At 42.5% G+C, this 576,716-nt stretch overlaps 4 protein-coding genes, 3 long non-coding RNA genes and 1 pseudogene across 20 annotated transcripts; 4 read left to right on the top strand and 4 right to left on the bottom strand.

Annotated features, from left to right (window-relative positions):
* Positions 1–130,775: 130,775 nt before the first annotated feature.
* LOC119849942 (activating transcription factor 7 interacting protein) lies at positions 130,776–312,278 on the top strand. Of its 11 annotated transcripts, none has more exons than XM_043502617.1 (16): positions 142,572–142,715; positions 147,437–147,525; positions 205,267–206,340; positions 227,021–227,113; positions 228,466–228,611; positions 240,906–241,043; positions 242,875–242,940; positions 244,141–244,214; positions 244,834–244,922; positions 245,687–246,322; positions 248,729–248,796; positions 267,590–267,668; positions 277,915–278,073; positions 279,322–279,507; positions 305,168–305,280; positions 311,700–312,278. In XM_043502617.1, the coding sequence occupies exons 2-16, from the start codon at positions 147,438–147,440 to the stop codon at positions 311,748–311,750; spliced, it is 3,060 nt and encodes a 1,019-aa protein (XP_043358552.1). In that variant the 5' UTR covers positions 142,572–142,715; position 147,437; the 3' UTR covers positions 311,751–312,278. The 11 variants fall into 11 exon arrangements, with proteins under 11 accessions (XP_038243304.1, XP_043358573.1, XP_043358552.1 ...); XM_043502624.1 differs by lacking the exon at positions 311,700–312,278 and adding an exon at positions 306,254–306,301; XM_043502596.1 differs by having other exon boundaries at positions 142,573–142,715; positions 306,649–312,278.
* On the bottom strand, positions 286,573–300,330 carry LOC122457469. Its single transcript, XR_006277000.1, has 3 exons — positions 299,432–300,330; positions 288,316–288,389; positions 286,573–286,937 (listed from the first exon to the last, which is right to left on the bottom strand). It is a non-coding gene; the product is annotated as an uncharacterized LOC122457469 (long non-coding RNA).
* A 7,751-nt stretch (positions 312,279–320,029) lies between the features above and the next one.
* LOC119844194 lies at positions 320,030–327,420 on the top strand. The gene is made up of 3 exons (XR_006276999.1): positions 320,030–320,244; positions 320,696–320,764; positions 323,838–327,420. It is a non-coding gene; the product is annotated as an uncharacterized LOC119844194 (long non-coding RNA).
* A 1,874-nt stretch (positions 327,421–329,294) lies between these two features.
* Positions 329,295–384,004, bottom strand: PLBD1 (phospholipase B domain containing 1). 2 transcript variants are annotated; one of them, XM_038374688.2, is made up of 11 exons: positions 383,614–384,004; positions 368,182–368,401; positions 364,522–364,605; positions 361,678–361,816; positions 354,086–354,247; positions 351,812–351,956; positions 341,906–342,106; positions 341,653–341,793; positions 332,566–332,751; positions 331,359–331,465; positions 329,295–329,552 (listed from the first exon to the last, which is right to left on the bottom strand). In XM_038374688.2, exons 1-11 carry the CDS (start codon positions 383,690–383,692, stop codon positions 329,385–329,387), a joined length of 1,632 nt encoding a protein of 543 aa, XP_038230616.1. In that variant the 5' UTR covers positions 383,693–384,004; the 3' UTR covers positions 329,295–329,384. The 2 variants fall into 2 exon arrangements, with proteins under 2 accessions (XP_038230616.1, XP_043358501.1); XM_043502566.1 differs by lacking the exon at positions 383,614–384,004 and adding an exon at positions 380,843–380,956.
* On the bottom strand, positions 345,857–347,265 carry LOC119844189 (annotated as a pseudogene).
* Positions 384,005–384,756: 752 nt separating the features above from the next.
* On the bottom strand, positions 384,757–444,012 carry GUCY2C (guanylate cyclase 2C). The gene is made up of 27 exons (XM_043502575.1): positions 443,802–444,012; positions 441,576–441,688; positions 440,911–440,978; positions 436,808–437,023; positions 434,054–434,175; positions 433,040–433,136; positions 430,788–430,896; positions 428,995–429,133; positions 427,418–427,503; positions 426,324–426,435; positions 422,059–422,140; positions 416,481–416,586; positions 415,882–415,944; positions 415,214–415,282; positions 414,236–414,340; positions 413,135–413,221; positions 407,838–407,970; positions 402,572–402,709; positions 398,529–398,617; positions 397,160–397,251; positions 395,533–395,691; positions 391,844–392,036; positions 391,271–391,445; positions 390,107–390,205; positions 389,260–389,354; positions 388,134–388,210; positions 384,757–385,699 (listed from the first exon to the last, which is right to left on the bottom strand). The coding sequence occupies exons 1-27, from the start codon at positions 444,010–444,012 to the stop codon at positions 385,525–385,527; spliced, it is 3,210 nt and encodes a 1,069-aa protein (XP_043358510.1). The 3' UTR covers positions 384,757–385,524.
* Positions 444,013–458,012: 14,000 nt separating this feature from the next.
* On the top strand, positions 458,013–547,737 carry TTC26 (tetratricopeptide repeat domain 26). Of its 3 annotated transcripts, XM_038417694.2 has the most exons (18): positions 458,013–458,222; positions 458,338–458,475; positions 459,380–459,472; positions 478,144–478,258; positions 485,886–485,935; positions 491,420–491,565; positions 493,458–493,629; positions 494,054–494,128; positions 506,588–506,690; positions 509,386–509,441; positions 512,795–512,848; positions 513,316–513,379; positions 521,549–521,637; positions 527,705–527,788; positions 529,391–529,460; positions 540,239–540,345; positions 544,367–544,500; positions 546,282–547,737. In XM_038417694.2, the coding sequence occupies exons 1-18, from the start codon at positions 458,220–458,222 to the stop codon at positions 546,391–546,393; spliced, it is 1,665 nt and encodes a 554-aa protein (XP_038273622.1). In that variant the 5' UTR covers positions 458,013–458,219; the 3' UTR covers positions 546,394–547,737. The 3 variants fall into 3 exon arrangements, with proteins under 3 accessions (XP_038273622.1, XP_043358490.1, XP_043358486.1); XM_043502555.1 differs by lacking the exons at positions 458,013–458,222; positions 478,144–478,258 and having other exon boundaries at positions 458,461–458,475; XM_043502551.1 differs by lacking the exons at positions 458,013–458,222; positions 458,338–458,475; positions 459,380–459,472; positions 478,144–478,258 and adding an exon at positions 483,536–484,351.
* Positions 547,738–558,823: 11,086 nt separating this feature from the next.
* Positions 558,824–559,657, top strand: LOC122457464. The gene is made up of 2 exons (XR_006276987.1): positions 558,824–558,934; positions 559,055–559,657. It is a non-coding gene; the product is annotated as an uncharacterized LOC122457464 (long non-coding RNA).
* The last annotated feature ends 17,059 nt before the right edge of the window (positions 559,658–576,716 follow it).

Below are 576,716 nucleotides of genomic sequence, written 5' to 3'. Positions count from 1 at the left end.
TGCCACCCTTCTCAACTCTCTTCCTTGGGACTGATTTTGGGTCACATCATGAAGTCACATAAGCCCCCAAAGCAAACTTTTGGACCTTCTAATAACCCACAAGCCTATCTTGAGGAATAGGCCCTTCAAAACAATGACTGCCCTGTGAAAAAAATGGTGTGGTGATCCCTTGGAGTGATCATCTTATTTGCATTTGAGTCCTTCATTCATCTTCATTTCTTGCCCCTGGAGGGACGTCAGGCAACAAGAAGACTCAAGCATCCAGTGTCGTCTTGTGCTTCTGCCCATCTCTTTTCTGAACCTCCTTTTTTAAACAGAGAGTCTGTTTATCTTTGGCTTCCATTTTCTCAAGGGTTGCTGAAGCAATGTGTAGGCAGCAACTATCTAAGGCAGGAGAAATTGATTTAATTCACCACAGAAACTAGAAACAAAAACTTGTGGTGGGTCACATCTTGTTCATTTTCACCTCCACACCCCAGCCAATACAGGGCTGTTCCCAGTGTTCTAGTCAGTCTGGTTTTATAATCTGGAGTAAAGGGGTTTCCACTCCTTCCTTTGGGAGACTATTCCACAGTCTAATAAATCTCAGCATTAGGAAATGTCTCCTGATAACCTAAATATACCCTTACTTTGTTACACCCCCTGCACAATCCTTCCTGCACAAAACTCCTTGTCCTCTTCAGAGTTACACCTTTTAAATATTTGTCACAAGTTGCCATGTTCCCCCTCCAACACCCCTGACTTGTCATTTGGCCAACTAAATGACTATATATATATATATATATTCACTAGCAAAACACATTGTTAAAGGTGAGTTAAGATTTCTTAGCAGTACCTCGTACTCTTCCAGAATGTGGAAGTTGGCAGCCAAAAACTACAACCGCTGAGAGCCGGAAATGTCCCTCCATCCCCAAAAATCTAACTCAACACTCTTTCAACACCTTCAGTCAGCCTCCTACTGTTTGCCCCTCCCTCCACCCAGCCCAATCTGCTCCCATCAGCTTCCTAGCCACCTTATCTTCCCAGTTTCTGACACCCACCTGAAAATTAAGATGTATATTAAGCGGTTTAAAATGCAGTATAAATTAATCAATTTGGAGAAGTAGTTAAAGGGAGGAGACATTTGGGGGAAGAAATGATTGGTGAAGTTGAACACAACCTACACACTCACCTTTGGAGGGGGGCATTAAGGCACTATATGTAGAAGAAACTCTCTGGTTACACTTCAGAGCCTTGCTTACACTGGCAAAAAATGGGCTAGTAATTTACATGTGGGCTCCACTGTACTGCACAATGGTGGAAGCTGTAGGGTAAATAGGGTGTGTATGCTTTTATCTAACACTACTCAGAACAGGGTTAAGCAACATGGTGCATAAAAATGCCCGCAACTTATGACATTAATGTTCCCATCAGTGCTACCCCTGGGAAACCTACTCCTCTGGTGAATTGCTGGTCCTGTTTTCGCCAGTGTAGATACAGACCAAAGGAAGAGGAGTTTAGATTGTTTGACAGCATTACCAAATCTTTGATACTATGAGAGCAGCAGATGGGGTGGGGTGTACAAATGGCAAGGGACCTGCATTAGGACTGGCATTCAGCGACTAGCAAGACATGTGAAGGTATTTTATCCCAATATAGAGAGGAGCGCATCTCCCTCTGCGTTGCTGGTGGTAACTTTGCCAGTCCAAGGAACAATAGTAATTGCTTGTTACTGTGGAAACTAGACCTCCAGAAATAACACTTATGAGCCAGCAGGGTCGTGGGAGAAACACAAGCTTACAGCCTGCTGAAAACACATATGATTTGGCTTCATAGATGAGATAGGGTTCAAAGGAAAGAACTAAGTAGTTTGAATGTAACAGGAGCCCAGCAGAACCTTTGTTCCTCCCTTCAGCTTGAACCTCAAATCTTTTAAGTGGCTCAAAAAAGTTCAGGTGACTTTTTAACTTAGTGTTCTTCATTTCCATGGCTGCCACTGCGCTTTCTGGTTTCAAGGACCCCCAAGATAACTCACAGAGAGGCTGTTCTTGTGATATTTGCAGCCTACCTGGAAGTGGAGCATCTGTTCCCCTGAGTTTTCCTGCCTGTGGTAAAGTGACTCACCAGCTGCTACAATGTTGTGTGGCTAGAAGCAGCATTGCAAGGTTTTGTTCTTTAGTCCTGCCACGCAGGTTCTCAGGTGGTCCCCTTTTGCCTTGTGATTCAGACCTTTGGCCAGGTCACCTTTGGTCTCACCCCTTTCAGGGTAAACCAGGGTTTTCAGCAATAGCCCCAGGCCCTTGCATCAGGATGAAACCCAATAGTTGTTTTGGCCCCTTGTGTTTAGGGTCTTCTGGCTAGTCCTCCCACTGAGCCTGTAAGGGAATCCACTCCCTCCCTCTACCCTGGATTCCAGCCCAGGGGTCCTTTGTGACAAATGGTTAAGGTCTGTCTGGTCACCCTACTCTTACTTCTTCCCTGGGCTACTTCCTATAACATATTCATCTTCTCCTCAGGGATTCGTACTCTCAGCAGGAGTCTGATCCAGGGCCCCGCCCGAGTCTTAGTCCTCAAGGTAACAAAGGAAAAGAAACAAAATTAACAGAAATGAAGAGCAGTTCCAGCATTTCAGTCATACCCAGAACCTCCAGCCATCTGCTTTGTGTGCACACACAACCTGAGGTAGCTTGGCTCTCTGCCACAGAATATCAGAGTTGGAAGGCACCTCAGGAGACCATTTAGTCCAACCCCTTGCTCAAAGCAGGCACAATCCCCAATCTTTTTTGCCCCAGATCCCTAAATTGCCCCCTCAAGGATTGAACTCACAACCCTGGGTTTAGCAGGCCAATGCTCAAACCACTGAGCTGAGGAGAAGCCTGTCTACCTGCTGAGGCTGGGACCTCTGGAATTGAGCTTCTTCCTTTTAAAGTCTTCTCCTCCAAGACTGACATGCTTCGGAGGTATGAGGGGACAGGGGTGCTGCTTGAGCCCAAAGCTGCTCTTTAACTCCTTCTTGCCTGGTATAGGCTGTGTATGCTCCATCACACTGTCCAATCCTACAAACCCAAGAGGCAGGGACAATTTGGGTAAAGTCTAAACTTTGGGGAACTTTTCCTAACCAAACCCCATTTGAGGGTCACCCGTTACCATTAAGAACAAGTCACTGTGGGAGGAGAAAGCTTGCAGGCAGAAAGGGGGAAAGGCAGTGAAAGATGCAGAAGTGCTAGCTTCCCGCACCTCCGTGAGTGCTGAGCCTTCTTCCTTTGCATGCGATTTTGCCCTTGAAAGGGCGAGGAGTGGATGGGGGGGGAAAAAAAGAGGTCAGATGGTGGATGCAGAAGGCTGTGACCACAGCTATTTTGTGACTTTCTTCCCCCACACTCCCAGGCTTCCAAAGAACTCTACCACAGTACACAAGCCCTCAGTGGCTTAGTGCAGTGATGGGCAGCTGCATACCACATATACATGGAAGCCAGCTTAATCCCATGCATGAGGCAATGGGGAACAGAGCTCCCACACTTTGGCTCTGGAATGCTGTCCTAAAGGAAGATTTCCTCGAGCTGCCATTAGCTATAGAGCTTATAACCTCCTTGCAGATACCAGAAAGAAAGATCTTTAAAATGATGCATGCTTGGAAAGGCCAATCATACGTGGCAGAGGGCAGTGACGTGCATACATAAGTAAGTGTACCCCATAATTTTGCAACCCTTACTTGCATTTACTATTGCTGTGGTAGCTTTGTGTTTCCCACCCCCTCTCCTCCAGTCTTCATTGAATAGTTCCAGACACCTGCAGACCAAGTAGCTGTTAGCCAAGACAGTCTCCTCACTCACCTTATTGAATAGTTACTTTGAAAATGTTAGAGAGCAAAGGTTCATGGGGCAAAAAGTTAACCAAGAAAGGTCTGGAGATTGAGGCTGATGTCTGGGATCCTGTCTGCCCTGGGCTTCTACCCTATTAGAAAACCATGCTTGAACACATTTCCAGCATGTTTAAATAGGATTCTCTAAGGATATGCAGCTGGGGGTGTGAATGCAGCTCATGTAGGTGTATCAGCACTCTAGCTAGCTCATTAAAAATAGCAGTGTGGACATCATAGTGCAGGCTTCAGCACCAGCTGCACAAGGGAAGACTGACCCCTGGGGTTCATGGAGGCTTGTGTAGCCTGAACTGCGACATCTTTACTTCTATTTTTAGCAAGCTAGGTAGAGTACGGCAGCGCAGGTATGTCTACATGAGCGCCAAATCAGATGAAAGCTGAGGCTAGCTTCTTGTTTCCTCCACACCAGTTGCTCATCATTTAGTCTGGATGAGAGAAAGAAAAGAAGAGTCTGAGTGTCTGCATCAGTATAAGTATAGATGTGGATATATAGCTATGGAAAGTAGTCTAGTGTTTGTGATTGCACCCACAATGTGCGAGGCGCTTCCGAAATGAAAAAGAAGGTATTGTCCTTGCCCTGCAATACTCGCTATTGTCATTATTTGTTAGTATACAGTCACTCATGCAGAGGCCCAATTGACATCAGGGTGCCCTTATGCTTGGTACTGTACAAATACTTAGTCTCTGTCCCAAAATACTTGTGATGTAAATGGACAAGACAGACCAAGGGTGGAAGAAAAGTAGTATTAGTATTCACATTTTATAGACTGGGAGTTGAAGCATAGAGGGATTGAGTGATTTGTCCAAGGTCACACAGGGAGGCTGTGGACAAGTCATGTGGGAACAAATGATACGGCTAGATTCTTGCTGGAAAGTATTAAGGGAGACTATGCTAGGCTGGAGAAGACGCTTAAGGAAATCGAGGCTCAGGTGATCTTTAGTGCGATCCTGCCTGTTCCTAGAGAAGGGCAACAAAGGTGTGACAAGATTATGACTGTCAACAGATGGCTTAGGCAGTGGTGCTATAAGGAGGGCTTTGGGATATATGGCCAGTGGGAGGCATTCATGGACAGAGGACAGTTCTCTCAGGGTGGACTTCATCTGAGTAGGGAAGGAAATAGACTTCTAGGATGGAGGCTGGCACAACTGATAAAGAGAGCTTTAAACTAGGAATCTGGGGGAGATGGTTGGGAGATGTCCAGGTAATCTCCACGCCAGATCTTAGCATTGAGAGGGAAGAAGATGAAGTAAGAAAGGATACAGCCATGGGTAGGAAAATGTATATAAGGAGCAAGGGCAGTGTGGATACCAGTCTAATAGGTTATACTGGCTGTAGAATGACTGTGCCTAATAGGTACAAAATGTGAGCGAGGCCAAACAGCAAAAATTAAGATGTTTGTACACCAATGCAAGGAGCCTAGGTAACAAAATGGAGGAACTAGAGCTATTGGTGCAGGAAGTGAAACCAGATATTATAGGGATAACAGAAACATGGTGGAATAGTAGTCATGACTGGACTACAGGTATTGAAGGGTATGTGCTGTTTAGGAAAGACAGAAATAAAGGTAAAGGTGGTGGAGTAGCATTGTATATCAATGATGAGGTAGAATGTAAATGGATAAGACAGAGTCCGTCTGGGCAAAAATTACAGTGGGGAAGATAACTAGTAGAGCCTCTCCTACGATAGTGCTTGGGGTGTGCTATAGACCTCCGGGATCTAATTTGGATATGGATAGAGCCCTTTTTAATGTTTTTAATAAAGTAAATACTAATGGAAACTGCATGATCATGGGAGACTTTAACTTCCCAGATATAGACTGGAGGACCAGTGCTAGTAATAATAATAGGGCTCAGATTTTCCTAGATGCGATAGCTGATGGATTCCTTCATCAAGTAGTTGCTGAACCAACTAGAGGGGATGCCATTTTAGATTTAATTTTGGTGAGTAGCGAGGACCTCATAGAAGAAATGGTTGTAGGGGATAATCTTGGTTCAAGTGATCATGAGCTAATTCAGTTCAAACTGAACGGAAGGATTAACAAAAATAAATCTGCAACTAGAGTTTTTGATTTCAAGAGGGCTGACTTTCAAAAATTAAGGAAATGAGTTAGGGAAGAATTTATGGATCTAAAGGTAGAGGAGGCCTGGGATTACTTTAAATCAAACCTGCAGAAGCTATTGGAAGCCTGTATCCCAAGAAAGGGGAAAAAATTCATAGGCAGGAGTTGTAGACCAAGCTGGATGAGCAAGCATCTTAGAGAGGTGATTAAGAAGAAGCAGAAAGCATACAGGGAGTGGAAGATGGGAGGGATCAGCAAGGAAAGCTACCTTATTGAGGTCAGAACATGTAGGGATAAAGTGAGACAGGCTAAAAGTCAAGTCGAGTTGGACCTTGCAAAGGGAATTAAAACCAATAGTAAAAGGTTCTATAGCCATATAAATAAGAAGAAAACTAAGAAAGAAGAAGTGGGGCCGCTAAACACTGAGGATGGAGTGGAGGTTAAAGATAATATAGGCATGGCCCAATATCTAAACAAATACTTTGCCTCAGTCTTTAATAAGGCTAAAGAGGATCTTAGGGATAATGGTAGCATGACGAATGGGAATGAGGATATGGAGGTAGATATTACCATATCTGAGGTAGAAGCGAAACTCAAACAGCTTAATGGGACTAAATCAGGGGGCCCAGATAATCTTCATCCAAGAATATTAAAGGAATTGGCACCTGAAATTGCAAGCCCATTAGCAAGAATTTTTAATGAATCTGTAAACTCAGGAGTTGTACCGAATGATTGGAGAATTGCTAATGTATTTCCTATTTTTAAGAAAGGGAAAAAAAGTGATCCGGGTAACTACAGGCCAGTTAGTTTGACATCTGTAGTATGCAAGGTCCTGGAAAAAATTTTGAAGGAGAAATTAGTTAAGGACGTTGAAGTCAATGGTAAATGGGGCAAAATACAACATGGTTTTACAAAAGGTAGATCGTGCCAAACGAACCTGATCTCCTTCTTTGAGAAAATAACAGATTTTTTAGACAAAGGAAACGCAGTGGATCTAATTTACCTAGAGTTCAGTAAGGTGTTTGATACTGTGCCACATGGGGAATTATTAGTTAAATTGGAAAAGATGGGGATCAATATGAACATCAAAAGGTGGATAAGAAATTGGTTAAAGGGGAGACTACAACGGGTCCTACTGAAAGGTGAACTGTCAGGCTGGAGGGAGGTTACCAGTGGAGTTCCTCAGGGATCAGTTTTGGGACCAATCTTATTTAATCTTTTTATTACTGACCTCGGCACAAAAAGTGGGAGTGTGCTAATAAAGTTTGCAGATGATACAAAGCTGGGAGGTATTGCCAATTCAGAGAAGGATTGGGATATTATACAGGAGGATCTGGATGACCTTGTAAACTGGAGTAATAGTAATAGGATGAAATTTAATAGTGAGAAGTGTAAGGTTATGCATTTAGGGATTAATAACAAGAATTTTAGTTATAAGCTGGGGACACATCAATTAGAAGTAATGGAAGAGGAGAAGGACCTTGAAGTATTGGTTGATCATAGGATGACTATGAGCTGCCAATGTGATATGGTTGTGAAAAAAGCTAATGCAGTTTTGGGATGCATCAGGAGAGGCATTTCCAGTAGGGATAAGAAGGTTTTAATACCATTATACAAGGCACTGGTGAGACCTCACCTGGAATACTGTGTGCAGTTCTGGTCTCCCATGTTTAAAAAGGATGAATTCATACTGGAGCAGGTACAGAGAAGGGCTACTAGGATGATCCGAGGAAGGGAATACTTGTCTTATGAAAGGAGACTTAAGGAGCTTGGCTTGTTTAGCCTAACTAAAAGAAGGTTGAGGGGAGATATGATTGCTCTCTATAAATATATCAGAGGGATAAATACAGGAGAGGGAGAGGAATTATTTCAGCTCAGCACCAATGTGGACACAAGAACAAATGGGTATAAACTGGCCACCAGGAAGTTTAGACTTGAAATTAGACGAAGGTTTCTAACCATCAGAGGAGTGAAGTTTTGGAATAGCCTTCCAAGGGAAGCAGTGGGGGCAAAAGATCTATCTGGCTTTAAGATTCTACTCGATAAGTTTATGGAGGAGATGGTATGATGGGATAATGTGATTTTGGTAATTAATTGATCTTTAAATATTCAGGGTAAATAGGCCTAATCCCCTGAGATGGGATATTAGATGGATGGGATCTGAGTTACCCAGGAAAGAATTTTCTGTAGTATCTGGCTGGTGAATCTTGCCCATATGCTCAGGGTTTAGCTGATCGCCATATTTGGGGTCGGGAAGGAATTTTCCTCCAGGGCAGATTGGAAGAGGCCCTGGAGGTTTTTTGCCTTCCTCTGCAGCATGGGGCATGGATCACTTGAGGGAGGCTTCTCTGCTCCTTGAAGTCTTTAAACCACGATTTGAGGACTTCAATAGCTCAGACATAGGTGAGGTTTTTTGTAGGAGTGGGTGGGTGAGATTCTGTGGCCTGTGTTGTGCGGGAGGTCGGACTAGATGATCAGAATGGTCCCTTCTGACCTTAGTATCTATGAATCTATGAAACATGTCACAGCCAGGTCATGGGCAGCAAAACCTTGTAGTCAGAGCCAGAGTCCACAGTCGTGACACAGGAGTTGAGTTGGCTGGGTCAGGATATCGGGAGGACAGAAGCAGGATAGAAACTGGAGATCAGAACAATGAGTCAGAAACCAGAGTCAGGCCAGATCAGGGTACCACAGGGTCAGCAGCAGGAGCCAAACTGGAGATCAGGAATCACAAGTCAGATGCTAGGAGTCAAGCCAGGCCAGGAAATCAAGGAGCTGGAGGCACACAGTCCAAAGCAGGTTAGAGCCCAGTTAGTTGTTCCGACAGGTTCCTGTTGCTGGTTTAAGCAGGACCAGCTGGTCAATCAGTTGTTCTGGGACTCCGCCAATCAGACCCCAGGGGCAGAGCCTCACACTGGGGCTGGGCTTTATGAATCCCAGGTAAGCAGCTGTCGCTAGCTGTCAAGTGGAGGGTTGGTGCATGGCTGCTCCCATATACCCTGCAGGCCTGGATTTGGACCTGTGGGTCATGACAGAATAGCTGAGCCTAAATCTTCTGAGTCCTAGTCCAGTGCCTTAACCTCAAGACTATCCTTCTTCTCACAATCTAAAGAGAGACTGACAGTAGTAGGAAGGAGTGCAATGCAATATAAATTAACAACATATTGTGGTCAAGGTGGTGATTAGCCACATCTCAGTAATAAACATTGAATTGACAATGTTTTGGGGGAGGTTGCGTGTTTTTAATATTTTTAGTTTTTTAAAAGCTGAACAAATTTCATATATATATATATATATATATATATATATATATATATATATTCACACACACACACACACACACACACACACACACAGAGAAACCTGTTTAAGACCCCAAATCAGTCAGAGAATTATATGGTGACTTAAACGTGATAAAGACATTTTAATATTAAAACCGATAACTGAAAAACATTTCCTCCAAGGCTCAGCTGCATGGACCCAAGTTCAAGATTCTATGTTTCCCTGGCAACAGGTGATGACATCACAAGAACCTAAGCAAAACATAGTCCTGCAGTGCCCCCTGGGCTGCTGTCATGTTATCAGTGGCTGCTGAAGACACATGGAGACAGACAACTAAAGGAAGAAGCTACCCAAAATTTAAAACACCTTTTATTTAAAAGAAAGAAAGAAAAAGGGGGAAGGAGGAAAGAAAAAAAGAGGTTAATTCTAAGGCCTCACACTGGTCCATTTATGGAGATCACTGTCCAATGCTTTAGAACCACACAGCTGTTCAAAAACTAGAAGAAAAAAACAACTTGGATAAAAAATCCTGAAGCAGCAGCCACATCATCTTTGCCTGCAGAACCCCACCCCTCCAAATTCAAAACATTACCATGATGACAAATTTCCACTATAGGTATGAGAAACTGTTTCTTTGTGAAAGTCATTTTTGTAGAAACATGAAAAACTATAATTAACCCCCACCGAGCAGTTTACCAGCATAGTCGCCAAATATTCAGAACTAGATTGGCTTCTCGTTTTAGGAATGGGTAACATGAGTTTAAATAAACTGATTTTTTTTAAAAAATCATGGATTCTACTAACTGAATTTACTCCTTTAAATTAATATAATACTCTGAGATCTACAAAAAATATTGTACTGTGTGTTCATTTGCTCACAAATTACTTAGAGGGAATATTAATACCTCATGACTTAGAGAACATAGATCTAACCTGAGACCTTATTGGAAATTTGAAAACATTATTTTAAGTCACGTTCTCAACTGATTTACACCAGAGTTAACCTGGAGAGTTTCTGCTGCAGTCAATGGAGTTACTCCAAATTTACAACCATTGCACAGACGTCAACTCTCAATAAACTAGGAGGAGCTAAATTGTGCCCAACTGTTCATAAATTCACATGGCCCAAATTATATATCAGCTAACGAAAGACACCATAGCAAAGGCTCTCAGCTCCCATCCTGCGTTTCACAGGTAATCAGTGTGAATTAAACTAGCATTTTCTTGTTTGTGCACAGTCTGAGTTCTGCATTAATACAGCTCTGCACGAAGTCCTCCCACTAATCTAATTCCCCTCAGACTCACAAAAGCACAGCTGTGTCTGCCAGTAACCCACACAGCCATGCCAGGGATAGATGGGGCCAAATCCTCAGCAGCTGTAAATTCAGGTAACTCTATTGAAGTCAATAGAACTGAGAGGCTACCCCCATGAAGACTGTCAGTTTCTCTTCTCCTGCCCAATCTCATGCTGAAGTTGTAAACCTGCGTTTGTAAGATCATAACTCATTGCCATAGAGATAGTGGTGGTGTCCAATTCAGCATTATGGCTTCTCTGGGATTGAACAAGAAGTGAGGATGGGCTCATGGGTGGGAAGAAAGTCCATGCTTTAAAAGCAACACATTTCTTATACGGGGATAGAAAAGGGGAAATATCATCCCAACTCCCTGCCGTGTGTAAATGACATGGCAAACCAAGCACTTGCTCCCTGCTTTGTCTCATTGTGTCAGAACAGCATGGAAATTAATCTTTAATCTCATCTTCCCAGAAACCCCACATTGCCACACAGTTATGCACCACTCTCCAGTGCAGGTGTATACAGTGTCAGCAATACCATATAGAGTGCTATGGTCTCTGTAATCCTCTCACAGTAGCTACACCCTGGCACAGATATTTTTGCCCCAGCTTCCATTAATAAGACACATGCCCCACACTCAAATCATAATATTCTGTTTTATTTCCCCTTAAAAATGTCCTTCAGTAGCCATTAAAAACTAGTGATTACACTTCATTAATCATGTATGGGCTTACAGAAAACTGGGTCACAACCCAGCTATTGTCCACAGAGCTCCCCAAATCCACACAACCGAAGTTCAGACATTTTACTGCTAACAGAGGAGTTCCCTGGATACTTGCTGAGAAAAATCAGCAAAGTCAGCAGCCTTTTTGAATCTTCATCAAGCAGAGGCAAATTTGTCCTTGAGATACCTCATGGGGTGAAGGTCCTTACTTTGAATGTCTCTTTTTCCTAAGACTGTCACGCTGCCTTAGGCAGTGTTTGCACTGGAACTCAATGTTAAGCAGAGGCCAGGCCTAGGCAGAATTTGGATAGATACTCTCCAAGGAAAAACCCAGAATACTGTGGGAAAAGCAGGGGCATTTCCCTCTGAGCCAATGCCACATTATAGTGCTTGGGAAAACAGATCATATTTTTTTATTAAAATATAAAACCTTACAGCTTGTGGTCCTTAAAGGGGATTGGGGCACAGAAGAGGGTTCGGGGTATGGGCTCTGGGCAGTGCTTACCTCAGGCGGCTCTCAGGAGTGGCCAGCAGGTCCCTCAGGCTCCTAAGCGTAGAGGCAGCCAGAGGGCTCTGCTGCACACTGCACACTGCCCCTGCCCACACCCCCTCCTGCACCCAAACTCCCTCCCGGAGCCCGCACCCCCTCCCACACTCTGAACTCCTTGACCCCAGCCAGAGCCCCCTCCTGCACCCCAAACTCTTCACCCTGGCCCCACACCTGAGGCAGAGCCCTCACCGCCTCCTGTACCCCAACCCCCTGCCCCAGCCTGGAGCCCCCTCCCACACCCTGAACCCCTCATTTCTGGCCCCACCTTGGAGCCCTCACCCCAACCCCCTGCCCTAGCCTTGTGAAAATAAGTGAGAGGGTGGGGGAGAGCAAGCGACAGAGGGAGGGAGTGAGAGGCAGGGCAGGGGTGGGGCCTCAGGGAAGGTGTGGGGGAAAGCGAGGGTGTTTGGTTTTCTGCAATTAGAAAGTTGGCAACCCTACCCAGAGACCATATATGTAAAGATGCTCCTTGCCTTAGGTATCATGTAATTTAGAGATGCAAACATCACCAAGCTATTTTCAATAGGCTAAGCCCCTAACCCAGATCATCTACTTGTATTAAGATTATTAAGTAGGATGGAGAGATTCATAAACACATGACTGAGGTGGGAGGCTGCTCTCCAGCCCCGGGGCTCAGTGCAATTGTTTCTTCCTCCCAGGGCAGACAGACAGTGCCAGATAGGTTTTCTACAAGGCCTGGTTCTGCAGATAGTAGTCAGAAGCTGCTATTAGCGTGGCTCTTTCAGCTACAGGCCAGATGAAGGGGCAGGAAGGCCACCTAGAGATTAATCCAGATGACCTTTTATTTAGTTGTAATAGCATTATTTAACTGAGCCCAATTAATTACAGAACAGTAAACACATTTCACAATATTATGTTTTCCAGGAGCAGTGTTCCCAACCCATAACCAGACAAACAAACATGTTTTTGTGGGGAATTGTAAAGGAGCACATAACTTGTAGCCTTTGCCCTGCTACTTTGCAAGGACTAAGGACCTACGGTTTGTTCATCTTGTATAATCAGAAATCTGAAAGCAACATGTGGTTTTATCTGACATATTAAAAGATGCATGCAGATATTTTCTGTTTAAAAATGCATTGGTGTAAAAGTGGCACTTTGCCTCCTCAAGTGACCTTGCATCTGGCAATTTTCACCAGTTTCTGGACTGAGCCATTCATTTCTCTTCATGCCTGCACCAACAGCCTTTACTCCACAGAATCAGGACCCTTTCCTTCCTCCTCCCTCTGCCATAAAGTTGTCATCTGGGGAATCATCCCTGTGTTTTGAACCCACTTAGAAACTGTCAGACCTGGAGCAATACAATTGCCACTTGATAGCCAGTAAATGCAAGAGCAGGGTGGCGGTAATGGACAGGGTACGGTGTGCATGTCCTCCCTGCATTGACAGCCCTGAACATTCCTGAAGCACCAGACCAAATAAGTATTATTTAAACTCGCGCTATCCTATCCAAGGGGTGGGGTATATAACACTGATTCTGTTTACACATGTTTTGTTCACAGCATACACACAGAAGTTAGATTAAAAACAAATATTCTTGATGGAAGGTTGCAACCTGACACTACTTTATTTCTTAGAATTCATAATAGCACAACCCCAAAATAGAAAGAGACAAAGCAGGATGCTCCCCACCCCTCCTTATTCTAGGCTGTCTGTCTTCTGACTGGTTTCAGAGTAGCAGCCGTGTTAGTCTGTATTCGCAAAAAGAAAAGGAGTACTTGTGGCACCTTAGAGACTAACAAATTTATTAGAGCATAAGCTTTCGTGAGCTACAGCTCACTTTAAATTTGTTAGTCTTTAAGGTGCCACAAGTACTCCTTTTCTTTTTGTCTTCTGACTGACTGCTTCTAGGACCTGATTGCATACTTCCTTACAGAGCCCCTAGCTTGCTAGCAGGGCCCGGAAAACCATTGAGGATTTAAAGGTACAGATAACAATTTTAACACAGTTTTCAATATATCACAATGTACACATACAGTGCCATTCCCCAGGAAACTGAAAGTACTCTTAGAGAAGTCCCAGGATCAACAATGGAATGTGCTTATTCAAAACATCTTAGAACTAAGACAGCTTGTATGAATACATTTATAATGCTCTTGATTCCTGTGAGGTGGACAGGGACGTGATTCTTAATACTGGACAACAGAATCAGAGTGGTGTAGTCTTCACTTGCCAGTCAGGGGGTATTGTGTGACTGAATCTGCTCAGTTAGAAGCTAATTGGAGATGGATGCAGTGCAGAGCAGTGATGAAGCAGAGAATGAATTACATGTTGCCATCTGGCTGGCAAAAGGCCTGTTACCAAACTCAGAAGTACAAAACTCAGAAGACAAACCAAAACAGTTTGACTCATTCTCAACCTGAAATGCAAAGTTAAATCTCGTGCACCCACTCCAGGCCACAAATGTATTTTGTGGCACTACTGCTAGTAGCATCATGTTCCAAAAGGAGCAGGCAATGTACAGGAGAAAACTCCCAGGGGCAGGGATAGCCAAGCCTGCCCAGCCTGTTTCCCAGTCATGGAGCACGACTTCAGACTAAGATGTGTTACTCTCCACTTGCCAGCAGCCAATTGGCCTTAGATCTACCTTGTAGGTCTCAGAGTAGCAGCCGTGTTAGTCTGTATTCGCAAAAAGAAAAGCAGTACTTGTGGCACCTTAGAGACTAACACATTTATTAGAGCATAAGCTTTCGTGAGCTACAGCTCACTTCATCGGAAGAGATGGTGACCTTAAGAATTGCATAGAGTTATTTCAGAATTAGTCCATAGATTATAGTCCAATGTCCAAATATTCAATGTACAGCTGTAGCTCACAAAAGCTTATGCTCTAATAAATTTGTTAGTCTCTAAGGTGCCACAAGTACTGCTTTTCTTGTAGGTCTGCAACCCCAGGTGACCCAGCCTACTTAAGACTTTGTGTTCCTGGGCATACCCAAATATATACATCCTAATCCAAACACTCAAGTCCACATTCCCACACACACTTAGGTGTGTATCTCACCCACTTACACAATACAAACCATAAACACACACACAACCTATATCCACTATTACCAATTCTCATGATATCTGGTGTTTGTGTTAGAGTTCCAACAGCTTAGAATCTCAGCTTTCATTTGTTTAAAAAAAAGTATCTAGCCCTGATGACTGAAGAGAAAAGCTTGAAAATGCAACCCTAAAGATTTCAACACCATAAGACAAATAAAAAGAACCCAAAATGTATGTTTTTAATCTCACAATTTTAAGCCAGTCTGTTTTGTGGGGATATGGCACGTGATTTTTGAACACTTGTGGTTGGCAAGACTCTTATCCCCACACTGACTGTCTCCCACACACACCAAAAATATATATGTTCAGACACAGAGTCACACTCGTGTATTAAACTCCCTGAAAGAAAGGCATTCATTTAGCTTTCTGTGCTCCTGATTGGTTCTGAAGGGTGAATACAGGTAAACATCCCAGTTTATGGAGAGCTAGTGTAAGACCTGAATCCCCACCTGTTTTGTGTTTCTTTTTATTCTATTTACTTCACGCTCCCCCTAAGTCAGCTGCCAAAAGAAGTGTGCCCCTTCTCCCCACTCCTCAAGATTTGCAGTCCCCCAAGAAGTTGACTTGATGACAATTTGAAGATTAAAAATCATATTTTTTAAAGAAAATAGTATTTGCCTATGTCACTAGTAACACCCCAGGATATTAAAAATGAAGAAATTATTTAAGGTCTCTTGTACTTGATGGTATTTGTTTACTCTGGCACTTTACTATGCTAGAGTAGTGAAATGACACTCATAAGTTTCACATCCTGGTTCCCCTGCACTAACTCAGTGCTGTGGTGACTGGATTGCAACATGGCCCAAATTTATAGCATGTATGTAATATTTTAAATACATTTGTAGTTGAGTGTTTTGTTATGTAATGCATGCAAGCACTTTTATTGTTCAGTTTGATGCCTTTTCTGTTTTTTAAGCACTAAACCTAAATTTGGATCCTAAATGATTTGAAAGTCATGCCATCATATGACTGGTTAATGTACTGCTGAGATCAAAGCTAGGCAGGTTTCAGCTGGTGATAGAAGAGTGAGTAATAACATAGTAACCATCCGGATTTCAAATGAGACAAAAGAAACTAAGTGAATGAAATACAGGCCAGATAAAAAGCCTTAAAATGGAGAAGATAAGATTCCACTATGGTCAGAAAGGGAGGAAAGGAGGAATACATACACTGGAGAAGGGAGTATGTTAATTAATCCTTAGAAAGCTGTCTAGTTTCCAAGTGGTGGACCCTGAAACCTAAGTTTCATATATTCTGCTCTCAGGGCTTGTCTACACATAAACCACTACAGCAGCACCAGTGCAGCAGAGTCGCTCTAGCACTTCAGTGAAGATATTACTTAAGTTTCTCCTGTCGGCATCTGTAATCCACCTCCCCAAGAAGTGGATTCTCCCATTGACCTCGCACTATCTACACCATGGGTTAGGTCAGTTTAACTGCATTGCTCAGGCGTGAGGATTTTTCACACCCCTGAGTGACATAGTTATACTAATTTCCTAGTGTCAACCAGCCCTGAGTTACTCTAGAATACATGTGGAGTAATTCCACCAATGTCAAAGGAGTTTCTCCGCATTCATATAGATTCTGATCTCAGCTACAACTGTATCTTGGTGTCTTCTGAGGGCTGGGAGGGAATGACTGATAGTAGCAGGAACGTTCCAAAACTTGGAAGAGAATTAAACACGTGAGAATAGCAGGAGAATTTGATGCCTGGGCTGGGAAATTGGCACTTTCTGGTAATCCCCTATGTCAGATGAGCACAGCAGCTCAGTGCAGGGGAGTCAGAATGACTTTTGAGGGAAAGAACAGAGGGGGTTTGGCAGTTTCAGGGATGTCTGGACCAAATGTTTATTGGGGCTGGTTTGACAGAAGGAGATCTGCTCTTGGTGCTTATCAAGAGGGAAGAAGGCCCCAGGATAGATTCACAGCTGAGATAGAGTTAGGTTATAGGGAAAAGTAGCTAATGAGGACAAGATAAAAAGTGGAAAATTTTAATGGGAAGGAATTTGCAGAAACATTCCATTTTGGGAGAACTGAAACAGAATTTATTGGCTTCCCAGATGCCCATCTGGAAGACACTTGTCTTTCACTTTCTGCCACAGGCCAGGAAGTCGTCATTTCAGTTTCTCTAATGGAAAATCAAAAATGTTCAGCAAAATTGAAACTTTCCCACTGAAAGTTTTGATTTTGCAAAATGGGCAAATCATTCCAGCAAAAATTCCTGACCTCCTGTCGTATCCTGCTTACAGCATTAGATAATACCTGTTGACAAAAAACACCCTGTCGCCTGTAGACAAACACATTTCATTAAGTGATCACTCCATATTAATCCTCTCAGTCCTAGTCCTCAGAGGAAACATGCACAACTTTGTACATGGGATGAGTTAAATTCATAACTCTGCTAGATACTAAAAACCATGGATTCAATAGAGAGGCTGGTTTTATGGCTAATTACAACAATTTGTAAAACACCCTGAGGAGCTCGCAAAGCTCGAAAGCTGAAGTTTGTCCAATAAGAGACCTTGTCTCTCCCAGTACCTCTGGGGGAAGTTAACCCATCCCCCTCTACCATGCTTCTCTCCGCTTGTGCTTACCCACCTAGGGAAAGAGGGAGAGGCCCTTTCCAATAGACTTCTAACAGCTTACACTTAAGGTCTTTAAGAGACAACAACAGAGCAAGTGTCTTTAATGACTCTAGCCCCTGCTTCTTGGGAGCATCTAAACCAGTTTGAATTGGGTAGGTCACACTGAGAGTACCAGAGAGTCATACAGATACTCATGCAGAACTGAGCTTGCTAGGAGAATGCAGGTAAGTCTATGCTGCAGCTTCAGGAGTCTGCCTCCCAGCCCAGGTAGACAGACGCATGCTAGCTCTGCTCAAACCAGCATGCTAAAATCAGAAGTGCAAATATTGCTGCATGGGCAACAGCTCAGGCTAGCCACCCAAGCTTGGACCCATGGGCTTATCCTCAGATAACTAGACCACACTGCCGGCCCTGCTGCAATGTCAACACTGCTATGGAGTTAGCACAAATCTGTCTACCCGGGCTGGGAGGAATGCTCTCAGCTGCAGTGTAGACATACATTAGGATCGTCATGATTACAAGCCTGCACTATCATAGACTAGGTGAAGAACTCTGGTTGTCTCTTTCATGGGATAGCAAACACCACTCGAGCAAAAAGCTAGAACCAGCTCTGCTTAGTGGTCTTGTTGAGAAATTCCTCGGGCCAGAATATTCTACTGAACCAGGTCCCCATACTGAAACAAAAGGACCTGAATTTTGTAGTGCTTAAATAGAATCAAAATATTAATGGATAAAGTTGTTTGATTCCCCCTTCCTCTCTCTCCCTCCACCCCCCTCTGTTTAGACGTATGTTAGTCTTGTGCTTCAGGGAGGCGGTAGGAACTATGTCAGTTAGGGCTGTGATATTATTTGCCAAAATAATTATGTTGGTATAAGCCCTAGCGTGGTTAAAGGTTCTTTAGAATGGTGGGGTTTTTGTTCTTTCACTCTAGCCACAGCAGGTCCTCCCACATGTCCTCCTCGAGCAGGAGCTGGCAATTCCCCTGCCTCCAGCGGCCCCAGCAAGGGCTAGTTTTATGCTGTGCAAATATCCTGCTCAGATCTCCCCCCCCCACCCTGCACCCTATGGCCAGTGGAGCCAGTAAAGCTGCTGTCCCAATCTCTCAGTATGTTAACCTTGGCTGGGACCATGCAAAAGGACTATAAAGCACCTGTCCGGCCCCCCTGCCCAGGGAATAACCCCACGGAGGGGTCCTTGCCAGCAGGTACAGTGACAGAGCTGCCCCCCCCGCCACCCCCCCACAGGATCACCCGGTGCAGGGCCAAGTTATACTGGTATAGATGTGCTTTATAATGATACAGTGTATTCCCATATAGGAAGGGCAATAAGCCCTACCATTCTAAAGAACCTTTAACCACGCTAGGGCTTATACCAACATAATTATTTTGGCAAATAATATCACAGCCCTTTCCAATAGACTTCTAACAGCTTACACTTAAGGTCTTTAAGAGACAACAACAGAGCAAGTGTCTTTAATGACTCTAGCCCCTGCTTCTAGTGTAACTATGTCAGTTAGGGCTGTGATATTATTTGCCAAAATAATTATGTTGGTATAAGCCCTAGCGTGGTTAAAGGTTCTTTAGAATGGTAAGGCTTATTGCCCTTCCTATATGGGAATACACTGTATCATTATAAAGCACATCTATACCAGTATAACTGTGTGTATGCTAGGGTTATGTCTGCACTTCAGCTTCCTGTCAGCATAGTAATGTCAGTCAGGAGTGTGCAGAGGTATGATCCCTGACCGACAACTGTGCCACCGCTGGCTGAAGTCCCTAGAGAAGATGCAGCTTAATGTTCCGGTTCTGTTCTGCTCCGGTAATTTAAGAGGAAAGCCCATCTAGTTCATATTCTAGCAAAGCATAAGACTAGATGACACATGTGTAGGTTGTCGGTTTTAACATTGTTTCCTCTACTTTTTTCCAAATCCTGAATAAAAAGACTTTGTTTTTAAAAAACTGTTGAGCTATATTACCAGTCTCAGGTTCCTATCTGAAGGAAATGCAGGTGCCCCAAATCCAGTCAGACCTATAGAGTTGGTATATAAAGGGTAGTATGCCCAGGAACTTATGAAAGAGTTGCATGATTCCACCCTGAGACAAGTAAAGGCAAGAAGAGGCCCAAGTAGGTGCATTCAGAGAGCCCAGAAAGTGGGTGAGGTGCAGCTAGCCCCCTAACCATGACACCCTTGTAGCATTAAATTAGCTGCATAGCTATACATGTTAACAATGGCCACAAAGTTATACTCTTTTAAAATTCCCCGATGTATTTTGAAAATGCTTCTTTTGTCCAAATCACAGCATGGCCATACAAGTGACCCATTTCTCATTTATGCTCAGACAAGCTCCTTCTTTTCAAGAGAATTGTCTCCCTGTTTCTAGGGCTTTGCCTTTCACTTATGTTCATAAACATACCCCATGTCCCCTCCACTGCTCCTACTTTCATTCCATAATAAGTTTGTCAAACAGTAGGTCTTCTCCTGGAGGGGAAAAAAAAAAAAAGAGAAAAGCAATTTCAAAGACAACATCTTTAAAAAGCTTTTTGGTTCTCTCTGATTTCCTTCTCTGGCAACCAGCACAGTCATTAAAGGCTGTGAAATTGGACAGTAAATTACCTAGTCAAGATCACAAGAACTAGCAGGAGTCCAAAGCCTTGTCTACACAGTGGGGTAATGCACACTATAGGGTATGATTTCTAAAGTGCACTAATGTGTTTCACGTTAATTGGACCATGTATATCCTGTTGGTGTGCACTAAAAATTCCCTAGTGCGCTTTAATATAGTATTGTTTCAGAGTAGCAGCTGTGTTAGTCTGTATTCGCAAAAAGAAAAGGAGTACTTGTGGCACCTTAGAGACTAACAAATTTATTAGAGCATAAGCTTTCGTGAGCTACAGCTCCGATGAAGTGAGCTGTAGCTCACAAAAGCTTATGCTCTAATAAATTTGTTAGTCTCTAAGATGCCACAAGTACTCCTTTTCTTTTTTTAATATAGTATTGTTTCAAACAGCACTATGTTAAAGCACACTAGGGAACTTTTAGTGTGCACCAGCAGGGCCAGTTAGTTCACTTTACAAATCACATCCCCATTGTGCATATTACCCTACATGTAGACAAGATCCAAGAAAATTTAAACAAAATGGAGAAGGGAGGAATAATTTTTCCCCAGTCCAAAAAAGGCTTGAATATCAAGAGGTTACGGGAGGGCATTATACTGGACAACTTAGGGGATGGTAAATTGGGATATAGAGCCTTTTATCTCGAAGTGACTAATTCAAATTCTAATCAGATTTACTAAAAGTGTATCTACAGATATCTGTAGAAAATGAGATGAGAGTCTCAGGCCAGTTTTTAGTGAAACAGGTATCCTCATAAGACATACAACAAATGGCCCCCTTGATCTTGAAGTATAAGAACTAGAAGAAACTCAGCAAGAAGCTGACTGAGACCTTATGTATCCTTTTCATTTATTTTAATTTTAAAATGAATGTAGTGCTGGTGAAAGAGCCAGACTAAAGAATTAAGTTCTCTATTTTTACCTGACACAACAGGTGGAATATGGGCTACAACAGTGCAAGTTTCATAAGCCACTGAGAAGGTGCTCCAAGCCTATCCAGGGGAACCATGTGTCCCTGATCTGTCTCCTGAGAGTCAATTTTGACAGTGGATCTTTTGGTCTATGTATCCCCAGTATGACAGAGAAAGGAGTAAGAATCACCAGCTTGTTTTATGCAGTCCACCAAACAATTGTCAGATGCCTGTAACTGAAAGTCGCTCCCAACTTTTAGCTAGACTGAAACCAAATCCCTTATGGTAATAAACCCGATTGCATTCCCAATCCCCTAACCTGCATATTCCCCTGAAGAGCCTTTCTTAAAAGATCATGAAGTTTAATACATTATTGGAGAGATCTGAGTTTACTTTTCTACTTTCTCTGCCTGATTTTCAGTGTTGATTTTTCACTCTTAGCCGGGACAACTCAGTGCAACCTCAATGACTGTTGAAGATATAAAATATATGAAAAGGAGAGAGAAGGAAGATATCCAGGTAAATTCAAACATGAATTTAAAATTACTTAATAGAAAATTTGAAAGGATTTTTTTTTAATGTGATGCTTTTTTTTAGTCCAACTGATTTTTCCTTGAAATTTTTGTTATAGTGCAATACTGACAAATATCCAAGAGATGGCAGCATTGGTAAAGTATCTAATAGTTTGGACTATATAACTCAATTTCAAGTAAAAAGAAAGGGAGTACTTGTGGCATCTTAGAGACTAACAAATTTGATAGTCTAAGGTGCCACAAGTACTCCTTTTCTTTTTGCGAATACAGACTAACACGGCTGCTACTCTGAAACCTGTCAATTTCAAGTAGTGGCACTAGGTTTGTTCTATGCTGCCTAAGTCACTGTTGCAAATAGGCAAGACAGTTTGTCTCTAGAATGTCCTGATAAAATACTTTGAGTCTATGTAATTAAATGCAGCTTGTTTGTGGAGAGCAAAGTATGAATGTTAAGTGTTAAAAAAGCACATGGAACAGTTTAGATCGGGTACTGTTCTTTGTGGAATCCCAGCTGATTATTTTCAGAGTAGCAGCCATGTTAGTCTGTATTCGCAAAAAGAAAAGGAGTACTTGTGGCACCTTAGAGACAACAAATTTGTTAGTCTCTAAGGTGCCAGAAGTACTCCTTTTCTTTTTACTTGAAATTGAGTTACTTAGTCCAAACTATTAGATACTTTACCAATGCTGCCATCTCTTGGATATTTGTCAGTATGCATCCGATGAAGTGAGCTGTGGCTCACAAAAGCTTATGCTCAAATAAATTTGTTAGTCTCTAAGGTGCCACAAGTACTCCTTTTCTTCCAGCTGATTATTGAATGTTTGAGGTTTTCCAGTCAAATAATCTGTTTAGCTATCCTTGATCATTATTAACAATATGTGTTTATTTGTGTTGTAGTAGCTCCCACAAGACCCAACCAGGACTGGATTCCCACTGTGGTGGTTGCTGTACAAACACGTATTAAAAGACAGTTCCTCCCGCAAAGCATTTACAATCCAAATTAAATAAAGGCACATAGAGTAGACTTATAAATAATTGGAGGAGACTGAAGTACAATGGTGATAAGAACATACTTCTACATACTATTCTCATACACTAGCCATGTGGCAACTGATAGGTTTAGAGCAAAAACAATAACTAAGACATCAGTGATACTAGCTATCCCAACTAGCCACTAAGTACTGATATTAGGGACCATGGGTCTCAAACCCTAGGCTGTTTAGGAACTAGTAAATTTCCAACCTTCCATGTAGTGACCTGCTAACAGCTGTCAGAAAAGCTGATTTCTGACAGAGGATTCCAGTCCTGGGATCTGGTTGGTGGAATGCTGGCAGTTCTGATTGGTTCCGAGCTTTTATTTAAACCAAGTGCAGGCATGGGAAGTTGTCCATGTATCTGGGTTCTTCCTACTTAGGACTGCTTCTGCTGCAATACCTGCTCCTAATCTCCTGGTAACCTGACCCTGCCTACCAGACACTTAACTTTGGGTTTCCCCTCTGGCTTGTCTTGGACTCGACCTCCTGGTATCTGACCTATCAGAACAGGAGTCAGAACCACCCATGTCCCAGTTGTGACAGCTGAGCATATTCAATGCTTCTTAAATTCTGGCCACTTAAGTGTTGCTTAGGTCTGTCCCTATTCAAGACAGTAGTTAAGCAAGTGCTAAATCCCATTAGTTTCAATAGGACTTAAGCATATTCTTACATTTAAACACCTCCTTAATTGCTTTGTTGACTTGCATCTTGGACAGGATCACTGGAGTCTAATCTTATGTGTGGTGCCTATATCAGTAGTAATAAACAAAAGACACATAGCAGTCCAACTCCAGATTGTGTGAAAGAACTCTCTTCTTTTTGCATGATTTATGCTCTAAGTTTTACAGCATTCCTTGTAGGCTTTCTGCTTTCTCTTAATAGCCTGCCTGTGGAGCGGGTACCATAGGCTGGGGGAGGCTGTGCCTCCCTAAACAGCTAGGCATGGCCCTGCCCACACTCTGCCCCCAACCCCCCTCTGCAGCTCCCACTGTGTGGTGGCCCCGCAGCTCCGGGGAGGCTGGGGCCACGCAGCCCACCCTCCCAGTGCTCCAGGGAAGGGGGAGGCTAGCCTGGGGCAGGGGCTGGCGGCCACACTGGGGGGGCTATGGCTATGGCTATGGTGGGGCCTGGGGGGTAGGGTCTAGGCCAGAAGGGTCAGGGCTGGGGGCTAGCCTCCCCCAACTGGTGGTTCATGCACCGCCCATAAGAGCCTGTGTCGAGATGCGTATTCATCCAGTTTGACCTGCAACCCTACCCTATGCATCTTTTCCCCTTGCTTGGGATGCAGGCTTCAGACAGTGCTGCAATTTTGACTTGAAGTATTTGTAAGCCTCCTTCACATTCAGATCATTGAGTTCTTAAGTCCAGTCCAGTCCACTTCGCTAACTACTTCCCTTATTTTTTTTAAGTTTGCCCTTTTGAAATCAAGGATCCGAGTTGCAAACCCTTTTTTTTTAAATCCTTCCATTTAGTTTAAACTGAATTAGCTGACCAAGCTTGTCCTCTACAACCAGATCTTCCATGAGATCCTCGCCATTTTAGTATTGATAAGTAGTATCACCTCTTATTGGTTTGGTGATTCAAAAATATCCCTCTTTTTCACTTCATGGACACTTTCCTAATCTATTTTTGGCTCATGATATTTCCAAAATGACTTGGACCCACAAATTCCAAGTTTGTTTTGTTGATTGACTTGGTAGCATGGAGGTACAGATATCTTAGAGCCTAGAGTAGGGGCTTGGAAGGGGGACAGGAGCCTGGGAGCTAGTGCTGGCCAAAACTTTAATCAAAATCAACTGTTTTAATCAAAAGTTTTTCAACAGAAAATCCTATTTTGACTAAGCCAAATTTTTTGTGAAATTGTACTAATTTTGAGACTTTGTTTACAGAAAATGGAAAAAAGCAGTTTTGAAAATGTCAAAATACCACATTTCAACACTTTTTAATTAAAATTTTCAATTTTTCTTATGGAAATGACTTCTTGTTTTGAAATTTACTTTATATAAAACTTTTTTAAAAAAAGTCAAACAAAATATTTCAGTTGACCCAAAATGATTTTTTTTAATTATTTTTTTTTACTTTTTCCAAGTTCAGGATTTGAAAAAAATCTGAATCCTAAAATTCAAAGGGCAGAAAATCTATTTTATGACCAGTGCTACTGGGGGCATGGAAGGGATGTCAGAGGACTGAGATAGGCATGAATGGTTCAAGCACTTTACCTTTATGCCTAGCTTTTCACCTGTAAGTCTTAAAGTTTTATTTTATTACCCCAGCACTTAATTTGATCTGTGGCAGTCAGACTATTAACTTTTCTGCAATTAGCTCAAGGTCACTTAAGTATGATGCATATTTTTATAAGCAGAAGGGACCTCCATTAATGAGGTCAAGTAGAGCATACAGTTCACCCAATTTCTCCAGGTGAAACATTAGTCATTAGTAGCAGTGGAATGATGGGCTACTCTCATATTATGATAAGGTTCTGGTTTCAAATTCAGCAGAGAATATACAGTGCAATTATATAATAGTATTTTGGATATTAGACAATGTCCTCCCTTCTTACAGACAGTATATATTATATTAATACTTTAAAAAAAATTCCTGAGTACACATATAGTAGAGACCAGATTTGCTACTAAATGCAAATTTAAAATACCAATACAATTTTAACCAATTCCATTAAAGCTGTTTTAGCCCAAATATGTCACACAGATCAAATGGTATTTATTCCTAAAGTGTGTTTTCTCCTGAAAGCATTTAGATACCATTGATTGTCTTCTCTTCTGTAGTCCTGTTTTACCTGGAAACATGCACAGCCTCTTTGTATGCTGAAAAAGCTTTTGACTGAGTGGAGTGGGCCTACGTGATGGAAATCCTGATGAGAGATGACTCTTTGGAAAAACATTTTAAAACTGCCTGGACTCCATTTATGATAAGACCTACTGATGCAAATTTTAGTCAGCTGTTAGAGACCCTTGTACTTCAGAAGAGACTTAGAGAACAACCTTCTCTATTGCCTTTAATATTTGTACTGACATTATAAATGTTAAACATTGCTGTAAGGAAGACTGACAGTCTTCACACAATAATGAAGAGATAAAGTTAGCCTTTATGTAGGTGTTGTCCTGGACATTGAAGATTTAGAGGCGTTCCTTCCTGAAACTATTAAAATCATAGTTGTGTTCACTTTCCAGGATACAAGATTAACTTTGCAGACTAGACCTATAGTAAGCACTGCTATTGGCCAAAAGAATCTGTTTTCCCCCCTTCAGTGGGTCTCCACAAGTTTTACAAAAGTTAGTAATTGAGACTATTGTTAACATTCATCAAATACAACTGAATCTTTTATTTTTAAAGAAAATTTAAAATATACAAATGTGAGCTCTCTTTTTATTATCTTGGATACTACATAAGTTATGCATAAAATGTATATTACACAGTATAACAGGGTTCACTCACCACTGTGGCACCTCCTGCTGGCTGTCTTGGGAATTAGCTCTGCATATTAGTGCACCCTCTTCAGGTGATGCCTTACCACCATCACTCCTGCTCTAGGCCTCACATCTCTCCAAGAACAGCAGCATCCTCTTCAGCGACACAGCTCTCCAGCTATGCCACACATTGTGCTCCCCCTTCCACTTCCACTTCTATATATTAATTTCTTAATTTAACAATTCTATCAGTACACATGTATTTTGCTTTTTTTTTTCTTTTGCAATCAGGAGCACAGCCTTCTTTACTTGCAATTTAGAGAACGAAGCCGTTAACTGTTAAGCTAATTTAGTTGCATATTTAGATAGTGAGAATTTGCTGGGTATGTAGGCTATTACACTGTTATATACAATGGCTAAATTTTTGTAAGTTTTGTGGCACTAATTTCTGCAATAATACGTACAAGTGGCATTTAAATGTAATGAGCATTTTTCAAAAGTGCACAATTAGCGCTTAACTGTGTTGTGCCAAGCCAAAATTGCACCAGCAGGAGGACACCTGCTGTGATATTTCCGAAGGGGATTATGGGTGCATCAGATGCACCTGCAGCCCCAACAGTTTGTGTTAATCAGTAATCCTTCCCACATAAACTGCCTTTGTTTAATTTATAAGACCAGTTACATTACATGAAGTATGGCTGCTGTTGGACTATTGAGGGGCTTCTGCATTATAGGATATCTTCTTATGCAGGAATTTACTGACTATTTGGCTGGCCTGCCTGCTGCTTCTTGAGACACTTATTTCTCCTCTCAGCTATTGAGCATAGAAAGAGGCATTTTCCTTCTCTCTCTTTCCCAGAGCACCCCATATCTTGCACTGTACTCAGACTCATTGACATTTCCCTCCTTCCTTTTCATTGTGAAAAGAATTGCTCCTTGTTCAATCCCAGTATAGCCCAGCGCTCCATATTAGGTTAAGGTGGGGAGCCTCCTATACCTTCCTGGCCTTTCTTCTCTATATTAGAGTCAGGTGTAATTCCACTGACATGAATAACACAAGTAGGTGCAACAGCAGGGGCTTAGTTCTTAGCTGCATCAAGCTCATGCAAAGGAGTCAAAAATTAAAGCAAAGATGGCTGTAAAGCACCTTCTATGCTTCCCAGGATCCTAGGCTGGCCTGGGGGCTGAACTGGTCCCCAGCACAAGTTAGAGCAGCCACAGGGCAATGGAAATTGGTAGGATTTCCCTTGACTTCTCTAGCTACGGGTAAACAGTAGAGCTCTCTCCATCCCAGTCCACTGTTAGGCCATCGCCAGCTTGGTTGCTTTGTTCTCCTCCCTGACATTCTGCTGATAGTCTTGCTGATAATAGTTAATAGATAATAGATAATAGATAATAGATAATAATTGCTGAAAATTGCTGAAAATAGCCAGAGCCTCGCGAACCAGCTGAGCGGCAGCGAACCAGCGGAGCAGCAGGGACAGCAGAGCAGCTCACAGCAGGAGTTTGCCTGGGAGTTCGCCTGGAGTGAGCCCAGTGAGGCTTACATCTTGCCAACGTCTCTGAGGAAGCTCATAGTAGGTAGGTGATATGAAAGGGGGGGGTTCAGCTGTTGTGACCTGCACTGGATGTGCCATGTTTGTCTTTCTTCCACAGGACAGAAGCGACTTTGTCTGTACAAAGTGCAAGCTGGTCTCCATATTGGAAGAGAAGATTGAAGGTCTGGAGCAACAGGTAACGACCCTGCGTTGTATACGAGAGACTGAGGATTTTCTGGACCAAACTCAGGATAGCCTTCTAGGGGCACAAAGCTCTAAAGATATAGAGCAGGTTGCACAGAGGAGCCAAGAGGCCAGTGAAGAAGCTTGGCAACATGTGACCTCCAGAAGAGGTAAGCGGAATGTCCGGGTTCCAGTAACACAGACACAGGTAACTAACCGCTTTCATGTTCTCTCCACAGGTACCAATGCGGAGAGTGGACCAGATGATATGTCTGGGGGGAGAAAGCAGAAGGAGACTCCGCTGGTTGGGAGGCATGAGATGCGATGTCCTGAGGTTGGGGGTTCCACGACCACCACTCCCAAGAGGAGAAGGCGGGTGGTGGTGGTCGGGGACTCTCTCCTCCGGGGGACTGAGTCATCTATCTGCCGCCCTGACCGGGAAAACCGAGAAGTCTGCTGCTTGCCAGGGGCTAAGATTCGTGATGTGACGGAGAGACTGCCGAGACTCATCAAGCCCTCGGATCGCTACCCCTTCCTGCTTCTCCACGTGGGCACCAATGATACTGCCAAGAATGACCTTGAGCGGATCACTGCGGACTACGTGGCTCTGGGAAGAAGGATAAAGGAGTTGGAGGCGCAAGTGGTGTTCTCGTCCATCCTCCCCGTGGAAGGAAAAGGCCTGGGTAGGGACCGTCGAATCGTGGAGGTCAACGAATGGCTACGCAGGTGGTGTCGGAGAGAAGGCTTTGGATTCTTTGACCATGGGATGGTGTTCCATGAAGGAGGAGTGCTGGGCAGAGACGGGCTCCATCTTACGAAGAGAGGGAAGAACATCTTTGCCAGCAGGCTGGCTAACCTAGTGAGGAGGGCTTTAAACTAGGTTCACCGGGGGAAGGAGACCAAAGCCCTGAGGTAAGTGGGAAAGCGGGATACCGGGAGGAAGCACAGGCAGGAATGTCTGTGAGGGGAGGGCTCCTGCCTCATACTGGGAATGAGGGGCGATCAACAGGTTATCTCAAGTGCTTATATACAAATGCACAAAGCCTTGGAAACAAGCAGGGAGAACTGGAGGTCCTGGTGATGTCAAGGAATTATGACGTGATTGGAATAACAGAGACTTGGTGGGATAACTCACATGACTGGAGTACAGTCATGGATGGTTATAAACTGTTCAGGAAGGACAGGCAGGGCAGAAAAGGTGGGGGAGTAGCACTGTATGTAAGGGAGCAGTATGACTGCTCAGAGCTCCGGTACAAAACTGTGGAAAAACCTGAGTGTCTCTGGATTAAGTTTAGAAGTGTGTGCAACAAGAGTGATGTCATGGTGGGAGTCTGCTATAGACCACCGGACCAGGGGGATGAGGTGGATGAGGCTTTCTTCCGGCAACTCACGGAAGCTACTAGATCGCATGCCCTGATTCTCATGGGTGACTTTAATTTTCCTGATATCTGCTGGGAGAGCAATACAGCGGTGCATAGACAATCCAGGAAGTTTTTGGAAAGCGTAGGGGACAATTTCCTGGTGCAAGTGCTAGGGGAGCCAACTAGGGGGAGCGCTTTTCTTGACCTGCTGCTCACAAACCGGGTAGAATTAGTGGGGGAAGCAAAAGTGGATGGGAATCTGGGAGGCAGTGACCATGAGTTGGTTGAGTTCAGGATCCTGACGCAGGGAAGAAAGGTAAGCAGCAGGATACGGACCCTGGACTTCAGGAAAGCAGACTTTGACTCCCTCAGGGAACAGATGGCCAGGATCCCCTGGGGGACTAACATGAAAGGGAAGGGAGTCCAGGAGAGCTGGCTGTATTTCAAGGAATCCCTGTTGAGGTTACAGGGACAAACCATCCCGATGAGTCGAAAGAATAGTAAATATGGCAGGCGACCAGCTTGGCTTAATGGTGAAATCTTAGCGGATCTTAAACATAAAAAAGAAGCTTACAAGAAGTGGAAGGTTGGACATATGACCAGGGAAGAGTATAAAAATATTGCTCGGGCATGTAGGAAAGATATCAGGAGGGCCAAATCGCACCTGGAGCTGCAGCTAGCAAGAGATGTCAAGAGTAACAAGAAGGGTTTCTTCAGGTATGTTGGCAACAAGAAGAAAGCCAAGGAAAGTGTGGGCCCCTTACTGAATGAGGGAGGCAAGCTAGTGACAGAGGATGTGGAAAAAGCTAATGTACTCAATGCTTTTTTGCCTCTGTTTTCACTAACAAGGTCAGCTCCCAGACTGCTGTGCTGGGCAACACAAAATGGGGAAGAGATGGCCAGCCCTCTGTAGAGATAGAGGTGGTTAGGGACTATTTAGAAAAGCTGGACGTGCACAAGTCCATGGGGCCGGACGAATTGCATCCGAGAGTGCTGAGGGAATTGGCGGCTGTGATTGCAGAGCCCTTGGCCATTATCTTTGAAAACTCGTGGCGAACGGGGGAAGTCCCGGATGACTGGAAAAAGGCTAATGTAGTGCCCATCTTTAAAAAAGGGAAGAAGGAGGATCCTGGGAACTACAGGCCGGTCAGCCTCACCTCAGTCCCTGGAAAAATCATGGAGCAGGTCCTCAAAGAATCAATCCTGAAGCACTTAGAGGAGAGGAAAGTGATCAGGAACAGTCAGCATGGATTCACCAAGGGAAGGTCATGCCTGACTAATCTAATCGCCTTTTATGATGAGATTACTGGTTCTGTGGATGAAGGGAAAGCAGTGGATGTATTGTTCCTTGACTTTAGCAAAGCTTTTGACACGGTCTCCCACAGCATTCTTGTCAGCAAGTTAAGGAAGTATGGGCTGGATGAATGCACTATAAGGTGGGTAGAAAGCTGGCTAGATTGTCGGGCTCAACGGGTAGTGATCAATGGCTCCATGTCTAGTTGGCAGCCGGTGTCAAGTGGAGTGCCCCAGGGGTCGGTCCTGGGGCCCGTTTTGTTCAATATCTTCATAAATGATCTGGAGGATGGTGTGGATTGCACTCTCAGCAAATTTGCGGATGATACTAAACTGGGAGGAGTGGTAGATACGCTGGAGGGGAGGGATAGGATACAGAAGGACCTAGACAAATTGGAAGATTGGGCCAAAAGAAATCTAATGAGGTTCAATAAGGATAAGTGCAGGGTCCTGCACTTAGGATGGAAGAATCCAATGCACCGCTACAGATTAGGGACCGAATGGCTCGGCAGCAGTTCTGCGGAAAAGGACCTAGGGGTGACAGTGGACGAGAAGCTGGATATGAGTCAGCAGTGTGCCCTTGTTGCCAAGAAGGCCAATGGCATTTTGGGATGTATAAGTAGGGGCATAGCGAGCAGATCGAGGGACGTGATCGTTCCCCTCTATTCGACACTGGTGAGGCCTCATCTGGAGTACTGTGTCCAGTTTTGGGCCCCACACTACAAGAAGGATGTGGATAAATTGGAAAGAGTACAGCGAAGGGCAACAAAAATGATTAGGGGTCTAGAGCACATGACTTACGAGGAGAGGCTGAGGGAGCTGGGATTGTTTAGTCTGCAGAAGAGAAGAATGAGGGGGGATTTGATAGCTGCTTTCAACTACCTGAAAGGGGGTTTCAAAGAGGATGGCTCTAGACTGTTCTCAATGGTAGCAGATGACAGAACGAGGAGTAATGGTCTCAAGTTGCAATGGGGGAGGTTTAGATTGGATATTAGGAAAAACTTTTTCACTAAGAGGGTGGTGAAACACTGGAATGCGTTACCTAGGGAGGTGGTAGAATCTCCTTCCTTAGAGGTTTTTAAGGTCAGGCTTGACAAAGCCCTGGCTAGGATGATTTAACTGGGACTTGGTCCTGCTTTGAGCAGGGGGTTGGACTAGATGACCTTCTGGGGTCCCTTCCAACCCTGATATTCTATGATTCTATGATTCTATGATACACTGGCTACAAATTGCTAAGAACAGCTAGTCTGACTTTTACTGTATATTTTTTTAGTATTACCAAACCTCAGCATTTGAAAAGCATATATCAGACACCACCCCTTCCCCATCCCCATCCATAAGATTGGCTTAAAGATCAGGAGATGTTTTTAAACTCAGTCGGTAATCTGCCTGCTGATATTTCAGCCTTGAGGGGGAAGTGCCCAGCACTACCATGTGATATTTAACGTTCGCATTGAACCTTAAACACACAAAGATGGTGGCTTCCTCTTGGCTGCTCTAAAGAGAACTTTGTTTACTCTCTCCTAGCCTCTGGGGTGCAGTGATTCCATTCTCTCCCTCTTCACCTTTCACTCCTTCCTGCTGCTCCTCATAGGCTGCTGCCCCACTCTTCTTCAATGCTCACTATAGCTTTTTGTTACACGCTTTTCTCCTTACATTCACCTGCTCTCCGTATCTTCTCTTCCTTTCCCCCTCAGTCCCTTATTCTGCTGCCACTCCTGCACTCCTACGTTTCCCTGCCCCTCAGTCTGTCTTCTGGATCCTGAATACTCTGCTTCGTGATAAGGGCCACAGATGGGTCACAATAGGTTATTGCAGCTTGGGGGCAGACTAGCCCTGTCAGTCACTGGCTGCAGGGCAATGCCCAATCCCCTGAAGTTCCCTTCAGTTTGACATGGCCCCCTGCCCGCTCGTGGCTGGCAGCTCAGAAAGGCCTCCCGGCTGCAGGGCTTTTTGCAGGGAAATTCCAAGCATTCCCTAACCATGGGGATCAATAATGTGTCCATCTGATTCCCAGCTGTGTCCCAGTGCTGCAGTTGCCCTTGGGGGAGCTTGTCGCCTCAGCTCCACTTCTCCTTCTGAGACATTTACGGCAGCTGGTGCCCCTGCAGGCTTCAGGGAGTGAGCGAGGTTGAGAAAGTTGAGGCACAAAGAAGGTCCTGTGTTTCCTGCCCCCCTGCCTTATCGAGCAGAGTGCAGTTCTCCCCATCACAGCCTAGGCTGGGTGGTGTTTTCTCCACCCCCTCTCCAACCAGGCACCAGGCAGAACAGGAAAAAAATGGCTCCAGGAAAGCAGCTCCCTCTCCCCCATCTCTGTGAGGGGAGTGACCCCAGAAGGGCAGTGCTCCAGCTAGATCACACCTGAGTCCCTGTAGCCTGCATCAGTTTCTGACAGCAGAGCTCAGCTTCGTCCTCTTCCTCCACCTCCCCTCAGACCACAGATGGAGGTTACTGCGCACAAGAAAGACACTGCCAGTGATGGAAAATGTGGTAAGGGGCCTCCGAGCACTGCTCTCTTCCCCTGCTGCCACCTTTGTGGAATCATAGAAATGTAGCTCTAGAAAGGATCTCAAGAGGTCATCCAGTCCAGAGCCCTGTGCTGAGGCAGAACCAACTACACTTAGACTACCCCTGACAGGTGACTGTCCAACCTGTTCTTAAAAGCCTCCAATGACGGGGATTCCTCAACATCTCTTGGAAGCCTGTTCCAGTGCTTAACTACCCTTAGAGTTAGAAAGTTTTTCCTAATATTTAACCTAAATCTCCCTTGCTTTAGACTAAGACTATTACTTCTTGTCCTTCCTTCAGTGGACACAGAGAACAGCTGATCGCTGTCCTCTTTATAGTAGCCCTTAACATATTGGAAGACTGTTAGCGCCCCCACCCCCACCACCAGTCTTCTTTCCTCAAGGCTAACCATGCCCAGTTTAAAAAAAAAAATTATAACAACCCACTCTCCCATCCCAGAATCTTTACTCAGCTCCCAGGCTGAGACCTCCAAAGGAAGCACAAATCATGCAACAGAAAGAAGTAGAGCTTCTATTGAGCCCATTCTTGAGCCCCCAGCTAGCACCTTACTTGAGAGACCAAGAAGGGGCCCATCCCAGTCTCTCTGAGGACAGGGCAGTGTCTATGAAAACTTGTCTTATGAAAGGAGACTTAAGGAGCTTGGCTTGTTTAGCCTAACTATAAGAAGGTTGAGGGGAGATATGATTGCTCTCTATAAATATATCCCTCTATAAATATATCAGAGGGATAAATATAGGAGAGGGAGAGGAATTATTTAAGCTCAGCACCAATGTGGACACAAGAACAAATGGGTATAAACTGGCCACCAGGAAGTTTAGACTTGAAATCAGACGAAGGTTTTTAACCATCAGAGGAGTGAAGTTTTGGAATAACCTTCCAAGGGAAGCAGTGGGGGCAAAAGATCTATCTGGTTTTAAGATTCTACTCGATAAGTTTATGGAGGAGATGGTATGATGGGATAATGGGATTTTGGTAAGTAATTGATCTTTAAATATTCAGGGTAAATAGGCCAAATCCCCTGAGATGGGATATTAGATGGATGGGATCTGATTTACTATAGAAAACTCTTTCCTGGGTATCTGGCTTGTGAATCTTGCCCATGTGCTCAGGGTTTGGCTGATTGCCATGTTTGGGGTCGGGAGGGAGTTTTCCTCCAGGGCAGATTGGAGAGGCCCTGGAGGTTTTTTTGCCTTCCTCTGTAGCATGGGGCATGGTTGACTGGAGGGAGGCTTCTCTGCTCCTTGAAGTTTTGAACCATGATTTGAGGACTTCAATAGCTCAGACATGGGTGAGGTTTTTCATAGGAGTGGTGGGTGACATTCTGTGGCCTGCGCTGTGCAGGAGGTCGGACTAGATGATCAGAGTGGTCCCTTCTGACCTTAGTATCTATGAATCTATGTCTACTTGAAAATAATTTGCATCAAGCTCTGAGACCAATTTTGCATCTTCCTCCTTCCCTCCCCCAAAGCAGAAATAGGGGGAGAAACTGCCAAAGGGGAAAAAAATGAATAAATAAAATCAGCACTGTTTCCCCTGCTCACTTTCACAGAGTGCAGCAGGGCAGATCAATTTGGAAAAGGTCAAACCACAGATGTGCTAATTCCTATAGGCATTCATGCACCTGCGCACACACAAAGGGAATTCTTCCTCTTAGCGGAGGAAGGTTACCTGTCTAAATTAAGAGTTAGAGGATCAAATAGTAAGCTATGCTAAAAAGATCAAAACAAGTAAAACCTAGGAGGATAGACTCTTTCAGGCAGCATGCAATAGTGTATTGTAAAACCATGCTTAGGAAGTTTGCAGCTGCCCTAGATAAGATACAGCTATATATCCCCCCTTGTGCACCGTGATAAAATGTAATAAAGGAATGGAGATTTCCTGCCACTCCTAAAAGGCTGGGACAGTATCAGGCTGTCATCACCTGCAGTCACCACCATTAATTATTGGGCTGTCATTTTTTCCAGCTGCTGCTGGGGTCACTACACCCTAATGCCCAGGTTATTGTTCCCAGCTTCTGTTGCAGATTGGTATGCCTCACCACCACCTCTTTCCTACAGCAGATAGCTATAAAGTGATGAGAAGAGCAGCAACCCAGATGTGGAAGAACCAACAGACAGTAATGGGCCTCTTGGCCCACCGTTTTTTTATTCTAGCCCCTCCCCGCAATTCCCTACCTCCATTTTCTAAGGTCATAAGATTCCTCAGCATGCATCAGTCCAAATTCAGCCTAGTGTCACTACCAAAGGTAAATATGGCTATTTCCCTTGTGGTCAGGGATTCGTTTTTTCTAACTGGGACATATTTTTTTGCATGAAAGAGTGGCCTCCTCACTATACAGGCCCTTCACAAGCAGCCAAATCCACTCAACAATCACCTCAGCAAATAATTGTACATGAAAACTTTCAGGTGGCATCAGGCCAACAAAAATAAATAAATATGGAATATCATATGTATTCCAAGCGTCTTTGTATGACATCATAAACCATGCTAATATAGTTGAACAGTATGGCAGGTATAGTCCCTCTTAACCTAAAATTCTGATAGCCTAAGGGCTTCTCCTTGAAAAATATACAGGGATACAAATCTGTTTTATGCAGATGGAGTTTTGGTCCTTGAGATCAGATGCTCAAGCAAATCAGTTCCCAGCTATGCTAGTGATACAAGAAGAAACTTGATGGGAAGCTGAAGCTAGTCAGAGTCACGGAAAAAGTCGACTTACAGTCCTGGCTCCTGTCAGGCACTAAAGGAAGAAAAGAGGTCATATGGCAAGTTGAAGCAGTTTGTACGAGCAGAAAACCCCTCCTTCCAAGTAGTAGCTAGAACAAGGGCAGGGTACTGAAGCAAGGTCAAAAGCTGCCCCCTATCACCTCAGATCTAGACTCCCAACCAGCCCTAGCTGGAGCCCTGGCTCTTCCCTTTTGGTAGCAAAAGGGCTACTTACATGTTTGATCAAATTAGGTCACTGGACATTGTCCAGAAGGGATACCCTATGGAGCTCTTAGGGTAGAATTACATAAACAGCTCTGTCTGATTCCTAGTCTCAGCAACCTTTGGAAATACTACAACATAAATGGAATAATCCATCTATTTCAGACTAGAGTAGTACAACCCATTCATCAACCTATTTCTAGCCTCATAAATCTGGGACAAACAGAGCACGACCCGTCTGAAACCTCTAACTAAATAAGTTTCTAAAGGAGGCTTGTCTTCAAAGCATTCCATTTTACTATCCTTAGACAATGTATTTGAGTTCTGCAGATGGTTGACAGCCTCTCTTTTCACAACTTTGATAATTATAATTTGATTTGCGTGTGCTCCCCAGGTCTCTCTCTCTCTCTCTCTCTCTCGGATCCTGGTAGCAATAATATCGGCTTTGGAAAACAGGGAAATTACTTTTTTATATCTTTACAGGCTATTTTTCTGTTGGGGGTAAGAGAGAAAGCTGAAGCAAACACAGAGCGATATGGGTTCCTAAAGAATCTTGGCCTGAGCTGAGGATGAATGCTATTAGGTACAAGGTCTCATCTCACAAGAATATTAAGGGAAGATGAAGATGGCCATGATTGAAAAATCACGTCACTGGGGAATTCTGATCTCCTACAGAGGCATGCTTCAATGATACAGAATTCATAGGATACCGATTCAGTAATTCCACATATTCCCTCCATATCTCGCCCTATCTCATCCATCTGTGGAGATCTAAACTTCTTTGCTCTCATAGCTAATGAATGGAGAGAATCCGATCTGTTGATTTATTTATTTGGTTGGTTGGTTTTCTTTATTGAAGGGGTCTTTCTGATTCAATTCAGGGAATGGTTATCAGAAAGAGAAAGCACAGCATCCATCAGCTGGAATACAATGATTCACTGAGGTCTCAGAGCACTGTTCCATCCATTGATAATAGACGTAGTCTGGCCATGACAGCTAATGTCTGATGGGATTTTCATAAATAGCTAGAAATAACATGATCATCCCCACAACAGAGAGAAATTCTGCTGTCATAGACAGAGCAAAGTTTTCTATATCTGTAGGCACTGTCCATTATGGGAGAGATGAACATCAATACTGACATGGCAGAAGTTGGATTAACAGAGTGGCTCCTGCACCCAGAAATATACCCTCCTTCATCATAAGTCAGTTTGGTGGCCTGGTGATTGACCTCTTTGCACCTGGAGACAGTAAATAAGGTTCCCCCGGCCTCTCCATGTGTCAGGACTCAGAATGTGAGGAGGTAAATCGCTGGCAAAGCTGCACAATGTCATAGATTTTAAGGTCAGAAGGGTCCATCATGATCATCTAGTCTGACCTCCTGCACATTGCAGGCCATAGAATCTCGCCCACCCACTCCTTTAATAGACCCCTAACCTCTGGCTGAGTTACTGAACTTACTTCAACTTACAGAGAATCCATCATTTAGACTAGATTAAACTTGCAAGTGATCTATGCCCCATGCTGCTGAGGAAGGCGAAAAACCCCCAGGGTCTTTGTCAATCTGACCCTGGGGGAAATTCCTTCCTAACCCCAAATATGGCGATCAGTTAGACAATGAGAACGTGGGCAAGACCCACCAGCCAGACACCTGGGAAAGAATTCTCTGTAGTAACGAAGAGCCCTCCCTATCTAGTGTCCTATCACCAATCATTGGAGGTATTTGCTGCTAGAAGTCACAGACCTTTGTTATGTGTTTTCCCACCTTTTCCACTCCTCCCCAAGACAATCCAAAATATAGAAAGGAGAGATCAGCAGTCATACTGTATATGCCTTTCTGGCCAAAGATATTGTGCCTCTCAGGCTTAATTAATCTAGCATTGGATTTTTGGATATCTGTATCCCCCTGCTCCCTACTGCAAAATCAGTCCTCCATTCCACACCAGACAGGTTTTAAAAGAATAGTTGGAAGAAGTAATTGTTGCTCTCAGATCCTAAAAAAAAAAAGGCTGCAAATAGAACAAAAGTCAATAAGTGGTGAAAAGTGCATAGTCTAACTCAGGGGTTTTCAAACTTCATTGCACTGCGAGCCCCTTCTGACAACAAAAATTACTACATGACTCTAGGAGGGGGGAACTGTGACAGGTTCGGTCACAAAGACCCCCTTGCGACTGTCACCTGATGTGCTGAAATTACCTGTGAGCTAGTTTTCCCTGCCAAGTTGGGACTCCGAACCCTACCTTGTTGAGCCAGACACACTAGCCTGCTGCAACATAGACTCAGGGTCTGGGCCATGCCCCCAAAGCTGAAGACTTTAACCAAAAACAGCTCAGTAGGTTACCTCTCCAGTACCCAGACACCCAGTTCCCAATGGGATCCAAACCCCAAATAAATCCATTTTACTCTGTATAAAGTTTATACAGAGTAAACTCATAAATTGTTCGCTCTCTATAACACTGATAGAGAGATATGCACAGCTATTTGCTCCCCCAGGTATTAATCACTTACTCTGGGTTTATTAATAAACAAAGGTGATTTTATTAAGTATAAAAAGTAGGGTTTAAGTGGTTTCAAGTAATAACAGAGAGAACAAAGTAAGTCACAAAGCAAAATAAAACAAAAACATGCAAGTCTAAGCCTAATACATTAAGAAACTGATTACAGGTAATATCTCAACCTCAGAGATGTTCCAATAAGCTTCTTTCACAGACTAGACTCCTTCCTAATCTGAGTCCAATCCTTTCCCCTGATACAGTACTTGTTAGTTCCAGCAGACATCTCACATGATAAGCAGGGGCTTTCTCATGACTGGCAGCCTCTTTTATCCTGCTCCACCCACTTTTATAGCTTTGGCACAAGGCGGGAGTCTTTTGTCTCTCTGGGTCCCCACCCCTCCTTCTAAATGTAAAAGTACCAGATTTAAGATGGATTTCCTTTTCAGGTGACGTGGTCACATGTCACTGTAAAACCCTAGTCTCCATTCCCCATGTGCTGGCCCACACGTACACAGGAAGGCTTTCAAGTAACTAAGGCCATTTACAACTGATTGTTTCTGGAGCACCCTTAATGGCCTCCACTTAATATGTTTACATCAGGGATACAAGTTTATATCTTATTCTCCTAACTCCACATATAGAAATAATACATGAAAACAAATAGAATGAACACACTTAGTAGATTACAAGCTTTCTAATGACACCATAAAAGGGGTATTTAGCCTAAAGGATATCCCAGTTATGTCATATTCATAAGCATATTTCCATAAAGCATATGGAGTGCAATATCACAGGAATGAAGTCTGAGCCTGCCTGATTACTGCAGCCGGGTGGGGGGAGCAAAGCCCGAGCCCCACCACCTCAGGTGGGGGGACTAAAGCCAAAGCCCAAGGACTTCAGCCCCAGGTAGGGGGCCTGTAACCTGAGTCCTGACACCCAAGGCTGAAGCCCTCGGGCTTCAGCTTCGGCCCCAGGTGACAGGGCTCAGGCTTCAGCTTCAGCCCTGGGCCCCAGGAAGTCTAAGCCAGCCCTGGTAATCCCATTAAAATGCGGTTGCAACTGACTTTGGGATCCCGACCCAGTTTAAGAACCACTAACCCTATGTTAAACAAGTGACACAAAGCCCATGAGTTCTTCCATGTGGGATTTATTGTGGGTGAATGACTGTCCAAGCAAAATAGTCAAGTCTTTGTAGTATATTGTTCTCAATATATTCAAGAAAAGGAAGTTTTGTACAAATCCCACAATTAAATGCTTACTTAAGGCTTTGACCTTGTTCCAACCCTGCAGGGTCATAGATCACAACTTTGGAACTTCATTCTGGTCCTTATAACTCTACCCTCATTGAATCCCTGGAGGAGTTGTACAACCATTAGAGTAAACACCCTGATGGGTACTTTATCCAATCAGAGGAGCATCTTATTTGACATTTGGAGCTTTCTCTAATGAGACCCAGCATTATTCTTCTAATTCAGACAGGTAGTCCTCACAACTCTCATAGCATTCATTTCCTAAGTAAATTCAATAAATATTCCTCCTTTGGTTAAGATTAAAGCCCAGTCTTTTAAAAACAGTCTCAGGGATGAGAAGTCATGTCGCCTGTACTGAGGTGTCCTAGACAGCCATATGGCAATAAACACATAAACTCAACTAAATTTTATATGGTGGTCATCCAATCTTAGCCAACCCCCCCTTTTTTTTCCAGAAGTCTTCTCTATATCTTAGTGCCCACCAGAAGGTGGAAGATATGTGTGATGGGTTGGGATGACCCCCCCCATCCAGGATGCCACCTGATATGCTGGGGATCCCACTGCATTCCACAAGCCTGGGTTTCCTCACCCTGTTCCACTGTGCCAGGCCCTTGAGACTTCTCCAGCACACACACAGAGGTAGGAACAAACCCAGCTGCCAATGGACACAGAGACATTGAGATCAGCTCTGTGTGAGAGGAATCAGCTCGGAGACTGCCCAGCACTCACGTGCACACCTCCTTTGGGGTATAAACCCAAAATAATATTGTCTTGCACTGTATAGAAAGATCTTCACAGCGCAAGCTCATAAAAATTCACCCTCTCCCTCAATGTGGAGACAGATATGCACAGCTTCCCCCCCTCCTTGCTCCCCACATTCCCTTAGCCTCCTTTCTGCCTCTACACATTCCCCTGTCCTTCCTAATCTGTCTCTTGACCTCCCACATTGTCCTGCTGCTTCCCAGGTCTCTGTATTGCAGCCCACATTCCCCTGTCCTCTCACCGTTTCCAGTTTCCCAGAGCCCAACAAGTGCCCATCTTCCTTAGGAGCACACTGGCTTTAGTCCAGTGGAAATAGTGACCATTTACATTTGGTGAGACTCACTTCCATCTGCCAGGGCTATAGGGGAAGGCTGTCGTTATACTCAAGGACAGCCTGGTTTCAGTTTTACTGAGACCAATGGCAGAGGGTGACCATTTCATTTAAAGGCAAAAGTCCATAAGAATTCTGCCAGACATGAGGAAATAATAAAAAGCAGTTAAGAATATAACTATGTACAATTCATGATGATACCACCTGTGATTTTCAAGGTGGTTCTCAGTAGTAGATAGCTAATCCTATTGACAAGCTCACACAAAAAGCTTGTGTTGATTTGTGATCCACATGTCATCAGTGGATTCCTGTATGAATGTCTTGTATGCTTTATAATCTTGTTGGGTCCTGTCTGATACCTACTTTATCTCTCCTGAGATATAACTATATGATGCAGGATCAGGGAGCCTTCATCTCTGTGTGAATCCAATCAAGATTCAAGTGCCATTCCTCCTGGTTTCTTCCTTGCAAATGGGAGTTCATTGGATTGTCTGTGTCTGCTCCCATGCTGCTTACCTTAAAAGGTGGCAGACTAGGCAGCAACAAGAGGGAAATCCCTTTGGAATTAGGACTGCACACAGCAGCAAGAAAAAGAGCAATTACCCATCTATTCAGACCATCTCACAGGCCTTTTCTACAAATAAGGACTTTTCTCAGAACACAATATATTATGTTTCAGTTGGTGCAAGACAAGCACTTGTGTCTCCACTAATCATGTTACGTCATTCTAAGAACATGTGCCTTTTTACCTTGAGCCCACAGAAGCACTCTCCTAAATTGACTGAGCTGCAATGCGCACTGGGTATGTATCCCACAGTTCCTAGAACAGCTCTCCAGCATACTGCACTCTGAAAGGTTTTCAGTGAGCATTGCATGATACCTCCAGAAGCCCAGACAAATTGTGGGAGAAAGGGGTTCAAACTCATACTGTCCCCCGCCAAACACCTGGTATTCCCTTGTGGATTTATCCCAGAATCCCTTTGGTGCAGTCTTTCTCAAACCTCCAAAAGGTGTGTGTGGAACTCCCTGTCCTCCTCACACAGGTTCATTTCACAGAGCCGTAACTAGGCATTTTAGCAGCTGGGGCGACCAAGAATATTTGCGTCCCTCTACCTTTTTTTTCCATCATTTTTCTGCCCTATTTTTCCACCCCTGCAGCTTTGCACCTGAGCGGCTGCTCCCCACCCCAGTTTCGGCCTTGTCATTTCATGCAGCATGTCATTTGTCATATGAACTGCTTGTCCTCTTACCTATAACTTTCCTTCCTCTCTTTGGTCTTTTATTTCTGTAACCTCCACTTGGATTTTGCTAGATCCTGGAACTCTGGGCTGAGCCACTTGGGAGTCCTAGCAACTAAAACAATAATGGCTACCAGAGGTCGGGGTGGAGAGAGAATGGACTAGAAAGTCCTGCTGAGGCTAATACGGAGGCTTCTGCATGTGAGTGATATGGAGAAGCAGTTTGTTGGACCAATGATGAGCCGGGGCTGCTCCGCCCCCTCAGTGTGTGAGGAAAACTCACTAAGAGACTGGTTTTAGTTTCCATTTTTAGGTTTGGAAGCTGTAGGAAGAGAATCAGAACAGCTCAGGGAGTCTCTGATTAACTCCCAATCCCCACAAAGGGAATCTATGAGCAGCTGTGGGATCTAGTGCATGGGTCAGACACTTCCATCCCTGTGGAGAGCAGCATGGCAGGGATCTGACACAGCACCAGCTGCCAAGAGCCAATTGAGCCCTACACTGGACTCCAGACCAGGGAGCAAGAAGAGGACGCTGCCCCACACAGGGGTGAAGAAGACATTGTAAGAGGATTCTTTCTTTTGTTTAAGCTTCCCGACATTCACATCACTGCAGTGTTTGTCTCTGGACTCATCCTTAGGGTACCACCTGCCTGGGAAGGTGCCAGAAAGTGCCCTGAGGGCTGAGAAGAGTGAGTGTTGGGAGGTGGAAATTGTGTTGATTTGTTTATGTGTTAGTACTTACTAGTTAACCCAAACCCTAGCCTTCCCCAGATCCTATTTTCCTGTTCCTAGTAAAGTCCACCTTTGAAATTTTGTGATGTTTAGGTGCATCACTCTTTTGATGGGGTTTGTGTTGATGTACTTTATTGTTTGTTGCGTACTGGGTTTTATACATTTTCCCAAGGGACAGCACCCCTTGTTTCTCAGGCACAGTGAGGAGTCACCTTGGGTAGAGGCACCAGGTGTCACAGAAAAGAACTCAGGACCCATCTCATGTGAGAAGAGGAAAGAAGCCCCTCCAAGTAGCAAGCACCAAGGAGGAAGCTTGAGCCCCACCTTGAAAGAGGGGCTACATTTCTTCTTCTTGAATCTATAGGCTCTCTCAGATTCTTCTTTGGATCATCCTTGCTCTTTCTCTGTTTGGTCTGTATGTTGAGCAACATATTTACTAGTAATGTGGACCTTTGTCTGGCTGCTTGCATGCCTTCCTCTGGAAGGAGATGATGTAGCTAGATGTCATAGTGCAGACATACCCCAGGCTAAGCAAAGCAAAAGAATTAGTTAAAAGTATCAATTTTCATATTTTGAATTCTACAGCTGCTATTATAGCTTTTTGTCCAGAGTGATATATTAGGCACAGTGACTTTTGGTACTCTGCAAGGGGCTGCTGCTCAGGGTTTGTCCGTTTCAGGGAACCAAAGGATAAAGAGCTTGCAAATTTTTTGATGAAACAGAGTTTTGTCAGAAAATGCCAGTTTTGTTGTACCTGAAATGTCTCACAAAAGCAAGCCAGGTTTGATGAACTTTCATTGAATCACAGGCAGGGTTCCAATGGCACACAGGTCCCATGCTAGCCCTGCAGCAACCTCACCATGCAGATTGTCCTGGGTCAGCTGACTCAACATGCTCCCAATTCTCAAACCAGCCTAAGAGTCTGGAAGCCCTGGTGTGTGTCCCTGGCCCTGGGGCCCAGATGGTGAGACTGCCCCAGAATCACTGACCCTGAGAGCCCCAGAGCTACTGACAGCAACTGGCTAATACACCCTAGCATAATCAAAGCAAATTTAGGGCACATCTACACTACAAAATTAAGTCAACCTAAGTTAAGTTGACGTACACCACTGCAGTGATTGAATCAGTTTTACACATCCACACTATTGACGTACAGCCACTGCAGTGATTGTATCAGTTTTACGCATTATACATCCCAGGCTCCTTGTGTTGGCAGTGTGCATCCTCACCAGGAGCGCTTGCACTGATTTAATTGCCAGTGTTGGGGCATTATGGGATGGTTTCTGAAAGGCAGCAACAGTTGATGTAAGCAACGCAGCGTTGACACAGACAATGTGTCGACTTAAATACATCAATTTAAGTGCTATGCATCTCACAGAGTAATTATTAAGTCAGTGTAGTGGGCAAGTTATATCAGTGGGAACTATATTTTTGTGTAGATGCTGACAGTGTTAAGGTTGACGTAAGACCTGGACTTAACTCTGTAGTGTAGACCAGGCCTAATATGAGGAGTCCTACTTTTTGAATATTAAATCTTGCAGAATATCCCTTTCAGGGAGAGAAAGGAATTGTTCCAGGTGGCAAACCTGCAAGATATGCTGTAACATTTTTTTCCTAAGTGGTTGCCTTGGATCTGCTCAGCAATTTGAAGGACTTTATTTGTTGGCTACCACTGGGGTTATAAGAAATACGATTTGCAGGAGAAATTAATAGAAATAATAGAGAATGATGATTTTTGTGAAATTGTTGTTCACAATTGGGCTAAACTCATTAAAAAAATTAACATTGTGCTAGGCACCTTGTTGAGCTGCCATTCCATCTGGTTGTCACAACTCTGACCGTTAAACGTATAAATGAATTGCCTTGCAAGGGCTTGCATGCTGTTTGAAATGCATCGCATAGAAACTTTAACTCACACTCATGCTGCTGTTATCTTGCATTAAAACGAAAGACATATTATATTATGCAGTGATTGCCTTTGCATGTTTTGTAGATGCTGCTAGTCAGCACCAGGGCCAGCAGTTGTAATATAACAGTAAGTTTGGACATATTGCCAATGGTTCATATTTTATTTTAAAATTCTCCTATTTGTTTAAAATGGACTGTGGTGGGGCGGTGCCCCACCCCCGGGCCAGATTGGACTACAGCAGGCCAGAGCGGCTGCGTAGACAGGCAGCCAATCAGAGAGGGCCTGCGGGGAGCCAGTCAGGGCTGAGCAAGAGGCAGCCAATCAGGGCCAGGCTAGGCCCTATATAAAGGCTGCCCAGGTGAGAGCAGTCAGTCTCTCTCAGGCCTTTAGAGGGTGAAGGTCTGCTCTGCTCTGCTGGCGGGGGAGCAGAAGGGAACTCCAGCTAGGTACCTGCCAGGCTGCAGGCCCTGAAGAAAGGGCCTAGCCAGTGCAAAGGGGCCAAAGGGGAAATGGCCCAGGGAGAGAGATGGACAAAGGGAGAGAAGGAGGGTAGGCAGGAAGGCTGCCACCAAAGGGTCCCTAGTTTGGGACCCAGAGTAGAGGGAGGGCCTGGCACTTATACCTGGCTGTTAGGCATGGCCATCATGGACTGCACCAGACCCCTGCCAAAAGGGGTTAGACTTTGGGGTGTGGTTGGTCATTGTGGCAAAGAGAAGAACTGCTGATAACACACACATCTGAAGGGGGTGAGGACAGACTAAAGGGCACTGCTGGAGGGCAGTGACCAGAAGTGGATGTTGCTGAGAAGGGAGCAACGCAGGTCTGGACGCCAACAGATGGCTAGAGATAGATGAGACACCACTGGCAGAGGGCACTCTGCAACAGACATAGCTAATTCCCAGATGTGCCAGCAGGAGCCGCAGCAGTGGTGAGTCCCAACCTTGTCACATGGACCCACTCTTTTTGTTTATAAAACTTTGTTACATTTTTCTCCACTTTTTTTTCCAGAACATAATTGAACACTTTATTCAAATTTTGTTGCCCAAAAAAAGTTATGCAAATGAAAAGTTTTGATAACCATTTTTTTCAATAATCAAATTATTTTCAATACAAATACCTTAAGGCACAATTTTTTGCAAAAATAATTTTTATTTTTTTACGTCGACTTTTTTGCAAACAATTTAATTGTTGAAAAAAGGCCATTTTTAATTTTTTTTTAAAAGTCAAAATATATTGACTAGCTCTGTGTGTGATGTCTACAATATCCCTCCTCACACTACTCTTGGTCTGGGTCAAGTTATATGATGATGCTGTGCATGCCAAGACATTCTCTTCTGCCTTGACTGGGAACAGGAGCCCATGAATTAAATGCTCAGAGGAAAGGTAGGGAGAAGGGGAGTAGGAATAACTGGGAAACTGATATGAGGTAGTTTGCAGAGCTATAGGTTTCAGAGTAGCAGCCATGTTAGTCTGTATTCGCAAAAAGAAAACAAATAACTAACAACAAATAATAAAAAAAATAAAACTAATAACAAATAACTAACAAATGTATTTGAGCATAAGCTTTTGTGAGCTACAGCTCACTTCATCAGATGAAGTGAGCTGTAGCTCATGAAAGCTTATGCTCAAATAAATTTTAGTCTCTAAGGTGCCACAAGTACTCCTTTTCTTTTTGCAGAGCTATAGTATTACATTTGCCACAGAGCTGTAGGAAGGGAGATGGTAGGGTGAAGGTGGCTGGCAATGGTAAAGCAGGAAGAGAAGTGGACACTTTTGCCTTCATATAAAGCTACATCTGCCCTTTTATAAGCACTAATGGTGGTAGCCTATGCTGTGAGAATCTGGAAATCCCTTCCCCAAACCTAGATAAAAGTGCTACAATAGCTACATTTTGCAATAAAAAAGGAAGTGGTTCCACAGTCCCCCAGATCTTACCATATGACTTGGCCATTATTGTCGCTGATGTCTCTGCACTCAAAGTTGGCCCGGTTTTCCAAACTTGCCGGTACCCAGCTTGTATCCTTCCCCTGATCCTCATGACTAGAAAAGTCCACTTTTGCCTTCACCCACAGAATCTTCACCCACCCACTTCTGCCTTCACCCAGCAGTAGTCTGGATTGGAGAGATCTTATGAAAAGAAATTTAATTTGCAGAGCACATTTTAAGAGAGTCAGCGGGTGATGAATGTTTAGACACTGGAAGGGAAAAGTTGATGGCAGAAGAATACAACACAGAAAAAAGATCTTGGATGGAGGATGTTGTATCCTGGGAGGATCAAAAGGATCCACAAAGAGATTAGCAGAGGATTGTACAGAATAGGCTACCCTGGTTGCAAATCTCCAATAATGGAGATGCCACATAAGAAGATTGAATAATCATTCAATATCTTGTCTACTCCTCATAAAATAAACAGTTGTGCACACCAGATCCAAATATATTGTTAGCCTTTCTAGTCAGTTTGGTGCTATGTAGGTTGTTCCAGTTGGGAAGAGAAGTTGAAGATGTAGTTTGGTACCATTTATGCAAGCTTGTTTATTTACAAAGGTAGTATAAAATCCTGTTTCCCTGAACACAGGAGGAACCAAACAATAAGAGAATTTACTTGCTTACAGCCCCAAACCTCTTTAGCCAGTTTGTCCAGATACAGAAGCCTCCTTTCTTGGCTTCTCCCACAGTCGGAACCTCACACCATGCTTGTCCAAGCTATAGCTGTCTCTGTGCTCTCTTGCTCTCTTTTGTGTGCATGCATGTCTAATCTTTGAATGGGCTAGAGGTCACTTCATTGCCCTTCTCCATTGCCTAAATAAACCCCAACTCCCACAAAAAAGCAATTGGAAACCCAGAATTCAGTCTAAGTATTTTCAGCAAGGATTGCGCAGTGTCAACCTCACCACATCAAGTCCCAAAAGGAATTAATGTAATTAAGTAACAACTTTATAAAATCTTATGCTAAAGAAACAAATAATAATTTAACTTTTACAACATAATATGGCTATTTTATAATCCACATACATTATCTTCACAGTTATACATAAACCTAAATAAAGAACACAAATGAAATCTAAACAGGTCAGTCGTTACAGAAACACAGTGAGAAAACTCAGAGTTCCCAAAAGCTTAGCTTCAGTTCACCTGAGTCTCAGTTAGTCTTTGATCACCATATTTATACAGTCTGTTGAGTCAAAACCAGCTTTCCTCAACTTTCTTGACATCACTGTTAGCCAGTCAGCTAAACGATTAACCAACCATTCAGATAAGTATATAGATTTTTTAAAAAAAAATCTGTTACAAGAAAATACAAAGCTGAGAATAGCAAAATATAAATGACTCTTTTCCCCATTATCACATTTAAAGAAAAGTTGGTGAATTATACTAGATGAGACAGTTTAACTAAAACAGTTTGGCTAAAATCAAACAGCATTAAAAGTATACAATTACAACAGAAGAAATTATTTTTCCCTCCCAATTTCACCTTGCTATAATTAACATTGCTCATGCTTCCCTGTTGGAGAGTTAACAATACCACTAACCTGCTGCAAAATGCTTCAGTTAGGAAAAGCAGCCTACTTTCTGCTCCTGGCCTAGGGTGATCCAGTGTCCAATTTTTGACTGGAACACCTGGTCAAAAAGGGACCCTGACAGCTCTGGTCAGCACTGCTGATCAGGCCGTTAAAAGTCCGATAGGTGATGCTGTGGCGCTAAGACAAGCTAGTCCCTACCTGTCCTGGCACCACACTGCACCCGGAAGCAGCCAGCAGGTCCAGCTCCTAGGCGGGGAGGCCACAAGGCTCTGTATGCTGCCCCCGCCCTGAGCATCAGCTCCGCACTCCCATTGACTGGGAACGCACAGAGCCTCCTTCCCCCCTGCCTACGAGCATTGGACCTGCTGGCCGCTTCCAGGTGCGCTGCGCCGCTAACTGGGAGCTGCCTGAGCCCTGAGCCCCCTGCAACCTGGAGCCCCTTCGTGCACCCCTCATCCCTGGCCCTAGCCTAAAGGCCTCACACACCCCTGCACCCCAACCTCCTGCCCCAGCCCTGATCCTCCCCCAAACCTGGAGCCTCCTCCTGCACCCCAAAGTCCTCATCCCTGGCCCCAGCCCAGAGCCCCCTGCAATCTGGAGCCCCTTCCTGCACCTCTCATCCCTGGCCCCAGCCTAAAGCCCTCACACCCCAACTCTCTGCCCAAGCCCTGAGCCCCCCCCAAACCTGGAGCCCCCTCCTGCACCAAACCCTAATACCCAGCCCCACCCCAGCGCCCTCAGCCCCTCTGCATCCCAACCTCCTGCCTCAACTCACAGCCCCCACCAACCCAGAACCCCCTCCTACACCCGAAACCCCTCATCCCTGGCCCCACCCCAGAGCCTGCACCCCCTCCCACACCTCAAGCCTCTGCCCCAGCCCAGTGAAAGTGAGTGAGGGTGGGGGAGAGCAAGCCACCGAGGGAAGGGGAATGTAGTAAGCAGGGAACAGGGCCTCAGAGAAGGGGCTGTGCAGGGGAGGGACCTTGGGGAAGGGTGGGGCTTGGGTGTTCAGTTTTGTGCCATTAGAAAGTTGGCAACCCTATCCTGAGCTCAGTTTCTCCCAACTCACACAGGGCACAATACCTTTTGTAAATCAACTGCCCTGATTGCTTGCCCTTATGGAGTCTGACCCCAGCAACGGGGCACCTATTGGAACAGACCCAAAACTACTACATCCAATTCCAGAAGCTTCTATATGTGGAGTGTAAATCAGCCTAGCAACAATGCCCCAGACACAACTCCCTCCTACTCCCCCTCACCCCCCTACACACATGGGTCTCTTAAAGAGATATCTCCCTATTAGGCACATGGGTTACACTCACTCACTCAGTCCCTAGCCCTCTCCCTCCTGCGAAAACCTCTCTGTCCAAGTCATTAGAATTGCTGAGTTCCTTTTGTTGTTGTTTCTGAGATTTAACCTGAATGAATGGCAGCTGTTACACTCATCAATTTAAACAAAGTTTTAACCCAATTTACAACAAAATTATTTTAATTTCTTATCATTGAGTATTCTACTCCTCTGTCCACATAGAACAATGGACCAGGAAATGCTAAGATCAGCAAGTCACTTGAATAGCTGGTTATTCTGCCTATAGTCTTCAACTGACTTCACAGCACTGTTAGAGCATGAACACTGGCCTGTGCCCCATTGGCTCTCCATTTATACAATATTCTTTGTCCCTCAGATATCCTTGTTTATCAATGGAAATCAGGAGAAAAAGCAGTCACCAGAAGAAATTGTTTGCTCTGAAAATGGTGTACAATAAAGCTCCATGGCATGTGCAGTGCTACTTATATGGGTAAATAAATGGCTTCTGTCCAAGTTGAACTCTCAGCACTGGAGTACAGAAAGGTGACTGGATAGACCATTTTTACAGTGGCAGGTGCACTACAGGAAGACCACTGCACTGACTGTGCCAGCATGGTAGAGATTCATGAACATCCTAGCGTTCAAGAACTACTGAGTCTCATTCTTTAACACCAAGAAAACGTAGCCACTCTGAAATGTCAGCTAGCACCACTGGTAATCAATTGAAGCTATTTTGTGTGTAGACACAATGTATATTTCAGTAAAGTGAGGAGAAATAATCATTATTTAACATGATACATTTTTCTACTGTAGAAAAGTACTTAAAGATGTGGGTGGTTCTCACCTGAGCTTTACCATATAATTATCCCCAAAACAAGCATTATAAACTCAAGGTTAAACTCTTAGTTTCCTAACTTGAAATCCAAACACATTAAGGTACAGAAATGGATAGTTGACATTCCAACAACCTCAACTGTGCCCTGTAGTGATGCCATGTAGGGCTGACCAAAAGCTGTGGGTTTTTTTATCATGAAAATTGCTGATATTTTTTCCCCTGCTAGAAATTAAGATAACAAAACATTTTGGCCAACCTCTCCCCTCAACCCGCTCCAAAAAAGTTACTTGGAAATGCTGCCACTGTACTTCACAGGAACTGTAGTTTGGTTGCCTCAAGCTCTTGGGCCACAGTGCATTTCCTATGATGCATCACCTCTGCTCTGTCCAAGAGGGGAGACCATGGTGCATCATGAGAGATGTAGTCCAACTGGGGAGCCTGGCCAATAGAAGGAAATAGGAACAAGAGTCAACCAAACTGCAATTCCCATGAGCACCGTTGCAACTGAGATGAAAGAACTCAGCAGGAAACTATCATTCCCATCAACCCCTTCCTCACTGATCTAAGACCCGCTGATATGGACTTGCCAGTATATCCCTTTCACCTGGCCAGTAAGGGGAGGCACAATTCTGTGGAACGACCCTGATCCAGAAGATATCCTTGCGCTTGGGAAAACAGCGGTTGCATGGCAAGCCAGGAGCAGCAGGGATGCTGAATACAGGGGAAACCGCTGGCAAACTTTGCACACCACAAGCTGCAGCAGGAAACTGTATGTGGGACAGGCTGTAACTGTTGGGCATTGCAGCCAAACTCAGATCTGTGCAGAACTTTTGGGGATGTGGCAGAGACAGGGCAGAAAACCAGAGCAGAGGACTCTCAATGACACATACCTGATCCTGACCTGGAAACCTGCAAGCTCCTATTTGTCTCCAGCAGTGCAGAGGCACCCCAGGCACTAGTGCCTGAGAAGCCCTAACCCAGGACTGCCCTCCCAAAGGCCCAGGAAGGAAGTATTAGCATTTTACATTATAATGCAACTGTTGTACCTTGGGCATTTACAACCTTCCCCTTTCTGCCAACCCTAGTAAAATATCTCTTCGTTTAGAGCTATTGGGCCCAACCAGGGCTAGCATCTATGGCACCTAGCATCTGAAGTGCCTTCAGCACTTGTCTCTGAGTCATGGTACACATGGCACTTCTACTACCTTTGAGGTTTGGTGTACCACAGCTCTAGCATTTATAACAATTTCACAGCATTTCCAAATTGAAAAACTTTGGGTTTTGAACATTCTGTGAACATTGATGAAAAATCCAAATTTCCTATGGATAGCAGACCATTCATAAAAATAATAATTATCATTTACAGAAAAACAATTTTCCATAAAAAAGCAACAGTTTCAATGGAAAATTTTCAGTCAGCTCTGATACCATGCAAATACCAATACAATTATGATTAGTACAGAATAATGTTTGTAGTTCTAGATTAAACTGATTCTTTATGACAGGTTTCAGAGTAGCAGCCGTATACTGTATCTATATTTCTCTCATTGTATCACTACATGACAGAGTTAAAGTCAAAGCTCTGAACTTTCTAGTTGGCAGTATAGCTTCATTCTCATTGGGAATTATGGGAGGAGATCATTTTTGAAATTGGGCATTCCAACTGACACCACTGGCCTAAATCAGTGGCTCTCAATATTTCTAGACTACTGTACCCCTTTCAAGAGTCTGATTTGTCTTGTGTACCCCCAAGTTTCACCTCACTTCAAAACTTACAAAATCATACATAAAAACATAAAAGTGTCACAGCACACCATTACTGAAAAATTGTTTACTTTCTCATTTTTACCATATAATTATAAAATAAATCAATCAGAATATAAATATTGTACTTATATTTCAGTGTATAGTATAGAGAGAAGTATAAATAGATCATTATCTATGAAATTTTGGTTTGTACTGACTTCACTAGTGCTTTTTATGTAGCCTGTTATAAAACTAGGCAAATATCTAGATGAGTTCTTGTACCCCTGGAAGACCTCTGAGTACCCCCAGGGGTACATGTACCCCTGGCTGAGAACCATTGGCCTAAGTCACACTGAGAACAACAGGAGATGGTAGCAATTTTAAAAGAGGGCTTTTTCTTCTTGGACTTCCAAAAAGTGAAAGTTATTTGTCAGCCTCTGTTGACAAAGACCCTGGATGTTGAAGGAGAACCTTTGCATGATGTCAAAAATGATCATTCATCCTAAAAGAAATTCTTCAAATGTAGACAATGAATGGGATTTCAATGAGTTTTAATTATCTGGGAAGTTTGAAGAATCTGCATTAAGATTATTCAGGACAAAAAATGGTTTGATATAGGTGCTAAATTCCTTAAAGGACTCATTTAAATAATTTTAACTCAAACTAAATTGACCAACATACTGGACTTTTCTGAGAACTTACATTCTGATATTCAGAGTAAGTGCTGTAACTTTTGGGTAAAATACACTGTATTATCATGCATAATAGTGGCTGAATCCCGACTTTAAATGCAAAACTGAGCTAAGAGTCGATTATGATACCATAACTGTAGTTTCTACAATATGATGTTTCTTCTATTTGGGATTTAAACACAAAAAAACCCCTTCTTTATGTTATCATTGACTCTTCTTTTGCCTACTAAAGAGTAAAATCAGAAGGATAGCTACTTTCTGGAAGTTTCAATCCCTTGGCCTCCTAAGCAAGTTGTCACTACTCTTTTCTGTCCTGAATACATCAATATTAACTGCTAGTATCTAACGAAAATCAGGGCAGGCTTGCAGATGGAGGACAGATTTCTCCTGAAGATTACGAGACCATTGTGATTCTTTAAAAAAATACACAGTTTATATCTTAAAAATAAGGGAAAACTTGATGGTGAGGTGGGCTAGGTAGTCCACTGGTGGTGGGTGAGGGCATAAGCGCCGACGCCATGGGTGCTCCAGGGCTGGAACACCCACCAGGAAAGATTAGTGGGTGCTCTGCACCCACCGGCAGCCAAACTCCCTGCCCCACTCCACCTCACCTCCTCTGCCTCCTCCCCTGAGTGCCCCGCATCCCTGCTCCTCCACCTACGTTCCAGCTGTAGCAAGCTCTGGGAGGGAAAGGGGAGGAGCGGGAATGTGGCACACTCAGGAGAGGAGGCGGGGAAGAGGCGGGGCTGGGGTGGGAATTTGGGGAAGGATTCTGAATGGGGCAGGGAGGGGGCAGAGTCGGGGCAGGGACTTTGAGGAAGGGGTTGGAATGGGGGCAGGTGGGGGCAGGGGGAAGAGTGGGGTCGAGCACCCACTGGCACCAGTAGAAGTCGGTGCTTATGGGTGAGGGAACAGGCAAATGAGGGGAGCTGGGTAGTACAGTGGGCTATTTAACTAGCCTGTTAAACTTTGAAATATATAACAGATACAAATTTTTGCCTAGGTCATAAGTCAAATGAGCTTGAAATGTCTTTCTTCTAGTCCTCATTAATAATTTTCACCTTAAAAACCATCTCATAATTTGGCAAAACTAGCAGCATTTGTCCATGAAAAGTACATGGCTGGAATATCAATATCATGGATGTCGGGACTGTGCTGCACTGACAGAGCTCTGTAGAACTCCGGCCTTGAATAGCAAGTGTTCCCCAGATAATAGCCGAGGTACACTGGCAGAGCTGGGTAGGGCTGCCCAGGAATGGAATACCAGTGCGTTCTACTGGTTATGAGTGCAGTGCACAGCTAAGGATGGGCAGAAAGCAGAAATGAAATAGCAGGGGGTGCTGCAGGTCAGGAAGTGGGACTGAGCTGAATTGCCAGAATTGGAGTAAGTGGGAAGAATTGGAATAGTAGAAGATACTGCAGGTCAGGAATAAAGGGCAGTGTCAGAGCTGGGCTAGGAATCTCTCAAACTATCTGCCCAGCCAGGGTGGATGGGAGCCTCTCTGGGGACACAGCCTCTCTCATACATGAGCACTAAATTCATTCTGAAATTATTAAAAATGTATGTATTATTTATACGACTCACTAAAGCATAAAGTAAAAGTTGGCAGTTCTGCAGCATCTTATGTCACGTGGTGGGTGATCACTCTCCTGGATAGCTCAATACCAAGTCTGCCAAACTGGCTCTACATGACTTCATCCAGTATTCCCCCAACCCACTCTCAGCCTCTTAAAACAATGAATATATCCACCTCTCGCCTCTGCTATATCTGGCATCACTCCAGTGTGTTATGCTTGACTGAAACAGAACGCTCCAGTTATAATTTTCCCCTGGCTGTTTTCTGAGGTATAGTAAGTTTTATGTTTCTAGTTCAGGATTCTGGAAGGGAATTTTAAATAGTTAATATTTAATTAACCTGTGGCATGCATAGACAACACACGCACATATGGAAACACAAACAGACAAATTTACATATGCTCAGGAACATATACAGAGCTACATCTGCACAGACACCGATACAAAACTCAGCAAGATGCCCCCACATCTACACACAAAAGTCCATAAACCATTTATGTTTCGAGGGGAAAATAGCTGCTTTTGACCAGCAGAGGGAGACAAATGAAAATATCAAAGACCTAGACTGCTGGTGCTTCGCCTTAACTGCAGCAAAAATGTGATGAAGTGAGCTGTAGCTCACGAAAGCTTATGCTCTAATAAATTTGTTAGTCTCTAAGGTGCCACCGGTACTCCTTTTCTTTTTGCGAATACAGACTAACACGGCTGCTACTCTGAAACCATATTCTTCATGCAGGATCTTATAAGGCCCTTTTCAGATCGCCCATATATGAAGCAATATGTATCCAGTTGCAACATAACATGTTCTTCTAATTCCCCACATTTCTGAGGTTTTTGTTTCTTTCCCTACTCCCTGTAGTTACAAACAAATATCCCAGTCCTTCCCTAGTTTATATCAGAGGAGATCTGACCACGGAGTGAGAAAGATTTTCTGTCTTAGGCTATGTCTACAGTTTATATCAGCATAATTTATGTCGCAACATAAATTACACCCACATAAGCATTGGTGTGGACAGCACTATGTTGGCGGGAGAGCTTCTCTCACCAACATAGCTACTGTCATTTGCAGGGCCTGGAGTGATTAAGCTGACGCGAAAGCCCTCTCCTGTCAGCTTAGAGCAGCTACATTAGAGAGCTTACAGCAGTGCAGTGGTACCTCTGTAAACTCTCTAATGTAGCTGTCCCTTAGAGATTGGGCTCTAAATAGGTGACCATCCGTCCTGTTTTTAAAAGGACAGTCCCATTTTTTGGGACTTTTTCTTACATAGGCACCTATTCCCCCCCCCCCCCCCGTCCCATTTTTTCACAGTTGCTATCTGGTAACCCTAGCTCTAAGAATCTGAGCCAGACCAGCCAATATTTTGAAAGCTATAAATAGGAAAGTGGTGAGACTGTGAAAATGGAAGAAATTAGAGACACACTTTTTTAACTCCACTGAAAAACATTGGAGTGGGAAAACTTTATGCTGGGGGAAGGGAAATATTTTGACTAAAAAGGGACTGTCCCTCACAGAGACAGTTGGCTTATATATGCCCTGTTGTGAAGTTAAAGTGACACATTTCTCCTTATCTTACTAAATTATCTCAGTTTAAGGGTTGAGCAGACCTATCTAGTTTACAAACGCGCACTGTACTCCTCCCATTTTATAAAATGGCTCTAACATATTCCTAAAACAGATGCTAGTAAAATTAGTTTGATTCCCTCCCCCCACAATTAAATAAAACTGTCTAAGTCCATAGCTTTGCTCAACTGAATTCATGCATTCAAGGCCAAATTTTGCTTTTGTACATGTCCACTGCACCTCTATGGTTGGTGGGAGTGAAATCTGCACATGAATTCACTAGACCTGGTCAGAAGTTTTCTGACCAAAGGTTGATCAGAAAATGCTGGTCTGTCAAAACTGAAACGTCTCACAAAAACAGTTTGGATTTGACAAACTTTTGTCAAATGCAGGTTCCAGAGTTCTGGAGCAACCCCACCATGCAGACTACCAAGTCCAGAGCAGCCCTGCCATGCCAATTTCCTGGGTCTGCAAATCCAGAGTTCTAGGGTTTGTGGGTCCAGATGGCCCCAGCATGCTAGGGCTTCCACACTGCCTGTCTTGGAGCTGGAAGTCTAAAAGGCCTGTGTACCCTGACTCTGTGGCAGGGAGCCTGGAAGCCCTGAGAATCCTTGTTGTGGAGCTAAAAGAAACTGAAAAAATTGCTTTTGTTCCAATTCAAAACCAAAACAAAATTTGAAATATCAAAACGTCCTGCAAAGCAGAAACTGTGTTTTGGCCAGCACTAGTATTCACACTCTGAGGTCAGGGAGACTAGCTCATGCATGCCCATTCACACCCCTGAGGCTGGTGGGAGTGGCACACGCAAGTTTACTCGCACCTCTTTCCCTGCTAAGATCAGGGGAGTGCTGCACCTACATGTATTTACCACGAAGGTCAGTGGGGGTGGTCCATGTTCTCACACTCTCCTCCCACTCAGAGGATGTGGGAGTGCCATGCACACACACATGCTCCACTTTTAAGATCTGTGGATGTCGGATATGGGTGCATATTCCCCTGAGTTTGGTAACTGTGACACACAAGCCTCCCGCTAAAGTTAGAGTGGAAATAGTATAGCTTCATTGAGGACTAAGGCATATTTAGCACCACACCCTGCCACAGCCACAGTAACTCTGCCTTGGCAGCTAGCCACAATCCCAACAATCAGGCAGTCCACAGAGTCCCACTGGGCTAGTTGCAGTGTGTCCTCTTTTCTCTGGATGCTGCTGCTGCAGGAGCAGGTCTGCAGAGTGAAGTCCATCCTCCAACCCCCCCAAAGCAGCTGTTTCTGTGGGGCTGCAGCCCCCCAAATATATACTCCCCATCCCCATCTCCCCACTCAGTGCACTAAGCTCTCTGCAGGTGCTTTCCCCGTACATCTGCCTTTTTGGCCATGAGGGGAAGGGCCTACAAGAGGGAGGTGCACTGTATGACTTGTGATGGGGGGGGTACAAAAAGATGTGGCGATACAGAGGGGGGAGAATGCACTGTGTCTCTGAGTATGAGGGTACAGGGTGGGGAAGAATGCATTCTGTGTGATTGGGGAGTACTGGGGTGGGGGGCAGAGTGCAAAGTTTCTGTCATGGGGGAAGGAGGCAGGGTACTGTGATTGGTGAATACTGGGGAGCAGAGTGTGCTGTGTGTCTCTATGGTTGGGGGACAGGGGGCGCTGTGTGTCCGTGGTTTGAGGTACAGGTGGCAGGGAGCACTGTGTCTGGTTGGGGGGTACAGGGTGCAGAGTACAGTGTATGTCTCTGGTTGGGGAGTGCAGGGGCACAGGGTGCAGTGGGTCTGTGGTTTAGGACAAGGGATGGGGCACTGTGTGTCTCTGCGCTAGAGGGCAGGTATGTTGTGTGTCGGTCGTTGAGGGCAGAGTGCAGCGACTGTCTCTGGTTGGGAGGGACAGGGTGCACTGCGTGTCTGGATAGTTGGGAAGTACAGAGGGAAGAGGGCGCTGTGTGTCTCTGTGGTGGGGATACAGGGGCGCTGTGTCTTGGGGGGTACAGGGGCTCTGTGTGTGTATCTGGAGGGGTACAGGGGCTCTGTGTGTCTCTGTAGGGGTGTATGGGGGCGCTGTGTGTCTGTGGGGGGTACAGGGGCGCTGTGTCTCTGTAGGGGTGTATGGGGGCTCTATGCGTATCTGGGGGGTACAGGGGTGCTGTGTGTCTGTGGGAGGGTACAGGGGTGCTGTGTCTCTGTAGGGGTGTATGGGGGCTCTGTGTGTCTCTGTAGGGGTGCATGGGGGCGCTGTGTGTCTGTGGGGGGGTACAGGGGTGCTGTATGTATCTGAGGGTACAGGGGCTCTGTGTGTCTCTGTAGGGGTGTATGGGGCGCTGTGTGTCTGTGGGGGGTACGGGGGTGCTGTGTGTGTCTGTGGGGGGGTACGGGGGCGCTGTGTGTGTCTGTGGGGGGGTACGGGGATGCTGTGTGTGTCTGTGCTGGTGTATGGGGCGCTGTGTGTCTGTGGGGGTATATGGGGGCACTGTGTGTGTCTCTGGGGGTGTATGGGGGTGCTGTGTGTGTCTCTGTAGGGGTGTATGGGGCGCTGTGTGTGTCTGTGGGGGGTACAGGGGCGCTGTGTGTCTCTGTAGGGGTGTATGGGGGCGCTGTGTGTGTCTGTGGGGGGTACAGGGGCGCTGTGTGTCTCTGGTGGGGTGTATGGGGGCGCTGTGTGTGTCTGTGGGGGGTACGGGGGTGCTGTGTGTGTCTCTGTAGGGGTGTATGGGGGCACTGTGTGTGTCTCTGTAGGGGGGTACGGGGGCGCTCTGTGTGTCTGTGGGGGGTACGGGGGCACTCTGTGTGTCTGTGGGGGTATATGGGGGCACTGTGTGTGTCTCTGAGGGTGTATGGGGGTGCTGTGTGTGTGTCTGTGGGGGTGTATGGGGGCACTGTGTGTGTCTGTGGGGGGTACAGGGGCGCTGTGTGTGTCTCTGTAGGAGGTACGGGGGTGCTGTGTGTGTCTGTGGGGGGTACGGGGCGCTGTGTGTGTCTGTGGGGGTGTATGGGGGCGCTGTGTGTGTATCGAGGATTACAGGGGCGCTGTGTGTGTCTCTGTAGGGGGTACGGGGGCGCTGTGTGTGTCTGTGGGGGTGTATGGGGGCACTGTGTGTGTCTGTGGGGGGTACGGGGGTGCTGTGTGTGTCTCTGTGGGGGGTACAGGGGCGCTGTGTGTGTCTGTGGGGGTGTATGGGGGCACTGTGTGTGTTTGTGGGGGGTACGGGGGCGCTGTGTGTGTCTGTGGGGGGTACAGGGGCGCTGTGTGTGTATCTGGAGGGGTACAGGAGGTTCAGGGGTTGCTGTCTGTGCGGGGGGGGCGAGGCTCTATCAGGAGGTGAGAGGGGACAGCCTGGGACTCCTGGGAGGCGGGGGCGGGGCTGGCTCCTCGGCCCATGAATCCGGCCTGGGCCAGCTTGAGCCGGTCTGGACTGGTTTGTTGAGCTGGCTGAGACAGCAGCTGCTGGTGAGGTGGCGACTGCCGCACCGGGGCTGGCTGGAAGCGCCGCACTGGATTCCGAGCTGAGGTCCTGGATCTGGAGCCTGCCTGCATTTTGGCAGCCGAGGCAAAACCCGGAGCCGCTGTCAATCGCCGCTGAGCGGCCTGGAATCTGCGAAGCCAGCCGCTCCCTGGAGCGGGGGGGGGGGGTAGATCCGCCTCCAGTCAGAGATCCGGTCCGGGTGTTGTGTCCCGCCACCTCCTACTGGGGACTGGTTGGGGAAAGGAGGCCTCAGGCGTCGCGTTTCAGGGAGAGCAGCTGGTGTTCTGCTGCAGTGTGGGGGGAGGGGAGTCCCGTTTCCCCCTCCATCCCCATGGGGGGGAGGGCAGGCAGCGCGGGGAGGCCTGGCCTCTGGCTCGGCACATGGTGGCATCATGCAGGAACACCATAAGCACAGCTGTGTACATGCACCGCCTTTTGCAGCCCTTACACGGTGCACACGGCACTGATGACAGCCATATATTCCACATGCAGTCAGGACATGCTACCCCATGGGTGTAGTTACATGCCACACATGCAAACCCCACACAATATACAAAGCCTTGTGTGCACACACTATACACGCACATATGCTGCGCACAATACCCTGCTCAGTGAGCAATGTGCACTTGCCAGTATATTTCAACAGCTGGAAGCTATTAATTTTAAAGACATTGGGAAATTTAAAGACATTTTAAAGACATTGTATCTCTCTGTCTGTATGGTATAACAGTGGGAATTTTGCTGTTCATTCACTAAGCAAAGAGATTTCTGTAATCTTTTATGTGTATGTTTGTTTTTTGTTTTACATTGCATGTTAGAAAAGTGATTATAATTAGAGTCTATTAGCCACACCTCAGTTTTCTTTGCACTATGAAAGATTATTGTAAATGTAAACATTAAATTTGATGTATCATAGAATAATATAAAATAAAAAGAGAAAAGTCATCTGAATCCATTCCTCTAAGAAATGCAAGTGTCTTCACTGAAATAAAGGCTCTGGTTTTGGTGATCATTTGTTTTTTGGTTTGCTTTTGTGTTTTGTCTAGATGCCAATATAATCTCTCTTCCTAAGTGCCTGGCACTATCATCTAGGAATTAAAATAAATGACATGTGCGTTAATCCACCTCTTATTCTTCTTTGCAGAGGATTCCATATGCTAATAGACCTCATCAGTTAGTAAATGTTTCCTGATTCATTGCATTACTTTGTTATATTTTCTGGACAAACCCAGAACTGACTAGAACCTGGAAAAATAATACAATTTTAGAAGTTAGTATATTTGTTTGTCAATATATTATTTGCATGGAGATCAATAATATCTTTGCAACATTACAGTCATATATTTACAATAAAGTCTTGGATTCTGACCGAACAAAAATGATATTGCCAATGATGTACAACACAGCCTGCATCACAGAAAAGTCTAGGAAACTGAACAATTCTAGATATGCACAAATTGTAGTATACAATATCTGCACATACACATTATCTCTGATCTCTACATATACTTTCTCGGGGTTTGAATGTTTGAAGTAATCAATGTGATACATTAACTCCTCGCTTAACATTGCAGTCATAAACCTGAAAAATGCTACTTTAAGCAAAACGATGTTAAGTGAATCCAATTTCCCCATAAGAATTAATGTAAATGGGCGGGGTTAGGTTTTAGGGAAATTTTTTTCACAAAAAGACATTATATAAATATACACTAAGTTTTAAATAATTTTAAACAAACAATACTGTACTCACCAATGATGATTGTGAAGCTTAGCTGAGGCAGGGTCGGGGCGTAGGTGCTTGCCCTGCTCTGCCTGGCCCTCCTGCCAGAATTAGGGTGTAAGGGCTTGCCCCACTTCACCCGCCTGGTACTCCTGCCAGGGAGCAGGGTCAGGGCGTGAAGGCTGAAGCAATAGGGCAAGCCCCCGCACCCTGACCCCACTTCCCAGCAGTAGTGCCAGGAGGGCAGAGTGGGTGAGCCAAACAACCTTATAATGGAACACTGCACAACTTTAAACGAGTATGGTCTCTAATAGATCAGCAACCTAATAACGAAACAATGTTAACTGGGATGACTTTAAGTGAGGAGTTACTGTATTATGTGCAATTATGAGAGGGTAGCCGTGTTAGTCTATATTCATAAAAACAAGAAGGAGTCTGGTGGCACCTTAAAGACTAACAGATTTATTTGGGCATAAGTTTTCATGGTTAAAAAAACACTTCTTCAGATGCATGCTTGCATGCTTTGGTGGTTTTTTAACCATGAAAGCTTATGCCCAAATAAAGCTGTTAGTCTTTAAGGTGCCATCGGACTCCTTGTTGTTTGTATTATGTGCCTGAATCTCATTTACGTCGATGCATCCGATGAAGTGAGCACTAGCTCACGAAAGCTTATGCTCAAATAAATTTGTTAGTCTCTAAGATGCCACAAGTACTCCTTTTCTTTTTTGCGGATACAGACTAACACAGCTGCTACTCTGAAATTTACATCAAGGTCATTTATACCCTCTGAAAGTATAAAGGTGTCCCAGAGTGATATAAAGTAACTCTTGGTGTAAATGAGAATAAAGCCTGACATCTTTTTATACATTGTTCCATATTTTTTTTTCCATTTTTGTTTCTGAGCAGATGTGACTTCTGTTACTGATGTTCTTTTGTTCCTCTTATTGTATCAGGCTGGAAAAGGAACATAAACTCCCCAGGAACATTTTAGCCTGATAGCTAATTCACTCATCTCATAGTAATCCTGAGCTGCAGGAGAACAGTCTTTCTTTCTTTCTCTTTATTATGTTATCTGTCCCCTTTTTTCCTTTAATCTCTCCATCTGTCTTTGATCTCTTCCAGCCTGTCTTTAATCTCTGTTTCTTTCATTTCATTACCTCCTCCCCCCTGATAACATAGATAGGCTGAGGACACACCCCATCAATCACTCAATGGCTTGATTATTTTGTTCCCCTACCCTCTAAGCGTTTATGAGTGTGCCTATAGAAGGTTGTTTTGGGAAATTTCAAACCATCCTACTACCACCAGTGCAGCTCAATGCGTGGGAGCAGTGGTGAGTGCTGGTAGAGGCAGGGCATTTTATTGCTGTGTTGTCTAATGGTATGTCTGGATCCTATGCCACAATAGCCACGTAAGGTAGATGCAACCTACACAGAAAGGAGGAGTGTTTTTGTTGGTGTAGGAATACCACCTCTCCAAACATTTGTTATGTTGACAGAAGCCCTCTTCTGTCAACATAGCTGCATTTACATTGGGTGTTTTATTGGTGTAACTGTGTCTGTCAGGAGAGTGTTTTTTTCCTCACCCCTGACTAGGGTTTCCAAATCTGTTTGGATGAATTCCTGGAGATTTCATCACATGACAGGTTTCAGAGTAGCAGCCGTGTTAGTCTGTATTCTCAAAAAGAAAAGGAGTACTTGTGGCACCTTAGAGACTAACAAATTTATTAGAGCATAAGCTTTCGTGAGCTACAGCTCACTTCATCGGATGCATCCATCCATCACATGACATAATCTTTAAGTAAAAGATTAATCTTTAATTCCTGGAGATTCCTGGACAATCCTGGAGGGTTGGCAACCCTACTAGCTATGCCAACATAACTTTTATGTGTAGACCAAGTCTAATCCTGCATAGAGCAGGACCCAACAGAACAGTGATTAAAAATTCCCGAGACTGTCTGAAACATGTCTACAACAGTGCTACTATAGGTGGAACATCCCTAGTAATAGTACAATGGTGGACATTTTCTTTCTTTCTTTTCTTTCTTTCTTATCTAGTGTAGACAAGCCCTAGGGAATGGAACAGAATCAGTGCATATACTGTCTTGTTCTCCACAAATTCAAGGAACCAGACATTCCTGGGCATGAAAAAATAGACTTTTGTAGTCATCAAAACCAGATGAAGGCTGTTGGAGGTCCTAAGCACACCATGACATGGGGTCCCCTGTGTTTTTCATCATGTGACCACACAAACATCAACACACACACACGCGCGCACCATTATGGTCATGCTTGCCACTTGGAATGGCACGGGTGGTCAACAGTGGCACAGGGCCCATTTCATTCCCCAGAGTAGGTGCAAAGTCCCCTATCCCTCCCTAGCAGCATGGATGGCAGCAGAGGCCACTTCCTCCCTCCCCAAGAGGCAGCATCTGTGGTACATTTGCTTGGGTATGTGGGCCAGTTTTGCTGTACTCTTCTGCTGTACTCTGTCTTCTGATGGGTGGTGCTGACAGGGAATGAGAACAGTGAATCTTGGCACTAACACGTCATTGAGATGCATAGGACAGTTCAGCCTTCCCTGAGCTATTATTTCAAGCTCTCTGCAGACTCATGCAGACAACTCTGCAGTAGTTACACTTGGTTAATGTTTTGAAGCTTTTCTTTACAATCATGAAGGCTAGGAACGTACAAGTTTGTCTACATGGCAAGTTACTATGTGGCAAGCCAGGGTTTGAAGCTACAGCAAACCATCTGGCCGTGCAGTAAAGTCTTCACTCTAGGACTTTTAGTGGGCTGTAGCAGTGTCCACACAGAACATTACTGTGCAGCAAGTTGGTGTGTGGCAGAATCACACCCTGGCTTGCAGCACAATAACTTGCCATTTTAACAAGCCCTTTGCTTTCATTTGTTTTTTAAATGTCAGATTCTGGTGTAATCACAGATTTCAGAGTAGCAGCTGTGTTAGTCTGTATTCACAAAAAGAAAAGGAGGACTTGTGGCACCTTAGAGACTAACAAATTTATTTGAGCATAAGCTTTCGTGAGCTACAGCTCACTTCATCGGATGCATTCAGTGGAAAATACAGTGGGGAGATTTATATACACAGAGAACATGAAACAATGGGTGTTACCATACACACTGTAAGGAGAGTGATCAGGTAAGGTGAGCTATTACCAGCGGGGGGGGGGGGGGGGGAAGTTTTGTAGTGATAATTAAGGTGGGCCATTTCCAGCAGTTGACAAGAACGTCTGAGGAACACCCCACTGTTCCTCAGACGTTCTTGTCAACTGCTGGAAATGGCCCACCTTGATTATCACTACAAAAGGTTTTCTCCCCCCCCCACCCCCACAGTTCTCCTGCTGGTAATAGCTCATCTTAAGTGATCACTCTCCTTACAGCGTGTATGGTAACACCCATTGTTTCATGTTCTCTGTGTATATAAATCTCCCCACTGCATTTTCCACTGAATGCATCCGATGAAGTGAGCTGTAGTTCACGAAAGCTTATGCTCAAATAAATTTGTTAGTCTCTAAGGTGCTGCAAGTACTCCTTTTCTTTTTGGTGTAATCACCTGACTCCAGGAACCAGGGCCCTAAGCGTGAGCATGCAGCACTTATGCCTTCATCTTGCCCTGGTAGTTATATAGTTTGGAAGGCTTGTGAGGAACACAGATGAATTAGATCCATGAAAGCCTCTAGTCCTGAATCAAGAGCCCCAGTTTCCCTGGTGCAAGGTAGAGTTTCTGGAGCTGAGGCTTACACCACACAGCTCTAAGAAATCAGTAAACATAAAATGGAAAGAGTTAGGAAGATCAAGGAATTTACTTGGGAATAAACAGAAGTTATAAAACTTACCAGAAAAATGTATTAAATGGTTTGGTTCTGCCCAATTTGTTACGGGAGGGGGAGGACCATCTCTGCCTCCTTTATCTTATGATTATGATGCCTTGATGAAATATTTATTATAACTGATAAAGTCAGCATTCCTGGTAGATATGACCAATGCACAAGAACTAGATATGGAGAGAATTATGTGGATACAGAGAGAATTCTACTATGCACAAGCACCTCAAGGGATTTAGGTAACCTTCTGGTAAAGTATGGGTCATTCAAAGCCCGGTGTGTGTGTGTGTGTACACTGCTTCAATCATAGTTTACTTTGTCTTGGATTTGTTAGATTTGAAGGAGATCACCACATTTTTACAAGAAAAACAAGTTCTTAAAATCAAAACTAGCATCTCCCTCTTGAGCCTCTTCTTCCACACACCCCTTCTCAGAATGTTTATTTTTTGTAATATTTGGGGGGGGGGAGGAAGGTTGGTGATGTTGTTGTCTTTTTGTTTGTTTAGAACAGATATAAATAGCTCAATTTTCACACATACTTTGGAAAAAATAGTATCGTGTGGGTATTGCCACAGCTGTAAACTATAAGCCTTTGATATCATAAGTGTGAGATGACTTGTTTTTATTAGCATGAGAACAGGCGGTTAACTGACTTGCTGAAGGTCACATTGTAAGTCATTACCATTCTTAGTCAGGAAGGAGAACACTGATCACTTGACTCCTAACCACCAGACCATGGTGCTTTTCTAAGATTACAATATATTTTGCATTTTAAGATTAAACTAAAAGTCCATTCTTTTTTCACTTATCTGCAAAGACTAAAGAGCTTAGGATTTCATATTTCCCTAGCCAGAGTTGAGAATACTACAGGCACCTGAATCAATGACTCAGTAAAATATTCTGTCTGTGCCTCTAGTGTTATCAGCTGTTACCTAGGAAACAAAGAGCCTTGAATCTGGGTCCTGACAGGTAAATGAAAGAGCAGTATTGTCCTTTTAACATGCACATGTATTTGTAATTTTCAAGTCTGTGTAAACATTCTGTAAATGATTTATTTAGGGTCTTTAACACCCACAAAGGAGCTTGCCACCACATTTAATATCCTCAAATAATTTCATGTTTTTGAGATATAAAACTGAGGCCCTACCAACTCACTGATTGTTAAACATATTTTGTGGCATTCCCTCTTCCCCCTGAAAGAATAGAGGTGTAAACCTAGTGTCTTGGCCAGAATCTTATTTGGGCAATAATATTTGGTTAACCTTAGATTCCTTCTGCCTAAACTAATATGTCCTAAACTGTTTTGTAGTGTTACCATGCAGAACTAAACAGCTATTGCATTCTGCCCCAGAAGTGGCTGCATTATAATGGTGCATGAATAGACTCAGCTGGATACAAGAGACTCCAAAATTCGGATAGTAGGGCTAGCTGTAGGATTTGTGGGGTTCTGAGCAAAGTAATGTGCAGATTTCCATTCATTTCCCTCCCTAGAGGAATTTCCTCCCTCAGTTGCCTCCCATTTACCTTCTTTGCAAAGCTTTGGTGACCATCTCTCCACCATGCCAGATTATCAGGGAATTAAAAGTGTACTCAGCTCCTGAACCTGACAAAGTGTTCATTCTGAGAGCAACACAGTTTCTCTTTAAGTTTAGGGCCAAGGACAAATGATCCTGTTGTTCTGCCTGTGGGGACAACCTGGCTGATATGTCTGTCTGATATGGGCCTGGAGTTTTTCTCCCAACCATGCTGTTTGTAAGGGCTCAATTTCTCTTGTACTTCAATGTTGACCAAAGAGCTCCCCAGAGATTCAGGTGAATATATAGGGCAGAGATTCATTTACAAGCCACACACCTAGCTCACTCCGTACCTCCTTCACATCTGGCTCAAAATGCACCCTAATGATAAAGAAAAGTTTCAGATTATGGTATAACATAATAAAAAGTGTTCCATATGTAAAACACAGCATGTGATGGGATATCAAACTGTGACACTGGGGAATCTGTAGAATTTATGAATTTGCATTGATAATGTGAAGTTGTCATTAAACTGCTGTAGCATCCAATGTCCCTATGGCTGTGTATCCACCTTGGGCTGACAGGAGCTGTATCACCTACAGACCAGACTAAGAACAATGGAGAGCACTTAATGTTCAAGACTGCACTCTGGCCAACCAATAGAGATGCAGAGGAGATTGGCTTTAGCTGGGCTGGAGCTGGGAAAAGTCACTTGCTCCAGCTTGTCTATAGAGAGCTGTGGGTTTGCAGAGTGGAAAGTTAGCATCAGCAGAACAAAGACACCAAGATGGTGGTGCCAGCCTTTAAAAAGGGCTCACAGGAAAGACTGTGGGGAGACACACAGAAAGTTTTGGGCAGGAGAAAGGAAGGGTCCAAGAAGGTAGCTGGGGTGAGAAGGCTCCATATGTCAGAACACAAGTCAGGCACTGCTGCAGAAGAACCCTAACCCCAGCCTAAACAATGCTCTGGAGTGGTGATGAAACAGGGGCAGGGAAATGCATGTATGGTTTATTATTTTTTTTTATACATCTATGTGGTTCTCGTGAAATTAAGGGCTAGTCTACACTGGCAATACTAAACCACCTCCATGAGGGGCCGTAGCTCCCACCGCTGGGGGTACAGCTGGTGTACTGTCTACACTGGCGCTGTACAGTGCTGAAACTTGCTGCACTCAGCGGGGTGTTTTTTCACCCCCCTGAGCAAGAAAGTTGCAGCACTGTTAATTGCCAGTGTAGACAATCCCTAAGTAAAGACCAATGGTCGTAGAATTCTATGCAGTCTGTCTGTGTTATCTGTTACCTCTTCAAGGGGCACGGGAATAGTGTAAAATGTGGACTCTATGGTTGGAATTCTGGGAGAGCATGTGGTTAAACTACAGTGGGAGTCTGAGGAGTCACCACAGGCTCTAGGGGCTGGGCCATGGGGTCACAGTTGTCAGGATGGGGTGCTAGATACAGTATCTGCACCTCACAGTCCTAGAAAGGCCAAGACAGCAGCAGTGCCTGGACATTATTCAGACTCTGGAGGTGTAAAACACATGGGATCCAGTGGCTGGATCCCCTCACAGCAGTCTGGGGAGTGGCTGAGAGGGTGCACTCAACTGAAAATGTGATTTTTTTTTTATTTTTATTTTTTTTTCTGACTTGTGTGTGTGGGGGGGGGTGTTAATAGGCTGCTGTGGGCGCCTCCCTGTGGCCCTTGAAGCAGGTGTCAGGCTTCAAGGGAGGTGTAGTTGTGAAGCTCTGCAAGCTGCCAGGAACGGAGGCCCACCAGTCTTGTGGAAATGTAGGCCTGGCAGGAAATGATTGCTTTGTTTGGCTTCCAATGACTGACTTAGGCTTGCATGAGCCCAAGTACGGCAGAGAAGTGTTTGCTTTCTTAGTACACTGCAGAGCCCAAGGGGGATGAAGAGTCTGCTGAGGGCAGAGAAGTATTTGCTTTCTTAGTACACTGCAGAGCCCAAGGGGGATGAAGAGTCTGCTGAGGACTGAGCCTGGAAGGACGGATAGTTTGTTTCTTCGTGTTTATTTTGGACTTTGCATGCCCCAGGAGGGGTGGTACTTTTCAATGACATAGCCAGAGGGCTAAGTCAGTGATTCTCAACCAGGGGTACATATACCTCTTGGGGTACACCGAGGCCTTCCAGGGGGTACACCAACTCATCTAGATATTTGCCTAGTTTTACAACAGGTTACATAAAAAGCACTAGCGTAGTCAGTACAAACTAAAATTTCATGCAGATGATGACTTTATACTGCTCTATATACTTAAATGTAAGTACAATGTTTATATTCCAATCTATTTTATAATTCTATGGTAACAATGAGAAAGTAAGCAATTTTTCAGTAGTAGTGTGGCTCTGGCACTTTTGTATTTTATGCCTGATCTTGTAAGCAAGTAGTTTTTTAAGTGAGGTGAAACTTGGGGTATGCAAGACAAATCAGAATCCTGAAAGGGATACAGTAGTTTGGAAAGCCATTGGGCTAAGTCACCTCCTCCTGGAAGGTGTTGGAGGCTGGGTTGATCAGTTAAAGATGAAAAGAGAAATAGAGGCAGAGCCACTGCCGCACTGTGCCATGTCATAAGGAAATGACCAGGGAGTGCCTGGCTAGAAGGTACAGTCAAGGTCATTATAAAAATTGTGGAGCCGGGGGTCAGCTGTCTGTATATTAACACACACAGACACACACACACACACACACAAAATTGTGAAGCAGCTAGGGCATACCTACCCCAAATCCTCAAAAACAAGAAAATAAGTTAAGCCACCAGATGGTACATATATACCCAACATTCCACCACAGGCACACATCTTACCATTACTTCTGCTATTATGCACCTGAACCATAACCCTATCCCCTTTTCACCCTTGTGCACACACCTGTTTACCAATGTATTCCCCCTCACGCCCCCAAAAAAACTCCTAATAGTTAATGTGGATGTTTTGGTATGGGGTGGGTTATGTTCAGAGAGGGTTGTGTGCAGAAGGGTGGTTAAATGGGGTAATGAAAGAGAGGAGAAGCAATAAGGTCTTCAGACTTTCAAAGTAAAAAGTTCCTTTTGGGCTGAGACACTTAAGCTGATAATGATTTTTTGAGAAAGTTACAAAACAGTGAAAACTAAAAGTTTCAACTGAATGCATCTGTCAACAACTGCAACTCCACTCTACAGTCTGTAGAACACTTAAGGATCCTTTGGGGGTGAAAGGAGCTTTATAAATATAAGATATTATATATTCTGAAGAACTGGAGTTATAAATTCAGCAACACAAATAAATTATAGATGGAACAGTAGCACTACTTATTTCTAAGGTTGCCTGAAACTTCTCATGATAAGACCCTATTTTCTGTTGTTTATAACAGCCAAATTTTAAACATTTGGACTTAAATTTTTCATGTCAAGTGTCTGCCTCATGCTGAATTTTTTGGAAAACTTCAGCCAAAACAATTAAGCCATTTCTGAGAAAGATGCCTGGCAAAAATACGTTTTGTTCATGTTAAAAAATCCTGGCAGCTTTTTCTTTGTGAAGTTTCAGCACCCTCATGCTCTGGAGCCACGACTTGACATTTTGCAGGGGAAGTGGCCTTTGTATCATAGAATCATAGAATCATAGAATCATAGAATATCAGGGTTGGAAGGGACCCCAGAAGGTCATCTAGTCCAACCCCCTGCTCAAAGCAGGACCAAGTCCCAGTTAAATCATCCCAGCCAGGGCTTTGTCAAGCCTGACCTTAAAAACCTCTAAGGAAGGAGATTCTACCACCTCCCTAGGTAACGCATTCCAGTGTTTCACCACCCTCTTAGTGAAAAAGTTTTTTCCTAATATCCAATCTAAACCTCCCCCATTGCAACTTGAGACCATTACTCCTCGTTCTGTCATCTGCTACCATTGAGAACAGTCTAGAGCCATCCTCTTTGAAACCCCCTTTCAGGTAGTTGAAAGCAGCTATCAAATCCCCCCTCATTCTTCTCTTCTGCAGACTAAACAATCCCAGCTCCCTCAGCCTCTCCTCATAAGTCATGTGCTCTAGACCCCTAATCATTTTTGTTGCCCTTCGCTGTACTCTTTCCAATTTATCCACATCCTTCCTGTAGTGTGGGGCCCAAAACTGGACACAGTACTCCAGATGAGGCCTCACCAGTGTCGAATAGAGGGGAACGATCACGTCCCTCGATCTGCTCGCTATGCCCCTACTTATACATCCCAAAATGCCATTGGCCTTCTTGGCAACAAGGGCACACTGCTGACTCATATCCAGCTTCTCGTCCACTGTCACCCCTAGGTCCTTTTCCGCAGAACTGCTGCCGAGCCATTCGGTCCCTAGTCTGTAGCGGTGCATTGGATTCTTCCATCCTAAGTGCAGGACCCTGCATTTATCCTTATTGAACCTCATTAGATTTCTTTTGGCCCAATCCTCCAATTTGTCTAGGTCCTTCTGTATCCTATCCCTCCCCTCCAGCGTATCTACCACTCCTCCCAGTTTAGTATCATCCGCAAATTTGCTGAGAGTGCAATCCACACCATCCTCCAGGTCATTTATGAAGATATTGAACAAAACGGGCCCCAGGACCGACCCCTGGGGCACTCCACTTGACACCGGCTGCCAACTAGACATGGAGCCATTGATCACTACCCGTTGAGCCCGACAATCTAGCCAGCTTTCTACCCACCTTATAGTGCATTCATCCAGCCCATACTTCCTTAACTTGCTGACAAGAATGCTGTGGGAGACCGTGTCAAAAGCTTTGCTAAAGTCAAGAAACAATACATCCACTGCTTTCCCTTCATCCACAGAACCAGTAATCTCATCATAAAAGGCGATTAGATTAGTCAGGCATGACCTTCCCTTGGTGAATCCATGCTGACTGTTCCTGATCACTTTCCTCTCCTCTAAGTGCTTCAGGATTGATTCTTTGAGGACCTGCTCCATGATTTTTCCAGGGACTGAGGTGAGGCTGACCGGCCTGTAGTTCCCAGGATCCTCCTTCTTCCCTTTTTTAAAGATGGGCACTACATTAGCCTTTTTCCAGTCATCCGGGACTTCCCCCGTTCGCCACGAGTTTTCAAAGATAATGGCCAAGGGCTCTGCAATCACAGCCGCCAATTCCTTCAGCACTCTCGGATGCAATTCGTCCGGCCCCATGGACTTGTGCACGTCCAGCTTTTCTAAATAGTCCCTAACCACCTCTATCTCTACAGAGTGCTGGCCATCTCTTCCCCGTTTTGTGTTGCCCAGCACAGCAGTCTGGGAGCTGACCTTGTTAGTGAAAACAGAGGCAAAAAAAGCATTGAGTACATTAGCTTTTTCCACATCCTCTGTCACTAGCTTGCCTCCCTCATTCAGTAAGGGGCCCACACTTTCCTTGGCTTTCTTCTTGTTGCCAACATACCTGAAGAAACCCTTCTTGTTACTCTTGACATCTCTTGCTAGCTGCAGCTCCAGGTGCGATTTGGCCCTCCTGATATCTTTCCTACATGCCCGAGCAATATTTTTATACTCTTCCCTGGTCATATGTCCAACCTTCCACTTCTTGTAAGCTTCTTTTTTATGTTTAAGATCCGCTAGGATTTCACCATTAAGCCAAGCTGGTCGCCTGCCATATTTACTATTCTTTCGACTCATCGGGATGGTTTGTCCCTGTAACCTCAACAGGGATTCCTTGAAATACAGCCAGCTCTCCTGGACTCCCTTCCCTTTCATGTTAGTCCCCCAGGGGATCCTGGCCATCTGTTCCCTGAGGGAGTCAAAGTCTGGCTTTTCCCTGAGGGAGTCAAAATCAGGAATATGCCTTTTGCCATCGCTGTGAAAATCTGCCCAAGTTGCTCAATAGAAATTTGCTAGAGCTTTGCAGCTAAAAATTCTGAAGATTCTGTCCATATGCTGTTTCAGACATGCCAAACCTGTGGAAAAAAACACAGAAAATTGGGCTTGTTTTTGGCTTAATTGGCTTGTGAGTTGCTTGTTTGCTAGTTTTTGGCTTGTAGCTTGTTGCTTGTTTGGCTTGTAGCTTGTTGCTCCTTTTTTTGATTGGCTCCTGGCAAGGGGCAAGCAGGGGCAAGTGGGGAGAGAGTCAGAGGTGCACAGTGGGCCCACCACAGTCTCAGACTGCATGCTGGGGGGATCTAGCCACATAGAGTGTTGGGGTTCTTAGGGATTGGCTTGTTTTGAAATAGGATTAGCTTGATTTTCGGCTTATTGTGAAAGTTGGGGTGCTTATTTACCGCGTGAAAGTTGGCAACTGTGCTGAGCAGAACTTTCCCTGCAATTGCAGCTCTGGGCTGGGCCAGGCACCAAATCTGAAAGCTGGGAGGCTCTCTCCTATTCTTTCAAAGACCCTCCCCACTAGTACTGAGAGCACGTAGGAGGAACCTGCTTTTCATATACCCCTGACTAAATCTTAGCTTTGGAGGGCGGTGGGTGGACCCGGCTCTCTGGGCAAGGCCGCGGGGATGCTGCTCTGGGGTGGGGGGAGGCTGGGGGCCAGCAGCACCAGCTGCTGGGGGCCACTGAGCAGCAGCTGTTCCAGTGCTCCTGGGACTGCCCACCCGCTGCTGCAACTCTCCTGCCACTGCTCTGGCCACCTCCAGGACCGCTGCTCAGGTGGTCCTGGGGCCAACCGCACAGGCGGTTGCTTGGGCAGTCCCTGGGACTGCTTCTTGGGCAGTCCTTGGGGTCATCTGCCCAGGGCTGCCCGAGCAGCGACTGGCCCTGGGGCTGCTCCAGCAGCGCCTGTGCACCTGGCTGTGAGGCTGCCCCAGTGTCTGGCTGCAGAGCCGCTCCAGCAGTGGCCAGTGTGGCTGTCCATGGTGCCAGCTGCTTGGGCAGCCCTGGGGTCAGCCACACCGGCTGCTGCAGAAGTCATGTAGGATGTGGACCAGATGATATGTCTGGGGGGAGAAAGCAGAAGGAGACTCCGCTGGTTGGGAGGCATGAGATGCGATGTCCTGAGGTTGGGGGTTCCACGACCACCACTCCCAAGAGGAGAAGGCGGGTGGTGGTGGTCGGGGACTCTCTCCTCCGGGGGACTGAGTCATCTATCTGCCGCCCTGACCGGGAAAACCGAGAAGTCTGCTGCTTGCCAGGGGCTAAGATTCGTGATGTGACGGAGAGACTGCCGAGACTCATCAAGCCCTCGGATCGCTACCCCTTCCTGCTTCTCCACGTGGGCACCAATGATACTGCCAAGAATGACCTTGAGCGGATCACTGCGGACTACGTGGCTCTGGGAAGAAGGATAAAGGAGTTGGAGGCGCAAGTGGTGTTCTCGTCCATCCTCCCCGTGGAAGGAAAAGGCCTGGGTAGGGACCGTCGAATCGTGGAGGTCAACGAATGGCTACGCAGGTGGTGTCGGAGAGAAGGCTTTGGATTCTTTGACCATGGGATGGTGTTCCATGAAGGAGGAGTGCTGGGCAGAGACGGGCTCCATCTTACGAAGAGAGGGAAGAACATCTTTGCCAGCAGGCTGGCTAACCTAGTGAGGAGGGCTTTAAACTAGGTTCACCGGGGGAAGGAGACCAAAGCCCTGAGGTAAGTGGGAAAGCGGGATACCGGGAGGAAGCACAGGCAGGAAGGTCTGTGAGGGGAGGGCTCCTGCCTCATACTGGGAATGAGGGGCGATCAACAGGTTATCTCAAGTGCTTATATACAAATGCACAAAGCCTTGGAAACAAGCAGGGAGAACTGGAGGTCCTGGTGATGTCAAGGAATTATGACGTGATTGGAATAACAGAGACTTGGTGGGATAACTCACATGACTGGAGTACAGTCATGGTTGGTTATAAACTGTTCAGGAAGGACAGGCAGGGCAGAAAAGGTGGGGGAGTAGCACTGTATGTAAGGGAGCAGTATGACTGCTCAGAGCTCCGGTACGAAACTGTGGAAAAACCTGAGTGTCTCTGGATTAAGTTTAGAAGTGTGTGCAACAAGAGTGATGTCATGGTGGGAGTCTGCTATAGACCACCGGACCAGGGGGATGAGGTGGATGAGGCTTTCTTCCGGCAACTCACGGAAGCTACTAGATCGCATGCCCTGATTCTCATGGGTGACTTTAATTTTCCTGATATCTGCTGGGAGAGCAATACAGCGGTGCATAGACAATCCAGGAAGTTTTTGGAAAGCGTAGGGGACAATTTCCTGGTGCAAGTGCTAGGGGAGCCAACTAGGGGGAGCGCTTTTCTTGACCTGCTGCTCACAAACCGGGTAGAATTAGTGGGGGAAGCAAAAGTGGATGGGAATCTGGGAGGCAGTGACCATGAGTTGGTTGAGTTCAGGATCCTGACGCAGGGAAGAAAGGTAAGCAGCAGGATACGGACCCTGGACTTCAGGAAAGCAGACTTTGACTCCCTCAGGGAACAGATGGCCAGGATCCCCTGGGGGACTAACATGAAAGGGAAGGGAGTCCAGGAGAGCTGGCTGTATTTCAAGGAATCCCTGTTGAGGTTACAGGGACAAACCATCCCGATGAGTCGAAAGAATAGTAAATATGGCAGGCGACCAGCTTGGCTTAATGGTGAAATCCTAGCGGATCTTAAACATAAAAAAGAAGCTTACAAGAAGTGGAAGCTTGGACATATGACCAGGGAAGAGTATAAAAATATTGCTCGGGCATGTAGGAAAGATATCAGGAGGGCCAAATCGCACCTGGAGCTGCAGCTAGCAAGAGATGTCAAGAGTAACAAGAAGGGTTTCTTCAGGTATGTTGGCAACAAGAAGAAAGCCAAGGAAAGTGTGGGCCCCTTACTGAATGAGGGAGGCAAGCTAGTGACAGAGGATGTGGAAAAAGCTAATGTACTCAATGCTTTTTTTGCCTCTGTTTTCACTAACAAGGTCAGCTCCCAGACTGCTGTGCTGGGCAACACAAAATGGGGAAGAGATGGCCAGCCCTCTGTAGAGATAGAGGTGGTTAGGGACTATTTAGAAAAGCTGGACGTGCACAAGTCCATGGGGCCGGACGAATTGCATCCGAGAGTGCTGAAGGAATTGGCGGCTGTGATTGCAGAGCCCTTGGCCATTATCTTTGAAAACTCGTGGCGAACGGGGGAAGTCCCGGATGACTGGAAAAAGGCTAATGTAGTGCCCATCTTTAAAAAAGGGAAGAAGGAGGATCCTGGGAACTACAGGCCGGTCAGCCTCACCTCAGTCCCTGGAAAAATCATGGAGCAGGTCCTCAAAGAATCAATCCTGAAGCACTTAGAGGAGAGGAAAGTGATCAGGAACAGTCAGCATGGATTCACCAAGGGAAGGTCATGCCTGACTAATCTAATCGCCTTTTATGATGAGATTACTGGTTCTGTGGATGAAGGGAAAGCAGTGGATGTATTGTTTCTTGACTTTAGCAAAGCTTTTGACACGGTCTCCCACAGCATTCTTGTCAGCAAGTTAAGGAAGTATGGGCTGGATGAATGCACTATAAGGTGGGTAGAAAGCTGGCTAGATTGTCGGGCTCAACGGGTAGTGATCAATGGCTCCATGTCTAGTTGGCAGCCGGTGTCAAGTGGAGTGCCCCAGGGGTCGGTCCTGGGGCCCGTTTTGTTCAATATCTTCATAAATGATCTGGAGGATGGTGTGGATTGCACTCTCAGCAAATTTGCGGATGATACTAAACTGGGAGGAGTGGTAGATACGCTGGAGGGGAGGGATAGGATACAGAAGGACCTAGACAAATTGGAGGATTGGGCCAAAAGAAATCTAATGAGGTTCAATAAGGATAAATGCAGGGTCCTGCACTTAGGATGGAAGAATCCAATGCACCGCTACAGACTAGGGACCGAATGGCTCGGCAGCAGTTCTGCGGAAAAGGACCTAGGGGTGACAGTGGACGAGAAGCTGGATATGAGTCAGCAGTGTGCCCTTGTTGCCAAGAAGGCCAATGGCATTTTGGGTTGTATAAGTAGGGGCATAGCGAGCAGATCGAGGGACGTGATCGTTCCCCTCTATTCGACACTGGTGAGGCCTCATCTGGAGTACTGTGTCCAGTTTTGGGCCCCACACTACAGGAAGGATGTGGATAAATTGGAAAGAGTACAACGAAGGGCAACGAAAATGATTAGGGGTCTAGAGCACATGACTTATGAGGAGAGGCTGAGGGAGCTGGGATTGTTTAGTCTGCAGAAGAGAAGAATGAGGGGGGATTTGATAGCTGCTTTCAACTACCTGAAAGGGGGTTTCAAAGAGGATGGCTCTAGACTGTTCTCAATGGTAGCAGATGACAGAACGAGGAGTAATGGTCTCAAGTTGCAATGGGGGAGGTTTAGATTGGATATTAGGAAAAACTTTTTCACTAAGAGGGTGGTGAAACACTGGAATGCGTTACCTAGGGAGGTGGTAGAATCTCCTTCCTTAGAGGTTTTTAAGGTCAGGCTTGACAAAGCCCTAGCTGGGATGATTTAACTGGGACTTGGTCCTGCTTTGAGCAGGGGGTTGGACTAGATGACCTTCTGGGGTCCCTTCCAACCCTGATATTCTATGATTCTATGATTCTATGATTCTATGTGGAAAGTCACGAAGTCCGTGACTTCCACGACCTCTGTGACAGACATGGAGCCGTAATTATCATGTATTCCTTTAGCTCAAGTGGCAGAGATCTGTGCAGTAGATCTAATGATCCAACCCTGCTGACTTATGTGGATGTCAACATGATGCTGGAGGATTTCATGTCTAAGGTTGTTGAATGCTGCCATGGAGAACTGGATTTTATCCCTGCTTCTATCACAGAGTTCCTGTGTGATGGTGGACAAGTCACTTAAACACAATTTGTGGCTACCTCTGAAAAGTTTTATGTTCCCATTTCTGAATGCCTGACTTGAGAATCTGTGGTTTTATTTGCAGAAATAATGAGTAATCCCAGTTACATTTAAAGTCAACGGGAGCTGTGCTTTGAACATATAAAGGGATGTATATTGCTAAGTATGCGAAAACGTCAGGTCCAAGGTATCTGAAATTGGTCCAACCTAGAATTAGTGGAGGAATACTCTTCCCCTTAATTTCACTCTACCTCAGCTCCTCATCAGTAAAATGGGGATAACATCCCCTTCATCTCACAGGGGGTTTGTGAAGATAAAAGAACTAATGGCTGTTAAACGCTCAGACGCTATAGGGATGAGTGCCATAGAACAGACCATTAAGTAACTAATAAATCTGTCTGCAGAGTAGAGTTTGAATAGTGTGCAGTAAATAAGGGCTGGAGCCACACATTGAGAACAATGAGAATAAAAGGAAATATTGAATAGCTGCTCATTAAGTGAGCACTATCCATCCTGGGCAGTGAATGAGGCAGGGGTACTGCAGGATGTGATCATGTAATTACTGTACCATAACGGAAAGGCCCAAGGGGGCCAAATTAAGGTTGCACAGGCAACCTTCATTCTGGCACTTCCTAACTTATAAGTTTTTGGCTCTGTAACCTTATTATTATTGATGTAGTTTTTCTTGTGTAATATTTATATCAGTGTGCCTGGACATCTTCAGTTACTCAAAATATAATACAAAAACAGATATGACACCATGAATTATCCAGTTGTGTTTTTCTTTCTGTTGCATGTGTCTGCAGAGCTGCCATTAAATCCGTAGGAGTTGCATGTATGGAAATGACAATCTGGTTAGGCCTCTGAAAACCCATAAGTTTCATGAAACATTCTAAAGGCCACATGCCACTTGTGACCGCTTTTCATACAGCTGCTTCAGAGGTAAAAAGGAGTTCTTACCCACCTTTTGTTAGGAACTCTGGCCTTGGGCCCTGGGAAAAGAAGCCGGAATCCAACCCTTGAACCTTGCTCACTCCTTTCCAAGATTGCTTGCTTCACTTTCTCCCAGGCTAAAATGCGGTCAATTGAAGAGTTAACACAGTCCTTTGGGTTCTCCCACTTGGGATGTGTCCTTAGCTGACCTTCTAACCAAACAAAATCATCCCTCTTTTGAGGTGCTATCTAAATAAACACAAAATCCCCAAATAAACAAACTTTCCCTTCCCAGGATTTATTCTTTCCAGTTGTCTGGATCCATGCAGGTCCTGTAAACTGCCTTAAATCCACTCTGTTACCCCACCTTTTATTTACCTAATTTGATAGGTACTTGTTGGGTATATGTTTGATTACTGCTGGTCTTGTAATACTACTGATGAAATCAGATCCGGTGTTGAAAGGGATAGCCTTTCCTATCTAGATTCAGTTACCTATGGAAACTGAGAATGCTTTTAACTTTGAAATCCATCTTCTAGGTGACAAACTGTGCTGAGTCTTGAGTTACATGCTGGAAGCATGTCATTATAGTTGGAGGATCTTTCCCTTTATCTCTGTTTACACCGCTGGGATTTTTTTTCAGATTCTTTATTAATCTGAGCTGTTTCTGTCAGTTTGTGTGATAATTGATTATGAACAAGTCTTCTGAATACCTTTGTTAGTGTTTGGTCCAGCTTGTGAATTTAGGGTTAAATATAGAATATTAGGGTTGGAAGAGACCTCAGGAGGTCATCTAGTCCAACCCCCTGCTCAAAGCAGGACCAACACCAACTGAATCATCCCAGCCAAGGCTTTGTCAAGTCGGGCCTTAAAAATCTCTAAGGATGTAGATTCCACCACCTCCCTAGGTAGCCCATTTCAGTGCTTCACCACCCTCCTAGTGAAATAGTGTTTGCTAATAATCAACCTAGACCTCCCCCACTGCAATTTGAGACCATTGCTTCTTGTTCTGTTATCTGCCACCACTGAGAACAGCCAAGCTCCATCCTCTTTGGAACCCCCCTTCAGGTAATTGAAGGTTACGATCAAATCCCCCCCACCCTTCTCTTCTGCAGACTAAATAACCCCAGTTCCCTCAGCCTTTCCCTGTACGTCATGTGCCCCAGCCCCCTAATCATTTTGGTTGCCCTCTGCTGGACTTTCTCCAATTTGTCCATATCCTTTCTGTAGTGGGGGGCCCAAAACTGGACGCAGTACTCCAGATGTGGCCTCACCAATGCCAAATAGAAGGGTGTGATCACTTCCCTCGAACTGCTGGCAGTGCTCCTACTAATACAGCCCAATATGCCATTGGCCTTCTTGGCAACGAGGGCACACCGCTGACACATATCCAGCTTCTCGTCCACTGTAATTCCCAGGTCCTTCTCTGCAGAACTGCTGCTTAGCCAGTTGTCCTCAGCATTTAGCAGTGTCTGGGATTCTTCCATCCTAAGTGCAGGACTCTGCACTAGTCCTTACTGAACCTCATCAGATTTCTTTTGGCCCAATCCTCTAATTTGTCTAGGTCACTCTGGACCCTAGCCCTACCCTCCAGCTTATCTACCTCTCCCCCCAGCTTAGTGTCATCTGCGAACTTGCTGAGGGTGCAATCCATCCCATCATCCAGATCATTAATGAAGATGTAGAACAAAATCGGCCTCAGGACCGACCCCTGGGGCACTCCTCTTGATACCGACAGCCAACTAGACATCGAGCCTTTGTTCACTACCCGTTGAGCCCGACAATCTAGCCAGCTTTCTATCCGCCTTATAGTCCATTCATCCAATCCATACTTTTTTAACTTGCTGGCAAGAAATGCAAAGGAATGTGTGTCCTTTCATTTATTTTGCTTGTCATGTACACAATATATTGTTGTCCTCAATTAGGACACTGCAGCCCTGCTGCTGGCTGTTCACCAGTTGCTCAGAATACTTTCTCCCACTCTTCCACTTCCTTTTTTAATCTTCTATAAGCGTTAGGAGGCCTCCTCAGTTCTCTTGTGCACAAAATTCTGTCAGTTTCTTTGTTATTAGGATTTAGAAAATGTTTTGTGGAGTCTTTCCTTGGTTTTTTAGTCTTCAGGAGTAGCAATCCAGCAGGCCTGGTATGTTTTAGAGAAGGAAAAATTACTTACCTGTAATTCTGCATTTGATTGGGTTTCTACTCCACTTTCCCTGCACAGCTGGGTGGTGGAAATTTCTCATTGACTTATTTTATTTTATGGGCAATGTATCATGTACATATATAATATCTTCAGGGAACTCTACTTCCCACTTATTGGGAATGGAAGGGTAATGTTATAGAGCAGTGGTTCTCAAACTTCATTGCACCATGACCCTCTTCTGACAACAAAAATTCCTACATGACCTCGGGGGGGGGGCGGGGGGAGGAACCGAAGCCTGGGAAGAGGCTGGGGGCCCAAAGCTGAAGCCCAAGGGCTTTAGCCTCAGGCTGGGGGCCTGTAACCTGAGCGCCACCGCCTAGGGCTGAAGCCCAAACCCAAGCCCAACTACCTGGAGCGGCAGGGCTCTGGATTTGGCTTCAGCCCCACGCCCTCACAAGTTTAATGCCAGCCCTGGCGACTGATCCCATTAAAATGGGGTTGCGACTCACTTTGGGTCCCACCCCATAGTTTGAGAACCGCTGTTCTAGAAGGCCTTAAAGCCCAGGGCTTGGTCTGCTCACAAGACAAAATTACTAGTGCTCCAAAGAACCCAAAACCTTGGGTGTGATTGAGGTGATTGAGGTGGTTGCCTGTTTTGTATTCCTGAGCTACTTGCACTACAGCAAAAATCCAGTCAAATAATATTCTCGGAAAAATAAACCTAGTACTACTGAAAATGCTTCCCTCTCCCCTCCACCTCCCCTGATAGCAAAATTATTTCCTGCTTTTTAGTTTAAACCTTACCAAAAAAAAAAAATTCTCCAGCTGAGACTAAACAGGGGAAATGTCAGCTAACAGGCAAATGTTTGAGGACGTTATGCCTGTTAAAACATTACTATAATTGAAATTGTTTTGCAATCTAACTACCAGGCATTCCAAGTATGGGCTATAATACCGATAATCATAATTTATAAATAAAGGGGCTTTCCAGAAAGCATATGGACTAAGGGTGTGACTTCTTCAGAAGCCTGAGCGCCCAGAACTCCCATTCTCTTCAATTGGAGTTGTGGTCACTCCTTATCTTTGAAAATTGGGAATTAAGGAGCTATGAGAAAGTGACTTATGAGGAAGAACTAAATATATGCATATTTACTGAAGAAGGTCGCAGTTCAGCAAGGTACTTAAGCACTTGCATAATTTTAAACATGTGAGTAGTCCTATTAGTTTCAATGGGACTTTCAATTGCCTACAGTTATGCACAGGTTTAAGTACTTTGCTGAACTGGAGCCTAACTGGCAAGTATGATATGATGACAATCTACAAATATTTCAACTACCTTTAAGGTCCTGGAAGGGGAGAAGAGAGCAGAAAAATAGAAATGCTGCCAGCCTCACCCCTTTTAGAGAACAAGGAGGCAGTTACAGTAGTCAGGGAGCCATGAGGGTGAGGCATTGTAGGGGTCTGACAGGTAAGGGAGCAAAGATGGGAGGTGGTATGGAGGAAGCAGAAAGAAAGGAAGAGAATGGAGTAGTAGTGGGAAGCCTGAGAGGAAAGGGGATGGGAGCAGAGATGAGGGTGAGAAACAGAGTGACTAAGGTTGATGGATGGTGAAGAGGAAGAAAAAGGGGGAAGGAGAATGAATGGAGGGCATGAGAGGAAGAAGGGGAATGAATAGGCAGAGAGACTGGGGGCGGGAGGAGGAAAAGAGATGTTAATCTAAAGAAATATGAATTGAGAGGCTGAGAAAAAGAGATAGGCAGACACTAAACTCTTTGAATGAAAGAAGAGAGGACAAATCACAAATCTGGATGATACAGAGTAAGCTGAACTTTTAGGGTCTTATCCTGCAAAAATTTACTTACATGCTTAATTTTAAATGCTTGAGTTGTCCCATTGAGTTAAAATGGACTGCTCATGCATATCAAGTTAATCATATATGTTAGTGTTTACAGGACCAGGCCATATGCTGTTCTATAAAATTCACAATAATATACAACATGTTTTTTATATAAAATATGTATATATATAATCAGTATATATAGGGAACATTATTAGGTATCTTATACATCCGAACTGTAATGTCGATACATCTATCACTCACTCCAAGATTCCAAAAATCCTTCAGAGGCCAGTGCAATTCAGTGGGGTTAAAAGGTGTGTTTCTATTTTTGTCCTCAGATTTCCTTATCAATGAATATCAATTGTTACTTGGTACAGTCATGAACAGGAGTTGGGCAGGGTAGCTCAGAATTCACATGTGGATGAAAAAAATAATGTGCTTTAGTGTGTTATGTTTTTGCAACGTGAGTAAGATATTAAAATTTATACGTACAGTTTTGAGAGAAAGCTATGTGACAAATGAATCATGTGGCTCACTTAGTCTTTGTAAGTTACTGTTTTCATTACGGGGCAGAGTTAAGGTTGGTTGAGTGATGTTCATGGAGAATTTTTCTGATTAAGGGTGTGCATATGCTGGGTTGTGAGGGTTGGTGTTGGTATTGTTTTTGTAACTTTAGCTTGTGATTTCCATAGTTTTTAATGTTCAGGTTTTTTTTCCAGATGTGTTCAGGTACATCTCTTGAATTGCGCTAAGAAACCTTCAACATAACTTTTAAAAGTTTTTCCGTTTGGCCTCTCTAACTTATTCCTGGCAACTGGCCCTGCACAGAGCTGCCTTTATGCCAGCTTTCCAGCCCACAGGGGGGGGCCTGTAACCTGAGCACCGCCACCCAGGGCTGAAGCCCTTGGGCTTTGGCTTTGGCTCTGGGCAGTGAGGGTTGGACTTTGGCCCCAGTCCCCAGCAAGTCTAATTCCAGCCACAGCGACCCCATTAAAACAGTGCTGCAACCCACTTTGGGGTCCCAACCCCCAGTTTGAGAACCGCTGTCCTAGAGTTTTAAAGTTACAACATTTTTAGGAAAGTCTCCTAATTTACACTGCACACAGAAATTTTCAAACAAACTGTACACTTAGATCAGAAGTTAAAGAAGTAGGAGGGGTCAAAAGAAGCCTTACAAGGGAACTCTCAATGCAGCATTTACTATGAAGTCACTATCTTACACCTCCAAAATATGTGTATATTTCCATTTACACTTACACTTACATTTTGCTTTTGCAAAAAATTAATTCCCTCTAGTAATCATCCCAGGAACTCACATTTTTGAGTAGCTTACTTTTGCACAACAATAGGGCTCTAAGCATGTGCCAGGCTGTCTCTAACACGAAAATCCTGCCACTGGTCCCTTCCAGTGCCGACTGCCCTTCCCCTCCCCCCACAGCTCATATTTTTCTTGCAGGCTGTAATCTGTTAAAAGTGCATTATTAGCTGAGAGGAAAGTGGTGACCTAGCTACTGACTGCCCAGGAGTCCCAGGGTTGAACTATGTTTCATTCTAATGGCAAAATAAGCTTGCTAGAGTCTAACTCCAATATGGATACCGTGACTCTCAAGTGAAAATATCACATGCGTGTGCACAAATACATTTCTGAATCTAACCTTTCGATCTTTGATTTCCAAGCGGCTGCATGTCCATTGTCAGAAAGCTGAATAAGTCTGTCACAGCAATTTTTCTATTGCAGTGGCTCTCAAACTGTGGGTCAGGACCCCAAAGTGCGTCATGACCCCATTTCAATGGGGTGGCCAGGGCTGGTGTTAGACTTGCTGGGGCCTGGGGCTGAAGCAAAGTCCAAGTTCCACCGCCCAGGGTGGAAGCTGAAACCAGAGGCTCAGACTTCAGCTTCAGCCCTGGGCAGTGGGGCTCAGGTTACAGCCCCACTGCCTAAGGCTGATGCCCTCAAGATTTGCCCCTTCCTCTGCAGGGCGGTGGGGCTCAGGCTTCAGCCCCGCTGCCCGCGGTGGCGGAGCTCAGGCTTCAGTCCCCCTTCCCAGGGTCATGCAGTAATTTTTGTTATCAGAAGGGGGTTGCGGTGCAATAAAGTTTGAGAAACCCTGATCTATTGCCATGTGTTCATGTGACCTAATTATCGGGCCAAATTCAGCTTGTTTTACCCATATGACTTAAAAAGAACTACTCAGGTGTGATAGGCAAGCAGGACTGGACCAATAAGAACAAGTTTTGTAAGAGGATAGTGAGGTTACACCATCTTTCTTTGTGCACAGTCAATAACTTTTGTGTCAGGCCTTGTCTACAGTAGAAAAGGTTTGCCAGTATAGCTACACTGGCAAACTCTCCAGTGAAGATGCAGCTTATGCCATCAAAACAGTGCTTTTGCTTGTAGAGCTTATACCCCAACAAAATGAGCTCTACCCAAAATCACTTTTTTGACAGTTTAACTGCATCTGCACTAGGGGTTTTGTGATGTGGAAACTTCCTTCAAGGAAAATACCCACCCATTCACCTCGTACAGGCCACCCAAAAGCCACCAACGAGATGTGAATGACTTTCAGTCACTACTAGTCTGAGAACAGATTGGAACTGCTGGATGAAGGGCTCCATATACCATTCCTTCTGTCTTATTTTTCTAATGTAAATGTGTGTCATGCATCTAGAGCCCTAGCTCCTTCCCCTCCGTTTTTCAAGCAGAATCTAGAAACCCACGATCTCACATCTGTTGTCCATACTTTTCATCCTGTTTGGTGACTTGGTTTCCTCCTCCTGCCATATGCTCTCTCTTCACTGTTCCTCACTCCCCACTTCCTAACTGCTGTACTTCCTTCCACTTTCTCCCCTCTGCTTGCTGCTACAATGATAGCATTAAACAAAACAAAAACTGAGCAAATTTGACATCTGTTACAACTGTGACACCAGGGACCTCTTGATGCCAACTGGCAGAGGACACAGGGGATGCATAGGGTTTTATAGCGATCCTGTGGGTCAGGTGTATACATATTAGTTCTCCAAAGGGTGGCATGTAGCCCGCTGGTCATTATAATAGTAATTTTTAAATGTATGTACAGGTAGTATTTAAGGAGCTATGTATCTATACTGGAAATTATTATCTTAAAGCCTTTGGAACTGAGGTAAGTAACCAGAAAGTGATATGCCAGGCAGGTTCCTTTCATACAGAGGGTAACAGACACTTACATATATATCCCTATCTGGGTATTGTGTATTGTCCACTTCACAATGTTGGTCTATTTGCATTCTGAGCCACAAGCTAATCAAGAAAGCAAAATCGACAAGAAATGGCAAAATTTACAGGAAGGAACAAACAGCAGGAGAGTGTCCAGTTTATGACTGAAGATCAAAGGACTGTTTTGATATATCTGGGATTGCAAAAGAACGCCCAGGATGCTTTTACTTAGGAGACCACCTGGCAGCGTGTTTTGTCTCATGAAGGAGGGATCACAGCCAGACCTAGATGTAAAATGCTGTAAAGATCTTGGACTTATGCTCTAATAAATTTGTTAGTCTCTAAGGTGCCACAAGTCCTCCTCTTCTTTTGCGAATACAGACTAACATGGCTGCTACTCTGAAACTTAGATTTGGGGGTACTTTGTTAATTAAGTCTAGGCTCTAGAATGACTGTTATGATTTTATTTTCTATGAAACCATTTGTTTCCAATACTTCCATTTGAATCTCTTTGTTAAACAAACTTTTGCTTGTTTTCACTATAAACATATCTAAGTGCTGTGTGTTGAACGGCATGGTGATCTGAAGTGGAATTTTTAAGCTGGTGTGAACTGCTGCTTTGGGAGCAGTGAATCCGTGAGTGCTGTGACTGTCCAGTGAACCCAGGGCTGGATGCTCCAGGGAGACACTCAGAGGACTCACGAATTGCAGTGTGCCTATTGCTAACTTACAGAGGGAGAGCAGAGTCTGCATAAGCTGAGAAGAGAGTGCTTGTGTTGCTTGTGGCCATAGCTAGGTGATGTCAACCACCTGCAGTTAGCCTTGCCTAGCTCTATCATAGTAAAAACTACAGAGTTTTGTGTCTGCTACATTGAACAGTGAGATAGCTAATGAAAGAAAAGGAACTGTGGTTGTGTTTTGGAAAAGCAGTGTGTGTCACTGGCAGGCTGCTACTTGCTGTTCCTGGGATCTGTTTTTTTTCTCTTCTTAAACATCATTCTTGGATGATGAATCAGGGTTGAAAACAAAGCTGCCCTTTCTGTCTGTGCCTGTGCATTTTTTTTTCCCCTTGTGCAGGAGCCAGAAAGCACAGGGGTCTGGGTTGGGTCAGGTGGGAAACAAGTAGACCCTCTTGGGCTTGGTGCAGGTTGGGTCTGCTCCTTCTGTAGCGGCAGCTGGGTGCCCCGCTCCTGCTGGCTGCTGCCTCCTCGCTGCACTCTGTGTGTGCTGCGGCATAAGGGTGCTGAGGAGTCACAGGGCCTGCACACAGTGCAGCAAGGGTCAGCGGACGGCAGGAGCAGGCCACTGGGGCGGACAGTCGCTGCACTGACCCATGGGTAGGATGACTCAGGTCCACGGAAAGAATCAGGGTCGGGTCAGAAAACAACTTGACGCTCTCAGGCTCAGCCCAGGTCAGGCCTAAAAATTAGGCCTGAGCAGACCTCTAGTGGGTGAGAGTTACATAAACAAGGGAAACAGTTAAAATCATGGGCGTCAGGTACCATAGGCTGTGCCTCCCCAAACAGCCAGGTGTGGCCCCGCCCACACTCCGCCCCCAGACCTCTCCTTCCTGCTTCCTGCCCACTTGGCATGCAGCAGTGTGGCTCCAGTCCTCCTGTGTGGTGGCCCTGGCACAGATTGGGGCTGCGTGCCACCCATCCTCCTGGCACTCCGGAGCTGGGGAGGCTGCAACCGGACTGCCCCCCCTCCCGGCACTCCAGAGCTGGGTGGGTTAGCCTGGGGCAGGGGGCGGTGGCTGCGGAGGGGGGAGCTCTGGCGAGGGTGGTGCACAGAAGGGGTGGGGCTGAGGCCTAGCCTCCCCCAGCCTGCAGTTTATGCGCCATCCATGGTTAAAATGACTGTACACAAAATATAGTTAAATTCACAAATACCAAATATTGGCTTCCCTCCCTCTACTCTTTCTGATTTAGTTACTTGTAACCACAGTACCGCCTAATTGTGGGGACTTCCTGCCTAACCTTGGACCTGCCTACATCAGGGGAATATTCAAAAAATGTCCCACTGTTGCTAACCGTGATTCAGCTCCACTGGTGTTAGCAACTATATCTGCAGTAGGCAGGCAGCCAAAGCGGCCCATCTTCACCAGAAATACCAGCACTGGTTGAGATGAATCGGCATTAACAACGGTGGGAAATTTTTGAAAACCCTCCCTGGTGCTCATAAGGACATAACTTCATTCCCTCCACACGCACACGCCACACCCCAACCCAAATATAAAATCCTCCACGAAGTAGTATGGAAATATTACCTCTCCACAATTAAACACATGAAAGTGGGATGTTTAAGGTGAAAGTGTCATTTTTCACTATGGAGAGTCTATGGCTACGTCCCCCCTGCAGTCGGAAGTGTGACTGCAGCTCAGGTAGGCTGCCAGCTAGCGAGGTTAAAAATGGTAGTGAAGAGACGGCACCACAGGCTTCAGCACAGGCTATAGGAGCCTGCCCAGGACCCTGGTTCTATTCTTGTGTTCCAAGCCCACATGGGGGTCCATCCCATTGTGTCTTCACTGCTATTTTTGGCTGCGCTAGCTAGATTAAAGCTAGCATGGTATGCCTTCCCAAGCTGCAATCACACCTTCTGTGGTGGTGTAGGCATAGCCTAAGTCTCCGTCACATTTTCAGCAGGCTGTGTGTGTGGAAAAGAAGGGAGTGAGGCTGAGAAGAAGAGCAAATGAGAGACTCTCCTCCTGCTACTTCCTGAACTGAAGTTACTATTTTGTGCTTGTGATGTCCTAACCTATTCTGAGATGCAACCTTGCAACTTAATTGTAAGAGCCAGCAGGACGTAAAGACTAAACTGTTGGGAGGAGAGCAAGTCTTAGGTTTAAATCTGCTATTTTAGCATTTATAATTTTGCCACAAAGAATGTGAAGGGATAGGAAAAGAGGGATGATGACAGAGATGAATGGATGTAGATTCCCGTGTGATATGAACAGTATGTTTTCCTTTCTTTTTCCAGTACTAAAAGTTCATCTCCGTTAAAAATACCAGAGTTATCAATAGCACATGATTGTCCCAAGGGAACCTGAGTCACGTCCAGCAGTTAGGCACTGTCCCTTCTAATACAGTTGCAGATTTTGCCTCTCCCCCATGAGGGACAGGATTGTTTGCTGTGGGTTGTGGGAATAGAGGGGACAGGAGCCTGAAGGGGGGAAATATAATAAACACAGGCGGAATGAGTTCTGCACTGCAGAGAGATGGCTCCAGCTGCAGGGGAACTTTGAAGAACATTGTCAAGCTGAGCTCTTTTGAGCCATGGCCAATTTGGTTCCCTCTTGTCAGTCAGCCCTGCCAACCAGAGAGCTAGCCTCTGAGTTCCCTCCTTCTCTTCTCTTCCCTTTCCCCACCCCCTGCCCCTAGGGTTGAGTGGCACAGGAAGAGCAGTCTGAAGGGGAACAGCTTGCATTCCATTGTGTGAAGGAAAGGGTTTCCTTCTGGTTCTTGCACAATACAATTTAACATTCTACTTAATTACTTTAACACAGTCCTTAAAGAAGTGGATTATACACAATTGTGTGATAGCTCTGAACCAGCGGCGTATTAACGCCTAGGCTGACAAATTTGCAGGGCGGCAAATTTATAATAGCAGCCAGAGGCTGCTTTCCCTGGTGCCAGTTCGCGCCCTCCGCCCCAGCTCCACCCCTTCCCCATTCCCATTCCCTGCCCCCTCCCTGCCCCTATTGGTCCCCTTCCCCTAATCCCTGCCCCAGCCCCGCCTCCTCTCCTAAGCACGCCACGTTCCCCCCCTCCTTCGCGAAGCTGTTTCGCGCACAAGCACTGGCAGGGAGCGGGGAGAAGCAGGACCCAGCAGCGCGCTCAGGGGAGGAGGCGGAGCAGAGGTGAGCTGGGGGCGGGGGGGCGCAATTATTTCAGGGCCTAGGGGCAGCAAAATCATTAATCCGCCACTGCTCTGAACTGCTCGACACTGTTTCTCCCTTAGGTTTTTGACACCAAGGCTGGCTCACACAAGTGCTGCTGAATCTCCAGCAGAAGGGGGGCCTCAAACTCAGGAGGGAGTGGAGCATGTTGAAATTCTAGTCTGATGTTTACTTCTCTTGCTCCCATGCTGCAACAAGATGAGCGGTTTTGTTCTGACTAAAGAGCTCTGTGTGATAACTTGAGCCTCCCAGGGAATCTTTTCTTTTACCCTAGACCTGGCTGGAGTTGTTTCCCCTTTGATTTGACAAGAAACCTCTATCCACTACTCCTATAGCTCCCTTCACAAATATAATCAGCAGTCCCGGTGTGTAAACACTCCCTATCCTCCAAACTGAATTACGACTGAATTTTCCCCCATCCTGTTCCCTATAGCAGGCACAGAAAAACAGTTTGGGGCGGATGAAGGTCAGAAGGCTTGCCCATTGAAGCTTGAAGTATGCATTGGGGAATCAATTGACTGGCTTTTCCAAAGGCTCCAGGTTTGCTTAGTGTAGCCAGTGTAATTCCATCATAAACACAATGCATAAAACAAATGATCTCTACTGAAAATCTGCCAACCAAGGTCTTGGATCCTAGGAGTTATTTTTTGAAAATATTTGAAGGTGACTGGATGGCTTTGTGGCAGAGGCAACACATGGGGGAGGGGAGATGCAGGGTCATGTGCCCGCCCCGGATTTGCTGCTTGACTTGCATTGAGCATGCTCACACGGACTGAGCATGCTCAGTAACACTGCTGAAGCCAGCTGCCCTCACTCTTCCCTCCTCCCCTCCCCCCATAAGCAGGCACTGGTAGTCTGATTTGTGGATGGTGTGAATGAGATATAGAGCCTTTTATATCTAGGGGCACATCTACACTTGCAAAGTTACAGCGCCGGCAGTTACTGCGCCACTCAGCGCAGAAGGGAAACCGCTGTTGTGTGTTCACACTGACAGCTGCCTGCACAATAACATGTTCACACTTGTGGCACTTGCAGCGCTATTCAGTGTGCTGCACTCTGGGCAGTTATCCCACAGAGCACCTCTTTCTCTTTTGCCGCTAAGACTTGTGGGAAGGTGGGAGTGGGGGCAGGGGGGTCCACGGGACATCCTGCATCCAGTCCCAGTGCCCCGTGATGCATTGCTTCGCATCCCAGCAATCCCTGTGCTTCCATCCACATTTGGCACTATCTTTCAACAGCTTGTGTACTGTGCACCCTGCCTCTTTCTGGCTGCAGAAATGGATCCCGAGCTGCTGATCAGTATGCTGCTCGCTCTGACCAACATGTCACGAGTGGCAGTAGAGTTATTCCTTAAACTACAAAGGCAAAAGGAGTGCGACATTGATCTCGCCACGCGTAGTAGCTATGACACGAGATTGCTGGTGGCATTCATGGAGGTGCTGACCACAGTGGAATGCTGCTTTTGGGCTTGGGAAACAAGCACTGAGTGATGGGATCGAATCATGATGATGCATGTTTGGGATGACGAGCAGTGGCTGCAGAACTTTCTCATGAAGAAAGCCACATTCATGGGATTGTGTGTTGAGCTTGCCCCAGCCCTGTGGCGCAAGGACACAAGAATGAGAGCTGCCCTTTCACTGGAGAAGCGCGTGGCGATTGCTCTGTGGAAGCTGGCTAGTCCAGACTACCGATAGGTCGCTAACCAGTTCAGAGTGGGAAAGTTGACTATTTGAGTCCTGCTGATGGAAGTGCGCAGGGCTATTAATCGCATCCTGCTCCGAAAGACCGTGACTCTGGGCAACGTGCGTGACATTGTGGATGGCTTTCCACAAATGGGCTTCCCTAACTGTGGTGGGGAGATTGTCTTTATTGAATTTAATCCTGTTGATTTCAGAACAATTCTCTAATTGGTCAAGGTCATTTTGAATTTTAATCCTGGCCGCCAAACTACTTGCAACCCTCCCAGCTTGGTGTCCTCTGCAAATTTTATAAGAATACTCTCCACTCCATTATCCAAGTCATTAATGACATTATTGAATAGTACCAGACCCAGGATTGATGCCTGAGGGGCCCTAGTAGATATGCCCTCCCAGTTTGACATCAAATCATTGGAAACTACCCTTTGAATAAGGTATTTTAACCAGTTGTGCACCCACTTTATAGTAATGCCATCTAGATCACATTTCCCTAGTTTGCTTATGACACTCATGCAGGACTGTGTCAAAAGGCATACTAAAATCAAGATATATCATGTTTACTGCTTTCCCCCACTATGTACTAGGCTAATAATCCTGTCAAAGAAGAAAATTAGGTTTCTTATGATTTGTTCTTCACAAATCCATGCTGGCTATTCCTTATAACCTTCAAGATCTCATGAATTTTGCACAAGGGTAGAGGTGTTAAACTCTGTGTCCCAGCCAAATTTCAGTTACAGTATTTACATTCTGTCCACCTCTATCTAAAATCCCGTCCTTACAACTGAATACATTTTTTATTATTTGCCCTATATTTTTGTGATTACTGTGCACTATTCAAATACTGTTTCTCCTCAGAAATGGCTCCATTTCATAACCGGTATTCCCTTTATATAGACTATATGTCTTCAAGTACTTTGTCTTTCAGGTGTAAAATGTGTTATAGAAATGTCATACACTATCAGAGGAGGAGAAGAAATGGCTAAGGGAACATATTGGCTTTTGGGGGAGTGGGCAGTAGGTCTCGCATACAAGTGTTAACCCAGCCTTCTGCTGCTTAATCTGATGTCACCCCATCTCCTGAAAATAATATGGACACAGATGTGAAGAATACACCATATTCTTCTTTTGAGATCTTGGTAACCCAGCTCAGAGAAGTCGTCTTCCAAACTTTTAGATGCCCCTGAAAACAGCAACACTGTTTGTTTCTATATCATGAGGGCAGTTTATCTGAAGGATAGGCAACTTCTGTCCTTTGTGAAGAGTCTAGATTCCACAAGCCAGTCTCCTTTCAGATTCTGGTTTTTTGTTCATGTATGGTTTGTGGCTTTTTGAAATGACAAGTAAAGGGAGGTAGTGTGGTCTAGTGGCTTGAGTAAAGGATTTTACTGGATGGCAAGACTCCTATATTCTGTTCCTGATTCTGTAAATGATTTGCTATATGACCTTGGACAAGCCACTTCATCTCTTTTTATCACTGATCTATGTGTAAGATTAGTATAATATTTACCTGCTGCCGTGGCATATTGCATAGTATAATGTCTATAAAATGAAGTGGGTTTTTTACCCACGAAAGCTTATGCCCAAATAAATCTGTTAATCTTTAAGATGCCACCGGACTCCTTGTTGTTTTTGAGGATACAGACTAACATGGCTACCCCCGATATATGCTTTGAGGTCTTTGGATGAGAGGTGCTATTATAAATTCAAAGTACTCTTATTATAAATTCGTGTATACAGTAATAAATCAGGCCCTCCCATGTAATTATGATCAATAATATATTACATGCATATGACATCTTTCATTCAGAAGGGAGAAAAGTACTATACAAAAGTGTGTGTGCGTGGGGGGGACGGGGTACAGTTTTAAGGTTGAAAGTTTACACACACAGAAGTCATGAAATTAAAAAAGTTAAGATTTCCACAACAATGTAAACTCAGCTATATTGCATCTAATTAAGCCATTAATACACACATATAATAATAGTACAGTAATCAGAAATACTGCTAAGCCCTACTGTGCTCCGATACCTCACTGATGGGTGCGTTTGTAGATGGATTAACATGGCTGCATTGCATGTAGCTCATATCAACACCAGTGCATGCACTGGGAAGTTGGTGACCTGACCGTGCCCCTTAGTCTATAGGTCAATTCATCTTGAGGCAATGTCTGCACAGTAACTGGTGCACCCTCCCCATGCTCTTGCATAGTAAGTTGATGTCCCACCATGCTTTTGTTTGGAAATGCTAGTGGGAAAAGAACCTTTTACACTACCATCTTCCCCACAAATGCAACAGTGTAATACAGGGCAGTATTTAGCCATCAGTTTTTGCATTAATATTTTCCATTTAAAGAAAGAGAAAGTTGGGGGAACATGACGTTAATTCATTCTGTGCTGGCGGATGGGATTTGCACACAAGCAGAATTGTAGTTGTAAACACATCCTGAATGGGAAATGCACATCCTGACTCCTTTAACGGTACATTTCTATTTTTATCCTAAAGTTGTGCAGAAGCAGAACTGCAGTTAAATAAGTGTTTTTTCTTTATCAATTTATTTTCAGTTCCACTTTAGCATTGCATTAGGGCAAAATCACTATCACCCATCACCCATCTCCAGGGACACAAGCCCCATGGAATGCCACTCTTTCCTCCTCCCAGCCCCCCACAATCTTCCATTGAATCCAAAGCTATGTTGGCTAGAAGGGATGGATAAACATTGTTCAAGGCAGAGTCAACCAGAGATTGAAGCAGGCAGGATGTAGGAGCAGCTGTAGAAGTAGTTTCAACATGGACACTGATGATGTCATCAGACTTTTTACTCTGAACATTCTCTCCTCTTCTGTGCTGATTGGCTGCTTGCTCTTCCCCCTCTGTCTTCTCACTTCAGTCTTGCTCCACCTGTCCTTCATGCTCCTGTCCATTCTTTCCTCTTCCATCCCCCTTACCTCTCTTCCTTTGATTTTCATGTCACTAATCCCTTCCTGTCTTCCCTTCTGTCATGCCCTTGCCCTATAATGCATGTAATATATATGTCAAATTAAAAAAACACACCCAAAATTTTAAAAACAAAGGAAGAACTAAAGTGTGGAATTACTCTAATTCTGCTTGCATGTTGTGTCCTTTCCCCTCCAACTTCGTGTATATCTTGTCTATTTAGGCTATGTCTACACCAGCGCGCAAGCTTGGTTACTAGACAGTGTACATGCTCACATATGTTCCACTTATGTTGTGTTGGACACGGGTATAACACTGTGTACACGTGTATGCCCATGTCCACGCTGCTGCTGCTGTTATATGAGGTTAGCTCTAGCCTCTTAGAGGCAGTATCTCAGGGTTCTGTGCGTCACAGGGAGACATTCTAGGAATTACTTTCGTGTGTGTTGTCGGTAATGTGCCAATGGCAGTTCCTGCTCATGTTTCCCTCTTGCTTAGCTGGGTGGAACAAATGGAGCAATTGGATGATAATGTGGTTCTGCTTCTGCTTATTCCAGGACAAATGTTTATGCAATGGAGTAAGCAATTGATGAGATGCAGGATGGAATTTGGGCAGAACTTTCTGACACACCAAAGACAGCTGACTTTGAGGAGGAATGACAATCCGTTTGGGTCCCATGGAACAGATATGGTGAATATCGATATTGCCACACTGTGCCCTTGGGTGGACTGTCACTTCTGGTTCAGGAAAACCAGATGTGGTGGGATCATATAATTCTGGAAACATGGGATGATCAGCAATGGCTTCAGAACTTCCAAATGAGGAAACTGACTTCCTTGGAGCCATGTGACAATCTTGTGCCCCCAGCACCAGAACACTTGATTCAGGGAAGCCATACCAGTGGAGAAGTGAGTGACTATTGCTCTGTGAAAGTTGGCAACACCAGACTGTTATAGGTTAATTGCAAACTACTTTGAGGTTGGAAAATCCATTGTTAGGGTCAAGGTTGTGCAGGTTTGTAAGGCACTGTGATCTACCCCAGGGATGGTTACTTGAAGCAAAGTTCTGGAAATAATAGCTTGATTTCAGAGGATGGAGTTTCTGAACTGTGCAGGGGCCATTGATGGCACATATATCCCAATACTTTGCCATCCAAAGGGAGTGAGTGAATATGTGAGCTAAAAAGGTTCCTTGATTCTTCAAGGCTTGGTGGACAACAGGGGCAGATTCCTAAATACCAATGTGGGAAACACTTGAAAGGTTTGTGATGCCAGGGTGCTGGAGAACGGGATTGTATTTGAAGGGGGAAGAAGGAACTTTATTCTCCAGAACTGATATGGTTCTCTTTGGTTTGGCTGTGCCAACTTTTATTTTATACTTGTTCCTAACTTGGAAACCATACCCTGACATCAGTGACCCTGGAAAAAGGGAATCCAATCACAAACTCAGAAACTGCAGAATGTGGAGCACATGTTTGTTGAAATCTTGTTGGTGTTGCCCATGCACCCATCTGGATGCCAATGTGGCCCATGCCATTTGAATAATAATCTCCTGTTGCACATGCCGTAACTTTTGTGAATGTATTGGGGAGTGCTTCCAACTCCAGTGGGCACAGGACAAGTCTGGTTTACAAACTCTGTACAGGCAGCTGTATTGCACCACATGTGCACTGGTCCTGGTTCCCAGTGGGAAAGGGAGATCAGGGATGCCAGATGTGCACACATGTTGGCACAGCAGGGGAATAAAGGTGACATCTTCCTATGCTGAGGGACAACTTCACACCCTGCACAGCTGCTAGAAAAGCATGCAAGGGAATATTGGCACATACTTGTGGAGCTGCATAGTTTTTTGGAGTGCTTTCCCCCCTGTAGCCAGTCATTAGCCTTTAATTCTTGTGACTATTCACCCATTACAGGTAATTGTAACAGGGCATCTCCACTGGGTTATCACCTTTGGGTTCATTTTCTGCTGTGAAGGGTGGGGGCTGAGTTGTAATGCAGTCATTGTGGGACGCTTTTGTCTTAAATGTTAACAGTTTTTTAAATAAACCTTTACTGGGAGCACTCAATCTGTCTTAATTACCTTATCAACATTTTTGTTGTTGTTCTTTGTTTCATCTATCCCCCCCCCCCAACTATTAATTGTTGGAGTCCTAACTACACTTAGCAGTTGTTTATGGAGCAGTAATCTCTAATAAGATTGAAACTGGTCAAGATTTGGAGGGGACATTCAATCAGTGGTTTGTGAAAGATGCATGTATTGTTCCTTTAATTGTGTTACATTTTTCTGTATGTAAACCAAACCATAAAGACATTTATCTGCCCATTTTCTGTGTTGTGAGTTGGTGCTTTTAGAACTACCCGTGCTTTCTGTAAGCTCCTAACAATGTACTTTCCCCATCCTTTCCATGCATCCTTGGGACTTGCAGGTTAAGAAACATCTGAAGGCAGTGTGTGTGTGTGGAAGGGATGGACAGAAAAGTGTTTACAATATATTGGCACCAGACAATTATAACATTGCAGTTTATGTGCTGTGAATTATGGGGCCCAATTCTGAACCTGAAAACATCAGACCTTCATCATACTTAGGAAGGAGGGTCCACACACAAAAGTCAAGAAAACTATAAAATGTATTAAAAGTATTGGAACAAATACCTGAAATATTTTTAAAAGAAAATGTAAACCAACAGAACATAATGGGACTGAATCTATGAATAATGGTCAAATGTTAATGTCTGAACCCATCCCCTTGCCCTCCCCTTCCTCCCAATAAGGTGGGGAATGAGGAGGGAAAATGTTCTTGGGGACAAACAGGGATGTTTCCTGTGTGGGGTTTGGGAGGCAGACACTTGATGGGCTTCAGGGGTTCCCCCAGGATCAACATTACCCTCCTGGATGTTCATGGATGTTCCCCTATGAGGGGTTTTGGGTTCCTGTGGAGGATGTGGTCCCAGGAATCCTGCAGGCTCTTCATGGTCACTTGGCACATTGGGTCGTCCCCTTCTGCAGCATCCTGGAAGGGGAGGTGGTAGCCATTCATAGATATGCAGTAGCCACCGCATCAGGTGGACCCTGAACTTGTTCTGCCACTAGTTTTATGTGCCTCTCCATTATGGCATGCTCCTGTACCCTGTGGTGTGCTTCCAGCTCCATAAACCAATTCATCAGTTGCTCTTCCTCCTGAAAAGCCAGCTCCTTCTGTGCCCTGAGGAACTCAAATTGCTCCTGGTTCCTCTTGTCCATCCTTTTTGAGCAGCTCTTCCAGGGTCCTTCTCCACCAGCTTCTACTGTTTCTTGGATGCTACTCCTGCCCTCCTAGTGGAATGTTTTCCCTCTTGGGAGCTGAAAGTCTTGCCAATTCAAAGACTATAGTAGAATTATATGCTTTTTCCTTTGGAAGAAGCCTAGAAATCCCCCCACATAACATAATTTTGCTGTAGAAGGCCACAGTATTGATACTTCTCAGCATTCCAGGAATGTGATTGTATAACTGTCTTTGCTCCTTAGACAACTTTTACAGCCCCTGAGGAAAGAGCAGAAGCTACTAATGGTAAGATACATGTACTAATGTTTTCTAAAATTAAAATGTTCATAGTGTCTCAGGAGTTGTGGGTGGCAGTTTCTTCCAGGGACTGTTACCATTTGCAATTTTTTCTTTAAAGATAGGAGATCATCAAAGTTTTCAAGGTACCAGAATGAAAAAGAGAAGTGACTTTCTAATCCAGTGGCGGAGATCTAGCAATGTATGCCAACAGGGTTGCCAGATGTCTGGTTTTCGACCGGAATGCCTGATTGAAAAGGGACCTGACTGCTCCAGTCAGCACAGCTGACCGGGCCGCTAAAAGCCTGGTGGGCTGCAGCGACCAGCTCTGCACGGCTCCCAGAAGCAGCCAAGGGGGCTCCACACACTGCCTCCGCCCAAAGCGCCGGCTCTGCAACTCCCATTGGCTGAGAACTGTGGCCAGTGGGAGCTGCAGGGGCAGCACCTGCAGACACAGCCATACTGCTACCTAGGAGCCACATCTCGTTTTGAACCTCTGACCACGACTCCCAACCCTATTTTTCATTAGCTATCCCCCATATTCATTTGGTTCCTGGGTCCAGTGGTCCCTCCTGATAGACTAGGGGAGGGGCCTTTAGAAGTGGGTAGGCTTGTGCCCGCCCACCTCCCAGGATTTCCAATAAGGCTTAGGAGCCAGAGGGACAGGCCGGCCACTTGCCCGGGAAGTAAGCGCTACTTGGAGCCTGCACCCCTCACCCCCTCCTGTGCCCCAACCCCCTGCCCCAGCCCTGAGCCCCCTCCTGCACTCCGAACCCCTTGAGCCCAATCCAGAGTCCCCTCCTGCACCCCAAACCTCTCATCCCCAGCCCCACCCTAGAGCCTGCACCCCCAGCTGGAGCCCTTATGCCCCCACACACACCCTATCGCTCTGGGTTGGGGCAGCAGTTCCTCACACTCCCTGAACCCCTCATTACTTGCCTCACCCCGGGCCACATCCTCAGCTGAGAGCCCAGAGCCCATACCCCCTGCCACAGCCTGGAGCCCCCTCCCACAGTCTGAACCCTTCGGCCCCAGCCCCGAGTCCCCTACTGCCCCCCAATTCCCTGCCCCAGCCCAGTGAAAATGAGCGAGTGAAAGAGGGTGGGGGAGAGCAACTGACAGAGTGGGGGAGGGGATGGAGTGAGTGGGGGTGGGGCCTTGGGGAAGGGACAGGGCAGGGGTGGGGTAAGGGTGTTCAGTTTTCTGCAGTCAGAAAGTTGGCAACCCTATATAATCAGACAGATGCTTCTGCTAATGGTCCCCCTTCTGCATACTGCTGAATGGAGGAGTTTGGTCAGCCATGAAAAAGCAGATTTGCACTATCGTTGAACCTCAAGACCCAGCTGGACTTTCTGCTACACCAGAAATTTACTGAAATATGTTTACAGGACTTGGAAATTTGACTATATTCTCAGCTAGCATACTGAGTTTCCATGCAAAGGGAGATACAAACCACAAAAACTGCACATACCTCTCCCCCCCCCACAAATGGCATCATCAGAAAATCCTGCCCCTGTGGCTGCTAACAATGAAGAAACAGACAGGGAAAGAAAGAGACAAACCACAACTTGATTTTGTTCTTTGAAGTTTCAGATCAGCACCACAAGCCTCACTACTACAAAGGGACATCGCACTGTGTTTCTAGAACCGCCAGACCGGATCCTTCTCCCATCCCTGTTTCCCCTAACATGCAGTATGCCTCACTGGGGGAACAGGACAGACAACTGGGTCAGGAACTGTAACAATTGTATAAGCTTCCAAGGGAGAAAGGAGATTGTCATGACTAACTTTTCCTCAGCCAGCCAAAGTGTTCTCTTCCCCTTCTCAGACGTAGCCTCCCCTGCACCTCAACCCCTCCTCTCTCCTTCTATGCAGCTCCCATTGTAAGGAGGCAGTAGGAATGGGGCAAGTGGGAGAAGCATTGAAACAGTGAAATCTTCCAAAGAACAAAAGACAGTTACTATTACTAACTTTAGACAATCAACTATAAGTTTTCTAAAATTGTCCCATCCTCAGCCAGGACCTTCCTAAACCTGGCCACATCATTCCTCTGCTGCATATAGCCCTGGGACCACTGCTGCCTGTTTGCTGGCCGAGAAATGCACAGACACAGGAGCACAATGATTCTTCCTTAATAATCTGTTTTATAGTTTCTGACAAATGCATAAGAGTGGTTCATGGCAAATCAATTAAACCATTGATTTATAGCCATGTCTTGCTTGGGGACCATTTTAGGGTGGAGTGGAGGCTGGGCTTAAAATCAGGAATGTAGCATCAGAACATGATGGGATATCGGCAGGAAGGGTGGGAATCCATTGCAACTTACCAGCTTGGTTCTGGTTCTTGCCGTGACTCAGTTTCTTCCTCAGGCTCATTGTGGGGGGGAAAGAGGAATCTTCCTCAACTGGAGTTCCCAGATAGTGGTGCAGAATCACATGATCATCATCCTCTGGATCTTCTGGGCCATCCTCCATGGTTCCTGCTGCCTACTCCGTCTGGCCCTCATTGCCATTGCCATGATGGACAATGAGGCCGGCAGGGTTGAGGAGGGGGTCATGAGCCATTTCAGGCTCTGTACTGGGAAACATTGAGAACACCTGCTCCAGCTTGTCGTCAAATGGGCATGTGCAACACACCCTCCCAGAGTGGCTGTTCGAGTCCTTTGTCCTTCTGTACAGGAGCCTCAAGTGTTTGATGCATTTCTGGCACTGGGACAGAGTCTGCTCAGTGCCCACCTGCTCCAGTCTGTGATATTTCCTGGTAGAAGTTGATGTTCCTGGCGACACAGGCAAAGTCATGGAGGACAGTGTACTCTGACCACACATTGATCAGCATCCGATTGTGGTCAGTGGGCCAAGCAGCTACTCTCAGAGCAGGATGTATGTTCTCTTGTACTGATCAAAGGAATGGAGTAGAAGACTGATGTGGTCACTGCAGCTCACTACTTCTGGTGGCAACAAACTGGGGACAGGGACCTTTATAGATCGGGTAAGGGTCAGACTGAAAAGGGTTCAGTGCATTGTGGGAATGGGAGAGGAGGACTATTGAAATTCAAGACCTGGTACTCGCCCCTTGCCTCCATCCACATTGCACACTGGCAGGGGTACAGGGCCATACCACAGCCTGAGGCATGTACTTACCCATAGCCCTTAGGAACTCTAGCTTACTTGCCCTATACTTATTTTCAGACAAATACTGCTGGGGTTTAGAGGGGGACAGTAAGGGAGTTTGGCACAACCACATGTGAGGACATGTGTAGAGTCACTAGGGTAGATGTGCCCTTAGACCAGGGTTCTCAAACGGGGTCATGAGGTTCTTACATGGGGGATCACAAGCTGTCAGCCTCTGCCCCAAACCCCACTTTGTCTCCAGCATTTATAGTGGTGTTAAATATATAAACAAGTGTTTTTAATTTATAAGGGGGTCGCACTCAGAGGCTTGCTATGTGAAAGGGGTCACCAGTACAATAGTTTGAGAACCACTGCTTAGACTAAGAAAAGGAGTACTTGTGGCACCTTAGAGACTAACAAATTTATTAGAGCATAAGCTTTCGTGAGCTACAGCTCACTTCATCGGATGCATTTGGTGGAAAAAACAGAGGAGAGATTTATATACACACACAGAGAACATGAAACAATGGGTTTATCATACACACTGTAAGGAGAGTGATCACTTAAGATAAGCCATCACCAACAGCAGGGGGGGAAGGAGGAAAACCTTTCATGGTGACAAGCAGGTAGGCTAATTCCAGCAGTTAACAAGAATATCAGAGGAACAGTGGGGGGTGGGGTGGGAGGGAGAAATACCATGGGGAAATAGTTTTACTTTGTGTAATGACTCATCCATTCCCAGTCTCTATTCAAGCCTAAGTTAATTGTATCCAGTTTGCAAATTAATTCCAATTCAGCAGTCTCTCGTTGGAGTCTGTTTTTGAAGCTTTTTTGTTGAAGTATAGCCACTCTTAGGTCTGTGATCGAGTGACCAGAGAGATTGAAGTGTTCTCCAACTGGTTTTTGAATGTTATAATTCTTGACGTCTGATTTGTGTCCATTCATTCTTTTACGTAGAGACTGTCCAGTTTGGCCAATGTACATGGCAGAGGAGCATTGCTGGCACATGATGGCATATATCATTGGTAGATGCGCAGGTGAACGAGCCTCTGATAGTGTGGCTGATGTGATTAGGCCCTATGATGGTATCCCCTGAATAGATATGTGGACAGAGTTGGCAACGGGCTTTGTTGCAAGGATAGGTTCCTGGGTTAGTGGTTCTGTTGTGTGGTGTGGTTGCTGGTGAGTATTTGCTTCAGATTGGGGGGCTGTCTGTAAGCAAGGACTGGTCTGTCTCCCAAGATCTGAGAGAGCGATGGCTCGTCCTTCAGGATAGGTTGTAGATCCTTGATGATGCGTTGGAGAGGTTTTAGTTGGGGGCTGAAGGTGATGGCTAGTGGCGTTCTGTTGTTTTCTTTGTTGGGCCTGTCCTGTAGTAGGTGACTTCTGGGTACTCTTCTGGCTCTGTCAATCTGTTTCTTCACTTCAGCAGGTGGGTATTGTAGTTGTAGGAATGCATGATAGAGATCTTGTAGGTGTTTGTCTCTGTCTGAGGGGTTGGAGCAAATGTGGTTATATCGTAGCGCTTGGCTGTAGACAATGGATCGAGTGGTATGATCTGGATGAAAGCTAGAGGCATGTAGATAGGAATAGCGGTCAGTAGGTTTCCGATATAGGGTGGTGTTTATGTGACCATCGCTTATTAGCACCGGAGTGTCCAGGAAGTGGATCTCTTGTGTGGACTGGTCCAGGCTGAGGTTGATGGTGGGATGGAAATTGTTTGAAATCATGGTGGAATTCCTCAAGAGCTTCTTTTCCATGGGTCCAGATGATGAAGATGTCATCAATGTAGCGCAAGTAGAGTAGGGGCATTAGGGGACGAGAGCTGAGGAAGCGTTGTTCTAAGTCAGCCATAAAATGTTGGCATACTGTGGGGCCATGCGGGTACCCATCGCAGTGCCGCTGATTTGAAGGTATACATTGTCACCAAATGTGAAATAGTTATGGGTGAGGACAAAGTCAGAAAGTTCAGCCACCAGGTTAGCCGTGACAGTATTGGGGATACTGTTCCTGACGGCTTGTAGTCCATCTTTGTGTGGAATGTTGGTGTAGAGGGCTTCTACATCCATAGTGGCCAGGATGGTGTTTTTAGGAAGATCACCAATGGACTGTAGTTTCCTCAGGAAATCGGTGGTGTCTCGAAGATAGCTGGGAGTGCTGGTAACGAAGGGCCTGAGGAGGGAGTCTACATAGCCAGACAATCCTGCTGTCAGGGTGCCAATGCCTGAGATGATGGGGCGTCCAGGATTTCCAGGTTTATGGATCTTGGGTAGCAGATAGAATACCCCAGGTCGGGGCTCCAGGGGTGTGTCTGTGCGGATTTGTTCTTGTGCTTTTTCAGGGAGTTTCTTGAGCAAATGCTGTAGTTTCTTTTGGTAACTCTCAGTGGGATCAGAGGGTAATGGCTTGTATGCAATGTGGGGTAGGGACTATCTTTAACTCTGTTGGTTCACTCCTTAGCACAATGGGACACCAGTCTTCGTGGGGACCTTTTGGGAACTGCCATCATACAAAAAAATCATCACAATACTAAATTTGTTGAAATAACATATTGAATATTTACCAATGAGAAACATTAACCTTCCAAAGTTACAATTATTTTTCAAAGACACCATAGTGACTTCTTTTTTGTTTCGTTTTAAAGACTATCAGAATTACAAGCTTGAGGTTCTAAAACTTAGCCATTTTTGAAGCAAACACACAAAAAGTTTGGAATACATTTTTCATGGAGAAAACATTTTTTCAAACTTGAATAATTGAGTGGCTCTATAGATGTTGGTTAAACTTTAGTCCTTAAGCAAACGCCAGAAATGTGGCATTTCTGCACGAGACCACTTTTTTTTTTTAAACTAGTTGCAAGCAACTGAAAATAGAGGCTAGAATGAAGCTGCCGTCTGAATCTTCAAGGTGTTATGCAAAGGGAAAAAAAGCGTGTACTCTTTTTTGTACATAAAAACTTCTATCAGTTCTAACTGTGCTTCTTATTTTAAGTATAGAGAATATCAGTTGACGTCTTAATACAATGATTAATCACAGTGTAGTTTCATTCCAGTTACAGTGTAATTACACTGTGGTTGTGCTTTCTGATACTTAATTGCCAATAATTCATGTATCCAGAAGATGAACTAATTACATGGCTGAATTCATTATTATCCATCTGGAACTATTAGAATTCAGGTATATTTACTACATTGAATTTACACTGTAATTATTCCCATTCACGTAGTGAACCATCTGATCATCTGAATTAGTGGTAATTAAGGCATCAAAAAGCATAACAGTGTAACTATACTGTAATTACATAAAATTAGTCAGTTTAGAAAGTTTTTAACCAAATATCAAACCAGTAGCATCTTTGTAAGTGCAACCAATGTATAAAAAAAGCTTGAGAGTTAGTGTGTTTGGGTTTTTTAATTTGTTTGTTCTCCCCCTTATTGCCTTTTATTCCCCCTCCCAGCTTGTCTATTTACATTAGAAGTCAGGTTTTGTATAGCCTGCATTTTCCTAGAGGATGTTTGTGGCCAACTGAATAACTTGTACACCTGACAAACAGTGAGGAGAAAAGATCTTCTTGTGAAAAATTAATCTGCCCCTTCAGATGGAGGTTGAGAAGGATGAAATTCTAGTTCTCTGGTGTCCAAGGCCAATTTCAGTAGAAATTGGGAAAACAAACCTTTTTATTTTGGATGCTACAAAAAAAAAAAAAAAAAGGAGGGAGGGAAAAACACCTTTTTCTGGGAGGATAACAGTGTTTTCAGGCCTTTTTTATATCTTTATAAAAGAGCACAAATTGCTGTTTTTTCCTTTACAGTTCACCTTTACTAACTGCTGTTCTTATATTAATCATGTCACTCATCACTGAAATGCAGTTAACTCTAGAGTGGAATGTGACAGCTGTTAACAGTATACCACAATATTTCATGACAATTAAGACCAGGAAGTGTACTGTACCCAACTGAAGTCACAAGAGGAATGTAAGTAGGAAGAATGTAATTTATTTATATTGGAATTTGGCCAGGAGACAGAGGCCAACACTCCGGATCTTGCAAAAATTGCAATGGAATCTTTAGTGGCCATAAGTGTGGTAAGGAGCTTAATGTTACTTCTCATATAAAAGACAGTGGGTGTAATTTAGTTCTACATCTTATAGATGCACACCGCAAATCTCACAGTCCAATGGCAAAAGTAGCTTTAAGTTCCTAAACTACAGCAACCCAAGATGAGGTGCAGTAGTGCCACACAGAATCACCATAGTGCATACATTGTGGCCCTGGCCCCTCTTCCTCTAGACAACAGCACACCCTATGCACCAGGATTCCATTGCTTGTTTCAATTTTTTCACCTTTTTTTTTTTAATGTTACTATAAGTATCAGCTAAAATTAGAGATGTATGGGCCTGGTTCTCCACTGTCTTTCACTTCATGCAGTCATTTAGCTACCTTTGCATATTATACACTAACAAATCAGAATAGTCGTGCCTTACTCCCACTTTGCACACATAAGCAAGCCCATGTGCATAGTTGTTTAGTACAGTAGACCCTCAGAGTTACAAACCTCAGAGTTACGAACTGGCTGGTCAACCACAAACCTAATTTGAAATCAGAAGTATAGAATCAGGTGGCAGCAGCGTGCACGCACACACGCGCACGCGCACACACACACGCAAATACAGTACTGTGTTAAACATAAACTATCAAAAAATAAAGGGAAAGTTTAAAAAAAATTTTTTGACAAGGTAAGAAAACTGTTTCTGTCTTGTTTCATTTAAATTGGTTAAAAGCAGCATTTTTCTTCTGCATAGTAAAGTTTCAAGCTGTATTAAGTCAATGTTCAGTTGTAAACTTTTGAAAGAACCATAATGTTTTGTTCAGAGTTATGAACAACCTCTATTCCTGAGGTGTTTGTAACACTGAGGTTCTACTAGATTTATATGGCAACAGAGGACACATGCACAAGCTGTATATATTGAATACAATATGGTGCTTAAATAAATGATTTTTTACATATGACTGATTAGTATTATTAAATGCAGAACTGCAACATTTTATAAACATGTTTTCAATTTAAACTAGAAGATAACTTCTAAAAACATCAACTGCTTACAGATGGGATTATGCTTTTCCATATATTATATAAGGAATAGCTAACACTTTGTTGTACCAAACCAGACCATAATTTGATCAAAGAATGCTGATGATCTTGATAAATGAGACTGAAAATCAGGGAAGTTTATCATGTCACTAGACATTAGAAATAAAATTATATACTTCATAAATGCTATGAAATGTGTCCACGCATCATAAAAAGTATTTATGACACCAGTGATTTGTAATAATGTTCTTTTCAGTAAAATTCTGACATCTGAAGAGTTTGGGAAGGGATTGGATTTTTGGAGTAAGAGAAATCTATTTTTTGCAAGGATCTTCTCTGTTTGGAACTGGCTACTGCTCTCCTTGGCTCCATTGAAGTAATTCCACACCCACTACTGGTAGGGGCTTGGTCTACACTTACAGTGCTGTAGCAGCACCACTGTGTGCTTAGTGATGATGCTACCTATGCTGATGGGTAGAGGCAGTAGCTATGTTAATGGGAGAAGTGTTGACATAGCAGTGTCTACACTGGGGGTTTGGTTGTTATAACTACATTGCTCAGGTGTGTGGATTTTCCATAGTTATACTGACATAAGTTTCAAGTGTAGACCAAACCAAGGAAACTTACAGCAGCCTCTCTTGCTGCAGCACTGATGTTGCTAGATACCGTGTGGCTAATCACTTTGGTCGGTAAAACTTATGTTGCTCAGGGGTGTGAAAACATAAGTTATGCTGACAGAAGCCCTGGTGTGGACAGTGTTATGTTGGCGAGAGACACTCTCCTCCTGACATAGCTACTGCTGCTCATTGGGGGCTCCGTCAGCACAGAGCAGCCACATGGGAGATCTTACAGCAGCACAGCTGCATGGGTACAGCTGTGATGCTGTAAGGCCTTGAGTGTAGACATCACTGTAAACTGAATATTAAAATGGCAGTGATAGTACATCCCATACGGCAAACCTTGTGCCTGTGGAGTAGGCTAGTACCAGGAGTCCAGTTTGCCATTTGGGACCGTAAGTAGGGCTATTGAAGATTCCCCTTGCATCACACACTTTCATGGTAATGAAAATACAAACCTCAAACTTGGCTTGTTTTTTTTTTTTTTTTTTTTTTTACCAATAATTGAGAATTACCTCAAGAGATGCATGAAATAGCATTAAATTTAAGAAGTTTTAAGTTGGTATGTCCTCACCAAAGTTCACAAACAAGGACATTTTCTACTGCACATAGAATAGTGCATTTCAAGTGTTCATAACTTGGTTAACCAAACACATTTTTTAAACATATTTTTCAGATAAATGTGGTATGCCATGCCATTATACTTACATTCACATTCATCCTCAAGACCCACTTATGTTCTGATTGCTATAAGGAATGAGTCAGAGCCATTTAATCATTCTAGTTATAATAAACTTTCTTTGCTTCACCATGCATTGGTAACGGTGTAGTTTCATAGCATTCTCCTTGTCCATTTTCCTCTTCCCTCTGTTGTTGTATCAAGTCTGAAAATAGGCTCTGATCTTGCCATCTTATCTATGCAGACAGATTCTGTGCCTATGCAGAGCCATATTGTCTTACATGGGACTTTGTATGGGCATATGGGTCTCCCCATCCAATAAAAACTGCAGATCAAGGTTTTAGATTTTAACTTTTCAAGGCAGACTATGCCTTCTAATTTATCCTGTGAGATACACAGAACATTTTTGATGCTATAAAATATTTGAGGGGCTGGTGACAGCTCCATAGTTAATGTTGGTTCTGTTTTGCAATTAAATAATGACTAGAGCAGCACACACACATTTGGGACTATTCACATGAAACGTTTAATATTTTGAAATTTAGTTGTCAATCTCCAGCTTTCCTCTGATCAGAATGTACAATAAACCTTTGCTTTGTCAATAGGCAATTGGATTTACCACATACAGGAGAGTCCTCTAATCTGGAGACTGAAAGATGGTTTATCTAGGCTATGAAACACTGACACGTGAGGCTTCTCTCTTGTAAATATGTTATCCTATGCATCTGTGAATATGTTCTTTTTATCCACATAAAACTCAAATCCTTTTTTAAAAAAATCCTCCTAAGCTCTTGGCCTTAATGATGTCTTGTAGCAATGAAATTTACAGGTTAATTATATATTATGTAAAAGCTGCATGTTTTAAATATGATGCCTTTCAGTTTTCACTGATTGTGCCTTTGTTGTTGTTGTATAACGGGGTAAATAGGAGCAGTCAATTTACCTTCTCTGTTCAGTTCAGGTTTTTTTAACTGTTTTTATATTCCCTCTAACTCATCTTCCCTCTGAACTAAACAGTCCCAGGTCTTTCATTCTCTCCTCATATGGAAATCTATCCGGGCCTTTACCAACTTCACCACACAGCTCTGGATTCCTATTTCTGCTACTGGTATATCTTTTTGAGACAGGATGACCAGATTTGAGCAATGTATTTCATTTGAGGGCATATCATTGATATAGAGGCATTATATTATTGTCAGTATTATTTCTTATTCCATTTTTTTATATACTAGCATTATGGTTTTTTTTGACTGCTGTTGCACATCGAGTAGAGGCTTAGATTCACCTGTCCATAATGATATCCAAGTCTTTTTCCTGAGTGATTAGTTAATTTAGAATCCATCAGTGTGTACACGTAATTCTAGTAATTCCTTCCACAGTGCACTGCCTTGCATTTGACAATGAATTTCATCTGATATCATGTTACCCATTTGCCTACCTTTGTTAGATCCTTCTGGAATTTCTCACAGTCACCTAAAGTCAAAAGGCTGTTCCCAGATTTAAACATGGGGTATCCCTGACTTTGTTAAATAAAGACCACCTGCTTTAGTGAAATAATTTGTCTTGTGCTATTTAAAAGAGAACATAATGCCCCAATAATTTAATGTAGGTAAGTAACTGTCAGGAAATTATGATCATGGTGCAATGATCCTCTCTCCCTAGCCCCTCTCCCCAAATATCTTTTTCTGGGGGGAAAGATTTTTTTGTAACCTCCTCCCACAGCATCATGCTCTGACCAAATCTCTTAAAACAGGCCTTGATGAAAAATTCACTGTATAATCAAAATGCTCTGATAACCTTCCTGAAAGAGCCATCACCCCACTGCATTATGTGAACATTACACATGAGTGTTTGCTTTCCTGTTATTTACTTATCAAATGTCATTTCTCCTCTCCATCCTCAGTTTATCTTTCATTCTTCCCTTCAGGCCCGTTCAAACCTTTGTCTCTTCTTTCTCCCTTCCAGTCACACACACACCCCATCTTTCTATCCCTCCCCATCTTTCTACGCTCTCCTCTCCCCTCCCCCAACCTCTCCAACTGTTGTTTTCCAAACTCTCTATAGAATTCTCCTGCCTGAAGCCTCAGTTGCTAGGCAACGTCTCTCACCTCACCATGTGAGCTTGTTGCCATAGTGACATCTCCCACTTCCCTTCCCTGGGCAGCTTGCTGTCATAGCACCCCCTGTCAGGGTAATCGTCAGTGGCAGAACAGAGGCAAAATCTGTCTGAAATCTACTGAGTTTTCTGTTCCCATTAATTACTCATTACAAGTCAATTGCACCCACCACAAAACTCTTTAGTTTGCACCTCCATCAAGGAGTTCAGCAGGATTCAAGGTCCTTACCTCAGTCTTTTGGTTTAAAACTCGGGGTTGAGTCAGAATTCTCAGGATTGCCTATAAATTTTTTATTATTGTATGCAGTGTTGGTGTAGCCGTGTCAGTCCCAGGATATTAGAACGACAAGGTGGATGAGGTAATATCTTTTATTGGACCAACATAGTAACTAATCTATTCAGAACAGGGGCAATATATAACTCATTACCAAAAACAACAGAGTAAGACAATTTATATGTTATATAAACAAATTGTGACAGGATGAAGTACTATGAAATTGCTATTTGTTAAGGAACCCACATAACTCATTTTGACTGCCACTCCTGAATAATTTGGTCATCCCAAACTTGCAACAATAAAATCTTCAATAGTGTCCTGCAGCAATACTTTGATGTATATGAAGTTGGGATATCTTGGATTTGGACTCATTCTGACCTATGATGAGTTGAAGATTGCAGCGCACTGTATAGTAATAGAGATTGTAGCAGGTTTCCGAGTAGCAGCCGTGTTAGTCTGTATTCGCAAAAAGAAAAGGAGTACTTGTGGCAACTTAGAGACTAACACATTTATTAGAGCATAAACTTTCGTGAGCTACAGCTCACTTCATCGGATGTATCCGATGAAGTGAGCTATAGTTCACAAAAGCTTATGCTCAAATAAATTTGTTAGTCTCTAAGGTGCCACAATTACTCCTTTTCTTTTAGATATTGTAGCGTATTACAAATCCATCTTTCACCCCTGGAGTCCCCTGTCAAATCAAGCACAAGTTGGTAAGTTAGGAAAAACTGCTTCTAACTGATGGCTGTTGGTGACTTCTGTGAAATGGACTAGGATCCAAGTTCAGTTCCTAGTGGGTGGAGCTTAGTTTTCAGGCAACATTTGAAAGAGTACCACTGCTATTTTTTGTGCTTCCCCCATCCCACTCCTGCCCCAATGGCAGCAGTAGTGGGTTGGGGCACAAATTATACCCTCACACGGATGGCCATATCATTCCTGACTAACCACCACCTTGGAACCTTTCACTCACTACATAGTTGAGCGGAAATGAACATTCCCCACAGGAAATAGGCAAATCCCCAAAATTAGTAACCCAAGAAGGTACTGGTTAATACACATAGAAGGTAGAGAAAACCATCACTCCCAAAAAAGATTCTCCTCAAAACCCTAAAGAGAGAAGGGTGAATGATAATCCTCCCAGGGTAGTATCTTCAGAAAAAGAATCTTTATACTAAGATTCCAGCTATAGTTACAAAATAAATTTCCTCTAAAAATACTCTCCAGGAGTGAGACTCCTGCCCAGATAGTAAATAGCTTGAAGATGTTCCAAAACAAAAGGGATAACATTAATACTGAACCTGGCAGCGTAACCTAGGTCAATGCCAACAATATATATTAAATAGGGAAAGGTTAAGATAAATACAAAAGATCATGCTTAACACTTCAACAGACTGAAGGTGCTTCCTGAAAAAAAATGACTTCAAACATTTTCCAATTCAAATAAGAGACATCCCAAAAGAAACAAACAAACTAGAGGTTAGAAGGGTTTGGGCTCCTCTGATTCAGAAACAGGTTCTGCAGGAACCAAAATAGGATCCTTCCCTAGATGCAGACTCCAAACCAGTAATGCTTTGTAAACTTGTTGAGTTGCAACTAGCATTGGTTGAGTCTGTTAATCAAGAAGTTGGATTAAAATAAAATGGCTTTGACAAAAAAAAAAAAAGTTTTCACGAGACTTCCATAGTTGTCTTTTTTTTCTTTAAGACAATTTCTAAACAAGAGATTTCAAAACTTGTCTTTCTTTGGTGGGAAATAAATCTCTCTCCCCCATTTACTTTTCCTGTCCTTTTGCCCCTCCCCCCCACTAAAAAGACTTTGTGCTCTGCATGCCTTTCTGCCTCAGGCCTCTCTCTCAATCTCTCTCTTTTGTATTTTGGATTCTCTCTCATGTCTAGAGTCTGAGCACTGCAATGGGTGTTATCGTACACAATGTAAGGAGAGTGATCACTTAACATGAGCTATTACCAGCATGGGGGGGGGAGGGGAGAGGAAGAAAACCTTTTATAGCGATGTTGAATCAAGGTGGGCCATTTCCAGCAGTTGACAAGAACGTCTGAGGAATAGTGGGGGGTGGGGGTGGCGGAGGGGGAGAAATAACATGGGGAAATAGTTTTATTTTGTGTAATGACCCATCCACTCCCAGTCTCTATTCAAGCCTAAGTTAATTGTATCCAGTTTGCAAATTAATTCCAATTCAGCAGTCTCTCCTTGGAGTCTGTTTTTGAAGCTTTTTTGTTGAAGAATAGCCACTCTTAGGTCTGTGATCGAGTGACCAGAGAGATTGAAGTGTTCTCTGACTGGTTTTCGAATGTTATAATTCTTGACGTCTGATTTGTGTCCATTTATTCTTTTACGAAGAAACTGTCCAGTTTGACCAACGTACATGGCAGAGTATTGTTAATCTATCCAACTATACTCTTAGGACAGATTCTTCTGCTGGGTTTTCTCGGGGCGTCTCCTTCTGCCCCTCCACCCCCACGAACATGATACAGTTCTGTGGTGACCTAGAATCCTATTTTCGACGTCTCCGACTCAAGGCATATTTCCAACACACCTCTGAACAACATACTAACCCACAGAGACCTTCCTACCAACACTACAAAAAGAAGGATTCTGGGTGGACTCCTCCTGAAGGTCGAAACAACTGACTGGACTCCTACACAGAGTGCTTCTGCCAACGTGCACGGGCTGAAATTGTGGAAAAGCAGCATCACTTGCCCCTAATCTCAGCCATGCAGAACACAATGCCATCCAAAGCCTCAGAAACAACTCTGACATCATAATCAAAAAGGCTGACAAAGGATGTCGTTGTCATCATGAATAGGTCGGAATATAATAAGAGGCTACTAGGCAGCTCTCCAACACCACTTTCTACAAGCCATTACCCTCTGATCCCACTGAGGGTTACGAAAAGAAACTACAACATTTGCTCAAGAAACTCCTTGTGCTTTTTCAGGAACAAATCCGCACAGACACACCCCTGGAACCCGACCTGGGTATTCCATCTGCTACCCAAGATCCATAAACCTGGAAATCCTGGACGCCCCATCTCATCAGGCATTGGCACCTGACAGCAGGATTGTCCAGCTATGTAGACTCCTCCTCAGGCTCTACACTCCCAGCACTCCCAGCTATCTTCGAGACACCACTGACTTCCTGAGGAAACTACAATCCATCGGTGATTCCTGAAAACACCATCCTGGCCACTATGGATGTAGAAACCCTCTACAGCAACATTCCACAAAGATGGACTACAAGCTGCCAGGAACAGTATCCCCGATAATGTCACGGCTAACCTGGTGGCTGAACTTTCTGACTTTGTCCTCACCCATAACTATTTCACATTTCCGGACAATATATACCTTCAAATCAGCGGCACTGCGATGGGTACCCGCATGGGCCCACAGTATGCCAACATTTTTATGGCTGACTTAGAACAACGCTTCCTCAGCTCTCGTCTCCTAATGCCCCTACTCTACTTGCACTACATAGATGACATCTTCATCATCTGGACCCATGGAAAAGCAGCCCTTGAGGAATTCCACCATGATTTCAACAATTTCCATCCCACCATCAACCTCAGCCTGGACCAGTCCACAAAAGAGATCCACTTCCTCGACAGTACGGTGCTAATAAGCGATGGTCACATAAACACCACCCTATATCGGAAACCTACTTACCGCTATTCCTACCTACATGCCTCTAGCTTTCATCCAGATCACACCACATGATCCATTGTCTACAGCCAAGCTCTACGATACAACCACATTTGCTCCAACCCCTCAGACAGAGACAAACACCTACAAGATCTCTATCAAGCACTCTTACAACTACAATACCCACCTGCTGAAGTGACGAAACAGATTGACAGAGCCAGAAGAGTACCCAGAAGTTACCTACTACAGGACAGGCCCAACAAAGAAAACAACAGAAAGCCACTAGCCATCAGCTTCAGCCCCCAACTAAAACCTCTCCAATGCATCATCAAGAATCTACAATCTATCCTGAAGGACGACCCATCACTTTCACAGATCTTGGGAGACAGGCCAGTCCTTGCTTACAGACAGCCCCCCAACCTGAAGCAAATACTCACCAGCAACCACACAACAGAATCACTAACCCAGGAACCTATCCTTGCAACAAAGCCCGTTGCCAACTCTGTCCACATATCTATTCAAAGGACACCATCATAGGGCCTAATCACATCAGCCACACTATCAGAGGCTCGTTCCCCTGCGCATCTACCAGTGTGATATATGCCACCATGTGCCAGCAATACCCCTCTGCCATGTACATTGGTCAAACTGGACAGTCTCTACGTAAAAGAATAAATGGACACAAATCAGATATCCGGAATTATAACATTCGAAAACCAGTCGGAGAACACTTCAATCTCTCTGGTCACTCGATTACAGATCTAAGAGTGGCTATTCTTCAACAAAAAAACTTCAAAAACAGACTCCAACGAGAGACTGCTGAATTGGAATTAATTTGCAAACTGGATACAATTAACTTAGCTTGAATAGAAACTAGGAGGGGATGGGTCATTACACAAAGTAAAACTATTTCCCCATGTTATTTCTCTCCCACCCCCACTGTTCCTCAGACATTCTTGTTAACTGCTGGAAATGGCCCACCTTGATCATGACTATAAAGGTTTTCTTCCTCTCCCCCCATCTCCTGCTGGTAATAGCTCATCTTAAGCGATCACTCTCCTTACAGTGTATATGATAACATCCATTGTTTCATGTTCTCTCTGTATATAAATCTCCCCACTGTATTTTCCACTGAATCCATCCGATGAAGTGAGCTGTAGCTCACGAAAGCTTATGCTCAAATAAATTTGTTAGTCTCTAAGGTGCCACAAGTCCTCCTTTTCTTTTTGCGGATACAGACTAACACGGCTGCTACTCTGAAAACTGTCCATCCTCTATAAACTTTATTCTAGACTGGGTGACTTCCTTTGTCTGGCAAATTGTTATTGCTTTGTCAAGGATTAGTTCTGGGTCTTCCAGTAGTTTGAGTTTTTTCTTCCAGATGCTAATCAAAATATGGTCTCTTAGCAGGGACTTAGACCCCCAAAATTGGAAGACTGGCTTTTCAGCCTTAAATCAGTCACAAATTCTGTGGTTTCACATTTTTGTACTCTGAAAAACATCTTTCATATGTTTTATTTTTATGTGGAGTGCAGTACTTATTTCTGTAATAGTTTTATAACTAGCCTCCTTTGCCTGAGTTAACTGAATACTGTTAAACACATTATGTCCTTCAGAACCAGCTATTGTCAGAAATAAGGCTACCTACTGACTGCCTTCCTTTCATTGGCACCCATTGCTTACAGATATTGAATGAAGTGCTCTTTAAGCCTTCTCCCATTGTTTTCCATATTTCCAAAGACTTTCAACTCTGGTGAGGATTTTAACTGCTCCATTCTTCCACTCAGAATACTTTACATCCTTTTTACTCTGAGTACCATACAGTGTTCAGTGATCGCTCAGGGTATGTCTACCCTGCAATTAAACATCCTGCCTATGTCAACTGACTTTGGACTAGGGATGGAGCCCAAACTCCGGAACCCCATGAAGGGGAGGATCTCCGGACCTGGGCTTCAGCCTGAATATCTACACCACAGTTTTACAGCCTGAGCCAGCTGACACGGGCCAGCCGTGGGTGTTAACTGCAGTGTAGACATATCTTCGGTGCTTAAGGTGCCTGTAAGAGATCTGCCTTTATTCTGTGTTTGATTCTAAGTGGTTGTGTATAACAAGAGCTTCACAGCATGCCACCCACACTCTCTGGGCAGTGCATAAGTGAATACAAGACTAGACATTCCTATGTTTGTAAGGCCCCAAAAAAAACAGCATAAAGAAAATCTGAGAGAAGTTTTTCAGTCCTAATTATATATGTGCTTACCTTTACCCCTGAAGCAACTAAACCTGCCATAATCTAATTTATTTTGCAAGTCATCTTTAAGGTAGTCTGCTGTTTTTTCATTTGCAATTTCCTGCAGGCCCACAATGTAGTCAACCTATAAGATACTTATACAACGATTACCATTTGAATGTACTGCACTATTAGTTTTACATCTTTTATAACACTCTAAAGCAGGTAGCATGTTGAAAAATTGAGGATGATAGTTGCAAAGAGGAAGTTGAGGCATAGTGTTTATACTGACCAAAAAGTAAATCTTTTTAGATAATATAGAATGTTTGCTACGCAACACCAAAAAGAGTTTCAATTTCTAAATATTAGAGGTCCAAAACACTTTTCACCTCTTTCAACTGTCAACAATGGAATCAACAAGTTATTGCACAAACCTGTATCCAGAATCTCTGCTCATTGTACGTCTTTCAGTTAAGTGCATGTTTCATTCAGTTCAGACTATGTATACATATTCAGTACATTATTCTGAAATGCTCACACCTATGTTCTCTTCAAAACAAATTTCTTCCAACAAGTCAAAACATATTCCCAAACGTACCGGTGTTCATATATGTGTCAAAACATTTCTTAACCAGTTAAGAGTTTTCACTTTTAGATAAAGTTAAGAGTGATTGAACACATTTTCCTGAAGTTTTCCTAAACCATGTAATTCTGAGGCCAAACAGATTTCATCTCTAGAGGTAATTTTAGATAGAGTTGAGCAGCTAAAAGTAGAGGTTTAAAAGAGGACTATATCAATTTTAATGATTATTTATGATATCATTACCACAATATTGTTATGCATTTCTGTTCTCTCCCCCAACCTTCTCTCAGCCCAAGTTATTTCCAGAGCAACTAGCAAAAGACAATGGCAGGCAAGCAATAAGCAGCTCAGCTGATATGCAGTTTCGAAGCAGAGTTCCTGCCCCATATGCAACACTTCCATAATACAGTAAATAGATATAGTTCTATAAATTCCATGGACAAGTTAATGATAGAAAGGCAAGGGAGGTGTCATTTGATTAGTTAAAATCTACAGAATCATAATTTCAATGGTGTCCCCCTCTGTAGCATGGCAAGGGGGACCCATTGCCCTCCTTCCTGGTTTCCAGGTGCTGGTCCTTCTGTTGGTGGACATTTTGATAATACAGTGTCATCAGACATGGGTCAAGTTGGGCATCATTTGAAAGCCCTTTCTCTCTCAAACGCACTGGAACCAAAATGACAGACCTAGAGCAACTATGCAGGTAGATATATATTCAAGAAAATGTTTAAAACTCAACTTTTTAAAATGAGACTTTAACACAGACATGTCAAATATGCAGCCTCACAAAGTTAAATTGTGGTCCTTGACTAACAGTACTGTGTTATTGGCTAATGATACCTGATTCATTTTTTTAATGTTATAGATTACTATTGTCATGTTGTCTGGAGTGGCTCGCTACTGAGCGCCAACCTTAGGGCAGACTGTCAAAAAGTTGGGCAGAAATCCCAAACTGGCTGTTTTCAGAGTAGCAGCCGTGTTAGTCTGTATTCGCAAAAAGAAAAGGAGTACTTGTGGCACCTTAGAGACTAACAAATTTATTTGAGCATAAGCTTTCGTGAGCTACAGCTCACTTCATCGGATGCATTTGGTGGAAATACAGTGGGGATTATACACACACACAGAGAACATGAAACAATGGGTTTTATCATACACACTGTAAGGAAAGTGATCACTTAAGATGAGCCATCACCAGCAGCAGGGGGAGGAAAGGAGGAAAACCTTTCATGGTGACAAGCAAGGTAGGCTATTTCCAGCAGTTAACAAGAACATCTGAGGAACGGTGGGGGTGGGGGGAAAGAAATAACATGGGGAAATAGTTTTTACTTTGTGAAATGACTCATCCACTCCCATCTCTATTCAAGCCTAAGTTAATGTATCCAGTTTGCAAATTAATTCCAATTCAGCAGTCTCTCGTTGGAGTCTGTTTTTGAAGTTTTTTTGTTGAAGGATAGCCACTCTCAGGTCTATAATCGAGTGACCGGAGAGACTGAAGTGTTCTCCGACTGGTTTTTGAATGTTATAATTCTTGACGTCTGATTTGTGTCCATTTCTTCTTTTACGTAGAGACTGTCCAGTTTGGCCAATGTACATGGCAGAGAGGCATTGCTGGCACATGATGGCAAATATCACATTGGTAGATGCGCAGGTGAACGAGCCTCTGATAGTGTGGCTGATGTGATTAGGCCCTATGATGTTGTCCCCTGAATAGATATGTGGACAGAGTTGGCAACGGGCTTTGTTGCAAGGATAGGTTCCTGGGTTAGTGGTTCTGTTGTGCAGTGTGTGGTTGCTGGTGAGTATTTGCTTCAGGTTGGGGGGGCTGTCTGTAAGCAAGGACTGGCCTGTCTCCAAGATCTGTGAGAGTGATGGGTCGTCCTTCAGGATAGGTTTGTAGATCCTTGATGATGCATTGAGAGGTTTAGTTGGGGGCTGAAGCTGATGGCTAGTGGCGTTCTGTTATTTCTTTGTTGGGCCTGTCCTGTAGTAGGTGACTTCTGGGTACTCTTCTGGTTCTGTCAATCTGTTTCTTCACTTCAGCAGGTGGGTATTGTAGTTGTAAGACATGATAGAGATCTTGTAGGTGTTTGTCTCTGTCTGAGGGGTTGGAGCAAATGCGTTATATCATAGAGCTTGGCTGTAGACAATGGATCGTGTGATATGATCTGGATGAAAGCTAGAGGCATGTAGGTAGGAATAGCAGTCAGTAGGTTTCCGATATAGGGTGTGTTTATGTACCATCGCTTATTAGCACCGTACTGTCGAGGAAGTGGATCTCTTGTGTGGACTGGTCCAGGCTGAAGTTGCTGGTGGGATGGAATTGTTGAAATCATGGTGGAATTCCTCAAGGGCTTCTTTTCCATGGGTCCAGATGATGAAGATGTCATCAATGTAGTGCAAGTAGAGTAGGGGCATTAGGAGACGAGAGCTGAGGAAGTTGTTCTAAGTCAGCCATAAAAATGTTGGCATACTGTGGGCCATGCAGGTACCCTTCATAGTGCCGCTGATTTGAAAGTATACATTGTCCCCAAATGTGAAATAGTTATGGGTGAGGACAAGTCAGAAAGTTCAGCCACCAGTTAGCCGTGACATTATCGGGGATACTGTTCCTGACAGCTTGTAGTCCATCTTTGTTGGAATGTTGGTGTAGAGGGCTTCTACATCCATGTGGCCAGGGATGGTGTTTTTAGGAAGATCACCAATGGATTGTAGTTTCCTCAGGAAGTCAGTGGTGTCTCGAAAATAGCTGGGAGTGCTGGTAACGTAGGGCCTGAGGAGGGAGTCTACATAGCCAGACAATCCTGCTGTCTGGGTGCCAATGCCTGAGATTATGGGGCGTCCAGGATTTCCAGGTTTATGGATCTTGGGTAGCAGATAGAATACCCCGGTATTTCGTTAGTCTCTAAGATGCCACAAGTACTCCTTTTCTTTTTGCAAACTGGCTGTATGTTCTATGATTAGATTTCACCAACCCAGTAACAAAATGTGAACTCCTCAAGCACTATAATAGTCTTACCATGGAGTCAGAGACTATCACCTTGGGCATTCCAGTCTATATTGCCACCCAGGCAATTTGGACTATATGACAGATGGTCACTTTATACCAAAAGTCACAACAATATTCAGGTTGCTCCCCCTAAAAGACCAGTCACTTACCCAAGGTCGGTTGTATTTAGATCTCAAACCAAGACAACACTTGTCGCCAATCCTGTAATAAACTAACTAAAGATTTTAACTAAGAAAAGAAATGAGTTATTTACAAGGTTAAAACAGGAAACATACTCACACAAATGAATTACAGTCTTGGATTTGCAAAGGTAATTTAAGCTTCTATAATAAGCAGCTCTATATGTTCTTTAGGGCTGACCCATGCCAAGCAGCATGGGGATCTCTTGCTTATGTTTGGGAATCTTTGCCCCTCAGATCCAGACAGCATAAAGATCCTGGTTTCTCCTTATCAGATATTTTATCCCCTTCACCCCAGAATCCAAGCTCATGTGTGGAGTTCATGCACAGGTCTCTCCTTCCTGGTGGGAGCAAGGAACGCAGTCAACAAGGTCTCTGTCCTTTGGTCCTACACAATGCCTCATTTTCCTTCAACAGATTGAGACTTTACCTTATAATGCCTCTTTTCCTGGTTGGTGAGTTACCAATTACAAAGGTTTCAGAGTAGCAGCCGTGTTAGTCTGTATTCGCAAAAGAAAAGGAGTACTTGTGGCACCTTAGAGACTAACAAATTTATTTGAGCATAAGCTTTTGTGAGCTACAGCTCATTTCATCGAATGCATTTGGTGGAAAATGCATTTGGGCTTTTTTTTCCACCAAATGCATCCGATGAAGTGAGCTGTAGCTCACGAAAGCTTATGCTCAAATAAATTTGTTAGTCTCTAAGGTGCCACAAGTACTCCTTTTCTTTTTACAATTACAAAGGTTTACAATGCAAACACTCAATATAAATTTATAATCTGGGCTACAGAAGTTATAAATTAGATCAGCACATGCAGCATCCTACACTATTCATAAGGTCTAGACACCAAAATATTCTTACAACTCTAATATTTCTTAACAATACTAACACACAGGTGAGCCAGACTGGTTTCCAGCTATGTATTTGTCAGTGTTCAGTGAGGTTTGGGGCCTTGCTATTAGCTGGCCAGTGTCACAACTATAAATGGAAGGAGCGCTAAAAGTTGATTTGCTATCATTGGCAAAAAAGAAGTTATCCAGTGATAACTGATTATCGTCTTTGTTTATTATGCCGAAAGAGTTGTAATAAGGTAGTGGTTAAAATGTCAGCAGTCAGTTGTTACAGTACTGTGAACCAAATACTTAAAGAAAAAAGTTGTGATGTGCTACCCTGATGTCATCTTTGAAAAGCATACTGATGTGTTTGAAGTCATTTCCCAAGGGTTACTGGACTTGTGTGACCAGTTTCACACATTCACTGTACATTCTGCTTTCTGTTTCACACGATGAAGAGCTGCAATATTACAGAACAGATCAAGTAATTCAATGAGGTTGAATCAGTGACAAAGCCAACTTTTGGGATGGTGCGGTGATACATAAAGGTGGTTAAATCTTTGCTGTTCTGTATTCTGTCAGGACTGTTAATTGGAATTTGTACCTTGCAGCATTGAAAGACAGTGTGAAATACTTTTTTGATTTAGATTTGACCAACTATTTTGCAATAATTGCCTGGGTATCTCACTGAAATAAGAGGTGTAGAAAATTCTGACCCTGACAGATGGGAGGAAGTTTGAAAAGGAAATTGGGTTATTAAAAGGTCACCAGTTCTCTTCTGCACTTGGTTCAAATGAAGCTCTGGAGTATGAAAACAGAGCAGTGATAGGCATTAGGGGGATGGTGGGCATAACACCCTGTGGTTTTTCCTGACCAACTCCAGAATTCCATTGAATTTCGAACAAATGTTAAGCATGGCTGGGATGACTCCCTCAAAAGTAACCAAGCGCCACCTAGACTCATTAGGTGCTTTTAAATGCCAATTTTAAAGCTACAAGATAAGCTTTCTCACACTGGTAATCCATTCATGTTTGACAGATCACAGCTGATTTATAGCATGGAAAGAGCAGTCTTCAATAACGAGATAGCTAACGATGTCAGTCAAATGGATACTTTGGGTCACGACACATGAAACCTTCAAAACCCACAAAATTAAGACCATAAGAATGGTCATACTGGGTTAGACCAATGGTCCATCTAGCCCAGTATCCTGTTGTCTGACAGTGGCCAATGCCAGGTGCTTCAGAAGGTATGAACAGAACAGGTGATCATCAAGTGATCCATCCTGTGTTGCCCATTCCCAGATTCTGACAAGTAGAGGCTAGGATCCTTACGATCCTGGCTAATAGCCATTGATCCACCATAAACTTATCTAGTTCTTTTTTTGAACCCTGTTAGTGTCTTGGCCTTCACAACATCCTCTGGCAAAGAGTTCCAGAGCTTGATTGTGCGTTGTATGAAGTAATATTTCCTTTTGTTTGTTCTAAACGTGCTGCCTATTAATTTCATTTTGTGACCCCTAATTCCTCTGTTATGAAAAAGAGTAAATAATACTTCCTTATTTACTTTCTCCACACCAGTCATGATCTTGTAGACCTCTATCATATCCCCCCTTAATTGTCTCTTTTCAAAGCTGAAAAGTCCCAGTCTTATTAATCTGTCCTCTCACTGAAGCTGTTTCACACCCCTAATCATTTTTGTTGCTCTTTTCTGTACCTTTTCCAATTCCAATATATACATTTTTTGAGATGGAGTGACCACATCTGCACGCAGTATTCAAGATGTGGGCATACAATGGATTTATATAGAGGCAATATGATATTTTCTGTATCATCTATCCCTTTCCTAATGATTCCCAGTATTCTGTTGGCTTTCTTGACAGCCACTGCACATTGAGTGGATGTTTTCAGAGAACTATCCACAATGACGCCAAGATCTTTCTTAAGTGATAACAACTCATTTAGACCCAATCATTTTATATAGCTGGGATTATGTTTTCCAATGTGTATTACTTTGCATTTATCGACATTGAATTCAATCTGCCATTTTGTTGCCCAGTCATCCAGTTTTGTGAGATCCCTTTGTAACTCTCCACCGTCTTCTTTGGACTTAACTATTTTGAGTAGTTTTGTATCATCTGCAAATTTTGTCACTTCACTGTTTACCCATTTTTCAAGATCATTTATAAATATGTTGAACAGTACTGGTCCCAGTACAGACTTCTGGGGGACACCACTATTCACCTCACTCCATTTTGAAAACTGACCATTTATTCTTACCCTTTGATTCCTATCTTTTAACCAGTTACTGATCCATAAGAGGACCTTCCCTCTTATCCCATGGCAGTTTATCAGTTCATCTGTCTATGGGCTCTAATCAAGAAGAACAGACTAAAGCTGTGCTCAAATGCAAAGAAAAAAGTCACTGAAAATGGCAGAGACTATTACAGAGCTAACCGCAGAGAGGTCAATTTTGCTCGTCTCCTGGTCATGTCCGGGCATGATTGTTGATCTACATGAGATTTTGGGTGGTACTTCTTGGGGTACCACAACTGATGTTTGAGTGTGATAGAATGATGCATATCTGTCAAGCAAAAAACAAACTAATGCACATCTTGCATGGTCTTATGCCAATACAGCCCTTTCAAGGTAGCAATCATAGATAGTATGGCTGAGATACAAGCTCTTGCCAAACCAGACACACTTAACACCTGCTGAGATTTGGTTTCCTTACGAGTATGGGTACGATTCTGTCATGGAGGTCACTGAAGTCCTGGATTCCGTGACTTTCTGGGACCTCCAGGACTTCTTCTAGGACAGGGCTGGAGCGACTGCAGCAGCAGCCCGCAGTCAGCCCCGTGGCTGCCGGAGCAGCTGACAGCGGTCAGCCTAGTGCCACCAGAGCAGCGATTGGTGGCCAGCCCCGGGGTTGCCAGAGCAGTTGGCTGGCAGTCAGCCCTGAGCCAATGGAACAGCAACCCATGGGCTGCCAGAGCAGCTACTTGCAGCCAGCCCCAGGGCCGCCAGAGCAGCAGTCCCCAGGGTTCGGACATTATAAATTATAAAAGTATAATTTTAGAAAATGTTGATTTTAAAATAAATATAAATCTACACAATTGCTCTACATTTGTCATGTTTGGTATTACTGTGTTCGTGGGACAAAGGGCTTTCAAATGATACCCAAACTGACCCATTCTGTTGATGCTGTATTATCAAAATTTATACCAACTGGGAGGGAGCTGGGAAGGAGCTGGGAAGGAGCAGTGAGTCCTCTCTGCCACATTGCAGAGGATGACACCATTATGAAATTACGATTCTGTAAACTGTTACTAACCAAAAGGACACCTCCCTTACCTTTCTATTGGTAACTTTCCCATGGAATGAAATTTTACTACATTATGCTCCCAGACCAGTAAGACAAATGAGATAAAAGCAGAATGGTTTGCATAGCATTGAGGTTCTCAAGGATGTCAGCTGCTTGATTAGGCCATACTAACTTGGTCATATCAAAGAATGAAAGGGATAAAATGATCTGTTTTTTTTATTAAAGAGCCTCTCTTTTTAGCTAGTGAAGTTTTGTTTGCTGTTTAGAATGGACTTATAATTTCAGTCTCTTTTTTTGAAGACAAGTCACATTAATAGATTTGTTGGCTAATATGTCACACAGCTGTTACAATTAATTTTTCTTTCAAAGTTTGAACATCTTAGACTCTTCAGTGAAAGATTATGCACAAGCGTTCTGAGTGAAAAATATGTCTATCAATATCTCAAGTATCTAAAGTACTAGGGTACTTTAACGTTGTAAATATGGTCAAGGCTACAGGTTTTAAAACAGTACTTTTGTAACAAGTTGTGGAAAACTGTTGTCTTCAGCACTGAATTTCCCAAACCGCACAGCATCATTTGGATCCTACTTCTTACAGTACAAAACTCCTGTACCATTACACGTCTTTCCTTGTTAATCAAAAAATAGAATTAGGTCTGATTAACTGATATAATAAAATGAGGTCTGAAGCAGAATTCAAAGGGTAGCAAAGCCGTTAGGGTGCTTAAAGAACCAAAACATTTCTGCTCAGTAAACATGCAGAGGTAGCAGTAACACAGCACCTAGGCTATGTGTGCTGCTCCCGCCCCAAGCACCCCTGCGGCCACTAGGAAGCTGTAGGGGCAGTGCCTGGGGGGGGCAGTTTGCAGAAGCCCCCGGCCCGCCCTTCCTAGGATCTCCAGGTAAGCAACACACCTCCCTACCCCCAAACTCCCTCCCAGAGCCTACACCTCCTCCCGCTTCCCACACACTTCCTCTGGCTCCTGCCCCCAAACTCCCGCCCAGAGCCTGCACCCCCTCCCATCCCAAAACTCTGTCCCAGAACCTGCACCCCTCAACCCCTCCTCCTGCACCCCTGCCCCAGGTTGGAGCCTGCACCCCTCACCCACTCCTGCACCCCCAGCCAAGAGCCTGCACCCCTCATCCCAGAGCCTGCACCCCCACCCCCTGCCTGGAGCCAGCACCAAAACTCCATCCCAGATCCCACACCCCAGACCCCCACCCAAACTCCCAGAGCCTGCACCGCAGACCTCCCACCCCAAAACTCCCTCCCAGAGTCTTAGGCAGGTGTTAACCATTAGCATCATTAAACATACATTTAGGGCAAAACTTCCCAACACCTGCATATTTTTGAAATGCCCTTTCCTCATAGCCCTTTCCACTTAGCATCTCTCCCTTGTTATGCATAATTGCCCAACCAACCACGTCGGCTCCCCACACTACACACATTCCTGCCTGGAGTGGACAGGAGATATTGGATCCTCTGGGCCTGTGAGGAGAAGAGACTGTACAAGCATAGCTGTTGATCAAACCCAGAAATGTGGACATCTATAGAAAGATTGCACAGAGGATGCAGGAAAAGGGATATGTCAGATATGAAAAGCAGTGCCATGGGAAAGTGAAGGAATTACACCAGGCATACTTACAAGGCTGGCAATCGATCTGTGCTGAGCTGCAGACCCCACCAGTACCTCACAAACTACCATGGGTATCGTGGAGGAGCCCAAGACAGAGACCCCTGACATGAGCGAGGAGGAGGAGGGAGATATGACAGGGGGTAGTCCAGCCATGCCATGAGCCTGTATCTGTTTGAGACTCCATCACAAGCTGGCAGGACTGGCTAGATGAGCATCAACAAGGGAAGGGAAAAGAGACTTGTGTAAGTGCATGTGTACATTTTGCCTTACAGTGTTTACTTACATTTAAAAGGTGGTGCCTAGCCCATCCTCAAGTATTGACTTTTCATTATTTTACATGTATCAGAAGAGGTAGCAGTACAACAAAGAGGCAGAGTTAGTATCTGCTTTTCATTCCCCTCTTTGTGGGAGGGAGAGGTGCATATATAGTAGTTTGTTTATATACATAGGGATGTCCCTTGTATCCTTCTGAGAGAGCTCACTGAAACTTTCATGGAGATACTCTGCAATCCTCTCCTGGAGGTTTCTAAGGATGGTTGCCATATTTCTTCCTTCACAGTAGGATTGTTTCCCATGCTACTCCATGATGAGTTCAGCTGGCAATATTGTAGTAAACAAGTTAATGGCATAGAGGTTCAGGGAGCTTCGGAATGCCAGTGGCAGATGTGCTCTCTGTCCCTTTGTTATTCTCAGGAGTGAGATATCAGCTAAAAACATCACTGCCTGTGGAAAATGGTGCCAATATTCAGTGCCATTACACTATATTCATACACTTGGAATAGGGACCAAAACTTTATTTTTCATGCAACCAAAGTTCCTTATCTCCAACTCATTGCACCCCAGTGGGCCATACACACCATGGATGGAGCTAGAGAGCAGTGCTGTGCAGATACACTCCACAGCTGAAGTGTCAATAAGCATGTCTCATAAGGAAAGGTTGGTTTGAAACTTATTTTTCTTTCCATTGTGACTGTAAATCCAATGATATATTAATTTTTATCAGCTGCTGCTATTGCAACCTTGAATGATGCCACCTCCATAGAATGCCTGACCCTGATGAGGAAAAGTAGTAGGGAGGAAATGTTCAGTGAGATCCTGCAAGTCAGTTGCTGCATCAGACAATGAATAAATGGCCTGGATAGCCAACATGGCAGATAGCTTGGAGAAGGAAAAAGCAGACAGGAGAAAGGTCCAGGAATTCCAGCAGGAAAAGGTGAAGAAGATGCTGCTTTTCCTATATTAAAGTTCCATTCCATTATTATTATTAAACATTTATATTTCATTACCTGTTTTTTGCACTATTTTTGGCAATCAAATTTCTATTTTTGGAGAATATCTTTATTAGTTCACGACACATTGCAGAATGCATAGTGGTACTCAAAGCCCACAGTACTTGTAAACATATAGCAGCATCACATAATTCATAGCTTCAGTAAAACACAAAATCTAATATTTATAAATGTATAGCAAGCACTACACAATTGCTAACAGCACGCAAGGCCCCATGCACAAAGAATAGGCCAGCACAGCAGTACAGGTGTGCCCATTAAGGTGCTCTTTGAAAGTCTCCCTGAACCACATAGCTGCTGGTTAAACTCTTATAATGGCCTTATCTTTGGATGTTCAAAATCAGCAAACATGTGCTCCACCTCCAGCCTAGCAGCAGCTTTTCCCCCTTCACTTCACACACGTTATGCAGGACAGGTAGTTATAACTATCAGGATATTTTTCTTCACAGAGATCCAATCTAATGAGTAAACATCGCCAGCATCCCTTTAGTCTACGAAAAGCATATTCAACAGTTATTCTGCACCTACTGAGCTGGTAGTTAAATCTTCCCTTAGTGCTACTGAGGTGGCCAGTGTATGGCTTAATGAGTCTTCACTCCACAGTTTAAGCTGGGTGATTGGCCCTCAGGTCGGAACATGCTAGCTCAGCTGCAAACATTCCTATAGCAAAGCCCCTACCCATGTTACAGCTTCCTTGCTGTCTCTGCACTTTTCCATGTGTGGCTGAGGGCATATTCCATGGTTTTTTGTGCTGACGTATTCTAGGATTCTTTCCCAATAAATTATAGGGGAAATCATGGCAATGAAAGATGATTGTTCAAGTGATTTTGCTGCATCCTTACTGCAAACAGGTAAATTCTAGCCCAAATTAAAGCAGAGCTCAGGCTCTAATCCTTCCTCCCCCAGTTAAGTAAGATATCCTGGGTTTAAATCACCTCCAAATCCAGGTCATTCTGGGTGGTAGCAGTGGTGGGGAGGGTTGGGCAAGAGCCCACATGAACTGTGCAGTGAATGAAGACATACCCAAAGAGAAAATATGGTATAATTCCTTAGTAGATATTTAGTATGCACAAAACATTGTAAGTTGTATTTGAAATACTATTATGAAATTTTAAGCAGCTCTATTAAGTAGTAAAACTATTAGCCCCTATGCTAACTCCACCCCTTTGTTGCTGTTACATATATTTAAATGCAAGATTTCAACATAACATTTACAATTCTATACTTTACTACCCATATTTCTTTCTGTTCTTCTTTCAGAGGTTTCTCAGTCGCTAAGGTGCCACAAGTACTCCTTTTCAGTCTCTGTAGTGTAGCTATAATATGAAGTCTGTGTCATCTGGATTTTTCAGAGCTTTTCAGTCACCCCAGAGCACGACTTAGGTCAAGGTGTCCACTGTGGTCTCAGCTGCCAGATCAGAATCTGTCAGCAGCAACCTTGTGGCGCAATGAGAGGTCTGCAAAAGACTTATGGAATGGTTTCGTTGCCACTGATCTAACCATTCTACTGCCAGAATTTTACATGCCATGTTACCTTTAGACTCAGTTGAACAGGTTCCAAACTGGCCAAGGAATGTGTGTAGCCAACCTCTACACCTGGGATCTGCACAATGACCCACTTTGTCAATGTGGCCTCTCTCAGTCAATGGTGCATGTTGTTGAGTGTCAACTGACTATAGATTTTAGGGTCACCTTAAGGCTCTTCATTCTGTTGATGAAGCTATACTGGGTGGCTCGGCAAGCATTAAGAGGGGCTTAGAAAAGAACTCTGAGGCTGTCACTTTTCCCAATGCTTAAAAGCCTTGTCAGCAAACAAAAGTCTGGGGATCCTCACAGCTAGCAGCAATTCAGTCTTCGGGCTAATAATTGACTGCTCTCTTCAGATGCAGATTAAATAAAGGTCTATAGCCTGTATCCAAAGTGGCACAGGTGTTGGGTCAATGCATACAAGATATCCATTGCCTAGAAGTCTATAAGGCTCTCTTTAGGGCGCTATCCTTTCCCCATGGGCAAGAATTTAAAAGCCTTTTCTTCACTGAGGTCTGCTCTGTTTTCACTTTAACTGGGACAAAATTTAAAGGATGTTAACAAACCACTTCTCACAGCAGATTTACTCAGCCCCAGCAAGCCTGGGGACAAAGTAAACCCTGGATGGAGAGGGGGATAGGGAGGCAGGGGGAGCCTGGTGGGGAGGGCAAGGAGCCTGGGGGCTGAAGTCTGAAGCCCCGTGCCCAGGGGCCAGAGCCCAAATCCCCACAGCTAGAGCCTGCTGTCTGCCACTCCAGGACTGAAGTCTGACCCCACTGCCTCTAGGAAGATGGGGAACTCAGTGGTTGCCTGCTCCTCCAGTATTTGTGTTTCCAGAGGGGTGCAAGGCACAACCCCTGCTGGGAGCCCTGGGGTAGGGGCTACTGCTTTGTTTTCCCCCACCCCCAATCACGGCCAGCGGCCCACTTTAAAGCATTAGAATAGATACATGTAAGTTCTGTAGGCTGGGTAACCTCTAAGGGTGACATGCTCCCTCCCAGCTCTCCCTCTATGTCTATAAACCACAGTGGGCCACACAAGGTGGTACAGGTATGGGGATCCAGCTGTCACAGCAGATTCCTCACTTGGTCTTGTCTGACTCAGCCAATGAATCCATCTTTAACTCCTAGATTTAATTAAAAAACCTCCCTCAAACTCCTTCCCCCAGAGCTCTGATTGTCTCAGCTCTCAGATGTGAATGTGTGGAAACTGAAATAATGCTTTCCCTAAATGAAAACTTATTATACAGCTTCAGAAACTGCCATGCCCTATTTATGGCTATTTTTAGACCTCTGTTGTCCTGCCCTCTGCACATGTACAAAGCCAGCTGGTTCAACTTAAAATCCACATGTCCTCCCCATGGCATCTCTCCCTTTTGGGTGTGTGGGTGTGAGAAATTAAAATTCAATGCTACAGTATAAAGCATGTGGGTTATATAATCATATAGATGTTGCTGCCCTGCCAAGGAATAGAATTGTGGTCAATATATTCTGTATTTGACTGAGGACACAGGTGTTAATACTGTGTGTATAGAATAACTACTCATTTAAATATCATTTCCACTCAAACTGGAACAGGAACTTACTTCCTCTTACCTATAGTAAAACAGGACATATTTCTTAATTGGTCCGGTATTGAATGTATTTAATAAGAAAAATGAGGTATTAACAAAAACAGAAAACTTTAGTATTGCAAAACATACTCTAGTTCACCATAGTAATGCTCAGCATATGTACAATGCTTTACATTTCAAAAGTCTGCATTAGGTACTGTTTTTGTTTCAAGGTAAGAAAACTTCAGACTTCTAGTCATGTAAGTCAGGAAAGATCCCTAGTATGGCCAGAATGTGTAACAGGCATCAAGATGGGGGGGAAGGGATGTGTTGGGGTAGGATAAATACAGGAACTCCAGACTGTGGTTTCTGCTTCTGGCTGCCAGTGATTTGCTGTGTGACTTTGCATAAATCACTTCCTGCTCTTTGTTATGCAGTGACAATGTGCTCAGTGCTGTACAAGACAGTAACTACAGACAGCTCCTGCCCTGAAGAGGCTGGAGTACATTTTCTGCTCTGTAAAACAGGATCAGTAACTTACCTTGTCCCTGAGAAGGAAGCTAGGAGGGCTACTATACTGTCTGTTGAGCACACTGCATGCTTCAGGAGGAAAGGGACAAGCAATTCTTTGGGGGCCGTTGCTATTATAAGTTGGGAGATACAGAACTAATGCTTCCTGCTCATGCTGGCAGAGCTGCTCTGCTCTGCTCCCCTACCCAACACTCCCCTCTCTTCTGCCAGGCACAGCCCTGATGCCCACCCCAACTCCATGCCCCTCCCCCCCAACTCTAGCCCCCTTCCTCCTCCCACCCCCAGCCTGACTCTGCACCCCTCCCCCCAACTCTAGCCCCCTTCCTCCTCCCACCCCCAGCCTGACTCTGCACCCCTCCCCCCAACTCTAGCCCCCTTCCTCCTCCCACCCCCAGCCTGACTCTGCACCCCTCCCCCAACTCTAGCCCCCTTCCTCCTCCCACCCCCAGCCTGACTCTGCACCCCTCCCCCCAACTCTAGCCCCCTTCCTCTGCCCTGACTGCACCCCTCCCCCACCAACTCTCACCCCAAGTCTGCACCCCTTTTCCTGCTCACACAACTGTAGCCCCCCACTCCAAGTATGCACCTGCCTCTTCCACCAGGGACGCTCCCCCACAGCCCCCCAGGCAGGGGCACCTGCAGCCTCACACACCAGGCTTGTGCCACAGCCTCGGGGCTGCAGTGGGGAGCCCCTTTGCCAGGCCAGACCTATCACTCTAGCAAACAACCAACCTCAACCCACACCGCACGCTGCCGCGTTCCACCTTAAATCCCGGCCAGTGCTTGCACTTCACCACCAGTAACCTTCCGCGGCCACCCGAGAATGGGCGGAGCCACACGCTCATTTAAATAATACTGCGGCTGATTTGCATGCCGCCAAGATGGCCGACATTCGGATTGGCCAGCGATGAAACAGCCCCGACGGCCGCCCCCCGATCCCACAGAGGGGCGTGGCCAGTGATCAGAGGGCGGGATGTGGGCCTCATTTGCATAACGGCCCGGCGCGTGCAGCTGGGGGAAGGCGGCTGTACAGGGTTCTGTTTTTGAATCTGCGGCGGAAGCGGCCAGAGACAGGAGCGCGAGCGCTGAGGCTGCGGCGGGATTCACCGACACAGGTACAGCACGGGCTGCAACACCGGACTGATTTTGTCCCGACAGCGGCCGCACTTTAGCGCGAACCCTGCGCCGCGCCGCGGTATCTGCGCAGCGCGCATGCGTCGGAGCCGCAGCGATGCAATCGGGTGACATGCATGGGAGCACGTGACTGAGCTCCAATGCAGCCTCCTCCGCGCATGCGCATTGCTCTTCCCTGCGCTGAGGTTGCTGCAGGTGGAGAGTGGGTAACAAGGGCGCCTCCTTCTTTCCTTGCGGTGCGGGAGCTTATCTGCAGGGGCTGTCGCGGAGCACAGGTAGGTGCCAAATGGGCGGGGAGTAGCTGGGCCTCTGTAGTGACTCCCTGAGGCCACCATCATTCGGAAAACAACAAGCAGATGCCTCTGGCTCCTGCTGGGTGCAAGGGATTAGAAGCTACAGCCAAAGACTCCTGCCCCTGTCCTTAGACATGGGACCTGAGAAGGAGTTTTCTTGCATCTTGTGCTAGCAGGGGCTTGTGGGGAGTAAGCTGGGGGGAGGGCAGCAATTAGTGAAGGTGGCTGTGGGAGGTCAGTCATGGGTCAAGACGTGCTGGTCTCAAAAAGGTCTCAAAAGCAAGTGTTTCCAGGTTTATTTCTGATCTGGTAATATTATTATGCATGCAGGTGTTAGATGCATTTATAAATGCCTTAGATGCTGTCCTCGGTGTCTTACTGATCTTTGGAAGTGTCCAGGAGAAAACCATTCCTATTAAACTCCTTAATACCTCAATATGAGTTACCACGAATATGGCTTTTGAAAAGATTTTCATAGCAGAGGTTAACTTACTAAAAATGAGGGCATTTCCACATTGAAATGGGAAAGTTGGCATAGCTATGCATTATTTAAGTTGTATCATTGGTATTGTACAGTAGTCTAGGTGAACTAAACAAAGAACAGAATCCCTGCCTCAAGTTGCAATGAGGCCCACATAGAACAAATGTGACACAAAACAAACAGCTGGGCAGTAAAATTAAGCCATAGCCTTCATACATAAAGCACAGGGTTCCAAGTTTTAGAATTAATCTTTTAACTCATATATGTTCAAAAATTTGTTGTAATTTTGTACTTAGTGCATTTAGTTGAGACATGGCAAGCATGTTAAAAGTATTGCAGTTGTCTTCATTCTTTATTTCTCCTAGTTGGTATATTTCTTCCCAGTTACGTTTTTAGTGCCTGTCAGATATTCTAGTAACGATATTGCCATTGGCTCTGGTTACTGCATAATATTTCATCCTATTGTACTGCTCATGTGACTTGTTTGATGACATTCTCCAGGTGTAGAGATGTTGGTTAAAATGGAGGAGGGGAACATAAGCATTGCACACTACAATGGTGGGGGAGAGACTGTCAAGTTTAAAGAAAAGGAGTACTTGTGGCACCTTAGAGACTAACAAATTTATTTGAGCATAAGCTTTCGTGAGCTATAGCTCACTTCATCGGATGCATTCATGAAGTGAGCTGTAGCTCACGAAAGCTTATGCTCAAATAAATTTGTTAGTCTCTAAGGTGCCACAAGTACTCCTTTTCTTTTTGCGAATACAGACTAACACGGCTGCTACTCTGAAACCTGTCAAGCTTAAAATTGCTATCTCCATGCAGCCCCAGACAAACAACGCTTGCATGTCTAGACATCTTAATTAAGTCTGTCTATAATTGTCAGTAATCAGACAATACATTAAAAGTAATATATTATTGGTCAATTTCCTCAAGTAAATGTAAGTAAACATAACATTTTATGAACCATAGACTTTCAACTGAATTACTGCATGGAAGAATAGTACAGTACAACTTCCCTTTGTTGACAAGATACTTTGAATTATTCCAAAAGTTCAAATACATCTTTGGTATCATATAAAATAACCTAACTGTTCCTATTAAAGCTTTTACGGAAGTTAATAGTTGATAGATATTTAGATTCTGCTAGGGAAGGTTGGAGAATGTAGTTAATAATATTTGCTTAAATTTCTCTGGTCTCAGTAAGATATAGTGCCAGCTAAATAAATAAATTTAAAATATAGAATTGATCAGAATGTAAGAAATAACCATTACTTTGTCTAACCCAAGAATTTCTGTTGCGTGGTCCTTTGTGTATATAAAAAGAGCATCAGTCTGAGGATCAGGAATTCTCTAGTTCTAAATTCAGTTCTGCTACTTGCTGTGTGATCTTTGATATGTAATAAAGAAAAGGAGTACTTGTGGCACATTAGAGACTAACAAATTTATTTGAGCATAAGCTTTTTTTGAGCTACAGCTCACTTCAGTACTCCTTCTCTTTTTTGCGAAAACAGACTAACACGGCTGCTACTCTGAAACTTGATATGTAATGTAACTTCTGTCAGTTTTCCCATCTGTAAAATGGGAATGATAATGACAGTCCTTTACATTGTAAGGATTTGTTTGTTAATATTTGCACAATGCTTTATACAGTTATTTAATTGCTAAGTTTCACAATTTTAAAAAACATCTTGCTGGTCATGGCAATATTTTTCACATTTGAAAACCTTATGATTCTTATACATGCTGTAAATATCAAATGATTTTTATGTACTCAGGGATCAGGAAAAATGGTATCAGATGTTACTCATTTGGAATTGCAACTAGTTTGTCATACACATACGCAGACTAATATTAATACTATATACGGTAACCTCATTTTGTGTGTGTTGGTACAGTCATTACAAATAAGTCAGTTTTGTTTTGTTTTATAAAGTGGGGAGACCTTGAAGCTCAGACCAAATTGCGCTTACCTGTGTTTTGTGCAAAGAAGAATTACCGCTTTAATAGAAACTCATTTGCTTTAAATAGTGTAACAAATATGTTGTTTAGAGGGGCTCAGCTAGAGATACTGAAGAAGTCCCTATTATGATATTTTGGACTGTTTCATGTGTTCCTGTGCACACTAATTTGATGTTGGTCTCTTGAATTATAAAGAAGGGTGGTTTTCAAACTTTTTTCGTTCCACAGACTACAGGTTGACAACCACTGTTTTATGGGAACGACAATCTTTTGCGGCCCCCATAGATATAGTCTGCAGACCCTCAGGGATCAGCAGACAACAGGTTGAAAACTACTGCTATGGGGAAAAAGACTCATGAGAAGTTATGCTATTGTGGACCTCTTAATTCCTTATATCTGAGCCATCTAAATGGTTTTCATTGAAATATTAGTCCTATAGACTTGCACACACCCAATCATTTGTGGCTGTCACATTTAATCTTCAGTGTTCGCCAGTTCCTTCTGCTATTAAGTTGTGTCCATTTCACGTACTAGGAAGTTAAACATCAACTGCAGTGCATTAATTTTCCTGTTGGAAGGCCCTCTTTGTAATGTTTCGAGCCACCAAAAGCTTGGAAGCACTCACTCACACTGAAAATGTCTGTTTCCCATTTGGTATGGGATGATGCTATTAGCCAAGTGTTCAGGCTGGCTGTTTTCATTTTTAGGATTGAAAATTGTTGAAGAAACTTATTTTTTTTTTAAATTTTATTTCTTAGTTCACCAAAGGTGCTGTAATTTAAACATGTAAAACAAAACAAACTTTGAAAATGTTTTATTCACTAATAATTGTATTTTGAGAAAAAAGATTTTAAAAAATTGAATAGAGGCTTTTCAATGTGGTATATTTTCTTTAAAAATGTTACAAAGAAGTATAGGCTAATCTAAAATAAAGAAAGAGCAGTTGTTATACAACATGCTAAATCTGTTTTGTTATTTATTTTTTAAAAAGTATACTTAACCATTTCCGAAGGCCGGTTTTTCTATATGAAAAATTAATTAGGTTTATTACTGTGCTTACTAATCAATAGGAATTGCTATACCAAAAGTCTTAAGGATATTTACATTGTGAAACTTAATAAGGAATATATGTAAAAAAAAAAGTACCATACCAATAAGTCACTATTATTGATATAGTTTGTGGTTTTAATACGTTTTCTCCATTTGTCACTCCCCTAATAATTCTATTTCGTCCTCCAGTCTTGTGTTTATAAAATCATTTTGTTGCTGTTGAAGTTACTATGATGTCACAAATTCAACATTACAACTTCCCTAAAGGATCTAGGAAGAGAAAATGAGCTGTGAGATATTTAAACTTAAAAATAATTGGTAAAGTGGCCAGGGAAAATATTTGTAAAAGGTATTGTTGGATCTAACATTTTGAAAGCTTTTGGTGGTAATAAAGCTTTTATGTGCTTATTTTAACTACTGCCACCTCCTGTGTCAGAGGGGGTTGTAGTGCATTGATGAGGAAAGTTTTTAACCTTAGCCTTTTTTTATTTGTAATCTATAGAAGATGAATGTGTTGTAAATATCTAAGTATATGTAATTATGGCTCTCTGTGTGACAATGGATTTTCCATGCCTCTTTGAACTTGGTATCCTCTTGTGAGGCTGCCTACCAGCTTTTCTCAATTTACACAGCAATTGATAGTACTTTAAGTATTTAGCACAAGTGAAATTATTATTTAGGTATATTGCAATAATACCTAAGAGCTCCGTAAGAATGGCTGTACTGGGGTCAGATCAATGGTCCATCTAGCCCAGTATGCTGTCTTCTGTTCATTGGCATTGGCCACAGTCAGAACAGGCAATCGTCAAGTGATCCACCTTGTCATCTACCCTTAGCTTCTGGCAAGCAGAGGCTAGGGGGACACTCAGAGCGTGGTGTTGCGTCCCTGCCTATTCTAGCTAATCGCTATTGATGGACCTATCCTCCATGAACTTATCTAGTTCTTTTTTGAACTCTCTTACATTTTGGCCTTCACAGCATCCCCTGTTCTACAGGTTGATTGCATGTTGTATGAAGAAATTTTTCCTTTTGTTTGTTTTAAATCTACTGCCTATTAATTTCATTGGGTGACCTCTATTTCTTGTGTTACGTGAAAAAGTAAATAACATTTCCTTACTCACTTTCTCCCCACAAGTGGAGATTTTTATAGAGCTCTATCATATCTCCCCTTAATCATCTCTTTTCCAAGCTGAAAAGTCAGTCTTTTTAGTCTTTCCTCATATGGGAGCTGTTCTGTACCCCAATCATTTTTGTTGCTCTTCTCTGTACCTTTTTTCCAATATATCTTTTTTGAGATGGAGGGACCAGATCTGCATGCATTCTTCAAGATGTGGGCATACCATGGATTTAGATAAAGGCATTATATTTTCTCTCTTGTTATCTATTCCATTCCTAACATTCTGTTAGCTTTTTTGAATGCCACTGCACATTGAATGGATGTTTTCAGAGAACTATCCATGACTCCAGGGTCTCTTTCTAGAATGCTAACAGCTAATTTAGAACACATCATTTTGTATATATAGTTGGGATTACATTTTGAAATGTACATTACTTTTGCATTTGTCAGCATTGAATTTCATCTGCCATTTTGTTGCCCAGTCATCCATCTTCAGTCTTGGACATTGTGCTAGGCGCTATACAAACATGCAACAAAAAGTCTATCCCTACCCCAGAAAGTTTACAATCTGAGTATAAGAAATGGTGTCCACTCTGTAGCAGGAGTATGTCTTCCAAAGCAATGGTCCAAAACATTTCTGCTTTGTGAAAGCCACCTTGCCTGAAAGCGTATTTAAAACCCCCTGTAGCTCATAATTTTCCTGGGCACCATTAAAGAGAAGTGTGGGGTAATTAAGTGCTGAAGTTTGTATGTAGTCCTTGTTGGGCAACTAATGGAGTGTTTTATCTTTTAAATAACTGTTCAGATTTGAATTGGCTGACACTTCATGACTTAAATTTTTGCTAGTTCAACTTTCCTGTGATTATTGAGGCATGGTAGTTCACCCACATGGAGACCATTGTGAAATGTGGGCCTTGGTTATTTTTCAGTTAGAAAGAGCTAGTGTTTGTGCACAGCCAACTTCATGTGTCTATTTGATAAACTTTTGCAATGTGCTATCATCCCAAAATGCAGGTGGATATATTGAATTTTCTTGCAAGCCTTGATGTGACCCGGTTTGAATGTCTGCAAATGTCTTAGTTTTTTCTTTTTCTGACAATGGAAGTAGGGAAATTTAAAAGTTTGGCCTTAAATAAAATCTCTTACTTTCTGGAAGCACTAGAACATTGTTTTATGTTTTCTAGAACTGGTCCTCATAAACTGATCATGAAATGATGTACTGATATAAAGATGTGCTGCATATTTTTAAACAACAAAAATAGAACTGGACCAAGAAGCATGACAGAGGCAATTCACTAGCTTTCTAGAGTGCAAGTGTGACTGTAATATTATTGAGAGGGCCTCAAAACCCTAACACCAGTATGGCTTGTACTTCAAAATGTAAGCTTATGAACATCTCTAGTGTGTTACAAAGTCCCCTCCTCACCAAAAAAAGGCACAGTCCTCCTTCAAATAATTACTATATATCTCATCAAAAATTCAGCTTAGTATACTGCAGAAACATGGATCTGTCCCTAAACTTTTGGAAAGACTTGTACTTGATTTACAACCTGTTTTTCCCTGTCAGTGTTTTGTTTTCTAGCTCAAAAAATACTAGGTTTAGAATAGTTTATTTTGGCTCTTTTTTAGTGTAGTAGTATGGTTGTAGCACCCTAAACAGAAATTAAGAGGAACATCTCAGGCACTTCAGCAATGCGCTATTTTAGTCTCCTAAACTCATAATCTGTACAAGCATATCATTTTATAAGGTTAAAGTATCACATATGATGATCAAGTGTTAATGAGCAGGATGCTTGTAATTAGTAAAACTATGTGTAAGAATTTTGTTTTCTAAATATCCAAAGTATTTGCTTCTAGCAATTGAAAGACAAAGTGCAAAACTAGTGTGTGACAAATACAATTGATATCCTATTTGAAAATTGTGCTAGTGTACCTAGAGAATATAACTTTAAAAAGATGCTTTATTCTGTTGCACACACTTTTGCTTTGTCACCTGTTTAGCACCACTGAGGTGCTGATATATATATTTTTAAGTGGGTTGTGTTTTAAAATTATAATTATGTATTTGAAAGCCATTGACTCAGTTTTTTAAAATACAGATTACTTTGATCTTCTGTCTGGACCACATGTATTTGTTAGTATAAAACACCAATATTAGATGTTAAATGTGGAATTGTGGAAAAATCCAGAAACTGTTATTTTCTTGGTGCATATTAGTGTAATTCTCCTTTACACTAATTTATGTTTAATGAGGTGGGTTTCTAAAAATACACCAGTGTCCTGTCCAGCTGTTTTATTTTGAGTCATACATTCTGTAAATGAACAGAAAGGTGCCAATGAGTTACATTGACTATCGTGTCTTCCAGGAACAAATATATAAGGTCATATGAAAGTTTAGTAAATCAGTTGGCTAAATAGGAGTACATTCCTTCTCCGAATGTTTTTTTTTTTGTTTTTTTTTGTATTCAGGCCAATTTGATATAATTATCTTTTGTTAACATTGAGAACTGAACATAGCTAACCTGCTGTAAGTCGACTAGGATTTGAAAAAGGAGAAACCATTTCTCAAAATGGATCTAAAAAGGAAAAAAAGGATTTTAATAAATTGATGCTTCATTTTTATTAAAGGAGGTACAGATTTTACAACTGTAGTCATTCTGGACTGTTTCAGTTAACTTTGCATTATACAGTCTCCTTGAACAGTTAAGTCATTTTGTCAGTAGGGTGGCCATTTTGTGCAGTTCTCCTCCATTACACAACAAAGCAAGGAGCCATTTTATGCTACAGCAATCTAGAATTTTTATAAAATGTATATACTTACACAGGCGTGTACATTCAACTTGAGACCATACACAGAAAAGTTGGTTAAAGCTGAAATTGTATCTTTAGCTATTTTAATTAAGTATTGAAGCACAGTTTAATAATAATAGTGCCTCCACTTATCCTTCACAGATATTAATGGATTAAGTATTGCAATACGTATGCATTCTCACTATATCAAAAAACATAAACTATCTTCCTTGTTCCCAGTTAGAATTGTGTGATCTGCAGTGCTTAGGTGCGTCAGGGTGATATAATGGGACGCAAACACAGATCAGACTCTGACTTTTGTGGGTTTAAGAGAGCCATTTTCATCTTGGATTATTTTGCATTAGTTTTCCCATGTGTGTTTTGCCTGTAAATTCTCATTTTATGATATGAGAATTCAGGCATGTTGTTTACTTAGATTTAATGGATTAGATGGCTTTTGTAGACCCGTATTAACATTTTTTTTTTATTCTTACTTGATAGACTGAGTCTATAGGAACTCCTAAGTCTGATTATCCACATACATAGTAGAGTCAAAAATCTTGGAGAGATTCACATTTTTAAAAGAAGGCAAGTGTGCGACAACTAATTTTGAAACTAAATAACTGGGTATCTTTTTAAATTTGTGTCAATTTGCGGCCACTGGGAGCTTCAAGCGGCCATATCTGCGGACACTCAGGTAAATAAAGCATCTCGCGGTCCGCCCAAGGCTTATCCTAAACAAGCCACAGACCAAGTTTGGGAACCCCTGAACTAGAGGGATGTGGGTGTGTAGGAGAATGTGGGGCACAGGAAGGAGAAACTAGGGTCTGTGCTTTGGCTGCTTTGTACTGCACTGGTGATGCAAAACAACTGTTAACACAATTTAACTGGCCAATATTCTCTGGCTATGTTTTGCTGCTCTAGAATCGCATAAATCAGACAGAGCATAACAGAGAATCTTCCGCTAAAAGTTAACATTTCTAAAATGACATAAAGCTTATACTACTTATCTTCAAATCATTAGAAATATCACATGGTAGCATTCACCTTGACTTTCATGCTTACTGTTCATGGGGCAGAGGGAGAAAATACATCTTTAAAAGTCAATATAATCTGATCTGTGACCACAAATGCTAAAATACTGTAATAATCATATGATTATTGCCTGGGTCACAACCTTAACTCTGTCTGGTAATTTGGGTGCCTTAACTGTATATTTTTGTAACTTAACATGTTTGGACTTAGATTTAACTTTTAACTCTGAATTTCCTGGGTTTGTAATGCTTGAGTTTTGGGGAAAATGACAGCACTCCTGTATTCTTCTTTACCCTAAACTACTGATACTGAGTTACTCAACGGTAACTCCATCTTAATATAGTTTTTGTCTGCGAATATGAAAATGAAATTTTCTCACTTTGGCCACGTCCACACTAGGAAAATGAGTGGTGTTTAAAGTCAATTAATGTGCATGTCTTTACCATTTTTAATCGCCATTTTTTGCACTTACTCTGGACAGAGCCATGTTTAAAAGGGTGTGTAAGATCCAGGAATTAGAACCCAGGTCTGGAGAGCCTAGGACAGCTGTATTCCCACAGTGCCACTGGGTGGCCCTGCAAAGGCACAGCCAGGGAGCACTATGGAGAGCAGGCACCTCAGGAAGTACCACCCAAGAAACCCAGAGTGACAGTGCTCTGTGGCCCTCTGATTGGCCAAGAACCTTGTTAACTTAAGGGGTTGCTCCAGGAAGTTGTCTGGACAACCATATAGACTTTGGCCTGCTTGCAATGCCAGACTTTGCTTGATGTCATGATCTCCAGTCTCTGACTCCTGCCTCTCGATCCTAGCCTGGTACTGCTTCTGATCTCGACTCTTGCTTGTAGAAACTGGCTCTTGCAATTTCTTCAACTCCTGCCTGGTGACTACTGTACTTGATGGGCAGACCTCAGCCCAGCTGTGACTGCTAGCCCAGACCACCTATCCAAAGTGTTAATTAAGTTAACATGCTTTGAAATACTACTCATTTTCTTAATGACGTGGCCTCTGTCTATTTAGCTGGATTTATTGACTTCTGTGACTTAAATATCTTGCTGAATTTTGGTCTAATCATGTACTTCACTGTAAGTACATGAATAGGCAATTTGACTTTACTGTGACTAGACATAATTAACGTTATGCATGTTCTTTGAATCAGGGCCTTTATATATTTAAATAATATTTTAATCGTGTTAGCTGTATTAGTTCTGCTGTGCTAACAGAGTGAGATGGATTATATTTTTTTCTTCTGCATCAACAGAATTATTTCTTGAGTTGTAATTACAGAGCCAAACAGTTACACCTGTACAAACCTATTGAACCCTTTAAGGTTTCACAGATTTCATTGAGTGGGCATAATTTAAAGACCTTGGTATTGCTTAGGTGAAATGTCATAATTTTGAACCTTTAATGCTGGTGACTGAGTGAGAAGGAAGCAACCTAGCTTGACTCCCTTACAAATTCAGTTTGGGATCTGGATTATGTTTAGAAAAGATATACAATTTATAAAAAGAGCACATTTGATCTTGAAATCTTTCAGAACACAATAAACATGGAACCCTATTTCAGATTGTGTTTCAAAGCAGAAGTGCATACTTAAAGGGTGTGTTTAATCTGAAGAAAATAAAATGCTAATGTTGGGGTTTGAAATTTCTGTCACTGCTCTGTGTCTGTAAACAGAAGGTTCATAACAAATGTTGACACTTGGCTACGATAGGATTGGATCTGAATAGCCAATCATTCAAAATGTTGGTTGTTCCCTGTTTACAAGCTATTGTAATTTTGGTTAGAATTGCTGGTGACTGTTAGTGGGGAGAAGGTTTGAGTGCTTGCGTGGAATTAATTCAGTCTCTCCAGTTTGGACAAGTTTGTTTTCCAAGATTCTTGTTTTCTGTTAGGTACAGAGTTACACACATATTATCCTCTAATCATGTACAATCTAATCAAAGCTTCTAATTGATCTAGGTTGACTCAGTTATTTATATTGCAAGCCATGCCACTGTGCATTTTCCTTTTTCTCTTGTTTTAACCATATAGCCTAGTTCAACATTCTGGGTCAGTACCAAATACTAATTTTGGTGCTGATGAGCAGCACAGCAGGCATCTGTTGCTGGAAGGATTTAACTAATTCTGAAGTCACCAGCTATCACGGGCAACAGAAACATCCAGAATGTGTCATACATGATGATATCATTTCTGAAAGGTTTGGAAAAGAGATTGTGAGCTTCATGATCTTCCAAAAAGAAGCCAAGCATGTATTATTTGTGGTGGATGGTAGAAAAAATATTCAATTTTTTTTTCTTTTCCTCAAGATGAAACCCCATAATGAAAATTGCTAATAATGGCCATATCATTTGTATGGCTATTGTTGCAGGTGTCTGCATAATGGAGTGAAGTTACTAGGGAGGAACTCTTGTAGGAACTGAGACTGTACTGTCTGGTAGGCCAAGTGATTGTGGTTTGTAAGTGGCCTTTAACATGATACAGGTTCTCCTTTAATTTTAGTTTAGTTGAAATACTTTATAAATATTCCCTTTTTTAAGTATACATCACTGTAGTTTGTCCCCTTCAAGAACTGCTTCATATGGAGGGGAGCCTATTGCAAGCCTATTGGAAAGGTATTAACCCTTTATATCCTATTTTTGACATCACAAAAAATTGCTGGTTTTATATATTAGTTTGGTACTTAATTGCTTGCAAAGATTTTAGGTGCCTGATGTGTGGAGTTCTTGAAAAGTGCTCTTCTGGTTACATTTTTGGTTTACAGAATGAACTTCCAGTTTCAAATGTGGTAACTGTTGTACCGTGTAGCTAGTTTTCTCAAATATTTCTGTAATGTTGTGATGATGATGATGATGATGATATGGAAAAAAGCTATAATGGCCTGGAGCAGATTTCCATTTTTTTAAGGACTGAAACGAGGCTCCTTTTGAAGAGTATTCTCTAATGTCAGCTCTGTGCATGATTTGGCTCTATTTTTGTAGCTTTTAATATGTGGCATGGAGTTAGAGCTGTCTGGAATCAAGAAGGATTTGGAGTACGTAATATATATCCTGAGCCACAGACTGGTTCACAGACATAACAAGACTGTCTTCATGCCTCACATGTTTTCTTCTTTACATCACTTGTACTCTGAGAAGCTGCAGTCGTTTTGCAGTATGTGCATTAACCATTTCCCCCCCCCCCCCCCGTGCCTGTACTATTTCTTGCCATGTGGTAAAGAGGGAGGTGCTTTGCTACATAAATGTTTTATCCAATGCTGAGTTGTCACTGTGTGGCTTATCTTGAGTGCAGCCATTTTAAACACATTTTCAATTCCACTGAGACAGTACAGTCTCAAAATGGCTGACGAAGTATTCTTCTTTGCAGCAGTTTAGTCTGACTCTATGCAAATGAGCAAGTCTGCCGGAGTCACATGCTTCAGATTTAGAGGTAAGAAACAGTTCTGCTTTTCTGAGAAACAATTTCAAGATATGTTTACAGCTTTGATGTTTTGGGGGGAACTAATTCTGAGTTGTGTAGGTGTGTTTTTTGTTTTTTGTTTTTTCTTACCCCGCTTATTTTCTTTGAGCAGGAAATCAAAGCACACTTCAAGAGTTAGGTTAAATACAAATAGTATTTCACAAGCATTGTGGGGGTGGGACTGGTGAGGTCAAAGGTCATATCACTGCAGATGTAATAAAATAATTGTTTACCACCACCCTGAGTTGTCCCATTTCAGCTTAGTTTGTTGCCAGGCCAAATCTCCCACGTTTTTGCTGGCCTTCCCTGGTGAACTTGCTACATAATTTTGTATATATGTATAAAAAAACAAATAAAAATAACTCCATGGAAATTTTTTGAAATCAGGATATTAGATCAGCAGTGCATTTAGTAACCATATTATTTCCAGTGTGTGTGTGTGGTTTGTTTGTTTGTTTTTTCTTGAAACACTCAAGAAATTCAAAATTTAAAATGGTCGCATAATACGCGGATAGCAGCATGTTTTTAAACAGTGAATATTTTTTTGGTAGTAACTATTTATAATTCCAAGACAATAACGTACAGTATGAAACCAGAAGAACAACACTGGAAATGAAAGTTAAAGATGTACATTCCTTTTTTTGTTTGGTATATTTTCATTCAACTCTGAATTTAGAAGGGTTAATAGTTTCACATGGCCTAGCATTCTCTTTCTGTTTGACTACATATAGCCTAATGAATCTAAGTGCCCTGGGGCAAGGATGTAAGGGATAAGTGGCTATACATATACACAAGTAGAACACTACTTTTTTTTGTTGTTTTTAAAAAGATATTTTTCCACTTTACAGGCATCTTCCTCCTCCTCGCCTTAGATTTTCTAGCACTGGCAAGTACTGACCCCAGCTATCTTAAATTCTCCATGCATTTATTTTTTTAATAAAAAGCATTTGGTAATAGGAATAGCATCTTGATATCCTCAAGCAGTATATCAGGACCTCCCTTCCACTCCCAACACACCTTCTGAAAAAGGGTAACTGATCAGGACAGATACCATACAATTTCCTAATCTGAAGATGATACTTTCTTAATTATTTTTTTGTGTGAAGTCTTTTAAAAAATATTAAAATCCAGGGAAGGGACTCGATTCTTTGTCTATTAATTTAATTTTCTCTGCCAGCACATATCCTATAACTAATAAATGAAATATGTCCTGTGTGGTTTAAAACAATCTAGAAATGCTTGCTTTTACATACTGATTTCTAATGGTTCTTTTGGAGTTAATGAGAATACACTGCTCTGAGGAGATAGGTTCAGAATAGTGTGGAGGGTGGTCTCCTAAAAATTAGGTGTGCATCTTTATTATGTATTTACGATAAAGGTAGATAAGTTTTAATAAAATATGAGAATTTGAATGCAATATGGTTACTTTTTTGTGTTTGAATAAATCTTTTCGTAATTAAATGCATGCATTGTAAACAAAGTGTGGGGGGGCGTGGGGGACTTGCACAGAAATAAAGGTCTATCATGTGGGGAGACCATTTCCTATATTCAGGAAATGGAACTGAAGTAGTTAATATTCCTGGTACTGTATTATTTAATTAATTAATACTGCCTTAGTTTTGTTCGCTTGCCTTGATTGTTTCCTTTTTTTCCAATGGTATTTATTGGTTGACTAGCCAGAATAGTTAAGGTATTAAAAGCTTTAGAATTCTTTCCAGAATTCTTACTCATAAATGTCTGATTTTTTTTTTCCATCACTCCATCTATTTCCACAAAAATATTTAATTTTTTTTTGTATATTCACTAAATTTAGTATTTGGTTACCTTCTCTCTTGCCATAAGCCAGTGGGATTCCTTCTTTCCCATCGTCCACACAGGTGCATTTCCTGTTTTCTTCAAAAAGTGCAGATCACAGTCCTTCTGACCCCAGCAGAATCTTTTTAAAAGTCTTCTGAGGTTTTTGTATTTTTAAAGCGGTGTAATTGCATTACTGCTTAATCCAAATGCTAATGCCCGATATTGTCCAAATCAAAGGGAGAAAATTTTATCATATCTCTCGGCGTATCTTTAAATTGAAATAATACTCTATTTTGTAATAATTTGGGGAGATGAGATTTTTGTACCTAAAATCATCTCTAGCAGCTGCCAGCTAGTGCAGACAGAAAGGGGAGGAGTTCTGAAGGTTTTTATTTTGTAAAATTCTCAGATAATTCTAATTTAATTATCAAGTCTGCTGTACCTGTTCTATTTTGTATTGATGTTAACCCTTGCTATGCTATGTTCCATTGTGAGTGCAGACAATGGATGAGGAGAGTAGCGCCTTTCTACAGATATACTGAGATGGGTGGTTCTGTGCTTTCTCTCTCTCCCCCTGTTGTTCTTCATCATAATAGTGTGCACTTACACTGTGCCTTTCATATGAGGATTTTGATGCCCCTTCAAAGAGCTTAATTTAGCCCCACAACGTCCCTGTGGGGCAGGTAAATTATACCGATTTTACAGATGAACATGAGGCACAGAGAAGTTGCCCAGGCCCAGGAAATCACTTGGCTTCCCATTCTTTGCCTTAACCATTTAAGCTATCTTTCCTCCTCTTCTGTCCTGTTCTCCCTTCTTCATTGTTTATACGTTGCTTTGTTTTGGGTTGCTTTGCCCTCCTACAAGGCCATTTTAGAAGGAATATTTTTCTTCCAAGCGCTGCAGGAAATGACTTGCTCATCAGGGAGCCTTAGACAGATGGTTTTTGTGGCTTTTCTTTTTTTTTAAGTGGTTTTTGGAATGTTTAAAATGTTTGTTACAGCTTGTCCTGAGCATTCGAGTTGTTAGGTGTTAATACTGCTGGCTAGTGGCCCCACAACTACCTTTTCATTAACCATGGTTTTTTAGTAGGGGGGAAGGAAGCAAAAATAATTGGTTCATATACATGGGGATAAAGCAGTTAAATATTTAATTGGGGTGAAAGTACGTTCTTTTGGTTCATTTTAGAATTAATTGTGTTTATAGTTTTACATGAATCACTAATGGTAGCGTTAAAGATATATAAGAGTTTCTAACAGGTTAATACCAATTTTTTTAACTGAATGATTGCTATAAATTTTTAAATATGAGGTTATCAGTGGGGCTTTGTTAGTCTCTGCTGATCGTTCTTGCACTTAGTTCTGGTGTTGCATCATTTTTTCCATTTGAGCCTTATGGCGTTCTAGAGGATTGACTGTGGTGCTGACACAAAGTAAATCTGGAAGATAGTCTCCTGAGACTGTGCTCTTGCTAGTAATAAATATGAATTTCTGGGAAGAGTGCCAAACAATCATTGGCAAAGAACTCATTTCGATTTCTGAAGTTGCTTTCCAAAGAATTTTACTAACAGAAAAAATTATCTGTATTTACATGGAAACTTTATGCTGATATTTGGATTCATTCATTTCTAAACCTTACTCTCACTTGGAACTGTTTTCACATGTCTTGTTTATTTTATTTTCCTCTTAAAGCCCAGAATTGTTTCAGTCACCACAGCTGCATCTTCTCATTTTCAGTAGATGTTTTGGGAGCAAATAATCTCAGGGTGGATTCACACTGAATTGGAATGGACTCTTAGTGCTGCAGTCCCTAATGAACGTAAATCACTCACTTTCAAGCTGCTCACTTCCTGGATACTTCAGGGAGTAGCAACAACTGGTTGCAAAGCACGCAGAACTGTTTTGAAATTTGAATATTTAATGTCTTTATGATTATGTGATTTCAAAGTTAAATTGGCCCCCTAGAATTTCTCAAGAATTCCATGTCTTATAGAGTTATGAGTTTGTCAAATATTAGTTTTTCTGCATCGTCTTTATTAGCAGGATTAGGTGCAAATGTAAATAGCAACGGAGTGAAGCAAAGATGCTTCTGTAAAGCTGGTGAGGGAGCACAGTAAAACTGAGAATTGCTCTTTAAGCATAAGGTAAGGGAGCACAATATTAATTATGACTCTTGAGTCACAGACTAGGAGTACTTTATCCAATAATAGCTGACTTTCACCTCTCCTACAGGAGGAAGCTGGCTATTGCCTACCTTCCTTCTGAAGGTACAGCCCTATGCTGTGAAATAAACCACATGGGACCAAAGAAGTATATACTTTTATAGACTGGTTTCAGAGTAGCAGCCGTGTTAGTCTGTATCCGCAAAAAGAAAAGGAGGACTTGTGGCACCTTAGAGACTAACAAATTTATTTGAGCATAAGCTTTCGTGAGCTACAGCATCCGATGCATCCGATGAAGTGAGCTGTAACTTCCGAAAGCTTATGCTCAAATAAATTTGTTAGTCTCTAAGGTGCCACAAGTACTCCTTTACTTTTATAGATTGTTTCCACATTGTAGAGATCAGTAGTTTTCTTTGCCTTTCTAAAACCAGAAAGAGGAAGTATGGGGAAATGGCAGTCTTTTGGCCATGTGATGTGTGAATAATTGCTATTGGGTGCTGTAAAGAGGAAGTTAAGTGAAAGTCTGATTTTTAGAACACCAGTGCAACAATTTTTCATCTGAGCTTTTTAAAATTAAGCCACTAGAATCAACCTACCTGTGTCAGGATCTATTTTTAGGTGTGTTTTGTTTCTTTTTTTAAATCAAGACATATTTACTGAATAAATATGTTTTAAACTAAAATTGTGAAAAAACCCAAAGTAAATTATTTCTAATTCTTTTCTTAATAAGCAGAATGTCCTTCATCTTTCTTCTGAATGTACACACGATAGCAGGATTTGCTTTTCATGGGTATCCTGTCTCTCCAGTTTACACTTTCTGCTCATAAGTCTAAAGAAGTTAGTTATTGTTTTTAACAAAACCTATCCTTCATTTTCTGAATGCATTTTTTCTGCTGGTTTTTAGGTCATCCTGTTTTTAGATTAGGAAAGTGTGTGTGTTTTAGTGGGAGAGTTCCAAGTTTAACCTGCATTAAGAATGCAAGTGTAATAAAAGCTTTTCAGGTGTGTGTGCTAAGCAGTATGCCCTAAATGGGGAGACGAGGAGCAAAAATATTTGGGCTGTTTTACTAATAGAATCCTGGGGGATTTATGGGCGAATAATCTACGTTTTAACTTACAGTACATGCACTCTAAATTGTATCGTCTCATACAAAATTAAATTTTGGAAGCAACTACAAAAACTGCCTAGTTTAGCTCTCTTCAATATTGGTTACTCTGCTTTGTGTGAGAAACACAGATGTTGCCACAGCGATGTGGGAATTTAACAAGCCCTCTAGCTGTTCCAATTTTACCCTTTTCATGGAAGCAGTTTATAATGCCTTTTAAAACTTAGTTGGTATGTTTCTGAATGCTCAACCAGCTGTTTTTGCTTTCCTTAACCACACTGTGTATCTGAAAACCTACTTAATCCCAGCTAGTTGAGCACTTAACTGGATGCAGCAAGGAGTAGAAAACAATTTAAAACCAAGGGAGTGCCCTTGACTTTGTTCCGAATGTTCTGGAATCAGGGTGGTGCCTTTTTAAACACAACAGATGGATCTTTTGGGCTGTCTGCAATCTCTGGCACTGAATTTCATTACAGGAATGGAGCTAAGATTCTTAATACAAACCAGCTAGAAAACATTGGTGGCCTTGCTTCCTAATAGCTGTTTTTTGTTGTGTGCTGGGAACCTTACTAGGATGTTACTGTCTGTACATCTGGTTGTAGTGCAATTTACTGTATGTGGGAAATGCAAGTTTATATTTTTAGCAGCATTTGGTGCCCTTTATCTAACAGGAATAGGAATCACAAGGAGGCTGTGTATCTGATTTTGCTCTGCAAATGACAAAAGAACCACTGAAAGAAGTATACCATACAGTATTTGGAAGTGCTAATAAATACAGATTTTGGCTGAAATAGAATATGAATTCCAGGATTTTCTGAGGTCAAGGCAAGCTATTACCAGGACTCTTTTGTGTGGTTCATTGGTTAATGGGAGTGATTTAGTCTGGCATTCCTTCTGGACAGAGAAAATTTCTTGCCTTATACATCACTGCAGGCTCTGATACCACAGTGAAGGGTGCAATCTGTAAGCACCAAAATAGACTAACTTGGATTACTAGAAGTTATCACATAGTTAAACTACATTGTGCTGACATGAGGAATAAAAAACTTGTATAATGCTGAACTAACTACCTAGAACCAAACCTAAAGCAAAATACTCTTACAGTGGAAAGAGACTATAAAACAAATTTTGCATTTCTGTAGTGCCTATAACTCTAGGGACATTAAAAAAGAAATAAGAAACTGGAGAGAACAAAGGGAGGTAAGTGGAGCAAAGCAGACTTTCCTGCTCTGGAATGAGACTGACTTTGCCTGACTGGAACTGATGAGCAGCACTGTTTGCTCATTTGTGTTTCTTTTCCCTCAGATGTGCCACTAACTGGTGCCACATTGCAATAACACACACTTGCTAAATATGAAGTCTGTTAACATTACTGTGGTTTTGCTTTTCATTTTTAGCTGCTGTAAGCACTAAAATTGGATGTGACGGTGAGTCTTCTCAATTAAAGAAAAGGAGTACTTGTGGCACCTACTCCTTTCCTTTTTGCGGATACAGACTGACACGGCTGCTACTCCGAAACTTCTCATTTAAAGAGGCTCACATCAAATGAGACAGGAGGGCATGAAGATCTGATTCATCCCTTTCCCAAACAGACACCATTTATGAAAGCAAAACATGACTTGTGTATGTTCAGAAGGTACAGCAACTAAATAGAAGTGTTCTTAAGATACATATATAATTGAATTATTAATACCTCGGGGCTTTGATTGGAAGGAGGGAGAAATGTATTGAATTAACCATTTGGAGTTGGAGTGATGGTGAAATACCTATTTCTGTATCTACCGGTAGCTGTTTTGTTTGAAAAACTGGAAAAGCTAGAGCCCGCAGTTATATCTGCCTGATGAAGGAGACGTAAATGGGGGGAGGGGCCATCTAAATTAAACCAACTGGCCAGACTGGTTACTTGTCAACAGCAGATGAAAATTTTCATCAATTGTACTGTGAAACTGGTGGCTGATCAGTTACTATTCGGAGGCTCTGAGGTATTGGGAATAGGAGCTGAGGGGTTTAAAAGACAAGCAGTAGTAATACACAGCTTGAGTAAATCCATTTCTTTCAAATATTATTTAGATTACAACTACATCCTTACTAGAAGCAAATTGAACTATGGAATGTTAGTTCTGCTCCCTCCTTCATAGGAATAAATTTAAAAAATAAAATTGATTCATAAAAACATTGCCTAGAAAAGACCTTTCTGTCACAGCTCTATTAAGTTAATTGTTAATCTTATTGTTGAGACTTGAATCTGGACAACTAGTAAACAAATAACTAGACGGTACATTCTAGAACCAGTAGTTGTCTGACTGGAAAAAAGGAAGGCTTTACTCAGCAATATCCTGCTGCAGTTAAGTCATGAAATGAGGCCCCCTTTATGTAAATTTTTACTGGCGCCAGCTAGCTGTAACTGCAGTCAGGCTCAGCTTTGGCAACAAATAACATCTGTCATGGACTTTCTGTTGCCTGGAATGTACAGATATTCTAATTTCTGGATTGAAAGAACAGGGTTGATGGATCTGAAAAGGTATAGAAAAGGCACCTAAACATAGGTAGGCTTTGAATGTGTGGAAATATTGAGGAGTTTTAGCTTGTTGCTTTTTTAATGTTCTGCCTTGTGCTGTAACAAATTTATGCCTGTTAGTACTACTGTGTGGTATGTGGGAGGTACTTCACTGCACATAGTTGCTGCAGTGCTAATAGTTGGCAGCACAGAGAGCAGTACAAAGAATTCTGATTCTAGACCCTTTCAGTTGCAACATTCATTTCGAGGCTGTAGTGTGCTTGTTTAGTGATCTTCAGTGATACCATCTCTTGATGTATTCACATGACTAAGCAGGGGATATGAGCACACTTTACTGAACAGACATGGATCACTAACTGAAAGGTAGTGCAGTAGCCCACGCGCTGGCTAACCTACAGTATTCCTGCTTGTGTGTAAATGAAACAAGATTTTATTCTCAAGATGGCCGACCTGGAAGTCTACTTGTAGCTTTGATATTTATGCAAATGAGCTAAATGCCTGTGGCTTATATAGAGGAGGAAGTTCATTTCACACATGTCAAGCGTTCTCCAGGTAAGAGAAGCAGCTCCTTTTTTGCCCTGATCTTTCAGAGGCCTGTCAACTTCCTTTTTTTCACTTAAGTTCTTTTATTTTTTTATTTTTTATTTTTTTTTGGCAAAATGCCAGGGACATTAGGCATAGTTTTGAGAATTACATGTAACAAATGTTTTTTTGAGAGTCTGGAAGTCAAGCTTGTTTTATTTTAATATAGTTTTTTATGTTTGGCTTATTTTTGCTGCAAAGAGAGTAGTTTGCAGTTACCATAAAATGCTTTCATTGGGGAGTTGAACTGAAGGCTTTAAAGTATCCCAGAAAACACACAGATTCCACTTTTAGTCCTTTGTGTGTGTGTGTGTGTGTATATGCATATATATATAATTTTTTTTAAAAATTATTTTGTTAGCACTTTGCTTTCTCTCTACAGTGACACCAACTGATGCATGTGGAGGCATGACATTGTTGTGAACTTTCTCCCCTTTATAGGGAGTAGGATTCAGAAACTTAAATCTGCTAGTGATGTTTTTTAACTTGCTGGGTGTTAAGAGGTATAATTGTACCATCCTACCTTTAAAAACAAACTGCTTCTGGCTTAAATTCTCTTCTGTAGGTGCTGGCAAACTGATGTTTAAAATATTGTACTCTGAACTGTCATCTGTGAATACGTCATGTACACATGTGAGTTTGTATCTGTCCCAAATGAAAGCACTGTATGTGTATTTGGAAATAGGCAAAGTAAACAAATTATAATAGGATGTTTGCTTTCTATCTTTCTCCCCATCAGTGGTGTTGACAAAAGAAACTAGCTGCTATACGCCAAACACGTTGTAACGGACAGAAATATTGTTAATTGCAATTTATACTGTGTATGGATGCACCTGTAAAACTCTTAGCATCTCTTTACTGTGTATGTAAGAACTGTGTTTGGCAGATATGTGCCAGTTCTGTGTGTGAATACGCTCATGTTGCCTCTTGCCTGATGAGACAGTAGTGTTGAAGAAGGTTTCAAGCTGTGCCAGAGATAGGAAAGGTAGGGAGTATGACCAAAGAACATGAACAGGGCTAGGAAAAAGAGGTCAGAAGGAACTGAGGACACTAAGGGATGTGAACAGGGCCAAAGAAAATAAGGGAAGGGGCTGCTTAAAGGAATAGACCAGTAATTGAAAAAGAGACAGGGAAGAATGGAACTGGTCAAGGGAGCTGGTCAGGACTAAGAAAGTAAGTCAGGGGGAGTTCAATTAAACTGAATGAAAGTGGAGGGGAGTTGGGAGAAGGCTACGAGCTGCATTCCGCAAGTAACAGGATGGAGTAGAATGAAGAAAATTGGAGGGCAGTGACTAGATATGACAGGACAGTTCTGAAGTACGGTGTTAGTAGAGACCAGGAAAGAAGATACAGTCATGCTAGAAGGGTACATTAGAGCTGGATAACAACAAGGAGGGGAAAATTAGCTTAGAGAAATTAATAAAACTATAACTTGAAAGTGGGGGAAAATGAATAATGAAATATACTCCTGGGGGGACGGGAAGGAAGAAAATTCTGAACATCAACGTTTTGGACTAACTGTAGATTGTATTTTATATACTTCACCACCAAAATCTGCAACAATTTTTCTTACTAAAAGGAAAAGATTTTATTATGGACCATAGGTTTTCTTGCCTTCTGTTATTTCAAAAACTTCTCAGTTTGTAATTGTTTGTCATGTTAAAAATGTATTAGAATAGTAGAATGACTCTATAATCTCAACGTTGGGAGTTCTTAACAAGTTTAGTTGAACAAAAAGCCACAGATGAGAAAAGAGCACAACTTTGGCTAACAGCACTTCCTGGTTCATTGGTAAAGTGAAGGCAGCAATATAGAAATAATAAAGCACTATATAACAAATGCATGGGGCAGGAAGGAAAGTATACATGAATCAATATGAATTAAAAGTTATGAAGTGTAGAAAATTGATTAGGGAAGTTAGACATCAGGGAGAAATTCATGGCTGGCAGGGCTAAGTATATTAGGAACAAAATAAATCCTAGCAATGATTTAGACCTGTTACTAGATGAAGATGGTAAATGATGCAGAAGGTTCAGTAGTGTTCAATAAATATTTCTGTTCTGTATTTGGACAGAAACTTAGAGGGGGATTCATATCACCTATGTTGAAGTGCTTTGCAGTGCATTAGTCACTGAGGATGTTAAACAGCATTTAACAGAGATTTTTAAAGGCATGAGGAACTTGCACTCAAGAGTCCTTGAGAGTTGGCTGAGGAGATCTTTGGCCAACTGATAACTTTTGGTACATCTTGGAATACCAGAGGAAGACTGGAAGAGTTCTGAAAGAGTGTTGTGGCAATATTCAAAAAGGGCATGCGAGGTGACATAGTAACTGTAGGCCAGTTAGCCTGACATCAGTCCCAGGCAAAATAATGGAGAAGCTGATACGGGATTCGGTAGATAAAGAATTAAAGGATAGCAACGTAATTAATGTTAAGTCAACATAGTTTTATGGAAAATAGGTCTTGTCAAACAAACCTGATTGTGATCTTTGAAATTACAAATTTGGTTGATATAGGTCACTGCCTAGATGTAATAGACTTATGTGAGGTGTTTGACTTAGTACTGCATGACAGTCTGATTAAAACATTAGTACTATACCATATAAATACTTCACACATTAAGTGGAGTAGGAGATCTGAAAAAATAGTAGTCAATAGGAAATAATTGAATGGGTGTGTTTCTAGTGAGGTTCCTCAGGGATTGGTTTTAAGGCATGTCTGTTCAACATTTTCAGCAATGATCTGGAAGTAAATGTAAAAATTGCAGATGACACAAAGATTAATGGAATGATAAATAATGAGGAGGACAGGGCAGTCATACAGATTGAATTTGGCTGTACTGACATGCATTTTGTTTGAACGGGCCCAGTTTATCAAGCAGAGTTACACATCTAGAAACAAGGAATGCAGGCCATACATATGGAGTGGGGCACTGTATCCTGGAAAGCAATGACTTTGGAAACGATTTGGGATTCATAGTGGACACATAATTCAGCATGAGCTCCCAATGTGATGCTGTGGCAAAAAAGGCTAATGAGATCCTTGAATGTATAAATAAGGGACAAGAGAAGTGATTTTTACCTCTGAATATAGCATGGATAAGGCTGATGCTGTAATATTGTGTCCAGTTTTGGAGTCCTTTTAAAAAAAGGATGTTGGAAAAATTGGAGAGGGTGCAGAAAAGAGCTACAAAAATGATTCAAGGTTAGAGAAAATGCCTTACAGATTGATCCCTTTTATCAAAAAGAAGATTGAGATGTGACTTGATTAGTGTATAAGTGCCTTCCCAAGGAGAAAATATCAGGTGTGAAAGGAGTCTTTTAATATATCTGAGAAAGATATAAAAAAACCCAATGGCTGGAAGCTGAAGCCCGACCAATTCAGTTTAGAAATAAGGCATAAATTTGACAATGAGGGTGATTAACCATTGGAGCAAAGTGCCAGGGGAAGTAGTGGATTCTGTGTGTCTTGGTTTGAAGACATCAAGACTGGATGCCTTTCTGGAAAGTATGTTTGTGTCAAACCAAGTTATTGGGCTCAATAAAAGGCTAACTCGGTGAAATTCAGTGGTCTGTGTTATGCAGGAGTTCCGTCTAGATCAGTGGTTCTCAACCCGTGGCCCGCAGGCCACTTGTGGCCCAATCAGCATACAGCTGTGGCCCATGTGCCATCCTCAGGGCCGTTCAGGTAGTATAGATATTCTATGGATGCGGCCCACGTAACACATAGAGAGCTGCATATGTGGCCCGCAATAGGTTGAGAACCACTGGTCTAGATCTAATGGTTTGTTTTAGCCTTAAACTCTATGAATCTATAAATAAGTAGTTTACTTAATTCTGACAAGAATTAACATTATTCCTTTTCTGCATGGAGGTAGACAATTCTGTTAAAATCTGAGCATTTTTTATCTGCAAAGTAACATGAAAATTCTTTGGAAAAAATCTGAACTCTGTAGATGGTTGGAGGCAGGACAGATTCACCAAACTGCCAGCGAGTTAGCTATGAGAGAGTTAATGTTAATTCGCCATTGCATTTGCTATGGTAGAGAAGAAGAAACTGTCTTCCCAACAGCCAGAGCAAATGACTGTACAAATTCTATATGGTGCATTTGATTAAAGTCAGCTCAAGACTTCCACTAATAGCACTCTAGCCATTTGCTCTCTTGTTTTACTTGTCATAGGTCGTCTGTAAACAGTGCTTACCTGTGAGGAAGTTTAGGCATCGCCATATCCATGGGGAAGACAACAAACTGTTAGAGCATATTATTGACACTTTTTAAAGATTTTACTATCAGCTGAATAATGTTGTTCCTCAGAACCATCTGTAAATTCTCAAATTCCTCTGGTGTCCAATGATGTCCCATTAGAACAGGTCCTTCACTCCTGTTAGAAGGGTATCAAAACTTTGCCTACCTCCAATCTATTCCAGATACTAAATCCAGAGTGTGACCAGTTATGTGAGTGGGCCAGAAGCCACTTTGGACAGTCCTATGATTGTCATGAGAGCCATGGAATCCTGAGCTGATCAAGAAAAAATGTACTCTGCATAGGCATTCTATCCCTGAAAACATATTCAGCCTCTGAATCTACAGTACCAACATGCTGAAGAATTCTGTTAGTGCCTTGGAACTTTAGTGCAGTCATTACACCAATATTAACTCTCTCTCAATTCCACTCTAAAACTCCAAAGGAAAAAAGACGCATCGAGATCTAATCTTAGGGATAGGAGTTGTCCAATACCTTGAGATCAAATGCACTTAACAGAGGCACCTGCTGCCCAAACCCCTCTTCCTCATGTGGCACCATATATCTAGCTGGTGACAGCTGTACCACCCATTTTTTTGGTCTCCAAAGAGCTTCAAGTTTGTTCGCTAAATATTTGGCAGTGGTGTTAACATAAGTTATCAAGGTATCCAGATGGACACTTGCCTGGATAGCTGGCTTGTAGAAGCAGTCTGGACAAGAGATCAAGTTGATTGTTTAGTCATGGTGTACTCTTTCATTCTCTTGATCTGAGAATAAGCCCCAAGAAATCTAATCTACTCAGATGGTGCAAAATTCATGGGGCCTGTTCCAGACTTTAAATCTCTTTGTGCTTACTTACCAAAAGACAGTTTTTAGGAACTTCAGAGATAAATTGTTTCTGTAGGAATTCAGGGATTCATGACTTGTCACACATATTAAGGTTTAGCAGATTCTTGATAAGATTCCAAAAAGGTTGGTTTAAAAATTATATACTAGGCAAAACTAGTCAAAAGCCTTCTTAACTGTGACCATGCCTCAGAAAATCCTGGAGGCTCTGTTGGGTGGCCAGTACCCCCAGAATATTTGCAAGAGTGTCCTGTACTTTTCAACTATTGGCTATGATTGTGACACATGCTTCTGGCATTGGCTGAGGAGCTTTCTTTGATCATTATGCAGTTCAAGTCCTTAGGAATTGTAAGGTGACAAGACTTTTATATAAGTGATATAAGGTTGAGGGCAATTTGTGTCTGACTTTCCATGCTTTCCTCCCACAAATCGAGCAGATCTGTACAAGTTCTGACAAAAAAACCACCTATAACATGAATTTTATAAAAACTGACAAAGGCAAGCTTATTCTCTGCTACTTTATTGAGCAATGTTCAATTTTTTTAAATCATGCATCCTGCATCAAATCGTTTCTCTGGAGGTTCATCTCCCCAACAAAAACAAAGTCTTAGCTGATGATCTGATTTGAAATACAGTATTCCATGTGAATGGTTTGTTAAGGTCACTGCTTCCATCTTCAGGTGGTTCCTAAATTAGACCTTTTTGCCACAAGAGGCAACATGATGTTCTTTCAATTCTGTTCTGAAGTTATCTGAGATCCTGACTCCTTCATGGATACAATCCTCTGGGATTTGAGCCAAGAATTTTGTACATCTTTGTTCTTCTACCTCTTTTGTTAAGTATCATCCCAAAAACGAGCAAGAACAAACTGAGGTGAAACAGGTTAAGCTTGTTGGGCATGTCATATCTGGTTTAGATGTCCTAATATTTGTCTTCAGAGCCTCCATTTCTAGTACTGGGTCTTCTGACACAATAGAGTTGCTACAAGTTTCTGCCAAAAAAAGATGGTGCATAACTGAAAGCAGAAAATTCAGAGGAAATACTTTTTCATACAACACATAATTAGACTGTGGAATTCATTGCCACCAGATATCATTGGGACCAAGATCTTAGCAAGATTAAAAGAGGGGTAGGACACTTACGTGGATAATAAGAATTTTCAGAGTTATGATATGTAATTCTAAAAAGAGTTGTGGAATGGATATAAAACCTCATGTTGTTGGGTTTAAGCTGATCTATTATTATTGGTTAAGATGAGACTTTCATAAGGATCAGATTATTTTACATTGGTCTTCTGTAGTATTTCTTGAATCTTTCTTTGAAGCATCTGATGCTGACTATTGTTAAAATACTGCACTAGGTGTACTACATTTTTGACAATTCCTGCATCTGAAGAGGTGGGTTTTTTACCCACAAAAGCTTATGCCCAAATAAATCTGTTAGTCTTTAAGGTGACACCAGATTACTCATTGTTCCTATAATCCTAAACACCCATGTAAATGATTGGAGCAGTTCACATGACTCAGAGTTCTCATTTTGTGCTGTGTCCAGATTCAGAATTATTACATTACATCCATTTACACATTTAATATTTCAAGTGCTATAAATATGATGTTAATATATTAAATATATACAGTCTCATGCATTATTCATGAAAGGTTATACTGATCACACACAGATATTCATATATCCTGTTGCTCGCTCACATTCTGTATACTGTAACGTTCATAGTAGTGACTAACCCTCACAAATCTTTTTTTACAGAAAGTGATTCTAAAACACACATAGGTAGCTTAAATCTATCCATTCTGAAAGTTTCAAGCCAGGAAAGTATGGATGAAAAATAAATTTGACAACTAAGGAACATTTGTCTTTTGAGTGATTGCCTTAGCATCCTTCTTCTTTCTTTCAGTGTTTACTGTGATACTGCATGGCCAGAGGGCAGCAGGAGGGTGTTAGAAGGGAGCCTTATTCCCTGTAGAGGGAAGAAAGTTTGCTATAAATTAATTAAAGCATCTGAAGCCAGTCACATGATTAAAAAAAACCCTGCTTCAATTGGACAAGAGGAGGAGTTGAAGCAGAGTGGATTGGTGTTGGAGCAGAGAGCAGTTTGGAGGAGTTGAAACAGTGGATTGGTATTGGAGCAAAGAGCATTTTGGAGGGAAGCAGAGGAGAGTTTGGAGAAGTGCTCTGGTGGGCTAAGAAGACCAAGACCCTAGGTAAAGGGACACCTGGTTTGTGCAAAGGGAGGGCAGGAAGCCCCACAAGCTGAAGGGCAGGAAAGGGAAGTAGCCCAGGGGAAGGAACTGCTAGTTCTAGTGGTTTACCGCTATCCCTAGGGCCCCTGGGCTGGGATCCGGAGTAGAGGGCGGGCCCAGGTCCCTCCCTCTCCACTCCCCTCCTCTATGACATTAGTGGGGCAGTTAATACCCCAGTTCAGGGGCAAGAAACGGTGCCCTGAATCCCACCCCCCCGCCCAAGAAGAGAGAGCGCGAGGCCCATCATAGTGGTACCGGCAATTTGCCACATTACATAAACCACAATTTGTTCTTAAACAATTAGAAAAAAAAATGATCTGGAATGGTAATTTTAAGTACAGTAGCTCAGCATCAAGTTCAGTTTTACTCTCATGCAACAAATGACATGAAATAAAAATTAAGGTAGTGAGATAAGGAGGACACTCCATTCAGAGTCAAATGTTCCATATGTTCTGAAACCTAAATTTGATGCATGCTAAGGATTTATCCTGTAGAGCATTACTGTTGATAAAAATAGGCCAACTTACCTATAACTCAATTTTCGGGGTTAAATGTCTGTTTAAACGTTCATATCTTATAATGCCCTTTTTCTTTACTGTTTTAGAATTTTCTTTCTTCTAACAGTAAATTAGTTTACACTTAAATGGCCAGAAGGTTCAAACACATTGTTAACCATAAAGTCTTCCTAAGCAGTGGTATTAATAGAAAAATTACTGTTGTTTACCGATTGGGTTATTATACTATCGTCACAGATGTCCACAATGCCAATAACTACTCCTAAAAACACTGAAGTGGAAGCGGTGGTACTTAGGGTAGCCTGAAAAGTATGTTATGTACCTAAAAAGTGTGGGCATAAGATCAAACTATATGATTTTTATTTCACTTTGCCACCTGTGGCTTCCAATTTCTTACATTTTTACATTTCACAGAATATTGTATTTCTAATGTATTTCCAGTTCTCTTTTTTAAGATTCCATTCACTTTGAAGCAAACAATTTTGTTTCCTTCATTATGTCTCACCATAACTTGTGGTTCTGATCCTGGAGAAAGTGGGGCACGTTGTGAATTTTCCTTTCAAGTCAAGACTTTTCTAGTACTTTTAAGAGTATCAGAGTCTTCGGTGACACCACAGATTCAGCTCTGAAAAAGGTTTCTGAGAAGGTTTTCTGTTGGAGCAAGATTCGTTTATCTAATCACAAATCCAGGTATAAAAAATGTTCCTCTTGCAGGGAGGACTTGAAGACTTTGCAAAGGCAAAAGAAATCAATTCAGATTCTTCTTATCCTTCACTTAAGGATCTGGAAAAATGGTCCATAATTATTTCAGACAATTGGGTCATTTTATTTGTGGTGGGGAGGTAGTTCATTCTCTACCCTGACCTCTCCAAATCACATCCTTGATCATCAGTAGAAACTGTGTTACCATGCTAACCCATCTGATCAGCATTGGTGCCATTTCCTGCATTCACCCAAAACATTACCTCAGAGAGGTAATGATAGTGGAGTGAGGTGTCCAAGATATTTCATAATTCTCAAATCAGGAGAATTCAGGCTCATCCTGGACTTGAAGTGGATGAATTATTTCATCTAATGAAAAGAAAGTTAAGATAAAATTCTTCTTTTCAGTCCTACCAGCAGTATACAAACATAATTGATTTGTCTCAGTTGATATCAAGGACTCTTACTTAGGTTACCATTGCTGAGTCTTATCAATGGTGCCTTTTGAATAACTAAAATGGAGGTGGAATCTCCATGAAATTCCCTTCTGCTTGGGAGCTGTTATCCGTTCTTGGAACCAGCCAAGAAATAACCACAAAAAAAGGTTGAAATAGAGCAGCACTGTGGGTTGATTTATTGGCACCCCTTACTTGTGCAATTATATACACACACACACACACACACACACACACACACACACACACACACACACACACACACACAAAATGTTCATGCTGGCAAGCTGCAGACGCAGATGCTGATTTCGATTTCACAGGTGGCTGAGGGTGGTCTGGCGACAGCTGCCCGGAGATTGGATGCTAGGCAACGAGAGTCCCCAAAGTCCCTTCGGATCCACAGGAGGGCTCTACTGCTTCTGGTCTGGTCATGAGTTTAGCGTGCTGTTACATTTCCTTGTTGATGATCCACCTGGCCGCCAATCTCGAGATTTATACTCTCACCAAGATAATACCATGGTTCCATAAAAGGCGATATTTGCCTTTGTTTTGCTATTGGCTGTCACTCGCTCACACTATCTCACTCATTCCTTACATTAATTGATTACATATTCATAAGCATGAATACAATCCATCATTTAGAGCAATGCAGTTTTAAGCAAGTATCTAACATCATGGGGAACTTCCGCTTCTTGTGGCTTTGTAACAGCATAACGGGAAACGGTGCAGACTGCATTCGAAAAAGTAAATGGGGGCGGGGGTGCGTCTAGCTACAGGAATAATCAAGATAATGGTAAATGCTGAGGGGAAAAGATGATATCCCATACTTGGGGGGGAAATGGCTGACGCAGAAAAACAAATTGAATTTGAAGGTGTTCTTATTCATTATGAGATACAGGAGTTGGGTCTCCCTCTCCTAGACTTGAACAGCCCTAATTTCTCAATAGTATGTCTTTCTGTGAATCCAGTTCATCTTCAGAACTTGCCAGTTCTGGGCTTACTGTCCTCAGAAGAAAACCTTGACAACCTTTGGTAAAATGTTTTGTGAAGCACTGACACCATTGTCTCCTTATTGGCAGCTGTGGCCATTGCACAGCATGTGTCAGAAATTTCTTCTTCAACATCCCTTGAGCTTCCATATGGGGGGAGATAGACAAACTGATTTTTGTCCTTCTATTTTTTTTCCTTTTAACCCAGCTTTCTATTTCCTTTATACTGAGGATTCTTTCACCCTTGGTAGATGTAATTGCTGGTTAAGCCCTCCCACTATACCAGTGGCAGCCACATCATGAAAATCTTCCCTACCTGTTTCCTGTGATATGGAAAAAACAATACACTCTGCCAGTGCACTTTGAAGGTATTTTGGCAGGTATTAAAGGAACTTCTTGGCTGGGTAGATTATCAACTTGTATTTGAGCTTGAATAGTTCTCAACTGGGAGCTGCAAGAGAAGTTGTCAGAAGGAGCAGTAGGCATGAAAAGTAGTGTCTGAATTGGCTGCAGTTACCGAACGGAAAGACCAGAGGAAATAACCTACTGTGTGTAATGATTTTGCCAAATTCCAGGAAAAGATAAGCAAGTAAAGAAGTATTCTTCAAGTGTCCAGAAGTATTGGCTCACCACACTTACCTCCACAGATCTAGCAACCACCGCAGGCACACGAAGAAATCTGTTACCTACAGCCAGGCAGTCAGATACCCCAGAATGTGATCCAAAGAAAAAGTACAGGATACACACCTTAACACACTGTATCCTTTTTTAGTGAAGGCAGTTTTATCAGAGAAGTGGATTGCATCGTGGAATGCGGGCCACCCAAATACCCTGAGAGAATCTGCTTCAATATAGAAAAAAGAAGACAACCCACTGACCCTCTAGCTGTCACCTGTCAACCCACACTCGAAGCCATATGGGGTGGTATCAAACAATCCCCACCCATACTTGATGGGGACCACATTTTGAAAGAACCCCCTCTTTTGGTCTACAAACAACCTCTCAGCCTCACCAAACTCCTCATCAGAAGTAAGCTCCCCACAGACCAGGACACACCAACTCAGAGCAGCACCAGACCCTGCCAGAACAACAGATGCAAAACCTGCAGACATATATTCAATACTATGATGATCAATATCCCCCACAACAGCATTCATAATGCATCCGATGAAGTGAGCTGTAGCTCACGAAAGCTTATGCTCTAATAAATTTGTTAGTCTCTAAGGTGCCACAAGTACTCCTTTTCTTTTTGCGAATACAGACTAACACGGCTGCTACTCTGAAACTTTTCACAAAGTAATCACTCCATATCTGACCTCTGTCCTCATTTTCAAAGGAAACTTGCACAACACCTTCAAAAGATGAACCTGGGAACTTAAATTCATAATTCTGCTGGACACTTAAAACCCATGGACTTAACAGAAACACTGTTTTTATGGCCCATTGCAAAAGTCTGTAACACACTGATGCCTACTAACCTTCCATTGTCCTATAATTGCAGAGGTGTTAATTGCCCGCTTCATTTTAAAAGTGGCCGCCTACTACAGCCTCCTGACCTGTAAACTCCTTATGCTTAACAATCTGTCCCACTTGTATTTATGCTATGTCTCAACTACAAAGTTGAGTCGACTTAAGTTATGTCGATGTTCATCCACTGCTGTAATTGAACCACTTTTGCATGTCCACACAATGCTCCTTCTGATGGTGGAGCATGTCCACAGTTGATGCTTTTGCATCGACAGAGAGAGAGCAGTGTACTGTGGGTAGCTCTCCCACTGTGCAACTCACCACCATCTGCTGCTGGGTTTTCTGGGAAGGGATCACAGTGCCTCATGGGGGCAGGCTCAGCATTCCATGATGCAGTTTTCTGTCCCAACATTCCATGAGCTTCAAACTATGTTTTTCACTGCTTTTCAACAGCCCTTGTAAACTGCATGTCCACCATCTCTGTCTGAAAGCATAGATCCTCCTGTTCTTTCCAGTATTGTGATGAACGTTATGAACACAACCCTGGTGATCTGCAGTACTTCATGAGCTGTGAATCTGATAATGAAACCATGGTGGCTACCCTGCTGTGTGCCATGGACAGACACAATTCAAGATTGCTTTTGGCATTCACAGAGCAGCTGCACATGGTGGTCTGTCATATCTGGGCACAGGAAACAAGTACTGAGTGGTGGGATCACATTGTTACGCAGGTATGGGATAACGAGCAGTAACAGCAAAACTTTCAGATATGCAAAGCCACCTTCATGAAACTGTGTGTGGTGCTTGCCCCTGCCTTTTGGCTCAAGGACACCAAAATGAGAACTGCTTTAATAGTGAAGCAAGTGGTGATTGCTGTGTGGAAGCTGGCAACTCCAGATTGCTACCAGTCAGTTGCAAATCAATTTGGAGTGGGGAAGTCCACCGTTGGGGGTGGGGGTTGCAGTCATACAAGTGTGCAGGACCATTAATCACCTCCTGCTATGAAGGACTGTAACTTTGGGCAATGTGCATGAAATAGTGGGTGGTTTTGCGGCAATGGGATTCCCTACCTGTGAGAAGGCGATAAGTGGCGCGCACATCTCTATTTTGGTCTCAGACCAACTTGTGATGGAGTACATAAACAAAAAAGGCTACTTTTCTATACTATTGCAAGCTCTGATTGATCACCGGAGTTATTTCACCGACATCAGTGAAGGGTGGTCAGAGTAGGTGCATAATGCATGCATCTTCAGGAACACTGGCCTCTACAGAAAGCTGCAAGAAGAGACTTTCTTTCCAGACCAGAAGATTCCAGTTGGGGATGTGGAAATGCCAATAGTGATCCTTGGAGTCCCAGCCTGCTATCCCTTGCTGTCGTGGCTCATGAAGCCTTACACTGGCAACCTTGACTGTACAAGGACTGCTTCAACAATAGGCTCATCAGGTGCAGAATGACTGTTGAATACATATTTGGCTGCATAAAAGGTTGATGGTACTGCCGTTTTGGCAGGTTAGACCTCAGTGAGGAAAATATTTCCAGGGTCATAGCAGCTTGCTGTACTCTGCATAACATTTGTGAAGCTAAGGGAGAGAAAATTCTGTAGTGGTGGAGCGTTCAGGTGTATCGGCTGGCTGCTGCTTTTGAGTAGCCAGATATCAGGGCTGTTAGAATGGCTCAACAGGGAGCTATTCGAATCACAAAAGCTTTAAAGGAGCATTTTTACAATGAGCCCCAGTGATCTGGGTTTATGTAATGCATTTAACCAGGCATTGTTTTCTTGCACCATAATATGAACCTTGTAATGATTGCTATGTGTGCCTTAATTTTACAGTGCAAACGTGCCAGTTACCACTGTGTATGCATTTCACTAGCAACCATCAGACGTAGGAGACAAAGATTCCTTCTCTTTCTATAAACACACTTTTATTCAATACCTACAAAGAGATTTCTATGTTCTGCAAGGATCATGAAAAGAGTATATTTTCAAATGAGGCTCCTTTGGTTGGATTTATGTCCAGCTGTCATTGTGAAACATGCCCCTTAGAGTGGAGTACATGGGGTACTGCAATGGCCTGGGAACATGTGAGGAATGAATGGGGGGAGTGTAGGGAGGGCATGGAAGGCAGCTCTGTATGGGCTGTAAGGGGAGGTGAGCATGGATGTTTTCTGCCAGCAGTCCAGTCAGGGTCTCAGCTTGTCTGTTTGGTTCTGGAGCAGCTGTATCATCTGCTCCTGCCTGTTTCTTCTTCTGGCCGTCTATTCACAGTTTCTCATTGATAGATTCTCTGCATGGTCCCTGTTCTCAATCTGAAGCATCAGAGGATTGCAGCACCTCCTGGAACATGTCTCTTATTCCTGCTGTTCGTTTCTCCTTATCAGATGGAGCCACTCAGCCGGTGTGCAGGATGAGACTCTCAAGGGCACATCTGCAGTAGCTAAAGAAACAACAGACAGAAGCGCTCGCAACCTTGATCCAAACAAATTAGAAACACCACTTTCTCACTTTCCCATGGCAGGCACACAGCACATTAAGAGCCCTAGTCATGGTGAGTTTGGGCTGGGGGGAAGGAGCAAGATGGAACAAAGGGTGGGGCGGGAGGGTTCAGAGCAGTATCACTACAAGCGCCTACGGCCACTATTCTAGATACTGGCACCATTTTCCACAGGCTGGGGTGGTGATAGCAGCTGATATCTCACTCTGAAGGTAACCAAGGATGCATGTGTGCAGCTGCAGACCAGATCTGTATGCTGCTTGCCTATGTGCTGCTTTGGTGCATGCTGAAGTAATTGCGTATTGGCAGGGAAAAGTTTCCTATTGTGGGGAAAGAAACAAGGCAGCCCTCTCAAGAAACCTTCAGCAGAGGATTGCAAAGTACCTCCAGGAAAGTTTCCTAGAGAGCTCTTTGGAGGATTCCCAGGACATCCAGGTATGCATAAACAGACCTTTTCTGCAGGGCGTCCTCTGCCTAGCTGCCCAGGGGAATGAGAAGCAGATACAAACTGTGCCTGTGTTGGTGGTTATAATCTCTCTCCTACCCTGATTAAAAAAAGCAGAGCAGTATCTCGTGTCTCCCTTTGGTATCAAAGCACAATGAGTACTTACTAGAGCTTCCCTCTCCGGCATCAGGTGTGCCAGAGCCGGAGTGCTGGGACTGGCTAGACCCGTGGTTCTCAAACTTTTGTACTGGTGACCTTTTTCACATAGCATGCCTCTGAGTGCGACCCCCTCCCCTTATAAATTAAAAACACTTTTTTATAAATTTAACACCATTATAAATGCTGGAAGCAAAGCGGGGTTTGGAGTGGAGGCTGACAGCTCATGACCCCCCCATGTAATAACCTCGTGACCCCCTGAGGGGTCCCAACCCCCAGTTTGAAAATCCCTGGGCTAGACCCCTCCAGAGTTTAAAAAAAAAAAAAAAAGATTCTGGCTCGCTACACCACTGGACTTTCCTGATGTCTGTCCCCCATCCTCCTCCAACTCCACTTCCTTGTTCACCACATTGTCCTTGGGGTTCACTCTGCTGGCCACTGTCTCCAGACCCCCTGGGCTCTTGGCAGTGGTGGTGGGGTCGCCGCTGAGGATGGTGTGCAGCTCCTTGTAGAAACGTCACGTCTTTGACAAAGCACCAGACCGACGATTGGCCTCCCTTGCCTTCTGGTATGCCTGCCTCAGATCTTTGATCTTTGCACATCATTGCTGCATGTCCCTATCGTGCCCCTTCTCCTCCATGCCACAAACAATCTGCTCATAGCTCTGTTCAAGCCACGTGAACTTTGATACCTATGACTGCACAGCCCTCTCTCCCCACAGACCCAACAGATCCACCAACTCCAGTGTACTCCAGGTAGGAGCGTGTTTGCTGCTGGGAGGCGACATGGTCAGCTTGATAGATGCTATGTGAACTGTGCACGCCAAGCAAACAGGAAGAAGAATTCCAAAAATTCCCAGGGCTTTAAAGGGGGAAGGGCGCATTCCTGTGTACCTGACTGCAGGGCAACGGAGTTCAAACTGGTGACCAGAGCAGTCACAATAAGCATTGTGGGACTCCTTCTGGAGGCACGTAGGGCGACACAACCAGCACGGTGTCTACACTAACACTTTGTTCCTCTGATTATGTCTCCCTAAACACTACACTTCTCCTTGAGGTGGGTTTTTTATGTTGGCATAGCGGGAGAGTTAAATCTCTGGGAGGAGTGTTGTAGTGTGTTCATCTCCACAGTTAGGTCGACATAAGCTGCCTTATGTCAGCTTAAGTGTGTGGTGTAGATATGGCCTAAGATGCTCTGATTGGGAAGTGCTCCGTGAAGCTCAAAAGTTTTTCTTTCACCAACAGGTGTTGGTCCAATAAAAGATATTACCTCACCCACCTTGTCTCTTAGAGGATAATGTGGTATTTGTGAAATTGAAATAGCCAGAACAATTACAACATCTAAGTAACCCAAATAGTATTGTCCAGTGGAGAATTTACGTTTCCAAATCTAGCTGACATTGCTCAAATGAATTTCCGCTAAAAACCTCTACTTTCATGAGTTTATAATTTTCCTAAAAACACAAAACCGAATCAAACCATCATACACCTTCATGGGCTTATGCCTTGTAGTCTTGTTTCAGCTATGAAATGTGGGTTTCTTGTATATAGTCATTTGTAGGGTTCCGTGGCTGAAACTGCTTGTACTGTCCCTGAAGATTATGCTTATGTGGGAATGTTCTAAAGAGAATTTGATGGATTGGGGTGGGTGTTGAAGTTGCGGTAGTAATTTGAGGGGGAGTCATCTGCCCAGGGGATGAAAATATGAAGAGTGTTTCTCAGGAATATCATTGGATTTACGGTGTATTTTTCTGGAAATTCTTTCTTGAAGTGGTGCATGAAAAGGTTGGTATATTGGGGGGCCAACTTAGTATCGAAATGGCTGTTCCCATGGTTTAGGCAAGGTGTTCGTTGTTAAATGTAAAATTATTATAGATAAGGGTGAAATAGATGAGTTTGGTCATGTATTTGGGTAAATTTCTGAGTGTTGTCCATTGTCTTGTGGATATTTTGAGGCAAGCAGTGATGTCGTCATGGTGAGGGATGTTGGTGTATGTGACATCCATAGTGGCACGGATGGTGTTCTGAAGGAGATTGTTTAATGTTGTGGAGATTCTGGAGAAAGTCATTTTCCTCCAGGATACAACTGGACCTTTGTTTGGTGAGTGGTTTGAGGATGGTTAATTGCTCATGTCATTTTAAGTGGTCTACAACATGTGTGAATCCCTTCTGCATAATAATCTGTCCCACCTTTATTTTGCTTGGACACTCTGGTTACCTTTTCCATACTCTCTGAATCTCGAAACCTTGTCCCTTCCTTCAACAGAAGTTGGTTCAGTAGAATATTACCTCACTCACCTTATTTCTCTCATATCCTAGGACTAACATGGTTACAATGCTGCAAACAACATATCTTCTCACAATTAAGCAGATTGACAGCTGATTGGTGTTTGGTTTTAAGCATGACTTTCACTTTTTTTTTCCTTTTAAAAAATTGCTTAAATTCCACAGAATGAAATTAAAATGTTCCCTTTTTTAAATGGATAAATCTGTAGTTTCTTTTAGATTGACACCAACTTGTTTCTTGGACAATTCACTGTTGTTTTAGTGATAAAATAATGGCGGTTATCCTTGGGTTAAAATTGGAATAACATTGGATGTTTCCAGAAGAGTCAATATTGCCTTTAAAAAATCATGAATAAAAGTATATCAAAGAACTAATCTTATTTTAAGCATCATCATTCACTTTGAGAATCATGATGTGCAGCTACTTCTAATGAATAGACTGAGAAATAGCCTGCTGAATATTGAGAAAACTGGAAAGATCACTTCTTGACATGAAAATATACATCATACAGCATTTGAGGCACTGCCTTTATCTTGTTTCTGTCACATTTTGTAGAGATTTTAAGCAGAATGGATGAAACATCAGACTCAGGAAAATTTTGAGATCTTCTGTTTTCAGGGTTATCCAATTTTAGCTGCTTCTTTCAAAATCTGTTTTCATTAGATGTTCTAGTGGTTTCAGTTGCAAAAGCTAGCCATGCCAAATCAAAAGCACAGCTGCCCTTTTGACTTGGCTTTGCTGACAACTCTTTCTCCCAAAATAGTGGAGGCAAAGGTTTGAACTAGCACCCCATAATGATTACACTAGAAGAAAATTTGGAGCTTTTTTTTGTGCTGAGGTCAATCTACCTCAAAGAATTGTTAACTTCAGAGCCCACAATAGTTGGGATCATTTAACTATTAATATCAGACAACACAATCCTTCTTTGCTTGTTTGATCTCCAAAGTGGAAATTGCACAGGTCACTGCCTACATTGAAAATTTTAACTTCTCTCTTGCTTTTTAGCCAAGGTGCATAATACAGAAAAAAATCTCATTCCATGGGCAAGTTAGTGATAGAAAGGTATGGGAGGGGGTGTCATTTGACTCATAAAAATCATAAAATCATAATTTCAGTAGTGTCACCCTCTGTGGCATGGTGGAGGGACACTCCGCCTCCCTCATTGCAAGTTTTTCAGAAATTTTGATAAAATAATGTCCTTGGAACTTGATTGAGTTGGGTATCATTTGAAAATCCTTTCTCTCATGAATGCAATGGTACTGAACAAGACAATTCTTCATTAAGTTCCATGCAGCGAAGAGCCTCATTTTCAGTTGCAGTCTCCAGGCATAGGGAGTACTTTGTTGTAGTCAGTAGAGGAGCCAATGCTGTGCATTAGCCGCAAAAGTAATTTGCTACCAGTTTTGGAATGAATTGTTAAACCAATAGCCACTTGTAGTGGTATATTATGCATACGCTGCACACTTCTTGTGTATGTGTTGGAAACCTGCCTTTCATTCAAGCATGTTCATTTGAAGGGGCTCCCATGGAGTCTAATTATGGACACCCACTCTGTTCATGATTTCACCAGTTCCTAAGTGGAAAAAATAGAAGCTTCAGAGGAAGCTGCAGTCCATCCTGTCCCCCACTTCCTCCTCCCCCAACAAAAATAAAGTTTGCTTCACACCCTTGGTCGTGGACTGCTCAGCAGAGCATTGTCAGTAATCTTCTTTCCACTTCTGCTGCTCTCTGAAAGTGGTTGTTCGAGCCCTTCTATTTCAGACTGATCAATCCATCATAGCAGAAAAAAAAGAGAATTGTTACCTTTAAAATATATCTGCATTTCCAGTACATCAGTCTGGAGCTAATCTTCTCTATATTAGTGTTTTGATGTTTGTAAATATGTAACTAGTTGATTTTCTTGATACTCATTTTAAATTACATTGTATTCAAAAGTAGTTTACCTTTTTACTTGGTTTACCTCAAAGCACTCTGTAACTCTAGAGTGCTTTGAGTAAAGCTTCTCTGGTTAAGAAGTTCTATTGTTAACTCTGTTCTTGCTTTCTGCCATGTTGTCTACTCAAGAAAATTAAGTCTCAGGCAGACTGTGAAGAGCTACAAAAGGATCTCTCAAAACCTGGGTGACTGGGCAACAAAATGGCAGATGAAATTCAATATTGATAAATGCAAAGTAATGCACATTGGGAAAACATAATCCCAACTATACATATAAAATGAATGGGGGTCTAAATTAGCTGTTACTACTCAAGAAAAAGCTCTTGGAGTCATTGTGGATAGTTCTCTGAAAACACCCACTCAATGTGAACCAATAGTCAAAAAAGTGAACAGAATGTTCGGAATCATTAAGAAAGGGATAGATAATAAGACAGAAAATATCATATTGCCTCTATATAAATCAGTGGTATGCCCACATCTTGAATACTGTGTGCCGATGTGTTCGCCCCATTTCAAAAAAGATATATTGGAACTGGAAAAGGTTCAGAAAAGGTCAACAAAAATGATTAGGGGTATGGAATGGCTTTTGTAGGAGAAGAGGTTAAGAAGACTGGGACTTTTCAGCTTGGAAAGGAGACCACTAAAGGTGGGGGATATGATTGAGGTCTATAAAATCATGACTGTTGTGGAGAAAGTAAATAAGGAAGTGTTATTTACTCCTCCTCATAACAAGAACTAGGGATCACCAAATAAAATTAATAGGCAGCAGGTTTAAAACAAACAAAAGGAAGTATTTCTTCACACAATGGACAGTCAACCTGTGGAACTCTTTGCCAGAGGATGTTGTGAAGACCAAAACTATAACGGGGTTCAAAAAAAGAACTTGATATATTCATGGAGGGATAAGTCCATCAATGGTGTTCCTAGCCTCTGTTTGCCAGAAGCTAGGAATGGGTGACAAGGAATAGATCACTTGATGATGATTACCTCCACTGGTTCATATTTAAGAGCGGGAGTCTTTCACTAACAGAACTGTCTTCAAGTGATTGTCCACATTGATTCCATTTTTGTGCATATACTGGGACTGGAGCTAAATCTCCAGGGTTTAAGATATGTCCCTCCTGTAATGCATCTATACCACTCAACAATGGGTACAGTGCCTTTTTCTTGTAGGTGAAGGTTGTATCCTTGACCATTTCTACGTCTGCTGCTGTTTTTCCAAGCAGCCTCAGAAAGCTGGGGATGCTAGTTCAGTTATTTTTTCTGAAGTGCTCCAGGAAGATCTTCCTGGGCACAGAGAAGGACACAGCTAAGGCTCAGTTCTCCCTTCCGTCCCTCTTGCCTAGTGCCCCAGCAAGCCACGATTCCACTTCGAGCTCCAGTGCTGAAACATCTAAGAGACTCCATTGATTGACTGCACTTATTGACTTATACAAGAAGGGTTAGGAAGGAGCATTGCTCTGGAGACGAGACGTAGATCTCCTTCTCTGGGATCCTCAGACTGGAGACACAAGAATTGACATTTTAGACTCCTCTCAAATACTGTAGCCACAGGCCTAGATGGGGCCCCTCTAGCACCTCAGTAATGGCTATGAAAAGAGTGCTTGCAGTGCTGGCTAAAGACACTGACTACCTTCTCTCCAGCACTGACTCTCTGACATTCTTGGTACCCACAGTATCTGGCAATTAGTTAACATCCCTTTCAATGCTTATAGCCTTTTGGGCACCAAGTGACCTGTCTGTGGGCCTGATACTGGAATCCCCGTCGCTGACTCATATAACATCGTCCGTACTAACTAGGTCTTAGGCCACCAAAATTTTGGTACTTTTGTCTGCTTCTCTAACTTAGTAGGAAAGATGCATGAGCATCGGAGCATACCAAGAAGTATAGCCCCACCACTGAAAGAGGTATGTTCTTTTAATCTTTTCCATCAAGACATAGTAGAGACTTCTCTCCTGCTTATCCTTCTCCTCCTCCATGGGCACCACACTGACAGTCAAGGAGGGACTCCAGAGACTACTCTTTGAGCAAGGGAGGCCATGGATCTCACAGGAAACAGGCCCCCTGTTTTTCTTCTGTGTACACCTATCCACTATCCCTATGCTTAGAGACCTTTGGGTATGCAGCTATATTCCCACAAGCCAGTGTTGTGATGCTCCCCCTGCCTCTGGCCACATTTTCTTCCCCTAAGAACGAAGAGGATCAAAGGGCAGAGATGGAAGAACAGTTGATCCTGGTGGCATTTTCATCATCCACTCCACTAATGAGGCAGTCAGTCCTCCTATCCTCAGCTTTTAAGGTATTCCAAGACCTGATGGAAACACATGGCCAAGATCCAAGACATCCCACTGTAAAGTAGTGCAAGAGAAGTCACACAAGCTGCTACGCAGTCTTCATTCTTCCATGCCTGGTAAACTTGTCATGTCTATTAATGAGGTATTGTTAAAGCCTGCAGAGGATTTGTGGTGGACTTTAACATCAATGCCTGCCACTTCTGAGGGGCAGACAGACTGTATGGAGTTCCTCCCATGGGCTTTGAGTCCTTTTAATTAACATCTGGTGCCAGGCTCATTTTTTCATAGCAGCTATCCAGGAACAATGCAGGCCCAGGCAGTAAGGGCCTCCTAAAACAACATTGAGAGAAAATGACTCTGAGACTGGATCTATTTGGCAGAAAAATCTATTCTTCTGCTAGTCTCCAGATGTGTATTGCAAACCACTCTTTGTGTTTTGCCAGAAGCATCAGTTTGCACTGGGATAAATTGTCTCAGTTTATGGAACGACTCCCACAGGATCACAGGGAAGAACTCAAATACAGCAGACTAGAGGAACAGCTGATAGCTAGACCCTCTCTCCAGGCTACTTTATATGCATCTGATACTATACAAAGATTAGGTTTGTTTGGCCAGTTGTGTAAGCTGGAGCCATGCCTCCACCTCAGATGTCCTTGCAGGGCCCCTTCACCTGAGGCATAACAGGCAGAATGAGCCTAACCGTTCCTTATTTCCTTCACTAATACAAAATCCTATAGGAGTAGGACTCCTTAGTTACAGGGAAAGTATGTGTGGCATAGAATCCATGTGTACAACACATCTCAAGGAACCACAGTTACTATAAAGTAACTGTTCTTTGTACCATGCTGTTTCTTCCTATCACACTGTAATGTCACCATAACCCACGCAGATTAGGGTTCTTTTTATGCAGAAAAATCATGTACAGGTAAATATCTAGAAAAATGTAGGAGTGGATGGGATATTACATGCAGGGTACAATCTGGACTGATGAATAGCTTTCTCCTCAGTTCTCCACATTGGGGTGTCTTTTGCAATGCTTTTCTGTGAGAGCTACCACTCTTGATATGCTCACACACAGCATCCAGCATGTAAATTACTCCCAGTTATATTGTATGAGTGCTATGGCCAGCCACTCATGAATTACATTTCAGATTAATACCAGCAAATTCCCAGTTCCAGATTTTCCCCAGAAATGTATGTCTTGTATTGCCCAGCTCTCTGTTGGACAATACCAGCTCATATAAAGTCCACTTTATTAGTAGAAAATGATATGCACGAATCCTGTTATCCCAAATGCAGTTTCCCAAACACCTCAATTCAAACACGCTGGTTTATCTAACAGTAAAACAAATTTATTAACTACAGAAAGATAGATTATAAGTGACTACAAGTATTGAGGCATAAAAGTCAGAATTGGTTACAAGAAAATAAAAGTAAAACACAACTAATGCCTAATTTAGCTTAAGTGAATTCAAAGCAAAGATTTCTTTCACTGTATTTCAGCAGCCTTATTGGATGAATCTTTCAGTCAGGATCCCTCCCCCAGTCCAGTGCAGTTTGTTTTGTTGTTCAGGTATTGTGGATGCTGGGGACAGAGAAAAAGGGGAAGAGATAATTTGGGGTGTTTGCTCTCTCTTGTAGTTCTTTCTCTTTGTTGAGAATCATCCCCAGCTGAGGTTCAGGAAACAGAAAGTCTGTGTGATGGGAACTCCCAGCTATTTCTTTGTCAAAATGTAGGGTTTTTTGCCCCCACCCTCTTTCCTGCTAAAGAACGGCCACTTAAGCAGGTGATGGTCCATTTGATTTTGTTGACACCTGGCTGGGGTGTCGGCTAGCCTTTTGTCTTTGGGACACTGGTTTGTCGCTACTCCCCAGACTTGGAACATGTCTTAGTAATATCATACAGTAGAACCAGGTAACTTTACATACAATGTTGCCATGCATATTTTACCAGGACAATAATGGACAGCAAATTGAGTTTTCAAATACCTCACAAGACACATTATGTTCAAAATTTATTGTAGTCCTGTAAAAAGGGGGACAGACTGTCACAGTGGAAAAATAAATACTCCCTGCATTTTTTTTTTAACAATTGCATTTTTCCTTGCAATCTTTTGCTTGCCCTCACATGAAGTCTTAATGTGCTTTACAAAAACGGCAACAAAACAAATCTTCATGGCTGAAATTTAGTAGTGATCAAAATAGAAAAATGAATTTGATTTTGAAATGAATGAATGGTATAAGCTGATTGCTTGTTTATTATTTTTTTTTAATTTTCTCTTGAAGTGTCTATGGCCTGCTTGATCAGACTTTGTGAAACAGTTGTGAAGAATTTGTTTGCAGTTGGTATTGTATTTAGTAATGCATTGCCTCTGGGGTTTTTTTATATGCAAGTGCTAGGTTCGTTTAAGTATTCCCAAGTGGCAGAAAGCTGGTAATGAGATGGCCCAAGAAGAGTTGCTTAGCAACTATGTGTGCTGTCTCTTGGCCACAGATGATTATAGCTAGCGTTAGCAGCAGTACAGCTAACAGGGAAAGGCACACGCTCTCTCGCGCGCTCTCTCTCTGCCTTCTCCTCTTTCTCCCCCCTCCCAAACAAATTTGAATACGTTTCAATTCAGGCAGTGTTGAGTCTTCAGAATACCTGTCTGATGATAGAAAGGGGCGTAATAATCAAGAGTTGTGTGTTGGTTTTTTTAGGTTGTTTAACACTATGTCTAATTTAAATTTGTGCGATATTTCAGAGAGGACTACTTAAGGTCTGATTGTCATATCCATCTCCCCCAGCTTTCTTTCTTCTGAATTCACCCCACTTGATTAACCCCAATTTAAAAATACACATTACATGTTTTGATAGTTTAAATTTCTAGCAGGCTGCTCAAGCTTTTTTATGAGACTTCTGAAAGCCAAATACCCAATGTTGGGAGGAACGTTTAAGCCTAGTAGCATAACATCAGAGGAAACTAATAATGAAAACTCATTTTTTTAAAATCATTATTGTCCAAACTATTCATTGTGGAAATATAGTGCTGAGGGAAAAAAGCATATGGGTGCCAAAATATGCTTTTGTTTTTCATTACTGCCAGTCTGTCCGTGACATAGTAAAACATTCTGTCTACCGTGCATCTAAAATCTGTAGTTAATAACACAGGCTTTCAAAATGTCTTTAATTTGCGGGAGAAAGTGACTTTGTAGCTTCATAATTAAATTAGGCTAGCGTGGGTGCCTTTCTTTTGTTAAATACTATATTTGTACATATGGTACATTTCAACTTCCCATTGTCCAAATGTGAGACATTAACAAAAAGGGAAAGGTATGATTTCTTGGTTTGAACAGAGAACTGGGAGTCAAATGCTTGAATTTTAATCCTGGCTCTGACATAATCCCCCTTTGGCTTTGGCCAAGTAATTTACAGGTTAACTTTCAAAGCAATCCCTCATTTTGGATGCTTTAGTTATTGGTCACCTAATTTGACTATCTAAGGACCTGATATTTTAGAAATGAGGCACACCCAGGGCTCCAGTTGAAGCTTAGTACTTCTGAAAATCTGGACCTATAGGCTTCTTATTGAACCCCCAAAGAGACAGCTTTTGAACGTGTGACCTTAACTCTGTGCGTGCGTGCATGCACCACATCTCTAAAATGTTATAATTCACTTAAAGAGTTTTGAGGTTCAATTTGCTAATATTTGTGGATTGCTTTCAAGATGAAAGGTGCTGTAAAGCTTTGTTAGATCAGTTTACTTTAAATGATTTGGTATGATCGATGTCATATTGTCTGTAGCCTCGCTTTATGATTTGGCATTTCATGTGTATAATTTAAAATAAAATAGTGAAACTTCAGGTTTGCATGGGAGAGGCAAATTTGGATCTAAAATCCTTATGGAAGATCATATTATTACGGCTCGCAAGTGTTGATCCAGCTTTTGGAACTTCAGATTTGCTCACGCTCGCTTTCTCTCACTCTCTCTATTCCTTGAGCAGCATTCTTTTTTTTTTTTTTTTTTTTTTTAAAAGAACTGAGGTTAATTTGTTTGTTCCACTCTGCTCCCCTCCTGCAAACAGATGTCTTATCCAGACTTCATAGAGGAGAATCTTGTTCACAACCACTTAGAAATGCAGATAATTAAATCTAGTTTGAAGTCCAACTATAGCAATTTTTGAGTCTAAAAGATGGGAAGCTAGTTCATTTTTAGAGAGGAAAAAACTTCCTCAGTTTTCTTTTGCCATTTCAGACATACATGTTTTCCCTGTTTCTTTATAAAAAGAACAATGAACAAATTAAACGGTGGATTAGCTTGTTGGCAGAGAAGTCTAGCAGAAAAATCAGTTATCTTGAAAACTTTCTCACTCACCTTATGTGATTGTTCGCTCTCTGAGAGCACTTTTTTTTTGTGCTTTTAGATCCAAGAAGTCCCTCTTTAATGGTTATTTTTAAACCTCTCTCAGAGCTAATACAATGTTATACTCATGTATCATCCTGAGGGGTCCCAAAGTGCTTTGTAAACTACTGTGGAACTGAAAATATTTCCTGGTAGTTTATTTTAATTAACTTATATATTTAAAAAAAAAAAGTGAAAATGTACAGCAAATATTTCTGGACCTCTTCTTCCCCATAGCTTTAATACTTGTTTTGTGCTATCCTGCAATAGCAATGGGCAACAGCAGTACTACTCACTTTGTCTCCTTGTTTTCGAGCCACTGCTCATACTTGTGCTGCCAGTGTCATGGGACTTTACTTACTGTCAGTTTTACTTCAATCTTTCCACAACCACTATCTTATTGTCATTCCTCAGGAACAGGCAGGCCTGTCCCTATCCCCTAGAAGATATTGTTCCGCTATGGAAATTGAACAAGTCTGAATATTCAGCAGCTTCACTTTTAGAAAATGTAACCGACACAAAACACATCAGTTCTGTATTACTTGATATGCATACAGCACCACTGAAATATGATCACCTTCAGGGTGAAGGGTGACAGCTCATAGTCAACAAATGTGTGCTGCACAATAAATGAATCAGTGTATCCATATATTTGAACATTGGGCATATAGTGACTTTTGCATGTACTTTGACAGTTGTTATGCATCTTGCAACAGATTTCACTGCTTAGGAAATGTAAAAGTGTTAAGTCTTGTTGTTGAATATACTGACTATATATTCTTGACATCTTTCTCCAGAATGTTGTATTGTTTTCTTATAGCAGATGTCCAGCTTGACAATTTTACAGCAGAAACAAAAACGTGAAACGGAGGTAGTCAAAACTAAACGTTGTTTGTTAATTTTTCTTCAGCAACTTCTGTTTTCCTGTAGGTTTCAGAGTAGCAGCCGTGTTAGTCTGTATTCGCAAAAAGAAAAGGAGTACCCGTGGCACCTTAGAGACTAACTAAAAATAAATTTGTTAGTCTCTAAGGTGCCACGGGTACTCCTTTTCTTTTTGTTTTCCTGTAGAAGAGCATGAAGCCATTATTATTATTTATTAAGGTAGCATCTAGGGACCCCACTGAGATCAGAATCCCATTATGCTAGGCATTTTTTTCAAACAAGGAGAATGTCCCTGCAGTGAAGAGTTTACAATCTTAAATAGTAAAAACAGACCTCTGAGGGAGGGAATATAACATTCAAGAAGAGTGAACAATGTGATAATCTGCACATGTCATGTTAGTCTCATAATTTTTTGCTGGTTTCTTTTTAAAAAAAAAATGGGTGGGGTTTTGTTGAGAAGAAAGTAGAGTAAGAAGAGGAAAGGGACATTAAAGGGTGGGAATTAAGAAGATAGAGGAAAGGGTAGCATGGAGGGTAGTTGAAGTGAGACTTAAGTGAAGAGACTGAGGGTAGGGAGTTGGAGCAAACAGTCAAAAGACATACAGGAAAAATTGTCCAGAGTAAAAACTGGAGGATGTGACGTTTCCTGGGGCAACCCAGAATTGAGGCACCTCATAAAGCACCTGCCCTTAGGATGAGGAAACCTTGTTTGTGTCTGCTGGGTCTCAGCTCCCCAACTCCACCGGCCACATGCAACACAACTGCTCCCCTTTAGTTCTACTTAGGCCCCACTGTCTCTTCAGGTTAGTGAAAGGCAAACTGCAACCGCTCTGAGCATCTCCCTGGAGTGGCAAGCCCCTGGTTCACTGGACACACACTATTCACAAATCCACTGATTCCAAAGAAACTGTACACTCCAACTTACCAGTTCCGCCTCTGATCACCGCTCTGCTTCACATATCACTTAGATATGTTTATAGTGAAATGAAGAATAGGTTTATTTAACAAAGCATAGAGATTCAAAGTAATAGCAGTAGAATTATGAAACAAATGGTTACATATAAAAAAATCATAACACTCATTTTAGAGTCTAGACTTAATTAATAAGATACTCTCATGTCCAATAGTGTTGCACACCAGTGCTTTACCCTCTTTTCATATGACAAACAAATGCTGTCAGCTTGTCTCCATGGTGAAGAATCCAGGGTGTCTCTTGGAACTCCTAGATATATCAGAACAATTATTTGTTCTTATTCATAAACAGGACACCCCCTGCTGTATGTGAAATCAACAAGAGAGGAAAGCCATAGGAAAAAACAATCTCTTGATTAGCATCAGGTTCGGTATACAAAAGGACCTCCGTTGTGAAGCGGACAATACACATATGACCAGACAGGGAGATAAGTGTCTGTTGCCTTCTACCTGAAAGGAAACTGTCGGAGTCATGTCATCCCCTGGTCACCTGTATTACCAAGACTTTGAGAACATAACTTTCAGTGTGGTTACATAACTTCTTAAATGTTATCTTTACATACATTTTGCAATGATTAGGGTGACAAGTGGGCTACTGGCTCTCTCTAGAAACCTCACATATAAGCCCAAGAGATTCCCATAAAACCCTGTTCCCTCTGCCAGTTGGCATCAAGGGGTCCCTGGGTCATGGAAAAGTCAGGTATTGATTACATCACTGTTGAAGGTCCCTTCTGTATTTGCTTGTCTCTGCTGGCTGAGTTCTGGCTGTCCCTTCCCAGCAGTTTTTCTTCCCTGAACTCATGTGGCAGGCAGGACGGATTGGGCTGCATGGGCCCTGGTGTGCCTGAATGGGACCTCTCCCCTGCACAGTTCTGGGTCTGGATTTGCTGGGGGGGCGGGAAATAAGTCCAGCTGGGTCTCAAAGATGAATTCTCCTATTTCATGGAGTTAGAACAGCATGGATTCTTCTCTGCAGAGAACAAAGTTTGTGTATTTAGCCTTTTGTTGTTGTCTTGATTAATAAATGCTGTGTGTGTGTGTGTGTGTGTGTGTGTGTGTGTGTGTGTATATATATATATATATATATATATATATATATATATATATATATATATATATATAATGGGCAGCACTGTGAGAACCATTGGGCATTGTGAGGCTAACACATTTGTGCCTTACAACTTTGGGTGGACAGGGAGAAAGTATCCGGTCACCAAGCTGTTTTTGTAAAACTAGAACAAAATCTTGGTTTCTTTAAAACAGGAAGGGATATTAGTACTGTCTTTCAAAATCAAGATAATGCTGGTAGACTGAGTGTTTGGACACCATCTCTGTGAGTTAGCACAGTGTATGTGAAAGATCATCTTAATTCTCCAAGATCAAGCACTCTGGGCAGACTCTTTTTTTTGCTCTTGCTAGCCCTTTGCTTATATCATATGCAGCTGTGACCTTGCAAGTGTGAACAAATCCACAAACTTCATATGATGACTGTTCAAAAAGGCAACTCTTCAGATTGACTATACTTATCTGTATATTTTTAAGTAACTGTATGAAATGCTTTTGTTTTGTTTCATTATAATTGGAAAAATGAACCAAAATAGTTGGCAATTGACAGTAGGCTCTTACCTTTAATTATAGGCAGTAGCAAATAGACATGCATTTCATTCTTTAATTTGTTTCTTGCTGTAGATTATGGCTAGTTTCCTTTACTTGAAAGTCATCTAACGTAATACAGATTAGTTATACAGGGGGTCCCCGGTATACGTCTCCCTCTTATCTGTTTGTTTTGCGTATCCGTCGCTCATCAATAGGGAAACATGTTCCGATCTGTGTCTTTCCGCATATCTGTCGTTGGCTACCAGCACCCTCCCTCACACCACCTCCAGCGCCTCCTGCTCACCGCGATCATCTGTTTCGTGGCGTGCAGGAGACTCGGGGGGGGGGGGGGGGGAGGGAGGAACAAGGATGAAGTATACTCGGAGGGGGCAGAACTGGGTGGGAAGGAAGGGGGTGGGAGGAGGCGGAGCGGGGGTGGAATGTATCCGTTCCCAGTATCCGTTGTTTCGTTATCCTTCGCCCTTTTCAAGAACACAACCCCAACGTATACTAGGGACCGCCTGTAGAACATTCTAGAACTGCGTGAATCATATTGGAGGAAGTCTAACCTTGCAGGCATTTGCTGTTAAAATGAGGCATTAATTAAATAAGAGGAAGGATGGTCCTTGAAAGACGCAGGTTCAGTTCCCTGCTATGTCCAAGTCTTCCTGCGTGATCTTAGTCTCTCTGTGCCTCAGTTCTTGATCTCTAAGATAGGGCTTATAATACTTCACAGGGGTGTGGCAGAGATAAATGCATTCAAGGTTGTGAGGTGCTTAGATAATTACAGTAACGAGGGGGTTGGGGGGAGCAGATAAGTAGCTAAGGTAGATAAAGTAAATGTAACTGCAGGAAGGGCACAATTACACAGAGAAAGTGCATAGAATTCCAAAGAGATGATCCCCTTTCTCTCCCCCAACCATGAATCTTTTTAATTTTCCAGGCTTAACACTTTTACTTTTTACGCTCAAAGAACGCTGTCTCTTGAGATACAAATGGTCAGAAAAAAAGATTTGAATCTAAGATTGACCTGGGTAGAAAAATTTCACTGACGTTTTGTATAAACCATTTGTGTTTCTTTGCCTTCAGAGCTCCCATCAGTGCCACCTTCTAATTTGCTGTGCGAATGCCTAATTATATCTGATATAGAATTTGGTGCCCTGTGTACCAGGTTCTGTGTGTCAGAGATATCAAAGAGCAGATGGAATTGGTGAGATCAAAAGGGATGATGCTGAGACTTTGGTCTTCACATGATTTAATTTAAAGAAACCTGACAAAATTTTAGTACAGCTGTTCAAAGTCTGTATAATTTCATGCTTTATGGCTAAAGTTGTGGCTCTGGTGAAGGAAAAAGTGAAGGTAATCTAATTTATGCTACTGCAGTAATACAGAGGTTTGGAATACTGCACGCAAAAGATCTTTGACCTCCCGTCTTGCTGTTTGAGAGAGATGTCCCCAGTGTGATCAAATGTGAAATTAGTTACCAGTTTCTGTGGGGCATTTTTTTTTAGAAAATTTGTGTTATATCATCGTTATTGTCATGTCTTTTTAGTGGACTTCAGGCAGCGTTAGTCTGGCCTCCTCCATATGCCAGGCTTGAATTTGGTTCTTCATTGTCACCTACGTTTTTCACATCTTGGGGCTTTAACTCATATACTACATTTTATTTTCAGAAGTAGATTTAATCTCTGAATCAAGGAATTAAATGTTGACATGATGTATAGGAATTTTTTAGCATGAACCTATATCTTAGATGTGTAAATAAATAAAGACAGCAAATTATTGCTCCATGACTGCATTTAACCCTTTCCAAACGGGCCACAGTTGAAGGGAAATGCTGCGCTCTTGAGTATACACCATACAAGCTATTTGTTTTTTGTGACCCAGTTCCCTTTTGCTAAAATACACATGTGGTTTCTTTCATTTAATTATAACTGCTTCTCTTGTTTCTTCTCAGGACTGAACAGAGTCAATAAAATCATCTGTTTATGTAGCAATAAGGATTAAAAATCAGTTTTAAAAATATACTGTAGTTGGAAGCGTGTATTAAAATTGTAAAAGTGTTTTGTTTCTAGATAGTATAACTCCTAAAGGGATTACTACATACTGTTAGTCCTCATTATGACTGACTATATTTGATCAAGAGCAAACAGACACAAGAATTCTGAGAATCATGTCTGTACAAGACTTAATTAACCCTAGGCTAAGGTATTTCAAGCTTCAATACCTATGTTCCCTTTAGGATACTCTGGCAAACTAGACATTGATTTTTTTAGTAGTCTCTGCCCTTTTAATTGATGCAATACTGACTTTCTGTGATGGATATTTTGACAGAAACTCCATGTTTTGTTTGGGGTAGTTGGATGTCAGGTGGAACCATCCAGCACAGCTATGGGCTATAGTAAATCATTCTTCTCCCTCAACGCTTTTCCTTGTGTATTTAAAATAGAACTCAAGCTGGTTTTATTATTAACAGTCCAGATAAATTTTGAGAATCTTATTTCAGAAAGGTTATAGTGTTCGAATTAAAATCAGGATGTCTCTGGCTTTGAGTGGGAGAGTTTGTGGGTGTTATGGAGTAAAACTTAACCCCAAATTTAAATGAGCTATTTTAAATTAAAACACAACTATATTTGCATTAATTTAAATACATTAATTTTAATAAAAGCTTAATAGGTGTGTATCCGTATAAACCAAAAAAATCTTCCTACTTTATAGAGGATAAAAATGTAGGTGCAGTATTGCAGGAATCCCTTCACTAAGATCTCTGTAAAAGGGATGTGGTATAAATTAACTATTTACCTTTTGTGGTAGTAAATACTAATTTTAATATGATTCAGTAATTTTAAGTGTGGGTAACATATGCAACTATGTGAATTTGAACAAAAAGATACAAAGGAAATGAGAATTTTTTTGTTGTAAGTTGATTGCTTATGGGACTTGGGCAGCATTTACCTGCCTACCCTCTGCCCTGTCATCTGAAAGTATTGTTCATATTGGGGTCTTCCACCTGCTGTTGAAGAATGATTGATATAGTCTACAGACAAAATCAGGTTACTAAATTTGATAATTAGTGATCTGCTTCTTGACAGCAACTCCTCTCAGTACACTATGCAGTTCTTCTCTTCTAATGTTTGATCAATGAGATGTTTTGAGTTTTTAAGAGTTTCCAGTTGAAGAGATCAAATATGCTTCTGCCTTGTTTTTATGTGAGCCTGTTCGCCTCTGGAAAGCTTCATCTTTTCATTCAGATGGACTCGTGTAGATCACATGTGGCACCTACACCACAATCTGCTCAGGGCGGTCCCCACATCCGTTACAGTGGGTCTTCAGCTTACTCATGGCTTTGGAGACAGAACTTAGATCTCTAGGTGAGGAGAAACCATTGACCCTGAAGACTTTGATAGTACCTATTTTTTCAGTTTTTCCTGCTGTGATGTCAAACATTTATTTTAAATGAATAAAAATAATAATTTAAATTGTCCAGAAAATGCAGAAATATAAGTATTGGATGTCATGTGGGCTGTATTCATATTACAAGTAGTCATTTCATTACATGAAAAATGTAAATAAGAAAATGCTTGATATTTGATTTCATATGTGGATAACTGTCAAATTAAAACCAGTTTTCTTGTAGACGAGACAGGGTACTGCTCCTCAATGAGAACTGCTCCCTTGCAGCATTTTAGCTTTCAACCGGATGAAGTTTTGGCAGTAGGGCTGTACAAAGAAAGGCCACTATTTTCTTTATAATGGGGTGGTTGTAATTTTGTCATTGTCATACTCAAAAACTGAATAATTATTGTGACTAAACTTTTTTAAAAAATAAAAAAAAATCTTCATGTACAAATAACAGGCATGGAAGTTTTCTACTCAGAACTGAAAGCTTCCTGAAAGTGTTTGCTCAATGCACAGCAGTGGTCAAAAAAGCAAACAAAACAGTAGCGTTTATAAAAATGGGCTAGAAAATACTTGTATGCCATCAGTTCTGCTGGAAACCTCAAGCTTGGCTTTCCTTTGCTGAGGCCTGTATGGCTTGCGGACTACTTGAGTTTGGCAGCACCCTGATGGGGATGAGCATTAGGTACTCTGTTGGGCTCTACCAGGCTTTTTTGGGTTGACTCCTTCTTGGTTTGGAGGAGAGAGGGGAATTGGTGGTAGTCTCCCAAAACCACTCGCTTAAGGTGCCAAAAAGAATTATCACGGTGGATTATACAAATCTTCATATATTCCTCTCTACTTTCTTACATACTCTGGCAAGCACTGAAATTGGTAACAATGAAGTATTATCACTGGTCATCTTTAGTTAGCACCCATTGAAATAGACAAGGCATGTCACACCTCTTAGTTATTGTTTCAGGTTTTGCAGTCGTAGGCATGTCACTGGATCAGTTACAGTTGGTTTGAAGCGATCTTGGTAACCTGTGAGCTAAAGACTTTTTTTAAATGAAAGGTTAGAGAACAAGAAAACAGCATAAAAGATGCTGGTACACAGTACTGCCGTGTACTAGCTCAATCAGAACCCTGTTTTTGATCTCAAGGAAACATTCTGGCAAAGGTGAATTGCCAGAGCACAGCGGGGTAGAGAGAGCACTGTGTTGTCAAACCCCTCAGAAAGCTGGTTAAGTTTACAGCTCCTTTTCAATGCCGAAACAACATAAGAGTCATATTTTTTGGTGTGATATATTTACTCACTTCCTGTTTCCCATTGTGAGCTCCTCCTCAGTAAGCCTGAGTAATGATTCATTTGTTAAGCCTTGACAGTCTTTTTACTTGTTCTGACTGTAGAATTTGCTTTGTGGCACAGTTAGGCTGAAGAAGTGGCTGGGCTGTAACTGCTTATGATTGAAGTTGACGCGCACTGAAATGGAGTGTGGAAATGCTCTTTGAAAAAATCTAGAATTTTTTTCTTTGAGTGTATAGTTTTATATTTTTGAGTTGAATGATTGACAGATATTTTCCTGGCAGCAAAGATGAAATAATAACTGGCTGACTGTTGATCTTAGAGAATTAAATCTACTATCTTTCGTTACTAGTTGAAATACATCTTACTCAACTCTGTGCTTGAGATTGTTGATTTTCTTACTGTCATCAACGTTTATTAGAAAGTGATTGTTCAGCATTACAGAAACATGCAGTATCTGTCATTAGGCAAGGCCATTGTTCATACTAATAAATTGAAGAGCTGGCATTGGGTTTCTCTCTTACCCTTTGCCATTATTAGTAAAAAGAAAACATTGGTTAGCTATACCTTTCAAGGTCTCCTGACAGCAGTTGATACTTACTGAAAATATTTAGTCTGTAAATATTAGTCAAACAGCTGCTTTATGGGTAAAGGACCTCACCAACCAATAAAAATAACAAAATAAATGAGTACCATTTTTCAATAGAAAGTGACCTAGTAAATTTTTCCGACTATAGATATGGTTGATAAAACTACTATTTATAGAAACCTGTTTCATGAAAAAGTGACACTTCTTTTTTCCAACATTTATTCTTTAAAAGTTTCCTAATGTTCACATTTCTTTTGTCTTCCTTTTTGGAGGAATTGAATACTTCATTTATGTCGTGTATTCATGATTCTACTCTGTTGAAGGATCCCAAACTATTAACTGCTCTGTCTGTGTTCTACATGCTATCAGCCATCTCTGGTTACAAAAATAAATAAATAAATAAATAAAATAAAAATCCTAATTTAATTTGTACAACCTAGAGGATAATGTTTGTGAGTGTGTGCACGTGTGTGTACATATATGCAATAATTTGGCAGCGAAGTTGGTGAAAATTGGACTGCTGAAGTTGATCATCTCGGGGGATGGGAGGAGATCTCTAGTAAACCTTTGTGGATACTGATCTTTGCCCTACTTACAGTAATTTCAGAAATATATTTGCGAAAACTTTAAAAATTGCTGTATGCTTACCCCCCACCCCATGCTGGATTCTATTTTATTACAAGAGACTTTGTGTGTAAATGGAAGCTTTCTTTTCTATGTACAGGCTGCTCACCATGCTAAATTTCTTATGAGAAGAGTCTTGTAGTCTGGAATTTCTGCTATTGCTCCTCATTGTGTATCTTGCAGGCTAGTGGTCTCCTAAGCAGAAAGATAATTTGCAAGGCAGGAATAACATGTCAATTGCAGGGATGCCACAGTCCAATATGAATGATGGTCACAATCACTTCCATTCTAGTGGATAGTATTGTCAAATGTTTGGTTGTAACATCACCAAATTAAACTGGCAGAGATAACATGTCTAACATAACAGTTTCTGTTCACACCCATTTGCATACTCACACCCTTTAATTATGGGAAATAATGAGAGAGGAGGTATAAAAATGTATATAACAGATTATAACTATGAAAATGCTACTAATTTTTTTTGTTTGCTTGAGTGTAATGGGGGTCTAATAAAATGCTTAATGAAAATGACTATCCTAGCTTGGCTTTTTAAAACTAATTTTTCCTTTCGTAAAAAAGCACAAACATTAGAAAAATGTATTATACAATATTTAACACCTTTGCCTTCAGTGCGGTATTTGAAGGCTGTGTGACCCTTCCATTTCTTGTATTTGCAGAGAAGTTGCTTATCTGTCTCTGCTACATAGCTATACAGTTTCAGGTGTAAATTTTTTTTTTTTTTGGAAGGACATACATATTGTACGTACTTGTATGTATAATTTTACAAATCGAGGCATCATGGATTGGCTTGTAGTCTGCTCCCATTTTCACACCCATTCGAGGTCTCAGCCCAATGTACTGATTCTATTTTTAGCTTGTTTCCAGGCAGATTTTTATATGCCTCCTTCTGGTTGTTCAGTCTCCAGCTACTGATAGGTGTATGCAAACTAATCTTCAGCAGCCAACCAGAGGGGCTATGCAAATCTCCGCTCAGTCCTGTGACATCAGACTAGTCAAGTATAGTTTCTGTTGCTGGGAGAGCTGATAAGGTGGCAACATGGCTGCAGGGGGCTCTTTTTTGGGTATGTTTTTTACATTTACAAAAGATTTTATCATTATTTAATGTAAAAGTAAACAAATGGACTTCCCCTCCAAAAAAAAAATTAAAAAAAGGAATCCGTATTCTAATCAAATTTTAATTACAGGAAATAAAACGTCAACAAGTTTTGAAGGAACAAGAAGTCTTGCCTCCTGGAATTAGATTTGATGGATTTGGTGTGTTTAGTAGTGACCTATATCTGTGGCAGTGCATAGGTGACTAGGTGTAGTAAGTAAGCAAGCAGACAAACAAAACAAGCCCCAGCAGGTGTACATCATCTCTCTGCAGAAAGCAAATCTTCCCTAGAGAAAAACAAACCTAGTATAGTAACAGCATGTTAAGGTTCACATTTTTGAGAAATTGAAAAGCTCTTTTATGTAGATTTTTCAAATAGCCATTTTTGGTTACCAAAAGAAAAGTTAAAAATATTAATGTTTGTATGACACATAGTAAGTTTAACAATTTCTTAATGCTACTCCTGCTTATTTTACCGTTTTTTGCCATTTCATCTTCACTTCCTTCTTTCATTATGTCTGACAAGTGACCTCAGAGGGCTGCTGTTAATGACATCAGATTCTTCTGAGATGAGCTGTCTGATGCCACAGTTGCAAAGGCTAAGAGGTCAGAATTGCATCACAACAGTTAGATGCACATAGTACGTGGAGAGGTTTCAGAGTAGCAGCCTTGTTAGTCTGTATTCGCAAAAAGAAAAGGAGTACTTGTGGCACCTTAGAGACTAACAAATTTATTTGAGCATAAGCTTTCGTGAGCTACAGCTCACTTCATCAGATGAGTGAGCTGTAGCTCACGAAAGCTTATGCTCAAAGAAATTTGTTAGTCTCTAAGATACCACAAGTACTCCTTTTTCATTTTTCATAGTACAGGGACTAATTTAGAAGAAAGCTATTCTAAATGTAAGTGTAAATGCCTTTCTTTCTTCATGAGATAAAGTGCATACGGAGTTGGCTCTAACAGAACATTTTATACTTACGGCGAAGAGGCCTAACTTGGAATAGTGAATCATATGTCTGTTAATATTCTCTTGTAGCTTTAGTCCTCATGTGTTTTTGTGTAAGTATTCACTGTACATTTCTTCCGTAATATAGGTGTGGTTTAGGCGATATTCTTGTAATGTATAGAAAAACTTCAAAAGAAAAGCGGAATTGATTTTTTTAAAAATACTTTTCAAGTTTTTTTCTTTGTGTAGTAGCTGTAAACTTTTTTTACCCTTTGCATATGAATGATTAGTTCAAGAGTGCAATCTGTATTTTTTTAGTGCATGTTGCATAATTTCATTTCATTTGGGGATTTCAGAAGTAGCTATAGTCTTCAGTTCTACAAGGGTTGTAACATTATGTAACAACTTCCTTTGCATAATTAACTCCGCTTGATATTGTTTAATTATGTTGTCAAATGGGGAGTGGTAGTAATGAATCCTGTGTTTATGTCAAAAGTGCAAATAAGACGTATACAACACCACAGATGTGTTTAAAATGTACTAACTCATCTTAAAACTGTGTTAACTCAAATTGTATTTATAAACAAACATATTTGCTTTCTCATTTGGATGGCTGTAAATGTCACCATGTTAGAACATTCGCTTCTGCTGTTTTACAAATGTGTGGCAGCAGCAATATTTATACGTAAGGCTTTGAGGTGTTGCAATTCATGGAAAGCTGAGGTTTTGCATTTTCTGTAAAGATTAAACTCCATAGTAGTGCTAGGAAGAAAGAAAAAATAGACTAACGACTCTTGTTGATATGGCTACATTCCCTTCAAGAAATACTGTACCTTTTTATAATCCAAATAAGCATTATAATGTAATTCTGAGAACAAGTTGAGGCTCCTGTCTATATTTTATTACAAAGGAGTGTGTGTGAGAGACAGAGAGAGAGAGGATCTGATTTAACAAGTTAACAAACTGGTCGCTTTTAAGCTCCTGAATTGTTTTTAAGCTTTCGTGAGCTACAGCTCACTTCATCGGATGCGTCAGATGAAGTGAGCTGTAACTCACGAAAGCTTATGCTCAAATAAATTTGTTAGTCTCTAAGGTGCCACAAGTACTCCTTTTCTTTTTGCGAATACAGACTAACATGGCTGCTACTCTGAAACCTGAATTGTTTTTGTGGTGCTAACTAGAATGTGCATTTTTAATGAAAATACGAAGTTATTGGGAGAGATGCTCTCCACCCACCACTCTCCTCCTCTTTAAAAACAAGTGTATATTTTGGGAATGAATGTTGTTTCCACTTCTTATAGCATCTGTCAAGACAAATAGTAGTGGACCAAGTTGGGTTCAACTCTGTGGAATTGCTTGGGTAAAGCCGAAAGATTTAATTTGAGTAAAGGCACCTACACAGAGCAGCTGCCCTGTAATGTAGGAAGAGTTCTAAAATTAATGTCATAGTTACAGGTTCATTAAGCCGCTTAGCTCATCTAGGAGATGCAAGACACAAAAAATTAGGAAAAATCTGAACTGTTACCTTGGTGGGGATGGAGGAACTGTTTCTCAAATAGAAATGGTATTGAAAAGGTGAAAATATTTTGAACTCAAGTTCTGTTCGCTAAGGCCCAGCTTAAGCATGCACTTAAAAGTATGTGCTTAAGTGGTTTGCTGAAGTGCCACACTGAGGCCATGTAAACGCTAGCAAGCTTACTGTGGCACAACTGTGTTGATACTGCTGTGCCATCGTAAGATGACTTGTGTAGTCACTCTGTGCCTACAGGAGAGAGCTCTCTTGTCAATGTAATAAAACCACCTAAACTAGCAGCATTAACTATGTTGGTGGGAGATGCTGTGCACACGAGTGTATATGCTGGCGAAATTTATGTTGCTCAAGGGGTGGTTTTTTCACACCCCTGAGTGACAAGTTTTGCCAACATAAGGAGTAGTGTAGACATGGCCTGCATAGGGATGGACATAAACATGTGCTACATGCTTTGCTGAATTGTGGTCTGAGAGAAAATCTCACGTATTAAAAAATGATTATCTCCATTGTCTCAATTTGGTTTTGGTCTCACAAGAGGAGCAGAGCTTGAATTGTCTGTTGTAATAGTGGGAAGAATGTGCGCATTATGAAATATTCTAAGAGGGAAAGGGTTAACCACTGCAGTATTTAAACTCATCTTTTATTTATTTATTTATTTGTTTATTTTTACCATTTTAAAAAACTAATAACTACATAGTGAAAGTTTGTAGCCTTAGGATATGTCCTGCTCCAATTTAGCCTATAAGGATCTGTAGGTGTAAAATGCAGTATCTTTACTGAGACTGTAAATGTCCTGTTCGCTACAGTCATCATCTTGTTCTGTTGTGAAGCTTCAGTTGTTTCATTCAGACCAGAAAAAGGGCTTCTGCTTAGATGGTTTAGCACTTATTTGGGAATCTGTTTATGTTGGTTAAAATGTAATTCCTATGTACAATAGTTCAGCCTTATTTGTTTTCACGCCCTGTCTAGATTCTTGGTAATACCCTCATGTGCTTCCTTTGTTGCTGGGCAGGATTTGAGGAGCTGATATCTGATTGGGTGTCAGGCAACTGCTGATTTGAGCCAATCAGATAAGGTATTTGAATTCTTTCCCAGTACAATAACAATGAAGCAACTGCTGATTTATTTTTCGTATGGGGAGATTATGTAAACTAAGAGCATTGCTGCACCAGGCTCCCTCTTGGGTATGTTTGAAAAATTACAACGCTTCTCTGTGCTAAAAGGGGGAAAGGCTGTTTGTTTATGAACTTGTTTACTGCTTAACCATTTCATTGAAAGGTCAATTTGATAAATAGCAAAGAAAAAAATAGTGTAGTAGGTTTAGAATGGTCCCATATTTAATCTGTTAATATGCTTATTAGAAAATAGAGCAAACTGATATAAATGCTGTAAGAAATTCTCACCCTAAAATTGATGTACACGTTTAATTGATACTGTTCAGCTAACACTCACAATTTTAGCTTTAAAGGGGAGAACTCAAAAACTTCTGTAACATGTAGCAGAGATAAATTATATTTGTGGCTGCCAATCTATTATATGACAATCCTGTTTGTTACATTTTACAAGTAGATATAGTTGTGAAAGACTCCAAATAAGTGGTGATTTGTATATTGCACACTTTACGATTTAAACTGCAATCAGATAAGGTAGACTTAAGAAAATATACGTTAGCGGTATCCAAACGTATCACTGGTGCAGAACATCTTAGCGTCTGTCCTCTTGCAGATTGATTCACATGAAAACTGTGTTTTTTTTTTTCTTTTGTGTATAAGGATATAATTGTTTTCTATGAATTTTTACAATTATTGCCAGTTATTTTAACTTGTTGTTGCAGTTCATTCCAGCTTGAAAACTGAGTTTTAAGAACCATTTTTTTAGAAATGCAGGTTCCATGCAGTTCTTTCATTCTGTACTTTGGAATCTTGGACTCTGCACCTAGAACAAAGTGCCCTGATCAGTTGCTCTTCTTATTTCTTTGACTGACTATGCCAAATGCTAACTAGATTTGCATATCTGGATAACTATGAACGACGCTGATTTACATGAGAAAACCATCTTTATTTCCTCCACATAGTTCTTGCTCTTTGGCAAGTGTTTTTATGGTTATAGTGGTTTTGGCTAATACACATGTTGGGGAATTTTATGTGAACACCATTCTAGATTGACTATATTATGAAAAGAACCATTGTGCACTGTTTGAATCCCAACTTGTTTCACTGCTTTCCATAACCTTCTCTTTGTCTCTCTCCTGTTACCAGGCAGGATTCAGAAAGCTGGCTGCTGATTGGCTAACTTTTTGAGCAGCTCTTGAGCTGCTCATATGAGCAGACGTTTATAGGCTAATCCATAGCTGCTATGCTCATGCCTGCCTTTTTTGCTTCATAGCAGTGATCTCTGCTGCAAAAGACTTGAGGGAGGGAAAGGGAAAACTCTCTAATTGGCTGAAGGAGGGGTCCTTCATGTATTGTTAAAAATACATTGGCACATTTTTGGTTTTACCATATAGCCACTGGCTGTTCGAATGTTGGTCCTTTGCCTTTTAGTAGGGAGAAAAATCTGCAGGTATTATTGGAGAGATATTCTTGGTGGTGTTTGTCTATTTGGCACAGTACTATATATGATTTTCAAGCTTAATATGAAAGAGAAGGCTAAGGGAATTGTCGTAAGTGAATTTAAATAGATATATACAATATTTGTGCGTGTTGATGTTTCGTAATTATTATTGCCATCTAGGCAAACTTTTTTAAAAGTTTATGTATAGAATTCAACCCCTTGCACATTTTCCATTTATATACAGGAATAATTTTGTGCACCACTGTACATATGCCTTCCTTTGAGATAAGAGATGCCTGATTTATAAAAGTTATCTTTTGCTTGGTTGGGCACCTGTGGCAATACTTTCTTTGATGCGAATTGGTCATATGATTATTAAGAATTGTGGAAGTACTCAAACACCATTTGAAGAGTCTTAAGCAAAGCATTAATACTTAAATGGACACGTTAGGATATTTAATTATGTACATTGAAAATACCAATGGTTTTAGATATTTTGCTCAGGCAACTTCTTGATAAGTGTAACCTTTTTCTAGATTTATTCTTTGAAATGTGGCCTCCTTACCCCCTTTTAGTCAGGGAAGGCAAATAGATATGTGAAAGAAGACTGCTGATTGGCTTGCACGGATGTGACCAAACCTGTATGAACCAGTCTGTTGATTGCTACTTCCTTATTGCTTTGGCTGTTTCTTGTCACACTCAGCGCCTACAAGAGATCTGTTACATGGCTGCAGTGTGCTCCCTTGTGGGTATGGCTGGAAGTTATGCTCTAGGTCTTGTGTGCAGTGATATATCATATTTAATTAATGAACCAAATGTAGTTTTCATTTTAACTTTTCAGCGTTTGTGCTAGCTTTTATTTAATGTTCTTTGGCTGCAATACTTAATCTGTAAAAGATCTGCATGTCAGTTAAAATAACCATCTAATGATGGATTTTTATTTTAAAAAAAAAACAAGTTTTTTCCTCTAGAATAATTTTAAAATTATATTTAAAGTTTTGGTTTTAGGAAGGTCTTTAGATCATATATTTTTGGACACAAAGTAAACTATTAAAAACGGTTTAAATAAAACCTGTTCTCATAATGCCAACAACAACAAAAGTATTGGAAGATGCATCTTTATTTTAGAAAAAGAGGAAAAAAAATAATTTACATTCTACTGTGGCTGGTTGCCAAAGTGCAGTAGCCTTGTAAAAAAGCAAAATAGTGAAGTACCTTTCCTTTTTGTGCATAATATAGTAAATACATATTAATAAAAATTAAATACTTTTTCACGTTAATTATTTAGACAACTAAGGAATAGGTAGCAAAACAAATTGGTGGTAATTCTGATTTTACATGCTTTGCTTTTCAGTTGTATGTTTATCATTACAAAAGGCATCTGAAAACAGAGATCTACTGTTTTCCTGTATACACTGTAGTTGAAATTTCATGCATCTATTCAGATGTATTTACTTTAGTTTTGTAAATTACTGTATGTGGTTGCAAACTTCATTCTAATTAAAGGTTCACACAAGAAAAATTCATTTGTATAATCCTATTGCATTGTGGTCCTGGAGATTACATATGAACTAATAAGAGAAATGAAGTAATTTAAATTTATAAAGGACCCTTACAATCTACACATTACAAGTTGGTAGGAGGGTCTTCTGTTATCTTCTCAAACTCGCTTAATTCCTTAGACAGATTAGCCAAACCTAGAATTATTCCATTATTTAAATTAAATCAATAAAGCACATTTTTATTCCAAGACACATCTCCTTGTTAAAAATTTTATTGCAGGACAGCTATAAGCACAATAAATAATGCAATTTATATTCTACATTATATAGGTAGGGGGAGATGAACATCTCCAGTGGTGTGAAATTACTTGCCTTGAGCTCATTTGAAGCTGTTGTGGCGAGGGAAAGGAGAAGATGTGTGCTCGTTTATAAAGCGCATGCTTTTGAAGTGTTTTAAATGTTTTCATGTGCATCTATTAATTTACATATTAAAAATACTTGTATAAAATGTATTTTAGGGGATTTTGCACACTACATGTAGATAACTTGATACTAACAAGTCATTTGGTCTATCTTTAAATAGTTATAATCTGATGAGGGAGACACTTTTTCCTTAAAAAAAAAAAAAAAAAAAAAAAAAAAAAAAATTTCAAAGCATCTATTTTATGGATATCATAAAAATTTGGGTGCTTGCTCCCTCTGCTGGCAGTGCAGCAGCAGTTAATCATCTACAGGTGTTCTTCTTTGACATACTGATCCTGGTGTAAATACGGGATATGGGTTTAAGAGATTAAACAAAACATGTATTTCTGTTTTGCCTATCAGAGTGCTGTCTAAGCAATAATGGTTACTCAGATATGAGGACTAATGTTTAGCAGGTAGAAAAGAGTAAAAAGAAAAAGGAAGTGTGATAATGAATAATGTAAGTGTGAATGGAAAACAGTTGGGAGGAAAAAATTCTCTTTATTGTACAGTAGAACCTCAGAGTTATGAACACCAGAATTATGAACTGACCAGTCAACCAGACACCTCACTTGGAACTGGAAGTACACAACTAGGCAGCAGCAGAGACAAACAAACAAACAAACAAAAAAAACCCCCATCAAAACCAATACAGTACTGTGTTAAACATAAACTACTAAAAAAAAAAGAGAGCAGCATTTTTCTTCTGCATAGTAAAGTTTCAAAGCTGTATTAAGTCGATGTTCGGTTGTAAACTTTTTGTTCAGAGTTACGAACATTTCCCAAGGTGTTTGTAACTCTGAGGTCCTACTGTATCTTCTTTCAGGAAGTTACTTGTATTATCAATTACCGAATACAATATGTAGTGGCTGTAGGCTTGGAACCTACCTTGATATTTATTGGGAAAATCCAGTTTGGTTAAATTACAAGGTGTTGCATTCCAGGCAGGCAGCATAGCAGCTTTAAATGGATTAATGAGAAAAGCTCATTTATTTCCATAGGCAGTTTCCAGTTACAGTACCACTTTTTTCTTCTTCTTCTTCTTTTCTTTTTCTTCCAAGCATGCCTGAAGTCTTGAATCATAACAGATCCCTTGAGTGTTTTTGAGCAGAATGTTTTTAAAACATGATTTAAAAAGTCTATTTTTTAAAACAATTTAAATTTTATTTACATGTTGTTAGTTCTTTACTTCCCATTTTATAGTTTTTAATTGCTAAAGTAAATGTTTTCTGCTGCTTTAATTAATTTCCTAGTTAGTAGAATTTCAGATTTACATAGATTTTTTTACTAAGAAATATCACACTTAGAATGCTCATTTAAGATGAAAAAAGACAAGTCCAGAGTCTCATTAACATTATTCTGTGAGAACAACACAAACTCAAACCCTAAATTGATAAGCAAGTAGCCCTTCTGATCAACACTACCTTCCCGTCTATTGAACCTCCACAAGTCAAGAAAGCTGAAATGCTTGTGTTCCTACATCATTTAGAAAAAGATGCCTTGGACTTGGGAAAATTCTTGCTCTGCCACAGACTTCTTTGACCTTGGACAAGTCATTTTGCGTCTTTGTGCCTTAGAATCCCTGTCAATAATAATCCCTGCCTCTGAATGTTAAATACATTAAAAAAGATTGAGGTGCTTGGATACTATGATAATGGGACCATATAAGTTTATATATATGTAGATAAGGAACTTAGGTACTTTCGAAAACTTAGTTAAGGTATTGAATTATATGAAACTTTTCATTGTTAACAATGAAGTAGTATTATTTTGAAGTGACAGATTTTTATGCCCTGGGAATTTTTTTTATAGAAATGCAGTTTGAGCCTTGGATGCTGCAAACACAAATGCAGCTGGTTATATTTAAGCACATGGAACAGGAGTACTTGTGGCACCTTAGAGACTAACAAATTTATTAGAGCATAAGCTTTCGTGGGTTACAGCTCACTTGATCGGATGCATAGAATGGAACATATAGTAAGAAGAAATATATATACACATACAGATAAGTAGGAAGTTGCCATACAAACTGTGAGAGGCTAATTAGTTAAGATGAGCTATTATCAGCAGGAGAAAAAAACTTTTGTAGTGATAATCAAGATGGCCCATTTAGACAGTTGACAAGAAGGTGTGAGGATACTTAACTTTAGATTCAATATGTGTAATGAGTCGGCCACTCCCAGTCTCTATTCAAACCCAAGTTAATGGTACCTAGTTTGCATATTAATTCAAGGTCAGCAGTTTCTTGTTGGAGTCTATTTTTGAAGCTTTTCTGTAGCAAAATTAAGCACATGAGTAGTCTTATTATTGGCAGTGTATTCATGAGAGTAAAGTTTTATATACCTTCCATGCAAGCTTTTTGGATTTGTTGTCTTCCTCCCCACCCCCCTTTTTCTTTTCTTTTTCTTTTTAAAAATCTATGGTACCCAGGTATGCCCTGGTCACCAGGTTTCAAGCCATGTGCTTCTTGTTCCAGGCCTCTGCTACAGAGCGACCCACAAAATAGCTATTTGAAGGGCTGGGGGAAAGTACATGTGAAGGACTGGTGCTGGATTTGTGAGAAGTTCAAACCTAGGATAAAGAAGGATAGGGAAGCTCGGCTGAAATTCGTGCTGATGGAGGTGGTGTTTAGGCTACTGTCAGTTAACTCATCTGACACGGTACTGAGTGCTGCAGTGTCAATGAGAAGCACTCCTCCAGCTTTAGCAGAATCTCAGCACCGTTTTCCCTCACCCTTATCGAGGAAGAAATACAAAGCTTCTTCAGAGGCACCAACCAGGGAAAGGCCTCCACTCTCTAAGGCTTTGTCTATGCTGCCACTATTGTTGGTCAGGGTTGTGGGAAAAAAAGCACCAACAAAAGTTCTGGTGTGGACGGAGCTAATGCTACTTGTTGGGGTGGTTTAATTGTGCTGGCCGGAGAGCTCTCTCCTGCCGGCAAATAGTGGCTACATGGGAGACCTTCCAATGGCATAGCTGTGTAGCGGTATAGCTGTGCTGCTAGAAGATCCTTAGAATAGACATAGCCTAAGTCTCAGAAATGGTCAGGCAGGAGTCAAGTAGAGTGCACCTGAAACCTAAACATTCCTCCAGTGCCTAAGTTGCAACAGTCCACTCTGGCTCCACAAGGGGCACCATCGGCTTTTTCAGAACCACAACAAGATACTATCTTTGTGCCAACCACCCTGGAGCAAGAAACCTGCTCTGCCTCTCGGTGCTGGAGTCTGGTCCTTTGGCACTGCTGCCACTTCCACCAGCAGTTCAGCCTCTGGTGCTGCAGTTGCCTGCTTCCTGGACAGATTGTGCCTCAAAACTATCCAAAGGGAAGCCTGCTATGAGGCATCGCTCCCTCCATCACCAGTCTCTTGGCATTGGTTCCCAACACCAACTGGATCTAGCCCGCCATGGTGTAGGAAAAGGGAACTCATCGTCAGACTAGGAGGTGCGATCTTAATATTGCAGCCCCAAAGTAGGACCTTCCAGTCTGCACAAATTCTCTCTTCCCACCTACTACTTTGACCCTTCAATGGAACCTGCCATGGGAATGTGGCTGGGACAGTTGTGGCCAAGATCCGTATCAGTGGCCATTTCGGAACCTCTGGGGGCTTCCCCCAGCTTCAGATCTTCCCCACAGCATGCATACTTAGTGCCCTCATCTAGAAGGGATGAGTCTGCACACCAAGTGGCCCAGTCCCCAGACTCCAGCACCGGGCCTGGTAGAGAGAATCAAGAGGAGGTTCCAGACCCGGAGCAACAGCTGATAGAAGAGATTCTGCCTCCTCCAGTCTTGGCTTCCTCTTCGTCCTCTCCAGACAAGGCCATTTTGTCCAGCACGACTTCACCTCCTCTTGATGATTTCAAAGTTTTTTATCAGGAGTTAAAACTTGAGAGTAGATGCAGACTTAGGTGTACAGACCAAAGAGGTCAGCAAATAGTCACATCTCCTGGTTTACATGCTGTCATCAGTGGTCCCCTCCATTGTAGCTCTGCCAATTAATGAGGTGATACTAGAGCCAATAAAGGCTTTATTTATGGCAAACTCCATTCTCTTTGCCTCCCACCTCTAAAAGGGCAGAAAGAAAGTATTGTGTACTCTCCCAAGGGTTTGAGTACCTTTTAAACTTACTCACCTCTGGGCTTATTAGTTGTCACAGTGACTAATGAAAGAGAATGATGGAGGCACCTGCCTGTGCGCGCACTCTTCCCCCCCCCCCATCAAAAGATATGAAGAGGCTACGCATATTTGGCAGAAAGATTTATTCTACAGGAGTTTTGAAGCAGCATATTGCTAACCGGTAGGCTCTTTTGGGACAATACAATTTTAATTTGTGGGGTTCCATGGAAAAATTTCAAGAAGCTGCTTCCAGAGAATACTAGGCAGGTCTTCTCTTGCATGATCAATGAGGGAAGACCGGTTACAAGAATGTCAGTGTGTGTGGGACTGGACACCGTAGACCTGGCAGCTAGAACCATGACCTCCACAGTGACCATGCAGAGATCATCCTGGCTCCAGTATTCGGTCTTTCCTATGAAGCCCAGAGTACTATTCAGGATTTGGCATTCAAGCATCTTTCTTTATTCTTGGACCAGACGAACAGGGAGTTCCATGGACTTAAGAACTCTAGAACCATTCTGAAGTCCTTAGGTCTGTACACACCTGCCCCAATCAAGAAGCACTATTGGCCGTAGCTCAGTATTTTGCTCCTCCTCGTCAGCAGGACCTATCAAAAAGAGGTCTGGGGTTATAGGCATAGGCCTCCCTCTCCTGCTGCTTTAGCTCCGACTTCAGACCCATCAAAACACCTGGGAACTGCAAATCAGGCATTTTGATGCAACAGTTGACATACCAGTCTCCATCTCTCCGGACCCAAACCCCCTCATGGTTGCAAACCGTTTGTCCCACTTCCGCAGTTCTTGGTCCTAGATTACTTAGAACCAGTGGGTCTTAAGCACTGTGGAAGTGGGATGTGCACTCCAGTTTACTTACACCCCTCCCTCCCTCCCTCCCTGTCTGTTATCAGGGACCACTCAAACTCCTTATTCTGGAAGTTCAATCACTCTTTCACTTAGGAGTCATAGAGGAGGTTCCATGTGGCCTCAGAGGGAAGGGGCTTTATTCCCAATATTTCATAATCCCAAAAGTGAAAGGAGGTCTCAGACCAATTTTAGACCTGCATTTTCTCAACAAATTCTTAAAAAGGATTAAGTTTTGTATGGTCATCCAAGCTTCAGATATCCCTTCCCTTGAACCTGGGGACTGGTATGCTGCCCTCAGGTTAGTCAGTCAGTCAAGATCACAGGAAATATCTCCAATTTCTGGAAAATCAAAATAATTACCAATTCACTGTGCTGCCTTTCGGCCTGTCAGCAACTCCCATGGTCTTTACAAAGGTTATGGCAATAGTAGCTATATTCCTCTTAAGATGGATAGTGCTGGTTTACCCCTGCCTAGATAACTGGCTTGTCAAAGTCCAGTCCAAACTGCAAATGCAGAGCAGTGTTACCCTGATCCAGTGAAAGTCAGTGCTCTAGGACTGTTAATCAGCACAGAAAAATTTCCCCTCTCTCCGGTCCAGAAGATAAAGTTCATAGGCCCTGGATTGAGATGGATCCTGTACGGCCCCTTTCTTCTGCAGTACAGGTTCTAGACAACTTGATCAATTCTTCTTTGAGTGCTTGCTCATGTCTGTTCTACATTAGGCTAAGGGCATGCATGCCACGTGCACCATTGCCTGAGATTTTTCCTTCAGAGGTATCCGTCGGGCAGGCTTTAGCGCCCTCTGGTGCTGCATGCTCTTGTGCCAGTATAAGGGCCTGCCAACCACGCACCCTCTCATTCCTTGTAATTGTCTGGTGCAGTTGCTGGAACGATCCCTCTTGCTTCAGGAAGGCACCTTCTCAGTGTTTTTTTTTTTGGGGGGGGGGGATTGTTTCATAATTTGTTTAACTACTGATACTAGTCATCATTCCCAGTGCCGAGGAAGAAGCACAAAAAGCAGCATGCTGACAGCGGGCACTCACCAGTGCAGAAGAAGGACAAGCATGGGGACGGCAGCGGTGTGCAACCAATGTCAGGCCATTCCTCCACACTCAATCCTATGATGGCACCATCAACTCTGCCCAGAGCGGTGAGTCCGGAGTGAGATTCTCTAACACTCAGAAGCCACTGTGGCACCAGCTGTCTGATGGTTCCATTGACCCTGGAGGCCTTTGCGCTGGCTAGAGATTTACTTTTGCTTCTGGTCCCCCTGCCCCCCCCCCCAACTCTGAGGGAACAGCCAGCGGCTCCAGTGTCCATGAGCAGGAAGGAGCATGGTGCTAAGAGCTCCTTCCCAGGACCTTCTAGGGGCAAGCAGACCATGATACCGTTGTTGCAGCCATCTCTGGTCTGCTGCTCATCCCCAGCCTCCCGGCACTGAATGGAGCGTGACACTGCTCCACCATGGTCATGGAGGGAGGACTCTTAATATGAGTCCAAAGGGGAACTATACGTTCAGCCTAAGGACCACCACCAGTACCCAATCTATGAACTTTTGGACCTTGGTGCGGGTCCCCTGCCGGCACCAGGCCAATGGGTCAATGGCCACTGGAACCCCATGGGTTTTCCACCAGTACCATGTCCTTGATCATACTTGGTGGCTTCCTAGATGCAGACTACCGCCCCTTCCCACTCAGCACCGGACACCGACTCCGGTACCAACCTCAGTACCAATGTTCAGGATGTGGCTTCCATGGATGTTGTTGAGGCTCAGGAAGAGAAGGAGCGCCTTCTCCAGTGCAAGCCACCGCCTCCTCCCCAGATGAGGCTGTCTCTGGACAAAGTACCTCCCTTCTGTAGGACGACTTCAGGGTCCATCAGGATGTTTTGCAGCGGGTAGCAACTCACCTGGGACTAGAGATTGAGGATTTTAGGGAATCATCCAAGAGTATTATTGACATTCTGGCTGCAATAGATCTTGCAAGACCATGGCCAATTGTGTCACCCGAACCTCGCCTTCCTTAACCTAACTGTGTGGATGTTACATGGTTTGAAACCAGAGGAGCAGGCCTGTTTGGACCAAGTTAAACAGGTCTTGCTAGATAGCAGAAAGGCATCCACTAGGAGTATCTACCTGGCCAAATGGAAATGCTTCTCGATAGGGCGTCGCATTGAGGCCTTTCTCTGACCCAGTTTTCCCTTCAGGTTATTTTGCTCCATTGAAAAATAGTTGATATTAATTCAGTAGTAGTTCAGATGGTTGCTCCATCTGAAGCAGCGAGGTCTGGCCCATGCGTCTATCAAAGTGTACTTGGATGCAATCTCAGCCTTCCACCTGCCTGTGAACAGCAAGTCTGTACAGTTCTCTCACAAGATGACGGTCCAGTTTTTCAAAGGCCTGGAGAGAGACTATCCTCAGATCCATGAGCCTTTCCCTCCTTGGGACTTAAACCTGCTTTTGTCAAGGCTCACGGGCCCTCCCTTCGAACTGCTAATGTTGTGTCCCCTACTTCCCCTACTTCTGGAAAGTCGCCTTCCTGGTAGCAATCATCTCAGCTAGAAGGGGTTCTGAAATCAGGGCCTTAACATCAAAACCACCATACACGGTATTCTTCAAGGATAAGGTCCAACTGTGCCCCCATCCAACTTTCCTGCAAAAGGTGTTTTCATAATTCTGTAGCAACTAGGCTATTTTCTTGCTGTCTGCTTCCTGAAGCCTCACAAGAACTCTGAGGAGTGGTGACTGCACTCACTGGAGGTTAGGTGTGCCCTTGCCCTCTATACTGAGAGGATTAAACCCTTTCGCAAACCAAGCTCTTTGTAGTGGTAGTGGAAAGGATGAAAGGGCTTCCAGGATCAGCCCAGAGGATCTCGTCCTGGATAATCTCCTGTATTCAGGATTGCTTCAAGCAGGTGAACGTCACACCTCTGGCTATTCTAACCACTGACTCGGTGAGATCTCATGCCTCTTCAAAGGCTTTCCTTGCACATGTCCCAATCCAAGACATCGCTGGGCATCAACGTGGTCTTTGGTGCATACCTTTGCATCCCACTGTGCCATCACGCAACAAACTTGAGATGACACCAAATTCAGAAGAGCAGTGTTGCAGTCAGCATGTCTGTGAACTCTGAGCCCAGCTCCTAAGGTACTGCTTGTGAGTCACCTAACGTGGAATGGACATGAGCAAGCACTTGAAGAAAAAACAGTTACTAACCTTCCGTAACTGTTGTTCTTTGAGATGTGTTGCTCATGTTCATTCCCCAGCACTCGCTCCTATCCCTCTGTCAGAGTTGACCTGCAGTAAGGAACTGAGAGGGTTGGTGGCTGACAATGCCCCTTATACTGGTGCATGAGTGCACATCGCCAGAGGGTGCTAGAGCTGGCCCAATGAGTACCATGGAGGGAAAAATGTCCGGCAATGGTGCACGATGCATGCAGCATGCACACACCTAACCTAACGTGAAATGGATATGAGCAACACATCTTGAAGAGCAACAGTTTAGGAAGGTTAATAACTGTTTTTTATAGATTTGAAGACTTGCCCAGTCACAACAGCAGGAAACTGTTTGAGGCTTCTGCGTCACATGGCTTCTTGAACCTATATGGGTCAATATGCCAGAAAGCAACTCTGAACTCTGTGGGGCTGGCAGATATCGGCCTACTTACCAAGTCTCCATCAGTTAGACTTGGTGATCTACCCATGCCCTCACCTCCCTAGATTGGTGGACAGATCCAGCCAACGTATCTGTAGATGTTCTCTTTGCCTGCCTATAGCCTACTCTCATGCTAGTGACAGAGTCCACCTGGGTTCTCTACAAACACAGGGTCTATGGTCCTTTACACATCAATGTCAGAGAGCTGAAAGTTGTCAGACTGATGTGCCAGGTATTTCTATTGCAGATCAGGGAAGCAGCCTTTTAGCCCTTACAAACAACCTCAACAAGCAGGAGGGAGCTAGCTCTTTGCCACTCTGTCAATAAATGACTTTATTCTGGGAGCTCTGTATTGCCATCTTAGTAGATCTAGAAGCATCTTAGCTGCCAGATGTACAGAATGACCTAGCAGATAAATGAGTCACCATGACTGGTCTCTTTGCCCAGATGTGACCAGATACAGAAAGTGTCAGCAGTTCTGCTCCCTTAAGGATCACAATCCAGGTTCCATAAGATGCCTTTTTAATGACATGGTCAAGCAGGCTTCTGTACGCTTTTTGACCAGTCCCACTCATTCACAGGATATTGCCAAATATAAGATAGGACCAGGCCAGAGACATACGTATAGCGCCAGCATGGGCTCGTCAGCACTGGTTCTCCACTCTTGTGGTGCTGTCAGTGAAATCTCAAATTTCACTGCCACTAGACTCAGACCTAATCTCCAGGATCAGGGTTGCCCACTCCACCCAAGCGTACAATCACTTCACTTAACTGCATGGAACCTCCTGGCTAGACACTAGAGAGCAGACTTGCTCGAAAGATGTTCAAAAGATGTTCAGGAGGTCCACTTTCTACTTACCTTGCTAAAGAACTAAGAACTACTTACCTTGCTAAATGGAGGCATTTCTCTCCCTTTTTTCACCAGAACGGGGTATCACTGACCAGTGCTTCACTTCAGCTTATTCTGGACTACTACTTATTCTTGAGACTCAAAGGTTTGGTGGTTAGTTCCATCAAAGTATATGTGGTTGCTATTTCAGTGTTCCATCCTAAAGTGGGCAATCACTCTATTTTCTCCAGTGACTTGTCCATAAGACTTTTAAAGCACTTAGTCAAATTATACCCTCAAGTACAAGACCCCATTCCCCGTGGGGATCTAAACTTAGTATAGTCAAGACTTAAGGGTCCCCCATTTGAACCATTTGCTACCTGTTTGCTGCTGCATCTGTCAATAAAGGTGTCATTTTTGATAGTCATTACCTCGGCTAAAAGAGTAGGAGAGCTGAGGGCAGTAATATAGGGATCTCCATATACAGTTTTCTTTAAGGAGAAAGTTTACCTACCTCCTCATCCAAAGTTTGTCCCAAAGATAGTTTCCTCTTTCCTCATCAAACAGCCAATTTATATGCCTGTATTCTACTCAAAACCATTTTACAACCAGGGAGGAAGAGTGCTTGCATACCTTGGATGTTGAAAAGCCTTGGTATTTTGCCTGGTCAGAACCAGACACTTTCATAAATCCTCCCAGCTGTTCGTAGTAGTGGCAGACAGAGTAAGAGGTCCATCAGTCTTCACCCAGAGAATTTTTTCCTGGATTGCATACTGCATATTAGCATGCTATGACTTGGCTAATGTCGTTGCATCCATAAAGTCACAGCTTATTCGACAAAGTCACAGTCAGCCTCAGCAGCCTTTCTGCCGCAAGGCCCAACTGCAGACATTTATAGAAAGGCAACATGAACCTTGGTCCACACATTTGCTTTCTGCTGTGCTGGGGCTCAAGATTCCACAGATGATGCTACAGTGGGGCAAATTGTTCTCCAATATTTGTTGAAATATACTCCAATCCCACTTCCTGTCTTACAGCTTGTGAATCACGAAGAGTGGAATGCACATGTGCAATCACTTGAAGAAAAAATGGTTACTAACCTGTTCCATAACGGTTGTTCTTCGAGATGTGTTACATGTATCCATTCCACAACCTGGTCTTCTACCTCTCTTTATTGAAGAAAGAAGGAATGGAGGAGGACTGGGGTGGCTCTGCCTTTACACCTGTATGCAATGGCATGCAGCAGCAGAGCTTCGCCCAGTGGGTGCTGCTGAAGGAAAATGTTTCCGATGGCTGTGCACAGGGCTCACTGACACCAAGAGCAGAATGAACATATGCAATACATCTTGAAGAACAACAGTTTCAGAACAGGTTAGTATTGCTTTTTGGTGAGGAGGGGAGAGAATCAGGTTCTTGTTTTGTTTCTGAAACTCTGTAAAATTGAGTAAACGTTTTGTATGAAATGAAGTAAGAGTAAAATCTTTAGATTTCTAGTATCTTTGAAATAAGAATGTTTAGTTTTCAACCAAGGAACTGTTTACATCTCTCACATGAGTTTTTTTTGGTTGGATCTTAGGCTAGCCCAAGCTAATTTAAGAGTTGTCATTTTTCACTTTTAAATGTCAATAAGTTGATCAAGTGTAGTAATATATGACATTGTGAATCTTGTGAACTGAATCAGTAGACTTTTAGCACACAAAATTTAGCATTTCAGGGGGCTGGGTGTGGAGGAAAATATGAATGAGAAATGACATTAAAGTTATATAATGCTGTGTTGCTTTCATGAATGTGATGAAATCGATTTGCTTTAAAATGTTCTAAATGCAACTTTTAACACTCACTTTCTTGGGGTACCTGGATTAACTACTTACAATACTGTATAGCACGCATATATTGGGAGGGGCTATTTAGCAGTTTCACTAAACAATATTTTATTTTAATTCCTTGATATCCTTTTATTTTATTTTTATATTTTAAGGGTCAAGATGGATAGCACAGAAGAACCTCAGAAAAAAGTCTTCAAGGCCCGAAAAACAATGAGAGTAAGTGATCGGCAACAACTTGAGGCTGTCTATAAGGTCAAAGAGGAGCTATTGAAGACAACTGAAATTAAACTGTTAAATGGCAAACATGAAAATGGAGATTCTGATTTAAATTCCCCTTTAAGCAACACGGACTGCATGGAGGACAAAAAGGAGTTTAATGGTTTAGTGGATATATGCCTTGACCCTGAAGAAGGGAGAACTGAAAGTGAGGAAATCTCTGATGTCAAAAGTCCTGATGTCAGGGCAGAGAACAAAGATGGTGACCTAGATTGCAAACCTGAAACATTGTCTCCAGAGAATATTATCTCTGAACAAGAGCAGGAGGATCTTATCATTGCTTCAATCTCTGAGGGTGGAAATCAGGTACTTGATAACAAAAAAGATGATGACCTTCACGAAGAACACAGAATAAAACATAGTTTGGACCAAAGAGAGACAGAGAGCCCATCTGAAGGTGAAAGCAAAGTAAGCTGTGATGTTAATGACTCTTCAGAAGAGAAAGCAGAATCAAATGAATTAGCTGTTAGTTCTGATCTACCTGTTGAAGAAGAAAAAAGTGCTGAAGAAGAGGTTGTTGATGAAGATACTGTTGGAGAAGAGGCTATATCTAGCAGTATGGAAACTGACCAGGAACCAAAGGATGAAGGAGACCAATCTGCAGATCTTCCAGAAACCACTATTGAAAAGTCAGTAGAAGAACCAAGTGAGAATATCTTAGAAAACACAGACTCAATGGAGACGGATGAAATAATTCCAATTTTGGAAAAGCTGGCCCCAGCTGAAGATGAACTATGTTGTTTTTCTAAAACTTCCCTGCTTCCAGTGGATGACACAAGCCCAGATTTGGAAGATAAAATGGAGAACTCTTTGGGTTCACCATCCAAACACGAAATCAGTGAAAGTTTGCCCAAAGAAGCTTTCTTAGTACTTTCTGATGAAGAGGAGCCATGTGGTGAGAAAGAAGAGGATGGTGAAGTGGTACTACCGAACAAGACAAGTCCTCCAGGTTAGACACTGTTTTTGTTGTAGTTGTGGTACAAATACGAGAGTTTCATTCACTTATTTGATAAAATAGATTGATGTCTTGGTATACTGATTAATGACATGGACAGAATTTCAGCTTTCAGTTGTATATTTTGGAAGATTCTTCAGTTTATTCCATATTTGAATTAAGTCTTTTAAGAGAGCATCAAATTCAGAACAATTTTTGCTGTGATAATTCATGGGGTAAGGCCATTGCTAATAAAATAATGAGCTCTGCAGAAGAAAAATGATTAACTTTGCCAATTTTGAGATTCTTCTTAAAATATGAATAGCTGATTTAAGCAGAGCAATTAAATGACCAGCCATTGGAAGAACAAGTTGAAAGTACTAATAAATGTCTTGACTAGGTTCGAGCTCTGCTTAGGTACAGTGGAAAGGTTTGGGTGGAAGGTCAGGCAGCCTTGCATGGCCCTGGCAGAAGTTAAAGGTGCAAGGGTCATGCTTTAATTAATACCACTGATGTAAGGCCTGGCTTCAGTGCTCCCCTTTCTTGCAACATGCACAATATGCACATTACAGTGGGGAGGAGTTCCGGAAGGAGGTAGTGGAGCTGACACAGTCACCTCCACCTGCTGTACCCCAGTTAGGGATTCTCCAGGGACAGTTTGATTGCCTCAGGTTTATTTTGTCATGCTTAATTTATTGTACAAATATTGAAATACAGCAGAAATAATTTTTTGAAAATATATGCATCGCTCTCCTGCTGCTCCTCCACTTGCATGCCCAAAATGGAGGACAAAGGTATAAACTAAAAAACTGAGATTACCCCAGCACAAGTAATTGAAAAATTTAACAGCACTCCAAAGCTGAAATGATCTCTCTCAAAAATGATGGTGGGTGGAGATTTAGACCTTTAGTTACCATGCTTAAGATGAAGTTTTGTTGCTGTTTAAAACAAACAAAAAACAAAACTCCACTCCAGAGATGCATAATTAAAGATGGATCTAAGTTGGAGGAAAATATACATAACGTATGATATTGATAGAACCATGTTTTTGGGAATATGGTTTGCAGCTCTGCCTTTTTTGTTAAAGTGGATGTTACAAAAATTAGAGACAATGCAGTGACTGAGAACCCCAAAAATATAGGAACTAGAAAATCCTGGCTAATGAAAATAATTAGAGACAGTGAACTAAAGTTATTTCTACTTGAGATCAATGGGGCATTGCCAGAAATGACTTCAGTGAATAAGAAACCATATACCATTTTTAGAAGATGATAGGCTAGAGACCCTACCAGACTAATCATATTTTACTATTTCTATAGTACCTAAAACAGTATGAGATGTTCCAGAGATGTAGGAAAACAGGTTGTTGTCTCAAATAAGTTGCAGTCTAAATGGAAAACCTACTGATCAGAGCTGGAAGGCAACAAAAAAAACTATTATATTAATGTCAAATAAAAGAACAAAAGAGCACACATTTAAGGGAATTAAGGGCCAAAAATGTAAGCCATTTAAGTAAATATCTTTACAAAGACTGTAGTTAATAATTGGAGTAAACTACCTTGTGTGGAGATAATCTGATTACAAATAAAAGTTTTTGATAAAAGCATAACATTACTACTATTGTCCTAGAGCAGTAAATAGCACAACATTTAACAAAGCATAGGCATGAAGGACTATGCAAGGGGATGTAGAAGATGTTAACAGTTTACTAATCTTACAGTATGCAACATATGGCAGCATTGAAGGGGAGCTCAGTTTTCTGGAGTTTGGGAAACACTGAAATAATTAGACTAAAGAGTGTTAAAAATATGCTGGATATTTGAAGGAAAGAAGAAAATAACTAAACATACTAAGGCAACAGGCAGTATTGGCATGTTGTTAATATCCTGGTCTTTTCCTCTTTAGAATGCATATACTCCTATTTTACTTATTCTTCTCAGGTCTCATGTATTTTGAGAATGCTTGTGGTCTACAGTATTTTATCGATTAGCACATTTTGTGCTGTCTAGAAGACTCTGGAAAAGCTGTTCAAAGCAGAGTTCACGGAAAGGAAGGGATACGTGTTATCATATAATATTTAAACATTAGTTAGTTTTATTCTTTTAAAATAATGGAGGATTTAGCTCTCATTGACCATCTATCTTGAGAAATAGCTAACTTTCTAAAGTTTCCACTTTGCCAGTATGCATCAAGATGTTTAAAACTGAGCTGCCCAAGGCAGAGACTTGCCATTTTAATCTGTCTATAAACTGCCATGTGCACCTGTGGTGTTATATAAATAATTCATGGGAAACTTCAGTTTCAACATACATGTGCCAAGGCTCTATTATGGGTTAGCCATTAATTGTCACTCCTGTAAAGCTCTGAATAGTGCTTCATGGTGTGATTTACATCATACTTATTCCATGCAGCTGTTTCTTTTGTACAATTGAGTTGACTTGTCTCGATCATTGAGGGAGGATTTAACTAATCCTAATACATTGTTGGGCCTAATACATTCCAACAGGAATTTTTAAAAGTGTTGAGTATGCTAAGATTGTGTTGTCTATGTGGATAAACTCTAATTATGTTGTTGATATTGCAGACTCGTGGTCTCTCTACCATGCACTGTGCTTATGATGCATGGAATTATACCACGTAGAAGCATACACAAATAACAGGTTTTCTATGAACTATATAAGAACCACCATATTTAAGGGCAAACTTAAAAAGACATCAGAAATCTCAGTGAAATGATCAGGTGCTCACTAAATCTTTAAGACATCTGAAGAGGGGTAAGTGGGGTGTCCTTTCTGATGATATAACTCTTTCCCTGGTAGTTTAAACAGTCTTTGCAGTCCCTTTTGAATTCGAAAGGAAAAGTTTTTGAATGGCAGTTCCCTCCTCCTCCTTGCCTCCCCAGTATGGAGGAAATTCACCCAACCCTAGACTAAAAGGTAATGGGGGCTTATCTGCATTACTGTCTAGTTTGTGGTGAGTGGGGGTACTGACATAGAGAAAGAGAAGAAGGTAATTTGGCTCATGTTCACCTGGAGATGCTCCCTGGGAGTGGAATATCTCACTAATTCAGTGCAAGTTCTGGACAAAGAAGGAATCATTTTGGATGGGGAAAGCTGGGGATCCCAGATCCCCTCTCATATACACTATAAACATACTGCTACAGGTAAAGCAGGAGGTGAATCCTTAAAAGCTATCTAGCTTCATTCCCTGCTCATGTTGTGGTCCCTAATGTATAGAATTGCAGAAGCAAGTTCACGTATGTAAGACTTCGGGCTCATGCAGCAACTCGTCAACCCAAGATTCTTTCCGCACGCTCTCATAAGCCTCTATCTGTTCATGCTGCTAAAGGCTTAGAATGTATGGTTTTCCCATGACTCTGGGAATGGAATCTAAACCCCAGGAGAAAAGAGACAATAGTGGGGAAGAGAAGAGTTGGGTAACGAAAAAAGACAAGAAGGAAAAAGAGAGGAACGGGGCAGGGGGTGGGGAAAGAGAACCCAGCAATTGTCAGGCATGGTATAAAAGGAACAGGGGGCGGGGGGAGAAAGAGATGTCCATTCGTCAACCTTTCCTGAAGTTTGGGGGGGAGGGATAGCTCAGTGGTTTGAGCATTGGCCTGCTTAACCCAGGGTTGGGAGTTCAGTCCTTGAGGGGGCCATTTAGGGATCTGGGGCAAAAATTGGGGATTGGTTCTGCTTTGAGCAGGGAGTTGGACTAGATGACCTCCTGAGGTCCCTTCCAACCCTGGTATTCTATGATTCTAAGGGGGAGAGTTTCAACAAAGATTTGAACTCCTTTTAACCTTCAGATAGCAATCTATTAACAAAGAAGAACTTTTGGTTCCTAACTCCCAGGGTGATTCTGATTTTCCCCAAAATTGAGAAAACCTCAAAGGTTTTGTGACATGAAACTCAAAACACTTATTGAATGTCACTTCTTTTATAAGCATATTTATTCCTCAGATATAAAAGGCACAGTTGTCAAATTAAATGCTTGCAACTTTGTAAATAAAACACAATGCAATAATCAAGTTTGCGGATTAATTAGTTAATTACTACTGCCAGTGATGCAACTAGAATTCATTTCTTACCGATATGCTGCACTCACAGGAGGGACACAAAGGTGGGGAGCACGTGACTTCTCCCTGCCCCTAGCCCAGGGCCATGCGCTCTCCCCGTCCCTCCCCATGATCCATCCCAGGTTACCTGTGGGGCGCTCTGACCTCCTGCTGCACCAGAGACTTCTGAACCGCAGGGCTCTCTGGAACTGCAGCAGTGAAAGGAACAGAATGTGGGGCCACTGGGTGCAGCTGAACCACCCCCAGTCCTGTCCTCTGGCGGGGCTGCTGTTCAGACCCCAGACAGGACTCAGGAGACGCAGCTGCATGGAAGGGCTGGGGGTGGGGATGGGGCGGTACAGCTGCGCTGGAGGAGCTGCTGGTGTAGGGCCGCTGTTCTGCTTCTCCTGTCTCTTTCTGGTATAGAGTACCAGCTATAAATATCTTACTGGTAGAGTGGACCGGATCACCATACTTGCACTACTGACTACAGAACTGGTCTTTTGTAGCGTCACTTAAATACAGATACACTTTCACCAAATATTTTGATTTTTAGTACATGGCCTCCTATCAAATCTTAACCAAACCAATCCAAATGTGCTAACATGTCCAGTCACTACTTTGCTGGATGGACAGGAGCACTTGTCTCTTAATGTACCACTATAGTCCAATAAAAAAAATTGTGGCATTCAATGTCAGATGACTCAGTCGCAGGGGATTCAGGCTTCAGGGCTAAAAATTGCAGTGTAGATATTTGGGCTCAAACTGGAGCCATGGCTTTGAGTCCCACTCCTCACAGGGTTTCAAAGCCTGAGCTCAGCCTGATCCCAAACGTCTATACTATAATTTTTAGCCCTGCAGCCTGAGTCCCACGAGCCTGAGTCAGCTGATCTGGGCCAGCTGCAGCCATACTGCGAGTCTTTTATTCTAATGTATACATACCCTTAAATTTACAGAATTCTGAAGTCGTACTGTCTTCAGTGATTTAACTATCATAATTTATCACCATTTTGATGCAATGGACTGTGAAACAGCGTCTTTCAGAAATATAGATTTGGAGTGGAATGCTGCATCTTCAATTTTAAATGATTGGAAATGAAGGAGGACTCTCAGGCTGTATCTACACTACCACTTATGTCGGTATAACTTATGTTGCTCAAGGGTGTGAATAAGCCATCTTCCTGAGCAACGTAAGTTATACTGACACAGCGCTGTGAACATAGCTACCGCCACCCGTTGGGAATGGATTAATTAAGCCAATGGGAGAAGCTCTATTGTAGGCTTAGAGTGGCTACAGTAGACAGCTTACAGTGGCTCTGTAGCCTCAGAATTATGTCCTATCAGCCACATTTCAGCCTTTTTTCTGTTCTGGGCTCTACGTACGACCTTTCTATTTGTGATCGCTCATATTGACTAAATAATGGAAAGGTTCTGTGGTTTCTCTGGATATTTTTGGACTTTGCCTTGTATGGTTCTAGTTCTTTGTGATTAATTAGATCAAGCTGGAGTTCCACTGAGACCACAAAAATGGTTTTGTGCTCTGTAATCTTTCCAGGCCTTCAGAAACCATCTTCAGTTGCTTTTTTAAACTTAATGTGGGTTACCTTTAAATCAAAGATCCATGGTCCCACTGCAAATTGCAGACTGCTTCTAATGATTGGATGTAAATATAGAAATTTTTCCTGAGAATGTTGGGATACTGGGACCTCAGTCCTTTTATTTATTTTATTTATTTTTTCAGTCAATCAATCAAGCAGCTGATTATGATTACAGAAGAATATTTTAGCTTCCACAATGTGATTTAAAATTGTTTTAAGTATGATTTCTGTTTCAGTGAGCTTTAAATAATGTGCTGAACACCCATTAATCAGAAGTTTAGAAAGATATCTAATCTTTCCATTTTATTTCTGTTTTCTGTGCAATTGCCAAAGACCCACCATATAATACTTCTCTTTGTATTCTTGTGTGGCATCTTAATCTATTTGGACACAACATTTTGCAGCTTTTTTTTTCTTTTTTTTTCTTTTCAGATAAAAAAAACAGTAGTACAAAGTAAAAACACTCCATTTGCTGAAAGGGTGCTATAGCCATTATCGGGTCATTTCTCATGCTTGACCAGCAATCTTGCATCAGGGTCAGTGTTTCTTTAATTTTTCCTCTCTACTCACTTGCCACATATCTAGTAGTCGACCTGTGAGTTTAAATATGTCTGAGGAGTATATTCAGAATGAAGTGCTTCAACTACTTTATTGCTTATTTTGCACTGTATTGAAGGTGGTGGTGATGTAAAAGAATGCTGCAATTCACCTACCAAGTTAAGACTTCACCTTTCAGTTGATTTTTATGGCACAATCAGAGAATGCCATGGGTGTTGAAGATGAAGCTGGAGTTGAAAGAGCTGCCGAAAGCACAGGAACAAGGATTTAAACTATCATTGGTGGCTGTTTCAATGATGATACTGACATAGAACATGTATGACTTCCAGGATTCATTAAACTCAGTATTTTGCTCTTTGACTTCTATGGGAAGAGTTATGTTCATTGGTTCATTTGGTCTTAAAAATATGAAGAAACATATTTTCTCTACAATTTGAGATGAGAATGAATGCTTCTGTTTTTCTGAACAGCAATTCTTTAAAAGGTTTAAGTTTCATTTTTTTGACAAATTACCTATTTTTTGTTACTTTGGTCCGTTTAGTAGTATGTTTGCTACCACTTCTTTCTACATAAATTCATACACTGATGTTAGTTAATCACTGAACACTAATTACCCATTTGTAGTATTGATCAGCAGCTTTCACATACACTACAGTTAGAAAGAAAACAACCACTTAGTGAATTAAATACTGTAGAAACCATAGCCTGAAAATGTTATCAGAAGCTCTGTTCACCTTCTAGAAGTTCTTAGATTCTAGCAAACCATGTCTCCCTAGCAGTTTATAGCTCTACCCACTTTCCTCTTTTTCTGCTTCCAGTAACCATTGACTCCTCTCTTTAGATGTCAGTGACTCTGTCCATTCTGTGTTCCTTTATACTTCTAAATCCTGCGAATACTTTTATACATGCTTAACTTTTAGCAAAAGTGAATCCCTTGTAGTCAATGAAATCCTTCATGCTAGTATAAAATTACATACCTGCTTAAGTGTTTGCAGGATCAGGGCCATAGCTTTCAATATATGCCTTTAATAGTTTTGTAAAATTCAAGTACCAATACTGGTAGTGGCATTAAAAAAACTCATCATTTTACATTTTAGTTCATTGTACATTGTATCTAAAGTTTCAGTACCACAAATTTTCAAACCTGTTTTTCGAAACAGGCTATGATTCTCTCCTTGGCTGTACAAATACTGTATCAAGTCGGAGTAAGGAGATTATACATAACCTCTGCATATGGCACTGGTGAAATCACTATTGGAATACTGTGTCCAATTCTGTGCTCCTCTTCAAAAAGGTTGCTGAAAAATTGGAGAGAGTTCAAAGAAGATCCATATGAATGATTCGTGGACTGAAAAATATGCCTTACAGTGAAATACTTAAGGACCATCAATCTATTTAGTTTATTCAAGAGAAGGTTAAGAGGTGACTTGTTCATAATCTAGAAATACCTATATGAGAAGATATCTGATAGTAGAAGACTCTTAATGTAGTAGACCAAAATGTAGAAAGAACCAGTGATGAAGCTGAAGCTAAAGAAATTCAAACTGAAAACAAGATGGACATTTTAAAGTCATGGGGTAATTAACCATGGAAACAACTTACCAAAGGATGTGATGGATTCTTCATTACTTGAAATCTTTAAATCAAGATTGCATGTTTTTCTAAAAGGTCTGGCATAGTTCAAGAATTAACTATTGGCTTTTTGTGGGAATTACTGGGTGATAGTTTTGCAGAAGGTCAGACTAGATGATCACAATCTCTTCTCGGCTTAAAATCATGAAGTCTTGCAAACTAGTAGTCATGAAAGTTTCTTCATAGAACATAAAAGAAATATTGGCGCCTCCTACTTCATTCTCCTGTACCTGGAATTTTCTCAGGACTTCTTCGAGAACGTGTATGGCCTTACAGCCTTTGTCCTGAAGCCATTTGAAATCACAGGTTGGGTGTCCTGTGGATCTGACATCTGGGATGCTAGGTTTTTCCATGTGATGATTGGAAAGTGTGAGGTGTAGGTCCTTGCCCCGCTTTCTCCTCTTCCTCTTCCTGATCCTAAAATCTTCTCTTTATGTTCTCTCCCACTGTCCATCTCCCCTCTTGATCCGTTTTTGTTGAATTACTTGGATCAGTACTTAGAGCTCTCTGAGAAATTCCTCTAAGTGTCCCTTGCTTCACTTTGTAAATTGAGTTCAAGTATAGTCTCTACGGGTGTTCCACCTCAGGATATGTGCCCGCCTGTGCACTCTTGATCAGAGATTTTAGTTAGGAGTGTCCGTGGATCCATGCCTGCACACAGTACACCCTCATGCTCTGATTTGAGTGTTTGTAGGGAGTTGCCCACCTGCCACGCCACTCCAGTACCTTCTCAACCACATTCAGATGGAGTGTTGAGATGTCCACTGTTCACCTTACAGCTACTGCCTTATCCTTTATATCCTTTATATTTTTCTTTATTTTTTCTCAGTATTCTATTTAATTTTTGTTTTTGTTTAAGTACAGATTTGTGCTTTTGGGGCAGTATCTCCACAACTCTACTGCCTCCCCTCCCTCCACGCGCTTTTTTTTTTTTTTCTGGCCAGATCATTCTTCACCCTTCTCCTTTTTGTTTGTTTGTGGACTCCCTGCTTGGGTTACGCCAAAGACCCTGGTTTTCAAACCCTGTCAGACCTTCCACAGGCCTTTCCCCATTAGTGATGGACATTTAAACTGCCTTTAAGAGTATTTATGTCCTATCAAAGTGCATGGTCTGCTCTGGGTTTAGGGGCAGCTCTTGGAAGTTGAAAGAAGATAGATTGAAGCACCTCCTGATGGAGCATTGTTGAGACCTGCAGGGTACCCTTCCCTCCTGTACACTGCCCTCTACTATTCAGACTGCTCCAGTGACTTCGTCCTCAGTAAGCAGAGAGCATGGGGAGCTTTGGAAATGAAGCATTCCTAGAGGAAGAAAATCCATTCTCCGTAAAGAGAATTCAAAAGAAGGGGAAAGTAATCTCTGAGGCCAAGGAGACCTCACATCCAGGTATGGGTACTACTGAGGCTTCTGTGGGCCCCAGTACCTAGATGCTGGCACCCACCAACAAGTCTTCTGGTACATTCCACACTGAGAAGTCTTCTAGCAAACCACACCAAACAGCACCAGCAGATATCTCCACACAGGACTCTTCTAGGAGCTCAGACTGTTCTCAGAAGCCTTCAACGTATGCTCCGGTACCATCCTCTGCCCTGTCTCTGGTACCATTTGAGGTCATGGTGGAGCACTATCCAGGCTGTCTGGTACCAACCAAGTTCCTCTCCCAGGAAGATCTTCTAGTTGCTGAAGAACCTGGATCTTCCCTCTAAAGGGGTTCTGAAGAGGGATCCCTCACTGATCTCAGTTTTTCAGTCATTGCTAGTGTACCCCAATACAAAGACCTGGCCACCAGAATCAACATGATTACTAGCCCCTCAATCTCTTGTTCTGGCTCTCAGCACCAATGCCAGGGGCTCCTCCGCTGGACATGGGTAGATACCTCTTTTGATTCAGAGATTTCTATGCAGGACTCTATTTCTTTCCCGTTTCAGTCTTCCTCTCTGGATGTATTTCCCATAGTGAAGACTCCCAGGAACCAGCAGTTCATGTCAGCCTCAGCAGGAACAACTTTGGACTTCTGCTGTTTTTCACTATGCAACACTACAGTGGGCTTTTTGGAACCCCTGGGCTCCTTATGGTGACCTTCCACAAAAGGCCCCATCCAGACCAAAAGTCACTGGTACAGCAGGACACTCGTTGTCGTGTCGTCCCCCGTTCTCCTCCCCCCCCCCCGAAGAAGACCTCTAAAGGAGAAAGAATTAATGGTAGAGGAGGAGACAATACTGGCAAACAAGTTGTCCTACAACCATCTTATGTAGATGATATCTGGGCCTTTCCAGACCTGGGTAAAAGAATACCAGAGTCACTTCAGATACCCTTGGAGGAAATCCAGAAGAGACAATACTGCATTCTGTCCCCCGGGCAAGGTTGCCTTACCCATTAAGGAGCATTATAGTCACCAGCCCACACTGTCTGGCAGACATCTGTGACCATCTCACCCACTTCCACATGGGTCGACCAAAATATTATGTACCAGCCAAGGATCTGGAGTACTTTTTTCTTCTGTCCCACCTCCCATTTCTTGTAGTGGATGCTGTCAATGAGAGAACAGACAAGCTTCTAGACCTTTTAGGCCATAACAGCTACTCATCAGCTGCTCTCCAGCTTAGGATTATGAACTATCAGGCCCTGATGTCAAAATGTGATTTCACAATATATGGTAAATTTTCAAGTTTTATTGATAATTTGCCCCAACACCAAAGAAAACTGTTTAAAGTCCTCATCTCAGAAAGCCAGATGATTGCAAAAACTTCCATACAAGCTTTCCTTGGTGCTGCTGGCACAGCCTTGTGTTCAATGGCTACCACCGCTGTCATGCATCCAGGCTCCTGGCGGCAAGCTTACAGCTTTCCCAGGGTAGTGCAGAAAAGTGTGGAGGAACCTTCTCTTTGAAATGCCTAAACTCTTCAGTAGTGGCAGCAGTGGCTCTCTCCAATCTCAAATATTCTATGGCTACTCTACAGTCCCTCAGGATCTAAACAACTTGATGCTCTCTACTAGTACAGTGCCAGACCTACAGCAAACCTGCAGTTCCCTGCAGAAAGAGGTTCAGATTTCAGAAAAAGGGGCCCTCTTTAATGGTGAATCCCAGTCGGTGACCTTCTCCAAGTGGCCATTTTGACCAGTTGGTTAAGGGTCAAAATCCATTTCCTACTCCAGATCACTCACTGCACAAAACCACCCTTCCTCCACCATTTGGGAACAGTCTCTCTTGTTTTCTATCTTTCTGGGAGCTCATCACATCAGAGAGAGGGACTACAGGTGTATTTCAGTGGAATATTCCATCCAGTTCAACCCATCCCTCCTTCCCATCCTCCATCCCCGTCCCTCTTCAGAGGCACTTCTCATGAGGGACTCCTAAGGCAGGAGGGTCTATCTCTCTCCTACTTTTTGGAGTGATTGATTCAGCTCTCCCCAGATTCATTGATAGAGGTAATTCTAGGTAATTCTTGGTTCCCAAGAAAAAAGGTTGATGGAGACCAATCCTTGAGTGCAGGATTCTGAACATATTTATCATTTTGAAGCACTTTAGAGTCGTAATCCTAACAATAATAATTCTGGAGACTAGTTCACCACCCTTGACCTCCAGGATGTACACCCATCGCCTACAGTTTGTCATTGTGCAAGGATCATTACAATACAGTGTCCTCCCATTTGGCTTTTCAACCACCCCAAGAGCCTTTACAAAGGTACACTGTGGTCAGCCTCATCTCCTGACTTCAACTGATACCACAGTTTTGCCTGCAGCTATTCGGCCACATGTTGGCCTGCACATTTGTGAAACCCCATGTGAGACTGCACTTCCAGTTCCTTCAGGCCTGGCTCAAGACTGGCCCAGCAGGCACAGTCTTTCAAAGTAACAGGTTTCAGAGTAGCAGCCATGTTAATCTGTATTCGCAAAAAGAAAAGGAGTACTTGTGGCACCTTAGAGACTAACACATTTATTTGAGCATAAGCTTTCGTGAGCTACAGCTCCCCCCCTGCTGCTGGTGATGGCTCATCTTAAGTGACAGTGTGTATGATAAAACCCATTGTTTCATGTTCTCTGTGTTTGTATATAAATCTCCCCTCTGTATTTTCCACCAAATGCATCCGATTAAGTGAGCTGTAGCTCACGAAAGCTTATGCTCAAATAAATTTGTTAGTCTCTAAGGTGCCACAAGTACTCCTTTTCTTTCAAAGTAGGCACCTTACCACCAATAGTTCTCAGCTCCCTCCAGTAGCAGAAGGATCATCACAGAGATTGTGTGGGAATCCCCTTTTCATGTCCACCCCCCATCAAGGGTCGTTACTATACCTCACAACTGGAATAAGGTGTCCATCTTCAAGACTTCACAGCACAGGGGAAATGGAGTCCCCAGGAAGTATTCCTCTCCACATCAGTAATCTCAGACTCCGGGCAATTCTCTATGCTTGCCATCGCTTCTTACTTAACACCAGCAGCCACTGTATCAGAGTGATGCCACTCTGTTGTCTAGCAGAGTTGTACTTCAGGGCATTGTGGTTGAGAAGGAACTGGAGTGGCGGCAGGTCTACTCCCTATATCCCTTCAGGCCGGAGCATGAGGATGTGTAGGGGGAAAGCGTGGACTTACAGAGGCTGCTAACTAATATCTCTGGTCAAGTGTGCATGAGTTCACGCACATCCTAATGTGGAGCACCCATAGGGACAAATGCCTTGAAGAATTCAAGTTACTATGCAGGTAAATAACCACTGTTTGTGGCCCTTTTCTGTAATACCCGTACCTAGGATTTTATAACAATACGTTGTTCTTCAAAACTGAGTGCCCAGTTCCATCATGAGAAGTCAATTAGTCTCCCTTCCTTCTGCCATTTATCCCTCATACCCAAAGAAAAGGGGTGGTGTTCCTTTTAGGACCATAAAATTCTAATTCCACCAACTCAAGATGCTAGGCTGTTTTGAATCCTTCTTTGTGCTCTAATAAGGCCCAAAAAGTGGCAAAAGGCCTCTAGATCTGACTTGACTTAAAATGGATTTGACTTTGTATGAAAAGTTTATAAATGCTGAGGGATTCTCTTGTCCCCTAGGGGTCAAATCTTTTAAACTAAAATGGTGTTAAACTTTTGGGTGGGGCGGGAGTCTGCCTCTGCCAAATAGATTTGTCAGGTAGCATTCTGACCCTTGTACACAATTGTACACATTGCTAGGGTACAGACATGGGTACTTGCTTGGTCTCAGCATTGGTGCATTTTTGAGTGTTACTGTCTGAAGCCATAGATCCTAGTTCTTTTCCCTACTGTGTGGATACTACGTATTGACAGACAAAGCCCATTGATCATATTGGTGGATTATCCAAAGAAGAAAACACGTTTTTTCTTCCTTCCTGTAAACTGAATTTTTAAAACTTTTTGTTCATTTTTGGTTGCATTTCTTTGCAGGCGTGGATATGGTGGAATTTGGATTAGTATGATGAGCCATAACTGCTTCCAGAGGGGTTAGACTTAAAATCTTTTAGAAAACGTAAAAAGAAAGACAAGGTGCTTATAGATGCATCTGGAACTGTTTCACACAAACAGTAATACCATCTAACTCTCAGCGCTTTTCATCAGTAAATCTGAAAGGAAGTTGTAGCTGAAAAGGAGGTACAAAAATTCTTTCTCTTTTCTCTCTGCCTCCTGCAGTTAACATTTTCAGATCATAGGTGAGATCGTCAAGTGCTATGGGCTTCAGTGCAATCAATGGGCAGATGACAACAAACCCTATGTCCTTCTAATCAGGATAAGCTGATGCTATCTTCCAGCTGCTTCATCCAAGAAATACATTTCTGGAAGAACAAAAATGGGTTCAAGCTCTACCTAAATGAAATGGTGGTGATATTAATAGGAAAGTGGAACTAACTGGCAGAAACCCTGGAAGCACTTTACTGAGAGCATCTGCCCCTCCATTTGTCAGGATGATACCTTCTTCAAGTCCTACTGAACACACTGCTTGCTCCTAGACACACAAATAGTGGTAGTGGCCAGAAATATGTTGCAACCCTTCCTCTCCGATATGATCCTAGCCATGGTCATGTCTAGGGCGGACTTCTACAGTGCTTTCTAAGGAAGAAAGTGACACACAGACTTTCAACTAGCACAACACACACAACCTATCACCTAGGACAAGCAAGTCAATGAGAGCATATCACACCAATGGGCCACTGGCTCCCCGTCTGGATCACTTTCAAGAGCCTGACTTTCAAAACATGCAGGGTATTAGGAGCTAGCTAATTTCTGCTATCCTCAAAGATCACATTTATCACTAGGGTCAATACAATTTACAGTTCCTAGTGCAGAATAAAAGGGGCATTCTCATTGCTGGGTCCCTTGTTATGGAATTTCCTATTCTTGGAGATCAAGCTGAGCTGGAATGTTGACATGTTTTAGAGAACAATCCAAGCTGTTTTTACTCAAGCCTTCCTTCACTAAAGAAGGCTTCTAAATCATCCAGCGACATTTCCTTCATAATACATCATTCAAAAAATTTCAGAAATTTAATATGTTCTAAGGAGGAGCACAGAGTATTGCACTAATCAGACTGCAATAATGCTGGATTCATTGTATTATAGGGCCTAGATATAGTGATTGGCACATTAAAAATTTCTTTAGAGATGCATGTTCTCTTCTTGCTCCTGGACTTTCTCTCTGGCCACAATATTTGTAAAATATATCTATTGACTTTTTACATCAAATATGGAGACTCCTATTCAGGCAGTTATTCTAAACAAGCCCCCAGGTAGTGTAATGCATATTGATCTAAATTCTGTGGCAAGGTCCTCCAGTTTACTAGTAAGAGCAGCACTCAATGCTAGTATAATATTAATATATTCAATCATAACATAAGAATGGCCATACTGGGCAGACCAAAGGTCCAATTTAGCCCAGTATCCTGTCTTCTGAAAGTGGCAATGCCAGGTGCCCCAGAGGGAATGAAGAGAACAGGTAATCTTCAAGTGGTCCATCCCCTGTAGCCCATTCCCAGCTTCTGGCAAACAGAAGTTAGGGACACCATCCCTGCCCATCCTGGCTAATAGCCATTGATGGATGCTAATAGCCATTGTTAGACAATTTAATAACCTGCAGTTTTATTTTAAATAATTATAAAATGTACACTACAAAGCTAAAATCAATGCTCCACTCCTGAACAATTTTGAAGCCCTGAATGGCAGCCTCCTTGCTCTATATGTATTGGATCTCTCTCATGGCCTAACCTAATCCTCCTGCTTGACCACATTTTCTTAGGGATTTCTCAGTAATTGTGGGCATAGGAGAAAAGGAGTAAGAAGCCATGTAAGTTTCCACCTACCTTCTAGAATCCTCAAAACACAGCCTTTTTTCTGCTATCTTCACCATGCTCAACCAACATTTCACCTGCCGCTTCTGAGTGTCTGTGTATTATTCACAGCTTTCCCTACAAGAGGGGAGTTCATTTGTATATACTTCTGCAACTACTACTGCTCTAAAAGGACAAGAGGGAGATTCTTTTGGTTTAAGAACACAGGCACTGAACCTCCACAACAAGTGTCCATATAGAACTCCTTCCAGAAGTTTTTGAGTGTGTTTTTTATTTCACTTGACCAGCATAATGAGAAGAATGCAGGAATTTTTAAGTTGTTCCTTTAAAACACTGTGCCTAGTAATCAGTGTTATTGAACAAGTGTCACTGACCCAGTCCATTCACCACCTAAGATGGCTGTAACAAATGCCTTCCCTTCTTGGAGATCTTCAAGATCAAGTCCTCCAACAAATGCTCATTACAAGAGGAGTTACCCCTGCTCGGCCTCCATGCAAAGGGGTTAATGCTATTTCTCCATCAAGGAGTACCATTTCCTGAAAATCTGGAACATCTGCCCCTAATCTTCCTCGGCCAATTCTACACTTACTAACCTGGTGGGCAAAACCAGAATCTTTATGAAGAACATATAGTTCTCACATCCAGATGGAATAGTCCTCACAATAGACTTCAGTTTGATGGGCTTTGGGTTTCACCTTGTCATTTACTTAGTTCACAGTATGTACAGGTTTGGGAGCACAGCTACTCTTTTTATATGTGAAATATGAGAGTAAGGAGAGTCTTGCCTGATATAAAACACTTACCTTGGTGTAGGACTGGGCGGGAAAGTAATTCTGATCAAATCAGACAACTCAATTAGGGTAGTCCTCCTCAGCAATCAGTATGATAATATAACATGATACATCTATTGCATAGTTCTGGGCAGAACAGCATCCATGGAATCTAGCACCATTTCATATCACTGGATGAAGTATGGGACAAACATCTGGTGGAAAACCGAAGCTGGTAAAACAGTCACACAGAAAATTTGGCCTTTCATTCAGAAACCTTGTAAATGTTGAGCAACCATTGAGGAATACCAGATTAATACTAGAATTCACCTACGCCTCTAGTACACCCCCAGAATTTTCCAAACTTGAGTCTAAAGGTAGAACTCCTATGCCTTATTTAGGCACCTAAGTAAGAGGCCAGATTTTCCAGGGGGTTAAACACCTGCAGCTAAGTATTAATATAGGTACTAGTCCTGTCAAGCGACTAATCAGTAATAGAATGCCATTTATTTAAATATTTTTGGATGTTTTCTACATTTTCAAATATATTTATTTCAATTACAGCACAGAATACAAAGTGTACAGTGCTCACTTTATATTTATTTTTTATTACAAGTATTTGCACTGTAAAAAGACAAAAGAAATAGTATTTTTCAATTCATGTAATACAAGTACTGTAATGCAATCTCTTTATCATGAAAGTTGAAATGTAGAATTATGTACCAAAAATACTGCATTCAAAAATAAAACAATGTAAAATTTTAGAGCTTGCAAGTCCACTCAGTCCTACTTTTTGTTCAGCCAATCACTCAAACAAGTTTTACATTTACAGGAGATAATGCTGCCTGCTTCTTGTTTACAGTGTCACTTGAAAGTGAGAACAGGTGTTCTCATGGCACTGTTGTAGCCGGCGTCGCAAGATATTTATGTGCTAGATGTGCATGCTTCAACCACCATTCCAGGGGACGTGCATCCATGTTGATGACAGGTTCTGCTCGAAAACCATCCAAAAACAGTGCGGACCGATATATGTTCATTTTCGTTATCTGAGTCAGAAGCCACCAGCAGAAGGTTGATTTTTCTTTTTTGGTGGTTCAGGTTCTGTAGTTTCCACAGCAGAGTGTTGCTCTTTTAAGACTTCTGAAAGCATGCTCCCTACCTCATCCCTCTCGGATTTTGGAAGGCACTTCAGATTCTTAAATCTTGAGTCAAGTGTTGTAACTATCTTAAGAGGTTTCAGAGTAGCAGCCGTGTTAGTCTGTATTCTCAAAAAAGAAAAGGAGTACTTGTGACACCTTAGAGACTAACAAATTTATTTGAGCATAAGCTTTCGTGAGCTACAGCTCACTTCATCGGATGCTTATGCTCAAATAAATTTGTTAGTCCCTAAGGTGCCACAAATACTCCTTTTCTTTTTAACTATCTTAAGAAATCTCACATTGGTACCTTCTTTGCATTTTGTGAAATCTGCAGTGAAAGTATTCTTAAAATTAACATGTGCTGGATCATCATCCAAGACCGTTATAACATGAAATATATGGCAGAATATGGGTAAAACAAAGCAGGGGATGTACAATTCTCCCCGAAGGATTTCAGTCACAAATTTAATTAACGCATTTTTTTTTTTAACAAGCGTCATCAGCATGAAAGCATGTCCTCTGGAATGGTGGCTGAAGCATGAAGGGGGATACGAATGTTTAGCATATCTGGCACATAAATACCTTGCAATGCTGGCTGCAAAAATGCCATGCAAATGCCTGTTCTCACTTTCTGGTGACACTGTAAATAAGAAGAGGGCACATTATCTCCTGTAAATGTAAACAAACTTGTTTTTCTTAGTGATTGGCTGAACAAGAAGTCGGACTGATTGGACTTGTAGCCTCTGAAGTTTTACATTGTTTTGTTTTTGAGTGCAGTTATGTAACAACAACAAAAAATCTACATTTGTAAATTGTACTTTCAAGACAGAGATTGCACTACAGTACTTGTATGAGGTGAATTGAAAATTTTTTTTTTTACAGTGCAAATATTTGTAATCAAAATATACACTTTGATTTCAATTACAACACAGAATACAAGATATATATGAAAATATAGAAAAAATCCAAAATATTTAATAAATTTCAATTGGTAGTCTCTTGTTTAAAAGCACAATTAAAACTGCGATTAATTGCGGTTAATTTTTTTGAGTTAATCATATGATTTAACTGAGATTAATTGACAGCCCTAGTAGGTATCTAATTTTTAAGCATCCAAATTGGAAAGTTTGGGCAAGAGTGCTGCAACTGTTTAATTTAGAGGCCATATATATGGATGTGAATTAGCCATCATGGTGGTGCCTTCCCTCTGGTACCTTCCTAATTCTCATGGTGGTTAGGAAAACAAGTAAAGACAATGACCAGATCATCTTGGTGGCAGAAGACTGAAACTACAGGGCCTGGAACACCACTCTGGTTTGGTACTTTTACATAGTAGTAGAGAGACACCTTAGAAATGGATGGATGATTTTTGGGATAGGCATTCCTTCCCAAAATATTAAAACTTTTATCCCTGGGTTAAATTTTTGATCCAGACTTAAAATGTTCTCTGAATCAATGGTTGTTGAACAGAGAAAGAGAGTTGACGCCGCTAGCAATGGAAATCATGGGGAAACCTTCCACAAGGGAAGGTGATTGTGTGCCTCCTCACCATACTACAGAATCTGGTCAAAATTGGTACAAAATAAATGGATCATATTAATCAATCTACAATGGCTAACTAATTTGATTTCCTTCAGAAAGGATTGCACAAGTGTCTTGCCCTGTTGTCTGCAGTTCAGGGAAAGACTAGTGAATTATTCTAGTTTCCTTGAGACAGGCTTTCCTTGTCTCCAGATTTCACAAAGCCGTTCTTCTTCAGAAGCTAACTTGCAAATCCATCACTCCTCCCTAGAGTATTTTAATGTACTAATCTCAGCTTTCCTAAGAGACTTCTTACCCTTGAAGTAGCATACTGGGGGCCATGATCTGTGGGCATGCTGTAATAAGCCATGTTTGATTTTAAATAACAACAAAATGTCTCTGAATAGCTCCCTTTTCTTTCAAAGGTATTCAGCTCTGACTACCTTAAACAGGAAGGATTTCCCATTTTTTGCTCCAACCTCAAAGGCCCAACAGAAAGAAGATGGCACACTCTTGGCAGACGTATACCTGTACAATTCTATTAGTTCAGGACAACAAAGTGAAAAGACTCTTTCCAAAAAGGATAAACCACTTTTAAAGTGAACTGTTCCTACGAGGATTAGATCTTATATCACCACAATCTACTAGCTAGCCAAAGATTCTTGTCTTGATAGTATTTAAACCCACTTTTGAAGAGAGTGGCTGATTTCTTGAAAGAAACCTATACTATGTTCTCCTTGCATGTTCTTTCCAGCCTTCAAACTGGACTCTTTCATCTTCTTGGATGAAAATTTGGTAGCTATGTTCTGAGGCACATCATTTAGTAGTTCTTCCATGGAACCTGCTACAGTGTGCCCCAGTACCACTCTATTTGGTCATCTGTCACCAGTCTGTTGCAAGTGGACCCAATTGCTGGATCCCACATGCTTCCAGATCAACTGAGTAGAGTCCAGTCACTATTTCTAGCTATGGGTTTTAGGAAGGACTCCTGGGCTCAGACCTCCTGTCCAAGTCCCTTTTTTGGGACATGTGGTACCGCTGTCCTAAACCCGTGAAAACAGTGTCTGAGACATTTTGAGACACACCTCACCCCCAGTCGCTTACACATGCTCTTGTAGAGTTCCACTTAGATTATGAGCACCCTGAGCATCTAGTTTAACCCCTTCAAGAACAGTGAGGCAAGAAGTGCACTAAATGCCCCAGTAACAACTATGTGGGTGAAATGAAACAATCTCTATACTCAAACTCTCACAGAAGAATGATAAAAGACAAACACGCTATATTGACTGTGGGTGAATACTTTTCACAAAGGGATCACTCTGTATCTGACCTCAGCCCTCATCCTCAAAGGAAACCTTCACTACACCTTCAACAGATGAGCCTGTGAGCTTAAATTCATAACTTTGCTAGACACTAAAAATCATGGACTGAAAAGGGATTTACAACTTATTACAACAATCTATAAACTACTAATCCGAGCTCCACACTTGTTTTTTAATATTTTCATTTTCACACTGATTACATTTCCCAGATCTGAAGAAGAGTTCTGTGTGAAGCTCAAAAGCTTGTCTCTATCACCAGTAGAAGTTGGTCTGATAAAAGATGTTGCCTCAACCACCTTCTTTCTCTTATTAATTTAGGAATATTAAAGGTGAGGAAAAAAACTTCTCCACCTTATGGCTTCCAACATAATCTAAATATAGATTTATTTACAAAAAGCAATATAAAAATATGAATACTTTATTAGTGAAGAACTAAAGCTTTTGTGTACTTCTTTCATGCACATGAAAAATGCAAAGTGACATTTGGTAGGCAGCCATTTGAACATCACTTTAACTGAAACACTTTATTTCTTCATTAGTTTAAAGACAACTTTCAGAAAGTCAAGTGATTTTTCAAGCTGTTTAAACAGAGAAGTTACTTTGTAAAGGCTTTTACTACTTTGTACTATAGTTATTTTGACTCCCCCACACACCATGCACACCTCTTTTCCTTTCTCAAATGGCTTTGTGCAAGTGTGCATAGGAATCCCAAGGCTCATCAGCCAAAACAAGACTCACTGGAAAGAGACTGGAATTATTTTATCAATGAATTTAAAAAAAATAAAATTTGGTCATCTTTTGTGTTTGCAGAAGAGACGGAAGAGGAGGAAAAAGAAAGCACGGAACAGGATAAAGAGAGAGAAAAGGAAGAGCACAAAGAAGAAGAGAGACATCCAGAGAGAAGTATGTACAATAGAGGTGTTCAGTCTTATTGACAGGAAGAATGAAAGAATATCAGTGTAATGTTGCTCTAGAATTAAATTCTCAGGTTCAGCCTTTGTTTCAGTACTTTAATGTGAGACGGATGTGTTTATCCAATTGAGAAATTTTTACATAATATATTTTTAAAAGTTGCAGGTTGAAGTGCATGCATGCTATTGAATTACTGTTAATCGCATGAATGTTCCTAGTAAACTACTGTCTATGATAGTCCAGGGACAATGCTCATTCCACTCAGAGGTTTTCTTTTGAGTTAGATTTCTACCAAACTTGCAGATACTTTCTGAGGGGCACCTCAGAGATGGAACTTTAGCATGAATGAAAATTCACAGGGAGAAAATTTGAAAGTTGAAACTCTCCAGTAATCAATATCTCCTTTAAAAATACTCTTTATTCTAAAGATACTTGCACTATAATAGCATCTTAAATTAAAAGAATCAGACTTTTCTAAACATAGGTAAGTAGTTTAGGTGGTGGTGCAAATTTTAAAAAATTTAAAAAGTTAGCTGTACAGTAGTTGAAAACCATGAATGTAGAGATATCTGCAAGATTTGAGTTAGAACTCATAGCATGTATGCAATAAAAAGTAGAGATGGAAAAGAGCTGTCAGGTATACAAGTCCATCTCTCTAAACCAATATTAAACTTAATTTTTAATTTGTTTAATTTTACCCCCTTACTCCCAGTTTTCTCCTTTTGTACCAAGCTCCCTTTTTCTCTCTGTGTTTATGCTTACAATAGCCTCCATTCATTGTAGCTTAGTCAGGCTATGGTATGTATACCTAGGTCACTATAGCATGTTGTGGCAGGAGAGGGGGAGGGGAATCCTTCCCTGCCCCACCCTATATGTCAGTACAGGGAATTACTGCCCTGTATATCTCTCTAGGGTACAAACATGAGGGAAGGCCCATTTTAAAGAAGGTAAGTGAGAAGGAAAGAATGTTACTAGAATGGTCATGCATTTTGGGGGAGCAATTTGGCAGGCTCTGTGGGCCCAAGATGGCCATGCACATTTTCATTACCTCATTTAAATTTACACCGTATGTCTCTTTAAAGTGCTATAGGTTAAATGGGTGGTGGTGGTGGTTCTTCGGTGCATTGAATCAAAGTTCCATATTGAAGTCACAGTGTAAGGGGTTTCTGGTTTATGGAAAAAGATACATTTAATATCTGAGATTTTTCCCAAGATTCTGTCATCCTTTGAATGAGTGATTGGACTTGAAAGAAAGGAAGCTACTGATAGCTGTAGGATTCCTTTGGTTGCTGCTGCTGCTGCTGTTAAAAGATTCCTCAGCAGTCCCTGCCATGTGCTTCCAGGTGAAGTGTCAAGAAGGAAGCGTTCCAAATCAGAGGATATGGACAATGTACATTCCAAACGTCGTCGGTACATGGGAGAAGAGTATGAAGCAGAACTCCAAGTAAAAATTACAGCCAGAGGGGATATTAACCAGAAGCTGCAAAAGGTATACTAGATCTTGCTGCAGAATGGAGGTGTCAGAAATATTTTTAGATGGAACCCACAGCTCTTCTATTGTAGATCTTTCACTTTGCGTTCTAGCGTCTCTTTTCTTTGGACATAATTTCCATATTAACCTACAAATTACAAAAACCAGTCCACTGACTGTATTTTCATTTTAAATTGCATAAACTCCTGCTTTTATTATTAGATGTTTTGTGGACATCCAAAATACTTGGATGAATAAGAAAAGAAACTATTGTGCAGGATGAATCCTTTATTATTTTAATGTAATAGTAAATGATCATATTTCACTTATGGGAAGTCATGACCTAAATTGCAAGGGAAGATGTACTTTATTGGGAATCAGGAGATCGCGAATTCTAGACTCACTATGTTTTCCAGCTAGTTTTAATAATTCTGTGCCCTTCACAGTCCTTATTATTGATCAAGACCTCCCAGGTTACTTAAACTGGGAATAGAACATAAATTTCTATTATGGCAAAGCTAAGTTTCGGCTACAGTGTCACACTACCTCTGAGTCTGCCAGATGTTTGTGCTTGTCTGTGTTGTCTGAAAAATGGGTCTACATCTGCATATATAAACCACTGTTATAGTGTGTTATGCTTCATCCTCTCTCATGGCTGGTCCACTGAGGATAGTGGCTGCCTAGTGGTATTAGCTCATGTAGGTTGGTCTTTTAGCTTAAGTATTAAAAGCCTTGTGGCTGAAGATTTGGGGATTAAATCCTGCTGCTGCATAATGGAGGGAGGGGCAGGGTTGTTGCAGTTGCACATCATAGAACTTATTTTAGCTTTCTTTGCTTTCAGATACTAGGTGATGAAAAACATAGGAAAAAAACCTGCGGTAATTCGATATTCAGTGCAGTTTTAGGTTGGGTGCAGCAAATAAAATGAGGTACACATTGAACGATAAGAAATATTGAACAGCTGCATCATTCCTCGAGCACTGTCCAACCTATGCATTGAGTGGGGAACATATCCTGTGGAAAAAATAGTATTGATCATGTAATTAAAGAGTGTGTTACAAGGGAAAATAGGGTGAATTAAGATTTCATGGACAAATCTTAAATTTGGCATTTCCTAACTTTCAGGTACTTGACTTTACAACCTAAGTAACAATCTTGTGTTGGTTTTTGTATGTAATCACTATATAAAATGCAAAATCTGGAGAATGTTCTCCATCAAATTATAACTATTCTCAAGCAGGTCAAATTTTGGGTCCAGTATAACTAGGCAATATCTTTTTAATGTATAATTGTTGGTGATGCTCACCTCTTTCAGTCTGAAATCATTCCATGCTGAGGTTGGCTTATAAGTATTATAAAAGATTCTAATGTTTTACTGAGAAATTTTGCTGATTTTGTTGCTCCCACTATCTAGCTGTAGTTTAAGTATGACTTGCAGGAAGATGAGAACGTTTGTATCCTATTGCTGCTTTGTGAAGTACAGAGAATATCTCAAGGATTTAAAAAACAAAATTCAGCATATTTTTAACCTTAAAACCCCCAAGAATATATAGTATTGTCTCCTGCTTTTTGTTGGAGAATTGGAGGGGGAGGAAGAAGAGTGAGAGCTATCTCATTTGGAGCTGTTTTTGAAAATGTGTTCAAAAGTGTACTGAACTGTTTCCAAATACTGTTTGGCCAATCAGTGTGAATGAGTGTCAAATCTAATTTCAAATAGGGATTTAAAATGTTTTCTACATTTTCCTACACCAATGGTACTGTCATGCTCCAGCAAAGAGACTCTGACCAGACTGACTCCACAGGTATGGAAGGACAGGAGTCTTCCACATGTTGCCTGGCTGAAGCATACATAGGCTAGGAATTTTTTTTTAGAAAAAATTGTGCAGACATCTTCAAAATTCGTCTGTGTTGGGAACCAAACTACATTTGGAAAAAGTTCAGTAGCAATTATGTTTGAAATGCTTTTTAGACCAGAGCCATATGTAAAATACATTTTAAATTTAGACTGGTCATAAGAGAACACCTTCACTAATGAACCATTTAAATGGGATTAATGTTTGTTTTTGTCTAAGCAGCCTTAAGGCTGTCCTTCTCTGCAAAGAAGAATTCAGCCTGCATGATATTTTGAAAATCTTGCTGTAACTTTTGCTTGTATCATTAGTTGATTCTGTAGCATAAGTGGGGATCCATGAACCTATATTTTAGAAGGAAGGCTTGTGTACATGCTCCATGCAGAAATGGTGTTTGCTGCAACTTTACTGATATAGTAGATAGTAAAATGAAATTAAAACCTTTAGAAAAAATAATAAATTATTTGTGGATTTTAAGAAAGTTTTGCTCCTTTTACAGTTGTGTGATTGGAGAAACATCCTAGTGTTGGAAATGATAGAACTTCTGCACAAAATGTTCTCCAATTTTCTGTCTTTCAGCACTTAGACTTTTAACTGCTTCTTGGAGTGATGGTCCTTCTGTGTATTCCACTCTGGGTGCATATGAGTTCCATGCTCCTGAAACCAGAATATTTTTGCTAGCAGGGTCGACTGGTCCGTGCTTGTGCTCTTCTTCTCCTTGTGCTTGGAACCAAAGACATATGCAGCAGTGCAGACCAAATACCTCTCCAGTTTCTTTCTATTGCCTGAGTTCTGAGATGGAACCCTTCAGGATGGAACCCTCGCAGCATTTGCTACTTTCTTTTTTACCTTTACATACTTGTAAAGAGTCTCTTGTACTCCTTTTAGATAATTTTTTAATGTTTAGCAAGTTAGGACAAGTTCAGGACGGGCGAGGGCATTCCCCCCTCTCGTGGGTGACTAATATACCCAAGATCCCAGGATTCAAGAACTGTTTCCTGCCCCTGGACTTCCTAGTCAGCAATGTTCATCTAAAGTTCCTCTGCTGCTTTGGGCAATCTTATATTTCCTCAAAGTACAGTATATGCTGATCCTTCCCCAGCAGAACTTGCCAAGCCTGTGAGTATATGCTTGGAAAATTTCTTATGGATTCCATTGGAGGGCCCCAGTCTGACTCAGGCTGAACAGTCCCCTAAACAGTTGGCAGAGGCACCGAGGAGCATGCCTCCAAGCATGGTGACCTCTTCCAGGGCTGATAGAAGTAGAACTGAAGACTCCTCCACTGAGGAACATCAGGAGGATAGCGAACATCTTCATAAGAGATGAGAGAAATCCCCCTCCAGGTCTACTTCCAAGAAGATGACCTCTTCCCTGACATTATCCAAGTCAAGTGAGACTTCATATCCTGGTTCAGGAGGCTCAGAAGCACATAAGGGACACAACCTCACATGTCTGAAGAGCAAGAGTGCTCCAAGACCAGCATCATTAGCAGGAGTAGTACCATCTGTTGTACCAACAAAAGAGAAAGCACCGAGTGCCTCCTACCAGGGGAACTGTTGCACTCCGAAGACTGGTCGACTGGCACCAAAGATTCTGACCAGAAAGACTCCACCTATACAGGACGGGAGTCCTCCACACCTCTCCACATCTGGGGGGAGAGATATTAACCCTGAGGATATAGTAGTCATCCTTGGAGTCCCCAATACTTTCAGGTCCAATCCTCACAAGAGAGACCCTAGCACCACCAGTGCAGGGATGGCATGAAAGAGGGAGTAGTTTTTCTGGTACCTTCCACCAGCTGTAGCATCACAAGAGCCACAGTACCATGCATGGAATTGAAACTTTTCCTCTTCAGGTGAATGGGGCCTGAGTGAGAGAGCATCATCACCCCCCACCAAAGTGGGAGATTAGCCAAGACAGAGGATCCAAGATCTCCTGGTCTCCTTTATATTGTTAAGATAGTGTACCCATCTTGGGACCAAGATGGGTACACTATGTCTTCGGGCCTCAATCATCATTGGATCGCTCTTATTACGACCATGGAACCTATACATGTGCTACTGTGAATTGGTATTATCACATCAGGAATCATGACATCACTCTCCTTACAGAGAGGAACTGGAACCCCTCAGGAACTAATGGAGGAGAAGGAAGATCCAGAACAGACAGCTCTGAGGAGACTGTCACCATCATCCCCTAATGATTACAGGCATTTCCTAGGCCTGTTAATAGTGCCCTACCAAATTCATGGTCATGAAAAACGCATCACAGACCATGAAATCTGGTCTCCCCCTGTGGAATCTGGTCTTTTGCATGCTTTTACCCTATACTATACAGATTTCACAGGGAAGTTTAGCATTTCTTATATTGGGGTCCTGACCCAAAAGGTAGTTGCAGGAGGGGTCACAAGGCTATTTTAGGGGGTTTGCAGTATTGACACCCTTAATTCTCTGCTGCCTTCAGAGTTGGGCAGCTGGAGAGCAATGTCTGTTGGCCGACCACCCAGCTCTGAAGGCAGCGCCCCGCCAACAGCAGCGCAGAAGTAAGGGTGGCAATACAGTATCATTCCATCCTTTCTTCTGTGTTGCTGCCTTCAGAGCTGGGCAACCAGAGAGTGGCAGCTGCTGACTGAGGGCCTAGCTTTGTAGGCAGCAGCGGAGAAGTAAGGGTGGCAATACCATACCATACCATGCCATCCTTCTGTGCTGCTGCTGATGGCGGCTCTGCCTTTAGAGCTGGGCTCCTGGTGAGCAGCTGCTGATCTCCAGCTGCCCAGCTCTGAAGGCAATGCCATTGCCATCAGCAGTGCAGAAGTAAGAGTAAGAGTACCACAACCACAATGACCTTGCAACCCCTCACAACTCCTTTTGGAGTCAGGACCCCTACAATTACATCACTGTGAAATTTCAGTTTTAAATAGGCTGAAATAATGAAATTTACGATTTTTAAAATCCTATGACCATGAAATTGACCAAAATGGACCATGAATTTGGTAAGGCCCTACCTATTAAGTAGGGTCTCTGACACATTCCAAATCCCTGTGGAAGAAGTGCAAGAGACATCTCTCAAACTCCTCAACATTCTACAAAGTGCATGGCCTAGCAATGTGGTACTCCCCATTAATGAAGCGATCTTAGAACACACCAACATGGTCTTGCATGCCCCCAGACACATGCTCTCTCTCCACTCCAAAAAGGACAGAAAAGATGTACTTTGTACCAGCCAAGAGAGCAATTTTTTTTTATTTACACAGCTTGTTCTGAACTTCTTAGTGGTCCAAACAGTCATTGAAAGAAGCAGGTAACATCAACCAAAATCCGCCACCTCTGATAATGCAGCTAAACATTTGGACCTATTAGAGAAGAATGCTTGTTTACTATTTAGTCAGCCTGCAGTTCTGTAAAATGTCAAATATGATTGTGTCAATTCCAAGTTGGTGGAATTTACTAAGCTCTCATAGAAGGACAGAATACAGTTCCATGAACTCATTAAGGAAAGCGAATTGATTGCCCGTTGAACCCACTAAGCTTTAGTCAATGTAGCAGACATAGCCTCCTTACTGATGACTACTGTTACCATGCATAAAGCATCATGTCTTCAGTCCTCTGGGTTTCCCAGGAAAGTAGAGGATTTGCCCTACAGGGAACAACCTATTCAGTGAGAAGACAGATGATTCATTGAGGAGCTCAAGGGCAACTCCACCCGCGCCCCTCTTATGGGGGATCTACACTCCAGTGCCAAGGAGGAAATTCCACAGGCAGCAACTGTATAGGCAACAACTGGCATCTCAACCTTTTTATCAGAGAGGCTATGAACCACCGAGAAACAGGGTGCAGCGGAGCAAGTACAAAGTGCTTCTGCCTTCCAACCCCAGCCTCCCACTAAGAAACTTTTTTGATGGGATCTTCAAAAGCGGCAAATTACTCCAGATATCATGTTCTTCTGCCCTAAGTAGTGGCCACCTAGCTCATTTTTCCCAAGTTTGGCAGAGAACAAGAGGCAAATGGGTCCTCAACATCATTCATACCAGCTACAACAGAGTTTCTTTCCCTTCCACCACCAAAACCCCCTTCCCTTCCCTCCTTCAGGAACCACTCTCACTCATGGCGGTTTATTTCAAGAACTAAATTCCATCCTTCATCAAGGAACCATAAAGTTGGTGCCCCCTCAACACTGGGGAAAGGGTTTTTACTTGAAAAAAAAATTTTCATCCCCAAAAAGAAGAGAACATGAAGGCCCATCTTAGATTTCAAACAACTCAGTGTCTTCATCTGTGGATTGAGGTTCAGCATGGTCACCCTGGTTTCAATAATGCACACTTTGTCTGAACAAGTATGACTGATTTGCAGCTTGTGATACAAAAGTTGCCTACATTCTCCCCTCACACAGAAGACCCTTGAGGTTTCGCAGTTGGTCTGAACCACTGTCAGTACAGGGGTGCCCCCCTTCAAGCCTGCAACTGTGCTAAGAGTATCTACAAAGGTACAGTAAGTCATGGCAGCTCACTCCTGGTGCCATAAATCATCAGTTTTCTTCTACCTCAGCGATTGCTTACTGATGACAAAATCTCATCAGGAGTTATGGACAGCAACCTCATGTCTGTCAATCTTCTGTGTTCGTTGGGAATCTATGTAAACACAGAAAAGTTCATTTTAGTTCCCATGCAGCCTGTAGAGTTCACCGTAGCAACACTGGACTCAGTGCCAAACCATACCTTCCACAGGACAGGTTCCAATCCATAAAGGTGGGTGGCCTCTTCATTCCTCTCCCCTCCCCGAAGACTTTAATCATGGGTGTCTCATTGTTAGGGTGGGGCATTTATCTAGAATTCTATACAGTGTAAGGGATGTGGATTCCCCCAGAGTTTAGAATGCACAGGAGCCTCCTAAAACAGCATGCAGTCTGGGAGACCTGTAAGAGATTCCTATGAACCCTGCATGTTGTATTCATAGATTCATAGATATTAAGGTCAAAAGGGAACATTCTGATCATCTAGTCCGACCTCCTGCACAGCGCAGGCCACAGAATCTCACCCACCCACTCCTACGAAAAACCTCACCTATGTCTGAGCTATAAGATGCTCTTTTATTTCCTTCATCAGGATAGCTGATATGCCCCTTCCCTTTTTACCTCCAATTCTGAGGAAGATCGAGCAAGACAGAGTGATAAGCATCGTGATTGCTCCCAGGTGGCCTAGACAATTTGGGTCCCTAGCATTCTTCAGGTGTAAGAATGCCCATACGTCAATATCCAGTCTTTCCCAGACCTGTTGACCCAGGATAGAGGCAAGGTCAAGAATCCCAATCCATTTTCCCTCCACCTGACAGCTCCACACCATCTATTTGGATGGGTATTGAACCTAGAAAGGACATGTTCAGAAGTAGTGCAGGCTATCCTTAACAATAATAGGAAGGAGTGCATGAGAAAGTGCTACACAGCCAAATGGAAAAGATTCTCCGTCTGGTCTCAGGATCACCAGATAATATGGTGGGGATGTCAGAGTTCTTTGGGATTAAGTATCTTCTTTCCTTAGAGACATCAGGTCTTTTCCTTAACTTCCTGCAGATATGCTTAGTAGCTGTTAACTCTTGTCATCCTCCAACTGACAACCACTCCACCTTCACTCACCCTGATACTGTGCAATTTCTGAAAGGTCTGGTCAGAACCTTTACTTCTGTGATGAAGCCTACTCTGTCATAGAACCTCAATCTGGTCCTTTCAGCACTAACAAGGCCTCCATTGGAACCTCTGGCCTCATACGCTTTATCCCACCTATCTGATGTATGAAGGTTGCCTTCCTGGTTGCAATCACCTCAACTAGAAGAATAGGTGAACTGGGCACCCTTATGGCTGATCTATCGTACACAATCTTCCATAAGGACAAAAAGAAACGGACTTGTGGCACCTTAGAGACTAACAAATTTATTTGAGCATAAGCTTTTGTGAGCTACAGCTCACTTCATCGGATGCATTCGGTGGAAAATACAGGGGGGAGATTTACACACACACACAGAGAGAGAGAGAGAGAGAACATGAAACAATGGGTTTTATCATACACGCTGTAAGGAGAGTGATCACTTGAGATGAGCCATCACCAGCAGGAGCGGGGGGAGGGAAGGAGGAAAACCTTTCATGGTGACAAGCAAGGTGGGCCATTTCCAGCAGTTAACAAGAACGTCTGAGGAACAATGGGGGTGGTGTGGGGGAGGAGAAATAACATGGGAAATAGTTTTACTTTGTGTAATGACTCATCCACTCCCAGTCTCTATTCAAGCCTAAGTTAATTGTATCCAGTTTGCAAATTAATTCCAATTCAGCAGTCTCTCGCTGGAGTCTGTTTTTGAAGTTTTTTTTATTGAAGGATAGCCACTCTGTAATCGAGTGACCAGAGAGATTGAAGAGTTCTCCAGCTGGTTTTTGAATGTTATAATTCTTGATGTCTGATTTGTGTCCATTTATTCTTTTACGTAGAGACTGTCCAGTTTGACCAGTGTACATGGCAGAGGGGCATTGCTGGCACGTGATGGCATATGTCACATTGGTAGATGCACAGGTGAACGAGCCTCTGATAGTGTGGCTGATGTGATTAGTTCCTATGATGGTGTCCCCTGAATAGATATGTGGACAGAGTTGGCAATGGGCTTTGTTGCAAGGATAGGTTCCTGGGTTAGTGGTTCTGTTGTGTGGTTTGTGGTTGCTGGGGAGTATTTGCTTCAGGTTGGGGGGCTGTCTGTAAGCAAGGACTGGCCTGTCTCCCAAGATCTGTGAGAGTGATGGGTCGTCCTTCAGGATAGGTTGTAGATCCTTGATGATGCATTGGAGAGGTTTTAGTTGGGGGCTGAAGGTGATGGCTAGTGGCGTTCTGTTGTTTTCTTTGTTGGGCCTGTCCTGTAGTAGGTGACTTCTGGGTACTCTTCTGGCTCTGTCAATCTGTTTCTTCACTTCAGCAGGTGGGTATCGTAGTTGTAAGAATGCTTGATAGAGATCTTGTAGGTGTTTGTCTCTGTCTGAGGGGTTGCAGCAAATGCGGTTATATCATAGAGCTTGGCTGTAGACAATGGATCATGTGGTGTGATCTGGATGAAAGCTAGAGGCATGTAGGTAGGAATAGCGGTCAGTAGGTTTCCGATATAGGGTGGTGTTTATATGACCATCGCTTATTAGCACCATAGTGTCCAGGAAGTGGATCTCTTGTGTGGACTGGTCCAGGCTAAGGTTGATGGTGGGATGGAAATTGTTGAAATCCTGGTGGAATTCCTCAAGGGCTTCTTTTCCATGGGTCCAGATAATGATGATGTCATCAATGTAGCGCAAGTAGAGTAGGGGCATTAGGGGACAAGAGCTGAGGAAGCGTTGTTCTAAGTCAGCCATAAAAATGTTGGCATACTGTGGGGCCATGCGGGTACCCATCGCAGTGCTGCTGATTTGAAGGTATACATTGTCCCCAAATGTGGAATAGTTATGGGTGAGGGCAAAGTCACAAAGTTCAGCCACCAGGTTAGCCGTGACATTATCGGGAATACTGTTCCTGATGGCTTGTAGTCCATCTTATGCACCGCTACAGACTAGGGACCGAATGGCTCGGCAGCAGTTCTGCGGAAAAGGACCTAGGGGTGACAGTGGACGAGAAGCTGGATATGAGTCAGCAGTGTGCCCTTGTTGCCAAGAAGGCCAATGGCATTTTGGGTTGTATAAGTAGGGGCATAGCGAGCAGATCGAGGGACGTGATCGTTCCCCTCTATTCGACACTGGTGAGGCCTCATCTGGAGTACTGTGTCCAGTTTTGGGCCCCACACTACAGGAAGGATGTGGATAAATTGGAAAGAGTACAACGAAGGGCAACAAAAATGATTAGGGGTCTAGAGCACATGACTTATGAGGAGAGGCTGAGGGAGCTGGGATTGTTTAGTCTGCAGAAGAGAAGAATGAGGGGGGATTTGATAGCTGCTTTCAACTACCTGAAAGGGGGTTTCAAAGAGGATGGCTCTAGACTGTTCTCAATGGTAGCAGATGACAGAACGAGGAGTAATGGTCTCAAGTTGCAATGGGGGAGGTTTAGATTGGATATTAGGAAAAACTTTTTCACTAAGAGGGTGGTGAAACACTGGAATGCGTTACCTAGGGAGGTGGTAGAATCTCCTTCCTTAGAGGTTTTTAAGGTCAGGCTTGACAAAGCCCTGGCTGGGATGATTTAACTGGGACTTGGTCCTGCTTTGAGCAGGGGGTTGGACTAGATGACCTTCTGGGGTCCCTTCCAACCCTGATATTCTATGATTCTATGATTCTATGATCTTTGTGTGGAATGTTGGTGTAGAGGGCTTCTACATCCATAGTGGCTAGGATGGTGTTTTCAGGAAGATCATGGATGGATTGTAGTTTCCTCAGGAAGTCAGTGGTGTCTCGAAGATAGCTGGGAGTGCTGGTAACGTAGGGCCTGAGGAGGGAGTCTACATAGCCAGACAATCCTGCTGTCTGGGTGCCAATGCCTGAGATAATGGGGCGTCCAGGATTTCCAGGTTTATGGATCTTGGGTAGCAGAATACCCCAGGTCGCGGTTCCAGGGGTGTGTCTGTGTGGATTTGTTGTTGTGCTTTTTCAGGGAGTTTCTTGAGCAAATGGTGTAGTTTCTTTTGATAACCCTCAGTGGGATCAGAGGGTAATGGCTTGTAGAAAGTGGTGTTGGAGAGCTGCCTAGTAGCCTCTTGTTCATATTCCGACCTATTCATGATGACGACAGCACCTCCTTTGTCAGCCTTTTTGTTTATGATGTCAGAGTTGCTTCTGAGGCTGTGGATGGCATTGAGACCTGAGAGTGGCTATCCTTCAACAAAAAAAACTTCAAAAACAGACTCCAGTGAGAGACTGCTGAATTGGAATTAATTTGCAAACTGGATACAATTAACTTAGGCTTGAATAGAGACTGGGAGTGGATGAGTCACTACGCAAAGTAAAACTATTTCCCCATGATATTTCCCCCCCTCCCCCCCACTGTTCCTCAGATGTTCTTGTTAACTGCTGGAAATGGCTCACCTTGCTTGTCACCATGAAAGGTTTTCCTCCTCCCCCCCCCGCCCCCGCTGGTGATGGCTCATCTTAAGTGATCACTCTCCTTACAGTGTGTATGATAAAACCCATTGTTTAATGTTCTGTGTGTGTGTGTGTGTGTGTGTGTGTGTGTGTGTGTGTATATAAATCTCCCCACTGTATTTTCCACCGAAGGTATCCGATGAAGTGATCTGTAGCTCACGAAAGCTTATGCTCAAATAAATGTTAGTCTCTAAGGTGCCACAAGTACTCCTTTTCTTTTTTGCAAATACAGACTAACACGGCTGCTACTCTGAAACCTGTCATAAGGACAATACCCCAATTCAGGGGCGAGAAACAGTGCCCTGAACCCACCCCAAGAAGAGAGAGCACGAGACCTATCAAAGTAGTGCCTGCAATTTGCCACAGCAGCAGAATGGGGCTCACTCCGTACCGTCCTGAACCATTACGCTCTCGTACAAGTTTATTCACCCAACACAGCTTTCAACACAGCAGTCCTCCAGTCATCGATACCATAGAGGTCCTTGCACCCTCCTCCTTCTCAATGAATATTGCTCGTCAGTCACCTACCATGAAATAAACATAGTGTAAACACTTGAAGAGGAATACACTCAAAGAAGAAAGATGAGTTACTTACCTGGTACAGTAAGTGGCGTTCTTTGAGATGTGGTCCCTATCTGTATTCTACTCCTTCCTCTCTGTTTCAGATCTTTATTTGTGATTTGTGGTAGAGAAGAAATTGGAGAGGTGGTCGGTCTACCCCTTATGCCCTCAGTTTGGAGTATGTGGAGAAGGGTACGGGCATGGATCAATGGACACTGCTTGCAAAAATGTTCTAGTTTCAGGTGCATGGGTCCATGTGCATGCACAATGAAATACAAATAAGGGCCACACATCTCACTCTAGTTACTGTACAATTTCTCTTTCCACAGATGGGAGCATATTGCAGTTGTGTTGGAGGAAAACTGTGTATGGAAGAAATGTGTTAGGCATGTTCCTTCCACTGAATTTCTTGAATTCCAGTTTTAAAATGTCAGCATCTATAGTGACAGAAATACGGTCAGGGAAAAGATTTACACAAAACCCTACCACAGTGCCTTTTACACCATTGTTGAGGATTTTATAAAAACTGCTTTGGTAGGATTATACATATTTATCATACCATAGAGAAATGGATTTGTTCAGCAACTGGCAGAGGGTCCATCTATATCTATTAAAACTCAAGATGAGGAATTCTTTTTTCTAACTCTGCATCTACAAAAATACTTAAATGTCATGGTACTGATGATCAGATGGTTATTTGATTGCCAGAATGACAACATCAGTCTTTGTATGTGACAAGATGCTGAATGTGTGCTGTGCATAAAAACATTGGCAGCCTCCCAGGTACTGGTAATATGTTTGCATATTTTTCTAGGTCGTCCAGAGGTTGTTAGAGGAGAAACTCAATGCCCTGCAGTGTGCTGTATTTGACAAGACTTTGGCAGATCTGAAAACACGAGTAGAGAAAATAGAATGTAGCAAGAGGCATAAAACTGTGCTTACTGAACTACAGGTATTTGTGATTTACATGGCACAGTATGGCGTTGTTTTAAAAGTAGCTTCTCGCTAGCAATAGACCCCATCTGGCTGCTACTAATGGAAGTCAATTGATTCCTTAAACAAAAAAACAACAATCCATTATTTTTGCTGTCGGAGAAGGTAGAATACTCCTGGAAGCAAGTCACTGGTCAGATGGTAGGATCAAACAATTCACTATGAAGAAAATAAACCCGTCCTTTTGATAATGATTTAGCCATTAGTAAATCACTTTTCTACTCTGCTCTGCCACTTTTTCAGACATTCTTCAAATAAACGACCTTCATGGAAATGTCTCATTTGTGGTCACTTAGAGTAGAAATGAACCTATTTTAAAAAAAGGGGCGGGGGGGAAGAGAATGAAGGCTGCTGTTGGAAGAATATTTAAATGAAGAAACACCAATAGACACTAGTTCATGTCTAGTTCCCAGGCAGACTGAAGAATTCTACTGTGATAGGGATATGAATGCTTCCTGTATTAAACAAAGGTGTGGTGTTGCTGTGCTCATTTATTTTTTTTGAGCTGCCCCAGTCTTCTTGCAGAAAGTGTGGAATTTTCCAAACCTGAGGCTACTGAATACATGTTCATTAGAGTTCTTGACATGAGCCTTGTACAGACTGATCGATCTATGGTACCTAGGGCATTTTCAGTATACCCATCATCACAGTATTGAGGCACCAACCTATGTAATATAGCTGTCAAATAAATGGAAAATGCATGTGACCTGTGAATTTTTTTGATGTTACCATACTTACATTTTAAGCTCATAAGGGCAAGGACAATCTCTTTGTGTGTTTGTAAAAAGCCTAGCACAATAGGAATCTAATCCATTATATATGTCATACAGATTGCAGGCTTTCTTGTCACCTTGTAAAAGTAGGTAAAAGGTGGGGAGTTTGAGTGAGCCAAGTTTTTTAGATCAGAGTTTCCCAAATCATTGTCTGGGAAGCTCACTGTCTATGGAGAGCCAGCAAGTCTCATGGGGATGGCTCCTTGCTTCCAGTTCTTCATACAGCTGTTTCATTGCAAAGAAGAGCCTGGGTGTCTCTAAAAGAAACTGGAAATGAGGAGGAGGCAGTCCAGCTGCCTATACAAAGGTCTACTGCTTTGTAGGAGGAGAGGAGCATTACTGGTGTCACCAGAAGTAGCCAGCTATGGAAGCTACCATCTGGAAAGGATCAGGATCTATCAATGAATGAAGAAAAGCAAAGGGAATGGACTCTAGGCAGTATGTCCAGAGTAGGAATAAGAGATGTCTGGAAAGTATTCCAGAAGATAAAAGAATCTGGCATCTGGACAGTATATGCAGGGGGGAAAAAGGATCAGATGCCAAAGAAACTCAGGTAGAGGATAAGTGAGAGAGGGCAGAATAGATAGGAAAGGGAGCTGAAGTGAAGAGCAGAAAGAGAAAGTATGATTAATTTTTTCCCAAATGATAATCCATGAGAAATTAAAATAGTTATAAATATTTTCTTAATGTTACTTTTCCATGCAAGTAGTTGCTGCAGGGATATTGCCTGATCACCATTGGGAAGGGAGGGTGGTATGTGTAATTTCTAGAGGGAAGATGGTCCAGACTATCTCTTTAAAAAGTTTGAGACTCCCTCCCTCTCTTGAACTCGCATTCTCTCTCACACACACTTGCTTCCCTTGCTGTAGAGTATTAGTTGCAGGTTGTACCATGTTTCATGGGAAAGACTATTTTGTCTAAAATTGCATTTAACTTATCTAATGTGTATCTTTAATTGGTCTAATTTTTGTGTATGTCCCATTCCTGTTCCTTCCCCTCTTCTCCTCCCACCCCCAGGCTAAAATTGCTAGATTGACAAAACGTTTTGGAGCAGCCAAAGAGGACCTGAAGAAAAAACAGGAAGTAAGGACTAAAATTGTAGATTCTTTTGTTAGTTTTTGCTCAAAACTAGTCTGAGTAATAACCTGTGGAAATACACGTTTCAGTATGAAAAGAAAGCAGTAGAAATACAGTTAAACAGTTTCCCCTGTTATGGAGAAAATTTCTACCCTCTGCTAATTGCAGAAAGTGCAAGAGGGTGTTGCCTTAGTTAGTTTGGTCTGATGCTGGGTAAGAGAAAAATAATTTCAGAAGAGTTGGTTAGCAGGGTGGTAATGTTAGAAACTACAATAAGCCTAGTGTTTCCATCTTTTCATTAAAGTTCAAGGACTTTATTCCGATTTTCATTAAAGCCTCTTTACACACTCTGGCAGCATAAAGGTGTATTGAAATGGGTGTAAGAGCTGGTCTACAGGGTGTGGCAATGTGCACTAGAGGGCTTTAAATTTTAAAGAGTTTAGCATGCACAAAGGAACTTTTAGTATCCACCAGCAGTATCTATGTAGGACAGTTAGGCGCTACATAGTGGTGTGCTTTAAAATTCACAACCCTCTAGTGTGCATTGCCACACTGCATAGACAAGTCCTAAGTGTAATTTAGAGCAGTGTAAAGGGACCTTGTTGTAAGTGAGAATCCAGTTTCAAGTTCATACATAAAAATTAAGAAATTAGATGCAGTTCTCTCAGATCGTAGGACAGGCTCGCCTTCAGAGGCTCTGGATCCAGCCTTCCTCTTTCACCTTGGAAGAGAGTTTGAAGGACTCTGGAGGGAGCCATGCCCACCTTCCTCCGCAAGACAGATAGATGGCCATGATACAGGGCTTTGGTGGGGAAAGAAAGTGAGTAGATCCAGATGAATATCTCCTTTCTCGTCACATTTTGGGGGAAAATTTAAAGAAATTAGGAGTAAACAGGGAAGAACTACTTTCTTGAGTCCAGAAAATGTATTTGTAATAAGTTACCAAGGAAAAAGATGGAAACAAAAAGTCCAAATGAGTTCAAGAGACCTTGATTTCCCCCTACTGAACAGTTGGAATCTGGGATTAAGATATGCCAAATAAGAGGGGACAGTATGCTTCATTGAATGAGCTCTTAGAGCTCCTAAAACATCTCAAGTTTTTATGTCCTGAGTCTATGGCAGTAGAAAGTGCATGTTGGACAAAAATGAAAAAATACAGAGTTTAATATAAAGCAGTAGATTTCAAGTTGATTTATTTTTTTGTAGAATCCACCAAACCCACCTCTGTCTCCAGGGAAAACAGTGAGTGATACAGGCAGCATCAGCAACCTAACCTATAGGTGAGGATTAAGAATGCAGCTGTGTGTCATTTTCAAGTTTGCTGGAGTAGAAATTTATAATTTGAATACTGTGTTGTGCTTAGAACAAGCCCAACAAGAGATCTTGCTGCATATAATTCAGTGAATATCCTGAGTTTGTGCTAGTTTAATATTCTTGCATTTTACCCATTTATAATGCCCTCTCATTTCCTTCTTTGCTGTTCAGCTGTGAACGCATGCCCATTCTTTTTATGTTACAAAAATCATATATTTACTACAGGAAATGTGAACTTAGTTAAGGTAGTGCCAAATATTGAGTAGCTAGTAGTAATACATTTTTAAAAAGGAGTTAAAATTACCTTTTAAAAAAAAGTTACAGGTATTTTTATCAGGAAAGGTAGATTGTGTACAAGTGCATTAAAAGTAATGAATGAAGTTGGCAGTACTGTGGTAGAGATGACACCATGGATTAATTAACAGGAAAAAAGTATTTAGTAATAGGTGGATATTGAAAATGACATAAGTACAAATAGTTTAGATTTTTTTTTAAACTACTGCTTTCTCTAAACTCCTGTACTGTTTGTTGGTACACCTCAGAAGCACGCACTGGGAGATGCTAACATAAACCTTTATTCCATAGAAATGCCAGCACAGTGAGACAGATGCTGGAGTCCAAGAGAAACATAGGAGAGAGCACATCAACACCTTTTCAACCCCCCATAAATGCAGGTAAGAAGCTTCGCCTGGTCTTCAGAAACGCACTTTACAATTTTGTTGAAACAAAAACTGCATTCCTGAAAATTGTGAACATCAAGTCTTTTCTACAGAATCATTTTCTACTAACAAGCGTTGGCCAATTAACGACATACTTACTATATAGACAGTTGCCTAACTTTGGCCCTGATCCAGCAGTTTTTGCATGTAGTCAGATGTCAGCCCTTTTGACCTCAGGGGGACTGTATGTGTCTACAGGGGTCTGCCTGTGCATAGCAAGTTATAGAACTAGTGCCTTGGTCTCTTATAATTGTGCCTTTGTAATTTCTCAATAACAGGTTGTAGTATTGTTGCCATAAACTGAATTTTTACAATTCTTACTGCATTTTATCTTTGCAGTGTTTTAACTGATGGATAAAACTTGCCTACTAACACTTTCTTGAAAATATGAGTTCAAGATTATAACACTTCCCTGCATCAATCATGTATGTGTGTAATTTTGACACTAAAAAATGCCATCTATTTATTTCTTCAGGGTAGGGGTTATATCTTCCTATATATTTGTACAGCACCTAACACAATGGGGATCATATACTGATTGGAGCTTTGGACATGATTGTAATATAAAATATAAAAATTTTTTAAAAGTTGCATACTGTCTGGCTCCCCTGGTGAAATTATTAATCTAATATTGTGTTTTCCCATTTTTATGCTGTTGTATTGATGTGAAATTACTCACTTGGTACATAAACTTAAAAATATTTTTGTTCTTTCTGTAGTGTCTACTCCAAGTCTTGCTGCTCCTCAGACAGTGGTCAGTGGACATCCCAAACCTCAGACTCCTGTGACCTCCAGCTCCTTGACAACATCAGTTCTCCCTACAGCCAACACAGCTACTGTAGTTGGCACCACACAGATGCCCAGTAGCAACACTCAGCCCATGTCTGTCTCACTACAGTCTTTGCCAGTAATTTTACATGTTCCGGTTGCAGTATCCTCCCAGCCTCAGCTCCTGCAAGGCCACACAGGGACTTTGGTCACCAACCAGCAGTCAGGCAATGTTGAATTTATATCAGTACAAAGCCCTTCTACTGTTGGTAGCCTTGCCAAAACTCCAGTGTCTCTGGCATCTGCTAACCCAGCTAAACCAAATAACAGCCCTTCCGTGCCCAGCCCTGGTATTCAGAGGAACTCTCCGGCCAGTGCTGGGTCAATAGGGACAACACTGGCAGTACAAGCTGTTTCTACAGCACATCCTGTTGCCCAAGCCACAAGGACTACTTTGACCACAGTGGCTACTTCAGGACTATATAATCCTACCAGCAATCGGGGTCCCATACAGATGAAGATCCCACTCTCTGCATTCAGCAGTCCAGCTCCCACCGAACCAAGCACTGTCACAGCACCTCGAGTTGGTAAGCTATGCTTGAAAGTTAATTTTGGGAGTGGAAGAGAGAATAGATGTGCAAGGGGAACATGAAGCTTTTAAACAGTCTAGAAGTGGAGTTTATTCATATAGGAATTTTATTTGCTAAGAATGGTTTACTGAGACAACTCCTCTAGACTAAAACCTATCAAAACTGCTTAGACCAAAAAAGTGTCTGATTTTTAGGTTTCTGTTGGACATTTCTGAATTTCTTCTAACAATAAATGACACAAGCACTTTTGCCTGCTAAAGTTTTCTTTGTTTAGAATTGGGTTTAAACCACTTGATGCCAGAAACTCCCAGTCTACTATTAGTTATGTATTTATTTTTAATGCAGCCTTCCAAAATCCTATGAAGTGAGCTGTAGCTCACGAAAGCTTGTGCGCAAATAAATTTGTTAGTCTCTAAGGTGCCACAAGTACTCCTTTTCTTTTTGCGAATACAGACTAACACGGCTGCTACTCTGAAACCCACATTACTGCAGGGATTCTCAAACTTTTTTTTCTGGGCCTTCCATTTGAAAATATTTCAGGCTGTGATTGCTATCCCCCAAAAGTGATAGCAAATTACAGTTCACACTCGTAGGAGCATACTTCTGGTATTGCCATCCTTACTTCTGCATCGCTGCTGGCGGCAGCGCTGCCTTCAGATCTGGGTGGCCAGAGAGCAGCGGCTGCTGCACTTTCCACCCACTCCTGCTTCCCCACCCCTTGGCAATATTTTTTTGTGATCTTGTGACCTCATACAATAGCCTTGCAATCCCCTTTTGGGTTGGGATCCCCAGTTTAAGAAATACTGCTTTACAGAGTAAAGGCACATGACAAGGAAAGTAAATACTATACCGGTGGCATTACAATATTGTGGCACACATTTCACAATACAGCAGAATAAACATAAAAAACCAAATAAGCAAAGTGAACAAATGAATGCTAAACTAGTGTCAAAGCAAAATGTATCAATTTTGTTAAAGCAGAGCCTTCAAGCGCAATGAATGTTTAAAAATGATACCACAGTAAGCAATTGAAGTGCTTTCCTACCATCTTCAGCCATTTGGTAATGCTGCTGCTGCTGCTTCTCTGCTTTTCTAGATTCAGTTGCCATATGTCAGGTGGAGTAGTCTTGAGTATTTTTGGGACTAGTCCTCAGTGTTTCAGGCTGAATGGGTATCCCAGTAACAGAGAAGCAGTACTGCATATTCATAGATTCTAAGGCCAGAAGGGGACTACTGTGATCATTTATGAACCCTCCTGTATAACACAGGCCATACAACTTCCCCAGAATAATTCCCGTTTGAACTAGAACGTGTCATTTAGCAAAGCATCCTATCTTAATTTAAAAATTGCCAGTGATGAAGAATCTACCAAAACCCTTGGTGATTTGTTCCAATAGTTAACTGCCCTCCCTGTTAAAAATGTATGCCATATTTCCAGTCTGAATTTGTCTAGTTTCAGCTTCCAGCCATTGATTGGATCTTGTTATACCTTTGTCTGCTTGACTGAAAAGCTCATTATCAAATATGTGCTCCCCATATAGGTACTTGATATATCCATCTATTTAATAGCTAAAGCCAACTATAAAAAAATTATACCATTTCATGGTAAGGTAAATGCAAGCAGAGCTTGGCACCAGAACTGGTTTTATTTCACTTTTTTGTCTGAAATTACACATTCAAACTGCTTTACTCATCAAGCTGACACTTGTTTATACCATATTCAACTTTTAGATCAGAACCCGTAACTAACTGTAGTCTTGCTTAGCTTAGCACTTCGGAGTAGGAGTTTTCCCACTCTAACAAGCAAGGACCACTGGGACTTTGCATTGTGTGTCAGGAATATATTCCCCAACCCCTTTAACATGTATAAAATGAAGCCTCCAGGATCTCACTCAGTGTCTGTTCAGAGAGCAATCCTTTCAAACTAAATGTTTCTGTGCATAGTCATTGTATCTGTGTTCCGACTCTGTTTGCACTAAAAAATGTGAATACATATCTTTGTTTTTTACTTTGTCTGTCGGTATAAATACAGAATAAAGAAGGATTTGGGGGATTTTTGTCGTGGAGATTGCTAATGAGGTGTTCCAAATATACATTTAGAATACTAAGAGACCTCTGAGAAAGAAAATGTGTAGCATTATTATTGGACTGGAAAGTACTTATGATTTTATATCTGCTATCCCATCTACATTTTGTAAAGCACTTCTAGAGCTACACCTGACAAATGCTGTTACAGGGTAGAGCATAATTACTATGGATTAGTTTAAGTGTCAGTAATTCAGTGTTGCTGGGTATAAAGCTTTTAATTTTGAATCATTAACATTTCCACCAAGTGTATTTTTTATCATTGTATGTGTGACACTGATTAGATATTGCAAATGAATAATTTCTTGACCCCCTCAGAGAGCCAGACAAACAGACCACCAACTGATGCCTCAACAAATAAGAGACCAACTGAGAGCACAGCACAGGTAGGTTGTGGTTTATACTTGTAACATTCTGAAGTTATAATCCACAGGAGCATAGTTCTTCACCTGTCTCTCCTATCCTGCAACCAAACAACTTAAATTCCTTGTTTGTTTCTTTTCTGGTTTTCCTTTCTAGCGTTCAATTCTTGCTCGCTTTGTTTTGTTCGTTTGTTTGTTTGTTTTTTTTCTTCTGACCCACAGTGTTACTGGAAATATGAACTCTTGATAATATTTGCAAAGATTCCCAGTATAATTAGTACCAACAACTTCATGTAAAAGATGAGTTAATTCCTTTCTTTCAAAGAACACTAAAAACGTGTTTGATACAAAAGAACACAACCCAGGTTTGTCTACAGCTTCTGAACTTTATTTGAAAGCCGCAAACCTGTGAAATTACTGCAAACTTCTCCTTGCCTCACTATGCCAAAGGACTGTCAGATGGGAATATATGAATTGGGTATCTAATATTTCAGTTCTGTGTACCACACCACAAAGTCCCTCTTGTAGAAATACCCACTAGACGATAAAGAAGAATCTGCCGTTCTCCCAACTCCTCATGTCTTGGGACCTCTTTTGAACTTGCATTGAAGTGAAATGGTAAAATTAAATCATTTAAAAATTACTTGTAGTCGGTTTTCTGCTATTGTATTTTAAAATTAAATCCCCTCCCACTAAGAATGGTATTAATGAGAAGTAATTCTACTGAAGTCAGTGGAGTTTAACTAGTATATAAACTGTGAGAGGAAAATGAGGACAATAACTTTTATTGTGTGACTTGCCCCTGTTTAATGGTATTTCAAGATAATGTTCAATCTGTAAGGCAGGAGAAAAACCTTCTGGGCTGGTGTTTTTCCCCCCAAACATAATAGCAGTAGTGATTTGGCATAGCTGACAAATATTTTAGAATGACCAATCACTGCCATCTGTAAATGATGTATTGACACTGAGTTTCTAAAAATGGTAGCTTGGTACTTAATTTTTCTTAGATACCTGTGGATTATAGCTACAAAAATGTGATTCATACTTGATAGCAATATATATATTTAATCTCTGAAATACAGAAAAAATTGACAGATTTATGGATTCAAATCTCAGTTGTTAATGTCATCTTAAGATATATATTTAAGAATATTTGATGTTTGGCAAAATCTGAAAGCCGGCAAAGATTTTGCAGAAACAACCCCTGTTGGTGGTGATAGTGGTCCATCTAAGTGGTGGGTGTGTAGCACAAAAGGAAAAGGCGTTACGCTTTCCGGTTTTCAGCTTTTTGTTACAGTATATGTTTCTAGGGCTGCTTTCAGTGAAATGAATTTAAAGCATGTGTAATGCCATGGTTACTAATCTAAAAATTTTAAAAAATTTGGCTAGAGAGGTATGATCTTAAGACATGCCATGTCATTTTAAAAAAATCCAGTTAATGCCACCTGCTTTTTGTTATGAAAAATCCAAAATATTATGTATTACTCCGCACTTCACAGCTCTCAGAACAAAAAGTAGTTCGCAGTGTGCCGTATACCTGTGGCATATTTGATGGTACAACTTTGATCAATTGTTTCGAAAACCAGTTGAAACAGGAAGAGACTTCATCAGACAGTAAAGAGCCAGTAGAAGCAACACAGACGAGTTTTAACTTCCCTGAGGATGTCCTGTTTGGCTTGGAGGAGGAGGAAGAGGATGCTAAGAGCATCAAAAACACCCACAAGCAGACTGGCTGGGCTGCTAATCTACTAAAGCAGTGGCTGGCTAAAAATGGCAAGGATCCTAGCTTTGAATTGGTGCCAGTAACTGAACTCAATGATATTTTAAGAGAGTTTTATTACACAATAAGGAACCATGATGGAAATACCTACAGTGTGGCAAGTTATAAGTCCATGCGTGCTGGTTTGAACCGGCATCTCAAAATGCTACCCTATAATCGTCAGATTTGCCTAATGAAGGACAAAGAGTTTGCCAGTGCTAACATGGTGTTTGTGAGTGTGTTGAAGATGCTGCGCATGCAGGGGAAGGATGAAACTCACCACCACCCTCCCATAGCAACTGAGGACTTACGTAAGATTAAGCTGTCTGGGGTGCTGGGGTTACATAGTCCTCTGGCACTGGTCAACAAGGTGTGGTTTGATTTGCAATTGCATTTTTCCAAACGAGGGAGGGAAATCTTAAGAGACTTGGCTCCAGATGCCTTTGTTGTTGAGAAGGACAAGAATGGGCGACGTTATGCTATGTTTAGATATCCTGGCAAAGGGAGAAATGCAGAAGACCCCCATAAAATGGGTAAAATGTACGATATGCCAGGAGACCCAAACTGTCCTGTTTTTTCCTTGGAGCTTTATTTGTCTAAGTTGCCACCTGAACCCCCTGCGTTTTACTTGCATCCGTTAAAACTAACGGCAGAGCAGATGCGAGAGCAGCCTGTCTGGTACAAACGGGAACCTATGGGAGTGAACTATTTGGGTACAATGATGCCCAGGATAAGTGTGGCAGCCAGGCTGTCCCAACGATATACCAATCACTCTCTCAGAACTACTACCATCCAATTACTATGTGAAGCAGGATTGGGGCCCAGAGAGATCATGGCAGTGACAGGCCATCGCTCTGAGTCTGCTATTAGACATTACTGGGGAGCTGCAGAAATTCGCTACAGGGCCTGGTCGGATATAATGGAGAGTAACACTCCCAATTATCTCTGTAACACTATTCCAAATGAAGTGGTAAAAGAACCAGTATCTGATGCTTCCACTTCTTCCATAAAACATGTCATTTTAGAACAAAGCGAAATGCCGTTACTTCCTAAGAAATCTATTACACCTGCCAGCAACCATGTGACACCCAGCACTAATGTGACTTTAATCCCTGGGGGACACATGGCTCTGCATTCTAAAAGTCACATGATGTTGAAACACAGCTCTTCCAAGGTGCTTCTTCCCAAGGACATAACCAGTGTGACTACCAGTGCTCTTCAAGGATGCTGTAGTGAACCTCTGTTTATAAATCGGGTGGTAAAACAAGAACCAATGACTTGACGCATCTATAAAAGGAATCAATTGAGATTCATTGCTAAGGTAGAAAAAGGAAACGTTCTCCTGTTGATTGAATTTATTTTGCACTTGGGGCATTAAGGAAATTTCTTACTGCTTAGTTCAGCAAGAAGTATCCTGCCTGTTCCCCCGGAAGTGAGCTGTGAACAGAAACTTTGAAAGAGTGAGGCTTGGAGTCTGCATGACCTTTTACAGCAGCTGGGACTATAGTTGGTCAAGCAGAGCCTTTAAATAATGCTATCTTCAATAAGTGTTGCTTTATATCTTACACTTATGGAGAGTGTGTGTTTATTGTTATACCATCTTGTGCCTGCTGGCTATGATGTAGCCTTTTACAAAGAGGAGAATACTGATAATTAAGAGGAATAGGCACAAATACACTACAGGTATTTATACATGCACTATCCCACAACCAATTTGATCACCTTCTCTCTTTCTGTCCAAATTGACTTCATCCTTATTAGGACAAGAACTGGGATTGTGCTGGTTTTAGCAGACTTCTAAATTGATTGTCATATACTTGTACTGATCTGGAGAGTTTTGGATTTATTTCTTATTTTGCACTTTTACAAGTCTCCTCCTTCCCCTTTCATGCTTCTAGGTAAGGGAAAAGTTCTTAAATATTCTGGTCCCCAAAGTCACTTCATGATAACTGATATCAAAATGCATAGCCTGCTACTGGTACATGGAACATGGGAACAAATATTATAGCAACTGCAAAGGAAATAGAATGGCCCCATGAAAGGCAAATAGAGACAGCTGACATGCTGTTTGTTTGCATGTGTGCGCGTGTCTTAAATATTTGTATCTCTCTCCTGTACTGGATTTCCATCACATTTCACATTATTCCTGGCCAAGAAGGATGTCTCCTGCACTTGGCAGGAGTCATGAACATTTGAGTCTGTTTTCTCACCTTTCCAGAACTGAATGTACCATTTGGTCGGCATATGCAAATTAAGATAAAATTGTTAACATGCATATATCAGTGCAGTGTAATCTTCCATCAGATTCCTTCACCAAGAGGAAGTGTGTCAGGAAGTCTTGTTCTCTCCCAACCCATCTTAGAAATTACTTACTTCGCCCTATGGACTTAGTATATTGTCACTGCCTGATTGCAGCAAGTTGATCCTATCATCACATTGCACAAAAAAGGGGTTTCTTACAGGCTACAAATTTAGCACCTGTCAGTGAATGTGTTAGAAATAAGTTCTAAATGCTGCTTCAGCAGCGAAGAACAGTAGGAATTGAAAGGAGTAGGAGGAGTTAATTTTAAATGAGCCATCCTAGAGAATTTAGCTCAATGACTGTAGAACCTCTTGTTGCTCTTTTCCATGAATTTTCTTAAAAGGACATTGGCAAAGTAAAGATCGTATTTGAATTTTTTTTAACCTATTATAACATGTAATACTTAAGATTATGATAAATGAAAGCTAAGAGAAAATATTTTTCATGATACTGGTTGGGCCACAGGTTGAGAACCACTGCATTAGTGACTCCTGTAGAAACACAGTAGACCCTGTATTATCATTTTACTGTAGGATGAAGCAAATCAAGCTGGAGTGTGAAGGAGAACAACTGTTTCTAATATCTAGAAAATTGAGGGACAACCTAAACTCTTCATAATATAGGGGAACCATGCAATAGCCTACTCCAAGGCATAGGAATGCTAAAGAATTTGAGTAAATTAAGATCCTAAATTAGGGATTAATTAAAAAAAAATCATGGTTCTGCTGGACTAGCAAGTTGAATTGCTTCTTCTAAAAAGCTCTTTGTCCAAGTTTACACACAATGAAAATATATGCATAGCGCTTTCCAGACTACCCTTTATATAGAAAAAGAAAAGAAACTTTCTCATCCTTATAATCTCAGGTAGTTCTGTGCTGTGACTTATCTATAGTTAGAGAACAACTGTTTACTTTCAACTTGAACAATATCCAACAGAAACAGTGCTATTGATGGAAAAAAAAATCTTCCTCTTTGTCCCCTTTGCTGCTTACTGTGGTCATACTTACCCACATGCCCTGTTCTGGTCTTACTGCATTTTGTGTGACTTACTGTAAAGGCATACTGCAAGGCTAATGGTTTCAGTCTTTTGGACGAGGCTAGTTGGTGATTATATATATGAAAATATATAATATAAATTTTAATTGGACTTCTATTGCAACCACTTCTATGTGGAAGATTTTTTAGTAGCTTTTAATTGGCCAGTTTCTGAAACTCAGTTTGGGATTTTTTATCATTAACTATGTGTGCCATATTGTCAGCATTAATTTGACTCCTGCTAGTTTGAAACTGTTGATTGCAGTATGACTAGATTTTTCTTTTCCTGTGTGGGGAAAAATTTCAGAAGTGGAAAAAGCTGTTTCTGGTTGGAACAGGAGTATGTGCCTTGTTTGAAAGTGGGTTATTGCTAAAAAATTGGTATAAATTTTAATTTATTTCAAACCTTTCTTAGCTGAAACAGCCCTCTATGCCATTAGAAATTAAATGGATACCACCAAAGTTCTGTTTTTCTTTCAATAAAGCTGAGGTAGGGGAGCAGGATGATGGCTCATGTTATGTAATAGGATATATAGAGCATTTTAATTCTGTTGAAAGTTCAGATATGACCATGGTCAGGAATAAGCAAAATTATTTATTATATGAGAGCTAATTTGGTTTCAGTCCTGTTCTTTGTGATAGCTTCTGTGATGTGGACACATATATCAACATTTATGCTAATTGGCCTCCTTATTAGCAGTGTCAGCAGAGAGATGAACAAAAAAGGACAGGAAAACTGAACTTACCTATTCTCCCTCTATATAGTCCGCAAAAGAGAAAACAGAAGGGAGATAAGTTTTCAAGTACATACAAGGTGGTTACAAGGAGGAGGGAGAAAAATTGTTTTTCTTAACTTCTGAGGCTAGGACAAGAAGCAATGAGCTTAAATTGCAGCAAGGGAGGTTTAGGTTAGACATTAGGAAAAACTTTCTAACTGTCAGGGCGGTTAAACACTGGGATAAATTGCCTCGGGAGGCTGTGGAATCGCCATAGTTGGAGATTCTTAAGAGAAGGTTAGACAAACACCTGTCCGGAATGGTCTAGATCAGCATTTCTCAAATGTGGCCTCATGTGGCTACCAGGGTTTTTTCTTGCGGCCACAGCCACCTGGGTGGTGATTGGGAGGGCAAAGCAGTGGCTCCTACCCCGGGGTCACCCCCTGTCTCCTTCTGGAGCCACAGACACTGTAGGAGCAGGCAATCAATATTAGTTCCGCACCTTCCTGAGGGCGGTGGGGCTTGGGGCTTCAGCCATGGGGTGGTGGGCACCAGGCTCTGTCCCCCAGCCACACGGCTTCAGGCTCTGGCCCCGGGCTCACTCCTCCATGTCAGCACTGGCCCCAGATGCCTCCAGGCCCCACCCGTGCAGTAGGACCCATGGCTCCAGCCACAGACACACCCCCATCACCCTGACACCTGCTACCTCCTCCATGTTCCCATCCAGTCCCCCATCGCCCTGGCCCTCCTACCTCCTTGCTCACCTCACCATCAGGTTTTAATTTGTCCTCCAGCTTGCCAAGGATGAGTAAGTCTGCTGTGCAAAGTGATATTAACAAATATACAAATATCACTTTTCACAATAGCAGACTTACTAGCTAGCAAGTCTTTAAAAAAAAAAATCAACCAAAAAAAGCAAAACATGCAAAGCACCTTATTTGTGTTTCTAGTCTCTTTAGGCTCAGTAAAGAATAGGGACAACTGTACATTATTTTTATTATTGAGTCTGCAAAAAACCATATATAAATAAATTACAATGATTTGCAATTGTATATGTGCATATTTATATGTTTTTCCTAAAGTTAATTAAGTATTTTAGGAAAAATTGTCATAGCAGCCACCAGCAAGAGTTGGTGGCCGCCCTCTGAGGTAACCCAAAAAATTGTTTTGAGAACCCTTGGAGATAATAATTAGTCCTGCTATGAGTGCAGGGGACTGAACTAGATAACCTCTCAAGGTCCTTCCAGTCCTGTGATTCTATATGGTCTCTCTCTTCCTTAGTCATGGGCAAGGTACATTTGAGGGCAGCGTTTATGTGCAACTTGTACTACCCCTACCTGTAATTTACCTGTTATAAAAACAGAATTTCAGTCTCCAGACCTGTCAATCTGGCACTCTTATTAGCAATTAAAATTAATTGAAAACCATCTAAATATAACAAATGCATTTTAAAAGAATTTGCTACTACTCCTGTAGTTTCTGTAATTGGACTTACTCCTGAGAAGCTGAAAAGTGTCATACTAGTTGCGAAATGTGTAGCCCTTACATGCTATATGGAGCTCAGTTTTTGGAAGGGTGTCTGCCATTTTTAGGAACTAGCTTCCATTTCTCAAGGCAGAGTTGATTGTCATCAGGAGCTCCCAAAGCAGTGTGGGAAATGACTGTGTCTTCTTTCTGATACACCCAGAAACTTCAGTTTTAAATCCCCTTTTCATGCTAAAACCTTGGTGCCAGGAATCATGGAGGCCTTTGTCACCTTTGCAAATAGTGTTGGGAAATTTCTGCTGCCAGCCTGAAGGGAGAGCCATAAATTCCAGTTGTGCTTATAAAGTCAACCAAACTCCTCAGAACATGCTGAGATTTTTTTTTATGCTTTTCACTGCTATGGAAGGAATTAATTCCCACCTAAGCTACAGTATGTGAGATCTAGAAAATCAATTTTCCTCATTGCATGGACTTTCTCTGTTACACACACCATCACCCCAGGAACCTTAATTGTCCAAAATGTCAGAGAGACAGGGTTGAAATCATCTTAGTGTTACTCTGTTTTTAATCTGTCATGTCTGTTTTACTCTGAAAGGTTGCACGCTGGTAATTAGTTCAACATAGACAGATCTACCATTAAGCAGGAATTGATCCATGGACTTTCAGTTTGCAGCTAACATGGTTCTCCTTTTTCTATCCTCCCACGCTACCTCCCCAAAAGAAAGCATAGGGAGAGGAGAGGAAAGCTTATTGCACTTATATTTTATAGTCTCCTTTTAAATTATCTTAAACTTTCTCTTGTTCTTACTATCCAGTCACTGCCCCTTTCATCATGATCCTCCCAGTGCCTCAGGATCTGGAAGTATAATTTTGAAAACATGGCAGGCACTTAATATAAACCTTAATATATAAATGGTTCTATGGAAACAGATGCTATTTAAAATATATTTCAAATCTTTGTTATAATTTTTGAAGTATTTTTATTCTAATTTAGATACCTGATTTATACATGATATGCAATATATACTATGTATAAACACAGGGCTATGACATAAAGAGAGAATATACTGCCTTTTAGTATATTGATGAAAGACATATGTCAGATTATAAATGAACATTGGAGGTATTAAAAATGGTTGGGTTGAAATCTTTACCTGTTCAGTGATGGGTACAAACTGTTGTTAAATCCTTGTGTCAGTTAAAGAGTGGCTTCTCCTCCCTTCCCCTAATCAGGGGTGCACTTTATTCTTTCACAGAACAAATAAAATCCTTTTGAATTCATGCCTTATCTGTGCATTTTATCTTTTCAGCTAACATGGTTAGTGACCCATTTCCCATTGTTTCCAACACTCCCTGACTTGTTTGGTTATTAATAGAGCTTCATTGAGGGCACTTTGTTTACGATTCTAAATTCACTTGGTAAGATGTTGATAAATAAAATACACTTACAACTTTCTTCTCCCCTCCCCTGCAATATGTGATAAACTTAATGAATGCAGTGTCTGTTGGGAAACAGTGTGATCAGAGTGGACATGTCAGCTTTAAAGATTTATAAGCAGCTATTAATATACATTTTATATTTTTGAAACATTACTGATTAAAATGTTTCCTTGGTGTTTCATGTTTTTTTCACTGAAAATAAACGTGTATATATTATGTATGTAAAACAAGACACTGTTTTTTATGTCTCTGACATTGAAGGTATATTTGTGCTTCTAAGGTTCAGTTATTTCTAATTTGTAAGGTGGAACCTTTACTTGAGACTAATTCTAAATCCAAGACTTGAGTTTTGTCTACACTACCACTTTTGTTAGTAAAATTTTGGCAGTGAGGGATGTGAAAAAAATACTCTGTTGACTGATATAAATTTCACCAGCAAAAGTGCACCAGCATTCGATGCATCCAATGAAGTGAGCTGTAGCTCACGAAAGCTTATGCTCAAATAAATTTGTTAGTCTCTAAGGTGCCGCAAGTACTCCTTTTCTCTTGACAACAAAGACTAACACGGCTGCTACTCTGAAATCTGTTGTCAAGAGAGGTTCTCCTGCCAACGTAGCTCTCTCTTGGTGGCAAAGAGCAGCTACCCAGGAGACCTTACAGCGGCACAGCTGTAGCAGTACAGCTGTACTACTGTAAGGTCCATAGTATAGACATAGCCTTAGATTTTAGGGCAGTACAGAAACTTACTAATGTGGATTGACATCCTATCGCTATTTGAGCGCTGCCCAATTCTACAACATGCAGTGCTTCTGGATGAAGCAATGCTCCTCCAAAACCTCCCAACTTTTAAAATGATGCATCTTTTCCTTGAGACCCTGACTGTGCTAAGAAAACTCTCTCCAGTCACTAACAGCCATCTTCTACAACAAGCAAAATTCACAGTGTTTATAGAACTGGATTGGGACTAGAAAATTGAGCCAAGTGTTAAAATATCCAGATCAACTGCTTTGTGCCATTACATTAGCCACAGATAGCTTAATACAGCTCATTGTATCTACTGCTTTAAACCTTGATTTTTTAAAAAAAATGTATATTTTCTCACCAATTGTAGTATTGGGATCTTCCCTAGTTCATGCTAGCCTGTCTGTGATGCTTACTATTTTTGGGTGGGCAGTGGGTTTTGAGGAAACGAAGTAAATGTATCACCTTACAAAAACAATGAAGAGTAGAGATGTTTGTGTGTGCGTGCACACGCATGTGTTTGTTATATACCCTTTTAGTTACATGACTTAAAAATGCAAAGCCACAGCAACAGAGTGAGAAATGTATGAAGTGCTATCTCAGTTGCTTATTCCTTAAGAAATTGCTTAGAATTAGAATCGGCTGTGCTAAGGATCCTAATTTTATCCACTAATAATTTTTATATTTATGGGAGAATAGATGAGGCTTAATTAAAAATCCCTATGGAAATAGAGCCAATTTACATTATTTGAAGAAATAAAGAAATGAAAGGGTATATGATAAATAGGGGTATATTAAAACTGGTTACTCTGCTGATCCCTTTTTTTGTTAAGACTTGCTTTGTTGTTGTTTTGAAGAAAGTAATGAGCAGTTCTGAATGGGGGTAAGGGGAACACTATGGTCCCATCCCAAAGACACTACAGAAAATGTCTGTTGGCAGTACTTGCACTTTGTGTGCGCACCCACACAATGTTAAAATGAATATTTCAGCCATGTGAAACTCTGCTTGTTTGGAGTAAAAGGCGAGTAAACTTAGCTTTTTCGTTATTGTCATTTTCATCATTTTGGTAAGAGAGGGCAAATAGATATAGTGCCTGGGTTGGTAAATTTTCATGACAGTTTTGCAAGGCTGGAATATTGATTACACTTTGTAGGAAGGAAAGAGCAATTATGAAGTAATCTGTGGGGATAAAATATGTTGAAAAATGCTGAACTTGTTACTTTCCAACCAATTCTTAGTGTGTGGTCAAAATTTGTAGTTTCATACCCAGATGAAAAAAGAGACAGTGCCAGGCCCCAAAACACCCTAGATAAGCAGAGTACTCCCAGTTTTAACTCCCCCCTCAAAATTTTAAGTGTGATTTTGCTATTATATAACGCCTTGGTGCGTCTTGTATGATTGTAATGTGATGCTGCACAGTTTTGTCTGTTTTAGAGCACTCCAAATTTTTTTTCTGTTTTGTTACTGTAGAAACTGTCCTCATATTAATAAAAAATGGTCTGTATTCTGTGGACCTGCCACAGATAACCTTCAGAATCTGTATCTTTATTAGGCTGGAATGAATTTTCAGTTTTGCATTTTGAATTTTTTTTTAAGTTTTCTTTTCTTTTTTTAATTAAATGTTTCTTTATGTAAAGCAGGTGGCATTACATAAATAACCATGCTTTGTTATTTCTACGTGATCAGCTGAACCATGGCGTTATATAATACCAAAACAACTTTTACAATTATATATAGTGTCTGATTTATAAATAAAATAGTGGAAAACACCTGTTAATTTTCTCCAAAATGTTTTCCATGCAATAAAAATCAGTTTTACAGTGATAAAGAAAGATCTACACATATATTTCTGTGTTTAGCTGCAGTACCCAAAAGGTTCCTTTCCCAGAGTTCCATTCATTAGTGTACTAATAATTGGTGTATATTGCCTGATATGGCAGCCACTACCTCTCCTTAAGACGATTCTCAGAATTGTAGCTGTCTTGATCAGACCATTAGCCTCCTTAACATTTTTTGGTCTTAAATTTCTCCCATCTCATTCCTTGTATTTTAAGATTTCTCATAGAAATGGAATTCCTGCTTGTTAAATTGTAAACTGGTATCAGCCTTGTATATGGCAGAGGTAGTCTGAAAGGCTTTCTAGTGCCAAGTTCACATGTTGTATCTTTCTCTGCAGTGTGCTTTACAGGCAGCATGAAAAACAAAATGTTTCAAGTCTGTGAAAAGTTTTAGCTGTGGAATGTAATGTGATAACTCACCCCAATGTCTCTAAACTCCAAGTAGTGGGGAATGACTTCAGAATCAGTAAAGTACCATGTCATTACTATAAAGCACCTGAGGCTGCTTTTCATTATGCTGTGGGACAACTACTTGGACATAGTTACATGCTTTCAAAGAACTTTTACCCATTTTTGTATTATTAATACTATGCAACTAGATTTTATTGCAAATCTACATGGTGACATCCTCCCAAATGAAGGCATCTTCTTGCAGTTACATGTTATGGTGACCCTATTTACTAGTACTGTAGACTTTAACTAGTTGGTCAAAGCAAATACTTTGGTTTCAGCCATTTTACTTTCACCAATAGTTGTTCATTCTTAGAATGTGTCGTATATTTCTTTGTCTTCTGTGAGAATTTGTGTTGTGCCTGTTATAGGAAGGCTCCATTTATATCTTCTTATTCCTACATCATCTGCCTTCAGCACAGAAAAGTGCTTTATCCCTGCTTTGCTCCTGATATATACCTTCTAAGGCCTGTCTCACTGGTCAGTGTGACTGCTTGTCAGATTATGCAGTGCTGCAGTTTTTTCTTTTTAGAAAGAATTGCTGAGGTAGAATTGGGGGAAGCAGATATGTTATCACATTATATCTGAAAGTGTGTAAAATTTGGAATCTAGACCTCTTGAGTTGATCCTATTAGTTGACATTTTAAGTTAGGATTATTTCATTCCAATTACCTGTATAGATTCTCATGATGAAAGACAAACATATTTCCAGATGGATTTCATACAGATTTAGTCAAGCCAGTGTGTCAGATCACTTTTCAGTAAGATGGCTGCAACCCATAGAAGACTCAGGAATGCCAAGTTTAAATATAAACACCTCCTTACCCCTCCCCCCCAAATTAAAATACATTTTAGATATGATTTTCATTATGTGGCTTTCTAAACACTGCAGTAAGTAATATATGTTCAAACTATTTTTTAAATTAGGATTTGAATTAAACCCCACAAAAATAGAATTGCACAGTCTCAGTCACTGGTTTGAAGGAGATTCATACTTTGTCACCTGCTTTGCTTCCCCTCCTCCAGTCCTGCCCATGTCTTTCCTCTTTCACATCCCTGAACTTGCTAGTAGTGTGGAAGAGCTGTTTATTGCCAATACACTCTTCTCCCTCACCATTTTGATCTACTTGCTACTCATGGCAAGCAAATTGAGCAGAAGAGCCGTGGTAGAGGTTATTTTTACAGTGTTGTGGGTGTGCCTACCAGCTTACCGATATAAGAAGGCACTGGAGTCTTGATTAATTTTTCACTGCTTAAGAAATGAGTTTTTTAGGAGAGACTTGGATCAGAGATGAAAGCAGTGCCTATTGGCCATGTATTTCAGGTAGAATAAACAACACTAAATGAGACGTGAAGTGGCATTGTCAAGCACTTGCATATTGCTTCCAGGATTGGTGGAGATGGCTGTTGACCCCGTTCTGGTCTATTGCCTCTTTTTCCTTTCTTGTTGGTTTTTCTTCCTCCTTTACTTTCCTCCTCTTACCCATCTGTTGCCTGTTTATTCTTCCCTCTTTCCTGTCTCTTCTGTCCTCTCTCCCTTGTTTACTGACACTCCTCTTGTGCCTGTGTTGTTAAACTTGTTGGGCTGGCTGCACAGCGGACTTCAAAGTGAAATTTGCTAGTCTGGAAAGCTTCACTTTTCCGTGAAATGGCTTACTTGGAAAGTGAAATTCCCCAGACCAATTTGAAAAACAAACATGAACGCATTAATAGGAGCACAAAAAGGTAGTTTATAAACCATACAGAAACCATAAATTAATTTCTTATTGCAATCCTGTAATTGTATTAATATTCAAGATGTAACCTTTGACGTAAAGTTTCAGAACAGAGTACTTTTTTACAGTTAAGCTTATAAATTACTGGGAAAGGATTCCTTTTAAAAAGAAACTCTGGCATAAGATTTAATGGTGTTGGTATGAAAACAACCACAATAATAACCAAAAATGTAGTTAATTTTATTTCACACTCTACAGAAGAGGCACTGTTGCACAAATAAATATAAAATATGACCACTAGGAGTTAAACATACAAAATTCTCATGATGTGGAATTACCCGTTTAACCATACAAAAACAAATGTCAAAAATATGCCAAATAAAGAGAACATTAAGGAATATTGTAGTAAATGGAATTTTTAGTAGTAAAATTTCTGCTTTTTTGGTATAAAGGTTTGTAAACATCAGTGCTGCTTTTACAGAAGGATTCAGGAGATAGGATCTAGCAGAGTCTTTTGACCAGTTGCTGTTTAAAGATGATCTCCAAGGTTTTTTAAAGTTTGTTCACTTTTTTGCCTGAGAGACTCAATGATCCGTAGCCCATCCATATCTGTTTTATTTATCTGTGTCAAAATCCTTATTTTAATGATTTTTAAAATTCAGAAATAGTGGCTATAAACCCCTAATCATAAAAACCCAAGAGAGACTTAAGCTTTATTTTCTGACAGCACTGCTCTTTGTGTGCCAAACACATGTAAGTAAGAGTCCCCACTCTGTTGCATTCATCACTTAAACATTCCTACAGTGTCTTGGTGAAAGTTAATTGTTTAGGTTAAAACTGTTGTGACAGGATTGGGCCAGATGGCTATAGGAGAGTAATAGAAGGCAGATATATTAGCCCCAGGCTAAGTAGGTCCCTTTTCCCTGGGTAAGGTAACAGGGAAGGATCCAGAACAGTCAGGAATTAAAAGACAATTAAGATGGGCTGATTAGAACACCTGCAGCCAATCAAGAAGCTGCTAGAAGCAATTAAGGCAGGCTAATCAGGGCACCTGGGTTTTAAAAAGGAGCTCACTTCAGTTTGTGGTGTGTGAGAGAGGAGCTGGGAGCAAGAGGCACTAGGAGCTGAGAGTGAGAACGTGGACTGTTGGAGGACTGAGGTGTACAAGCATTATCAGACACCAGGAGAAAGGTCCTATGGTGAGGATAAAAAAGGGGTTGGGAGGAGGCCATGGGGAAGTAGCCCAGGGAGTTGTAGCTATTGTACAGCTGTTCCAGGAGGCACTCTAGACAGCTGCGTTCCACAGAGCCCTGGACTGGAACCCGGAGTAGAGGGAGGGCCCGGGTTCCCCCCAAATCCTCCCAACTCCTGGTCAGACATAGGAGGAGTTGACCTGGACTGTGAATTCAGAAAAACGGCCAAGCTGAGGGCTGCCGTGAAGCTCCAAGGCGAGCAAATCTGCCAATAAGCGCAAGACCCACCAAGGTAGAGCAGGAACTTTGTCACACTGTTCAATTGCTGCCTTCTAGCATGTGGAAGGAGAAAAAACTCGTGCATTAGGAGGAGCTCAGATTACTCCGTGGTTAACATGCCCATAGGGTTTGTGATGTCATTGTTTCATAAAACACAGAGTTACACAGGCTATAAAGGGAAAACTTCTAGAAGAAACAAAAGGCAGAAGCAAGGTTTGTTTGTTTGTTTTTTTTTAAAGTATATACATTAAACATGTATACATTAACATAGTAGCTAGGAAAATTTAAAAAGCTTTGCTGTCCACCCTTAAGGCAGCTATCAATCTCATCCCCCACTGTTACAGACAACCAAACCTCCACTGAGTTAGCGCAACCTTTATGTTGCAGCTGAAAAGTGAGAGCCTGGTTCTGAGAGAGAATAGAAACAAGCAAATCTATTGCATGTTCTTAGGTACAGAATGATCTTTAGAATTATATGCTTTTTTAAAAAAAAATAAAGCATTTTGTTTTTCTCCTGTTCACTTGGAAGACCTGACCGTGGATTTCCTTCTGTTGTTCAGGTTTGCAAGGCAAAATAAGGACTAGTCACCAGTTTCCAAGAGTGCTTTTCTCCTCACCCAGCTCCATTACCTCTACACACCATCTCCTGTTCTTTATTCTGTTCATGTCAGTTTCCATTTCAGGCAGCTGCTTTTGGCTTCTGGTGGAGCATTCAGCCAGGCCAACAGGCAAAAATCCTACACTGTGGCTGTGACTTGCCACATATCACAGTGAGCTGATTCCTCTCCCACGCTACTTACAGGAGGAGTAGCAGAGGCTATTCCTCTGTCCCTTTTCAAAGCATAGTCTTCAGTTGAAATGGGTGGAACTGGATTTTCAAATAGTGGGGAACAGGTAGTAAGAAATATTTCTCTCAGGAAACTCAGATAAGATCTTCCCTTCCTCAAGAACTCAGATTCCTTAGATATGCTCTAGGAATTATTTTGAGGAAATTTGGTGGCCTGTGTTATACAGAAGGTTAGACTAGATGATCACAGTGGACCTTTCCAGCCTTGGAATCTATGAATTTATGTAACCTGATCATGATAGGCAGAGGTTTGATGTAATCCGCGTTCTTATGTCTTCTAGCCCATAGGTCTATGGCAAGCTCTCCCTCACCCTCTCCAACACTGGGAACAAGTGACCACTCTTTCCAAGGATTGGCTAGGCAGCCACTCAATCTGTGAAAAATACCCTCTTTTCATTAGAGATTAATATTTCTCCCTTGGACCCTGGGGACAGAAAATTTCAATCCACCTTCAGAAAATAGTATGAATTGATACTTAAATGTCTGATTCCCAGGGCTTCCTGTTACTGTGTTCTCTTCTCTAGATTCAAGAGCTCAACGCTACATTTGTAGGAAGTAAAGCTAGATCTCATTCTGCTTGCCAATTAATTTGTATGCGATTCTTGAAAGACTCAGTTAAGGCCCTGGCAATGGCAGGCACCATGAGTTCATCACTAATTCTGGTTAAGGACAAGCAGTCTTGCATCTACACTCCACCATATAGGCCTTTCCTTTTGGGGAGATTGCCTGTACAAGACCTTGGAAGACGTGGCTGATCCTAAGGCATTGTTCCCTTCTTACAAGCCAAAAAAAAAAAAAATCTGAGACTTCATTGGCTAATTCATTTAGGACTTGCTTCTCCTTTTGTGAGTCCCCAGTTAGATTTTTTTTTCCAGATTCTGATCTTCTAGATTTCCTAAAGTCAACTTCCAAGCTAAATAGAACTTGCAGCCCTGTTAACTGACTGACACAAGTTAGGCAGGCCTCAAAGACCACTTCTGAGTTAAGTTTCTCTCCTCCCTCTAGAGGTTCCTCTACGGAATCTGTATTTCCTTGTGGCAGAAGGAGTGGAAGGAAATCACTTCAGACTGAGTCTGAAAACTAAAAAAGGCTAAGCATTAGATTTTTCTTCCTCCTCCTCCTCCTCACTGAGTCTCTTCTTTTTTTCTTCTTCCCAGAAAAGAGATGCTATCACAGAAATCATACATTATCTTGTAGACAAAGCCATCTACCCATTTCCTCAGGATGAAAAAGGAAATCTTCTGTCTGCTTAATACTAACCATGCAGTCAGAGGGCAATTACCTTGTCTAAGATCTCAACTTGCCTAATCAATTAATCCAGTACAGAAAATTCAAGATGGAACTATTCTGTCTAACATAGTTATTACAGAGCAAGAGAATTTCTTGTGTCAAATTGAAAAGAATCGTACTAAATCTAGAATCCCATTAGAGTTATCTCATTTTGCCCTCAAACAGAGCCTTTTTCAATAAAACCTCCCTCAACTTTGGTCTAGCCTCACGTAGAATATTCATAAAGATCCTTAGCACTGGCAATAGCAGCCATCAGGGACAGCAAAATCCAAGTGATTTCCCTGTTTGGATGACTTACTGAAGAGATCATCAATATCAGCCACTCTAGATTCAAATGTCCCAATGTTTGGTGATCCATCACTTGTGATTAATAATACACAGAAAAATTGCTCTGACACCATCCTTTCCCTCCTCAATGTCTCAGTGTTAGGGATGGTTTGCCCAACTGAGAATTCATAGAGGTAACTTCTAACGTCATGGCTCTTCAAATCCACAGTCATTTGACAGCACTGCACATCTTTCATTTTCTAGGACTGATATTGGCATTTGAACTGGCCCATGGATGAGACCCTGTTCTATACCATTTCTTCACATTTATTCTTCTCTGGGGTCAATTGTTACATTTACTCTCAGCCCATTTGTTTATCCCAGGGAGTTTGGGAGTCACTAAGGTTGCTGAATCTGCAGCCAATGGTGGACTCTAGCAATGCATCTGTTCACCACCCACACCAACAAGAAAGTTCCCAAATTTTGCAGCAGACTTAAGAAACCAGGAGTTCACATCATGGATACTTTCTCCAGAGAATATGCGCAGAGACCCTGGAATATACATTCTTCCCTTCCCCCTCATCCCTTTCTTATCTTGAGAAAGTGCATGGGTGGAGGGTAGACTGCCTAGCAAGTCTGAATAGCTGAAAGAATAACATGGAACCAGATTTTGTTGAATGCTTCTTAGCAGAAACCCAGTTTACTGCTAAGGAAAATCTCTCTGGCGGGTAATGTTTTAGTTTTACAACATTGAGTCCTCATGAAGATGTAAAAGCTGCCTTTGTTCATCAGCTTCAAAAGAGTGCTTCCAAATGGCTTCATCTATATGTTACTTCAACATAACCTATGACTATAATTACATTAATGAAATGGCTTCAGGAGGCTGGACATAATCGGAAATTTTTAATTGTCAGTGTTGATATGTCCAGTAAATGTATAGATGCTCAAGTGGTTTTTGCTTTTACCTTTTCAGTATGAAGTCAGTTTCATAATGGGCATATAGTCTGGACTGTTAATTTCAAGGTGGTTAATGCATTTCTCTAATGGTTAAAGCCACTCTGCTGCTGCTTTTGTTTCCTTGTAACAACATTGATGTTTCATAGAATGACTGAGGAAAGCACAGCCTGCTGTGTATTTTGGCTTAAAACATTAAGATTCTTGAATGGAAGGTGGCTTATAATAATTAATAATAATTTATTTATAAAATACAATATCTCTCTACTACATCTTACAAAATTATAAAATATTGGTGCTACATACCATTCATTCTGTTTTCAGCTCCTTCTCAACCACTGTGAATGTCCTCTCAAATTTCCTCCTTCCCCTACTATTACCAGTCCTGCTCCAGTCACCATGCTTCAGCTCTGAGCCCCTTTTTACTCAGTTTTCAGTCAAGACCTCTTTATCTGCTGTGTTCCATGGAGTTGCCTTTGCAAAATGCAGGAGTTTTGTCTTTCAGAGTGGGAAGGTCACAGGCAGCGATTCAGGAGGTGTCATTGATCTCACCCTGGATGATGAAGATGATGGCTCTTCCCAAGGTAAGTCAGAAGAGATCCATTTAGCTGTGAGGAAAACTGGGCTAGCATTGGTCTTTCATCCTACCAATTTGAGAAGAATGATCCAAAGAAACAATTATATTTTCACAGCTTTCCAAAGGAACAATGGGAATTTCTAATTGATAAGTGGATTTAAAGTTTTTTGCATTACCTTCCTACCTACTATAAACCAGATACTTAAGCAAGTTAGAATTATCCTTTTAACTAATTTTAGCCTTACAATTCCAGTGTATTGCATTGTTCCCTTAAATCTAGTCCCTGAAGTCTGAAGATAGTCTGTGGTATTAGTGCTGTATCAAAGAAGTTCCACAGAGATGCTGAATGCATCCGATGAAGTGAGCTGTAGCTCATGAAAGCTTATGCTTAAATAAATGTTAGTCTCTAAGGTGCCACAAGTACTCCTTTTCTTTTTGAGAGATACTCATGATGCCTTCACCTGATCTCATTATTAATTTTCTTCCCCATTTGTAGAAGGTCTTGCAACAATATATTAGCCTTTACTTCAGTAAAATAGCAGTGTAATGTTACAAAAAAACCAAGAACTCCTCCTCCCTCCCCTACTCAGCTGGTAGGATAGTACAGGAGACACAACTAAGAAGGTCATACAACTTCAGCTCTTTGTCTGTGTCTACACTAGAAAATATCTATAATTCATCACCAATGTTAGGAGCAGTAAAAGATGTAACATAGGCACTCAGGTCTTTTTACCACTGTCATCTAATCTTAATGTTAGTCTTCAATTGACAAGTTAGTTAAATTTATTTTACGATGTTTGTATTCAAAGGTGTTACCCAGTGAAATTAATAAATTGTAAAAGGAACCAGAGGGAGCAAATAGAGATTTATGTGATATTGTCCTAAAGTGGATCACATTACTGTGGCCTATGCCGACAGATCTTTTCTGCCAGTAAAAGATGAACTTCGTTCAGAGCTCATTTCAGTCTGAGAACTCAACTTCACAATATAATCTCATCATTTTGTCAGAGCCCACTTAATTGGGGCTGCTAGAGGAATTTCAGTGATCTTCAAAGGAAAAAATGGCATCTTCAAGTCCAATTATAAACTATGTTCTGTTTATGAATTACTTCTACTTTCAAAAGCTTTAGTGTCTATTGTAGCTGTCCAGAGAATCCTCTAGCTCTGTGTTTAGCCATTTATGATTTGTCTACAGAATTATTATTAGATTATTTTACATAGGTTCTTGGTGCTCTGGTAAGTTTTCTCCAGTTGTGTGGGTTTGTGTTTTGTTCTGTAGTGATGTTTTTCTGTCTCCCCTTCCTTTCTACCAAATCCCCCGACAGAACATTTTATACAATTCCCGACTTGAACAATTACACTCTTAGGGAAGGCAAAGGTTCCTTCTGATAGCTCATGCTTTTCCAACAGGAATCTCCCTTCAGCTCATCAGGAATGTGGAAGGAAGTGAATTTTTTCTAGAGCAGGAAAAGGAAGGTTGGCAATTCCCACTACTTCTTAGTTTTGGCTAAACCTTCTGCAAATGTACTGAAAATGGTCAGAACTCTTCTGAACTTGACTTACAATTGCTGTGATCATATCTACTCATCTGGACCAAGTATTGACAGCCAGACTCGGTGTAAATTCACCCCTGTCCAGGGCTCCTTAACATGGCAGACTCAAAGCTTGCAGCCATCTGTCTGTGTTCATCCTAATCACCTTTAAAAGATTGACACAGTATTTGTCTGTTCTGCCCAGGACAGTCTCCTATACCGAGCAGCTGCTTGGTGTGCCTATTATTCTCCACTAAGACTTGTAAGTTGTGAAGGCTGTAGGATGAAGCTCCATCTTCTAGAACAATCCATGACGGTTTCATGGGCTAACTCCAGGATCCTGCCAAGTGGACAAGCCAACATCATCCAGTGACCCATTTCGAAGACAAGTGACACCGAATACCAGTACAAAGAAGATGGCACCAATAAAAGAGCTGATGCCAACCCCAAACGTCAGTGGTATCAAAGTTAGGCTCTGACAAAGACAATTCTGAATACAGAAGTAAAGATTTCAGGCAGATTTCAGTGTCCTCCTATAAAGGCAGACAACATAAAACCTCTGGAGATAAATCCACCAAGACACGCACAGCTTCGAGGGCTGGGGAGAAGGAGCAGCCTGCAGCACAAAACACCCCACCTGCTCCAGTGATGCACTCCTTAGCTTTGATGCGTACTACAGAGGATGAGCCCACAGGAGAACTTAATATGGGTCACTCTGTCCTGCCAGCGAATGCTTATTATTGAGTGTAGGGAGCGCATATGAAATAGCTCGAGCTGTTTAATGTGCCATTTATAAAAAGTCCATATCTTAGATCCATACAGGAGAGATGTTAGAACCACTGCACTGTAGATCTTCTTCAGTTTTGTGGAGAGATGAATGTTGTGTTGGTTAAGGACTTTTGTTCAGAGTTAGCCAAAGGCCTGGCTGGCTTTACTAATTCTGTAGGTAATTTCCTTATCAAGGGAATCTTCACTCAAGATGATGCTACCCAAATACTTGAACTGATCCACGTTTTTCAGCTGTGTGCCCTGAATGAAGATGGCTGGTGCTGGGGCATTGGAAAGAAGTGCTGGTTGGAATAAGGCCTCTGTCTTCCTGAGGCTGATGGTGAGACCAAAGAGCTGGGATGCTTCAGAAAACCTGTCAATGATGACCTGAAGGTCATTATATCTATGGGCCATCAAAGTGCAGTCATCTGGGAAAAATGCCTTGACGAGAAACCTCTGCAGCATCTTGAATCTTCAAAGACCAAAGAGGGAGCCTTGAGTCGGTAGCAGATGTATATTCCCTGATCCAAGTCCCTTGTGGCATGGCTGAGAACACAGGTAAAGAACAAGTTGAACAGCACTGGAGCAAGTATGCAGTCTTGCTTCTGACACATCTGAAATCTCAAATGGAGTGAAGAGTCACCATTGGAGAGCACTTGCACTGTCATGTGGTCATGAAGCAGATGGATGATTTGTATGAATCTTCTTGGGCAGCCCAGTTTATGTAGAATAGCCCATAGAACCTCTCTGACTGTATCAAAAGCTTCGGTCAAATTGATGAAAACTGCATACATTTCCATGTTCTGCTCTAAATATTTTTCCTGGACCTGCCTTATGACAAAGATCATGTCCATAGTACCATGACCTGGTCTGAAACCACATTGCACTTCCGGCAAATTCTCCTCAGATATGTTTTCAATGACTCCGTTCAGTGGAATGCCAGCTAGTATTTTCCCTGCTGTACAGAGGAAAGATATGCCTCTGTAGTTTCCACAGTCAGCTTTGCTGCCTTTGTTTTTGAACAGTGATACAATAATAGCATCTTTGAAGTCTTGTGGCATTTCTTATTCCTCCGAAATGCTACTCAAAATGTGAAATACCTCAATAGCCTTTGGGCCTTCTACTTTGTACAGTTCTGCTGGAATACCATCCTTTCTGGATGCTTTGCCAGAGTTCAATTGTTCAATGGCTTTCATGACTTCAACTGATGGAGGGAGGTTGAGATCCTCTTTGATGGAGTTCTCGGCTAATTGATCAAGGACACACTAATCAACTGTGGATGGTGTATTGAGTAGACTATTGAAGTGGTCAGCCCCTCTCTGTACAATTCCCTCCTTGTTATTGATGAGGTTATGCCATCTGCCGACGTCAGGGGAGCTGTGGCAGATTTAGACTGGTAGAGAGTGATTGCTTTGAGAGAGTCAAAGAACAGCTTTGCCTTGGTTTTATCCACATAATGCTGAACTTCTGCAGCTTTCCTCTCCCACCACTCATCCTGCGGTCTCCTCAGTTCAGACTGGGCAATGCTCTCTAAAACCTATCTTTCTTTGAGATGGAAGTGAGTTCATTCTGCCATTCAGCAAGTTCTTTCTGCTTGTCACTTAGGAATTTGGAAATGTCCTACTTGTTGTCATCAAACCAGTCCTGGGTACCCTTTTTTTGGCCCCAGTACTTACTTAACTGTCTCAAGAATCACATCTTTGAATTGGTTCCATTTTTCTGTTGGGTTGCCGTGATTGTAGGGCATGAAAAAAGCTTATCAAGTGACTGCTGAAACTGCATCTCATAGTCTATGTGCTTGAGCTTTGCTATGTTGAAGGCTGTTTTGTTGAGCTTGTAGCACTTGTACTATGGGGGGACTATAGGCAGGTTGACCACTGCTCTTACCAATCTGTGGTCTGTCCAGCATCCTATGTCACATATGGCTCTGGTAGTTCTGACATTGCAGATGTCTCATTGGCGGATGATAACATAGTTAATCGGGTGCCATTGTTTGGACTGTGGATGCATCCATGTCGTTTTATCATGTTGCCTAAAGATGATATTAATGATGAGCAAACTATGGTCTGCACATTTACCCAAGAGGAGGAATCCATTGCTGTTCATCGTTCCCACTCCGTCATCCTATCACATCTCTCCATTCACTGCTGTTTCTACCAACTTTAGTGTTGAAGTCTCCCAGCAGGATGAGCATATCTCGTTCAGGGGTTAATCTGAGGACGGAGTCCAGGTCAGAGTAGAACTGCTCCTTGCATTCTTCTGTGCTGGTCAGTGTGCTGATGACAGTGACGTGCCATAAAAGTTTCAGGGAGAGTTGAAGTTTCATGAGCCATTCATTCAGGCCAAAAGGAAGGTCAAGAAGTTGTTTCAGGAAAGGCGTTCTTACTGCAAATCCAACTCCATGGATCCTGTGTTCATCCTCTGCTTTTTCTTTCCAAAAGAAAGTGTAATCACCGCCTAGCTCACTGATGGAACCTTCTCCAGCCAGTCTAGTATCACTCAGTGCTGCAATATCAGTATTGTAGTGGGTGAGTTCTTTGGAGACAAGAGCTGTTCTTCTCTCAGGCCTTCATGCATCGCCTCTGTCCATAAGCTGACATTCTATGCTCCTAGAATGAGTCTTTTCTTCTTTATTGGCTGGATGTTATGGGACAGGCAATGTTTAGGGCACCTTTTCTAATCCCTTCCCTTAAAAAGGGTGAGCAGTGCTACCCTAAAAAGGGCTGCTCGGTTGCCTAGGATGTTGCCCTGGGGACGGAGCTGAACAGTCACTAGTCCCCAGGCCACCTAATTATGTTTCTTTTATGTCTAATTCACATAGCTCTGATTGAAACAAGACATATGTATATTTAAAACTATTTCAGTTCATCTTTAAAATCAACTTATATTGAAAATTTTATATGCCTAAGCTTGATTTTAGGCCTTCAGGATTTTGTTTCCTGGTAACCGTCTATGACATCACTCCAAACTAACATTGCTTACTCTGATCTTGGGCCTCAGTGATATGTCAGAATGGTATTCTGAGTCAAGAGTGACACATATACATTTCTTGGATTGGAGGATTATTTCCAATAAGTCAGGGTTCTAAATGAATTTCTCAGGAAACACGGAACGAGTGTTATCAACATTCATTTTGAACATAGCAAAAGAACATCTGTGACAGGCAGCATGTTGGTATAAGAATACATCTTGAACAGTCAATCAGTTTAGATTGAAAGTTGGCACCTCCAACCCACTTATCTTCCCACAGCATCTCTTCTGCATGCTTGGTCATTTGGTCAATACTGACTTGGAGAGAAAAATGCCACCCACTAAATTCCCAGTGTCACATTCTGCAGCACCTGTATATTTTCATTGAAGGCCTCTCATCCAAGTACTGGGCAGGCCTGAGCCTGCTAAGAATAACATTTGTTGAGATCAAAGATGTTGAAATTTGTTTAAAAATACATTTTAAAAGTCCAGAGGTGGATTTTAAAAACTCTGCAGGTACAGATGAAAAACAAAGGTTATAATGTTGTATAGCATTCACTCTCAGTGCACAGGCCTGCTAGTCAGTCACTTCAGCTTCTGTGTTGGAACTAAAATTTAGCATGGTGAGGTGGATTTCAAACATATTTCTCTACTAGTATTCTCCTTTGTCCTTCATCTTCCTCATGGAGCCTTTACGTGCTCCAAGAACTGCAATTAAAATACAGCATGTTCCCACACAAAATATCCTGTATGTAGACTGTAAGTCATTCACGTATTTTAAATGGAAATTGAATTTCTATTCATTTTTGTTCTCCGTTGGGACATCTGCTGCAAATAAAGAATGCAGTGAAACTGGCAGCAGTAAGGGATTAAGGGGAACTCCAATAATTTAAAAAGGTGACTTTTCAGAAAAATGGCCTTGTGAGACTGGCCTCTCTTCATTTTCATATTTATTCTGTTAGTCTCTTCCATGTGTAATTGCATCAGTTCATATGTGGAAAACAAGAAACATCAGCATTTAATTTAGCTAAGACTGGTATCTGAAAATCAACTGTTGTTTTTTCAACTTCATACATAATTTCCAACAGTGAGCATTCTGGAATTTGAACTGAGCTCTTGATTTTTGTCAGTGATACATGAGGCTGCTTAGGATACAGCACACTCTGCTTCATTTGTGTTAGTCATGCCAAGGCTAAACATTTTTCTACTTCAGTGAATTTGATACACATGCTGGAATCAGAAAAGTACTGTAACAGTTGTTTTGAATTTGAGCCTTTTCTTTAAAAATGGTTGTAAACTATTTAACTCAATGCACTGCAGCCACAAAATCCACCAGTTTTTAATATTTTAAATTTAATTTTAATATTTTAATTTTAATATTTAACTCCAGTGCACAGTAGCTATTTTTGTCCATAAACACGGTAATTTAATTCTACTGCATCCAGTTCTGCCTGAATATTGAAAGGGATTTTTTTGTTGATTGATATTGCAGGTACAACTTTTACAAATCAGTGTAAATTTGTCCAGATGAATCTATCCAGTAACCCCAGGAAATCTTTTTTCAAATTATAATGAAGTGAGACTGAAAAAATCTGTAAGAGTTTTTTTTGTTTTTTTAAAAAATAAATAAATTTTAAAAATCCTATGATTCCAGTGGTGCACTAGGTCATAGTAATATTATATCCTCCAGGAATTGTTCTTGCTAGGTAAGACTGTCTTAAAATGATTTTGGTCTTAGTAAAGGGATCTGAAGCCTTTAATCTCTAGGTTACTAATTTGAATGCATTCACGTCATTCAAATTCATTACCTCTGAGTGGCTGTTCACTGCCCTGAAAATAAAAGCTGTTGGTAGGTTTGTATCATTTTCATAGTTAACAGGTATACGCATTACAATTGGCACTCTCTGGAGAGAGGCAAATGGCTTTTTGAATTAGGGGAAAGTTATTTGCCGGCACAAAATAATAAAGGTAGGAATTATTCACAAGCTCTCTCCTAGTTAATAAAGACAGGATGAAACCTCTCCTATTTTGAAAAATGCTTCTATATTCATGCTATGTAACTTTTTATGTCTTTATCAAGTGGCTTCAATGAAACACAGCAACTAGTCTGATTGTAGGAAAACAACAATGCCTCAGAAGACTTAAAACCATTTGTTAATGGTGTTACAGTGTCAAGACCAGAATGTGATTTTTTTTTTTAAAGGGTGAGATGCTGATAGATCAGGTGCCAGCTCATGCCAAAGCCCATAGTCCTCACTCAACACTGACAAATACATAGCTGGAAACCAGTCTCTCACCTGTGTATTAGTATTGTTAAAATAAGTATTAGATTTAGAGAGATGTGTTTAGAATTTGAACTTTATGAAATTCTTGTCAGTTTCTGCATGTATTAATTTAACATATTATGTCTGTATCCCATATTATAAGGTAATATTAAGTGTTTTTTCTGTAACTATAAAAGTGTTTGTTATGAAAGTGGACATCCCAACAGTCAAGAGAGAAGCATTACCAAGTGAAATACTAGTTTACCACAAGAGGTGTCCTCTCCTGCCCAACAAAAGAAGACCTGTAAACACCAGAGAACCAATTGTGGAACGTCAGTGACAAAAGACTTGATTGATTTTCCCCATGCTCATGAGAAAGGGGATGTGCATAAATTCTTGTCCCATCACAGCTTGAACTCTGGGGGAAGGGAATAAAAATCCCCGTCAAGAAGAAATTGTCAACGCTATGTTGCTTGGAATTGAGAGGACAGTATTTCCAAGTATAAGCAAGGGATCCCCAAGCTTCTTAGTTTAGCTAGGGTTAGCCTTAAAGGAAATACAGAGCTTGCACATTGCAGCAGTTTCTATTACTTTTTGGACCCTAAGACTGTAACTCATTTGTGTTTGTATGTTTACCTGCTTTAACCTTAAAAAAAAAAAGAGTACTTGTGGCACCTTAGAGACTAAATAACTGTTCCTTTTCTTAATTAATCTTTAGTTAGTTTGTTACAGGATTGGCTACAAGTGTTATCTTCGGTGTGTCATCTGAGGTGCAATTGACCTGGGATAAGTGACTGGTCATTTGGGAGCCTGAATATTGTTGTGATTTTTGGTGTAAAGGACCATCTATCAGAAAGGCAGACCCTCCTGGGCGACAAGATAGACGGGAGTCCCAAGGGGATGGTCTATGACTCCACTTTAAGGCTGTTATATAGTGCTTGAGGAGCTTACACTTGATACTTGGTTGGTGAAATTTAATTATAGAACACACAGCTAACTTGGGGTTTGTTCCCTGGTTTGTAACAGTCTGCCCTGAGGTTGGCACCCACCTTCATGAGCCATTTCAGACAGCTTGACACTGATGTAATCTTGCCAGGATACATAATCCACAGGTCAGTTGGATTTGTAGATCATAACCCAGCGCTGTTAAAGGTTTAAATTTGATATTGAGAGTTTTAAAGGTTGAAGATTAGTCACAGTGAGTGAACCACAGACAGACGATCTTGTGACAAAAGACCTTGAACATCTACACAGCTTGACAAAAGGTTTTTTGGGTTTTCCTACTGTCAGATTAGCTACCAAGTATGATTGAAGCCATTTGATAAAGACCTAAAAGTTGCACTGAGTGATCAGTGGAAACATTTTCACCAGAAGGGAGGTTTTGTGCTGTCTTCATCAAGCCTGAAGTGTGGAACAAACTCTTCTTAGTGCCTTTTAATAGAGTTTGTGAAGCCCACTGTGGATTTCAAAAGTATATTCTGCTTTCATATCACCACTGCATACTGGCACTTTATCAAGAGCCTAGTACTGATTTTTGTTTTCTGCTACTTAATATCTTCAGATGGATTCTCTGTGTGTGCTGTTGAACTGAATTAGTGGCTGCTAGGAGTCCACTTGTCATCCCAGGTCTTTTGAGTGACCCCCATAGAGACTTTCCTCAGCATGCTTGTTTGTGTGGCTTTTTATCTTTACTGATTCTGCTTTTTGTTTTTCTGGTGTTTTGTCCCTTTACAGCATCTGAAGCATATAGGTAGAGATGTCTTGCCACTTCCTTGTTAACCTGCTTGTGGACAAAGGAATGCAGTAGAAATGTGATTTATTTTGCTTTTCATAAACCACTTGAGTATTTCTCAGCCTAACTTGAAAATAATTTCAAGTTCTCACAAGCCATTTCTAAGGCTGCATACACAGATCCGCCCGTCAATGCAGTAGAGCAAAGTAAGCAGCATCTCAGTGCAAGAAAAATAATTCTGATAAGCAGATTGGATGGAATTCAGAGAAGAGCATCCGCAATTAATTGTGGGCTGGAGGAGTTGACTTACAAACAGAAAACAAAACCAAGGCCTGGTCTACACTTAAAAATTAGATTGACCTACCTACGTCATTCACGACTGTGAAAAATGTTGTGCCCTGAGTGCTGTAGATCAGTGCCACTGACGTACAGCCATAGCTGTGCCACTGTACTGTAGATATACCTTAAGTGCTGAATAAGTTGGGGAGAGAACATACGTGTCTGCAAATATTAGGTGCAAACATCAAAAAAGAAGAAGAATTACTTAGGAAGGTGCGCAGCATTATTCCTATGGATAAAGGGATGAAATTAAGGAAAACAGTGCTTATACCGAACATAAAAAATAAGGCCCAATCATTGTTAGTCCATGGAATAGTCTTTAAAGGAAGTAGTTGAAGGCTAGAAGAGATGGCTTTAGCATAGTGTTTCATGAACTTTGGTCCCTGAATCACAGTGGTCTGCCCAGTCTTTCCTGAGTATAGTAGAATGAAATGTAAAAAAACAGAGAGATTGGGCTGATGAAAGATGCATCCTTTAGAGCATCTTTTGTGTTAGTTTGTAGAATGAAAAGGTGGAAGAACCACAACACTAGCAAGCATGCTATAGGACAACATTGGTTTGGGAGTGGCAGGAGAAGGGACTGGATGACCCAACAGGCCTTTTCAATCCCTGTTTTCTATTGTCTACAATTTCATTCTGTTTTTGAAGCAGATGCCAAGAAGCAAAATCAGTCGGGGGTGTCTGGAATGGGTCTGTCCTCCCAGCCCTTGGCTCGCCCACTGCAGCCTTTACAGGCGACTCCTCTGCAGCAGACAGGTGTGCCAACAAGTGGACCTTCCCAGACCACCATACACGTACTACCTACAGGTAACTTCATTTTATATAGTTCTGTGAATGTGGTGAGTGGCTTCTGAAACCCGGTTCTGTTTGGTCTCTTTATGTTAACTTTTTGAGATGAATATACTGACCCTGTTTTTCAGCAGGTTTATCTTTTTAGTGCCAGCCAGACCTTCCTAACCTCTTTGGGTTCTTCCAAAGCTGTAGAAATTGAAATGTTTTAAGCAGAGAAAAGTGGATGAGTCCTTGTGGAAGAGGCTAGATGGCAGAATAAGCTATTGTCCTATAAGCTGGGTCCTTCTGGGAATCATAGAATAGATAGAGAAGTCTTATTGGATCTAGTCTGTCCCTCAGCTGGGACAAGATTGCTCCTCACAATCCAATAAAGAAACATGGTCCACTGGATAGGACGCTTCTAGAAATTATTAGCAATGTTGTTGGCTATCCAAGGAGAGCTGGAGGGGCCATTGAAGTGCCAGCTGCCCAAGGGAGGGGGTTGTTCATGCACTGGGAATCTGCACCAGCTGTGGGGTTTGAATTCCTGAAGGGACTGCAATAGCACAGCCACTCACCCCGGTACCTCGCTAGTTCTCTGGTTGCTAAGCTGCTGTGGTGGTCCCTCCATCCCAGGTTGAACTTTCTTCTGTCAGCAGCATGACTTCAAAAATTAAAAAGGTATAAGGGAAACATAGGTCTCTCTTTCCCCCCACCCTGATAGGTGAGTGACTGAAGACCAATTAGACCTGATGTTATCCAATCATGAGAGCTCTCTAATGAGATCTGTGCTGTTGCCCACTCTTCACTAATAATGTCGAAGCACACTTACCACCCAGACTTTTCTATATTATTCCTTACAGTTAGGGTACTCTTAGTTTTTGCAGAGGAGACTTAGTAATAGTAAAACGTGTGGGTTTTTTGGGCATTTGAACCATGTTAAGTAAGAATTTACTATTTAACCATGAACTGTATTTCTTGGATATTGTATATTTGTTTTCTCTATCTAAAATTTTTATATATTTTGACATTTCTATATTTCTATAGAAACATTTCTATATTATATGAAATGTAACACAAATACTTCAATTTTGCTCAGACCACATTCCTCAGTATCCTCCTTAACCCCTTAAAAGTAGATGCACTTAATGTAACGTTTCATAGAGACTGCTTTTATTTTCCATGGCTCACATGGATCAGTTGTCAAAGATGCCTGCATTCTGGAATGGGGATCTCAGTTTTAATCCTTTTGACTCCAATTTGTGATCCTTTTTATTTTTCCAGCTCAGACAACAGTGAATGTAACACATCGTCCAGTGACTCAGGGTGCTGCTAGGCTCCCCATACCAAGAGCTCCTGCTAACCACCAAGTGGTCTATACTACCCTTCCTGCACCACCAGCTCAGAATCCAGTGAGAGGTGCCGTCATGCAGAGCCCTGGTTTAAGGCAGGTCAGCCCACAGAGTGCAGGTAAGAGGTCCTTTTTCATGTATATCCTAGTACTGTGGAGATTGATAATATCAGGATACTCATTTGATGTCCAGATGCCTCTCTCAATACTATGCAGAGTTGTGGGGTGAATTCTCAGTTTATGAAGACATGAGAAAATCTCAAGTCAATAAGATCATGGGTCTTTGAAAACATTCCTCACTTAGGCATGTGGATGAGGAAAGGCTGGATAGGTATCTCCTCAGACAATGACACTAGTAGCCATGTACTTCTGGATGATTTGTCCAAACTATGGATGAGTTTATAAGGTAACTAAACATCTGACATTCACCAGTCTTGTAAAAGTGTGGTGCCAGGGAAGTGTGGAGAGTGTATTTTATTCTTATGCAGTAAAATTCTTAAACCCATATACAGTGGCGTTGCATCATACGCGCATTTAACTTACGCGAATTCAACTATATGCACTCAGCCAATAAATTTAAATAGTGCAGGCAATTCCGCCCACCATTCCCCTCAATGAGTGTATGCCCCGGAGTGAGCGTGCGATGGGAAACGTGAATCTGCTGTTCCCTCAGTCAGTCTCTGTTCCCACGTGCCTCTCATAGTGTGAGCATCTCGCCATGCTGAGTGCGATTCTAGTTTTTAAAGATGTGTATTTTTCGTACAACATGGCCCCTAAACGCAAGCCAACTACTTCATCTGGTTCTCAACCGAAGAAACAACGATCTGTTCAAAAGCTGGAGGAAAAACTGGCTGTGTTGGCCTTATTGACCGACGGTATGTCGGTCTCCAAGGTGGCGTGTAAATATGGCCACAACGAATCTAGCATCCGTACCATCAAGATTCGAGAGAGAGAAATTCTTCAAGCCGTGGCATCAAGTGCTCCAATAAATGCTAAGGTGACGAACCAGGTGCGTGATAAGACTTTAGTGAAGACTGAAAAGGCATTAAACTTATGGCTGGAAGACATGAACCGTAAACGTGTGCGTATCGATGGCAACAGATCACGAGAAAAGGCTCTTAGTCTCTATGCGCTGTTCAAACCTCCCGCCGAAGAGGGACAGCCTTCTGATGAGAAGATATTCAAAGCCAGCCAAAGTTGGCTTAACAGTTTTAGGAACTGCTTCAATCTCAAAAACGTGCAGACTACTGGTGAAGCTGCATCTGCCAATGAAGAGGCAGCAAAAACCTACCCTAAACAAAGAAAATCATAGAAGAAAAGGACCATCTTCTGGAACAAGTTTTTAATGCTGACGAGACTGGGACCTTCTGGGAAACAAAATGCCCAACCGCGCTTACACTTCGAAATCAGAAAGACAAGCCCCTGGCTTCAAAGCAGCTAAAGACCGTGTGACTGTGTTGTTTTGTGGCAATGCGGCTGGGCATTTAATAAAGCCGGGCTTGCTCTACAGGGCTGCAAATCCCTGTGCCCTAAAAGGCAAGAACAAAAATCTCCTGCCTGTGTTCTGGCAATCAAATAAAAAGGCTTGGGTGATGGCAGCATTATTTCTGGATTGGGTCCACAAGTGTTTCATTCAGAGGTCAAGAGGTACCTCGAAGAGAAACGACTTGACTTTAAAGTGTTGCTGATCGTAGACAATGCTCCTGGCCTCCGAGACACTCATACCCTGGTTTGCGCCTAACGACGTTGAAGTAGTGTTTCTCCCCACCAATACCCCTCCAACCTCTCGACCAAGGTGTGATTCGCTGCTTCAAGGCCACGTACACAAGGCTTATGTTCTCACCGATATGTGGCGCTATGGATGCTGATCCCAATCTTAATATGATAGAGCGTTGGAAGTCCGTCAACATTGCCGATTGCATCACTTATATTAAACAGGGAATGGATGCAATCAAGCCTGAAACAGTCAATGCATGTTGGCGAAACCCATGGAAAGAATGTGTGAATGATTTTAAGGGTTTCCCGACTGCTGACAAAGAAATGAAACGCATTGTTCAGGTGGCCAGGCAAGTAGGTGGTGATGGCTTCGTCAACATCCTTGAGGAAGAAATTGAAGAATTGAGGGCCATAGAGAAACATTGACAAACGAAGAGTTAGAGGAGCTGATAAAATCATCTACAGAAGACGAAGATGGTGATGACGAACAGGAAGAGCCAGCAAGTTGGAATCTTCATAAATTTGCTGAAGTGTTCCAAGCAGCGAAACACTTGAATGATTTAATTTCTGAATACGATCCCTCTATGGAACAAAGCCTTAAAATCGCATGTAGTATTATGGACGATTTGAGACCGTATCAAGTAATGTTTGAGCAGCTCAAGAGACAATAGCGACAGTTGCTGATCACCATGTTTTTCAAGAAAAAACAACCAGCAGCAGATGAGCCTACGCAATCAACTTCTCGAGCTGAACCAGAGCCAACCACTTCGTCTACATCTTGCTCTCTGTCACCCAAGCTCTCCATCTCCATCTCCTGGATCAACATCAAGCCCTGACGATCCCCCAACAGTGTCGTCAGGGGAAGAGGAAGACTAATCATCGGAGTGTGTTCAGTGCCCATCTTCATCATCTCATCATTCATCATACGGGCTCTGTACTAATCTTCATCGTCATCGCATCACCTTTGTCATAGTTGTCGTATCACCATTATCGTCGTTGTAGACTAGCAAGAATATCCAGGATGAATGGTGAGTCGTTAGGTTTACTGTTTTCCTTTTTTATTCTTTCATTCTTCCGTTTCTCTCTCTATGTAATTAAAAATACTGTAAAATTATATTTTGCATATGTACTCTTTATTATATACTGTACATTACTGTATACATTATACATTGTTACATATTACTGTACAGGGTTGTACAATATACACAAAACCATGTATAGTATACTGTACTTTATGGGCGATTTAAGGGATTTTCAAGGGTAATTTTGACTATACGCGATTTTCACCTTACGTGCTGGCTTTAGAACCTAACCCCTGCGTAAGATGCGCCTCCACTGTAGTAAATCAGACATGGCTTACCATCAGAATGCTCAGTTTCAGTGTAATTCCATAACAATGTGTAGTGTCCCATGCTGTGTTTTTGGACCCTGTTCCAGTGAGATTTATCTTTGGTTTTATTTACCCCTGTATATCTCCAAGGAGCTGAGATTTCCCACCAATCACAGCATGAGCTATGATGCATGCTGGCTGTACATGTCAGCAAGCTCAACTCGGTACTGTGAAAATTTGATTCTTATTTCCCCCACCAGAAAATTATTTTCTTGTCATGAATGGCGCATATCAAGCATAAATCACCTAAACTCATGAAACAATTAAGTTCAGATTTTTAATTGCTATTTATAGTTCCTCTTTTATCATCTTCCTCCCTTCCTCTGCTATGGATGGTTTCTACACTGACTAGCATAAATGACCACATTCAATAGTTGTCCTGAGAATGAGAATAGACTCATACCTCTGCAAGGCTGCTGGTTCCATAGTCCCTGCTATATACTGCCTCAGAATGCTGTGTATTTGAATAGTATGTGACTGCACACCATACCTTTGTGCTAAGTTAATTGATCCACTTCCCTAGTTTTAAAATTAGACTTTTTGGCAGATAGAATACCAGAAAAGACTATATTTCTCTTGCAAAAAAGCCTAAACAGTGTGTGTGTAATAAATGACTTGTGGCTGTATTGCCTCAGGTTATCAGCATATCAGATTGCACTAGCTAAGCAGGTCTGGTCAGTGCTTGGGAGCTCTCCACAGAAGGTCAGCATCTGCAGGAAATAGTGTTTTTCAAATGTTTCTCTATAGATATTCCACAGTTGGTGAGCATGTACCCAGTACTCTCAAGTTTGGATTCTTTTGTCCATTAGTGTCCATTGGGGGCCATGCTTGCACCTGAGTGTCTTCATGCTTCCAGCCAAGGCGTGAAGACCCCAGCCACCCTCACTTCCTTCTCACCGCCCATGGCTCTGAATCAGAACTTGCAGCATCCAAGACTCTTTCCTCACTGTGCAGTCTACCCATTCTTTTGTAAATAATTGTAAATAGATAGGTACTTACTCAATGTTAGTTTAGAGGTTTTTTTATAGCGTTTCTCTTAATATGTGACATAAAGAAAACCTATTTGTTTTTGACTGGGGGTTTGTCTACATCTGCAGCAAGCCCCTGCCCACCAATTTGGGCTCACAGGGCTTGGGCTGCGGAGCTGTTCCATTGCTGTGTAGACTTCCGGGCTCTGGAACACTCCCACTTCACAAGGTTCTAGAGCCCAGGCTCCAGCCCGAGCCCAATCATCTACACAGCATTGAAATAGCCCTGCAGCCCAAGTCCCACAAGCCCAAGTTGGGGACCAGCAGCAGTTGTCTAGTTGCTGTGTAGACATACCCGGAGAATCTGTCCCCATACCAAAACCAGTCATTATGACTGAACACAAATCTCCAAGATTTCCTTTTATATGAGGCAGCAGTGCCCACTAATGATGGGCACACCAGATGCTTATTGTGTCTGGGGGAGGGGCACGTAACAGACAGATGTCCCACTTGTAAATCTTTTTCTAAGAGAACCCCAAGAATATGAGAATTCATCTGAAGATATTCCTGTTGGAGAGGTTGATATATCCCTCTTCAAATTCCTGAGCACTTAGTTTCAAAAAGTGCTCCTGCCAGCTCTTTTGCTCACAGATGTGAGACAACCACTTCAAAAGCTTTATCCCTCGTTAATTGGGGAACCAAAGGGAATGGGAAAAAAGAGCACCAATCCCACAAAGGGAAGAGATGTAGGTATCCTTCATCAGATCCTTCCTCAAGAGGCCACAAATCACCTCAAAAAGGATAGCTCAAGGCACCAGAATGACCCCTCTGGCACTGGTCTCTGTGCCTCTTGACCCCCTTTTTTGGTATCACAGAAGTCACCTGAAACCAACCTCTCAGCCCCAAGGTTCCTTGTATCGATATCTCTGATACTGACTATCCTGCTGCTGATGCCATCCACTCACCTGACTACAATAGTACCAACTAACTATACCACAGTTCTACACATTGTCAAAGAACCTCATGGTCTGTTTAGTACTGGACTTCTCTTGGTGAGTGGTAGTGAAGGAACCTCTTCCAGCACCAACTGCTGTTCTTACAGGTACCGAACAGAGCAGTGTGAGGGTATTCCCAGCATTCCAGCTGGAACGGCTTCTCATATCCTGGAGGACTATTATTGTAATCCCCAGGCTCTGCTGATAGTAGGGAGGAGACACCAGTTTGTTCTCTGGATATTTCGGCTAGTACATGCCACAAATGGGTGGATGGCTGATTTTTATTACCCCAGACATAAGACCTCAAAGAGGGATGTTACCTCTGGAATCCACTCCCATGACCATCCACTCAATAAGCCTATCCTTGGCATAAATGGGCACTATGGGGACTTCATCAGGTTAGAATACTAGTGTCAGCATCCCAGTACAGGGCTAGATCCTCTCACCCACCACCTCACAAGGGGTTATTAAAGGCAACTCAATGCCCACTCCTGCCAACCAAGCAGACTGGTCATGGCTCTGATGAGGAGTTATAGATGCAGGAAAACCCCATCCTGGCACCCATCACATTGTCATCTGCCGATGCGGCTGTGGTACCCATACCACAACCCCAGATGACCACAAGATGTTCCAGGACTTGTAGGATGGCTCAGACTGAAGCATCCAGCGGAACTGCTCGCGGAAAAATCACACAAGCTCCTGGAAATCTTTCACACCTATGAACCTGGACGACTTACAGTGCCCATCAATGAGGGGCTTTTAGCACCACCTAAGTTGCTTTGGTAGGTGCCCACTTCTTTGGTACCAACATCAAGCAAAGCAGATCATTCCTACCAAGTGCTTTCCCAAGGCTTTTAGCAATTTTACACTCACACCTGGGTCATTGGTTGTTGCAGCACCTAACAAAAAGTGTAGCCAAAGACAGCAGAAAGCAACATCTTGAAGCAAGAAGTCCCAGGAACTAGATTTATTTGGACAGAAAAATTATTAAACATCTGGTGTTCAAATGCATATCACCAGTTACTAGAGCTTCTTGGTGAAGTACAGTTATTTAAATTGGGACTCCATCACTAAATTCATCAATAGGCTTCCTCAAGATAACAGAAATAAGTTTGTGACTGATTGCTGAAGGTCAGCTTGTGGCACTTATATCGCTCTGAGCCGCCCTTGATACTGCTGACATAGATGTAGATCCATGGCTACCTCAGATGCCACGAGGAGATTCTCTTGGCTTCAATCGTCAGGAATCCCTGAGGTACGAGTTACAATTGAGAATTTTCTGTTTGAGGGATGTGAACTTTTTAATGTAAAGACTCATGAAATTTTACACTGAAGGACATGAGTGATGCTGAGGTCCCTAGGAGTCTATAGAAAGCTACTCACTGGTATGGTTATGAAGTGTATGAGTCTTGGGTTCACTCTTCAGGATTCGGTGGAGAGGTATTGAACTCCATAGAGGATTTACAGATCGACAAGTCAAACTTTTTCAGTGAGAACTGATGAGCCTCTACGCTCGTTGAAAAACTGTAGCTGTACCCTTCACTCCCTGGGAATTTACGCCCTGGCCCCAAAGAGGGAACACCCACAGGTAAGTATATAGGTCAAGCCTGCTCCATCCACAAATATTCCATCACCAGTGCCCAGCTGAGCCTCTGCACAAGAGTTCAGAGACCTTGATTTTCATCCCCCTCTACTGCCACGACTTTCACCCATGTGCTAAGGGCTACTTTTGATGCCTCAGTCAAAAAGTGCCTACCTTTATTGATGCCAACCACTTCTGTTTCTCCACCCCCAATCTTTGGGGGCCTTCTCACACTTTTTGCCTACAATTGGGACTCTTATCACAACAGGCAAGTAGGTTCTAGAAACCATCCACCATGCTTACTCCATCAAATTTCTCTCCCTTACCCCCACAAACCACCTTACCAGCCCCTCTCCATGGACCACTCTCACAAGAAGATTCTTTGGCAAGAGGCAGAGTCTCTTCTCTAATGAAGGGCAATAGAACAAGTACCATCTCAATATCAAGAGAAAAGGTTCTATTCCCATATGTCTTAGTCTCAAAAAGTGACAGGTGGAGACCCAGTGAGGACTTTCAACAACTGAACATCTTTATTTGAAAGCCAAAATTCAGAATGGTTACACTAGCATCAATAATCCCCTCCCAAAAGGAGGAAATGTGATACACGGCTTTCAGTATGAAGGAGGATGCCCTGTTTTCATGTAGATACTCATCCTCCCAACAAAAAAATTTCTTCATTTCCTGGTAGGTCAGGAAGACTACCAGTTCAGAGTCCTTCACTTTGGACTAGCAACAGGTCCCAGAGTATTCATGAAGGTTTTCTGTGTGGTGGCAGTCCAGACAAGATGTCATGGCTACTCAGGCTTCCGATAGTTGGATGACTGGCTTCTAACAGGTAGTTCCAACCACCGGGTTAAGTCAGCAACTTTGTTCCTGCTTCATCTTCTAGCAGCCATGTCTGCATGAACAAAGAAAAGTCCATTTTGACGACCCCCCCCCATATAGACGATAAACTTTATTGGAGTGACAGTGGTCTCCATTTCAGCAAGAGCTTTTCTCCTCACAGAAAGATTTCAATCAATGAGCAATCTGATAATACAGGTTACTTGCAAACCAAAACTACAGGCCAGGCTGCACATCAGGCTGCTCAAAATGAGAGCTGTCTGCCTGGCCTGCGAAGGCTTTCTCCTACTCATACATTCACACCATATCCAAATAGTGTCAGCCAACATCATCAAAGTCTTCTATGTAAAACAAGCAGAGTGGAGCAAGATCCCTTCCCCTCTGCCTGGAATTGGAGCATCAGAAATCACATCACTATTCTAGCCACATACTATTAGGTATTCAGAGTTCTCTAGCAGACAAACTTAGCAGGAACTTCTCTGCAGACCATGAGTGGAAATACACAACTTTTGTCCTGAGCAAGATATTTATTCAGTGGGGGACACCCCAAGGGATCTCTTCACATCACAAACAGGAAACTTCCCCTGTACTACCCTAAGACAGCTAGGGGTCATGACTCCCAGAGCAACACTCTCCTGTTATACAGACCAACTCAGATGTCTTTCCTCCCATCCCTCTGCTACCACAGGCCCAGACCCTTTTGGTTACTAGAACTTCTGAGACTGTCAACCCATTCTCCTATCAGGATCTGTCCTGTCCCAGATTTTGTAACTCAGGAAGACTGCAAAATCAGATACTCCAGTCCGGACGTACTTCACCCACCATACCTGGTTTTTGGATGGGCATCAGAACTAGAACAATCATGCTTGGGAACTGTTCAAGCCACTCTTACTCAGAGTAGGAAAGATTCACCCAGGAACTGTTATCTAGCTAAATGGAGATGCTTCTCTGCCTGGGCACAGCACAATCACTCTTCCTAAGAATCTGCAGATAGCCCAGTCATTTTAGATTATGTCCTGTCATTGAAGAACTCGGGTCTTTCTGTTAGCTCACAGCAGGTTCATCTCGCAGCGATCAGTGCCTGCCTTCCTCCACTGAACAGGCGTTCAGTTTTCACTTGCCCAGCAACAGTTAGATTCCTAGTCAAGACCTTTCTGCCAATGATCAAGCCTACACCTCAATGGGACCTCAGTCTCATCCTTTCAGTACTTACCAGACCACCATTTGAACCTTTGGCCACATGCACTATATCCCACCTTTTCCCTGAAGATTGCATTTTTAGTTGCTATTATACCAAAAGGGTGAGCAAAGTGGGAGCACTCTTGGTTGATCCACCATATATCCCATTTTTCACAAGGAGAAGGTCTCCCTTCACCCTAAATTCCTCTCTAAAGTAATTTCTGAATTTCATGTCAACCAACCTATCTGCTTACCTCTTTTCTTCCCCAAACTCCATCCTTCTGTTGATGAGAAAAGATCTAATTTTCCGGATGCCCTGGCATTCTACCTGCAAAGGACCAAACTAATTAGAAAATCATTAAGACTGTTTGTCACTATAGCAGAAAGGTCACAAGGACAAACAAGAGAACCTCTAAGTATATTTCTGGTTGCATTATCATGCACTACTACTAAGTGTGTGTTTGTGCCCTGCAAGGGGTTAGGGCATATCCATAAGAGTACAAGATACTTCCACAGCATTTTTACAGGAGGTACCGATAGTGGACATTTGTAGAATGACTCCCTAGAGTTTGAGTCACACATTCATAAAACATTGCACACTAGTTCAAGCCTCCACTGCAGATCCAGCTGTGGGGACTGAAGTTCTTTGAGCATCTTTGCTGACTGCATCCTTGCATTACCCCCCCCTCCAGTCTGAATATTGCTTATCAGTCATTCACATGTGGAATACGCACAGAGACCAGCCCTCAAGAAATGGAGGTTACTTACCTGATAACTGGAAGTCTTTCAAGATGTGTGATCCCGATCTGTATTCAACTGCCTTTCCCCTCTGCTTCAGATCTGATTGGATTTGTGGTAAAAGAAATCATTGGAGGGGCAGGCATTGGCCCGCACTGCCCTTATGCCCTCGGTCTGGAGCATGAGGATTTCAACGGCACATGTGTGGGTCAGTGGACACTGCTTATTAAAAATCTCCAGACTCTGGTGCAGGGCATGCATGCATACCTCCACGTGGAAAACAGGTAGAGACCATATGTCTCCAAGAACTTCCCATTACAGGTAAGTAACCTTCATTTCTGTACAAATGCAAAAGCACTTTAAGTGTGAACCACAGCAAAGACAATCATTTTATACCCCTTAGAGACAACCTGAACCATCCAAGAGGTGCCAGAAGTTTCAGAGGAGGAAATCATCTACTGTTTTCTTACCAGTTTCAATATTATCAAGAAAGAATGTTTTTGTCTTGTCTTTGTCAGGAGTGGAGTACAACTTCTGTTGCATTTTTTTTTATATCCCCTCCATATGAGAAGAGTTTATTTCATTTTTGTGGGGTCTGCAACACCGTCACTAAGGTCCTGTAAATCGGAGGTGGGCTATTCTATCCAATTCCAGTCTCCCCAATGCACGCACTCCTTCCTCACCCCTTTTAAGGGACTCCTCTTCCAAGAGCATGCCACATCAGAGGTGCAATCACTTCTAAATCTGGAAGCAGTGGAAGAAGTACCTCAATAATATAGGGGAGGGAGAGAGGTTTTACTCCCTTTACTTTGATTTCCAAAAAGGAAGGGGGCTGGTGCCCTATTTTGGTCCTGAGACAATTGAACACCTTCATTCACAAGCTCAGGTTCTTTGAATATCATCCCTGTGGGCGCTTCACTTCTAGTGTACATGTACCCTATGTGCCTTTGGTTAGAGATTTTTCAGTAGCAATGTCCATTAGGCTTGTGCATGCGCTCTGCCCTTTACCACCTCATGCCCCGTGCTAAGGCTATATAGGGCCAACCAGGTGAACTGCCTTCAGTTCCCCCTCAACCACCTTGGCTTGAAACAGAGCATCTAGCCAAGCCAGATTAGCTGTTCATTAAGCTTGCTTTCCAGTATAGTTTAGCCCTTATCAGTGTTTAGTTTTATTTCTTTCCTTTGGAGGGTTTTTATTTTATTCACTCATTTTTTCCCCTTTCCTACTCTGAGGAGGAGGTCCCTTTCCTCCATTATAAAGGTATGCCAGGATTCAAGCATTGTCTCACTTGCCAGGACACTATCCCTGTCAGTGATGGACATTCCCACTGTATTCATTGTCTGGGGGACAAGGACATCCATAAGTGTAATTTCTGTGAAGCCCTCAAGAACAATGCTAGAAAAAATTGAGAGATCAGACTCAAACAACTCACGATGGTGTGCTCTTTCTCTTGCCTCTAATCTAGGTCAAGGGCCCTCTGCCCCATCTACCTCGGCATCACATTCAACCAGATCTTCGAAAGAGAAATCATCAGAAGTTACTGTGGAGGCCTCTAAGAAAAGAAGTTCCAGCTCTCCTCACGGAGAGCCTGCCCCAGAAAGATCTTGGTCTCCATTTAAACTAACTAAACATTTCTAAACCCTCTGACACGAAGTTGGGTACTCTTGAGGCTTCAGGCTCCTTCAGTACCAATTGTGGCCCTGGGACCCTGAGTTCTTCCAAGAGCCACAGTTACAAACATGCTTCATTGCCTAAACAATCTTTGGTACCATTTTAGTCTGATCAGCGCAACAAGGAGAAGCTGTCTGCTACTAGCAGGGCAGTACCAACAGACTTTCCTATGCAATCTTTGGTGCCTAGCTGCATGACCACTTCAGCACCCCAGAAGGCTAAATGGCCTTATGCTTCACACTCTTCGAGGTGCTCAGTATCATTGGTACTGACGTCTTGTATGAGGCATTAATTGAAGTAGATCCCTCTTCCAGGTAACATAATGGACACGATACCACAGGACTTTAGGTAATCCAGGGATTTGCATGTCTCTGATGAGCCAGAGTCTTCTCTCTTAATGGGTACCGAGCTGATTGGTACCAAGGATATCAGTCACTGGATTTACAGCTCTTTCCAGTACCGCTGGATTTTCTGCCAATTTCAGAGGTAGGTGGAGTTCCCCCACACACCTTTTGGACATGGAGAAAGATCGCTCATCAGACTCCCTTGTCTCTATCCAGGATTCCTCTATCTACCATTACTGGGGCTCCCTCCCTGATAATTACAGGAAGAGAGACTGTTTACATGGGGGACATGTTCCTGCTCCTTCTCCATGGTATGAACACCAATTAGTGCCAGCCCGGTGCCCTATGGTCCCCCACAGTGGCCATAATGGGACCTTTTGGCTATTCATTGTCAACAGTTGCTGTGACACCCTACCCTCTGTCATCAGGACATGCAATCTTCTAATCCTTCTGTTCTTCCTCAATTGCAAGAGGAAACATTTGAAGAACAGGCCAGAGCAAATAAAGAAACTACTCCACAAACAACATCTCTTCATCTTCCCCGACTGAGGCCCTGGATTATCCTTTCAAAAAATTCCACAACCTGGTGAAACAGATTGTAGACTCATTGCAGATCCCACTAGAGGTGGTCTGGGAATCCCAAAATAAACTCTTGGGACATTCTGCAAATGTGACCTTCTGTGAGAGTGGGTTTACCCATGAATTAAGCCCTCTTAGCTCCTATGAAAACTATCTCACACACTCCAGCAACCCACCCATGTGCAAGAGAAATGATAAAAAGTACTATGTCCCAGTGAAAGACTCCAAATTTTTGTTTTCACACCCCACAACCAACTCTTTGGTCAAAGCTGCAAATGAAAGTGGCATACAACCCCACTTTAAATCAACCTTGTATGACAAGGACCAAAAGCTCCTTGACCTTTTTGGCCATAAACCTATTTATCCTCAGCCCTGCAATTTAGGACAACAAATTACCAGGTATTAGTGGCAAAGTACAGTCACTCCAGTTATTCAAAATTTACTTTTTCTTGAACATCTTCTAGCAGAACAGGAGCAGTTTCAGGATATCATAACCGAAGGTCAGATATTGGCCAGAACTTTGTTACAAACTTTCCTAGATGTGGCTGATAGCAGCAACATGCTCTGTCTAGATAAGACTTGTGTAGTGCTGAGGAGAAGCTGGTGGTCATGGTACATGTAGGTACTGGACATAAGGAAGGATAGCAGAGATGTCCTGAAGGCCAAATTTAGGCTGCTAGGTAAGAGATTGAAGTCCAGGACCTCCATGGTAGCATTCTCTGAAATGCTTCCAGTTCCATGCACAGGGCTAGTTAGACAAGCAGAACTGCAGGGTCTCAATACGTGGATGAGACAATGGTGTAGGGAGGAAGGGTGTAGTTTTATTAGGAACTGGGGAAAGGAGGAGCATATACAGGAAGGATGGGCTCCACTTAAACCAAAATGGGACCAGGTTGCTGGCACTTACAATTAAAAAGGTCGTAGGGCAGTTTTTAAACTAAGGGCTGGGAAAGCACACAGGTGCAGAGAGCACATGGTTCCGACAGAGACATCCCTTAGGGGAGGATGTATTAATGGAGATTCTCTATGCCCTAGTAAGGATGAGAGGATGGAAGATGATAAAATACAGATAGGATCTGATGAGAAACAGTCAAATGAAAAAGAATCCCATTCAATTACATCATGTAATGGTAGACAGCTAAAAAGTGACAAGTTTTTAAAGTGTTTATGTTCAAATGCTAGAAGTCTAAATAATAAGATGGGTGAACTAGAGTACCTCATATTAAATGAGGATATTGATATAATAGGCATCACAGAAACTTGATGAAATGAGGATAATCAATGGAACACAGTAATACCAGGGTACAAAATATATTGTAATGACAGAGCAGGTTGTCCTGGTGGGGAAGTGGCATTATATGTAAAAGAGTATAGAATCAAATGAAGTAAAAATCTTAAATGAACTAAACTGTACCATAGAATCTCTATGGATAGTGATTCCATGCTTTAATAATAAGAATATAGCAGTAGGGATATATTAATGACCACCTGACCAGGATGGTGGTAGTGACTGTAAAATGCTCAGGGAAATTAGAGAGGCTATAAAAATAAAAACTCAATAATAATGGGAGATTTCAACTATCCCCATATTGACTGCGTGCATGTCACCTCAGGACGGGATGCTGAGATAAAGTTTCTTGACACCTTAAATGACTACTTCTTGGAGCAGAAGTCCTAGAGCAGAGGCAATTCTTGATTTAGTCCTAAGTGGAGCACAGAATCTGGTCCAAGAGATGGATATAGCTGGACCTCTTGGTAATAGTGACCATAATATAATTAAATTTAGCATCCCTATGGTGGGGAAAACACCACAGCAGCGCAACACTATAGTATTTAATTTCAGAAAGGGGAACTACACAAAAAGGAGGAATTTAAACAGAAACTAAAAGGTACAGTGCCAAAAGTGAAATCCCTGCAACTTTTAAAAGACAACATAATAGAAGCTCAACTTAAATTAAAAAACATAGTAAGGGGACCAAAAAAGTGCCACTGTGGCTAAACAACAAAATAAAAGAAGCAGTGAGAGACAAAAAGGCATCCTTTAAAAACTGGAAGTTAAACCTAATGAGGAAAATAGAAAGGAGCATAAACTCTGGTAAATGAAGTGTAAAAATATAATTTGGAATCTACTAGAATTCTTTGAGGGGGTCAACAAGCATGTGGACAAGGAGGATCCAGTGGATATAGTGTACTTAAATTTTCAGAAAGCTTTTGACAAAGTCCCTCACCAAAGGCTTTTAAGTAAAGTAAGTTGTCATGGGATAAGAGGGAAGGTCGTTTGGATTGGTAACTGGTTAAAAAATAGGAAACAAAGGGTAGGAATCAATGGTCAGTTTTCAGAATGGAGAGAGGTAAATAGTGGTTTCCCCCAGGGATCTGTACTTGGACCAGTCCTATTTAACATATTCATAAATGATCTGGAAAAAGGGGTAAACAGTGAGGTGGCAAAATTTGTAGATGATCCAAAACTACTCAAGATAGTGAAGTCCCAAGCAGACTGCGAAGAGCTACAAAGGATCTCACAAAATCGGGTGACGGGGCAACAAAATGGCAGCTGAAATTCAGTGTTGATAAATGCAAATTTATTGGAAAAAATAATCCCAACTATGCATATAAAATGATGGGGTCTAAATGAGCTGTTACTACTCAAGAAAGAGATCTTGGAGTCGTGGATAGTTCTCTGAAAACATCCACTCTCTGTTCGCTTGTTTGACGGCCACTGCACATTATGTTGGGAATCATTAAAAAAGGGATAGATAATAAGACAGAAAATATCATATTCATAGATTCATAGATACTAAGGTCAGAAGGGACCACTCTGATCATCTAGTCCGACCTCCTGCACAACGCAGGCCACAGAATGTCACCCACCCACTCCTATGAAAAACCTCACCCATGTCTGAGCTATTGAAGCCCTCAAATCATGGTTCAAAACTTCGAGGGAGCAGAGAAGCCTCCCTCCAGACAACCATGCCCCATGCTACAAAGGAAGGCAAAAAAACCTCCAGGGCCTCTCCAATCTGCCCTGGAGGAAAACTCCCTCCCGACCCCAAACATGGCAATCAGCCAAACCCTGAGCACATGGGCAAGATTCACCAGCCAGATACCCAGGAAAGAGTTTTCTATAGTAAATCAGATCCCATCCATCTAATATCCCATCTCAGGGGATTTGGCCTATTTACCCTGAATATTTAAAGATCAATTACTTACCAAAATCCCATTATCCCATCATACCATCTCCTCCATAAACTTATCGAGTAGAATCTTAAAACCAGATAGACCTTTTGCCCCCACTGCTTCCCTTGGAAGGTTATTCCAAAACTTCACTCCTCTGATGGTTAAAAACCTTCGTCTGATTTCAAGTCTAAACTTCCTGGTGGCCAGTTTATACCCATTTGTTCTTGTGTCCACATTGGTGCTGAGCTTAAATAATTCCTCTCCCTCTGATATATTTATAGAGAGCAATCATATCTCCCCTCAACCTTCTTTTAGTTAGGCTAAACAAGCCCAGCTCCTTAAGTCTCCTTTCATAAGACAAGTTTTCCATTCCTTGGATCATCCTAGTAGCCCTTCTCTGTACCTGCTCCAGTTTGAATTCATCCTTTTTAAACATGGGAGACCAGAACTGCACACAGTATTCTAGGTGAGGTCTCACCAGTGCCTTGTATAACGGTACTAAAACCTCCTTATCCCTACTGGAAATGCCTCTCCTGATGCATCCCAAAACTGCATTAGGTTTTTTCACAGCCATATCACATTGGCAGCTCATAGTCAACCTATGATCAACCAATACTCCAAGGTCCTTCTCCTCTTCCGTTACTTCTAATTGATGCGTCCCCAATTTATAACTAAAATTCTTGTTATTAATCCCTAAATGCATAACCTTACACTTCTCACTATTAAATTTCATCCTATTACTATTACTCCAGTTTACAAGGTCATCCAGATCCTCCTGTATAATATCCCGATCCTTCTCCAAATTGGCAATACCTCCCAGCTTTGTATCATCTGCAAACTTTATTAGCACACTCCCACTTTTTGTGCCGAGGTCAGTAACAAAAAGATTAAATAAGATTGGTCCCAAAACCGATCCCTGAGGAACTCCACTGGTAACCTCCCTCCAACCTGACAGTTCGCCTTTCAGTAGGACCCGTTGCAGTCTCCCCTTTAACCAATTCCTTATCCACCTTCTGATGTTCATATTGATCCCCATCTTCTCCAATTTAACTAATAATTCCCCATGTGGCACGGTATCAAATGCCTTACTGAAATCTAGGTAAATTAGATCCACTGCATTTCCTTTATCTAAAAAATCTGTTACTTTTTCAAAAAAGGAGATTAGATTGGTTTGGCACGATCTACCTTTTGTAAAACCATGTTGTATTTTGTCCCATTTACCATTGACTTCAATGTCCTTAACTAATTTCTCCTTCAAAATTTTTTCCAGGACCTTGCATACTACAGATGTCAAACTAACTGGCCTGTAGTTACCCGGATCACTTTTTTTTCCTTTCTTAAAAATAGGAACTATATTAGCAATTCTCCAATCATTCGGTACTATTCCTGAGTTTACAGATTCATTAAAAATTCTTGCTAATGGGCTTGCAATTTCAGGTGCCAATTCCTTTAATATTCTTGGATGAAGATTATCTGGGCCCCCCGATTTAGTCCCATTAAGCTGTTTCAGTTTCGCTTCTACCTCTGATATGGTAATATCTACCTCTATATCCTCCTTCCCATTTGTCATGCTACCATTATCCCCAAGATCCTCTTTAGCCTTATTAAAGACTGAGGCAAAGTATTTGTTTAGATATTGGGCCATGCCTAGATTATCTTTAACCTCCGCTTCATCCTCAGTATTAAGCGGCCCCACTTCTTCCTTTTTAGTTTTCTTCTTATTTATATGGCTATAGAACCTTTTACTATTGGTTTTAATTCCCTTTGCAAGGTCCAACTCTACTCGACTTTTAGCCTCTCTCACTTTATCCCTACATCTTCTGACCTCAATTAGGTAGCTTTCCTTGCTGATCCCTCTCATCTTCCACTCCCTGTATGCTTTCTGCTTCTTCATAATCACCTCTCTAAGATGCTTGCTCATCCAGCTTGGTCTACAACTCCTTCCTATGAATTTTTTCCCCTTTCTTGGGATACAGGCTTCCGCTAGCTTCTGCAGTTTTGATTTAAAGTAATCCCAGGCCTCCTCTACCTTTAGATCCATAAGTTCTTCAGTCCAATCCACTTCCCTAACTAATTTCCTTAATTTTTGAAAGTCAGCCCTTTTGAAATCAAAAACCCTAGTTGCAGATTTATTTTTGATAATCCTTCCATTTAGTTTGAACTGAATTAGCTCATGATCACTTGAGCCAAGATTGTCCCCTACAACCATTTCTTCTATGAGGTCCTCGCTACTCACCAAAATTAAATCTAAAATGGCATCCCCTCTAGTCGGTTCAGCAACTACTTGATGAAGGAATCTATCAGCTATCGCATCTAGGAAAATCTGAGCCCTATTATTATTACTAGCACTGGTCCTCCAGTCTATATCTGGGAAGTTAAAGTCTCCCATGATCACGCAGTTTCCATTAGTATTTACTTGATTAAAGACATTAAAAAGGGCTCTATCCATATCCAAATTAGATCCCGGAGGTCTATAGCACACCCCAAGCACTATCGTAGGAGAGGCTTTACTAGTTTTCTTCCCCAATGTAATTTTTGCCCAGACGGACTCTGTCTTATCCATTGCATCGCTTCTTATTTCTTTACATTCTAACTCATCATTGATATACAATGCTAATCCACCCCCTTTACCTTTGTTTCTGTCTTTCCTAAACAGCACATACCCTTCAATACCTGTAGTCCAGTCATGACTACTATTCCACCATGTTTCTGTTATCCCTATAATATCTGGTTTCACTTCCTGCACCAGTAGCTCTAGTTCCTCCATTTTGTTACCTAGACTCCTCGCATTGGTGTACAAACATCTTAATTTTTGCTGTTTGGCCTCGCTCACATTTTGTACCCTATTAGGCACAGTCATTCTACAGCCAGTATAACCTATTAGACTAGTATCCACACCGCCCTCGCTCCTTATATACATTCTCCTACCCACGGCTGTATCCTTTCTTACTTCATCTTCTTCCCTCTCAATGCTAAAATCTGGCGTGGAGATTTTCTGGACATCTCCCATCCATCTCCCCCCAATTCCTAGTTTAAAGCTCTCTTTATCAGTTGTGCCAGCCTCGATCCTAGAAGTCTATTTCCTTCCCTACTCAGATGAAGTCCATCCCGAGAGAACTGACCTCTGTCCGTGAATGCCTCCCAGTGGCCATACATCCCAAAGCCCTCCTTATAGCACCACTGCCTAAGCCATCTGTTGACAGTCGTAATCTTGTCAGACCTTTGTTGCCCTTCTCTAGGAACAGGAAGGATCCCGCAAATTTATCCCGCATATTGCCTCAGTATAAATCCATGGTATGCCCACATCTTGAATACTGCGTGCAGATATGGTCATCCCATCTCAAAAAAGATATATTGGAATTGGAAAGGGTTCAGAAAAGGGCAACCAAAAATAAGTAGGGGTCTGGAACAGCTTCCATTTGAGGAGAGATTAATAAGACAGTGACTTTTAATCTTGGAAAAGAGACAACTAAGGGGGGATATGATAGAGGTCTATAAAATCATGACTGGTGTGGAGAAAGTAAATAAGGAAGTGTTATTTACTTGTCATAACACAAGAACTAGGGATCACCAAATGAAATTAATAGGCAGCAGGTTTAAAACAAACAAAAGGAAGTATTTTTTCACACAACGCACAATCAACCTGTGGAACTCCTGCCAGAGGATGTTGTGAAGGCCCAGATACTCCCACTCAGATTTTCCTCAGCCCCGAGATTATTTTTGAAGGTTCTGGCAGTGGTTGCTGCCTGTCTTCATCAGAAGGTAATAATAGTTTTTCCATACCTCTATAATTGGCTGATCAAGGGCCAGTCTTACAACATGGTTCTTTCCACCATACAGACAGCCTTGTCACTGTTCCTCGAGCTAGGTATCCAGACATTGATCCCTGTACATAGACTAGAATTCATAGGGGCATTCTTAGACATGGTAACAGCCAGAGCCTGCCTCGCTACAGCCAGTTTCACAATTCTATCAAACCTTATCACAAGGATTCAAATAAGCCTGCAGACTTCAGCAAGAAATTGTCTCCAGTTTTTGGGACATATGGCAGCTTGTTCCTTTAACACATTATACAAGGTTACACCTTTGCTATTTCCCGGGGTGGTTCAGAATGTTTACTCGGCAAATAAACTGTCTAGACAGACCAATATCAGACCTTTGACAAGTAGACTCCCTCTATTGGTGGAAGACTCTCACAGTGTCTGTGCAGATGTCTGCTTTATCCAACCATCTGCAACTGTCACCATAACAACAAATGCATTTGGTTGGCCTGGGGAGCACATCTTGGTGCCAGATACCATTCTGGGACACGTGCCTTAGAAGCTTGTTTGTACATTAACTTTCCGCAGCTGAGGGCACTCAGGAATGCCTGTCTTCACTTTCTCCCATTAATCAGAAACAAATCTATCACACAATATAGCTTGCATGTTTTACCTTAATTGAATAAGGGGAACGAGATCCCCTTCTCTTTGTGATGAAGCAATAAAGCTATGACATTGATGTAAAGCCAATCACATTATTATTTCAGCAGTGAAACATCCAAGCATATAAAACATCATGCCCAACATCCTCAGGAGATGCTTCTCCCAAGATTGAGTGGGAGTTGGACTCTCAATCACATATTTCTGACCTGGGAGTTTCCAGAAGTGGATCTTTTCACCACCATCACCAACAAGAAGAGAAGACAGTTTTGTGCGGGGGAGGTGTTGAGCCTTCACTTTCCTCATTACCTGGAAAAAGGGACTTCTGTATGCATTTCCCTGACATCTCTAATACTAAATAGTAAACAAGATCAAACAAAACACAGCCAAGGTCATACTAATAGTTCTAACACAGCCACGGCAGGCCTGGTATCCTTACCTGGTTCACCAGGCCATTTGTCAGGCAATGAACCTTCCGTCCATTCCTCATCTCTTCTCTCAAGATGCTAATTGGACTCCTTGTCCCAATCTAGGAATTCTTCACCTCAAGGCTTGGCTCCTTGATGGTTCGCAGGAATAGAGACTTCCTGTACTGTGGAGGAACAGAAGTTTCTGAACAGTAGGAAGGAATCCACAAAAGGTATTACCTTCCAAAGGGGAAGAGATTCAACCATTGATATAACCAGTGGTGTCTTCCATCCATTCATTCTTCCCTCTTGGCTATGCTGGACTACCTTCTGAAACTGAAAAAGACAGGATTATGTGTGAGTTCTATCAGAGTCCACTTGGTGACAATAACAACCTTTCATTCTCCAGTTGAGGGTTTCTCAGTTTTTGCTCATCCTTCAATAGTGAGGTTTATCAGGGGCTGAGGAACTTTTTTGCTAAGGTTAAAGAGCCCGCTCCTCTTTGGGATCTGAACTCAGTACTTGTGTCTTTTGAGACCTTCCTTTGAGCTGATGGCTACCTGTTCCCTAATTAACCTATCCATGAAGACTGCCTTTTTGGTGGCTATTACTTCTGCCCAAAGGGTTGTAGAAATTGGGGATGTTGAACACCCCCATTTACAATTTGTTTTAAGGACAAGGTTTTATTATGTCCATATTCTAAATTCTTACCAAAGGTGTCATCTGAGTTGCATATCAAGTTATCCATCTCCCAGTTTTTTCCCTAAACAACATCAGTCCAGGGAGGATACTGCTTACAAACCTTGGACATTAGCAGGGCATTAGCCTTATATCAGGACGTAATCAAACCAGTTGTCCAGACTGTTTGTATCAATTGCTGATAGGTCTGCAATTCCAAAGGGTCCACAATTTCCACCCAGAAGCTCTCCAGATAGATGGGAGGCACTAGTGTCCAGAGGGACGCTATTCAGGATGGAGAGGTTACTCACCTTGTGCAGTAATTGGAGTTCTTCAAGATGTGTCCCCCTAAGGGTGATCCTCTGCCCAATCTCCTCCCCTCTGTTTCAGAGTTTCCTCTGTGGGACTGTGCAGCGGAGAAAGAATCGAGGGTGGTTTGCTTGCGTGTTCCTGTGTAGCCTTGGTGTGGGGCAAAAGGATGTGCAGGGTGCATGCCCTCGCCAAACAGGCACAGCTCCAAAACTCTCTGATCAAAGCACATGGGGTACACAAGCTTCTGAAGTGGAGCACCCATAGGGTCACACATCTCGAAGAATTCCAGTTACTGCACAAGATGAGTAACCTCTCCTTCAAGGTGCTAAACTCTGGCCTTGCTAATTCCAACTTTAGATCAACATGACTTGTATGCAGCTCTCAGCTCCAGGACGCTTATTTTCAGATAGTTATTAATCCTGCCCACAGAAAATACCTTGGGTTTCAGGTGGGCAATTTATGCTACCAGTACAGAGGGTTAGCATTTAACTCTATTGATAGTGCCAAAGGTATTCACAAAATGCCGTCTGTAGTGGCAGCTTATCTCGGGAGACAAGGAATCCAGGGTTGTCTGTACTTAGTTCACTCACAGAAAGATTCCAAGCCATAGTCAATCTGACAAATCAGCTTCAAGTTAATCTGAAGAGATTTGTAAGAACTTGTCTCAGGCTTCTAGAGCACATAGATTCCTGCATGTATGTATATATGTGGACTTGAACTGTTTCATATAGCAAAGGTGAAGTCTGTGTATCAGTCAGGCATGCTCACTTGGATATGAAAATCCACGTGCCCCCAGAAATCCTGTCATCGTTAAAAAGGTGGAAAGACCCTCTAAAAATGTGCAAGGGAGAACCTGTCTCTCCATCATCCCCATCAAAGACACTGACAGACACCTTCACACTGGAATGGGGAGCCCACTTAGACAGCTCTCAGGCACAGGGCATGTGGATTTCTCAAGCCCAGCTTCACATAAATATTTTGGAGCCCAGGGCCATTTGTTGTGTGTGCATGGTTTCCCTCCCAGTTCTGAGTTAGATCATGATGGGAAACACCACAGGCATATATTATATAAACAAACAAAGAGGAGCAAAATCTACTCCTCTGCCAGGAAGCTGTATGCCCATGGAACTACTGTGTCCATCACACAACTACTCTGGTAGTAGTACACTTACCACCTTTGCAGAATGTGATGGTGAATCACTTCAGCAGACAGCTTACAAATGAACTTGGGTGGTCAGTAAAGAATACTACTGTCCAAGACTTATTTCTCAGGCGGGATCATCCGACCATAGAACTTGTTGCCACCAAAGAAAACAAGAAATGTCAAAAGCTCTTTTCCAAAGGATGGCACAGTTGGGGATCTCTGTCCAATACATTTCTGATCCTCTAGTCCCCCAGCCGAATGTACAGACACTTATTGTCTAATTCCACTGATCCTGAGAGTACTCAGGTAGCTCAGGCAGAATTCAGCTAAGGTGATCATGGTAGCTCCAGCATGGCTGGGGCTGTTCTGGTTCTCAGACTAGAAGAATCCTCCAGCATCTGATTACTTTTTCAGCCAGATGTGATATCTCAGAGACTGACAGATTCTCCATCCAGATTTCCATTCCCTGTACCTCACAACATGGATGATGCCTGGTTAACAGCACTAGAGAGGACCTGCTCAGATGAAGTACAGAACATTCTCATCCCCACTAGAAAGGACTCCACTAGGCTTGCTTACTCTGTCAAGTGGAATGTTCTCTATTTAGGAACAGCACCACCAGTTACCTCAAATTCAAACTCAGCTAGCAGATATACTTGATAGCCCAGAGTTCTTGATTGATTGCAGACAATCTGTGAGCTCCCTGAAAGTCATTTCAGCTTTCTACTCTTCAGTTCAGGCGTATTTCACATTTTGACACTCTACAGTAGTTAGGTCCTTGAAAGGCCTTGTCAAGCTGTCCTGCAGAGTGACTCAAGAGCGTGAGTACCAACCTCAGGGCAGACTGTTAGGAACCAGTTCACAAATCCCAAATTGTCTATGCATTCTATACTTAGATTTCACCTACCAATTATCAGGTGTAAACTCCTCAGGCACACTGTAACAGCCTAATCATGAAGTCATAGATAGTCCCCTTGGGTACTCCAATTGATATTGTCACCTAAGCAAGCCTACCTTTGTGGTAGATGGTCTCTTACACCACAGATCACAACAATATTCATGTTACTTCCAGACTCAAAGAACCAGTCACTTACCCCAGGTCAATTGCATCTTAAATCTCACACCAAAGACACTTGTAGCAAATTCTATAATAAACTATATACAGATTTATTATTAGGAAAAGGAAATAAGAGTAATTTACAAGATTAAAGCAGATAAACATACATACACAAATGCGTAACAATCTTAAGCGTCAAAAGATAATAGAAGCTTCTAAAATAAACAAGCTATGTATGTCCTTTAGGGCTAAGCAGCTGGGGATCCAGTGCTTATGCCTATAAACCTTGCCCCCAGAATCCAATCAGCAACGAGATACAGTTCCTCCTTGTTAGGGGTTTTTAATTCCCTTCCCACTGTCTGCTCTGAGCTGCAAACTCAGCTGATGGGAGGAGTTCACTTGGTAGACTTACCTTCTTGGTAGGGTGAGAGTAGACAACAAAGCCTTTTGTCCTCTTTAATGTTCCACTCTAGTCCATTGGTGTCGATGGGTCTTCCTTGTTGGGCAGGACATAACATCTTCCGTTGGAGATGAGCATTTCACATTAGTTAATGTCTCTCTCCTGTCTGGTGTTTTACACAGTTACGAAGACTTACCATGCAAATGCTTAAATATTACCATACAATATGGGATACAGAAATGAGATTAGTGCATGCATCAACTCACAAGCATTCAGTAAATCTAAATACTACACACATTCTTAGAATTCTAATACCTATTTTAAGAATACTAACACAAAAGTGAGCCAGACTGATTTCAGCTATGTATTTGTCAATATTCAGTTGAGGCATGGGGATTTTGGCATGAGTTAGCACCTGGTTTGCCAGCATCTCTGGTGTTATGAGAGTATATCTCCAGTCAGAGAATCTCCCCCTCCATGTTATCTCAACATTGTACTGATGGGTTTAATGGATCCACAATTGAGCTACATGTTCCCTGCTCCAGGTTTACATTAAAACAGCCTTTTTAGTAGAAATAACATCTGGCAGAAGCATAGGAGAAATACAAGCTCTAATGGCAGGACCTGCATTCACTGTTTCTCTTAAGCATAAAGTAACCTTGAGACCCTACCCAAAGTTGTTGCTGAAGGGTAGTCTCTGATTTCTATCTCAACCAAGTAATATGCCTACTTATTTTCTTTCCAAAGTCACATTCCAATCAAGGGAAACTAAACTTTACACCTCAGGGTGCCTTCATTCTTTCTGAATGGAACTAAGCCATTTAGAGTATTCCCTGAGATTATTTGTAGTTTATGTGGATAGGGTGAAAGGTCAAATTATATCAACATGTCTGATTGTATTTCCATATATATTGCGTTGGGTATGAAATAGCAAACTTAGATCCACCACTGAGAGTGAGAGCTCCCTCAACGAGAGAAGTTCAAGTACCTGCTGAAGATTCGTTAAGAAATGTTCCAGTACTAGAGATATAGGGCAGTTATTTGGAGTTCAGTGCATACATTTACCCAGCATTGGTCTATTGTAGACGCATCAAGATCTGATGCTCATTTTGGTATGGCGGTTTAACAATTGTTCAGGTAGATTCCTGGCACCCACCTCCTGTGATCTAGGTCACTACTGGTGAGTCACCAACAGTGGACTATATATAGGCAGAAGAAAATGTCACTGACCTCACAGTAACTGTGGTTCTTCAAGGTGTGTTGTCTACATATATGTATTCCCTGACCTGCCCTCCTTCCTTGCTATTGTGGAGTACCTGGATTCTGTATTGGTGAGGAACTGAGGGGTAAATGAGGACACACCACCCATTGTGTCTTTGGCTGGAGGCACAAGGAAACGCAGGGTGCAGGGGCAGCCCCCAATAGGTAGTTCTGGCCAAAAGAATCTGCACTTGAGTGTATGAGGTGCATGTGCATCAAGAGTGGAATATACAGGGGCAACACACCTTGAAGAACCACAGTTAGTGTAAGGTAAGTAACAGTTCCTTGGTAATTATCAAAAGTCCAAGGTACTACCTGTAAAGTCATCTAGTCCATCCCTAGCCAGGGTTCTCTATAGTGCCTCATTTAATGCCAGTTCATGTGGATAAGTGTTCATAAAAACCATTCATGGCCTTCTGTGGATGAACACTTCTCAAATGGGATGAAACCCATTTCTCTTTGCCATCTACAGTGCAGCTTTTTGGTACTGGTACGTTGGGTAAACATTACTTAGCTGCTTCTTTTCCCCTCCTTGGGTCCCAAATTAATCTGCTTTTTCTCTCATGATCTCGGTGGTCTAGAATCTTTTGCATCACTTCTTGTGGTGCTACTAAGGATTCTTGGCTCCTGGTATGGACATTCAAGCACTGCTCTTCTGCCCCCTCCCAACATGCGCATCTGCCTTACTCTCGCTCCCTGATAGTTGCGGGAGAGAAGCAGCTCTTTTTGTGTCTCCTTCCCCTTTTAGGGCCCATCCCATCTAGCCTTTTTCCAGCTGTCTGAGGAGCAGTTTCATAAAAAATACTTACTTAGCTTTCATAAAGGGTCAGTCCTTTGGCATTCAGATTGGCTGGCCCAAGGTATTGACTACTCAGGGTCCTAACTGTACTTCTTCTCTCCCCCTGGTGTCTTTGTAGGTTTGACCGTGCGAATGCCTCAGACAACTGCGTATGTTGTGAACAATGGGCTAACCCTTGGATCTGGAGGCCCTCAACTCACAGTGCATCACCGGCCACCACAGGTGCATGCTGTAAGTACAGTTATCCTTTGCTTCAAAGTGCCACCACATTTGTGTGTCTATTCACAGGTTTGTCTCAACATAAATGGTTTTCAAAGTATTTCATAGTGTGGACCACACGTTAGTCGAGGCCTTGTGGACTCCTCCCATCTCATTCACAAAGCTGCCACAACTAGAGCAATTGTTTACGTGGAAAAGAAATCGTAGGATTTACTGTGATTTAGCAGCATGAAACAAGGAGAGTTAGACCCACGTGACCTGCCAGCTCACCATCAGCAAGTGCACCACAAAGCCCCAGTGGCCTACGTAGCAGTTTGAGAATTGCTGCACTTTAATACTAGATGTGTGCCAGGGCCCTCCTGGGATCAGGGTGTGCTGAGAAAACGTGCTAGGTCAAAGAGCTCAAGTCTTCAAGGGATTAAGGAATACGGCCTGTGATCTCAGCTGCAAACAGGGATAGCTACAATGGAAATCATGGACAGTTTCTCAAAATAATAAACATTCCTCTACACTGTTCTACCTGCGAGTCATTTCTTGTGCCAGAGATTATCAGGTGGGGATGAGAGGGCTCTGGTTCCTGCAGTTTCTCAGCACAATTATTAGTGGTGTTTGTGTTTTGGTGCAGGATGCTAAGTGAGGATTGTTCTTATCTTAGGGTTACGCTGGTGGTAGTGGTTGTAAAGGGACACAATGTGATCCGCTGCTTACTCAGGGTTGTGCTGAAAATAACAGGGTCAGCACCAGGTTTTGGTTTTCCATTTTTTGTAATGCTGAATTTAACCCCTTCTGAGTGATTTGTCTTTTCCATTATAGGTGACACTGGGTCAGATTGACTGCTTGGGATAAATTGGGGGCAGCTCCATTAAAATCAATGGAACTGTGTCAGTTTGCACCAGCAGAGAGCCTGGGCCACTGGGTTATTTTTTATCATTTTATTTTTTAGTAGAGTTGCAATCAAACACGTCTTGATTTACTGTCTTGTTAGACATCAGCATCACCTCTGTCCATGGAGTTCTGGGAATAGCAGCTGTTGGGAACTCGAGTTGCCTTGAGTGAGACCATTAAACTCACCCATCTTACCCTGGGGAGAAAATCACTGGTTTGAATTTCAAACACAGCTCCATTGGTAAGAGAGAGCGTTGTGTTCAGATCCTCCCAGGCCTTACCTGCCTTGAAACATGGGACCTTCAGGCTCTTCTGTTTGATAATTATTAGCTGATCTGATGCCTGAAGAAGTCAATAGGTGCCTTTCGATTGACTTCAATTAGTATGTTGGGTCAGGCCTTCAGAATGCAACCATGTTGGAAGCAGTGATGCGTGCATCCTTCTGCCCTCATTACAGACTGTGACCTTTTCTCTTATCCCTTGTATGTCCCTTAGGAGCCGCCACGTCCTGTGCACCCAGCACCACTGCCAGAGGCCCCACAACCACCACGTCTGCCCCCTGAAGCTGCCAGCACCTCCCTGCCTCAGAAGCCACAGCTGAAGCTGGCACGAGTGCAGAGCCAGAATGGTATTGTGCTGTCATGGAGCGTCATGGAAGTGGACCGGAGCTGTGCCAGCGTGGACAGTTATCATCTGTATGCCTACCATGAGGACCCAAGTGCCACCATGCCTTCCCAGTGGAAGAAGATTGGGGAGGTAAAGGCCCTCCCGTTGCCTATGGCATGCACTCTCACACAGTTTGTATCTGGCAGCAAATATTACTTTGCAGTTCGGGCTAAGGATATTTATGGACGCTTTGGACCTTTCTGTGACCCCCAGTCCACAGATGTCATCTCTTCCCAGAGCAGTTAAACCAGAGACCTTTGGAGCCATTAAAACTTTCCCACTATCAAGAGTGACTCCAGTTTGGGATATTAATCCTATACACAAAATTCACCGTTCAGTTCACTCTCTTTAGGATTATTTTGGACAGCCCTGTGTGATACACTACATCTATTGAGAACCCAAAGCAAAATTTAATTCTCAGCCTGCAGCAAGAGAATTTATTTTTCAGGACAGCTCAAGCCTTGGGAATTTGAAATCTAAATGTTCCTCTTCCCCCATGGCTGCTCCTTTCAGAGATACCTACCCTTTATCCAAGGGGATTCTGGACAACTGGGATTCTGCTTCAGACTGGGAACAAGATCATATATTGCACAGTTTGCCTGAAGCAAACACAACACGTCTGTGACGTGCTGAACAGTTACAATGGCGCTAACACGAGGACAGGAACAGACTCACTTGCTCCCTACAACTCAGTAAGAAGGTTGTGAGGGGAAAGGATTCTGGATCTGACTTCTTTTGAACTGGAAGACTGAGGAGTTTGGTTTCATCTTACAAACACGTCCACTCTCCAGAGGGAAAGAAATCTTGAGGCTGTCCAATGCAGGAGGGGTGTGTGTATAAATCTGGAGGTGGTGCAAGAAAACCCCCACTACTCTCCACTCCACACCTCCCAGTTAGAATCTGGGAGTATTATCAAATCAGGTCTGAAACTGGTTTGTAGAGACTTCATTCACATTTTCTCTTTGTAGCTCAGATAATTCTCTGCCCCCTTCTCATACTTCCAGCCCTGTTTTTTTAAATTTATTTTGTGCCTTAAAGAGTAATTTCAGAAATAAATGTAGCCAGATATCTATTGTGTTGGTTAGGTGTGCTATTTTTTTTCTTCCCCTTTCTAGCCTCCTGTTGCTGCTGCTCCTCTTCCTGGCCCCCATACAATTGCTCTCTTCTGACAGACCCCAGAAAGTGTAGCACTGGTATCTCTGGGTTCATTTGCACCTGTGATATCATTCAATGCAACAGATGGTTCTTGAGTGGCTGGTTTTATCCCATGAAGATGGTTAGTAGGTTATACAGACAGTATTCTGCATCAGCACCCTTCACTATTCTCCTGGGAAGGCGGCATGCTAGATTGGCCAAAGGAAATCTGTATGGCACTGAAAGTCTTCCATTTCATTCCACATGCTTTGGATGCTGTATTAATACAAAAAGGTATCAAGATAATGTTGGTTCTCCATCCCCATCTCTTCTCCCAGCCCCTAGTCTGTCTCCACTGGATAAAGAACCAAATCCAGAACACAGTTTTGGAAAACTTATTTCACCCATTGGCCCAAAAGTTGTAGAGCAATTGCAAACTTCAATAGGGCCCTTCATGATGCTTATGAATTGAGCCAAAAGGAAAGCTGCTTTTCTACCATGCATTTGTTATGGCCTGATTTGAACAGACCCACAGATCTACACACACATGTGGCAGGTAAGATTCTATCTTGCCATCTTTCGGAAGAATAGAGCTGGTTTGTGGTCTTTCCTGCCCAGCAGAGTCAAACAACTTCCTGGACAGGGAAAGGAGCCATCCTTTACCCATTTCACTGCCTTGCCCAGCCACAGTAGAAGCCTTTTTGCTCTCTTGTATCTTGAAACTACTGGATTTTAAACTATAAAATGAGGTTGGAAATGAAAAAGTCTAAATGCCAGAACATGTTGATAAAATGTGTTGTGGGAGTGTGGGTTCTTTATTTTGTTCCTATAAAGAACTTGTGTCAGTAAAATAACACTGTATTGTAGAGCCCCCTATAGGGGCTCCCGTCCTCTTGTATGTAACATTTATGCTCTTGCATGCCCATCACTCCTTCCTGTTGCTGGGATTTTCATTCCTTTCAGCTGAACAAGAAGCATTCTCTCCTGTGGAACTTCTGTTTTATCTTACATGTTAGCAGCTGTAGTCAGGAATATCACTGATCTCAGTGAATATATGTTTAGGAATTCAAGTATCCCAAGAGAAGGTTCAAACCTGTTCATTTTTTCCACAGTATTTAATTCTCCACTGAATAAAAGCCACCTTCATTTCCCCGGTGCGAATAATCAATAATGCTTTGACATTTCCTTGATTTTAACCACTGTCCTGTCTGCCACCTTCAAGGATAAGACCTGCTTAATTGTATGTTTTAGGCTATTTATATAAAGTTGGATCTTAATGCGGCAAACTGTCTTTTTACAGTGACCATCTTAAGGCCATTTAGACATATTTAATTCTCCTTGGACTACTTTTAATAAGCTGTCTGGAGCAGTACCAAAGGAAGATGGAGGACATTTCAGTGCAAAGAGAGATTGTAGTTTAAAAGGGAACAGGAGGGGACCCACACCCTAGGATGGATGTTGCTTGTTTAACATCCTCTCCATTGTGACTCCAGTCCACACCATTCACATGTGAGCATGTCTGTATTTGTGTTTTTTCCCTCATTCAGTTCTTGACCGTTATTGACCCTGTCTTGCTGGAGAGAGGTCCCCTTGGCTGACTTTCCATTCCTTTCATCTGATGGAAATAGTGGTTATCAAGAATGTCCTACCATTGTGTTTGTTGGAGATTTTGTGCAACTTGTCTTTAGCTGGACTGTGCGTTTAAACAAAGGAAGATGGAAATGCAGTCAAGAATAATTCTTTAAATCTCAAGCTGATTTCGTTGCCCTGAAGGGAAGCAACAGAACTGGGTGAATTGGCTTTATTTACAAAATAGTAAGATGTGGTTCTACTCTGAAAAGTGACTCTAATAAGTGACCTGCTCGGCAGATCTGCTCCCAATCTGTGGTAGTCTTTGATGTGTTTTAGCCATATGGGTGACTAAAAAGTTTCTGCTTATTCTGTGGAGTAACACAACGATGGAAGAATGATTCTGCTTCACCCAAAGAGATGTTAATAAATTGTAACTGCTGAATCTTTAGTTGGTGGTGACAATGTGTGAATCAGCAGGAACATAGTTTGACTTTGATACCTGACTATGTTTGGAGGCTTACAAGTTAGCTGATCTGGAAATCAGAAACCGTAAATAGGAGTCCTCATGCCATTTTACAGTGTCACTTTCAGAATAGAATTGTTCTCTGCAATGGGCATTATCTCTGTTATGTTAACCAATAGGAGCCGTGCTGAGCTCCTCAGCTGGAAGTCACACTGTGGCCCCCTAGATTATCCTGTTGTGGCTACTTCTGTTTCTTTTTTGTTTTAGACTTGTTAGCCCATAGAAGCAATAAAATTGTTTTAAAAACTTCAAACTTCTGCTTGTAACAAACATTCTGGAATAACTGGTTATACTGCAAAATACCTTCTTTCAGAGCATTACAAAAAATATTTGCTGGACTGCTTAGTACAGGACTGTAAATGAAGTGCATTTTTAGGATGAAGCTCTCTGTGGAAGTGTTTGTCCCAGTTAGAATTGTTGGAAGCCTCAACACTTGTTTTTAAATGTACTAAAGTGTCTAAATGACATTAAGGGGCAAGGCTGTTTTTAATCTCTGTTTTGCACTTTGTCAGAGTTTTATCCCCCCACACCTGCAATGTTCTCAGTACTATTGTGTGTGGCTGCTCCTTGCTTACAGTTTTTGCTCTTGCCACTGTGTATATAATACAAAGATGGAGCTTGTTCTCCAAGTTTTAAGAAATAGAGTACTGTATCTTTAGCTCTGTTTTTCCCACCTTCATTTCTGACATGTTTTCTTTTATGTAGTTCTTGGGATCTGATTTCCAGGTTATGAGTAGTGTAATTTAATTCAATTTCTGGTTGGGAGAGGAATTAGATTGGTTTCCTTTCTGTACACAAGTGGAGTGCTGTTGGCAAAATGCTGTTAATTTCCATTGAATTTCCCTCTGCCACAGCCCCACTGACCTGCCTGTCCCCCACTTCATTTCTCAGCTTATGTTGAGAAAGCTTTATCAAATTCAGGCAACTAAGCCCAAAAGGTGTTGATTTGTAACCTGCAGGCACAATATCTGTCTGTGCATTATTGAACCTGCACCAGCAGCCTGCAGAAATTGCAGGTACAATAGCTGTACAATTCTCTTAATGCCTGTAGTCAAGCATGTGTTAAATATTTAGATGCTCTAAGTAGCAATTCATATTAAAACCTGCTACACCAAACTATTTACACCACCCTCCATGTCTGAGTGAGTTTTAGAGATTATCTAGCACTAGCACTGAGACAGTTGCCCATCCTGACTTGAATTTTTAGCATGGGGTGGGAAGGTGGCAATACCTGTGCTGTCTTCACCTTACACACAAAGGGCCTGATCCTGCATCCTTTGAAAACCGTAGCAAAACCTTCATGGGGAGCAAGATTGGGCCCAATAGTTCTAGGATCTGAGCACAGTATCGTACTGTAACAAACCTGGTCAGTTATCTTATGCTGTTTGTCTAAAGTGTCTAACAAACCAGAAATCATATTACATGAAAGGACAGACCAAAACTACCAAGTTTTGTTCTTGTTCCCTGAAGATCAGTGTCCCAGTATTAGAGTACTGCAAACACTGTATACAACTAAGCTGTGATTCTGCCTTCTTACAAACTTTGTAGTATTTTCATTTAGTCGACAACAAAAAAACTATCCAGATTTTTAAAATAAAGGCTTGATATTTTAAATATATATTTTTTTAATTTGGCTTTTCTTTTTTGGTAGGGGTGGGCACCAAGTACAAAAGTATTGACAGTTCAGAGGGGTTCAAGCTAGCCTGCGAGTCAAACCAGTCCTGCAACCAAGATCCCCTTCAACCAGCTTCTGGTGGGGAACATGAAACATAGGAATAGATGGAGAATGCAAATGAATTATTTTTTTTAATTTTTCATCTTCAGATCTAATCAATCTATTAAAACTGATTTTGTTTCTCATTTTGTTGTGCAGCCTAAGCATTCTTTTTTTAAAAAATATTTAAAGAGCTGTCTGGACTTACTGGGTTATATCTGTAAATAAGGTAACTGCATAGGCATTTGGGTTTGGCTTTAGTAATTTATCAGCCATTAAAATACACATACGGACAATATCCTTCGTAGGAGACTCACAACATCATTTTTCTTTTGCAGCTGAACATGTAAATAAAGATAATGTAGGACCTATCTAATGTCCAATTTAAACTGGGCAATTGCAAGCTCTCCCCATTTTTTGTATGTACTGTAGATTAGTGTGTGTACAAGTGTTAACTGTAATGGGGTTTTGTCCAAAAAGCCTGAAATTTATACTTTGAAATAACTACTGGGTTTTAACACTGTGAGTCATCTGTGGTTGGTTCTGCTCATCCCAGCAGAGTTCTGTCTATTCTCAAATGGCAAGGTGTGCCTCTTTCCCCATGGAAGATGCTGTTGGCTGGGGGGAGAAGGGGAGATCTGGTGAGCTCCAAGAATTCAGATTTTTAAACCCTATTACCACTTTCTTTGAATTGTTGGGTAGCAGAGGTGGGCTCTGAAATTATTCTGGGACCACTAACAGGATCATTTTTACTTTCCCAGCCTTCTCAAAAGGTTTGCTCTAGCATCTCTTCTCTTTTGCAGTTCCAGGCACCTACATCACTTCACAAAAGCAAAGAGAACCCGAGTGGAAAATAGGAGCCGGGACACTGACATTTAACCTCTTCCCTCCCCCCCCCCACCTTCCCAACACATGTGAATTAGATTCACAAGCTTATAAAAAGTAGTTACTACAAGGCAGCAGCATGGACAGGGAAATAAGCCTTCCTAGTCTGCTACTGAACAGCTGTGGGACCTTGGGCAAGTCATTTATCTTTTCTTTCAGTTCCCCCAGCTCTAGTTTAAAATTGGAATTATGGACCTGGCTCCCACCTGCAGTGAAAGGATTAATTTTGGACAGAGCGTTTTGAAGATGCACAAACCTAACTGCTAAGTACTGCTATTATCTCTACAGCAACTGCAGTGAAAGCTGGTTCAAGCCACCAACCAAAGGACCAGCAAAAATTGCAAGCTAAGTATAGACAGTCATTAACTAAAGGCTGAATAAAAATGTATTGGAAACCACAAAGGGCTTCTTTAAAAATGGTAATTAAAGATGAGAATCGACTTGTTCCAGATGGCACAGAGCACAGGTTTTACTGTATACTGAAGGGGAGTACGTAGCAGTTGGGGACAGCATGCTACACTTGAAGCCTAAGCTCCTCAGCTTTCTTCTCCAAGCATAAATGAAGGGATCAGTTCATCTACTGTTGCCTTGCACCTTGTGTTGTCATTTCCCTCGTGCAAAGTGAATGCAAAACAACCCTGCTGAATGAGCAGCATTTTACATGCACTTTGCACTGGTGTAAATGGAAGGATGAGTTGCAGGCAAGTGTGACTCGGGTTTTAGTTGCTGAATACCCTTTATCACACAGTACCCTGGCCTGGAGGGGTGGTATAATTTCATAAGAGCCCTGGGGGAGAATGTTATTAGGGCCCAGTTAGTAATAAATTTGTTAGTCTCTAAGGTGCCACAAGTACTCCTTTTCTTTTTATTAGGGCCCAGTTAAGCACTCAAAGTGTGGTCTGGTCCCTGCACACTGAACAGGGCTAGGGCTCAACCTGTATTAATTTGCAGGGGGGAAGGGAGCAGCTCTGGAGAACGCAGTTTCAATTGATATTCCCAAAATAAGAAAATGTGTTTTCTCGCTAGCAGTTACTTATTTAAATAATAATTTGTATTACAGTGGCACCTAAAGAACAGGAGAAGGGCATTCTTTTTTACTCCCTTTTCTTGGAAAGACCTTTTAGTCCCCCTTTCAACTTATATAAAAGAGAGTCCCCCTTCAGGCCAAGCCAAAGCCTGGAGAAGTTTGAGGAATTGAAACAGTGGGAACATGGCCAAAACCTCAGTTACAACTGCCACTACCCTGCCAGCTGTAATGCACATTTCTAAGGTCTAATCTACACCTAAAGCTTAGATCAACATATCTATGGTAATCAGGCGGTGTGAAAAATCCACACATCTGAGCACTGTTGCTATGCCAACCTACCTCTGGGCACAGACGTAGCTAGGTCAACAAAAGATGCTTCTGTCAACCTACTTAATATTGTTTGGGGAAGTGGAGTCCCACAGTGACACAAACCATGGCTGTCGGAACACTGCCACCCTTAGCAACTGTAGCTAGGGCCCTTTACTGTAAATGCAGCTAGATTTGCAGAATAGGGGTTAGGGCAGCATAGCTACAGAGCTCAGGGGTGTGGATTTTTCACCTCTAGCTATGTCAACTTCAGTTTTACGTGTCGGCCAGGCTGTAATATAGAGATGGCCTAAGGCAGTGGTTCTCAACCTTTTTTTTTTTTTTTTTTTGCTTTTCTTTTCACGGACCACTTCAAAATTGCTGAGGGTCTTGGCGGTCAGCTTAATGATCTTTCCAAATGTTGTTTGTACCGCTAGCTAAGTATTGTAAAGCACTTTGAATAAAAGTGCTATATTTTTTTAAAAAATTGTTTTTGTTCTATAAAAAGCACACACAACTCATATTTTAATATCAGTAGTTTTACCTTTCTCATGAGATGGATGTGCCCTCTCTCTCCCACCGCAACAGCCCCCGAACTGGGGCTGGGAGGGAGGGGGATCTCACACCGGCAGCCGCAGCCCTGAAACTGGGGAAAGTCGCCTCTTTCTCTGGCTGCCACAGCCCTGTACATCCCAAATTCCCCCCACCCCCTCTTCTCACACCACTGCCCCCTCCCACCTACCCCCTGTTCCTCCCGAGACCACCACCTCACCTTAAATGTGCATAGTCTCCAGAATCCAGGCACCGAGTTAGTGAAGACACACCTGCGCGGCTCCACTAATTTGGTGGGTGGCCCATCATTCTCTCGTGTGCAGCCATCCAGGCGTGCAACTTAGAGGGAACTGTCCGCAGACCACCTGGATGGAGCTCGCTGTCCACAGTTTGAGGACCTCTGCCCTAAAATACCAATCAGTAACTAAGTGAATCCTAGTTTGAGAAAGGAGAATGGAGCCCTGCCAGGGGAGATGAATATGATCTAACTAAATCCACTTCCCATGCTGAGATTTTACTGACCTGGCCTGAAAATCCAGCACTTGAGAGGCTGGCAGAGACCTAGATGCTCTGGGTGTAGTTCAGTGCAGTCTTTACTCCCTGGGTCTACAAAGCCGTTTTTTCAAAGGACTTGCAGTCTGAAAACTTCGTCCCTTAAACACTTACCTTTCATTTGGTGTGGTGAATCTGCCATTCTGGAATGGCAGGGAGATGAACACTTTACCTGGGAAGGCTGGTATTAGCTATAGCAGAGTTCTCAAACTTCATTGCACCATGCCCCTCTTCTGACAACCAAAATCAAGACACGACCCCAGGAGGGGGGACTGAAGCATGAGCCCACCTGAGCCCTGCCACCCTGGACAGGGGGCCAAAGCCCAAGGGCTTCGGCAAGCCTAATGCCAGCCCTGGCAACCCCATTAAAACAGGGTCACAACCCACTTTGGGGTCCTGACCCACAGTGTAAAAACTGCTGGGCTAGCCTGTGTTCTAATAGGCCCTGCAGCCAAGAAGTGATGCAGGTAAAAGAGCTTGCGGAAGGGAGCACAGATGCGGGCAGCAGCACGTGAGGCCAGGCTGCACAGGAGCCTGCTGACTCTACAGTGCAGGGGTCTTCAAAGGCTGTGGTAAAAGAGCCACAATAGCCTAAAAGTGGTTCCTCAGGCTCTGCATTTGCCAGCAGTGTGAATTTATTCACAGAAAACAAACTTCTTAAAAGTGGAGCAGTTTCACACATCGCTGCTCCTGGTGACAGAGGCAGTGACCTGAGTGCTGAGAGCTACAGCCTGGACTGCAGCTGGAGTTAGTCACATCAGCCTTCAGCCCAGCTGTCTCCAAGATGGATGTGCGCCAGCAGGCTCCCATTTGGTGAATCTGTCCCTGTAAGAAATTCAGTGTGGATAGCAGCAGGGAGCAGTACTGTTTCTACTTCAGTTAAGACTTCTTAGAGATGATCAACATTTATATAAGTTCTATACATTTGATGAGAAAAAGACTATTCTGATCAAATGGCACCAGTTGAAAAGTACATACGTCTGTAAGCAACCACTGGAGAACTTAATAGTAGTTGATTATTTCAAGCGGCTCTTTTCCCTGATGCAGGATTATTGTGATATTTTAAAACTGTGTTATTTCAAACAAGTTAATGTAAATATATAGGTTCGCTTTACCTTTTGCTATATAAAATCTTCTAAGCCTTCTCATGCTCTGTTGCTATTACTTTACATATGGCATTGACTTGTGTACCAGGAAGAGTATAAGGACACTCTAATAGATACTGGAAATTGGTGTCAGGAACTGGGAAATCAATCATGCTCAACTTCATACATATATAAAAATAATCTGTATCACATTGCAGGAATTTAGCTCAAACTCTTTGGGGCAAGGACTGAATATTCCTCTTTGGAAAGCACCAGGTTCATGAGGTGCAATCTAAAGAATGTTTTTGCAGTTTTCTTATCAGGATTCTTTTAAACAGGTGCTTCCCCCCTCCCCAGTTATTTCAATTAAGTTTTAAATAATTGGGAGAAGAGCTGAAAGTAATGTGAAATCAAGTTAGTTTACCTCCAAATGCACCAGTTACTACAGGCCTCAAACTGCCCTGATCGGCACATGTGCAGATTTTTTTAAAATCTTTCAACAGGATTGGTTTTGCAAAGAAAAAGTGCAATGAAAGAGTGCATCTAGAAGTAAATGAAAAGATGTATCAAAGAGCAAAAGTTACCTGGTACATACAAACAAAGGAGCTGCTGAGACTTAAATGGCAGATTCACAGCTCAAACATGTTAAAGCAGACAGAAGTCTAAATTACTGCTGCTTTCCTAATGGTTAAGAAACAAGGTAACTGAAAGAAGCTGCCTCTTTAAACATTGGTGAACAGAAAAACAACAGGAGATACATCCAGTGGAGACTAGGGGATGGCATTGTGAGATGGAAGATCAGCTCACAGTTCCATCACTTTCTCCATTTTCAGTTCCAACAATTCTAGGGTCTGAATCTCAGCAAAGGTCCAATTCTTAATTCCCTGCAGTCAGGTCAGGACACAGTGTAGCACGTGCTGTTCTAGTTCCCAGCTTCTTGGGGAAGTTCCTTACTTCCCTTTACACACTAGTCTACGCATTTCCAGTTCCTGAACCATGGCAGCTCCTCTCACCAAGCCCTGGAATTTCCTGCCTTTGTTCTGCAAAGTGAGATGCTCAGCTGGTGCCCAAGGGGATGCTGAACAGTGCTCTGCTCCCTTCATCCTGCAGTTCTCATTCATTTAACACTGCGCAGGAAATACTTAGTTCATTTACTCAGACTTATCAAAGAACCAAACCCCACAGTAAGTTCAGAACTCTGTAATAAAGCACAATACTGGAACCTCACACCATTAGTGCCACTAACCCAAAGCAAAAACTTCTCTTTTGGGCTACCTCGTGACAATGGGCTACCCATTAGGGCAGAGCTTCCGCACTGAATGCATCTCATCAGAATTTAACCCTTTTATTGAAGAAATGCTACTGGACCAAGGAGCTAATATTCCAGTAAGCTCTAGCCCAACATACAATTTATTCCCCTGCTTCAGGACTGTAAACAACCAAAACCTCTTCCTATACTTGTTAGTTTTCCACAGGCACTGGTGCACGAGCTGCATTCCCCAGCTGATGTCAGACAACGATCCTGAAAGTCTCCAATGGAGTGGATGGGAAATACTGTATGGCTACAATTGCTCCTCTCTCATTTCTAAAGTAACCTAAGGGAGGATTCTGGCAGTTCCCCTACACCCCATACCATTGCAGCCAGTCGGACCCTTCCAGGGCTGACCGAGTGCAGGGAGGTTCCGGGCCGGAGGGGGTCAGAGCCAGCCCTGAGATATCAAGCAAACTTACAAAAATTTGACAAAGGTGATGAGCTCTCAGCCCCATCTGCCTCCCCTTGCCCACCATTCATACTCCGTTCCCGCAGCATGCACGCACAGGGGGAAGGAAAGGAGGAGCTAGCGCTACAAGACCTATGGCTTACACCCCTCCCTCCTCAGATGGCAGCGGTATGTCTCTCTCTCCCACTCCCCCCAGGTGGCTGGCAAGAGAGATGGAAGAGATGTGAACTTAAACTTTTCTCCAGGATGGCAACATCCACTGGGGCTGCTTCCCACACGTGCAGCAAGGATGTTCGTCCACAGCCATGAAAATAACTTGACTGGGTGATGGCGTCTTAATGCCAGGAAATGCAACTTCAAACCCCTGCCACACTCCTGCTGGCACACAGCACTGAAGGCTCCTCACTACTCTGGGATTAACTGCCCTTCTTGGGTCACTAGCTGCACCATTGCTTTCTGCTGCTTGTGCACTGGCTGGAGCAGTTAGAATTACACCATGCATTGACAGCTCTTTTCGTGCTCAAAAGGTTCTACCAACAGTAGCTAGATTCTCTATGCACCTATGAGAACGATACAGGTTATCCTCATTTAGCCAGGGAGGAACAGGTGCAGTTCACTTTCCCAAGGCCTCACAGGGACTCTGCGTGAGCTAGAATTGAACCTCAGTCCAGGGTAAAACAAATCCCAACCTCGTCTTTAACCCCTTTAAATCTCTCAGAAACTGACAGGCCATTGGGGGTTTGGTGGTTTCTTATTCGACAGACTGGACCCCATATCTCTGCATTTTTGGCTAGTCTGTCTGGAATCATATTTATTAAACACAAAGACTGTGTGTAAAGGCACCGTCATGCTGCCTGGAGCAACTCCCCTAGCAGAATGCATGAGTGAAACTGTGCTGCCACCTGCCAGTGTATAATGGGAAGTGTTAGACAAGGACAGAGCCAAATGGTAAGGGGAGGAAAGCTCATTCTACCCCTTCCCCCCCCCCCCCCGCTGCCACACTCCTGTACCACTAAATTCCAAGTGGATCAATTCATTAGATTCTGGTCCTGTTTTAAAAGACATTTTTATTAATAGGGAAATTAAAAAAGGAATAAAGGCAAGTGGAGTGTTTGACACTTTGTACACATTAAATATAACTGTCCTCTATTCATGCGTACAGAGGAAGCAACAAGTGTAACAAATGTACCTACACATTGCTTTTATGGAACTTAAGTAGTACCAGCCAAATGTCAAAGACATTACTTCCATCAAGGGCAGAGAAGCGATTACTGTATTCAAAACTCCATGCAAAGTGACATAAGAGAGCGGGTGCTGCATCAGTCCAGCTGGGTGCCTCAGCAGGCCCAATAATTACAATTGAAAAGTCCCATTCTACTGCTTTCTCCATCTGTGGTGATGGTGTTCAGGCAGCGAGCCAAAGCCCTCAGTTGGACGCGCTGCAGTACAAATGGCTAATTTAGAGTCATATTATTTTGTTACCTTTCATTTATTTCAAGAATTAAATTGTTCTTCAACTGCATGCCTCCCTGCCCCCACATTCTCCTTGTGCAAGGCTAACACTCCCCCTCCCCTTACATTTGCAAGTATTTGTTATACAGGGCCTCCTGGAGAGAGAAACCCTTCCTTTCCGTGCCCACTGTATGTTTATCCGCAATAAAATTCACCCCATGTTACATCTCTGCAACAGCTTGATCCTAATAGGTCAGTAATGTCTTTTCTTGGAGAAGATTGCCCCATTCCTTCCTTATAGTGAATTAGTCAGACCATATAGGCACAAACTGCGCACCCCTGAGTCAGGAGCTCTAGCACATTGGCCAATCTGGCAGATGGAGCTCTGAGGAAAAACCAAAATAAACCCACTTTCCCCCCTTCGTATGAATAAATACTAGGACTTAGAGAATCTTAGGTTGGACAGTAAGTTCTTCAGGGGCAAGGACTGTTTTTTTTGTTGGGTGTGTACACAGTGCCCAGGACAATGAACCTGGACCATAAATGGGGGTCTAGGCACTACCATACAAATAATAAATGGAGGTTACTTACCTGGAACTGGAGGTTCTGTATTCTACACAGGCGCACGCACGCACACACACACACACACACACACACACACACACACACACACACACCGTGTGCCTCAGATGGGGAACTCTTGCAAGCCGTGTCCATTGGACTGTGGCTGCACCCTGGAGTACCCCCATGCTCACCATCAAAGGTATAAGGGGAGGTGCTGATTGACCACTTCTCCAATTTCTTCTCTTACATGAACCATCATGATCTGAAGCAGACGGGAAGGAGCAGGGGTAATGGAATACAGATAGGGACCACACCGCTCAAAGAGCCTCCAATTACAGGTAAGTAACTTCCATTTCTTCTTCGAGTGCTGGTCCCTGTGTGTATTCCACATGTGGGTGACTGGTAAACAGCAGTCAAATAGGCATGAGATGCAAGGATGCAGGCAATATAGATGTCTATGATACTGCTGTTCCAACGGCTGTGTCTCCAGGAGGGCCTTGGACTAAAGCAGAATGCTTTGTGGCAGTGTGGATGGAATGCCAGGTTACTGCCTTACACGTGACCAGCACAAGACCAGGTCAAAGAGATGCTACTGAGGTTGCCTATAAACTAGTGGAATGGGCCCCCACCCCCATCTGGGGAAGGGAGATGCACTAACTGAGAGCAAAGGAGGCTACAGCCAGAAATCCACCAAAAGTGTCTCAAAGCTGCTATTGCTTGCTCCATGCTCATCCGCTATAGCAACAAATAGACTAGGCATTTTTCTAATTGGTTTTGTTCTTTGCAAAGCTTATCTGATGTCAAGAGAGTGAAGCCTCCACTCTTCGCTGAAGTTATGAGGTTTCAGAAAGAATATTGGTAAGTGATCTGATTGATGTATGTGAAATTTGGAACTTATCTTAGGGATGAATTTCGGTTGGAGTCACAGGGAAATCTTTTCTTTATGAAAAGCAATGTTTGGTGGGTCAACCATGAGTACCCCTAGCTCATTCACGCTCCTGGCTGATATGGTGGTGACAAGGAAAATCCTTCATAGACAGGTGGGACATCAAGCACATGGCCAGTAGTTCAAAGGGTGGTGTGTTAAGTATTGAGAGTAGAAGATTGAGGTCCCATTGTGGTGTTGGTTTCACTGATGGTGGGAAGGGCCTAGGAGAGCCTTCAGGCATCTGGTTGTTAGGGGGTAAGTAAAAGTAGCACTGCCCTCTATCTGAGGGTGGAAGGCACTAATTGCTGCTAGGTGGACCCACAACGAGCTAACAGAAAGGTCCAACTTACCAAGACTGAGGAGGTAGTCTAGAAAAGCAGAAATACCTGCTGTCCCTGGAGATAAATGCTTGTGTTGTGTCCAGATAAATGTCTCCATTCAGCTAGATAGCAGAAAAGACTCCACCAGAAAATGCTGTGGCTGAGAATAGTTTCAGTAGCCTCTAAACATGAATGCTCTAGGTCTGACACCCACCCAAATACCAGGCTGTGAAACAAAGTGAGTCCAGGTTAGGATGTCTGTTCCATGCCATTCTCCTGAGTTAGGAGATCTGGGAAGGGTTGGCTTGACATTCACAGGAACCAGAATTGTCTGGGCTAGCTGTGAGCAATGAGAGTGAGTTGTGTTGGGTCATGATGAATCTTCAGTAGAACCTGGGTAGCCAAGAAATGGAGGAAAGGCATACCTCAGGTGGGCTGTCCAGGAAAGCAGAAAGAGGGAGGTTACTACTGGAGCTCCTCATAGATCAGTCTGGGACCAATCTTATTTAACATTTTTATTACTGACCTTGGCACAAAAAGTGGGAATGTGCTAGTAAAATTTGCAATGACACAAAGTTGGGAGGTATTGCCAGACAAGGACCGGAATATCATACAAGGTAACCTGGACAACTGTGTAAACTGGAATAATAGAAATGGGATGAAATTTAATAGTGCAAAGTGCAAGGTCATGCATTTAGGGGCTAACAACAAGAATTTTTGCCATAAACTGGGGACATATCAGTTGGAAGTGACATAGGCGGAGAAAGACCTGCTTATATTGGTTAATCACAGGATGACTATGAGCCACCAATTTAATTCAGCTGTGAAAAAGGATAATGCAGTCCTAGGATGCATCAGGCAAAGTATTTCCAGTAGAGACAGGGCAGTGTTAGTACCATTATGAAGGCACCGTTGAGACCTCATTTGGAATACTGTGTGCAGTTTTGGTCTCCCATGTTTAAGAAGGATGAATTCAAACTGAAACAGGTGCAGAGAAGGACTACTAGGATCATCCAAGGCATGGAAAACCTACCTTATGAGAGGAGATTCAAAGAGCATGGCATGTTTAGCCTAGCCACAAGAAGGCTGAGGAGAGATATGATTGGTCTCTCTAAATACATCAGAGGGATAACTGCCAGGGAGGGAGAGGAGTTATTTAAGTTTAGCTCCAATGCGGACACAAGAACAAATGGATATAAACTGGCCATCAACAAGTTTAGGCTTGAAATTAGGCAAAGGTTTCTAGCCATCAGAGCAGTGAAGTTCTGGAACAGCCTTTGATGGGGAGCAGTGGGGGCAAAAAACCTAACTGGCTTCAAGGCTGATCTTGGTGATAACATAAGTGTATGGAGGGGATGGTATATTCAGACTGCCTGCAATGGCATGTAGCCAATCTACAAAGGCTACCAGCAAATATCTCCAATCGCCAGTGATGGGACACTAGATGGGGAGGGCTCTGAGTGACTACAGAGAATTCTTTCCCAGGTGTTTGGCTGGTGGGTGTTGCCCACATGCTCAGGGTCCAACTGATCACCATATTTGGGCTTGGGAAGGAATTTCCCCCAGGGTCAGATTGGCAGAGACCCTGGGGGGGTGGTTCATCTTCTTCTGCAGCATGAGGCAGGTGTTACTTGCAGTGTACATGGTGGATTCTCTGCAACTTGAAGTCTTTAAACCATGATTTGTGGACTTCAGTAACTCATCCAGAGGTAAGGGGTCTATTACAGGAGTGGGTGGGTGAGGGTCTATGGCCTGCAATGTGCAGGAAATAAGACTAGATGATCATGATGGTCCCTTCTGACCTTAAAGTCTATGGGTCTGAGTCCTGACCTAGTGGTGCTCTGGAGCAGTATATGCTGAACTTCTTGTTCATCTGGGAGTCAAACCAGTCCCAAGATGGCATTCCCCACTGAGTGAAGATTTCATTTAACACAATTCAGTGTATCTCCCACTCATGGTCACGGAGAAGTGCCTCCTCAGATTTGTCCACTGCTGAGTTTTGTGCACTTGGGAAGTATGTTGCTGAGAGAGTGATGTAGTCCGGATTACACCAGTTCCATAAGTGCACCACTTCTACACAGAGAGGAAGAGATTTCATTCCGCCTTGTTTGCTTAAACAGAAGATGGTCGTTATGTCGTCCAACATTATCCGGATATGTCAGGGCCTTTTAAGTAGGAGGTGTGCATTGCAGGCCCATCTGACTGCTCCTAGTTCCAGGAAATTGATATTCATCCTGGCCTCCTGAGGCATCCACGTAGCTTGTATCATGTGGTCGCCTATGTGTGCACCTCAGCCTATGAGGGATGTGTCTGTGATTATGGTTGTGTCAGGCGTGGGAGGAAGGGAAAGGACTCCTGTGCACACTTGCTCCAGGTTCATCTGCCAGGCAAGGGAAGCCCTGATGTTGGTGAGGACTGTCACTTTTTGGTATTCATGCTGTCTCTGTGAGTACACAGGGTGGAAAATAGCATTACACAAGTACAAGAAGCCATCTGGTCTAGTAGGGAAAGACAGACCTTGACTGTAGTTCAAGGTCTGTGAGTGACTTGTCTTATCAGGCTGGTCATGGCCTAGAATCTATCCATAGGCAGGTTTTCCCTTGCTGAGGCTGAGTGTAGGGTTCCTCCCATAAAGTCTATTATCTGTGTGAGAGTCAGAGGAGACTTCTCCATGTTTACACAGATTACCATAGGTGCCAAGAGGCAGAGCGAAGATAAGATTGTCACCTGAACTTCCTGGCTAGATCTGCCTATTAGAAGCCAGTTGTCCAAGTACAGGAAAATGGGGTTGCTGTTTTGTCTCATCTGTGCTACTACCACTGAGAAGACCTTTTTGAAGACTCTGGGTGCTGTTGCCATACAGAACAGGAGTGCTCAGAAATGCAAGTGTCCCTGTGCTACCAGAAACCTGAGGAATCTCCTGTGGGAATGGTGAATATTTACACGGAAACAAACACCTTTCCTGAACCATATTTCTTTTTCCAGGGAGGGAATTACTGATACCAATTTAGCCATGGGGAATTTTAGTTTGCAAATAAAAGTATTTAGTTGATGCAAGTCAAGAATGGGCAGCCATCCTCCCTTTTTCTTGGGAACTGAGAAATATTGGGAGTAGAATCCTTTACCTTGATGCTGCGGTGGCACTCGCTCGATAGCCCCTCATTCAAGCAGGGAGTACCCCTCTTATTGGAAGATCTCCTCGTGAGTTGCTGAAGAGAGGCTGGGAGGAGGGGTTGTGGGGAGGTGGGAAAGAAGCTTGATGGTACAGCCCAAGTGGATAATATCTAGTACCTATTTGTCCACTGTTGTAGCACTCCAGCTATGCGTGAAGTATGCTAGGTGGCCACCAAAGGTTTGGGAAATAGGTGGGGAGTGATTTGGTTTGCAACTCTTAGATGTCCTTTCAGAAATAACTTTTAGCTGGTGGATGAGGTTGGATGGCTGACATCGAGATTGATGGGTTTGCATACATTGGTCTTTGCAACTTCTGATGCTTGCATAACAGTTCGTATGGTCATTGGCTGCAATAAAAGCTGTGGAAGAAGCCTGGGTTTATATATCTGTTTATGATGTTTCCTCTTTGGGGCTAGGGTATAAATGCCCAGGGAACAAAGGATTGTCCTTGAGTCTTTTAATGAGTGCAAGCCCTCAATGGTGTTCTGAATCTCTCAGAGGAATCCTCAAGAAGCCACAATTCATGCCACATTACCATTGGAATTGCTATGGTTCTAGATATGGGATCAGCCATGTCAACTGCAGCTTGGAGTGAAGTTTGTGCCATGAGTCTACCCTGTCCTCCTGAGTAAATTTATCTGTATAGTCCAAGAACTTGGAATCATTCATAAAATCATACTTTACTAACAGGGCCTGGTAGTTAGCAACTCTAAACTGGAGGCTGATGGATGTGAACACCTTCCGCCTCAGAATGTCAAAACATTTAGCACTCTTCTCTGCAAGGGTAGTCTTGGGGTGTTGTTGCCTAGATCCTTCCATGGCTGCTCGTACAACTAGAGAGTTAGAGGCAGGATGAGTGAAGAAAAATTCTGACCCTTTCACAGGGACAAAGTATCATCACTCAACTCTTTTGGGGGTAAAAGAGCATGATGTAGGTGTGTGCCATACCAACCTGGTAGGTTCCTAGGTAGCCTCATTTACTGGGAGACCTACCCGATTGGGTCCCCTGGGCTGTACAATGAACAAGAGCTTATGCTGTGTGTCATGAACTTCCTCGAGTGGGATCTGAAGTTCAGTTGCCACCCTCTGCAAGAGTTCTGGGTAGTGCTTGTGGTTAATCAGGCAGGGATAATGAAGATGGGGCAATTGACTCATTGGGCAAGGAGGATGATTCACCTGTCTGTACCAGTATATCCAGCTCAACGTCTTCCTCCTCTGTTTACTTCAGAGGAGCCAATTGCTATTGCCTAAGGGAAGAGGACTGGTGAGACTCTCACACAGATCCAGGATACCACATATAGGAATCCCATGGACCCCAATAAGGCCAGTTCAAAGGCTGGTGGGGAGAGGATCCCCAAGGCACTGGGCCAGGGCCAATCACGGGGGGGCCAGGAGGGCCATTTGGCCTGGGCCTCAAGCTCAAAGAGGGCCTCAAATTTAGACACTTTTTATTTTTGGGGGCATTTGATAAGTTTCGCAACTTGTTTTTATGTGCATCCCAATCGGACCAAAATGTGACACTCTCTCTAGGCTTAGAGCTTCAAATTTAATGTGATTTGGTAAAAAACCATTGTTTTGCACAGAAAAAGGCAAGAAAAGCATTTCATACCAATATTCAAATTATTTCTCACTCTTTTTTTGGTGCCTTATTTTGTTTTCATGTGTCATCATTTTTTATTTTTATTATGGCTAGGGGCCTCAAAAGCTGGAAGTGGCACAGGCCTCTCTGGACCTCTGAAAGGGCCTGCATTGGGCACCAGTGGTCCCTGGGATGGTAGTCTTGTCTGTTTGGAGGATGGCTCCAGGACAGTCTAGAAGCTCTGCCTGGGCTAACCTCCCTTTATAGAGGTGATGGTTTCCCCTGGACATCAACTTCAACCCATGAAAAGGTCAGATCCAGTTCCATCACTGGTACTCTGTGCTGATAGATGGAGTAGGGGAGTAGCTCTTTCTTCTTGAAGTGGATTCCTCTTCTGATGTCAGAACAGTCCCACCTGGAGCTTTTGATCAGTGCCAGAAAATGCCAATTCTTCAGCTTACCAGCAGGTACCTGAGTCGGTACCACTGGATCCTTGTCCTCGGCCCCTTGCTCTCATGGTCAGGAGACTTAAGCAGCTCTTAACTCTGAAGCACCTGAACATAAGGACTCACCTGAGTTGGAAGGAGTCGGGGAGGGATCCTTTCTTTTTGGAGCAGATGTGGAAGGAGATATGTTCTTGTGCCCATGAGTCTGCCCTTACTCTTGTGAGAGGCCTAAGACAACCAGTCTTTGGCTATATCACATCTGGCCTCCGCTCCAGAGCTCATGGTTGGAAGGGCACTACTCAAGGGCTGAGGCTGATGTGCAGGGAGTTGTGAAACTGCACCCCATAGTCTTCAGAGTGATATGACATAATTAAAATGAATTTTATGCAAGATAAGTCATGTGAAATGTCATTGGAAAGGTTATGATTTGCTGAATATGATTATCCTATTTGTATGCATGTATCATTTTTGTATCTGAAGTTATGAATATTGACTATGTCTCTGCATTTCAAATGTAGTTACATCTGGGGAACGCCTGCTAGACAAGATGATTTCATTCTAGATAGTGGGTGGGGAATGGGTCATTAGGAAAACAATAGGCCTTAGGAGAAGCTTATCTCCCACCTGAGGAGCCTTCTTGAGAATGCTACAGACAGCCTCAGAGTAATGGCTGCTAGGACTCTGCAAGGACATGTGATGAGACCACATGTCTCTAGATTTCATCTTGGGATGTCAGTGTTTTTCCACAGTCCAGTCTGGGAACCAAGCATTGAAACAAACTATTCCCGCCATATGAAAAAGCTATATAAGGCAGGGAGTGACATCATCTGGTGTTCTTCATGCCCCACCCAAGAAGACTCCTGGAAACACCTGAGGAACAAGGACTGAACTGGGGGAACTGCTGGACCAAGACTAAAGGGATTTCTAACCTGTTAATGAAACATCTGGGGATTCCGAGCTGTAAAGCAAGTGCAGCTTGCCTCTTAAGAATCTGCAGCCTGCTTGTATCATCTCTTAGGGTGAGAATCTGCTATTCATATCCAATCTATATTAAGTTTAGTTTGTATTTTTTGTTTATTTGCTAGATAATCTGCTTTGATTTGTTTGCTATCACTTATAATCACTTTAACTCTATCTTTTGTGGTTAATAAACTTATTTTTGCTTTATCTAAACCAGTGTGTGGTAATCATAATTCAAGGGCAAAAGGCTGTTGCATATTCCTCTTCACATTGATGGAGGGGGCAAATTTTATAAGCTTGCACTGTACGGTTCTCTGTGCAGCGCAAGATGGCATAATTTTGGGTTTATACTTCAGAGGGGGTGCTTGCCTGAGAACCTGGTAGTTGCCCTATCTGTAGCCTTCCCATGCAGGGGCTGGTAAAAGAGCCTGCATATACTGCAGCTGGGTGTCCCCCTACCTGTATGTATGCTGGTGAAAGTACAGGCTGGAGAGGGCTTTGCAGCTTGTCACAGCAGTACAGTGTAAAACGGAGCCCAGGCTGGTGGGTCGGTGGGGGGGTTCAGTGGTACCCCAGTTCCAGGTGCCACCCTAGAAAGAACCATCATAGGAGGAATCTCCCTGGCCTGTATCTGATTGGGGTCTCATGGCTTTCTCCATGAGGTACTTCTTTAGCTGAAGTGCTCATCCCTCTCAGATCCTGCACTTGGCAGAGATATATGCCTCCCCAAGGCAGTAAAGACAGTGGTTTGGTCATTGCTGACCGAGGAGCAAGGACAGGAGACATGATTCTTAAACCTCAGAAATCTCTGCATAATCCTTCTCCCAAGGGTGAGGAAAACTAATCTACACTAACTCTAAGGAGACTATTAAAAACACTAAGAACATCTACAGTTATAGTTACAGATAAGAAATCTGGTGCTAAGACAGCTTCAGGCACAGAGGATTTCAACTCAGGCCATGAGGCGTTAAGGATGAACTTGGAGAGGTGGACAGTCCGCACTTCCCCTTATATTCTTCGTGTTGACCTGAAGGATCTTCAGGGAGCAGCTGTGGACCAATGGACACTACTTGCAAGGTTTTCCAGTCTCAGGCACATGGGTACCCATGTGTGGAATACATATAGTGACCAGCACTCAAAGAAGAAAAAATAGCTACAACGCTGCTCCTTCACAGATGTTAAGGTATCTCACAATAGAGGATAAGTTCCTATGCCCCTTTTGCAGACTGGACAGAGAGTCTGTGACTCATACAAGGCCACTGAACAATTCAGTAGATAAGCTAGTAACAAATTCCATGTCTCTGGTTGCCCAGTCACATGCTTGTATGTAGAGAGGAAAATACCTTGCTTTCCACTAAACTATTCCTCACAGCTATTGACTGGTGCCAATCTAGCCACAAAACAGCCTGTTTGAGTCCAAAGGTTTCCACAAAGTGTCCCTTCTGCACATGACTGCCTCTCAGATTCCAGGGCCAGATTTTTAACAGCATTTAGGCATGTGGTGGGAAAATCGCACCAGGTGCCTTTCTGCATCATTAGGTACCAAAAGCTTTAACACAAATTACTGAAAAGAATGCACTGTAGACAGGACGGTTTCCACCCAGCCCCAGTGAGCAGCACTATCGGAGCCTCATTGTGAAGTGGACCTATTCTGCCTCTAATTTGTAATAATAATATTTAACTCTTGTATAGAATTTTCACCCATGGCTCTCAGATGTACCTTACAAAGGGAAGGCAAGCATCATCCAAATTTTACAGATGGAGAAATTCAGGCACAGAGAAGTGAAGTGACTTGCCCAAGGAGCCTCCTCATTCATTGCTGGTTAGTGTCATTGTTCTCATTCTTCAACTGCAGTTTGTGAATAACTCATGGTAGTTACTATGTTCTTACAGGACTGATTAGATGGTGCTTCCCCAAGCCCATTGCCTCATAGAACAAAGCTCCGGAAGCTAGGAAAGCAGAGGACAGTTAAGGCACAAGCACAGGGGCTTAAAGGATGTTTTATTTTGTTGGAGAATGAAAGTTTTCGGAAAAAGGAAAAATATTTTTTCATAAATGCTGATACCAGTTTCACAGGATTGGCCTCATGGTAACGAAGTCAAAGTTGTAGAATTCTGGCAGACCCTGATGCCTGGTCCCATTGAATTGTTTCCAGCTGAAAACAGGAAGCCCATCCTCTACAGGTGGGCCATTGACAGCACAGGCTGCGAACACTGAAGCCATATGGAAATCTGCCACCTGTGAAGGACAGGGCAGGATTTTATAGCTAGAGAATACATTGTTCTATTGCATTTGAAGTGTTTAAACACTATGGAGAGGGAGGGCATTGCTCAGGTTGATCCAAGTGGGTATATGCAGGAGTAAGGGAAAGAAACTGAACAGAGGAAAACTTATGCTAGTTCAAGCAACATCCCCCCAAACAGAAAGGTTTATTAAACCAAGCATTGCCCACACCTTAAGACACCAAGGACCCAAGTGACTTATGGCCTCAATGATGTAAAGGCAAGCCCCCTGGGGAATACCCCCAGCATAAGGGTCTCCACATTTGGTGTGGAGGGGACATGGCCAAAACAGTGCTGTGCTCCAGCTGTTCTTGGCTACTGCAACAGCCACTTGGGGGATTTACTGAGAAAATACAGGGAGGTATAAAGCCACTTTAGCCACCCTCCCATTCACATTTCTGCACCAAGTATAACTGCCAGAGCGAGGCCCCTGGGTCCCTGCTGAGCCCTGCTATCTGACACAAGTCAGGCAAGCCAGGGAAGAGCGGAAATCCACAGAACTGGGTTTGCCAAAGATTTCTGCTGCTGCCTGTCCTTGCAGCCTCACACTGAAATCCCTGAAACAGGCTAGCCCTGACAGGGTAAAACACCTTAGATCTTGCCAGTGTTTTAAGGGTTAGTATTAATTTACCTAGCATTTGTACTAGGAACAAAGCTGCCATAAATCCTGCCTGTAAAAATCATTCCTTTTTACTGAATCATGGGTTAAAACTAAAAGTTACTTGACCTTTGCCAACTTTGTGCTGAAAATAATTATACAGGTTAAGTCTAGAGCAAAATGACTCACTGAAGAGTAAGGCATTAGCAAACACAGGGGTCACTGGAGGTCAGGAGAAAGAAACATTCCTGCATGGTTCCAGTTATTTTTTCATAAACGCTGATACCAGTTTGTAACTGGCCACGTGGTTCCCGTTAATGAGAGCAGACAGCTGCGTGGCAAATTCCCATTCCCTCTGTGCCACCCTGAAAATAAGATAACTTTGAGGGCCTTTGAGTCACTAGTACAGTGCCAGGCTTTAACAGAATTTGAGTATTAACCCTTAGAGCCCTAAGGGTAAGCAGTCTCGCCACAGCATTCTGCACCTGGATACACAGGACAAGTATGTACCCACATACCTTGGGGTCCTGCATTCATCCACCCACAAAATGTACAGCTCACTTCCATCTGCCATCTGGTTCCACCCCTCTTGCTCCCTGTGTTTAAGTGAGACTGACCTCACCCCAGCTAGTAGTGACCCTGGCTCTCCCAGTGCCACCTTGAGGAGAAGGATCAGAATGCAGTTGCAGGCAGTGGAGGCAGCAGGAAGGAGATGGGGCCAACCAAGACTCACGGCAGGCAGAAGCCCTATCCTGTGTGGCCCAGGTGCTTCCCCTCCACCCCACAGCACTCCCTTGTGGCCTCAGGAAACCCTGGCAATTAGCTAATCCTTTGGAAAGCAGCTAATTCCCAGATGGTGCAGAGGATCAGAGATCACATAACACTGCACAGAGTCAGTTAGGCTGGCAGGGCCCTGGCTAAGTAGGCAAATACAGCAGCCAGTCTCCCCTAACTCTGCCCTACAGATGTGTTTCTTTAATAGCTGGTAAGAAGTGTTTGTTTTATTCCTGACTCTCCCCCACTGTCGCAGTTTGATGGACAGACGGGGCAGACAAGGAACCTCCTTCTGCAGGATACAAAGACTTGGTTGGCAGGTCCAGAGCAGGCACCCTATTTTCACTCAGACAGTATGTAAGGCAGGCCATGGTCTTTAGGGGTCTTTACCTTTGAGTCATAGCAGCCTGCTGGCACTGGGAGAGAAGGGTTCAGGTCTTCACGGCAGCAGATAGTGTTGCACGGATTGTGCCTGGCATAGGGCTCCTTCAGATAGTCTGGGAAATAAATGGAGAAGAGAAAAGAAATAAAGCCAGTCTACTCACACGACCATCCCCAGCAGGGGCTAAGGGCTCCCCCTATACACTCCCGAATGGAATACCCAGCAAGCTGATGCGACACTACTTGGGAAGTTGTAATGATAGAAAGTCAACTCGTAAAAGAGAATGGGGGAGGGATCAGGAGAGAGAAGGTAGTGAGCAGCTCTGGCCTTAATATTTTAGTCTAGAACAAAAGAAAAAAGATTACAAAACAAGAAACTAAAAATGAAGATGGCAAGGAGCAAGGTCTATCAATGTCTCCTGCAATAGCAGGAAATTGGGGAGTGGGGGAAAAATATGCCCATCTGATTGCAGTAGTGTATTGCTACTCAGTGAACCAAAGAAAGGAAGTCCCCATGCCCTTTCCCTCAGATCACTGCCAGTTCACCATGGGAGAAAGTCCTTCCAAACTTCACATGTGGCAAACAAATGTTATATGCAAAAGAGAATAAAAATAAAGCAGCTATGGTCATCTGTACCTAGAGATGGTGTTTATTCAGACCACTTTTTCCCATTAATCCCAGTAAGGTGGATCCTGACAGCACCAAGACAGAGGATTGTGCATTGAAGGACATTCCTTCTGAGAGGAGAAAGTTAAAGGAGTCTTTTTAAATGATTTTATGCTAAATCCTCTGTTAGTATTATAGACACATTGCCTAGTACTTAAGGTTTTGCAAGACCCTTTCCTTGCTCTAGCTGTGCTCAAGAACAGTTCTCCCCAGAGAGCCCTAGCAAGTCTCCTAATTCTGTTCGTGTTTCAGATGTTCTCTGGAACGGTTAACTAGAATAGACCTCAATGGCATGTGCACTCAGAAATGAAACCCTCCCTTGTTCCTGCATGGGGTTTTTTTTTTTTAAAAAAAGAAGATTTTCAAATCTTATTTCAGACATAGATTGTAAGTGCCTCAAGGCAGGGACTGTCTCTTTGTCCTGTGTTTGTACAGCACTGAGCACAATGTGGTCCTGAGCCATGACTGGGGCTGCTAGGCAACAACATAATACAAACAATAAATAAGTAATAAAAAATCAGATCAATGGAAAACAAATGAGCTTCTTACTGTTATATCTCATTATATACTTCATGGTCTCCAAGTCAGTCACTTTCCCCTGGTCCCGTCGGAAGATTTTTGCTCTGGGGGCCAGTTCATAAGAAAACTCCAAACCATATTTTTCAACGTACGTTGCATACCCACTGAGGTTGTAGATGCTTTCATGGAAAGGGATGTTGTAAGAAGGCCAGTATCCTGCAAGGGAGATAACCCATTCTGTTATTTAATTGTTTAAAAAAAATGTTTAATTGCTGTGTTGCCTTAAGAGTACCGGCTAGGGAACAGGAGCTAGACCCAGCCTGACAGCAGCAGAACTCATCAGTTGCCATTGGGAGCAGGTGAGTTAATTCTTAAGGGGATTCCACTGGAGAGATGGTGCTAACAGAGTCTCAGGCCTCAGGCTTTGAAGGCTTATCCCACAAAGCAAGTTTGAGCCAGTTCCAAGTTAAAGACTTACAGGAGTATCTTTTGGTGCTTCGAAGGGAGGTCTGAGAGGTTCAGGTCTAGATAGTGCCCACAGGAAGAGGTGACCACCTGTGCACCCTCATGATCTGATGAAGCAGAGGATGCAGCAATAGTGCTCATCCACAGTAACACGTGCCTCCTGCAAGGCACATCTAGAAGCCACTGAGCTTCTTTCTTAAAAGGAAAAATGATCCCTAAAATGAAAAGCACATCAACCTCACACACCAAATATATGCATCAAAGCGGCATGCTGAAAAGTTGAGAAATATCCCAAAGCACCAAACAAATGCAGAAGTGAGGAAAAAATCGTGTGCCAAGGCACTGAATAAACAGCCACCGAAGACATCAGAGATACAATTAAGGCCCTGAAACAACAAGCAGAAAGAGAGGTCACAGCAAAACAAACCGTGAAACCAAAGGGGCCAGCAGCCTTCAACTCAAGTAACCCAGAAAGGAGCCACAGAACTATGAAGTGAGCTTATGCTCAAATAAATTTGTTAGTCTCTAAGGTGCCACAAGTCCTCCTTTTCTTTTTGCAAATACAGACTAACATGGCTGCTACTCTGAAACAGAACTAACTGTTGTTATAGACCTGATTGGAAAGTAGATCAACACAAAAGGATCCCCAGAGAAACAGGCAACAGGCTAGTGAGAACCAGAGTGGAGAAGGCTGGAAGGTTGTGGTAGCTGATGGCTCATACTGACCAATAAGGGAGAGAAAGGGAATCTTGTGCTTGCCACCGCCATCACTGCCTCAGCAAGCCCAAAGACTTCGAACTAGGAGAGTTTTGTCCTATCTCACATAAGACAAAGGTCAAGACAATCCTGTCATGAAAGTACCTGTAAAGAATACTGTATCCAATTGAAATTACGGGGAGATTATTCGGAAGGCAGAATGCAATTGTCTATAGTACAAATAAGTTAGGAAGCTCCTAAGTTTGCAAAAAAATAAAAAAATGCCATGGGATCATTCAGGACCATAAATAGACAGGACCTGGCTCTGAAGTGAAATCCTAGAAGAATTAAAATGTGATCCTTTTCTGCTAATTAAAAATGTACAGTAATATAGTCTTTTCCCCCATGGGGGAAGGAGGTGGTAATGGGATGGCATATATTATTGAAACATGGCACCTAGAGCTACACAGCCATCTTTATCACCAGCCTAGGGCACTGGTTTGCTACTGACAAAGGGAGATTGCCACCTACTGAGTCTCAATATCAGGGTTTTGCTAGGTCTCCCACCTAAATACCGACTGATTTAACACCCCTTGTTCTGAGGAGTTGGAGTGGGGGAATCTGATTGGTTGATGCTCAAATAATAAGTTGGGGCTCATTAGGCAACTGTTTCAAAAATACAAACCAAGCATTTAGACATATAAAGTTTTGATCTAGTAGCCAATATGTCGGAGCCATGCACTTCTCTGAGTAGGTGGCTTGCAGTCTTATGTCTCGATACATATGTGGCACAGAAGTGGGTGTCCTGTATAACTGCACAGCCTGCATTGTCTGACATGACACACAACCTAGTTGAAGGGAACATCCAGTGTCACATGTTTCTCTGAGCAGTAAAAGAGATGTCCTCCATAGATTAATGCACTTGAGCCATCCTCCAAAGAAGTAGCTGGCAAGATGTGGGCAGGCCAGCTTTCAGGAACATTCATTTCCAAACAGAAGGGGGTTAATTATTATTTAGCAATAAGTTCTACAGTTGTACTGTCTCAAAGGAAGGCAAAGAATGCAGATGCCTCCCCACCCCCACCTGCAAAGCAATATATTTAAAAACGACAGCAAAGTAACCCACGTTAAGTTCTCCTCAAGTAAACCCTCTCTCTCACCGTTCCCTGCTTCTGCAAGGCTGTAAATCCCACCTACATAGTGCAGTGCCCTCATGTAACAACTCCTGGATGAGTTTCTGCTCCAGATAGAGTCATGCTGTTGCTGCAGGTTAGGCCATGCAGAGTGCACAATGAGCAGTACGTAGAGCTGGGAGTATGGGCGGCAGCTGGCCCAGGCATACAGCAGGGACTCTCCTGGATCTCTAGGAGCAACTTTCTTTTTTACTCTTCCTGATTGTGAAGCAGCAAGGGACTGTACTGAGTGCTGTGTGGGGAACCAAGGACTGTCTTGTGGTTAATGTACAAGACTTAAGAGTCCAGAAATCTTGACTCTATTCCTGGCTCTAATACAGACATGCTTTCTGACTGTAGGCAAACAACCTCTTGGGACTCTGTTTTCCCATCTATAAAATGGGGATAATACTTGCCAATCTTGCACAGGGGCTGGAAGGCTTAATTCATTACTATTTGCAAAGTGCCGTGAGATCTTTGGATGGAAGGGGCTATGTAGATGCAAAGTAAGAAGTTCATAATCTCGGTGTCTTACCTGACACCTCTGCTCCAGAGGCCAAAGACAGATGCAATAGCCAGCAAGTCCTTCTGCATTTAAGGCTGGCTAAGAAACTGCATCCTTTTCTCTCAGATATGGACCTCGCCTCAACAATCCATGTCTTTGTCACCTTAAGGTCTCCATTACTGCTACCTGCTGTACCTGGGGCTCCCCCTGAAGGCCACCTAGAAGCTTAAGCCAGTACAAATGCAGCTGCCTGACTTTTCAGTAGGACAGGGAGGTTAGAGCATATTGCTCCTGCTCTGAGCTCTGCACTGGCTGCCAGTTCATTTACAACTAAAACTCAAGGTGCTTGTCTCTATCTGGATCCTGGCATTCAGAGACCTCCTCTCCACCTTTACTCTGCAGCATCACCTATGTTTTGCGGGAACACGTCGGCTGCCTGTCCCATAGGTGAAGCTCAAAGGAGACAGATATATCCTTGGTTGCAGTGGAGAAATACACTTCGAAATGTATCTAAGCCCAAGCCTGGACAACTTTCATGAACACTGCTCTTTGCTCCAGCTTTCCCTTTAAAGTAAGTCTTGAGTCCCTTGTCATTCAGCTCATTTGCTCCGCAAGAATGCTTTAAGGGCTATTATTTTGATGCTGCAGTGTATATATTGTTCTCTTTACACCATCTTTAGTTGCTGAGACTCTTCTTTCCAGAACTTTTGCTTGTCCAATCTTTATGATTTCTTCACTGCTTTGGGCAACTGCAACACTTTTATTTCTTCCACTTTTCCAGCAGTCTTGGCTTGTTTACACTTTTCTTGTAATGTTCTTGTTTCATTGCATGTCTAGCTTTCCCTTGTTTGCTTCACCTTCCAATAACTTCCTCCACTGTATTTTGTCATTTCCTTGAATACTTCCCATCCAGTCTATAGTGAGATTTCTTCATCAAACACAAATTAATGGAACACCTTGCAAGCATCAACTGGTACACCTCCCTCACATAGCTAGCCTTATCAAAATCAAATTTGGCTCCAGTTACACCCCTCCGTTTCTTGGACTTTAACTTAATATTAATTTTTCCCATTCATCATTCATGATCACTGCCACAGCCAGCAGCTCTATAGTCTAACATCCAAAAGTGCCCTTCTATGCCTTTTACTGATAATAATGTGGTCAATCTGGTTTTTAGTTTGACCGTCTGCTGAGCTGCACATAATCTTTTGCATATCTTCATGAAGAAACCAAGCTCCACCAATAATCAGATTGTGTATCTCACAGCAAGTTCATTTGCCATCCTGATACCATGTTGTCCCAACTTTATTCATTTGCTTACCATATCCGCTACCAACCTTTGCATTCATATTTCTCATTATAAAATCATATCAAGATCAGGAATCTCATCTACAATGCTATCCACCTCTTGTTACAATCCACCCTTCTCTTCCACTTCTGCTGCTTCTGGTAGTCCATAACAACTGGTCACAGTTATGCATAGTTTACTGCAGGCAGTAGTAAACCTTGCTATGACAATCTGCTCAGACTCTGGTTTCCAGCAGTTATTTGAAGTAACTATTCTCTTGTCCACTGCTATAGCAACCCCATCCCTATGCTTTGCTTGTCCACCTGAGTGTCCTGAGTAAAGGAAAGTATAATGTCCAATTGTGAACTCTCCTATACCCAGCCAATGTGTCTGCTGTTTGGCAGCAAAGGTAATGTGTAACTTCCTTAACTCCTCCACTGCTAGCTCAATCTGGCCTGACACAAACAGTTCTAACATTCCACTTGCAATATGTGTAATATGTTTAGCTGTTAATCAAAATCCATGACCATTTCCTTTGTTAGGCCATATAAATCAGTCTGGCTTGCTGTATTGTTTCTATAACAAATCAATTTCAGATGTAATGGCTTGTTAGCACATTCTACCCTATCCAGCTCATGGGAACGCAATGTCATAGCCTGCTGGCCTGCTAGGAACAGGCACAATCAGCAGTTCCACCTTATTTGCCCTTCAAGGCTAACAAGCTTGGACTGCTTGGATTTGAAATCAGTTTTCCTTCTCCTAGATAGACTTGCCTAAAGAGGTGAAACAAGCCCTATCTGCCCTGGTTTGAAATCAGAGTTCCCATCTATATGCAAAAAGGTTAAATTGTACAGAAACACAATCAAGTCAACAATGCAAGTGGTAAGAAATGCTACCGGTGAACCAACAACAAATATCAAAGAGTTCCTGGAAGTATGGAAGGAGCATTTTGACAAAGAGCTGAACCGTGTTATTTTTCCAGATGCAAGCATTCTAGACATGCCAGATGAACAGGGCAGAATGGATATAAGCACTGAACCACCATCTGAAAAAGAAACAGAAAGAGCAATGAAGCAGTTAAAAAATGGGAAAGCTGTAGGAATAGATAATATAACAGCTGAGCTGCTAAAAGCTGGTGGAATAAGTGCTATCAAAGCATTAGAAAAATATATAAGGTCTGGGAGCAAGAGAAAGTACCTGATGACTGGGTAAAGGCAATAGTTGTACCAATCCTGAAGAAAGGAGATCCTGCCAATTTGAATGATTGAAGAGATATAAGCTTATTATCAGTACTGGAAAAATCACGATGAAAGTAATTGTCAACTGATTATGGCCAGTTTTAGAAGTAGCAGTAGGCAAGAAACAGTGCAGCTTCATACCAGGCCAAAGTTGAACTGATCCGACACACACTCCAACAGCTGATGGAAAAAAAGCGAGAATGGGGATTAAAGATGTTTGCTCTTTTCGTCAACTTCATGAAGAAATTTGATTTGGTTTGGAGAGAAGCATTATGGAAAGTTGTAAAATCATATGCAGTTCCAGATAGAATAACGGCAATTATAAAAGTTATGTATGAAGATTCCTGTAGTGCTGTAAGAACTGGTGGAAAATTAAGCAACTGGTTCAAGTCAAAGTTTGGTGTAAGACAAGGGGGCATGGACTCACCATCACTTTTCATCATGTTCTTAAATTGGACATTAAAAATGGTATATAAGTTGGAGGGCATGACGCTGGGTGATCTAAAGTTAAGCTCTTTGGCTCATGCAAACGACACTGTACAACTAGCAGACATGTTAGAATTGATGATGACACTCTTCACTACCTTGGAAAATTGGTGTAGTCGACTTAGATTTGCAATAAGTGCCAAGATGATGAAGTGGTTGCATCTTGGAAAAGGGACAATATATAAAGTGTTGAAATGCAGCAGTGGTGAAGTCATAGAACAAGTAAAACCTTACATGTACCTAGGAAGATTGATCAGAGCCAACAGTTCCACCAAGGATGAGGTTAAAAGGACATGTGCTTTAGCTACAACAGCTAGTTGATGAAATTATGGACTGATAAAAACATTGTTTGGCATCAAAATGAAAATGAATCAAACCAATGTACTAGCAATATTATTCTGTGGTCTGGAAGCAGCTGCGTTAAATGAAACAGACATCAGAAAGTGGCTGGAGATAACAGAGATGAGAGTTCTTTGGAAGATGGCAGGAGTACGTACTGTGGAATGACATTATGACAACTGACTAAGTTAGGAGGAGCAGGATGTGAAGTGACGGTATAGGATTGGCTGAAACAAAAAGATTATAATAATTACAACACCTTAGAAGGCAAACAGGATGCAGAGGAAAATAATGCAAACACAACCACGGACAGTCAGACCTGAAGGCTGACCAGGCAGGAGGGTCAAGCCACAGACAGGAATGAGTGCCGGTGCTATAGTGCTCCTCATGCTTTGGGATGAGAAGAAGAAGTGTATGTATTTCAGACTTTGGGGAAATGGCTGATTTGTACTGTGCTTGATCCAACATATGCAAAACATGTCCAGAAACTTGGGAAATGGCCATGTTGTCAAAGCACGTATTGTAAAATGTTATTTTTTTCTAACGTTTAACACACACACAGATTTTCCCAAAGCGGTAAGTTGTTTAAGCCTCACAATTCATTTCATTTTCCACTCCTGCATATTCTCTTCTCTAAAGCCTCCAATCCTTTAAAACTTATCCATAAACAACAGCTAAAAAATTTTTTTTAAAAATTACATGCTTTTAGTTTTCCCAAGTGCTTCTGAATTGCATCTTTTGGATCTGCCTCTACCCTTCCCTAAAATCTTCTACATGTGGTACAAGAAACATTCAAATACAGAGTTAATCTTTCTGTTTTTTGCCAAAATATCAGTTTGTGGGTTGTTTTTGTAAATGCCCTAGCCGTGACTTGTTCCTTTTCCTGCTCTGATTTCCTCTAACTCTTTAGTCCTCACTGCACATTTTCTGTCTTCCTCTCTCACACCTGCTGGGTGGCCACTCATGGACCACCAGCTTGGATGACACCAGGACTTCCCCAATGACTTCTGATGTTACCCCATCACTTTTCAGGCCCTTAATTGACCAGAGCCATTGCTAGCCCTGACAATCTGAGGGAAGGAGCCAACTGGCAGCACTGGAACCACCGTCTCTCAGTTGCTCTTTCTGGTGGGCAGGAAGATAGCCACTGAGATCAGCTGCCTGAAGTTGCTGAACAGAAGGATTCTGGATTCTGCTCATCTGGAGACAAGGGACAGGCTGTGAGTCTATTTGCTTGGCTCTCAGGCAAATGCTTAGGGCAGAACATTCTGTACAAACTATGGGGAGGAATGACTGCAGATCCTGGAGTGAGGGATAGGTCAGGTCCAAATACAGCCTGACTATAGACAGGCTCTAGGAAGTAGCTATAGGTGGGGGACGAGGCCAGCAGCTTCCCTGACTGTAGCCCAACTGCATAAGTCAGGAAAGACTTAGGGTTTGGAAACATATAGAATAGCTTAAACCACACCCAGCCAGCAGACAACCTGAATCAGACTTCCCCATGTTCTCTTGAACTGAACACATGGTGCAAGTGAATGGCCAGGCCAGGGAGCCCGGAGACAGAAACATAGTCAGAGAACACATCTTAATCTGGTCCAGAGATAGAGGGACTTGACTAGGAAAAACACAGATCATCAACAAAATGGGCTAGACGGATAATACTAGGCACGCAACTGGCCTCACAAATGAGGACTTGGCAGAAGCAGGCAAAAATGACTGTGCAAGCACAAGACCAAAATGAAACTGCACAACAGCAGTTCCAGCTCAGTCTAAGAAAGGCTTGGCCCAATCACACAGGGCAGATGGTCTGGTCCCAGTCACTGATGCATCCTCTGCATCACCAGCTGGCACTGCACTCAGGTATCTGTCGCAATCCCAGAGCAATGGGAAGGAGGAACCACCTCTCTAAAGACCTCTCTCCCGCTACCCCACTTGAGATCAGCTATTAGGCTCCTTCATTTCTAGCCCCTTGGAAGAGCCACCGGAGTAGCGATGCTAAGCCCACCCACTCAACAGCAGGAACAATCAACTGCCATGTAAGTAGCCATGTTTCAGATCTTCACTGAGGATCTGGGAGAAGCATATGTCCATAATGGCCAACATCAGATTCTTTAGTTTGCAGTTAGTGAAGTTTGCCATGAGCTCCCCCAGTCAGAGGGGATTAATGAGGCCTCAATTTGTTAGTCTGTCCCCAATTAAGCCATTTCAAAAAGTGAGAAACAGAAGGAGAAAAACCACTTATTTCTGCATCTTCAGCGGATTAGAGGTACACAAAACGTAAAGCGGATGAAGACATTTTATAGATTATTCATCATAAGCACCCCCCCTAAAAGTGTTGTTTATATTGCAATAGCATCAAAAATCTTCTAGACGCTTCCATGGAATTAGAGAGGGCAGAAAGCCAAAACAAACCCACCACAGTTATGCATCTTCATGAATGTTAGTGTATGTGAGTCAATTCTAAAACTCAACACATCTTCAGCTGCGCAACTGCACAATAGAACAATGGAAACAAAACAATGAAGTCTGTGGACAGAGCTCAGACACAAGTGCCTGGAAAATGCTTGTGAATGTGTCCTGATTGCTGATACTGGCTGCTAGCATGATTTCTTACAATGTCTTTGGGTTATATTTTCAGTTAACCTGTCACTAGCTTTGCTGTGGGCTTAAGAATTGTGTCACCAATTCTTACCTTCAGCACATCCTAAAAAGATGTTCATGGTAGCCATTTGCATTCAGATGCAGCAGATGGGAGCCAGTTTCATATGGAACACCAAGGTGCACACAAGAAATTACTGCCATTGGATCTAGGTGACATTTACATAAAAAGCTTCCCAACTTGGAGTCCCAGATGTAAAATAACACTCCCGTTAGCTTGCACAAATGGTTGAATTTTCCTAACCCTAAAGCTATCAAAGCAGTGATTACCTTTACGGAGAACACTTGTCTGATCAGAATACTCCACGAGTGTTGGGATCTGCTCAATGATATAGAGTGCTCCGTCATCCAGGCTTCCTTCCAGCTTAACCTTCTTCATATCTAGGACCATGTACTGATTGTTATAGGTTCCTAGGGGGCAATTAGGAGGAGGTTAGATCTTTCACTACTGCCTGGAGAAGCAGGGTAGGAAAAAAAGTAGGGAGTGCTTTCTTTATTCAGAAGTTCATATAAACTTACTTACCGGAGTTGCATCTTAAAAAAGTTTGTGCCCAAGTTTTGCCACTGTCTGCCATCATGTTGGCAATACGGACTCTCTGCCAAGCAAAGAGAGATTCAGGCACCACTTGTTGAAGTAAAGTTTGGTTAAACACATTGTTTGTGGTCTGCAACATTACCAAGCCACTGCCAAGTAAGTAAAAGTCATCCAGAGACATCAAAAAACCTTAAACAAAACAGAAGAGCTTCTGTTATCTTTGTGGGCTCTTAACATGGAATAGACTCCAGCTCTGCCTCATAGTCCTATGCTTTAACCAAAAGATGTTCCTTTCTCAAACAAAAAAGGCATATAACTTGCATCAGGCATACGTGCTGCAATAGAGCTAGAGCGACTTTGAAGGCTCAAGCCATTATCCTCTCTCATAAATCAGGATTCCATGGCTTTTCTCAGATTAGAGTACACCTAGAAGAGAATTACTCTACAAATAATTGTTCACTGAACATACAGCAGTAACAGATTTCTGCAAGCACAAAACAGGCAGGGAACACTCATAGCTTGAAGTTTTGAGTAGTTAGTTCCAAAAAACAAAATGTAGCAACAAATAAAACCTACCCCAAGCACAGCTTTAGAATCACAGAATCATAGAATATCAGGGTTGGAAGGGACCTCAGGAGGTCATCTAGTCCAACCCCCTGCTCAAAGCAGGACCAATCCTCAACTAAATCATCCCAGCCAGGGCTTTGTCAAGCCTGACCTTAAAAACTTCTAAGGAAGGAGATTCCACCACCTCCCTAGGTAACGCATTCCAGTGTTTCTCCACCCTCCTAGTGAAAAAGTTTTTCCTAATATCCAACCTAAACCTCCCACACTGCAACTTGAGACCATTACTCCTCCTTCTGTCATCTGCTACCACTGAGAACAGTCTAGATCCATCCTCTTTGGAACCCCCTTTCAGGTAGTTGAAAGCAGCTATCAAATCCCCCCTCATTCTTCTCTTCCACAGACTAAACAATCCCAGTTCCCTCAGCCTCTCCTCATAAGTCATGTGTTCCAGTCCCCTAATCATTTTTGTTGCCCTCCGCTGTACGTTTTCCAATTTTTCCACATCCTTCTTGTAGTGTGGGGCCCAAAACAGGACACAGTACTCCAGATGAGGCCTCACCAATGTCGAATAAAGGGAAACGATCACGTCCCTCGATCTGCTGGCAATGCCCCTACTTATACATCCCAAAATGCCATTGGCCTTCTTGGCAACAACGGCACACTGTTGACTCATATCCAGCTTCTCGTCCACTGTAACCCCTAGGTCCTTTTCTGCAGAATGGCTGCCAAGCCATTCGATCCCTAGTCTGTAGCGGTGCATGGGATTCTTCTGTCCTAAGTGCAGGACTCTGCACTTGTCCTTGTTGAACCTCATTAGATTTCTTTTGGCCCAATCCTCTAATTTGTCTAGGTCCCTCTGTATCCTATCCCTACCTTCCAGCGTATCTATCTCTCCTCCCAGTTTAGTGTCATCTGCAAACTTGCTGAGGGTGCAATCCACACCATCCTCCAGATCATTTATGAAGATATTGAACAAACCCGGCCCGAGGACCGACCCTTGGGGCACTCCACTTGATACTGGCTGCCAACTAGACATGGAGCCATTGATCACTACCCGTTGAGCCCGACAATCTAGCCAACTTTCTATCCACCTTATAGTCCATTCGTCCAGCCCATATTTCTTTAACTTTCTGACAAGAATACTGTGGGAAACTGTGTCAAAAGCTTTGCTAAAGTCAAGGAACAACACGTCCACTGCTTTCCCCTCATCCACAGAGCCAGTTATCTCATCAAAGAAGGCAATTAGATTAGTCAGGCATGACTTGCCCTTGGTGAATCCATGCTGATTGTTCCTGATCACTTTCCTCTCCTCTAAGTGCTTCAGAATTGATTCCTCGAGGACCTGCTCCATGATTTTTCCAGGGACTGAGGTGAGGCTGACTGGCCTGTAGTTCCCAGGATCCTCCTTCTTCCCTTTTTTAAAGATGGGCACTGCATTAGTCTTTTTCCAGTTGTCCAGGACTTCCCCCGATCACCATGAGTTTTCAAAGATAATGGCCAATGGCTCTGCAATCACATCTGCCAACTCCTTTAGCACTCTCCTTTAGCTTTCTATCATCAGATGTGGGAGAAGAGCTAGAGATGCCAAGAAGGTCAGAAGAATCTTCTCTATTGCTAGTCTATTTTACACACTTGGATACTCCAGTGATGAGCGGCACTACAAAACGCTTAGGACTTATCTGTAGTTGTAATTTACACCTTGAGTTATTTGGGAGCAAACCTGTGCGTGGACACTCATTCAGAATAAAAGTAGATTTTACCAATTTAAATTATATTGGAATAGGACATTCTTACTCTGAAATAAGCATCCACACACAGGCTTGCACCAAAATAACTCAAGCTGTTAATTACAAACCAGTTTAGTTATATTGGTTTCAATTTCCATGTAGACAAGCTTTAGATATTGTGACGGGGCAAGGCCAGATGGCTATGGAAGAGTAGTCTTATTGGGATCCGGGAAGTGGGCGGGCGAGGCCCGTCCAAAGCTAAAGGATCCCCCCCAGCCTAAAAGGGGGATCCACAGGACCTAGATGCCCAAAAAATTCCGGGGGACAACTAATAAAATAACAGGGACAGGTGTGCGGTCAAAGGGTCAAAAGAAGGGAACCGGACGGGGACACCGAGCAGAGAACCCCGGACAGCGCCCACTGCTCCTCAAAGGCGTCAAGGGAGTCAGAGGATGCCGCCCAGAGGAACTCTGCCCGGATACGTGAACGGACCGAGGATCGGAAATAGGCCCTACAGTCACAGGAGACTCCATCGGCCAACCTCCTCACTCTGGTTTATGGAAGAGTAGTGGGAGATAGATATATTAGCTCCAGGCTAAACAAATCCCTGGTACCAGGATAAGTGAAATGGCAGCTGCTCCAGGTCAATTAAGACACCTGGGGCCAATTAAGAACTTTTCAGAAGGCAGGGAGAAGGCTAGATTGATTGGGACACCTGAAGCCAATCAGGGGCTGGCTGAAACTAGTTAAAAGCCTCCCAGTTAGTCAGGTGGGTGTGCATGTCAGGAGCTGTGGGAACAAGTTGTGGTGTTGGAGAGGCTGAGTAGTACACACCGTATCAGGTACAAGGAAGGAGGCCCTGAGGTAAGGGTGAAGTAGAGCTTGAGTAAGTATGGGCTACTGTGGGGGAAGTAGCCCAGGGAATTGTACATGTCATGTTTCTAAAATGTCAGCTACCATAGCTGATACTATTAGGGTCCCCTGGGCTGGAGCCCGGAGTAGAGGGGGGCCCGGTCTCCACCCCCACCTTTGTCCCTGATTAATCACTGAGACTGGGAAACAACAGAGACTGTGCAAGGAAGGATAACTTCTCCTCACCTCCCTCGCTGGCTTATGATGAAAATGGCTCAGTAGACTGTGACTCTTGTCTCTAGAGAAAGAAGGGTTATCTGGAGGGTCACAGTGAGCCTCTGAGGCTAGCGAAATCCACCAGGAAATGCGGGACCCACGGAGGCAAGGACAGAGCTTTGTCACAATATCCATATACAGGCCCTGTAATGGAGTAATAGCCCCTACCATGTGACTGCAAAGGCCAATTCCTGTTCCTCCTTGAAGACATAGTGGTCTGATGGACCTGACTCAAACAAGCCATCTTTTAGAATACCATGTCTTTCAAGGATCTTAAGAGTAGACATTTCCAGGAGACTGTGTGTGGTTGTTTGTAGTGTGTGGTCTGGCTGGCTGGGTCCCCCCTCCCGGGCAGGTCACATCTTCTATTATTTGAGATTTTATTCTTAATTTATACAATAAATTGTTATTTAAAAATGGAATTTTTAATTACAAAAACATCAAAATCTAGGTAAGCCAGAAAGGATTATTTCTTCCTGGATTTTCATATTCACTGATTTTTATCCTCCAATTCTTTTTCAATAAAACATCACCTGTCATCCTTTCCCAGCCTAATAACACAGGTGCAAATATGCCAGTGTGGCTTGGAATATATCAATATTCGGAGAAAGGAAAAAGTTAAATGCATGCTTCAAGTTCAACCAGGGGAAAAATCCCTCAGAAATAAGCACAAGTGGAAACTTGAGATATCAGCAGATGGCTGGAGTTCCATTCATTCATCTTTGTCTTTTGCTCTATGTTTAAGGATGCATGAGAGCTTGATGTAACTGAAATTGCCTTTTTTTGGTCAATTGTTGCCTCTCTGTACAATTCATCTAACTTATCTGTAAACCAGTCTCCCATCGTTATCAGCATCTCTCAAACATACTTCTCAAATGAACCCTGTCACTCCTGTATCAAATCCAACACAAGCAATCTGATTACATCTTCTGGATCAGAGCCATTTACCTTATCTCCAAACAATGTAGGAAACTGAAGTTTCCAGGACCTGGAGCCTCATTCATCATGGCACTATTAACTGCTGAGTAAACTGAGGCCCTACACTTAACTTGATGGCATTTCTCGGTTTGTCTGCATGTAACGCAATAACTTTTGACCACTGCATCCATAAATTCCAAAATTAAAGGAATGTTCTAGACATCACTTAGAATAAAAAGATGAGGCAGTGACCTTAAAAAAGCCTGAAACAGCAGAGTCACTCTGGATACAGGGGTGAGGAAGAGATCTCAAGGTTAGGGAAAGGGTAAGAATTGGGTATGAGTTAGTGGCCCCCTCACTCTATTCCAGCCAGACTCTTCACCCCAACTCCAGCCTGCCCCCCAACCGGCACGCTTCTTCTCACTTCAGCCAGAACCCTCCGCCCCCAGCAGGGCCACTCACATCCCTGCTCCTTCCAGGCCCCTTACCCTTCACATTCTAGGCAGAACCTATTGGTTTTGGTGATGTGATTAATGCTTCTCTGCTCCATGTCCTGGCAGAAGCCTGACCAGGAAGGGTCCAGGATTATTGTCAGTAGACAGGTGTAGTTGTAGGTGGCTCTCAATTAGTTTGCTTAAATGGAAGGTTAGATATCAATAAGTAACTCGCTCAATCCACAGGGTCCGGAGATGGCTACTCGACAGCTGGCTAATGTATTGTGTTCTTTAGTTTGGAGGGTACATTTTCTTCTTCAAAAATGGCTATAATTATCTCTTTCAGAAGGGGGGCCCAAATGATTCTGAGTGGGGATCCCATTAGTGGGAGTCTTTCCAAAAGAAACAGGCATATTATGCAAGTCGTCTTCATCAAGAAAGTAATCTCTGTTTTGATCCTTCACACTGAAGGCCTTCTTTGAATTCTTGAACAGAGCTGCACACAGCAAACACATTGGAGAGTCCATGATGTAGCCACTTCTTGCCTGGCTTTCTTTGCTCTTTTGCTAGACATGCTGGGAACCACACCCAATGAAACATCATAGTGCTAGGGCCTGGGCTGGCTCCAGTGTTTTTGCTGCCCCAAGAGGCAAAATAAACCCAAAAATACTTGCCGCTGAACGGAAAGGCAGAATCCTGCCCACCGAACATGGAGGTGGAGTGATGGTGTGGCTGCTGAATTGCTGCCGGCGACTGAAGAAGAGTCATGTCCCCACCGCTGAATTGCCACCGAGCGCGAAACACACTGTGACGGGAGCGGCCGCCGAATTCCCGTCGCCACTGAGGGCAAATTGCCGCCCCAGAGCACGACGGCCTGCCACCCCTTTACATTTTCCGCCCCAGGCACCTGCTTGGTTTGCTGGTGCCTGGAGCCGGCCCTGGCTAGGAGCATCAGGCTCTGGTTCCTGCCTGAGGCTTGGCTCCATGGTCCATGCAGCATGGCTTCCCACAGCAGCTGCAGAAATCGGGTTCTGGCCTGTGCAATTTTGTATTTTATCTGCTGTATTTAGATTCATGTGGTATTCTCTATAGGGGTAACCCAGTGGCTAAAGCATCATTTATTTCAGCCTGGCTTTGCAATCTTAATTGGCTGAGCAAAGCCAGGCCTTACACTCAACTAAATGGGATTTCTCTGTGTGTCTGTTGTCACAATGCTCCTCTGTGTGCAGCATCACAGGGGCAATGTCCAGGGGAGAGATGACCAACACAGGCAGCAAGATTAGGGTTAAGGTCACTGAAGGGAGTGAGTGATAACTGGCTGAGTTACCTCTGATGTCACAATGCTACTGCTCGGGCTCCTCCGCTTGCAGCACTAAATGGGCACAATCAAGGAGAACTTGTTGTTGATAGGAAACTGATAAATCAAAAAAGAGACAAAGAGGAGCGGCTGAGACAAACTGACAATAAAATGTAGGTTTTGTGGCAGTATCCTGTAAAATTGCTGCAGTTTCAGAGATGCATTGCTACCTCCCTCCACCCGTTTTTCAGCTCAACCGACATAAGCAATGAAGTGTACGACCCTCTAGTTGTATCTATTGTTAACTACAAAATAAAGGATGCTTAATCAAAAACATAATATGTGCTGTGACCCAATGTTAACTAACAACCTTTTTACCAGACTGCAAAAGATAGGGTGCTATAATAAAAAAACAGTATTTATTGCGACACAATGTGGAGGATCTGCTATCTGGGGTAACGTGACTTGTGTTGGGGTCAAACAGTACACTGACTGGGGAGGAGGTATATTTTTTTCTGGGAGGACATGTCACTTCTTACAGAGGATGTGAAGCGGCTTTGGAAAGTAGAAGAGCCAAGACTTTTCTGTCATGAGGTAGGCTAGATATAATCTAGAATTACTTTGTAAACTAATTATCAGGGATGGCTTGGAGGGATGTCTGTCTCTGTTTTATGCCTTTCATACCCTCTCTTTCTGTGTAATGTCAATTAATACTTATATTTACACTAAGCTGATTTGGGTTTCCAATTACAGTAGATTCCACTTATTGCTATTATCCAGCAGTTGCTAATAAGTGAAAGTGAAGCAACAGCCAGAGAAGGAAGCGCTGGGACATGCCTTCCATGGATGCAGCCCTGCAAACTTGTCTGGGGGCAGGGCAGCAGCGGGGAGGGGAGCTGCAGCCTAGATGCTGGGGCTTTCTGTGGGGAGTGGGAGCACTGGGGCCCATGGAGCTACATGGCACCTTTCCCTGCGCTCTCCAGAGGTCAGAGCTCAGCATGTCCCAGCACTTCCTTCTGTGTGTGCAGTCCCCCAGAGAGCACAAAGAGGTACAGTGCAGCTCCGGCATCTGGGCTGCAGTCCCCTGGGCTGCAGTCCCCCAGCCTGCAGCCCTTTATCTCCTCTGGTCCCTGTGTGCAGGCCAGTTTGCTGGGATATAGCCCCAGAAGGAAGTGGCTGGGACATGCGAAGCACTGGCCGCAGGCAGGTTTGCACATCCCAGTGCTTCCTTCTGGGGCTGCAGCCTTGCAAACATGCCTGCAGGTGGCCCTTTCTTCCAAAAAAAAAAAAAAAAAAAGCTGTTAATAAGAAGCATGCTGTTGCTAATATCCAAATCCCATTAACATGGATGTTAATGAGCTGGGACTGGTTCCCAACAATATGTTGCCATTAACCAGAAGTTGCTAATAGCACGATTGCAACTAGGCAGAATATAGTGTATTTTATCAAGACAGTGTGCTGGCTGGCTCTCTCATATCAAACTTCTCTTGGCTCAGGGGAAAAAGTGATAGCCTGGTGTGGGTCATGTACATGGAAAAAGTTGCAGTCTTCATTTGGAGCTGTGACATTGGACCTGTGGGTTCCACTGTAGACCCCAGAGGGCTAAATGACCAAAAGGTACAAGACTCCATCACATTACTGCAACTTACAGCAGAAGAATTTGGAAGTTTTCCTTATTGCAGGATGTCCCTAGACTGCCACCAAGCTTGCGTCTCAGTTGTTGTCCATCATTTGGAAAAGTGCAAGAGTCTGTGAGCCATACTGTTAGCTAGTGCCAACTGATGAGGTCACTGGATCTGGCTCTCTTAGGTATGTGATACTACACCATAATTCAGAGTCCGCTGAATTTCTCTCATGTAGACACATACCCTGGGTGCCAGGAACCTCACTGTGGCCATGACACCTAACTTTTGTAGCATGGTCTTTGCTGAAATTTGCAGGTAATGGCAAATTCTACCATAGCATTGTATCAGAGTCTGTCCTGGCACAAGAAAGCTTTAAGATGAGCCATGTCTACAACATTTCTGGGCTATTCTGACTGTCTCTGGTGAACAAGTTGAGACTGTGGGTCTTCTAAAATGAACCCTAGTTATACCAGCACCTCAGTGGCTGATTCTTTGGTATCTTCCAAGGTGAAGTGCTTGACAAGCCAATTGGTCAAATCAGGGAAGACTCACATTTTTGTCTTGTGTGAGAGGCCACAAAGATTGCAAAGCATTTTGTAACACTTGGCACATATGCCAGCCCAAATGGCAACACTTTAAATTGGTAGTTCGGGTTCCATATCTGAAGCACAGAGAGTATGTCTGTACACATGTAAGCTCCATCTCCCTTTCTAAAGGGTGCAATGATTCTCAACAGCATCTTTTCAGAGAGATCTCAGATCCAGGTTGGCCCTTAGCTTTCTGTCTGTTTAGGTACCTAGACAGTACCCTTTCCTTCTCAACAGGCGACAGAGACTGAGTGGCATTCTTTGCCAGTGGGATTGGAATTACTATAGGGACTTTCTTCCTAATACTGCTAGAGTGCACTACTGAAAGGAGATAATTTGGTGGGAATTTTCTAATCTGACTTCAGTAGCCTCTCAAAGATGAGAGCCCAAATCTCTAAGAGAAGGTGATGCCTAAGGACCATTGGGGAGAGAGAGGACGCACAAGACAAGCAGTCCCTCAACCTCAATTTCATTCAAATGTCATTCAAAAAAACACCACCACCTCAGGGTTATTGCTGTTTGTAGGTAGAGACACTGAGTACCGTTCAGCTTCTGTTGCAAGGGAAACACACCAATTAACTGGAGTGAGTACTGAAATCCTCAGCTACACAAATTGATGACCACAGTTCTATCAGAATTAGATAGCCTCTGCCTGCATACCCATCTCAACTATTTTTTTAAAAAATGATTTTAAGTTTTGAATTTCAGCTTCAAACATGTGTGATGCAAACACAAACAGCTTTTCATTTTGCTTACTTTTTCAAGTCCTGAAGTTTAGAATCATTTCCACCACCCATCCATCTGAACTCCCACCCATTTTTTTTAAACCAAGAGTCCACATTTTAACATTAACTACTGGCACTTTCTAACGTTGCTCTAGTATGAGGAGAATGAGATGTGCTGCCAAATCTGTCTGTGGTAGTTTATAAGTAGTTTTGGCTACATAACTAAAACATGAAGAATACATAAAGAACAAGAAAAAAAGACCATCCTCTGAAGGGAGAGTAAGTTTAAAGTTCGCTGGTTAGGTAGAACCGCCATCCCCCAACATGCACCCCCACCTTCACAAATCAAAAAGGAGACTGAAAAATCAATTTGAGGACTGGCAACCAAATGTCAAAGATGATGTCAATTTGATACTCCCTAGTAATCTCATTAGAATCAGTCATACCACTAACGTGACGTGTTCAGAACTATATTATCACCAGAGACACACTAGCACTGTAGGGCTACTCTTGTGCAGGATGGGAAAAAGATCAGCAATGCAGGCCAACATGTACCAAGCAAGCAGAATTCAAACTCTTTTGAAAGGAATGATATTTGCGTCAGGGGGTTGCAGAACATTTAACAAGTACCCTTCAGAACACAATCTCAGACAATTTTTTTTTAAAAAGGACACATTCAAAACAATAAATCTGAAAGAAATGTTCCTCTATTGGCTTCTAAGGGTATGAAGGTAGGTCAGCCTCAGTGCCTACAGTAACAGTGTCCTGTCTATAAGGCTTTTATAGAAGAGTCCACAAGAGTCAGTGAGCTGTGGAGAAGGTACATACAGACATGGATGCATTTATGAAAGCTGAGTATGAGGTTTCCTATTCTCACCCCAGTTACCTGGGTAACTGCTGAATGAGATCCGACCAGTAACAGTCTTTGGATCAGTGATGTTGAAGTCCCAGTGTTTATATATTCTCAGCGTAGCTGCATATGTAAACCAACTGGAATGAGCAAAATAGATGTTCTCATATCCAGGGAGAACCTAGAAAACAGAAGCAGAACAGTGAGTAATCCTGATCATTGTAACACTCTGCACCAGTAGACCTGGAAGAACAATTTGTTGCAAAAAACCCATCTGATGGATTTTACCTTTGTTCAAGAATTATCAGACTATCAAGTTTGAATCTCTTGTTATAATGGGACATACCTGCTCTTTAAAGCCAGAGAGGGGATGCCTGGGAGACCAGGAATTCTGGAGCAGATAAGGGCCTAGGAAATGACAGATGCAGGTGCTTGGAGAGAAGAAGTGGTCTGAAGGTGATAGTGTCTGGGGAAACCCAGGCTACTGTTTCTTTAAGGACCCGGGATCAGGAGCTTTGCAGTGTAGTGTGGGACAAGACTCCCCTCTCTGTCAGCCATCCAGAATAAGTTTTGGGAAAAAGCATGGCATACAACCTGACTCTTGCTCTACTCTGAGAGAGACGTGAGCAGGGGAAGCACTGGTTGTCTGCTGACCTCTCCCAGCCCACAGGAGAAAAGATTGAGGTGGTGTGACCTGGCCTTCAAGTTGGGGAGGAAAACTAAAGCCTTCACCCCAGACAAGGCACCTGGGAGGAAAGGATTTTTGTTATGAAGGTTTGTTTTGTGTTCTGTTTGCTTTTTTTTAAAAAAGAACATGTTGCCAACCTGGGTGGAACCGGTTAAGGGAAATTTACAGAGGTCAGCTGGGAGAAGCTGCCCTACGGTGGCAGCCAGCTACAGCTGTTAAAAATTAGTCACTGACATTTCTGGGAATAATCCTTGGTCAGTTTGCTGTTTACAAGCAATTAGTAGTAATTATTTGAAATTAGTTAGTTTAGTTTTTATTGGACACATGTATTATGATATGTTTCAGTTCCCTGAGTGCTACTTAGAATCAAGTTTCCTGCTTAAATACTCATATTTACAAATGCAAAATTTGCTTTCTACAATATTCTTCAATATGAGCTGAAAATATGCTGGTTTTGTGTATGTTTCTCTTGGTGACCTGGTTAAATAGAAAGTACAGAAGGCAAAGACAAGGGACCTTGTCAATAAAAGCAAATTTGTTTAAAATTTCAAATGTATATTGACAGAACATTATTTTTAAGTATTCACTCAGCTCTAATATCCAGTGTTCATCCAGGAGCCAGTTACAATAAGTAAATATCGGATTCTTCTCAAGGTTAAGCTAAGGTTCCTGAGATGCGACATTCCCCACACCAAAAGGGAATGTCCCAGAAGTCTTCAGATCCCAACTGGAACCCTGAGAATTCCCCATTTTGTCACCTTCATCTTTGAAGCACCATGTTGTGGCCACCATCTGCAGTGAGATTCTTTCCGAAGCCCAATAACAAAACCTCTCTTAAAAATTATTTTTAAATCAAACCAAGACTGCCTGTTGATCTAGATGGCACTCCCTCCTCAGAGCACTGTGCCCACACCTGCAGTGTTCTAACCCTGTACCAGCACAGGGAAGGAGACCATCCCTAGAAATGAAAAAACAATTTCTAACCATTTTCATATCACACCAATTGCCATAGGACCATAGTGCTTCTTCTGGATGATTGTGAAAATCACCAGTTGCACAGCCTTCTATAGCATCTTTAACTCCCCAAATTTACACAAAGAGATTACCTCTAAATCAGATACAGGTATCTCCCGTTCCTCCCCCCAGAAAGGCTAAAATGCTGTCTCAACAGTCTTCCTGATCACTACCAGACCAAGGGACAGAGACTGGCTCTGGAAAATCAGATGCTGCCCTTTTCAAAGATAGCACACTGCAGAGTTACATGATCTGCCATTCTGAGATGTTTTGTACCCCTTAAAAAATGCATGGGAACTTCTTATCTATCTCTCCAACTTGGCTTTTAGCCATCTTCAGATCTTAAAAAACTTCAGTTTAGAGACAAATGAAAGACCAAATACAAGAGTAACATGATACAAAAGCAAGAACTAGAATGATTTGTTAGAAAAATTATCTATGTACAGTATCAGTTAAAACAAAATGGAATCAAGATTGATGGGGCCCTGACGCCTGATTGAGGCCCCTATGTGCTCCTGAAATATAAATAATAACGAGAGTTACATCAACATGATCATGATACAAGTCTACTCAGGGGCTAGAAGTTATGAGAAATTTTCTGCCCTCACCTTGATAAGAGCAGAGCAGTGACCCATGTCCCACTGATATCTCCCAAAACCTGCTGGGTCACCCTTATACCAACCCACTACTGAATACGTGAATAATGCAGGAATAAGGTCCAGTAGATCTCCAACTGCATTCAGGAAGCGGACATCAAAGACACTCAGGGGCTGGGAGGCAAAGAGACCAAAACAAAATTATTTTCAGATGGAGAAGTGACTAAGTGAGCAACTTCAGCTGTTAATACAAGTTTGTTTTTCTTTCACCCCCAAAGGAATCATTAAGTTATTCCCTTTAAATAAAATATTTGTTCACATAATGCCATAATGACACTATATTGACACTGGAATATTGCTACAGAGAAAACAACTAAGGCAGAAAAGGAGAAGTTAACAACAATTATTAAAACCTGTTGTATCTGTACAGAAAGCCCGGAGTCAGCAGCTACTGTACTGTTAGGTTTGAAAACTTAAGTCAGTTGTACATTTATCTAATTGTCTTTATTAATGACCCAGATGAGTACTAAGGTCTCACTTTGGGCTTGTCTACATGACAAAAAAAGCCCACAATAGCTAATGTGTTTAGCTATTCATACTAACTTCCCTGTGTATACAAACCCTTTGATTAGACACATCCTGAGGTTGGAGAGGTTGGAGATAAACGATGCATGGGGAGCTAGGTAAACTTAGTGATACTAGCTAAATGTGAAACTACTTACTCAGATTGGTTAATAAAGAAAGCCAGTCACCAGGAACTAGACTAAGGACTTTCAAAAATCCCATCCTGGCCTTAGGAGACCAGAGTGATCTAATTCACAGTTCATTTGTAACCTATCATTTGGTAGTCTCTCCCCTGGCCTCTTCCATATAATCATTTAAACAGAAGTCTAATCTTAAGCCTTCTTGATACCAGGGTAATTTTAGAAAATTCTCCATGGTTGTTAACACCATACCCTTAGTGTAGACAAGGCTCAATAGGGTGACAGAGTGCTTGTGGATGGAAGAATAAGACTGGTTGATTTGCAAGGGGAAGCAACCAGGTAGGAAAGAAGTACAGTGCTTCCATGAAGCCTTGTTCCTAACCATGAAGCTGGCCTCTCTTACGAGAGACTGCTGGGGAGAGGTGGAAGAGAAGAGAATGGTGTTCTCTCAATTGGTACCTATTTTAACATGGAAGTAAAATGGAGAACTGTATAGTCCACGAGCTATTCAGACTAGTCTGCTTTTCAAGTGGAAGTAATCAGCAGAAAGAATGTAATACATTGCTTTGTGCACATGTGCACAAAGGGGAAGAGAAAAACCTTCCAAAACTAAAGCATTTGCCAAAAGTTCCAATAATAAGCAAAATTTCCCCACTAAGTTAAGATCTTGTATAGCAGGTGACCCTAATATTGGCTGTGATTTAGAGGAGGAAGGCCGAGACATACATTTAACTTTTATTATATTGCCTTATACTCTCACATTTTTTAGTGAAAAGATATGGCAGAGGAGGGGCAGGCAAGGTACCTCAGGTCTATAAACAGCGGGATGACTCAAGTGTTGAGTTTTTTTTAAACAACAGTGTGGTGTACCCAGAAGAGGGTCCTGGGAGTCGGTATATAGGACAACTTTAGTTTCTATATTAAATTACGCATGAGAAACCACTTTCAAAAATAATCAAGAGTTAGACAGAGAGATTGCAGGGGAGAAGGCCTGAGAAGCTGAGTAGGAAGAAGCCTATGGAGGTAGCAGCAAGAAGTGAGATGGAGCAGTCTTTGGCTGCTGGTTATAGGTTCCCTGGGCTGGGAAGCAGTGTAGTGTATGTGCCTGGGTTCCCATACCAGCCACTGGTATAGTGGCACAAGGCCAGAGAAGGGGAAAGGACCACAGGGCCTAGCATTGGAGCCAGACACCAGATATAAGGATTGGATTTTTATTTTGTTGGACTGTATGTCACCCTAGAATGGGTGGACTTAAATCATGACCTGGCTGTAGGATCTCCCAGGAAGAGGCTGACCTCCAGAGGACCAGAACTTCGGTCGGCAGGGGGTGCCAGACAGGGTGAGAGCTGCCATGCCTGACCAGAAGGAGCAACTCCAGAGGTGAGCTGAGCCCTTCACAGTGACCTTCTTAAAAGGGCCATGTTTTCTGGCATTGTGTACAAGGTAAGTGATTGTGATGATGCATACACCATTGCTGATTGGATCAGCACAATACTTTGTATACTGTCTGCATGGGATTTTCAAAAGCGCTCAGTGCTGGTCTAACTCTTTCCCCCACTGAAATCAATGGTAAAATTCCAAATGACTTCAATGGAGCAGGACTAGGCCAATGCTGAGTGCTTTTGAACATCCCGCATCTGGCTTTAAGTCATGACCACCCAGAACCGGAACAAGCATCCCCCTAGGGAAAAGTGGGAGAGGTGAGATGGAGAAAAGGGGACATCACAAGCATACTCCTACATGTCTAAAGTCTTCCAATGAATCCATTTACTCAGGAATTAGCATCTCGTCTTCAGGATTCTGGGAGAGCCTCAAGACACTGATCGAATTCCTGCAACAAATCCTCTGAAGTCCAAAGGATGCTGTGTAGTTAGGGCCCTACCAAATTCACCATAGGTGCCAACTTCCCCTCTACCCAGAGGGTGCTTGATCCCCACTCCCCCCCAGGCCCCACCCCCACTCCACCCCTTCCCCCAAACCACTGCCCCACCTCTTCCTTCCCCTGCTCTGCCCCAGGCCCTGCCCCCACTCCACCCCTTCCCCCAAGCTCCCACCCCGCCTCGCCCCACTCCGCTGACATGGTATTGCCACCCTTACTTCTGCGCTGCTGCTGGCAGGGCACTGTCTTCAGAGCTGGGTGCCCGGCTTACAGCCGCTGCGCTCCAGCCACCCAGATCTGAAGGGAGCACAAAAGTAGGGGGTGGCAATACTGAGAGCCCCCCTAAAATAACTTTGTGACCCTCCTGCAACTCCCTTTTGGGTCAGGACCCCCAATTTGAGAAATGTTGGTCTCCCCCATGAAATCTGTATAATATAGGATAAAAGCATACAAAAGACCAGATTTCACAGTCCATGACGTGTTTTTCATGGCCGTGAATTTGGTAGGGCCCTAGTTATGAAAGCTTGTGCACTTTTGTCCAAGAGTCAAGCTTTCTTAACAGGTTTCAGAGTAGCAGCCGTGTTAGTCTGTATTCGCAAAAAGAAAAGGAGTAATTGTGGCACCTTAGAGACTAACAAATTTATTTGAGCATAAGCTTTCGTGAGCTACAGCTCACTTCATCGGATGCATTTGGTGGAAAATACAGAGGGGAGATTGATATACACACAGAGAGAACATGAAACAATGGGTTTATCATACACACTGTAAGGAGAGTGATCACTTAAGATAAGCCATCACCAGCAGCGGGGGGGGAAAGGAGGAAAACCTTTCATGGTGACAAGCAAGGTAGGCTATTTCCAGCAGTTAACAAGAATATCTGAGGAACAGTGGGGGGTGGGGTGGGGGGGAGAAATAACATGGGGAAATAGTTTTACTTTGTGTAATGACTCATCCATTCCCAGTCTCTATTCAAGCCTAAGTTAATTGTATCCAGTTTGCAAATTAATTCCAATTCAGCAGTCTCTCCTTGGAGTCTGTTTTTGAAGCTTTTTTGTTGAAGAATAGCCACTCTGAGGTCTGTAATCAAGTGACCAGAGAGACTGAAGTGTTCTCCAACTGGTTTTTGAATGCTATAATTCTTGACGTCTGATTTGTGTCCATTTATTCTTTTACATAGAGACTGTCCAGTTTGACCAACATACATGGCAGAGGGGCATTGCTGGCACATGATGGCATATATCACATTGGTAGATGCGCAGGTGAACGAGCCTCTGATAGTGTGGCTGATGTGATTAGGCCCTATGATGGTGTCCCCTGAATAGATATGTGGACAGAGTTGGCAACAGGCTTTGTTGCAAGGATAGGTTCCTGGGTTAGTGGTTCTCTTGTGTGGTGTGTGGTTGCTGGTGAGTATTTGTTTCAGGTTGGGGGGCTGTCTGTAAGCAAGGACTGGCCTGTCTCCCAAGATCTGTGAGAGTGATGGGTCGTCCTTCAGGATAGGTTGTAGATCCTCGATGATGCGTTGGAGAGGTTATAGTTGGGGGCTGAAGGTGATGGCTAGTGGCGTTCTGTTATTTTCTTTGTTGGGCCTGTCCTGTAGTAGGTGACTTCTGGGTACTCTTCTGGCTCTGTCAATCTGTTTCTTCACTTCAGCAGGTGGGTATTGTAGTTGTAGGAATGCATGATAGAGATCTTGTAGGTGTTTGTCTCTGTCTGAGGGGTTGGAGCAAATGCAGTTATATCGTAGAGCTTGGCTGTAGACAATGGATCGTGTGGTATGATTTGGGTGAAAGCTAGAGGCATGTAGGTAGGAATAGCGGTCAGTAGGTTTCCGATATAGGGTGGTGTTTATGTGACCATCGCTTATTAGCACCGTAGTGTCCAGGAAGTGGATCTCTTTTGTGGACTGGTCCAGGCTGAGGTTGATGGTGGGATGGAAATTGTTGAAATCATGATGGAATTCCTCAAGGGCTTCTTTTCCATGGGTCCAGGTGATGAAGATGTCATCAATGTAGCGCAAGTAGAGTAGGGGCATTAGGAGACAAGAGCTGAGGAAGCGTTGTTCTAAGTCAGCCATAAAAATGTTGGCATACTGTGGGGCCATGCGGGTACCCATCGCAGTGCTGCTGATTTGAAGGTATACATTGTCCCCAAATGTGAAATAGTTATGGGTGAGGACAAAGTCACAAAGTTCAGCCACCAGGTTAGCCTTGACATTATCGGGGATACTGTTCCTGATGGCTTGTAGTCCATCTTCGTGTGGAATGTTGGTATAGAGGGCTTCTACATCCATAGTGGCTAGGGTGGTGTTTTTAGGAAGATCACCAATGGACTGTAGTTTCCTCAGGAAGTCAGTGGTGTCTCAAAGATAGCTAGGAGTGCTGGTAACGTAGGGCCTGAGGAGGGAGTCTACATAGCCAGACAATCCTGCTGTCAGGGTGCCAATGCCTGAAATGATGGGGCGTCCAGGATTTCCAAGTTTATGGATCTTGGGTAGCAGATAGAATACCCCAGGTCGGAGTTCTAGGGGTGTGTCTGTGCGGATTTGTTCTTGTGCTTTTTCAGGGAGTTTCTTGAGCAAATGCTGTAGTTTCTTTTGGTACCCTCAGTGGGATCAGAGGGTAATGGCTTGTAGAAAGTAGTGTTGGAGAGCTGCCTAGTAGCCTCTTGTTCATACTCCAACCTATTCATGATGACGACAGCACCTCCTTTGTCAGCCTTTTTGATTATGATGTCAGAGTTGTTCATCTGAACCCATGGAAAAGAAGCCCTTGAGGAATTCCACCATGATTTCAACAATTTCCATCCAACCAGCAACCTCAGCCTGGACCAGTCCACACAAGAGATCCACTTCCTGGACACTACGGTGCTAATAAGCGATGGTCACATAAACACCACCCTATATCAGAAACCTACTGACCGCTATTCCTACCTACATGCCTCTAGCTTTCATCCAGATCATACCATACGATCCATTGTCTACAGCCAAGCTCTACGATATAACCGCATTTGCTCCAACCCCTCAGACAGAGACAAACACCTACAAGATCTCTATCATGCATTCCTACAACTAAAATACCCACCTGCTGAAGTGAAGAAACAGATTGACAGAGCCAGAAGAGTACCCAGAAGTCTACTACAGGACAGGCCCAACAAAGAAAATAACAGAACGCCACTAGCCATCACCTTCAGCCCCCAACTAAAACCTCTCCAACGCATTATCGAGGATCTACAACCTATCCTGAAGGATGACCCATCATTCTCACAGATCTTGGGAGACAGGCCAGTCCTTGCTTACAGACAGCCTCCCAATCTGAAACAAATACTCACCAGCAACCACACACCACACAAGAGAACCACTAACCCAGGAACCTATCCTTGCAACAAAGCCTGTTGCCAATTCTCTCCGCATATCTATTCAGGGGACACCATCATAGGGCCTAATCACATCAGCCACACTATCAGAGGCTCATTCACCTGCGCATCTATCAATGTGATATATGCCATCATGTGCCAGCAATGCCCCTCTGCCATGTACATAGGTCAAACTGGACAGTCTCTACGTAAAAGAATAAATGGACACAAATCAGACGTCAAGAATTATAACATTCAAAAACCAGTTGGAGAACACTTCAGTCTCTCTGGTCACTTGATTACAGACCTGAGAGTGGCTATTCTTCAACAAAAAAACTTCAGAAACAGACTCCAACGAGAGACTGCTGAATTGGAATTAATTTGCAAACTGGATACAATTAACTTAGGCTTGAATAGAGACTGGGAATGGATGAGACATTACACAAAGTAAAACTATTTCCCCATGTTATTTCTCCCCCCCACCCCACCCCACACTGTTCCTCAGATATTCTTGTTAACTGCTGGAAATAGCCTACCTTGCTTGTCACCATGAAAGGTTTTCCTCCTTCCTCCCCCCCCCCCCCCCCCGCTGCTGGTGATGGCTTATCTTAAGTGATCACTCTCCTTACAGTGTGTATGATAAACCCATTGTTTCATGTTCTCTGTGTGTGTATATTAATCTCCCCTCTGTATTTTCCACCAAATGCATCCGATGAAGTGAGCTGTAGCTCACGAAAGCTTATGCTCAAATAAATTTGTTAGTCTCTAGGGTGCCACAAGTACTCCTTTTCTTTTTGCTTTCTTAACAGAATCTCAACAATTCTGGCCTACAAAGAAGTCTCTCTCCATTATTCTGAACGGACCCTGTCCCTATTCCCCTGCAATAAGGACCCAAAGCAAATTCTACAGGAAGAAAAAAAAAGGGGGGGGCTTTACTATTTTAAATGTTTCTGCCTTGCAGTTCACCACCTCCAACTTTCCCTCTTCCTTGCAGTTCTTAGGCAAAGATTGAAAGGTCAGTTACTGAAGTCCTTACTTTCACTGTGTGAAATGCATTAGACGTTTTGGGACAGATCCTTAGCTGTTGTAAATTACTGTAGCTCTACTGAAGTTCATGGAGCTACATTGTTTTACACCAGCTGATGATCTGGATTTTGAAAATGATACTTCCAATACTAATTCTAATATGAATCACAAACAACTCTGCCATAATACTGTCACACATACTCTAAAATGAAAGACTAATTTAAAAAAAATCCAGGGCTTCAAAGGTTTTTTAAAGTTATCTTTGAAAATAAAGGTGAAAGCTTTAGTGACCTCCCAGTTTTTTATTCACAATATTCTTGCCACTTTGAACACCCAAGAATTATTTGCCCACAAACCAATTAAGAATGCAATCTTCCAATCTGAGTATGCGTTATAAAATCATTCCCAACCAGCATTCAAAAAGACAGAGTTGCAAATTAGTTTTAGGGAAAACTCTGATCTGCACTGAAGATTTTTTACATCATCCATTCCGAACATCCACTAATGTTAATGAAAGCTTTGTATGCTGAATAAGTCAGCAGAGACCCTTGTCTTTAAATATCTTCTACGTCTTTGACTTTGAATTACCCTATCCTTCCCTCCTCCCCCTAGAATCACTTAGAGAGCTTCATCACTCTTACTCTTTGCTTGTGGTGCTTAGCCCATTCTTGGGCTCCCATGTACAGCCCATCCAGCTGTGCAATAACATAGCCAGCATGCCTCCAGAAGGGGTCATCCTTATTATTTTTGATTTGTTGTCTGGTCCATTGATCCTGTTTCCTGCAAAGGAAAAAATTTGGTTTTACAGAGCACTCTTCAGATTCCATGTATCCTACAAAGAACAACACTTTACACCATAATTAATTAAATAATAGAGTGGATTAACCATGGGCAAATCTAGTTGTGATAATGCTGCTCAGCAATAGCTGTGTCTCCTCTTTCCTTCCCCCTCCGCCTCCCAGACAGAGCTTAGAATATAAAACACCATGTTTTCTTAAAATAGGCCAGACCAAATTCTGGCCCCTGCTCCGGCCCCTTTACCCAAGTCTGGTAAGCATACAGGAGTGTAAAATGACTGCAACAGAATTCCCTTGGTGCTGTTGCAAGGTAGGGCTGACATAAATGGCTCTATGATGCCCCCATTCCCTCCCTCCACAGGCTCAGGAATAGTGTGCATCCTGGGAACATTTGGGGGCATGGTCATAGCTCTCAGGCCTACAGGTTTTCTGTACTGTATAGCAGCTTATAGGCAGCCCTGCAAAGGTTGCTGTAAAGCAGATCAGTCCCCACAGCAATCCATAGTCTGGGCCATGCAATAGTGGTATAAAGCCACTTTCACCCCCATCCACCTCCCTGAGCTGCACCTGCTGTGCAGCGTCTCTTTGGAGATGCAGCATAGAACTTCACCTGGAATGTTTACCAGGACATAGTGATTGCCTGCTATTCTTTTCATTGAGGAAATGCTGGTGGTTAGAGGGGTATAAGGAAGCACTGGGATCCTTAACTTCTGCTTCAACAGGCCAAAAAAATGCCTTTAATGAAGTACCTTTTGAGAGGGATCACTACTTATATGTGACAGGTTTCAGAGTAGCAGCCGTGTTAAGCTGTATTCGCAAAAAGAAAAGGAGTACTTGTGGCACCTTAGAGACTAACAAATTTATTTGAGCATAAGCTTTCGTGAGCTAGAGCTCACTTCATCGGATGCATTTGGTGGAAAATACAGTGGGGAGATTTATATACACACACAGAGAACCTGAAACAATGGGTTTTATCATACACACTGTAAGGAGAGTGATCACTTAAGATGAGCCATCACTCTCACAGATCTTGGGAGACAGGCCAGTCCTTGCTTACAGACAGCCTCCCAACCTGAAACAAATACTCACCAGCAACCACACACCACACAACAGAACCACTAACCCAGGAACCTATCCTTGCAACAAAGCCCGTTGCCAACTCTGTCCACATATCTATTCAGGGGACACCATCATAGGGCCTAATCACATCAGCCACACTATCAGAGGCTCGTTCACCTGCGCATCTACCAATGTGATATATGCCATCATGTGCCAGCAATGCCCCTCTGCCATGTACATTGGTCAAACTGGACAGTCTCTACGTAAAAGAATAAATGGACACAAATCAGACGTCAAGAATTATAACATTCAAAAACCAGTCGAAGAACACTTCAATCTCTCCGGTCACTCGATTACAGACCTGAGAGTGACTATCCTTCAACAAAAAAACTTCAAAAACAGACTCCAGCAAGAGACTGCTGAATTGGAATTAATTTGCAAACTGGATACAATTAACTTAGGCTTGAATAGAGACTGGGAGTGGATGAGTCATTACACAAAGTAAAACTATTTCCCCATGTTATTTCTCTCCCCTCACCCCACCCCCCACTGTTCCTCAGATGTTCTTGTTAACTGCTGGAAATGGCCCACCTTGCTTGTCACCATGAAAGGTTTTCCTCCTTCCCCCTCCCCCCCGCTGATGATGGCTCATCTTAAGTGATCACTCTCCTTGCAGTGTGTATGATAAAACCCATTGTTTCATGTTCTCTGTGTGTGTATATAAATCTCCCCACTGTATTTTCCACCAAATGCATCCGATGAAGTGAGCTGTAGCTCACGAAAGCTTATGCTCAAATAAATTTGTTAGTCTCTAAGGTGCCACAAGTACTCTTTTCTTTTTACTTATATGTGCAGCAATAACAGCATGAGCCACAAGCACAAGTCCTAGTGTGGGGTCCAGACCTACTGAAAGCATGCTACCCATGAAGCCATCGCTTCCTAGCATAAAGATGTGCAAAAGGCACAGCTTACAGAAATGGCTGAGGTTTTGCAGAAATATTTGTAGTCGAAGAAAGAAAATAGAAATTATATCAACACATGAACCTAAGGAAATAAATAAGGTAGGCCAAATGCCTCAGCCTCCCAATTTAGAGCCTGGTTCTTTTCTCATGTGCACCAGTTTTAAACTAGTGTAACTCCATTGACTTGAACAAAGTCACTCCTGATTCTCACAGGTGTAAGTGAAATATTCCAGCACTTAGTAACTAACATACAATGTACTTGACCTTATAGAATATACACTATAAAAAAGTCTACAGTGCGAAATATATATGGAAAAACTACAGGTGCCAAGAGATAGTCCAATGTGGTATTCAGTACACAAGCTTGTCCATAAAGTAACTGAATACAGTAAGCTTGTGAATTAGTTGGCATTAATTAAACCTGTTTGTGCTAGTTCAAATGCCTCTTTGAAGGAACAGAATAGGGAACAGGGCATATTCCCTTCTTAATATATGTTTGCACTTCTTACTCTTGTTAGATACATAATCATAACAGAAGGAGCCTCTACTTCCTATTTAGCACACAAACAAGATCAACAAACTCTGCTGAAAGACCTGAGGATTCCATCTTTCTTTTATTTCTAAGCCATGAATGCAAGAATCACATTTCTAGTAACTCAGTACATACCCCATAAACTCCTGAACGCTGCTTAGAATGGTGGAATTCTTAATTAGTTGTGGATATAGGTTTGAAGTATGGTCATACATACGCCTGAAAGAATAAGTGTCAAAAGTTATTTTCTGCCATTTTTCCTTCATTTCTTTCAATTCTGGTTTCATGAATAGTAACAGATAAGCAGCATAGTTTGCAAGTCAGCTGTTTCTTTATCACAGTATTAGCTTTGCATCTCTGGTGCAAGACAAACCATGATGCATGTAATAAGAAGAGACTTTTCAGAGTATAAATGGCATAGCTCACCACCCACTCAAACTGTCTTACAATGGAAAAAGATGAGAGAGTGAGATTAAAGTATCTCTTTAATGAAACTTCTGTTTTCAAGCATGCTTTAGGTCAGTAGCATCTTGGATGTCCTAACACATTAACTGAAAGTATGACACAAATGGTTTACTGGAAGATGATCCCATTTGGGATCAAGAAAGCATTCAGATGGATGCTGATTTGATAGCTTATGAAAAACTCAACTGACATCTAACAGTGTTTTACTTACCAATTAACCAAGTGTTTCTTCCTCAATGGATTAGCTAAATATCTATGTAAAAAATGTATATTTAGAGAGGGGAAAAGGGGTCCTGCACACTTCCAGAGCACTAAAGACTCTCTCTGGCCTTACTGTTTTGAGGAAGAGGAAGAGGAATGGATGGGAATTGCCAGGAGCTTTGCTGGGATCCAGAGTGAGCAGAATTAAGCCACTCATCTGTGTAGGGAGCTCACACCTAGCATTGAGAGCAATACATCAGGGCCAACTATGTAACCTGGGTTGCATATGATTACACTGAGCACTTGTCACAAGGCCAGACTTCTTTCTGTTAAAGCCTGCAACAATCCTATGTCATTTCACCATAAGGGCACCCCTCATTGGGACGAATAGGTTTTCAACATCCGCAGGCCTTATTCCCAATTCCTCTCTGAGGGTGAAATGCATTCCTCTGCGGAGGGCCTACGCACCACTTAAGTCCCATGTAAGCAGAAAACTCTCATCTCTGCCTTGCTCCCATTGTACCACTCAGGCAGCACAAAGGAAGGAGAGACTCACCACAACTCCCCTTCTGGGGATTCCCCCAGCGGGCACAGAACCTGCAGAGTGGGCCCCTACATAGTTCACCCCCTCAGTCCCCAGCAGAGGGGGCACCTTGGGGACAGGGAAGGGAAATGGCTAGAGTGCAGTACACTCCATCTGGTAGATGCTCCCTTGGGGATGATAGCCAGATAAGCAAGTTAGAGAAGCTCCCAGGTTGTTCTAATAAGTGCTTGGGCCAGGGCAGGTAATCAAGGAGTTGTAACCAGCCCACCGACAGACCCCTCTATCTTCCACACCCAGTGAATATCCAGCAACAGAGGGCACACTTTACACCAGTGGCATCTCTAGGCTGTCACCAGCCAGTGCAGAATCAGGGACTTGTAGCTTCTTGAGAGGCCCTGCCTCCTTGTACAAATCAGAGATCAGACAGAAAAGGGAGGAAGGAGTTCAGGGACGCAAGTGAATTTTTTTTTAATTGCCTTGTGATATTAAATGAAACGTCTAAGTCCTTCATGCTTTATAATGGTGTCATACTCAAGCAGTAATCAGCTCATTAGATTAAGTTTAAGCTTTTCTGTTCTACCTAGGACAAAATGTAAGGCAATCATGAAACCGGACTGAGAATCTCAAGGTACACTCCAAAAGAGAATTTCAATTTACCTCTTTAAATCAAGAGGAGCATCACTGACAGGATGCAGGCTGGGTGAGATCATATCAGACTGACGTTTGACCAATGACATTTCAAGTTTAAAGTTAGCTCTCTGGGACCTATCATGTTCCATTGAAATAAATGAGAAGAGCAGGGGCTCAGTGTGATGGATTTGGAGTTGCTCTATAATTGGCTGAGCAAAATGAGGCCTAGTACTCCTTTCAATTTTATTTCTGTCTGCCACTGAAAGGAAGTACGACGAGACTCAAACCCAGTCAGGTCTGCAGGGGTAAGTGCAGTTGATCCACAGATACTGTAACCCAGGATCCCGTCTAAGTGAGCATTGCAGGATTCCACCCTGGAAAAGGTAAGGCTATTACCTGTGGGGGTGCACTCAGAGACCAGAGAAGGGATCTGAGGTGCAGCCAGCCCTGTAACTGTGACACTCAATGCCTCTGAAAGTCAGGACATTGATTTAGCTGCCTAAACATGGATTTAGGTGCCTAGCTTCCGGCACCTGCTTTTGAAAATCTGGGCCAATAATTCTCAGTTCATTTATAAAACAAGGGTACTTGAAAGAACTCAGAGCCATTTCTGGTCCAAGCAATGACAGATTGCATCCCAGTTTGAATACAACTAGTTAGTATTAAGGAATTTAACAGGTAGTGCCCACCAGATTTGAACTGTGAATTTTGAAAATCCAAAAGCAATTATAAAATAAACTAATTTCCCCGTACCGCCTTATAGTACCAGGTAATGCACAGTTTTTGGGAGTAATGCTAAAAAAAAATTGTCCTCATTTTAATCAGTGTCCAGGGTACTAAATGAACACAGGAATAGCCAAATTATTTCCTTTTAAGAGTGGAGGGGTGTGTGTGGGGGAGGGGGAATGAAGTGGTGATTATCCTTTATTTGCAAATCATTTTGTTTTTACAAGTTAAAAAAAAAAGCACAACAGGATACATACTTTCTTAGTCTATATGGTAAAGGATAAGATATAGTAGAAGAGCATCAGCACATCTTAGTTTATTTCATCATACATTTTTTTCATAGTTTTCTGAAACATAGGGAGGTTCTATGTGCTCCTTAGTGAAATAGAGCATGCCAGTCTATTTAGATAGTTTTGCTGTAGCCTGATGCCTGACAGCTGAGCAGTTGTTTATGCAAGTAAAACCTTCAGCATCTTGGAACAGACTGTAATGCTTTCCACTTGCTGTTATCAGACGAGTCTTTAAAAGCGGTAGTTAAGCTGCATGGTCACAGCTGTGTGCAAAAGGAGAGAACAAGGGCATAAAGAGACTTACTTATCTCTTATGGGAGAAAATTCAGACAATGCTGGCTCTTGGAGAACAGACCTTCCAAATGCACAGAGATGAATGTGGCAGGCAGTTAGATGGGGAAGCTTGAGATGCCCCCATTTGTTTCCAGATTTCAACATGGAAGACTTATGCACATGTCCCAAGGGAGAACAACTGCTTTATGTTAACTAAGGTTTTTTCAGCATTTGAGCAAGGAAAGGAAGGGAAGATGTACGTATCCCTCCATAAGAGCTATTTTTCAAGAATGACTAATTCATCCATTTGTGATCTACTTGGGGGAAATTGAGACAGGACTCCTGGCTTGCATTCCAATTGTTGAATTTTAGAAAAGTTACTTAATCTCTGTGGTTCAATTCCTCATCAGTAAAATGGGTTTAATACTCATCTCTCTCTCTCTCCCCCCAAGCTGTTGTGAGACTCTCCGTTAAAAAACAAACTTTGAAATCTTTGAATGAAAGGTGATAATTACTATATTGTAACAAATATTTGAACTGCCACACTTACAATTAACTTATATGCATCAAAATAGAGAGGGAGAAAAGAGACCTGAAGAAATAGCTGGCAGTATCATGCACTGAAATGAGGTACTTACAGAGTAAGCTAACTTGAAAGGTACTTACGAAGCCGTGAGATAGCCCTCCAAAAAGCCAGCTGCATACATGAGGCGTTCATTGCCTATGGACTGACTCCCATAGCCTGCTCTGATCTCCAGAATCCCCCACCCTGTTGATTGTATGGTGTCATTGTAAAAGCCATAGGCATCTCCATTCCTGTCCAATATATCTTTGACCTGGATTGTTTTCTCAGTTTTCATCCAATATACAGTTGCATAGCGGATTTCTGCAAGCAAAAACCAAGGAGGAGAAAGTTAGAATGTTGTATTACATATCTCCAGCAATAAGATGTGTGGGGACCTCATTCCACTGCAATATCCTATCCCTCATGGAGAACTAGATGGATGAGACAACTGGAAGTGAAGTTTATGCAGCCAACCAATTCTAGGTCACTAGTTTCAATCTATAATTAATGATCTAGAATAATCATCATCAGATGCCTGTTTGCTCACTTAAGTGACAGACAGCTGGACAGACTGGTTGGTCCACCATATCTGATACCTCTGTTCACAATCTTAAAGGGTGAAAAAAATGAAAAGCTACAAAAAACAGACTACCTACTCAGGCCTAGAGATGGCCCCTGAGGAACAGAGCTAAGGTCAGGCTTATTGGCAGGGCAGAGATGTGGAAAAGCATGTATAGCCACTTCCTGTCTCATATTTGACCCGTGGACATCCTCAGTTTCCAGGACTGAAATTCTGGCACATTTCAAAACAATTATACTGACTTTTTTTTTTAAACAAAACGCTCCACCCAGTACTCGCTCAATTAAAGTTAACACATTTTACACTACAGCAGTCTCCTACCGCCTTTCCAAAGATAGAAACATACTACATTAGCTGCACAAACTGTGACTGTATTAAGACTAACCCTCTTAAAAGCTAGTGACCATGTGCTATATCACTTGCAGGAAACTATGTCCACAATCTTTTCAACCCATAGCATCAGCCACAGTTGAGTCCTGATATAGAAAAGAAGATGCTCCCATACCTGACTCAGAAGAAATTCTACAAAGAGAGATACTGAAAGCAATTTACAAACAGAGTATCATGAGCATCATCAACTTTGATTTCCATTTGAGTTTCAAAAGATTGCAAAGGTTTTTTTTAAACAGTTCTCCTGTTTAACTAATTGTGAAGGAGCCACTTGATAGCTGCTTTGCACCTCAAATCCAGGCAGGCAACCCCAAGCTATTATGACACTGGCTCCCTAGAACTTGAGATTTCATTTTGCTTTTCTATAGAATCCTGACAAAAACACAAGCTTATTTCCTTTAGCATTTTGAAAATCACATTAAGTAAAACAGCAATCTTGCTAAAACAGCAATGCACTTAAGTTAGACTGATGGTCTCCTCAAATTTCAACACCATGTTCACTCTTGTCTTGTATACAAATACATGGATGTTTCTCAGTACAATTTCTTCAAGGCACAAGACTGAAAGGAGGATGATTGTTACATCCAGCTTCCCACAAAACTTATATAATCAACGCACTTTCCCACTGATGAAAATGTGCCCCCAGAAATCCATGTATTAGTCACCTACAGACTGGACTATTCTAAATTGCTGGATCAGAGGCTGAAGGTGAAGGCAGCAAAGAAACTCAACTGTACAGAATACAGGAAAAGATGCCAAGAGCACATCACTGTGCTGTTCCATGACCTGTCCCTATTCACTTATTCTACCAATTCAAAATCCTGATCTTCAGCTGGCATTTCGAAAAAATGCTCAGAGTTAGCCTAACTCTGCTCTGGTAGGAAGTCAATGGCAAAAGACCAATGCTGAATACTTTTGAAAATCCCAACCTTCATCTTCCAGCCCGCGGTGACATGGGACCTGGTAACATCAGGTCTCTATTCACAACCAATCAAGACACCTGCATAGTACCGCAAACACCAAAAGTTAAAAAATCAGGAGTCAGAACCCCCAAAATTATGAGTTTGTCTCAAATTGTAAGCTGGTGGTTGTTTTTTTTTTTAATTTTAACGATTACTGAGCTGTCTTCTGACTTTAACTTCCCCTGTCCGCCTCCAATTCACATTGCCAATTTACAGTGAGAAATACAATTTTGGCCATCACAAGTAATTTTATGTCCCAGCCCCTACATCAACGTTGCACTCCCAACCCCAAAACAACTTATTTTGTGACAAATCCCCAGCCCTCACACTTATCCCAGTTATACATCAACTCCACACACCCAGCCATACAACAATTCTGCACACCTCTTGCCTCGCAACCCCATATGTGCCCCTTACTCCCAGCACACCTCTGCTCCTCCTGTGTAGGTTCTTCATCCCCATCTAGACCTAGTTGGAGGAAAAGCTCCAAGGGGAGAGAGAGAGAGGCGCACAAATGCACATACACCTGGAGGGGCAGCTCCTGTGGATCTTCACAACACACCAGGGCTAGGCAACTTCAGAAGATCTTCACAAACACCCCTCTCGCAGGCCTTGGGAGAGGGCAGCTCCAAGAAGGCCTTTTCCTCCTCCATCCCAAGCCTGTGATGGCATCGTTATAGAAGAGGAAAGGGGAGGATAGAGGAGCAGAGAGAAGACTGACCCATTTTTCAAAAGAAGGGTGGGACAGGGACACCCTGAGCTGCTGGGTAATTTTTGTTCTCTCCTCCCCTTCCTCTCTTGAGAAAATAGTATTGGCTGCTCTCTTTCCCTCCTCCAAAACCTTCTTGGCTATTGAGGAGAGAAGACGTGTTCTGCAAGTCTCCTACCGCAGCTGTGATTGAGTGACTATACAAACCAACAAACTCCCCAGGAGGTGAGGACATGAGGGAAGACAACCTATCTAATGGGATTTTCTCCAGACAGTCTGAAAAAAATCACTTGAAGGATGAGCCTCTCACCTCATGGGTAAGACTGGCTCCAGCAAAGGCCAAATTTATGTTTCTTATGATAAATATGTGAGAGTGGGCAACACTGCCTGCATTCCTCTAGGACAATACAACTAATGGTGCCAAGGACAAAACTTGCAAGAGCTAGAGACAAGGCATTTTTGGTTAAAGGCTACTGACCATGGAACTTTATTCTAGAAGAGATAAGACTAAGCCCGAGGCTGAATTTTCAGAACAAAATACATGACTCACCTTTGTGCAAAAGGTTTCCTGCAAGAATTGAAGACAAGGAAAAACAGAGGAGAGAAAAATAAAAGAAACACACAAAGGAAACCTGCCAAGGAGAGAGCTGAATGCAGCATGGACAACCGTGAGAATCTCACCATATTTAGCATTCATACTATGACGATTGGCACCATAAAAACAACTAAGATATGAGTATCAGCACAATATCTAATGCTTTGCAAAGGCAGCAGGTAATGGCATTCATGATTGGATACCTAGCTTGATTTCAAATAAAATGCACCCATTTTGCTCAGTGCCCTAAAATATCCTGTTAAGTAATTTTTTTCCATCATAAGCTATGAAGTTTTTCAATTAAAAAAAACCTATTTTCTGAGTTCCGAAGCTCTGGCTCAAGCACTTCTGACATGGTAGTAACTCAGTTGCTTTAAGGCAGTTTTCATTCTTCTTACTTCAGTGTTTATTACTTTAAAAGGTTGTAACCTTACAGTCAGAAACACTTTATTGGCTAGGTTTCAGAGTAGCAGCTGTGTTAGTCTGTATTCGCAAAAAGAAAAGGAGTACTTGTGGCACCTTAGAGACTAACAAATTTATTTGAGCATAAGATTTTGTGAGCTACAGCTCACTTCATTGGATGCTGTAGCTCACAAAAGTTTATGCTCAAATAAATTTGTTAGTCTCTAAGGTGCCACAAGTACTCCTTTTCTTTATTGGCTAGTCTAGTGTTCAGAGGCAGAGCAGTCACTGTTTCTAATCATGTTAGTGTTCATAATACTCAGCTACATAAGAAGTACAGCTCTCTTGAATCAAAATTGAAAGTCCAGCTCTGGTTATTATTTACCAGTGAACTAAATTTCTCTTTTTCCAGACTCAGTGTTATAGGAGTTCTGTGGATATCAGGTAATTTGGGTGTAACACACAAACAAAATGCAAACATGTATATTTGGGAAGGGAACCACTCCAGTACTCCCTCCCAAAAGGCAGTTGGGGCAGATGTTTTAAAAGGTGTTGCTTGACTAGTGTGGATGGAGGCTAAATAGAGGGTGCTTTGAGACATGAAAGACTTGACATTTCTTCAAGCACATATTGCAGAGAAGAAAGGTTAAACCTCCTTAGTTATCATCTAGTAATGCATAATGTATCTGTACTGCTCTAGGTTTAGTAGGAACTGAAATCCTATTGTCATGTGAGACTCACTCGGGCTGAACGACCATGAAAACAAGAGCTGGTTTCATCAGGCTGGTAAGCAGGTAGTGCTGAAAAGAGTTACAAACAATCCCTGCAAGCCAGGGTGGATTTGCTTTAAAGCAAATCGATTTAAATCACTAGTCGGGAAGACTCGATTTAATCATGGATTTCTACATAAAAGTGCATTCTTGTTGGTTGTTATAACCTTAATACATATTCTTCACAACTTAGAGGCAGATGTAGGTTTCATTTTTAGAAGGTACATTTTTAAAGTGATTTATTTTGAAAACTTTTCAGATTAGTTTTACAGCTATATCAGAAAATGAATGATTGTTTGGTTATTTCATTTACCAAAGGTAACTGAAGCAGATATTTATGAAATCAATGGAAGGTGAACTATCTCCAATTCAACAGGTTAATCACTAATATTTGGTGGATTTTCTTGCCATGCTGTAGTAGGAGGAGAACATTCACCAGACAGACATTTAAATTGTTTTATTTAACTAAAACAACAATGTTATGTATTCTAGATGGTTTTCTTCAACAGCAAACATAATATTTTTCAAAACAAGCTTATGAATTTTTGAATTTAGTTAAACATTCAAGTTTTTTAAAATCAGGTTTGTTTTTGTTAAACTTGTTTTTAACTAAAATAATAAAATGAAATATATTTTTTAAAAAATCAAAAATTAAATTGACTCTGTCAGCCAGGTCAACATGAGAAATTTAAAATATTGGCTTCTGCAGCTAACTCAGTCATCTTCACCTTCATTTTCCTGTTTGTTCATAATCTGGAAAACAAAAACAAGCCTTCCTGCTTTTTCAGGTCCCAAAAGATTTCTCAGTTTGGAATGAATTAGTCCAAAGGAAGAAAATATTCTTTCTGCACCAGTAGAAGAAGCTACTGCTGTTAAAAGTGAGATTATCACTTCAACAGTCTCTGAATCCAAGTGCTTCAGTGACTTTCACTAGTTCACTAGTGTGACTTTCTTTAAAACATCAGCAGCAAACATATTTCTTGAGTGGTTCACCTTTAGCTCTGAAGTTTCTTATAGTTGGCATTATGTAGGGATGATTGCTGGATGTCCATGTCATAGCCAACTCCTCTTCTTCAGCAGTTAAGGTTTGACCCTGGTACCAAGTACAGAGAATATTTGTAAGAAAATGAGCTGAAGATAGTGCTTGTCCCAGTCATTTTTTTAATGCTTGTAATTTAACTCCATCATTGCATATTTCACTTTTCAAGATCTCACTCAGTTCCTTCCAAATTTCAACAGCGTCATCAATAAAACAGCTATTTCTCTGCATTTTGTTCAAGGCTACAGAAATAGGCTTCAGGGTACTCAGCATGTGTTCCACATTTCTCTTAAGCCCAATGTTGAGAACTTTGACTGTGACAGTGCCATCTATTTTTTCATGTTTTTGTTCACAAACTATCATCAGATTAGGCCAGTTCTTGATATAGTGCTCAAAACAGTCCCCTACTGAGTTTCATCACACATCTTGTGGGAGATTTAGCTTGGTTCCTCCTAATTTTTTCAAAGCAGCTGCTGAAAAGTGGTTGTTACGGAAGTATTTTGCAATTTCAACAACATTAGCCTTTATTTCTGGAACACTGAAGTCTTTGGCTAGGAGGTTCACCAAATGAGCACTGCAACCGTATGTTATTAGCTTGGGACTTTCTTCACTCTCTTCTAAATAATTTCTTCTCATCTTGGATACATTTGCAGCATTGTCTGTGACAGAGCTAGACATCTGAATTTTTTTCCACAGTTTATATCTTTTACGGCTACTTCTTGTAAGTATTCTGTTGTGTGTGCATTTCCTGATGTATCAATTGCTTCTGTAAGGAAGACATTCCCTTCTTCTGTTGTCACACAAGCACATACAACAGGATCATTGTGGACATTGCTCCACCCATCAAGACTCAGGTTAACAATTTCACCCTCTAGACCTTTTGCACACAGCTCACTTTCTTTTTCATACACTTTATCCAGCAATTTGCCTGCGACATCTGCTCTGTTGGGTGGACTGTATCCTGGTCTTAATGACTGAACCATGTTAATAAAGTGTGGGTTGTCAATCATACAGAAAGGAGAGTTTGTTGCATAAACAAACCAGGCATTTTTTTTCATCAGTTACCTCTTTCTGTAATCTGCTGGTTCTTATCACAAACTTATCTATGGCTGTTTCTGGATGATGGAGATTTTCTTTTCTTTTTGCTGCAGGTGATATACTGTGGATATGTGACATACATGATGTGACTGAAACACTATCATTGGCAGATAACTCTGAAACTATAGAAAATGATGGTGATCTTGAAGGTGGACAGTCTTCAGAATCCTATATGTTGAGGATGGATTCTCCTAAACAAAATAAGTCAGTGAATTTATTTAATTATTATTACCATACTGCTCATTTAGTATTACTCATTGCATTCACTGACACTCAGTAATACTTTAAAGGTGAAATTGTAAAAGGAAGATCTGCCTATTTCAGCTATTTATTTTTTATTACAAATGCATCTAAAATGATAATACCATAGAGTAACAACTATATTTTTTGCTCAAACATGAGAATTCAAGAATAGTCCAGAAGGAAGACAGGCAATCCTTAAGAAAGAAGTATGAAATAAAAAAGTTTACCAACCTGAAGATCCTGCATGTTCAGACATGTTTCTTTCAACATCTTCAACGCAGCTTCCTCCTGAGAAGGAACACTTCTCATTATGTTGTTTCATTCAGGCAACTGGGCCTTGCATTTCTTTGTTGCACTGTTTGCATTTTGCATGCATGCCTCTCTTACCCACAGGTAGTGGAATATAATATAATATATATATATGAATATATATATATATTCATTATAATATTCCCAAACTGGGTCTCTTTTACGGCCTGCTGCCATTACAGGTTTTCCCTTCTAGTGAGAGAATGGTATGATAGATCTCAAATCAATGAAGGCTACACTCAGAAAGACCTCAAGACTTCTGGAATATGCTGCTCAAACAGTTTCACTTTTGTTTCTACTGCCTGTCCCTCCCTTCTCACATTTATCTCCAGACTTATTCTCCTTGTCCAAATCTATTCCACCCCCAACAATCTTCTATTCATTGAACTTTTTGAAACTTTGTACTTTTAGAGAGAGGTAAGGGATTGACTCTGTGTACACAAATTTGCAAAGGGACAATAGGGTTGAGGTCTGTTATTTCTCATCTCTACATATTATTTAAAAACATTTTAGCTGTTAACAAGTATGTTATCTCTGGAGACACAAATCCACAGTTTGAGAACTGCAAAACTAAGCATCTCTGATGGTATCTTCTAGACTGAACACTGAGTCCCATTGAGCCCATAGAAAGATTAACCTAAATAATCTATACAGAAGTCCCTGGAACCTCATAAAATCGGGTCCCTAACCCATGAACTATTGGAACTCATTTACAAAACTTTTCTTAAACATTACATGAATATATTGTCTCATACTATAGAATTAGAATTTATAATCTCTATTTCATGATGAGATATCTTTGAGCTATAATATATCTTAATTAAAACTATCTTTAGATAGGTTTTTTCCTCAAAGAACCATTTATTCCTCCATTTTATCAAAAAAATCCGATTTAAATTAAAAAAAATCTGATTTTTTAAATTTTTTTTAAAAAAATCATTGATTTTTATCCACATTGCTGCAAGCTGAGTTCACAAAAACTGACCATGTAGGAGTGAAGGGTAAGGAAGGGGGAGAGAACAAGAGTTAATAAACAGTGGTACAATCCAGATTCTCCTGGAACAGATGGTCCAACAGATCCACTACAGAGCAGCACTAGCATCTCCATCACTAAGGTAGAAGCTAGCTTCCAATTATAAGTCTGACTTCCAGTCTGCTCCACAAAGCTCATCTTACTCAAAGAAGCTAATACCCTGAATGTCACAACTCAGAACCATTTTTACCCAGGGATGAGAAATTGACTCATCATATCTCCAAAATGAGTTGGCCTACAAACTTCAAATGTATATATTTATTTTGTTGGCCTTGCTGAAGAGTAGAATCTTTCAATGTTTGAGTTTGTTTGTTTGCTTGTTTGTTTGTTTGTTTGTTTGTCCAAGGATGGAGAGGAAGAGTTAGTGGAGAACTTGTAAAGATTTATAATATAAAGAGCTTGTGTGATGGGGTCTGTGCTCTACACTTCAGTTGGGAGGACTGGCATTAACTAGGAGCGTATAAGAACAATGATACAAAGAGGAGGAATTGGAAAACTGGGGGAAAGGACAGCAAGTACTCTATTCCTCCTTAACCTAGTGAATAAATGGGAAGCAACTAAGAACAACTAGAGAAATTAATTATTGTTCTTACACAGAAGGATTAATTTAGTAATATAAGGATTTGCATGTTGCAAGGTGTTCTCTTCCTTGAGCGAGCCAACTGTTTGCTGTTTTGCCTTTAAAAAAAAACAAACACGTTGAAGTAAAACCTGATCCTGACTCCCTATCAGTTAGACTAAGGTGGAGAAACAGTCTGTGCAGAAGTGCTTCAAAATTGCAAGATGCATTATTTTACTTTACGCCCTCCCTTCTTGTAATCCATGGCTCCATTCTGGGCCACACTGGTACAGAGCTGTCTTTATGAGGCTATTATAGTAGGCTTTCAATTTATTTTTAAATGTTTATAAGTATAATCTGACCTGCTGCTGACTGCATGGTTTCCTGAGCCTAAACTAGGGGATGCATGGATAGGTTGAGGGCAGGAGACCATGGGAAGCATGAAAGGGTAGGATTTGTGGGAGCCATGGAGAGCTGTACTCCCTGGTCTAAAAATGCGGACAAGGGGCAATGAAGGAGGCAAGAGGCTTTGTGAAGAACTGCTTTGAACTACGGATGAAAAGAGCTAATTAACTGTTCAATCTTATTATTAAGGGAAGAAGGTATGCATGTCTGTGTGGGCATGTGTGTAGAATCTGGGAGCACAAAAGAGGGACATCAAAAGTAAGTATGGAATGGGGAAAGCTGGAGGTTTTAATCCACATTTAAAAACTAGACACTAACATTTTCTAAATATAAAAATCTGTTAAGTACATAAAGTTTTCGGTGTGAATAGAAGACTCTCCTCCTCTGTCATCCACTACTCTCACATCCCAAACGGGTATAATTCTCTTCCTCCATCCCCAACTCACTCCTCCCCTTCTATGACTTACTACAATCTGCAGAAGGGGAGACAAGCTTTGATGTGCTCACAAGAACTGCCAGAAAAGTGCTCTCCTCTCACAGGCCTTACAAGCCAACCCAATTTAAACTTTTGCTGTTTTTCTTTCTTTGATTTTTTTTTAAATGAAGGAAATCCCCAACAAAAATCTCCATTCAAAATGAAGTTAAGTTTGTTTCAGAAGAGTCCAGCTAACTTCCAAAAACATTTTATACATTTTTAAAAAGTCAAACACTACTACTAGAGTCTGAAAAAGTACATTTAAGGGATCCATCCAGTCCTTCTTAACTCACTGCACCTGGCTTGCAGTCAACCTATTCAGCCTTAGTGCTGCCCTGTAACACTTCTAAACACATGAAACTGCAAACTAGCAAGGTCTGAATGCACTTACATAAATTTACATCACAATATAATCCAAACTTTTTCAACACGCAGACCATTCCAGTTTTTCTATTCTACTAGCATCTCACTCTGTAAGCAAACACACAGAACTGACATATGGTGATGGACCTTGTGATAATAGTTATTCTGAACTTTTGTCACATTAATAAACCTTCTATAAAAATGAATAGCATACACTGGACTTGAGAAAACTTGCCCGGGAGACCTGGAATCTTTCCCAGGTGAATAATATCAACTTCTGCAGAGTCTAAAGTGTATTAAAAATAAATAAAAAATTAAAATTTCTACCCCTGGTATTTGCAAAGATAAAGAGGAACCAAGTGTAAGTGATGCAAACAGTTTCAGTGCCACAGCTGCTCATAAATTTGCTAAACTGCAGCAGAGTGAAAGCTGGCCACTGTCTTATTAGTTTCCACTGCAGTCCATAGGGATTCTGAATAACAGCAGTACCACTGATAATAATTGGGTCAGTTTCTGTTCTGCTGCTGCTTGGGAAGGTCTGAGTAGCAACCAGAGGTGAACATTGGAGCTATTCACTGAGGATGAGTCAAAAAAACTCCTGCGGACAGGGTAGTTTGTGGAGACACCTCCTACCACACCCTACAGCAGCCAAGACACTATAGGGGTGGGAAAGCAAGTGAAACAAGAATACTCCTCCTCCCTTCCAGTAGTCATTGAGGGTTACGGGGGGACTTCAAATTTAGCAAATACATACTGGCTGGAGGCTGATAGGAAAGATCGATTTCCTCAAGGAAAGATCTAGAGACAGCACTCTAGTATTAATTCTAGCACCTCCCCTTCCCCAAAAGCTAAGTGGTGTTTGCTTTCATCTAATGATATCCTAGACAGTGGAAGCCACTACCCATCGTTTATCAGTCTGTGTCTGGTAGATGGTGGTCCTCTGTTATCAGGTGTTGGTAAAATTCCCAAGCCATATGTCTGAATGTGTGGCTAGGTATGGGAGAGAGGGAGAGATTAATGGAATATGCTAAAAATGAGATGCTTTTTTATTTGGTGGTGTAGAAAAAAGAAGAGATATACAATGCACGGTAGACAGTGGAGCACACAATGAAGAGAAATAAGGAGAGAACAAATTGAAGGAGAATGGAGGAAAAGAGGAGATGGACACAGCTGATGATGTCCAGAAAAAAAATCACAATCTACTATAAGAAATAAGAGAAAGTAGAGAGAAAAGCAAAGAAAGCAGGCTCAACAGTATTCAGTATATGTTATTTGACAAATGTAATTAATATTCATCAAATACGTTAAAGACTCCCCCCCCCCAGCATAGCTCCACAGCTACTCAAATACCATTTGGCACATCTCATAACACCAGTAAAATTCTTCAAGTGTTGCTTAATTACTATTTTTTTCCTTGCTGCTTGGCCAGTCCTAGGTTAGATTTACATATTTTAAAAAGCTTATTAAATGATGGACCTTATCTTAAAATTAGACATCCCAAACAACTGAGGGGAGGAGGGATAGCTCAGTGGTTTGAGCACTAGCCTTCTAAACCCAGGGTTGTGAGTTCAATGCTTGAGGGGCCATTAAGGGATCTGGGGCAAAAATTGGGGATTGGTCCTGCTTTGACCAGGGGGTTGGACTAGATGACCTCCTAACGTCCCTTCCAACCCTGATATTTTATGACTTATTCCTTAAAACTGCAGGAGTTGCAACTTTGGGGGAGTGATAGCAGCAGTATTTTTTGCCCAAGTTAGCAGGCTTAGTCCTCAGCGGTGTTGGATGTATTCTTCAAGTGCTTTGAATATACTAAATAACATATTTTAATTACAAAAAGTATGCACAACTAAGTTTGATGGACAGTATAAATTAGGTGGGGTAATGCAAAGGATTAATTGTACAACACCATATCTACCATCTCCGTGAAAGTGATTTCTGCACAACTTGGCAACAACAAATGCAGAACTTGTACAAATTTGTACCTCTTTCATTTTCAGCCGACAAACACATTGCTCAATAGTTAGATGTCAAACTTCAGTTCACTATTTCAGTTCAACCACCGTGAGGAACTTATGGTGTTTTTCCAATTTTTTTATTTGTATTTTGATACTGCTTGTACTATCTGCTTAATAAGATTTCAGAAACCCCCGTCCCAAAAATAGGAAGTTTACACTCTTTCAAAGTACATTTAAGATTGAAATATGTATCAAATGTTAAATCTCTAGTACTTGTTTATAGATTTCCTTATACTGCACATATATTAGAGAAGAAACCTAATCTTTTCCAAATTAAGAAACAAATCTAAGGACAATACCTTCTGTTTTATTTGGATATACACTACTTGGGTTTTCCTTCTTCTAATAGGGAGACTTAATTACTGGCCCAAACTCATGTTTATTCCCCCCATACTATCAAGACAAAGCAAGATATTTCATCTCACCACACTTACCATTATCTAAAACTAGTTACTTGATACGTGCAAATGGTGGGAAGGTGTGAGGGGGGAACACTCAAACCCTGTGTGAATTATGTATTGCATTTTGAATCTTCCATGCATGATTTTCACAAACATACATATAAGCATAAGCTCCGGAGCCTCACCACTTTTTCAGCCAGGCCAAACCTAAGTGGTACTACAACTCCACGCACCAGGTCTCAAGGCCACTCACTCAAATTTGGAGGAGAGGGGCATAGGGGTTCATTGGCCAAGGGAATCAGGCTCTTGGGGGATGGGGGACTGGGGAATGCCTAAGTACAAAGCTGTTGAGGCAGTTAGATACTGGCTATAACACTTTCTCCATATCTCAGGTTTCTTTTTGAGTTTCCTTACCTTTCCACTGACTCCTGAATCACACATATGATTCATGTTCTTTGAAAAATAAGTCTTTGAGATAAGGTAGGACAGCTTTACCTCTCTTCCCATTGCCACCCCTCCCACAAAATTGGACTCTCATCCATTTTATAGCAAAAGTGTCTTGATTTTTTTCACTGTTGTGTGGCAAGAAAGAAACTAATTTAGTTCCTGCCTCCCACCCTGATATATTTCTATTGTTCCTGTGCTGGGGGAGATGTCAGACTACTTCTTGCAAATTTGAACTCTGGATAGTATTTTCTATAACATGGGCTATTGCCTTAACTTCCTCCTCCTCTCCTCAAAAAGAACAGGAGTACTTCTGGCATCTTAGAGACTAACAAATTTATTTGAGCATAAGCTTTCATGGGCTACAGCCCACTTCAGATGCATAGAATGGAACATATAGTAAGAAGATATATATACATATAGAGAACATGAAAAGGTGGAAGTTGCCATACCAACTCTAAGAGGCTAATTAATTAAGATGAGCTATTATCAGCAGGAGAAAAAAAACTTCTGTAGTGATAATCAAGATGGCCCATTTCAGACAGTTGACAAGAAGGTGTGAGAATACTTAACATGGGGAAATAGATTCAATTTGTGTAATGACCCAGCCACTCCCAATCTCTATTCAAACCCAACTTAATGGTATCTAGTTTGCAAATTAATTCTAGTTCAGCAGTTTCTTGTTGGAGTCTGTTCTTGAAGCTTCTCCGTTGCAAAATTGCCACCTTTAAGTCTGTTACTGAGTGACCAAAGAGATTGAAGTGTTCTCCTACTGGTTTTTGAGTGTTATGATTCCTGATGTCATATTTGTGTCCATTTATTCTTTTGCGTAGAGACTGTCCAATTTGGCCAATGTCCTCACTATCCTTCCACAGCCATAGCCTTCCCCCTCTCGCTGTCCTCTATGCTATTCTTCATCAGTCTCTCCTTCCCCTCTTACATCTTTCCTTTTAGTTTCTCTTTCCTCCTTCGTTCCAGTTACTGAATAATCCCAGCTGTTCTCATCAAGACATTTTGTATTTCCAGTGAGGTTAATAGGACTGTTCACACTTCTCAGGGCTATTTTTTTCAAGCTGCATACAATTAGACCCATGGCATTCATTCATATCTGCAAGGTTTCTCAAATGAAATAGATGGGAAATTAATTTTTAAAATAGAAGCTCCAGTTCTACAGAAAATTGCAGGGCTACCAAAAATGTACATATCAATTAAATCCAATCCTTGACTTTGAAGTCACCAGGGTGTGGGACAATACACAGAATAAACAGGAGGCAAAAAAATCAAATCAATCCATGAAGGAGTTTGAAAGTCCTACAGCAGTTTTAGTTATTAAGTTAACCTAATTTTAACCTTACAACTTTGGCTACAACTATTTTATGCAGATATAAAATGAAAAGCAGCTCTGTGCAGGATCGCTTCTCTTCTTTATAATATAGACAAGAAACTTTTTTAAATAACCTGATATTTTCCCACTGACCACAATAAAAGCAACAAACAAAAGGCAATAAGTTAATATACAGACACAAAACACCAGATCTTTAATTTATGTAGCACTTCTGGGGCTAAAAGGACAATATTTATTATACACCCACAAATCAGAACATTAAAGTTACAAATTGTAACATTGTATCACAGGGGTCCCCACCACAGTGCCTTGGGGGTGGAATTGCACCTGCCGGAGTAGTTGTGTGCGCCCGCAGGACACCACGCTGCTGAAATGCCTCTGAGAAGCATTGCCATTTCTCGGTGGCATTTCAGCGGCGGAGTGTCTGGTGCCTGCCACAGTCTTCTGGGAATAGAAATATGCTATTCCCACAGAAAGGTTGGGGACCACTGTAATGTATCATATTCTTTACTATAATATTCCGTGCCTACAGACACTATTTTCCACTGGATATGTCAGCTATACACAAGGAAATATGGGCACCTAAATAAACCTTTTGGACTGACTACCCTCTGGACTGTAGGGCATGACCTGCTCTGGAAGTAGTGCTGCATCTATTCTTGCCTACCAATTGGCTATCATTAGTTCCTACCAGAACTGAAGGACTTGACCGAGGGGACGTTTGTTTTAAATCCCTTTATAATGTGTCCTGGCTGCCTCAAACATCCCTATCATGGCTAGGCCCTCGACTTCATGCCAGTTCAGCTACACTGATCCTTCTGGGCAGCAAGGGGCACAGTTATCGGCTCACTAGGGAATGGATCTGGAGGTGCACCACACAATCGCTGAATTTGCACCTGCTTCCACTTTGAAGGGTTTATTATAGAAAATAAGAGGAAGATTAAGAAGAGTAACTCCACAAGCAGCAAGAAGGGTTTGTAGCGATGGTCGTCAGTGGCAGACACAACCAGCTCCAGCTGCCTTTCTGACACAACGTGACTCGCTGAGACGATCCAGAGGGACGAGCTCAGCCAGGCAGAGCCATGGAACTGATCAGCCCTTTGCCCGGCGAGGCCGCGCTGCGCTCAGGGTGTGGAGGGGAGCCCTGCGGGGGTCTGTCTGTCACTGCGCTGGGAAGCCACGCTGGCTGCCTGGCACAGACTCTAAGGCAGCCCCCGACAGGCGGCGGGGGCTGCAGTATCTGTCTGGCCCCCAGACGGCCCCCGTGTCTGTCGCTCTGTCCATCCCCCTGAAGGGGCTGGGTACTGTCTCCCTCTATCCCCTGCCGCAGGGGGTCAGTCCGTCCGTCCCCCGGGGCAGTGGCGGGGTCTGTCTGTCGCCAGGGGGCCGCTCTCACCTGCTCGGGCCGCCGCCCACAGGAGCATGAGTCCCCAGCAGCAGCAGCAGCAGCAGGCTGCGCGGCGGAGTCGGGCCATGCTGCTCCCCGCGTCTCCCGGCCGGGCGGCTGCGGGGCTTGGGGAAGTTCGGAACAGCTCAGGCCAAGTCCCGCCGCCGCCGCCTCCTCCCGGCTCCGGCTCCGGCTCCGGCTCCGGCTCCCGCCCCGTCCGCTGAGCCCTGCGCTGGGGAGAGGCTGCGGCTACATAGGACAGACTCCCCGGGCACTCGCTGCCCCGGGGCCGCCCTCCCGCCCGGGCTGTGGCGTGGCCGGGGGCTTGTCCCGGGGGACAAGGCGCCGCCGTAGAGGGGGCGGGCGGCAGCGGCACCTGGAAGCTCCCGGGCCCGCCTCACCAGCATTTCCCGCCAAACACCGGGGCTGGGCAGGCGCTGCCGCCCCCCTGGCTCGCTCCCCTCATGCCCCACAAAATCCACCCTCACAAGCCCCTCAGCGCGGCAACAGCCCCAGGGCTGCGCCACCCACCAGCCCCTGCCCACACTTGTGTCTCTCATTTTTCCAGGAAACTTAGCACTTCAATTCTGTCCTGATGTATGTTCGCTCCTCCTTCAATTTTTATGTTTAAAAAAAAAAATCACTGTTGGATTTAAATCAAAGTAATACATTATCAAGAAAGACAAAAAGCAGCTGCTCAAGGAACAAATTTGGGGTTTGTGTTATTGTTTTATAAAGCATTTCCTTAGTCAAAGAAGTTTCTGGAAACCGTAAAAGTACTAGACTGAATGACAGCTCAAGCAGTAAGCTTCATTGTTTGAATATGGACCAATGCTTCACCACTGTTACAGAAGCAACCCTGCAGACAACCATTTGCATACAGGTCATTTACAAGTCCATGGACCACAGTTTGAAAGCCACTTATGCAGAGAAAGTCATTTGCCAAAAATCTTGCTTGCTAGTGATTATTTCTTCAGTAAATGCCAGTTGTCTTCTCTGTTACACATCTGTATTTTGTCTCTTTGCTAAAGTGGATAATTAATATCAAGTGTTGATTTTAGCATATGGTTGAGCCAGCTCAGATAAAATCCAAACAAAATGCTCACCCATGAAACTTCACCCAAAAGTTGAAATGAAACTCTTTAAGTTATGTTATGTTCCGTTATGTTTTATTTTTAATGTTTGCAGTGGTCTATGTGTTTCTGGTTTTGGGGCCAGAAGCAGAAGTAGTGAAATACTATGACAGAGCCAATTTTTGCAAGATTTCCAACTTAATTCTGTAGACCCAAGAGATTCAGATATGCTTCAGAAGCCATCCAAATTTTGGAATAATCTCCTTAGCGAAACAGTGGAGGCACCATTTTTTGAGCTAGATTAATTTGACTAAACAAAACACTTGAGAATATACAGTGGGGAAATTACAAAAGAAACAAAATTGCAAAATATCCAGGTCCATATCTACATACATTTTAAATATTTTCAAAAATATATACATGCACTTTTTTCCAAATAAAAAATTGACAGTTAAACACTAAGTTTAAAATCACGATAAATTAAGACTCTACAGAGAAGACTTTGGGAAATGGGTCATTGAACAGCCGATCACATTTAAAAAATATTAGACAGTATCTTTCAGTCTCAAATGGATATTTTCTCTTTCCCCAGATCAGGGTGGATGTGCATGGGTGAAGTCAGGTGATTGGGAAGATGCAGCAAGCATGAAGGCAACTACATTTTGGCACCACAGCAAAGGGTCTATCTGATTCACTGATAAAAAGTCAAGTGGTAGAGACATTTCCCAAAGAGAGAACAGAATTTGTTTTTTTCCCCCAGCTCTCTCTAAGAGTGCCAGTTTCCAGCCTCTGTGTAGTATCTTCCATAGCCTGTACATGGTTTTTATGTCACACTAGACATCCAGTTTTACAGATAAGTGCTGGAATTTTCTGTGGTGGCCAACTGCAGGTACTCTAGGGTGCCTTTTCGGTAGCTGCCCACCCGGGAAGGCTCACGGACCAGGACCCCTTCAGACTGCCTTTTCCCCAGAGACTCTGTTATCATCCCTGCTAAGTCATCTTGCAACCGCTGCTGATTCTCCCTGGAAATAGCAGGAGAGGAAAGATTTCAGTGACTCATGCAATACAGGTACTATGATCCTCAGTTCCCAAGCCATTTTTAGACAATTCTATCCTACCATCTTTCCAGAAGCCCTCAATATACTAATGAGATAGATTGTGGGCAGAATCAATTTCAAGTGGACACAGAAATACAATTTAGGATCTACTTGTGACTGTTCCTGACAGTATGGGTTACTGTCTCTGCCAAGGAAATTTGCTTTAGCATCACAATCTCCCATCTGTAGAATCTGTGAAATTACTTGGAATGAAGAGGAGAAAAACCTGAACTGGATTCACAAACCAAGTTGAAATGGACTATGGCTCTGACTATGACCAGACCCAGTTTTAAGAATCTGTAATATTCAGCTGCAAGTGTCTCTCAAAATAGTAATAGTATTCTTAGAATTGCCACTCTGCCAGAAATTCATGGGACATGTATGATTTTCACAGGTATGTCCCATGCAGAACAATTAAAAAATTCCCATATATATCATACTGGTGCCATATCACAGAGTGAAGACGTAAACATCACAGATAGCAACGAGTAGGGTCTGAGGGATACCTTCAAACACACCTTCAGAGGGAGTGCTAAAACCCTAAAGACAATACTCTCTACTGCTCTTTTTAAAATTTCTTTAGGTTAAAAAAAGTGCCTAGTTAGAAAATAAATGTACTGAAGAAAGTAAGCCAGGAATATCACTTCCTAAAACCACAGATGAATGTTTGTACAACAAATCTCTCAAGAATGCATGGGATTTTAAACTATCCAGAAAACTTGATGCTCTCTGGTCTGGAAAGATCCTGACAAAAATCACCTCTTATCCCTTAGAGAAGGGCAGTCTCTTCTGCTTTAGGTAGATATGAATGAATGGGCAGAGTGTTGAACTTGTGCAAGGGGACATGACCTAATTCTCAAAAAACTTTTGCAATAAAAATAATAATTAACAGTATATTTATTTAGTGCCTTTTACCCTAAAAGATCCCAATGTGTTTTACAAACTACCATATACAGTAATAAAGAAAAGGAGTACTTGTGGCACCTTAGAGACTAACAAATTTATTAGAGCATAAGCTTTCGTGAGCTACAGCTCACTTCATTGGATGCATTTGGTGGAAAAAACAGAGGAGAGATTTATATACACACACACAGAGAACATGAAACAATGGGTTTATCATACACACTGTAAGGAGAGTGATCACTTAAGATAAGCCATCACCAGCAGCAGGGGGGGGAAAGGAGGAAAACCTTTCATGGTGACAAGCAAGGTAGGCTAATTCCGGACTCTGAAACCTGTCATATACAGTATGTAAAGGAATTACTTCAATCTGTATTGAAACACAGTCACTCCTGAGGTGGATCACAACAGCTGCGTAAATAGTACACAGCAACACTACACAACAGGTTAGGATAGGAAGTGAAGAAGAACTCCATATCTCACTGAAACTATTTGGAAAAATGTAATCAGCCACACTTGAATTTGATCATGTCACTGGAACTAATGCCCTTTGTACTGAGCAAAGTACATCTTAAATTACCACAAGTGGTAAGGAACTCAATTTTATGTCTCTTCTGAAAGGCAGCATTTCAGTGTCACCACACCCCTTTACTTTGGAAAATGACTGAGTGTTAATTCAAAAGGAAGACTGTTACCTACCTGGGTCTGATTAAACCAGGACATCAACCTAGTATTTTTTCCTGGTAACTCCTCTCTTATGCTCCAGAAGCTGAAGTTTTGTTTAGAAGTTTTTAAAAATTAAGTCTCTAGACCTTATGTCTGTGAAGGTAATCTTCAAAATGAGAACCCAATATCAACAAAGAGGTGCCTGAGTCTGCAGACAACCTAAAATGGTAACTAAGAGGTGTGAACTGCTCTCATTCATCTCATTTTGGTATTGAGTCTGAAGCTTCATGATGACAGTTTAATGTTAATGTTATTAACTGTTTCACTACTGATCAAATCATACAAGAAAAAAGAAGAGAAATTACATAATGAAATCTGCACATTCTATTGTGATTGGCATCTCATTTTAGTGTTACAAGTGATTGGAGCTTGGACTGGGGGTAAAGCTTGGGAGAGTATCACCACTCTTTTTTTTCCCCAATCTGAACCTGCACCTACTAAATCAACACCCCTTTCTGGTGAGTTTTCCTTGAATGTCTCCCATCCAAGGGCCTGATCCAGTAAAGTATGTATGCCTATTAGCAATCCCAGAACTAATGCTATTATGTATACTTGCATGTGTTCATATGCACGTACACTGCTGTGTCCTTGACATGAGCCCAAGGAATACCAAAAAGTATAGTAAGTTAAAAATTCTGAGGGGAGAAGTGCACTTCAGCACTTTTGGTGAAGGCTGAAGTGCAAGGCCTGAGAGTTTCTCTTTCTCCCTTCCCACAAATAAAGAACATCTTACACAGAAGGAGGTGTTGGGAGATTATACTGCTGGTCCTTCACCCCTGTCAGCCAGTAGGTAATCTCAGTTCCTTTGCCCTAATATGTCAGAGAAGAGAGAAGTGCAATTTAGGGATTAGATAGGCACAATATATGATTTATATGCTTTATGTTGTACTGTATTATATGATTGTTCTATTATCTTTGCTTACTGTATTTAACAGGCACCCAGAGCATAGGATGGGCACCTATCAAATTTCATAAACTGAAACAAATAAATGTAACAAAGCAAAGGTGAGCAAATTAATAGGCCTCTCCCACCAGGCCCATTTACCACTGCCTCCTCTCCAAATTTTTATTACCAATGATATGTTTCACCTACAGTACTTCCCAGACATCTGTGTTGCCTTGACTTATGTCTCAGATGCTTTTTCAATGGCTATATTAACTCTAGAGGGGTGTCTCCATCACCCTGTGGCTGTGTTACCAACAGATACGTCTCTCTTGCTCTCCTGCTCTCTGTCTCTGGTATAGCCTCTCTTCACCATGCCCTGTGCGATTTTGGCATATATATTAGCATTTCTTCTTTTTGATCAGAGTTCTGCCTGCACAGATTCTTCTCCCCATACATCAATCAGATCCAGTGTCTCCTGTTCGCTCCATGCTGGAGCTCGTTTGCTTTTCTGGGACTGCATAGTCACCTGTGCTGCTGAGCTCGCCACGCTGAACAAACAGGAAATGAAATTCAAAAGTTCCCGGGGCTTTTTCTGTGTACCTGGCTAGTGCATCAGAGTTGAAAGTGCTGTCCTGAGTGGTCACATTGGAGCACTCTGGGATAGCTCCCTGAGGCCAATTCCATCAAATTGCACAACGCTGCATCTGCACTACCCCAAATTTGACCCAGCTAGGTCGATTTTAGCACTACTCCCCTCGTCGGGGAGGAGTACAGCAGTCGATTTTAAGAGTCTTTTAGGTTGATGGAATGGGGTTGGTTGTGTAGCCACATTGCTTATAAAATCGACCTAACGCAGCTAAATTCGACCTAACCTCATACTGTAGACCAGGGCTAAGATAGGTGAACATCTCAGGTGTGAGATACCTTTAGATAAATTTCATTCCTGTGTGTTTATAGGCATGGTATATGTTACCTTCAAGTAAGTCTTTCCTCTCACTTTATACTGGAAATGGCAGTCTGTCCTCTTCAGGATGGCGATAGTAGACCCACTTACATGAATCCGTAAAGCTAAAAATAAACAAACAAGCAACAAATGTTTGATTCAGAAACAATGCATGAACATGTTCATTTTCTGTGAAAACCTGTGCTATGACAGAGGTGTATCTAATTGTCATTGATGTCTTAGGACTAATTCTGTGAGCAAATGACATTAATGCTACCCATATATTGTTGAACCCAAAAATAACTACTCCATCACAAACATTATATACAAGGAAAGACTAAAACCACTAAATAATTATAGCTGGACCAACCAATGCCTCAGGATAGAAGTGATAACAGTATTTGCAGGGTAGGGGGGCAGGGTAAATATCAAGAAGGGGAAGGAATGGGAAGAAACTGAGCAAAGGGAAGAAAATTTAGGCTGGTTCTCAGGAAACATTCCTAGTTGCAAAACTATTAGATTGTGGGTTATTTATTTATATTTATATAATGAAGATGCCTATCCAAGTCACCAGGCGCCCGAACATAATCAATTATAGAATAAATACAATTAAATTAAATCTCAGCAGCATTAAAATCACCAGTTTCACAGGAACTGAGCCAGCCAGGCACCTACCCCCTTCATCAACTAGGAAACAAGAACTAGGAATAGGCCTGTATTTTCCAGGGTGGAGTGGAGGAATGGAAAATTTGATCTTCTATCTTTAAACGTCTATGCTTTGATGATAAAGTTCTTCTTGACTGAAGAAGGAACACAAGATTTGAATGCACAACTAGCCTACATCAGATTACACAGAGAGGTGAGGTTCAATTCTTACGTAAACCTGTGGATTCCATCCTTGAAGCTGTGTTAACCGTGTCTCCAAATAAACAGTAACGAGGCATCTTAATCCCAACCACACCAGCAGCACATGGACCTAAAAGCAAAGGACAGGGCAAGGAAAGAGGAAGACAGAGAGGCTGTTATTCCATGGGGATTCAGAGAAGTGCTTGAGGTCTCAGACATGGCTGAAAGAAATTGAAACTTAGGAATTAGCGTGATGCCATCAAAACTATGGGAGTTATCTGTTAGTGTCCTGGAGTGGGTGAGTGGTCTCATTTTGAAGATGGCACTTTTAGCAGCAGAGCAGGGGCACTGGGGTCAGCACTGATTGAAAGCACTATCTACATCACCTTGTACAGTGTCTGGAGGTCTCACATCCAAGTGTAGACCAGGCCTGTCTCTGTCCAGCTTAATATATTTAAAATATTTTACAAAAGACTATTCATACTATTTGAATATATTTCTGAACAGACAAAAATGCAGAAGTATTAGCATAATTCCTAAGTGTCAACTCTGGAAGCAGGGGATGGAAAGAATGAACTTAATTATGGAGAAGTTTCTGGTGGTGTCTTTAGAGCCTTGCCGAATAACTGAATTGTTATATTCCTTCTCTGGTGATGGACATAAACAACAGAGTACAGAAACAAGCAAAAATAAAAAGAATGTTTCCCCAAGTACTTGGGTTCTTTGGATTATCCACAATGACATTCTAATAAAGTAAATCAAAAATTGATTCTCAAGTGGGCCTGGTGAGAACATTTGCCTCAAAAGCATTTAATGTAGGTCTGCTTTTCAGTGGGGTAGGAAAGGTCTCTAAGGACTCAGGGGGGTATAAAGTCACCAATTCAATCTCATAAGGAACTACAGAGGTTGGTTTGCTCAGCTACCAACCTCACAGAGATGGAGTTGTTAAATGGAATGGGAGCAAGTCAATGGTCTATTTAAGTCCACGCCTTTCCTCTAACAATGGTCTTTTATACCTGATGCTTTTGAGGAAGGCAACTGACAGTGCTTCTGGCCAGTTGTGTCATGCTATATTACAGTCTTCACAGAGAATCAATTTATGAACAATGAGGCATGAGCACTTTCAACCATTGTTTACTTTTTGATCTAAATAGAATAGCTATGTCATTCATATTCACATGCCAGGACCCCATACCAGAGTGAATCCCTATGCGAATCCAAACAGGCAGGCCAGGAAGATGTCGTAATTCAAAGGATCCCATGAAACTAAGGATATCCAGTGCCATCATAGAGATGTCCACTGCGTGGCGGTTGCCATTTCTCTTTGGTAAGCCACTCACCACCATGTATGCATCACCAATGGTCTCCACCTGTGGAAACACGATTAACAGTTACCATTCCCGGTTACTAGAAGATGCATATAAATTGCAGATGGAAATAGCCTGTTAGATTCATCTTGTTGATCTCTTCTTTGGCAGTGCAGGGTTGCCAAATTCCTTCCAGTTAGATTTCATCTTTCTGGTAGTGAAGTGCTCAGTACACAGCATTCTAGGTAATGAATCTGTGACCACTTGGTATCAAAAACCATTTAAGGAGAGCTATGTGAAGCACATTAGAGAGACGTAACCTTGGCCTGTACTTCTCTCATTTGTCTTTACTCAGTGTACTGGTTCTGAGCCTTTGTTACCAAAGTCTACTCCCAATTACTCTGACTGCGATGTTTTATGTATCCTGATTATTATTTAAGTGTAAATGAGGCTCTGTTCACCTTGTAAACATCATGATGGTCGAGAATGTGGTCAAAGTTCTTATAGATGTCATTGAGCATGTCCACCACTTCCATGGGAGTGCTGTATTGGCACAGCGTGGTGAAGCCAACAATGTCGCTGAAGTAGATGGTGACTGCTTCAAACAGCTCTGGCTCTACCCGCCCAGTTTCCTTCAAAGATTTTACCACTGGCCTGTGAAGAAAGGTGGAAGGGAAATGGAGATAAATATACCTTCTGCTTTAGAGGACAACTCAACCTCCTAGACCTGACGGCAGTAAGTGTTCCAGAAATAGAAGTTTGATAAGTAAACAAACCAACATTCAGGTAATGAGTTCAACGGGCACCTGGAAAGTCAGACATGCTAGCATTTATGGCTACAAGAGCCTTCTAGATTATGAGCTCTTATTTAGATTGCAAACTCCTTGGGAAAGAGACTTTTCTTATATTTTTGTAAAACGCTATGCATCCCTACGCTTCCCTATACTTAATAACTGAGAAAATCCGGAGACAAGACTGTATCAGGCAGGCAGTCTCCTCTGAAGACTTGCTTTCAAGTTTCTAGCGTGGAATTGTGCACACTAAAGCCAAGAAGACACAGGGCTTGTCTACACAGCCCCACAGTTTTGACAATGGGGCCATAGTCGAATTGCAGCACACACTTGCTATAACTCTCCTGTGTGGCTGCTGTGGATGCAATCTAAAAGGTACCTAGTTTGTACTAATTTAGTCCTGTTTTAAGAGGACTATGTTAATGTGAAGTAGTTAGTTCACGCCCGCAGCATCCATATGGAGACGTTGCAGCAGAACACACTAGATTGTGCTTCAATTCACACCCTCATCGTGCAAACTGCGGGGCTGTGTGGACATAGCCATACTGCTTTCTGCTTAGTTCAAATCTGTCTGGTGAGCATCTGACAGCTTTGGAAGTTGAATCCAGTTTTCAATTTCCTTTTGCACACATACACTTTCTCTGTACATCTTGTTCTTGACAAGACTGGGGGTGTTTGGCTTGGTGTCCTGGCCAAATTCCATGTTGGTCAATTACATTCTGCCTCCCTGAATTCCCACTCCTGTTTCAGTTGTCAGTGACAGTCTGTCATTCTTCACATCCTAGGGCTTTGGAAGTATATTAAGCTAAAGCACACACAGACCATTTTAGTGCAAACAAGAGTAGAGTGCAGAGGGAACTGGGAGCCCTGCAAATTTACCCTCTGCTGAGCTGGGTAGATGGGGGAAATAGAACAGAGGAGAGGTGGAAGCAGCCTTTGATTCTCTGATTCAAAGAAATACAGGATGAATGTTAGAGAATATCTGTAAATAAACTGCAAGTGAGAACTTTCAAAATGGTAGATGCCTTTTATGATAATAATTTTATGTTTCTCTAGAATCATTCATCTTGGAGGATCCCAAAGCACTTTACACACTGGGGGTATAAGGATTATTTCATCCACTACTGAAATACAATAATTTCTGGGATAGAATACGGCAACTCATTAGTAGCACATAACAAAAACAATGCTTCCATTTTAGAAAGAATGAAGACTTTCTCCAAATGAAACTGCAGGCTGATTTTAGGTTAACAGAATATAATTCTCCAAGTTGGAATTTGTTAGGACCACCAACACTGACCCCCACCCCCATTCACGTAAACTGTGACATTCAGTTATGTTTATGAATTTACTTTGATTTATAACTCTAATACCAACAGACACACATTTAAAGCTCTGAGAGTCCTCACAACAAATAAAAATCGCAATATCAAATACAGGCATAAATTACATTGCTCTCATTTTTTCCATCTACCTCATCTACAAATGGACCCTGTAGCATGTGATGGGGTATACCAGGCCTTCCTGCCCCCATGCTGGAGGCATCACCACCCTGAAAAATTTGCCCAAAGGCAGAGTGTCACCTGGGAAAGAGGGGCCATGAGTGTAAAAGCCACTCAGGCTTTGGTACTGGCAGACCCAATAAAACTTGGTCCTTCAGCAGCTAGAAGAGCCCTGAGGAGGCAGTAGGCAATCAGACTCACCTGTCTGCTTCTGCTAAGAGGAGGGGAAGCTGGGGCAGGAGAGCAGCTCCCCAGTGTTAACTCACAGCATCCACACCCAGGTCAGGGGCTCACAATTTGACCTCTCCTTCAGTTTAAGCATGCAACAAACTCTTCATTTTTATTGAGAGTTTAAAAGTCCAGTTGGCCATTTTTTAGATTAATTTCAACTAACTGTGACTCATCTAGCAAAGGACAGACGGCACAAGTTGCCTTGCTCCTGGCAAGCTATGACGTAGCTTCTCTGGAAAGCTAGCTAATCTGGCAGACCAAATGAGAAGCATGATCCAGAGCAGATCAGGATTCACAGAGAATGACCTGTTGACAGCCCCATTTCTTCTGTATCAAAGTCTTCTGTTGACCATAATTGCAGAAGTATAGTTTGGGGAGAGAGGTGGTCTCATGGGCAACCAAGTCCCAAACTATTTAGTACTTTATAGGTAAAACCCAACCCTTAACTCCACTTGGATACCAACAGGCAGCCAGTGCAGATCCCAGAGCACCAGCATTATAGGCTTTTAGTGTGACATTCCACTCAATAAGCAGGCAGCTGCATTCTGCACCAGCTTCAGTTTCCAAATGATCTCAGCTCATTAGAGTAGTCTAGGCTAAAGGTGACAGAAGCATGAACAACGGTGGTGAGGTCTGCCTGCATCTGAAAGAAACTGTCCCATTCATCTCACCAGATACAAGACTCTTGGCTATAGCTTCTATCAAAGCACCCTGGAGCAGTCGTCAGTCTAACAAAACACCCATATTACCAACATGTTCCATAAATGGCTGTCCCTCCATCTGGGGATCTGATATAATCTTTGCAAGTTCTTTTGATACTTTCCCTCAACCCGCTAACATAACCTCAATCTTATGTCTATGATGCTTCAGCCAGCTAGCTCTCAGCTAGCTTTCCACAAACAAATCTTTCTTTGCCTCCTGCACAGCCATAGCATAAAACTGTAAAAGTTCTTAATGTCCCAGTTAATCTAATTAGCATAAAACCTCCTCCTCAAGTGCTCTAGCAGTCACTCCCACTTGCCCCCCTCTTGCAAGTCATCTGTAAACCATGGCGTCTTAGAGATGAAAAAACTGTAAGAGAGAGCATATTGGGGATACTGTATTAATAGCTGTGAACAAAAATCATTATAAAGTTCAACCAGGCCATGAATATTATAGTCTGAGGGAAAAACAGTATTTTCAATCAGAGCCCTGCAGAATCAAACCAAATCCATCACCTCAAGAGGAGAGGAGAGTCCTAATGTGCATTAACAGTCAGTAAAGGCTAAATGATAAAGACATGGGATCTTTAATCACCTTACAAGTTCAGGACCTCAGTTCTACAGCTCATTTGAAAGGTGATAATGCCAATCATAGGGAAAAAAAGAAAGAAAATGGGCCACATTCTACTTTTAGTCACTTGTTATAACTGACAATAATTTAGTCCATTTTGTCTGACCTGGATCTCCGGAGGCAAGCACTGTGAACTGTTATAATTTATTCTGTGGAGCAAGTATTATTCACGTCTTCATGCTCACTGTGGTTGGGGCCTCCCACAATGATTCTGATGTATTACACACTAGTGGGCCTCACAGTCAATATTGAACGCTTCCTATTGCATGGAAACCCCTGCTGGTCAACACTCACCGTGGGAGCAGCATGAAGTTAAGCCTGTCCGCTCTGTCCCTTTCTGCCTTGTATAGCTCCGTCCTCTCCTCTACCAGGTGCTCTAGGTTCCGGGAATACAGCTGCAGACGCCGGATCAAGGTATCCATGTAGCTTTCATTGGTCTGACTATGGTAGTTACTGGGAACAGTGGTTGGGAAAAGGATGAAGAAAGCACATTGGCAGGACAAGGAAAAAAGTGAGCTATCGAAGGTTATTTTAGTGTGTGGCTTCCTTGCAGTTAGAATGGAAATTGCTCATAGCTCATAATTTCACCTCTTAGCAAAGGGCTTAGTCTTAAGGCATAAAGGCCCGAGGCCCACCCAGGTCACCCTGTCTTGCTAATTTTCTGAGCCCCAGAGCTCCTGGCCCTCCTAATCTCCACAGTTTCAGGTCACTTAAAATAACCTGAGACACAAATATTCAATGGGTGAGAGTACCGTGGAAAGCGAGAATCCTGAGAAGGAGCAAGAGGTGATAGGAGGCAGCAAATTAGACATGAGTTTGCAGTGGGAAACAGCACCAAAAAAAGCCAATGCAATTTTGTGCTGTCTTTGCAATGGCATCTTATCACCAAAAGAGGAAGAAAACGGGCTGTGGATCACATTCACTCATTGAGATCTGCTGGTTTCCACTGGTGGGACCTGGACTGAAGACTCCCATCGAAGATGATATAGCACAAGCCAGTCATAATCTCTGCTTCACTGGGGGTCCTGAGCTAGCAGATGCAGCCCATGAAGTGGATGGGGCCAAGATGACTGGAAGATCCAATAATTCGGATTCTGATTTTAAAATCTGGCTGGATTTTAAAACTGCCTTTTCCCCAAGCAAAACATCCATGTGAAGGTGGCAGTGGAACCAACTGCCCTTTCCTAGGGTAAGCCCCCCTCTAATGCAGCTGCCACTGCAGTTGTAGGGAATGAATTGTGTGTTCCTTCATGCCCCTGGAGGCGAATCTAACTATTTTTCTGCACTTCTTTGGTATGGCCTCATCTGGAATATTGTGTTCAGTTACAGACACAACATTGTCAGAACAATAATGACAATCTGGAAGAAGTTCAGAAAAGAGCAATAAAAATATGAGCAAGCAGCTGGTGGGACAGACTTATGGGGATAGGTTTAAAAGTTGTGAGATAGGCTCTGAAGAGAAGTGGCTGAAAATCCATTGCTTGAGACTTTTAAATAACTAGATTAGAAAAGGTATGGCAGGGAAGTCATTTCACTCAAACTCTATAATTACCTTACTCTGGGTAACCTGATCTTTTCCATCACCTCACTTTGTGGTCACTTTGAATTCATTAATCTCACCAAAACAAGTCACCTAAACTTTCTAATAATCTCATTGCAAGAATATCCAATTTCATTAATTTCCTGAAACCTGGATATCATGACCCACTATCAGACACTTGGGTAGTCCCTATTTACACAATGTAATAATTTGGGCTCTGGGTGATCTTCTCTCTCACACACCCACACCTCCCCTTTTGTCAAAGGATGAGGAAGGGCCCAGTCAGTGAACCCTGTTTTTCCACTGATTGAGTCATGTTGCCTCAGAATACACCTATAACTATCAGCTTCCAAGTACCTGGGAGTTTGGAATAGTGCTTACCTGAATATTTTAGCCAGAGTGCTCTCAATTTTCTTAAAGTCAGGTCTTTTCTCTGGGTCTTCCTCCCAGCAACTTTTTACAAGCATAAACACCTGAGAATGTACAAACCAGTGGAAATTCAGGTGAGCAGTTACAAAGAATGGTAATAGGGTTAAACAGCAAGACCAGCATCTGTTCACTAGTCAATATGGAATTCCGCTCCCATCCCTCTTGGCCAGTAACTTATTAAAATATGACCAATTATTATTAATCTGTGATGAGGGAATTCATTATAGGCACCTTACAGCAACATTCTCTTCACATTAGCCACTGATCAGCAGACAGATGATACTGACATTCAGTAATGACTACCAACCTGAACAGAATTTGAATCAGTGGTCCATAAATGAAAGCCAAGTGAAAGGATCCAATCCCCCAACCTGGTACCAGACTGTAATTATTGACCTAGAAGTGAAAGCCTTAGTAATTCCATCCCCAATTCTCTGAGCTTGGGTTCTGGCTGGAACTGGTGACTCAGAAATAAAAAGTCATGCTATTACCAGTCCCCTGAGATATCCACTCTAGTGTTTAATGATTATTGTGGTTTAATAATATCAACATTTTAAAAGACATGCTACTGTAATATAGAAATTAATACTGTAATACTGTTTGAAAGTGTTGTCAAAAGATAATAGTAGTCCTTTCCCAAATAGTTACATAGACCTCATAAATCACTCCATTTAAGAATATAGAATTTGCCACACTGGATCAGACGATCCCTTAATGAAGTCCAGTATCTGGGCTCTTGTCATGTGGAATCAGATGATTAATCACTTAGCCCAGTTATCCCACATGCAGAATTGGCTAATAGTTGATGTTTCAGACAAGGTAAACACCCTCCCCATGATGCATCTGGTCAAGATGAACAGACACTGTGCCATACTAAACATACATGTGTTCCTTAAAATGAAACAGGGGTCTTCTTTGTCCCATAGGTCCCATCAAAAATTAATGCAATTTAAAAAAAATAATTCTAAAAGTGGGGAAAATATCCTCTGATTTGTGTGCTTTTTTTTCTTTTCCAGTGGATTAGCAAACGCCTCCCACTGGACACCATGTGAATTCAGAAAGAGCCACCCTTAACACACATTGTAGTTATTAGAAGTCACCAGGTGCAGAATAAGGAAATGCTGTGTTCTGGGCACTGGAGTGAGGAGGAAAGAAGTCCAGTGAATTAAATTTCACTGAACTGATGTTAATTATGGGACATTTTTTCTTCCTGAAAGGCTACAGCATTGAAACATATAGTGTGTATAGCCTTCATCCTCCCACACCAGCCATCTCTGGCCTGGCTAGAAGCATTTCCTCTTTTCCTTTAGTGTAGGCTTACTTCCAGCTCTCTTTCTCCTGCAGTCTCTAGGATCAGGTCTGGGCGGAAGGGTCTAACTCCTTTGCCACTCTCCACTCTGTAAAGTTTCTCTAGTGAAAAAAAAAGTTCAATATTTAAACAATAAAGTGGCAGTGCATCTACAAAAGGTTTTTTTCTCCTGCTGATAATCACCTTAATTGATCACTCTCATTATAGCGTGTATGGCAACACCCATTTTTTCATGTTCTCTGTGTTTATATATATATCTTCCTACTGTATTTTCCACTGCATGCATCCAATGAAGTGGGTTTTAGCCCACAAAAGCTTATGCTCAAATAAATTTGTTAGTCTCTAAGGTGCCACAAGTACTCCTCATTCTTTTTGCTGATACAGACTAACACCGCTACCACTCTGAAACCTGAGTGAATTCAGTATGCCAAGGTAGTTTTATAAATAGAGATGGGCCCAAAGCAAAAGAATGGCTCTGGACACCCATGTTTTTTTTTTTATCTGGATCTGAACTTTGGGGGATTTCTAGTTTTAAGGCTGAAGGCCAGAACAGAGTGACTTGAAGCCACTTGAGAAATGAAAGGAACAGAAATGTATACATGCATGTATTGGGCATGATAGACATGGACACGACAACTTCCCAAGTGGGCAGTAGCCATATTAGTGCCTTTCTCAGGATGGGGTGTAGTCATAGTAAAAGGCAATGTGAGAAGCCTTTTGGATATTATGGCCTGATTTTCAGAAGTGCAGAGCACAATCTCACAAGGGAATTGGAGCTGCAGATGCTCAGACTCTTTAAAAATCAGAGCATTAATATATATGAATATAATTTTGAAACATAGTAGTTTGTTGCCTTATTTGTACCCATAAGCAGGAAGACACTGTCCCATCCTAGCAAAACTCTGACTCCTGAACACGTCAGAATCCAGGTCATGTTTTCAAAACTCATTCATACTGTGCCATCAACAAACCATTAGTTTGCTTCCTAACTTGCAGTAATGAAATGTTCTGCTAGTCCAACCATGTAAAGGGCTTCTGAAAGAGATATCAAAAATGATTCTACACATTCAGCAGGAGGATTTTTTGCCTATTACTGGTCCTTCTATGTGTCTAGTTTCTATCTATCTATCTACCTAACTACCTACCCACCTAAGGTATTTACAGCATGTCAGTCATCATAGTATCTAAGTGCTTCATTTCAGAAGCAGAATAGGACTCAAGCATAGTCAAAAAATTCTTCATTTGTTACCTGTCCTCCCTCTGATCCTAGCTAACGAATTAGGCCAAACATTTACAAATGAGGAACTGTTGAGAGCCTTGAAAACCTTCCTAACAGTGAGTCCCAATCCCCACTGATTCTTGGCAATAAAAACCTAACCCCTCAGGTGTCTGAATGTATGCTGAACTTATTTAACCAATTTCTGAAATCAGAATCAACATCCACCACTCATATATCCCTAATACTAAAATAAAGGGAAAAGCTCCGTGGAATGTGGATATAATCTCGTTGCTAAAGAGAAACTTTAAAAACTTAACAAAAGATTGGCCCACAGATTTAAAAAAAATTACTCGGTGAATCCAGAGTGCCCAAAGAGACATCAGGCCCAATAGATTTAACCACTACTAATATTAGGAGACTATTAAATGTCCTTTCACCTGTGAGCTGGCTCCAGCAAGAGGCATGGATTGCATCCCAGGATGCTGACAAAACTGTCAGTAAGTTGGTCTAAGTCTACAGGATGGAAACACTAAAGTGATTTGGAATGGACCAAACTTTTCTAAAATGGTGAAGCTTTATGATAAAACATAGGTTAAAGTCAACACAGAGACAGATAGTGACCCTAACACCACTAGCTAAGTGGGGGTGGCAGGCAGTGAGGACCTAGGAACATTGTGCCTGAGCTGGCATAATGCCTCCAGCACAGCAGGGAGAACATGGTCACTGAATCACTTTTTGAAAGAGTGCAACTTGCTCCCTCACCTTCACATGCAGCAAGCCCTGCTGGCTGAAGTATGGAAGGGAGAATATATCCCTTTCCCCTCTCCACCCATTTGGGGAGTCTTTTGCCAGTAGTGACACTACACTTATAAAATCCTTGTGTTCACTGGGATTGTGCCTACCCCCTGCAAAATGAGGAATAAGACTTCTTATACTCTGCTCCCAGTTGTACTCCCACACAGAACCAGGCATCATTTGACACACAGTATGCTCTTGGGCAGACGGGCTATAAAGATGACAAATATGCCGTGACTATAGTATGTTTAGCTAATGATTACCTATCTTCTAACTAAGTAGAGCACTGTAAACTTTGCTTGCTTGTTTTTTAGACAAACAGAAACCCAAAAGTAAATCTGAAATGTCCCCTCCCCCCAAAACGGGCTCTCTCAAATGTTCATTTATATTGAGTTAGCAATTTGAAAGGCTGTGTTTCCCAGAGTATAAACATTACGTGTCTGGGCAGGGAGCATGCTGAGGTTACCCCAGAAATTCTTTGAACATGTTTAGAGGGAAAGAGCTAATTGGGAGGCTGAGGTGCTGCTGTACTACCTGTTTAAACAAACACAGGGAGGATATGCAGGATGACTCAGAGAAGAAGAGGTGTTTGAACTCATTATCAATATGCAGTCTGGGGAATTCTAAACTCTTACATACTTGTGGTTTTTTTAATTTATAAAATGATAGATGGATTCTGGTGCTGTGGCATTATTGGATTTACATCATATAAACAAAATTTGTCCATTTCAGGAACAATACAAAGTTGGCTTCCCAATAAAAGAAACTTAGATATCTGCAAACAAGAAGCTTCATGGTTAAGTTTGTCCATTGTAGGTCTTTTATTAGCATAGCCTTCTATCTGTGTAAACCTAACACAATTATCTCACTGGCCTACAAAGCTTTTGGCAAAGTCTTTTGTAAATGAGGCATATAGAGATCTAAAAGTTATGTTCATAATATGAGGAAGGGTCATGCATTGTCCACAATTAGATGAAAACTGGACTAAAGGTAAAATTTTCAGAACTGCCTAAGTGACTAAGAAACCCACTAGGACTTAAGTTTATGTCACTGAGGCAGTTTTGAAAATGTTGCATTTAATTCCCACTGAAGATGAAGCCCCAGCTGGCCTCAACAGAACTTTAATGGAGTTCTGCTTTAATAGTTGTATAGACTTACTGTTTCATCATTTACACAGTGTATACAAAATTCACACCTAAAACTCCAGCTACCTGACAAAAAATATGGGCACAGAAGATTTAACTGTATCCACATGGTCTGGGACTACCATCTTCTGGATCAAAGGATTCAAAACCTCCCTGCTTGCTTTTACTAGCCATAGAGGTATAGGTCCATAACTCAAAAATCACAAGCTGATGTTCACCCAGTGACTCCAGAACCTCATGTAGCAAAACTTCCTAGAATGCCCCTCAAGGCATGGATCTGCTTTCTAAAATAGCAGTCAATTTGGCACAAATATAATTAATCTTCTCCCTGAAGTATGTGGAAAATTCCCTGCAGCGCAATAGATCTGATTAGGTTTCTGAGCCAAGGAACCAGAATTTACCAGGCTGTCAACTATTTCGAACAGTACCATGAAATGTGATTTCATGGATGCAGCGGAGAAGAAAATGTTATTCTCCTGAAGCATTATTGGTGAGATCTGCAAAATGCATAGTGAATGCCTAACGAGCCCAACTATAAATGCCAAGCACTCTTATTTCATGTTATTGGGTTTCTTTTGCCCTTTTGGTGTCAACCTGGGTTTGTTGTTGATGTTTGGTATTACTGAATTGTGACATGTTGGAATATGTAATGTTGCAAGGGGGAAGGATGGAAGGAAAAACAATACAAATCTTAATTTAAAAAAAATCACAGCAATTACTCCCATGTGTCACTACTATTGGACTCTTCATTCACTGCCCAGTGAGAAAAGTAGCAGCTCAAGTACTTAACAGAGACAATGTTTTTCACTAAAATTGTAGAAAATGTGACAATCACAGCCACAACATCCAAACATTATGTTTGTAGTGTAAAATAGATGTGGGTTTTAGTCTCTTACCTTTATGATCCCGGCAGAAGTTAGTGTAGAAGGTCTCCCTGCGCAAGATGATCTCCTGTGCAATGATTCCATAGCTGTATACATCACCTTTCTGAGACACATCAGCATGACGAAGGTGTTCAGGAGCTGTCCACAGATCTGAGCAGCCAGAAGAGGTAGATACAGAGAGAGAGAGAGAGAGAGATGAAACTGATTTGTGTGAGCTTCTTCAGAACCTCATCCCCTTCATCTTGTTTTAATTTTATCTTTTTACTATTGTTATCCCCATCCCCACTAGAGCTTGGTATTGTTTAGATATTTGTTCAGCTGTTGTGTGGAAGGGCCTACTTCAATACACACTGGATAACAGACTACCAGATATGCTTGGGTTCAAACACAAGTTGTTGAGCTAGATGCAGGAATTACTGGGTGAGGTTCTATGGCCTGTGTTTTGCAGAAGGTCAGATTGGATGGTCACAAGGTCTTTGCTGGCCTTAAATTCCATGAACCTATGAAAATAATCCCCAAATGTTTTTGAGGCTGACAACATCATTGTGTCATAACATCTGTGGCTGTATAACAATATACATATGTATTTCTTGTACACCAGTCACCATGATATCTAGACATTGTGGTGTTATTCTGTTGTGGCAACCTACCATGACATGTTGATATTGTATCATAATGTAAAGCAAAATCATTCTATTAGCTGCAACACAGCAGTCAAAATGCAAACACCACCCTGTTGTGATGAAATAACTTTGTTTCAAGGGATGAATTCTAACACCCAGGAATTCTCAGTTTGCTTGTAACAACATTTCCTCCTGAGCTACCAGAGAAAGAAGAGAAATCTGTTACCAATATAAAAATAAGAACATAAGAACGACCATACTGGGTTAGACCAAAGGTCCATCTAGCCTAGTATCCTGTCTTCCAACAGTGGCCAATGACAGATGTCCCAGAGGGAATGAACAGAATAGGTAATCATCAAGTGATTCATGCCTTGTCACCCATTTCCAGCTTTTGGCAAACAGAGACTAGGGACACCATCCCTGCCCATCCTGGCTAATAGCCATTGATGGACCTATCCTCCATGAATTTATTTAGTTCTTTTTTAAACCCTTTTATAGTCTTGGCCTTCACAATATCCTCTGGCATGGAGTTCCACAGGTTGACTGTGTTTTGTATGAAAAAATCCTTCCTTTTTTTGTTTTAAACCAGCTGCCTATTAATTTCATTTGGTGATCCCTAGTTCTTGTGTTATGAGGAGGAGTAAATAACACTTCCTTATTTACATTCTCCACACCATTCATGATTTTATAGACCTCTATCATATCCCTTCTTAGTCATCTGTTTTCCAAGTTGAAAAGTCCCAGTCTTATTAATCCCTCCTCAAATGGAAGCTGTTCCATATCCCTAATCATTTTTGTTGCCAATAATTTCAGTAAAATGAATATAAATATGAAATGTGACAATGAGAAAAACTTGAGCGGGAGGAGTGTAACATTTACATTCAGTGAACTTTTTCTAGCCACAAATTTTCCATATTCCTACCTCTATTACTGCAAATGTTTGTGTGTGAATCTAAGAACTTTCTCTTGCCATTCCAGCCCCAGGTTCTCTTCTGTCCACATATCACAGAGATGATACAATATGTGTTTATGACATTCCAGCTGGTAATCATACAAAATGATTCCAGAGTCACAATTTCAGGTTTATATCTTCACTCAAAAATCAAGTGGGAGGAGAAGATAGGTGGGGAGAAGAGAGGAATGGTTATTTATACAGAAATACCCCATGATGATTAGCAGAAATAGAAAAAAGGTGATGAAAAAAACAGTGAAAGCTATAATTTACTGGCACTCCATCTAAGGAATATAATATATTAAGAATCTCTTTAGAGAATTATATAAAAATGTAAAAATTATGTAAATTTATGTAAAATGACATGTTAATATTTGAATTACATCATAGTACATCACAAGATATTGTGATATTTCATGCAGCTGCTCCACTGTTTTGTGATCAATAATATCATGGTGTACCTTGCCTCTTTTCTGCCCTGTCACACAATCTCATTGCTATTGGTGTGTCAGAGTGACTGTCTCCTTTGAGAGGGAGCAGGGTCCAGTGCACTGTATCTGATCAGCTGCTTCCATACTGGGTTTCAGAGGGGGCAGCAAGGCTCTAGGGAAAGGGCAGGTGAGAGCTACCTGAGAAAGAAAGAAGAGACCAAGAAACAGATAGGAGCAGCAGAGGAGAGTTGTTGGAGACAGAGAGCAGCAGAGGAGAGCTGGCAAGAGTTACTAGGAGAGAGCTACAGGAGAGTTGGAGGGTGGGGGGAAAGATGGTGATGGGAGCTGGTACTGAGGGCTGTTGGGAAGACCTGAAGTTGAAGAAAGTTGTCAGTGAGCCCCAGCTAGAGCTAGAGAGCTCTGCCAAGTTGCAGGAGAGCTCATGCAAAAGCTCCAGGGCAAAAAGGAAAAATCAACTTGGTCAGAGAAAGCTGAGAACGAAACAAGAGGGCTGATACTAATGTGATGCCAATTTCTAAAAAAGGGCTCCAGAGGTGACCCTGACAACTACAGGCCAGTAAGCTTCACTTCAGAACCAGGCAAATTGGATGAAACTATCATAAAGAACAAAATTGTCAGACACATAGATGAACATAATTTGTTGGGAAACAGTCAACATGGTTTTTGTAAAGCGAAATCATGCCTCACCAATCTACTTGAGCGGGTCAACAAGCATGCGGACAAAGGAGATCCAGTGGATATAGTTTATTTAGATTTTCAGAATGCCTTTGACAAGGTCCCTCACCAAAGGCTCTTAAGCAAAATAAGCAGTCATGGGATAAGAGGTAAGGTTGTCTCATGGATTGGTAACTGGTTAAAAGATAGGAAACAAAGGGTAGGAATAAATGGTCAGTTTTCAGAATGGAGAGAGATAAATAGTGGTGTCCCCCAGGGATCTGTACTGGGCCCAGTCCTATTTAACATATTCATAAATGATCTGGAAAAAGGTAAACACTAAGGTGGCAAAATCTGCAGATGATACAAAATTACTCAAGATAATTAAGTCCCAGGCAGACTGCAAAGAGCTGCAAAAGGATCTCACAAAACTGGGTGACTGGGGAACAAAATCGCAGATGAAATTTAATGTTGATAAATGCAAAGTAATGTACATTGGAAAACATAATCCTAATTATACATATACAATGATGGGGTCTAAATTAGCTGTTACCACTCAAGAAAGAGATCTTGGAGTCACTGTAGATAGGTCTCTGAAATCATCCACTCAATGTGCAGCGGCAGTCAAAAAAGCGAACAGAATGTTGGGAATCAACAAGAAAGAGATAGATAATAAGACAGAAAATATCATATTGCCTCTGTATAAATCCATGGTATGCCCACACGTTGAATACTGCGTGCAGATGTGGTCACCCCATCTCAAAAAAGATATATTGGAATTGGAAAAGGTTCAGAAAAGGGCAACAAAAATGATTTGGGGTATAGAATGACTTCCGTATGAGGAGAGATTAATAAGACTGGGACTTTTCAGCTTGGAAAAGAGGTGACTAAGGCAGGATATGACAGAGGTCTATAAAATCATGAATGGTATAAAGAGAGTAAATAAGGAAGTGTTATTTACTCCTTCTTATAATACAAGAACAAGGGACCACCAAAGAAATTACTAGGTAGCAGGTTTAAAACAAACACAAGAAAGTATTTTTTCATGCAACGAACTGTCAACCTCTGGAACTCCTTGCCAGAGGGTGTTGTGAAGGCCAATACTATAATGGGGTTCAAAAGGGAGCTAGATAGATTCATGGAAGATAGATCCATCAATGGCTATTAGCCAGGGTTTGTTTTTAAATGAACACTGTAGTTAATCTTTTAAATGTAAATCTTTCAATGGCTATTAGTCAGGATGGGCAGGAATGGTGTCTCTAGCCTCTGTTTGCCAGAAGCTGGGATTGGGTGACAAGGCACGGATCTCTTGATGATAACCTGTCTGTTCATTCCCTTTGGGGCACCTGCCATTGGCCACTGTCAGAGGACAGGATACTGGGCTTGATGGACCTTTGGTCTGACCCAGTATGACCATTCTTATGTTCATATACTGGAGTGTGGATCTCAGGAGCAGAGATAGGACTCACAAACAAGGAAGCCTGGGAAACTGGAACATTGTGAGGAGCCCTCTTGTACCAGGCCTGAATGGAGGGTTGCAGGAAGCTGAGCCCAGAAACAAGAGAGCTGAATCTGGAGGGATGTTCCTTAAGCAGGATAGGGCTTACAGGTAGGAAGGCCTGGGAAGTAGAACTCTGCAGTGAGCTCTCTTGAGGAAGACCTGACTTGGGAAGCTCTGGTACCAGAGTTGTGGGAGAAAAGCAATTCTGGTAACTCTCCAGGATATGGTCTGCAGAGTGGGCCCTGGAACAAAGGCAAAGGAACTGTGAACAGAGTGCTGACTGACTCTTGGGTGAGTGACCTGGAAATGACATCACTGAAGAGCACATGAAAAACTGTTTCGTTTATACCTGCTGTACCTTTGGATTTGGAGAGAATGGTTTTATCAGGAGGGTTATGTAGATTACTGAATATGTACATGAATACATTATGCCCACATGTGGGCTTTTGAATTGGACATTGAGAGAGACTGTGTTGTTTTTTTTAATGGCTGGACCAGGGAACTAGTGCTGCAGTCTGCCACAGGGGGACACTTGAGCTGGGGCCGCCCTGCCTGTAAGAGAGAGCCTTTTCCCTGCAGTCCCTGCCAACCTTCCTGTCTTTCCCTTTCACAAACTCCCTGTTCTTGTCACATATCAGTTGAAAATATCTTTTTTTCCTCTCTTCTTTTTACCACTTGCTTCCTTTTTCCTTCTTCCATTACTGCTTTCTGTGATTGTATTATTTAACTCAGTAAAATGTTTTCAGACACAGTTTGTATGAAAGATGCTATACAAAATAAGTTGTATTGCACATCATGCATTCATTTCTCTGTACTCAGTACATATAATGCACAATAGATCACAGGATATCATGTAGCTTTTTAGAGAGTAAACATGAAAAAGTCTCCGTGGACTAAGAAAATCTAACTTTCCTCAACATTATAGTGAGTATGTGTTAGACAAACCAGTAAGTGTACTTTTGCATAGAAACATACATATTGCTTTCACTTAAGCCTATTTTCCCACATGCTGTAATTTGGCCCAATAGTTCCACAATCTTATTCCAGGGCTGGGAAGAAGATGAGAAGAGTTGGGATTGTGATTATTTTTGCATACCTTTCCTTGGAGGAAGAATGGAATTGCAGCCAAAATCAGTGATCTTTACCACCATGCGGCTGTCCACTACACAGTTTGTGGACTTGAGGCGGCCATGGACCTCAGTTTTGCTTGAGTGTAGGTAGGACATTCCCTGTGAGAAAGAGAGAGAGAGACACTGTATGTGACTTGATTGCTACCAAAATTAGTAAGAATTTGAAGGTTCATCAATATATTTAGGTACTTACATGGCCCTCATCAGCATAGTATGTGAGCATGTCACAGTTATTAAAGAATTTTATCCTCACTACACCCCTATGAGGTAGGGAATTATTTTACCAAAAGGGATTTTCCAAGGTCAAATTAGATGTCTGTGGTAGAGCTCAGAAATTAAGCTAGGTCTCTAGAATTCCAGGCCAGTGCCTTAACCAGACTATCCTTTCCAGCTAACACTGTGTGATACTGTGATGTGCTTCTTGATAGTGCTAGATCTGCTGAGTTTGGGAAATTTATTTCCTCCCAGTGAAGTTAATTGAATTTGCAACAACTGCTTTTATGGTGTTTTCAGTAAAGATTACAGATTTGTGTAAATATTTTATAACCCTAAAAATGTGGCTGGGGAAATGTTTCAGTTTTTTATTTAGTAAAGAATGAGCACCTTAGCTAAATGAAAAATTCCCATTAACTGACAAAAGTATTAGGATTGTATCCTTTCTGTAAGACATCAATCTACAACTGGGACTCGTAATCAGCAGCACTTGAGCAGGTCTGATTCTCTGAAGCAGAGGGCAGCGGAAGGATCAATGCAGAGATTACAGGATGATATTCTGTGGCCTTTGTAATGCAGGAGGCCAGGTTAGATGATCATAAAGGTCCTTTCTGATCTTACGATTTATGAATCTACATACACTAGTCAATACATAATACCTGCAGCCTGTGGGCTAACTTCAGAGGTGAATCTTCCATTTCCCTCAGCAAGCAGGTTATGCTAATTCAGATGTTTTTAGACTCGGCTTCCTGAACGCTCTTTCTTTGACACACACACACTTGCAGACATGTAATCTGCACCCCTTTACTCATCACTTCTGAATTTGGCCCACTTAGTCTAGGGGAGTCAAGGATGGCATATCTGATATGTCAAGGAGCTGGAAGAGCGATATAGCAGGAGAAACAACTGGTAGGTAGGTGTAAGTTTAAGTAGGCGGTATACAATTTACACCTATTTACAGTCTCCTATTTTTTTTTCTTCTACACTTCTCTCTTCCAGCCCTTTGAGATGTAAAATGCAATCTGTATGCTCAGGAGGCTAGAAGGTATATATGACACCAGTTTAGAACCCCTCTGAATTTGGCCCCATAACTTTAAACATACATATGCAAATGTCATCCTCAAGGATGACAGATGATAATCGTGAATCTGGATTATACAAATTGAGTGATCATAATCATAGGGTGTGACATGTCGCTCTTTCACAAGAGAGAGCTGTGCTTTGCTTATAGTAGGGGAAGAGTCAGATAGCATTGTGAGACCGTTGAGACAGGAACAGCAGAGGTATGTTTGAACCCCAACCCTAGGGGCATACAAGCATCCCTAAAAACGTGGTTGGAAATGGTTATCTTGTGCATACATATATCATGCTGGAAACTGTGGAGACTATGTAATAATGTGTTTCCAAAGGAAACACTTCTTAACGCTGCTGCTACTCCCATGGAGCCACCACCTAGTGTAGAGAGCCTACAACAGCAGGCCCTTCTGCAAGCTTCAGGGCCCACTTTCTGCTGCTACATCTCGTGTGCACTCCTGCTGACACCAACCCAGGGAGCAAACCCACTAGAGCAGAAACTCCTCACCAGTTTTGGCCTCCTACGAGATGATTCAATGATACTGTGGTCTACATGTGACAGAATTCCCTCATCTTCAAGTTGAGGAGCAGGTGTGTCTGAGAAGGCTTTCTCCTCCACTGCCATCCTTTTTACTGGGGAAGCGGGTTTGGAAGCAGAAAGCCTGGTAAGCACCCAAGTGAAAATTTCAAAATTGCTTAAGTGAGTTAGGATCACAAATCTCACTGACTTTCAGTGAGGTTTGTGCTCCTGTATCTCTTAAGGACAAAATCAATGGGAGTTAGATGGCTTGGTGCTTTTGAAAATCCCAGTTCGTGCCTCTCTGCATCTTTAGGCAACTAAATAACTTTTAAAATATAGCCCCAAGGCACTTTTGAAGATCCTATCCTTCAGTTTTAATTCTGACCAAGCCCTTTCAACAGGGCCATTTTTCTGATATGGTAAAAAAAACATTGTATTCAGCTGTACAATTTCCTTCAACTTATTTAACAATGCCGTTTTGTTTAACAAGCAACAGCTTGCAACAGCAACATGAGCCCTTGTGCCCATAAAGCTCAATTACTGAAATTCCTTTATATCATGGCTGTTGTCAGGTCTTTTCTGTCACTTGCACCTAGTACAGAATACAGATATGCCAGTCCTGGGGTCCTGATGTGTGTGCTGAAGAAGGTGCCAGTCCTTGGACGTATCAGCAGGCACTGGCACAAAACTACCTCTGCAGCTGGACCCTGCACTGTCTCCTCCACATTGCTACAGTGGCAGCAGCTGCTTCCTGCTCTCTTTCTGGCTGCAGCTAGAAGGAAATCAATGAAGATAGCACCAGCTGCCTTGCACAGAAACAATGAGCTGCTATAGGCATCAGCCCCTGCACCAGCTCTCAGGGTCAGCTGAGGAGCATGGGAAGCAGAATGCAGAATTCATAGGTTGGGTAGCAGTCAGGGAGGCAGGAATTGGGGTGCAGAGAACAGGAGCTGGTGATGGAGGATGCAGGGCTGCAAGAACTGGGTGTTGGATTATTGAACTGCAGGAAGTAGCAGTTGGGTCTGAGGGATGCAGGAGCTGGGTATTGAGGGAAATGGGAGCTGGAAGGCAGTGAAGCAGGAAACGGATATAAGCAGAGAAGGAGTTGTTGGGATAAAAGTAGGGAATTGTGTGTGTGCATGAGGGTCAGGTAAGGTGATGACAGCAGAGTGTGTATGGTAATCACTAGGCCACACCATAGGCTGCCATTACAATACCATTTCCAAATTGCAAATCACCAAAGTACTCATGTGTTTAGGAGGACTCCTCAGAGAACTTTTCTGAATATCTTGACTGGTTCAAATAACATCAAGTGATATGCCACAGAAAGGGTCTCATACCCCTTTTATTCTTGGCTCCCATATCCATTTACAAATAGTACAGTGGCTAGCAGGTAGTCTGTGAAATCCTGGCCCCATTGAAGTCAACAAGAATTTTGCCAGTAACTTCATTGAAGCCAGTATTCACCCTCTATCTCAGTGTATGATCTCATCAGATCTGATACTCTCATCAGGGCCACGCTTGGTCAGTGCCTGGAAGGGAGTCCTATGAAGATTAACTGCAAAGGATTAAAAAAACTTGTTTGTAAGATTCCCGAAGAGAGGGAAGCATGTCCACAGTTGTTATTTAAAAGAGCTCTCAATGCTGAAGGTTAACTGAATGTGAAATAGTCATTAACAGGACCAACAAACTGTGACAATTTGGATTAAGGAGATTTTAATAAAGAGTGCGATTTTGATTATCACACTGAAACAGACATAGCAGAATCATTCATCATAGAGACCACATCTGAGCTGAGGCATGTAGGGAAATGGGAGGACTGGCCAGGAATGGTAGTAGGATTTTGATGGAGCAGTAAGAAAGGTAAGGGCATAGATTATCTAAATCTGTGTGTGAAATTCTTGGGCCCCATTTCACTAAAAATAAAACAAATACATATTTAATTTAAAAAACCCTTGTTTTACTACCCATCTCAACTCTCCACCTTCCAAAAATGCAAATATAGTAAAAGCTTTGTTATCCGGCATGTTAGGGGAATGGGGTGGGGGGTGCAGGTAAGTTAAAAATTCCAGTTAACTAAGAGGAAGGGAGTTTGGGTGCAGGAGGGGGTCCAGGGCTGGGGGTTGGGATGTGGGAGAGGGTGTAGGGCGCAAGCTCTGGGAGGGAGCTTGGGTACGGGAGGGGGCTCGAGCATAGGCACCAACTCCATGGGTGCTCCAGGGTTGGAACACCCATGCAGAAAAAATTAGCGGGTGCTTAGCACCCACCAGCAAAGCTCCGTCCCTTCCCCCCACTCCTGCTGGCAGCCCCTACCAATCAACTCCTCCCCTGTCCTCCCAGCACCTCCTGAACACTGTGGATCAGCTGTTCAGTGGCAGTGGTGTGCAGGAGGCACCGGGAGGGTGGGGGAGGAGTGGGAATGGGGCATGCTCGGGAGTGGGGGGTGGAAAGAGGTGGGATGGGGTGGAGCAGGGGCATGAAGGGGTGGGGGTGAGGCCTTGGGGGAAGGGGTGCAAGTGGGGGCATGGCCAGGGGCGGGAAGAGGTGGGCCAATGAGAGCTGTGGTGCCAGTGGGCAGGGCGGGGGCAGCGCACAGAACCGCCTTGCCATTCCTCCGCCTAGGAGGAGCAGGGACATGTCACTGCTTCCAGGGAGCCACACAGAGCCAGGTAGGGAGCCTGCTGGCCCCACACCAACTGGACTATAAACCTGACTTCCAATGAAAATCAGAAATGCCAGTTTATAGAGCTTTCCGTCTGGTAAAGTGCCGGATAACACCGCTTTTACTGTACGTAGTGAAGGTTACTTAAAATCAGCCTTGATTTCACTGCAGGATGAATTTCTTCCCTTGCTAATTTGCCCTAACTTCCTGAAATGGTTACACCTAGTACTAGTAGTGAGTTTTGCCATGAACATAAGATTGGCCATACTGGGTCAGACCCAAGGTCCATATAGCCCAGTATCCTGTCTTTCGACAGTGGCCAATGCCAGGTGTCCCAGAGGATTGAACAGAACAGGTAATCAAGTGATCCATCCCGTCGCCCATTCTCAGCTTCTGGCAAACAGAGGCTAGGTACACCATCCCTGCCCATCCTGGCTAATAGCCATTGAAAGATTTACATTTAAAAGATTAACTACAGTGTTCATTTAAAAAACAAACCCTATTCTGTTGTTTTTGATACAAGATGGTGCGAGTCTACCATTTTGAACAAACGCTGGAGTTTTCCTTTAAGCAGCTTGCCCAACCCCATACACCGTAAATCAGCAGTAGAGCTAGGAATAGAACCTAGGGCTCCAAGTGCCTAAATCCCTTTTCTAGCTGCTAGACCACACCTTTTCTCTTGGTAGCCTAAAGCATATACTATGTTAGACCCTGTCACCTATAGCTACCCACTATGTAAGTTTAATAGCATGTGGACAAGTTTATAAATGCTTCAGTGCCACCGATTCACTTACCTTGGCAATATCATACATGACAGAGATTTTAAACTCCCAGTCCATGAAGGTGCCATCTGGGTAGGAGATCTTATCATTTAAGACATCCTGGGAGGACAAGGAGGAGACAAAGGGGCTAACTTATAGCAAGGAAACAGCTGGGGAAGGCAAGGCATCTCTGTGTAATGTTAACAAAGCTCTGAATCACACAGCCTTTTGGCTAGTGACTAAAAAGGGGTACCTCTCTGTTTCGCTTAAGAAGTACATAAATTATGACAGACACTGGGTTACTTGGATGCTAGGGAATGGAATATAAATTTGTCCTACACAACAACTACAAAAAGGTAAGAACCTAACTTCTAGCCACTGTAACAAGGAGTCCGCTGGCAACTTAAAGACTAACGGATTTGGACATAAGCTTTCATGGGTAAAAAACCCACTTCTTCAGATACATGGAGTGAAAATTACAGATGCAGGCATTGTATACTGACACATGAAGAGAAGGAAGTTACCTCACAAGTGGAGAGGAAGATGATGTTTGTCTGTATCTGTGTGAGTTTTTTGTTAAGGTTGATGGATTTCTACTCCATACGGCTAAGTATATAATGCCTGCATCTGTAATTTTCACTCCATGCATCTGAAGTGGGTTTTTTACCCAAGAAAGCTTATGCCCAAATAAATGTTAGTCTTTAAGGTGCCACCGGACTCCTTGTTGTTTTTGTGGATACAGACTAACATGGCTATCCCCTAATACTTTATAGTCACTGTGGTTTCCAGAGGCAAAAATGAGCCTCTATGAATCTGTTTGTCTATATGAACACTGCAAAGCCTAGCAATACATTCTGACTTGTCTATCACTGCATCCTTTAATTATGAGAGTGATCTAAAGCCCGCTGAAGTCAGTGAGCAATGTCAGTTTACACCTGCTGAGGATCGACTCCAAGCAGGAGAAGGGAGAGGAGCAGAAGAGAAGTCAGTGATATTACTTCATAGAAGTACTGAAGTAATATTACTGACTTCACTTCTGCTTTTCTCTCTCTTCTCCTGCCCTAGGACCCAGCCATCTGGCAGATTAGCTTTTCCTTTTACAAACTGGTAAGAGGGGCTTGCACAGTTATTTACCCTCAATGATCCTCTCTCACAGTATTCAATCACCCCAAAGATCATCATGTCCATCTTCACTGTGCCATAGAATTTTGTCAGGTTGTAATAGTCCATCTGGAAGAGCTAGAGCAAAAATAATATATCCATTAAAAACATTGTGGGAGCCAAAATTAAGTCTGATGGTGTGAAGGGGCTCTCAATCCCAGATCCTGATATGATGTGTGGGTTCTCTATGTGCAGGTGTGTGGAGAACCAAAGTGAGTGATCAGAGCCTTCTGATCTAGGAGATAAGGGTGGGGAGTGACTGTTGACTGTATTCCAAACTCCGCTGTCTCCATTATTGCCTCTGCAGTAGAACCTCACAGTTTCACACTCTGGACACGGATACCCATTATAAATGACTGAATGTTGCAAATTAGTTAGCAAATGAACAAATAATAGAAATATGAGGATCCTGCATGATATTATGTACTTTATTCATTTACTTAGGCTATTGCAGTTTCATTAAAATTATTTATAATAATACTTTACAATGCATCGGTCCCTAATGTAAAAATGTACTTACTTCATAATTTTTTACAAAATATACTATTAAAGCCAAATTATGTAGGACATAACTCTGTGGAAGTTAATGGAGATGTATTTGTATACACCAGAGATGCATTTAGCCTTTAGTAATAGGAGATTTGACTACAACACTCCATTATTAAATGATTGGTATGAAGTGAGGAAAGAGAAAGCATCAATTTTCCCACTGATTATAAAAATGTGGATTAACAAGGTTCTATCAGGTTCATGAGAGATCTCAGTCATCCTCAATATCCAAGGCTTACAGTCCAGAATCAGAACTGTGCATAAGACCCCCCATAACACACACAGAGGGATCCTCAGGCTGCAGTAGCCTGTGGGATGGACACACACATGGATTTGGTGGAATGAGTTCACTAATTAGTTTCATTCACTCTGTAGTGTGTAGCTGCTACATGAAACAGTTACCTTGTTCAGTTCTATCTTTTGTTTCTCTGTGAAATTCCCATCATGTCTGAGATCTTTCAGGATCACAACCTGGAAAGAAAAAAAACAACTGGAAGGAAACCATAGCAGCAGAACAACAACAATCCGTGCTCCCCTAAACTACTTCTGGTATTTGAGTATATCCTTATCCACTAATAAGTAATGGAGTTATATTATTTTTTACAAGATTTACCAAGTTGATAGTTCTGTTGTCCTGGAACAGACTCAGTGGCTGATCTTTCAAACCCTTCACTCACATGAGTGACCTTACTCAGGCAAAAAGTTCAACTGAAATTCAGGGGACTTCACACATAAATAAGAGTCCTCCTTTGCCCATCTAGTCCACTAATTTACCTCATGCCATATCAGATCAGACAAGTGGTCTGTTATGTCCTGGATCCTGCCTCTTGTCATTCAGGACCAGGCCAGTGGTTCACTGAGTCCAACATTCTGCCTCTGGCAGTTGCTAATACAAGGGTGCCTCAAAGGAAAATGAAGGCCTCACCCCTTCCATTAACTTACCAGTTTAGCAAGGTTGGATGAGAATGGGGGTGGCATTGCTTCCTGATCTCTGAAGAGAATCAACTGCCTTTCACAGAAGCCTCTCACTAAAGAAGGGAAGGGGAGCAGAGATGCTGTGGTCATTTTACCTTCTTGTCATATTTGGCTTGGCGCTGTCTCTGGATTGTGTCACGCCTCTTGTCTTCATCAATCTGGGGAACAAAGAAGACTCATTAGCCAGCAATTATAAAATACCCCACCCTGGCAGGCACCAGACTGCAGAGAGAAAAATAATGCCAAACCATGCCGCTGTCTGCATGGGTGTCTTTCTTTTTAGAGTCCAACTAAATCCCAGAGCATGCAATCACCATTCATGCGACTCCCATATGCCATCAGGGTCACTTCCTCTGATCAATACTATTAGCCTGTGTTTTACAGACAAAACCAGGTTCAACTCCTTCCTGAAAAAGGATGTCATTTAGGATATGAATGGTGTGGGAACCCAGTGGAAGAGCCTGGAAAGAAATACCCTGCCTGTTTCACAAAGGACTTGTACTTGCTGTATTAAGGGGAAGTTACTGGGGATTAATCTCATTCCTCTTCTGCATAGTGCACAGAAGGTGAAAAGACAGTGAACAAGTTTTAACAGATACTTCTACCACTGTCAGAGCCCAAGCAGTAGTCTTGATAGTGCAGAGACTCTGAACCCACCAACCCTTCCTCCGTGGGGATATCTTGTCTCTCCTACCTTCAGACTGACGTGGCTTGTCTCATTGGTCTCCAGAGGCAGGATCTTGTCAGGTGTTATGTGAGACCATTTCTTCTGCCGAAGTGCAATATCTCTCCTGTATTTCCTGTGAAATAAGCGAACCTGTTTAAGATCATCCTATCAAACAACTGGAATCCGTACTGCTGAGTGCGGTGGGGAATCTTGGAGTACTAGAGAGAATCCTTTTTGACAGGTTTCAGAGTAGCAGCCGTGTTAGTCTGTATTTGCAAAAAGAAAAGGAGTACTTGTGGCACCTTAGAGACTAAACTAATTTATTAGAGCATAAGCTTTCGTGAGCTACAGCTCACTTCATCGTATGCATTTGGTGGAAAAAACAGAGGGGAGATTTATATACACACACACAGAGAACATGAAACAATCATACACACTGTAAGGACAGTGATCACTTAAGATAAGCCATCACCAGTAGCAGGGGGGGGAAAGGAGGAAAACCTTTCATGGTGACAAGCAAGGTAGGCTAATTCCAGCAGTTAACAAGAATATCTGAGGAACAGTGGGGGGGTGGGGGGAGAAATAACATGGGGAAATAGTTTTACTTTGTGTAATGACTCATCCATTCCCAGTCTCTATTCAAGCCTAAGTTAATTGTATCCAGTTTGCAAATTAATTCCAATTCAGCAGTCTCTCGTTGCAGTCTGTTTTTGAAGCTTTTTTGTTGCAATATAGCCACTCTTAGGTCTGTGATCGAGTGACCAGAGAGATTGAAGTGTTCTCCAACTGGTTTTTGAATGTTATAATTCTTGACATCTGATTTGTGTCCATTCATTCTTTTACGTAGAGACTGTCCAGTTTGGCCAATGTACATGGCAGAGGGGCATTGCTGGCACATGATGGCATATATCACATTGGTAGATGCGCAGGTGAACGAGCCTCTGATAGTGTGGCTGATGTGATTAGGCCCCATGATGGTATCCCCTGAATAGATATGTGGAAAGAGTTGGCAACGGGCTTTGTTGCAAGGATAGGTTCCTGGGTTAGTGGTTCTGTTTCTTCACTTCAGCAGGTGGGTATTGTAGTTGTAGGAATGCATGATAGAGATCTTGTAGGTGTTTGTCTCTTTCTGAGGGGTTGGAGCAAATGCGGTTATATCGTACAGCTTGGCTGTAGACAATGGATCGAGTGGTATGATCTGGATGAAAGCTAGAGGCATGTAGGTAGGAGGGGACAATGTATACTTTCAAATCAGCGGCACTGCGATGGGTACCCGCATGGCCCCACAGTATGCCAACATTTTTATGGCTGACTTAGAAAAACGCTTCCTCAGCTCTCGTCCCCTAATGCCTCTACTCTACTTGAGCTACATTGATGACATCTTCATCATCTAGACCCATGGAAAAGAAGCCCTTGAGGAATTCCACCATGATTTCAACAATTTCCATCCCACCATCAACCTCAGCCTGGACCAGTCCACACAAGAGATCCACTTCCTGGACACTACGGTGCTAATAAGCGATGGTCACATAAACACCACCCTATATCGGAAACCTACTGACCGCTATTCCTACCTACATGCCTCTACAATACCCACCTGCTGAAGTGAAGAAACAGATTGACAGAGCCAGAAGAGTACCCAGAAGTCACCTACTACAGGACAGGCCCAACAAAGAAAATAACAGAACGCCACTCGCCATCACCTTCAGCCCCCAACTAAAACCTCTCCAACGCATCATCAAGGATCTACAACCTATCCTGAAGGACGACCCATCACTCTCACAGATCTTGGGAGACAGGCCAGTCCTTGCTTACAGACAGCCCCCCAATCTGAAGCAAATACTCACCAGCAACCACACACACCACACAATAGAACCACTAACCCAGGAACCTATCCTTGCAACAAAGCCCGTTGCCAACTCTTTCCACATATCTATTCAGGGGATACCATCATAGGGCCTAATCACATCAGCCACACTATCAGAGGCTCGTTCACCTGCGCATCTACCAATGTGATATATGCCATCATGTGCCAGCAATGCCCCTCTGCCATGTACATTGGCCAAACTGGACAGTCTCTACGTAAAAGAATAAATGGACACAAATCAGACGTCAAGAATTATAACATTCAAAAACCAGTTGGAGAACACTTCAGTCTCTCTGGTCACTTGATTACAGACCTGAGAGTGGCTATTCTTCAACAAAAAAATCTTCAAAAACAGACTCCAAGGAGAGACTGCTGAATTGGAATTAATTTGCAAACTGGATACAATTAATTTAGGCTTGAATAGAGACTGGGAATGGATGAGTCATTACACAAAGTAAAACTATTTCCCCATGTTATTTCTCCCCCCACCCCCCCACTGTTCCTCAGATATTCTTGTTAACTGCTGGAATTAGCCTACCTTGCTTGTCACCATGAAAGGTTTTCCTCCTTTCCCCCCCTGCTGCTGGTGATGGCTTATCTTAAGTGATCACTCTCCTTGCAGTTTGTATGTTAAACCCATTGTTTCATGTTCTCTGTGTGTGTATATAAATCTCCCCTCTGTTTTTTCCACCAAATGCATACGATGAAGTGAGCTTTAGTTCACAAAAGCTTATGCTCTAATAAATTTGTTAGTCTCTAAGGTGCCACAAGTACTCCTTTTCTTTTAGAGAGAATCCTGCGCACCAGCTCCTGTACTCTCTTCTTCATGCATTCTTGGAGAGCTTGCTGCTACAGATCCCAGCTTTGAGGCCTGGAAGGGAGAAATACCCTCTCCATCACATACTCCTTTTTCTCCTGACCCTAGGGAAGTCTGGGCTCTCTGACGTTTCAGCACTATAGATTTGAAGGGGTCAATGCAGAAGACTAATTGCTGGCAGGTTGCTGCCTAATTCTTCACATTCATACAAAGGGGAACACAATGCAATTTACTGCAGAATAAATCTGCGACAGTTTATACTGTTTACTTTTCTGTGCTATTGAACATCCTCTGAGGGCAATCCCAGAGGCAAACATGGATCAGATGAGCCCCTGGCAGCAAGGCTCTTGCAGAAATGAGTTGTACTATCCAGGAAAAGCAAGAAGCCAGTGGGGAGGCAGCATAATGAAGTAAGGTGACTTCTTGTAGAAGGCCTTTGCCTCTGGCAGATTTGCAGCTTATATCAGGGAATAATCCTTGGAATTGAGGCATGGAATTCCCTGTCTTTTCTGCAGGAATGTCCTCCCTCAACAGAAGAATGATAAGAAAACTGTGAAACAGGAAAACAATTCATTGGAATTTCTACTCTTCGATGCAGGTTACTCCTGTATAAAAAACATGGGCACCACAGATTGGTTAGTGGACCGCTGGTGAATCCTGGACAGTGATTGACTGCTGGAGAACGCTCTGGAACACTGAAGATCCTAGAATGCTGACTGACATAAATATTTTATGTTTCTAACATATTTTAACTATCATTGCTAAGGGGAAAGGGAGGAAGTGTCCATTTTTAGATGTAAATGTTTTTTCTGATTTTAGTCTGAAATGTTTAGTTGCATTTGAACCATCATAATTTGCCAGTAGGAGCACCAGTTAAAGTGCTAGACAGTTAGGAGATCATGGGGCTCTAGTTATATGGGTCTCACTGTATCTCTCCTGCATTTCCCACATGAAGCTCTAATAGCATTCAAGAACAGAGAGATATCATAAGGGAGAAATTTCAAGATGGTTAGGAAAACATTAAATTGTGGAAAATTCCCATTTCATAATCTTAACTAGAAAATTCTATAAACTATCAATAAATAAACCAAATAATCCCAATAGAAAATCAATCAATTTTACTTGTTAATACCTAAGCACTTATTGGACTGGAATGACATTTCCAATGTCTAATACTGGTTTTGTGTTTTTTGAAGACTCTGGATTGATTTGTTTACTTGGAAGTCAGAACTACCCAGAAAAGTGTGGGATAGTTTAGGAACTCCACACGCTAGGTGATATGTAAGAAAATATTTGAGCTCTTGTTCATTTTCTTGCCTAATGGATTCTTAAGAGCATTATTATCGTCTATCAAGAGATAAGACTTACTAGAGCAGGAAATCACTGCACAATTGAAACTTGGGTCAGAAGACCTCAGATTAGGTAAACTGCTTGTGGAGCTTGGCTATATTGATGGGAAGAGCAAAACTGGTATGAGGTGTAAACAGTTATTAATCAGGACATTAACTGGCTGATAAAAGAGAATGGCATTGTCAGGTCTCTCTTCTTCCTTGAGAATTATGAGGTGATCCACTGCATCATCTGAATTAGCTAGGACTGTGAAGTTTGGTAACATTTCTATATGCAAAGCATAAATTTTTTGGAAAAAATATCAAGAATTGATTCTGAGGAATCCCCAGGAATTTCTTCTGCATTGGAGGCTCTCAGAGACCACAGTGATGGGTGTGGCATAAAACTCTAAATAGAATTCAACGATTAATATCTTTGCCATTAGTAGATTCATTGGAATAGATTCAGAGGGGTAACAGCACCTTTGGCAGAAGTACAAAGTGTCTGGAAATAGCCTTTTGTCAAATTTCTGCTAGCTCTTCAACAAATAAACAAATACAGATTAACTTTGTCCGTCAGTCTGTTGACATATTTGTCCTTAGGTTTGGGAACAATGAGCTCTTCTGTTTCTTGGGTACTGCTGGGCATCCAAGTGTGGACTGACTACATCAGCTTGGATTCTTACCTCATGGAGAGTGTTAACTAGCAAAGAGAACACATCAGGTCAAAATGATAATGGTTAAAGTGTGTTACAAATCAGGTGTTCAAAGACAACAAGAAAATTGGATTCTATGAAGTCCTTTGATCTGTGGAAAAGGAGTTGTCTGAGCTACTAAAGGTGGAAGGTCCAGGTAAAATATACATCTCTGAAACCGCTGAAAACGACGGTTCTGAGTCTTGTGAATATGAGAGATATATAGATGCACTGGAAATGGGTTGAATTTTTTCTCTGACAGGATCCTAGAGTGGATTTCAGTTTCTATTTATCTGATTTTTCCATCATGATAGAAGCTTTACCACAATCTAGTCAGAAAATTTTAGCCATAGAAAAAGTGAGTGAACTGGCTGCAATGAAGCAGGACAAGTCTGGGAAAATAGTAAGAGACAAAGTGGGTCTAGACACTGTGGCACCAAAACTTTCTGGTATTTTTATTTGTGCAATGACACAAGATTGAATCATCCTTCCAGAATGAACTGTTGGAAGTCACCAAAAGGGTAAAGAAACATAGCAGAGTAATAGAAAGGACTAAGTGTGAGCAATAAGTGAGAAAAAGTCTGAAGGTTGGCCTTGTCCTCACAAAGACACTTGCTAAGTTTGTGTGTGTATGCAAAGCAGTGCTTTCTAGGGGGTGGAGTAGGCCTGACCATCTGTCATGTCTACCACCTGAACAACTGGATCATTTCTCAAAGCAGGGAATGCTGAATGCAGGTGCCATGCGTGGTGTCTACAATAGAGTGGCACACAGAGAGAGAGAAGCCAGCAAGAGCCTTGACGATGGGCAGGAGATAACTGGACATATTTGCAAGGAGCTATCAAACAACCCATGCCCAGAAGTAGCAAATGGAGGAGAGAAGAAAGATGAAGCTGATACCTCAACACCAGCGGAGCAATGATCACAACCAACACCACGGTCCCTGTGAGTGCAAAGACAGCAATAGTCAGGATGTGCGGGCCTGCAAAGGAGAGAAATTGGAAAATATACAACCTTAGTGAGAACACTGAACACATTATATTAAAAAATGCATACCCAGGGCCCGATGCAAAGCCCGTTGAAATCAGTGGAAGATTGCCTCCAGTTAGGAAGGCAGGACATCAGGTCACCAATAAATAAATCAATCAAGCAGATATGCATGAGGAGTCATGAGGTGTCTCCCTGCCAACCCCCTGAAACATGTATCTCACTTGTTGAAGACTGCACGATTCCAAACTCACATTTTAATAATGTGACTAGGTGATGTTTGAAATGGGAGTATTAGCACACCAGTTTTGTTCTTGAGGCTCTGCTACCCTCTTGTGGCTACTGACACTATAGCATGCTAAACAGTATTCCACCACGAATTAATATTGTGTATTCTTCCTAAAGAACCAGAATAAAATTTATGTTGGAGTGTATAGACCCCATCCAGGGATTGGTAGGGTGGGCATTAATACTCTGAGCAATAGAAAAATCAAAGGTAAAAGCCCTAATTTCAAGGAATGTCATGGGAAGAGTAACAGAATTGGATCAGCAGTTGCAAATTACATGCTATAAAAGGGTTGTGTTCTAGCTATTGAGTTTGGTTAGCTTTCTAGAGGAAAGAGGACATAGCTAGCTAAAACAGTTTTGATAGGAGGTGGATGGTAACAGTGACTTAAATTTTGGCTATTTAAAGCGATTTTCTGTTTGAATATATTTCTTTGGAAACTGGCTGGAGGAAGCCTTTTTTAAATTCTTTGCTTTGGAAAGTGTTTTTCTTTGTTTGTTTTGCCTAAGCTGCAAAAAACCTGGTTATATCAGAATTTGGACTTCTATTTTTGCAAGTATTGGTCCCCTGCTTTACTATAGCTTGCTTGTCTGCTACAAATTGAAAATGGTAGTTCAGGATTAAGCATATACTAAGCTTAATAGCTTTGCATTTGTGTTTTCATAGACTTTTGGATGGTTCAGGAAGCCTATTTATGGGGCTAAAACATATGATCTGGTCTCATTACAATGTTTCTACTATAGAGGAAACTAAACTGTGTAAAAACATCAGGTTACCTACTTTTGGGCTAAAAATGACTCCCTGAGGCATTTTCTTAAGGAGTTTGAGAATGGTGGAAGAATGTAAATGAAAATACTACACTCCATGTAACATTTTACTGCAAATGGACTCAAGATTGGGGGGGAACAAATGAGTGGTACCTCATCTTAGCTACGTTTGCACCATAACACTTGTCATCATAGACAGGTAGGACTTCAGTTTAATGTGCTAAGTAACTCTCATGCTAAATAATCCAAGCACTCATTTGCTCTCTACTGGGCTTTTGGTGCCACTGTGTTCCACAAAACTCTGAATTCTAGTATTCTGGATTTAAAATCTGATTGAATACAGAAGGAAATTCTGGTCACCAAGAGAAAGTGGTATGTCATGGTTCTGTGGTCCAGACTTGTCCTGGGTCACACAGAAGGTCAATAGAAAGCTATCAAGAACTGAAACACAGTCTGGGTCAAGCCAGTGGGAGCTAGGTTGAGTTGACTTTTACTGGGAGTCTCCCCTTGCTTGTTTCATTAGCAAAGAGTGAAACTGAATGCAGGTTAAGTTGAACAAGTGAAACTTCATTAAACCCTGTGCACTGCTCTCTCCCTGAGGCTGGAAGCAACTCAGACAAACTCCACCTATTCCCTGTCCCCTCCTGTGCTGTCAGTAACAGTCCCCATCCCTCCAGGGAACATGAGCCCTCTGGCTCCTGTTCCACTGATCACAATATACTGATGGCTGAGTTAGACTCTCCATCACAGGCTGATACTATCTCAACAGGACAAGGGAGAAGGGGTTAAAGTGGTTAGCCAGGCCAATTAACTGCCCAGGCTGCACCTGGAGGAGGAGCCAGCGAGCATGGATTAATTAGAGTCAAGGCTTAGCTGGACAGGAACAGAAACCATCAGTATAAAGCCCAGAAGATGACAGCAGCTGGGGGCTGCAGGGAAGTAGTCTGCAGTCACTCCCTGGGAGAAGGGAGATATGTTTAGGACTGGAGGGTAGTCTACAGCTACTCCCTGGGAGGATGGAGTTTGGGCTGGCAAACCCATAGAGCCAGAAAGGTGGGAAAAGCAGCAAGGTATGGGATAGAGAAAACCCTAGCAGCTGATGGAAGGGCCCTGATCCGGAACCCAGAGTAGAGGGCAGGACCAATTTCCCCTGCCAGCCACTGGGGAAGTAGCATAGACCAGGAGGCAGGGAGCAGACTGCCTGGGACAATTTGTGTTAAAAGATTTTGATACCCTGGAAGGGGAAAATACTGAGTAACCTAGCTGGAGTTATGAAGAGGAAGCAGGAGCTCTTGAAGCGAGAGGGGGACTGTTGACAGATTGATGGGGTAGAACCAGTGGTGAGCTGGAGCCAGTTCGCACAAACCGGTTGTTAAATTTTGCAGCAGTTTTAGAACCACTTGTTAACCTGCTTCCCTGCAGGGGGCGCTGAGGCTTTGATGGGCTCTGGCCAGGAAGTGATATAATTCCTCCTCCAGCTGTGCACTGTGCACATGGCTGTGCACTGCAGGAGCCATGTGGGCTGCCGCCTGGCCCTGGATATGAATCCTGTTGCTGTTGCTGCTCCCCTGGCCCTGGGGCTCCCGATGCTGCCTGGTGGGTCCCCCGCTGCTCTGCTAGGCCTGGGCTGCGTCCTGCTGCTCTCCCCGTGAGCACCCACCACCCTGCCCACACCCCCTGCCTGCAGCCAGCCCGTTTCCAGCCACCCCCCGCCCTGCCCACAGCCAGCCCCTGTCTCCAGCCAGCCCTGCACCCGCCACCCTGCCCGCAGCCAGCCCCTGCCTTCAGCCAGCCCCACACCTGCTTGCCTCCAGCCAGTTCCGCACCCCCTGCCCTCCCCGCAGCCAGCCCTGCACCCCCTGCCTCCAGCTAGCCCTGCCCCACACCCCTGTCTGTAGCTGGCCCCACGTCCACTGGTATCCTGCAGTTCCCAAGGCAGTAACCCTGCACACCTGCTTCAATGAGGGGGGCAGGGAGCAGCTGGGACCCACACATGTGCACACCCTAAGGTGACCAGACAGCAAGTGTGAAAAATCAGGATGGGGGTGGAGGGTAATAGGAGCCTACATAAGAAAAAGACCCCAAAATCGTGGTCCCCTATAAAATTGGGACATCTGGTCACCCTAGCATACCCCCAGGGAGTGGTGGGGACCCACACATGTGAAACGGAGCTCATTTCTAGTTCAGGCCCATCTTTTTAAAAAAGAACTTTAGGCAAGGTTAACATACATCCGTATTTTCCCGGACAGGTCAGGCTTTTTGGTTTCTAAATCACCGTCCAGGAGGAAAATACGGACGTATGGTAACCCTGTTGGTACAAAAAATACATACTGGGGCACATCCTTTAAATCAGAACTTTTTACAGGGAACTGGTTGTTAAGATTTTTGGCAGCTCATCACTGGGTAGAACTGCAAGAAGGGGTGTTGCCCTGGCAGAGCTAATCCCCAGAACAGCCAGAGGAGGCACCATCTAGTAGTGCGTGAAGTATAGCCATACTGAACTGTTTGCCACCTGAAGCTTTTTGTACACCTTGCAGCTATTTGCATACAAGACACTTTGTTAATATGGAGTTAAGCTTTCTGGTTCTCCATAGAGCTCTAGGCTCTTCATGCTCATCCTCAACATGAGAGTTTGTGTCCAAAAATCCAAATGTTAGAAAACCAGAAAATGAGCAGTTCAGGTTCCAGGATTATGGAGGTACTATTGCATGGGCCAAGAAAGCACAAATCTTACAAATATAGGAAATGCAAAGTTAGGGAGACGCCTGCCATGCAACATTTACTCTGCCCTTTTGGTCCATCACAGTGCCATTACACTTCAGTAAAGTTTTTATTGTCCAATGGGATCTCTTCCAGCCACCATCATGTACACCACAGATCAACTGTGTTGCATAGAGAACAGCAAGGCTCCTAGCAGTATATGAACAGAAATGATAATTTGAAGTTGTATTGGGTACATAGAAAATGACAGGTTTAGTTAGGGTAGGATAAGGTACTGTTATAGTCTCAGCTCCTATTGACATCCCTATGGCAGTTAAGATTGGATGGCCACGTTGCTTAGTAAGTGTTATCTTAACTGTGCATGAGCCCCCTCCGTTAGGAACCAGTTTTAGTAGGTATCTCACCAGTGCTTGGAATGTCATTAGGCAGCTTCCGGTTCCTCCAGCTGAAAGATGGGCTGGTAGTCATTGGTTCTGTCTTATTCTGATGAGTGTCATACTGCAGGAGGGTCTGGAACTGTGAGAGTATAGAAATGAACTTTGTTAATAGCATTCACACTCAGTCCCTTTCCTTTGCTTCATCCTCCCATAATGCACTACACAACTCTCAGCAAAATAGACTCATGCCCTCTACTGCAGTGCTATCCCCTCCAGCATGGTTCATGTTTCTGTTTTTCATAGAATCATAGAATATCAGGGTTGGAAGGGACCTCAGGAGATCATCTAGTCCAACCCCCTATTCTGCCTGTATTACTACTCTGTCCTTCCCAGAAGTGCAGCAGTCTACCAAGTCATCAGGGTGACTTCTTTCCCCACTTGCTTCATTGTGCTGCTGTGAAGAGGCATGCCCTCAAAATAGCAGAGAGGAGATAAACAAGTTCCCCTGGGCCCGTTCAACACCAACAAGGCACACCTGCAAGGCTTGTTCTGCCTGGAGTGGGGAGGATCTTAAAAGGGAACATCTGCCCCAGGAAGGGGCAGTGAAAAGGATGAAGGCTGCTCTGCCTCAGAAAGCCAAGATAGGCTCACTGAGAGATAGTAACAAGCTTCGCTTCTCCCAAAGCTGCACAACTGAGCCTCAAAAGAACATGCCTCATGAGGAGGGGCTGGAGATTAACTCCCCCCCCCGCCGCATCTAGATTAAGCCCAAACAGCTGACCCAGGAAGACTGCCTGAGTCCCAGGTCATCCTTACTTTTCTTTAATTTCCCTTGGACTCCCCTTGCCCAGAAGGGAAGAAAGACAGAAGACTTTTCATTTGTTTGCTTGCTCCAAGAACCCCTTGGGCAGCTGCTAGCAAGGTGAGAAAAACAATACAAGGACCTGAAGTGGGGTCGGGGTGGGGGGGGGACTTGGAGGGACTCCTCCCCTACACTGACAGCTCTAGTACATCTCCATTTCAGCTCTGGCTATCTCTTGTCATACTCACACCCTAACCTTGGGCCTATAGTTACCCTCTCACAGATCACCACAGGACACCTTCTTAATGGAATTACATACTTGATAGGTATCTACTGATGTATACAATAGGGACAAATTGACATCAAGATCTCCAAACTCATCCAGGGTCACTGGACCCAATGCACCTGTGGACACAAGGAACAGATCGGTGAAGGAGCCTGGCACTTTCCCAAGAAGCATTAACATGTGACAAGAAGAAAGGTGTAAATTAAGAGACTTCTGATGTTAGGGTTTTTCTTTCCATTAACCTTCTGCATCTACCCTAGAGCACCCTTCTTAGCACGCACCTCAGCTTATTCAGCCTCTGCTTCTCCCCTATTTGCATACTATTTTTTGCTTTAAAATATGAGTTTGACATTGGTAAAAGAAGTAGATCTAACAATACTGAAGAATGAAGCCCTCCCTAACTACGGAAAAGATACAACTCATATAGCAACCAGTCTGTTTTATTTCCATACACTGATCCTGCCAATGTGCCTTTAAGGGACCATCTCTAGAGGTGAGAGTGAAACTCTGATTCTATCCTTGGTCTCAAAGTTGGTCAACAAGGAGGGAAATACAGAGATAATTTACGTTCTTTTCTGCTGGCTTCACTTGGGCTAGATTTTCATCTTTTGAGGGATATCTGTTTGGGTCTAATAACCTTGTGTACCTTGCCATTTTAACCATACTTTTTCTTACCCTGCTGCTTGCTTTCTTATGGTGGGTAATGGATACATTCCATAACTCAGGATATGTTAATGTTACAGACTAAGGATTTTAGGGTGGAATCGTCAAAAGCACTTAGTGTTGGCCTAATTCTGCTCCCTCTGAAGTCATTGGTGAAATTGATGCTGATACTTTCTTGGCCAATGTTAGCTGTGGCTGAATGTTTTCTGCTATACATACTTCCCACACTGCCATCCAGGACAATGACAAAAGAAGAACTTGCTACATTTCTGGGGAAGAAGATGAGAGATGGATTTGGTTCAATGTTATGTATACTTCATCCTCATCCAACCTTGTGTCTAGCCTAAAATAAAACCTGGATGCCAGTCAGATGATAGGAAAGAGTCGAATGGACTCTGCAACCCACTTGGATGCCTCACTATTACACATCCTTTGGTCCACCCAGGCAATAGTTCCCATGTAGACAATTCAGTACTCTATGCCTACATTAGAAAAGCACAATGTAATAAGGCCAGGGAGCTTAACATATGTCATCCTATTCTGTGTTGATCAGGGAGTGCCCCTTCCACTATACAGGGATATTCCTCCTTGGTCATTTCTGTACCCTTTACACCGCCAGACCAGTATGAAGAGCCTGCAGCCCAGGAAAGATTCTGGCCCCCAAACACTTTGGTCCTCATTGAAATTTATAAAATGTTTCACCTCCTTTTAGTATGTGATGTATACGGACGGGGATTCTCTGTGTATCGATATTACTTAGTCTGTTTCTTCACTGCTGATTATCATAGTATATTTGGGAAAATCAGTTGAACAGAAAAAGAGGGAAGACAACTCATTGCAGAGTCTGAACCCATTCAGCAATAAGGGGACTTCCCCTCATGCCCACCTGGAAAACAAACTCCCTCTCCCCACTCAGTGAGCTGTTACTCAGAATTGTACTTGATTACCTTTAAATGTGATGTTCCGAAAATGTTCAGTGAAATCAGCGGGGCTCCCAATTGAGTGTTCGGAGAGCAGAAGTTTCTTCAGGACGTGTCCAAAGAGCAAGACTCCATCCAAATAGCCAACAATATAGTCATTATTCAGCTAGAATAGGGAAAAAAAAGAAGTTGGCAACACAGCCTGTTTATACCTCCATCCAAAACTGCAGCATCGTTTGGAGTATCGTTTGGAATGCCTGAAGGCATTCTGTGCCAAAAAAATAAAAAATTCTGTGCACAATATTCTAAAATTCTGCAAATTTTATTTGTCAAATAAATGTGGAGGCTCCGGCATGGCATTGGGGAGCACAAGCCACTGGCTGCACAGAGGTGAGAGATCACCACCTTCCCTCCCCTCCACTGGGACACGAACTCAATGGTGAGGCTGCATCCAACCCTGACACAGCGCAAGAACCAGGCCTGCCCCAGAAACACCCCAGAGCCCTGCCCTTCCATGCCAGGTGCACCAGGTGTGGGCAGGCAGGCTCAGCAAGGCAGGATCCAAGTGTGAAGGGACTTAGGATCGGGGGATCCAGGTGTGGGTTTAGAGGGTTCTGTATGGGGCAATCTGGGTGCGGGTGGCTCAGTGGGGGATCTGGGTGCAGGGCGATCTGGATGCACAAGGTCTTGTTGTGGGGATCTGGGTGCAACAGTAATGGGACTCTCCCGGGGGATCCAGGTGAAGGTGGTTGGTGCTCAGCAGCAGGGGGTCTGAGTGTGTGGGGGGGATAGAGCTCAGCAGGGGAGGTCTGGATGTGGGGACTCAGTGTGGGGGTCCAGGTGCAGGTGGTTGGGGCTCAGTAGGGTGGGGATCCAGGTGTGCGTGGCTCGTCAGGGTGGTCCAGGTGCAGAGGGAGTGTGGATTATTGCGGGGTTCTGGGTGCGGGGAGCAGGGTGAGGCTCAGCGGGAGGGTCTGGGTATGAGGGGGGTCTGGAAGCACGGGAGTTGGACGGATGGGGGAGGAGCTCCCTGTACAGTGATTCCTCCCCCTGCAGCTGAGGTGCTATGGGTGCAGGAAGTTCTTGGGGGGGGGGAGCATTGCAGAATTTCCTACAGCCAGGGGCGAAGTCTGGGGGTGGGTCTGACTTGGCCCCAGATGCCATGCTGGAGAAGAGGAAGTCCCATCCTCCCCAGCTCAGACGGGACTAGCAGCTGAGCCCAGCGCAGGGTAGGAGCTACCAGCCATGTCTTCCCCAGTCCTGCCCCCACCCCACAGTGATTTACCACTCTGCTGGCTGCCCTGGGCACCTGAAACTTATTGCTGGGGAGGGTCACATGACCGCTTTTGTGGCTTCCCTTTGCTTCCCCGTCAGAAAGTCATTTTTCTGTGGGGAAACAAAGAAATCTGTGGGGGACATATATTCTGTACATGTGCAGTGGCACAGAATTCCCCCAGGAGTAAATATTTTCACAGTTCTCTCCCAAGTCCCGTGAACTCGACATTTTGCAGGCAAATTAAAAGCTTTGAACCTAGTTTGGGCCTCATAATGTAGCACAACTATCTTGCACCTTTGCTTTGTGTTGCTGTAAGTCTACATCATGATGTCAGATTACAGCATGAGGATGAGAGGTCATCCTGCACCGTCACACTGTCATGACATGAAGAGTTAAACATTGCTATACCATGCTGCTGTGTTGCAATGTGATTAATTTGTTTTGTGGGATGAGTACAGTCAGTAGCAGCCATTTTTTCTGGAACACTTTTGTGTGAACACAGGTGAACTGGATGAAATGATCAGATATGAAATAGTGTGGTTACCAGGGATTCTTCCGTGGAATTTGGTCTGTCACTGGGTGGTGGCAGCGTCAGGACAAGGACATTCCGCATATAACTGTCTGATTTGGTGGTGTTCTGAAAGTACATGTTACTGCAAAGAAAATCACAAGTGCTTCAGGGACAATGATAGCCGGAGCAGGGGAGACCTCCAGCTCTTAATACCCAGAGAGACCTTCCCCCTCTCCCCAAAAGGAACTGTTGATTAACAGGTTCACATGGTGGTTCTCAAACTTGACATTGTAAATCACTTTTCACTGTGGTAGATATATCCCTTTCCATTGTTCACACTATCCCTGTAGCAGCTATAGTGTTTAGCTACACAAAATGGTAATATTGAGACAGATCTGAAGAAACCAGATAAAAATAAACACATATGCCTAAGTAGATTCTAGGCCTCCAGCTTCTGTTCCATCCTGTAATGAAGTCAGAATCTTGTATTTGTGAAATCCCATTGAGATCACTGCCGTGGAGGTCATTGCAATAACCGGCCTGGTAATAGCTTCTCTCTCTCACTTTTATATATGTGTGACAAACTGGAAGATCAGAATAGCAAGAAAACACTCAAGGGGCTAGAGGAAATGGTAAATGTAGGAAGATGTTTTAAAAATCCCATATGTCATTTGGCCAAATTATGCAACTAAGTAGAACTGTGTAGGAAACATTTTTCCTGTCCTGTGAGAAATTTCATTATTTTTAAAAGCTTCCCATGCTACAGTGGAACAAAACTGAGACCTTTGAAATTTGTTTTGTGAAAAATCAGAATGACCAACTATAGAATAATCAATGGCCTACTGGTTACAGCACTCACCTAAGATGGAGGAGACATGAGAGAGCTAGGTTTAAGTCACTGCTCTGCCTAATTCAGAGCAAAGACTTGAACTGTGGTCATCTACATCCCAGCTGAGCGCATTAGCCACCCAGCTATTCTAAGGTGGATCTCTTCTGTTGGAGCTGTTCCACTTTGTGTAAGTAAATTTTCATTGGGTCAGAAAGAAAGACTGACTCTATAGCCCCATGGTTAGGGCACTCACCTGGGATGAGGTAGACCTGTGTTCAGGTCTCTGCTCTGAATTAGGCAGAGCAGGCCCATAAACCTAGACATCTTATGGCTCCTGCATCCTAAGAGAGTGCCATAACCAGCAGGCTATTCCAGGGTCTCTTGCTCTTTTATTTTGAGTAGAAATTTCAACTCGGAGCTAAGGAAAATTTTAATCAAAACTGCCCTTTTCACAGGATTTGACAAATCAACATTTTTGGATGAAAAACTTTGTCAAAAAATTCCCGACCAGCTCGACAGCTAAGGGGGATATGAGAAATATCTACAATTACATTAAGGGCATAAACACCAAGGGCATAAACACTTCGCAGGTATTTATGTGCCTAGTGGGATTTTCAAAAGCACCTAAGCAGGTTAGGTCCCTAACTTCTATTGATTTGAATGAGTTAGGTGCCTAACTCACTTAGATGTTTTTGAAAATCCCACCACGTGCCTCTCTGCCTCTTTAGGTGTCTCTATACCTTTGAAAATTCTAGCCTTCTGGCCAGATTTTCAAAGGAGCCTAAGGTAGTTAGATGCCCAAATCCTAACTGAGTATCTAACTACCTTAGGCTCCTTTGAAGAGCCCATCTTAAAGAAAGAGAGAAATCATGTAAGGTGATCTGAAGAGGCTGTAATTAGGAATACTAAGGTGAAATCAAGCAAGTGAATATTTAGGGTGAATATCAGGAGATCCATAGCCAAATGGATCTCCCTACTAGGATGTAATAGTCTCTCAGTGGAAGTGGTAGAAGCCCCACTGCTTATGTCATTTAAAATTGGACAAGAAAAAGCCCTGGAGAATATCTTTTAGGGTGCATTCCTGCGTTTTCTGGTGGGGTAGTAGGGAGGAAGATAGAAAAGACGTTAGGTTCTAACTTGATTTCTATTATTCTATAATTTCATCCTGCAATGAGGTCATGACTCTATGACATCACAGTCCAAAATTTAGATGCCTTAGAAAAAATCTAACATGGATTGGATAAGTGATATGGAGGATGCGTCCTGATTCAAACACCAAAAAGCTTTGATAATTGGCTAAAAGGGGCCAAGAAGACTATGAAAAGGAGGTGTCAGGGAAATGTTTCATGGTAAAATGTCTCCTCAGCATGAGAGTTCCTCTTGCACTATTTCCATTAGCTCCATCCTGCAGGAAATGGGAATGGGTTCAGAAGGAAAACCAGCAGTGATACTTTACTTGTGAAGATCCACCAGGATGATGACTATGTCCTCATCTACTTTCTCTCCCTCTAGGATTGTCTTGACCTCAGCTGGAGAGCCACACATGATGATCACTACAGACCAGGCAAAGACAGATGTAGAGAAGGTGAGAGGCATACAAATAAGGAGGAGGATGACAAATAGAGTTTTACATACTGTTCTTAGAATATAAACTCTAGAATAGCAGGGCTACAGCAGGTCAGGGCTGAGAGGCATTGCCAGAAATGGGAGAACAGATAGTTGTGGGTCAGGACTGAACTACACAGTGGTAGGAGAAAGCTTGCTCAGCACTTGCCCACATTATGCCTGACCCCAGCTATAATCAGCACCTTGCTTTCATGAGCATTAAAATTGCACATAGATGGAGTGCAATATAAACTACTATCAGTAACATGGTATACAAGGTTCTAAGGCAAAGGGCATTAGAAGAATAAACCATTAATCTGTCACTGGCTTCCTTATTCTCATGCTCCTCCTCTCCAATGATGTCAGAGGTTAGCATTACCATAAGCACTTGTTAATAGAGCTGAGGCATCACCACCATGGCCATGGTTTCCAGTAGGGATTGGTCGTTCCTGCATGTTTGAAATGAGCCCCCTTGTTGCACAAAAGGGGTGTGTGTGTGAGAGAGAGAAACAGACACAGAGAAAGAAGCTGGGCATTCTAGTAACACAGGAATCCAAACTATGACCAGGGGCTGCTGGGTTATGGATGCTCCACTGGACAGGGCTTGTACGAAGACAGGGTCATGTCTGCAGAAGATAATCTACCCCAAGAGGCAGAATATGCCCATATGATTTATCAGGACAGTGGGGGAACTGAGTTTTGTGCCATCTTCCCACATTCACAAAAATAGAAGATAAAAAAGAGTATCTGTGCTCTTTCTGCCATAAGTGAAAAGATTTTCCCCAGAACATAACCCAGGCAGTAGTGCATAGATAGAGATCAACAGCATGCATGCAAGGGAAAGAGAACTCTCATCTCCCCTTACCATTGCTTTTCCGGGTCTGATCCTTCACAATTTTCTTTAATTTTTCTGGTGTCCTTAAAACCTCTTTGAATGTCAGCTTTAAAGAGAAGTATGAGACTCCAGCCTCTAGTGCATTGAGGTACCTGATGTAGGATAGGAAGTGTGGGTTATAGATCAGCTGAAAATATTGCCAATGCCTTACATTTATATAGCACCTTCCCGCATTAATAATCCTAAAATGTCTGATAGACTGTTTACAGCACATAAGGATCACTTCACTGACTACAGAAATGTAGCCACTACTGGGTTGGAATGCAGCAGCCATTCTGCATCAATAAAGTTAAACAGAATTTGGGAGGGAAAGCAGTACAGAGAATGTGAGCATAAAAAGGAAAACCTTGAAGCTGAGCAAGAATCACTTAAAGCTGGTATTATAAAGTTTTGGTTCAGATAATGCATTAGTGTAGTAAGATCATTTTCAAAACAGAAAACTTTGAGGAATTACAAAATCTAGTGACAGGTTTCAGAGTAGCAGCCGTGTTAGTCTGTATCCGCAAAAAGAAAAGGAGTACTTGTGGCACCTTAGAGACTAACAATTAAAGTGCAAAGAAGTAAATGTGGTTTTCCAAGGGACTGCTTAAAGACCTGAGGTTTTAAAAAAAAGTGATTAAAAAAAGATAGGAGGCAAGAAAATAAAAATGCAAAGTCAAGTAAGACTCGCTGGAAAGAGATAAGGAGAGGAAAAAAGCAGAATGAGTAAATGCTAGGTAAAAGCAATAAAGGGACACTGTCAATTTGAAAATCCTATTTCTATTTGAAAATTTTGTACCTCCTATAGTTACAAAAGAGACTTTGGGTCACTATATCTGAAAAATTAGTGGTGGGAGAAGAAATAATTTTCTCTATTTTTCCTCCCCTGGTTTGCTTACTTTGTGATCTAACAGCACTTGGGGCACCATCCTTTGAGGTGCTCAACACCTTTTTCTCCCATTGTCTTCAATAAGAAAAGAGGGCGCTCTGCACCGCACCAGGTTCATATCCTTAGTGAGTAAGGCTCCATTCTTGCACACATTCAGGTGTCTTAACAACTTTACACACATGAATAGTCCCATTGAAGATACTCATACCTCTAAAATATTTTTGGGAGGGAAAATAATCAGGCCATATTATTTAATTGGTGCTTTATCAGAAACTGGATTTTTTAAAAGAAAATAGTCAATTTAAAACACTTCAAGTTAACCATAACACTTTACACAAAATAAGTACTTCCTGAATATCACAATAAAAAAAAAAGTTTTGAACAATTAGGAAGTAAGAAAGACCATGAAAAGTAGTATTGATAAAGGAAATACAAGAAAATACTTGGAAAATATGAAAATTCACAAATCAGCAGCTCTGAATGGTAGGAAACCTAAGGTATTAAAGGAATCTAGCTAAAGAATGTATGGTACCATGGACATTTATTTTTGGAAAGTTATGGAGAACTGGGGATAGAGCAAATTAGATAAAAACCACTAATTTTCAAAACATGAAAGAAAAATGATCCTGGCAATTACCATCCTGTAAGTCGTTTCTATCCTTAATAAAAGGACAAATACTAAGAGAAAATGGTCATTAAACACCTATGAGATAATGGAACTGCGATTGTATTTTAGTTCCCAGTGCTTAAATCACACTGAAGTCAATAGGGTTTAAGCTGATGCATAAAGTTCAGCAGGTACTTATGTGTTTTCCTGACAGAGGGCAATAAAAAATAAATTTTTCCACAGAAACTTGATTGCTTTTTTAGTTTAATTTCTGAATCAGTGGAAGAGTGGAGTGCACTAAATGTAATATTTGGATGTTAATAAAGCAATTGTCTCAATCTTACTTGAAAAATTAATTCAAACTGGGATAGGAACCCACTCAAACTGACAATTGGCTGATTGATGGACATAAACAAAGGGTAATGATAAATAGCAATATATTGTGTGGGAAAATGTCTATTGGACTGTCACAGAGATTGATATTAAGTCTGCACTAACATCTTCATTCCTAGAAGAAGGAGTGAAATATACTCATGAAATTCCAATATGATATGAAATTAGGAGGAATTGTACATACCAGTGAGGACAATGAAAAAATCCACCAAGGGATTTAGAAAGATTAAAGTCTGGGCAAAAAGTAACTAAATAAGATTAATTTAACTTGGGAAAAGGCAATGTACTGTAACTAAAGGGAAAAAAATCAGAATAATTGATTGAAATCCAGTGTTAATGAAGAAGACTCTAAAAAACTGAACAAGGCCTAAGGGTGATAGCAGACAGCAGATTAGACATGATTTTACAATGCTATGACAGAAAGAGCAGCCCCTGTAGTTGCATATACTGAAGTATCATGTCATAGAGCAGAAAAGTAATAATATCCCTCTATGGCCATGGTCTGGTGAGACCATACCTAGGCTATTGCTTTCATTTTAGGTAATTTCATTCAGAGAAGAACATTGATCAGAGTTTGAAAGGCATTCAGTGTAACAAAAATAACCAGTGACTGGAGGAACTGAGGTGAGAAAGAATTAAAAGAGCTAACTCAGGCCCTGAACTTGTAAACTTTTATGCACATCAGTAATACTAAATGGGACCTCTCATGTGTTAAGCCAGATGTATAACCATTTATGTCAGGGATTTAAAAAGTCTACAAATGTTTGAATGGTGTAAAACCAAGAGCTTGATTTCCCCCCCACCACCACCAGATTTTCTAGGACAGTAGCTGGGAGAGACATGGGAATGTTCTTACCAGAAGCAGTCTTCTGGGATGTCATTTGTCTTATAGAGGTAGGTGGATTCCCAGGAGTTGGTTTTGAATGGCAATTTGGACTCTTTCCAGAAATCAACGAAGAAGTAGGTCAGTTTTCTGGCTGGAGTCAGGATTCGAGTTAGGTTGTCTTTGTAGTCACATGACAGCCCAAAGCTCCCTGCAGAGATCAGAGGGAGGCCCAATATTGTGTCAACGCTAAGGGGGAAGAGAAGAGGGGAAAAAAACAATATGGCTGATACATGAATTGATGTCACATCAAGATAGCTACCATGTGATTCACATGGCCAGTACTTTCTCACTTTGTGTCCTGACTTAGTTTTACAACAAATTAAATTTGAAATAATACCTCACCCCATCCCACCAAAGAACAGGTGAAATCTTTAATTAAAATGTCATTACAGCATAATGGTGCTCGACTGACAATTTAACTAGCCTCGGTTTAGGTACACTGCATGCCTCCACTACACACTACCCTTCCAAATGATTATAACATAATTATAATGTATTTTATGCAAGATAAGTCATATAAGGTGTCATTGGAAAAGTTATGATTTGCTGAATATGATTATCCTATTTGTATGCATGTATCATGTTAGTATCTGAAGTTATAAATGTTGACTATGTATCTGTATTTCAAATGTAGTAACGCATGGATAGATGGGTAATGCACACTAGACAAGATGTTTTCAGTCTAGATAGTGGGTGGGGAAGGGCCTATTCAGGGCAATGGGCCATTAGGAAAAAACAATAGGCCTTAGGAGAAGCTTATCTCCCAGCTGGGGAGCCTTCCTGAAAATGCTACAGATAGCCTCCAAGTGATGGCTGCTATGACTCTACAAGGACATATAATGAGACCACATGTCTGTAGATTCCATCTTGGGATATCAGTATTTTCCACAGACTGGTCTGGGAACCAAGCGTTGGGAACAATGGGTTCCCGCCATATACAAAAGCTATATAAGGCAGGGAGTGACATCATCGGGTTTTCTTCACTCCCTACCCAAGAAGACTCCTGGAAACACCTGAGGAACAAAGATTGGACTGGAGGAAGTGTTGGACCCAGACTAAAGGGATTTCTAACCTGTTAATGAAACATCTGAGGATTTCGAGATGTAAAGCAAGTGCAGCTTGCCCCTTAAGAATCTGCAGCCTGTTTGTATCATCTCTTAGGGTGAGAATCTGCTATTCATATCAAATCTATCTAGCATATCAAATGTAGTTTGCATTTTTTGTTTATTTGATTGGTAATCTGCTTTGATCTGTTTGCTATCACTTATAATCTATCTTTTGTCATTAATAAACTTGTTTTTGCTTTATCTAACCAGTGAGTTGGAGTGAAGTGTATGGGAATCATAGCTTGGGGCAAAGGCTGTTGCATATTCCTCTCCACATTGAGAGAGGGGGTGAATTTTATGAGTTTATACTATATAGTTCTGTGTGCAGTGCAAGATAATATAGTTTTGGGTTTATACTCCAGACGGGATACATGTCTGAGGAGCTGGGAGTTGCCTTAACTGTAGCCTTCCAATGCAGGGGCTGGTCAGAAAGCCTGCATATAACTGCAGCTGGGCATGTCCCTACCTGTATGTATGCTGGTGAAAGTGCAGGCTGGAGGGCTTTGCAGCTTGTCACAGCAATACAGAGTGAGAGGGAGCCCAGGCTGGTGGGTCGGGGGCCAAGTGGTACCACATTTCTGGGTGGCACCCTGGGGGGAACCTGCCACAGTTGTTGTGATGCCATCTTCTGTTGCTAGAGGTGGGTCTGAAACCCATCAACTTATTTTAAACAGTTCATGGAACAGCTATCAGATGGTGATGATTGTCATTTTCTTGAGGCCAGAGGGGAACTAGAAACAAGCTACCTGTCTGCTGACCAATCCCTTGTATAATCTTTCTCTCAACCTCTAGGTGTGATATAAGAACCTCCAGGACCAGTTATCACATTCCATCTTATGTAGAGGGGTAAAATTATTGTACAGTGCCAGCCTATGCACTAAGGAAATCTAAAATAGCTTAGTAAAGTCTAGTTATTTCCATTAAGCCAATTCTGGATGAACTGTGGGTTGATATCCTTTGCCAGGTGAACGATGTCAGATGAATCATAGGCCATCAATAGCCACTCTTCTTAAATGGGTAGATTAAAATTAAAATTCTTAAATTTTAGCACTTCACAGAGCAGGGCTGGAGGAGAGATTCTCAGAGCTATTGACAAATCTTACTTCTACAACCAGATTTCTTAGTGTGTTATGGGAAAGGGGAAATAGTAGTGGTTACAGAGACAAATATGGAAAACCTCCACCTGGGGTGAATTTATGAAAACACCACTATTTTTTCTCCATAGAGAGGTTGTAATGGGTGAAAGCATTTTCTGCAATGTTGCACAGTTATCACATTATACTAGAAAAATTCTGCAATTCTTTTAGGAGAATCTTTTACACTTCATAGGGAATATTGTACTGAACAATATGGCAATTACAATTATCTGACACTGGTATGATAGAACTACTGTCTAACTTTATGTCTAGGTAAAGGTCATTGTTATTATTATTATTATTATTATTACTATTATTATGAAGCAATGTAGCTTATGTTTGATGCAGTAGAAAAGGGGGAGCCAGTGGACGAAGTACAGTGCTCGGGAGGACAACTGATGCAATGAGCCAGGAAGATGATTTCATTATTAAAATGGAAATTTACCAGGCTGGTTTAGAGTACTGCCAGGTAAAGAACCTGCTTTTTGGTTCCCAAATCTGTTCATTTTACCCTGGGTCAATCTGGTTGCCATGGTTCATTGCCATGCAGAAGCTTCAACTCCTCATAAACTTTCTGAATTAACTGAGGGAGTGGGGGTGAGAAGACTTGGGAATTATGGTAAATAACTGAGTGAAGCTCTTTGATCAAGATACAGCAGAAGTCCAAAAAAGTAATGCTAGGATGCTTAAGGAATGGGATGGAGTGTAATACAGAAAATATTATAATACTGCTATATATAAAGCTGGTAATATTACTGTATAATATAAATCAATCATACACCCTCACCAGGAATAATATGTTCTGTTCTGGTCATCCAACCTCAAAAAGGATATCGGAGAAACAGAATGGGGTCAGAGATGGGCAGTCAGAATCAGTAGGAACATGGAAAAACTCGTGTATGAGGGACACTGAAAAGTCTGGGATGCTTTACCTTAGAGAAGAGGCAAATACTAGGGAGCATGATTAAAAACATACAAAACAGTGAGTGGAAAAGAGAAGGTGGATTTCTATTCATGCTGACTCAGTAAAAGAGCAAAGAAACATTCAATGCAATTGAAAGAAGGTAAATTCAAAACTGATTAAAGAAAATATTTCTTTCACACAACACACAAATAGCCTATAGAATGCCTTGCAACACAATATCATTTTGGCCTGGGGCTTAGCAGGGTTCAAAAAAGGGTCAGACCATAATTTTATGGCTAACAATATCTGCACTTATATATACACACAAAATTTTACTCTTGTATTGTTTATGTATATAACAGTAAATATATTTTTTTAAAAAACAGGAATTTTGGAAGGCATATAATCACTCATAATTCAGGGAATGAGCAACGCTCTAAATATTGGGGGTTAGGAGGAAACCGTCTCTTAGTGCACGTTATCCCAGCACTGTCTTCTGCAAGGTTTCTTGCACCTTCCTCTGAAGCATCTACTACAGTCCAATGCCAGTGACAAGATACTTGTCTAGATGGACCACTTGTCTGAGCCAATATGGAGATTCCTCTGTTCAAGGCAATGTCTGTCTCCTGCTGGGAGTGTTGATGAGGTAGCTTGCTGAGACCTTGAGTGATCAGACTACTTTTTGTCAATAATTATCACTCCTCTCCTGAGTCCTACCTAGTAAAGCAGTTGCATTAATAAGCCCTTTAGGGGGCATTTTGTCCCTGCCAGAGGTGTAGCCAGGTATAGGAGCTCTGTAGGACCCTGATTGTGAAGCACAGTATGCCCCACACACAAGTTCAGTGTCTATGCTGGTCTGAGTAGGAAACAATTTTGTTGAGTATTTTACTTCCTTGGAACACAGTAATGTTTTTTTCTGATACTTACGAGAACATCTGGTACGTGGCATAAGTACAAGTGGGTCCCAGGACAACGCAGCCAAGTGTGCCGCTATTCTGCAAGAGATAAAAGAGCATTTGCAATGGAGAGTGCAAAGTGAGGGAAGGGGCTACTGATATGGGAAGTGCAGAATGTGGAGCAAGGCACAGGCAAGGGGGATTGGGGGGAGACTGTGAAATGTGAGAAGACACAGCACCAAGATAAATTGTCACTGAGCAAGTACAAAGTGGTGAGAAAAGGGGCTGTGGAATGAGGGAACAGATAAGAGGATGAATCTGGAGCAAGAGAAGAAGGGAGGTGACAGAATGATGCATGGCAGTGTGTGGTCTGCACAGAGGTGTATGACAAAGCTGTGTGGGAGCTCAGGTCTGGAACAGCAGGGGGACTACGTGTCAGAATTAAAATGCATCGTCAGAGCTGTGTTGGAGTTGCAGGTGAGGAGTGAAGTGGCTCAAGAGAGGCTAGCTATACGTATATATGGGGCAGACAGTAAGAATTAGGGGGTGCTATAAATTGGAAATGAGGTGAACTGAGTGTCTGTGTAGGAAGCCTGTACTTTGCTGCCAGCACACACTATACCTGCCTCTAGCCAACACTCAACACACTTTCACAAACAGTAAAGAAGGATTTCTGTAGAAATGCCTAGTACTCACATAGAGTTGCTTGATGACCTCCACACCCTCACAGGTGGTAGTGCGACAGCCCTGTGAGACATACAGTGATGTGTTGAAGTCATGGTAGGTGGCGCTGATTGTCACATTTTTTCCTATAGAAGGAGAAATGGGAAATAGCATTAAAAGACACATCTACTCACTGATGCACTGAGGGTCCCTCTCTTTTCATTCGTGACACAGAGCAGTACAGTCTCATACTAACAGGGCCAGATTAAGAACATTCTTGGTCCTGGAGACAGAATATCCTGAGCCCTGCTATACTCTCTGCTCTCGGGGGGCCTCCCTTTGGTGTTTTTAATTGTTTGGAAGGGTGGGAGGACCTCAGTTTCAAAAATCTCTGTGCAGCCTGCACTTACCCTGCAGCAGTGGTTCCTGTCCCATGGGGCTGGGGCTGGGGCTGGGGCTGGCACCTAGCACTCTGGGTCGCAACACTCCTCAGGTTTGTCCCAGTCGCTCCTTGGTCATGATGCAGCAGTGGCTGGGCCAAATTGGAGTGTCATTGCAAGTGAGTACAGATCACAACAGTACTTACTGCAATTCCATGGGTTTGGTGAGGGTGTAGTCTTCTGAGGGGCCTGGGCTATGGCCCCATTAGCCCATCCATTAATATGGGCCTGCATACTAAGATGCCTCCATTCCCAAAATTCACTGGGAAGCAATTCTCCCTACCCTCCATTCCACTGGATAAGATTGCAAAATTAGCTCCACTATAGAGGGCTGACATCCTTCTCTGAAGCATCAGGTATTGGGCATGATCAGAGACAGAATATCAGATGATTTTTAAAGCTACAGGAAAAAAAATCAGAAGGCATCAAATTCAAATGAAACAAAAAGACAAAACATTAAAAATGGGGAGGAAAAGGAGATAGTTTTCTTAGAACTTGCCGTAACAGGACATTATGGAGGTAAATAGTTTAGTGCAGAGGTTCTCAAAATGTGGTCCGTGGACCAGCAGTGGTCCGCGACCTCCATCTGGGTGGTCCACAGATAGTTCCCTGTAAGGTGCGTGCCTGGGTGGCCACACACGAGAGAATGAAGGGCCACCCACCTAATTAGTGGAGTCGTGCAGTCGTGGCTCCACTAATTAGGTGCCTGGACCCTGGAGAAGATGTCCATGTAAGGTGAGGTGGTGGCCTTGGGGGGAATAGGGTTGGTGGGAGGGGGCAGTGGGGCGAGAAGAGGGGGTGGAGGGAATTTGAGATGGGCAGGGTTGTGGCGGCCAGAGAAAGAGGCGACTTTCCTTAGCTCCAGGACTGTGACTGCCAGGGAGAGACAGCCCTCCTTCCCAGCCTCAGCTTTGCGGCTGTTGTGGCAGGGGAGAGACCCCCCCTCCTTCGCAGCCCTAGCTCGGGGGACTGCTACGGTGGGGGAGAGAGGGCACATCCATTGCATTAGAAAGGTAAAACTATTGATATAAAAGTATGAGTTCTGTGTTTTTATTTGTAGAACAAAAATGTTATTTTTTTTTATATAGCGCTTTTATCGAAAGCACTTTACAATAGCTAATGGTTAAAACAACATTTGGAAAGATCATTAAATGGCCTGCCGAGACCCTCAGCAATTTTCAAGTAGTCTGCGGAAAAAAAGTTTGAGAACCATTGGTTTAGTGATATTGAAAAGAGGGGTTAGATATGAAAATGAGTAAGAATAGCATCTGCAGTGATGCTACCTAAATTAAAAATTATAAGGGCTGCTGATCCCCACACTTCAGGGAATAATCTGAGCAGCAGCTGGGGTCAGGATGAAATTTCTCTATCATAATGTTACAAAGTTATGTGCATCATTGGGGGAGTGGGCTGATGCATCTGTTATTATCTAACATAGAAGTTACCAGAATAGATGGATCACTGATCTGTTCTGCTAGGGGAGGAGCCAGGATACTAGACTCAATGGTCTGGTCTTGATCTGGTCTGATTTAGGTCAGCAGTTTCTATGTTCTCAATCCCAACTGAACATCTTCAGAAATTAACTCAGGGAATGGTTTGCATCAACTTGCACACAAACATCCCTGGTTCAGTATTTGTTCTGTGGCTCCGCTGCTTTGAAAGAAGGGGAGAGTTATTGTCTGATCTACATGGTGACTGGACAGCCCAAAAACAGCTCTGAGGGGCAGTTTGTAGAAGCACTGACTGAGCGAGGGCCAGGGCTCAGAGTCTGACCCAAAAACTCTAAAGGGGAAAAGAACACACAGCATCACACCCTTACCTGCACTCTGCAGCTCCTCTTCTACCATACTTAGTCCCAGCTGCACAGCTGGTTTTATTTTATCGAAGGTCCATGGAAGGTCTGTGTGATTCAGCTGCATCACATTGATTACATAATTGTCCTTGACACACTTGCCCTCACCAACCTGCCACAGCAGCTGGAGACAGAGGAGCGTTGGCCAGAGGTCCGGACCCAGCATTCCTTGTCTCATTACTCCTCTCAGTTTAGACCCATTGCCCAATGCTCACATATATACACACTACATTGTTGTTGTTCCTGAATAGGCTGAAACAAAGATTCATGTTGTATATCCACCGATCAGCTATACCGTATCTCTTTCACCCCTTTACTCTCTCCCCTTTTCTGCCTGCACCTCCACCCCACACCTATCTACCCTAACTGGCATGTCTGTTTGTGAAGAATTAAAAGCAACAGAACTTAGGAAAGGAGAGAGGCCAAAGGTTGCTTTGTGTGCTTGCTCATTAAAAGGTTGAGGCTATAAAAGAGAGATAGTACTGGCACTTTGTCTGATAAGGAAACTTTAACTCTGCATCACAGTGAATTGATGGGTTGAGAAGAGAAAGAAGGAGGGGCCAGCTGGGTTGTAAAAGGAGGCCATTTAAATGGATATAAAGTAAAAGATCCATTAAAGCCCCAGAGAAACACAGATGGTTGCTTTGTGTTTGTTTTGCCCTTCCAGGTCACCCCTTTTGGTTGTGCCCCTAAGTTTGGGGGTTATTATATTACTCTATATAATTTTTATGTCTTTAAGATACTATTTTCATTCCTTTAGTTTTTCTAATCAAAATGATTTTCAGTGCTGCCAAAAAATGTCTAACTGAAAACCTCCAGAATCAGCACAGAATCAATGTTTTAGGAATCCCCCAATATCACCCTGGGCAATGTACCCCAACTTTGCTATAGAGAAAACACTTCTAGGGAATGCAAGTTTTCATAGTCTATTGAGGCTTTGGCCTGTCTCCTGAGACTACCAATGAGGGGGCCAATTGTGTTAATTGTTTTTGTGATGAGACTGCTAAGAGTCATGCAGGGACCCAATTCCTGCAGGTCACAGATTTGACATGTGAGACCAAAGACAAACCTCAAATCATTCAGAGATAACAAGGCAGTATTCTTGAGTGGATCCTCTCAAGAACACATCCTGAGAATGTTCTCAAATCAGGTGGTAAGAAAAGGTAAAAAAATCTACCCATCCCCTGGCTATTCTGACAAGGGAGAAAATGAAATAGAAAGGTAGAGGGAGCCAACAACTCTTAAGGCAGATAAATATTGAATCCATATTTTACTGAATGTTATGGATCTTGCATTTTAGGACCAATGGACATCCATAGCAGCTACTACCTGTCCACCAGAACCTGGACTGAAGCCCCACTGAAGACTAAATAAACTTTTATAACTTTCCAGAGATTATTTTAAAACAAAACAAGGAAATTAAACACCAACTGTGCAAATACAGTATTTGTGGCAGAGACCAACTGAACTGAAACCAGAATTTTCTTGGTTTATCTCATTAAAAAACCCTGCATTTAAAGGAGCACTACATATTTTATACCTGTTTACAAAGTCCATGTAATATTTTACATGAGCTTACCCCTACTACCAAATAAATGCTTCACTGTTCTTTATCTTTGGAGGGAGGGGGAGATAACTCAATGTCAGCTGCCAGGTTTATGAGCAAACAACATTACTCTATCCAGCACTTAAAAGTGAGCCTAGAATTGCAGACCAGCACATTCAACCCTGTTCTTATGAACTGTAATGTAAGAACTCTAAAATAACAAGCTGGTATAGAGGTATGAGCAGAGGAGTGGATGGATGGACCACCAGATTGAGAATGGATGATGGAGCCTTTCATGTCTAGTTTATTGACTTATCTCTGGCTGTTCTGGGGTAATTACTCATGGAGGGCCTGAGCTTTCTCCCACTTAAGTCAGTGGGAATCTTGTCAATGGGAGCAGGCTTTGGGCCTAAATGCTCTTCTTAGTCTGCCTCCTGGAAGCAGTCAGCAAATACTAGTAAAGTTACTGGAATTAAGTATGTTACATTTGCATGTCATGATAACTATGGGAATTGTGTAATGTACTGGGCTATATCTACTATTTATTTGGATTTAACTGCAGCTTAAAACTGCCCTCTAAAAACACGATGCAAAAATAAGTAAAGTATCAAAACAGCAGCACATTTCTCCCCTCTTTGCCACAAAACTGAATTCCCGGGCAGCACCCTATTATAAATCAGTAGTTCCCATCCCTCAAGGTCTCACCAAGCAAAAACAGAAATCCTGTTTTTTTTGTATCTGTTGCTGTCCTCTTCTGCATGGAATGTGTCATCTGCTCATGTCAAGTGTTTATCAGTTTGATTGCATTGTCCTCCAGTGGCTAGAGGCCTTGAAAGCAGGTACAAGCCCTAGTATTACTAACAGCTAATGAAGATCTTCCTTTAGATCACCTAGTCATGAATACTCGTCCCTGATGCTTTAGGCCATATTCTGCGTTCAGATATATATGAACAACTCACATTCAAATCAATGGAAGCTACACTTTGTTTAGGAGGGAAACTCGGTCCCTTGCCAACAAGTATAATATCTGGGTATGTGTTATGCGGCCACAGACTGTTGTAAATATCCAAAACACTGAGAAAGAGAGAGATTCTTGAATTTCAGTGTTACATTTGAAATCTTGGCTCTATTGAAATCAACGGGAGTTTTATACTGATTTTAGTGGAGCCAGGATTTCATCCCGACTCAAGGACACTACTTGTTTGCTCAGATTGCTGTTCCACTGGATAATAAACAACTGGATTTCATTCAATCTAATTTAAACACAAAATACTGCATTAACTTCATGTTCCAAAACTACTCTGAGTTTTTCTCTCTTATTCTTCTGGAACATTCATAGACACATAGAATAACAGAAATCAGAGCAGAATACCTACTGAGTTGTTCTGTCAGCTCCCTCAGCCCATCAAGATTGGTCCCAGTAATATGTTCTCCAGTGCTTTGTCCAGTCCAATTTTAAATTACTCAAATGATGGGGCTTTCAACACTTCTCTTCAGAGACTAATTTTATTATAAACATTATTAGAAGTACAGGAACACTGTGCAGTGGTTAGAATATGACTGACATAGTGCAATAAGGTCCCTTAGCCTAGAGAGCTCACATTCTAAAGGAGGAACTGGGAACAGAGTGGGGCAGTCATATTTCCACAACTTAATAGAGCTCATTGTTAACATTTTTTCTATATCCATCCTAATCTTCCTTTTCTTAATTGCATCTCACTACATCAATTTGTACCTCCTTAGGCTACTCATAATAACTCCTCTATGTCCATGGAAGGTGGAGACAGAGAAGTAATGGCCACAAGCAAGTAACTGAAGATTCCTGAAAACTTATAGCCTAGGAATCAGTAGATGATGTGAAAATATCAGATGAATGTAGCAGCAATCAATCACACAAACATGGATGTTGACATCAATTCTGGGGCCCTAATAGTTCTGCGGGGTGTATGAACTCACATCCTGCATTTTAAGGGACATCTCTTATTTGCTGCCTAATGTCCCACATTCTGTCTGAGCTACTAAGGAATATTCAGTCAGCTAAATGGTATGTTTTCAAACAACAGTCATATTGAGAATCATACACTGCTACGCAAATATCTGATTTTATACTATGAATGAAACATTGTGGAATAGTGTCCTATAAAATTATTTTTTCACTGAATGTTTCTTACAATTGTTTATTTCTTCAATGTTACCAACTTTTGTGATTCTATTGTATCTTGAATTTGTAGTGTTTTTTTTCTGAAAGCTCCAGATACTGATATCTTGATATTACATGAGAATCTCAGCTTTCATTTTTAAAAAAGTAAGTTTCTTGCTCTCCTAGATGCAGAGGCAAAACTTGAACATGTGAAGCAAGTGCACCAAAAGGCTCAAAAGTCAGAAGGCAAATAAAAAGAACCAAACATTTATTTTTTAAAATCTCTTTATTTTTAAGCCAACCATAATTCTTGGGAAGCTGGACTCATGATTTGTATATGTTTGGATTGGCAGTACCATTTCCTTCCTTATGGATGGCTATGTTACAAAGAATTTGTTTAGGAAATTTCATGTTTTGGTGGTATTTAACCCCCTCCAGCTTTGGCCTAGGGCACTGGTTCTCAACCTATTTACCATTTTGGGCTCTATATGTTATGTGGGCCACTTCCACACAATATATATGCTACCTGTATGACTCTGAGGATGTCACATAGGCCGCAGCTGTGCACTGATTGAGCCGCAAGCAGGCCACGGGTTGAGAACCACTGGCCTAGGGGGTGTACGATGTAGCAAGATCTCACACACACCTTTTTTCTGCATTCTGTCCTCATATCACACAGCTGGGATTCTTTTCAAATGTCCTTGATCTTCTTCACTCCAGTGACTTTTTCCCATATGTAGTATGTTCAAAAATAAACAGTCACATTTGCAGGTAAGTCAATAATAAATGCTTCTGTTTTAGTTTATTTATTCAGCGTTATTAGATGCCAGAATCAAAATGTCACTACAGTCTTAAAAAGCAAACCTGTGACAATAATGTAGTGTCCAAGTTTATTTGCTCTCAGTGGTGTCCTGATCCAATATGGCTAGTTAGAAGATGATTTTTCTAACTGCCAACATTCCAAAATCCATCTGGGATTTGAAATTCAAACTTTTTCTGCCTCTTAAATCATCAGTGGTAATAAGGATTCTACTATCCAGGTCTGGCAGACAGCATTGCTGATGATAAGCAAGGCATAATAGAAGCTGCACTGGCTTTTCAGAGCTAACTTTATTTCTAATTAAAGTTGGCTGATAGATTATACGGAAAAGGTTTGTGAAGACAGGTGTCATTATTACACAGCAATGTTTCTGTCCATATCCATGTTTCGCTTGTTGGAACCTGACATGCTGAGAATAAAGGTTCTGATTCTCCCAGATGGAGCTCTTTGAACCCTTATTGAAACCTGTGACCAGGCCAATGTTACACAGAAAAGAGAACAGGGAGAGAGTTCTCAGCTCAAAGTGATGGGCAGAGATTTTTTAAAAATCAATACAAAATTCAAGCTCATCCAGTGTCCTAAAATCCATAATGAATCAAACAGCTGAATAATCTAAATGGTATGAAAAAAATGTAAAGACTGGTAATTTCTCATCTCTTCCATCTTCGTAGCTTACAGCCAAGACCCATCTTTCCTTTGGCCAGAAGGAGTCACCCTTACTTAAAAAAAAAAATTACTGCAGTTTTCAGACTATGTATCTCTCCTGTATGATGTGTTTGGGACCAACACTGTAGATAAAACAACTTGCTCAGTATATGACTTTGGCTTCCTTTCTTTGTACATGTGTCTAAGCAAGGCATCAGACAGGCAAAGTCTATAGGATACTGTCCCCAGAACTGCATATTTTTCAGAAAGCCTATAGGATTCTCACCCTGACTCCTAAACTGCTTTCAATGTTTGCCAAACTGACACTGGCACTGTCTATGTGAACAATGTTTAATGCTGTCAGGATGCACTCCACTTCCTGACTTTCTTTTCTCTCCTTTTCTTCTTTACTCTTTCTCTTCTTTCTCTTTTTTCCTTATTCTCGATCCTTACCCTCTCCTCTTTGTTTTTTAATTTAAAATCTTATTGTGTTCCCACACTTATCTCTATGTTTAGCCCCAGTTGCAGGACTTCCCCTTTTGCTGTTATCAGTGCACGTAAATTCACTGTCTCCCAGAAATTGTGTGTGGGAATAAACAAGATCATCAGTCACACTAAAAGTACACGGCCTGGGAGATAATGCAGGTAATTAATACACTGTTGTTGCGGCAGTATGCCATCATTATTAATAAAGAAGCCAGATTTCTCAATCTGGCACTACATTTTAAAAAAGGTTTGTTGGCATTTAATATGGGGAACAAGACTACTACAGCTGCCTCCTTTGATCTGACTTTCCATAATATTTTCTGCATTTAGTTTTCCTAATTTTTAAAAAAGTGAATTTGGTGCTGATAAAACATGCTGGATTAAATAATAATAATATGCCTTTGAAGATGAAGTCCTGTATTTGGGCCTGATCCAAAGCCAAATGAAGTTAATGAAAAGACGCCCATTGACTTAAATGGGTTTTGGATCCAGTCCTTTATGCATAGAACCCTTACACCATCAACTGCAGTAGTACAATCTACCAGTTATCTGCCACCGGCGTATGTTCCTCAGCCTTGACATGAAGGGAACATCTCAGGGTGTTAAGAGAGGAATTCAATCTCCATGGTCCATTCAGTCCTTGGCCTTTCTGCTGCGATGGGCAATAAGAATGTCAATAAGCCCTATTTGTGATGGCAGTTTCTTTGATTTGAACAACTGACTGCTAATTGTAACTGAGAAACCACCAGCTTATTATTAATGAAAGAAAGGACATAATACCTATTTTACCCTAAGACAATTTGTTCTAAATGGTGATGTGAATGCCTGTGCACTGCTGGAAGTAACTTTGCATGTGGACATATGCTGTGTTACAACATGTTAAGAGTAACACACAGTGATTAGCAAACCAAATTTCACTAGCATAGACCAGTGGTTTTTATTTTTTTTTCATTTGCAGACCCCTAAAAATTTTGAATGGAGGTGCAGACCCCTTGAAAATCTTAGACACAGTCTGCAGACCCCCTTGGGTCCACAGACCACAGGTTGAAAACCACTGATAGATAATGCCCAAGGGTCACAACCTTAGTTGTACATCTCATTTAAAAGATATCTGTAGTATTTTCACTGAAATAAGCTAGCAGTTAATAGGATTAAACTGGATCTTTTAAACAAACTCCCATATATGTAATAGATCTCTCACCTTCTTACTTTTTCCTTTTTTACTCCTTCCCTAAGATCCCTCTTAGTGCCGGAAAGTAGGTATGATAGTTCGTCATTCCTGCAGTATTCAGTTAGCATTAGATACAACACTTCCTCTCTCTTTGGAAAACATAAAAGTTTATTATACCAGTTGCTAAATATAGTGTCAATCTCTAAGCAAATAATCTTTCCTATATGGCCTTTTTCCAATGCTTAGCTTCATTGCTTGGTTTTATAGACCTTTCTTGATCAGTTATTCATATTTCTGCTTATCCATATGCACTTGCATAGTAAAGAGAATTCTCATGTGTTATACCATTCATCACCCAGTAGTTTTCCTTTTTCCTGGAGATTGATGGTACTCCATTATCTGTTACAATTTCTTTAGACATTTTTTTCTTCAAAGACATTTGTGAAGACATGTATGATTATTTCCGTGCTGATAGAAAGGGAGGACATCGTCAGAAACATTGATATCTCTGAAAGAAAAGGAGTACTTGTGGCACCTTGGAGACTAACAAATTTATTTGAGCATAAGCTTTCATGAGCTACAGCTCACTTCATCAGATGCATTCAGTGGAAAATACAGTGGGGAAATTTATATACATAGAGAACATGAAACAATGGGTGTTACCATACACACTGTAACCAGAGTGATCACTTAAGGTGAGCTATTACCAGCAGGAGAGTGGGGGAGGGGGGAACCTTTTGTAGTGATAATCAAGGTGGGCCATTTCCAGCAGTTAACAAGAACGTTTGAGGAACAGTGGGGGGTGGGTGGAATAAACATGGGGAAATAGTTTTACTTTGTGTAATGACCCATCCACTCCCAGTCTCTATTCAAGCCTAAGTTAATTGTATCCAGTTTGCAAATTAATTCCAATTCAGCAGTCTCTCATTGGAGTCTGTTTTTGAAGTTTTTTTGTTGAAGTATTGCCACTTTTAGGTCTGTAATCGAGTGACCAGAGAGATTGAAGTGTTCTCCAACTGGTTTTTGAATGTTATAATTCTTGATGTCTGATTTGTGTCCATTTATTCTTTTACGTAGAGACTGTCCAGTTTGACCAATGTACATGGCAGAGGGGCATTGCAGGTACACGATGGCATATATCACATTGGTAGATGTGCAGGTGAATGAGCCTCTGATAGTGTGGCTGATGTGATTAGGCCGTATGATGGTGTCCCCAGAATAGATATGTGGACACAGTTGGCAACGGGCTTTGTTGCAAGGATAGGTTTCTGGGTTAGTGTTTTTGTTGTGTGGTTTGTGGTTGCTGGTGAGTATTTGCTTCAGGTTGGGGGGCTGTCTGTAAGCAAGGACTGGCCTGTCTCCCAACCCAGAGCACCCACGGAGTCGGTGCCTATAGGGCTGAGGGAATATCTCCGACCTGTGTTCTGCCCTCCAAAAAAAAGGGGTTATTTTTCTGGTGCTTGATTTCACAAGGCCCTCAATCTCACCCCAATTCACTTCAAAATGTACTATCTACCAGAATAAGCATTATACAAATGAGTGAGGATTTGCCGTGGACTTGCATGGAGGTGGATGTGCCAAACTCAGCCTAGAATTGGACCAGTCTCACTGGTTCAGTGACTCAGCACTTTTTCTTTTTGTTCTCCAAAATCTCAGCTTTCATTAAAAAAAAAGTCTCTGACTCTTATGGTTGCAAAGAAAGCCTTAAAAACATGAAATGAGTATATAAACTGATGCAGTGATGACCAGATGATCGATTGCATCTGCAGAGAACATAAAACAATAATTCTGAGAGATATGAACTGCCCCATTCATCTCAATTATATGTTGGCTCAGTTTACCGATGATGATTATTTAATTGTCAACATGGTTAATTTGCTGCTTCAAAACAAGTAAGAAGAGAGACGAGGAATCGTAGAACTGCACAATTTACTGTGAACGGTTTCTCCTTTGATGCCATGAGCAGACTAGTGGAAGCAAAAGGCCAGAGCAACAGTGGCACATTCAGATGCATGTGAGTCCAACCAATGGAGAGCCAATCCCACAGGCACCAGCATGGCACACAAGCACCACTCAATGGGGTGAGCCAATATTGGAGAGTTTGTAAGGCATCAAAGCTCGGCAATCCAGCCAACCTTCACTTCCAGAAAAGTGGGGACCAGGTCTGCTCTGGTTGTGAGTGTGGCCAGGTGGTTTCCTCCCTGGCTCTAATGGCTTCAGCTCCTCCCTTTGCTACATGTTGTCTGCAGATTTGGCAGAAGTCATGTACATCTCATACATGATAGGTTGCAGGGCTGCTACTGACAGGTCAAACTTCTTTGTCATTTATTGAATGACTACAGAGTTTCCTTCTCAGAGAGATACACCAGAGATGCATCTTCCATAAGATTCTTTAATGTTCTGCCCTGTAAGGCTGAGATAAGCTTAGCTGAAATAAGACATGTTGCACACTGTGACACCTCATGGCTTAACAGCATGATACAGTTTAGCATTCCATTACATCTCCCCCTTTAATACGTTCCTAGCATTTACAAAATGTACCTACATGTATCTTTGAAGTTCAGTATAAATTATTCTGTTAAATGTCTCTGAATCATACTGGCTTTTTGATTACACAAGCTGAAAGCGTAACAGCTTGGTCATCTGGGTGTCCATTAGTTGCAACAACTGGATGTGGTCAGTTTGGAATCCACTGTCTGTAGAGTTTACTCTGCTGATTGTTCTCTCTGAGGAACAAATTTTAGATGCCAATGGTTTCAGTTGAACTCTCCACTGTTGGTCTCATTCACATATCTGGGCTCTAAGTTATTTCTCTGTATGACAGCTGAAGTTGTCCATCCTTTCTCTCTATCCAATTTGACATGAACATGGTCACCAGGTTCTAGACACAACAGTTCTCTGGGTATTGTGTGATGTAAAAGTGTTTATAAGCTCATTTTACTTTTTTATCTGATTTAGTTACTTTCTTCATGTCTGGCCACTTTGGAAATAGATTCTTTCCAAAAGTTGGAGCAGTAGTTTTGAGTTGTCTTCCCAACAGAAGTCATGTTGGACTATATCCTGTAGCTGCTATTGACCTGTAGCTCAGATAAAAAGGAATGTATCTTCCTGTTGTAGGGTCTTCTTGTTTTCATGAAACAGCTCTCTCAGCCTCTCCATTCACTTCTGGGTAACATGGGCTGCTAGTAATATAATCAAAATCATATTTTGTTCAGAATGACTTAAATTCTGCTGCAGTGAATTGTGGTCCATTGTCCATCCTTTGTTGTTCTGGAATGCCAAAATGAGCAAAAGTGCACTTCAGTTTCTTGATAACACTGTGACATGTTATGTCTTTCAAGTACATTATTTCTCTATACATGGAAAAATAATTCACTATGACCAAGCAATGATATCCTCTGTATTCACAGAAATCTGAAGCTAGTCTCTTCCAACGTCTGTTTGGTAGATGTGGTGTTATTAAAGGTTCTTTGTGTTGTGTTGGTCTATTAGTTCTGCAATGTTCACATGGAGATACTTTATTGTTTTTATCCTTGCTGATGCCAAGCCACTGCACTGGCTGGTTGGCCCATTTATGGCATTTAGTTAATCCTTGATGTCCTTCATGGATGAGATTTAATGTTTCTTCTGTCATTTCATTTGGAATTACAATGCAGTTGTCTTAATTTTGAGTCCCTTCGATTTACTTAATCAGTTGTCTATGTACCACAGAGCAGTTTCTTATCACTTCCTTAGTATCCTTTATAGTTGAGCCAGCCAGCCCTAATGTAATTTAGAACTTATTGAAGTTGTATGTCTGTTGAGGTTGCTTTTTGTAGCTGGTGTAGCCTCTTTTCTGACACTGATCTGTGTGCATCGCCGTATGCCTTTACATCATCTTTGAGATCACAGGTAGCTGGGTGTGTGACAGTCTATAAAATCATGTTCATCCCTTTTACAAGACTGTGGTAAATTTTGTACAAAGTATGCCTTGTGAGGTATCATTTGAAAAGTCATAATCTACTGAACATTATTATCCCATTGATATATATGTAGCAACACCGTATGTGAAGTTATGATATTCTACTGTATGATTGTTACTGAAATGTGTTGTAATACTGGGTAAAGCCCTCAAACCAGTTTTTCAGAGACAAAGACACACTGGCCCCAGCGAGGTGTTAACAAAACTAACAGCTGCTTAAGCGGCCATTCTTCAGCAGGAGAAAGGTATGAATAAGAAATTTACATTGCATCACAGGAAGTCCATAAGAGACTGCTTGTCGCCTACACCCCAGCTGGGGGTAATCCAGGGAGAGGGATATAAGAATGAGAGACAGTGACCTCCAAATCACCTCTCCTCCTCCAATCTCTATGCTCATGACACCAATGAAGACCAGAGAGACTCTGAACCAAGCGGGAAGGGGGCAAGGGAGAAGTTCCAGACTGAAAAGAGGATCCAGCTGTGAAACTTACTGCAGCATATGGTGAGACAAAATGTTTTGCTTTTAAGTTCACTTGTTAAATTAGGTATTAACTTGAGTTTTACTCTTTTTTTTTGTAACCAATCCTGACTTTTATGCATCATCACTTGTAATCACTTAAACTCTATATTTCTGTAGGTATTAAACATATCTTATTTTTTTGTCTTAACCAGTGTTTGAATTAAAGGGTGTGGGATAACAAGCCTGGCAGATTATCATTTTCCTTTGATGAAATGATGGACTTTCTATGAACTTGTATTATTCAGGATGGTGCTGAGGAGCACAAGATGCACATTTCAGGGAACAAGGCTGAGACTAAGAATTTGCGAGCATTGCCCTATATGTAAAGTGAATGGTCAGAGTGCTCATGTATTTAGCTGGGAGTGAATTTACATGTTGAAAATTGTGTGAGCAGGCCTGGAGTGGCTCTTTATACAGCAAAACAGTGTGAAGGGCATCCCAGGCTAGAGAATTGAAGGGGCTCAGCTATTCAACAGTCCAAATTGTACCCTGGGTAATGTCATAGTATGATGCGGGGTTCCATGACAGAGTGTCTGCTACTACCAGATTTTTCTCAGGAACATATTTAGAAATTGGTTTAAATCACACATTAGGTTATCAATAGACACTGACATCTCAGCAGTGCTTGATCCAAACCTTTTCCATTGATAAGGGTTTTATGGTCTTTTATCATTGTAAATGAATCCTATCCACACAGATATCTGTAAAAGTTTCATATGCCCACAAACTTGCCAGGCCCTTGTTTTCATTCACTTTGTATAACTTTTCTTCTTCTGAGAGTGTGCAAGAGCAAAACACAACTGGCTTCCACACAGATTTGTGTTGTTGCAACAGTATACCACCTAGGCCATAGCGGTGTTTGCATCCTCACTGACCATTGTGGGTTTGTTGAAACTGGAGCTGCTGAAATAATTTATTTTGCCTTTTAGAAGGCAATGTCTTGATTTAGCCCTAATAGCCAAGATGCACTGTACAGTTCATGGTAATTTACTATGCCCAGAACGCTCTCAGTTCTGATACATTTGTTGGTGCATTCCATTCTCAGATTCGTTTTACTTTCTCAGATGGACTGATTCCATCTTTGTTTATTGACTGTCCCAAAAGCTCAATTTGGGGTAGGCGGAAAACACACTTTTTTTGTTTAACTTCAATCTGGACTGATTAGGCCTAGGGCTTTGTTGAGGGTTTTGTCGTGTTCTTCCATTGAAGATCCATATATCAAAACATTGCCATGAAAACTACAACTCCATTTGTGTTCGTTAACAGTTCTGCCATCTTTTTTTGGAAAATTTCAGGTGCACTGGTAATCCCAAATGGTAATCTTCGAAAGTAAAATCTCCCAAAGGGTTTGATAAATGTAGTCAGTTTAGCTTTGGCTAGAGGAATTTGCCAGAGTTGGCTCAAGGCATTCAGTTTGGGAGAACAGTTTAGTTCCTTTCAATTTGGGAAGGAAATCATCCAGAGTTGGGATATTTTTCTCTCAAAATTGCTTCATTAAGTCTTTTAAATTCCACACAGATTCATATTTTTCCACTTTTCTTTATAACTACTATCACTGGGGCACACGATATTGTTGGTCTTTGTAAGTTGTTTCTCTGGCCCATTTGTTCAGAGTACTTTCAGGGCTAGTCAGGGCTGTATCAGGTGACTTCCATTCTGGGAGGGGTTCAAGTTTAGACATCTGCTTCTGGATCATTTAAAAGTCCCTAGTGATTCCATGAATATTCAGTTTCATGCTCCAGGCAGGCTCTGTGTCATGAGATGTGATAGACGACAGAAACAATGGGTTTTGACTGTCAATGAGTTAACACCCTGACTGCATTGGTGCAACAACAACTGCGAAATGTCCATATTTTGTAGAGTGTTGGAGAAGCCATATTGGTCCCAGGATATTAGATATACAAGGTGGGTGAGGTATTATCTTTTATTGGATCAAATTCTGCTGGTGAGAGAGACAAGGTTTTGAGTTTATGCAGAGCTCTTCTTCAGGTCTGGAAAACTTATTCAGAGTGTCACAGCCAAAGACAAGATGGAAACAGATTGTTTAGCATATATTTCAAGGGACCATTCAAGGTGAAGTGGCCCATTAACACTTCACTTACACGGTTTTAATAAGCCATAAAGCCAATGTCTATTCATTTCAGACCATGATTTTTAGTGTCTAGCAAAGTTAAGAATTTAAGCTCCCACACTTGTCTTTTGAAAGTTTTATGCAGGTTTCCTTTGAGGACGAGGACAACAATCTATAACCCACTAACAACCCCCTCAGCTGCTCTCCCACTTTCTTTCTTCCCTCTGACTTGAAAAATGTTAATGGGCCATTTGGGGGAGGAACTCATCTATTGAGTTGTCTGTAAAGGCCCCTTGCACACTGATGGCACTGAAGAGAACAGTGATGACATCACATACCACATGCTGATACATGTCATGACATCACCACTGCATCATTTGTTCCCTGGGACAAAAATCAGTAGTTCCCTGTTCTGATTTTCATAATTTAGTGTTATACCCTATGTAGAGCCTCTAAGCATGTTGTCAAAAGACGTTACTATGTTCTCGCCTGACAAAAGCACTGGGGTTGTACCACAGCACCAAGTTTTCTGCTGCACAATCACACTATTACCCCACCCCAGGCACTGAAAAAGCGTGAGTCAGACACCAAAAATCTGTTCGCTTCGCTTTCTTGATTGATGAGCCTCTCAAGCGTACCTGGGTGCGGTTTTCAAGCTTGTTTCCGTACCCCTGAAGGCTGGGTTTTGTATTATAAATGAAAACTCACGGTTTCATCTCAACCGCTTGTCCCCACGAGCTGGGACATTAACCCCAAAAAACCCCAAATATTGTGACACCGCGGCGATAAAAGTAGCTCCTTGGGTTGCTATAGTGATAAGCGCGAGGCACAGCGGAAGTGGCTCCTTCTCAAACTCTTCCCGGAGAATCGAGCGGCTCCTCTTCTGCGTTAGCCGCGGGGTCGGAACTGTCAGCGGGGACGTGAGTTCCAGCCGGGCCCTATTCGGTGAAACACTTAGTCATTCTTCCTCCCCCCCCCCGCGGGGTTACCGGGGTAACGGAGTCGTTGGAGAAGCGAGGAGCAAGATGGTGAGGGACCGGGCGGGGAAGGGGTCGCCGCCGCTTGGGGGACCCAGGAGCGGGCAGGTCTGGCGCCCGCCAGCGCCTCCCCGCTCTCAGCCCGTCTTCTTTCTGCCCCCTCCAGATGCTCTCCCGGGCCAAGCCGGCCGTGGGGGGCGCCCCGCCCCAGGGTGACAAACGGAAGAAGAAAGGCAAGAAAGTCCTGCAGCTAGAGGAGCTGCTGGCCCAGAGGGACTTCACCGGCGCCATCGCCCTGCTAGAGGTAACGGGGGCTGCCCCGGGGTCACTGCAGGGCTCGGCCGACGGCGCTCTGCGCTTCCGCAGCTAACGAGCTAACTCCGCCAGTCTCCCAGACAACGGGGGTGCGAGTGGGAGGGGCCGCAGGCCACCGGGTCCACTCCCCCCGTCCCCCGCCAGTGCAGGGTTGATGCCCAGAGCACAGCCCCCGCGGCCTTGCCCAGACCCTTCTCCCAGTGACTGGGGTGATGAGGCTCCTTCTGGCAGACTATTCCCAATTGCAGCAGAGCTCCCTGTTTGGAAAAAGTTCCAGCTATTCCAACTAATTTGTCTTTTCTGTTCTTTCTCACACCCTAGTTATGCCCCGTGCACCAGCCTGAATAACCACTTGCCCTCCTTTACGTTTACAGCTTTCAAATATTTGTATAGAGACTGTGTGACTGGATAGAATAGGAGTACATGTGGCACCTTAGAGACTAACAAATTTATTTGAGCATAAACTTTAGTGAGCTACAGCTCACTTCATTGGATGCATTCAGTGGAAAATGCAACAACGTGTATGATAACACCCATTGTTTCACATTCTCTGTGTATATAAATCTCCCCACTGCATTTTCCATTGAATGCATCCGATGAAGTGAGCTGTAGCTCACAAAAGCTTATGCTCAAATAAATTTGTTAGTCTCTAAGGTGTCACAAGTCCTCCTTTTCTTTTTGCGAATACAGACTAACACGGCTGCTACTCTGAAACTGGATAGAATGCCTCTCCTTGAAACTGTGATATTGATACTCCCTGACTTCAGTGTCCAGGGTTGTCAAGCCAGCAGAAATCATCCTAACATTAATTTTATAAATGGATTTGTTTCACATGAGACAATCTGACAAAACTTGACAGCTGGTGTCATTTTTGCATCCCTTTTTCTTTGAAGTTTAAACGGCATGTAGGGGAACAAGATGAGGACACTGACCTCTGGATTGGATACTGTGCCTTTCACCTGGGGGACTACAAGAGAGCATTGGAGGTGAGATGAAGAAATCCTGCTTCCTGCTGGAGTGAATCAGGATGTTGTCCTAAAGTGATGGCAGCAGACATGAGAGATGGTTTTTGGTGGTGCGGAAGAAATGGGCCAGGCCATTTGTCTATAAATCCAGCAGCAATAGAGCAAACTAATACAGAAAGCGGTTTGGATTAGGGAAATAGGAGTTTCTACACTGAAACGGTCTATTGGTCCAGCATCCTAGTTAATCTTTGCCCCAAAGCCTAAATTGTCCCTTTCTTAATTTAATGACAATTGTTCTGACATTCTTTTCCCTATTTGGTGTGTACATCTTCAGAAAATAATATGTGGAAAGTTATTCTTTGAACTGGGTGGAACCTTGTTATGGGTTGAGTTAAAACCTTGTTGCAATACACTCTTCAGTTGGCATAACTGTAAGGATAAATTAACCACAGCCCTCCGTCTAAAAATAAAGGGTTATGTGAACCCACCAAAGAGGTTTGGACTGTATGGGCATGGGGTGTGTGTGTGTGCGCGCGCTAAGTATTATTTTTGGTGGGGTGGGAGTAGAACCCATGGGTGCATAAATGCACAGGACCAGAGAGAAACAGAGACTACCTGGAAAAATCCAAGCAGAAGCCTATAACCAAAGTGAGATCCCGAGAGAAACTTAGAGAGAGGTTCTGGTTCTGGGATACTGGCTGAAAAGAAGCTTGGACCTGTAAGCTAAGAAACTCCTCCTTTTGCCTTTGGCTAATCCTGTATTTGGAAAAGGAGGACTTTGATGCAACCTTGTGTATTTACAAGGAATGTACAAAGGAAATATGAGATTCTATCTTCAATACTTTCAGCAGGAACATCTGCAGGGCCCTGAACTTAGAATACCCATTCAGGTCAAAAAGGGGCAACACAATCATATCCCCACCTTCACTATTTAGCCAAGCAGTAGTATTACATATTTAATTATTTTTAATCTTTTTTTCTCAGTCCCTCTAGCCCCTTAATTGATTTTGTTGCTCTTCTATGAATTTTCTGATGTCTGCATAAAACCTCCCTTTTACCCCAAAGAGTTTTCAAGGTTATTAGAAAATATGTTTATTCAAATAATCTATAGATTATCAAGTTGCTTGCATCATATAGTGCCTATTGTACTTCTTTTGGGTAAGAAGGTGCCCCTATGGGATTCTGCCTTCTCCTCACTATCGTTCCCATGACCCTTCTGCTTCTCCTGCTGTGAAATAGAATTTGCTGCCAGTCCTGGGTCACTGAGCCCATACTCAGTTCTCGGGTGTGCCCATACATCACTCTCTCTTGACATCTAGCAAAACCTAAGTCTGTTTCTATTGACTATCTTGCCTTGTGCCATTTTGAAATGAGCCTTCACAGCCTATTAATTTGTTTCTATGCTCTCCCATTTTCACACCTCCCTTTAGCCCTGGGAAAAATATTAATGTGAATTCATAGAACTAGGGATCACAGGGGAAAAAACATTCCTCTATAGTTTTAGAGAATTATGCTGGGGAACTATGATGACTTTTTCCCTTATAGAATTAGGTGGAGATTTCTGCTCAAACGTACAGGGTTAAATGGGTTTCCAGACTTGGATTGGAGATGAAATATCCCTTCCCAACTAGCCCTGAATATGTCTGCAAGATTTGTGAGAATATTTCATTTTATCCTTATTCTGGAACAATGAGCAGGGGTATAGGTTAGAAGCAGGTGGAAATATCTCACTTGGTTAATTCTCTTCTCTACAATTGCCAGGGATGATTGGAATTGGTAGACCTCAACCTTTTCCATCACCTTAAATGTTAGAACTGGGTACGCTAAAGGGCATGAGTTGGCAGTAGTGAAACTTTCTTTAGTTGCATTTGGTAATATCTGCTTGTAGAGACGGAGAGACATTCTGTAAAAAAAATTGTTAAGTTTATCCTCTTGCTTTGAATACTTTGTAAGGGCTTATATTACTAGAAGGAAATCCAGGATGGATTTTAAATTTCGAACACTCTCTTGGATGCAAGAGTAAAAGAGGACCTGGCACATCAGTCAATAAAATAATGCAGTCCATCTAAATCTGTTTCACCACCAGGTGGTGATATTGATCCAGGCTTTTAAAAAGTGCAAGTATTTGTATTCATCTCTTCTGCTGTCTGCTAACAGAGGCATTAGGAGCTGGTCTGTGTGTATACACACATGCATATATACACAGACCAGCTTTTAACTTAAAATGGAAAGTGGCTTGGAATTTTTTTTATGCACATGTAGAGAGGTCTCAATTTTTTTAACTGAGTATCTCTCCATCCCCACAAGCAGATAGTTTCCAGATGTAACTGAGAAGATTTCGGTGATTTTTATCCTGACAGCTGTCTTCCACAAGGCAAAAAGTTGCTTGATATTTAAAAAAAAAAAAAAAAAAGAATAAAAAAATTTAATCTGTTAATTTGTTAATTGTGCTTTGTTCTACACAAACGACTGATGAAATTAAATGACTTACATGGCAACATTCAAGCATATGGAATGAACATAAATGTAGAAGGAAGTTAGAGGTGAGTATTACATATCCAGTACCTTTGCATAACTGTGGCTGATTACTTGAAAATCTTAAATTGGGACCCCGTGTCCAACAGTGGTGTTGTAATACTTAATGTGGATTTTATTTTATTTATTGTTGCTATTATGGAGTTCCTGATGCTGTCTTTTTATGTCCATATTTTAGTCTGTGCTAAACCATGACTTACAGTTATTTAAACAGGTATATACCGGAATCCACAATAGATGAGTTCCATTATCAAGTGGGGTTTCCTGGCGGATATGATGTCACCAGAACAGTGTATGCTAGGGTGTGACATGGAATAGGGAACTTTAAAGCATCAGAAAAGATTAGAAAAAAGTTGTTTGTTATCTGGGACACAGAATATATTACATAACTTTTATACTGTTACTGGTTCCCCCATTGTGCATTCTATTGACTTATTCTATAATGTGGACAGGGAGGGACCAGTAGCATACATTCTATGTCAGAATCTAATATGAAATAAAGGTAAGAGTTTGAGGCCAGAAGGGACCACCAGATAATCTAGTCTGACCTCCTGTATGTGACAGGCCACCAACAGCACCTATCCCAACACTAAACCCAACCACTGACACTAGACCAAAGTATTACAGCACAAAAGAGAACCAACTATTATGTGGCACAGGCAGAGAACAGGAGGAACTGCAGTGTATGAGTGGCAGGGTGGTGAAACATTGGAATGCGTTACCTAGGGAGGTGGCGGAATCTCCTTCCTCAGAAGTTTTTAAGGTTAGGCTTGACAAAGCCCTGGCTGGGATGATTTAGTTGGGGATTGGTCCTGCTTTGAGCCCGGGGTTGGACTAGATGACTTCCTGAGGTCCCTTCCAACTCTGATATTCTATGATTCCATGATTAAGTGAGATCTAGCTAGACAATCCTGGTAAGGGACCTGTATCTCTTGCTGCAGAAAAATTTCTAAGGTTCCTGCCAATCTGACCTGGGGAAAAATCCCTTCCGAAACTTGCATATGATCAGTTAGACTGAGCATGTGAGCAAGAACCTGCCAGCTATGCCAGTGAGGGAAAGAATGCTCAGTCCTACCTTAGAACATTGGCTCACCCTGTCCAGCGTTCCTCTCCATCTGTGATCATCTCTGATCCTTCAGAGGAAGGGCACAAAAGCAGGCAAACAAATATAAACTCAGAATAGATTGGGGGGATGAGAAAAATCCCTTCCTGACCCCTCCAGGGGACTGGCTGAAGCTCTGAAACATGAGATTTTGGAAACATAAATTGGAAGGAACTCCCAGGGCTGCCAAGCCTTGCCCCCTACCATCACCATCATAAAATCCCACACAAATTTTTGCAGCTGTCTCTCAAAACTATTTATAAGTTGTTCCCCCCTTCCCCAATTCTATTGGGATGTTGTTCCAGAACCCCAATTCTCTGATTATTAGAAACCGACTTCTAATTTCCAGCCTGAATTTGCTTATGGCCAGTTTATACCCATTTGTGCCTGTGCCATCATTGTCATCCACCTTAAACAGCTCTTCACCCTCCCTAGTGTTCACGCCCCTGATATATTTATAGAGAGCAATCATATCCTCTCTCAGCCTTCTTTTTGCTAGTCTAAACAAGCCAAACTCTTCCAATCTCATCTCATAAGGTAGGCCCTCCATTCCCCTGATTATCCTGGTAACTGTTCTCTACACACCTGTTCCAGTTTGAATTCATCTTTCTTGAGCAGGGGTGACCAGAATTGTATACAATATTCTGAAAGAGGTATTCTCAGTGCCTTGTATGGTGGCATTAATACTTCTCTTTCTCTACTGGAAAAGCTGTGCTTGTTGGGAATCAGGGTCTGCAACAGAGCTAGTCTGGAAGCAGTGCCTACCGCAGAACCAGTCTCTGGGCAATCTGATGAGCACAACTGGCCTGTAGTAGACTGCCTGAGTGGCTACACTGCCTGATTGATTGGAAGGGTCAGAAGACTGGATCTTAGGCCCAGCAGTAGCCGCAATTCAGCGGCTGCTCAAAGCATTTGCCCATGGCTGTGATAGCTCCTGCCTTGTTCCAGCCCTGCTCCTTCTTTGCCTCACTCCAGATAACCTGGTTCTGACCCTGGACTTGTACTCATGGCTCCTGACTCCAGCTGTGCCCTTGGGCTTGGGCACCTGGCTTCCGATTCCTGGGGATTGATTCCTGCTCTGACCATGAGGCGGGACTCCTGCTTCAACTGCCCACATCCTGGCCACTGACATAATCTGATATATCCTAGTATTTTTCTTTTTTGCAGTCACATCACATTAGTGGCTCAGAGTCATCCTATGATCTACCAGCACACCCAGGTCTCCCACCTCAGTTCCAACTGATGAGGCCACAGCTTGTGGCAGAAATTCTTAGACCCTAAGTGCATGACCTTGTATTTTGTACTATTGAATTTCATCCCACTTCTGTTACTCCAGTCTTCAAGGTAACCTAGTTCTTCTTGTATAACATGCCAATCCACCTCTGCATTGATGATGCCTCCCAACTTTGTATCATCAGCAAATTTCATTAACACACTCCTACTTTTTGTGCCATGGCCCCAGCACTGGATAAGATTGATCCGAAGAGCAGTTCTTGAGGAACTCCACTAGTAACTGCGTCCAGTCTGATAATTTCAGCACAACTTGTTGCCTTCTCCCCTTTAGCCAGTTACTTATCCATTTTACATTTCTTGTACTAATCCACATCTTCTGTAATTTAACTAATAGTTTCCTATGTGGTATCATGTCAGAGCTTTACTGAAGTCCAAGTATATTGGATCTACTCCATTTCCCTTATCTAAAAAATCAGTTTCCTTCTCGAAGGAAAAGTCGGTTAATCTGGCATCATCGGCCTTTGGTAAACCCATGTTAAATTACAGCTTCCCTCTTCTGTTTACCTCCATGAATTTAATTATTCTTGCCTTCACAGTTTGTTCTAAAGCCTTGTGTACTACAGAACTTAGATTAACAGGTCTGTAGTAGCCTGGATCATGTTTTTTTCCTTTCTTAAATATAGGTACGTCATTAGCTATTCTCCAGTCATACAAAACTACCCCAAATAGATTTATTAAAAATTCTTGATACCGGATTACTTATCTCATATGCCAGTTCTTTCAGTATTCAGAGTTGGAAATTATCCAGTCTCCTCCATTTGAGCATATTAAGCTGTTTAAGTTTTTCTTCCACCTGTGGTAATTTGTATTTCTGTACACTCACTTCCATCAGCTGTCCTGCCTTCATGCCTATGTTCAATGTTATCATCCATATTGAAAATGTAGGCAAAGCATTTGTTTTAATCTTTGGGTCATTCCTAGATTATCTTTAATCTTGTCTCCATTCACATTGCATAGCAGCCCAACCTCATCCTCTTTTTAATTATATAACTAAAAAACCTCTGATTTATTTTAATTTCCTTGGGAAGAGCTAATCCATGTTGACTTTTAGCAATTCTCACTTTATTACTACATTTTCTACCCTCCAAGAAGTTGTCTTCTTTGCTGATCAGTCCCTTTTTGAATTACCTATAGGCTCTCTGCTTACTCCTAAAATCTTTTAGAGGTGATTATTCATCCAACTGGGTCTGGAGCCTTCCCTACAAGGTTTTTTTCTTCCCATTCCCCTAGATTGGGTTGTAAATTGCTGATAATTTCATTAGATCAGCTATACAAAAACTCAAAGCCTCCTACACATTTAAGTCAGTGATACTCAGTAGGCAGCCTGTGGGCCAGATGTGACCCACAAGCTCACTTGAAAAAAATGTTTATAATTAAATTCCCTGAACTGTGATGTGCTGCCTATGACTATATAGGCATATATAGTCATATATGCCTATGACTTTGCCTATGACTGCCTTAGCGAGTAACTTACCAGCAGTACTTAATTTGTAATGAAAGAGGTACCTGGCAAGCCCCAGCACAAACTAAGCATTGGCTTGGCAGCTGGAAAGCAGCAGCTACTGGCTGGGTGCCAAGCTCTGAAGGCAGTACCGGTGCAAGCAGCAGCACAAAGTAAGGGTGGCATGGTGTGTTGTATTGTCACCCTTGCTTCTGCACTGCCACTGCCAGCAGTGTTGCCTTCAGAGCTGGGTGGCCAGAGAGTGGCAGGTGCTGGCCAGGCACCCAGCTCTGAAGGCAGTGTGACTGCCAGCAGCAGAGCAGAAGTAAGAGTGGCAATAGCGGTGGCTCTGCCTTCAGAGCTGGGAGACCAGAGAACAGCGGTTGCTGGCCAGAATCCAGAGGTGCCCGGGCTATCAACTGCCAAGCCTAGAGGTGCTGTGGCTCAGCCCTAGCAAGCCCTGGCACAAATTAAGCACTGCTTACTGGATCTTAAATTCTTCTTCGAGTGCTTGGTCATGTCCATTCCAGTCAGTGTGTGTGAGCCACGTGTACGCCAGCCGGAAGATTTTTCCCTTAGCTGGGTCTCTAGGGTCAGCCTGTGCGCCCCCTGGGGTCGTGCCTTCATGGTGCCCAATATAGAGCCCTGTCGACCCCCCCATCCCCTGAGTTCCTTCTTACCGCTAATGGTGGCTAGCTGGAACATCGCTCGCTCTTGCTTGCAAGTGCTTTGGCAGTGTCCTCTTTAGTTAATTGTACAATAGTGTAAATAGTTAGTTAGAAATAGTTATAACTGAGTTTTGTTTGGGAGGTTCCTCCCCCCCAACATCATCTTCCCTGCCTCTGGGGTAAGGGTTCCTTAGGGTTCAAATTCTGTGAGGACTGTGGCAAGTTTTTGCCCAAGAGTGACCCACACTCTTCCTGTCTGCAGTGCCTTGAGGAGAGCTACCAAAAGGACAAATGCAAGATCTGCAAGGGTTTTCGACCTAGGACCCTTAAAGACAGGGAGCAGAGACTTAAGATCTTGCTGATGGAAGCGGCACTCTGGCCACATTCTGACTCTTCATTCGCAGAACACACGACGAGTACTTGATCGTTGATCTGCAGTGCTCCGGCACCAAACGAGGATCCTAAGGCCCCTCAGCACCACCACGGCTCCGTCAATAAAAAGCTGTCTTCAGTGTGGCACCACTTTCAGTCCTCAGTGCCACTAAAGAAGAAAAGGCCAGAGAGGGGTCAGTCTCCCCCTCTAAAGTCCAAGAGACCTGTGGCATCGATGAGCACCTCGAACCAGGCTGCCTTGTCCCTCCAGCCCTCTAGGGTTTCACTGATTCCTGCCCCGTCTGGGGTTCAGTTGAGTCCGAACCCCCCACGGTCCCGGAACATCAAGGTGACCACCTCCAGTTCCCATCTGCACTGGAGGCATTTGAAGCGGCTAAGGACCTTATGTGCCTCATGGTGCCATCCTCCCTGCAGAGAAGGGACAAGTCGCCAGTGATTGCACAGCCCCACTTTCAGTCAAGAGGCAAACCAGCACTGATGGTGTGCCGATCCACATTCCTGGCGCACCTCTTCCTGGCACGGCCCACCCATGCAGGGGAGCTGCATTGATCCCTGGCCTCTCAGCACCGCTCTCTGGCAGCCAAGGGCACCGCTCCTCCGTGGTTCTCCTACTCTGAGGCCTCAGACATGGAGGCGGACTCTTATTGTTCTGATAGGACCAGGAGCAGGAGGTCCAGATCCCATCGTAGCCATCAGCCCTACCCAGCACTGTGGCCTCCGCGTCGCAGCCTGTCACAATGGCCCTTTTGGACACCCTGGGCCTATCACCAGGGACAGGTCCAGGGCCCAAGGTCCAGGTCGGCGTTGGTGTCCTTGGTGTCCTTCGTTCCCCCACAGGCAACGCTGGCACTGCTAGCAGTGACACCGTTGACAGAAACACCAGCACTGCTGTTACACCCTCCCATCAGCAGCTCTGTCGACGGCTTCGGCTCCAACTCCCCGGCACCGCAAACCACAGAATACCGAGTGCCACGAGACCCATGGAGCGCTGAAGGCAGTGAGCAAGATCCGCTGCCAGGTCTCTCCTCCTCATCCTCCCCAAATGAAGCGGTCGCGGAGACATTGACGGCCCTGGCTCTAGAGGATAACAGGGCACACCAACAGCTCTTGCACTGTGCTGCCCAGAACTTGGGCATACAGGCGGAGGAGGTGGTGGAGGAATCGGACCCAGTTGTGGAGATCCTCGCACCCTCCGGTCCCTCGTGGGTCACCTTACCTTTGATAAAGATGATGGTTGAGGTGACCAAAACCCTGCGGCAGACCCCTGCTTCTCTGACCCCTATGGCCAAGAGGAATGAAAGGCGGTACTTTATCCCTTCTAAGGGATATGAACATTTATATACCCACCCACCCCCCGACTCACTGGTGGTTGATGTGGCCAATCAGTGAGAGCACCAGGGCTTCCAGGGCCCCTCCCCTAAGAATAGGGAGGCAAAAAGACTAGATCTGTTTGGCAGGAAAGTCTATTCTACTGGGGGACTACAGCTCTGCATCACGAACCAACATACTATTGTGAACGAACACACACACACACACACACACACACACACACACACACACACACACCGGGCTGCGATGGCCAAGTTTGCAGAGCTCCTGCCACAGGACGCTCATACTGAATTCTCTGCATTAGTGGAGGAGGGAAAGCTGATCTCCTGAGCTTCCCTACAGGCGGCATTGGATGCAGCAGATGCGTACAATGGCTACGGTGAATTGTAATGAGAAGGGGCTCCTGGTTGCAGGTCTCTGGTCTGCCCCACGAGGTCCAGCAAACGATCCAGTACCTCCCCTTCAAGGGTTCGGCCCTCTTTTGTGACAAAACGGATAAGTGACTCCATAGTCTGAAGGACTCAAGGGCCACCCTAAGATCTTCGGGGCTCCATACACCAGCCCCCCTCAGTGTAGGCGTCTCCAGCCACAGCCTCCCTACAAGTTCTACCAACCCCAGAACTGCCAGGGCGCTCCTCATAGGAGGAATAGGAGTGGTAGAAGGAGGCAGCAGCCCTCGGAGCAGAGCTCCAACCAGCCCAATCCTCCGCCGGGCCCCAGATCCCCCTTTTGTAGGTGCAGTTGAGGACAGCACACCAGTACCATGACTGGATCCATCCCTTCTTACCTTCTCGTCCCGTCTATCCCCTTTCTACCGTGGTTAGTCCCTTATCCCCTCAAACCGCTGGGTGCTCTGCATGGTAGAGAGGGGATATTCCATCCAATTCTGTGCCCTCCTGCCCTTCTACCCCCCCCTTCCCCGTCCCTCTTCAGGGCAACTTCTAATACAGGAAGCAGTGGAAGAGGTTCCTCAGGGGCAAAGGCTTCTACTCCTGGTACTTCCTAATATCGAAAGCCAAGGGTGGCCTCAGACCCCCCCGGACCTGCAGGAGCTCAACAAGTTTGCAAGAAACAGGTTCTACATGGTCTCCTTGACCTCCATTATCCCCTCATTGAATCCAGGAGACTGGTACGCCGCCCTCAACTTGAAGGATGCGTATTTACACATAGTGATAGTTCCACATCACAGACGATACCTCAGGTTTGTGGTGAACAACAGCCACTGTCAGTTTACTGTCCATCCTTTTGGCCTGTCAGCAGCATCTCGAGATTTCATCATGTGCATGGCAGTTGTCGCGGCGTTCCTGTGCAAGCAGCAGATACAGGTTTTCCTGTGTCTCGACGACTGGCTGATCAAAGGCCACTCCAGATCTCAAGTGGAGAAGCAGGTCAGCTTCATAAGAATGATCTTCCTCGAACTAGGTCTCCTTCTCAACGAGGCCAAATCCACACTGTCCTTGGGGCAGAGGATAGACTTTATAGGCGCAGTGCTAGACTTAACTCAAGCCAGGGCATACCTCCCAGAAGCCGGATTTTGGTCTCTGGGTGATGTCATATGGGGTCTCAGACAGTTCTCCACGATTATAGTAAGGAGCTGCCTGAAACTGCTGGGGCATATGACTGCTTGTACCTATGTAGTACAGCATGCCAGACTCGGACTTCGCTTGCTCCAGGCATGGCTAGTGTCAGTTCATCGACCGGCTCGAGATGCTTTAGACAGCGTTGTAACAGTGCTCGCCCAATGTTAGACTCCCTTCTGTGGTGGCTCAACCCTCAGGTAGTTTGTGCAGGAGTGCCCTTCGCCATTCCTCTTGTTAGTAACAGATGCCTCAGATCTGGGATGGGGAGCACATTTGGGAGACCTCAGCACACAAGGTCTCTGGTCTCAGGCGGACCTAGCTCAGCATATCAATGTCAGAGATCTGAGAGCGGTGCACCTGGTGTGCCAGGTTTTCAGAGCCCTCATATCAGGCAGATGTGTATCAGTCCTTACGGACAACACCATGTGATGTTTTATATCCACAAACGGGGGAGTGGGTGCACGCTCCTCTCCTCTGTGCCAGGAAGCCCTCATGCTGTGGGACTTCTGTCTAGAGCACTCGATATACCTGCAGGCATCATACCTCCCTGGGATACAGAACGAGCTGGTGGACAGTCTCAACCAATTTTTTCATGGCCATGAGTGGTCTCTTCAGCCAGACGTAGTGAGCTCAATTTTCCATCTCTGGGGCTTTCCCCAAATAGACCTGTTCGTCTCGTGCAGCAACATGAAGCGTCAGCTATTTTGCTCCTTCATGAATCACAGCCCGGGTACCATTGCGGATGCCTTCCTTTTTCCATGGGGGGCCATCTCCTTTACACGGTTCTATTGGTCCACAAGGTGCTCCTCAAGATCCACAGGGACTGAACCCTAGAGATATTGATAGCTCCGGCCTGGCCATGCCAGCACTGGTTCACATCACTCTTGGAAATGTCCGTGGCAACTCCGGTCACCCTACCACTTGTCCCAGACCTAATCATGCAGGATCATGGCCACCTCCAGCACCCGAACCTTGAGTCGCTCCACATCACAGAATAGATGCTCCATGGCTAAACGCGGTGGAGCTGTCCTGTTCTGATCAAGTCAGACAAGTTCTTCTTGGCAGTAGAAAGCCCTCCACAAGGGCAACGTACCTTGCCAAGTGGAAGAGGTTTTCTCTCTGGTCAGAGCAACACTATCAGTCACCAACGCTCGCCTCGGTGCCATTTATACTGGACTACCTCCTCCATTTTAAGCAACAGACTCTGTCTGTGTTGTCAGTAAGGGTCCACTTGGCCACCATCTCCACCTTCCATCCAAGCACAGATGGTCACTCAGTCTTCGCAAACCCTATGGTTAGTCATTTCCTTAAAGGTCTCAACAAGCCTACCTGCATGCGCAACAGCCTGTCCTGGCTTGGGACCTTAATCTGGTCCTTTCCAGATGTACGGGTCCACCATTTGAGCTATTGGTGACGTGCTCCCTGCTTTATCTCGCATACAAGGTGTCCTTGCTGGTGGCAATAACCTCAGCTAGGAGCTGAGGACCCTTACATTTGAGCCCCCTTACATGGTATTCCATAAGGACAAGGTTCAGCTCAGGCCTCACCCTGCTTTTCTCCCTAAGGTTGTCTCCCAGTTTCACATCAACCAGGACATCTTCCTCCCAGTGTTCTATCCTAAGCCGCATTCCTGCGCAGGGAACAAAGGCTTCACTCATTGGTTGTCCGTAGAGCGCTGGCCTTCTATATAGAGAGAACTAAGCCATTTCGAAAGTCTGTCCAGTTATTCGTAGTGGTGGCAGACAGGGTGAAAGGCCTCCTGGTCTCAACCCAACGCATCTCGTCATGGATCATGTCATGCATTCGGGAGTGTTACGACCTGGCGAAGGTGCCCGCTTTGCCGATCACTGCACACTCCACCAGGGCTCAGGCCTCCTCAGCAGCATTCCTGGCACAGGTCCCCACGCAGGAAATCTGCAGAGCGGCAACGTGGTCCTCGATACACACTTTCATGATGCACTGTGTGATCACTCAACAGGCCAGAGACAATGTGGCCTTCGGGCGAGATGTGCCCCAATCAGCGGTTGACTCCGACCCCACCTCCTGAACTTTGACTTGAGTCACCTGATTGGAATGGACATGAACAAGCACTCGAAGAAAAAATGGTTACTCACCTTCTCGTAACTGTTGTTCTTCGAGATGTGTTGTTCATGTCCATTCCAATACCCACCTTCCTACCCCTCAGTCAGAGCAACCAGCAAGAAGGAACTGATGGGGAGGAGGGTTGGCAGGGCGCTATATTGGGTGCCATTAAGGCATGACTCCAGGGCGGGCCCAGGCCGACCCTATGGATGCTGCTAAGGGAAAAATCTTCCGGTTGGCGTGCGCACAAACCTGATTGGAATGGACATGAACAACCCATCTTGAAGAACAACAGTTGCAAGAAGGTAACTCTTTTTTCATGTGATAGCATCGGCTGTGATTGAACTAGGACACCACTCATTTTTTCATTAGTGATGGAAATGGAGCCAAAAATAAATGTGAGTAAGAGTAAATGTCACAGTCAACAGTGAAAACTGAACTTTTAACCTAAACTGGACAGCAGATTTTCTTTCTATTATGCCACCTCATTTAAACACAAAACATTTGTGTTTAATATGCCAAACCACTGTATCTGTCTGTAAGGTCACTCATGTGAGGCACTACTTTGAATCAAAACACAGTAATTTCAACATGTCCTATCCTCCTGGCAGTGTTGCAAGATGTGACAAAACTGAAAATCTGAAGTCTTCATATCACACTTCAAATGTCATTCTCACAACATCAGTGACTGAACAGGAAAAAAATCAGCGGCTGCTTCTCTTCATAGATGTTGGTACCAGCTAAAAAGAAAGTCTTTCCTAGCTGCCAAGTTTGTGAAGGAGTACACAGAAATGGTGGAGGAGCTTTTTGCCAGAGATAAAAACAAAGATGACATTGTGAACCATAAAAAGAAAAGGAGTACTTGTGGCACCTTAGAGACTAACAAATTTATTAGAGCATAAGCTTTCGTGAGCTACAGCTCACTTCATCGGAAGTGAGCTGTAGCTCACGAAAGCTTATGCTCTAATAAATTTGTTAGTCTCTAAGGTGCCACAAGTACTCCTTTTCTTTTTGCGAATACAGACTAACACGGCTGCTACTCTGAAACCTGTGATTGTGAACCATGTGAAGCAAGTTTCTCTATCTGATTCCACAGTAGTGTAAAGATTGGAGGTAATTTATAAGGATTGTCTGTCAGGACTGCTTTCCGATTTAAAAAACATGTTTCTTGCAGGGGATGAATCAAGCATTTTAAGTGACACTAACCAGCTATCACTGTTTGTTAGATTTTTATGATAGTGAAATTTTCAAGGAAGAATTTTTGTGCTTAATACCAATAGAAATCTACACCACAAGAGAGAGCATTTTTGAAAAGGTAAAAGGCTTTTTTTGAAAAAAAAAAAAAATTGTTTGAATCTGAAGAAAGTAAACTTGCTTGTTATAGATGGAGGTCCCTCTATGACAGGGAAGAGAAGGGTTTTGCTTGACATTTGGAAGTGATACACCCTTAATTAAATACACTTCACTGCATCATTCACCAGACTGTCCTATGTGTGCCTTTCAGAGGAATCTTGAAATCTTTCTGACAGACTTAACAGGAAAGATGTTGACCTTTTCCACTTTGCGTGTTCTTGCTACAGATGAAACTTTTACTCCTGAGGGCATTCTGCGCCAAAAAATTAAAATTCTGCAAGTTTTATTTGTCATAAATAAAATGCAGAGGTTCCAGCTTGGCAGTGGGGAGCACAGGCCACTGGTTGCATGAAGGTGGGAGATCACCCTGCAGCCACCCCATCCCCGGGACATGGACTCAGCGGTGGGGCTGCACCCGACCCTGACACAGCACAAGGTCTGGGCCTGCCCCAGAAACATTCTGGGACTCTGTGCCAGGCGCACTAGGTGTGGGGCTGGCAAGCTCAACCAAGCAGGATCCAAGTGTGGAGGGGCTCAGTGTGGGGGGATCCAGGTGTGGGGTGAGAGGATTCTGTGTGGGACACTCTGGTTGCAGGCAGCTCAGTGCGGGGGTCTAGGTGTGGGGGGATCTGGATGCAGAGAGGCTTGTTAGGAGTGTTCCAGGTACAGGGGCAATGGGACTCTGTAGGGGCTTCTGGGTGAAGGTGGTTGTAGCTCAGCGGAGGGAGGTTTGGTGTGGGGGTCTCAACAGGGGGGCATGTCTGGTTTCTGGAGGTGTGGGGCTTGGTGGGGTGGGGGTCTGGGTCAAGCTAGTTGGGGGGGTCAGTGGCATGGGGGCTCAGGGTGGTGCAGAGGATGGGGCATCAGGATGGGAGTTTGAGTGCAGGGAGCTCAGTGGGGATGCAGGGGTGGGGTCTGGGTACAGAGGGGTTCCAGATGCAGGGGTTGAGGTTCAGTGTGGTGGGGTTCGGGTATGGAGGGCTAGGGGGGTTCTGGATGTACCAGATGAGACTTGGCAGAGGTGACTGGGTATAGGAAGTCTGGATGCATGGGGGTTGAGTGGATGGGGGAGCAGCTCCCCATACAGTGATCCCTTCCCCCACAGCTGAGGAGCAATGGGGGCAGGAAACAGGGGAGGATGCTGAGCTTTCTGCAACTGGGGGAGGATTCTGAGGGTGGGTCTGACCCAGCCCCAGCCCCAGCCCCAGCCCCAGCCACTCCTTGCAGGGGAAGAGGAAGTCCTATCCTTTCCTGCCTCTAGCCCAGCCAGGACTAGCAGCTGATCCCAGCTCAGGGTAGGAGCCACTGGCTGGGGTGTCCCTAGCCCTGTGATGATTTCTCTCTCCACTGGCTGCTCTGGGTGCCCGAAATGATGTACCTGTGCTGCTAGGGAGTAGTGCGTGACTGTTGTTGCAACTTACCTGTCAGAAAGTCATTTTTCTGCGGGGAAGCAAAGAAATCTGCGGGGGATATGAAGTCTGCGCACATGCAGTGGTGCAACATTCCCCCAGGAGTAAACTTTGATGAAAACAATGCAAGAATTCCTAAACTATCTGATTAAAGTTTTAAAATGCAGTTTTGTAATTTTAAAATTCCAAAGGATTTGTTTTTATTTATTTGTGATCCATTTGTTATCTCTGTCCATGGACCTTGCCCTTCTGAAGCAATGAACTTTCTTGATTCATTGATGAAGGTGCTTTTAAATTAGAAATTGTAAGGCTCCAGAGCTCAGATGTCCTGAAGTCAAAATTCAGAGAAAGCAGAAATATATATAAAAATATATACTTCAGAGAATAATATTCAACATTATAACATTCAAAAACCAGTTGGAGAACACTTCAGTCTCTCTGGTCACTCGATCACAGACCTAAGAGTGGCTATACTTCAACAAAAAAGCTTCAAAAACAGACTCCAACGAGAGACTGCTGAATTGGAATTAATTTGCAAACTGGATACAATTAACTTAGGCTTGAATAGAGACTGGGAATGGATGAGTCATTACACAAAGTAAAACTATTTCCCCATGGTATTTCTCCCCCCCACCCCACCCCCCACTGTTCCTCTGATATTCTTGTTAACTGCTGGAATTAGCCTACCTGCTTGTCACCATGGAAGGTTTTCCTCCTTTCCCCCCCCCTGCTGTGGGTGATGGCTTATCTTAAGTGATCACTCTCCTTACAGTGTGTATGATAAACCCATTGTTTCATGTTCTCTGTGTGTGTGTATATAAATCTCTCCTCTGTTTTTTCCACCAAATGCATCCGATGAAGTGAGCTGTAGCTCACGAAAGCTTATGCTCTAATAAATTTGTTAGTCTCTAAGGTGCCACAAGTACTCCTTTTCTTTTTACTTCAGAGAAGTGGGACTTAATGAATTCTGGACTCAGTATGCTGACCAGTTTCAGAATAGCCAGAATCTAGCCATCTATCTTTTAACGATGTTCGGATTAATGTACCTCTGCAAATCTGGGTTTTCTACCATGAATGTAATAAAAAAACAACACCACAATTGCCTGACAGATGAGTATCTTCACGTAATTCAACTGAGTATCAGTAAAGTTCAGTGACTTATTTAACTAATTCCCTAGTCTTCCCTTTTTGAAATAAAAATCCATCGTTGACAACTTGATTTTGATTATCTTTCCATTTAACTTAAACAACTGTGATCACTCGATCTAAGGTTACTTCCTATGACCAGCTCTTTTAGAATTTCCTCATCACTTACCAAAACCAAGTGTAAAATTGCATCACCTCTTGTTAGTTCAGTTACTACAAGATGAAGAAAACTGTCATCTATCACATCCAGGAATATCTGGGCTCTGCCAATATTAGTAGTATTTATTCTCCATTTTATATCCAGGAAGTTAATCTCCCATTATGACACTGTTCCTGGTAGTATTTATCTTTCCTAATAATATTAGAGGTTTCTGTCCATATCTCAGTCCAGTCCTGGGGGTTTATAAGCAGACCTAATAGAACCTCTTTGACAATCCTTCCCCAAAGTGATTTTGACCCAAACAGACTCTGTTTTTTTCATGCTATCACATCCTAATTCTATACAGTTTACCGCATCACTGATGTACAGTGCTACTCCACCACCTTTACCTTTATGTCTGTCTTTCCTAAACAGCACATACTCTTCTATACCTGTATTCAAATCATGATTACTATTTCACCATGTTTCTGTGATCCCGATAATATCCAGTTTGACCTCATCCACCAGTAGTTCCAGTTCTTCTATTTTATTGCCCAGATTCCTTCTATTCTTGTACAACCATGTCGGTCATTTCTCTCAGACCTCCCACAGTTTTCTAGCCAGATGAGGTACAGTCCTTTCACTAACATACTACAGTCAATATTTGTACTTTTCTTCTTGCTGTCCATACTCTTACCTTCTGGTGTTCTTTTATCCCTTACTGTATCTTCATTTAACTGATTTTCCTCCTCCTGCATAGTGAAGCCAGTCATGGAAATTTCACAAGTCTTTCTCAACTTTCTCCCAACTTCTCCTAATTTTAAGCCTATCTTATCAATTGTGCCAGCCTTGGTCTCAGAAGGTTATCCCAGCTGCTCAAGTGAAGTTCATCAGTCAAGAAAAGTCTTCTTTCTGTAAATGCCTCCCAATGGTCGATCATCCCAAAACCTTCCTCATTCCACCAATCCTTGAGCTATCTGCTGATCTTCATTATCTTGTCACTCCTACGCCCTTCTGTAGAAACAAGTATGCCGCTGAAGATCACCTGAACTTCTTTAAGTGACTTTCCCAGCTTAGCATAGTCATCGTTGATCCATTCAGAGTTCCTGATCACATAGATCTGTCTCTTCCTGGTGTTGGTATGAATCTGTCTTATGTTCTCTCTCACAATCCATTCTAAATTATCCTCATTTTTCCTGGGTCTGCATCTGCATCATCTCTTCCTCTCTTCTGCAGGGATTGGCTTCCTTTCTTTTCTTCCTTGCCACCCCAGCTTCTGCCTGTTTCTCTTCTTTGTTCCCCAGTGCTGCAAACCTGTTAACTCAATTTCACCACCACTAGCCAATCTCTTCCTCTGCCTTGTCCTTGTGGTCACATTCTTCCATGGATCACCCTCCTCTTCTGTCAGTCCACCATCCAGGTCCTTTTTGTTTGGCAAGTCTGCAAATCTTGAATTGTCTGTACCACCTCCTCTCTCCTTTCCTGCATTTCCTTCAAATTCCTGTCCCAAAGGTAGTTCATACCACTCACTTACCTTTTTGTATTTTGGAACAAATTGACTGATCTGTATCATCTGGTAACACTTTGTCCAGTATTAGAAAGGGAGAGTAATATGATTTACATCAGCGGTTCCCAAACTGTGGTACGCGTATCCCTGGTGGTACGCGAGACATCTCTGGGGGATACATGGGAGAAATTGTGTAATGGTGGATTTTATTTATTATTTTATTTATTGCATTTTTATAATAGGTTACTCAGACAAAGCTTTAAAACTCTGTGGGAATTTGTTATATAAAATACGGTAGTTAATTTACTTCAAGATGTACAAATGAGAACATAGATACACAGAAATGCTGCTGAATAGAGTCCTCACTTCCAATCACTGTACAGTGTGGGTTCAGTTGCCCAGCAAGTGTCCAGTCTAACTGAGCTCAGAACTTAGGTTTTTTCAGTTGTATACATCGCACTGTAACTGTATCTGTATGCAACAGTGAAATATGGACAGATGGCTAAAGACAGGTAGTGTTAAGAAAAACACATAAACTATCAGTGCTGAGAAGGGATGGGATGAGGTGGGGTGGGGTATGTGGGCAGCTGGTAGATTTGGAAGGGGGTATGCAATAAGAAAAATTTGGAAATCTCTGGTCTATGTAATGCTTGTCTTGCTGTCAAATGTCTGGGTCATCACAGAGAAAGTGTCTTTCAAACCTTCTGTCTTTCAGGAGTATGAGGCTTTGACCAAGCAACCAGGTTGCAACCCTGATGTCTGGGTGAACCTAGCATGCACTTACTTTCTCTTGGGGATGTATACACAAGCTGAACAGGCAGGCTTGAAAGGTGAGGTGTGTCTCTTGGATTGATTGTTGTGGGAGTTTTGGTGACTTAAAAACCCTTACAATGCATCCTACAGAAAGTATTTTATGCTTTTGGAAAGTAAGATCTGAAACAAGAACGCAAGAAACTGATTTATCCTACATCTTGGCAGGGGGTTAAACTAGATTACTTTTGCGGTCCCTTCCAACCCGTGATTCTGTTGTTCTAAGCTTGTGTTCAAAGCTGTTTTTATTTAACAAGAGGGTTGTAATGTCTCTTGCTCTGTAAGAAAGTCTTGGGCAGGTGGAACATCTGGAATTGAAATGGTCTATTAGAAATAAATTTCTCCTGATTATGTAATGACTTGGATAATAGAGTGGAGAGTATGCTTATAAAATTTGCAGATGACACTATATGGAGGAGTTGCAAGCACTTCAGTTACAGGATTAGAATACAAAATGACCTTGATAAATTGGGAAACTGGTCTGAGATCAACAAGATGAAATTCAATAAAGACAGGCACAAAGTACTACACTTAACAAGGAAAAATCAAATGCATAAATACAAAATTGGGAATAACTGGCTACGTAGTAGTACTGCAGAAAAAGATCTAGGAATTATGGTGGATTACAAATTGAACATGAGCCAACAATATGATACACACCAGAATATTTGCCTTTTTCGCAACTGTATTAACAGGAGTACTATATGTAGGCACAGGAGGTGATTGTCCTGCTGTACTTGGCACTGGTGAAACTTTAGCTTGAGTATTATTTCCAGTTTTTGGGTGCCACACTGTAAGAAAAATATGGACAAACTGGAGAGGGACTAGAGGAGAGCAACAGAACTGATGAAAGGTTCAGAAATCCTGACTTATGAGGAAAGGTTGAAAAAAACTGGGCATGTTTAATCTTGAGAAAAGAAAACTTGGGGGTCAGAGTGGCGAGGGGGAGTACCTGATAACAGCCTTCAAATATGTTAAGGGCTGTTGTTCTCCATGTCCACTGAAGGTAGGACAAGGAGTAATAGCTTAATCTGCAGCAAGGGAGATTGTTAGATATTAGGAAAACTTCCTAACCCATAAGGGTAGTTGAATACTGAAAGAGGAGGGGTGAGAACCCAATTCGAATCCCATTCTGCCTGTCTAAAATTCTCACTGAAGTTTCACTTTGAGAAGTTACCCATCACTTTCTGTCTTATCTCAGTGTAGTATTTGCATAAAATCAGATTCCATTTAAAATCAATATTGGCAGTGAAGTGCCTAGTGGACTTCATGGAGTCTCTGACTCTTTTCCCTTTTCAGGATAAAAGCCCTGCTTGGAGTTGGGTGTTTTGTCTTTTGGTTTATTGTTTAGGTTCGTTGATTTGTTTTGGGGAGGAGGGGTTGAGTGGGGAGGGTGGGATTGTTCATGTAGTTGTGTGGTGTCAGAGTTGCAAGTATCATTCTTGCTTTGGTAGAAAGGCTTTCTCAAAGAGGAAGGTTTTACAGCATTTTCTAAAAATGATCAAACCTGATTCACTAAACTGAGTTAATCCAGTTTGAATATGCTTGTGTACAGATGGTACAGTTCATTATAGCACACTAACTCCCCATTTACCATGAACTTTGGAGTCCTCTTTCAAAGTGAACTAAGTTTGATGCGAATTGAGTAGTTCAGTTTTGTGTGCATGCAGTGCTGCTGTGCACTGCTTTGGCAGTCCAACTGCTATCCTACACTGCTTTGTGGGCAACGGTTAAAATGACCTGTCTGTTTACTTGTGTGCTCTCCACTGCTCTGGTGTCAAGTTGACCAGATGTCTCCTTCCCTGTTTAAAAACTGGTGCAGGGTTAGAATTTGCCCGTTTGCTCATGGATTTGAGTATATCGGCCTTGCTGCAATATTAATCCAGAAGCCTTACCACATGCCTTTAATAGCCACTTGAAGCCATGCTGAGACCCGAGATCTCATTGCCATCTGGGGAGAAGCATCAATGCAGGAAGCTCTTGTGAACAACCTCTGGAATAAAGATGGTTTTGTGGACATTGCTAAGCACGTGTCTGCAAAGGGGCATAATAACCTGAGATGCCTATTGGTGCAAACAGCTCAGGAGACTGTGTACATTAAACCGAGTGTACCAGGAAAAGCTCTGGCAGTGGAAATGTGACCTGTTGATCTTTTGAGGAGCTGGACAGGATTTTGATCAATTACACTACTGAACCTCCCACCCCCCAAACCCCTGAGGACAAGAAGCAAGAGTCAGCAGAGGATAAACACAAGGAAGCCAGTGAAGAGCTGTTACCAGAAAGCTAGGATCTCTTTGGGATTCAGGACACTGATGCTGGACAGGTAGGAAGTGCACCCAACTCCCAGCCAGAAATCCAGCCTGGATCTGAGATCCTACTGAGGAAATCATAGAATCATAGAATCATAGAATATCAGGGTTGGAAGGGACCCCAGAAGGTCATCTAGTCCAACCCCCTGCTCAAAGCAGGACCAAGTCCCAGTTAAATCATCCCAGCCAGGGCTTTGTCAAGCCTGACCTTAAAAACCTCTAAGGAAGGAGATTCTACCACCTCCCTAGGTAACGCATTCCAGTGTTTCACCACCCTCTTAGTGAAAAAGTTTTTCCTAATATCCAATCTAAACCTCCCCCATTGCAACTTGAGACCATTACTCCTCGTTCTGTCATCTGCTACCATTGAGAACAGTCTAGAGCCATCCTCTTTGAAACCCCCTTTCAGGTAGTTGAAAGCAGCTATCAAATCCCCCCTCATTCTTCTCTTCTGCAGACTAAACAATCCCAGCTCCCTCAGCCTCTCCTCATAAGTCATGTGCTCTAGACCCCTAATCATTTTTGTTGCCCTTCGTTGTACTCTTTCCAATTTATCCACTTCCTTCCTGTAGTGTGGGGCCCAAAACTGGACACAGTACTCCAGATGAGGCCTCACCAGTGTCGAATAGAGGGGAACGATCACGTCCCTCGATCTGCTCGCTATGCCCCTACTTATACAACCCAAAATGCCATTGGCCTTCTTGGCAACAAGGGCACACTGCTGACTCATATCCAGCTTCTCGTCCACTGTCACCCCTAGGTCCTTTTCCGCAGAACTGCTGCCGAGCCATTCGGTCCCTAGTCTGTAGCGGTGCATTGGATTCTTCCATCCTAAGTGCAGGACCCTGCATTTATCCTTATTGAACCTCATTAGATTTCTTTTGGCCCAATCCTCCAGAAATCTTGTCATGTAAGAGTCTATCTTTACAATTTTATTATTATTATTTTATTAATTATGCTATAATACTGTGCTAGCTTCTGTTCTGGGTGCCTGACAGCTGCAGCCATTTTAGGCGGATGTGAACTAGGAGAGCCTTTATGAGTCTCCAGCCCCTGTCTCCCTTTGGCCCACGCTGTCCATTTGGCCCTCCTGTACACATTTTCAAAATGGTGGCTGCTCCAGCTGAGCAGTAGGCCTCTGTCTCATGATAAAGCCCCAACTTTCAACCATTTTGAAGTGAACACCCTGGACAGCATGTGCCTATCTATCTGTTTTCCTTCCCCTCCCCACATCTTTCCTACCTGGCAAATGTCACCCTCCCCCAACTCTGTTTGCCAGCTCAAAATGGCAGCTGACATCATGGCACAGCCATAGTCTATACACCACCTCCTCTCCCTCAGCAGATCTGAATACTGAAAACATTCAGTTGTCAGAAATTCAACAGCTTATTGAGACAGTGCTTACAGAAAAAGAGGTTTGGTTAGTATTCTCACTTTACATGAGGTAATTATGAACATTGCATGCCCATAAACGTACAAAGACTACAGCTCCCTGCTGAGGTATAAGTGCCCTGTAACGTGCATTCTTACAGGAAAAGAGCTTTACCTTAGGCATTGCAAAGCTCTTAATTGCTTTACACAGAGTTTCATAGAAAGACTGGGAATATGAATGCTTCAGGCAGGCAGTGCAGAATACTGTTTTTGTTTGCAGAGGCTAAGACTGAGAAATTGCTTTATTTTGGTCCAGCTGTTATGCAGAATAGCTGCACGGTATAGTTCGCAATTCCTTTCTGCTCCTGCAACACTTCTTGGTGAATAACTTCACAGTGTAAATCGCTGGCCTGCCTTTTTCTTTCTTGAATAAGGCAATTCTTTGCCTCCTGGTCACCTGTCTCAGTGTAATATTATCAAGAGTCAGGACAGCCTAAAGGGGATGCAGTAGGGATTACTGTCCAGTTCACCCCCAGGTGTTGTCCATTAACCTCTCTGACAACATATAAGCACCTCCAAGGCACAGCAAAACTGCAAATCCTAATCAGGATCATAATTTCCAACGAACATATCCAGCCTCCAAGGCACAACGCAAATTTAAACATCGTATACAAAAATCCCAATACATCTCCCCTCATGCACACACCACTTAATATCTCTGAGATTACCCCAAGACTGGGAAGACTGTCAGGGAGGGAAAGCAGAAATATATATAAAAATAATGCTAGAATAGCCTATCTGGAATTTGAACAATAACTGCTTGTGGGGTTTTTTACTCCCACAACCGTGGCACCTGCAGCAGCCAGACCCTCAAGGTCAGGACCTTTATCAACAGCTGAGCAGCTTGCTAACTGGGGTAGGGGAGACAACTCAGGATTAAATGTTCACAGACCTTATTGCAGACTCCCCAAGATCCTCCAGATCAATGAAGAAGTGGATGTTGTACTTGAGGTCGGAGAGGGAAAAAGAAATGGAGCTCTCCAGAGAAGTAGTTGGATGGGCCAAAGACAGCATCACAGTCACCAGGGACAGTGTTACCATGGCAAAAGACACTGTGGAGAAAGGCAGAGATGCAGAGACAATACAAAGCCAGAATGCTTTGCTGCAGCATGTGCTGCTGTTGGGGCAGCAGGCAATGCAGTGCTCTGAACTAGGACCCAGCCATGTCCTGTAGCCCCTGGGCATCATAGGGTACTGGGAACATCAGCATCTGCTCCCTGCAGCTGGGCTGCAGAGGCCTTTCCCTTCACAGACCCACGCTCAGAAAAGTGAGAACAGTTGCTCCCGGGAGCCGAGTTCTTTTGAGCTACCGAGCACCCCTGATAACTTCGAGCCTCACTACTCAACACTGGAAGGCCCAAGAACAAGAAGTGGCAGAGCCAGGCATATACTCACTTGTGGCTTACCCCCCTCCCCTTGTGTTCTGCTCTTCACTGCATTGTGTGACTTTGAATTTTGTTTTATTACTGTTTTAATTAAAGGTTTATTTCTGGTGTTATATAATAGACTGTTTAATAATGAAATCTGTAAAAGATTCATTCATAAAAGAGTCATCAATGCATTTTGGAAGAAGGACTTTCCCAGCAGAGCTTAGTAGCTCTGTAGGATAAGCAACTTCAGTTGTGGAGCTCTTAAGGTATACATCTTAAGAGCTCCACAGCTGGGGATGTGTGCTCTATGGAGTTTTCAATCTTGGCAGAGCAGGGTCGGCTGCAGTGAAGTTTAGGAGCTCCACAGAGAAGATGCCTTCTGTAAACTCTCCTCCTCTTGGTTTGAATATGAACAGCTCCCTGTATGCAATCTCCTTCTCAAAACTCCCTCTTCTTCCTGACAACTGCTGCCACATACACCTTTACACAGAGAGGGAAGAGAGATTTGTTGTGATAATTGAGCCTACAAATTTACTCTAACTATGAGCTCAACTGTAAAAAGAGAGTATTAGTTCATAAGATGTCACAATAACCGTCCTATATCAACAAATGTTGATGAGAAAAGAGGCAGAAGGGAGACAGACTGAATTAGTCCAAACAGAAAGGGCTATAGATATAACTTAAGGGCTGTGTTAAGATCATGCTTGGTAAACAAGAAAAATGTGGATCTAGAAATCAATGAACCAAAGTTGGTGTGCTGGATATTATGCCTAATTGGTGGACAAATAATGAGGAAATGGGCTGTTCTACCCATCACTCCATTTTGGGGGACTTAAAAAAGAGATTTGGGAGAAAAATTGGTTACTGGAGCAAGCGTTACCATCATGGCTGCCATTTCCACCATCTCCTGGGACCTCGTGCCTTTGTCGTCCTGATCCTGAAAGATGTCCTGACAAAACCATGCCAGAGAGAGGGAGCCAGATGACATCTCTTCCTCCATCAGGTTTGGCTGAAACCTGAACACACCTGGGAGGAGAGACTTTGTCTCTCTCTTGCACCATTCCCATGTGGTGTTTTTCCTTCCCTGCCTTATCTTCTCTCTTCTATCCCTCTCCTTTTTCCTTCTGTATAATAAGAGTCTGGCTTACCCACCCAAGACTGCATATTTTGCAACACTGCTAAGCCTGTGACCAGAAAGAAGCAACTAAAAGGGATGCCCTACAAAGCCCAGTGCTGGTACAAGTTTGCCAGATCTCAGAGTGGCTGATAAGATTGTGTGCTGGGCCTGTGTTTCTCCAGCAGTGAAGTTGCAAGTGAAAGTCAGCACCAGAGACAGAAGGTACGTTTTCTGTTTCCACCCCCACTCCTCACCCACACCTTTTCTGTGTTTCTTTTTCTTGTTTTGTCTTCTTAGAAATGGGATCACATTTTAATAGCAGCATCTATAACAACTCCAGCCCATCTTAACTAATTTATAGAATCATAGAATGGTAGAACTGCAAGGGACCTCAAGAGTTTTTTAGTTGAGTCTCCTGCACTCAAGGCAGGACTAAGTACTGAGTGGAGGGGACTCTCATATTTTTCTCCAAAAGGACAACAGATATCTTTAATACCGTCTAAGAGACTGGTGGTCAAGGGTGTTTTCCCTTCTAAAAATTCTCTCCAGCTAAAGGAACAAGGGCTGTTGTTAAAAATAAAGCCTTATTTACTATTTTACATTTCAAATACAGAAAAGGAAAAAACAGTTAAAGTATCTTTAATAAAAGGTTAAAACGATTTTAATGGTGTATTTGTCGTGGTACTCAGCAGACAAAAGTCTCTGTATACCAAACCCTGAAATTTGTTTAAAACTCTTTATTGTTGGACAGTGACTAGGTTATAATACTTTTGAAACTTTCGGGCCCATTTATTCCATCTAAATTGACACAATAAGTTAGAGCTGATTTGTGTTAGCAGGCTTAAATAGATAGTGTTGTAGGAGAGTGGTGTAGTGCCTGGGTTCTCTGCTGTGCTAGGCCTTGCCTCATAATTCCAGGAATATTGCCGTGTAATTTTTAAGGGTCTTGCAACATAATTTACATCAATTGTGGCACATGGTACTTGAAGCCTTGATTAAGGATTGGTTGCCTGTATTTCTTTTGAGATGCATTGTGCTCAGCATGCTTTGTATAGCATCTTTCATACAAACTCTATCAAATGTACTAAATGTTTTGGAGAGAAATAATAAAGCCATGGAGTTAAGGAAGACAAGAAGCAAAGACATGGGAAAAATGTGTGTTCAGCAGAGAATTAAAAAGAGCTGTAGAGCTGATGAAGATGAGAAATACAGGAAGACAATTAAATAGTGGCAAGATTGTGAGAAATTGCGAAGAAGTTCAGCTATAGGCTATGTGGGATGGGTGGGTCAGTGAGGTGTGCTTAGGCAAACTAGTAGTGTTATGAGGGTGTCTTACAAACAGTGAGGGAAAACTTGAATTAGAAATGTTCCTTGTGTTAGTTCCAGGGCTCTGAAACATACTGTTGGATTTTTCTTTCAGCACCGAAAAGTCGACTCCAGAATCGTCTGCTCTTTCACCTAGCACATAAGGTATGTATGTCTCTTTGCTCACACTTCATGTTTCTTTCTGAATTTTGAACTGTAATTGGTGCTGGATTGACAACCTTCCAGAATGTGTCCTCAGGATAAGTACGTCAATGGGTAGCAGCAGAACAAACCTTCCCAACCACTAATACAACTGCATTAATCTGACATAGAGGAATCATCTGTAGGTGTAAGAGGGGAGCTCAGAGGAGACACCCGGTCTGCTAAGAACTAGAGTGAGACCCACCAGTTCACTTCACATAGGCCCAATAGAAACAGTCTGATGGTATTTTTTGGCTGTTGCCACCCTAGGACCTGATGAGAACCACTAACATGAAAGACGGCTACTTCCACTTCCTTTCTTCTAAGAGCATCTAGTATTTTCTAGGTGGGCGCATCTTGGAACTAACATTTTAAGTAGGGCTGTCGATTAATTGCAGTTAACTCGTGATTAATTTTAAAAAAAATTATTCGCGATTTAAAAAATTAATCACAATTAATTGCACTGTTAAACGATAGATTACCAATTGAAATTTATTAAATATTTTTCAGTGTTTTTCTACATTTTCAAATACATTGATTTCAATTACAACATAGAATACAAAGTATATTGTGCTCACTTTATATTATTATTTTTATTACAAATATTTGCACTGTAAAAATGATAAACAAAACAAATAGTATTTTTCAATTCACCTCATATAAGTACTGTAGTGCAATCTCTTCATTGTGAAAGTGCAACTTACAAATGTAGATTTATTTATTTATTTATTTATTTTTGTTGCTGTGACAGGGTCAGGCCAGATGGCTACAGGAGAGTGTTAGAAGGCAGATATATTAGTCCCAGATTAAGCAGGTCCATTTTCCCTGGGTAAGGTAACAGGGGCAGTTCCAGAACAAGAAGGAACTTGCTGGAACAAATTCAGGCAGGCAGGCAGGCTAATTAGGACACCTGGAGCCAATTAAGAAGCTGCTAGACTCAATTAGGGCAGGCTGGCTAATCAGGGCACCTGAGTTTAAAAAGGACCTCACTTCAGTCTGTGGCATGTGTGTGAGGAGCTGGGAGCAAGAGGCACTAGGAACTGAGAATGAGAAGGCAGACTGCTGGAGGACTGAGGAGTACAAGCATTATTAGACACCAGGAGGAAGATACTGTGGTGAGGATAAAGAAGGAGTTGGGAGGAGGCCATGGGGAAGTAGCCCAGGGAGTTGCAGCTGTAGCGCAGCTGTTCCAGGAGGCACTCTAGACAGCTGCAGTCCCCAGGGCTGGAACTCGGAGTAGAGGGCGGGCCCAGGTTCACCCCAAACCTCCCAACTCCTGATCAGACACAGGAGGACTTGACCTGGACTGTGGGTTCCACCAGAGGGGAAGGTCTCTGGGCTTTTCTCTGACCCACATGATGGATCAGCAGAGAATGCGGGGATTGTTCTCCTTCCTTTTTCCCATGCTGGCCAGTGATGAGGTTAGCTGTGTGAATGGCAGGTTTGAGCCACTAGCAAAAGTGGCCAAACTGAGGACTGCCGTGAATCTCTGAGGCAAGCAAATCCGCCAATAAGCGCAGGACTCACCACGGCAGAGGAGGAACTTTGTCACATTATATAACTGTACTCAAAAACAAAACAGTGTAAAACTTTAGAGCCTACAAGTCCACTCAGTCCTACTTCTTGTGCAGCCAATCGTTAGGACAAACACGTTTGTTTACATTTATGGGAGATATTGCTGCCTGCTTCTTATTTATAATCTCACCTGAAAGTGAGAACAGGCATCGCATAGCACTTTTGTAGCTGCGTTGCAAGGTATTTATGATGCTTGTTAAAAAAAAAAAAAAATGTGTTAATTATATTTGCGACTGAACTTCTTGGGGGAGAATTATATGTCTCCTGTTCTGTTTTATCCATGTTCTGCCATATATTTCATGTTATAGCGGTCTCGGATGATGACCAAGCACATGTTGTTCATTTTAAGAACACTTTCACAGCAGATTTGACAAAAAGCAAAGAAGGTACCAATGTGAGATTTCTAAAAATAGCTACAGCACTTGATCCAAGGTTTAAGAATCTGAAGTGCCATCCAAAATCTGAGAGGGACGAGGTGTGGAGCATGTGTTCAGAAGTCTTAAAAGAGCAACACTTCGATGAAGAAACTACAGAACCCGAACCACCAAAAAGAAAATCAACCTTCTACTGGTGGCATCTGACTCGGATGATGAAAATGAACATGTGTCCATTGGTCTGCTCTGCTTTGGACCTTTATCAAGCAGAACCCGTCATCAACATGGATGCATGTCCTCTGGAATGGTGGTTGAAGCATGAAGGGACATATGAATCTTTAGCAGATCTGGCATGGAAATATTTTGCGACGCCAGCTACAACAGTGGCATGTGAATGCCTTTTCTCACTTTCAGGTGACGTAAAGAAGAAGCAGGCAGCATTATCTCCTGCAAATTTGTTTGTCTGAGTGATTGGCTGAAGTAGGACTCAGTGGATTTGAGGGCTCTAAAGTTTTACAATTGTTTTATTTTTGAATGCAGTTATTTTTTTCTACATAATTCTACATTTGTAAGTTCAACTTTCATGCTAAAGAGATTGTATTACAGTACTTGTATAAGGTGAATTGAAAAATACTATTTGTTTTGTTTTTACAATGCAAATATTTGCAATCCAAAATAAATGTAAAGTGAGCACAGTACACTTTGTATTCTGTTATAATTGAAATCAATATATTTGTAAATGTAGAAAACATCCAAAAATATTTAAATAAATGGTATTCTGTTGTTTAACAGCGTGATTAATTGTGATTAATTTTTTTAATCACTTGACAGTCCTAATTTTAAATAAAAAGACTGTTAAAAGATATAAAAATCTCCTGAGTTATTCAGTTCCCCCAAAACACAATCTTGTTTATAGCAGGGAGATTTTGTTTCATTTCAACAATGATTGAGGCACAACCTTCACTTTGTTTCATCTTGGTATGTTCAAGAATAATTAAACAGATTTTAGAGGAGTTGGTCCAGTCTTATGCTAGCTCACTCATGAGAGCTCCTTCACTTCTAGCCTGCAAATTGGATTGCTTTTTTTCTATAAATAGATCAGTTTATTACTAACAAGGGAACTTTTATCTCCATGGCATGAACCACTTGTGAATAAATGGTTCTGTCTATTTAGAAACATCAAAGGTTAAAAAGACAACCACAGCAAGATGTGCTTTTTTCAGAGTAAATGTGTTGATAAAATTGGATTGTCTTTCACAGTGGCCTTTTAAACTTGACAAAAGTACAAATAAAATGCTACTATTCTAAACCCTCCACTTCCCAACAAAAGTCTTTATTATGTATGTATTATAAAGCTGCTGTGAATTTTGTGAGACCTTATAACCTAAGCAAGGTCACAGAAATCCCAAGTGCTGCAAGAAGTGGTATTTGTTATTCAGCCCCCAAATCTAGCAAAGTGGGTAAGCATATGCTTAACTTTAAGTATATGAATATGTTTAAAGTTAAGAATTTGCTTAAGTGCTTTGCTGGATTGGGTCCTCATTAGATGTTTAGGCATCAGTAGATAATGCATTATTCCCTCTGACTCATTTTTGTGCCATGCTCCAACATGCAGCAAAAGGGCACTACTTCTAGAGAAGCTGTGTTTTGGGTGAGAGATAAAACCCAGATACAGGCACTTTGTGCAAAAACTCCTGTTAAACCTGTTGTCCCAGCCAAATTCTAATTTGGATAGTTGCATTCTAAGTCTCTCTGCAGGTTTATTTGAAAACATAACTTTCATTTCCTTGCCTAAAATCTGTTGTGTAGTGGCATTGGCACAAACTGACCAATACCCAGAGGTGTTTACGCTGCAGTGGTGGTTGAACAATCACTATGAATATAGTCTGCAAAGTACAGTAGATCCTCAGAGTTATGAACACCTTGGGAATGGAGGTTGTTCCTGAAAGGTTTGTAACTTTGACCAAAACATTATGGTTGTTCTTTCAAAAGTTTATGACTGAACATTGACTTAATACAGCTTTGAAGCTTTATTATCCAGAAGTAAAATGCTGCTTTTAATCATCTTAATGTAAATGAAACAAGCACAGGAAACCATTTCCTTACCTTTTTAAACTTTCCCTTTATTTTTGTAGTAGTTTACATTTAACACTGTACTGTACTTTCTTATCTTGTGTTTTCTCGTCTTTGCTGCTGCCTGGTTGCATACTTCCAGTTCCAAATAAGGTGTGTGGTTGACCGGTCAGTTCGTAACTCTGGTGTTCGTAACTCTGAAGTTCCGCTGTACTTTAGGAGGCTTTGGAATGAAAGATACTATGAAGATATAAAATTACTGTTTTTGAGCACTGTTGACTGTGCTGGAGTGTTATTGCATGACCAGCACAAGCACGAAGGAAAGAGATATGAAGCAAAGATGAGCAGCTAGATATTTTAAATGTGGGAGACCTATCAATTTTTTAAAAAACAAATAAAAAAATCCCTAATGTAAAAAACAGGAATAGAATGGCCTCATAATTACCATTGCGAGCAGCAACATACATAAGAAGGGGAAGCATCAGAATTGTAAGTGACTTGAGTGGTCCGATTTAATGAACGTTCTTGGCTAGTTTGTAATGTTGATGCAATTGCAAAATTGTTAGTTAACCATGCTCTCCATTTTACATTTGCGCATTTGTTATGTAAAATGCAGCAATTCTTTTAAATGGAAACGATTACATTACACTGTATGGAATCACAGAAATTGGAGATGTGAGGTCTGGAGAAAGAGAGAAATAGTTAGTGCTACAAAATAGTGTTATGAGAAATGTCTTTGCAAGAGCTTTTGCTCAGCGAGAGTTGTGGGTTTTTTTTGCTTTGTTTTTGGTGAAGAGGGATGGGAACTTAGTTCCTGAGAAAAAAGAAAAGGAGTACTTGTGGCACCTTAGAGACTAACAAATTTATTAGAGCATAAGCTTTCGTGAGCTACAGCTCACGAAAGCTTATGCTCTAATAAATTTGTTAGTCTCTAAGGTGCCACAAGTACTCCTTTTCTTTTTGCGAATACAGACTAACACGGCTGCTACTCTGAAACCTAGTTCCTGAGAATTAAACTTTGGATCCAAACCCAACAAATCTTTCTCTTAGCTCAAATTATAGTAGTAAAATTTTATATTACAGATTTATTTTGAGTATGGAGTATCTAATCCATCTCTCTGCTGTTACCCCCTACATCATGGTATATCAGATTTAATTATGCCTGAATTGGACTTGGCAGTCATGTGTTTAGCCTCAAGCTCAGTTATTTCCAATGATGGCTTTTTACGTCTTCCCTCAACAGATTTTGCCATTGGCAAAACAAGTCTTAAACTTAGAAAGCAACTCCTAATGTCTAACCTGAATCTTCTCTGCTGCAGTTCAAGCTCACTTAATATTGTTGTATGCCCTTCCTGATTAATATGACTAATTGCTCTTGTTTTCCTTGCTGAACTCTTTTGGAGGTTGTCTGTCTTTTTCTCTTTAGTTCAGTGATGAAAAGAAATTGATGAGCTTCCATCAGAATTTGCAGGACATCACAGAAGATCAGCTCAGTCTGGCATCTATCCATTATATGCGGTCCCACTACCAAGAGGCTATTGATATCTACAAACGCATACTGCTTGATAACCGGTTTGTGTCTCTCTTTCTCCTCCCCTCCATTCTCAGCCTCACTGCAGTATCTCTGATGAATTTGTGTTTCCATTCCATGTAGTTGCTCGGCTTTTGGAAACTTATTCGTGGTGGTATCAACACTTTTGTGTCTTTCCCTCTGTGAGAAAGGGACAATGCAGCCATCTCCATTTTGTCATTGTAATCAGAAGTATTACACCAATAAGGCACAAGGGGAATGTGTCCATCCTAATCCCCCTTTTTTAACGTACTTTGTTCTGTGACCCATCCTGGGATCCCCTCTCCTGTTTCTTATGAAATGCTACAGAATTACAAGCGGAGCAGAAAATGTTCTGAGTGTGTCTTACCCACAATACAAAGCATGTACCTGTCTTGTCTTGTTTTGTTTTTGTTTGGCTGATTGCCTGACTGACCCTAATTTTTAGTTACTGAACTCTCTTCCACCTCAGCCTTCATAAGAAATCCTCAGTCTTGTTTTTATTCAAGGATCCTGTGTGTCCTTTTGAGCTCTGAGTATTCTTTCCATTCTCATTTTCCTGTTATAACCCCTGTCCCAGGATTCCACATTATAGCCACCAACCTCAGCCAGGAAGTGGATAAGGAACCAAACCTTTGGAGATGTTGCTCTTGAGAAGCACAAGGCATGTGTTTCCACTCAACCACATCTTCACAGACAGTTTTTAGTGTGCTGCCTATGTAATATTCTCTAGATGCTGCGGCCTGGGAAGCAGGGTCCAGAGTCAAAGGAAGGCTTGGCAATGTATAAACTGCTATTCTGGAACATGTCAATGGTCTTTTGCCTCTGATAGTATGTAATGCTGAATGCTTCAGAGAAAGCTGAAACACCTCCATAATGCATATCATTGTGTAATTCTGTGCTTTTGGGAAGAAATTTCAGCCTGACAGTCCCTAGGCTATGATCAGCTTATGCCCTGAAACATAAAAATCAATAATCTTTGTGAGACAAGGTGGGTGAGGTAATATCTTTTATTGGACCAACTTTTGTTTGTGTGAGACACAAGCTTTTGAGCTTGAACAGAGTTCTTCAGGTCAGACCAACAGAAGTCAGTCCAATAAAAGATATTACCTTACCCACCTTGTCTCTCTGATATACTAGAACTGACATGGCTACCACAACACTGCATACAGTAACCTTTGTAACAGTTATCCTACAAATTGTTGTTACTGCAAATGTTTTTCTTATTCCTGTAAATGTCTAGTCCTTTTTGGCTTGATATTGTGCAGTAGTGAGTTTCACAGGTTACTTATACATGACATAAAAGTAAATACTGACATTAAAGAAATCTTTTTGAAGTTTTGTATGCATGCAATATACTTGGCAAAGGAAAACAGTCAAATTGCCTTGTATACATTATGTGGATGAACCTTAGTTCATCAGTCCAAATAAAATGATTGCATTCTCTCTTACATTCCTTCACATGGGGTTATCGCCATTTCCTAAAATAACGAGCCCCAAATTTCACAGGTCATTCTTATATGCACTAGTGTTTGGAAGAAACTAACTCTTGTTTCACCCTCATGATGTTGGGATAATGTGTTGTAACATTGACTCAATACATGGTGAATCATGGTTTCCGTGCATGACAGAGTAATATCTTCATATATGCAAAGGTCACAATACAATTACTTTCTCCTGTGGGACCAGTGTAGTTGGCATCCCTGCAGATGCAACCCCCAATAGTTTTGTGCTTGTCTGTTGAATCCAGAAAGTCACATATAAGGCTGTTCTCAGGAACTCGATATTTGTTGTATTTGTAAAGGGTACATGGGAAGGTGAGGGAAAGTCATAACGGACTTTAATATTCCTTTTCAGCACAATTTTCTGGTAGGAAATGAATGCTTCTGTGAACTCTTCCTCTTTTGCCCTTCAGGGAATATCTGGCTCTCAACGTATATGTGGCTTTATGTTACTACAAACTGGATTACTATGATGTGTCGCAAGAAGTGCTGGCTGTTTACCTTCAGCAAGTTCCTGACAGCACCATAGCTCTTAACCTCAAGGCTTGTAACCACTTCCGACTTTACAATGGCAAGGCTGCTGAGGTATCTGTTGTAAAGCCCTTCTGGCTTGTCAGTCTCATTTGAAGTCCCATGCAAGTTTCTTTTCCCTGTTGTGTTATCTGCCTTATACTTAATCACAGTTATTGACAAATGGCCGTTTATAATGTCAGTATCCTCCCCCAAAGGATATCACCTATCCATAGTCCTCACATTGTTGGGCACTTAAGTTTTCTGTTTGCATGCTGGCCTTTCCATTTTCCCAATGCAAGTTTTGCTTTACATTTGTATGAATTACCCATTTGCAACAGTCATCACAGTGAAGGGGGGGGGGGGGGTGTTTGTTTTCCTCCATCAACCCAGCTCATCACAGTTGGAGTTGCCTTCCTATCAGTTTCAGATGTGGTGTGGATCTGCACTTGAGGGTATTTTTGCTAAACTTTTTATTAGGTATAATATTTAATTTCAGGCAGAACTCAAGAGCCTGATGGACAATGCCTCATCATCTTTTGAGTTTGCTAAGGAGCTCATTAAGCACAATCTGGTGAGTAATGGATTCATCTGAGCTGTGGATCTCAAACTGTGGACTGCAGAGCTTTTCTTGATGTACCACCATTGAAAACTGGGAATTAAGCAGTAGGAGGTAGGGTGTTAAGAGGTGATGTGAATCCATAAGAGTCACCATGTAAGAAATGGAGGCAATCTGATCAATACGCTTCCCACTTTTACTTAATCAGTTTCATTTTCTGATGCTTTCCGTGTCTCTGTGCCACATTCAAGACAAGAACCTGCATTCCTACCCCCACTTTATACTTTGTCTTCTGGGACAAAGTTGTTGCATTACACCATTCCAGTATTTTTATATTGTCATGACTTGTTACCAGATCATGAAAAAATGTTGCTTTATCCTCAGGGATATGTTAGGATGCTTTAAATGTTCTCAAAAAGAAAAGGAGTACTTGTGGCACCTTAGAGACTAACAAATTTATTAGAGCATAAGCTTTCGTGAGCTACAGCTCACTTCATTGGATGCAGACTAACAGACTAACACGGCTGCTACTCTGAAACCTGTTTAAATGTTCTGTGAGCCTGTCCTTGCAAGATACTTGGGATTAGGCTTGGCAAGCCAGTCAATTGACTGCCTGTTATTTGATCATGGTCAAATATTTGTCAAATATTCCAGCAAGAATGCCCTGATATAGATGGCAGCCTATCTTTTTGATTGCATCATGGTGCCATTCTTTAGAACTTCATTTAATTGTATCTCACATTTTTTGAGTTAAAATAACTCAGTTAAGTATTTGTTTTTTGTAATTAGGCATAAGTATCTATCTAAGGCTAAGCCTGTTGGAGACCAGAAAGTCTTACTTGTTTTGTTATCATTCTAATAAATCAGTGCTTTAAAATATTTGACCATTTTTAATGTAGTCTGACCAATTATTTTTTGGACTGGTCAAATCCCCAGCACTACCTGAACAGCCCTGTCAATATCAGGACTTTAGTGCAAAAATCAGAATGGGTGAGGATCCCGAACAATGTTGTCTAACCATGGTACAATGTCAGTGGAATTAAAATGTCTCAAGATAATAGTCTCTATTTGCAAAGTTAATGACTAGGAACTAATGATGGGCAGATACTGAGGCAAAGTCAAAATATTTGTGTTTTGAAGTAGGAGGTATACTGATCATCTGGCAACATTCTACTCCAGTGATTTTATTGCTACTCTGTTGAATGACTGGTTGTAGTAGTTTGCTTTTATTTGATGTTGGCGTGTTGCTCAGTTTGGTGTGCTCACTGGATGGAACAAGGCAAGGACATTGTGGCCTGGTTAAAACCCATACCAAACTTTATTAGTCAAATTACATCCAAAGGTTGCATTGGAAGACAGCCCAACATGGTCACTTCACCCCATTGACTCTTTGCCAATTCTTAGGGGCTCCCTCTGCAGGGGGTGCAATCATCATACTAGGAGGGTCCTTGCATGTCTCCAATTGCCTGCTAGCATCCCTCCTCCTTCCTGGGGTTGAGGCAAGAGGGGGCCTCAACCCCATAGCCAACACCACCATCAAGTGCATTGGTGGGGTGGTTCCTCAGGATAAAGTCCTGAACCCTGGTTCTCATTTTCCCCTACGGGTTAGACATGATGCCCTCAGGATTCCCACTATGTTACCTTTTTGTATCTGGAGCCTAAATCAGCAAGTTCCTGTACCCAGCACCTGCCACAAGGAGGTGCCCGCCTTAGCTTGGCTGTCTCAAGCCCACTACCTAGAAGTTCGGCCAACCCAATACCAAGATCATCCAGAAACAAATTGGCACTTGTATCAAAGTGGTACACTCAATCCTCAGTAAAGCTCAGCTGCACTCTGGGCTATGTGGCCATGTCTGATAACTGAAGCACCCCTGGACCCCAGCCATGTTGCTGTTGTCTGGTTCGCCTTCCTCCAGGCCTTATCCACCTTTTGTGGGTATGCTGCAGTCCAACATCTCTGGTGATACTGTCCCCATGTCGAGAAAAATATTTGCCAGAAGTCCAATATCCCATTTAGCCTTCAAAATCAGTTGGAGGCCAGGGCACGTTCTAAGGTCATTTTCCCCTAAATGGAAAATGATGATGTCCAGTGTGTCCTTTTGATGCGCCAGCCCATGCACGGGGGACACAAGTTAGTCCCAGGTCATGCCCCAGCTGCCGTTCCAAGACAGTCATGTCCCTCCTGAGGCCCAGCTGTGAGCTTCTTGCCCAAATTACATGCTCTTTTATAAGCCCAGTGCACAATGCCATGCCCTCAATCCATATGCTCAGCTGTGTGTGCTGTGTGATCATTTTATGTTATCAGCATGGGGAAGGAAGTAGACATGGTTAAAACCTGTGGCACTTGCAGCCCACACCCTGTCTTGGCTTCCTCTCAGGCAGCTGCATGTAGGATTGTAGATCGCCAGCGTCCTTTAGCCTGGACTTCTAACGCACACAGATCTAACTAGGTAGCCACTATTGTGGCCCCCATACAGAATGGGTGGGAACCATATTCTCTTGGTGGCAAGCTCAAGAAAGACAGCCCCTTCCTAAACACTCCCACAAGCTGGGATTTGGTTAGGAAGGAACATTCCCCATGCAGGAACAGGGAACCCTCACCAGGTGGCTGTTGAGTCACATATGCCTGCTGTGCCTGTACCAGACACGGGTCCCTTTCGCCAGAGTGGTGCAGAGCAACAGCCTCGCTGACCCCTCTTTGACCTGCAGACCTTGAGCTGTAGAGAGTCAGCTTCCTGTTGTCCATCCTGTAGTTTGATAGCCTGCACTGAAGAATCACCCTTCACTGATGGGACCAGCTTACTGACACAAAAGGCCCCAAAGAAAGACTGCCTTGAAGAATATAGCTTCATCCCCAACCCAAATGGCAGATCTGAGGAAGAAGCTTGACTAGGTTGTCTAAGGACCTGCAAGGTCACTGGCTCCCTAACATTGTTCCGTGTCCCAGCAGCCCAGGCCCAACCCTCCAGCATCCTACAGGCCATGAATCCCTGATGGGGTTCAGATGACCTGCAGACTTGCAGCAAAAGGACACCCCAGCTAACTGGTTAACTGTAGCCGGTGATGCAAGCCCCACCTATGTAGCAAGACCATAAACTGCCAAATTTGTTGTTCTAGTGTAGGCCAAGCCCTGGGAAGACCCACAGCCTCCTTGAATGCCTGAAACTCCTCAAATGCTGTCAAGTAAGCCAAAAAGGTGCGCAGTGCAAGATTCCATAGGGCTACCAGCATTAGGTCGGGCACCGCCATGGCCTCCAGTGCCAATGTACAGAATTGGTCAACATGCAATCAAGAAAGAGTGTCAGCTATATCATTGTTAAGCCCAGGTATGTGCTTGGCAGTGAAATGAGTACAGCATTCAAGGCAATGGAGAATGAAATGCCTTATCAACTCATTACCCTGGCCAATTTAGTGGACTGAGAGTTCACCACAAGAACAGCTGCTTGATTGTTGCACCAAAACCTGATCATCTTGTCCCTGAACTCCCCATTCCAGATGGTGACTGCCACCAAAATGGGGAAGAACACCAGGAATGTGATTGATGTCTTTCAGAATTCCAGACTCCCTCCACTCCTGGGGCCACTCACAGGCACACCAGCGCTCCCTGAAAAACCAAAACCTATTCCTCCCACTGCATCCAAGATGACTTGCAGGTTGGCCTCAAGCAGTAAGGGAACCCATTTTATCCCTCAGCTATTGAAAACCCCAAAGCAGCCTCTCACACTTGCCTATTGTAGCCCTGCCTGAAAAATGTCCAGGTAGCGTGTCACCAGTTGGCATCCTTCACACTTCCTGACAGCTCAGTCCAGCATTGTACAGTCACAAGAGTGAAATACCTGCAAGCTGTATGGAAACTTTTTAAAAATACCATAATAAAGGCTCAAATTAAATGTGTACCCTCAAATTAAAAAAAACAAAAAAAGTCACCATGGCTAAACCAGAGTAAAAGAGGTAGTTAGAGCCAAAAAGGCATCCTTTAAAAATTGGAAGTCAAATCCTACTGAGGAAAATCAAAAGGAGCAAAAACCCAGCCAATCAAGTGTAAAAGTATAATTAGGCAGGCCCAAAAGAATCTGAAGAGCAACTAGCAACAGACACACAACCTAACAGCAAAATAAATTTTTAAGTACATCAGAAGCAGTAATCCTGCCAGACAGTCAGTGGGGCCACTGGACGATCGAGGTGCTAATGGAGCACTCAAGGAAGACAAAGCCATTGCAGAGCAGCTAAATGAATTCTTGATATCAGCCTTCACTACAGAGGATGTGAGGGAGATTCCCAAACCATTCTGGGTGACAGATATGAGGCACTGTCCCAGATTGAGATATCAATAGAGGAGGTTTTGGAACAAATTAAACAGCAACATGTCACCAGGACCAGATGGTATTCACCCAGGAGTTCTGAAGAAACTCAAATATGAAATTTCAGATCTACTAACTGTGGTATGCAACCTATTGCTTAAATCAGCCTCTGTACCAGATGACTGGAGAATAGCTAATGTAATGCCAATTTTTAAAAAAGGCTTCAGAGACGATCCTGGCAATTGCAGGCCAGTAAGCTTAACTTCAGTACCAGGCAAATTGGTTGAAACGGTAGTAAAGAACAGAATTATCAGACACATAGATGACTACAATTTGTTAGGGAAGAGTCAACATGGCTTTTCCAATGGGAAATCACGCCTCACCAAGCTATTAGAATTCTTTGATGGGGTCAACAAACATGTGGTCAAGGGTGATCTAGTTGATATACTGTACTTAGACTTTCAGAAAGCCTTTAACAAGGTCCCTCACCAAAGGCTCATAAGCAAAATAAGCAGCCATGGGATAAGAGGGAAGGTCCTTTCGTGGATCAGGAACTGGTTAAAAGACAGGAAACAAAGGGTAGGAATAAATGCTCAGTTTTCACAGTGGAGAGAAGTAAATAGTGGGGTCCCTCAAAGTCCTGTACTGGGACCAGAGCTGTTCAACATATTGTGACAAAGCTCTGTCCTTGCCTCTGTGGGTCCCACGTTTCCTGGCAGATTTCGCTAGCCTCAGAGGCTCACTGTGACTCTCCACGTAACCCTTCTCTCTCTAGAGACAAAGCTCACAGTCTACTGAGCCATTTTCATCATAAGCCAGCAAGGGAGGTGAGGAGAAGTTATCCTTCCTTGCATAGTCTCTGTTGTCTCCCAGGCTCAGTGATTAATCAGGGGGCAGGAGCCCAGGCCCACCCTCTACTCTGGGCTCCGGCCCAGGGACCCTAATAGTATCAGCTATGGTAGCTGACCTTTTAGAAACAGGACATGTACAATTCCCTGGGCTACTTCCCCCATAGCAGCCCTCACTTACTCAAGCTCCACTTCACCCTTATCTCAGGGCCTCCTTCTTTGTGCCTGATATGGTGTGTACTACTCAGTCTCTCCAACAACACAACTTCCTCCCTCAGCTCCTGACATGCACACCAACCTGACTAACTGGGAGGCTTTTAACTAGTTTCAGCCAGCCCCTGATTGGCTTCAGGTGTCCCAATCAACCTAGCCTTCTCCCTGCCTTCTGGAAAGTTCAGAAATTGGCCCCAGATGTCTTAATTGACCTGGAGCAGCTTCCATTTCACTTATCCTGGTACCAGGGATTTGTTTAGCCTGGAGCTAATATATCTATCTCCCACTACTTTTCTATAGCCATCTGGCCTTGCCCCGTCACAATATTCATAAATGATTTGGAAAAAGGGGTAAACTGTGAGGTGGCAAAATTTGCAGATGATGCAAAATTATTCAAAAGCAGTTAAATCCGAAGCACACTGTGAAAAGTTACAATTAGATCTCACAAAACTGGGTAACTGGGCAACAAAATGGCAGATGAATTCATTGTTGATAAATGCAAAGTAATGCATACTGGAAAACATAATCCCAGCTATACATACAAAATGGTGGGGTTGGAATTAGTTGTTACCATTCAAGAAAGAGATCTTGAAATCACTGTGGATAGTTTTTGAAAACATTGTAGTGGTAGCAAAAAAACTAACAGAACGTTAGGAATCATTAGGAAAGGGATAGATAATAAGACAGCAGATATCATAATGCCACTATATAAATCCATGGTACGCCCACACTTTTAACAGTTCATGAAGTTCTGGTCACCCCATCTAAAAAGAGATATATTAGAATTGGAAAAAGTACAGAGAAGGACAACAAAAATTATTGGGGTATGGAACAGCTTCCATATGAGGAAAGATTAAAAAGACTGGTAGTGTTCATCTTAGAAATTAGTCAATTAAGGAGAGATTTTATAGAGGTCTATAAAATCATGCATGGTGTGGAGAAAATGAATGGGGAACTGTTATTTACCCCTTCACATAACACATGAACCAGGGGTCACCCAATGAAATTAATAGGCAACAGATGTAAAACAAGAGGAAGTACTTCTTCATATAACACACAATCAACCTGTGGAATTTGTTGTCAGGGGATGTTGTGAAGGCCAAAAGTATAACTGGGTTCAAAAAAGAATTATATCAGTTCATGGAGGATAGGTCCATCAATGGCTCTTAGCCAGGATGAGCAGGGATGCAAAATCATGCTCTGAAGTGTCCCTAGCCTCTGTTGCCAGAAGCTGGGAATGGGCAATAGGGGATGGATCACTTGATGATTTTCTGTTCTGTTCATTCCCTCTGAAGCACCTGGCATTGGCCACTGTTGGAAGACAGGTTTCAGAGTAGCAGCCGTGTTAGTCTGTATTCGCAAAAAGAAAAGGAGTACTTGTGGCACCTTAGAGACTAACACATTTATTTGAGCATAAGCTTTCATGAGCTGCATCTGATGAAGTGAGCTGTAGCTCACGAAAGCTTATGCTCAAATAAATTTGTTAGTCTCTAAGGTGCCACAAGTACTCCTTTTCTTGTTGGAAGATAGGATACTGTGGTAGATGGGCCATTGGTCTGATGCAGTATGGCTGTTCTTATGTTCTTAGGTACTGCGTTTTTCAAAGGCCGCACATAAAATAGCAGTATAGCACAGCCCAGGCATTGCTTTGTCCACGTAAAATTGACCATTGAAGGAAAAGCCCAAGAGGGCACAGTCCACTGAGTGAACTGGAAGGATGCAGAAGGCTGACTTTATGTTACTCTTTGCAAGCAAGGCAGCAGGGCCACATGAGCATACCATGTGTGCTGCCGCATCAACTGATGCATAGTGAACTGTACACAGCCTGGAGTTGGTCACATCATTCACCGATTCTCCTCTTGGATATGAGAGCGGATGAGTGAGGCGATACTCACCAGGCGCTTTCTTTGGGACAAGGCCCAAAGGGGAGATATGGAGATTATGCAATGGCATTTGCTGGAAAGGACCCCCAACCCTGCCAAAATGAACCTCCTTTTGAATCTTGTCCCTGGCTTTGCCCTCCATGCCTTTAACAGATCTGAGGTTATTTGCCATGATGTGCCCCCTCTCCCTTTCATACAGAACCCTGAAATCCTGAACAAAACCTTCCCACAAATATATGGACTCCTCCTTCTTGGGGTAATAATCCCTTAAAAAGGGGAGGCTAAAACACCCAAGTTAATTGGAGATGTTGCCTTTTTCAGCCATGTTGGCCTTCACTCCATGCAGTCTTGAGCTGCTGCCCATGTCCTCTGGGGAAGATGCGCTTAAAATGTGGGTAGCCTGAAGACGTGCCCACCTCCACAATGCCCACGTTCATGCCAAAACCTACAGTATGCATGACAACGCTTCCCTGTCTCATTGTAGTCTCGGCATGAAAACCTCAGCTGGTTAGGCGTGTAGTGTCTTGAGACCAGCTCCATTGCTCCCTTCACACACCACCTTTTCCACGTAGACCTAAGTGGTGTGGGGTTCTGTTCACAGGTGCCCCTGAACCGTGCACTCCAACCATAGTTCCTGATCAATTTTATCTCAGCACAGAGAGGGGTTCAGGTTTACCCTCATTCTAAAGTGCTCATCATACAAGACCAATGAGGTGCTTGAAAATGTGTTATATGCCCTATGTATAATGTCCAAATATATCAGCATGGGCCCATATATTGCTGCGTATAGCTGTCCTGTCACCCCTGTATAGGTAATGTAGGTCACAAGCCAGTTGTCCCAATTCCTATGTATCTTGGATGCTTTATCCCAGGGGTCGGCAACCTTTTAGAAGTGGTGTGCCAAGTCTTCATTTATTCACTTTAATTTAAGGTTTCGCGTGGCAGTAATACATTTTAACGTTTTTTAGAAGGTCTGTCTCTATAAGTCTATATATTATATAACTAAACTATTGTCAGGTTTCAGAGTAGCAGCCGTGTTAGTCTGTATTCGCAAAAAGAAAAGGAGTACTTGTGGCACCTTAGAGACTAACAAAACAAGTACTCCTTTTCTTTAAACTATTGTCATATGTAAAGTAAACAAGGTTTTCAAAATGTTTAAGAAGCTTCATTTAAAATTAAATTAAAATGCTGATCTTATGCCGCGGGCTCGCTCAGTCCGCTGCCAGCCTGGGGTTCTGTTCACCTAGGCCAGCAGCAGGCTAAATGGGGCCTGTGGCCAGGACCCCAGCTGGCAAGGGGTCAGCAGTCGGAACCCCAGACTGGCAGTGGGCTGAATGGCAGCCAGGGTCCCAGCTGTCGGCCCTGTTCAGCCCGCTGCCAGTCTGGAATCCTGCCCCTGCCCACATAGAGTGGGTACATACCTACCTTCTCCCTGGTTCTAGCCCATTCTCTTCCTCTCTCTGCACTGAGCTGAGGGAGGGAGTGCACTGAGCACATGGCTGGGAGTGAAGGAGCAGGCTGGGGGTTGGGGTGTAGGGTCTGGCCAGGAGCTAGAATGAGGGAGGGGGCTTAGGGTTGGGCCAGGAGGTTTAGGTGTGGAGTGCTTACCTGGGAGCTCCCATTTGGTGCGAGGGTGCAGATAGGAATGTGTAGGGGGTTGCAGGAGCTCCTGTTTGGTGCTCAGGGTGGTGGTGGGAATGTGGGGGGGTGCAAGAGTAAGGTGTGCATAGGGTGTGGGGGGGCTGGGTATGTGTGGGGGTGCAGGAGTCGGCTGGGGTCGTGGGGGGATGCAGGGGTCAGGACAGGAGGCTAGGGTGTGTGGGGGGGATGCAGGGGTCAGGGCAGAGGGCTGGGGGCTGTGTGAGGGAAGTGCAGGGGTCAGGGCAGGGGGTTGGGGGTGCTCCCAACCCCCTGCCCAGAGTGGCTCATGGCAGGGGGCTGGAGGGGATATGCCCTGATTCCACCCCGCTTCCCTAAGGCTCCGTCCCCACCTCTTCTCCACCTCCTCCCCAGAGCAGCAAGAGTGCTGTGGCTCTGCTTCTCCCCCTCCTGCGCAAGGGCCATCAGCTGATTGGTAGCAGGGAGGGAGAGGAGGAGGGGCAGGAACCCAGCACACTGGGTGAAGAGGCTGGGGGCGGGAGAGGAGCTTGCCTGCCCTGCAGCAGAAGCCGGCAGACCAAGCTTCTTCACCCTGACCCCGCGAGGGCTGGGGTGGGCAGGATTTTTAATGGCACACTGCTACCAGCTGGGATCCCGGCCGCTGGCCCTGCTCAGCCCACTGCCGGCCTGGGTTTGACAGTGGGCTGAGCGGGGCTGGCGGCTGGGACACAGCAGGCAGGAGCGTGCCATTAAAAATCAGCTCGCGTGCCATCTTTGGCACGCATGCTATAGGTTGCCGACCCCTGCTTTATCCTATCTCTCTTTCTCTTCTCTCCACCTAATATAGGTTCCCTGAACAGCAGGAAATATATGTCCATATACGCCACCCACCATATTTTCTCGCGTGTTAACTGGAGAAAATGGGTCCCCAGCTGATGAGAAGCAGCTGCCTACAAGCCACATTCAAACCCACATTAATAGACCTGTTGGACTGCTGCTGTAAAGGCGAGGGGGCCCCCGAGACTGTAGTGCCATGAGCTGAGGGGGTGGGGGGCCCCCGAGACTGTAGTGCCATGAGCTGTGTGACCAGTGGTTGTGATGCCAGAATCTGTAAGGCTACTGTCTGAGGAGCTGGCAGCTGGAGGGCCAGTAGCTGGGGGTGGGCCTGGGCATTTGGGGCTCCGCTATGCCTGCAGACATATGGTGTGTTCTATAACCTCCCATTCATGTCCCCCATATGGTCCCCTGCAGGCCTAATTGTTAAACCGCCTGGAGCCTAGCCCACTGCTCCCACCAGAACTGCCTGTCTGAGACAATATGGTCACCCACTGAGGGGGCCATACGACTGGAGCATATCCCCTGCTCTTCTAGTGGGCCCCAACTGTTTGTGAACTCACTCTGTGAATGACTGTTATTTTCCAGGGCTCCAATCTGATCTGAAAAGGACTGCATCATCTCCATGAGGTGCCCTATTTTTGGCCACTTAGGACGTAGTTCCCTTCCTGGTCTCTTGTTCTTTTCTCTCTCCTTCCTGATGTTTTTGGTTGCCTCCTAGCCTGAGATAGGCAACACACGTCCCCCCATACTAAGTGGCTAAATGGGTCTGTTAGCCTATCCTGTTGCCTCACTGGCTCTTGGTCCCAGCCCTGCAGACTCCCAGCCACATGCCTTGCATAATCAAGCAGATATTGGTCATTGCCAGACTGCTGTTTATGATCCGTGTGTTCTGTGTGCTCTGTTCCTATTTGACTGCTAGAGACCAGCAAACGGGAAGTGTGGCTCTGAGCATATGACTCTTATCATGACTCCAAATCTCATGCCAAATCCCAGCAGATTATGGCTCCAAATTATGGGCCAAATTCCATAATACTCAATAGTACCCTGAAAGTCTAGTTGGAGCTGGAAATTTCTCAGGGCCTGTCCTTTTGTCCTCTCCCATCATAGGAGCCACCAAAGCACGCCCCTTGCTAGATTTGGGGCCCTCTTCTTTTTGTTCAGTAGCTGCATTGTGATTTACAGCCCAATTCATCTGATGCATGCAGTGGAAAATACAGTAGGAAAATATATATATACAGAGAGAGAGAGAACATGAAAAAATGCGGGTAGCCATACCAACTGTAAGGAGACTCATCAATTAAGGTGGGCTGTTATCAGCAGGAGAAAAAAAGAACTTTTGTAGTGATAATTAGGATGGCCCATTTCAAACAGTTGACAAGAAGGTTTGAGTAACAGTAGGGGGAAAATTAGCATGGGGAAATAGTTTTTAGTTAGTGTAATGACTCGTCCACTCACAGTCTTTATTCAAGCCTGATCTAATGGTGTCCAGTTTGCAAATTAATTCCAGTTCTGCAGTTTCTTGTTGGAGTCTGTTTTTGAAGTTGAATAATTGAGACTTTTAGGTCTGTAATTGAATGTACAGGGAGGTTGAAGTGTTCTCTGACTGGTTTTTGAATGTTATAATTCTTGACGTCTGATTTGTGTCCATTTATTCTTTTGCGTAGAGACTGTCTGGTTTGGCCAATGTACATGGCAGAGGGGCATTGCTGGCACATGATGGCATATATCACATTGATAGATGTGCAGGTGAACCAGCCTCTGATAGTATGGCTGATGTGATTAGGTCCTATAATAGTGTCCCTTGAATAGATATGTGGACACAGTTGGCAACGGGCTTTGTTGGAAGGATAGGTTTCTGTGTTTGTGTTTTTGTTGTTTGGTGTGTGGTTGCTGGTGAGTATTTGCTTCAGGTTGGGGGCTGTCTGTAAGCGAGAACTGGCCTGCCTCCCAAGATCTGTGAGAGTGAGGGATCATCCTTCAGGATAGGTTGTAGATCCCTCCAGTATTGTCCTGGAGTCGCCAGGAATTAAAGATTAAGCTTTAATTAAATATTATGTCATGTGATGAAACCTCCAGGAATATGTCCAACTAAAATTGGCAACCCTATCCAAATGGCACGTTGACTGAACCACAAACCAAATTGCAACAAGCTTATCCATAATTTTTTTCTAACATATTACGCATTCAAGAGTTAAAGCTGTTTTCTGATGTCAGTGGTGGAATTATGTTTTGATCCTTTTACCAATGATTCAGCAGGTGGTAAGCTTCCTTCCCAAGTCACACCTGAACCAATGTCCCATATGATGTTGTTGGAGGAGGGAATTGTTATGTGAAACTGAAGACTTGACTATTTTTGTCATTTAAAGATCACGTGACACTTTTCACATGTCTAGGATTATTAGCTCTAATATTTTGGTATAATTATAATTAAAGCAAATTGTAATTTTCCATCTATATTCCTCTTGCAGTTTCAGTTCAGTTCGTAGTCTACCCAACTTGTTCGACACAGTTGTGTTGTTGCTTTGAGCTGTTGTATAGCTGATGTGTTCTGCTCCAGGAATAGTTATCATTTACAGATGGGTTAAGTATTTTTGTAAAGTGCTTAGAGATTTCTCAGGATAAAGACACTATAAAATGTGAGATGTTTATAGTTATTAATAAACGAGGGGTCCAGCTGATGTTGAATCCGTTGACTATAACATGTCATTACTGTGGAAATTTCAAGGGTGATTCTGAGACCATAGGCTGGAACACTCTATAGGACTAACAAGATGGGTGCTTTCTTTTCTGCAGGTTGTATTCCGAGGAGGGGAAGGGGCTCTGCAGGTTCTGCCACCCCTGGTTGATGTTATTCCTGAAGCCAGATTGAACCTGGTGATCTACTATCTCCGGCAAGGTAATGAAATCTCCCTCTGGCTCTCTCTTACATGCAGGGATTAGAAACTTTTCCTTTTCTGTGACATCTGTTCATCATCTCACAACTAGCCTTCTTCAAATGGGCCACAGCATTCTTTGCGCTGTTTCATCTGTGGTCCTATGGTAAATAAGCCAATGTCTTACATACTTTCTTGATTTCTGAAGGAAGACCATTTGCAAAGGGTTGAACAAATTAACTTCCGCAGAAGATCAGAGACTTTTTTTTTTTTACACTAGTGAAACACTTCCCCTTAAGCCTGCTAAAATGCTAAAAATGTACACAGGATTGCCACCCAGGCAATGAAAATTATTTCTGTAAATTTGGCACAGATAGGCTGTAAAAAAAAAAAAAAAAGTGGGGCGGGGGGACCAGAAACAAGGCTGCAGTCTGCAAACAAGACAATCCATTCCACACACATTTGCCAACTGTTGAAAAATGTAGGTAGATTCCCTGGGGCAGCAAGAGTTTCTTGTGTTTCCAAGTCATTTCTGTCTTTGCTTTGGGTTCCTTTTGTATTTTTTATTGGTTACAATGCCTCCCTCTCCCCTCATGCTCATCACCACTGTATTTCTCCATTCAGAAATGGATTGATTGATGATTTGGTGTTAACTGCAAGAACCTGTGTAATGGGATATGTTAATCACTTTTCCACTCATTGACTTCCTTATTCATGGTATTTCATCACCTCTGCATGACAGTTATTTAGAGCAGTGTACTTAAAAGCAGTAGATGTTATCTCCTTTGTGTTTATGGTTTAGTCCTACGCATTCTGTTTTATTGCATTTCAAAGGAGGTTGCAGTAATGTTGACTGCTTCAGCTTGTGACCTTTGCCACTTTGTCGTCTAGTTGTCTAGAGTTCGGGCTGGTCTACAATGAAAAGTTATATCCACATAGCTGTCTCTCAGGGGTGTAAAAAATCAACCCCCCCATAGCAATGTAGTTAAGCCTACCTAACTCAAGTGTAGGGAGTGCTAGTTGATGGAAGAATTCTTCCATCAACCTAGCTACAACCTCTTGGGGAGGTGAATTAACTACAGGGATGGAGAACCCATCCTGTTGCTGTAGTAAATGTCTTCACTGAAGTGCTACAGGTGCCTTAGCCTTGGTCAAGTTGGTTCTTTTTAGATGAAAGAAATAAAACTGTGATAACCCCACAAAACTCAAAATAATCAGAAAAACTTTGGACTTCTTACCTAAGGAGCAGAAATAAACCACACCCTAAACTTTACATACCAATAAGTGCATCAAGGCGTTTGAGAGGCTATAAAAGTATTAAAAGAGAAAGCTTTCTGGACCTTCTGTAGCTTAATTATATTAATTCTGAAGCTTGATGTGCCGATTTTTAGCAACATATTTAGGCCATGCCAATAAGGTTATTGAAATTGAATCCCTTTGTCAGAGGACTTATCTCAATGAGTTTTCTGCTTGCTACTCAATTGCATCCTAGACTTTCGCTGTATCTGCACATCCAATTGGTACTCAGCTTCATTACTTGAGCTGTGACAAATTTTAGTACATAGATGTGCTCTTTTCCTATTGCCATAAATAGATATAGCTTACTTATGGTACATACTGTACAGAAGAACCTCATTAATATCATTTTGCTAATCCACAAGCCCTTTAATTCTCACAAAAATGGCAATTTCAACTGATTTCTCATCAAAGATTTAATACCAGAGATCTGCAGGAAGATCTCATATTAAGACTTCATTACTTTTACAAATTGTACTAAAATGCATGTACTAGTGAACCAGTAATACTTGGTATTTAAGAACAAAGTATTTAAAAAAATTGTTGGCCTTGTATATACCTACGTACCTCATGAGTACGTGAGGTTTGATTTATTTTATAGTGTTTTGAAGATGTAAAATGATGTATAAATATTATACAATGAGTATCATTTAAGTTAAACTGTACTTGTCAAAATACATGAACAAAATATGTTGTTCTATAGTACCTTAGTTTAAAAAAACAAAACAAATTTATTTGCTTAATAATTATCAACACCTGGTAATTTACAGTTTCCTGGTTATTAGTGTGAATTAACTTTGCAGGGTAATTGTGTGACAGAAGAATCCTGGGCTAATATGTACAAGCGAAGGGGATGGAGTTACAATATTTTAAGACTGGATCCTTTTTTCTAGAATGTTCTTTTTTTTTTAGTATAGAACTTTTTTGTGTAAGTTAAATTCTTTAACTTCTGCACTAACAGTGCTTTTTACATCAGACAATTAGGATCAGATGCACTAATTTGCCAAATGTTGTGATATTAATAATGAAACTGTAAAGTCTGTATTCAGAAGCATCTAACCCAGTCTTGCCCTGAGAGAGAAATAAACATGTCAGGGGAGTCAGGAGTTTGAGGGATTTATTATCTTGACCTTGTACTATTGAGAAGTCATCCACTGGACTATGAACAAGGGGCCAAGTGATCTCTGTACTAGGGAAAATGTAGTAGTAAAGAAGCTATTTCTCAAACCATGTTTGTTATACAGACTCAAGAAAGCCACCACTTGCAAGGTATAAATTTACACAGATTTATAGTCCCCTTACTCCTCCCCTTCAAATGCTTTATCTATCTATGGCTGGGTAAAAGAATCTTGTACAGGATGAGTGGTCTGTCTGAATACAATTCACTGTGGTTTGTCATGCATGTAACTTCTGGTATTTCAGATGATGTGCAGGAGGCTTATAACCTGATTAAGGACCTGGAACCTACAACTCCACAGGTAATTTGAGACTTATGGCATGGTTACTTAAAGAGAGAGTTTGTAAGTTGGGGTAGAATCTGCCATGTCTAAGCCAGTACCCTGAGGATTCATCCCCTTTAACACCCTGCATTCATCCTTCCACTACCTTTCACCAGCGCTAAAACTTTGTATGTGTGATATATATACATGCATGCATTATTTTATTTATCATGTTTATTATGGTAGTGCGTAGGGGACAGTGGAAAACAGGGCCCCATTGTGCAAATGTAAATTCACTGTACAAATGTAGAATAAGAGACAATCCCTAACCTGAAGAGCTTACAGTCTAAATAGACAAGACAGACACAAGGTAGGGGAAAGGGATAGAATGCGCAAACAGAGTGAACAATGCAGCGGTGGTAAATGTAATGTTAGTTTTGTGATTTTGTTATTTAAATCCTTTCAGTTGGGTTATCTTAAGCATATTAGCTAGACGGGAAGAGTGACCTTGGGAGGTCACTTGGAGGAACAGCCAATCAGCACAGGGGAAGGAATGTTCAGAGTGAAAACTGCCGTGTCCTTGGCTCCTGCTTGAACTGCTCTCTGCAGCTCCTGGGCTGACTTATGTCTCATGCTGACTCTTCCCTGCAGTTTTTCTCTCAAAGGTCACATGGCTGGGAAGGAGAGGGAAGACTTTGAGTCTTTGTGAGGGGATGGGGTTGTACTCTGCATGGGTCTGGGTCTGGGAGGTATTAGGGGGAAGAGGTGGTCCCAGCTAGGCCTCATTTTAACCCCTCATCCCAGTTCAACACTATGTATTTGAACTGCTTTTTGCAGCTGCTGGGCCAGCTTCAGTCTCTTGCTCCTTTCTGCATTTTCTTTCTCAAAGCCCACATATAGATATAGATATATACACACATGCACTGTATAAATACAGTGGATCTGAACAAGATAAAATGTCTAAAACAGACACTTAGGAAGGCGTACTCTGGAAGATTATATGATACAGTGACCAAAACGCTTGCGATCTTGTACCCTAGAACTTCCACTGTTGCTGATGGTAGAGTGGCACCAGCAGTGAATTACGAGTCCTAGTTTTAGCAGCATTGGAGCAGCTACTGATGGCTTTGCCACTCAAATTATGCAAGTCATCCCAAACTCATGCTGATAAAACCTTTTGTCCACTGCACTCCTTCATGTGTTAGCTGTTTGTGTTCATGTTCTGTATCTACTTATTGGTAATGGCCGTGTGCTGTAAATGTTACATGAACATGAGTTGAGAATGGCAAAACTACAGGCAAATTATGCAGATCATCCTAGATGAGAACCAATAAATATTTTATATCACACAACAGCCGTTGTGAATTGTGCATATGCCATATATGTTACAGAAAAAAAGTTTTACAAAGTTTTAAAATGTTTATTGGTACTGTTTTATAATCTCTCTCTGCCTGTAAAGCCAGGCTCCCATAGTTATCATGAGTCCCACTGTGCCAGCTTTTTAAGAGGGAGAAATTATATTGAATAAATGTTAGAAAGGTTTAATATTATCTAAAAGAGCTTTTTCAAAAATAATGTAATATTTAACATCTGACATTTTAGGATCTTCCACGGCTCAAATCAAATGCTGGTTCCCACTGGCAAAATGGAAATCTTTCTATAGCAATGATATAAATTCTTTATTTAGCCCTGCAGAGACCTTCTACAACTGTAAATCTGTCACTGATTCTAGATTCAATGTTATCAAGTCCTGCTCCTCAGTGTTTGTCAGGACATTCATATTTCAGGAAAAAGAGGAAACATTTCTCTGGTAGGCTTTTTTGAAAAGGTGACTGGAGCTCCTTGGGTTAAGAATGATAGATCCATCTCCACGTGAAGGACTTCTATGTGTGTGTCTAATTTAGAAATACTTTTCCTCACATACATGCTGGTACTCGCCGCAAGATTGATAATAGACAATATGTTAATATGCATAAGAAGGGCCAGATTGGATCATACCAATGGTTCATCTAGCCCAGTGTACTGTCTTCCAAGAGTGGCTGGTGCCAGATGCTTCAGAGGGAATGAACAGAACTGGGCAACTGAGTGATCCATCCCCTGTTGTCCAGTCCCAGCTTCTTGCAGTAAGAGGTTTAAAACACTCAGAGCATGGGGTTGTGTCCCTGGCCATCTTGGCTAATAGCCAATCCCAGTGGTTCTCAACCAGAGGTCCGGGGCCTGCTGGGGGGCCACAAGCAGGTTTCAGATGGTCTGCCAAAATAAACCAGAGAGCAGGGCCGATGTTAGACTCACTGGGACTCGGATCAGAAAGCCAAAGCCCAAGCTGCATGGTGCTGAAGCCAAAGCCTTAGCTTTGTGAGGCCCTCTGTGGTGTGGGGCCACAGGCAGTTGCCCTGCTTGCTACCCCTAATGCCAGCCCTATCTTTTAGTCTACTGGATATACAGAAAATCAGTTGTTGCAGAGATTGGACATGCAGGTGCATGTTGGCAGGTGCTCAGAAAGAAAAAGGTTGAGAATTCTTGGCCTATCCTGCATGAACTTATCTGGCTGCATTTTGGCTGAATCGTCCAGTGACCTGTGTAAAATGCAGTGAGTTTCCCAGTCCTGCTCCTCTTATTTACTAATGGTAACATTCCATTGTTGTGCTAATGAGCAAGTTCCACCAAAAACCATAATCACAATTGGCATTAATTGTCCCCCTCTTTGCCATCTCAGCAGAGGGGTTTAAGAACTGCAGAGGCTTCAGAGGTGCCTCTCTCCAGGGGAGGGTGGAGGAACTATATATACATTTCTGGGAAAATTGCAATGCTTCTGTCCTTGCTGTACCTGACTTATGGGCAGAGGACTTCGGCCTCCAGCACTGTCAATCTAATACCTTTTTACCGGCACCGGATTTACTTTTTCATGCTGGTTGAAAGATATCAGTCTGTTTGACAACCCTGGAGTTCTCTTTATTCATAGGGTAGATGTAATACTGGCAGAGGCAATGCAAACTTCCATACCCTGAGGCAGACACACATATCCTCCTCCCTGGAGTGACCACTTAGAGGCCCGAAAGGGGAGTTCAGTCTACTTGGGCCCCTCTGCTGTGACTGATAACAGCGGGACAATTCCTGGCAATTTTGATGGTGTTTTTATAATGTTGCTGTCTCTACACAGGACCTTGATTCAGAACCGTAGCTCAATTCACATAAACAACTGGCTCACATGCAGGATTGATTTTTTTTTTGATTATTTATTACACACTGCTGGAGTGCAGACTACTAATAAAATGAAGTTTGAATAGAATTGGCATGGGCAGGAATAAAATAATTTCTAAGTTGCCTGCAGCTGTTTTGTATGTCTTCTGAATTCTTTAACTTGTCTTCTCTGATCCTCTTGTTTGTTGCAGGAGTACATACTCAAGGGAGTGGTGAATGCAGCCCTTGGACAGGAAATGAGCTCAGTGAGTAAAACCCCTCTGCTGCTCCAGCATTGACATCAGTACTAGGGGGAAAAGAAATGTGGTATCTGGAATGCAGCTAATGGGAAAGAGGTGGTAGTTTCACACTCAAATCCCATGCTTTCTGAGTTCCTTCATTTCTTCTCTCTCCATAATTCACAGTCCAGAGTGAGTGAATTGTGAGTTTCTGTTACTAGCCCGGAGACTCATCCATACTGAACTGAGCCTCTCTATCCTGCTTACAAAAGCCTTGCTTCTTTTTGCAATGATTCTGTGTATGTAGGTCCATGCAATAAGATTCCTTCCTTCCTTGTTTATTGTACCTCTGTCCCCATCTTTCCCCTCACCCCACAATATGTGTATTCACTTTGCTTTACTTCACCCTACTCACCCCCCTTGGAGCATGCGTTCATTTGGTCCCATGGCACCACTCCATGATCTGGATCTCATGTCATTTGTTTCTCTCCAAGAGGGATCATCTGAAAATTGCTCAACAGTTCTTCCAGCTGGTGGGAGGATCAGCCAGTGAATGTGGTACGTTTGAATTTTTCTTTCTCCATTATGTAAATGTTCTTCTACTGATACTACAGTATATACCAGGGGTTCTCAGCCTTTTTCTTTCTGCAGCCCACCTAACATGCTATAAAAACTTCACAGCCCACATGTGCCACAACTGTTTTTCTGCATGGAAAAGCCAGGCTTTTTAGGGGTTAGCGAGCAGGGCAACTGCACAGGGCCCCACGTCACAGGTGCCCCCACAAAGCTAAGCTACTCAGGCCTCACCTTGAGGCCCGGTTGCCAGGGCTGGGGTGGTGGGGCTTTGGCTTTCTGTCCTGGGCCCCAGTAAGTCTAATGCTTGGCGGACCGCCTGAAACCTGCTTGTGGCCCCCCAGGGGGCTTGGACCCCTGGTTGAGAACTGCTGGTATATACTGTCTTATAATAGTGCTTATGCAATTGCTGACTCTCAGCATGTCTAGTGCCAGGCGTTGTGTTGCTGTAGTTATGCTGGTAACAGCATAATGTTTCCACACAGTGCATCTGCTGTCATACGAAACTGAGGATATGCTCTGACACGCATGTGCACACAATTTTGAACATGTTATAGACACCTACATTGTTCCAGTTAGAGAAATAAGTTTGTAATAAAACAGCATTTCTATCAATGTAAAATGGTACTTCTATCATAAACATCACATTAATAGCAGCATTTGGGCTGGAGATGGGCCCAGTGATTTACCAAATACACAGTACAGTAAAAGCTGTATTATCTGGCATTTCCCCAACCAGAAAGCTCTATAAACTGGCCTTTCTGATCTTTATTGAAATTCCAGTTTATAGTGCGGTTGCCACGGGGCTGGCAGGGGGTTGGGGCGCCGGAGGGAGTGTGGTGCGCGGGCTCTGGGAGGGAGTTTCGGTGTGGGAGAGGGCTCAGGGCAGCAGGTTGAGGCGCGGAAGGAGGTGCGGGGTGCCAGATCCGGGGGGCGCTCACCTCAGGCAGCTCCCTGCAAGTGGCGACCTGTCCCAACTGCTCCTACGCGGAGGCACGGCAGGCGGCTCTGCCTGATGCCTCCGCCCACAGGCACCGCCCCCGCAGCTCCCACTGGCCATGGATCCCAGCCAATGGGAGCTGCGGAGCTAGCTCTCGGGGCAGGCGGAGCCGCTTGCTGCGCCTCCTCCTAGGAGCAGCTGGGACAGGTCGCTGCTTGCGGGGAGCCGCCCGAGGTGAGCGCCCCCTGGATCTGGCACCCTGCACCTCATCCTGCGCCCCAGCCCCACGCCCCTTCCCATGCCCTAACTCCCTCCCTCTTAGTTAACCAGCATTTTTCACTTACCGGCAACCCCCATTCCCCCAACATGCCAGTTAAAACAGCTTTTACTGTATTATCTTCATGTAGCATATTTTTGTCTAAATTAGACTGTAAGCTCCTTGAGGCAGAGACAATATTTTATATGTTTTTTGTTCAGGGCAGCACATGCTAATGGCATTTAATAAAGAGGAATAATAAGAACTCTCAGTGCAATGTTCCGAAATGTACTGTACTTATATGTATTATAATACTCCAGCCATTCTATTGCCTGCTTAAGGTCATTCTGCTGACCTTGGACTTTGCATTTGCTTCCCTAGATTTAGGATGCGGATTATAGTTTTGCTGCCTTTGTATGAGAGCCCTTGCTAACATATTTCAGAGTAGCAGCCGTGTTAGTTTGTATTCGCAAAAAGAAAAGCAGTACTTGTGGCACCTTAGAGACTAACAAATTTATTAGAGCATAAGCTTTCGTGAGGTACAGCTCACTTCATCGGATGCATTTGGTGGAAAAAACAGAGGAGAGATTGCTAACATAGTTGGCCTAGAAGTCAAAATCTAACACTTCCTTCTATTGCCAGTTCTTGGTGGTCTCCCAGGAGTAAAGAGCTAGTACCACCAGATTATCTGTCTGTTTAAAGTCTCATACAGTGCCCTGCATCAGCATATCTAACTGTTTCACAAAACTAGAAAGGAATGATGGTTTGTGTTTCTTAAAGTGATTGATAGCACCTTCACAAGCCTGTTAACTTACTGGGAATTTTCAAAGATCAATGGACAAACAGAAATAGCAGAGCACTTTCTCTGCTCTGATTCTGGTCTTTCTACATCTCTCACTCTCTACAGAGATCCCAGGACCAGATATGGAGACGGAAGATGTTTAAAAAACTGTTGAGAACAGGGTAGTTTATGAGAACTATGTCACACATTCAGCAAAGTCTTATAGGGGTCAGTGGTTAGATCTCTATTGTTTCTGGTTAGGTTACTGACTTAGAAAATTAAAAAACATACAATGAGCAGAGTTAGTGTATGAGTCCTTCCAATGAGGAGCTATGTAAGTCTAGACTTTTAATTATTGTGTGGTTTCAGAAAAAACGAAGAAGCATCCATTCTGTAGTAACCATTATCTACCTTTCTTCCACAATAAAACCTGCCCAAAATCAACAGCTGTACACTGCATTTCAGCTAGGAAAAAAGATGGGTAAAACTATTGGTCACCAGTGGCTCATAAACTGGAATTGACATTGCAGATGAGGGCACTAGAGATTGCTTTTTTTTTTTTTTATTGTTCCCTATACTCCTGGCAGTTAATGCCAGTGCTCTGAGTGATCTTTCTCAATAGCTCACCTTTCTTTAGCCTGATGGTGGAAAGTGAAATAAGGATCAGATTCCTTGGAGAGAGTAAAAGAAGAACTGAAGGTGGGAAACGCAGTGAACTGTCACATTTTTAACACTTTCACTTAATAAATGGTGTATCATTTCTGTGGCTGAGCATAACTCTTCGTAAGTATCCAGGTCTGATTAGACAAACTTAATTCTCAATATGAATGGACCCTGTAGCCCACTGAGGTGGCTGCTGCTGGCACACCTATAGTTGGTAGCTCTACCTCCTAGAACACAAGGATTGCACACTATGCCAAAATAATGGATGTAAGGACCCCATCTTCATCTTCAGTAGTTTTAAGACCAAATCTGGCATTTGGTAAAGGAAAAACATCAAATCACTGGGAGGGAAAACTTTTTTCTAGACTTCATATTACCTTCCTTTGAGTCACTTTAAGTTACACAAGTATAGAGCTTTTCAAAATGAGCTTTTTTCCTCTTTCTGTGAAACTCACATGGGATGGATTAGGTCTATAAAATTCCAACTTTCCTATTTTACTTCCATTTCATTGTTCAAAATGGAACAGAGCTAAGGCAAAGTCACCCATTCACCTCCTGCCATAACAAGTAGTATCCATGGTAAACCAGGGTTGGTGATAATGGCACCAATCCATGACTTTTCTTTTTATTATCTTTTTAATACCATATTTTATATAGTCATTATCCCAAAGCATTCTATGAATGATAGTTATTCAGAAAATATTTCATCCAGCACTGGTACTGTACCAGCACAATAGTGGTCAGATATTTAACAAAGCACAGTAATGCTATTTATACCTAAGAACAGGGAGTGAAGAATAATATTCTGTTAAAGTGAAATCATAGATAGTAGCATTTTGCCTACATAAAATTATCCTCTAACAGGGAATTTGGGCAGAACACTGGAGCAAACAGACTTTCAAAGTGTGCCATTGAATTTTTGTATGACCACAAGTAGTCAAGGACCCAGCTTGTCTTTTCCCAAGATAGTGCTTATCTGGCAGCACAATATCCTCAAAACAGTGCTGGGGCTTTAGTTTATTACTGACTTCAGAAAAGAGTATGTTATACTGAATTATAGACACAGCTTCCTGTAGGTTTTCCTCTGGGTGTTTCCCCAAGTACTGATCAGGACCAATTACTTTTCTTAGATGTGATCAGATCATAACCTGAAGTCTTCCTACTTGTTATGGAATTTGTGCCTCTTAATAATGGTGAAAATCTCAGTTCAGTTTTGGACTGTTTTTCCTACTTCAACTGCTACCAAAGAACAATGAGGATAATGAACAGGAATGACAGAACTTTCTTGGCAGCTGGCCATGACTGTGGAACTTGCTGCAGGAGATCAGAATGACTGTAAACCTTGCCACCATCAGTGTGGAATGCAAAACTTACTTCTTCCACTTAGCTTTTCCACAATAACAAAAACTGTGTGAGGGAGAGAAACAGATTCTTCTTTAGAATTTGTAAGGCGCTCAGATCCTATAGTGATGGGTGAAGTATTAATTGCCTGAAATAATATGAGTTAGTCAGGTCTGTAATCTTTATGGGGAAAGTGAACCAAGTCTAGTGGAGTATTCAGCCTATCACATAATGATGGATGGGGACATGATGGTATGTCTGGCACATACATATGGAAATAACATACAGGATGTTATGGTATTTAGCCATTAATGGGAAAATAGTCTAGGTCTCCAGCCATTTTGTGTGGTGTGTTTGGAGTTCATAAACCAGTGTATAGAATTTTCTAGGGGATAGTTTGCAGGAAGGGAAAAGGGAGTGTTTGTGGCTATATTCTGAAAGTTCATTGGGAGGCCGTATTTTACAAATATGGGAATATAGGTATTATGAAGAGGAAAAACTAGAACTCTAAGATTAATGCCCCAGTTGACTGTGTCTTGGAAATGTGTAGTATTAGCTTGAGTTGTATGAGATGTATGGATATTACTTTAATAAAATGCAATTTTTTAAAAATAACTATTTGGAGGGGAATGTGCTGGGATAAGGTGATCTTCAACTAGAAAGTAGATTAGTGGAAATGTTGGGGAAAGAATAAATCTCAAGAATTTCTTGACCTTTGAGCATTCTGTTTTTTATAAACTAATGTTCCATTACCTTGATTAATTTATAAAGAAAATATATTCTTAACTTTTACTCTCCTTAAATATTTATTTATATTTTGTTTGGATCTTGTATAATATAAATTGCTATGGATTTATGAACTTAAATCTCTTGGGAGATGTGTGTGGGGGGGTCTCTTTTGGGGTCTCTTTGAGCCCTCCATTGCCTTGAGGAGGCATGAAAGAACACTGAGGTGTATATATAACTTATTTCCCTGACACATGAAGATGCACATCATGATGGGCATACACGTAAGCAAGGGAAAAATTAAACACACAAGTCAATTTCTGTTCTCAAGTAGGTACTAGTCTATAATACATAGTGAAGTGACCTGGGAAGCCAGAATGTAGAGCAGTGGTCCCCAAACTGTGGGGTGTAATCTCCCGCAGGGGGACCCAGAGGAACATGCGGGGGGAGGGCTGGCCAGCCCCCACGAGGGGTGGGGAGGGAGCACCACCTAGCTCCGAGCTCAGTCCCACAGCTCTACTCTGCCCTCTGTCCCCTGCTCTGTCCCCAGCCTAGTTCCAGCCCCAACCACAGCTCCACTCTACCTGCCAGTCCAGCTCTGGTTCCGGTCCCTCCTCTGCTCCCATCTCAGTTCTGGCCCCAGCTGCAACTCCACTTCCTGCCCAGTTCTGCCCTCTTTCCCTCTCTGCCCCCAGGCTAGCTCTGCCTCTAGCCCTAGCTCCTCCCCCAACCCCAGTTCTGTCCCCAGCTCTGCCTTCAGCCCAAGTTCCTCTGCTGCGGAAGCAATGGCTGTGCAGTAATTGGGGGAAGGGAGGGAGTAGCAGGGACAGATTCCATTACTGGTGAGAGGGGGTGCGACAGGAAAAGTTTGGGCACCACTGGTGTAGAAAAGCCACACTAGAGCAATCCTACAAGGCAGGATAATAAGATTGGAGTCTGGCTGTGGATAAAGAAGGGGAGCAAAACCATACCCATTTTCAGTTGGTTTCTTACATTCCGCATTAGTAGACTCTATTTAAACACTCAAGTTGTTTTGTTTTGTTTTTTTGTTTTTACATTCAACCAAAGTGTGTGTGTGTTTTATACAAAGACATCACACCTAGAGGTGATATTAAGGTGTTAAATTGCAAAGTCATGTGATAGCACTTTTGATTGCCTCCTAATCCTCTGTCCACTAATCCATATCCCAGGGGGATTTATTCTAATTTTTCAGGGCCCCGAAACAACTTCAAACTGCTGCTTCATTAAAAAAGCAAAAACAAAACTTTTTTCTCTCAAATGGGGAATTTTCCATTCCATAACTCCTGCCCAAAGCCCAGATAAAACCTTCAGATAGGGTTGGATTTTCTGTGTTTGAAAACTGTCATAATATTGGGGTTAACTATACATCTGCCCCCTTCATGACTTCCTCAAGGGCACACCCTTTGGTCTCAAGCCTCTAGCTCAGGGGCGGACAAATTTTTTGGACTGAGGGCCACATCAGGTTTCCAAAATTGTATGGTGGGCCAGTTAGGGGAGGCTGTGTCTCTCCAAACAGCCAGGCATGGCCTGGCCCCTGCCTCATATCCGACCCCCCACCCCACTTCTCGCCCCCTGATGGCTCCCCTGGGACTTCTGCCCCATCCAAACCCCGTCCCCCATTCCCTGAGGGTCCCCCGGAACTCCTGCCCCATCCACCACCCCCTGCTCTCTGTCTCCTGACCACCCCCGGACCCCCCACTCCTGACTGCCCCCTGCTGCCCCATCCAACCCCCCCTCCAATTCCTGACTGTCCCCCCGGGACCTCTGCTCCATCCAACCCCCCAGTTCCATGCCCTCTGACCGCCCCCCGACCTCTATCCACACCCCTGACCACAGCCCCCAAACTCCGCTGCCCTCTATCCAACCCCCCCGTCCCCTTACTGTGCTGCCTGGAGCACCGGGTCAGGCTGGGGCTCTGCAACTGTGCTGCTTGGCCGCCCAGAGCGTTGCACCAATGGCGCGGCACGCTGAGGCTGCGGGTGAGGGGGAACAGCAGGGGAGGTGCCGGGGACTAGCCTCCCGGGCCAGGAGCTCAGGGGCTGGCAGGAGGGTCCCGCAGGCCAGATGTGGCCTGTGGGCCGTAGTTTGCCCACCTCTGCTCTAGCTGTACCCTTTTTCAGGGCAGGAACTGGTGTTCCTCTCTCTCCAGATCCAAATTTTAGAGCTGCAGTCCCCTTACAATTCACTGTGATTATTATCCCAGCCAATCTGACTTTATTTCAGCACCTGCAGTTCTGCTGTTTCTCAGGGAGAATAATAGTTAATCAGGGACCAGTCAGCTTTCACAAAACATAGTACAATTATTTATGATAAAAGAATTACAGAGAAAACACATCATAAAACAATAAACAGCCTACATACGTGCTAAACTTACCAGCTATTTTCATCATCCACATGAAATCCTGTTAGGTCCATATACAAATTTGTCAGTTCTTTGTTGCAGAATGGGTCTGTCCTGAATAAAATCAGGCTGATACTGTACGGTTTGGGACCTTTGTCTTTCAGACCTCCTGAATCAGATAAATTAAGTCAATGCTACTTCTCCTGAGGGGTGTAGCTTCACCGGTATGGATATCTGCATAACCAGCATTGAGAACTTGCGTTAATTATTAATATCCCTCCTCTAAGTGATTCCAGATTACACAGGAATCCCATCCAATGAACCAGGAACCCAGAGATACACATAACGCTTATTGATACAATAGTCAATGAATATCCCCTCGGTCCATAACTTTTGGCTCATCTCAATACATGAGATTTTGAGGTTTCCACACTTCCAGGGTCTCACATCTGTCACAAAAATGCCACAATTTCCAATCCTGTTATCGCTTGACCCTGCAGGACAAGAAATGGAAGCTATATACCCATATACTAAGTAGTTTGCCTGGTGGATAGAGTATTGGACTGGGGCTCAAGAGATGTGGGTTCTATTTATGGCTCTGCCACTGACTGTCTGAGTGACCTTGAGCAAATCACCTCACCTCTCTTTGCCTAATTATTCCCCATCTGTAAAATGGGAATAATGATACTGACCTTCCTTTGTAAAGTGCTTTGAGATCTACTGATGAAAAGTGCCGTATAAGAGTATTGTATTGTTAGACCATTGTAAAGGGAGATTAACAGTTTTCCAGTGGGACATGCCAAAGCCTGGTATGGAGTCCAATATAAAGGACTTAATATATGTGAATTTTTTAGGTTTAGAAAAGTTATTTTAGGAAACAATCTTGCATTATCTGTGGAGCAGGATAGGGAAGGATGACCAAATGAACTAATACCTCTTCTCCATCTGTAGTGTAGCCCCTTGTCTGAAAGAGGCAGGTTATACTATTTTCTAGGACTTTGTTGGTAATTTGGGAGGCAGATATCCAAGTTAATTTTCCACCACCACCCAATTTTAAATATCTGCCTTTTCCTCTCTTTCCTTAGATACAATCCCCGGGAGACAGTGCATGGCTTCCTGCTTCTTTCTGCTCAGACAATTTGATGATGTCTTGATTTACCTCAACTCAGTCAAGGTCAGTAGAGCACCTTAACTACTGTTGTGTTTACCAGCTTTTTTTGGAAAGAGCTTTTTCTCTCAGGCCTGTGTGTGCATAATTCCCATTGAGAGAAGAAGAGATCTTACTTATGTGGGGTGGGAAACTTTCATTGGGTGCCTGATCTTTTTTTCTATCTTTTTTTGTCAGAGAATTGAAAACAATGACGCATTCTTGTATATAATATTATATACATAACATCAAGAGGTTTATCTTCAGCTGCAAACCAGCATTCTCTACTTGCTGAGTGACAGGAGCTGCCTACCTTCCAAACTCAATCAACAGAGGGAACTAATATATTCATGGGAAAGCCTGACCTTGTAGCCTTTGATTAATTTAGTGTGCAAATTGCACAAGTCACTAATAACAGGTTATTTTGCTCAAGTGGCTACACAGATTTATTAAAGGAGATGAGATTGGTGAATCACACACAGAGACATGAGGACTTTATTTAGTACTTAAATACATACAGATATAATAGCAATAATAGAAAAGCAAAATAAGTATAGCAGAACAATCCCCTGCATTATGCATTCTCACAACCATATGGAGACAATCAGAAGTATCAGGATGGAAGGAAAAGTAAGTGGAGAACAACAGGAGTGAGGTGTGTCAATCCAAACTTCCACATCCTGTCATGATGATGTGCCCACTGATGTAACCATATTTAGATTGCCTATCAGCTCCTGTCCATGTGTGGCTTTCAGGGAAACCATAATTGGGGTTCTGATTGCTGACGTAAGCTATTTGTGTCAATACATTTCCCAATATTTCCAACACATTAATGTGATTAACCTGATGGTTACATATACCAAAAATCCCCTAAAAATCTGTTTTTTCAAGATTAAACCCCTCTTTTGTGGTTTATTTGTTTATCACAAGATACATATTACTAAATCTTATAACCTTAGGTCAAGCACTTTAGGCTAACTATCTAGGCCTCCTACTTTTGCAGAGCCTATAACACATATTTTTACATTTGTTTTCCCTAATTGCATTACAGCTTTAATTATTTTTATCATCAACAACTTTACAAAGTTTAACTTTCCCTAGGCTATAATTTGATTTTAAACGTAAACCTTCCAAGAGCAAATCAGGGATCAAGGGTGAATAACCTATCCCATCCAGCACAGTGCAGTATACACTAGTTTGTCATTTGCATGCCTGAAGGAGCAGCTTCCTGAGCTCAGTTGGTAAGAGATTCTGATTTGCACTGGAGCAGATCTTTCCTGAGCCACCCACTAGAGGACACTAGTGTATGCAGGCACGCACACACACCCTCCCTTGTTCCTTTGATCAGTTCACTTGGAATATGTACAAACAGTTCCTGTAGTTTATTTGATATTATTTATATTATCTCAGTATAATATAGCAGAGTTCGAAGTAACTGTGGAAATGGGAAGTAGATGAGAAGGAAAGCAGATTAGAAATTAAACATGCAGATGAGATGACTAAAATAAAGCCACTAGGACATGAAGCTGACAAACAATGACTGTTGGATTAAAGACAGGTTTCAGAGTAGCAGCCGTGTTAGTCTGTATTCGCAAAAAGAAAAGGAGTACTTGTGGCACCTTAGAGACTAACAAATTTATTAGAGCATAAGCTTTCGTGAGCTACAGCTCACTTCATCGGATGCATTTGGTGGAAAAAACAGAGGGGACATTGATATACACACACAGAAAACATGAAACAATGGGTTTATCATGCACACTGTAAGGAGAGTGATCACTTAAGATAAGCCATCACCAGCAGCGTGGGGGGGAGGGGGAGGAGAAAACCTTTCATGGTGATAAGCAAGGTAGGCTATTTCCAGCAGTTAACAAGAATATCTGAGGAACAGTGGGGGGTGGGGTGGGGGGGAGAAATAACATGGGGAAATGTGTAATGTGAAATGACTCATCCATTCCCAGTCTCTATTCAAGCCTAAGTTAATTGTATCCAGTTTGCAAATTAATTCCAATTCAGCAGTCTCTCCTTGGAGTCCGTTTCTGAAGCTTTTTTGTTGAAGGATAGCCACTCTTAGGTCTGTAATCGAGTGACCAGAGAGATTGAAGTGTTCTCCAACTGGTTTTTGAATGTTATAATTCTTGACGTCTGATTTGTGTCCATTCATTCTTTTACGTAGAGACTGTCCAGTTTGACCAATGTACATGGCAGAGGGGAATTGCTGGCACATGATGGCATATATCACATTGGTAGATGCGCAGGTGAACGAGCCTCTGATAGTGTGGCTGATGTGATTAGTTCCTATGATGGTGTCCCCTGAATAGATATGTGGACAGAGTTGGCAACGGGCTTTGTTGCAAGGATAGGTTCCTGGGTTAGTGGTTCTGTTGTGTGGTGTGTGGTTGCTGGTGAGTATTAGCTTCAGACTGGGGGGCTGTCTGTAAGCAAGGACTGGCCTGTCTCCCAAGATCTGTGAGAGTGATGGGTCGTCCTTCAGGATAGGTTGTAGATCCTTGATGATGCGTTGGAGAGGTTTTAGTTGGGGGCTGAAGGATTGGGAATGGATGAGTCATTATACAAAGTAAAACTATTTCCCCATGTTATTTCTCCCCCCCACCCCACCCCCCACTGTTCCTCAGATATTCTTGTTAACTGCTGGAAATAGCCTACCTTGCTTGTCACCATGAAAGGTTTTCCTCCTTTCCCCCCCCTGCTGCTGGTGATGGCTTATCTTAAGTGATCACTCTCCTTACAGTGTGTATGATAAACCCATTGTTTCATGTTCTCTGTGTGTGTATATCAATCTCCCCTCTGTTTTTTCCACCAAATGCATCCGATGAAGTGAGCTGTAGCTCACGAAAACTTATGCTCTAATAAATTTGTTAGTCTCTAAGTTGCCACAAGTACTCCTTTTCTTTTTGTTGGATTAAAGGGCAGCTAAGGAGTGCCAGAGAAATAGGGTGCTGTACAAAGGCAGTTCCAGAAGTCTGATAACCCAGCCTATGAGTGCTTGAACATTCCCTGCTGACTAAGGCCTGTGCCAGTTGGCACCAGGCCCCTCCATACATTCCAGATCAAGGGTGTTTATGTTAACCCCTTTTATACCATGCATTGCCAGTGCTTTCAAGCATAAAGAGCTCACAAAAGAGTCTAATATATCCATACCTACAGATGAAAGATGCGTCCCTAGGCATGGCTAAACACCCACCTTTGTTAATAAGGGAATAGTACTTTGATGCTCCCAAACAAAGCAGCCAATGATCTTTTAGGCCATCTCAGCCCTACAGCTTTTATCCATGATTTTGTAAACACTTAGAGGCCAGAGCAGTTTAACTGGATACATATAATGGGGCATTTTTTTCGCCCAAAGAACCTTGTTTGTACATCTGCACTTACTATGCTGTCTAACCATGTTTATCAGTGCATTCTGGGAAAATCTGGGCAACTACCCTGTAGTGCCTCCAAAGGTAATAGACTGGGCTGAGGGCATGCAAACAAAGCAGCTTCAGCAGCATGTGGAACAATGCACTCTGGGATGTCATATCAGAGAGCCTGGAGAAAGGAGGGCAGGTTAAACTGGTTATATGAATATAACTAGAGCATCCACTTCACTCTGTAAAAAGGAGTGCTGAACTGGATAAAGGAAGCCAACCATTTGCCAGCCTAGAACTCTGAGACTTGGTCTACTCCAGAAAAATGTGTTATGCTAATAACCACTTGCCCCTCCCACTTCTCATTGTCCCCCAAGAATGCATGGAACACATCACATGTCTGCACATGTACATGTTTCCAATGGCATGCAAGTGATTATAATGCTGTTTTGATTAGACATGCTTCAAGCAAAATTAACCAACATGTGGTCCACCTCTGTCAGTCTCCTCTAGTGCAGTGCCAATGTGCTCATCAAGAGCAAATAAAATTAAGATGCATAAGGAATGGGATACAGATTAATACAGAAAAGATGGTGCCAATATATACATTGGTGATGCGCCCTCAATTGAAATACTGTTCAGTTCTGGTCACTCCAGGGGGACATCAGAATTAGAGAGGGTTCAGAGAAAAGTAATTAGAATGATTAGGGACATGAAAAAATTCTCATATGAAGAGAGATTGAAAAAGTTTGAGACTGTAGGCTTTAGAGAAGAAAAGAATAAAAGGAGACAGGAGAAAAGTGTACAAAATAATGATACAAAGAAGGTAGATCGCAAACTTCTTTCGCTCTCTCCTAGGACAAGAACAAGGAGAGTCAGTAGAATTGTGGCAAATTCAAAATGGATCATATCGAAGGAAATATATTTTTCAGATAAGACATAGTTAACCTGTGGAATTTATTGTCACAAGATTATATTGAGGCCAACATCTTAGCAGGATTCAAAAAGATTGGACATTTTATATACCCAACTAGACTATCCAGAGTTATAACAATAAGTATTTAAAAAATCTTTTTGAAGGGATACACACCCTTATATTTGAGAGCATAAGGTGACTTCTAAAGAGTGAGGATTGGAAGGAACTGTTCCCAGGGAGTAGGCTATCCCATACTGCCTACTTCATGGTTTTTTGCACCTTCCTCTGAAGCAGCAGGTTCTGGCCACTCTCTGAACAAGGATGCAGGCTAGATGGACCACAGGTCTAAGCCAGGCTGGCAACTCCTATATTCCTATAGCCCTAATGGTACAAATAGTTCTCCCACTACAAATAGTTCCTACCAGTCAGGTCTTAGATGGCCTGCCCAGTATGGTTTATGCTTTGTAGCACAGGGGCCAATTTTGCTGGAAGCCACTTAGCTTTACAAGTAGAGCTGAGCACACTATGGAACTCATTTGCATTATATTTCCTTAGTAATCCCCTTTATCGGTGATTGAGTTAAAACTGCATGTCTCAAAGGACGCCTTGCTATGAGTGTGCCAGCCGGTCTGAGGGCAACATGTTGGCACTGATGACCATCTGGGGAGATGAGATAATCCAGGCCAAAATGAGTCCTGGGCATAAGGAACACATTAGTGTACAACTGAGTGTGAGCAGCTAGCTGAGATACACATTACTCAGAACAGCAAGCAGTGTTATGAAAAGATCAAGGGACTTAAGATCCAGTTCTACAAGACCCAAGATAACAATAGTAAGTCTAGTGCAGGGTAGAAAATGTGCCTGGGTTCTGCAACCACAAGGGCATGGCTACTGTGAATTCACAGCAGCATTAGTACTTACACAAGGTCTGTTTCCCCCAACTTATGTTCTCTTCTGTAGTGCAGATACACCCTAACTGGGGTGAAATGGTGTTAGCTGACCGTAGTTACTGTCAGAGTTTTTAATCATGTTTATAGCTGACCATGTCAATAGCTGATAACAGACTCTCTTAAAAGTTATAGAATGGGCGTGACCTTATTTGTGCTGATTCCCACAGCATAAAGAATTCTGAGATGTAAAGTCACAGGAAGGGTAGCACTGAAATTCTCTGGCATCCAGTGCTGAAGGACTTAGAAGTGAACTTTGAGCGAGAAGCCTGGCTGTATCTGTACAAAAGGAAGTGGTGATGCAGAGAAGCTAGCTTCTTGCTTACCAAGCTTCGCTAACCCTGGGACTTTTTTCTAACCCTGACAAAACCATTGTTGAAGGAGAATATTCAGCACAGTATTATGATTCTGAATGTCACCTAACTAGCCTCACAAAGCAAGAGAGCCCCACTGCTCACTCTTAAACCACTGGAGAGTCAGAGCTACCTGTTCACCAGCCCAGATTTTAACATGTTGGGGATATATGAGGGGTCATGGAGGAAGTGGCCACAGCCTCATAGCAGGTCTTAGCATGCCCAGAATGAAAGCCAAATCCAACAAAAGCTGCCACACTGTAATTTTTGGCTTGGAACATTCTCCAAACCAACCATGGTTAATACCCAGGAATGTTTCAGTTTTTATTGTAATCACTGACTCAGGATGGAAAGCCCCTCCATAATTCTTTAGCCACTGTTTGTAAATGCCTAATGTTTACAGTGTATCATTTAGGTTTTTTCCAATTGTCTGCTATAGGCTGACTCAGATTTTTGGTCTTTATTTTTAATGTTGTACACCATGGTTTTCTGTCGGTCTGGCTTATTTTCCAGAGTTATTTCTACAATGATGACACTTTTAACTTTAACTATGCCCAAGCCAAAGCTGCCACTGGCAATACCAGCGAGGGTGAGGAGGTATGTATATGCTTTCTTAAAAAAACAACAATAATGGAATTCTTTCCTACGTCCCGTCCCCTGCCCCCAGCACGCACGCACACACACGCACACACTTTCATCCCCACACCTTTCTGATTCTGCATATCGTGTGAAAATGGAGCTGCTGCTTCCTGCAGGAATTGAGATATATATCTTGCTTTCAGTGAACCTTATTCAGAGGAGTCAGAGTCCTGCTAACCTCATACGGTTGGGTATGTGAGAGTCATGCTTTGAGTGCAGAACTCTAATCTATCTCTTAACTGATCAAGGAATGCTCTCTTGATCAGTGTTCTGTGTACTCTGCCTGAGATCACAGGCATACTTAGGGCTTGTTCAGGTGGAGTAGGGATCACTGAGCAACAGAGACCAGATAGATGAGAGCTTTAGGTGTCCCCCTTGGAGGTGTGTGAGAAACAAACTTTCTTCCTCTGGGACGAGGAAAGAAAGAGGAAATGCTCCCCATCCTATTCAGTAGTATCCAGTAGTGCTTAAGGAGGTTCATTTCTCCCCACACATAGCTTTTTTTTGTGTGTGCATCTGATGTTGAATTATCCCTGAAATGCACAAAAGCAATTGGCTGCTGGGAAGAAGGAAGAGAGATTTCCCACAAGGGTTAAAAAAAACAGAGGACAGACCAAACCCCCCCCCCCCCAAACCCATGAGATTTTATTTTAAGCAAATCGTCTGATTTTTGTAGGCCAAAAAAAAAAAGAAATGGTTTTCTTTTGAGTTTTAAAGTTGAGTCCCAGGAGCAATATGGTGACAGGTTTTTCCTGAAAGACTGCTAGAGTTGACGCAGGTAATGCCCTGTCTATTCTAGCACTGTGTTGATGGAAGAACATAGACTTTAGCTTTGGGTTGTTGGGTGGTTGTTATTGCAATGATGTTGATGGGTACCTGCGTCAGGTGTGGTGTGGATAGATGCAAAACAAGTCAACTTAGGTCAACCTAACATTGTAGCATAGAGCAGGCCTCAGGAACTCAACAAGATCACCCCCAGCCCTCCTTAAATGTGGAATGACTGTAACTCCACTATATGTTGTAAAAATCTAGTATTTTGACACACAGCCTTGATAAAACTAATGGTTAAGGACTATTATTGCTAGTCTAGGAATGCTGTTACATACAATATGTGGCAGAGGGGTGGGAAAGGATCATCATTACAGTGAGACTTCTGGTATTTCAGAAAGACACTGATTTCATTCTTTGCACTGCATTCTAAATTAATGCATTCTCAATTGCTGCCTATGGAAACTAGTCTCTTCTCTCAGTCCCTGTCTTCCTTTATGGCTGGCTTGCTATGTACCAACACCCGCTGGCAGCTGTTCAAGTGAGGCCACGCCATAGTTTGGCATTTTAGAGCTCCAGCTAATCCCATGATAAATGTACTATTTGAATCCCTCACTTACCAGATACAGAGATGCCCCTGTGGATTACAATTTCACACCCTAACTCTTCCCATCAAGCTGTTGTTGAGTATTCTCTGGCCTGGGACTTGGCTACATATTGCAACAAGGACATGTCTACTATGTATATGGGAGAGCAGATGTACATAATTTTCTTTTTCCTTCTTTCCTGCAGGTGTTTCTCTTGATCCAGAGTGAGAAGATAAAGAATGATTATGTTTATCTTAGCTGGCTGGCTCGTTGCTGTGAGTCACTTTACTTGCAAGATTGCAGTATGTGGATCCTCCTGTTTTGCATTAATGTTGCCACTCCACCTTCCCTAATAGTTTTTATTGATGTGCGTGGATTTAGTACTTATGAAAGTGAAGGCTAAATAGCACTGGCTCTAGCCAGCTGTAGTGTGAGCAAGTATTGTGCAAGCAGTATATCTTTGGCTGCATAACCACTCCTATTTCAGTTCTGGCCCAACACAACTCTGCCAATGTACCTCCTTCCTGACCTGCAGGACCTCATTCTTCCAAGGACATTGTCTGAGCAGAGATTGCCAATTATAATAGATTACATTAATTGCTATTACATTAATATTGGTTCACTCCAGTTTTTACAAAATCCCTCTCATGAAAAGGTGCTAATATACAAGTGATGTACAATATAAAACTTTAGAGGAATAGGAAGAGGTGAGTGGAAGGGAAAGATAGTCTAGTGGATAGGACACCAAGCTAGCAGTCAGGGCCTTGGGTTCAATTTTACATACTTCCTCTATGATCTTGGATAAGTCACTTACAGTTTTGCCTCAGTTCCCAATCTATAAAATGGGGACAGTAGTTCCCTAACTCAAAGGGATGCTGTGAAGATAAAATCCATTAGTGATTGTGCAATGTTCAACTACTTTGGTGAAGAAGACCATAGAATATCTAGATAAATAAAGAACATGGTGGCTGTTACTATGATGATCGCTCGCCAATGTCACTTATTTTAGGTGGCATTTTGTCAATTTGAGAGCACATGGGCAGTACCACTGTTTCAGAGCAGAGTACCAGAGAGGTGGCCTTTGCTACAGGCCTGTGCAGCTCAAATATGGAGACTTTTCCTGAGGCAACTTTTTCCTTGTAGTCTCAGCACAACAGTAAGAATGTTCATTAGACTACCCTTTTCCCACCCCAATGACTTTCAGAGCAGCAACAGTAGCTTCATTATACTGTGTTGGAGGTAGGGTCACCATCTATGCTATGCCTTTCCCAGACAGGTAACTGTAGGCTTCTACAGCACACACATTGACCAACCATCCCTGATTCTGCTTGGGGACCTCACAGTTTCTTACTTCATGAATCCATATATACAGAATATTTGGTTAATTGTGAATTTTATGTTTTGACATTTACTCATTGTGACCGGGGTCCCAGGGGAGCCACCCTGAGGTTACTCAATTAGGGCAAACTGTAAAGAATGGGGCAGACAATCTCCAAAGCTGGTGGATATTCCAATACCAAGCCAACACAAAACTGCTTCTAAAATACCTTACTGGTTACCAAGAAGCCAAAACACAGTACCCTTAAAGCAACCCAGCCTTGGGCTTCCACCCAGACACCCAAGTCAGAATTACTGAAAATCTTATTCATCATAGAAGAAAGTTCTACCAATCCCAAAGGATCAGACACATTACCTCCCAGGTTAAGGAATATCTCAGCTCTTACCCAAATACACGCTTACTGCCAGTTCTGATTAACTAAATTAAAATTTATTTAAAAAGAAAAGAGAGAGAGAGTATTAGTTAAAAGATCAGTATACATACAGACTTGAGTATGGTTTTGAGATCAGTTTTCTAGTAGAGATGGTAAGCTTTGTAGTTGCAAAGAGTTCTTTCAGAATTAGTCCATAGGTTAGAGTCCAACATTCATATTCAGGGTGATCCAGGTGAGACTGGAGATCTCAGTCTTACAATTGAAACTTCCCCTGTGTATAGCATCAAGCAGATCTGAGATAAAAAGGATCAGGACCCAAGGGTTTTTTATACAGTTCCGTGTCTTCTCTTGAAAGCTCGGAATTCTTAGGTGAACAATAGGCTATCATCGAGACTTTGAAGTAGACTTATTTCCTAAGCATCATTGGTAATTAGCTACAGGGATTAACATAAGGCAATTACCTGTTTTCCATCATTCGCAGGTGATTTGCTATACATTTCAAAGAGAGCTCAATACTGTGATATCACTATATTTATAGTTCATTTAAATGTTAAGATCTCCTTTTGATCTCAATTAATAGAATACAGCAAAGACAAAAACTGTTTGGTTACATTGTTAACCTCTGAAGTATATATTGAAAACACAAACATCTACCAATATGTCCCTAAAGATTGAATTTGGGTCATTTATCCTGCAAGATGCTTAACCGTTTCTGGCCATGTGTCACACCCATGAATAAAGTTTTACCTGATGGGAGAACCCAAGATGCAGAATGAAATGGTGGTGCTGATTCAGTAGCTGATGCGCTTCCATTTAATTCTGTACAAAAGCAATTCCCTACTACAGTGCTAGGGATGCTGTAAGATCCTTGTGGTCATTAAAAGATCCCATGGAACTTTCATAAGAAAAGTTAATTATTCTTGGGTACATTAGGTAATTGTAGCATTAGAAATTATTTTCTTCATGCCAAGTTTCCACTGAAGTTTTATGAGAGTTGCTGTATTCTTCCATATCTCTTAAAATGTTGAGGTGTGCTTCTAAACAGTTACCACAACTTATTACAGGGGCAGCTGCTTTCAGTGGTGGATGAAATTATCCCTTGATGTGTAAAGTGTATATATATTACTTTGGGATCCTTCTGGATGAAAGATGCTATAGAAATATAAAGTATTCTAGCATATTCTTTTTGAGTATGAGCAGATATTGTAGGAACATAAGAATGGCCATACTGGCTCAGATCAATGATCCATCTAGCCCAATATCCTGTCTTCTGCTAATGCCAGCTGCTTCTGTGGGGATGAACAGAATGGGGCAATTATCGAGTAATCCATCCCTGTCCTCCAGTCCCAGAATCTGGCAGTCAGAGGCTTAGCCATCTTGGCTAATACCACTGATGGACCTGTCCTCCATGAATTTATCTAATTCTTTTTTTAACCTAGTTATACTTTTGGCCTTCAGATCATCCCTTGGATATTTCTGTCCTCAGATATTTGCAGGAGGCTAGAGTTGCTGGAAATGCAACTGATGCAGGGCTCTATGTAATATGTTTGGTCTCAAGCTATTGTATCAATTATTTAGACCTTATCTCAAAGAGGAGGTGAAAAGCCATTACCGTTTCACTTCCCAGCATGGCACACTGTTTCTCTATATGCTGTGACAGGGCAAGGCCAGATGGCTATAGAAAAGTAGTGGGAGATATATTAGCTCCAGGCTAAACAAATCCCTGGTACCAGGATAAGTGAAATGGCAGCTGCTCCAGGTCAATTAAGACACCTGGGGCCAATTAAGAACTTTCCAGAAGGCAGGGAGAAGGCTAGGTTGATTGGGAAACCTGAAGCCAATCAGGGACTGGTTGAAACTAGTTAAAAGCCTCCCAGTTAGTCAGATGGGTGTGCATGTCAGGAGCCGTGGGAGGAAGTTGCGCTGTTGGGGAGACTGAGTAGTACACACCATATCAGGCACAAGGAAAGAGGCCCTGAGGAAAGGGTGAAGTGGAGCTTGAGGAAGTGAGGGCTGCTGTGGGGGAAGTAGCCCAGGGAATTGTACATGTCCTGTTTCTAAAAGGTCAGCTACCATAGCTGATACTATTAAGGCCCCTGGGCTGGAGCCCGGAGTAGAGGGAGGGGCCCGGGCTCCCCCCGCCCTTTGTCCCCTGATTAATCACTGAGCCTGGGAGACAACAGAGATTGTACAAGGAAGGATAACTTCTCCTCACCTCCCTTGCTGGCTTATGATGAAAATGGCTCAGTAGACTAACCCATGTCTCTAGAGAGAGAAGGGTTATGTGGAGCGTCTCAGTGAGCCTCTGAGGCTAGCAAAATCCGCCAGGAAACGCGGGACCCACGGAGGCAAGGACAGAGCTTTGTCACAACTGGTGTCAGGAGTGGGACTTTGTTTACAGCGTGGCGGAAGAAAGAGGTTTAAAAAAAAAGTGCACTGGGGTTTTGGATTTTTTTTTTGTTTTGGTTTGTTTGTTTGCTTTGTACCACAATGGAGGAGGTGGTAAGAGCTCTAGTACAAGCCACAGCAGCCCAGCAGGAGGCCACCCGGGTTCACGCAATAGCACAACAGGAGTCGGCTACAGCAGGAAACCAATCAATTATTGATGAGCCAGGAGACCCAAGATCGTGCCCTCTTGAGAGAGGTGGTGGACCAGCTGAAGATCCTCACCACCCAGGCCCGGGGGTCCGACGGGACGCGAACCCTGAGGGTCACTGGTTGTCTGCCAAAGATGACATCAGGAGATGACGTAGAGGCATATCTCCTCTCATTCGAAAGGACTGCTCAGCGTGAGGCGTGGCGCTAGGAGCAGTGAGCCCGCATTCTCGCCCCGTTTTTGTGTGGAGAGGCCCAGAGGGCCTACTTTGACTTGCCTGCCACGGATGCCACTGACTATACCCGTCTGAAGGCAGAGATCCTAGCACGATCAGGGATAACAGCAGCAGTAAAGGCCCAGAGGTTCTATGAGTGGAAATACTAGGAGAGCAAATCCCTGAGGTTCCAGCTATTCGACCTCATACACCTCGCGCGGAAGTGGTTACAGCCCAAGGTGTGCAGGCCAGAGGAGATTTTGGAGACCCTGATCATAGACCATTACATGCAGGGACTGCCGCCAGATCTCCACAAATGGGTAGGCCAGAACGATCCATCCACATACGACGAGATGATCACGCTCGTAGAAAGACGGATGACAGCCAGGGAACTGACCCGACTACCCAAGGAAGGCCCCTTTCGAAGCAAGCACCTGACCCCAATCCTGGAAGGTTGGGCAGCCAAACCCCCCGAGAGTCCTAGGTGGAAGAAGGGGGGGTAAAATCCAGCAGGGACCCCAGAAGGAAGGGATTGGTCTGAGTGGGGGGAACCCCAGGACTAAAGCCCCTAACTCCTGGGATAGGGGAGTGATTAAAAGCAACTATAGATGTTATGCATGTGGGGAGTGGGGACACATAGTAGCACAGTGTCCCAGCACCGAGGAGCCTATGCAATGTAACTTGGGGGATTGGGAGGTCCCATGCTCCCTTATCCACCTCGTGGGGGTCACATTGGCCCCGCATAATTACACCAGGCCAGTGAGGATAAATGGAGCAGAGACTACAGTGCTTGTGGACTCAGGGAGTGCTATCACTCTCATATCGGGTAAGCTGGTAAAAGTAGTCAGCTGCTACAAGCCAAACGCGTAGCAATGACGTGCATGCCTGGGGCCGTGAGCCATTATCCCACCATCTCAGTGGAGATAGAGGTTCAGGGAAACCCCATTGAGGTGACTGTGGGCGTAGTTCCTAAACTCTCATATCTTGTAGTCATTGGGAGGGACTATCCAGGGTTTGATAATTTGCTCCCCCCAGAGAGGCTGGAGGGAGGTGGGGACCCTGAGGACAGCAACTCGTTACCGGGGGAATGTCAACCCCCGATGTTCACTGAGATTTCTCAGGATCTATTCTCAGCCCCCCAAAAGACCCGGAAGACAAAAAAAGAGAGGAAGGCTGCGAAGGCCTTGGGAACCCGGATCCTGACCCAGGGCCAGAAGACCTCCCTAGTAGGCAGATGGACACGAGCAGCCAACAGAGAAACTTCCACCACAGAAGGTGAGACAGAGGCTGCTCCCAGCCAGGACAGTGGCAAACTGTTGGAAGGAGCAGAAGCTGGCCCCTGGGAGCTCGGGCAGGTTAGTCCTGGGAGAGAAACTTTTGGATGGGTCCAGGCGGAGGACCCCAGATATGATAACGCCAGGAAAAAGGTGGCCGAGATCAATGGGATACCTGTGGATGGGAAGGTCCGGAGTCCCGGACCTTACTTTATAGTGAAGAAAGATCTCCTGTACCACATGGTGCAAATGCAGGAACAAGAGATACAACAACTTCTAGTGCCACAAAAACATCAAAAAGCCATATTGAGTCTCGCCCACAGTCACCTGTTTGGAGGACACCTAGAGGTAGAGAAAACCCAGGCACGGATCCTGCGGAGGTTCTTCTGGCCAGGAGTACATGAAGATGTCCGGCGATACTGCATCTCTTGTCTGGAGTGTCAGTTACATAGCCCTCGCCACACTTGCGGGCTCCTTTGATACCTCTTCCAATAATAGAGGTTCCTTTCGAATGGATAGCCATGGATCTGGTAGGGCCCCTAGAGAAGATAGCTCGGGGCCACCAACATGTGCTTGTTGTACTGGACTATGCAACCCGTTACCCGGAAGCTGTTCCCCTATGCAACACACCTTCCAAGACAACAGCTAAGGAGCTAGTACAGATCTTTGCCCGGGTTGGGCTACCCAAGGAGATATTGACTGATCAAGGGACACCTTTCGTGTCCAAGTTGATGAAAGATCTCTGTTAAGTGCTCCATGTACAAGCCCTACGGACCTCTGTATACCACCCACAAACAGATGGCCTTGTGGAAAGGTTCAATAGGACCCTCAAGGCCATGATCAGGAAAGTGGTGAGCCGGGATGGGAAAGATTGGGATACCCTATTGCCTTACCTCATGTTCGCCATCCAGGAGATTCTGCAAGCCACCACGGGTTTCTCTCCATTCGAACTACTATATGGATGCCACCCTCGGGGCATATTGGATATAGCCAGAGAAGCCTGGGAAGAGGAGCCAAATCCCAGAAGGAACATAGTTAAGCATGTACTGCAGATGAGAGATCGGATAGCACGAGTTACGCCCATTGTACGGGAACACTTGGAGAGAGCACAGGAAACCCAACGAACCCATTATAAACACCAAGTGAAGCTTCGACCGTTCCAACCAGGGGATCGGGTGATGGTACTGGTGCCCACAGCAGAAAGTAAACTGTTAGCCTCGTGGCAGGGACCCTACGAAGTAATCGAAGCCATGGGAGAGGTGAACTATAAGGTGCGGCAGCCAGGCCGCTGGAAATCCGAGCAAATTTACCACATCAGTCTTCTAAAACCTTGGCACCATCGAGAGGCATGCTTAGTCATGCAGGAGGCCCTTCCCCAGGAGGATAACTTACAGGAGCAAGTGAGGATATCATCCAACTTGACGCCAATCCAAAAGATCGAGGCAGCTGACATGATTAATCGCAACCGAGATGTGTTCTCTACAAAACCAGGGCAGACAACTGAGACCTATCACATATCCACACGATCCCCGGAGCCAAGATAACATTGAGACCCTACCGAATCCCAGCAGCCAAAAGAGAAGAAATCAAGGCCGAAGTAAAGAAAATGTTATAATTAGGGTTTATCGAAGAATCTTACAGTCAGTGGTCCAGTCCAATTGTTCTAGTGCCTAACCCTGATGGTACCATGAGATTCTATAATGACTTTCGCCGACTGAATGAAATAGCCCAGTTTGATGCATACCCCATACCACGCATCGACGAACTGGTTGATCGACTGGCTAGTGCCCGATTCTTGACTACTGTGGATCTGACAAAAGGGTACTGGCAGATTCCTCTGACCAAAGAAGCTAAAGAAAAGACAGCATTCTCCACCCCGGTTGGGCTATTCCAGTACACCATCCTCCCTTTTGGGCTACATGGGGCCCCAGCCACATTCCAGCGCCTCATAGATAAGCTGCTGTGCCCCCATACTAGTTATGCAGCTGCATACCTAGATGATGTCATCATCCATACGCCAGACTGGGGAACCCACTTGGAGAAAGTTGAGGCAGTACTGTGCACCTTAAGGTGGGCTGGCCTCACTGCTAATCCCGCTAAATGCACCATAGGGCTAGCAGAGGCTAGGTACCTGGGATATATTGTGGGAAGGGGCATAGTGAAGCCCCAAACAAATAAGCTAGAGGCAATTCAAAACTGGCCCCGGCTGACCCGAAAGAAGCAGGTCCATGCGTTCCTAGGCATGGTAGGCTACTATTGACGTTTTATTCCCCACTTCGCCACTAGGGCAAGTCCGCTAACGGACCTGGTGAAGGCCCGAGGTCCAGACATGGTAAAGTGGACTGATGCAGCAGAGGGGGCATTCACAGACCTTCGGACGGCCCTCTGTATTGACCCCGTACTCATAGCCCCGGACTTTAACAGGGAATTTATTTTACAAACAGACGCTTCCGAGGTGGGGTTGGGGGCAGTTCTGTCGCAAATGGTGGGAGAAGAGGAACACCCAATCCTCTACCTAAGAAGAAAGCTTCTCCCAAGAGAACAGAAATATGCAGTACTCGAGAGAGAATGTCTTGCTGTCAAATGGGCTATGGAGACACTGCGTTATTACCTTAGGCCAGCGACTTACTCTTGTGACGGACCATGCACCCCTCCAGTGGATGCAACGGAATAAGGAAAAGAATGCATGGGTCACAAGGTGGTTTTTATCCCTCCAGCCATTCCAGTTCCGCATACAGCACAAGGCTGGATGCCACCATGGCAACGCTGATGGTCTGTCAGGAGCATATTGCCTGGCGTCCCAAGTTGCCCAACTCCATGGTGTTGAGCAGAGCGGGGGGATATGTGATGGGGCAAGGCCAGATGGCTATAGAAAAGTAGTGGGAGATGGATATATTAGCTCCAGGCTAAACAAATCCCTGGTACCAGGATAAGTGAAATGGCAGCTGCTCCAGGTCAATTAAGACACCTGGGGCCAATTAAGAACTTTCCAGAAGGCAGGGAGAAGGCTAGGTTGATTGGGAAACCTGAAGCCAATCAGGGACTGGCTGAAACTAGTTAAAAGCCTCCCAGTTAGTGAGGTGGGTGTGCATGTCAGGAGCTGAGGGAGGAAGTTGTGCTGTTGGAGAGACTGAGTAGTACACACCATATCAGGCACAAGGAAAGAGGCCCTGAGGTAAGGGTGAAGTGGAGCTTGAGGAAGTGAGGGCTGCTGTGGGGGAAGTAGCCCAGGGAATTGTACATGTCCTGTTTCTAAAAGGTCAGCTACCATAGCTGATACTATTAGGGTCCCTGGGCTGGAGCCCGGAGTAGAGGGTGGGCCCGGGCTCCGCTCCCCTCCCCCCGACCTTTGCCCCCGATTAATCACTGAGCCTGGGAGACAACAGAGACTGTGCAAGGAAGGATAACTTCTCCTCACCTCCCTTGCTGGCTTATGATGAAAATGGCTCAGTAGACTGTGAGCCTTGTCTCTAGAGAGAGAAGGGTTACGTGGAGAGTCACAGTGAGCCTCTGAGGCTAGCGAAATCCGCCAGGAAATGTGGGACCCATGGAGGCAAGGACAGAGCTTTGTCACAATGCACAGATTGCTAGTTTTTACTAAATTATAATGACATTTTTTCCCCATAAGGAATCATGGTTTGTGAGGTTTTCAGTGCTCAGACATCTGGTCATTATATGTGCGGCTAAGACCTGTGTCCTCTCTGCTGAGTGTGCTACTATTGAAGCTGAAGAAACAAAAATCTAGTCTGGTGTCTCAGTTTCTGCCATACCAGGAGAGTCCAATAATTACCTGTTCTTATGTATTATCTCCAATGGTGGCCATTTCAGGATATTTCAGAACAGGATATAACTTCCCCATAATGCACCTACTTGTACAATACTATACCATGTAGGTTGTGAAGGAAGGGTGGATTTCTTCCTGACTCCAGTTGGTGGACAGTTTGTGCCCAGACATATGAGAAGTTATTGTAATTTTTAATGTAGTTATCCCTAGATTATAGTTTTTCTTAGAATCAGATAGAGAGAGGTTGGTTGTGCCGAATGTTTCTAGTGCAGTGTGAGGGATTTATATTGGTATCTCTGATAAATGTCAGAAATGATTGTTACTCCACTTGACTTCTGTATACATAATGCCAAGCATTCCCTCACCTTGAAGAGCACACGAATTTTCCCCATATTAATGACCAGTGCACAGAATGAATATCTGGTGGAACTCTGAGAGGATGCAGACACCTGATCCAAGGGGATTTTTTTACCTTCATAGTAAGAAAACATTGGGATATGCCTGGAATTAACAAGCCAAACTTTAGGTTAAATACTTTCTTACCTTCAGAGGGTCTGTTTGTGGAATTTTCTGTCTCTAAAAATATTGGATGAAACTCTGTTACTGGGATTCATGAAAAAGTCTATTCTGGCACTTATGACTAGTTGTGTTATACCAGAGATGTATCAGGTTAATGGCTGGTGGCAGTTCTTGCTCACATACGCACTGTTAAAATGACCACAAGATCTATGGAATCTGGAAAGAATTTCCTCATAGGGTGCACAATGGCAAGGATCTTGTGGATATTTTTATCTTTCTTTGGAGCAATGAAATGGAATTTAGAGCTATTGGTAGTATCTGAAACTAAAGAGGTTCATGTGTTGAGCTGTAGATAACCTTTTGAGTCTAAAACTCTGCAGACTTAGGTGGCTAGGACTTATTTACTTTTGTAGTTACTGTGTGCAAACTAAGATAATGAGAGCAATATGAACTTCAGCTTCAAAGCATAAAATCAGGAATTGTTTCTTTCATGTATAGCATTGTATAACTAGCTATGTGTTATGAGATTTCTCTTGGGTTTTATTTTCATCCCCCTTTCCCTCATCCTGTTAAGCATTTGGTATTGTCTGTAGTCAGGGGCAGAATACCAGACTAGCTAGAGCAATGGACTGATCTGATGTGTCACCAGGCTGGATGCCACTAGATGGACCATTGAGTTCCAACACAGTAAGTGCTGTATCTATGAAATATAAATCTGACGTGGTGTAGATTTCATAACTCGTCTTTCTTATGTTCACAAACTGTAGCACTTTACCACTATCATTGATGTAGCTGAGGGGATGGTTAGCTTTCATTCAAACTCCATGTCTGTCAGTAGGGAGTAGGCACTTTGGTGAAGTGGGTGATAAGATTATGAACATTTTAGTCCTGTTGTTACTAGGCAGTGCACTATGGCATTTCTTCACCTTCTCCAACTTTCTATTCTCATTGTAGATATCATGAATAAGAAGCCTCGACTGGCCTGGGAGCTCTACTTGAAGATGGAAACCTCAGGGGAGTCCTTCAGTCTCTTGCAACTCATTGCAAATGACTGCTACAAGGTGAGTCTTCACTTTGAGGCCTGGTATCTAGTTTGTTAATTCTGTGGTCTTGCCTACACTCAGATGCCTTGTCTACAGCAGGCTCCTCTTCTTAAAATTCCTCACTATTGCAACCTTTAGTGAAGCTCCATAATGTATAGAGGCTGATAGAGATCTGTCAACATTTAAACCAGCATGTCTTCTAGTTAAGACTGCTGACTGGGCTATAGTAGGGCTAATCACAATTTTTATCTCTAGTAGAGTTTAAGTGGTGGGAGAAATGGGAAATTTTAAGAGAAAAATCTAATACAGACACAACAAGAGGCTATACATTGGAGTTATTTCTGGGACAGCAGATTCTGCTCTTCCAGCCCAGACTGTGAATCTTACAACCTCATCCCCCACAAACCCACCACAGGGACCTGCTACAAGCTTCCCAAGATACACAAACAAATGAACCCAGGCAGATCCATTATATCTGACCACAGGACTTTTACTGAAGGAATATTACGTCTCATAGAACCCATCCTCAAACCACTCACTGCAAAAAGGCCCACCTTCCTCCAAGATGTTACTGACTTCCTCCAGAAACTCCATCATCAACATCCTCCCCGAGAACACCATCCTTGCCACCATGGATGTCACGTTCCCTATACGCCAACATTCCTCACCATGGCAGCATTGCTGCCTGCCTCAAATACTTGCAAGATAATATATAACACTCAAAAATCCACCTAAACACATCACCAAACTCATCAAATTCATCCTCACACGTAGCAATTTCACATTTAACAAACACTTTCTCCAAATATTGGGAACAGCCGTGAGTATTGAGATGGCCCCCCCAGTATGCCAACCTCTTCATGGGCCACCTTGAGGAAAATTTTTGGAAAAATGCATCATAAAACCAATGACATACATGAGGTACATCAATGATGTTTTCTTCCTCTGGACAGATAACCTCAGTTCCCTCAGATTTCCATCACAACTTCAACCACAACTGCCCATCCATCATACTCTCTAGAAAACGCTCACATCAGTATCAACTTCCTGCATACCACAGTCAGCTTCAGCAATGAGACCCTACAAATGATTGTATGCAAGAAATCCACAGATCACTACACTTACCTCCTAGCTCTTGCAACCACCCCAGACACACCAATAAATGTGTTATCAACAGCCAGGTATTTAATCACACTCAAAACTGAATTCACTTAACAAGGACACTCCAGCAGAGAAATAGATCACATTGTGGAATGGGCCATTTAGATATCCCAGGAGAACCTGCTTCAATACAGGGTGGGAAAACCCACATACAGGGTGTCATAAAACAATTACAGCCCATACATGATGGGGACCACATCCTGAAAGAAATCTTTCCTGAACCCCCTATTCTGGCTTTCAGATAACCCCCCAGCCTCACTAAGCTCATCATCAGAAGGAAGCTTCCCAAAGACCACCAATTTAAAGTGGCACCAGATCCTGCCAAAACAAGATGCAAAACCTGCAGACATACCTCCACTGATACATTGATCAGTACCCCCACACAACAAACTTTTCAAGATCCATGGGTCCTACAGATGCCTAGCACAACATGTGTACCTCATCTAGGGCATCATATGCCGCACTAACAACTATGTGGGTGAAACCAGACAATCACTACACTTTTAAGTGAGCTCACACAGGAAAATGATACAAGACAAAAACATCATCACCCCTGGCAAATACTTTTCACACAATGATCACTCCATATCTGATGTCACAATCCTCATCCTCAAAGGAAACCTTCACAACAGCTTCAAAAGATGAGCTTGGGAACTTAAATTAAATAACTCTGTTAGACACTACAAATCATGGGCTAAACTGAGACACTGGTTTTATGGCTCATTATGATTTCCTATGCACCCTACTGCTTGCTAACCCTTAATTGTCCACTTCCTTCTAAGAGGTCTCCTACAGCATGTGTAAACCCCTTAATGCTTAACAATCTGTCCCAACTTGTATTTAGCTCATATGGTTCACTTACTTTTCACAGACCAGAAGAAGAGCTCTGTGAAGTTCAAAAGCTTGTCCCTTCCATCAACAGAAGTTGGTTCAGTAAAAGGTTTTACCTTACCTACCTTGTCAGTCTTAGCACAGATGCTCTGATGTTTGTTTTTCCACCTTCAAAAGTAGGTACAATAAACTAATAGATGAGATCAACATCTTCTAAGCCTCTAGCACTGGGATTCTTGCCCATTCCTTGAGATTGAGACACAGGCCATGAAAGATTTCAAAAGCACATTGATAATTGTCCTGTGATAATGTAGCAGTGCATTGCTGGAAATTGTCTCTCTCCCAGGACTGGTGTGCACATGTTTAAACTTTTTTCACTCTTCCTATGAGAACAAATATGAAGCTAAATGCTTCTGTGATTAGATACCCTCTGAGGGAATTGAGGCTATGTTTCCTGATTAATTTCCCATGGGTCCTCCCCACTATAATCAAGGCCGTGTCTAGACCAGGATTTAAAGGTAGGTTGTTAGCATGTGTTTGCTAACACAAGCTAACTAATATGTTTTAGAAGTCTAGTGTAGACAAGGCAGCATATACGTAAATGTGGGCTAAACTGCCCTAGGCTTTAACTTGACCAACTAGCACATATTAAAATATACACTGCCTTATGTACAGTAGACTTTTAAAACATGTTAGCACATTACACCTTTTAAACCCCACCTAAGAAAAGGCCCGAGAGAAGAAATGAGTGTTCCCCATCTGTACCTATCCAGGTGCCCCATGACCTATCCTGCAAGTGGATAACTAAGGTGGACTAGTTGGGTGTACACATGATATTCCCGTAGGTTCAGGAAAGCTCTGAATTACAACTCTACTGCATTTGATTTTTCTTCTACTTTTATACTGAGGGGTAAAAATTAGTTCTGAATTAATACCCCAGCAGCCTTCAGAGCTGTCTTTATGACCATATCTAGACTAGGAAAATCCATCATGTTTTAAAATGTGGATAAACTTGTTTTAACTAACATGCTTTTCAACAGGACTTTGCACCTAGGGTATACAGGGAAAGTCATGCATAAAGACTAGGGCTGGTTGAAAATAAAATTGAAATTGACAAAAATAAGGGGATTAGAGAGACAAGGTGGGTGAGGTAATGTCTTTCATTGGACCAACTTCTGTTGGTGAGAGAGACAAACTTTCGAATTTACACAGAACTCGTCTTCAGGTCGACGACGCTGTGTAAGCCTTAAAGTTTCTCTCACCAACAGAAGTTGGTCCAATAAAATATATTACTTCATCCCCCTTATCTCTCTAATATCCTGGAATCAACATGGCTACAACATTACATACAAAAATAAAGGGATGTCATTTTTGACTAGCTCTATTAACTCATGTTAGTTGAATGTGGTTTACCTAGTGGGGAGTAGGTTTCAGAGTAGCAGCCGTGTTAGTCTGTATTCGCAAAAAGAAAAGGAGTACCGGTGGTTTTCCTCCTTTCCCCCCCCTGCTGCTGGTGATGGCTTATCTTAAGTGATCACTCTCCTTACAGTGTGTATGATAAACCCATTGTTTCATGTTCTCTGTGTGTGTGTATATAAATCTCTCCTCTGTTTTTTCCACCAAATGCATCCGATGAAGTGAGCTGTAGCTCACGAAAGCTTATGCTCTAATAAATTTGTTAGTCTCTAAGGTGCCACCGGTACTCCTTTTCTTCTAGTGGGGAGTAGGTAATAGAGTTGATCATGACCAGTTAGTAAAGGCCACAACTTGGCTTGTCTATACTAGATTCAAAGTCCTGTTTAAAATCATGTTATATAAAACATCTATTTTCCTGGTCTGTACGTAGCCTATGTGGAATTGGAATGTACCTGTTCTAGTTACAGACTACCTGGGAAGAACAGGAAAATGCATGCTATTCCTATGACTTGTTCCTCTTGTTAACACCAGACAAACAGCATCAGAACCAGCCCGTAACTTTGGATCTCATTCTGTATGGGCAGTCTTGTGACCTGAAATGTGTAACGTTTTTTTTTTTCTTCCAATGCAGATGGGCCAGTTTTACTATTCAGCCAAAGCCTTTGATGTTCTGGAGAGACTGGACCCTAATCCTGAATACTGGGAAGGCAAGAGGGGTGCCTGTGTGGGCATCTTCCAAATGATCTTAGCTGGCCAAGAACCCAAGTACGTACTGTTGCTGTGTATGAACTTCTCTCGTTAGTCTTCCGTTCCCAGCTAGCTGTAGCTAGAACCACAGTGACAGCTGCTTTTGTGAAGCGATGCATGACAACAGGAACAGATGTCCCCTAACCCTCCATTTTTTTTGTCTTTTAAAAGAGACCTGTGCTGACCCAGTAGTTGCACACTCAATAACCATTTTTGGTCTCTAGCTTCCAGCCCAACAGGGACAGGATATGTTGTGGAGGATAGTCCATCAGCTAGTGCTCTGCACTGCAGGGATCCCAAATAGATTGCTGGTCATTGTTCTTATAGTAGCTAAACTACAGACACAGCATGCTTATTCCCTAAAGGCAGGGAGAGAGGACCTCATTTCACTGATTAGGGAGAGGTACTGATGGCCTGTGGATGGAAGTCTATCCACTCCTCCTTGGTCTTGGAATTTCAAGGATGGCAGAATTAAAATAGGTGGATGGTTACTCACAACTCCAGGAGGGACGAAGAACATGTTTCTGAATGATAAATGAATGTTTTTAGTGAAGGCCCAATCCCTATTTCTGCAAATTTTGTTCAATCCAAGCTTAGCTTGGATATTGGTTTGATTAAACCTCCAAGAGAAAAGAGGAAATGGTCCTTCCCATTGATTTTATTGATTGTTTTGCTTTTGGTCTACCTCACTGGATAGGGGAATGGGGAAGGATAGAGGGGATACCTTCTGTTCCTGTTCTGCAGTAAGAAGTCTACTGTGCTGCCGGGTGACCAAGCTCTGTAAGCAGTGGCATAATTAATGCACCCTCCAATTTTCCCTCTGGCAGAGTTTCTCTACGTTTCAGTTAAGATTCACATAATCTCTAGAATTTTTATTTTTCCCCCCATTTGGGGCCACACAGAAGAGGAGTTGTAGTTGCTTTCTTTAATGCATACCTTTCAAGAAAACAGGAGCACCCATAGCCCTCACATCTGTTACTGTCTCCCTTGTCTGCCCTCCATTTTCTAACAGTACTCCTTATTAAGGTAGTGCAGATACACTAGTCCACCTCAATCGCTGAACTGGAATTGAGTTAATCTTTCCACAAAATCTGAATTCTTCATGGAGATGGCAGACATCTGAGAAACAAACTGATTTACTTGTTATGTCAGGTCGTGTTCCCCCGAAATGCAAACCACCTCAACCTATGAATTAATTCATCAGATATCTCTAGTTAAACAAGATTTGATCTGCTTATTAGTTGAATGGGAACCCTCCAAGGAAAACATAGGGTATTTCAGGGATTGATGCTTCTGAAGGAAGCACTCTTCTTTCTTAGTAATCAAAAATACATAATGCTTCATGTGGTCAAAACGTATTGACTAATTAGTGCTGAGCGGTGCTCCAGTGTTGAAATAGGGGTTGCTGTGCTGCTGAAGTTGTCTGTCAGATGGCCTGAAAAACTGAAGCTCTAACAACTTGCCTTTAAATGTCTTGTGGCATTTTTTGCAAGAGTAGGAATGTTAATTTTTATATCCTGGCAAGCTACAGTATGAATAATAATTTTTTGCTGATTTGGAATTTCCCTTTTAGTTGCAACTAAATACAATATTCTTTATTTCTTGACCCATACAATTGTGTAGGCTTACTGTGGTGTTTATTAGCTGTCACCTTCCTCCTCAGTTGTAGGTGAAGTAGATTGCATACCTAGAGTCTGTGCTTTGCAATCCTTCAGAATGTAAAGATGCACCAAAATTTCAGCTGTTTCTAGCCAAGTGATCGTCACCCTGCTTTAAACCTTTGTCTTCTGTCTTCTCAGAGAGACACTGCGGGAAGTGCTACATCTCCTAAGGAGCACTGGTAACCCTCAGGTAGAGTATATCATCCGCATCATGAAGAAGTGGGCCAAAGAGAACAGAGTGCCTGTCTAAGACCGTACTACCAAGAAAACCAGGTCAGATGCCATCTTTTTGTGCATAGCTGGAGGGCATGGAACCTAGCCCCTCCCCTTCATTCACCCTCCCACCCCCCATACACATCTTCCTTGTAGTCTTCGTTTGTGGCTGGCCTATCATCAAACATTAAAGAGACTGCCAAACTCTGAAATGGAGCAAAAAGAGTACTGCAGTTGGCCTGCGCAAAATTTCCGTGATTTTGATATGAAGGATTTCTTTTGGACAGAAGGGATTTGAATTCCATGCTCTTCCCACCCAGATCCGTGTGGCATTTTTTCTGTTCTACATCAATCCCAGTGTCTAGTTCAAGGATTCTCAACCTTTTTCATACTTTGATTCCAATGTTCAAACTGTCCCTCATAGACACTCCAGACTCCTTTGCACCAGCTCCCACAGTACTGCGTAAGATGTATTGTTGCAATTTGAGAGGTTCATATTTTAAAATACTTCTCCTGGCCTCCAAAGAAGAATCATCTTTAAAGTAACTCAGCAAATCTGCTTCAGCACAAGAGTGGTGATGGCAAATGGAAGAAGGATTGTGTTTTCTTAGTGATTAACTTACCATTAACAGTTAACATGTTTTTAATATTCCTGGCCTACTTCAGGGTGGAACACACCACATCCTGAGCAACATCCATTTTGAGATGGATCCTGCTGATCAATTTATAACCTCTTTATCTCTTTCCTTTTTGTCCAAAAAGATTTGCTGTCCCTTGGCCAAAGTCAGATTAATTCTGAACATGAAGCTAATCAACCACGAATGCAGGGCCCCAGAATTGCTTACTTATTTTCAAAGAGGATAGTTACAAGATATGGGGGACTGCTTTTCAAAGCATGAGGTTCTGATTGGCTGAACTCTTTCTTGCTATAGAGCCTGATCCTGCAAACATTTGTGCATGTTAGTAAATTTGCTCATGTGCGTTGTCCCACCCGTTTACCTCTCACATCAATAAAGTTATTCATGTATGTTTACAGGATCAGGCCCTTCACCAGTCACTACCTTAGACAGCAATGTATCGTGTTTACTTGACAGTTCAGCCCAGCAAAACTCTGCTGTGTTTCAAGGTGGTCTGGAAAGGGAACTGGGGAGAATCCTTTTCAGAATAGACCACTTAATCCTAAAGGAGATGAAATTCTAAGAAGATGCACAATGGATATGATATAGAAATGAATTGTAGGGCTTACAGTACATAATATCTGTACATTATTTGTGAAGGAAAAATTACTTAACTTACGAAGTATTTTTGTACCTTGTGACAAGATATTTCATTGAACACTATGATGTCTGTACCTTGATTAAAGCTTATACTTGGATTTTCAGTCTAACTTCTTGCTTGGCTTTGTTGCCTCATTATGGTAAGGCTGGCAATTGAGATGGCAAATTTTATTTCACTGCAGCGGTGGGTGGATGTGTGATTGACTGACTGCCAAATCAGCATTTCATGGTCAGATGAAGATGAACCCTGTTAAAGCAGACTGGCCCAATGGCCTATGTACTGACCTTTGATGTTAGATCCTGAAATGAGGGTGGCTGGGTAACCCTTATATTTGTAAGTGTGTTTTTTTTCTTACTTAGAAGAGATTCTGAATTCTCCCCAGCTTCTAAGGAATAGGCGCCTAACTCTGGGGAAATCACTAGGCCTCTCTGCTGGAGCTCAGGAACTTCAGTTACCTTTTATCATCTCACTGCAGCAGAGACAAAGGTGTTTCTCCAGCATGGCCAAGTCTTCAAACAAGAACTTCCACCTGTATCACTTCCACTTCCACCAATGTGATGTCTGGCATGATTTGATAGGCTGTAGGCCACTTGTTTTATATGAAAAAAAGGAAAGATTCCATTTTAAGGAGCCCACCATGGTAGTGATGGGAATAAGGTCCTCAAACCGTGATATGAATAAGGGTAGGGTCACCATGTTGCAAAAAGAGACCACATAATGGATCATAAATGCTGTCATTAAAGGCAGTTGCATAAAACATTCCATTTGTAAGAGGCATTTTTATTTTCCTTTCCAGTTTAATTAACTTGGAAACAGATTGGAATGGCTGCTGTGAGCCTTGGTTAAAGCTACAGAAAAATCAATGTGGTGGCTTTGTGACAGATGTTAAATACAGCTAATTATTCTAATCACTGATGTTTAACCAGCAGGAAAGCCTGATAGCCTCTAGATCCATTGCAAATCATGTAACATGTTGGGTGAATCTTCCCCAGCAAAAAATTTAAAGGCACTGCAGGCTGGTAGACAACAATCATAAAATCGTAGGATTGAAAAAGACCTTGAGAGATCTTCTAGTCTACACCCTACAATCAAGTCATTATCTAGACCATCCCTGACAGGTGTTTTTCTAAATCTCCAATGATGGAGATGCCACAGCCTCTTTAGGCAATTTATTCCAGTGCTTAACTATCCTGACAGGAAATTTTTCCTAATGTCCAACCTAAACCTCCCTTGCTGCAATTTAACTCCATTGCTTCTTGTCCTATCCTCAGAGGTTAACAAGAACAATTTTTCTCCCTCTTCCTTGTAACAACCTTTTATGTACTTGAAAACTATATCATGTCTCCCCTCAGTCTTCTCTTCTCCAGACTAAACAAACCCAATTTTTTCAATCTTTCTACATAGATTAAGTTTTCTAGCCCTTTAATCATTTTTGTTGCTCTCTTCTGGACTTTCTCCAATTTGTCCTCATCTTTCCTGCAATGTAGCACCTAGAACTGGATGCAATACTCCAGCTGAGGCCTTATGAGTGAGGAGTAAAGTAGAAGAATTACTTCTCATGTCTTGCTTACAACACTCCTGCTAATACATCCTAGAATGATGTTTGCTTTTTTTGCAACAGCGGTACATTGTTGACTCATATTTAGTTTATGATCCACTATGACCCCCAGATTCCTTTCAGCAGTACTCCTTCCTAGGCAGTCATTTTTCATATCATATGTGTGTAGTTGATTGATCCTTCCTAAGTGGAGTACTTTGCATTTGTCCTTATTGAATTTCATCCTATTTACTTCAGACCACTTCTCCTGTTTGTCCAGATTGTTTTGAATTTTAATGCTATCCTTCAAAGCACTTGCAGTGCTCCTAGCTTGGTATTGTCCACAAACTTTATAATTGTACTCTCTATGCCATTATCTAAATAACTGATGACGATATTGAACAGAACTGGACCTAGGACTGATCCTTGCGGGACCCACCTTGATATGCCCTTCCAGCTTGACTGTGAACCACTGATAATTACTCTCTGGGAACAGTTTGCTGTCATTGTATTGCACTGCACAGGCATGCCCTCAATTCCTTCTCAATCGCCTCAGCCTAAGACAGAGCCTTTGCAGTTGTCAGCATTGAGCTGTACCTCAACTGTGTCCCCTTAGTTAGTTTATTCTAGTTGTTCTTAGTAGTAGTTCAGTTTAGCTACTGTGACGGGATCACCGGGACACAACCTAGAACTGTGGGATTGCTGTGCCCCCATAACTCTCCAGCCTGGGCTGTCTCTCACAATGCTTTGTCAGTGACAAGCAGCAAACCCCTCCAGGTGCTGTTATTGCTCAGCCACCAGCATACAGAGACACACTCAGCTAAACTGCATGAATGCTGTCTAAGCCACTCATGAATGATATAAAGGGAGACCCCCAGCTTTGCACCCCAGAAATGTACCATCTTACACTGCTCGAGACTTTTTCTTGAACAATGCAAGCTCATCATTTCGCCACTTTGTCAAGGGATAGTAGACATGAATCAGCTTTTGTAATCGGAGCAGATGCCCCAAGCACTTTAGAAAAACTCCCTAATAAAGATAAAACATTAAAATAAGTTTAACTACAGAAAGACAGATTTTAAGTGATTATAAGTGGTAGGCCTAAAGGTCAGAGATAGTTACCTTAAACAGGTTTCAGAATAGCAGCAAGTCTGTGTCCGCAAAAAGAACAGGAGTACTTGTGGCACCTTAGAGACTAACAAATTTATTTGAGCATAAGCTTTCATGCGCTACAGCCCACTTTATCAGATGCATGCAGTGGAAAATACAGTAGGACGATTTTATATACACAGAGAATATGAAACAATGGGTGTTACCATGCACACTATAACGAGAGTGATCAGTTAAGGTGAGCTATTACCAGCAGGAGAGGAAAAAAAACCTTTTGAAGTGATAATCAAGATGGGCCATTTCCAGCAGTTGATAAGAACGTGTGAGGAACGGTAGGGGGGGAAAATAAACATGGGGAAATAGTTTTACTTTGTGTACTGACACATCCACTCCCAGTCTTTATTCAAGCCTAATTTAATGGTGTCCAGTTTGCAAATTAATTCCAATTCAGCAATCTCTCATTGGAGTCTGTTTTTGATGTTTTTTTTGTTGTAATATTGTGACTTTTAGGTCTGTAATCGAGTGACCAGAGAGATTGAAGTGTTCTCGGACTGGTTTTTGAATGTTATAATTCTTGATGTCTGATTTGTGTCCATTTATTCTTTTACGTAACGACTGTCTAGTTTGGCCAATGTACATGGCAGAGGGGCATTGCTGGCACATGATGGCATATATCACATTGGTAGATGTGCAGGTGAACGAGCCTCTGATAGTGTGGCTGATGTGATTAGGCCCTATGATGGTGTCCCCTGAATAGATATGTGGACACAGTTGGCAACAGGCTTTGTTGCAAGGATAGGTTCCTGGATTAGTGTTTTTGTTCTGTGGTGTGTGGCTGCTGGTGAGTATTTGCTTCAGGTTGGGGGGCTGTCTGTAAGCAAGGACTGGCCTGTCTCCCAAGATCTGTGAGAGTGATGGGTCGTCCTTCAGGATAGGTTGTAGATCCTTGATGATGCGCTAGAGAGGTTTTAGTTGGGGGCTGTAGGTGACGGCTTGTGGTGTTCTGTTATTTTCTTTGTTGGGCCTGTCCTGTAGTAGGTGACTTCTGGATACTCTTCTGGCTCTGTCACTCTTTTTCTTCACATCAGCAGGTGGGTATCGTAGTTGTAAGAATTCTTGATAGAGATCTTGTAGGTGTTCGTCTCTGTCTTAGGGGTTGGAGCAAATGCGGTTATATCGTAGAGCTTGGCTGTAGACAATGGATCGTGTGGTGTGGTCTGGATGAAAGCTGGATGCATGTAGGTAAGTATAGCGGTCAGCAGGTTTCCGGTATAGGGTGGTATTTATGTGACCATTGCCTATTAGCACTATAGTGTCCAGGAAGTGGATCTCTTGTGTGGACTGGTCCAGGCTGAGGTTGATGGTGGGATGGAAATTGTTGAAATCATGGTGGAATTCCTCAAGGGCTTCTTTTCCATGGGTCCAGATGATGAAGATGTCATCAATGTAGCACAAGTAGACAAGGGGCATTAGGGGACGAGAGCTGAGGAAGCATTGTTCTAAGTCAGCCATAAAAATGTTGGCATACTGTGGGGCCATGCGGGTATCCATAGCAATGCCGTTGACTTCAAGGTATACATTGTCCCCAAATGTGAAATAGTTATGGGTGAGGACAAAGTCACAAAGTTTAGCCACTAGGTTTGCTGTGACATTATTGGGGATACTGTTCCTGACGGCTTTTAGTCATCTTTGTGTGGAATGTTGGTGTAGAGGGCTTCTACATCCACAGTGGCTAGGATGGGTGGGAAGATCACCGATCGATTATAGTCTCCTCAGGAAGTCAGTGGTGTCTCTAAGATAGCTAGATGCTGGTAGCATAGGGCCTGAGGAGGGAGTCTACGTAGCCAGACAATCCTGCCGTCAGGGTGCCAATGCCTGAGATGATGGGGCGTCCAGGATTTCCACACAACAGAAACACTAACCCAGGAACCTATCCTTGCAAAAAGCCTGTTGCCAACTGTATCCACATATCTATTCAGAGGACACCATCATAGTGCCTAATCACATTAGCCACACTATCAGAGACTCATTCACCTGCACATCTACCAATGTGATATATGCCATCATGCCAGCAAAGCCCCTCTGCCATGTACACTGGCCAAACCGGACAGTTGCTACGTAAAAGAATAAATGGACACAAATCAGACATCAAGAATTATAACATTCAAAAACCAGTCCGAGAACACTTCAGTCTCTCTGGTCACTTGATTACAGACCTAAAAGTCGCAATATTACAACAAAAAAACTTCAAAACAGACTCCAATGAGAGACTGCTGAATTGGAATTAATCTGCAAACTGGACACCATTAAATTAGGCTTGAATAAAGACTGGGAGTGGATGTGTCAGTACACAAAGTAAAACTATTTCCCCGTGTTTATTTTTCCCCCCTACTGTTCCTCACACCTTCTTATCAACTGCTGGAAATGACCCATCTTGATTATCACTACAAAAGGTTTTTTTTCTCTCCTGCTGGTAATAGCTCACCTTAACTGATCACTCGTTATAGTGTGCATGGTAACACCCATTGTTTCATGTTATCTGTGTACATAAAATCATCCTACTGTATTTTCCACTGCATGCATCTGATGAAGTGGGCTATAGCCCACAAAAGCTTATGCTCAAATAAATTTGTTAGTCTCTAAGGTACCACAACTATTCCTGTTCTTTTTACCTTAAAGACTCATTCTAAATCCTAACCTTTTAGACTAAGCAAAATTTGAATCAAATAGTTTTTCTCATCCCACTGGATGTCACAGGCAGGTTACAGTTCCTACAGGCTGAATTTTCTTCTCAGTCTTGGACCAATCTCCCCTGTTCAAAGTCTTTGTGTTCCCAGCATTCTTCTTGCCTTCAGAGTAGGTGGGGGAGGAAAGAGATGGTCTCATGATGCCACTGGCCCTTATTTTATACTCTCAATTCATGTCCCAGGAAAGATACTGGCCCAGACATGTCCTGGTGTGTCTTGCTGAGTCACAGAGTTGAGCAACCTTCATTGTGTGGTGCTTACGCAACTGTCTCTTACAGAACTGCAAATGTCTTGTTTACAATTCTCCTGCTGTTCAATGGCTCATGATGGTCGCTTAACTCCCATTTGGGGGTGGGTCCCCCCCTTATTGCCACTGGAGAGCCAGCTGTGGTCATCTCCCAGACTCGCAACATATTTCAGTAACAACTATATAGCAAAATCTCATAACTTCATACTCAATTTTATATATATATATATATATATATATATATATATATATATATACACACACACACACACACACAAAACAATGAGTTTTAGCAGATCATGACATTTCATATGATATCTTACAAGGCATGCTTTGTATGCAATATCACAACCATATACAAATGATGAATACAGAAGTTACAGGGTGCTGCTTTGAGGTACAGTGCATCACAGCCATAGGAATTTTAAAAAAACCTTTATAAAAATATTTTTATAGATAGTTTCTTCTGTCCCGGAGTTTTACTTTACTGGAAGGGTCTGCCCGGTTCTCCGGGTTTCAAACATTGCCTGTCATGCTGGGAGGCAATACAGGTGAGTGCCTTGGGGAATATCATATTTCCTAAAAGTGCAACTTCTGTCTGGCATTAAAATCTAGAGACAGAAAAAACAAGGAGATCAAACTTCGACCCCTTATGATGAAGACCTCACTGCACCCAGCATTTGACCCAGGCCAGGAGACCACCCCCCACTCCCTGTATGCCAGTTTCTGAGTAAGTCCACTGAATCCAAGCCTCAGTTCTCAAGGGTATTTAAGAGGAAGGTCCAAGATTCCTCTTGTATGACTACCAAAGACCATCCTTTGAGTTCTCCAGGTAGGAATTCTACCTTGAAGATGTCATGGTCTCCAATGACTCATCCATTTCAGCACTCATTGCTCTCCGACCTGGTTCCCATGAGACTGCTTGTTCCTCAAGTACCAAGGGTGCTGCTGTCAGACCTAAAGATAGGCTCTGAGAGGTCATTGGTACTGTCAGTGGAGCCGAGGTAGCAAGAAGAGCTCTATTTCTTCTCTGTATCAAAAAAGCCCACTTGAGATCTGTCTGGACTCCTCTCGGAGCAGTTGAGATTCATGGTACTGTCAACTTCCTCAGCCACTATCGCTTCGGCGCAGGCCATGGATGCAGTATTGACAACTCTCTTGGTACGCAGAAGCTTCACTTTCCCCAAGACCTTGCTGTGTTCAAGACGCCTGACTCACCACTGCTCTGCTCTGACATATTCTTGGTACCACAGACTTCCAGATCTGTGGACATTTGCCTGGTTTTGATGGTTTCATCTTACGCTTCTTCCAGTGCTCCACCAGTACAGAGTGATTTGGAAGAGGTGAATTCTGAAGATCTTGCCTCAGTCTTCCAAATATCTGTGCAGGGCTCTCCTCTCCATTCTTTTAGAGGCCCCTTTCCTGAGGTCTCTGAAGAGACTGGTGCCACTCGTGAGAGATGGCCACAACCACCATCTTGCTGGTATGAACACCCATGGCTATTTCCACCCATGTCATATGCACCATCTCTTTGGGCATACTGACCCTTGTGTAGCCTATCATCAGCAGTTTTCTAGGGCCTCTAGCACCACCTGTCACAGTGATAGACCGCCTTCATCACCTTCCCTCTCTAGGAGACTGGAACCTCAGGAAGAAACCTTTGTGGAACAGAAAGCTAGAGCTGATGAAGATGTCTCTCCACTAGCCAACAACTCTTTTTCATCCCTGGATGAAGCAGTTATGTCAACTTCTCCATTGTTGGTAGATCATTTTAAACAGTTTCAGGAACTAGTCAAGAGAATTGCAGACTCCTTGCAGATCCCTCTTGAGGAGGTTAAAGAACCACATCATAAGCAGCTTGACATCTTCCATACAGCTTAATCTGCCCGCATTACCCTACCTGTTAACCTTTACAAGGTCCAGCAGGGCCTTGTTATCTGGCACACCCTAGCCACAATTCTGCCCACATGGAAGAGAGTGGATAAGAAATACTATGTTCCATCTAAGGACTCAGAATTTTTATTTTCTCATCCCTCTTCTAACTCTTTGATGGTCGATGTAGGTAACAAACATGGAAGGCACATCTTGGACACTCATGCTAATTCTACACCCTCTCACAAGGACCATAAGTGCCTTGACCTCTTTGGTAGAAATTTGTATTTATCAGCTACTTTACAATTCAGAAACAGGCATTAATGGTGACAATATAATCATACAAGTTATACCTAGCTGAACTCTTTTATTGAGTACCTACCAGCTGAACATAGAGTGCAATTTCAGGCAATTATTGCAGAAGGACAGCTTCTCACTGGAACATCTTTGCAGGCTTTTCTCAACACTGCTGATGTTGCTGCCCATTCAGTCTCTACAGCAGTAGTTATGAGGAGGGACTCCTGGCTCCAGCTCTCAGGATTTACAAAGGAGGTCCAAAATACGGTTAAAAATTTACCTTTTGATAGTAATAAACTGTTCATAGACAGCACAGACAAATCTCTGCACATGTTAAAGGACGCTAGGGCCACTTTGTGTTCTCTCAGGGTCTATACACCTGCCCACAAGGGAAAGTTTAGTAAGTCCCAGACAGAGCAGAGATCCTGTCCCACCCAATTCTCGAGCTTCCTGAGATCATATGATCCTCAACATAAGAGACAGAGGTTTCAGAGAAGAAAACTACCCACTTCTCAACCTTCGACCTCACAGTCTTCCATCTCCAAGCACCAATTTTGACGGGTTGGTTGGGGTCCTGAGTTACCATCCCCATCCTTACTAGCTGCATCGATTCACCCACCTTCCTCCCTTTGGCAACTGCCTTTATCACTTCTGGCAGGCTTGTGAGTCCATCACTATGGACAAGTGGGTTTTGGAGATAATTTCCACAGGGTACTCCATCCATTCTACTTCTCTTCTGCCTGTGAGCCCTCCTACCCTGTCCCTCTTCAGGGACCCCTCTCATGAGAACCTGCTACAAGAAATATATTCTCTCCTACTCTTGGTACTGTAGAATCAGTCCCATGCAGCACAGAAGAAAGGGATTTTATTCCAGGCATTTTGTGATTCCAAAAAAGAATGGCAGTTGGAGACCTATCCTAGATTTAAGTATACTCAACACCTTTGTGAAGGCACAAATATTCAAAATGGTGACACTTGCAGCAATAATTCTCACTAGACCAAGGAGATGTATATTTCCATATAGTGATCCACCCATCTCACACAAACAATTGCTACATTTTACTGTCTGTCAGGATCATTTTCAGGTCAGGGTGCTCCCTTTTGGTCTATCACCTGCTCCAAGGATCTTTTGGAAGGTTATGTGAGTGATAGCGGCACATCCCCTCAGAAAAGGAATTCTGTTGTTCAGTTATCTAGATGATTGGCTTCTGAAAGGTCACTCCCTGGACATAACGTCCGGGCAACTTTAGACGCCACAGACCTCTCTTTCAAATTGGACCTACAATTAAACATTCAAAATCCCATGTTGACCCTTCACTCCCTCCCGGTTCAAAAGTTAGAATTCACAAGAGCTCATCTCAGTTCAGTACCTCCCAATGCACAGATTCATGGCCATATCCAACACAGCCAAATCAGCCCTCAAACTCTGGCCAAGAACTGTCTTCAGCCATTGAGGCACATGGCAGCTGGTATTTTCATTGTAGATCATGCAAAATTCCAAATGTGTTGCCTTCAGGGGTGGCTCAGGACTGTTTACCAAACAGACGCAGTCTAAGTACACTACTTTCCATACCCACCTTCATAAAGGAATCTCTCAGTTGGTGGAAAGATCCTCACAATGTTCGTGCAGGAGTAGCTTTTGCCTACCCTTCACCAATGGTTATTGTAACAATGGATGCACCTCTGCTGAGGGGGGAATACATCTGGACACTCACATAGCCCAGGGCAGGTGGATGCCTCAAGAGACCACTCTGCACATCAACCTCCTGGAACTCAGAGCTGTCAGATATGCCTGTTTCCAGTTTCTACGACTAATCAGGGGCAAACACATAAAGGTCATTCATGATGGACAACATGTCATTCATGGTCTACATCAAACAACAAAGAGGGGCAAAATCCCCCTCTCTCTGTGCTGAGGCTATCAAGCTTGGAATTGGTGCATACGCAATCAGATTGTCATCACAACATCTTACCTTCCAGGAGTTCAGAATGTGATTGCAGTTACAGTCAATAAGCACTTTTTCAAGACCACGAGTTGGAAATAGTTTCCATCATACTGCACCACATATTCCAGCAATGGGGCATGCCTCAAATAGAGCTCTACACCACAGTAATAAACAAAAAATGCATCTGGTTCTGCTCCAGAGGTGGGCTGGGTCATCGATCCTTGGGGGATGCCTATCACCTTCTGTGGCTGTCGGGTCTATTATACACATTCCCCCAACTTTTCTAATATCAAAAGTTCTCCTCAAAATAAAAAATGACAAGGCCAAGTTATTCTAATAGTACTGATCTGGCCCAGACAGGCGTAGTTTCCTTACGTGATACAGCTGGCTGTTTACTCACCAATCACTTTCCAGGTCATTCCTCATCTCCTCTCCCAGAAAGGCAGGAAGATCCTTCACTCTAATCTCAGACTTCTTCATCTCAAAGCATTGCTGCTCAATGGTTCACGGGATTAAAAATAAACTGCTCAGAGGAAATAAAAAGAGTGCTATTACACAGCAGAAAACAGTCTACATGCTACACTTGCTTCCAAAAATGGACAAAATATGTGTGTTGGTGTGACTTCAAACACATTCTACCAACAACCTCATCGCTGCCAGATATACTGGATTATACCCTAGAACTCAGGGCTCTTGTTGAGATCTGTTAGTCTACCTAACAGCCATCATGGCTTTTCATTCTCCAAAGGAAGATTATTCTGTATTTGCCCATCTAATGACAATGAGGTTTCTTAGGGGGTTTGGAAATCTCTTTCCACCAGTCAAGAACTCCAGTTTAGGACCTCAGTCGGGTTCTTAAATTCATTACGAGATCACCATTTGACCAGACGGCTTCCTGCTCACACACTCCATGTATGAAATGATAAAAACAGCATTTCTCATAGTCATCACGTCGGCTCGATGAGTTGGGGAAATAGGGAACCTTATGGCATATCTCCCTTTCACAATATTTTTGAAGGACAAGGTGACATTACGACCATATTACAAGTTTTTACAAAAATATTTTCCAAGTTCCATGTTAACCAACCAATTCACGTTCTGATCTTCCACCCTAAACCTTGTGTAGGCAAAGAAGAGGTGTGTTATACACACTTGATGTCAGGAGAGCCTTCTATCTTGACAAGACTAAGCCTTTAAGAAAGACTCCCAAATTATTTGGCTCAATTGCAGACAGATCAAATGAGTCTGCAATCTCTAAACAGACTTTCCAAGTGGATATCTGACTGCATTTGTTCTTGCTACCAATCTTGTAATATTCAAGCATCCTTGTTCATATGAATTCACTCTGAGGTTTGTTTCCACCTCTGCAGCCTTTCTCAAAAATATTCCCATCACTGAAATATGGAGAGCCGTGACTTGTACTTCTATACATATGTTTGCTGAGCATTATGCAATAACTCAGAATTCTGCTTCTGATTCTGCGTTGACTTCGTTATGTTTTCTTTTATACTGGACTCAACTCCGAAGTCCACTCCTCCTTAGAGGTTTCAGAGTAGCAGCCGTGTTAGTCTGTATTCGCAAAAAGAAAAGGAGTACCCGTGGCACCTTAGAGACTAACAAATTTATTAGAGCATAAGCTTTCGTGAGCTACAGCTCACTTAGAGGAAACCGCTCAGTAGTCACCTAGAGTGGAGTACCCATAGGGACACTACTTGAAGAAGAAGAAATGATTATTCATCCTGTGCAGAAACTGTGGTTCTTTCAAATGTGTGTCCCTATGGGTGCTCCACTATCCACCCTTCTTACCCTCTGCTTCTGAGTTCTCTGATGGAGCTTCACTGTAGAGAAGGAACTGAGGGCAGTTCACTCGCACAATGCTATATAACAGCATCATGGAGCATAAGACTGAGTAACACATATGCACAGGCCGAATGGACGCTGCTATGAGAAATCTCCAATCAAAGGTGCAGAGGGCATAAGTGCACCTAGAGTGGAACACCCATAGGGATACACATCTTGAAGAACCACAATTGCTCTACAGGGTGAGTAACCATTTCTTTGCTGCTGTTTGGTGTTTAATATTTCTAAGATTAAAAAAAAAACAAAGGAAGTGGAGAGATGTAGAGAGGGAAAGAGCAGGGATATGAGGAATGGAGGAACAAAGAGTGGGATGTAGGAGGGAAAAGGGGATAAGTCAAACACAAAATGGAAACTGATAGCTACAAAACACAGCCTAAACACTGAGAGGAGTTATTGTACAGCTAATGTAAAGAGGAGAGACTGAAGCAGAAACACTTTCTTCTTCAATACCAAAATACAAGAAAGTTCAAAAAAGATCTTTCAGATTATCAGGAGTCATAAATGACTTCATCAAACAGTGATGAGGCAAAATTGGTGAAAATGATGAATCACCTGAGGTATGGCTTCCCTCCCATTCCATTAATATCGATGGGAAATCCATCAAGACAGAGCTTAAATCATCCTTATTGCACCCACTGGCCGAGACAGTTCTGGATTACAGACCTAATGAAGCTTTCATCTCAACCACCTATTAACACCTGCCCATTTCTGGACCTTCTAACACATCACAAGGACACTTTCAGACACTCCAGTCTGGAACTACTGCAGCTCAGAGCCCCGTATTTGGATGGGCATCAGATGTAGAGCACTTACGTTCCAGAGTGGTGCAATCCACCCTTAACCAAAGCAGGAAAGACTCTACTAGAATATGTTATTCAGTTAAATGGAGGAATTTCTCCTCTTGGGCTCAGCAAGGCCAGCTATCTCCAGAATCTGCTGGGATCCCTGCTGTCCTGGAATATCTATTTACCCTTAAGCCTCTCTTTTAGTTCTCTTTGGGTTCATTTAGCAGAAATCAATGCTTTTCATCCTCCTGTTGATAACTGCACAATCTTCACTCATCCTGTCACAACTACATTTTTAAAGGGGATCCTTAGATCCTTTCAACCATAGGTGGACTTTGCGTCCCAGTGGGACCTCAATTTTGTTCTTTCATCTCTCACCAGACCTTCCTTCGATCCTCTAGCCACAAACTATATGGCCCATCTGTCTATGAAAATGGCCTTTCTGATCACCATAGCATCAGCCAGAAGAGCCAGCAAGCTGAGAGCACTCATGGTGGACCCACAATGTACTACCTTCCATAATGAAAAGTCTCACTGTGCCCCCATCCAAAATTCATCCCTGAAGTAGTTTCCAAGTTTCATATGAGTCAAACCATCAGCTTACTAGTATTTTTTACAAAACTATGTGCCTTGGATGAAGAGATTCTCTGGATGTCTGAAGGGCACTGGCCTTTTATCTACAAAGAATACAAGTTATTAGAAAGACACCTAAATTATTTGTTACCATAGCTAGATCTCTTGATCTCTCTCCTGCCTCTGTGCAGAGACTTTCAAATTGGATCTCTGGTTGTATTATCCTGTGCTACCAATTAGCTGACATCCCTCCCTCAAAGGAGCACGGGATCATTCCTCCAGAGCACAAGGAACCTCTGTTGCATCTCTGAGAGATGTACATCTACTAGAGATATGTAGGACAGCTACCTGGAGCACTGTGCACACCTTCACAAGATATTATGCTTTGGTCTAATCTTCAACTACTGATACAGCTGTGGGGACAGCAGTATTACAGTCAGCTATCACCTCTGTGTCCTCGCAGCCACCGCGTTTGACCACTGTTTATTAATCTCCCACATGTGGAACACACATAGGGACCATCACAGGAAGAATAAAGGGAGGTTACTTACCTGTAACTGGAAGTTCTTGGAGATGTGTGGTCCCTATCTGTATTTCACTACCAGCACTCCGTCCCCTCTGCTGTGGATTATCTGAATTTGTGGTAAAAGAAGGAACTGGAGAGGTGTCAGCCTACACTGTCCCTTATACCCTTGATTTGGAGCATGAGGAGAGCTACGGACCAATGAACACTGTCTACTAAAAATTCTAGACTAAGGCACATGGTGCACATGCGTATCCTACGTATGGAATACAGATAGAGACCACACATCTCAAAGAACCTCTATTTACAGGTAAGTAATCTCCACTTTCTACTTTTTCTTTCTCTCCCCTCTCTGTTCTCTTTTGATTCTCTTTCTCTACCTCATTTTTTTTTCTTGTCTCTGCGCTTCCTTCCTTGCATCAACTCCAAGTTTCACCCTCCTAGGCTTCACTTCAAGCCCCTTCCCCATTTCATCCATTAAAATTATCAGCTATTACGTAGCTAATATTGGCATTAAAGTATCATCAAGAGGCTTTAGAATTAACATTTATAGAGTTTAAGGTCAGAAGGAACCATTAGATAATCTAGTATGACTTCTTATATGTCACACACCATTAAATTTCAGCCAGTTACCCCTGTACTGAGCTCAATAACTTGTTAAAGCAAAACTTGTTTAGCTAGAGCATAGAAAAGCATCCAATCTTGATGTGAAGACAGCAATAGATGGAGAAACCACCATTTCTCTTGGTGCTTTGTTCCACTGTTAATACCCCTCACTGTTAAAAAATTTAAGCCTAATTTCTAATTTGCATTTGTCTGGCTTCAGCTTCCAGACATTGGTTTTTGTTATGCTTTTTTCTGATAAAGAGCCTTTTAATACCCTGTATTTTCTCCCTGTGAAGGTACTTACACACAATAATTAAGTCACCTCTCAATTTTATTTTTGATAAAATAAATAGATCAAGCTCCTTAAGCCTCTCACTGTCAGACATTTTCTCCAGCCCCTGAATCATTTTTGTGACTCTTTTCTGCACCCTCTCCAACTTCTCCCTGTCCTTTTAAAAATGTGGACACCAGTTTTATGCAGTATTGGTCTCACCAATGCTGTGTACAGAGGTAAAACTACCTCCCTACTCCTACTCATTAGTCTTGTTTATACAGCTAAGGATTGCATTAGTCTTTTTTGCCACAGCCTAGCACTGGAAGCTCACAGTTGCTCCCTAAATCCCTAAATCCTTTCCAGAATATGGTCCCCTATTCTGTAGGTATGGCTTGCATTCCTTGTTCCTAGATGAATGAACTTGCATTTGACTGTATTAAAATACATTTTGTTTGAATGGGCCTGGTTTATCATGTGATTCGGATTACTCTGTCTGACTATCCTGTTCTCATCGTTATTTACCAATCTGCCAAACTCTGTATCATCTGCAAATTTTATCAGCAGTAATTTTATATTTACTCCAGATCATTGATGGAAATGTTAAATAGAGTCTGTCCTATTATCAATTCCTATGGAACCCCTTTAGAAACCCGTCCAGTCAGTGATCCCAACTAACAACCACCTTTTGAGATATGTCAGTTAGCCAGTTCTTAATCTACTGAATGTGTGCTTTTGCTAATATTGCGTACTGGTAATTTTTTATCACAATGCCATGTGGTACGAAGTCAACACCTTACAAAAGTCTGTATTACCTCTATGCAATCACCTTGATCAACCAAGCTTGTTTATCTCTTCAAAGAATAAAATTAGATTTGCTTGGCAAGACTTGTTTTCCATAAAACCATGCTGACTGGCTTTAATTTTATTGCTATCCTTTAATTCTTTTCTTGATTGGGATGATACAGGATTCAGTAAGATTAGTAGAGATGGAGGAATTTGTACCTCTCAGTCATTGTTTCAGATTGTTTGCAGACTCAGGAAGACAGTGTATTGGTTTGCATTCAGATCACATTTGGAAAGTTCCCTTTATAACCCAAAGGGCTAGAAACTAACTTTTTGTTTGTGCAAAATCTAAGCTTTCATTTTCAATTAGAACATGCCACGTAAGCACATCAAGTAGGCCAGGTGTCTGACATCTCTGACCAGTGCGGCAATTACTGACATTCTTAGAGGGCCTATTTTTAATTTTAATTCAAAAGCTATATTAATATTTACTTATACATTTTCAGAAAATTCATTCTGTATTAGTAAGTGTTGTAAATCTAGGGAAGACACATACATAAGGAGGCTGAATCACCGTTTTAAGTGGAAAAAATCAACTCAACCCTACATATAGTGTTGTGTCCAAGGCGTCTATAACGTATTATAATCCTGTAGGATACACAGTGCTGTATAAATACCTTGACATCTCTGTACACAGTTTCTTTTTTACATGGATTTAAAAAAGATAAAAGGCCTTGAGCTATTAGATATTCAAATACTGTATGCAAGTAGTTCATACATAACCATTTTATGTGTCAATCAAACCTAGCTGAAAAATGGAATAACTGATCCAGTGCGGTCTCTGCGTTGTGCTTCCCTGGGTGTAGGAATTATATTACAAAGTCAGAATCTTCAAACCACATTTTAAACGGGCTGCAGGAGGGACAATGAGCCTCATCTTTTATCATCTGTTCCTTTAATACACTATCAGTCTCAAATGACCAATATTCTGTGGAACACCATGCGCCAAATAGTGCAAAGTAACTGCAGTAGAGAGATTTCTTGCTGTGTGGAAAAGCACCTTACTTGTTATGTAAAACTTAAAGGTATATCTCATCTTGCAGGATTAACAAATTTATGCAAGTAGCACAAAGTGAATGGCTTTAAAATTAGTCCTTAAACTACTGCCACACACAAGCAAACTTTAGAAAATTTTTGTTACAAAACTCTGTCAAACATGATTCTGAAGTTTGTGTTTCTTTCTCATCAATGCTGATTATCATAGTATCTATATGTAAAATGGCTCTCCTTTGTAATGTACCTCCTACTCGTATCCTGTTCATTCAAAGACGTCACAAATGCAGTGAACTGGGAAAGAATAGAAGAAATGTAACTGGTTGTTACAATCATAAAGTAAAGATCTATTAGGTCAGGTGCTGAATAAACTCAATGAGAAGGTATACAAGTTTTCCCACTCAATGTACTCAGTCATTCTAGGGTAGGTTCTATACAATGTGTCCATTTTGCATTTCTGTTTCAGCCACAGTGCCACTTGAAGAGATTTCTGCACCTTAACTTTCCTGCTAAATTCATTTCCCTTCTCTTCTATCTACCAGTGTGCGATTGTTCCTATAATACAACCCACAGCTTTGTCTAATCTGTTTACAAATTACAGTCTCTAAGGTGCCACAAGTACTCCTTTTCTTTCTGCTGAAGTGGTGGGTCTTCCAACACTTTCTTTATGGTCTATTTCAAAGTTGAATAGATCTCATAATCAGAAAATGTTTTCTGCTAATCAGCCTAAATTTTCTCTTTTTCAATTTAATCTGAAAACCCACTGTGCTTAGCTTGCCGTACCCCACAGAGGTATTGTGTTGAGGCTTTATTTGTTATTTGTATACTGGGATCTTCACATGGAAAATTATATTTTAGACAGTGAACCTCTTACTTAAAATGGTAAGCAATTATGTGAGTAGTCCCATTGACATAAATCTGAATATTTGTGTAACTGCTCACCATAGATCGGGGTTTTAAAAATGGGGGTCACGACCCATTGGGGGTCATGAGGTTATTATGTGCAGGTCACGAGCCATCCAACTCTGAAGGCAGTGCTGCTGTGAAAAGTGATATTTTCAAGTTTCTTTGCACACCCAGTATTAAACGGTAATTATTTTAAAAAAAACCTTTTCTGCTTATAACAATAATTCAATAAAATGTGTTTTAGTCTTAATGTAAAAGTGGTGAGAAAAGGTACATTCATTTTAAACAGGGTTATAAATTTAGCATTTAAAATAATAATAAATATAAAAATATGTTTTTAATTTATAAGGGGGGAGTGTCACACTCAGAGGCTTGCTTTGTGAAAGGGGTCACCAATACAAGTCTGAGAACCACTGCCATAGACCAGCAGTTAGACCCCAATTCAAATAATTTCTCCCTTATTGCCTAAGGAGGAAATTGAACCTAAGGCTCCCACATCCCAGGTTACTATTCTGAACACGGGGCTAAAGTTACTAGAGTGGACATCGCCATCTTGTCCAGTGGCCAGATTTTGAATGGGCCATAATTCAGTGGGCAGCCTCTGAGCACACCTACCAGGTTGGGTCCCACATGAAAGTTAAGCAGACAAACACTTATTTTCCCTTGGTTCATGGATTGTGCTGGAGCTTTGGCATGAGATAGGCGCCTGTCAGCTAGAGTTGGTCAGCAGTGTACCTGCTCACTGGCAGAAATTTAGGTGCCTCTAGGCATCGGCGCTGGAATGGGAGAGCCAGGAAGCCATGGCTCTCCCGCCCCCACCCCGCCTCATCCCCCCAAGGCCCTGCCCCCCGGCCAGGCTGGCAGCTGGAGCCTGGCCGGGAAGTTGTTTAAGCTGGGCGGCCCCTCCACCTGCCCCGGGGGGGGGGGGCGAGAGCAGCCCCTGGCCCACGTCCCCGCCCCTGGGCCCCCGGCCCAGAGCAGATGGAGAGTCCGCGGCTCCTCACAGCTGCCTGGCCAGGTGGCTGGGCTGCAGCTCTGAGGCCCCAGCCAGAGTCAGGTCATGTTAAGAGCTACGTGGGCAGCTGTGGGAAGTTGCAAACCCTCCATATGCCCTGGGCAGAGGGCTACTCTTGGCACCCCCATCCTGGGCAGGTGGAGGGTCTGTGGCTCCTGGCCCACTCTGGCTTCTGGCTTGGCTGGGGGCCCTGCTCCCCCCGCATTTTTGGGAAGGCTCTGCTGAGGCTGTGCCTAAGGAACTTTTACTGCAAAAAATAGGTGATGAGTCATTTAAGTGCTTGCAAGGTTAGGTGGCAGCCAAGTGGCAGTTATGTGGATCGCAGTGGAGCCTAAACAGGGATTTAGGCATCCAAGTATCTTTGTGGATCTGGCCATTATAAAATGTCCATCATTTAAGTAACTCAAAGCATTTTGAAAATCACTGTGAGAAAGGCATGAAAGAACTGTTTAAGAAATTGGTAAATGGAGGCAAGAAGCAGTTGAGTGATTTTCCTAAAATCCCACAGCAAGTCAGCGGTAGAGCTGGGGAAACAACTCAGCAGTTGAGTCCCTATTCCCTGCTCCATCTGCTCCCTAAAAGGTTGATTTGGATCCACTAATCTTTCTGGTTCTCATGGAGACAGTTTACAAATATTCATCTGAGCTTGTCCTTTCTCTTGGGGAGAACACTACTCAGTGCTTGTTCCTGCCCTAATAGCCCTCCTAATCTTGTTACCTGTTCAATAGTTTATAAATGTGTTGAATTGCTTTGGGAAATTAGTGAAGTACTGGTAACAGTTAAACATGACATTGAAGAGAAAATAGGTAGCTGCTTAATAAGCAGTCTGTTCTGGTCTGAATGTGCCCAATTTAATTCTCATCTACTTTCAAAAGCAGTATTGTGCCCACTCACTACCTGCATAAGATCCCTCAAAGGGAAAACATCTGTGATACAAATATATATTTTGTACAATGTGTTATTTACAGGCTTCAAGGAAGAATGTTCACAGCTTCTCTTTTAGAACTATTGCCATTGCATTCAGAAGTTCCCATTTTCAAGTCTTTGCTGAAAAGGATTTTTTATCAAGGATAATCCTCTTTATTTATGTTACAAATGGGTGTGGTGGCTGCTTAAAACAAAACTGTGACTCATGTATCATGTAAGTTTCGTTTAAAGCTTGACTGTGACTATAAATAAGACACAATAACCTGGCTTCAACATTTCAAAGCCAGATTTGCAACCAGACTGCCTCCAGATGTGCTGGTCTGATAGAACAGCTTTTTACACCAGTCAGGTATCCATTTCAAGCAAACTTCTTTAAAGAAACAGTGCAAATAAACAAAACAGCATTTAAGACAAAACTCCAGTGGACACAATCCCTCCTGTCCCTGAAAATGACCTGGTATTTCTAAACTGCAAAATGACCAACTCTGACTCACAGTTTCTACCCCTATGTAGGTAGACAGCTCAGTTGAATTTTAGCACCACAGTGGTCACAATCATCATTTTACAGATACGTATTGCTCAATTTAAATGTCTCTATCAGCTAGCCCAGCAGTTCTCAACTAGGAGTCTGGAGCCCCCTGGCCCTGGGGGGGGGGGCATGAGCAGGTTTCAGAGGGTCCACTGAGCAAGGCCAGCATTAGACTCATGGGGGCCCAGAGTAGAAAGATGAAGCACCACCATCCAGGTCTGAAGCCTGGGTCTCTAAGCCTTGCCACCCAAGGGTGAAGCTGAAGCTTGAGCAACTTAATTTCACAGAAAGAAAAGGAGTACTTGTGGCACCTTAGAGACTAACAAATTTATTTGAGCATAAGCTTTCGTGAGCTACAGCTCAATTCATCGCAAATGCATCCGATGAAGTGAGCTGTAGCTCATGAAAGCTTATGCTCAAATAAATTTGTTAGTCTCTAAGGTGCCACAAGTACTCCTTTTCTTTTTGCGAATACAGACTAACACGGCTGCTACTCTGAAACCTGTCATTATTTTCACAGGGCTCCCTGGGCACGGGGCCCCAGGCAATTTTCCTGCTTGCTGCCCCATAACCCCTGCCCTGGCTTTTATATGCAGAAAAACAGTTGTTGAGACACAGGTGGGCCATGGAGTTAACATGTTGGTAGGCCTCAAAAAGAAGGTTGAGAACCCCTGCGCTAACCTGTTCATTGAAGGTTTTTTTAAAACAATGTTTATCTTCCATGTTTTCAGGTTAGTGGGCTCTTCTCTGCAAAATCTTTTCTGTATTTTTTTCTATGTATTTCTTTTTGATTTCCTAAGTGATTTGTTCATAACCCCTCAAACAGAAACAACAAGCACCTTAATTAGCAGGCCTGTTTCATGTCTTTGGTGATCTACAGTTCACAGAAACAACAACCAAAAAAACCCCAACCCAACCTCTTGTCACTTTTTACCATAGAGAGTTGTTCTGGAGCTTATCCTTCACCAATGGGAGAAATCAAACAGCAAAGGTGCTACTTCTTTCACAGGCTTACCTGTGGGTTTGCCTCATATTTCAAAACCAGTGGGTTTGCCTCATATTTTGGGTGTTCCAAATGCACCAATGTGTAGTGCCTTCCCTGACCAAATGAAGCAGCTAAACATAAATACACTTCTAAAGGTAAAATGTGTTCTAAAGCTACAGTACCTGTCTACGTATGAAAACTGCTGTTACTTGCAAAACTCCTTGTTGGTCACTGAAGATCTGAGCTCTAACCAGAAGCTGCCAAGTGGCTTCTGACCTTAGCTCAATGAGCCATAGGTCCAAACTTCCTCCTTCAAACAATAAGGCTGTGACCAGACTACAGAAAGCAAAACCGTGTATGGGGGCGAGGGTTAGTTTCACAGCCACTGTCCTGAAATAGTGATTTTATTTGGACCAATACCCTCATTAAGTATATCTTTATTATACATGGCTAATTGCAGGTTTTCTGCACCTTCTTACTGTCTGGTATCTCTGCATCTATCTAGAATCCTTCTGAATTATTTTACTTCACCTTCATCAAAGAAATAGCAGACAACTTTACATAATCATCTCAAAATTATTGTTCTTTTGAGGGCTGGTAAACTATATGTTCCATTCTATGCATCCGATGAAGTGGGCTGTAGTCCACAAAAGCTTATACTCTAATAAATTTGTTAGTCTCTAAGATGCCACAAGTAATCCTGTTCTCTTCCTTATAATTTAACAGATGCCTCCTTGAAGAAGAGAACTTCAAACTCGCTCCAGAAGTTTTGCTCATTCATTGGATATTTCGGTCTCTAAGTCTTATGCTGACAGGAAACCTTCAAAATAAAGAAGCAAACAAGGGAATCTGTATCCTGTCTGGTTTCAGAGTAGCAGCCGTGTTAGTCTGTATCCGCAAAAAGAACAGGAGTACTTGTGGCACCTTAGAGACTAACAAATTTATTTGAGCATAAGCTTTCGTGAGCTACAGCTCACTTCGTCAGATGCATGCATTCTGGATCACTTAAAATGTTAAAGTCTGAATGGTTGCATCCTGAGGAAAAAAAAATAAATGGTCATGACATGTACATTTACTACACTTGTCATTTATAGTTTATGTCCCTACAATGAATGTTTATCTTGAAACTTGCAAAGAAAATGTATCCCACAACAGGAATTTGACTCCAAAGAATAGAGTGGATGACAAAACAGAAAACTCGTAACTCACTTTGAGAGATGCTTCCGATTCCTCTTTCCAAACTACTTTGTTGTATGGTAAACCACCAGAATATCCTGCTGGTGCAAACAAATCTCTAAAGAACAGTAACAACAAAAATGTTTAAATTGCTTTAAAGAGTTGTGTTCTGTCTATATTTCATGCAGCAACTGATTCCAGTGACCAGTCTTCTTGCATCTGCTGTCATGTGTGTTCTTTTCAACCTCTGTACTAGATATACCATATCTCTGATGGCTCTCTGATGGTGCAATATTCTTAGGAGATTTTCTGGATAAATCCATTAATGAAACTATTAATCTGAAAAACCTTCAGACAATCTAAAAGACAAGAGAAGAACTTTCATTTTAGGCTTATACATAAGGCTTCTGGCTTTAGGTTTGCCCCACAAAACACTCCCAATTAAAAAAGAAATTGATGTTTATCCAATAAACTCTGGAAATGGTGCACTGTGGAGGTGAGATTTCTAACGTGCACTAATGTGTTGCATATTAATTGGTCTACATAGACCCTGCTGGTATGCACTAAAGCACTATATTAAACTGCACTAGGGAACATCTCAAAGAGATTACTCATTACAGTATATGATACTGAAATAAGTAATAATATGCATTACTCATTACCATATGTACAAAAGCCCCACAAAACCCCAATTTTTGGACATCTTCATAAAACTCAAAAATTGCTAAAAAATAAACCCTGAAAAATGAAATGACTAAACCCCCCAAAACAGAAGTCCTATTTATACAAGAGACCACTCTCCTTATCAGCAAAAAAAAAAAAAAAACGAGGAGTACTTGTGGCACTTTAGAGACTAACAAATTTATTTGGGCATAAGCTTTTGTGGGCTAAAACCTACTTTATTGGATGCATGCAGTGGAAAATACAGTAGGAAGATATATATACACAGAGAACAAGAAAAAATGGGTGTTGCCATACCAACTGTAACGAGACTAATCAATTAAGGTGGGCTATTATCAGGAGAAAAAAAACTTTTGTAGTGATAATCAGGATAGCCCATTTCAAACAGTGTGAGTAACAGTAGGGGAAAAATTAGCATGGGAAAATAGTTTTTACTTTGTGTAATGACCAGAGGTGAAAGTAAGCCGGTACGCCCCGGTACAGCGTACCGGCAAGAGCCAGTGCATCGTACTGGGATCGATCGGCTTCCCCAGGCACAATTTAAAGGGCCTGTGGCTCCCAGCAGCGGCTGGAGCCTCTGGCCCTTTAAATTGCTGCGGGAGCCCTGGGGCGGCGGCGGGGCTGGGGCAGCGATTTAATGGGCCTGGGGCGCTGGCGGCAGCAGAGTCCTGGGTCCTTTAAATGGTCCTCGGAGCCCCGCCGCTGCTTCCCCAGGGCTCCAGCAGGCTCCAGGGACGATTTAAAGGGCTCAGGACAGTAGTGGCAGCCGGAGCCCCGTCCCTGGAGCCCTGCTGCCGGAGCCCTGGGGAAGCAGTGGCAGAGCTCCGGGGATGATTTAAAGGGCCCAGGCTCCGGCCACCGCTACCACCCGGGGCCCTTTAAACTACTGTCAGAGCCCCCAGCTACCACTGTTACCCCAGGGAGGGGGAAGGAAGCACTTGCCAGTAAAGGGTGGGCCGGGGCTGGCTCTGTCCCCCAGCCCCGCCACTTCCGCCCGAGGCCTCACCCCTTCCGGGGGCCAGAGTCGGCCCCAGCCCCGTACCAATAAGTCCCTAGACTTACTATCACCCCGGTAATGACACATCCAATCTCAGTCTTTATTCAAGCCTAATTTAATAGTGTCCAGTTTGCAAATTAATTCCAATTCTGCAGTTTCTCGTTGGAGTCTGTGTTTGAAGTTTTTTGTTGGAGAATCTTCCTACTGTATTTTCCACTGCATGCATCCAATGAAGTGGGTTTTAGCCCATGAAAGCTTATGCCCAAATAAATTTGTTAGTCTCTAAGGTGCCACAAGTACTCCTCGGTTGTTTTGGGTATTTTTGCTGATACAGACTAACACAGCTACCACTCTGAAACCTGTCTCCTTATCAGATAAATTGACTTGTTCTTGGTAACTTCAATTTAAATCCAAAGAAATATCCAGACCTAAGATTACAAGTATCTAGTGCCAAAGGAATAAGGAAATATGTTGCTGCAAGCTCACAATTTAAATTAGACGTGTACAACAAACAACATTAAGCTCATCATGTAACGCAAGTCAAGAAGAGGAAAAAACACAACCATGAAGACCTGTGGCATAGGTTCTGACTGTGTGGGTGCGCCGGAGCACCCATGGAAAAAAAAACAGTGGGTGCTAGGCACGCACTGGGCAGCCCCATCAATCAACTATTCCCCTTTCCCTGCAGTGCCTCCAGCTTGCTGGTGGGCCCTGCTGATCAGTTCCTCCCCCCTTTTCCCCCAGGGCCTCCCGCCTGCTGGTGATCAGCTGTTCAGCAGCGTGCAGGAGACACTGTGGGAAGAGTGGGGGCAGGAAGAGGCAGGGTGGGGGTGGGAAAAGGTGGGGTGGGGCTTGAGGAAGCGGGGTCGAGCACCACCTGAAAACTCAGGAAGTTGATGCCTCTGCCTGCTAGAACCTCGCAGGTAGAGGCATCAACTTCCTGAGTTCTCAGGTGGTGCTCGACCAATTGATAGAGCAGAGCTCAACATTGGTAGAAGACTGCTACTTTCATCAAGGTCTGGGATGGCATAATTCAGAACAAGTGTTGTTCTGAGACTATTTACAAGAAGTAACTTCCTCTAACTAACTTTTCTGTAGTCTAGTCACTTACCATCAACATTATTTCCTGTTTTCTCCTGTCAAAGAAATAGACATTCAGACACTGTACACAAAATCTGACTAGAGCGTGTATGCAAATATGACTCTACACCCAACCTCCATATTGAACACAAATTCAAGGTAGTTTTCCAGCTACTATGTATCGAATAAAAATTTGAGCTATTCTGCATTTGTCATTTCTCTTAATGTCAAGAATCTAGATAGCCGGTTTACCAGTGATTTCTCTGCCTTCCTATCAACTTAATTTTACAGTAGGTAGCCTCCTAAGGGTGTCTTCAAACTTGCATTATAAGTTGTGACCATGCTCAACCTAGATGATAGTATCCATGTGCGCCTTTTTCTAAATAAAAACAAGCTTCTATTGGCTCTCACATCCTTGTCAAATTGAAAACAAGTATTCTGCAAAAGGGGTTCACAGCAGCTTGCTCAAAGTTCCATGGATCCCACACAAGACCAGTTACCTGAACACCAAGTTCCTCCCTCAATAAGGTTCAGTGAAATATGGAGTTTAATCTCACAGAACCTAAGGAGCCCTAAAATTTCAATCGGGCAGGGTCAGCAGATCTTGATTTGATGGTTTCCTATGCTAGTCCAGAGAGTAGAGCAGGGGTTCTCAAACTTCATTGCACCATCACCCACTTCTGAGAACAAAAATTGCTACACGACCCCAGGAGTGGGGACTGAAACCTGAGCCCGCCCAAGCCCTGCCACCCCTGGCGGGGTGGGGGACAGGATGACAAAACCAAAGCCAGAGTTCCACTGCTCTTGGTGGTGGGGGTGGGGGGAGAAGAGTCTAATCCCAAGGGCTTCAGCACCAGGTGGGAGACCTGTTACCTGAGGGCTCCCCTGACACTCAGGGCTCAAGCCCTTGGGCTTCGGCCCCAGGCAGTAGAGCTCAGGCTTCAGTCCTGGGCCCCAGCAAGGCTAATACCAGCCCTTGCCAACCCCATTAAAATGGGGTCGTGACCCACTTTGGGGTCCTGACCCACAGTTTGGGAACTGCTGGAGTAGAGCAATGCCATTTGACCCCATCAGATTCAAGTTTCAAGAAAACAATAGAGGGAAAGTGATTTTACAAATCATATGGTTTATTCATTGTAGTGCCGGAGTCCAAATACAACTTGCTTTTACCAAAACCTTGATGAAAGCTGCAAATTTTCAGGGCTGAGAAGTCCACTTGGATAGCAACATTTGCCAAAGATTGCCAACCTTCAAAGGGAAAACCTACATTTCTCAGAGTTACAGTCCATCAGCACTGTTTTTCCTGTTGCTTCTTTCTACTCAAAAACAAAGCAATGGCTTACACTTTCAAGTAAAAAAGTATGATTTGCACTACCTTTGACCAGGCTACTTGAATTCAGATGAGAGCAAAAAACAATGCTAATCTATGTAACTGAAAGACTATGAGGTGGGCTGAGCAGGAGAACATGGGAAACTGAGAACTAAATTCATCCTTCACAATATTCATCTTCAAAACACAGGACAAGCCATCCTGTCCCCATTTATCCAGAATAAAAACGCATCATATGTTGCGCAATCCTGAAAAGGTATATGGCTGATTGCCTCTTAAAATCTATATTTTAGACTCCTACTCCCCTTTCTCTGATCGCCAACCTGGCAAACTTTTAAAAGTTATTCTTACTACAACTCCATATCTATCTCCTGGGCCCTGGCTTTCCCTTTCTAGGATATGTCTATATCTAAGTGATGGTGACAATGAAGCTGCAAAAAGTTCTGGGCAGGAATTGTATGGACACAAGATATTTTCATGCTTTGCTCCTTGTTAGTGATTTGAAAGGACTCGTGGGATTTGGCTTGTTTTGTTTTGGCATACTTATATGTTCCCACCAGGGCTTTCCCACCAGGATTTCCCACCCCCGGCCTATAATAAGTGACTCTCTCTTTTCCTTGCTTTATTTCCATACTATCCCAGGCTCTTGCTTACCCCCTTATACCAGCAGAGCTCAACAGCTATCAGGATCATATAAATGCAGAACTGCAGGAAACCTTGAGAGGTCATCCACTCCATCCCAACACACTGAAGCAAGACCAATTATGCCTAGACCATCCCTGACAGATGTTTGTCTAACCTGTTCTTAAAAACCTCCAATGATGGGGATTCCACAACCCTCTTGATAAGCTAGTCCAGTACTTAACTATCCTTATAGTTAGAGAGTTTTGCCTAATATCTAACCCAAGGGTTCCATGCTGCAGGCTAAGCACATTAGTTCTTGTCCTACCTTCAGTGGACATGGACAATAATTGATCACCATCTTCTCTATAATAGCCCTTAACATATTTGAAGACTGTTATCAGGTCACCCCTCAGTCTTCATTTCTCAAGATTAAACATACCCCGTTTTTTTAACCTTTCCTCATAGGTCAACACTTTTATCTTTTTTGTTGCTCTCTTCTAAACTCTCTTGTCTACAACTTTCCTAAAGTGTTGTACCCCAAACTGGACACAATCCTCCATCTGAGGCATCACCAATGCCACATAAAATGGAACAATTACCTCCCATGTTTTACATACAACATTCCTGTTACTACACAAGATACAGAATATTTGTCTTTTCTGAAACTGCATCACATTGAATCTGAGTAATAATTTGTGATCCGCTATAACTATGAAATCTTTTCCTGCAGTGTTGCTGCTTTCCCAATTATTTCCCATTTTGTATTTGCTCATTTTGATTTTTTCCTTCCTAAGTGTAGAACTTTGCACTTGCCTTTATTGAATTTTATCTTGTTGATTTCAGATCAATACTCCAATATATCCATGTCCTTTTGAATTCTAATTCTGTCCTCCAAAGTGCTTGTAACTCCTCCCAGTAGAGTGTCATTCAAAAATGTTACAAGCAAACTCTCCATTCCATCATCTCAGTATTTAATAAACATACTGATTAATTCTAGACACAGGACAGACTCCTGTGGAACCCTAGTAGATATATCCCTCCAGTTTGACAGCAAACCATTAATAACTACTCTGAGTACAGTTTTGCAATGAGTTTTGCACTCATTTTATAGTAATTTCATCTAGACCACATTTTCTTAAATTTGTTTATTAGAATGTCACGTAAGATTGTGTCAAAAGCCCTATTAAAATCAAAATATATTAACACATAGTATTTTCCCCCTGCCCCCATCCACTAGGCAAATTGACCCTGTCAAAGAAGGAAATTAAGTAGGTTTGGCATGATTTGTTCTTAATAAATCCATGTTAACAAGTATTTATCAAAATTGATTAGTTTATAATTTGTTCCAGTATCTTTCTGAGGTATCAAAGACAGGCTGACTGGTTTATAATTCCCTGGGTCCTCTTTGTTCCTTTTTTAAAGATAGGTATTTTGTTTGCTCTTCTCCAGTTCTCTAGGCTCTCATGAATGCTCCATGAGTTTTCATAGATTCCAAGGTCAGAAGGGAACATTATGATAATCTTGTCTGACCTCATGTATAATACAAGCCAGAGAACTTCCCCAAAATAATTCCTAGAACAGACCTTTTAGAAAAACATCCAATCTTGATTTAAAAATTGCCAGTGATGGAGAATCCACCATGAACCTTGGTAAGTGTTCCAATGATTAATTCCTCTCACTGTTAAAAAATTTAGTCTGAATTTGGCTAGCTTCAACTTCCAGTCATTGGATCTTGTTATACCATTCTCTGCAAGATTGAAGAGCCAATTATTAAAAATTTGTTCCTCATTCAAGGATGTTTTAGCACTGGCACCATGAGACTAACACTCAAACTGAAGTACCCCAGGATCACATAGCTTTTTCCCCTACTCACTACAGAGAGGTGCATCAGGAGTTAGTCATCTTGTTCCCTAGTGTAAATTGGTAGTCTGTAGCAGGCACCATTGTGTGTTTTATCTGTTTGGACATCAAGTCCCAAGCATTTAAGATAATTTTCTTTCAAGTTATCAGTAACTCAGAACCAGGCAATGCCCTTTCTGAGGGAGTGCCACTCCTGTTCCCCTTTTGCCCACTTGATCTCTATCTAGGTTATAGCCATTGATATTTAACATTCCAGTTGTGCAACTCATGTCATCAAGTTTCAGTAATATAAACTATATCAAACTTAGGCTCATAAATGAGGATTTTTCCAAGTCTACTTATTTTGCCCAGGCTCCTAGCATTGGTATATAGCCAATGAAAGAATTTATTCTCTTCACGTCCTTTGGTTCCTTGATTAATGTTCTCAATATTAACAACAAGGAGTCCGGTGGTACCTTAAAGACTAACAGATTTATTTGAGCATAAGCTTTTGTGGGTAAAAACCCTACTTCTTCAGATGCATGGAGTGAAAATTACAGATGAAGACATAAATATTCTGGCACATGAAGAGAAGGGAGTTACCTCACAAATGGAGAACCAGTGTTGACAGGGCCAATTCGATCAGGGTGGATGTAGTCCACTCCCAATAATAGATGGGGAGGTCTCAATTCCAGGAGAGGCAAAGCTGCTTTTGTAAGGAGCCAGCCACTCTCAGTCCCTATTCAAGCCCAAATTATTGGTGTTAAATTTGCAACGTAA

Source organism: Dermochelys coriacea, chromosome 1 (assembly GCF_009764565.3).
Source record: "Dermochelys coriacea isolate rDerCor1 chromosome 1, rDerCor1.pri.v4, whole genome shotgun sequence".
NCBI classification, from domain to species: Eukaryota; Metazoa; Chordata; order Testudines; family Dermochelyidae; genus Dermochelys; species Dermochelys coriacea.
Note: the sequence above shows the minus strand (reverse complement) of the source record. Positions and strands in the feature narration are given on the sequence as shown.

Coding starts and splice junctions, on each gene's coding strand:
- LOC119849942 (XM_043502596.1), top strand. CDS start 147,438: ATGTCCTTCATCTTTCTTCTGAATGTACACACGATAGCAGGATTTGCT. Junction 147,526..205,266: donor TCCAGTTTACACTTTCTGCT/CATAAGTCTAAA, acceptor TTTATATTTTAA/GGGTCAAGATGGATAGCACA. Junction 305,281..306,648: donor GGCCACCACAGGTGCATGCT/GTAAGTACAGTT, acceptor TATGTCCCTTAG/GAGCCGCCACGTCCTGTGCA.
- PLBD1 (XM_038374688.2), bottom strand. CDS start 383,692: ATGGCCCGACTCCGCCGCGCAGCCTGCTGCTGCTGCTGCTGCTGGGGA. Junction 351,957..354,085: donor ACTGCTCTGCTCTTATCAAG/GTGAGGGCAGAA, acceptor TCTGTTTTCTAG/GTTCTCCCTGGATATGAGAA. Junction 341,794..341,905: donor TTTTTTAAGATGCAACTCCG/GTAAGTAAGTTT, acceptor ATTGCCCCCTAG/GAACCTATAACAATCAGTAC.
- GUCY2C (XM_043502575.1), bottom strand. CDS start 444,012: ATGAGACAAGGAATGCTGGGTCCGGACCTCTGGCCAACGCTCCTCTGT. Junction 397,252..398,528: donor CAGGAGAAAGAGAGCTGGAA/GTAAGCCTACAC, acceptor GTACATTCTCAG/GTGTTTATGCTTGTAAAAAG. Junction 388,211..389,259: donor GAGGAAAGACTTACTTGAAG/GTAACATATACC, acceptor CTGACATATTAG/GGCAAAGGAACTGAGATTAC.
- TTC26 (XM_038417694.2), top strand. Junction 491,566..493,457: donor CGCATACTGCTTGATAACCG/GTTTGTGTCTCT, acceptor TTTGCCCTTCAG/GGAATATCTGGCTCTCAACG. Junction 493,630..494,053: donor ACAATGGCAAGGCTGCTGAG/GTATCTGTTGTA, acceptor ATTTAATTTCAG/GCAGAACTCAAGAGCCTGAT.